Source organism: Homo sapiens, chromosome 16 (genome assembly GCF_000001405.40).
Source record: "Homo sapiens chromosome 16, GRCh38.p14 Primary Assembly".
NCBI classification, from domain to species: domain Eukaryota; kingdom Metazoa; phylum Chordata; class Mammalia; order Primates; family Hominidae; genus Homo; species Homo sapiens.
Genome location: NC_000016.10, coordinates 52,878,001 through 53,429,433, shown reverse-complemented (window position 1 = coordinate 53,429,433; position 551,433 = coordinate 52,878,001). Strand labels below are relative to the sequence as shown.

At 40.0% G+C, this 551,433-nt stretch overlaps 2 protein-coding genes, 1 long non-coding RNA gene, 1 other non-coding gene and 8 pseudogenes across 58 annotated transcripts, besides 28 other annotated features; 5 read left to right on the top strand and 7 right to left on the bottom strand.

The window, feature by feature from the left end:
• Positions 1 to 45,174: 45,174 nt before the first annotated feature.
• On the bottom strand, positions 45,175 to 55,941 carry LOC102723373 (uncharacterized). The gene is made up of 3 exons (NR_119378.1): positions 55,557 to 55,941; positions 50,830 to 50,942; positions 45,175 to 45,260 (listed from the first exon to the last, which is right to left on the bottom strand). It is a non-coding gene; the product is annotated as an uncharacterized LOC102723373 (long non-coding RNA).
• Positions 50,259 to 51,458: an enhancer, noted in NCBI's record as "MED14-independent group 3 enhancer chr16:53411888-53413087 (GRCh37/hg19 assembly coordinates)". NCBI's record gives its function as "activates an origin of replication core promoter dependent on BRD2, BRD4, P300/CBP and CDK7 cofactors, and independent of MED14, by STARR-seq in HCT116 cells {active_cell/tissue: HCT116}" and the evidence as "EXISTENCE:reporter gene assay evidence [ECO:0000049][PMID:35650434]".
• A 2,499-nt stretch (positions 55,942 to 58,440) lies between the features above and the next one.
• On the top strand, positions 58,441 to 64,043 carry MPHOSPH10P1 (MPHOSPH10 pseudogene 1; annotated as a pseudogene). The gene is made up of 3 exons (NR_171055.1): positions 58,441 to 58,714; positions 59,139 to 59,292; positions 63,405 to 64,043. The product of NR_171055.1 is annotated as an MPHOSPH10 pseudogene 1 (transcript).
• Positions 64,044 to 65,498: 1,455 nt separating this feature from the next.
• Positions 65,499 to 67,547, top strand: LOC101929000 (golgin subfamily A member 6-like protein 1; annotated as a pseudogene).
• Positions 91,863 to 91,981, bottom strand: RNA5SP427 (RNA, 5S ribosomal pseudogene 427; annotated as a pseudogene).
• LOC124903784 (small nucleolar RNA U13) lies at positions 94,770 to 94,872 on the bottom strand. Its single transcript, XR_007065230.1, has one exon. It is a non-coding gene; the product is annotated as a small nucleolar RNA U13 (small nucleolar RNA).
• A 7,064-nt stretch (positions 94,873 to 101,936) lies between these two features.
• CHD9 (chromodomain helicase DNA binding protein 9) lies at positions 101,937 to 374,443 on the bottom strand. 53 transcript variants are annotated; one of them, XM_047434702.1, is made up of 42 exons: positions 298,136 to 298,422; positions 288,160 to 288,255; positions 274,891 to 274,987; positions 271,893 to 273,508; positions 221,087 to 221,169; positions 219,621 to 219,952; positions 206,679 to 206,790; positions 202,922 to 203,068; positions 201,970 to 202,038; positions 201,831 to 201,886; positions 200,334 to 200,451; positions 197,929 to 198,015; positions 197,650 to 197,787; positions 194,128 to 194,249; positions 190,848 to 191,091; positions 186,418 to 186,594; positions 183,955 to 184,098; positions 183,584 to 183,839; positions 181,931 to 182,141; positions 179,368 to 179,563; positions 174,829 to 174,996; positions 173,655 to 173,834; positions 166,337 to 166,447; positions 161,944 to 162,140; positions 161,308 to 161,507; positions 155,649 to 155,808; positions 155,132 to 155,221; positions 143,735 to 143,838; positions 143,091 to 143,208; positions 141,420 to 141,477; positions 137,667 to 137,709; positions 136,382 to 136,601; positions 132,276 to 132,478; positions 124,809 to 125,714; positions 123,037 to 123,200; positions 121,481 to 121,753; positions 120,580 to 120,748; positions 114,918 to 115,057; positions 114,390 to 114,611; positions 111,094 to 111,222; positions 107,804 to 107,908; positions 101,937 to 105,414 (listed from the first exon to the last, which is right to left on the bottom strand). In XM_047434702.1, the coding sequence occupies exons 4-42, from the start codon at positions 271,906 to 271,908 to the stop codon at positions 104,539 to 104,541; spliced, it is 7,344 nt and encodes a 2,447-aa protein (XP_047290658.1). In that variant the 5' UTR covers positions 271,909 to 273,508; positions 274,891 to 274,987; positions 288,160 to 288,255; positions 298,136 to 298,422; the 3' UTR covers positions 101,937 to 104,538. The 53 variants fall into 53 exon arrangements, 42 of the variants coding, with proteins under 42 accessions (XP_047290658.1, XP_047290660.1, XP_047290663.1 ...); XM_047434704.1 differs by having other exon boundaries at positions 298,376 to 298,422; XM_047434707.1 differs by lacking the exons at positions 274,891 to 274,987; positions 288,160 to 288,255; positions 298,136 to 298,422 and adding exons at positions 330,166 to 347,655; positions 374,357 to 374,443.
• On the top strand, positions 128,221 to 131,267 carry LOC100310835 (thyroid hormone receptor interactor 13 pseudogene; annotated as a pseudogene).
• Positions 129,640 to 130,746, bottom strand: LOC100421174 (thyroid hormone receptor interactor 13 pseudogene; annotated as a pseudogene).
• Positions 220,422 to 221,009: an enhancer, noted in NCBI's record as "NANOG-H3K27ac hESC enhancer chr16:53242337-53242924 (GRCh37/hg19 assembly coordinates)". NCBI's record gives its function as "activates a minimal SCP1, AML or CMV promoter by ChIP-STARR-seq in primed H9 embryonic stem cells {active_cell/tissue: H9 hESC(primed)}" and the evidence as "EXISTENCE:reporter gene assay evidence [ECO:0000049][PMID:30033119]".
• Positions 221,010 to 221,599: an enhancer, noted in NCBI's record as "NANOG-H3K27ac hESC enhancer chr16:53241747-53242336 (GRCh37/hg19 assembly coordinates)". NCBI's record gives its function as "activates a minimal SCP1, AML or CMV promoter by ChIP-STARR-seq in primed H9 embryonic stem cells {active_cell/tissue: H9 hESC(primed)}" and the evidence as "EXISTENCE:reporter gene assay evidence [ECO:0000049][PMID:30033119]".
• Positions 245,703 to 245,997: an enhancer, noted in NCBI's record as "tiled region #10980; HepG2 Activating DNase matched - State 8:EnhW". NCBI's record gives its function as "activates a minimal TATA promoter and a strong SV40 promoter by Sharpr-MPRA in HepG2 cells {active_cell/tissue: HepG2}" and the evidence as "EXISTENCE:reporter gene assay evidence [ECO:0000049][PMID:27701403]".
• Positions 245,703 to 245,997: a silencer, noted in NCBI's record as "tiled region #10980; K562 Repressive non-DNase unmatched - State 16:ElonW". NCBI's record gives its function as "represses a minimal TATA promoter and a strong SV40 promoter by Sharpr-MPRA in K562 cells {active_cell/tissue: K562}" and the evidence as "EXISTENCE:reporter gene assay evidence [ECO:0000049][PMID:27701403]".
• Positions 297,731 to 297,990: a silencer, noted in NCBI's record as "silent region_7495". NCBI's record gives its function as "represses an Ori minimal core promoter by ATAC-STARR-seq in GM12878 lymphoblastoid cells {active_cell/tissue: GM12878}" and the evidence as "EXISTENCE:reporter gene assay evidence [ECO:0000049][PMID:35858748]".
• Positions 298,321 to 299,050: a silencer, noted in NCBI's record as "silent region_7494". NCBI's record gives its function as "represses an Ori minimal core promoter by ATAC-STARR-seq in GM12878 lymphoblastoid cells {active_cell/tissue: GM12878}" and the evidence as "EXISTENCE:reporter gene assay evidence [ECO:0000049][PMID:35858748]".
• Positions 307,710 to 307,910: a silencer, noted in NCBI's record as "peak2596 fragment used in MPRA reporter construct". NCBI's record gives its function as "represses an SCP1 promoter by STARR-seq MPRAs in K562 erythroleukemia cells {active_cell/tissue: K562}" and the evidence as "EXISTENCE:reporter gene assay evidence [ECO:0000049][PMID:32103011]".
• Positions 318,052 to 318,121: an enhancer, noted in NCBI's record as "active region_10841". NCBI's record gives its function as "activates an Ori minimal core promoter by ATAC-STARR-seq in GM12878 lymphoblastoid cells {active_cell/tissue: GM12878}" and the evidence as "EXISTENCE:reporter gene assay evidence [ECO:0000049][PMID:35858748]".
• Positions 329,105 to 329,204: an enhancer, noted in NCBI's record as "active region_10840". NCBI's record gives its function as "activates an Ori minimal core promoter by ATAC-STARR-seq in GM12878 lymphoblastoid cells {active_cell/tissue: GM12878}" and the evidence as "EXISTENCE:reporter gene assay evidence [ECO:0000049][PMID:35858748]".
• Positions 329,277 to 330,476: an enhancer, noted in NCBI's record as "P300/CBP strongly-dependent group 1 enhancer chr16:53132870-53134069 (GRCh37/hg19 assembly coordinates)". NCBI's record gives its function as "activates an origin of replication core promoter dependent on BRD2, BRD4, P300/CBP, MED14 and CDK7 cofactors, with strong dependence on P300/CBP, by STARR-seq in HCT116 cells {active_cell/tissue: HCT116}" and the evidence as "EXISTENCE:reporter gene assay evidence [ECO:0000049][PMID:35650434]".
• Positions 329,277 to 330,564: a biological region, named in NCBI's record as "P300/CBP strongly-dependent group 1 enhancer GRCh37_chr16:53132870-53134069".
• Positions 329,505 to 329,614: a silencer, noted in NCBI's record as "silent region_7493". NCBI's record gives its function as "represses an Ori minimal core promoter by ATAC-STARR-seq in GM12878 lymphoblastoid cells {active_cell/tissue: GM12878}" and the evidence as "EXISTENCE:reporter gene assay evidence [ECO:0000049][PMID:35858748]".
• Positions 330,155 to 330,234: an enhancer, noted in NCBI's record as "active region_10839". NCBI's record gives its function as "activates an Ori minimal core promoter by ATAC-STARR-seq in GM12878 lymphoblastoid cells {active_cell/tissue: GM12878}" and the evidence as "EXISTENCE:reporter gene assay evidence [ECO:0000049][PMID:35858748]".
• Positions 330,325 to 330,374: an enhancer, noted in NCBI's record as "active region_10838". NCBI's record gives its function as "activates an Ori minimal core promoter by ATAC-STARR-seq in GM12878 lymphoblastoid cells {active_cell/tissue: GM12878}" and the evidence as "EXISTENCE:reporter gene assay evidence [ECO:0000049][PMID:35858748]".
• Positions 330,435 to 330,564: an enhancer, noted in NCBI's record as "active region_10837". NCBI's record gives its function as "activates an Ori minimal core promoter by ATAC-STARR-seq in GM12878 lymphoblastoid cells {active_cell/tissue: GM12878}" and the evidence as "EXISTENCE:reporter gene assay evidence [ECO:0000049][PMID:35858748]".
• Positions 337,410 to 338,095: an enhancer, noted in NCBI's record as "H3K27ac-H3K4me1 hESC enhancer chr16:53125251-53125936 (GRCh37/hg19 assembly coordinates)". NCBI's record gives its function as "activates a minimal SCP1, AML or CMV promoter by ChIP-STARR-seq in naive H9 embryonic stem cells {active_cell/tissue: H9 hESC(naive)}" and the evidence as "EXISTENCE:reporter gene assay evidence [ECO:0000049][PMID:30033119]".
• Positions 342,826 to 343,630: an enhancer, noted in NCBI's record as "NANOG-H3K27ac hESC enhancer chr16:53119716-53120520 (GRCh37/hg19 assembly coordinates)". NCBI's record gives its function as "activates a minimal SCP1, AML or CMV promoter by ChIP-STARR-seq in naive H9 embryonic stem cells {active_cell/tissue: H9 hESC(naive)}" and the evidence as "EXISTENCE:reporter gene assay evidence [ECO:0000049][PMID:30033119]".
• Positions 357,173 to 357,332: an enhancer, noted in NCBI's record as "active region_10836". NCBI's record gives its function as "activates an Ori minimal core promoter by ATAC-STARR-seq in GM12878 lymphoblastoid cells {active_cell/tissue: GM12878}" and the evidence as "EXISTENCE:reporter gene assay evidence [ECO:0000049][PMID:35858748]".
• Positions 364,455 to 364,514: an enhancer, noted in NCBI's record as "active region_10835". NCBI's record gives its function as "activates an Ori minimal core promoter by ATAC-STARR-seq in GM12878 lymphoblastoid cells {active_cell/tissue: GM12878}" and the evidence as "EXISTENCE:reporter gene assay evidence [ECO:0000049][PMID:35858748]".
• Positions 367,219 to 367,578: an enhancer, noted in NCBI's record as "active region_10834". NCBI's record gives its function as "activates an Ori minimal core promoter by ATAC-STARR-seq in GM12878 lymphoblastoid cells {active_cell/tissue: GM12878}" and the evidence as "EXISTENCE:reporter gene assay evidence [ECO:0000049][PMID:35858748]".
• Positions 367,839 to 367,888: an enhancer, noted in NCBI's record as "active region_10833". NCBI's record gives its function as "activates an Ori minimal core promoter by ATAC-STARR-seq in GM12878 lymphoblastoid cells {active_cell/tissue: GM12878}" and the evidence as "EXISTENCE:reporter gene assay evidence [ECO:0000049][PMID:35858748]".
• Positions 367,999 to 368,058: an enhancer, noted in NCBI's record as "active region_10832". NCBI's record gives its function as "activates an Ori minimal core promoter by ATAC-STARR-seq in GM12878 lymphoblastoid cells {active_cell/tissue: GM12878}" and the evidence as "EXISTENCE:reporter gene assay evidence [ECO:0000049][PMID:35858748]".
• Positions 368,583 to 368,809: a silencer, noted in NCBI's record as "fragment chr16:53094537-53094763 (GRCh37/hg19 assembly coordinates)". NCBI's record gives its function as "represses an EF-1alpha promoter that drives an FKBP-Casp9 reporter gene in an ReSE screen in K562 erythroleukemia cells {active_cell/tissue: K562}" and the evidence as "EXISTENCE:reporter gene assay evidence [ECO:0000049][PMID:32094911]".
• Positions 371,356 to 371,405: an enhancer, noted in NCBI's record as "active region_10831". NCBI's record gives its function as "activates an Ori minimal core promoter by ATAC-STARR-seq in GM12878 lymphoblastoid cells {active_cell/tissue: GM12878}" and the evidence as "EXISTENCE:reporter gene assay evidence [ECO:0000049][PMID:35858748]".
• Positions 373,618 to 374,149: an enhancer, noted in NCBI's record as "H3K27ac hESC enhancer chr16:53089197-53089728 (GRCh37/hg19 assembly coordinates)". NCBI's record gives its function as "activates a minimal SCP1, AML or CMV promoter by ChIP-STARR-seq in primed H9 embryonic stem cells {active_cell/tissue: H9 hESC(primed)}" and the evidence as "EXISTENCE:reporter gene assay evidence [ECO:0000049][PMID:30033119]".
• Positions 374,056 to 374,105: an enhancer, noted in NCBI's record as "active region_10830". NCBI's record gives its function as "activates an Ori minimal core promoter by ATAC-STARR-seq in GM12878 lymphoblastoid cells {active_cell/tissue: GM12878}" and the evidence as "EXISTENCE:reporter gene assay evidence [ECO:0000049][PMID:35858748]".
• Positions 374,444 to 376,536: 2,093 nt separating the features above from the next.
• CHD9NB (CHD9 neighbor) lies at positions 376,537 to 393,744 on the top strand. 2 transcript variants are annotated; one of them, NM_001396020.1, is made up of 3 exons: positions 376,537 to 376,673; positions 382,151 to 382,229; positions 385,171 to 387,950. In NM_001396020.1, the coding sequence occupies exon 3, from the start codon at positions 385,276 to 385,278 to the stop codon at positions 385,432 to 385,434; it is 159 nt and encodes a 52-aa protein (NP_001382949.1). In that variant the 5' UTR covers positions 376,537 to 376,673; positions 382,151 to 382,229; positions 385,171 to 385,275; the 3' UTR covers positions 385,435 to 387,950. The 2 variants fall into 2 exon arrangements, 1 of the variants encoding a protein (NP_001382949.1); NR_136518.1 differs by lacking the exon at positions 385,171 to 387,950 and adding an exon at positions 393,473 to 393,744 and having other exon boundaries at positions 376,561 to 376,673.
• Positions 384,367 to 385,232: an enhancer, noted in NCBI's record as "NANOG-H3K27ac-H3K4me1 hESC enhancer chr16:53078114-53078979 (GRCh37/hg19 assembly coordinates)". NCBI's record gives its function as "activates a minimal SCP1, AML or CMV promoter by ChIP-STARR-seq in naive H9 embryonic stem cells {active_cell/tissue: H9 hESC(naive)}" and the evidence as "EXISTENCE:reporter gene assay evidence [ECO:0000049][PMID:30033119]".
• Positions 418,138 to 419,168, top strand: MTCH2P4 (MTCH2 pseudogene 4; annotated as a pseudogene).
• On the bottom strand, positions 486,428 to 487,295 carry LOC100288763 (KIAA1191 pseudogene; annotated as a pseudogene).
• Positions 493,603 to 494,689, bottom strand: PHB1P21 (PHB1 pseudogene 21; annotated as a pseudogene).

Sequence of the window (551,433 nt, the reverse complement as noted above, 5' to 3'; positions counted from 1 at the left end):
TTTTTAAGGATAATTTGCTGGGCAGGGGAGGGGTCTAGGGAGTGGGAACACTGGTGGAGTTGGGGATGAAATCACAGGGAGTCTAAGCAGGTTCCTTCTGCTGTCTTCTGTTCCTGGCTGGGATTGCAGAACTGGTTGAGCCAGATTACCCATCTGGATAGTGCCAGCTGCTCCATCAGAATGCAGGGTCTAAAAATATCTCAAACACCAATCTTACGTTTTACAATAGTGATGTTATCCCTAAGAGCAATTGGGGAGGTTAGGAATCTTGTAGCCTCTGGCTGCAAGACCCCTAAATTGAAATTTCTAATCCTGTGGCTAATTTGTTAGTTCTATAAAGGTAGTCTTGTTTCCAGGCAAGGAGGGGGTTTGTTTCAGGAAAGAGCTGTTATTATTTTTGTTTCAAATTAAACTATAAACTAAATCCCTCTTATAGTTAGCTCGGCCTATGCCTAGGAATGAACAAGGGCAGTTTGGAGTTTAAAGACAAGATGAGATCGTTAGGTCAGATCTCTTTCACTGTCGTCATTTTCTCACTGTCATAATTTTTGCAAGATGGTTTCAAAATAAGAATCCTAGACTATGCTTACCCAACACTTCTTTCCCTTATCTTACCTCCTTGTCCTCCCAGAAGCAGAAATGGCTATCTTAATACACAAATCTCACCATGTCTTCCCCTACTTAGCTGGTTTCCTTGCTGCTCTTGGCAGAGTCTACCCCTTCCATACCATGAGTTCCCTCCCTCTTGCCCCTTCATCCTCACTGAAAATTGCCCTCCCGCACTTCCCCCACCCCTTTTTCAGTCACCCTTTTCCAACAGTCAGGTACAACCTTAAATGTCTGTTATTTCTATTGAATATTCTCATGACACTTATTATAACCATAATAAATTATTTACATGTTTGACTGTTTCATGTCTATTTTCTTCCCTATGCTTTAAGTGCTATGAAATTATGAGAAGTGGCTGTTTGGTTCTGGGCTATAACTTCAGTGCCAAATATGGGGCCGAACATGGAGTTGACTCTCCATAATACTTGTCGAGTAAGTGACTGATTATAATCAAGATATATCTTGTTCTTATTGAAGCCTCAGATTTTGTGGATGTAAAATTCTTACTCATGTTGTGATCTGATAGCACAGCAGAATGTCAAAGAACGTATGTGTCAGTCATCTAAAAATAAATTTTTCCTTTACATTATAAAGACATCCCTGGTATCTGTGGGGGATTGGTCCCAGGACCCTAAGGATACCAAAATCCAAGGTTGCTCAAGTCTTATATAAAATAGCATAGTATTTGCATATAACCTACTCACATCCTCCCATGTACTTTAAATCATTTCTAGATTACTTGTAATACCTAATACAATGTAAATGCTGTGTAAATAGTTGTTATGCTGTATTTTTTTATTTGTATTTTATTTTTTTTGAGACAGAGTCTTACTCTGTCACCCAGGCTGGAGTGCAATGGTGCGATCTCCGCTCACTGCAACTTTCGCCTCCTGGGTTCAAGCGATTATCCTGCCTCAGCCTCCCAAATAGCTGGGACTACAGGCACCCACCACCATGCCCAGTGTATTTTTAGTAGTGATAGGGTTTCACCATGTTGCCCAGGATGGTCTGAAACTCCTGAGCTCAAGTGATTGCCTGCCTCGGCCTCCCAAAGTGCTAGGATTACAGGCATGAACCACCACACCTGGCTTGTATTTTATATTTTAATTGTATTTAATTTTTTTTCCAAATATTTTTGGTCCATGATTGGTTGAATCTATGGTTGTGCAACCCACAGATATGGAGGGCTGACTGTATATATCACCTTAAAATATATGGCATAATTGTGAAACCTCGCATAAACATTTTATATAATAAAACAAGTGGTCTACAAACTTTTTGGTCATGTTTCCCTAATGGAATTACCTCCTGGCATATTTTAACATCTAAAATTTTTCATTAAAGGTTTAATTAGGTGCAAAGGATGCAATATCCAGCATTGTAACTATAAACCTAAAACAAAACTGATCCTAAACTTTAAATATATCTAATGGACTCTAAATATCACAACAGTTTAATACTATTATCCATTTTAAGATACATCAACAAAACTTTTATTTAATAATTAGAAATTTTATGTCATTCCTTTTTCTCCTTTAATTCATATTTTCATTCTATTTCAGCAAAATTTTAACATATTTTGGGTTTCAAAGTTATTTATTGACTTCTTTCAGATTTCCCTTCAGCAAAAATGTATGTTCAAATTAATTTTTTCAAGTCTCCTTCTGTTTATCTTTTCTTTCAGCTTGAGATATTGTTCATATGCAGCAAAATTCACCCAAAGTTTTATGAATGTTGATAGTCATGGAACAACCACCACAATCAACATATTGAACATTTTCATCACCCTAAGAGTTTTCTAGTGCTCCTTAATAGTAAACCTCTTCTGGCTGGGTGCAGTGGCTCACGCCTGTAATCCCAACACTTTGGGAGGCTGAGGCGGGCGGATCACGCGGTCAGGCGATCAAAACCATCCTGGCTAACCTGTGAAACCCTGTCTCTTAATACTCAGCTTCCTGAGTAGCTGGGATTACAGGCATGTGCCACCACGTCTGGCTAATTTTTATATTTTTAGTAGAAACGGAGTTTCACCATGTTGGGCTGGTCTTGAACTCTGGACCTCAGGTGATCCGCCCACCGTGGCCTCCCAAAGTTCTGGGATTACAGGTGTGAGCCACTGCACCTGGCCGATTGGTGGGTTTTTAAGAAGAAGAGAGTGATAACTCGTTCTTTCTCCACACGTGTGCAGAGAAAGGGCCATGTGAGGGCACAGTGAGAAGGCAAGAAGAGAGGCCTCCCCAGAAACCAAACCAGGCTGGCACCTTAATCTTGGACTTTCCAACCTCCAGATCTGTGAAAAAATAATGTGTTTTTTAAGCCACCCAGTCTATGGTATTTTATTGTGGCAGGCCAACAAGACTAAAACACAGTAGTATTGCCATATTGTATGGTAAGTGTATGTCAAACTTTTTTTAAAAACTGCCAAACTTTTCTTTGAGACAGAGTCTCGCTCTGTCACCCAGGCTGGAGTGCAGTGGCATGATCTCGGGTCACTGCAACCTCCACCTTCCAGGTTCAAGTGATTCCCATGCCTCAGCCTCCCAAGTAGCTGGGAGTACAGGTGTGTGCCACCAAACCTGGCTAATTTTTTGTATTTTTAGTAGAGATGGGGTTTCACCATGTTGGCTAGGCTGGTCTTAAACTCCTGACCTCAAGTGATCTGCCCACCTCAGCCTCCCAAAGCACTGGGACTACAGGCATGAGACATCACACGCTCGGCCCCAGTCTTTTTTTTTTTTCAAAGTGGCTCTACCTTTTGGCATTCCCACTCAACATGAAATTTAAATTCATTCCCTGTGACCATGAAACTGTATGTGTTATTCTCTCTCAGACTGAGTTATCAGATAACTATTATTAAAACTATGCCTTCAACTGTGTTTGCAATTTTTTATGTGTCTCCCACAGACATATTTTTTAAAAGATGGGTTGCTACCAGCATAAACTGTAGTTTGTTAAAGCGAACCAAATATGGCCTGAAAAGGACTCCGTACTCCTATATTTGAGTTGTTGTGGACAAACTGCAAACTAGACTAATAGATAGACAAGACTGAAAACCTAATTTAGGAGTATGTGCCTGGAACAACAGCTGAGTCTTGGCTAATCCCAGCAGCTCTACTTCAATCATTCATACACTGCTGAGTGTTCAAACTGCGAGTGCAGTGGCACGATCTCGGCTCACTGCAAGCTCCACCTCCCGGGTTTACACCATTCTCCTGCCTCAGCCTTCTGAGTAGCTGGGACTACAGGCACCCACCACCAAGCCCGGCTAATTTTTTGTATTTTTATTAGAGATGGGGTTTCACCATGTTAGCCAGGATGGTCTCTATCTCCTGTCCTCATGATCCACCCGCCTCAGCCTCCCAAAGTGCTGGTATTACAGGCATGAGCCATTGCGCCCGGTCCAAACTGTGTTTAAATAAGGCAAATGCTGAGCTGTAACCAATCCAGCTGTTCTGTACCTCACTTCCCATTTCCGTGCATCATTTTCCTTTTTTTACCTATAAATCAATCTTCTTCCCCCATGTGGCTTCGCTGGAGTCTCTGAATCTGCTGTGATTCCGGGGGCTGCCTGATTCATGAAGCATTCATTGCTGAATTAAACTCTTTTAAATTTAATTTGGCTGAAGTTTTTCTTTCATCGGATGGTGCCAGAAGTGGGATCTGAAGTAGAGTTTCTAGGGACCCCCAGGAGGGCTCTTTTCACATTAGTGGCCTGGTTCAATCCCTAGCTTATGGGATAAGCCTTTCTGATTCATATTTGGGTGACCTTTGCCATTTTTTAGTTCTCTTCCCCTCCATAAACTGTCTTGATTTTTCCTTTCTCAGAGCACCTATGAGGTTACTTTTGGTAAAGTTTAAAAGCCAGAAATACTGGCCATTTTGTCTGGCTAAAGTCAGGTAATAAGAAATTTTAAAAGAACTTTACTAAATAGTGCTGTGGTTAAAAGTCAGCTTAATTAAAAGTAGATATTCAAGATCTAACAGCTTGGGACACCTTGGGAAAAACAGGAGGCACTAGAGACCCTTTCTGGGCTCTGTTCTTCCAAGGACTCCACCCTAAAGCCAATAACCAATTAAAAAACTTAAAAACTGGCAAAGAAAAATCTTACAACTACCGTAGCAATCTTCTTCTGTCTGTGTAGTTATATATGTGTTGTGTGTGTAATGTTTATATAAAAGCTAATTGGCTTAAGCAAAAATAAGCACTTAAATGTTTTAAAAGAAAAATTAAAATGTTAATGCCTTTTAGTTCATGTAACTTTAGCAATCTTTAGGAAATAAAAATAGCTTTAAAGATTATTAATAAAATAAGAACATTAATCTAAATTATGCAGATCAGATATTAGGTGTGCTAAATGCTTTAAGGTCATAAACTGCTTTAAGTTTAAAAAATCATTCAATTTATTTTGGAGATATTAAATTCTAAATAAGGCCTGGGGATATATGAAATTAGCCATACCTCCTAACTATGCAAAGAAGGTTATAAAGAAAATAAATTTTATAGAAGAAAGGATCTGGTATGGTAAATTCTTGTCCTAAAGTAAAATGACTGGTTGTTTAAAAAGAGGGATATTTAGGACAAATAAGAAAGTCCAAGCATGTCATAGATGTTCTGTATAAGTCATGAAAGGATTCATAGAAGAAAAATTTATGCACCAAAAGTGAAAGTTGCTAAGAATTACCATTATAACATGTAATTAAGACTACTAAAGGTATAGGTTGGCCAGGTGCAGTGGCTCACATCTGTAATCCAAGCACTTTGGGAGGCTGAGGTGGGAGGATCACTTGAGTTCAGGAGTTCAAGACCAGCCTGGCCAACGTGGTGAAACCCCCTCTCTACTAAAAGTACAAAAATTAGCCAGTGTGGTGATGGGCTCCTGTAATCCCAGCCACTCTGGAGGCTGAGGCAGGAGGATCACTTGAACCCAGGAGGTGGAGGTTGCAGTGAGTCAAGATCGCACCACTGCACTCTGGCCTGGGTGAAAGAGCGAGACCTTATCTCAAAAAAAAAAAAAAAATAGGTTTACATGCAAGGTGTGTGAGGAGAATAAAATGTTTTTCGTAAGAGATTATTCAAAGGCATGGGAATGTAAATTGTTTCCTAGTTTAGAGGGTTAAAGGATTGCTTTAAATAAAATAAAGCTATAGGCTTAAACAAGTTGTGGAAGGTTTGTAAAAATTAACCTTGTAAAGGAAATTCTGGCTGAGTGTGGTGGCTCATGCCTGTAATCCCAGCACTTTGGGAGGCCAAGGCAGGCATATCACTTGAGGTCAGGAGTTTACAAACAGCCTGGCCAACATGGTGAAACCCTGTCTCTACTAAAAATACAAAAATTAGCTAGGCATGGTGGTGCACACCTGTTGTCCAAACTACTCAGGAGGCTGAGGCAGGAGAATCACTTGGACCCAGGAGGCAGAGGTTGTTGAGCTGAGATCGCACCACTGTACTCCAGCCTGGGTGACAAGAGTGAAACTCTGCCTCCAAAAAAACAGAAGGAAAGAAAAGAAATTCTATGTGTGAAAATATTGACTAAATTTAAAATGGTATTATTAGATTTTTCCATAAACTGAACATCCAAATAAAAGTACAACAAGGTTTTCTTAAAGCACTAATCTGCTCTTTAACAAAAATTTGTAAAGAGTTATAAAAGGTTTATGAAAATCTTGCCTTATGGTCAAACTGATTAAGATTGGATAGATTTGTCTATACAATTTTACTAAAAATTGGGGTTGACATTAATAGTCCACTAATGCAAATGTGAAATTCGTCTTTCTCTCTTGAACAAGATTTTCATGTTATATTAAAAGTAAGATAATCAATTTTTTTTGTTTGTCTTTTAAATGCTCCACCAAAAAAAAAAAAAAAGGAAGGGAAAGACAAAGGACAGATTGTTTGCAAAACTAATCCTTCCCTTTATTAATGAGTAAAAGTTTTTGCCTTTTAAAAATTTTTGAGTCATTAGTTTGGCTAAATGAATGACTTATGGTGACCTGGAATTCTTGTTCATAATATCAAGTGTTTTAAACTTTTATCATATTTAATATGCTTCCCAAAATCAAGTTTCAGCTTCAAAACGGTCTTTTCTAACCTTTAACTTTGGAATGCTACAGAGGGCCCCTGAAGCATCCAAAAGACAGGTAAACAGAATTATTTGACATGTTAGATTACATGGGAAGCTTTGTCAAAATAAAAATAATGTTTAATCTTCAGGTTATATTTTAGTAAATGATATTAATATATGTTCCAAAATTGTATGAAATTTATAAAATTCTAGTATGTCTAAGCATATGCTATCAATTATAATTATTGTTATTATGTAAAGTTATTGTACACCACAGAAATAACCAAATTTCCTTGTATAAAACTGCTAACCTAAATAGAACAAAAAAATTAATTAAATACCAAGAAAATACTTTGCCAAATTTTCATGTTAAACCAGCTGATATTGAAATTGTTTAGACATACAATTTAAACTTCACAGTCTAAGTCAAATTACCTATAATAACTCATTAGTTATTAGTGCTATGCACCTAATTTGGGGAAACAACTGGTATTCAAGAGGACATAAGTTGAATGTTAAGCATGGATTCATGGAGAACCAGGGTGGCTGCCTTGTCCTTCCTGAGTCCTTAAAGCTTTTTGTTATTGAGGGTTCTGCATTCCATGACTCATGATGGAAAAAATAAAATAATCCCAGTTAAATATATTAATGTGGTGACTTATAAAATGCAAAAATAGTTTAAAACCAATGTTTGGTTCCATATTCCTGGGAAGACAATAAAACCACCTGGTACATTTGGCTACCTGATGGGTCACTTAAACATTTATTAAGGAGTTTCATTCAGTTGTCATTTTTAATGCATGTTTTAGGTTATAAAAATTATTATGCCACAGTATATTTTAATCAGGTAAAGAAAGATTTTTTATGGTTCACTGAGGACAATCAACCCCTTCACAATCTAGAACTTGAAGACTGGATCTTCTGAGGACATCAGAGAAAGGCTGTCCTTGCCATCCACATTGCAACAAAATTTTGACACCTTGAAACCTGGGTTCATAATCTTACAACTGAGAAGAGTCCGTCGACACTCTTAGAAGTACACACCCATTGGAACCCTTAAGGTAAAACTAACCAGGAAAATTTCTCCCCAAAGGAAGATGTCATGCTTGATGTGAACAGCTTTTCCCAAGGTCACGGATCCAGACTGCCACTATCATAATGAGAGGTGACAACATGCTAGCAGCCCTCGCTCACTCTCGGCGCCTCCTTGGCCTCGGCGTCCGCTCTGGCCACACTCGAGGAGCCCTTCAGCCTGTCGCTGCCCTGTGGGCGCCCCTCTCTGGGGCTGGCTGAGGCCAGAGCCGGCTCCCTCTGCTGGCCGGGAGGTGTGGAGGGAGAGGCATGGGCGGGAGCCGGGGCTGCGCGCGGGGTTCGTAGGCCAGCGCGGGTTCCCGGTGGGGGCAGGCTCGGCAGGCTCCCACACTCTGATCAAGCCAGCGCCTGCTAATTTCATACACAGGGAAATGCAGGCAATCGGGAATAAAAAATAAATAAATAAATAAAATAAATAAATAAGTACATAAAAACTGCCTTCTTAGCCCTTGTGTCATTATAAACAATTATTGTGGCTGGGTGCGGTGGCTCACACCTATAATCCTACACTTTGGGAGGTCAAAGCGGGTGGATCACTTGAGGTCAGGAGTTCAAGACCAGCCTGGCTAACATGGCAAAACCCCATCTCTACTAAAAATACAAAAATTAGCTGGGTGTGGTGGCGCATGCCTGTAATCCCAGCTACTCTGGAGGCTGAGAAAGGAGAATCGCTTGAACCCAGGAGGCGGAGGTTGCAGTGAGCCAAGATCACGTCACTGCACTCCAGCCTGGGAGACAGAGCGAGACTCTGTCTCAAACAAACAAACACAACAATTATGGCCAGGTGAGGTGGCTCACGCCTGTAATCCTAGCACTTTGGGAGGCCGAGGCGGGCAGATCACGAGGTCAAGTTAGAGACCATCCTGGCCAACATGGTGAAACCCCGTCTCTACCAAAAATACAAAAATTAGCTGGGCATGGTGGCCCGCGCCTGTAGTCTGAGCTACTCAGGAGGCTGAGGCATGAGAATCGCTTGAACCCGGAAGGTGGAGGTTACAGTGAGCCAAGATCGGGCCACTGCATTCCAGCCTGGTGACAGACCAAGACTCCATCTCAAACAAACACAAAAACAAAAAACAATTATTGCCTTATGGTGCCTACAAGGATGTTGGAGTGGTGTGGTATTACGGTATGGTATTATCTACCCTCAACTGCTTTGTAGCACTGAGGTTTTAGACATTGATATAGCTGAATATTTGTCCCCACCCAAATCTCATGTCTAATGTAATCCCCAATGTTAGGGGTGGGACCTGGTGGGAGGTGAAGTCTGATCGGGTCGGAGCCCTCATGGCTTGGTGCTGTCCTGCAGATGGTGAGTGTGTTGTCATGAGATCTGGTCAATTAAAAGCACGTGGCTCCTCACCCCCTCTCTCTTGCTCCTGTTCTAGCAATGTGATGTTCCTGCTTGCACTTCACCTCTGCCATGCTTAACAGTTCCTGGAGGCCTCCCCGGAATCCTAGCAGACACTGCCATGCTTGTGTTACAGGAAAGGGATTCCGATCCCTTTAGACATACAATTTAAACTTCACACTCTAAGTCAAATTACGTAAAATAACCCATTGTCAGGATCTCTCACAAGAAAGAATTTGGGGAGAGTCCATGGAGTAAAGTGAAAGTAGGTTTATTAAGAAGGTAAAGGAATAGGCTGGGCACTGTAGCTCACACCTGTAATCCCAGCACTTTGGGAGGCTGAGGCGGGCAGATCACCTGAGGTCAGGAGTTTGAGACCAGCCTGGCCAACATGGTGAAACCCCACCTCTACTAAAAATACAAAAATTAGCCAGGTGTGGTGGTGGGTGCCTGTACTCCCAGCTACTCTGGTGGCTGAGGCAGGAGAATCACTTGAACCTGGGAGGTGGAGGTTGCAGTGAGCCAAGATGGGGCCACTGCACTCCAGCCTGGGTGACAGAGCGGGACTCTGTCCCCTGCAGAAAAAAGAAAAAAAGAAAGTAAAGGAATAAAAGAAAAGAATGGCTTCTCCACAGGCAGAAAAACAGCACAGGCTGTTTAGCTACTTATACTTATTGTTACTTCCAGATTATATGCTAAACAAAGGGTGGATTATTCATGAGTTTTCTGGGAAAGGGGTGGGCAATTCCCAGAACTGAGGGTTCCTCCCCCTTTTAGACCATATAGGGTAACTTCCTGACATTGCTGTGGCATTTGTAAACTGCCGTGGCACTGGTGGGAGTATCTTTAGCATGCTAATAAATTATAATTAGCATATAATGAGCAGTGAGGACGACTAAAGGTTATTTTCATAGCCATCTTGGTTTTGTTGGGTTTTGGCTGGCTTCTTTACTGCAACATGTTTTATTAGCAAGGTCTCTGTGACCTGTATCTTCTGCTGACCTATCTCATCCTGTGACTTAGAATGCCTCACCTCCTGGGAATGCAGCCCAGTAGGTTTCAGCCTTATTTTACCCAACCCCTATTCAAGATGGAGTTGCTCTGGTTGTAACGCCTCTGGCACTCGTACAGCCTGCAGAACTGTGAGCCAATTAAACCTCTTTTTTTTTTTTTTTTGAGACAGAGTCTTGCTTTGTTGCCCAGGCTGGAGTGCAATGGCATGATCTCAGCTCACTGCAACCTCCACCTCCTGGGTTCAAGCGATTCTCCTGCCTCAGCCTCCCAAGTAGCTGGGATTACAGGTGCCTGCCACCAGGCTGGCTAATTTTTTTTTCGTATTTTTTTTTAGTACAGACTGGGTTTCACCATGTTAGTCAGGCTGATCTCAAACTCCTGACCTCAGGTGATCCACCCGCCTAGGCCTCCCAAAGTGCTGGGATTACAGGTGTGAGTCACTGTACCCTGCCCTAAACCTGTTTTTACAAATTATTCAGTCTCGGGTTTTTTTGTTGTTTTTTTGTTTTTTTTTTTTTTTGAGACAGAATCTCGCTCTGTCACCCAGGCTGGAGTTCAGTGGTGCGATCTTGGCACACTGCAACCTCTGCTTCCTGGATTCAAGCGATTCTCCTGCCTCAGCCTCCCAAGTAGCTGGGATTACAGGCATGCACCACCACGCCTGGCTAATTTTTTTTGTATTTTTAGTAGAGATGGGGTTTCACCATGTTGGCCAGACTGGTCTCGAACTCCTGACTTCAAGTGATCCACCACCTTGGCTTCCCAAAGGGCTGGGATTACAGGCGTGAGCCACTGTGCCCAGCCTCAGGTGTTTGTTTTTACAGCAACACACAAATGGCCTAACACAGACACTTTTACCTATTGTTGTCTTCCTTCTTGCATTCAAGCTGTAAGATGTTTCTTTTCCCTGGGCTCACCATATGATCTCTTGGTAACACTCTTTTTTCTGTCTCTTATTGTGGGGAGGGCTACTTGCAAACAGAGTAAGTAAAGTAGTGTCTGGGAATATGTATTAAGTTAAGGATGAATAGGACATGAGTAGCCAGTGCAGTGGCTCATGCCTGTACTCTCAAAACATTGGGAGGCTGAGGTGGGAGGATCACCCAAGTCCAGGAGGTTGAAACCAGTCTGGGCGATATTGCAAGACCCCGTCTCTACAAAAAATTTTAAAAATTTGCCAAGCGTTCTGGTGCGTGCTTGCGGTCCCAGGTACTTGCGAGGCTGAGGCAAGAGGACTGCTTGAGCCCAGGGGTTCAAGTCTGCAGTGAGCTATGATCGCACCACTGCACTCCAGCCTGGGCAACAGAGGGAGACCCTGACTTAAAAAAAAAAAAAGGCCATGGGTGAGGGCATCGCCTTGAGTAGAGGGCATGAACATTAATGATTGAGTTTAACAGGTTTGGTTCTTGGAGTCTGATTAGTCATTTATTCATTCATTTAGCCGGAAAGCCTGCTGTCCATCCATTAAAACATTCAACAAATGTTTAGTAAGTGCCTACTATATGTCAAATACTTTGCCAGACACAGGATATAGTAGTAAATGAGACAAGCATGGTCCCTGCCCTTATACAGCTGTGATCTCATGGGGAAAACAGACCTAGAACAAGAATTGGCAAATGTGAATACGACATATCATAAAAGCGAAACTTCAGGGAGCTATAGGAGCTATAGGAGTGCATCACAGAAGACCTTAACCGTGTGTGTGTTGGAGAGACAGAAAGAGGGAGAGAAAGGAGAGAGAGGAGGAGAGAGGAGTGAGGTGGGGGTGATTGGGTAGGTAGGAGGGGACAAAGGTTTTTCTTTCTTGCCCTTCATTTCCCTGGGGAGGAATCTGGAAGTTATAGCTAAAGGAAGGGGAGGAGGATTTGTTTCGGGTAGAGGAACATGCTTATTATGCAAAGAGCCTGAATCAGGGAAAAGCATGGCTGGTTCAGGGAGTTAAAAGAATGTGAACGTGGTTTAAGTGTAAAAAGTGAAAGGAAAAAGGCACAAGATGTGGGTAGAGATGAAGTCAAAGGCCTGGGGAAAATATCGGCCTTGATTCCAAAGATGATTAGAAGCCACTTAAGGTTTTAGGCTAAGGAGGGCAGTAACATTCTTCTCTCCCAAGAACTGAGAACAGTTGAGCAACTAAATAGTTGCTCAACTGATGAAGCTAAACACCGGGCTTGACTGACTTCCAGGCCACAGCTGGTAGGACGGATTCCTCAGTCATCATTCAAAATGTAAAGTCTTCTACCTGAGCCAGGATGAAATCTTTCTCTCCTTGCTATCAGCCAGTCCCTTCCTTGTGCCCCCAGGAGGCACTCTCAGCTCCTTTTTTTTTTTTTCCTTTTTTTGAGACAGAGTCTCGGCTCTATCGCCCAGGCTGGAGTGCAGTGGCACGATCTTGGCTCACTGCAACCTCCGCCTCCCAGGTTCAAGCAATTCTCCTGCCTCAGCCTCCCAAGTACTGGAACTACAGGCGGGTGCCACCACACCCGGCTAATTTTTGTATTTTTAGTAGAGGCGAGGTTTTGCCATGTTGGCCAGGATGATCTCGAACTCCAGACCTCGTGATCCGCCCACCTCAGCCTCCCAAAGTACTGGGATTTCAGGTGTGAGCCACCGCACCCGGCCTGAGATTAAATTTTTAAAGTTTAATTCCTTTGAGGTCATTGCAAATCATTCAATAGTTCATTCCTTATTACTAAGTACTATTCCATTGTATGGCTGTACCACGGTTTGCTTAGCCATCCACCTGTTGAAGGACATTTGGGTTTATAGTTTGGTTGTTAAAAATAAAGCTTCTGTGAAAACTCATGCACAAGTTTTTGCATGAATATCAACTTTTATTTCTCTAGGGCAAGTGGCCAGGAGTGCAGTTAGTGGGTACATAGTTAAGCACGTTTCTAATTTGTGAAAACAAAATAAAACAAAACAAAACACCAAGCTGTTTTTCAGGGTGGTTGTTCACCATTTTTGGATGGCACTATTCAGAGACCTGTAAACCTGCACTCTCCTGTGCACTGTTCATCCTCAAGGGGTGAAAGTAGCATAGCAATTGGGCCAATTACCTCACAGCTGCTGAATTTATGAACTTATTTCAGCCTCCCCAGTAGCTGGGATTACAGGTGTGCACCACCATGCCCGGCTAATTTTTGTATTTTTAGTAGAGATGGGGTTTCATCATGTTGGCCAGGCTGGTCTCGAACTCCCGACCTCAGGTGAACCACCCGCTTCAACCTCCCAAAGAGTTGGGATTACAGGTGTGAGCCACTGCACCCAGCCTTAAATGCATTTTCAGCTTCTATTTTCAACTGATGATGGGCATTGTACATTGTAAAGACAATAAATCTTTCCAATAAATTAGTGGGAAAGGAGCTCAAAACCCAGCCGGGTGATTCATTATTTTAATGACTTCCTGCTTTACTGCAAAACCTCTCTCTTCATTCGGTGTTGGCAGTTTGAGCCCCTGTTTAGGATTTAGCCTCACTATGAAGCTTCTATAAATTTCTGGGTATCTGTCATGTAGGTCACTCTCCTTCAGGAATGATGAGGAGGCTGGAAAACGGTTGCTCCAAGGGAAGGGGGAATTTTTCAAACCTCAGCTGTCCAAGCTCAGCATGAATTGGAGTGGGCTGCTGACTCAGGGGCTAGCAGAGGCAGCCAGGAAACATGCAAATCAGCAATCCCTTCTTCCAGGTCTGTCCCAGCAGGTGTCACTAAAAGGCAGCCCCGTGTGCTTCTGTCACTGTGGCAGCCTTGTCAAGGAAAGTGGAAGGGAAAAGAGATCCGGTGCTGAACTCCAAGCAGAGATGGGGCTTTTCTCTCTGCGTATTTTCCCTCCCCGCCCAGCCTGCATTTCCAGTAACATACTGATTTATATTTGTATCATGAAACAAAAGTGGTTTGTAAACAGCTGTTCTTTCCTTTTACACACAATGCTAGCTCCTACTTACATTCCTAACTGAATAATGTCTAAAGAGGTACTTAAACTGACATAAAATCCAGGTGATCTTATGACCAAATGCTTAGTGCAAAAAACAAAAAACAAAACAAAACAAAACAAACTTCGAATTGCAAGACGAATCCCTCCAAATATAGAAAGTACCAGTATTTTAAGAGGTATGTTAACTGAAATGTGGCAACTAAGGAGCAGAGCAGGAAGAACCTTTAAGTCTGAAACTTACAATAAGTCAATTTCATAGTTTCCTTGGTCCTTCCACAACAACCTCTGGGATCTGTTTTCCCTACAAGAGGTAACAATAGTAGCTATTTCAGAGCAGGAAAAAGCTTAGAGCAGTGCTAGAATAGGGTCATGGCTATATAAAGTTTAGCTATTTGTATACTGTAACAAACCTATTTTTTTTTATTGATAGTCAGTAATAGATTTCTTTTGGAAAAGTAGCAGCCTCCTGTCCGGGGAACACCTGCAGTTCCCACTAAGTGAACATTGGTGTCTGCTAACCTTTGCCTGTATTTCTCTCAATAATATACTGTCAAGCTTTTCCTTGACTTAGCAATTTCATTCACTTTCTTTTTTTCCTTTCCCTTTTCCTGAGACAGAGTCCCGCTCTGTCGCCCAGTCTGGACTGCAGCAGCGCCATCATAGCTCACTGCCACCTCGACCCCCGGGGCTCAAGCAATCCTCCTCAATCAGCCTTCAGAGTAGCTGGGACTACCTGTGCGGCCCACCACGCCCGGCTAATCTTTGTGGTTTTTGTTTTTCCCTTAAGAGACCCGGTTTCGGGCCAGGCCCGGTGACTCACGCCTGCAATCCCAGCACTTTGGGAGGCTGAGGCGGGCGGATCACCTGAGGTAGGGAGCTCCAGACCAGCCCAACCAACATGGAGAAACCCCGTCTCTACTAAAAAAAAAAAAAAAATACAAAGTTAGCCGGTCATGGTGGCTCATGCCTGTAATCCCAGCTACTTGGGAGGCTGAGCCAGGAGAATCACCTAAACCCGGGAAGCAGAGGTTGAGGTGACCCGAGATCGCGCCACTGCACTCTAGCCTGTGCAACAAAAGCGAAACTCCGTCTCAAACAAACAAACCAAAAAAAAAAAAAAAAAAAGAAAGAAAGAAAGAAAAGTAAAAAGAGACCGAGTTTCACTATGTTTCCCAGGCCAGTCTGGAACTCCTAGGCTCAAGCAATCCATCGCGCTCGGCCATCCAGTCTTGGGATCACAAGCATGAGCCACCATGCCAGGCCGATCTATTCCTTTCCTACTAATAAATGGGCCGGGCGCGGTGGCTCACGCCTGCAATCACAGCACCCCGGGAGGCCGAGGCGGGCGGATCACCTGAGGTCGAGAGCTAGAGACCAGCCCGACCAACATGGAGAACCCTCGTCTCTACCAAAAAATAAAATAAAATAAAATACAAAATTAGCCGGGCATGGTGGCTCAGGCCTTTAATCCCAGCCACTGGAGAAGGTGAGGCGGGAGAACCACCCAAACCCGGGAGGCGGAGGCCATGGCGAGCCGAGACCGCGCCACTGCACTCCATGTTGGGCAACAAGCGCAAAACTCCACCTCAAAAAAAAAAAAAAAAAAAAAGAGAGACCGGGTTTCACCATGTTGCCCAGGCTGGTCTGGAACTCCTAGGCTCCAGTGATCCTCCATGCCTGGTCGTCCAAAGTCCTGGGATCACAAGCGTGAGCCACCAGGCCAGGCCGATTTATTCCTTTCTGATTAATAAATTAGGCCTGACACAGTGGCTCACACCTGCAATCCCAGTGTGTCCGGAATTGGTGGGTTCTTGGTCTCACTGACTTCAAGAATGAAGCCACCGACCCTCGCGGTGAGTGTTACCAGTTCTTAAAGATGGTGTGTCCTGAGTTTGTTCTTTCAGATGTTCAGATGTGTCCAGAGTTTCTTCCTTCTGGTGGGTTCGTGGGCTCACTGACTTCAGGAGTTAAGCCGCAGACCTTCGCGGTGATTATCACAGCTCATACAGGCTGTGCGGACCCAAAGAGTGAGCAGCAGCAAGATTTATGACAAAGAGCACAAAAGAAGAGAGCTTCCACATCCTGGAAGGGGACCCAAGCGGGTTGCCGCTGCTGCCTCCGTGAACTGCTTTTATTCCTTTATCTGGCCCCACCCACATCCTACTGATTAGTCCATTTTACAGAGAGCTGATTGGTCCGTTTTACAGATAGCTGATTGGTCTGTTTTGGCAGAGCGCTGATTGGTGCATTTACAAACCTTTAGCTAGACACAAAAGTTCTCCAAGCCATTACCTAGACACAGAGTGCTGATTGGTGCATTTACAAACCTTTAGCTAGACACAGAGTGCTGATTGGTGCGTTTACAAACCTTTAGCTCGACAGAAAAGTTATCCAGGTCCCCACCAGACCCAGAAGCCCAGCCGCTTCACCTCTCAATGGCACTCGCTACAGGACTTTGTGGCACCTAGCCCGGCACTCCAGCAGCTCAGAGGGAGCTTGTCCAGGATCAAGCCCAGCGGAGCGCAGCCCAGGCTCCCGCCAGTGCCCTTCCCTCCACATCTCCTCCCTAGCAGAGGGAGCCGGCTGGGGCCTCGGCCAGCCCCAGAGAGGGGCCCCCACAGCACAGTGGCGGACTGAAGGGCTCCTCGAGCTCGGCCAGAGCGGGCACCCAGGCTGAGGAAGCACTGAGAGTGAGCGAGGGCTACTAGCACATTGTCACCTCTCACCAGCACCCCGGGGAGGTCGAGGCGGGCGGATCACCTGAAGTCGGGAGTTTGAGACCAGCCTGACCAACATGGAGAAACCCCGTCTCTAACAACAACAACAAAAAATTAGCAGGGCATGGTGGCTCACGCCTGCAATCCAAGCACCCTGGGAGGCCGAGGCGGGCGGATCACCTGAGGTCGGCAGTTTGAGACCAGCCTGACCAACATGGAGAAACCTCGTCTCTACCAAAAAAAAAAAAAAAAAAAAAAAAAAAAAAGAAATACAAAATTAGCCAGGAATGGTGACTCATGCCTGCAATCCCAGCCACTCGGGAGGCTGAGGCAGGAGAACCACCCAAACCCGGGAGGAAGAGGCTGTGGCAAGTGGAGACCACGCCACTACTGCACTCTAGCCTGGGCAACAAGAGTGAAACTCCGCGACACACACACACACACACACACACACACACACACACACACACACGAGAGAGACCGGGTTTCACCATGTTGCCCAGGCCAGATGGAGTCTTGCTCTGTCGCCCAGGCTGGAGGGCAATGGTGCCATCTCGGCTCACAGCAACCTCTGCCTCCTGGGTTCAAGCGATTCTCTTGCCTCAGCCTCCCGAGTAGCTGGGACTGCAGGTGTGTGCCACCATGCCTGGCCAATTTTTTCTTTTTTTTTCCAGTAGAGATGGGGTTTCGCCATATTGGCAAGGCTGCTCTCGAATTCCCGACCTCAGACAACTCACCCGCCTCAGCCTCCCAAAGTGCTGGGATTACTGAGAGCCACCGCACCCAGTCTTTATCTTTCTTTTCTCCTCCAAATCTCTGGCAACAATGATCTTTATAGTTTGCCTTTTCCAGAATATCATATAAATGGAATCAGTCATTCCAATTGATGTATGTAGGTTTTTCAAACTTCCTTGTTTCACCTAGAAATATGCATTTGAGATTCATCCATGTTTTGCATGATGCTCCTTTTTGTTAATGACTAGTATTCTTTTGTAGAAATGTACTGCAGTTAGTTTACACATTCACTTATTGAAGAACATCTTATTTGCTTCCAGTTTTGGGTGAATATGAATATGGCTGCTATAAGCATTTGTGTACAGGTTTTGTGCGCTGGTAAGTTTTCAAATCAGTATGCAAATACCTAGGAACACTCTACTGTTGGATCATGTGATGAGACTATGTTTTACTTTGTAAGAAGCTGCCAAACTGCTATCCTAAGTGGTTGTACTATTTTGCTTTCCCACAAGCAATACATGAGAGTTTCCAGCACCCCACAGATTAACTATTAATAATAGCAATTGCAATTTTCCTGATTTTGGATTTTAGCAATTTTGATAGGTGTGTAGTAGTATCTTCATTGTTGATTTAATTTGAATTTCCCAAAAAAATGATATTTAGCAAATTTCTATATACTGATTTGTTGTCTGTATTTTTTTTTTTTTTTTGAGACAGAGTCTCTCTCTGTGGCCCAGGCTGGAGTGCAGTGGTGCGATCTCGGCTCACTGCAAGCTCCGCCTCCCAGGTTCACGCCATTCTCCTGCCTCAGCCTCCCAAGTAGCTGGGACTACAGGCGCCCGCCACCACGCCCGGCTAATTTTTTGTATTTTTAGTAGAGACGGAGTTTCAACGTGTTAGCCAGGATGGTCTCGATCTCCTGACTTCGTGATCCGCCCGCCTCGGCCTCCCAAAGTACTGGGATTACCAGGCATGAGCCACCGCGCCCAGCCTGTATATCTTTTTTGATGAAGTGTCTCTTCAGATATTTTGCCCATTTTAAAAATAAAATTTTTATTTTGAGATAAAATTTTGTAGATTCACATGAAGTTGTAGGAAATAGTACAGTGAGATCCTCTGTAGCCTTTATTGAGTTTCCCCCAATGGTAACACTTGTAAAACTATGGTACAATACCACAACTTGATATTTAAGTTGATGCAGTCAAGGTACAGAACATTTTGTCTTTGTAGGGAATTGCCAAACTCATCAATAATGTATGGGTGATCCAGTTTCTCCACATCCTCGCCAACATTTTATTGTTGCTATTTTTTATTGTGATAGGTAATGATATCTAATTGTCACTTTAATGCATTTACCTAAAGGCTAATGATGTGAAACATCTTTTCACATGGTTACCTGCCATCGGAATATCCTCTTAAGTGAAATATCTCTTCATGTCTTTTTCACATTTTCTAATTGGATTATTTATTTTTCTGCTGAGGTTTTAGAATTTGTTATATGTTCTATACATGAGTTCTTTTGTGAATATTGGCTTGCAAATACTTTTAGTGGTCTGTAATTATTTTTATTCCTATTCATAGTCTTTCACAGAGCAAACACTTTTAATTTTGATGGAGTCCAACTTGCCATTTTCCCTTCAATGGTTCATGCTTTTGGTGTAAAATAAGAGGGCTATTTACTTAGCCCTAGATGCAGTTTTTCTCCTGTTTTTTCTGAAGTTTGGTAGTTTTAGTTTTGCATTTAAGTACATAATCCATTTTTTAGTTAATTTTTGTAAAAATGTGAAGTTCAGGCTGAGGTTCAATTTTTGGCCTATGGATGTCCAGTTGCACCATCACCATTTACTGAAAAAGCTATCCTTCCTCTATTGAGCTGCTTTTGCAACTTTGTCAAAGATCAACTGGTTTTTGCTCATTTATAATTAGGTTGCTTAATTTCTTATTGTTGAATTTTAAGAGTCATTTGTATATTTTGAACCCAAGTCTTTTGTGATTTGAAAATATATTCTCAGTCTATGACTTGCCATTTGACCTTCTTAACATAATATTTCACAAAGTAAAAGGGCTTTTTTTCTTTTAATAAAGCTTTTGTCAATTTTTTGTTTCATGGGGTTGTACTTAAAATTTCATCAAGGTACAAATATCCAACAAGGTCACATAGATTTTCTCCTGTGTTTTCTTCTACAAGTGGTATAGCTGTGCATTTTACATTTAATTTATAATACATTTTGAGTTAATTTTGTGTAAGGTATAAGATGTGTGTCTAGGTTCATTTTTTAGGGGAGAGGACGTATGTATATCTAATTGTTTTAGCACCACTTGTTGAGAAGACTATCTTCTCTTCATTGAATTGCCTTTGTTATATATATATATATATATAGACATATATATCTCATTTGACTATATTTGTGAGTCTGTCTCTGGTCTCTCTATTCTGTCCCACTGATCTGTGTGTCTGTTCTTTCACCAATACCATGCTGCCTTGATTGCTTTAGATTTATAGAACATTGTGATGTATTTAATGTCAGGTAATGCAAGTCTTATAACTTTGTTCTTCTCTAATGTTGCATTGGTCTTTTGCCTTTCTATAAAAAAATTCAGAGTAAGTTTGCCAATATCTTCAAAATAGCTTTCCTGAATTTTGATTAGGATTGTGTTGAATCTATAGAACAAGTTTGAAAGAATTGGTATTTTAACAATATCAATTCCTCCAGTATACGAATATTGACTACATTTCCATTTAATCGGATCTTCTTTGATTTCCATCATCAGTGTTTTGTAGTATTTCGCATACAGACACTGTAAACGAACGTTTCAGCTTTATACCTCAATACTTCATTTTTGTGTGTGTGTGTACTGTTTTAAATAATGTTTTCTAAATTAAATTTCAAATTTTAATTGTTCTTTGTTATATATGACAACAATTGACTTTTGTATGTTATACTTGTATCTAGTGACCTTGATATACCCACTTAGGTCCAGAAGTTACATTCATTTCAATTTCCTACATAGACCATCATTTCATTTGTGAATAAAAATTGGCTTCTTCCTTTCCAATCTATATAATTTTTCTTCTTGTCTTATTTCCCTGGCTAAGACTTCCAGTATGATGTTGAGTATGAGGAGTTAGAGAGGACATATTTGACTTCTTTTTTTTTTTTGAGACGGAGTCTCACTCTGTCGCCCAGGCTGGGGTGCAGTGGCGCGATCTCAGCTCACAGCAACTTCCGCCTCCCAGATTCAAGGGATTCTCCTGCCTCAGCCTCCTGAGTAGCTGGGGTTACGGGCACCTGCCACCACACCCAGCTAATTTTTTGTACTTTTTAGTAGAGACGGGGTTTCACCATGTTGGTCAGGCTGGTCTCGAACTCCTGACCTTGTGATCCGCCCACCTCGGCCTCCCAAAGTGCTGGGCTTACAGGCTTCAGCCACCGCGCCCGGCCTTGACTTCTTAATAATCTTAGAAGGCAAATACTTAAGTCTCTTGCTATTAATTCTAACATTAGCCACAGACATCATACACATACTTTATTCAGGAAGTTCCTGTCTATTTGTAGTTGAGTGGGTTTCTTTAGATATTTTAATTACAAGTGGTGTTGAATTTTGTTCAAAGCTTTTTCTGCATCTGTTGATAAGATCATCCAGCTTTTCTTAGTCTTTTATGAGGAATATACGTATATATGTGTGTGTATATATATCCATATTTATTTGTGTGTATGTATGTATATTCTCAGCCACCTTTGCTGCTACAATGTATTAAAGGCCTTTGATAATTCCTTGTGCACTAGATCTCATCCCCTTCCACTCACTCAAATACTTTGTTTCTATAATAGTTTCCCTTTCTCTGGCATCTTCATTTTTTTCTCTTCCTGCACCATTCCAATCACCTCACAAGCATGCCATATGTACTATCTCCACCAAAACACACAGGTGTGCATGCACAAACACACACATACATATGCACCTCTCTGTATTAATCCAAGTTATCAATTTTTTACCCTACTTTCCTTTGTAGAAAAAATTATATGACTCATCTCTCAATTCTCTTGAGTCTACTCTAAGATTTTTGTCCCCACAACTCATCTGAAATCATTTTTGCCAAGGTCACAAGTGACCTCCACCTTGAGAAATCTAATGGACAATTCTTTTCCTCTTAAATTTGTTGACAGTACTTGACATGGCAAAGTTGCAAAAGCAACTCAATAGAAGAAGTATAGCCTTTTCAGTAAATGGTGATGGTGCAACTGGACATCCATAGGCCAAAGACATCCCTGTGTCTTTATCCTTCATTTGAAGGAAAGAGGACAGGGGAAACAGGATGCAGATATAATACTCTCCAAGTTTTCATACCTTCCTTCTCAGGCACTTTGCTGGGCTTGTTCTTCTTCTTTCACCCAACCTCCTAACATAAGAAAACATTAATCTTTAGTTCCTGTTAATGATCTTTCTGCTATTCATATTCGTGTTAATAAGTGATTCTATCTAGTCACAGGCATTAGTTAGATAGCATGCATATGAACAGAACACACCCCAAATTTATCATTCCTTCTCTGTATTCCATTGTTGAATTCCCACCAAAACTCAAAATGTCCACTGAAATCTCTAATTGGAACCTTATGCTTAATATGCTCCCAAACAAATTCTTGATTACAGCAATCCATTTTCACTAACATTCCCCTCCTTTAGTCCTATCCATCTCAGTTGATGTCAGCTTCTAGCTGCTGAGACAAAAATACTTAAAAATTACAATTCTTTCCACTTTCCCATACCCCTGCATAGCCAAGCCATGAAAAACTCTTATCTGCTCTAACTTTAATATATATTCCCAATCTTGCCACTTTTCATTATTTCTGACACTCGCATCCTTAACCAAGCTATAATTACCACTTGCCTGGAATAATTAGAATAGTTTCTTAATTGGTTTTTATTTACTTCTGTTCTTGCCTCCCTGCAGCCTATTCATACAGCAGCTAATGTGATCATTTAATGTAGAGCTCAGATGTAATGGCAAAATTTCTATACCACTTGGAACAAAATGCAAATGCTTGCAGGGATCCGGTGTCTATGCACTTTGATGCTCATTTCCTCTTGTGCTGCTCACTCTCCTCTATTCTGGCCTTCTGACGTTGCTTACTCTTCTCCTAGATTTTCCCTTGGCTCCTTCATTTACTTAATTCTGGTCTATGCTGAAGTATCTCTTTAAAAAGCACTTCCTAGAACACTCTAGCAAAAAAAAAAAAAAAAGCCCCTCTGGCCATACCCAGTCTCTTCACTCTGCTTTTTCTCCTTTGCACTTATTACTACCAAAAATTCTATCACATATCCACTTATTTACTTGCTTACTGTCTATTGTCTCTCATTAGAAAATATGCTTCATCTGGACGGTGGCTTTACCTGTGTAGCTTCATAACTATATTTCCTGAAGGGTTCCTGTCATACAGATGGCACTCAGATATTTACTGCATGACTAAATGAATGAATCAAAGGAGGGGCAAGAGACACAGGTGTGTTCCCATTCTCTAGTGTTTTTAAAACATACTGACACTACTTGTAAAAACAACAAAACAGCAAAAACAAGTTATAAAGAGTGTAGAAATTAGTAAATAATCATTGTGTACCCCCCTAAAAGATAAGAGTTCTTAAGGAAAGGTGGGGAACCTGTTGTACCCAAGTTATAAGAAAATGTGTCAGTGACTGTGGACAAAAGGGAAGTATGGCCTACAGCCACAATGTCTATACATTCTTATTAAATTATTAAAGTCCTGGAGTACTCAGATATATGAAGTCTTATTCAACCATGTATGAAACATACACAAAAATATTTCTGATCCTATATCGATACATCCATGAGATGGTGTTATATTTAAAATTATTGTAGAATTTCTGAATAACTAAAAAAGTCATTTGCTACATGCATATTTATGTGGATTTTTAAATATAGTTAACTAAAAAATTGGGAATTTCATGGGCAATTACACAAGTTATTCTAAAGCAAGATATTATAGTGGTAAATCTGTCAAGCTTTGGAATGAAAGTAAAAAAATGAAGTACCTCAAAGAATTTTCACTTATAATTCATAAGACATCTCTTCTTTTGAGAAGTATCTGTTCATGTCCTTTGTCCACTTTTTAATGGGATGGTTTTTTTTTTTTTTTGTAAGTTTGAAGTTCCGTATAGATGCTGGATATTAGGCCTTCACTAGATGCATAGTTTGCAAAAATTGTCTCCCATTCTGTAGGTTATCTATTTACTCTGTTGATAGTTTCTTTTGCTGTGCAGAAGCTCTTCAGTTTAATTAGATCCCATTTGTCAATGTGTACTTTTGTTGCAATTGTTTTTGACATCTTCTTCATGAATCTTTGCCCGTGCCTACGTCCTGAATGGTATTGCCTAGGTTGTCTTCCCATTATCTTTAGCAAACTAACACAGGAACAGAAAATGAAACACTGCATGTTCTCACTTATAGGTGGGAGCTAAATGATGAGAATACATGGAGAGAATAAAAAAAAATAACTAATGGGTACTAGACTTAATACCTGGATGGCGAGATAATCTGTACAACAAACCCCCATGACACATGTTACATAGGCATGTAACAAACCTCCACATGTACCCCTGAACTTAAAATAAAAGTGTATATTAAAAAGGCATATCAGCCCATGAGAAATATTTTTATTACGTTCAAGATTCACAAAAAGGCACGACAAAAGAAAAATAAAGATAACTATTCTCTCTAGTCCAAAGGTGGCAGTATTCCCCTACTTGTTATCAATTCTTTATTTTCTATATTTTCCTTTATCATTAACTCTATTGAAGTTATTTGAAGTCTCATATAATCCTGCCCTCAGGAGGCCCTAGCTTTCTTATCATTTCTAGTGCCAAAATAAAACACATATGAAACTAAAGCAAAGGAACACAGGAAAAGTGGCTGAGAAATTGGTACAATAATCTAGGCCAATTGAGGATAAAAGTTCCAAGATTCAAAGGATGAAGGCAGTGTCTGATAGGCGGATATTATGATACAGAGATTTTACTTGAGCAATGCTTTATTAAGAAGAGAAATGAGGCCGGGCGTGGTGGCTCACACCTGTAATCCCAGCACTTTGGGAGGCCAAGGCTGGTGGATCACCTGAGGTCAGGAGTTCAAGACCAGCCTGGCCAACATGGTGAAACCGCGTCTCTACTTAAAAATACAAAAATTAGCTGTCATGGTGGCGGGCGCCTGTAATCCCAGCTGCTTGGGAGGCTGATACAGGAGAATCCCTTGAACCTGGGAGGAGGAGGTTGCAGTGAGCTGAGATCACACCACTGCACTACAGTCTGAGCGATAGAGCAAGACTGCCTCTTAAAAAAAAAAAAAAAAGAGAGAGAGAGAGAGAAACGAAAAACCTTAAAACAGGCACAGACAGCCATACCCAACATACATTTGATGGTTTCTAAAAGGTCAGTTAAAAATGAGCATTTCTACAGCTACTGATTGAATCATGCATATGTCATTTTTAAACAGCTTTATTGAAGCACAAGAGAAATACAATAAAGTGAACTAATTAAAGTGTACAGTTTGATAGGTTGGTCTATGTATATATCTATGAAACCATCAGGACAATAAAAACATTTCAATCACCCCAAAAACTTTCCTTGTGCATCTTTGTAATTCTTTCTTCCCACTCATCCCTGTCCCACTCTTTAACTCCAGATAATCGCTGATCTGCTTTCTGTGAAATTGTGCATTCTTTAAAATGTATATAAATGAAATCATGCATTATGTGTACTTTTTTCTGCCTTCTGTCATCCAGCATAATTATTTTCAGATTCATCTATATTGTAGCATTGATTCATTCCTTTTTTATTGCTTAGTATTAAGTATGAATATAACACATCCATTCAATTGTTGATAGAAATTTGGGTTGTTTTCACTTTCTGGCTATTACAATAAAGTTGCAATGAACATTAATATATAAATCTTTGTATGAACATATATTGTTCTTAGCTAAATCCTTAAGAATGGAATGATTAGATCATATTTCTTTAGAAAAACTGCCAAACTTTTTCAAAATAGATGTACGAATCAAATTTCTATTACTTCTTTAGTCAGCTTTGGTAGTTTGTGTTTCTAGCAGTTTTTCCATTTCATCTATGTTATCTAATTTGTTGTAATACAACTGTTAATTTTATTTCCTCATAACCCTTTTATTTATCTGAGGTCAGCAGTAATGTCCTTTTATTCCCAGTTGTAGTAATTGAATATTTTCTCCCTCTCTCTCCATCTCTGTCTCCCTTCCTTCTCTCTCTTTTTTTGCTCTCTCTACTTTTCTTGGAGTCTAACTATAAGTTTCTCAATTCTCCTAATCTTTACAAAGTACAAAGTACTACTTTGTTGATTTTCTCTACATTTTCCCATTCTCCAATGTATTTACTTCCACGCTAATCTTTACTATTTCCTTCTATTTGCTTTGAGTTTAGTTGACCTTTCTTTTTTACTTTCTTGTAGTGAGATTTTGGTGATTTATTCCTCACATAGGTGCTTACAGCTGTGTGTTTCATGCTAAGCACTGCTTTAGCTGCATCCCATAGGTTTTGCTGTGTTTTCTTTTTCTTCATCTCTAGGTATTTTCTAATTTCCTTTGTTAATTTTTTTTTGACCTACTGTCCTTTGAATAGTGTGTTGGTTAATTTCTACATATTTATGAATTTCTCTACTTTTCTTCTGTCATTGTTTCCTAATTTTATTCCACTGTGGTTGGAGAACATACTTTGTATGATGTTAGGTCTATCAAATTTTTTATCATGAGGTATCTCTGAGTTTATCCGCTCTGGAATTTGTTGAGCTTTTGGTGTTTTCAACCATACTTTGTATGATGTTACGTCTATCAAATTTTTTATCATGAGGTACCTCTGAGTTTATCCTCTCTGGAATTTGTTCAGCTTTTTGTGTTTTTAAAAAATCAAATTTTGGAAGTTTTCAATCATTATCTTTTTCTTTCTGTTACTCTAATTATATAATCTTTTTATTATTATTATTATACTTTAAGTTTTAGGGTACATGTGCACAATGTGCAGGTTAGTTACATATGTATACATGTGCCATGCTGGTGCCCTGCACCCACTAACTCGTCATCTAGCATTAGGTATATCTCCCAATGCCATCCCTCCGCCCCTCCCCCCACCCCACAACAGTCCCCAGAGTGTGATGTTCCCCTTCCTGTGTCCATGTGTTCTCATTGTTCAATTCCCACCTATGAGTGAGAATATGTGGTGTTTGGTTTTTTGTTCTTGCGATAGTTTACTGAGAATGATGATTTCCAGTTTCATCCATGTCCCTACAAAGGACATGAACTCATCATTTTTTATGGCTGCATAGTATTCCATGGTGTATATGTGCCACATTTTCTTAATCCAGTCTATCATTGTTGGACATTTGGGTTGGTTCCAAGTCTTTGCTATTGTGAATAATGCCGCAATAAACATATGTGTGCATGTGTCTTTGTAGCAGCATGATTTATAGTCCTTTGGGTATATACCCAGTAATGGGATGGCTGGGTCAAATGGTATTTCTAGTTCTAGATCCCTGAGGAATCGCCACACTGACTTCCACAATGGTTGAACTAGTTTACAGTCCCACCAACAGTGTAAAAGTGTTCCTATTTCTCCACATCCTCTCCAGCACCTGTTGTTTCCTGACTTTTTAATGATTGCCATTCTAACTGGTGTGAGATGGTATCTCATTGTAGTTTTGATTTGCATTTCTCTGATGGCCAGTGATGGTGAGCATTTTTTCATGTGTTTTTTGGCTGCATAAATGTCTTCTTTTGAGAAGTGTCTGTTCATGTCCTTCACCCACTTTTTGATGGGGTTGTTTGCTTTTTTCTTGTAAATTTGTTTGAGTTCATTGTAGATTCTGGATATTAGCCCTTTGTCAGATGAGTAGGTTGCGAAAATTTTCTCCCATTTTGTAGGTTGCCTGTTCACTCTGATGGTAGTTTCTTTTGCTGTGCAGAAGCTCTTTAGTTTAATTAGATCCCATTTGTCAATTTTGGCTTTTGTTGCCATTGCTTTTGGTGTTTTAGACATGAAGTCCTTGCCCATGCCTATGTCCTGAATGGTAATGCCTAGGTTTTCTTCTAGGGTTTTTATGGTTTTAGGTCTAATGTTTAAGTCTTTAATCCATCTTGAATTGATTTTTGTATAAGGTGTAAGGAAAGGATCCAGTTTCAGCTTTCTACATATGGCTAGCCAGTTTTCCCAGCACCATTTATTAAATAGGGAATCCTTTCCCCATTGCTTGTTTTTCTCAGGTTTGTCAAAGATCAGATAGTTGTAGATATGCGGCATTATTTCTGAGGGCTCTGTTCTGTTCCATTGATCTATATCTCTGTTTTGCTACCAGTACTATGCTGTTTTGGTTACTGTAGCCTTGTACTATAGTTTGAAGTCAGGTAGTGTGATGCCTCCAGCTTTGTTCTTTTGGCTTAGGATTGACTTGGTGATGCGGGCTCTTTTTTGGTTCCATATGAACTTTAAAGTAGTTTTTTCCAATTCTGTGAAGAAAGTCATTGGTAGCTTGATGGGGATGGCATTGAATCTATAAATTACCTTGGGCAGTATGGCCATTTTCACTATATTGATTCTTCCTATCCATGAGCATGGAATGTTCTTCCATTTGTTTGTATCCTCTTTTATTTCGTTGAGCAGTGGTTTGTAGTTCTCCTTGAAGAGGTCCTTCACATCCCTTGTAAGTTGGATTCCTAGGTATTTTATTCTCTTTGAAGCAATTGTGAATGGGAGTTCACTCATGATTTGGCTCTCTGTTTGTCTGTTGTTGGTGTATAAGAATGCTTGTGATTTTTGTACATTGATTTTGTATCCTGAGACTTTGCTGAAGTTGCTTATCAGCTTAAGGAGATTTTGGGCTGAGACGATGGGGTTTTCTAGATATACAATCATGTCGTCTGCAAACAGGGAAAATTTGACTTCCTCTTTTCCTATTTGAATACCCTTTATTTCCTTCTCCTGCCCAATCGCCCTGGCCAGAACTTCCAATACTATGTTGAATAGGAGTGGTGAGAAGAGTCCTGTCTTGTGCCAGTTTTCAAAGGGAATGCTTCCAGTTTTTGCCCATTCAGTATGATATTGGCTGTGGGTTTGTCATAGATAGCTCTTATTATTTTGAAATACGTCCCATCAATACCTAATTTATTGAGAGTTTTTAGCATGAAGCGTTGTTGAATTTTGTCAAAGGCCTTTTCTGCATCTATTGAGATAATCATGTGGTTTTTGTCTTTGGTTCTGTTTATATGCTGGATTACATTTATTGATTTGTGTATATTGAACCAGCCTTGCATCCCAGGGATGAAGCCCACTTGATCATGGTGGACAAGCTTTTTGATGTGCTGCTGGATTCGGTCTGCCAGTATTTTATTGAGGATTTTTGCATCAATGTTCATCAAGGATATTGGTCTAAAATTCTCTTTTTTGGTTGTGTCTCTGCCCGGCTTTGGTATCAGGATGATGCTGGCCTCATAAAATGAGTTAGGGAGGATTCCCTCTTTTTCTATTGATTGGAATAGTTTCAGAAGGAATGGTACCAGTTCCTCCTTGTACCTCTAGTAGAATTCGGCTGTGAATCCATGTGGTCCTGGACTCTTTTTGGTTGGTAAGCTATTGATTATTGCCACAATTTCAGAGCCTGTTATTGGTCTATTCAGAGATTCAACTTCTTCCTGGTTTAGTCTTGGGAGGGTGTATGTGTCAAGGAATTTATCCATTTCTTCTAGATTTTCTAGTTTATTTGCGTAGAGGTGTTTGTAGTATTCTCTGATGGTAGTTTGTATTTCTGTGGGATCGGTGGTGATATCCCCTTTATCATTTTTTATTGCGTCTATTTGATTCTTCTCTCTTTTTTTCTTTATTAGTCTTGCTAGCGGTCTATCAATTTTGTTGATCCTTTCAAAAAACCAGCTCCTAGATTCATTAATTTTTTGAAGGGTTTTTTGTGACTCTATTTCCTTCAGTTCTGCTCTGATTTTAGTTATTTCTTGCCTTCTGCTAGCTTTTAAATGTGTTTGCTCTTGCTTTTCTGGTTCTTTTAATTGTGATGTTAGGGTGTCAATTTTGGATCTTTCCTGCTTTCTCTTGTGGGCATTTAGTGCTATAAATTTCCCTCTACACACTGCTTTGAATGTGTCCCAGAGATTCTGGTATGTTGTGTCTTTGTTCTTGTTGGTTTCAAAGAACATCTTTATTTCTGCCTTCATTTCGTTATGTACCCAGTAGTCATTCAGGAGCAGGTTGTTCACTTTCCATGTAGTTGAGCGGTTTTGAGTGAGATTCTTAATCCTGAGTTCTAGTTTGATTGCACTGTGGTCTGAGAGATAGTTTGTTATAATTTCTGTTCTTTTACATTTGCTGAGGAGAGCTTTACTTCCAAGTATGTGGTCAATTTTGGAATAGGTGTGGTGTGGTGCTGAAAAAAATGTATATTCTGTTGATTTGGCATGGAGAGTTCTGTAGATGTCTATTAGGTCTGCTTGGTGCAGAGCTGAGTTCAATTCCTGGGTATCCTTGTTGACTTTCTGTCTCATTGATCTGTCTAATGTTGACAGTGGGGTGTTAAAGTCTCCCATTATTAATGTGTGGGAGTCTAAGTCTCTTTGTAGGTCTCTAAGGACTTGCTTTATGAATCTGGGTGCTCCTGTATCAGGTGCATATATATTTAGGATAGTTAGCTCTTCTTGTTGAATTGATCCCTTTACCATTATGTAATGGCCTTCTTTGTCTCTTTTGATCTTTGTTGGTTTAAAGTCTGTTTTATCAGAGACTAGGATTGCAACCCCTGCCTTTTTTTGTTTTCCATTTGCTTGGTAGATCTTCCTCCATCCTTTTATTTTGAGCCTATGTGTGTCTCTGCACGTGAGATGGGTCTCCTGAATACAGCACACTGATGGGTCTTGACTTTATCCAATTTGCCAGTCTGTGTCTTTTAATTGGAGCATTTAGTCCATTTACATTTAAAGTTAATATTGTTATGTGTGAATCTGATCATGTCATTATGATGTTAGCTGGTTATTTTGCTCGTTAGTTGATGCAGTTTCTTCCTAGTCTCGATGGTCTTTACATTTTGGCATGATTTTGCAGCGGCTGGTACCGGTTGTTCCTTTCCATGTTTAGCGCTTCCTTCAGGAGCTCTTTTAGGGCAGGCCTGGTGGTGACAAAATCTCTCAGCATTTGCTTGTCTGTAAAGTATTTTATTTCTCCTTCACTTATGAAGCTTAGTTTGGCTGGATATGAAAATCTGGGTTGAAAATTCTTTTCTTTAAGAATGTTGAATATTGGCCCCCACTCTCTTCTGGCTTGTAGAGTTTCTGCTGAGAGATCCGCTGTTAGTCTGATGGGCTTCCCTTTGAGGGTAACCCGACCTTTCTCTCTGGCTGCCCTTAACATTTTTTCATTCATTTCAACTTTGGTGAATCTGACAACTATGTGTCTTGGAGTTGTTCTTCTCGAGGAGTATCTTTGTGGCGTTCTCTGTGTTTCCTGAATCTGAATGTTGGCCTGCCTTGCTAGATTGGGGAAGTTCTCCTGAATAATATCCTGAAGAGTGTTTTCCAACTTGGTTGCATTCTCCCCGTCACTTTCAGGTACACCAATCAGACGTAGATTTGGTCTTTTCACATAGTCCCATATTTCTTGGAGGATTTGCTCATTTCTTTTTATTCTTCTTTCTCTAAACTTCCCTTCTCACTTCATTTCATTCATTTCATCTTCCATCGCTGATACCCTTTCTTCCAGTTGATCGTATCAGCTCCTGAGGCTTCTGCATTCTTCACGTAGTTCTCGAGCCTTGGTTTTCAGCTCCATCAGCTCCTTTAAGCACTTCTCTGTATTGGTTATTCTAGTTATACATTCTTCTAAATTTTTTTCAAAGTTTTCAACTTCTTTGCCTTTGGTTTGAATGTCCTCCCATAGCTCGGAGTAATTTGATCGTCTGAAGCCTTCTTCTCTCAGCTCGTCAAAGTCATTCTCTGTCCAGCTTTGTTCCGTTGCTGGTGAGGAACTGCGTTCCTTTGGAGGAGGAGAGGCGCTCTGCTTTTTAGAGTTTCCAGTTTTTCTGCTCTGTTTTTTCCCCATCTTTGTGGTTTTATCTACTTTTGGTCTTTGATGATGGTGATGTACAGATGGGTTTTTGGTGTGGATGTCCTTTCTGTTTGTTAGTTTTCCTTCTAACAGACAGGACCCTCAGCTGCAGGTCTGTTGGAGTACCCGGCCGTGTGAGGTGCCAGTCTGCCTCTGCTGGGGGGTGCCTCCCAGTTAGGCTGCTCGGGGGTCAGGGGTCAGGGACCCACTTGAGGAGGCAGTCTGCCCGTTCTCAGATCTCCAGCTGCGTGCTGGGAGAACCACTGCTCTCTTCAAAGCTGTCAGACAGGAACATTTAAGTCTGCAGAGGTTACAGTTGTCTTTTTGTTTGTCTGTGCCCTGCCCCCAGAGGTGGAGCCTACAGAGGCAGGCAGGCCTCCTTGAGCTGTGGTGGGCTCCACCCAGTTCGAGCTTCCCGGCTGCTTTGTTTACCTAAGCAAGCCTGGGCAATGGCGGGCACCCCTCCCCCAGCCTCGCTGTCACCTTGCAGTTTGATTTCAGACTGCTGTGCTAGCAATCAGGGAGACTCCGTGGGCGTAGGACCCTCCGAGCCAGGTGCGGGATATAATCTCCTGGTGTGCAGTTTTTTAAGCCCTTCGGAAAAGCGCAGTATTCGGGTGGGAGTGACCCGATTTTCCAGGTGCCATCTGTCACCCCTTTCTTTGAGTAGGAAAGGGAATTCCCTGACCCCTTGCACTTCCCGAGTGAGGCAATGCCTTGCCCTGCTTTGGCTCGCGCATGGTGCGCGCACCCACTGTCTGGCACTCCCTAGTGAGATGAACCCGGTACCTCAGATGGAAATGCAGAAATCACCCGTCTTCTGCGTCGCTCCTGCTGGGAGCTGTAGACTGGAGCTGTTCCTATTTGGCCATCATCTCTAATTATATAATCTTAACTGAGCTAACTTTAAGTTCCCTAATTCTTTTTCTGACTGTTCAACTCTGCTATTTAGCCCATCTAGTGAATTTTTAATTTCATTTATTGTGCTTGTCCATTCCAGATTTTCTATTTTATTCTTTTTAAAAAATATTTTCTATTTCTTTTTTTTAAACTTTAAATTCAGGGGTACATGTGCAGATTTGTTACATAGGTAAATTTATGTCATGGGGGTTTGTTGTACAGATTATTTCATCACCCAGGTATTAGGCCTAGTACTGATTAATTATTTTTCCTGATCCAATATTTACTATTTTGTGAGACACTGCCCTCATACTTTCCTATAGTTCTTCTGACATGGTTTCCTTTAACTCTTTGAAATAACTGATTTAAAATAGCCAACTTAGTCTTTGTCTAGTCAGTCCAATGTCTGCATTTCCTCAAGAATAGTTCTCTACTGACTGCTTTTCCCCTTTTGGGCCATATATTCTTATTTACTTGCATGCTTCTTAATATATTTTTGTTGGAAACTGGACACTTTAAATTACATGGCAACTCTGGAAATCAGATTTGCCCACCTGCCCCAGGTTTTGTTACTGTGATTATTTAGCATCGTTTTAGTAATATTTCTGAACTAAATCTGTAAAGTCTGTATTTTTTGTTGTAATGAAGTCCTGGGTCAGTTCGCTTAGTGGTCAGCAAATGACTGGAGAGATTTCCCTTAGCACTGGGAAGCGAAGTTTCCCAGTTTTTGCCAAGGGCCTCTGGGTATGTGTTGGGCACGCCTTTAACACTAAGCCAGGCAGCCTGTTTGTAAATTCCATGGGATTTTCTATGTAAACAATCACATAATCTGCAAATAAAGACAGTTTTACTTCTTCCTGCCATTCTCCATGTATTTTATTTCTTCTGCTTTCCTTATTGCATTGGCTAGAAACTCCAATACTATTGAATAGAACAGAGGCATCCATTTTTTTTAACCATAGGGGGAATGCATTCATTCTTTGACTATTAAGAATAATGTCAGCTGCTGTTAACTGTAGCTTTTATCTGTATATGTCCTTGATTAGATTCAGGAAGATGCTTTCTAATACTGTTTGCAGGAATTGATGTTAAATGTTATCAAATGCCTTTCTGCATCGATTGAGATGATTATATCATTTTTCTTTCTTTACCTCTAGCAATATTCTTTGCTCTGAAATCTACTTTGCCTGTTATTAACATAGCTGCTCCAGCTTCCTTTTAAGATGAGCATGCCATATCTTTTTCATGTTTGTCTATACTATTTGTGAATTTATGTTTAAAATTCATTTCTTAAAAGCAGCATGTAGTTTTGTTGTTTTTAACCTATTCCAACCATTTCTGCCTTTTTAAAGGATGCTTAGGCCATTTAGATATAGAGTTTTTCATTGTTATTTTGATTTGCATTTCTCTAATGATCAGTGATATTGAGCTTTTCTATGTATGATTGTAAGCCACATGTATATTTTATTCAAATAACTTTTCTTTTGGACTGAAAAGAAAGCATGTTTATTATAATCTGTGAAAATAAAAAATAATAAGTATTTAAATGTAAGACTGTAACTACAGTAATAGTTTAGAGATGTGAGTGGTCTGTTTAGACTGAAGAAGTCAAATGTTTCATGAGGAAAGTGGAATCTAAATTCAACTCTAAGACAACAGAAAAAGATGAAAGACACGTAACAGGCTCAAACACAAGGAAGTGTATCCACAGAGGATGTCAGGATGATTGGCTAAGATGGAAAAGGGCTAGATTATGGAAGGCCAGGTTATAAAGAGCCCTGAAATTGCAGGAGATGTTGACGTGCCATGCAAAGCTTCTGCAGGTTTTTTAATCAGGTGAAAGGTAAATATACGCATAAAGATCCAAAAGAAATAATGTCAAGAAATTTAGCTAGTGATTAGAGGTAACCCAGAATAACAGAAGGCCCAGACAAATGGGCTGACCCACAGGTGTGTCCTGGAATCCCTCTTATCTATTTCATTCAGCATCCAGTACTGTGGCTGTAATTACCATCTATATCACTAGGACTTCCAAATTCATCGCCATGCCTGCTCCTTTCCTGAACTCTGGCCCTTTACCCGACTGTTTATCTGACACACTCATATAGATGTACAATGAACATCTCACACTTAACATGTGCAAAACAGAATTCTTGATTTGCAGCTCCCAAAAACATGTTCTTATGTTCTTCCCCATTTCTGTCAATTTCACTACTATCCCCACAGTTACTCAAACCAAAACCTTAGAAGTATTATATCCCTTTCTTAACTTACCTTCTACATTTAATAATTGAAGATTCCTGTCAACTTTATCAAATCCTGCCCTGTTGTGTCTTAAATCTATTTATCTCTGTCTTCACTTCCCTGGCCCTCATCATCTTTCACTTAGACTACCCCAAAAGGTCTCCTGAGGATCTTCTTGCCTCCCCATAATCCAGATGTCTCCCTTCTATCTCAAATCCTCACCTGAATTCCCATAGCTCTATGAGACCCAATCCCTCTCTATCTCTTGGATCTCAATTCTTTTTTTTTTTTTTTGAGACAGAGTCTCGCTCTGTCGCCCAGGCTGGAGTGCAGTGGTGCGATCTCCACTCACTGCAAGCTCCGCCTCCCAGGTTCACGCCATTCTCCTGCCTCAGCCCCCACCCCGCAGTAGCTGGGACTACAGGCGCCCGCCACCACGCCCAGCTAATTTTTTTTTGTATTTTTAGTAGAGACGGGGTTTCACCGTGTTAGCCAGATGGTCTCGATCTCCTGACCTCATGATCTGCCTGTCTCAGCCTCCCAAAGTGCTGGGATTACAGGCGTGAGTCACCGCGCCTGGCCGGATCTCACTTCTTAGCACTCTAGTACCACCCTCACCAAGCTTACTCTTGCCTTAGCATCTGAAATACTCTTATACCAGGTTTTTGAAAGGCCGGGTCCCTTCTGTCATTCATGTTTCACCTTAAATGATACCATCTGAGAAAGCCCCCCCTTACCACCCAGTCTTAAGTAGTCACTCACTGTAGTTACTTTCTCACAATATCCCATTTTGTTTTCACTAAGGCAGTCATCATTACCTAAAGTTCTATTTATTGTTTGTCTCCTCCATATTTTTGCACCCCTTTACCCCAGATCAAATGTAAGCTCTTTGAAAGAAAGCACTTTTTAGGTCTTCTTCACTGTTATATCTCCAGATGCAAGACTCACTACACATTTATTGAATGAATTAATGGAAATACAGCACTTGATAAAGATGGGATCTCAAATCAGGAAGAAAAAAATAGATTCGACCAATAATTGAGACAAGTTGTGAAGTATGCAATAAGAAAAATCTGAAGAATGTTAGGGGAACTTTTCCTAGACTGACCCTTATCAGCTCAATCCAAATTCCCATCGTCCACATAGAACCTGGGATTTCTCCTGTGCAATAGTGGCAAATCTGCATCCTAAACCCATCCGTTACTTGTTTCACTTACTTGGCAAGGTCTTCTCCATAGTAATGAAGCAACCAGTAGCAGGTGCTTCCTTATCTGTGACACAGTCTATATGATTCTGACCAATAGCAGACTTCTGTCTTTACAAGCACACATGTGTATGTATGTTGTTTAAATTACAAAATTAAAGCTTGGAATTTAAATCAACCACATTGAACAACAGATCCCTGTTGAATAAATAAACTAAATATACAAACCAATGCACAAGATATAGTCACCACCAAATACAATACCACTTCAACTGAGTTAGCAGTTAGCTAGAGCCTAGGACAAATTCTTGGAAAGACAGAAGCTTCATTTTTAACAATACATAACAGTGCTTAGCATCAGCAAAGCCCCAGATGAGTAGAAGACTCAACTTGGTATCATTAACACAAATAAGTAGTGTTTCATTATTGTATTAGAAAAAAATGGTCTATCATAATAAAATCGCTTTCTTCTGAAAAAAACAAGGCCATTACTTTTCAAAGTTTAGAAATCCTCATGGTGCTAAGTGGCCTATACAACTTAGGTGGAGGGAAGGAATAATTCAGAAGATAGGGCTGGGTTTTTAGTCCTCTGGAGGGTAGAAAATTAGGGATAATGTGACTTCACACATAAACCTTATGATAAGCAAAACATATCCCAGATTCTGTACTCAATGGCTTAATACTGGCTATCATTGGAACTGCAGAGGGATGAAAGATTTTTTATAGCAGATTTGTATTTTTTTGAATTTCTATATGGTTTGAATGTTTTAATCAAGCATGTTTTATTTTTGTAATAATAATGAACTCAAAAAAAGCTAAAAGACAAAAGTAGTCAAAATATACAGGAATTGACTATTTGTATCAGTGCTTTTCAACAGAAATATAATGAGAGCCACAAGTGCTGTGATGCGCATATTTATTTTTAAGTTTTCCAGTAGCCACATTTAAAAAGGTAAGAGAATACAGGTAAAATTAAAGAATATATTTTATTCAACCCAATATATCCAAAATATTATCATTTAAACAGGGATTCAGCATAACAGGTATTGAGATATTTTACAGTCTTTCTTTTCTTACTAAGTCTACAAAATCTGGGGTATATTTTATACTCATAGCATGTCCCAGTGAGAACTGGCCATGTTTCAGTTGCCTTACGAGCCAAATGCATTAGTACTGTACAGTGCAGCTCTGTATCCTGAAAACATATTTTCACATTAATGAAAAAAATGGGCTAATGAGAAGATCAGACAGCTTATAAAATATAAAAAGTAAAGGGTCAGTAACTACATTGAAAAATGTAAAAATTCAGCAGTAATAAAAATATAATGAAAAACCATGAACTGCCACGTGTTCCAGGTCACATGCAGGTATAACTGAGGGATAGGTAAACAAACTAGTATTGCCCTTCTGAAAAAAAAACAACAACATGTTAACAAAAGCTTTAAGTGATTGTTATTCATAATCTTCGCTGCAAAAAAGTTCATTTTCTAAGAATTTTATACTAAGCTCTGACGGAACAAATGTGCAAGACATTTACAAGGATGTTTAAATCTGTATCATTTATAAAGGAAAGAAATTGGCAATAACCTAAATGTTCAATCCCAGGTACCTAATTTCATCAGTAATGGCAAATCCATAAAATTAAATGCCTATCAGTTATTTTATATGATGAGTAATGATTATTCTAGATAGTAGATAATAAATACAACATAACATATGCCCATGAGCTATCTCTCTCCAAGACATGAGATCACTGATTTCAAATTTTATTTTTTGCTTATTTGTATTTTCTAAAATTTCCACAATACATTTTTATTACACCCAAAGTCAATAATCAAAATGGCAAAGTATGTCAGAAAAACTGAAGATGAAGAAAACTGGAAAAAGCCTAGCCTATTTTTTAGAAGAAATCTAATGGTTGCCTCTGAATAAGTAATTTCAGTAGAAGGACAGTATTTAGAAACCAAAATGATGGTTGAGAAGCAAAAAGAAATTTAATCAGCAAGGAATTATGGAAAAATGCACATGGTAACAGTATATATCATACAGAGTGTTTCTTTCTGTTAGATTTTTAAATGAAAATATGCCCATTGTGGAAAGTTTAGAAGAAATGAAAGAGAATAAAGAAGGAAAGAAAAATGACTTGCAACTTCAACACCAGCAATCTCTACCCTCAACATCCTGGAGTGCTCCCTTTAGATCCTTTCCTGCATGGTGCCCAATAAATGTTTGCTGAACAAATGGGGGCAAAAGAACCAAAATACACAGGGATGTCAGTACACTGAAGTAGGAAGGAGGGACAGAAATAGCAAGTCTTAGGAAATGCCTGGGTATAAAATAAGGAGAAAAATTACACTTAATAGCATATCATAATAACTGCATTTAAAGGTGGGAGGAGAGTCAACATGTAATAAGTGTTATTTGATTTAAGTATTTCTATTGCTAAATTTAAGTGTAGTTAAAATTTCATAGTTTACTTTCTTTACATAATGCACTATCCGCATCATTGAAAATTTCTGTGAATATGTTTCTAATAACATTATAATTTTTCAATGTGTAGATATTTCATAATTTGCATAAACAATGCCATGATATTGAAATCAGTTACTTACAATGCCAAGGGAACAGAACTGTTCATGACTCATTGTTGACCTCTATGATATCTACTAGACAGGGGTCCTGTCAGAAGAATGACTAAAAGGGTATTATTAAAACTCTTGATACATGTGGCTAAACTCCTTTCTAGGAAGTTTTAACCAAATCTTGCTCTGAAGCAGTGAGATCTGACAATGTACAGTACGTGAATTTCTATTTATTGGGTGAAAGAGTCATGAAAAGCTAAATGACTAAAGAAAGGAGGCTGTGAAAGACAAAGCTGAGAATGCTGGAGTGAGAAGGAGTCATCATGCTTGCAAGCCACAGTAAAGAGACGAGTGGGAAGAGATGAGTGAGAAAAGAAGGGAAGGAAGTTTGAAAACAAAAGGAAATGTGAACTTAGTTAAGGAAGAACACATCTTCCTCTCAGAAATATGAAGGAGAAACTAATAGGATAGAAAGATAAAGAATAAGTGAAAATAGATATGACTATGAGATGAATTCCTCAGACAACACTGTAAGAAATGTCTTCTTCATTGACCAATTCCAAGAACATCATGCTTCTATTTCTCAGCTGGACAAGTGGCTGTTAGGGGTGCCCAGCCCATCATCCACAACTCTTCTAGCTCCAGCTGGGAGATAACACTGGCTTTGAAGGGATGACAGCCCACCCATGGGGAAAGAAAGATATAACAAATATCTGAAAATTCAGCCCTAACCCCTTAAAGTTTGGCTCACTGAATGATGGCTACTGTGAGGTTTAAGGGAGGAGTAGTATAGAAAGCTCCTAACATCAACTCTTTAAAAATAAAGGCAATTTACCTGGGGAAAATGTATTAGGAACATCTTGTGTCTTGGGGGCCAACTAGATTTTATAACCTTTGGTTTTGAGGACCATATAAGCCCAGCAGAGTAAAATGCTATGAAGACTCATGGCTGTTAATAACTGAGGACGCAAAGACCCTCAAATAGGAAGATTTTCAGTAACAAAAGAAAACGGCTCTTACGCACATAGATTAGATTCCTACAGTTCTCCAGTGTCACTTCTCTGTACAGATTCCTCTGTGGAGGGCTCAGTTATCTCCACTCCCCCTCAGTAAAGTCTACAACAACATTCTTGAATGTCACTGGCTCCTAAAATATAAGCATATTCACCCCCTTTTAGCTATCCAGAAAATGTTCCTGACATAATGTGTAAAGCTGATAGTCACAGGAAAGGTGGAGGAGATGTACAGAAAGTTTTTTTGTTTTGTTTTGTTTTGTTTTGTTTTGTTTTGTTTTGTTTTGTTTTGTTTTTGAGATGGAGTTTCACTCTCGTTGCCTAGGCTGGTGTGCAGTGGCGCAATCTCGGCTCACTGCCACCTCCACCTCCTGGGTTCAAGTGATTCTCCTGCCTCAGCCTCCTGAGTAGCTGGGATTACAGGTGCCCACCACCACACCCAGCTAACTTTTTTGTATTTTTAGTAGAGACAACTTTTCACCATGTTGGCCAGTATGGTCTTGAACTCCTAACCTCAGGTGATCCACCTGCCTCGGCCTCCCAAAGTGCTGGAATTACAGGCACCGGCCACCATGCCCCCCCTTTTTTTTTTTCTGGAGACAGAGTCTTGCTCTGTCACGCAGGCTAGAGTGCAGTGGCACGATCTCAGTTCACTGCAGCCTCCGCCGCCCAGGTTCAAGTGGTTCTTGTGCCTCAGCCTCCCAAGTAGATGGGATTACAGGCACATGCCACCAGGCCTGGCTAATTTTTTTGTATTTTTAGTAGAGATGGGGTTTCACCATGTTACCCAGGCTGGTCTTGAACTCCTGAGCTCAGGCAATCCACTAGGAGTCCATGCCTGGCCCAGGAAGAATTTTTGATAGTGCTCAGACTCTGTGGTTACCTGAAGAAGAAGCCATCAAGAGGAAATCCCAACTCTGTATAATTTCACTCATTTCATCCATATGTCTTTCCCTTCCTGTCTCAAAGGAAAAGTTGCCCTTCCATGTATCCTCTTATTGTATGTTCTAGATGTTCCCTGATACTCTCCAGGCATTCACTCTCACAAATTATCCCCATTTTTGTCAATCTTCAAACTATTCCTCTTTGGAAACCCTTTGGCTTATAAACAAGAATGTTCAAATGAATCTCTTCCTAAATGATTTATTTATCTCTGATAGAAAAAAATAAGAATGCTTTGAAAATCAGTTTAGGAATTACAGTAACAATATTGATGGGCCATCATTTAATAGGCACTGTTAAAAGATGGGGAGATGCAGGTAGAGTAGGCAGCTTGAGAGGAAAAATCAAGGAAATACACCATCAAGAGCAGAAGCCCTTATACACTACTCTTCTGCAGACACTGGGAGGGGCTGCCAGGGGCTTGCCAATTTTTGAGGCAATATGTAGAGTTGGGAGAATGAGACCCCAGGAGTATTTATTCAAAGTTGAGAGGGGAAAGAACAGTCTTCAGGCCTACAACAAAGAGCTAAAGGTTTTCTTAGACAGGTTCTCCCATCCCCTACCCCAAGGCCTCTGCTATTAAAAAGGAACAGAGAATGCAACATCAAATGCATTAGATGCAGCTTAGAAGACAGATGTCACAAATATTTTTGGAGGAGTGTCTACAAGAACCCATCTGTACTAATCACAGCCAATTAGAGGTCTGGCTAAAACCAGCCACGTTAGGATCAATAATATTTTTTAAAAAGGATCCTGTCATTATCATTATGCACAGAAATAACACCAATACAGGAGAGAAAGAACATGGTATGAAAAACATCCAAGGAAGAACACATTCTGGGAAAACTAAGATCCAAGGAATACAAGAAATCTTCTAAAAATGCTTGTGCTATAGAGTAATTCAATAAGGACATGAATTTAATGAAATACACACCACCCAACATGATTTTTTTAAAAAGAGAGATGAAAAGCTATGAATTACTCTGAGAACAAAAATGTATTATGGAGCTAATAAATTTAGTAGGGATTCTCAAACGTGCAAAGACAAAGAGAAGAACATTTTTCTTCTCATTATTCAAGATACAGGTTGAGAGGAGAACATTTTAACTACTTGATACTTAAATCCACCCCCCTACCCAAGAAAAAAGGGAGGATCACAATGAAGAACTAGGGAATAAAATTACTACAGAATGAATGGTAATGAGGGCTGTTTTTTTACCCCAATCTTTATACATTTTATTTTTCTTTCTTGGCTTACTACATTGTTGTTAAGACCAGACATATTTTTTTCTTTTTTGTCCTTGTAAGAGGGTGGTTGGAACCATTTAATTGATCAATGTAGAACACATGGTATAATGAGAATTTAAATGTTAAATTGAGAAAAACAGTTACAGGAATAAATATGGGTCCGGAACAAAAATTTAAATAAGTAAATCTTGACAAAGTAAAAATAATTTTACAACAATTTAAAAAACAGTCCATAGAGGACAAAAGAGAGGGAGAAGAAATGTAAGCAAGGTTGAATGTCTAATCATGTGGACACAAACATACTGAGTCTCTCATAACTGTCTTACCTTCTTTCTTTCACTCATAGAGAAATATTACAAAACAAGGATTTCCTCTTGTTCAATATAGTTCTCTTGAAGAACAGCAATTTCTTTAGTTCTCTAGTTACTTTTTCTTTTTAAATTTGAGTAACATTAATTTTTTTGTTATTAAACCTATTTATTACTAAACAATGCCAGTTTTCTTTCTGTCTCTTCATCCATTCATCTTTTCATCTCTCTTTTCGCCTTACTACAATGCCCAACACTTATCTCCATAAATATTCATGAAGAGAGACAGCCAGGTGTTCACAGTTAACACTGAAAGGGAAATGCATGCACTTTCTGCTTTGTCAAACTACTATGTACTGCTGATTGCTAAGTAAAATAAAATACTTTAAAAAATAAAAACAATGGACTTCCACTTCCAGACAAAATGGAGTAAACACCTTTCTCTGCTTCTCCTATTAAGTGTAGATAACAATGCTGGAAGTTATATTTAAAACAAACATAAGATGAATATGAAAGGTAGAGAAAAGCAGGCTGGCTAAGGCCCCTGGGACTTGGGTGGTTTTGTCATCTCATGTATTCTATAGTTGGAGCTGAAGAAGAATCAACCTGGAAATGGTAATGGAAATAGAGGAAAAAAAAAAAAGCCCCACTAAAGGATCAGCCTAACAAGCCAGAAAACTTTTAGACAGTAACCACCCAACTCTAGGAAAACACCACAGGAAAAAAATGTGGCTCCATCCCCACCACCTTCAGCTAAGGAGGGGGCAGGGAGGCAGACTTCCATGCTCACCCCACCACCCAGGGCTCTCTAAAAAGAGATTTTTAAAGCACATCCCATGAAAAGGCCCCAGTGAGCAATTACATAAATGCTTGAATCAAAAGAAAAGGTAGAAAAATAGAAGTAAAATAGAAGACACACAGAAAAATCAAATAAAAATTTTAAGAATAAAAACATGAGGCCGGGCACAGTGGCTCATGCCTGTAATCCCAGTACTTTCAGAGGCCGAGGCGGGGGGATCACAAGTTCAGGAGATCGAGACCATTCTGGCTAATACAGTGAAACCCTGTCTCTACTAAAAATACAAAAAAATTAGCCGGGCGTGGTGGCCAGTGCCTGTAGTCCTGGCTGCTCAGGAGGCTGAGGCAGGAGAATGGTGTGAACCCGGGAGGCAGAGCTTGCAGTGAGCCGAGACCGCGCCACTGCATTCCAGCCTGGGTGACAGTGCGAGACTCTGTCTAAAAAAAAAAAAAAAAGAAAAGAAAAGAATAAAAACATGGAATAATTGCGCCTGTAATCCCAGCAATTTGAGAGGCCAAGGTGGGCAGATCACCTGAGGTCAGGAGTTTGAGACCAGCCTAGCCAACATAATGAAGCCTTGTCTCTACTAAAAATATAAAAATTAGCCAGGTGTGGTGGTAGGCACCTACAATCCCAGCTACTCAGGAGGCTGAGGCAGGAGAATCACTTGAGCCTGGGAGGTGGAGGCTGCAGTGAGCAGAGATCATGCCACTGCACTCCAGCCTGGGTGACAGAGTCAGATTCCATCTCAAATAAAATTTCAAACAAAATGAAAGAATTGAAATAAATAGCTCAGTAGACAGGCTCTACAACAGAGTGGAAAGGAGAGAGGAGAGAACCAGTGAACCTGGAAAGAGAAACTACCCTGACCAACAGAGAGAAGGGAGACAAAAACAGAAGAGAAAGGTCCACAGGGACTTTTGGAATTATGTCCTGTGACATTAAAAAAACTGAAATCATACAGAATATGCTTTCTAACCAAAATAGAATCAAATTAGAAATCAACAGGAAAAAGGTAACAGGAAAATTTCCAAACACTTAGAAACTAAACAACTCCCTTCTAAATAATCCATGGGTCAAAGAAGAAGTCTCATCTCATGGGAAATAGAAACAAACAAACAAAGAATAACAAAAGTATCTACCCAGAATCAAATGAAAATACAGCATATAAAAATGTGTGGTATACCAATACCCAAGAGCTGTGAGGGAAATTTATAGCACTAAATGCTTATATTAGAAAACATGTTGGATCAATACTTGAAGCTTTCGCATACAGAAAATAAAACAAAAAGAAAAACAAAACCAAAGTATTGGGGGAACCAGCCCCCAATATTTCAATGTAGGTTCTTTTCTATTTTCCCTAAGTGTCGGCCAGTCTGAGAAATAAAGAGAAAGAGTACAAAGAGAGAAATTCTACATCTGGGCCTCCAGGGGTGACATCACATGTCGGCAGGTTCCGTGATGCCCCTTGAGCCGCAAAACCAACAAGTTTTTATTAGGGATTTGAAAAGGGGAAGGGGGTATGAACAGGGAGTAAATCACACAGATCACATGCTTCAAGAGGCAATAAAAGATTACAAGCGCAGAAGGGCAGAGCGAGATCACAGGGCCAGGGTGAAATTAGAATTACTGATGAGGTTCCATGTCCCACTGGGCACGCATTGTCTTGATAAACATCTTAGCAGGAAATAGGGTTCGAGAGCAGACAACTGGTCTGATTAGAATTCGCCAGGCTGGAATTTCCTAATCCTAGCAAGCCTGAGGGCGCTGCAGGAGACCAGGGTGTATTTCATCCCTTATCTTCAACCACATAAGACAGACACTCCCAGAGCAGCCATTTTAGAGACCTCCCCCTGGGAATGCTTTCCTTTCCCAGGGCTATTCCTTGCTGAGAAAAGAATTCGCAATATTTCTCCTATTCGCTTTCTGTAAGAAGAGAAATACGACTCTGTTCTGCCCGGTCCTGCAGGCAGTCAGACCTTATGGTTATCTCCCTTGTTCTCTGAAAATCACTGTTATCCTGTTCCTTTCAAGGTGCCCAGATTTCATATTGTTCAAACACACACGCTTTACAAACAACTTGTGCAGATAATGCAATCATCACAGGGTCCTGAGGCGACATACATCCTCAGTTTAGGAAGATGATGGGATTAAGAGATTAAAGACAGGCATAGGAAATTATAAGAGTATTGATTGGGGAAGTGATAAATGTCCATGAAATCTTCACAATTTATGTTCAGAGATTGCAGTAAAGACAGGCATAAGAAATTATAAAAGTATTAATTTGGGGAACTAATAAATGTCCATGAAATCTTCACAATTTATGTTCTTCTGCTGTGACTTCAGCTGGTCCCTCTGTTCAGGGTCCCTGACTTCCTGCAACACCAAAGCAAGCAAAAAATAATACAAATGAGATCATGAAATTGAAAACAGAAAAATAGAGAAAAATGAAACAAAAAGCATTTTTTAAAAGACCAGTAAAACTGATTAACCTCTAATATGACTAATAGAAATAATAAGAGAGAAGACACAAATCACCAACATTAGGAATGCACCAGGGGATATAATCCCAGATCCTGAAGATATAAAAATTATATTAAGGAAATATTACAAATAATTCTCCAGATATAATAAACCTGACAAGTAAGATGAAATGGCTAATTTCAAAAAAACACAAATAACCACAACATCTATTATTAGGAAATAAACAACTTAAATAGCACTACTCAAATAATTATTAAGAAAATCAAGGCCAGGCGCAGTGGCTCATGCCTGTAATCCCAGCACTTTGAGAGGCTGAGGTGAGAGGGTTGTTTGAGCCCAGGAGTTTGAGGCTGCCATGAGCTATAATCACACCATTGCACTGCAGCCTAGGCCACAGAGCAAGACCCTGTTTCTAAAAAACACACCAGGCCAGGTGCGGTGGCTCACGCCTGTAATCCCAGCACTTTAGGAGGCCGAGGCAGGTGGATCACTTGAGGTCAGGAGTTCTTGACCCACCTGGCCAATATGGGGAAATCCCATCTCTATGAAAAATACAAAAATTAGCTGGGCGTGGTGACACATGCCTGTAGTCCCAGCTACTGGGGAGGCTGAGGCAGGAGAATCACTTGAACCTGGGAGGCAGAGGTTGCAGTGAGCTGAGATCGTGCCACTGCACTCCAGCCTGGGTGACAGAGTGAGACTCCATCTCAAAAAAATAAAAAATAAAATAAAAAAGCAGATCAAATTCTTAATTCAAAAAGTCCCAAAAGGAAATCTCCAGTCACAGACATATTTACTGCCAAACCCTACCAAATGCTTAAAGAACTAATGCCAATTCTACACAATGCCTTCCTGGAAATAGAAAAGGAGACTGCTTCCCATGTATTTAATGAGGCCAGCAACCTTAATACCAAAATTAAGTGAAGACCAGAAAAAAAAAACAAAAAACCCCCACAAAGCTACAGACCAATATCTCTCTATATTTAGATGCAAAATCTCTTAGCAAAATGCAAGCAAATATATATTGTTCAACACTGTATAAAAGAATCGAATGGCATGACCAAGGGGGATCCCTTCCATAGATTCAAAGCTGGTTCAATATTTTAAAAATCAATGTAATTAACTATACAAACATGTCAAAAAAGAAAAATCACATGATCATACTCATTGACGTAGAGAAAGCATTCAATAAAACTCAATACTTATTCATGATAAAAACACTCAGAAAATTATCAACAGTGTAGAACTTCCACAACTTGATAAAGAACATCTACTCCAAACCTACAGGTAACATAATATTTAAAGAAAGAATGTATGCCTTTCCCCTAAGGTAAGGAAAACACAAGGATGTCCACCTTTCACCACTATTATTCAATATGGTACTGGAATTTCTAGCAAGCATGGTAAGTCGAGAAAAAACATATAGATTATAAAGGAAGATGTAAAACTGTCCCTATTTGGAAATAATATAAGGAACTATGGGGAAAATCCCAAAGGATCTTCAAAATAATTCCTTCAACTAATAAGTGATTTCACCAATACGAGCATACAAGATCAACATGGAAATAAACTCAGATTCGAGAAATCAATTAGAGGCATATATGAATTGAGAAATACAACATAAGGCCGGGCGTGGTGGCTCATGCCTGTAATCCCAGAACTTTGGGAAGCCAAGGCAGGCAGATCACGAGGTCAGGAGATGGAGACCATCCTGGCTAACACTGTGAAACCCCATCTCTAATAAAAATACAAAAAGTAAGCCAGGCGTGGTGGTGGGCACCTGTAGTCCCAGCTACATGGGAGGCTGAGGCCGGAGAATGGCGTGAACCCAGGAGGTGGAGTTTGCAGTGAGCCGAGATCAAGCCACTGCACTCTAGCCTGGGCAACAGAGCAAGACTCCATCTCAAAAAAAAAAAAAAAAAAAGAGAGAAGAAAAGAAAAGAAAAATATAACATAAAGCAATTCCTTTTTGCAAGTGATGTGACAGCATATCTAGAAGCCCTAACAATCAAAAGATAAAACTAGCTCAAACAATAAATTCAGTAAGGTAAAATGATATAGAGTTAACCAACAAAAATCAAGAGTCTTCAAACATATAATTAATAAGTTAGAAAAAATAACACTACAAAAAAATCCCATTACAGTAGCAAAAAATAATTTAGGAAAAATGTTAATTAGAAATGCACAAAAACTATATGATGAAAACTTAAACACACTTCTGAAAGGTACAGAAGCAGAAAGGCACACATTGAATAATATGAAAATACATATGGACAACATGCAATGTGTTTAGAATTTCAGAATATTGAAAATAACCTAAATGCTCTTCTATAGAATGGCTGAATAAGGTATGGTACATACTTGTTATGGGTAGACTGTGTCTTCCAAAAGGATGTTGAAGTCCTACACCCAGTACCTGTAAATGTGACCTTGTTTGGAAACAAGGTCTTTGCAGATGGTTAAGTTAAGATGAAGTGATCAGGGAGAGCCCTAATCCAGTATGACTGGTATCTTTATAAGAAAGGGAAAACTGGGCACACAGACAGCCATGCACACAGAAAAAAATGTCACGTGAAGATAAAGGCAAAGACTGGAGTGATGTGTCTACAACCCAAAGAATGGTACTGTCAGCAAACTACCATAAGCTAGGACAGAGGCACAGAACACATTCTCTCTCAGAAGGACCTCAGAAGGAACCAACCCTGCTAACACCCTGGTCTCAGACTTCTAGCTCCAGAATTATGAGAGAATAAATTTCTGCTAAGCAACCCGGTTTGTGGTACTTAATTATGGCAGCCCTAGCAAACTAATATCATAATCAGTGCATACTATGATACTATAAAAATGAATAAGCAAAGAAAATTTCATGGAATTGATATGCAGTGATTTCTAGGATATGGTTAGGTGAAATAAGTAAAATGCCAAAAAAAAAAAATACAGTATGTTACCTGTTGTATGAAACAAAGAAGCAATAACAAAATTTACATGTATTAGCTAATTTTTGCAAGGAAAAATAAAAAAATGAAACTGAATCTAATGAAACTAATTACCTATAGGAGCAGATTGGATGTTGAAGAAATGGAAGGAGAAAGGGGGAATGATAATTCCATATGAATTATTTTTGAATAATTCTGAATTGTGGATTCTTATTAAGGTCACATATAATTTTAAAAAATCATGAAAAACGGAGGGAAATTTCTAAATAGAATTGTATTAGTTGGCCTGGGCTATTGCTGCTGTAACAGAACACCACAGCCTGGGTAGCTTAAATAACAGCTACCCAGTTGTGTCACAGTTCTGGAAGCTGGAAGTACCAGCTAGGGTGTTGGCAGGTTTGGTTTCTTCTAAGGGGTCTCTCCTTGGCTTGCAGATGGTCTTCCCTCTGTATGTGTCTTGTGTCCAAATTTCCTCTTATAAGGATACTAGTCAGACTGGATTAGGGCCCACCCTGTCATCTTCCTTTTAATTTACTTACCTCATTAAAAATCCTATCTCCAGATACAGTCACATTTTGAGGTACTAGCATTTAGGGCTTCAACATATGAATTTTGGGGGGATACAATCCAGCCCATAACCAGAATACGAACAAAACTATATTACAGGCCAGGTGCCGTGGCTCACACCTGTAATTCTACCACTTTGGGAGGCCTAGGCGGGTGGATCACCTGAGGTCAGGAGTTGAAGACCAGCCTGGCCAACATGGTGAAACTCTGTGTCTACTAAAAATACAAAAACTAGCCGAGCGAGGTAGCGGGCACCTGTAATCCCAGCTACCCAGGAGGCTGAGGCAGGAGAATCACTTGAACCTAGGAGCTGTAGGCTGCAGTGAGCTGAGATCACACCACTGCACTCCAGCCTGGTAACAGAGCGAGACTCTGTCTCCAACAACAACAACAACAACAACAACAACAACACTATATTTCAAATGAATTACATATACACAGCAAAGGAGAAGAAAATAACTTAGCCCAGTAACTTCTGAAATAGCATTTTGACCATAAACCTTCAATCTTAAGATGATAAGAATCTGCCGGGTGCAGTGGCTCACGCCTGTAACCCCAGCACTTTGGGAGGCTGAGGTGGGTGGATTACGAGGTCAGGAGATCGAGATGATCCTGGCTAACACGGTGAAACCACATCTCTACTAAAAATACAAAAAAAAAAAAAAAATTAGTCGGGCGTGGTGGCGGGCGCCTGTAGTCCCAGCTACTCAGGAGGCTGAGGCAGGAGAATGGCGTGAACCCGGGAGGCGGAGCTTGCAGTGAGCCGAGATCGCGCCACTGCACTCCAGCCTGGATGACCCAGCGAGACTCCGTCTCAAAAAAAAATGATAAGAATCATACACAAGTACTAAATTATAGTTAGTAGGTTTGCTTTCCATAGACCAGGCTTATGGGGGGGAAAAAAACTAGGATTCTACGATTGAGCAAATGAGTAAATATATTTAGGATAATGGGAGCCAGGTTCTTCATTTTGAAGAAAGGACTAACACATGCAACCAGGAAGGAGAGGAATGAACTCCATGGTACTAGACTAGTCTCAGTATGAATGAATGTTTTTTATAGACAGGCATACATATGTGTGTATACATATGTATGTGTGTATGCATGTTTGTACAGATTTGCCCCCTGGGAGAGTCTATAAGCAATGATACCCTAGTAACAATGTGTACACCTAGCATCCAGATTTGGTTTCAACAATTCCATTCACCATAAAAACGAATCAAAGCTCCTTGGAGAAATGGCGGATTCCAGGGCTGGGATAGGGAAAGAACAAAATAAGCCTAAAATATCTTGTTGTGCTAAAAAAAAAAAAAAAAAAAAAAGGAAACAATAAAAATAAGTGATAGGTATATGTCAAAAGGATACAGAAGCCAATTTGAATGGACTTCCATGGAAGAAATCTGGGTAATTTCCGCATTAAAATCAATAATAATAGTAACATGTCATAACCTATTGAATAAAATAAAGATCCATGAGTTCCTACTGATAAAAAAAAAATAATGAAGTAGAAGGAAAGTTCTTACTCATAGAAGAAACAATTAAAAATGTAGAAAGAATAGTATTTTAAAAGTCAACATTTTCCAGTCTTCATTGTAATAACCGGCTTATATAGGAATCATTATATAGGAATGATATAGGTAGTGGTTAACATTTTGATAAAAAGACATTTAAATATCCTCAAAACATTTTCCCACAAATTACATATTAATTACAACTTAACATCTTATGACCATGAGTACTTAATATCTCTAAATTTTCCCTAACCTTCAAAACAGAAATAATTAACCACTTTTTACAGTTCCCCTAAGACATAAATACAGGAATTGATGAAGTGTCTAGAAGTACCTAACAGTAGGTGCTTATCAAATGCTAATCCATTTTCCCTTTTCTAAAAAGGAGCACAAATCAGCTAACTAATTTAGATAGAATTTCAGAAGTTAAAAAAAAAATCAACTCACTTGTAATTGTGTCAAGGCCTACTCCTCCAGAGGAAGTGTAGAGAAGACAGAGCTGGCATAGAAGAAAGAAGCCACGAGTGACCAAGGCACCAGATCAACTTAGAGCAGCCAGCCTGGGTTTCAGGAATAAAGTGAACATTTTAATCCACTGGGCCCATTAGCCGCCCTGTTACCTAAGCCCTTGTTTTCCCCACTGACCTACCTTAAAAGGCATTTTGCACCTATTTTTGCATGTTTCCCTCCCCGAGTCTTCTGTAACTTTCACCTTTTGACTCAGGCTTTTAGGTTAAGCTGACCATGTTAAGACACGTTTTATGTCCATGTTAAGACATGTTAAGACATGTTTTAGACAAATACTCATGTGTATGGGCGAAAAACTCCAGGACTGTATTTTCAACTAATTGCAAAACAGGTTATTTTAGTTTCTATTCTGTGGAAAGTGTAAAACATTCCAACACAGGGTTTTAATGTAGATTTTTTTTTGCACCCACGCTGTTGGTTGCTAAATGTAATAGTCTGATCATGACCTTGAATAATACGTCTTTTTTTTTTTTTCAAATGTGCTATGTAAAGCTGGTTTACTCTGAAGCCATCTTGGTAAATTTCCCCAAGAGTGTGAAGTTAGAATTCCTCCAGGGTGATGCCAGATTCTATCTGGAATTTATTTACAACCTGCTTGGGTGGAGACACCATTGTCTTCAGAAACCTTGGTGTAGTTGAACTGATAGGTACTGTCGTGACCTGAAGTTCACCATTAAAAGGGATCACCCAAGCAAAATCGTGAAATTATTGGTTATAAAAATGGTCATTGGCACATCCTATGCGATATATCTAAATTAAATGATGGTATCAGATAAAACTGTAGATGGGAATGAAGTTTGTGTATCATACATTATCATGTGTAATTAATAAATGATTTAAATCTCCTGAAAAAAAAAATGGGACAGAGCAAGACTCTGTCTTAAAAAAAAAGGGGGGGGGACATTTTAACACCCTAAGATTCTAAAGAAAACCAACTAGAGGACATACACTGCTCATAAACCCTGAACAAATTTGCTACATAGCTGGAATTCGCTATCCTGGCAGAATAGGGTGCCACTGCACTGGGAATCTGGAAAACTCACAAGAAATCCACAAAAAAATGAAAAGAAGAAAACTCCATGTTTTAGAGGTTACTATAAAAAAAACAGATCCAATATACTTTGACTAATTCAAATCTCCCCAAATAAAATAACTATGAATCGGGATAAAATTCTAAGCTGACACTTCAAATAGAATAAAATTTATTCAAATAAGCATTTGTGGATATGAAAAGCCAATTGAGTCAGATATCTAAAAAATAAGAATAAAAATGGGCAAAAACATAAGGAAATGAAAATACAGTTAATTAAAGCCGGAAGAGAAATGAAGGAAAGAAAGACAAAGTCATCTCCTAAAGAAAAACAGAACCACAAAGTCACAAAAGAGAATAGACTCAAATGCAAATATAATGACTAGCTTTGAAGAAAGGTAGAAAAACAACCTGGAGAATGAAAATGACATAAGGAAAAAAGAGGTCACAGAAAAGTGGTAGAAATCAAAGTTAAGCAAAGGCACTATTCACAAAGTTGGAGCCCCAGGAAAAAAGTAATAAAACAATGGAATACACTATTAAGAGATAATATTTAAAAGTATGTTGCAAGAAATTTATGCTGAAATAAACTTGAGTCAACTGAGTATTTGGGAAAATTCTCCTGAAACAGTAAACTTTAAGTCATAAGCTAGTAAAATCATTAGCCTTTATAGATTTTTGAACCAAACAATATTGACAAGAATGCACATCAAAACTTGCTATGGCTAAAAACAAATATATCAACGTAATTATGCATGTACTAGGATAAAAAAAAGGTGAAGAGTAAGTTACAATTGTGTAGTTAAGGGCACATGAAGTAAAATGGGACATTTAAAGATAAACTCTTCCTGGTCTTCAAGAGAAAAGATCACACAAAACACCTTCTTTTTTTTTTTTTTTTTTTTTTTGAGACGGAGTCTTGTTCTGTTGCCCAGGCTGGAGTGCAGTGGCACGATGATGGCTCACTGCAACCTTGACCTCCCAGGTTCAAGTGATCCTCTCACCTCAGCCTCCTGAATAGCTGGAACTATAGGCATGCACCACCACGCCTGGCTAATTTTTGTATTTTTTTAGAGACGGGGTTTTGCCATGTTGCCCAGGCTGGTCTTGTCTTGAACTCCTGGCCTCAAGTGATCCTCCTGCCTTTGCCTCCCAAAGTGCTGGGACCACAGGCGTGAGCCACTGCACTTGGCCAGTGAAAATGTTTTTAAATAGATAAAGGTGATAGTCGCATGAACCCAGTGAATGTGATCATTGCTGTTAAAGTGTACATTTTTCACCAGGTGTGGTGGACCACGCCTGTAATCCCAGCACTTTGGGAGGCCGAGGAGGGCAGATCACGAGGTCAGGAGATCAAGACCATGGTGAAACCCCGTCTCTACTAAAAATACAAAAAAAAAAAATTAGCGGGGTGCGGTGGTGGTTGCTTGTAGTCCCAGCTACTTGGGAGGTTAAGGCAGGAGAATGGCGTGAACCCGGGAGGCAGAGCTTGCAGTGAGCCGAGAACGCGCCACTGCACTCCAGCCTGGGTGGACAGAGCGAGACTCCGTCTAAAAAAAAAAAAAAAAAAAATTGTACATTTTTAAAGGGTTAATTTTATTATGTAAATTTTACCTCAAAAAAAAAAAAAAGAAAAGAAAAAAGAAAAAAAGAAGAGATGATCCAACAATAAAAATCCAAAGGTGAAATTGTGTAGACCAAGCAAACTGGGTGGAGAACCCTGAATAAAGGGGTTAAAATGAAACAGAGCTTTATATTTGATAAAAATGTGTGCCTGAAAAGTTTGTTGCGAATTGAACTCTTGATTATTATATTTTCTAGCTTGAGGTATGAGGACTCATAGAAATTATGTATCTTTAAGGTATACAACGTATGCTTTAATATATGTATAAATTATGAAATGATTACTGACAATCAAGCTAACTTTTTAAAGATATTTTTACTTCAGGTTGGCCCTCAGTTGGTAGAAATTCACAACTCTTCAGTTTTAGGTCTCTCTGCCTCCCATTTCAGAATGGTGCAGCAGAATTGCATTATTTTGAATACTGTAATGTATAATTTGTGATTATTCCAATATTCCAATAAAGGTTGCTTTGCATGAATAAACTATAGTGTACAACCACGTGTGGACAAATGCACAAGATAATTAAGAACAGAAGTGTTAATAAAAGAGGAGTGTAGGCTGAACGCAGTTGCTTACGCCTGTAATCCCACCAACTTGGGAGGCCGAGGCAGGTGGATCACCTGAGGTCGGGAGTTCAAGACCAGCCTGACCAACATGGAGAAATCCCGTCTCTACTAAAAATACAAAATTAGCCAGGCTTGGTGGCGCATGCCTGTAATCCCAGCTACTTGGGAGGCTGAGGCAGAAGAATCGCTTGAACCAGGGATGCAGAGTTTGCAATGAGCCGCGATTGTGCCATTGCACTCTACCCTGCACAACAAAAGTGAAACTCATTCTCAAAAAAAAAAAGAGTAAATTCTGACACATGCTACAATATGGATGAACCTTGAGGGCATTATGCTAAGTGAAACAAGCCAAACACAGAAAAGAAAAACAGTATGTGATTCCACATTATATGAGGCACCTAGAATAGTCAGATTCACAGAGAAGGTAGAACAGTGGTTGCCAAGAGCTGGGTCAGAGGAGAATGGGCAGGTGTTGTGTAATGGGTACCGAGTTTTTAGTTTTGGTGAGATGAAAAAGCTCAGGAAAGGGGTGGTGGTGACTGTTGCACAACAAAGTGAGTGTAGTTAAAGCCACTGAATTATACACTAAAAAATGTTAAAATGCTAAATTTTACTTTACATATATTCAACCACACACACAAAAAAATGGAGCCATGAAGTTTCAAGTATCTTAATAGGACAAATCAAAATCAGTCTTTGGAATACACTATTTTCATTTTTCCTTTACTTTCTGCCAAGATGTGTAAGTTACAAAACAAAAATGCATCTTTATCTGTATTTAGTTCTTCCAGTAAGTATATGGTCTGTTGGAAGTCATACTCTTCCCAAACCGTCAATCATTAAAGGGTGCAGTTCTAAAAACACAGATATAAAAATACTTTTTCCTGAATATTCATTTTTTAATTTATATTTTCACCTTCCGATTTGGTGTATCACCTAAGAAGTGAGTATGTCTCATGGTTAAGAATGTGGGCTCTGGTGCTAGAAGGATTTATCACGAATGTCCCGGAGTAACTCTGGGGCTTTACCACTTGGCACTTAATCTCAGATTAAGGGAAACACTTGCCTCTCATAAAAGGAGAAAGAGAAAAAAAAAGATAAAAAGAAAGTGAGACTCAGAAAACGCGAGTTTCTGTCATAACTGATTTTATCTAGACAATTAAAAAAATGAAGGAAGAGAGAAATCAAGGAAGTTTCTAAATCCACATGCTTTATCTTTCCATTTATGCACGCGATGATAAACTTATTAAGGCACGTGGAAAAGTAACTCCTTCTGTATTCCTTACAACATTGACCTTTGAGTGTTCCCAACAGGATGCTGGTCATGCTTGCAGTTCAGCTGATTTTTTTTTTTTTAAACAAGACTTGCTCCCTTTTCTGGTTTCTCCCCAGCCTCTTTATGGGTGCGCGGTAAAATAACACTTACCTACCGGCTTCCATTTACTTCCTTCCATGCCCTGTCGGACCCGCTGGGCAAGATCCCCCGCCTCTCCGGCCCACATACTGGAAGGTGCAGTGCCCAGGGCGCACAGTTCCCGTGTGCAGAGGGACTCACGCACAAGAAGGCCATCCCCGCGCTAAGCTGAGGTGTTTCTGGAACGTATCCCTCTGCCTAGGTGCCGGCAGCGGCCGTGGAACGCGCCTCCGGGGACAGAGCGCATCATCAAGGTGCTTTGGCCACGTTGAGGCCTCCTTCTCCCCCTGGCCTCGTTTCCCACATGCCCTACCCACAGCGACCTTCCTGGAGCTCGGTATTCACCTAAGGTGTTGGCGGCGGCAGCCTTTAGCAGGCGCGCTATCTCCGCTGTGTCTCTCCGCACTAGCCGCTGACCGAGCCAGGTGCGCGGTGGAGGGCGGGGCGATCCGGCAGGGGGCGTGGCGAAGGCCGCTGATTTCCTACTGCATACAACACACCCACTTTACCTAAAGCAGAAATTAAAGCCAGGAGGCCTACCCCTTGTGGGCCCCTGAAAAGTACAATAAGAAGTTTGGAGACAGTTCAAAGGCGCTTGGGTCGACCAGTGGTAATTTTTGTTTCCCGCCCCCCTGCACCCGCGAAAGCGCTGGCGCTGCCATTGGCTCCAGCTGGGGGTGAGTCTGGAACCTGTGAGCCGTGGCACTTTGGACTCTGAGCTCCAAGCTAGGCGCATCCTTGCTGTGAGGTTTCCCAGCGGCTTTCTTGCCTTGCTTGCAGCTTGTGTCGGGAGTTGCGGACAGCCATAGCCCCGCGGGCCTGGCGCTGACGGACCCTGGAGCGGTGTCTGACAGAGGTCGGCAAAGCCACCGGCTGGCCCCAGTGCATCCTCACATATGCGCGCAGATCCCTGGCTCCGGTGCTACTGGGGTCGCACCTGGACGCGGGTTGCAGACCCCTGGCAAATTGTGGAGCTGGGGGAAGGTAAGGGGAAATGTAAATCGCTTTTCCCCACATTTCAGAGATTATACTTTCCTAGGCTATCACAATTTTCAAAATTGTTAAAATTTTTACAGTATGGCTCTCTCAGTTGAATGTTATTGAAATCCACCAAATAACCTCAGTTATTAACGCCTAGAAGCTCCCCTGGAGGCTTATTACTGCCGCCATACCCCTACACACAAACTGTTTTGGTTTCTCCTTCCGCCTATGTACTCCTAAAGCACTCAGTATTTACCTGTCATCATACTTTATTGAAAGTACAAACTCGTCACTTGTCTGTCCACCCCAACTAAGCTTCTTGAGAATTAGAACTTTCCTGTCTCTTCCCAGCACAAAAGTTTTATGGGTATTCTGTTGAAGAACTTCAAATATGATCTATAAAATTATGACTCATTTATATTTCAAACTCCAACCTCTCCCTTGAGTTCCTGGCTCACAGCGACTACAGACTGAGCTTAGTTGGAATTCAGTAGCACACAACTGGGATATCCGCACTGTACGGCTTTTAACAATTTTTAAAATTTTGGTACTCTCAGCATCGCAAATTCACTGTGTCCAAAATAGAGTAGAATGTTGTTCTACCCACCTATACTCTGCCATCCGCTGAAGTCCTTTCCCCATGCTCCAGCACTCAAGCCTTGCCTGTCACAGTAAATGGCAGTTCTGTCTTTCCTGTTGCTCACACATAAAACTAGGCTGCTATTTTGATGTCTTCATTTTTCTCTATTCTGTATCTAATTCCTTAGCAATCCTGTCAGTTCTACCTCCAGACTGTACTCAGCATATTCACTGCTCTAACTCCAGCTTAAATCACCATCATCCTTTGCCTGGAATGCTGCATCAACCTTCTAATCACTCTACTTTCCTCCTCCTCCTTCCTCCCTTTCTTCTTCCTTCTTGTAAATCATCATTTCATCCTTCTGCTTAAAATCTTCTCATGTTTTCTTATTACACTTAAAATGGCAAACTCTTACCCTTGAGCCCTGTAGAATTTGGCTCCCATCAGTTTCTCCAATTTCACCTTCTGCCTCCTTCACACTCTAGCTGTGCTCACTTTTTTATTCCTCAGGCCTACCAAGCTCAATTGCATCTTAGAGAATTTGTTCTTGCTGTTTCTTCTGCCTGGAATACATGTTTCCCAATCTTTATAAGACTATCCTTATCTGTAGGTTTCATCTGAGATGTCACATCCAAAAGAGGTTTTCCTTGACCACTGTAGCCAAAGCAAATGTTGATCACTGAAGGAATAAGGGAATGAATGAATGGAGTGGTGTATAATATAGCAGAGTTGATAATTTAAGGCTAATTCACTATGTATCTCCAAGCAAACAGATTTGTAATGCTTTTCCTGCCTAAAATCTATACAGCTGATTCACAAATACTTGATTGACAGGTTTTATATATCACTGTGGCTCATCAGCTTGTATGTTGTTGGGGCCAGAATCTATACTTACACTTCATTCAAATTTGATTTTACAGAAGAGTTGGGGTTTTTATTTTTCTTTTAATTAAGAGAGCTGTGAAATTATTACCTATAATTCTAAATCTCATTTAATTCCTCCCAATAGGATTCAAGATGGATTGTCATCAAAGTTCACTTCTTTAACAAAAGTGGTTTATGACTTTAATAAAATATTAGAGAATGGAAGGATCTGTGGAAGCCCTTTACAAAAACTTGTGATAGAAAGTTTTGATGATGAGCAGACTTTGCAACAACTGGAATTGCAAAATGAACCAATTTTACAATGCTTCCAAAATGCAGTTAGTGAAACAAAGATGAAGACATCAGTCTTCTCCCAGAGAGTGAAGAACAGGAGTGTGAAGAGGATGGTTCAGAGACAGAGACTGGTGGCCAGGAGGACCTAGAAGATTTACAGGAGGAAGAGGAAGTGTCAGATATGGGTGGTGACAATCCTGAAGTGGGCAAGAAAGCTAGAAACTCAAGCAAATTTGAGCTGAGGAAAAGCCCAGTTTTCAGTGATGAGGATTCTGACCTTGACTTTGATATCAGCAAATTGGAACAGCAGAGCAAGGTGCAAAACACAGGACATGGAAAACCAAGAGAAAAGTCCATAATAGACGAGAAATTCTTCCAACTCTCTGAAATGGAGGCTTATTTAGAAAACAGAGAAAAAGAAGAGGAACGAAAAGATGATAATGATGATGAGGTGGAAGATACTGATTTTTTTTTGAAGATATTGATTCTGATGAAGATAAAAGGGGACTGTTTGGAAGTAAAAAACTTAAGGTTAAGTTTGAGAAAGGAGAGAGCACTTTCCTCCTCCTCAAATTAGCTTTTGTTCTGTTTTTCTAGGAGAGATGTAATTGTAGTTAGAAGGTTTAGAGCTAAGATATATTATGCTTTGTTTTATCAGTTATAAATGAATCTGTACTTCCATTCAGTTTATGTTCCAGTTGTTCTTATAATAGTTTTATGGTAGTGTTTTTAGTTGCCAATTTCACCTAGTAACTATTTTTGACTTGTAGTGTTAAGTTAGAAAGTAATATAGACATACAGTATATATATATGCATGTGTTAATGATGTATTTTTCTATTCCTAATTAATAGTTTTAAAAATCTTTTTATTTTAGTCAGGTAAAAGTTCCAGAAATGTGAACAACAAAGATTTTTTTGATCCAGTTGAAAGTGATGAAGACATAGCAAGTGATCATGATGATGAGCTGGGTTCAAACAAGATGATGAAATTGCTGAAGAAGAAGCAGAAGAAGGAAGCATTTCTGAAATGTGAGTATTTTGAAACATCCTTTACTTTGTGAGCTGGAATTGCCCAATCAGTGTTTGTATTTGTGGTTTTCACATATGTTTGTTTTAAGAAGTTAGATACTCTCCTATCAGATCTTCTCAAGATAGCCAGAGGAAAGTCACTGGATTTAAACGGACATTAGAGATCATTTAATGAAGAAAAATATTACTGACAGTAGCAATCAAACCTTTCTTACCAGGAACTTTGATTTGGTTTTGTGCCCCCAAAATCCTGTTATTTTTGTGAGATAAGAGGTTTGTATTATAGATTGATGAATAATTTATTTTCTATATATTGGACCCTTTTTGTTTCTTACATAGCATTTCACTTAAATGATAGCTTCTCTTCCTTAATACCTGAATGATTTTGGAAGTTCTAAGTATCTGGTTGCATTAGGCATATAAAAGAGGAACTTTGTTAAGGGAAAATATGTTTCCTTTTGTTTTTCTAATGGAAAACAATATATTTCTTTTTATAAGAGTTTTGGTAGTGTAGGGATGAAGGTGATCACCTGGAAGAAAGAGAAGACAGTAAACAATGTAAAGAAAGCTTGAAAAGAGTGACTTTTGCTTTGCCGGATGATGAGGCAACTGAAGATGCAGGTGTTTTAAATGTAAAGAAAAATTCTGATGAAGTTAATCTTCTTTTGAAAAAAGACAGGAAAAGGTAATTAGGAATTTAAGGAATTTTTAATATGCTTCGCATGATTGTGGAACTCACAGACTACTAACAAATCTTCCCTATTTTCTTTCTTTTTTTTTTGAGATGGAGTCTTGCTCTGTCACCCAGGCTGGAGTGCAATGGCGTGATCTCGGCTCACTGCAGCCTCCACCTCCCGGGTTCAAGTGATTCTGCCTCAGCCTCCTGAGTAGCTGAGATTAAAGGTGCATTCCACCATGCCTGGCCAATTTTTGTATTTTTAGAAGACATGGGGTTTCACCGTGTTGGCCAGGCTGATCTCGAACTCCTGACCTCAGGTGATCCTCCTGCCTTGGCCTCCCAAAGTGCTGAGATTACAGGCGTGAGCCACTGTGCCCTAGCCTTCCCTATTTTTCTTGTTGTAACTATTAACCATCCTTTGAAAACAAATATCTTGGCCAGGTGTGGTGGTTGATGCCTGTAATCCTAGCACTTTGGTAGTCTGAAGCGGGAGGATCACTTGAGCTCAGGAGTTCAAGACCAGCCTGGGCAACATAGTGAGGCCCTGTCTCTACAAAAAATAAAAAAATTAGTGGGGCATGGTGGTGTATGCCTGTAATCCAGCGACTCAGGTGGCTGAGGCGGGAGGATCACTTGAGCCCAGGAGGTTGATGCTGCAGTGAGCTATGATCACATCACTGCTTTCCAGCCTGGGTGGTGGAGCAAGATCCTGTCTTCAAACAAACAAACAAACAAACAAACAGAAAACTGAAGATCTTGCTGCTACTCTCTAAAGCAAAAGCACATCTTATAGAGATGCCATATGGAAAGCATCTGATTTGCAGAAATCAGTGCCTGCGTTACCCAGCCTATAGCTTTCAATTTGGGGCCTGCGTGTAAAATAGTTGTTTCTTTTCTCTCTCCCTTGTGTCTTTATATGTATAGCCTGTCTCTCCTGACAAAGCTGTCCTGAGAGCCTCTTCTTGTAACTGTTTTGACTGCTCTAGAGGATACCGCCTATGTCTTTAAGGTGCTCCACAGATTTTGGTGAATGTCAAATAGCTGTAATTTTAATTAATACCAGGACAAACATATCTTCCCAAAGTATGTCATGATTTCAGACAAGTGAAATCTCATTAATTTTAGTAGATATAGTCTGGCTCCAATAATTTGGCTATATTATTTATCCAATCCCAAAATTTTATTATAATAAAAATGAGAATAGTGCCAGGCACAGTAGCTCACACTTGTAATCCCAGCACTTTGGGAGACTGAGGAGGGAGGATTGCTTGAGCCCAAGTGTTCAAGACCAGCATGGACAACACGGTGAAACCCCGTCTCCACTACAAATTTAAAAAATTAGCTGGGTGTGGTAGCATGAGCCTATAGTCTCTGCTACTCGAGAGGCTTATCGGGGATGATCACTTGAGTCCAGCAGTTCAAGGCTGCAGTGAGCTATGATTGGACTAGGCACTCCAGCCTGGGCAACAGAGCTGGAGAACAGGCAAATAAACTATACCAAGAATATCAAAAGAATTATTTTTAAAATCTGCGAATCTAAATTAAATTCATCGTTGTCAGATTGTCCCAAGAAAATAAATTCTAAAGGGGGAAAAAAACCATAAAGTATCAATGAGTTAGTGTCCTCCCATCCCACTCCTCCCACCCTTCCCCCACAAAAAAGAAAGAAAGGTTTGGTTTTGCTTTGAAATTATATCAGACCTTCAAGTGAAATTTTCAGTAAATCACAAATAATTTATTGCAATTTCCACAGATAAAGAATAAAATAGAACTTTCAAACTTTTTTCTTTTCAAACTGTTAGAACATGAAAACCCAAACCTGACAAAGGTGGCGTTAAAACACACACACTCTCTCATTCATGACTAGTGATGCAAACATAGCACAGTGGGAAAATTATGCCACACAACCACATGAACCTTATCCTTTTGAATCACTATTAGAAGATCTGATATGATTCCTGGTTGCAAGACGTTAAGGAGAAAATACACGGTTCCCTCCATATATGTTAGAAAGACATTTGATAAAATTCAATATTTATTTCTGATTTTTTTTTAACTCCTAGTGGGTTATAAATACATCTAGCCAAAAGCTGCCATCATGCATGATGGGTGAAATTCTACAAACATCCCTTTAAGATCAGGAATAAGACAAAATGTCCAGTATTACAGTTACCCCTGTTAATTAACACTAACAGTTAATAGCCACATAAGCCAGTGCAACTACAAAAGATAAGAGATTAGGAAAACTTCCAGGAGCAGTGGTTCACACCTGTAATCCCAGCACTTTGGGAGCTCAGGAGCTCTCAGCACTTGAGCTCAGGAGTTTGAGACCAGCCCAGGCAACATGGTGAGACCTCATCTCTGCAAAAAAATACAAAATTAGCTGGGCGCGTTACATGTGCCTGTGTCCCAGCTACTTGGGAGTCTGAAGTGAGAGGACTGCTTGAGCCTGGGAGATGGAGGTTGCAATGAGCTGAGATAGTGCAGCTGTACTCCAGCCTGGGCAACAGAGCGAGACTCTGTCTCAAAAAAAAAAAAAAAAAAAAAAAGATTAGGGATACTAAAATGAAAACATTAGTGTTTGGAGAGAAAACCGAAAGGATAAACTGAATCAATATTAGGAAAATAAGAGAATTCTGTAAGTTAGCTGAAAAAGCTGGCATTTTATACACTGAAGTCATAATTGTTGTCTTTTAGAAGTTAGAGATAATAAGAATTTGAGTTTAAAGTCAAAAGGGTCAGACTCCATCAAATACTAATATCCTAATCAAAGAATTACTTGGCCAGGTGTGGTGGCTCACGCCTGTAATCTCAGCACTTTGGGAGGCCAAGGTGGGTGGATCACGAGGTCAGGAGATCAAGACCATCCTGGCTAACATGATGAAACCCCATCTCTACTAAAAATACAAAAAATTAGCCAGGCGTGGTGGCGGGTGCCTGTAGTCCCAGCTACTCCAGAGGCTGAGGCAGGAGAATGGCTTGAACCCGGGAGGAGGAGCTTGCAGTGAGCTGAGATCATGCCACTGCACTCCAGCCTGGCCAACAGAGTGAGAGACTCCATCTAAAAAAAAAAAAAAAAAAAGAATTACTTAACTTTAGGATGCTCTAATAATCAAAATTGATAGTGGCTTGTGAACAGATAGATCACTTGAATAGAATAGAGCCCAGAAATAAACCCAAATGCTTCTGAGGGAGTTTAGTATATTATAAACATGAAATTTTAAATAAATGAGGATAAGAAATTATTTGCAGCTCACCTCACCATAGGCAGCAGGAATAGGAGGTCATTGGCAGAATAAAAAGATGGTAAGAACAGAACAGAATTATAGAACAGTACATTTTTTGCTTCCCCACTTTTCAAAGTATTTTTTGTTTTTACACAAGTATAATTTTATTTTCTAAATGTATACTAATTTTTTTGTCTCTTTCTTAGATGAATGAAAAAAATTACATCTTTAGAAAAAGAGTTATTAGAAAAAAGCCTTGGCAGCGTCGGGGGGAAGTGACAGCACAGAAGAGACCAGAGAATAGCTTCCTGGAGGAGACCCTGCACTTTAACCATGCTGTCTGGATGGGTACAGTGCCCTCTTCTGCAAAGAGTTCACTTCTATGCTTTTTCTGTGGTTCCATTTCATAGAAAGATTTGGGGCGATGTTTCTTTTCCCTTAACTTTTTATTTTAAAAACTTGCAAACACAGAAAAGTTGATAAAATCATACAGTGAACATCTGTATTCTATTCAACTGGATTCACTAGTTCACATTTTGTCATATTTGTGTTCTCTTTTCCCCATATGGAAGATTGTATATTTGCCCTTTTTCCCCCTGAATCATTTCAAAGTAAGTTGCCAGTATCATAGCATTTCACTGTTAAGTACTTTTGCAGATATCTCCTAAGAACCAGGATATTCTCCTATATAATCACAATACCATTAATCCACCCAAAACATTTAACATCAGTACACTAATGATACCTACTGTATAGATTATAATCAGCTTCCTTGCAGTAATCTGTTTAGAAGACTTGCATCCTGTCACTGTCCACTGATTAAATTTTGAACTCTTAACTTGAAACCCTGGTCATCTCATTGCCTTCTTTTTTATACCCATTAAGTCAAAATAAGTTTTCATTTTATTTCAACAGAAAAGAGAATGGAAAAGAGGGGAAGAGTCCCTGGTACCTTGGATAAAGTATGAGCACTTACTACCATATGTATTCTAGTTCTGTAGTTTTCAAACTTCAGGGAGCATCTCAAGGCTTATTAAAGCACAGATAGCTGTCCCTCTTCCCCACTTTCTGATTCAGGAAGTGTGGGGCTGGTCCAGGAATTTGCATGTCTAACAGGTTCCCACGTGTTGCTGATGCTGAGGGTCTAAGGACTACAATGCGAGAATCAGTGGTTTAGTGGATATCTATCTAATGAATACATGTTATATTTCCTTTAGCACTTGTGATTACAGGGGAAACACCTTTCAACTGTAATCAGTTATTACAGTTATTATTATTAACTGTAATATATTAACTGTAATTATTATTAACTGTATATTATACAGTTAATAATATATATTAACTGTATGTTATACAGTTAATAATATATATTAACTGTATATATAACTGTATATTAACTGTATATTATTATTAACTGTAATATATTAACTGTAATCTGTTAATATATCATTAAACAGAAGATAAGAGATCAGGTCAGTAAGAATTAAATTTAACTTAATTGAAATGTCACTGAAATTTTTAAAAATAATATGACAGGCTAGGCACAGTGGCTCATGCCTGTAATCCCAGCACTTTGGGAGGCCAAGGCAGATGGATCACTTGAGGTCAGGAGTTCGAGACCAGCCTGTCCAAGATGGTAAAACTCCCTCTCTACTAAAAATACAAAAATTAGCTGGGCATGGTGGTGCATGCCTGTAGTCCCAGCTACTCAGGAGGCTGAAGCAGGGGAATCGCTTGAACTCAGAAGATGGAGGTTGCAGTGAGCTGAGATGCGCCACTGCACTCCAGCCTGGGCAACAGAGCGAGACTCCATCTCAAAATAAATACATAAATAAATAAAATAAAAAGAAAAAATAAAGGGAAGATGGGGCAGTTTTGTGAACTGCACGTCCTGAAACTGGGCTGATTTCCCTCAAGAGGCAGGGATTTAAGCTCATCTCATCTCAACCTGGGGTAATTTGAGTGCCACAGGATAAATATGGGGCATCTTTCTGAAGCATCAGTTTCCCTTGATTCTATTGAGAGACAAAACATTAATGTACTTAGGCATGACAGTCACATAGATTTATGAGTATACAAGACTTCTCTCTGAAATGAGGCTTGGGTTATCCTCTTTCTGTTAAATTCCCAGATTTAACAGAAAGGCTGCCTTCTGCCATGAGGATACATTGATGTAAAAGTTTGAGAGGTACTGGTGCACTTCTTAACACTAACAGATGTGTGAGGGTGTATGGCTCTAAACCACACAGTATACAGTTTCTGCCTACTTAATATTTGCTTTTCTACCTCTGCCTCTGGTTTTGGTCCCTGGCAGCTGCTGATTTGTGGCAAAATCCTGGAGCTCGGAGTCAGAAGACTGAGTTTAAGTTCCATTATTGCCTTTTTTTCAGCCATGGTATCAATCCCTCTCAGTCACTAAGTGATTGTGACAACACTTCCTACAGTTCTTGGTGGCATTAAATCAGATGGTCTATAATAGTATTTTGTATAAACTGTAAAGCAGGATGTGACTGTAGGAGCTTGTAGCTCTCATGAGTATCACTGCTCTTCCTTTCCACAGTTGAGAGACTCTCCTCCCCAGACCAGCCCTAGTGTTGGTACAGGAGCAACCGACACCAAAAAGAAGAAAATAAATAATGGCACTAACCCTGAGACAACCACTTCTGGTGGTTGCCACTCACCTGAGGATGTGAGTCTTGGCTGGCCAGGCTCCTGGAGACAGAGGGCCCAAGGGGTGGTGGAGGGTAATTGTTAAGATTGTGGAAGAACTGCCAGGTACCGGTTAAGAATTCTGGGTTTGAATCCTGCCTCTCCATCTGCTAGGGATATGATTTAGGGCAAATTGCTTGAGCTCTTTGGGCCTCTCTTTTCACATCTGTAAAATAGGAGTGGTATTGTTTTCCTTACATTTGTGAAGTTTAAATGAGATTTGTCATTGTTGTTTTTATGTTAATCCCTAGTCCAGGCCCTGCTGTAAACTATCCTTCTTGGGCTTGCGTTTCCTGAGGTAGAGTTAGAGAGTATCAGAGGTTTCTGTTAGCTCTGAGAGTCTGAGAGTTAAAGGCTGACTAGAATGGAAACCCTGGGGCCAAGGGCTCCTGTCTGCCTTTTCCGTCCTATATCCTTCCTGTGAAGAACAGTCCCTGGCCAGTATGTGCTCAGTCAATGTTTGTTGAGTGAATGCATCTTTCTAAATCACAAGCTGGCAGAAGGGTGGGCTTTTCTCACACTCTATCTCTGAAGGTTTATGTTACTGTCTTTTTGAGAGAATCTAGTTTCAGACTTTCAGTTCTGTGGCTGTGGGCAAAAACCAACAAAGACCCAAATCCTTTTTCTTTGGGAGTTGAGGAGAGTTTACCAGTTCATGTTCCCATTGGGTCTGAGAACTTTGCCTTTAAAATCCATTCCTGGCCCCTGCCTATGGCTTCCTGGCCTGGGGAATAGAGTCAAGGGAGCCACCCTCAGTCGCATTCCTTTGACTCTCCCCATAGAAACAACAGAACCGAGCTCAGCTGGAAGAAGTAACGTGATTTCTGTTTGCTCATGACATGACTGCTGGGTTTGGGGGGCACTCAGATGTAGAGGCCCCAGTCTTGTCTCATCCACTCCCAGGCTGAGGAAGAAGGCTCACCCCCCAGATTCCACCCCATCCCCACAGGGTCCCTGATAACCTTGTCCCATGGGTGGGCCTGTCCTGGGGCAGTGGTGCCATTCTGGGGGCATGTCTCTTGCTGTGCCATCTCTGCCTCCCCCTAGTAAGAGCTCTGTCTTCCTCTTTCTATAGGAAAAGAAGGCAAGCCACCAACATCAGGAAGCCCTAAGGAGGGAGCTAGAGGTGAGTGGAGGGTGTGAAGTTCCCTCCTGTCCTCTGGAGAATGTTTCTTTGCTTCTCTTTCAGCACTTGCTTGTCTTTTCTCCCAAAGGCCCAGGTTCATACCATACGAATCCTTACATGTCAGAAAACTGAGCTTCAGACAGCACTCTATTACAGCCAGCATGCTGCCAGGCAGTTGGAAGGTGGGAATCTGGCACCCCATCATCCTTCAGCCTGGCACTTTGATAGGCCTTTAGGGGGAGTCCTTTGGGCCGCATCTGAATGTCTGTCATTCCAGGAGAGTCCAGGGATCTGGTCAGCTGCCTGCATGATTCATGGAAGTTTGCAGGAGAGTTAGAGCGGGCTCTCTCTGCTGTCACTACACAGAAGAAGAAGGCGGACAGGGTGAGTCCAACCACCTGCCCCATCCCCTGGGACCCCACCTTTGCAGATAGAGGAGTGAGCCTAAAGGTCCTTTCTGTAGGATGGAGTGTCCTGCCCAGAAGGCAGCATGGCCATTTCTTGCTGCTTTTGTGTGTGGTTGTTAGAGGCAAACTGGGGCTGAGTCAGCTGCTGTGGGTGAGTTGGGGGACACGGGGGACACTGTGGGGAGTGAGCACTGGACATAGAGCTCAGAGGCCAAGTGCCCGCCCTGCCCATACTTAGCCATGGCCTTGACCAAGTACTAAGTGGTGGTTAGAGTACTTGTACCATAAAGGTACAGAAGAGTATCTTGAGTATGTTATTATTTGTGTGGAGAGAGGGAGCACGTATATGTGTGTGTGTGTGTGTGTGTGTGTATTATGGTAATATACATAAAACATGTTTGTAAGGATTCATAAAATACTCAGGAGAGAGGAACAGTGTTGGGGGGGAGATATTTCCCTTTTGTACTTTCTAAGTTTTGGACTATGCAAACATATCATCCTTTCAAAAAGTCAATAAAAGATTAATTTCCTCCTTCTTGTCTGTGCCCCTACCCTCAGCAAAAGAATGGGCTTAGAGAATCAGATATACCGGGGTGTTGAAATCCCAGCTCTAAGTGATCTTAGGCAAGCACTTAACCTTTAATACCGCATGTTTTTCATCTACACAATAGAGGTAATAATGGTAACCATCTCCTATGGAGGTTGTGAGGATTAAATGGGATTGTTAGCATAGTGCCTGGTGAAGCACTCAATAACGGTTCCAACAGTGGTAGTAATAACAGTAATAACAATGGCAATATTATCTGATCTCTCTGGGCCCCTGTTAGCCAGCTATCAATTCAATCTCTTTCCCTGTCCCTTCCACCTTAGTAGAGTTCTTTGAAAACAAATGAGGGCCGGGTGCCCTGGCTCACGCCTGTAATGCCAGCTGTTTGGGAGGCCGAGGTGGGCGGATCACATGAGGTCGGGAGTTCAAGACTAGACCGGCCAACATGGAGAAACCCCATCTCTACTAGAAATGCAAAAGTAGCTGGGTGTGGTGGCACATGCCTGTAATCCCAGCTACTTGGGAGGCTGAGGTAGGAGAATCGCTTGAACCCAGGAGGCAGAGGTTGTGGTGAGCCGAGATTGCGCCATTGCACTCCAGCCAGGGCAACAAAAGTGAAACTCTGCCTCAAAAAAAAAAAAAAAAAAAAAAAAAAATCCTATCCGGCACTCCCCCAGCAGCTGATGAACGTGCTGAGGACATTGGTCCAGGATTCTGGCCTCCCCAAAAGAGCTGCTTTGACAAGCCTGCTTGCCTTACCCAGCACTAAATCCCTGCCTGCTCTATCAAAATTTCCATCTCTAAACTGGTTGTACCTATAACCCTCCCTCACCAAGTCAATAGATAAACAAACCCTGAAAAATCAGCACCCCTTCCTGGCCCAGCAGCCCACTGCCTAATATTTACTGTGTACCCAAGCTTTCAGAAATGGAACTCACCTGCTGGTTCACCCTCATTAGGGTGGCAGCTGCACGGGAGCAGCTGGGCTCACCCATTAAGCAAGAAGCCAATGGCTGGACAGTGACACTCAGACCCCAGTCTGGGCGAGCCTGGCTGAAAGCCCCCTTCTTTCTGATCTGACTGTGGAGAGAGGGGGTGGAGCATACACAACTCTACTGCCCTTCGCATCCTTCAGCTGTGCTTCCTCCTGAGAGAGGGAGCCGTTCATTAATTTGGCCAAAGAGTTCTTGGGGTCTGTAGGTTTGACAGGCTGGGTGTGTGGGGGCCACCGTGCTAGAGAGAGAGGCTGGTGTGTCAGAAGGCAGCCACTTGGCCAGAGGAGGGTCAGCCCCCTTGGTGACCTCCTTCCCCCGGCTGGACACAGTGGCCTGCACTCTCCACATGTGACTGCTCCTCTCAGAGCTGCCTCCAGGGGAGGAGTTCTAACCCTGTGGGTTGGGACATTGTGTTAGTTTACAGTGGGCCATGGCTCCCTCTGTCATCTCCAACTCAGAGGCAGTAGAGAGAAGATGAGAAATTCCCTGCACCTCCTCCCTCCTCAGCACCCCTATCTCTGCACACATCCACATATGGAGACCCTGACAATGGTCCCTGGGAGTGCCACCATCTGCGCCTCCTTTCCATGCCTGCAGCAGCCATGACCACTCTCCAGACCCTTACCACCTGACTCAGTAGGCACTGAACTGCCTGTGGTCCTGCCCCTACACCTGGGCCACTGTACCCGTCAGTTCCCCCAGTTTGGTTCTTATTTCCCCCAACAAGTAGGGAGCCTGTAAGGTCACCTGTTGAGCAAGCTGGGGGAGAGAGTAGGGTGGGGCTGGGAGGATGAGGAGGAGAAGCTTATAGTCGTGCTGGAGACTCAGCTGAGCAGAGTCTATGCAGGCCCATTGGCTGCCTAGCCAGTGGTGATCCCGCTCCCACCCTCATTTCTTCTTTGTTAAGAAAACCATGACCTCATTAAATATTGGACACCTATAAACCTCAGGGACCTTCCTCCAGCCTCCCCGCCACGTATTGGTGAGTCTAAGTCAACTCTGGTCATTTCATTCCTCTGGACATTGATTGCTTGAGGCTTGGGCATGAGCTGCCTCTTCATCTGAGCCTGAGCCACAGGTGCCCTCTGCACTTACCACACTGATGCACTGCGCCAGGGAGAGCTCTGTCTCGATGGAGATGAGCTGTGAGGAGCTGGTGGCTGGGCAGATCAGGTTGTTGTAACGGGTTTTGTTCAGAAGGTCGTCCATCAGCTTCTGCTCAGCATGAGCCATGCGGCAGTCCCCTGGGTAAACACACAGACATGCTGGGCCCTTGTGCAGCTGTCCCACACTGCAGATGACAGCTACAAAGCAGGAGCCAAGAGGGCCAGGGAGCACAGGCACCCCGGGGGCCGGCTGAAGCAGTGAAGGTGCTGGCGGACCAGGCTCTCCCTGGGGACTTCAAATGACATTCATGACAGAGCTCAGCTACTTCCGCCCATGCCACACCTCTTCCTCCTCCTCCTCCCTCGATCAATGAACAGCATCCCACGCTCTACACATCTGATACAAAACTGGGTGTCTCTTCCAGACCCCTCCCTTGGTTCATCCAAGTGGCCACCAAGTCCTGTCTGTCCTCCCATCTCCATGGCTACAGCCATGTCCCTGCCTCCTCCGCCCTGCCCACCTTCTGCTCTCCCCACCTGCACTCTGCCCCTGCCATCCATGTGCCATACAGTGGAAGACTGGTCTTTCTACAGCAAACTGGACTAGGGCCCTTCCCTAAACACAGCTCTCAGAGCTGGAGGTGAAGTTGAAACTCATGTTTTGGCTGGGCAGGCAGAGCTCTTTCCCCCTCGGCACTGGCTTATCCAGAGTGCTCACAGTGCAGGGCAGGAGCCCCATGACTCAAATGTGGGTTTGGTGCAGAACTGGGTCTGAGGTGGTGCTTTCCCTAAGAAGAGACAGGGCTGACATGGGGGGATTTTCTGGGTTCAGAGTTAGACCTACAGAGTGCAAGGTTTCTCTGAGGCACCAAATGGCGGGGTCCAGCTGGCAGCTGGCTCCTGGTCTGGAGCTTCAAGGAGAGGTCTCAGCTCAGAGCCACATTCAATAGCCAGCTTACATGCAGCTTCCTGCAGGGAGCCACTGGAGCTTCTACAGCCTCAGATCTGCCCCTTTGCATACCCCAGAACTCTTGCCAAGTGGCGTTTGGGTCTTTATGTCATGTCCCTCCCATGTCTGGGAGTAAAGGTGAGGTGCAGGGACTTGAGCTTCTGTACTCTGGTGTCTTAAGGGACAGTGTGTCCAGTAGAGTGGAGGCGGCTTGGAAAGAGGGAGACTCAGAGGAAAGTGAAGGACACGTGACCAGGCGAGCCTGGGAGCAGGAAAAGAGAGGAGAGTGAGCAGAGAAGAGTGAGCAGAGGAGACTGCTGGGGCAGGGGAGGGGATGGGAGGATCAGGGAATGAGGGGGGCTGGAGAGGTGGGGGTGAGGATGCTCATTGGGGGCTACCTAGCTCACCAGGCTCAGGAGTCAGTTACATCCTTCCACAAAGGCCAGCTCACCTGGTCACCCCAAAGCCCTCCCTCTGTGGGTGGGACCAGAGGGCCCAGAGCACGGATGACCCAATTGAGCAGGACTCAGGTGGACTCAGGTGGGTGCTGGGCTGGACTCCTGGCTGTGGGGAGCAGCCACCACCCTGCCTACTGCATCCATGTTCCAACTCGCTGCCTATCAGAGCAGAGGCATTATTGGGCACCTTGCGAAACATGCTTCTGGTGCACCTGCTGCCTGCTGCCCCTCCTGCAGAGTGCCCGGGCTCTCCAGAGGGGATTCCTGTGGAGGGTTGGCTTAGATTCTGAGTCCTGCTTCTCACACCCAGGGCTGCTACCCCAGAGGCCAGCTGCTTGAGTACCCTGGAAGCCAGTTTGTAACCCCAGGCTACAGCTGGGTCCATCCCACAGCCCTTCTTTAGTGTATCTATTTGTACTGCCTGCTCATTTCATAGAGAGGGGTGTGTCTTGCCCCAGCCCATCTGGCATGTCTAAGGCAGCTGTGGGGTCAGAATCTGCAGCTCCCAGCCCCCAGCCCTGCAATCGTAGGAGAGGCTGGACCCCACATCTCTCAAGTCCCACTGGGCTGGTGTGAGCGGGCTCCCGAGTCCAGGGCTGCTCTGCAGGCTGTGGGGCTCATGCACCAGCTCTGAGCCCACCTGATGTGCTCAGGTTGCCCACCTTTGGGTCTGTCCTGCCTCTCAGGCGTGCGGCTGACCCTCAGGGCCTCTCCCTCATCTGACTTAGAGGTTCCCAGAACCTTAGACCATTTGCCCCCACCCCATTTCTCAGCTGAGGAAACTGAGACCCAAGAGGGGAAGCAACTTTCTCAAGAACCCCGACCAAACCAGAGGCAGAGCCAGGTCTAGGAGTCTCTTCTCAACAGAGGTTCTCCCTGTCCCCTGAGCTTTCTTTGGTGCCCATTAACTTCCCTGCAAGGAAACTGCCCTGCTGAGTCTGGAAATGGTGCTGTCCAGGGTGGCGTGTGCCCATGACTGCACCTGTGTTTGTACTTGTGAGTGTGTATGGGGGTGGGGATGAGGGGTGGGAATAAACAGCAGAGATGCTGGGGGCTGGAATGCACTCCACCTAACCCCAAAAAGGGGCACAGGAGAGCCCAGCCAAGCACAGCACATGCTTCGACTTTCCAATCTGCTGAATGACTGGGAGGCCAGCTGGGCTCAGAGGACAAGGGACAGGTCTTTCCCCCACAGATCACAGGGGTGGCCCAGGATGAGTGGAAGCTTCTGCTGCAGCTTTGGGGGTTACATCCCAGCCCATGGGCTGACAGTTAAGCAGAAAAGCCACCTCTAGGGGTCAGTCATGATCTAGTGATTCTGATGAGGAGGGGGCCCCACCAGCCTCTGTCCAGAGTCTTGTCTGGAAAAACTGCTCCCTGGCAGAAACGGGCTAATAATTTGAGAGGAAGCCATAGCTGAAATTCTCAACTGTGTGAGTGTGTGTCCAGTTTGAAAAAGCATATCCAACTTAAACATTTATATTGAAAAAATGGAAAGCTATTCCCCTTGTTTTGGAATACAAACTACAGAAAGTAACAGTTAACAGAATCATATTGGAAAGGTCAAATTCTGCATCTGGAAAGGCACAGTGATTTTCAACTGGGTTGTGTGTCCTTAACTGAGGAAGGGAAGATGAGATTTATGTTTAGTAAAAGGCAGCTATGGATTTATTTTTTATAAGGAGCTTGCCATATACTATTAGTGCTTTTTCAATCATGTCAGAATCAGCTGGATGCCTGTGGAAATGCAAATTCCCAGGCTTCCTTCCCAGAGATTCTGGTCCTGTGAGCCTAGGGTGGGGCCCAGAAATCGCTATGGGGTGGTACAGGCTGCCCCAGGACCACACCTAAGAAACACTGCAACTGGCCCCCACACACATCCAAGTCCCCAAATTTGTAGGCAGACATCTTATCTCCATAGAACAGATAGGGAAACTGAGGTCCAGAGTGGGGAAAGAAATGTCACGGGGTCACCCAGCAAGTAGTAGCAGAGCCACAATACACCCACTGCCTGCAGACACCATCTCTGATGACAGCTCCACCTCCCTACAGGAACCTTGCCTACCCCCACCCCTACCTCCTCCTGCCCCTATCGGGGGTCTCTGTCCAAGGAAGATGTACCCCTGGTCTTCTAGGCTGACTGGGGCTCAGAGGAAAAGCTTGGCCCAGAGTGTAGGAGCTAGAAGGATCCTTGGAATTCAGATGGGGAAACTGAGGCCCAAAGAAGGCAGTCCTCACATTTGAACTCTGTCTGGAGAAGGGCTGGGTCTCCTTCCTGAGTGGTAGGTTTGACTTCACCAGCCTGGCCCTCGGTCATGCTGTCTGTCCAGGTCTGCCACACCTCGGGGTGGGTGACCAGAGGTGGCAGTGCCATAAAACGCGTTTCCTGGGAAATCCACCCCCAAACCTCAAAGCATTCCAGGGCTGGTGATTTGGGTACGCTCCCTTCCCTCTTGGCCCAGTTTCCCCATCTCTACAATAGCTGTGTTGGTGGAGACTTCTCTCTGAGACCGAGCTGCAGATTTTCTCCCAGATGCCTACACCGCCCAGCTTGCTGGCTCCTCTGTGTCCACTCTTCAAGACAGTCACCTCTTAGGTGAGGAAGGACCCTCGGCCCTATCGGGAGTGGGGACCGGTGCACCCCCAGCCTCCCAGACCGCTGGGGATGACCCGGGCTGCCTGCAAAGCCGGTGCCATCCAGCGCCACTGCTCAGGCCACAGACACCCACCAGGGAAGGTGGCCTTGGCCCTCACAGCGGCTCTGAGAAGAGGCAGCCCTCACTCCAAGCCTTGCCGAGCCACCCACACCTTTTTCAGCTCAAAGAGGCTTTTAGGAAAGTGAATCATCTCAAGTTCATACCCATGGGGTTGCTAAAAGAAAGGACAGTGCGGGGTGAGCTGGAGCAAGGGAGTGTTGCTGTCTGCAGACTTTGCAGGGAGGACACTTAGGAAAAGGGACTGAAACTGGAAGGGTGACTAGCACAGAGTTAAAAGGAGGGGATGGAGCTAGAGTGAGCTGGCCTCATCCTCCCTCTTGTGCCTTCCAGCCTGGGCTCAGGTGACTCAAGGGAGAAAGCACCTTCCTCTCCCCGCCAGGGAGGTCTCGCCATGTTTTGGAATCAGTACCATTCCCTTGGGGCTGGGGGGCAGCCCCCATCTCTGGACCTGGCTGGAACTGCTGCCTCAATTCTGGATCCAAAAGGGTCCCTGGCAGCTTCTCCACCTCCTTCTCAGTCCAGACCACCCCTCCCCAGTGAGGGCCCCAACAGCAAATCTGACAACTGGAGGAACAAGGCAGGAAGGGCAAGGTCTGAGGGAGTGACCACCTTCAAAAGGCAGCTTTGCCACCTTCTCTCCAGGACTCTCAGGCTTGCTTTCATATTGCTCCCTTAACATCCTTTTGCTATAATCTGGCATGTTGACATACGGTCTTTAAAAACAACAACACTGTTGATGTGGAGCAGACTTCCCATTTGGGATGGTTTGGAGAAGTTAGGGTTGAGGGCATCCTCTCTTCTGCAAACTGTGGCAGTAATAGGTGAGATATATAAAGTAAATAAAGGCTGGGCATGGTGGGTCATGCCTGTAATCCCAGCACTTTGGGAGGCCGAGGTAGGCGGATCACCTGAGGTCAGTAATTCGAGACCACCCTGGCCAGCATGGTGAAAACCCATCTTTACTAAAAATACAAAATTTAGCCAGGCATAGTGGCACACACCTGTAGTCCCAGCTACTCAGGAGGCTGAGGCAAGGGAATTACTTGAACCTGGGAGGCAGAGGTTGCAGTGAACGGAGATCTCACCACTGCATTCCAGCCTGGGTGACAGAGTGAGACTCCATCTCAAAAAAATAAAAAATAAAAAATTAAGTAAATAAAAAAGACATACCCAGGCTGAAAAATAAGTTAATCATCTCCATGAACGAAAAGCAGAAAAGAAATGCAAAGTGGTTGGAGCCTGAAGAGCCTGGACCCTGCTGGGCTTTGGAAACTGAAGACAGTGACAGGTCCTTTGGGATAAAGGGGGACCAAATGACTCCTAGCTAGAAGCTGGGAGCTTGGGTGTACCCCAGTACTTGAAAGGATGTTGCCCAGGTGCAGTGGTTCATGCCTTTAATCCCGGCACTTTGCGAGGCTGAGGTGGGCCGAGCACCTGAGCTCAAGAATTGGAGACCAGCCTGGCCAACATGTTGAAACCCCATCTCTACTAAAAATACAAAAAAGTTAGCCGAGTGTGGTGGCAGGCACTTGTAATCCCAGCTATTTGGGAGGCTGAGGCAGGAGAATCGCTTGAACCCAGGAGGCAGAGGTTGCAGGGAACTGAGATCACACTACACTCCAGCCTGGGCAACAAGATTCCGTCTCAAAAAATCCCCCAAAAAAACAAAAACAACAGACAAACAAACAAACAAACAAGGGTGCTGGAGGGTGGGGAAGTCTACTGCTGCTCTGTGGTCTGTATCCCTGGCTTTATGGGATGTATACCTCCCCAATATCCCCAGGACAGGAGCTTGCAAATGCACTGCAAAACTGTCAACATCAGGCTAGCAAAGGTGATAGGATTAAATAGGTTTTTATAAAAGTTTGACAAGTTTTTTTTAATAAAAGAAAAAGAAGAGCTATCTAATTATCTATAGAGAATAATATAATCTTGGTACAAAACTGGATGTTTTCCATGTACAAGGAAAGTTCATGATAGAACAGTCTGAATGACGAGTCTTTGTCACAGGGAGAGGGCACGGGGTAGTGCTTAGTGCTCGGCCTCTGGAGCCAGGCAATCCAGATTTGTATTCCTGCTGCCACTACTTATCTTCCTTGGGAAAATGACTTGCCTTCACTGTGCCTTAACTTCCTCATAGATAAAGGGGGAAATAACCTTTACAATAAGCCTTCTAGGATGAAATGAAATAATTCAAGGAAAGTAACTTAACAATACCCAGAACACAGAAAACCAAATAGATGTTAGCTATTATTAACTTTTATGAACATGAATTCCAAAATTTTAAATAAAATAATACCAAGTCGAATACAGCAATGTACACACACACACAAATAATGCATCATGGTGAATTAGGTTTTATTACAATAATGCAAGGGCAGAGTCAACATCAGATAATGCGCTATTAGCAAGCTAGCTTCCTTTTTTTTTAAGAGAAGGTCTCACTGTCCCCAGGCTGGAGTGCAGTATCAACAGCTTGGTTCACTGCAACCTCCACCTCCCCAGCTCAAGCAATCCTCCTCATAGCCTTCCAAAGTGCTAAGGTTACAGGTGTGCGTCACACACCCGGCCATATCTTCCTTAATGTAAAGCAATTATCATACTTAATAGTAAAATTGTAGAAGCACTTTTCATCAAAGTTAGGACGTAGACAAAGGTACCTTCTATCGCTGTCTCTATTGAACATGGCACTGGAGGTCCTAGGTAATGTGTTAGACTAATACATATGAAATTGCCATATTATTTTTAGGTTATGGAGTGCAGTGGCACAACATCAGAAATGAATGTAATTCAACCTATAATAGAAATAAATCGGCAGGGCGAGATGGCTTATGCCTGTAATCCCAGCACTTTGAGAGGCCAAAGAAGGCAGGTCACCTGAGGTCAGGAGTTGGAGACCAGCCTGGCCAAAATGATGAAACCCTGTCTCTGCTAAAAAAAAAAAAAAATACAAAAATTAGTCAGGTGTGGTGGCAGATACCTATAATCTCAGCTACTCAGGAGGCTGAGGCAGGAGAATCTCTTGAACTCAGGAGGTGGAGGTTGCAGTGAGCCAAGATTGTGCCACTGCACTCCAACCTGGGCAACAGAGCGAGGCTCTGTCTCAAAAAAAAAAAAAAAAGAAAAAGAAAAAGGAAAAGAAAAGAAAGAAAGAAAGAAATGAAGGAAATAAAATTTTTAAACTGGAAAGAATAAAATTACCTGTATCTTCAGACCATGTGATTGTCTATGCAGAAAATCCAGAAGAATATACAGATAAATTATTAAGACTAGTAAGAGAGTTAGCAAGGTTGTTGAATTCAAGATCAACTTAAAAAACTATTAGCGTTCCTATACATCAATAATAACAAATTAGAAAATGTAATAGAAAAAGAGATTCTATTCACAATAGCAACAAAACGCTGAGAATATATCTAGCAAAATATACACCAGGCCTTTTATGAAGAGCATTGCGATAGCCTGAATGTGTCTCCCAAAATTCATGTGTTAAAACTTAATTCCCAAGATGATAGCACTAAGAAGTGGGGCCTTTAAGAAGTGATTAAGACGTAAGGGCAAGCCCTCATGCATGAGATTAGTGCCTTTAAAACGGCTTGGGGGTGGTGGTCAATCTGTCCCTTCTGCGTCATGAGAACATAGTATTTTTCTGCTCCAGAGGAAGCAGCATTCAAGGTACCATCTTGGAAGCAAAGACCAGGCCCTCACTAGACACTGTATCTGCTGGAGCCTTGATCTTGTTCTTCCCAACCTCCAGAACTGAGAAAATAAATTTCTGCTCTGTGTAAATTACCCAGTCTCAGGTGTTTTGCTATAGCACTACAAAGGGACTAAGATAAATATAAAAATTACCCCGGGACTTCAAGGAAGAACTGACTAAATTGAAATATATGCCATATATATTATGAATCGTAGGACTCAATGCTATAAACATAATACTTCTCAACAAATTAATCTATAAATTCAAGAAATTCCCACACAAATCCCAATATAATTTTTTCGTGGAACTCGACAGGCTGATCCCAAAATTCATGTAGTCATTGAGGGGCCAAGAATAGTGTAGCAGGGCTGGCGGGCATGGTGGCTCACACCTGTAATCCCAGTACTTTGGGAAGTCAAGATGGAAGGATGGCTTGAACCCAGGAGTTCAAGACCAGCCTAGGCAACATAGCAAGATGACATCTCAAAATATTACAAATAAGTAAATAAATAAATAAAAAGAAGGTTAAGTATGCACATTTTCTTGTGAATTTCAATAGTATAGTGATTTTTTTTTGAGACAGGGTCTTGCTCTGTCACCCAGGCTGGAGTGCAGTGGTGCCATCTTGGTTCACTGCAATCTCTGTGTGGGCTTAAGCAATCCTCCCACCTCACTCTTGGGAGTCTCCGGGACCACAGGTATGTGCCACCACACCTGACTAATTTTTGTATTTTTTTGTAGAGATGGGGTTTTTCCATGTTGCCCAGCTTGGTCTCAAACTCATCCACCTGCCTTGGCCTCCCTAAATGAGATCACAGGCATGGGCCATTGTGCCTGGTCTAGTGCTTTTTTTTTTTTCTCCCAAGCCTCGGGAGCAAAAGTTGATACACAAGTAAATTTTATTGGTAATGTTTTTGTGTGGACCTTAAGCAGAGGGAAAATTAGTCTGCATTATGGTGTATCCAGACTAAATGACTGATATTGAAATGAAATTATCCAATGGTCCAGTTCCAAGATGGCCGAATAGGAACAGCTTCAGTCTACAGCTCCCAGCGTGAGCGACGAAGAAGACAGGTGATTTCTGCATTTCCAACTGAGGTACCGGGTTCATCTCACTGGGGCTTGTCAGACAGTGGGTGCACTCCACGGAGTGTGAGCTGAAGCAGGGCAGGGCATTGCCTCACCTGGGAAGTGCAAGGGGTCGGGGAATTCCCTTTCCTAGCCAAGTGAAGCCATGACAGATCATACCTGGAAAATCGGGACACTCCCACCCTAATACTGTGCTTTTCCAATGGTCTTAGCAAACAGCACACCAGGAGATTATATCCCGTGCCTGGCTCAGAGGGTCCCATGCCCACGGAGCCTCGCTCACTGCTAGCACAGCAGTCTGAGATGGAACTGCAAGGCAGCAGCAAGGCTGGGGGAGGGGCATCTGCCATTGCTGAGGCTTGAGTAGGTAAACAAAGGGGCTGGGAAGCTCGAACTGGGTGGAGCCCACAGCAGCTCAAGGAGGCCTGACTGCCTCTGCAGACTCCACCTCTGGGGGCAGAGCATAGTGGAATAGAAGGCAGCAGAAACTTCTGCAGACTTAAACGTCCCTGTCTGACAGCTTTGAAAAGAGTAGTAGTTTTCTCAGCACAGAGTTTGAGATCTGAGAACGGACAGACTGCCTCCTCAAGTTGGTCCCTGACGCCCGAGTAGCCTAACTGGGAGACACCTACCAGTAAGGGCCGACTGACACCTCATACAGCTGGGTGCCCCTCTGAGACGAAGCTTCCAGAGGAAGGATCAGGCAGCAACATTTGCTGTTCTGCAGCCTCCGCTGGTGATACCCAGGCAAACAGGGTCTGAAGTGGACCTCCAGCAAACTCCAACAGACCTGCAGCTGAGGGCCTGACTGTTAGAAGGAAAACTAACAAACAGAAAGGACATCCACACCAAAACCCCATCTGTACATCACCATCATGAAAGACCAAAGGTAGATAAAACCACAAAGATGGGGAGAAACCAGAGCAGAAAAGCTGAAAATTCTAAAAATCAGAGTGCCTCTTTTCCTCCAAACGAATGCAGCTCCTCACCAGAAATGGAACAAAGCTGGACAGAGAATGACTTTGACGAGTTGAGAGAAGAAGCCTTCAGACGATTGGTAATAACGAACTTCTCCAAGCTAAAGGAGGATGTTCGAACCCATTGCAAAGAACCTAAAAACCTTGAAAAAAGATTAGATGAATGGCTAACTAGAATAAACAGTGTAGAGAAGACCTTAAATGACCTGATGGAGCAGAAAACCATGGCACGAGAATTATGTGACACATGTACAAGCTTCAAGTGGAAGAAAGGGTATCAGTGATTGAAGATCAAATGAATGAAATGAAGTGAGAAGAGAAGTTTAGAGAAAAAAGAGTAAAAAGAAACAAAGCCTCTAAGAAATATGGGACTATGTGGAAAGACAAAATCTACGTCTGATTGGTGTACCTGAAAGTGAAGGGGGGAATGGAACCAAGTTGGAAAACACTCTTCAGGATATTATCCAGGAGAACTTCCCCAACCTAGCAAGGCAGGCCAACATTCAAATTCAGGAAATACAGAGGATGCCGTAAAGATACTCCTCGAGAAGAGCAACTCCAAGACACATAATTGTCAGATTCACCAAAGTTGAAATGAAGGAAAAAATGTTAAGGGCAGCCAGAGAGAAAGGTCGGCTTACCCACAAAAAGAAGCCCATCAGACTAACAGTGGATCTCTCAGCAGAAACTCTACAAGCCAGAATAGAATGGGGGCCAATATTCAACATTCTTAAAGAAAAGAATTTTCAACCCAGAATTGCATATCCAGCCAAACTAAGCTTCGTAAGTGAAGGAGAAATAAAATCCTTCACAGACAAGCAAATGCTGAGAGATTTTGTCACCACCAGGCCTGCCTTACAAGAGCTGCTGAAGGACGCACTAAACATGGAAAGGAACAACTGGCACCAGCCACTGCAAAACCATGCCAAATTGTAAAGCCCATCGATGCTAGGAAGAAACTTCATCAATTAAAGATCAAAATAACCAGCTAACATCATAAAGACAGTATCAAATTCACACATAACAATATTAACCTTAAATGTAAATGGGCTAAATGCTGTAATTAAAAGACACAGACTGGCAAATTGGATAAAGAGTCAAGACCCATCAGTGTGCTGTATTCAGGAGACCCATCTCACGTGCAGAGACACACATAGGCTCAAAATAAAGGGATGGAGGAAGATCTACCAAGCAAATGGAAAACAAAAAAAGGCAGAGGTTGCAATCCTAGTCTCTGATAAAACAGACTTTAAACCAACAAAGATCAAAAGAGACAAAGAAGGCCATTACATAATGGTAAAGGGATCAATTCAACAAGAAGGGCTGACTATCCTAAATATATATATGCACCCAATACAGGAGCACCCAGATTCATAAAGCAAGTCCTTAGAGACCTACAAAGAGACTTAGACTCCCACACAATAATAATGGGAGACTTTAACATCCCACTGTCCACATTAGACAGATCAACTAGAAGAAAGTTGACAAGGATATCCAGGAACTGAACAAAGCTCTGCACCAAGCAGACTTAATAGACATCTACAGAACTCCCCACCCCAAATCAACAGAATATACATTCTTCTCAGCACCACATCACACTTATTGCAAAACTGACCACATAGTTGGAAGTAAAACACTCCTCAGCAAATGTAAAATAACAGAAATTATAACAAACTGTCTCTCAGACAACAGTGCAATCAAACTAGAACTCAGGATTAAGAAACTCACTGAAAACCACTCAACTACATGGAAAGTGAACAACATGCTCCTGAATGACTACTGGATACATAATGAAATGAAGGCAGAAATAAAGATGTTCTTTGAAACCAGTGAGAACAAAGACACAACATACCAGAATCTCTGGGACACATTTAAAGCAGTGTGTAGAGGGAAATCTATAGCACTAAATGTCCACAAGAGAAAGCAGGAAGGATCTAAAATTGACACCCTAACATCACAATTAAAAGAACTAGAGAAGCAAGAGCAAACACATTCAAAACTAGCAGAAGGCAAGAAATAACTAAGATCAGAGCAGAACTGAAGGAGATAGAGACACAAAAAAACCTTCAAAAAATCCATGAATCCAGGAGCTGGTTTTTTGAAAAGAACAACAAAATTGATAGACCACTAGCAAGACTAATAAAGAAGAAAAGAGAGAAGAATCAAATAGATGCAACAAAAAATGATAAAGGGGATATCACAACCAATCCTATAGAAATACAAACTACCATCAGAGAATACTATAAACACCTCTATGCAAATAAACTAGAAAATCTAGAAGAAATGGATAAATTCCTCGATACATACACCCTCCCAAGACTAAACCAGGAAGAAGTTGAATCCCTGAATAAACCAATAACAGGTTCCGAAATTGAGGCAATAATTAATAGCCTACCAACCAAAAAAAGTCCAGGACCAGATGGATTCACAGACAAATTCTACCAAAGGTACAAAGAGGAGCTGGCACCATTCCTTCTGAAACTATTCCAATCAATAGAAAAAGAGGGAATCCTCCCTAACTCATTTTATGAGGCCAGCATCATTCTGATACCAAAGCCTGGCAGAGACACAACAAAAAAAGAGAGTTTTAGACCAATATACCTGATGAACATCGATGCAAAAATCATCAGTAAAATACTGGAAAACTGAATCCAGCAGCACATCAAAAAGCTTATCCACTATGACCAAGTTGGCTTCATCCCTGGGATGCAAGGCTGGTTCAACATATGCAAATCAATAAAGATAATCCATCATATAAACAGAACCAATGACAAAAACCACATGATTATCTCAATAGATGCAGAAAAGGCCTTCAACAAAATTCAACAGCACTTCATGCTAAAAACTCTCAGTAAACTAGGTATTGATGGGATGTATCTCAAAATAATAAGAGCTATTTATGACAAACTCACAGCCAATATCATACTGAATGGGCAAAAACTGGAAGCATTCCCTTTGAATACTGGCACAAGACAGGGATGCCCTCTCTCACCACTCCTATTCAACATAGTGTTGGAAGTTCTGGCCAGGGCAATCAGGCAGGAGAAACAAATAAAGGGTATTCAATTAGGAAAAGAGGAAGTCAAATTGTCCCTGTTTGCAGATGACATGATTGTATGTTTAGAAAACCCCATCTTCTCAGCCCAAAATCTCCTAGCTGATAAGCAACTTCAGCAAAGTCTCAGGATACAAAATCAATATGCAAAAATCACAAGCATTCCTATACACCAATAACAGACAAACAGAGAGCCAAATCATGAGTGAACTACCATCCACAATTGCTTCAAAGAGAATAAAATACCTAGGAATCCAACTTACAAGGGATGTGAAGGACCTCTTCAAGGAGAACTACAAACCACTGCTCAATGAAATAAATGAGGATACAAACAAATGGAAGAACATTCCATGTTCAGGGACAGGAAGAGTCAATATTGTGAAAATGGCCATACTGCCCAAGGTAATTTATAGATTCAATGCCATCCCCATCAAGCTACCAATGACTTTCTTCACAGAATTGGAAAAAACTACTTTAAAGTTCACATGGAACCAAAAAAGAGCCTGCATTACCAAGACAATCCTAAGCCAAAAGAACAAAGCTGGAGGCATCATGCTACCTGACTTCAAACTATACTACAAGGCTACAGTAACCAAAACAGCATGGTACTGGAACCAAAACAGAGATATAGACCAGTGGAACAGAACAGAGCCCTCAGAAATAATACCACACATCTACAACCATCTGATCTTTGACAAACCTGACAAAAACAAGAAATGGGGAAAGGATTCCCTATTTAATAAATGGTGTTGGGAAAACTGGCTAGCCATATGTAGAAAGCTGAAACTGGATCCCTTCCTTACACCTTATACAAAAATTAATTCAAGATGGATTAAAGACTTACATGTTAGACCTAAAACCATAAAAACCCTAGAAGAAAACTTAGGCAATACCATTCAGGACATAGGCATGGGCAAGGACTTCATGACTAAAACACCAAAAGCAATGGCAACAAAAACCAAAATTGACAAATGGGATCTAATTAAACTAAAGCGCTTCTGCACAGCAAAAGAAACTACCATCAGAGTGAACAGACAACCTACAGAATGGGAGAAAATTTTTGCAATCTACTCATCTGACAAAGGGCTAATATACAGAATCCACAAAGAACTCAAAGAAATTTACAAGAAATAAACAAACAACCCCATCAAAAAGTGGGCAAAGGATATGAACAGACACTTCTCAAAAGAAGACATTTATGAAGCTAAAAGACATGAAAAATGCTCATCATCCTGGCCATCAGAGAAACGCAAATCAAAACCACAATGAGATACCATCTCACACCAGTTAGAATGGTGATCATTAAAAAGTCAGGAAGCAACAGGTGCTGGAGAGGATGTGGAGAAATAGGAACACTTTTATACTGTTGGTGGGACTGTAAAATAGTTCGACCATTGTGGAAGACAGTGTTGTGATTCCTCAAGGATCTAGAACTAGAAATACCATTTGACCCAGCCATCCCATTACTGGGTATATACCCAAAGGATTATAAATCATGCTGCTACAAAGACACATGCACACATATGTTTATTGTGACACTATTCACAATAGCAAAGACTTGGAAGCAACCCAAATGTCCATCAATGATTAACTGGATTAAGAAAATGTGGCACATATACACCATGGAATACTATGCAGCCATAAAAAGGGATGAGTTCATGTCCTTTGTAGGGACATGGATGAAGCTGGAAACCATCACTCTGAGCAGACTATCGAAAGGAGAGAAAACCAAACACTGCATGTTCTCACTCATAGGTGGGAATTGAACAATGACAACACTTGGACACAGGGTGGAGAACATCACACATTGGGGCCTGTCATGGGGTGGGGGTAGGGGGGAGGTATACCATTAGGAGATATACCTAATGTAAATGACAAGTTAACAGGTGCAGCACACCAACATGGCACATGTATACATACGTAACAAACTTGCATGTTGTGCACAGGTACCCTAGAACTTAAAGTATAATAAAAATAAATAAATAAATAAATAAATAAATAAATAAATAAATAAAAAGACAGGAGTAGGCTGGGTGTAGTGGCTCATGCCTGTAATCCCAGCACTTTGGGAGGCCGAGGCGGGTGGATCACAAGGTCAGGAGATCGTGACTGTCCTGGCTAACATGGTGAAACTCTGTTTTTACTAAAAATACAAAAATTAGCTGGCTATAGTGGCACACACCGGTCATCCCAGCTACTTGGGAGGCTGAGGCAAGAGAATCATTTGAACCCGCGAGGCGGAAGTTGCGGTGAGCCGAGATCATGCCACTGCACTCCAGCCTGGGTGACAGAGCAAGACTCTGTCTCAAAAAAAAAAAAAAAAAAAGACAGGAGAAACAACATTTGTCTTGCTCCATTTTTGTGTTGTTATAAAGGAATACCTCAGGCTGAGTAATTTATAAAGGCAAGAGGTTTATTTGGCTCACAGATCTGCAGGCTGTACAAGAAGCACGGTTCCAGCATCTGCTTCTGGTGAGGGCTTCAGGGAGCTTCCACTCATGATGGAAAGCAAGTGGGAACTGTTCTATGCAAAGATCACATGGTTAGAGAGAGGAAGTAAGAGGCAAGGTGGCTGGGGACAGGATAGGGGGGTGCCAGGCTCTTTTTAACAATCAGCTTTTGGCTGGGCACCTTGACTTGCACCTGTAATCCCAACACTTTGGGAGGCCGAGATGGGAGGATTGCTTTGAGACCAGCCTGGATAAAATAGCAAGACTCCCATCTCTACAAAAATTAAAAAGATAAGCTGGTGTGGTGGTGCGTGTCTATGGTGTAAGCTACTTGGGAGGCTGAGGTGGGAGGATTGCTTGAGCCTGGGAGGTCAGGGCTGCAGTGAGCTCTGTTCGTGCCACTGCACTCCAGCCTGGGCGAAAGAGTGAGACCGTGTCTCAGTAAATAAAAAGCAGGTCAAGGATGGTGCCTCATGCCTGTAATCCCAGCACTTTGGGAGGCCAAGGCGGGCAGATCACCTGATGTCAGGAGTTCAAGACCAACCTGGCCAACATGGTGTAACACCCGTCTCTGCTAAAACACAAAAATTAGCTGGGCGTGGTGGTGGGCATCTGCAATCCCAGCTTCTTGGGAGGTTGAGGCAGGAGAATCACTTGAACCTGGGAGGTGGTGGAGGTTGCAGCGAGCCAGGATCGTGCCACTACACTCCAGCCTGGGCAACAGAGCAATACTCCATCTCAAAACACACACACACACACACACACACACACACACACACACACACACACACAAGCAACAACAACAACAACAGAAACAACACATCAGGTCTTTTGGGAGCTAAGGGAAAGAATGCACTCATTATTGGGCACCAGGCCATTCATGAGGGATCCACCTCTGTGACCCAGACACCTCCTAATAGGCCCCACCTCAAACACTGGGGAGCAAATTTCAACCTAAAGGGTCAAATATGCAAACCATAGCAAGCATGTTTGGTGTTGAGGGTAATGACCCAGACCCTTCCTGATCCTGGTCCTGTCTGCTTCCTGTCCTCTTTGAGTAGAGGAAGTGACTTTTCTCTCCTGGATCCCTTCCTCTCCCGCCATCTGAGGAATCTCCTGCAGTTTATGATCCTTATGCAATGTAAAGTGTTGAGCAGCACCGCTGGTATTGTAACCGCCCAGTGGGTTCACCTTGCCCGCTGCCTAGACAGAGCCGATTTATCAAGACAGGGGAATTACAATGGTGAAAGACTAATTCACACAGAGCCAGCTGTGTGGGAGACCAGAGTTTTATTACTCAAATCAGTCTCCCTGAGCATTCGGGGATCAGAGTTTTTAAAGATAATTTGGCAGGTAGAATCTTGGGAAGTGGGGAGTGCTGATTGGTCAGGCTGGAGATGGAATCACAGGGGGTCGAAGTGAGTTTTTCTTGCTGTCTTTGTTCCTGGGTGCAATGGCAGAACTGGTTGAGCCAGACTGCCGGTCTGGGTGGTGTCAGCTGATCCATGGAGTGCAGGGTCTGCAAAGTATCTCAAGCACTGATCTTAGGGTTCACAGTAGTGATGTCATCCCCAGGAGCAATTTGGGGAGGTTCAGATTCTTGGAGCCAGAGGCTGCAGACCCCTAAACTGTAATTTCAAATCTTGTAGCTAATTTGTTAGTCCTGCAAAGGCAGACTGGTCCCCAGGCAAGAAGGGGGTCTTTTTGGGAATGTGCTGTTATCAATTTTGTTTCAGAGTTAAACTATGAACTGAATTCCTCCCCAAAGTTAGTTCAGCCGACATCCAGGAATGAACAAGGACAGTTTAAGGGTTAGAAGCAAGATGGAGTCGGTTAGGTCTGATTTCTTTCACTGCCATAATTTCCTCAGTTATAATTTTGCAAAGGCAGTTTTAGTATCTACCCACTAGCTGCCAGGGGAAACCACCCCACCCACGCAAAAGCTGTAACATGACAAATGTCTCCAGACATCACCAAATGTCTCCTGGGCAGGAAAATTGTCCCCCATTAAGAACCACTGTGATAGGGTAATTAGAGTAGGCTGTTTGTTGGAATCTATGATGAGCATCTTTTTTTTTTTCCCCACAATGTCTCACACTGTCGCCTGGGCTGGAGAGCAGTGGCTCGATCTCAGCTCACTGCAACCTCCGCCTCCCAGGTTCAAGCAATTCTCCTGCCTCAGCCTCCCAAGTAGCTGCGATAACAGGCACCCACCACCACCCCAGGTAATTTTTGTATTTTTAGTAGAGATGGGGTTTCACCATGTTGGCCAGGCTGGTCTAGAATACCTGACCTCAAGTGATCCGCCCACCTCAGCCTCCCAAAGTGCTGGGATTACAGGCATGAGCCACTGTACCTGGCTGAGCATCTCTTTTAAAATATTTTCTCAGGAGAAAAGTAATCGGATTCCCCCTGCTGGAAAACGGGTGTCTTGATGCCAGAATTCTGGGATCCAAGTCAGGAAAAATATTACGATATCAGATATCTGCATTAAGTTTTTAGTGTCAGTCCCTTCCTTCTTTTGTTTTTACCCACATCCTTGCCTGTGCCAGGAGTCCCTCAGGCTAGAAACACCTTCCCAAATAATAAACATCTAGAGTTGAAACCACTGCCACTTTGAGGGAGGAACACAGTGGAATCAGTGGGTTCTGAAATTTTAACTTTCTGAAAAACCACCCTCTTATGCTTAGTGGTAGATGAATTCTGTGCTGCCAGTTCCTAGACCTTTTCAGTGTACTGCAATGCTGACTTGGGGCTTAACTTCCTTCTTTTTTCTTTTTGAAACAGTGTCTCACTCTGTCGCCCAGGCAGTGGCAGGATCTCAGGATCCCGCTCACTGCAACCTCTGCCTCCTGGACACAAGCAAAACTTCCAGCTCAGCCTCCCAAGTAGCTGGGACTACACGTGTGCACCACCACGCTTGGCTAATTCTTAAAAAAATTTTATTGTAGAGATGAGGTCTCACTCTATTGCCTAGTCTGGTCTTGAACTCCTGGGTTCAATAGCTCCTCCCAACTCAGCCTCCCAAAGTGCTGAGATTACAAGCATGAGCTGGGACTTAACTTTTCAAAAGTCTTTCATCAGTTATCGCTGGTCTATTTTCTGTTCAGTTTCTGACATTCTTTTTCTTTTTTTGAGACACATGGTCTCACTCTGTTGCCCAGGCTGGAGTGTGTAGTGTGGCATAACCACAGCTCACTGTAGCCTCAACCTCCCAAGGCTCAGGTGATCCTCCTGCCTCAGCTCTCCAAGTAGCTTGGGACAACAGGTGTGCGCCACCACACCCAGCTAATTTTTGTATTTTTTTTGCAGAGACAGGGTTTCACTATGTTGCCCAGGATGGTCTGGAATTCCTGGGCTCAAGTGACCCACCCACCTTGGCTTCCCAAAGTGCTGGGATTATAGGTGTGAGCTACCATGCCTGGCCTCAGTTTCTGACATTCTGTAATTTTCTTTCTCTTGTTCTCCTTGTACATATGGTTTGCTTTTAAAAAAAATTCCCTTTACAGCAATTTAGTGTAATTTGTGAGGATGCAAAATTATATGCATATGAACAATCCACCACCTTAATCCAGAAAATAGAAATACAGAACTAGCAGGACTTGTTGATGGCTTGGATATGGAGGAGTGAGAGAGGCCCAAGGGTGATGAAGATGTTAGGTCTGAGCAACTGAAATATGGAGGGCAGTAATCAAGAGGCTAGTTCTGAGCCTGTGAAATTTGAGATATCTTTTGGACATCTTAATGGAGATGTCAGGTAATAGATTAAATATACTAGTCTGGAGTTGAAATGGAGGTCTGGGATGAGACATACCTTTTGGAGTGTCCTTGTATAGATGGATTTAGTACCAAAGACTGGATGAGATCACCTTGGGAGTGAGTGCACAGAGGAAGAAAGGAGGGTCCAGAACTCTTGCTTTTCCTCTTAATCCCAGGGATTGCTCTTAGTGGCAGAAGCTGCTACTGTCTAAGACTCACTGGGTAGCAAAACGGGTACACAGAGGGGACAGAGGTGTCTTTACCTCAGTAGGTGCTCCATGGACACCAGGAGTGTGATGGAGTTATGATGTTGCAAAGTGTGAGTTTTTATTAAGACTAGAGTTTAAATTATTATTTTTTTAAGACAGAATCTTGCTCTGCCAGGCTGGAGTTTAGTGGTGCAATCTCAGCTCACTGCAACCTTCATTTCCTGGGTTCAAGCAATTCTTGTGCCACAGCCTCCCGAGTAGCTGGCATTACAGGTGCATGCCACCTCATTTTTGTATTTTTTTTTTTAATAGAGACAAGGTTTCACCATGTTGGCCAGGTTGGTCTTGAACTCCTGACCTCAAGTGATCCATCTGCCTCGGCCTCCCAAAGTGCTGGGATTGCAGGTGTGAGCCACCATGGCTGGTCAAGTTTAACATTTTTTACCTTGAGTTCATAGGTTTTAGTTTTGTTAGCTTATTAAAACCTTTAGAGATATAGTCCATGTACCATACAATTCACTCGTTTAAAGTGTACAATTCAAGGCCAAGTGCATTGGCTCATGCCTGTAATCTCAACACTTTGGGAGGCTGAGGTAGAAGGATTGCTTGAGCCCAGGAGTTCAAGGTTACAGTGAGTGACAGCACAACTGCACTCCAGCCTGGGTGACAGAACGAGTCCCTGTCTCTAAAAGAAAAAAAAAAGGAAACCTGTAACCATTAGCAGTTACATGTGAATGTCCCCAGTCTTAGACAACCACTAATCTCCTTTCTATCTTTATAGATTCACCTATTACAGACAGTTTATATAAATGGAATCATATGTGATCTTTTGTGACTGACCTTGAAACAGAACCCCAAGTTCAGGCTTGTGTGCCTGGCGTGAAGTTGATGCCAAACACTGACACACAGGTGGTTGGAGAGAGAGAAAGGTTTTTTTTGATTTGACTAAAACCAGAAGGTGGGAAAAGCAAAATCTCTCAATTCTGTCTATCAAGAATGAAAAGCAAATAGTTTTATGTGGCTAGAGAGTAAGGTAGGGGGAGTTTCAAGGAACCGAGGGGGAAAAGTCTGCGTTTCTTCAGTCTCGGATAACATCTTGAATAAGCAGATTGCTGGGTTACAGCAGTTGGTTACAATGTCCTTAAAGGACATTCATTCCTTCTGCAAAATAAAATAAAATAAAAGTTTCAAGTTTAATTTTAGATTCAGGGGTTACATGTGCAGGTTTGTTACATGAGTATATTGCATGATACTGAGGTTTAGGGTATGAATGATCCTGTCATCCAGGTACCGAGCATAGTACTCAATAGTTTTTCAACTCCTGTCTCCTTTCCTCCCTCCCCTGGTAGAAGTCCCCAGAGTCTATTGTTGCCATCTTTATGTTCAAGAGTGCCCAATGTTTAGCTCCCACTTATAATTGAGAACATGCAGTATTTAGTTTTCTCTTTCTGCATTGATTCACTTACCATAATGGCCTCCACCTGCATCCATGTTGCAGTAAAGGACATGATTTTGTTCTTTCTTCTGCAAAGTTTTTTCTTTTTTCTTTTCTTTTTTTCTGGGGAGGACGGAGTCTAGCTCTGTCACCCAAGCTGGGGTGCAATGGTGCGATCTCAGCTCACTGCAACCAGGTTCAGGTGATTCCCCTGCCTCAGCCTCCTGAGTAGCTGGGATTACAGGCACCCACCACCACACCTGGCTAATTTATGTATTTTTAGTAGAGACAGAGTTTCGCCATGTTGGCCAGGCTGGTCTCAAACTCCTGACCTCAGGTGATCTGCCTGCCTCAGTCTCCCAAAGTACTGGGATTACAGGCGTGAGCCACCGCACCTGCCCCTTTCTTCTGAAAATTTTTTTCATGACCCTGAAGTTATCTTCTGCTTGACAAAGAAACAGCACATCAGCAGTTTATATTATAATTATATCATGGGAACAAAGGATGCTGGCTTTTGTGTAAGGAAGCAAGGGCCTATGAGAATTTTCATTATTTCAGTCACTAAAAATGTTGGGGTGCTGAAATTTCAAGGGGCTCTGTTACAACTTTTTTCACTTAGAATAATGTTTTCAAGATTTATCTCTGTTGCAACATATGTCAGTCCCTCCTTCCTTTTTATGGTTAAATATTCCATTGTATGGATAGACCACACATCTCATTTATTCATCTGTTGATGGACATTTGGGTTGTTTCTACTTTTGGGCTATTCTGAATAATACCGCTATAAATATTTGTCTGTAAGTTTTCAGGTGAACATGGTTTCATTTCTTTCAGTACATACTAGGAATAGAATTGCTGAGCCATAGGTAACAACATCATGGTTAATAGTTTGAGGAATTGCAAAACTGTTTTCCAAAGGGAAAACAGTTCCCTTTGTTTCTTTTGTTTCTTTTTTTCTTTTTCTTTTTTTTTTCCTTTAAGTCTACAGCACCCAGTATTTCCAGGCAGTCTTCCATGCAAGTACTAACCAGGCCCCACCCTGCCCAGCTTCTGAGATCAGATGAGATCTGGCATGTTCAGGGTGGTGTAGCCATAGACTGGGGCCATGCCTTTGTACATTCCCTCCTGCAATGTGTGAGAATTGTAATTTGTCCACTTTCTCACTAATACTTTTAGTGTCTCTTTAATTCTGGCCATCCTGAGGGGTGTGAAGTGGTATCTCATTTTAGTTTTGATTTGCATTCACATAATGGCCAATAACGTTGAGGACCTTTTCATGTGTGTATTGGCTATTTGTATATCTTTGGAGAAATGTCTGCTCAAATCCATTGCTCCTTTTAAAATTGAGTTTTTATCTTTATTTTTGAGTTGTAAGAGATCTTTATATGTTCTGGATACAAGTTACTTATCAGATACATGATTTACAAATATTTTCTCCAGTTCTGTGGGTTGTTTGTTCTCTTTCTTTTTACTTACTATTATTTTTGTAGATTTGGAGTCTCTCTCTGTTGCCCAGGCTGGTCTTGAACTTCTGGGCTCAAGCAAATTTTCCTGCCTTGGCCTCCTAAAGTACTGGGATTACAGGAATGTGCCACCACGCTCAGCCTTCTCTTTCTTGAAGGTGTCCTTTGAAGCACTAAATATATTAATTTTGATGTTTATTTTTTCTTTTATTACTTGTGCTTTTAATGTCAAGTCTAAGAAGCTTTTGCATAATTCAAGGTCACAAAGATTATTCTATGCTTTCTTCTAAGAGTATTTATTTATTTATTTATTTATTGTCTTGAGACGGAGTCTCACTCTGTCACCCACGCTGGAGTGCAGTGGCGTGATCTCGGCTCATTGCAAGCTCTACCTCCCGGGTTCACGCCATTCTCCTGCCTCAGCCTCCCGAGTAGCTGGGACTACAGGTGCCTGCCACCACGCCTGGCTAATTTTTTGTATTTTTAGTAGAGACGGGGTTTCACCGTGTTAGCCAGGATGGTCTCGATCTCCTGGCCTCGTGATCCGCCTGCCTCGGCCTCCCAAAGTGCTGGGATTACAGGCATGAGCCACCGTGCTCAGCCTCTTCTAAGAGTTTTATAATTTCATCTCTTACGTTTAGGACTATGATCGATTCTGAGTGCAACTTCATTTTTTTGTGTATGGATATTCAGTTGTTCCAAATATCCTTTCCCCCATTGAATTGTCTTGGCACTCTTTTCAAAGATTAACTGCTCATTCAAACGGTACAAAGTTTCTGTTACACAGGATGAATAAGTTGTCGAGATCAAATGTACAACATAATAACTACAGTTAGTAATACTATATTGAATATTTGAAATTTGTTGAGAGTAAATCTTAAGTGTTAACACACACACACACACGGTAACTATGTTAGATGATGGATATGTTAGCTTGCTTGATTGTGGCAATTATTTCACAGCACATATCAAAACAACATGATCAGCTGGATGTGGTGGTTCATGCCTGTAATCCCAGAGCTTTGGAAGGCTGAGGGAGAGGATTGCTTGAGGCCAGGAGTACAGGACCAGCCTGGGCAACACGGCAAGAACCAAGACCTCATCTCTACTATATATATATATATATATATATATATATACATAAATTAGCCAGGCATGGTGTTGCACGTCTGTAGTCCTAGCTACTTCAGAGGCTGAAGGAGAATTGCTTGAGCCCAGGAATTTGAGTCTGCAGGAATTTGCATTACTGCACTCCAGTCTGGGTGAGAGTGAGTCTCTGTCTCAAAAAAAAAAAAAAAAAAAAAAAAAAAAGAAAAAGCAAAAAAGACACGACATCCACTTTTAAATATATACAATTTTTATTTGTCAATTGTACCTCAGTAAGGCTGGAAGAAAAATCAACCAACCATAAATGTTAAGGGTTTATTTCTAAACTCTTATTTCTGTTCCATTAATCCATTTGTTTATATCAATTCCTACACAATACTGTCTTGATTATTATGTCTTTGTAGTAAGTTTTGAAATCAGGAAGTGTGACTACTCCAACTTTGTTCTTTTAAAAAATTTGTTTTGTCTATTTCTGAGTCCCTTGTATTTCTATATGAACTTTAGGATAAAATGGTCAATTTCTGCAAAGAAGCCACCTGGGAATACAATGGATTTTTGTATATTGCTGTCATATTCTGCAACCTTGCTAAGCTTGTTTATTCATTTTCTAATAATAATATTTTGTTTTTTTAGTACATTCCTTAAGATTTTCTATATACAAGATCATATCATCTGAAACAGAGATATTTTTACTTCCTTTTCCCATCTGCATGTCTTTTTTTCTTTTCCTTGCCTTATTGCCCTGGGCAGAACTTCCAAAATAATGTTGAATAAAGGCTAGCAGGAGTGAATATCTTTGTCTTGTTCTTGACTTAGGAGAAAATAGTCTTTCACCAGTAAGAATGGTAGTAGTTGTGGGTTTTACATAGATGTCTTTTATCAGGTTGAGGAAATTGTCTTCTATCCCTAGTTGTTGAATTTTTTTTTCTATTTTTTAATCATGAAAGGGTACTGGATTTTGTGAAATTATTTTTCTGCATCTGTTGAGGTAAGTAATATCACATTGATTAATTCTCATACATCGATCAACCTTGCATTTCTTGAATAAATCCAGCTTGGTCGTGATGTATAGTCCTTTTCATATGCTGATGGATTCAGTTTGCCAGCATTTTTTTTGAGCCTATACTCAAGGGATGTTGGACAGCAGTTGTTTTGCAATGATTTTGTCTACTTTTGGTATCAGGGTAATATTGACCTCATAAAACAAGTTGGGGAGCACTTCCTGTTTCTTTTTTTAGAGGGGTTTGTGAATAGGTGCTAACTTTTTCTCCAGTGAAGCCACAGATTTTCTTTATGGGAAGCTGCTTTTTTTTTCATATCAGATGGGTAATGTGCCCACGTGGTAACAAGGTTCAAGGGGTCACATCTCACATATGTGTGTGAACACCCAATCATCACGCTCATGAACTACAAAAGGATTAAGGGAAGTTTGCTTATAATTAGTAATTAAATCTCTTTACTTATTGTAATTCTATTTAGACTTTGTATTTCTTTTTGACTTAGTTTCAGTAGCGTCTTTCTAGGAATTTGTTCATTTCATCTAGGTTATTTAACCTGTTGGATTCACTTGTTCATAATATTTCCTTATGATCCTTTATGTTCCTGTAAGGTCAGTAGGAATGTCTCTTCTTTCATTTTTGATTCAAGTAATTTGAGTCTTTTCTTTTTGTTGATCAGTCTAAAGTTTTGTCAATTTGTTGATTACCTTAGTCCATTTTCTGTTACTACACAAAATACCACAGAATGGGTAATTTATAAGAAAAGAAATTTATGTCTTATAGGTGTGGAGGCTGGGAAGTTTAAGAGCATTACACTGGCATCTGATGAGGGTCTTCTTGTTGCTTCATAACATGGCAAGAGATTACTTTCCAAAGGCCTCACCTCCAATCGACATATGAATTTGAGGACCACAGTCAAACCATAGCATTGATTTTTAAAAAAATGATCAACTTTTGGTTTCATTTTCTCTATTGTTTTTCCATTCTCTATTTAATTACTGTTCAAATCTTTATTGTTTCCTTACTTTGGCTTGTTTTGTGTTTAGATTGATCTTCTTTTTCTAGTTTCTTAAGGTGGAAAGTCAGGTTGATTTGAGACTTTTTTCCTTAGCATAGATTTCCCACTGTGCACTGCTTTGGCTACATCTCATGTTTTGCAATGTTGTTTTAATTCTTCTCAAGATGTTTTCTAATTTCCACTGAGAGTTCTTCTTTGACCCATTTGTTATTCGAGTATATTGTTTAATTTCCACATAATTGTGAATTTCTAAGCTTCACTATTGAATTCTAATTTTATTCTACCATGCTTGGAAAACATACTTTGTATGATTCAACCTTTTACCTTTCAGACTTGTCTTACAGTCTTTCATATGGTCTATCCTAAAAAATGTTCCATGTATGCTTCAGAAAAATGTCTATTCCTTTATTAAGTGGAATGCTTAATAGATGTCTTTTAGGTTTAGATGGTTTACAGTGTTGTTCAAGTCTTGTTTTCTTGTTGACCCTGTGCCTAGTTGCTCTATCCATTATTGAAAGTTATATTATCCAGACCACTAGCAAGACTAATAAAGAAGAAAAGAGAGAAGAATAAAATAGACACAATAAAAAATGACAAAGGGGATATCACCACCGATCCTACAGAAATACAAACTATCATCAGAGAATACTATAAACACCTCTACACAAATAAACTAGAAAATCTGGAAAAAATGCATAAATTCCTCGACACATACACCCTCCCAAGACTAAACCAGGAAGAAGTTGAATCTCTGAATAGACCAATAATAGGCTCTGAAATTGAGGCAATAATTAATAGCTTACCAACCAAAAAAAAGTCCAGGACCAGATGGATTCACAGCCGAATTGTACCAGAGGTACAAGGAGGAGCTGGTACCATTCCTTCTGAAACTATTCCAATCAATAGAAAAAGAGGGAATCCTCCCTAACTCATTTTATGAGGCCAGCATCATTCTGATACCAAAGCCTGGCAGAAACACAATAAAAAAAGAGAATTTTAGACCAATATCCTTGATGGACATTGATGCAAAAATCCTCGATAAAATAATGGCAAACCGAATCCAGCAGCATATCAGAAAGCTTATCCATCATGATCAAGTGGGCTTCATCCCTGGGATGCAAGGCTGGTTCAACATACAAAAATCAATAAACATAATCCAGCATATAAACAGAAACAAAGACAAAAACCACATGATTATCTCAATAGATGCAGAAAAGGCCTTTGACAAAATTCAACAACACTTCATGCTAAAAACTCTCAATAAATTAGGTATTGATGGGACATATCTCAAAATAGTAAGAGCTATCTATGACAAACCCACAGCCAATATCATACTGAATGAACAAAAACTGGAAGCATTCCCTTTGAAAACTGGTACAAGACAGGGATGCCCTCTCTCACCACTCCTATTCAACATAGTGTTGGGAGTTCTGGCCAGGGCAATCAGGCAGGAGAAGGAAATAAAAGGCATTCAATTAGGAAAAGAGGAAGTCAAATTGTCCCTGTTTGCAGATGACATGATTGTATATCTAGAAAACCTCATCGTCTTAGCCCAAAATCTCCTTAAGCTGATAAGCAACTTCTGCAAAGTCTCAGGATACAACATCAATGTGCAAAAATCACAAGCATTCCTATAAACCAATAACAGACAAACAGAGAGCCAAATCATGAGTGAACTCCCATTCACAATTGCTTCAAAGAGAATAAAATACCTAGGAATCCAACTTACAAGGGATGTGAAGGACCTCTTCAAGGAGAACTACAAACCACTGCTCAATGAAATAAATGAGGATACAAACAAATGGAAGAACATTCCATGCTCATGGGTAGGAAGAATCAATATCGTGAAAATGGCCATACTGCCCAAGGTAATTTATAGATTCAATGCCACCCCCATCAAGCTACCAATGACTTTCTTCACAGAATTGGAAAAAACTACTTTAAAGTTCATATGGAACCAAAAAAGAGCCCGCATTGCCAAGTCAATCCTAAGCCAAAAGAAGAAAGCTGGAGGCATCACGCTACCTGACTTCAAACTATACTACAAGGCTACAGTAACCAAAACAGCATGGTACTGGTACCAAAACAGAGATATAGACCAATGGAACAGGACAGAGCCCTCGGAAATAGTGCCGCATATCTACAACTACCTGATCTTTGACAAACCTGTCAAAAACAAGCAATGGGGAAAGGATTCCCTATTTAATAAATGGTGCAGGGAAAACTGGCTAGCCATATGTAGAAAGCTGAAACTGGATCCCTTCCTTACACCTTATACAAAAATTAATTCAAGATGGATTAAAGACTTAAATGTTAGACCTAAAACCATAAAAACCCTAGAAGAAAACCTAGGCAATACCATTCAGGACATAGGCATGGGCAAGAACTTCATGTCTAAAACATCAAAAGCAATGGCAACAAAAGCCAAAATTGACAAATGGGATCTAACTAAACTAAAGAGCTTCTGCACAGCAAAAGAAACTACCATCAGAGTGAACAGGCAACCTACAGAATGGGAGAAAATTTTTGCAATCTACTCATCTGACAAAGGGCTAATATCCAGAATCCACAAAGAACTCAAAGAAATTTACAAGAAATAAACAAACAACCACATCAAAAAGTGGGCAAAGGATATGAACAGACACTTCTCGAAAGAAGACATTTATGCAGCTAAAAGACATGAAAAATGCTCATCATCCTGGCCATCAGAGAAATGCAAATCAAAACTACAGTGAGATACTATCTCACACCAGTTAGAATGGCGATCACTAAAAAGTCAAGAAACAACAGGTGCTGGAGAGGATGTGGGGAAATAGGAACACTTTTACACTGTTGGTGGGACTGTAAACTAGTACAACCATTGTGGAAGTCAGTGTGGCGATTCCTCAGGGATCTAGAACTAGAAATACCATTTGACCCAGCCATCCCATTACTGGGTATATACCCAAAGGATTATAAATCATGCTGCTATAAAGACACATGCACATGAATGTTTATTGCGGCACTATTCACAACAGCAAAGACTTGGAACCAACCCAAACGTCCAACAATGATAGACTGGATTAAGAAAATGTGGCACATATACACCATGGAATACTATGCAGCCATAAAAAATGAGGAGTTCATGTCCTTTGTAGGGACATGGATGAAGCTGGAAACCATCATTCTCAGCAAACTATCGCAAGGACAAAAAACCAAACACCACATGTTCTCACTCATAGGTGGGAATTGAACAATGAGAACACATGGACACCAGGGGAGGGGGGGAGGGATAGCATTAGAAGATATACCTAATGCTAAATGACAAGTTAATGGGTGCAGCACACCAACACGGCACATGTATACATATGTAACAAACCTGCACATTGTGCACACGTACCCTAAAACTTAAAGTATAATAATAAAATAAAAAAGTTATATTATCCATTATATAAAGGATATATTGAAGTCTCCAACTATTCTTGTTTTATTGTATACTTCTTCTTTCAACTGTGTTAGTTTTTGCTTCATGAATTGTGCAGCTTTGTTGTTAAGTGCATATATGTTTATAATTGTGATTTTTCCCAGTAGATTGGCCTTTTTTATCATTATAAAATGTTTATTTCTAGCAATTTTCTTTTGTTTTAAAGTCTATTTATCTGGTATTAGTAAAGTCACTCCAGTTTTCTTGTCTACTGTTTGCATAATATGCAAAACAGGAAAAAAACGCCTGTGATATATAATGCATATATATGATACACATGAGCTGAATACTTCGTAATGTATATTTAGATTATTTAATTATAAATGCAGGCATCCTGCATATCCTGTTCGCTTTGCTGTTGAGGTATAAAATAGAACAATCTTACTGGTTCCAAGACTCAAACACAACTATTTCATGCCTAAATATTTAATGAAAGAATCATAAATGTATGCAAATATTTAACTAGAAACACCTTATTGTTTAGTAGCCCCAAACTGAAATATTATATATCTAAATGTTCAATAATTGGGTATTAAATTATAATACATCTATATATTGGAATATCAGAAAGCCCTTAATAATGTTGTGGAAGATTCTTTAATGACATGGAAAGATAGTCATGATATAGTCAATGAAAAAAGTAGGTTACAAATGGTATGTACAGTATAACTCCGTTGTTATTCAAATATATATTATGTATATGCAAAGAAAAATTACCCAAAGGTTAACGATTATCTCTGAATTCAGCATTATGGGGGTTTTACTTTGTGCTTCCCCTGTCCCTTTGGATTTTCTATAATATGGATGTCTTTTTTTTTTTAACTAGGAAAAAAGAACAATAAGTTAATTTTAAAGATCAAAATATAATTTATGCCTATTAATTTGGCAAAGATTATTTAAAAAGACAATACACAGCATTGGCAAAGATTTGGGAATAAATGGGCATGCGCAAAACGTATGCTGCTAATGTTAGTATAAATAGCTACTAGGAGCTTCGTTATAAACGTGGAAACATAAACTGAAGTCCTTAAAAACAGAGGAAGTATTTTCAGTTCTAGGAATTAAGCAAATTATTTAGGGATGGATGCAAAAATGTCTACATAAACCCAAATATCCATTTTAAATTAATGATTAAATAAATTACATCTGTATGAATCAATACTATGTATTAAAAATTACATTGCAGGATTCTTATTTGACATAGGTCAGTATATTAAGGGCAGTGCACCAAGTTTTTTTTCTTCTTTTTCAAAGCCTACAGCAGGTAGAAATTATGTACCATAAAACACTGAGTTAATATGAAAAGCTATCAGTTTCCTAGGGCTGCCATGACAAATTACCACAAACTAGGTGACTTAAAACAATGGAAATTTATTCTCTTACAGTTCAGGTTAGAAACCCCAAATCAAGGTGTTGGCAAGGTTGGTTCTTTCCGGAAGCTATGAAGGAGAATGCTTGTTACTTCTCTCCTAGCTTCTGGTGGTTGCTGGCAATCCTTGGTGTTCCCTAGTTGTAGGAACATCCCTCCGGTCTCCTTTATCACAAAACAGCCTTCCCAGTGTTTCTGAGTATCTTCTGCTCTTCTTCTAAGGACACTAGTCATTGGATTTAGGGCCCACCCTAATCCGGCATGACTACAACTAATTACATTTGCCAAGACCCGATTTCCAAAATAAGGCCACATTCTGAGGTTTTAGGTTGACATCAGTTTCTGAATGACACTACTCAACCCACTACATGTAAATAACATAGATATACAAAAGATTGAATATATTACTGACAGTGTTTATCTCTGGGTAGTTTTAGTTTATGAATGATTTAAATATTTTTTTGCTTTTCTGAATTTTAAAATAAATAGCTTATATAGAGATTAAGTTCTAAGTTTATTGTATAAAGTGAATATTAGGTGTAGTCAAAAATCATTTCTGGCTGGGTGTGGTGGCTCACACCTGTAATCCCAGCACTTTGGGAGGCCGAGATGGGTAGACTGCTTGAGCCCAGGAGTTTGAGATCAGCCTGGGCAACACGGCAAAACCCCATCTCTACAAAAAATACAAAAATTAGCTCGTTGTGGTGATGCATGCTGTAGTCTCAGCTACTCAGGAGGCTGAGGAGGGAGGATTGCTTGAGCCCAACAGGTCAAGGATGCAGTGGGCTGTGATCGCACCACTGCACTCCACCCTAGGGGAGGCAGAGCAAGACCTTGTCTTTATAAAAAAAAAAAAAATCACTCTTTTCTCTCACAGAGCTCACAAATTACAGAATACATCATTTTATACCTCATATCTCTTCTCAAAAATGTCCAACATAGGCAATTCTTCCTCCAACACTGGAACAGACTACTGTTCCTCTGGGTGAGTACTAGATGAAGCAGTTGGTTTGTGTTTATATGTTATGTTGTACAAAAATGAAAAAAAGGTTTTCTAAACATGAAAGTGTAGTTGAATGTGTTCAAGTTAAATGAGTATGAGACTCCACTGTTTTAGTTGTGTAATTAGAGGAAAAACTATTTTCTTCAATGTTTACGAAGAACACTACCCATGGCAATGAGTTAGGAAACACTCTTAAGACTAAGGGAAAAAAATAATTATTGATTTCCAAAATGGACTTCTTAAAGAGGTGAGGAATATCTCTGAGTATTTCTGAGTTTTTTAAAAGTCCAAAAACTTAAGAAAATAATACTTAATGTTCAGCATGAAGTTGAGATTGGGCTGCAAAATTGGGGTTTAACAATTTGAATGCCCAAGAAGCAGCTTTTGCTTTTTTTGCAGTCACCAATATCCACAATGAACAATATTAATAAAATTAAATCAAAATGAAAAATTGACAGCATTTAAGATACTGTGGATAAAATTATAGCCAATTTTTGTTTTAAAAATTCTTCCACGGTATATTTTCCTTTTAAAGATTTACAACTATGGTGTCTCTCATAACTGGAATAAGATAAATTCTATATAAAATTCAATTTTAAAAAGTATTCTCATGTACAGAGGCTGACATCATGGGTAGTCAAAGAATATGTTTAATAAAAAATAATTAAACTTCCATTTGCTCTATAGAACATCATAGAAAGTAATTTAATAAATTACAAATGACTTTTTAAGACGTTTGCTCAACTACAGAAAGCAAATTCAGACTACACAAAACACAACTGGTAAATATTGCAAATGTCCAAAAGAAAGATTGGACTAAGACTTGAATCATAAAACCTGAAACAAGGGCTATAAATACAAGGCAATAACAGCTATAATTCTTTTAGTAACTACCAACACATACTTGGATATTCTTTCAACTGCAACTTTAGTATTATGTAATTCTACTGATTTTTTTTTCCTTATAACCCTTAACTTTACACAACCATATTTGCATGTGTTTTCTTAGCTGATAGCTGGACAACTTTTCCCCAATGAATATTAAATAGAAGTGTCTTGAAACCTAAGAGAATGTTTAAAGTTATGTTAGACTTAATGCTTTGAAAACTGTAATTGCCTTATTATATAGAAAGAGAATCACTAGGATGTTAACCAAATTTATTTGACCATAATTAGGAAAATACTTTCTCTCATAAATTTGATATAAATTAGATTTTAGTGACAAGATCTACAGATTTTTTTTCCTTTTTTTTTTTTTTAATTGGCGAAAGGAAGGAATAAAGATCATGTGGGTAGAATTAGAGGGAGGAAGGGAAATGTGGTTGGTGTTGAAATACTCCACCGGTAAACTAAGATAACTGTGTTTGAAACTTTGGCTATCTCATAGGTGTATTCTAGTTAAACAAAAGTGCAATACTGCAAAGGGAAGATACTAAATATGTAATATATCATTTTCATGATGAAGAATTACTACCCACTTCTCCTGGATGGGCATTATAGAGACTATTGCTAAGACATTGCATAAAGGACTATCAATTCAAAGTACTATTTTGGGAAAATACAAAATCAATACAATCCCAATGGAACTTATATAATTTTGTAAATACATATAACACTGTCTCTCTAATAAGGGGTTATTTTACATACAGAAACATAATTTACTGGTAAAGGTCTTGGAAAACCTGATACAATTGACTAACTCATGACAAAGCAACAGTTTTATCAAAACATACTGAAAGTATTTTTTCTGTAGGAGAGAACTGGGACACTTTTTCCCCCTAAATTTATGCCCTTGCAGACTTTACTACTAACTTATTTGAGTACCAGAAAAATGCTAACATATATCTCTCCTTAGAATGTCAATATTTTTATGTCCAATTCAGTACTAATTGTTTTAAATATATATAAAGGTGAACCTGGACCTCTACCTTGTCAGAATAATAGCAGCTTTAGCAGGAGAAATTGTATCACAAATCAAATATCAGACAAATTTTACATGGTAAAGGAGTCTATGAAATTGAACAGAAGCCTCAGGCTTCACTTTTGTGGTTTACAGGTATAACTTGTACATCTTTTTGAGATTATTCAAAGTGCATTTTCAAAACGGGCAACTCAGTATATTTAATATAAACTGATAACCCAACACTGATTCTGGGCAACATTTAGTCTGCTTACACCTAGAAACTCAAAATGAATTTAGACTATCTGCATATTACTTTACCACTATTATCTGTTAATTCTGGAATATTTCCATGACATAAAACACAAATAGAAATCTACACAAAGAAAGCAAACAAACAATTTCTTTTACATGAAGTATGCTGTGTTGAAAGTTCTTTTCAGTGGCATTTCATGAGTTTGCCTTTTCTGAACCCTGGAAACAGACATTACTCATCTGAGACATGATTATTTCTAATAGGAGGCCAAACTTTGAAAAGTTAAAACTAAGTATGTCTATAGGGTGCCAAAGTCACATGACACATGATTATTTTATGACTTAATTTTACTGATATCTGAATTAAGCTCAGCAAAAAGCAAGTCATATTTCTTGCCAGATTGACATGATATATAGGATGTGTTTAAAAAACCCCTGAAAACAAGTATAGAATTAGAAACGAATGTAAACTTCCTAAACTAACTCAGCTGAGGTAACAGGTAGCCAGTTAAATTGGCTGATTGGGAAACTTATTTCTTCTTTAAAACATACTTGTACCTGAATTGGAAACATCAGCAGTGCATCACAACACTAGAGCATTTTCATGTAATTAAAGCAATGGATGGTGATGTAGATTCTACAGCTTTCATGACATTCATTAGCTGCCCAAATTATTGCTGAGTTTTGATCTGTAAATTATAGGTGTCAAGGAGGCTGTAAAACTATATTCAAATTAAATCAGTAATATGCATAAAGTATTCTGTGTTCACTGCAAATATATTAAATATACAACTCTTATTGAGCATAATTTTCATAAAATTAACCCCCAACAAAATTATAATGCCTTTTGTTGTAATTTTACACCTTTATGTATTTGATAGTACATACGAGTTCAGAAACTTATGAATCTTAAGAAATATTACATGCAAAAAGTCTCTGAAAGCAGTTTGCACTTCTAAACAAATAACTGAAATGTTCGGTCAGTAAGTTATTGATGCACTCAACACTGGGGTATTTACAATTAATTATTAAAGAAAAAATCCAAAATCAGTTCATATTTTAAGTGCAGAGTCTGGGAATCAGTCTTCATTACTAGAATCTGAATCCTCAGATGACGACGATGTACTATCAGATCCAGATGAAGCATCAGCTTTCTCTGAACCCTCATCTGTGCTGTTTTCATTGAGAGGACTTGGTTCAGTTCCTCCTTTGTCTTCCTGATCTTTAATTCTGGAATCTTCTTCTTTTACTTCTACAGACTTAGACGAGCCTAAGTCACTGTTTTTGTTTTGTACATCAAAAGTATTGGACTGGGACAAAGTTGGAATATGAAGATTAAGGCCTGGAGTGAGAAGCATCCCTGGATAAAGTATATTAGATAGTAATAGTGGGTTAAGAGCTAATGGGTTGGCAGCTGCAGCTGTATTTAATGCAGCAGTAGAGGATGTGGAAGGAGAACTTGACACAGAGTTTTCTCCACCATTCTCTGAACTTTGGCTCTCTGTCCTTTCTGTTTTTCCTTCTGACTCCTTAGAGTCACTTCCCTTTTTGTCTTCTGTCCCAGATTCCGTAGGCTTTGTCAGGAGTCCTCCCATGCCCAACAGATTTGGTAATCCAGCCATTCCTGACAGCAGCATGGGGAACATAGCAGCCATGTTTTTAGCTTCTCCTCCAGAAGGAAGGCCGGTAGGCATTCCCATCAACCCAGCAGTTACTTGCAGTGACTGCAAGTTTTGTAGGTTTTGTTGTAAGGCCTGAAGAGTTGTGAGATCCACACCTGGAAGTAGTCCATTGGCTAACAAAGGATTGCCTGAAACACTGGTGGCAGATGCAGCAGCTGCTGCTGCTGTGGCCTTTGCAATTCCACTTTTAGGCCGTCTCCCCCGCCTGCTTACTTCCTCTCTCACAACGGGACCAGTGAGAATACGTTCATACATGCTTTCTGGAAGAAATCCCTGGAAGAAATATATATTCATTAATAATCCCTACATGAAAATAAAATAAAGAGTTATTAGCTTATCATACAAATAACCATGAAAAATAGGTAATTATTTGTAAATTTATTCTGTACTGATATTAAATAATCAATTATAATAGCAATAACCTAATTTTATATAAGTGGTAGCTTCAAACAGCTCTTCCACTTTTCATTTTATCACAGAATAAGTGAGTAAAGAGGTCTTTAGCCTTCCTCCATACTGTAAAACATAAGATTGTAGTATAATTCTAGAAAATATAAGGTCCAAAAAAATTTTTTCATGGGTACTTCCATAACCCTTACATGTTTCACACCATCACTTGTCCTAGAAGACCAAAGAAGTGGCTCCCTTCTAATTGGGAAGAACAATAAAGAAGGAATATTAAAGGTTAAGGTTATAGTAAGATGCTTCATATGAATTATTTTACTGTCACTTTGGGAATAAAGGAGATAGAGCCATGCTCAAAAAGATACTCAAAGTGGGTTAAGGTCACCTGCAGTAGCACTTGCAGATTGGGAACCATAAAGTCCAGGACAACAGAAAACAATCTATGCTACTTTCATGTAATTCTCCCATGATTTTCTGGGTCCCAGAACTCTTAGAAGTTTTAAGAGTTTAGAATCACTGGAACAGCACTATCTAATAGAAATACAATGTAAGCCACATATGTAACTTGAAATTTTATAGTAGCCACATTTAAAATAGGTAAAACAGAAACAGGTGACATTAATTTTAGTAATAGTCTATTTAATAGAACATAATCTGAATATTGTCACTTCAATATGTAATCTATAAAAATTGAGATATTTTACATTTTTTTTCCAACAAAGTGTTCAAAATCCAAAACCACTGTGTATTTTACACTTAATGTTAATTCACATTTCAAGTGCTCAACAGCCACATGTGCCTATTTGTGGCTACTGAGGGGCTACTGTTTGTGACAATGCAGTTCTAGATAGTGGTTTAAGACAAGACTCATTCGACTATTGTTTAATTTTGTTTTGAACTGAATCAACTTATTTTTTCTCTTTACAAAGGCATCAGGGCTCATAGCAGAAAACACAACAAAAAATATTAAAAAAATCATCCATCATCTCAACATTCAGAGATAACCATTGCTAACATTTCATTATGTGTTCTATTTTTTTCCTTGTGCAATTATACACATTCTATAATTCCCCCCACCTCCCTTTCTGAAACAAAAAAAATAGAATCACAGCGAACTTAGTTTTATAGCCTGCCCTTTCCATTTGGACACCTGTAAGAATAATATCTATTAATTATTCACCATTAGCATACGTGTAGGCTTTACTATCCCAAGAGCTTAAATACTACTGATTTTAATATACTGTGAACTTTCTCTCCCTTTAGATGTTCTTCTAAGATATGTTTTTTTTTTTTTTGAGATGGAGTCTTGCCTCTGTTGCCCAGGCTGGAGTGCAGTGGTGCGATCTTGGCTCACTGCAACCTCTGCCTCCTGGGTTCAAGTGATTCTCCTGCCTCAGCCTCAGCCTCAGCTGGGACTACTGCCTGGCTAATTTTTGTATTTTTAGTAGAGACGGGGTTTCTCTGTGTTGGCCGGCTGGTCTCGAACTCCTGACCTCAGGTGATCCACCCGCCTCGGCCTCCCAAGGTGCTGGGATTACAGGGGTGAGCCACTGCACTAGGTCTAAGATATACTCTTTAAAATAGTTGCCTAGGCTGGGAATGGTGGCTCAGGCCTGTAATCCTAGCACTTTGGGAGGCTGAGGTGGGTGGATCACTTGAGGCCAGGAGTTCAAGACCAGCCTGGCCAATATGGCGAAATATCGTCTCTACTAAAAATACAAAAATTAGCAGGGTGTGTTGGTGGCACCTATTGTCCCAGCTACTTGGAAGGCTGAGGCATGAGAATCACTTGAACCCAGGAGGCGAAGGTTGCAGTGAGCCAAGGTTGCGCCACTGCACTCCAGCCTGGGTGACAGAGAGGGATCCTGTCTAAAAAAAAAAAAAAAAGAAAAAGAAAAAGAAAAAAAATTGCATAGTTTTCCAGAATCTTAATGAACTATTAATTTATTCTCAATTTTTTACTAGTATATCATGATGAATATCCTTACATATTTGCTCATATATTTGATTACTCTTTGTGGCATCATTCAAATGGTATCTTAGAGGTTAATGTAAAAACAAATCAGTATTGATTTTCTGTTCTAACCTGAGAAGCATCTGAGAAATTTGCAACATGTACTGCAAAATAAAAATTGCAAACTGAAAAATGCTGTCACAAATTCATGGAATATTTTATTAATTATAATTAATCTAAGATATAATTGAATGGCACCTAATTTGAAAATAATGTATGAGTTAGTATTCGTAAAATACTCACAGATTGCTTAACAACATCTCCCCATTCAGGAGCTACTCCATATTCTGAATTTTCTTTTAGGAATCTACATAAATCTTTCAAAGGGGGAGCAAATGCACCTCCAACCTGTAAATTAGAAACAGATTAAATACTACAACACTGTTACATAGAAAACTCTTGATTGCTTTTATTGTATGCTCTACAGAGTTTATTTCCTTAAAATACATATTTTTTGAACCACCTTAGGTAATCTTTATGATTATATTAAAAAGGCCCACCGTGACCCTATGGACTACTGATGTAATATATAAATATGTGATAATGTAAATTTTAAATGTTTTAAGTAGAATAACTAGAACAGTAAAATGAATAACTACCATGCTGGACAGGCCATATAGCCTAGTTAAAAGTACACCCTCTAGAGTTAGACTTACCAGCTATGTGAACTCGAGCAAATCAGTAAATCTCTTTCAGCCTCAATTTTCTGATCTGTAAAATGGGGATAACAATAATACTTCCCTCATAGGGTTTTATAAAGATAAAATGAGACAATTCAAGTACCTTAGCATAATGCCTGTCACATAATAAATATAAGTTATTATATGGCAAGTATTGTGCTAAGTACTTTAAATGTAAACTTTATTTTAGTTCTCACTACCTCCTTTGGAGATAGTATTATTTCTATTTTTCAAACGAAGAAACTGAGCCTCAGAGAATTTATATAATTTGCCTAAAGTTAGCTAGTACATGTTAGAGTCAGGATACAAAACTAGGTCTCAAAAACCAATACTGTTATCGATTATATATATTGACACCCTAAAAGTATAAAATTGTATATATCTTTCATATGTGAAGTATGTATAATTAACCAATCATAAGTAAATAATTTGGAAAAAAATGTAATAATATGACACAGACAAAATAATATTTTGAAATTTAAATTAAAAACATTACATTTGGACAAGTGATTTATACCTACCAATTTAACATCCCTTTAGAGACTAAAAATATTTCTTGAGTAATTTCTTCTTCTATACCACTTTGAATGATTAAATACTATATCTTGATAGGATACAGATAAGGTTTAATATGATCAGTTATATTACCTATAAGTATTTATTTATTTTTTTGAGATGGAGTCTCACTCTGTCGCTCAGGCTGGAGTGTAGTGGCACGATCTTGGCTCACTGCAACTTCCGACTTTCAAGTTCAAGCGATTCTCCTGCCTCAGCCTCCTGAGTAGCTGGGATTATAGGTGCCCACCACCATGCCTGGCTAATTTTTCTATTTTTAGAAGAGACAGGGTTTCACCATGTTGGACCAGGCTGGTCTTGAACTCCTGACCTCAGATGATCCACCCACCTTGGCCTCCCAAAGTGTTGTCATTACAGGCCTGAGCACTGCACCCAACACAAGTATTCTTACATGGTATTTCTTTTTTTTTTTTTTTTTTAAAGAGACTCACTCACTCACTTTTTTTTAAGGTCTCACTCTGTGGCCCAGGCTGGAATGCAGTGATGTGATCATAGTTCACTGCAGCCTTGAGGTCCTGGGCTCAAGCAATCATCCCTCCTGAACTTCCTGAGTAGCTAGGACTACAGGTGTGCACCACCACATCCCCAGCTCCTTCTATTTATTTATATAATATATTTAAAGAAGTATATTTAAATAAGTACATTTAAGGAAATAAGTATATTTACTTAGTCTCTGTAATTCTGTTGTCTTCTCTTTTTTATTATCTCCTTCATTAAGCTTCTATTGAAAATGGAGGCCCTCTTGGGGGTTTATGGGGATTTAGCAGGTAGATTCTTTTCCTTAATAACTCATCAATCCTTAAGCCTGTACCCGAGAGACTCAAGACAATTAGAAACTCTACAAATTAAGGAACATGAACAAACCTCTCATGAAGTTACAATAATTAAAAATAAAATTTAGAATGTTTAATATCAAACCCAACAGGTAAAAATTCAAATTGTTTCATTTCCTTAAAATTGGCTAAGACAAACTCATTCATAATATTTAGTAATGTGAATTTTTGGTATAAGATGAAGAAGAAGGATTTGTAACAAAATCTGCACAAGCACAAAATTAAGTAAAATGCTACTGAAATGTCACCTTGTTCTTTCCTTAAGACATGTATGCTACACTTTAAAATACTAACAAAAGCTGAAAAAGCTATCTCTACAAAATTGTGGGAAAAATTAACATTAACTTTAAAGAGTTGGTGTACCCAACAATATTAAAACAACTGTTATTTTAAAATAGTTTTCTTCTAATTCCAATATTTCTTATGAGAAATTCAAATGTTTTTGGGTATTTTTATCCTAGCAGTGAGTGCATTTAACAGACAGTAAATCAGAACCAGACCTATGTAAGGTAATTTAGTGTATGAGAAAAATAACGCAATGAGAAATGTGATGTACTTACACTGACGCCATTTTTTCTTTCCTAATTATTTTGTTGCTTGCTCATCAGAATAAAAAAGTGTGTCAAAGCTATACATATACAAAACAGTGTCACAAGTTTCTACTGTTTATTTTGTGAGGTAAAAGAGAAACATATTAATCCAAACATAAAACAAGAAATCTATGTAAGTCTATTTCTGAAAAATCTCCACTCTATCATTCATCATTCAGTAAAAGAAGATAAGCCACAAAGGTGGCATTAGTCTACAAGGTAACTTCAAGACATTCTAGTTTCATCAATCAGAAATTATGTAATATGATGATTTTGATAGAAAAAGACATGTTAAGGTCATCTGACAGAAAATTGCAGTGATAAATATATAAATTTATGATGGCTATAATGTGAGTGGTGTCCTCTTAGATCAGAGTTTCTCAACCTTTCCAGTACAGACATTGTGAATTGGTATTGTAGGGGGTTGTTCTATGTACTGTAGGAGGTTTAGCAGCATCTCTGGCTTCTACCCACTAGATACCAGTAGCATCTTCTCCTTGTGGCTACCAAAGATGTCTCCAGACGCTGACAAATATTCCTTGAGAGGTGAAATCACCCCGATGAGAATGACTGTTTTTGATGTCGTGCCCTTGTATAAGTGTACAATCATGTGCAATGGCACTGCTTAGGCACAGATGTGTTAAATGACTTATTTCATGTAATAGCTCAGCTAATGAAGCAAGATTTGAAATTAGACTGCATAAAATTATACTGCATGTCTTCCCTCAGAAATCTGATAGATTCAACTCATTTCCAGGTCTGTTAGAAAACACCACCACATAATGAAATAGTGTTCTGGAGATCTCTTAAATATTGAATCAATACAAAAGATTAAGAAAAAAACATTAAAATACCTTTCTAGCATTTCTTCTGTTAATCAGTTGAACACGTTCTTCTCCAGTGAGACTATTCACATCTAGTTTATTGGGGTTTCTGCAACGGTGTCTTTTTTGTTTGGGTCTTCCCTCATGAAGCTGCATTCTCTAAAATATATAGATAAAGACATATCTTTAAAGTCTTTAACTGTGCAAAACAATTCAAAATATTAAAATGAGCTGATCCAAGTAATTTAATAGCATTTACCTTTTGGTTATTTACATTTTAAAAATATCTAAACTTTTTTATTTTATTTTTTTTTGAGACAGGGTCTTGCTCTGTTGCCCAGGCTGGAGAATAGTGGTGTGGTCACAGCTCACTGGAGCCTTCACATCCCAGGCTCAAGTGATCCTCCCACCTCAGCCTCTCAAGTAGCTGGGACTACAGGTGTGTGCTACCATGCCTGGCTAATTTTTTTTATTTTTTTGTAGAGATGAAAGTTTTGCCGCATTGCCCAGGCTGATCTTGAACTCTTGGGCTCAAGCTATCCTCCCGCCTAGGCCTCCCAAAGTACTGGGATTACAGATGTGAGCCACCACGCCTGGCCAAACATTATTTTAATAAAAAGTATTGCATCAATCTTTTCTTCAAACTATTCATTAAAAAAGTTAAGCCCGGGCAATATGGTGAGACCCTGTCTCTACAAAAAATCAAAAAATTAGCTTGCCATGGTGGTGTACGCCTACAGTCCCAGGTATTTGTTGGGGCTGAGATGGGAGGACTGCTTGGGCATGGGAGATTAAGGCTGCAGTGAGCCATGATCGTGCCACTGCACTCCAGCCTGGGCAACAAAGTGAGGCCCTGTCTCAAAACAAAAACAAGCAAGAACCCAACAACTCATATCTAGCAATAAAAATAAAAACTCATCCAATCAAACCATGCTACTTCTCTATACAACTATTAACAAAACAGGGCTTAATGTTTGCAGGTATTTCCAGCCAATTAAAAATATTTTCAGGAAATCAACACTCAAACTCTTCAGCTTAGCATACCAGTCCCATCATGGCCTGAACCTATTCAATTCACCTCTTCTGTTCATTGTTTATTTACTATTACCCCACTCACTCCTCCACGTACTCTGGAATATTAGACTAGTCACTGTTTTATGAATATGGCTTACAGTCCTATCCTCTTTTCTTTTTTTTTTTTTTTTTTGAGATGGAGTTTTGCTCTTGGCTCATGACAGCCTCTGCCTCCCGGGTTCAAGAGATTCTCCTGCCTCAGCCTCTCGAGTAGCTGGGACTACAGGCACCCGCCACCATGCCCAGCTGATTTTTGTATTTTTAGTAGAGATGGGGTACCATGTTTGCCAGGTTGGTCTTGAACTCCTGACCTCAGGTGATCTGCCCGCCTCGGCCTCGCAAAGTGCTAGGATTACAGGCGTGAGCTACCGCACCCGGCCATCTTCTTAATAATTCTATATTGCCTAGAACATCCTCTTCTTGTGTTAACCTGGTCAATGCCTACTTACTCTTTTTTCATCCACGAGACAAATGTCGGCTCTATTTTCTTTATCTTTCCTCAGAAACTGCCTAGGCAGTTAATTTTTCTTACATCTGTTCCCATGAGACTTTATACATAACTTTATTATAGTATACTCTCCACCATGTTATAATTGTTTAGCTACAGAAATACTACAATAGAGTGTGAGATCCAAGAAATCATTAATGTAAGGTGATTTTTACAAAGGAAAATGCTTTTCCTTGGGAAAGCAGACAAATTACATCTTATAATCTTTAGAGGAACAAATGCTGCCCTTAAAAATATGTTTTCAAAATCTTTACAATAAAGTAATATAAAATATTATGATAAAATATTTGCAGGTGAAATGATGAATGGATATACAAGTTTAAAAAGTTAATAAAGGCCCTTTTGCAGTGATAAAGAGAAAGGTATGAGAATTCTTCAGAGTCTAGAGTATAGGTATGAGGGCAAAAACTTTATATTGTTTACTGCTATATCCTCAATCTCTTAAAATAATAAGTAGTACATAGTAATCCCTCAATAAAAAATTGTTAACTGAATAAATGAATGTTATCTTGAACATGTTAGGAAGTTACAGTGTTCAACTCAGGATTCCCATTATTTTTAGGATTGCAATATTTAGCCAGGTGTGGTGGCTCACACCTGTAATCTCAACACTTTGGGAGGCTGAGGCAGGAGGATCGCTTGAGCCAGGAGTTTGAGACCGGCCTGAGCAAGACAGTAAGAGCCTGTCTCTACAAAATAAAAATTGAAAAAATTAGCTGGATGTGGTGGCCTGTGGCCAGGCTGGTCTCAGACTCCTGAACTCAAGTGATTTGCCCATTTCGGCCTCCCAAAGTGCTAGGATTACGGGCATGAGCCATCATGCCCAGCCTCATCTTTGATTAAAATAAACTCATTGTGCATCTGGAGGGGCATAGAAGCTATACTCATAGCTTGAAGAAGAGCTTAAGAGGAGCAGTTTGGGCTCCAGATTTAAGAGTCTGTTTGCTGAGTGGACTTGAACTATTTACTTAAAACTTTGGTGTTTTAATTTCATTTATAAAACAGTTATAGGCTGGGTGCGGTGGTTCATGTCTGTATTCCTAGCACTTTGGGAGGCTGAGCAGGCGGATTGCTTGAGGCCAGGAGTTTGAGACCAGCCTTGGCCAACATGGTGAAACCCTGTTTCTATGAAAAATACAAAAGTCAGCTGGGCATGGTGGTGTGCACCTGTGGTCCCAGCTACTCAGGAGACTGAGGTGGGAGAATCGCTTGAATCCGGGAGGCAGAGGTTGAAGTGAGCCGAGATCACGTCACTGCACTCCAGCCTGGGTGACAGTGCGAGACTCTGTCTCAAAAAAACAAAAAACAGTTATAACAATGCCACGTAATAAAGTTATTGTGTTAAATGAGGTAATGCATGTGGTGTGCCTAAGTATGTCAGCATAACTGCAGGCACATAGTTAAGTTTCAATACATGTTTACTATAATCATTATTATTTTAAAATAAACTGCTTGAGAAAGGATTGGAAGTTTTATACCTTAGCAACCTTCACTGGGTCTAACATAGTACTCTATATTGGAAGTGATTTTTATTATTAAATACTCATTGAATGCAGAATGGAAAAATGGAAAATAACATTGTATTGTATCATGGGAAGGATGGTAATTATTTTTTCTGCTAATTCTCCTAGGTCTTAGGCAGAGCACATATTTAGCATAAGTGGATGAGAATTTATGCTTCATCATGATAGATCTGACAACTCATAAAAATAAAATATAACAAGAATTTTAAGGTGTCACCTACAGGAATAAAAGCTCCCAAATCTTCCACATAACCCGGGTGCTCCTTAAGCCATTTTTCCAAATCCTTTCTCTTTGGTGCATCATCTCCTGCAAGTCTCGTTCCATCTTTAAGATTAATAACTGGAACTGGACTTTCTGTATCAGGAATTCCTTGAGGTTGAGTATAGGATAGTGCTGGATTTATCCCTGTGGAAATCTGTGAGGAGGTTAAGCCTAAAGAAACCTGTAAAAAAACACCAAATGGTATCTTTATTTTCATACTTTATCATTCTAATATTGGTTCAATAAAGCAATTATTTTTGAAGAGAAAAAATAAGTTGTTGCTAAAAATTCTGCTAAATCTTTTAAACTTAAAATTTTTATCACTCTTGGACAGTGCTAAGATTCTAAGATATCATCTAAAATTATATGGCATACTTCTAATTTCCTTACTAATAGTCTATAAAACATTCACAAAACAATAATATGTATATTTATTAGGATTGAATTTTGAATTCAAGGATCAGTTTTTAAGTACTGCTTTACTTACATGATTAGGTGGTTTATTTCTGTTAAAAAAGAAGATGTCAACACCTTCTACATTCTTCCTCCTTCCTCGCCTTTTTTTGACTATAGGCTGGTTGTCTAATATCACACCATTGGCACCAAGGGTTGGTTGAATGGAAGTACCTAATTGAATTAAAAATGCAAAATGGTGATACAAATTTAGTTCTTAAACAAACTGAAAGTAATCCCTTTCCTAAATATATGAAAGTGTTAGTTCTTATTTTATACATCTTTAATGTAGAAACTTTTGGACTAAAAATATCATCCCCACCTCTCATTTAAAAACCTGAAGAATTACAACCTAGGCCTCTTTCAATTTTTGACCTGTCTTCTCTATTTTTTTTCCCGATATTCACACATTTTCTCTTCCTTCCTTGGAGAAGGAAGCATGCCTTTTCCCTAAGATAAACATTTCCCCTTTCTTTGAACCCATTAGTTCCTATACTTTCAAAAGCTTGTTTTTTTAAAAAAAATCATTTATCTCTGCTTTTTGTGCCAAATATCTTTTTCTACATTATTCTTTTTTGATTTTTGTTTTTTTTTTTTGGAGACGGAGTCTTGCTCTGTCGCCCAGGCTGGAGTGCAGTGGCACGATCTTGGCTCACTGCAAGCTCCGCCCCCTGGGTTCATGCTATTCTCCTGCCTCAGCCTCCCAAGTAGCTGGGACTACAGGCACCCACCACCACGCCCAACTAATTTTTTTGTATTTGTTTAGTAGAGACGGGGTTTCAGCATATTAGCCAGGATGGTCTTGATCTCCTGACCTTGTGATCCACCGGCCTCGGCCTCGGCCTCCCAAAGTGCTAGGATTACAGGCGTGAGCCACCGCACCTGGCCAGATTTTTCTAAACTTAAAAATATGCCCTAACTCAAACAAACAAATGTTAAACTTTTGGCCGGGCATAGTGGCTCACGCCTGTAATCCCAGCACTTTGGAAGGACGAGGTGGGCAGATCACCTGAGGTCAGGAGCTCAAGACCAGCCTGGCCAACATGGCAAAAACACGTCTCTACTAAAAATACAAAAATTAGCTGGGCGTGGTGGCGGGCACCTGTAATACGAGCTACTTGGGAGGCTGAGGCACAAGAATCACTTGAATCCGGGAGGCGGAGGTTGCTGTGAGCCGAGATCATGCCACTGCACTCCAGCCTGGGCAACAGAATGAGACTCTGTCTCAGAAAAAAAACACTTTGTCCTTTTTATAACATCAGAACTTTTAAAAGACTGATCTCTCTTGTGCTCTTTTTTTTTCATGAGTAACTAGTTCTTGGATTTCCCTAGTCCATTCCTGCCCCAACCTACTTAAGGTATTTTCTTTAAGATACCAGTAACTTTTTAGTCACCAAATTAGACTGACTTCTTTCATTTCAGTAGGCACTCAACAAAAATGTAAGGGGTATGAATGAAACAGTTCCATGCATTCATCAATTTTTCTAATAGATATTTTATTAAGCAGCTATGTACTATGCAGTATGATGGTTCAAAGATGAATAAAACACTTTTCCTTAAAGAGTACATAATCTTGAATTCTCTTATTAAAAGGATGTATTATTAAAGGTGAGATGCTTGTTTAAAATAGTTTACATGTTTATAATGAAAAATGCATTTCCAGTCATTCAAGGAGAATTTACTGAGCAAGTCCTGGGTATTCCTGAAGAAGGTGTTGCCTTCTGGCGAGCTGTGTAACTTCACAGAAGTCACAACCTTCCTCCCATCTCAGTTTCAAAAAGGTACTTAATTCATATGGTAAGTAACCATTCTGTTTCATACTTCTCATGGCTTCCTATTCTAATATAAATGAACTGCCTTGAATCAACATGATTCTCAACCTCTGACCCCTGCCCTAGATCTGTTTTTGATGCTTTTCATAACTTAAGATTTAGCTTTCCTAAGCAAGATTTGATCTACACATCTGTCCCAGTAAGAATTTACACACTAGCAAGGTCAGTCTTACCACAAAATCATACCATTTTCCTGACATCTAGTCTCTGTTTCATGCTATTCCCTGCCCTTCTTTTACCCCTTCTGACAACCCTATTTTCTAGAAAGACAATTATTTTGTTGTCCTCTTATCAAATCCTGTTCAATCCCATCTCTTCCACAGGACTCTGGCTAAGTTTCCAGAAAGCAATGACTTTCCTCTTTTCCAACGTTTATTAACTATAATGTTCTGTGTAGCAAAATATTGAATGTATTGTCTAATATTTTAATGTGCAGGTCTTGTCTACCAATCAACTAAAAGGAAGAGATAGTGTCCTACATTTCTTTTACTTTACCTTTAGTGCTATCCCTGTACTACATAAAAAATAGAAGTACTTAATATAATTATCTATGAAAAAACATCTGGTTTCTACCAATATTGTACATTTACAATACTGTGTACATTTACAAACATATTCTATTTGACTAACTCTTCATTTTAATTATATACTACCCTGACTTATTTCTGAGGCTGATTTTAATAAACATTAGCAATTCATTTAAGCCAGAATCCAAATGTAAGATTTAACTTTGAAGTCTGTGTTGTCTTTATTTTAGATGTAATTAACACTATTTTAAAAATAGCTTTTTTTGTATTGAATGCCTACTAAGTGCCAGATACTGTACTAAGCTTTACAAATGCTATCTCAAATCATCAAAAACAAAACAGAAGAGGGATTATTAAGCTCATTTTATAAATAAGATGGGAACATTAAGCCACTTGCTCAATGTCACAATAGCCAGTAAATGACAGAATTAAAAACCCCAGGTTGCTTGGCTCTGCCATCCTCTATTCACTATTCCAGGTAGTTTCTGGAATGAGCTCTTCAGTTTTGTCCTCTTGTTATAATCTATGCTATTTTACTCTCCTTCATTAATGAAATTACACTACATCTGGTATCTTTACTCAAGGCTTTCCAAGGGGTAATTACACAAGAATACAAAAGGCACAGCCTTTGGAAAATGAAGAATTTTAATAATAGCATCTGTTAAACATCTAATTCTAAAATCTATGAGTACATATTTTAACATCTGTTTGGCATCCCATTGTGTGCCAAGCTCTTTATTGGCCACTTTATATACATTGTTTTATTTAACCCATCTAACAATGCCATCTCTGTCATCCCCACACCCTTCATGTCACAAACAGGAAAAGTAAGGCTCAAAAATGTTAACAGATTTCCCAAAAGTAACATAGGAATAAAGATCTAGATTTCATATTTGCAATTATTAAGATGGATAAGATAAAATGCTTAGATAATAACTCTATCTAGGGTGAATACTTGAGATTTTAAATATTTTGTATAGCTGCAAAAGTCGTGTTACAATTTTTTTTTTTTTTTTTGAGACAGGTCTTGCTCTGTCACCTAGGAGTGCAGTGGCACAACCATGGCTCAGGTATTCCTCCTGAGATCAAGTGATCCTTCCACCTTAGCTTCCCAAGTACCTGGAACTACAGGGGCACACCACCATATCCAGCTAATTTTTAAATTTTTTTCAGAGATGGGTCTTGCTATGTTGCCAGGATTGGTCTTGAACTCCTGGACTCAGGCAATCCTCCTGCCTCTGCCTCCTCAAGTCCTGGGATTACGGGTGTGAGCCACCACGCTTGGCACAATTACTATTGATATTATTATTATTATTATTATTATTATTATTATTGTTTTTGAGACAGGGTTTCGCTCTTGTTGCCCAGGCTGGAGTACAATGGCCCGACCTCGGCTCACTGCAACCTCCGCCTCCCGGATTCAAGCGATTCTCCTGCCTTAGCCTCCTGAGTAGCTGGGAATCTGGGCACGCGCCACCACGCTAATTTTTTTTTTTTTTTGTATTTAGTACAGACAGGGTTTCACCATGTCAGTTAGGCTGGTCTCGAACTCCTGACCTCAGGTGATCCGCCTGCCTCGGCCTCCCAGAGTTCTGGGATTACAGGCATGTGCCACCACACCGGACCCCTACTATTGATATTATTAAAAAACAGTATTATTTACCAAAGAATGACTTACAGGCAAAAGCTATACAATCTTCAGCTGCAACAGCAATAAAATGTTCAGGCAATAGAAGTATCAATCTCACTTTACAGTGGAGTTTTAAACAGTAAGAGTAGTGGTATTATTAAGCCCCACTGAGGTTGGGCAAAAGAACGCACAGCTTATCTTCCCCATTTGTTACCATTTTCTGGTGAAAAAAAAAAAGGGCTCCTTTGATAACAAAATTGTTAATTGTAAGGTATAATTTGGGCGACTGTAATTGTAAAGCATAATTTGGGGGATTTATTCTACAGTAATAGAAGCATGGGTGATTCATATTTGAAGTGCAATTCATACATGTCTGAAGTTCTACTAATTGGAAAATTACATTGAATGGTTAATGAATCCACAAGAGACCAAACTGATGCTGATGAAGCTAAACTAATTTATAATTTAAGAAGTGGTAATAGCAGCATTTGGAAATAGTGATCAGTTCAAGACAACACTTATAATACAGCATGTATTGCTTGGCAACTAGACTTAGTAGAATACTGAAGTACAGTCTTTAACTTTATGCACAAGGAAGGGAAATTCAAGACACTTATTTGCTTGAATTGACAACTAGTACTTTAGGAGATCAGTATGTTGTGGTCCACGCATTAAGACTCAGTTAATCTTGAGTACCATTCTCAACTTTTTTTTTTAAATTTTCATTCTCAATTCTTGACATCACACTTTTAGAGGAACACAGATAAATTAAAGTACTAAGATAAAACAAAAACAGGCTGGGCGTGGTGGCTCATGCCTGTAATCTCAGAGCTTTGGGAGGCCAGGTGGGAGGATCGTTTGAGGTCAGGAGTTTAGGACCAGCCTAGGCAACATAGTGAGACACTATCTCAACAGAAATCCAAAACAAAACAAAAACTAAAACCAATGTCTAATGCATTCCTCAATGCCTACGGAGTACACAGCACAGGGCACCACCAATTAGGTATTTAATAAATATGTGTTGATTCAAACTGCCAAAAGATTAGAAGACAGACAGATAGTTTGTAGGGGAGATCTGATAATTGCTTTCAAAATGCTAAGATTTATCATGTAGACACAGGATTAGGTTAATTATGCATTGCCTTTTAAAGACAGAACTTCGATAATTGAGAAGAACCTATAGGAGGCAAAATTTACTTCTAAATAGAGGAATTTTCTGACAATTTGAGCTGCCCAATAATAAAAAGGGCTATTTAAGGAACCTTGTTTCTGTAAGTATTCCCTAAGGATGAATAATTACCTTTTAGGGATTAGTCATAGATAACACCTGTATCCTGAAGATGCCTGGACTGTACAATCTCTAAAGTTTTTCTAAAACTTCTCTTTTTAATTTCTTCTACCAATCACCATTAATTTGTGATACTGAAATGCAGTTTGAACTTTTACCTGTATGAGGCAACTTGACAAAATGATGTTCCCACACAACTACTCTAGGCCCCAAAATGAAAACTGCCCTTTATGCTTTAAAATGTCATGTTAAAAGTTCCAAAAAATATTTGTTAAGATTTAAAATTCTATTGATTACTTTATAGGCTTAAGAGGTTCCAACAAAGGAAAAATAAATTTTTATTACAAGCATCTATAAAAGAAGATTTGGACATGACAGAAAATATTTCATAGTAAGACAATTATTACTTGCATATTCACCTGATACTGGTATGGATTTTGGGAAATTGACGAGGCTGGTCTCTGATGCACTTTGAAGCTCTCGAAGCCGAGTGAGGTACTGCTGCTGCCCCAGAGCACCGTCTTCACCATCAAATGGTCTTTTCTGAGCAAGCCCTTGCTTCTGAAATGTCAACTTCAAACCACCTTCCTGTTAAACAAATACCATTATTAAGACAGAAACTGTTAAAAAAAATCTTATTGCAGGATATTAAGAGAATTTTTTTACTGAGGAAAAAAAATGAAGTAAAAATCCTGAAACATCAAAGAAGTTCATTTCTCATTCATAAATCAGTCAAATAAAAACATTTTAAATCAATTTCTATAATAACACCAAATTTTCTATTTTGAATGAAAAAAATACAAGTACTCTACACACTTTTCTGACCAAAACAAGATGTTACTAGTACACTGTAACATTTTTAACTTTAGACATACATCTCTATGTACATTATTCATATGACATTTTGGAGGACATTAACTATGTTTTAGACACTAAGTAATAAGTTAAGCTTCAAAAATCATTTAAAAATGAAACAATACTGATAACAGGGCATGCTAAATGTTTAAAACAGAAAGTACACTGACATACTATTTAAATACTATATAAAAGAACCAAAACAATTAGAAATTGCCACACTGTTTAAGAAAGCATTTTGATTAGAACTATTTTCAGAAGCATAAAGAGAAAAACATATTTAATGACGATCCCTCTAGTAGAATATTCAAGTTTAATAACCTGGATATCAGAAAGAAAATAATCCAAATACCAAGAAACAGGTATGTGAAGGAAGGAAGAGTAAGAGCAGGCAGCCATTTGCAGGAAAAGCATGCTGCACACCGCAATCGCAATCAGGCCCTAGGGCAATAAAAATACACATACGTCTTTGATTTTCACTGTAAACTCCTTTTCTCGTACATGCTTCTTCACCTTTGACATCTGTGTTGACTGATCATGTTCTTCTTTAACACCGGCACCTGGGGGAGTGGGTACACTGGGATCGCTGTATTCTGTAGCTGCTCCAGGGCTGTCCAGCAGTTTTGTGGTATAGAAAGAAGCCACTGTGTTAGCATCATAACTTCTTCTAGCTGAAGGCCACTTTCCTTTCAGAACTGTTTGACAAATACTGTCCAACCTATTGATCATCACACGATCCTAGAAAAGCGTGCAACATCAAAGTGTAATTTTAATAATTAGATCAGACCTTTGGAGATCAAATAGCTCAAGAGTCTATGGATTTAACCCTAGTTCAACATATGTGTATGTGCTATGCATACATATTCTCGTGTATATATATATTACAATTCTGCAACAAGTTATTTGAGTACAGATTCCCTTTGGTGAAGTTCAAAAATATTATACCATAAGCAGGCGTGGTGGCTCACACCTGTCTGTAATCCCAGCACTTTGGGAGGCCAAGGTGGTAGGAGTGCTTGAAGCCAGGAGATTGAGACCAGCCTGGGAAACATAGCAAAACCCTGTCTCTGCAAAAAATTAAAAAATTGTGCCACTATACTCCAGCCTGGGTGACAGAGTAAGACCGTGTCTCACAAACAAACAAACAGACAAAAAATTATACCACAAAGATAGTTTTATTTTTGCTGTTATAATTAAAAAGTAATACAGACTCCTAATAAGTTCAAACAACTTAGACGTACACAGAAGAGGAGAAAACCCTCCATTCTCCCATTTCCCAACCTCATTCTTAAAGGTAAGTATTCCAGCACTAGTCTAGTCACATAATGGAAGAAAAATTGGTCAGGTGCACTGGCTCACACCTGTAATCTCAGCACTTTGGGAGGCCGAGGCAAGCGGATCACTTGAGGTCAGGAGTTCGAGACCATCCTGGCCGACATGGTGAAACCCTGTCTCAGCTAAAAATACAAAAATTAGCCAGGTAGGGTGGTGGGTGCCTGTAATCTCAGCTACTTGGGAGGCTGAGGCAGGTGAACTGCATGAACCTGGGAGGCGGAGGTTGCAGTGAGCTGAGATTGTGCCACTGTAAGCCAGCTTGGGCGACAGAGTGAGACTCAAAAAAAAAGGAAGAAAATCTGTATTAATTCAATCTTTCTTCTTCCACTGAATGTACATGTATTTAAATGAACTTTTCATTCTAGGTCACAACTGGCTACAGTAAACTTCTTCAAGGAGACTCAGTCAAAAGCACCTGTTTCATAAAGAAGCACTTTAGGATTAACTTGAAAGTAAGGATTCATTATCTTTTATTCTAAACATTCTAAAGTTATGTTGAGAAGCATACACATTAAAGCAGAACTATTTACTTGATAGCAGTAATTTATACTTTTGGAGCTAACACCAAAATGTCATCCTACATTTTACGCTGACCTATGTTTCCACATAGTAAGAATATCTACCATTGAAGCAATATAGAAAAATACTAAAAAATGACCTATCCCAATAAGAAATTATTTCTTTACCTTTGGCCAATACGAGGCTGCCAGCATATATCCACCTTGTAAGATATAAGCAGACTCTGGTGTCCCATTGTTCATCTGAAAACTATCCTGAGTCTCATCCTGGGTAGTGCTCAGTGACGCGACGCTTTCTTCATCATAGGCTTTCATGTGAGTAGTACTTTCTGCTAAAAACAATTATAATCATTTTTTAAAAAGACTACATAAAATAGTTTTATATATAAGGATTTTACATAATTATTCAGAAACACCTGAAAATGAAAATGTTAGAAGTAAAAACAAATGATAAAAAAAGAGAAAAAATCACCTAGAATATAAAAAAAGCACCTATCATTATTATTAAGAGACAGGGTCTTGCTGTGTTGCACAGCCTGGACAGAACTCCTGGGCTCAAGCAATACTCCTGCCTCAGCTTCTCAAGTAGCTCAGATTACAGGTGTGCACTACGCCTGACTTCATTACTCACTATTTTTAAAATGATTCCTGATTGGTAGACTTCATCTGGATTGGCAGAACTATAAATACCTGATGAGGATACCATAATTCTCTTGATTAGGTGACTCTTGTAACTCTTAGAATTGGGCATGTTTCTTGCGGCAACCCCGAAAGTTATGCCTATGGAGTTGTTACAAGAGACCCCAGCTCCTGCTCATGTTTAATTGGACTCATTTTCTTGCCCCTGAACTGGTGGACTGCTGCAAGGGTTCCTGCAGAAGGGGACCACCAAACACTGTTCTGCTGACAAGCATTTGTCATGGCTGACAAATAAATGGCTTATGATATTCTCATTAGCTTAAGACTCTTGGTGACTGCTATATAATATTATCTTTTACTTGTTCACTAATCAACTTGTTCCTGGGAAAAATATTCAATTTAAGACAATCACAAATAAACTACTGTGTAAAATTTCTAATTCAATTGCCTGATTAATCTACTGTGTAATGCCTTGAATATTAAACAGGGAATTTGTATCAGTAACTAGTTTTCTTCCCAATAGTGCTTTCCTAAGAACATTTGTATATATAAAACTTAAGCAAACAGGCCAGGTGTGGTGGCTTATGCCTGTAATCCCAGCACTTTGGGAGGCTAAGGCGGGCGGATCACCTAAGGTCAGGAGTTCGAGACCAGCCTGGCCAACATGGTGAAACCCTGTCTCTACAAAAATACAAAAATTAGCTGGACATGGTGGTGGGTGCCTGTAATCCTAGCTACTCAGGAGGCTGAGGCAGGAGAATCGCTTGAACCTGGGAGACAGAGGTTGCAGTGAGCTGAGATCGTGCCATTGCACTCCAGCCTGGGCGACAGAGCGAGACTCCGTTTCAAAAAAACACTGTAAGCAAACAATTTTAAACATCCTTAAGTTACCTGAAACGAGTTCTTTTCATTTTCACTTGAAAAGTTATATTAGGCCAGGCCTGGTGGCTCATGCCTGTAATCTCAGCACTTTGGGAGGCTGAGGCGGGTAGATCACCTGAGGTCGGGAGTTTGAGACCAGCCTGACCAACATGGAGAAACCCCGTCTCTACTAAAAATACAAAATTAGCCAGGCATGGTGGCACATGCCTGTAATCCCAGCTACTTGGGAGGCTGAGGCAGGAGAGTCGCTTGAACCCAGGAGGTGGAGGTTGAAGTGAGCTGAGATTGCGCCATTGCACTCCAGCCTGGGCAACAAGAGCAAAACTCCATCTCAAAAAAAAAAAAAAAAAAGAAAAGAAAAGAAAAGAAAAGAAAAGAAAAGTTATGTTAAAAAAGTAGAATTATTTTATGCATAGTACCTCGTTTTTGGGCTTCTTCTTCATCACTGTCACTTTCTTCTGATGAAGATGAAGAGGAGGAGGAGGAGGAAGAGGTGGAGGAAGAGGATGAAGAAGATGCTGAAGAACAAGATGAAGATGAAGAAGAACTAGAGCCTGATCGAGAGTGGGAGCAAGAAGAGGATGATGAGGAAGAAGATGATCTGGAAGAACAAGATGATCTCTCAGAATCTGAGTCAGAATCAGAACTAGATTCTGATCCCCTTTTGTGGACTCTTGGTTTCTTAGAAGCTGGGTTTGGAGTTAGGGGTTCTGTTCTGGCTGCAACCATGCGTCTGTCTGTTTCACATTTTCCACCAGATTTCTGGTCTCCAGTAGCCTGTGGTAAAACACCATTCTTTGGACTTACAGGCTCAGATTTTATTAGTGTCCTGGTTTCCACAGAAGACATAGATTCTTCTTCAGAAGACTGAGGCTCCTCTTTAAGGTTTTCACTTTTAACTTTCATCTCCTCTAGAATAATACCTTTAGCATCTAGGAGCCTAGGTAGAGAGGTAAGAGGAGAAGCAGAAAGTGCTACTTGATATTGCTGTAGAAGTGGGGTAGAAGTCCTTGAATGAGCCATCTTACTTTGACTGTAGTTCCTCTGAGCTGCCATAAATGAGAGTTCAGGATCACGAAGAATGTGATAGTCTGTTCGGCTCACCCCGTGTTTGGCAGCACCAATAAGCAAATCCCTATCATGAGGGCCACATTCCCACCAGACTGGTAAATCTGGATTTGGATGGCAAAGCTTCAAGCGTTCAAACAACTGTGGATGTCGAAGGGCCTGTTCCCGTACTTTCCTTAGAAGTTCAATGCGATACAAAGTCCTAGAAGCACGTTCTTCTGTGATGGGCTGGATAAAAATATTTGGATCCACCAATTCTACATATTGAAACAAGGACAAAAATATTAATCTCAAAAATCCTTTATTTATAAATAAATCATTATAAATACATCTTTATATATTTATAACAATACCATTTCTAAAATGTGCCTCCATGCAATATCACTGTATAGTTTCCAGAATTTCTTTTCAGTGAGGAGAAATTCAGTGAGGATTTTGAAATTTTGAAATTTCAGTAAAAGCTTTAAAAAGGAGAAAGTTTTAAAAGTAAGTACTAAAAATCATGTAACATAAAATACTGGATGTTAATGTAAAACATAAGATTATTTTGGAAGTACATTAATAGAACTGGGAATTTTAAGAAATTCCCTATGAGCGATGCATTTAATAACATTTGTCTTAATAACACAAACACTTGCTCAAACTCACTTATAAATTAGAAGTGTTCAGGGTTGTCCAATCTTTTGGCTTCCCTGGGCTGCATTGTAAGAGGAATTGTATTGGGCCACATATAAAATACACTAACACTAACGATAGCTGATGAGCTTAAAAAAATTGCAAAAAAAAAAAAAAAACTCATAATATTTTAAGAAAGTTTACGAATTTGTGATGGGCCGCATTCAAAGCTGTCCTGGGCCACAGGTTGGACAAGCTTGTGTTAAGTGATACTCCATAAACAAATGTAAGCTGGCATATCTCAAACTGCAAAAGGTAAGAGGACATTGGAGTGAACTCACAGGGGCAACAAGGGCTTTCTCAAATTTCTAGGGAAACACAGCCACATCTTTCAAACACTGCACAAATTACTAGCTTGAGATAGTTCAGTTTCAACATGAACTCATGCTACCTCATACCTCTGATAAGGTTATGCCTTTGCAAAAGTGGGTTACTGACACTTGGGAAGTACTCAAGAAACATGGGCTTGCTGAAACAATGCAGGGACCAACATAAGCAGCTCCTAATGCCAAATATGGAACAATCTGAGCAATAAATAAAGACAATATTGGATTGTAACCTATAGAATAAATACCCATGAATCCATACTGATATGAATAAATAACTGATTAAATAGATGAGAGAGAATGAAACATCCTTTCTTACAGCAGAATTCCACAGAAAAAACTGTTGTAGACAAGATTTAGTATCTGGCAGATACTAAAAATCAATGGGTGAAAGTTTGAGAAGAAACAAGATTTGTGAAGCTTAAGATATTTGTTAATTACAGTAATTTTACACTGGCCAAATGCAGCATAAACTACCTTAACCACACAATTAAAGTCAACATCATCAGTAATAAGACATACTGACATCTCCAATCCCTTGATATTACATTCTGAGAACACATCATTTCTGTGGCACTCTTGCCAAAAATGCATGACCTCAATCCAGTCATGTAACAACATAAGACAAGCTCAAATTGAGGGATACATGGCTAAATAACTGATCAACACTTTTCAAAGGTATCAAAGTCATTAAAGATAAGGAACAGCTGAGAACCTGTTACGGATTGCAGGAAGCTAACGAGAAAGAAAAACCAAATACATTGTAGGATCTTGGAACAAAAAGGGACATTAGTTGAAAAACTGGTAAAATTAAAATAGGTATTTAGTTTAGTTAATGGCTTTAATGTTAATTTCTTGTTTTGATAATTATACTATAATTACTCTGGTAAAATGTTAACATTAAGAGAGGAAGGGCCAGGCGCAGTGGCTCATGCCTGCAATCCCAGTACTTTGGGAGGCCGAGGCGGGTGGATCATGAGGTCAGGAGATTGAGACCATCCTGGCTAACACGGTGAAACCCCGTCTCTACTAAAAACACAAAAATTAGCCGGGTGTGGTGGCAGCCACCTGTAGTCCCAGCTACTCGGGAGGCTGAGGCAGGAGAATGGCATGAACCCGGGGGCGGAGCTTGCAGTGAGCCGAGATCACGCCACTGCATACCAGCCTGGGCGACAGAGCGAGACTCCATCTCAAAAAAAAAAAAAAAAGAAAAAAAAGAAAGAGAGAGGAAGGGTGAGAGATAGATGGAAACTCCTCGTACATTTTTTGTACTCTTCTGTAATTTTAAAAGTAGTTCAAAACAAAAAAATTTGAAAAAAAATCAAGGACCATGCAAAAATCAATATGGAGCAGGAAACAAGGTGGGAAGAGCACAGTCTACTTCTAAGATTTGAAAAGTTATACAGTGCCCAACCAGTGCACACATTTGATTAATAATTGTGGCTACTTAAGAAACAGAAGTATTATTTTTTCTTTCAATATGTTATGTTTTTAAATAATTACTGGATTGTGAGGACATAAATACTTATTGAGTTGTCAGACCTAATTATTCATTAGACAGAAATGTTAGGTAATTCTTCTGGCCCTGAGTGCTGTGAAAAAAATTACTGAGACATTAAGGACACTGTAAAGTGTGGAAATTTGAGAAACGCTCTGAGTTAAGTAGAACCTCAACCTCACTCACATTTTTTTTTAACAAAGCATTAATATGAAATCTACTTTACATTTGATCTTAGCCAAAAGGCTAAGAGAAGCGATTGAAATTTATTTTAACATGACATAAAAGCAAAACATAATATTCTATAAAATACACCAATTATTGTCCCATTTATTTTATATTCTATTAATATGAATCATCATTTGAGATGTGAATAATGTTTTGTTTTGTTTTTTTTCTTTTTTTGAGACAGAGGCTTGCTCTGTTGCCCACGCTGGAGTGCAATGGTGCGATCTTGGCTCACTGCAACCTCCGCCTCCCAGGCTCAAGTGATTCTCGTGCCTCGACCTTCTGAATAGCTGGGATTATGGGTGCCTGCCACCATGCCTGGCTAATTTTTGTATTTTTAGTATAGACAAGGTTTCACCATGTTGCCCCACCTGCCTTGGCCTACCAAAATGTGGGGATTACAGGCGTGAGCCACCGCATCTGGCCTGAGATGTGAAAAATGTTATTGAACCAACAAAACAATGGGAAGAAATATCCAAGCAATGCATCTGTGCCTGCACTGGTTTATGAGGGATATCCAGCACTTGAACACTGCGGGTCTGCACTCTTCCTGCAAATGGAACCATGTTTGATTATTATAAAAGAACACTTACCTAGAATTTTCTCTCAATTTCTATTAACATAGAAATAGGTTTTTATTATCCATTAAAAAGTCTCCAAGCCATTTTTGCATTAATCAAGCTGACATCATAAAGCCATGCCACCTTCTAGCCTGAGTGATATGTTCATTTTTTAATGCTATGATTACATGCTTATTTAGGGTGATACAGTTCTGCTTCTATAATACCTATGTTAATCTTCCTTTTTTGAAAAAACCAAACTTGTGTAGCATTTTGTATCCATCAGTTGGAAGCAGGATGGCAATAAACACACTTAGGCAATTCTTTTTTTTTTTTTGAGACGGAGTCTCACCCTGTCACCTAGGCTGGAGTGCAATGGCACGATCTCAGCTCACTGCAATCTCCGCCTCCCAGGTTGAAGCGATTCTCCTGCCTCAGCCTCCCGAGTAGCTGGGATTACAGGTGCGTGCCACTACACCCGGCTAATTTTTTGTATCTTTAGTAGAGATGGGGTTTCGCCACGTTGGCCAGGCTGGTCTCGAACTCCTGACCTTGTGATCCGCCTGCCTCGGCCTCCCAAAGTGTTGGGATTACAGGCGTGAGCCACTGCGCTGGCCACACTGAGACAATTCTTAACAAAGACACCAACCATTTGAATTATCTTTTAACAACAGTTAAAATGACAAGGTGTTTGTCTTCTAATGTGCATTTTAAGCTAAAGTAAATGTAACACTTGTAACAAAGGTTGGTGTTGTAGGTTTCTGGCTTGTAGACAGACCTAAGCAAATTTTTATAGAGAGGATTTCCAGAGTGGTGGCTGTTGTGAGGCAAGTGATGTTACTTACTATTTGTGTGCTCTCCACTAGAAAGCTATGGAATGGGAAGCCCAGGACCAAATGTAAGCTGAAAGCTTCTTTTTTCTCTTCAACCTGCTTGTCCACGACCAGAGAGAAAGCCTGGTGTAGCCTGGACACACAGTGTATGCACCAGAAAAAGGAGTTTCCTCAGGAACTGGCCATGGAGGCCCTCGATCTTCTTTGAAATGTCACTCAAAAGGAAGCTCAATTTTGACACATTGTTTTCAATGAAGCCAATCATCTCCAGCTTTTGGAGGGTTAATAGCTGCTGAGGAGGGTATATGACCTGGCACTTGACCAGTTCTTCCAAACAGAAAACGTAAATTTTGAAGATGGCTGCTGCAGAGCGCAGACTGATATACTGCTTGATATCAGACCTGTCCACAAAGGCCATGTCAATCTTCACGGTGATGTTGGAAGTAGCTGGAATCACTACATTAAAATGCCTTTTAATCTGATTAATTTGGGTCAAGACAGCGTTGACCATGCCAATGGCACCCGATGGCTTTCATTATGGGTGGCTGTGAGACTTTCTATCTCATCAATCAGTGAAAATGCCAGAGCATCTTTATAATCAATCAAATCCTGAATCTTCTGGAACGTCTTAGTTATCAGCTTGTCAATTTCGGAAAACCGTTTAGAAAAGAGGTTAGGGCTATTTATTTCAATTAATTGGCCATACCAATACCTGCTTGAAAGTTTAATAGTCAATTTGTGGGCTAATGCTTTACATAGGAATGTTTTTCCAGTTCCTGGAGGACCCTGTAGCAGCACCACCTGGTTCCAGGTGCTGAGGCTGCTGTTGACATTCTTGTCTGAAAATGATAAGGTTGTAATCACATAATCAAGGTGTGATTTGATTTCCACATCAGACACTAGGCTGTTCCAAAGCCCATGGAATTTGGCTGTAGGCAGAACCCAGTGATTTGCCACAATTATATCTTCTGTCTCTTCCTCCAAATTTTCACTGCTAGGGCCACCTTCATTCTGCTGGAAGATGTGAAGTGCAATAGTGCACACACTCATCAATGAGCTATGGGGTCTTTAACTTTTAATTCTGTGTCGACAATAGAATCCCGCATGTTCCTGGACAGAAAGGGTTCACCAAACTCAGTCCATGTGTAGTCACCAAACACAGTACCATATGTTTGGTGAGTAGCTTTCTGTTTATTTATTTTAGGGACAAGGTCTTGCTCTGTTGCTCGAGATCAAGCGCAGTGGTGTCATCATGGGTCACTGCAGCCTCGACCTCCTGGCTCCTGTTCCTGGGTCCTGGGTCCTGCCTTCGCCTCTCAAGTAGCCAGGACCACAGCCATACACCACTACACGTGGCTGTTTTTTTATTTTTGTAGAGATGGGGTCTCCCTATGTTGCCCAGGCTTGTCTCAAACTCCTGGGCTCAAGTGATCCTCCTACCTTGGCCTCCCAAAGTGCTGGGATTACAGGCATGAGCCATTGTGCCCAGCCTGGTATCTTTCTAACACTCAGCTTTATGTCCTTTTTTTTTTTTTTGTAGTGCTGCCTCTGTGCTGATGCACCTCCATGTGGACTGTCCGCAACTTGGCCACGCAGGGCAGTGCCTGCTTTGAGTTGCTCATGGCCTTCCCCATGGTGCCACTGGAAGGAGTGGGGTCCTGGCCTGCGCCTGGCCACTGCCGCCTCATGCTCCTGCCTCCAATATCCTTACTCACATTTCTGAGGAAGCCCTACATTTTCAATGATTATTTAGTAGTTAGCTCTTTCCCTTTTAAAACTAGAATCAAAAGTGATGAATATATTCCTATCACTATATTATTGATGGGAATTAAGAAAATTTTTAAAAAATGAGGGCCTCTTGCCAACTACAAATGACACATTATTTTGCTTTAGCTGTCATTTTAACCTCATTTATGGTTTTCCAGTAGACCTGAAAACAGACTGAAATCTACTCTGAATTACCTAGTAATCAAGTGATTGGCTACTCCATTCAGTGAACTGACAAAAAATCTGTTAGGAAATACATTTAAAACAAGTAAGGAAATCTTTTTACTATAAAACAGGAATAGCAGGCCATTGGGTTTAGCAGTGAGAAATCATATACAACAAAGAATGGAGACAACTGTTCATGACATAGCATTACTGAGAGGAACTGTTGACAGGATGAGCTATGTCTCTGGGCTTTGAAGACAATGAAATGCATCCCAGAACAATTCCTTAGTTGAGTTGCATCAATGCCTCTGCTTAGTAGTCTTTTGTGAAGATGGCCCTGGGAGATCTTTTCTAGAAAATTCTTTAAAATGTCTTATGAGTGGGGGCTTCATTCCTTGCAAAATTATTCAGGTAAATAAACCCTCTAGCACAATTCCTATAAGATGGACTGAAAATATAGGTTAGTTCTGTTTAACAAAAGCAATCCTTTATCTTCCACCACCTCCTAATCATAAATCTATCACTAAACTCTACCTGTTTTCTTAAGACTCAGTGTATACCTTTATTCTCTTTAGATCTCGTTTTAATAGCAGGATTAACAAATACGCGATCTTTAAGCTAGTTTATTTATAATTCTAAAAAATTACTGACAAGTTGAATTAGATAGTATTGAAATTTCACATAAAAGAGACAAATTGGAAATTTCCGAATTTTAGTGATTTTTGCTTCTTTGACCGAAACCAGGAAAAAGAAATTTTATACATACCTTCTTTGGAAGGAAGACGACAAACCCTCCGACACATGGACATGAATGCGTACAAATATTTTTCCAAACTATCATCAGTTTTCTTATGTAGCCTAGCCATAGCTCTAAATTTTGTCCAATCAAATTGGCCTCTGTCAGGGTCAAAAACCACTCCAAATGTAGATACAACCCTATAAAAGTCAGCTTCTTCTCTTCTTGTCCATCTATTTTGAGTCAGATTAAAGAAAAAAACCACACTAGTCACTAAAATTAATATTAATACTAAATATAATGACTATAATACAAACTTAAAACATTTCAAGTACCTAACACTATAGGATTAAATACAAGCTTGCTGCCTTGTAAAACATTTTTAAATGCTAGTTAACTCATCTATCCAACCATACTTTTTTTTAGAAAAATTTACTTTTAATGGGTCGGGCGCGGTGGCTCATGCCTGTAATCCCAGCACTTTGGGAGGCCGAGGCGGGCGGATCGCAAGGTCAGGAGATAGAGACCATACTGGCTAACATGGTGAAACCCCGTCTCTATTAAAAAATACAAAAATAAAATTAGCTGGGCATGGTGGCGGGCGCCTGTAGTCCCAGCTGCTCAGGAGGCTGAGGCAGGAGAATGGCGTGAACCCAGGAGGTGGAGCTTGCAGTGAGCCGAGATTGTGCCACTGCACTCTAGCCTGGGCGACAGAGCGAGACTCTGTCTCAAAAAAAAAAAAAAAAAAAAAAAATTTACTTTTAATAGTTAAGGACAGCCTCAGGAGGTCCTGATGACATGTGTCCCCAAACATACTTTTAAAAGTATACACTATTCCTTCAGACAATAATGGTGTTTTGTATTTTTGCTATGTGAGAAAATCAGCACAGGATACAAAATCATGTAAGATGATCCTGCCCTTCAGGAAAAAGATAAAATCAAACACATTTATAGTATAAGGTAATACCTTATATTTGTATGAGTTAAAGAAACCAAAAGTTTCAGGAGAGCATAGAAGATAGAAGGATCAGTTCAGACTTGACAATCAAGAAAGGCATCACAGAGTAAGTGGCATTTCAGATGGGACGAGGCTAAGGTTAGGGAAAGTGAGGAAGAAAGCACAGAGTAAGCAAAGAGGGAGTGGTCCATATTGGAGGGGAAAGATGAGTATTCCAGATTGACAAGGTTATGGCTTATACTGGAGACAAAGCCATATAGGGTTTGGGTCAGATTATGAAATGCTCTAAAGGCCTGGGTAAAAGTAATCTCTTTCACTTGAAAGCTCCTGATGCTTTGAGATGGTAATATAATCATCATGCACCATAGATCTGCAAACCTTAGTGCAGGTGTAGAACCCTGTCCTTGCTTAACTCACAGGATTATTGTGTAAATTAGAAAAAACATATGGGACAGGCCTTTGAAAAATGTGAATGGGCCATTTTTATCATAGTGATACATTAAGAAGATTAATGTAATTATGATGTAAAAATAGTTAGCTTGGGAAACCCAAGTCATTAAATCTGGGTAATAAGAATAAAAATGGGAAAAACGATTAATTGAAAGACTACACAGGACACAAAAAATATGACAGAGTGCCCATCCCCAAGAAGATACAACTGAGAAAGATAGAAAGGAAAAGATGAATTTCATTACAATATCTTATATTATTGTGACAAACGAGTAGTTTACTTAGATAAGTTGCTATGTGAGTACAAAAAATAGAATACTGTGAGCTAGACTGGTTAAAAAAATTAATAGAAGAGGCCGAGTGCAGTGGCTCATGCCTGTAATCCCAGCACTTTGGGAGGCTGAGGCAGACGGACCACTTGAGGTCAGGAATTCAAGACAAGCCTGGCCAACATGGTGAAACCCAGTGTCTACTAAATATACAAAAATTAGCGAGGCATGGTGATGCACACCTGTAGTGCCAGCCACTCAGGAGGCCAAGGCAGGAGAATTGCTTGAACCCCGGAGGCAGAGGCTGCAGCGAGCCAAGATTGTGCCACTGTACTCCAGCTTGGGTGACAGAGGGAGACTCCGTCTCAAGAAAGAAAAAAAATTATTAGAGGAAATAGGCCATATGCTGAGCTCTGAGGGATGGGCTAAGTGTGAAATAAACAGGTAGAAAGGGTGTTCCAGGTGATAGAAACAATATAGGCTAGGGTATGAAGTCAAAAATAAGTAGGGCACTCTGGCTGAGGGAAAAGAAGTGGATAAAGTTTAGAAATGCATGTTAAAACCTAAAATGAAGAGACCTTCAAACTTAGGCTTAAGAACTTAACACTTTTTACCTATACTAAATAAGGAGCCATCAAATGTTATGATAAAACTAATATTTTAGGAAGATTAATCCAGATTCAACAGATGGAGGGAAAATTTGTAGTAGATTAAAGATGGTCACAAATGCTTTGCCACTCTTTCCATTAACGGGTAGAATCTATTTCCCTTTCCCCTAAATCTGGGCTGGCCTTGTGGCTTTTTCTGACCAACAGAGGGTGGCAAAAGTGACATTTTGTAACTACTGAGACTGGGTCATAAGAAATCTGCAGCTTCTGCCTTTCTACTTGGAATGGTCCCTCTTGGGATCTGAGCTCCCAGCTGGCAGCTAGCACCAACTGTTAGCCGTATGAATGAGGCAACTGTGGCTCTTCTAGGTATCTCAGAAACCCAGCCAACAGCATACAAAGCAGAAGCAGCACCTGGGTCAACTCACAGAATTGGGAGAAATAAAAAATTAATGCTGTTTTAAAGCATTGTGTTTTGGGGTAGTTTGTTATGCAACAATAGATAACAAAAACAGTTCATTTACAGAGGCGGTAGTATTTGAAAATTATGACTAAGATAGCTAAAATCTTAAGTGTCAGACTAAATTTTATGATCACTGTGCTGCAAATGAAACAACAAAAGAACAATATATCTTCCAGAGGACATCCAAGGACCCGGGTAACAAGGAAGTCAGGTTATGCCAAAGATAGCTATTCTTTTCCATGTACTCTATTCCTTTTAAGAAGTTAAAGCTTGTGGAATGAGAGAAGTTTGCCTGTCTTTTTAATAAGGTCGCTTGCGATTTGTTCCCTTTGACTTCAGTAGTTCCAAGGATTTGTCTTCTGAATAAAGGAACATATGCTTTCCATACGTTTTTATATTTCATAAAAGTCTGGATGTAAAATGTAAAATATGATAGAATGGAATTTAATTAACATAAACTTTTGTTCTACTGATAATTCTTTTTTTTTTTCTTTTGAGACGGTCTCACTCTGTCACTCAGGCTGGAGTTCAGTGGTATGATACTGGCTCACTGCAACCTCTGCCTCCTGGGATCAAGCGATTCTCATGCCTCAGCCTCCCAAGTAGCTGGGATTAAAGGTGCGTACCACACCTGGCTAATTTTTGTATTTTTAGTAGAGATGGGGTTTTGCCATGTTAGCGAGGCTGGTCTCGAACTCCTGGCCTCAAGTGATTCACCCACCTCGGCCTCCCAAAGTGCTGGGATTACAGGTGTGAGCCATGGCGCCCGGCCAGTGATTCAATTCATGAGTTTGCTCTATGCCTTCACTTTTTTGTTTCTACTTTTTGAGACCGTCTTGCTCTGTCACTTAGGCTGCAATGCAGTGGTACAATCACATCTCACTGCAGCACGGACCTTCTGGGCTCAGGTGATACTCCCACTTTAGTCTCCCGAGTGGCTGGGACCACAGGCATGCGCCACCACACCTGGCTAATTTTTGCATTTTTTGTAGAGATGAGGGTCTTGCTTTGTTGCCAGGGCTGGTCTCGAAATCCTGAGCTCAAGCACTCTTCCCACCTCGGCCTCCCAAAGTGCTGGGATTATAGGCATTAGCCACTGTGCCCAGTTATTTATTTATTTTTTTAAATACCTCAGTGTTCCTAAACATGACAAAAAAAATGATTACAGTATGGTTAGTCAACTATAAGACACAATAATCTTTATAAGTTTTACCACACTCATACATATATAAATGTGTGAGTATATGTGTGTATGTGCACAAAGCAGTTTGCTTTGACCAACATTCTATGTATGTTTTCCACAAAGCGTGATAATTGTACCCAGACAGGCTTTAGAATGAACAGCTACATTTAGACAATACATTAAAAATTTAGTGTTATTGTCTTACCTTTGCTGTCTTTCTATCTTGGCTGCCATTTTAGGATTAAGAGTGGCTTCCTCATAAATAGGCTGCATTACACTGGTAGGCACCGAGAAAGTCGGTTGTATCTGCTGAATTTGTCTGTTTTTATTAGTACGCTGGTATGCAGTGATGAGACGCCTCAAACGTGTGGTTAAAGCTGATTGAGTAGGCCAATATACTTTATCACCCTCCATCAGTTGACCATCTATAGTTAAATAAGTAATAGTAATAATAACTAAACAGATACTGTATGAAGCTCACAAAAGCAGCAACTTTACTTTAAAAATTTTTAATTCAATCTATGTGGGGAAAAAAAAACATATTTCTCATCCTAAAAGCTTCTTTTAACAATAGCTATAAGAAACATTACAACAAACTTTAAGAGCAGTTCAAAGTAGGTACAATACAGTGGAATAAAGATTTGCACAGCAAATACAACTCTTGCATGTCTAGGTATATATCACACTGGCTGGCAAATACTCAAGGCTTTAACTTAAATAAACTAAAAGCCAAACTGAATCCATGAGAGGCTGAATATTGTAAACGCTTCTAATGGAAGCCTTCTGTATTAAGTTTATCTCAGTTTAATTAGAATCAAAATATTTTAAGTCACTGGGAAGAAACATTTTCGAAGTTCAAGATGACAATGATGTAACTTTTAAGTTTTATCCACCTAGTAAGTATAGGATCTAATGCTCTATTTCTAAGGTGTAATACTATAATTATCTATACCATAATCAAGCTGTAGTCATTCATACTAAACAAAAACTACTTTTTCATTCCTAGTTGAACTATGGCAGGGTGAGGCACTGTTCCTCTGGGATGCTGGTGGGAGTGAGTGTACTCTTGTGACAGTGCATTTCTATCTTGATATCAGAAGGAAGTAGAAGCAAGACCTGGCACAGAAAAGCTTTGTAGAAACTAGGTGATAAAGAATGGCTCTTAATGTACACATAGAATGAAAAAGAAGTTGAATATATTGGATCAACACTTTAATGATGAAATCTCACATACAAGTTTAATAGTCAAGTCATAATGTCATCAAAACCTATGTTCTATAAAAGCTCAGTGAGTCACTGCCTGAAGATTCATAACCACTAAAAGTAGTTAAATTCCCAGTCAACTAGTATGTCCTATAACGATTACAATGGCAGTCAATAAAAATTTTTATATATGAAACATTATAAAAGTGTAATAGTTTACTGATCTCATGGTATGATTAGAATGTGAATTTACAATAATACTAAGTACAGAAGTACGTGCAATTTACCTCCATCTGCTATAACAAGATCTCCTGGTGAGGAAACATCATCCTTTTAAAAGAAAATAGAAACTTGTCACAGGGTAATTGGGTCAAGAGATATATAAAAAAAGAAAAGAGAATCAAACTTCTTTATAACAGAGAGCTTTTCTCCCCCAATGGAATGTTAAATAATTAATTTAGCAAAAATAAAACTTTCAACTGCTTATTCTCAATTCTCATCCTTTCACACTTCTCTATTGCTTTTGACAATTAGACAGTCATTATTTACTAAAAGTATTTCCTTTTCTATGATTACTGTTAAGCTAGTTTCTTTTCCTCCAACCTTCCTCTAACTATGGGTATGCCCTAGGTTTTATTGCTAACTAAGTGTGTTTTTTTCCCCTTTCTTATACCAACTCTTAGATAACTTATTCATTTTCATATCTGGTTATTAGGTAACCTACAAATCTTTTCCTTTTTAGCTTTAAGCAGTTTGCTTGTGCTGAAGATTCAGTTTTTGTCAACAGAGCATCTTTAATTAGCTATTCCAATATTACCTTATATTCATAACTTTAGCAATTTTATATCAATGACTACTAGTTTCTATTGTTGTTTTAAAAAAGCCTGAAGTTAGAATCATAATTCCTTTGTGGGTATCTCTTTTTCTCTGGTTGCTTTTAATATCTTCTCTTTGTTTGGTGTATCTTCAATTTCACCATGATGTTTCTTGGAGTGGACTTAGTTTTATTTATCCTGCCAAGACTTATTTTATTTCTTGAAACTGAGGATTCATGTATTCATAACATCTGAAAAATTCTCAGCTGCTATCTCTTCATAGTGCTTCTTTCTTATTGTCTCTAGTCTCTCCTTCTGGAATACCTACTCGATACATGCCAGATGTTATCATGCTATCCTCCTTGTTTCTAAATTTTTTAATACATATTCCACTGTGGTGGTTATTGATTTCAGTCTCTTTGCTCCAAATTTATTGCCTTTCATATTTTTCTTTTGTTTTTCGAGACAGGGTCTCACTGTGTTGTCCAGGCTGGAGTGCAGTGGCGTGAACACACCTCACTGCAGCCTCAACCTTTCGGGCTCAAGCGATCCTCCTGCTTCAGCCTCCTGAGTAGCTGGGACTACAAGCAAATGTCATCTTTTTTTTATTTGTTGTAGGGATGCAGTCTCACTGTGTTGCCCAGGCTGGCCTTGAACTCCTGGGCTCAAGCAATCTCTGTTCCTTGGCCTCCCAAAGTGCTGGATTACAGGCATGAGCCACTGCATCCAGCTCCTCTCATACTTTTTTTTTTTTGCCTGCTCTAAGAAAATAGTTAAACAGCTCTTTAAATAGTTTTTCCTCTGTCAGTCAGCATGATATAAAGCTTTGTTAGTACAGCAAACCAGAGAGACACTGTAGAGGAAAAGGGTTTTACGTCCTAATTCTGGTGATCACCTCCATTGCTTAGCTCCCATAGCAAGGCCACTTCCCCAGTACCCAGCTCCCACAATTTGAGCAGTTTCTTTTTTTTGAGACAGGTCTCCCTCTATCACCCAGGAGTGCAGTGGCACAATCTCAGCTCACTGCAACCTCCGCCTCCTGGCTTCAAGTGATTCTCCTGCCTCAGCCTCCCAAGTAGCTGGGATTACAGGTACATGCCACCATGCCTGGCTAATTTTTGTATATTTAGTAGAGATTGGGTTTCACCATGTTGGCCAGGCTGGTCTTGAACTCCTGAACTCAAATGATCCACCCACCTTGGCCTCCCAAAGTGCTGGGATTACAGGCATGAGCCACTGTGCCTGGTCAATTTGAGCAGTTTCTTTAGCACTCTTGGTCAGCAGCTTTTCCCAGTAACCTCCCTCTTGAGTGGTTTTGTGAGTGAAGTGCTTCCAGTGAGACACTTTCCCAGGAAAATCTTCCTTGGCAACCTTACAGGGCAGATTTACAGCCAGTTTCAACGGGTAGCTTTTTAGCAACTTTTCTGCCATCCAGTGAGACATGGCCATATCCTCCTACCAAAGTCTGGATCTTGGCACTGATAGGGATGGGACTCTTCCTTGGGAGCTTTATCTGAGCCCTAGGAGTGGTAGATGCTGCTTTTATATGCTATTCCTATATTCTTTAATGTAGTCTTTATTTTTTACTAATCTATTACTATAGTATAATTAATAATTCTTTACATTATACATTTCCTGTTCAAATGACTATTTGGGTTATCTCTCCTGATTGGTCCAGACGAATCCATTATGCTATACTGGATAATTTCCTCACATCTGTTTTCCAAATCATTTCTCCCTTTATGAACTGTGTCTTATCTGCTTTTCCAGGAGAATGTTTAACCTGTTTGTTGACTTTTACATATCAATAAATGTATTTTCCACATTTTTCTTTCTCTCTCTCTTTTTTTAGAGATGGGGTCCCATTATATTGCTCAGGTTGGTCTTGAACTCCTGGGCTCAAGTGATCCTCCCACCTTACCCTCCAAAGTGCTGGGATTACAGGCGTGAGCCACACTGCCCTCAGCCTTTTCCCACTTTTAAAGTTAAATATCATCTTTTTCACATCTTTCTAGTATTTTAAAATCATATCTTGTCTTTTGTTCCTGGTTCTTTCTTTAATGTCTTTAATCATTTACAAATTTACTTTAAAAAATTTCAATAGGAATTTTTTTATTTCAGTAGATACATCAGAAATTCTCAGGGGTCTAATCTTACTCTTTATTGCATGCTAACATTCACTCATGGTAAATGGTTTCTCATATATTTTTAAACTTGGGGTTTTTACTTCATTTTATGCAGGGCTTCATCTTCGGGACTCGTGCATAGTCAGGGTTGAACTGTTTCTTACAGGTGCTTTTTGTTTTTACCAGGCACCCTAGATATATTACCAGTAAAGGACTGATCCTTTTTTATATTACACTGAGGGCTCTTGGACCACACAGATAAAGTAAAAGACAAATCACGAACTCAAGAGAAGGTGGGTCTATGGTTACAAATTCTCAAGGGAAACAATAATTTTCTTACCCAAAGTCCGTGATGAGATAAATTTCCTTGCTATTTCTCCGTGCTGTTTGTCAGTAATTACTGGCCTTTGAGACTCTTGACCTCATATAGGATTTTGGTTTTCATTGCCCACACACTGGAGCAAGCCTTGTCTCATGCCCTCATCAAGGCATCAAGCCCCTTAGCTACCAAGTCCAGCAAATCCTACCTGACAGCTTTAGCGTCATTTAGCCTTTTACCACACTCTCATAAATATTAGACATTCCTCATCTCTTTTAAAATCCTTTTCCCCACTCTACAGATTATTTTCTGTACTTTCATCCAACTCTTCTTCCTTTTGACATTCTACAAACAGAGCACTGAGAACTATGCTTTGGCAACTCAGAATTCCTTGATGCTCTACCCTCTATCTCAAACCTCTTCATGTAGGTATAGTTTCTAACTCTTGCAGTATATCTTTAGTATCTAGTTCTCACTCTCCTTTGGGATTTTGCCCTTGGACACTGTGTTTCTTAGCTCTAAGAAGTAGAGCAGGTGGGCAAGCCCCATTGCATCCACATGTCCAAGCCAGCCCCCATCTTGTCTAAAAGGGGAGATCAGGTGAATTCTGAGTGATTATTTGAGATGTTTGTCAACCCAAGTTGATCACTTACTTAGCTAATCTGAGGAACAGAAGAATTATGTATAATGAAAACAAAATATAATGCAAAAGAAAAAGCAAACACAAGAAACCAAAGAATACCTAAAATTGAGGATTTAAAAATATGATCCAATGCATACCTCTATATCATCTTTAAAGATGGCTGGGGCAGGTTTGTATTCTGGATCTTCCACATCCCTGTTAAAATACAAACAAATGCTATAATTACTGTAATGGACTTAAGATTTCACTTGATAGGACAAAGTCTTGTTGGAGGGTTTTAGTTTGTTTTAAAAGTCAGACTGACGTCTCTTCTCTAGCCAGAAGAGCCCAAGACACAGCAGGAAGGCTGTTATAAAGCAAATAGGGAGAAAGCTAGTTCTAATGTACCCTTACTCACAAGTTCACTTTTATTTTTATTTTTTTTGAGACGGAGTTTCACTCTTGTCGCCCAGGCCGGAGTGCGGTGGCACAATCTCAGCTCACTGCAACCTCCACCTCCCGGGTTCAAGAGATTCTCCTGCCTCAGCCTCCCGAGTAGCTGGGACTACAGGTACATGCCACCACACCTGGCTAATTCTGTATCTTTAGTAGAGACGGGGTTTCACCATGTTGGCCAGGCTGGTCTCGAACTCCTGACCTCAAATGATCCACCTGCCTTGGCCTCCCAAAGTGCTGGGATTACAGGCGTGAGCAAGTGCATCCAGCCGCGAGTTCGCTTTTAAATGCATTATTATTAACCACAAAGTGTTCCTTACTTTTCTCTTTGGGTAAGAAAAGACAGATTACATAAGGCCTTAAAACAGGTACAGTTGGCCTTTCGTTATGTGTGGGTTTCATATCTATAAATTCAACCAATTTCAGTTTGAAAATATGCGAAAAAAGCTGGTCCATGATGGCTCACACCTATAATCTCCGCACTTTGGGAAGCCAAGGCTAAGGTGGAAGATCACTTGGGCCCAGGAGTTCAAGACCAGCATGTGCAACACAGGGAGACCTCATCTCTACAAAAAATAAAATACAAGAAAATTAGCTGGGCATGGTGGCATGTGCCTGTGGTCCCAGATACTCAGGAGACTAAGTGGGAGGATCACTAGAGCCTGGGAGGTCAAGGCTGCAGTAAGACATGATTGTGCCATTGCATTCCAGCCTAGATGACAGAGCAAGACCCTGTCTCAAGAAAATATCTGGAAAAAAATGGCATCTGTACTGAACATGTACAGACTTTTTTTTTTGTCATTACTCCCTTAACAATTCAGTATAGCAACTATTTACATAGCATACAGCATATATATTGTACTATGAATTATAAATAATCTAAAGATAGTTTAAAGCATACGGGAGAATGTGCATAGGTTAAATGCAAATCCTATGCAATTTTATATATAGGACTAGAGCATCCTTGGATTTTGGTATCTGCAGGGTGTCCTGAATACCAAAATCCCCCATGGATATTGAGGGATGACTATGTAATAAATGTCATCATATGTCTCATCAACTATAACATTCTTGCCTTTTTCTCCCCCTATGCCCCTAGAAGTTTATGAACTCAGTGGCCATGATATAGCTGTTAAAATGAAAGAAATGAAAAACTCATCAAAAGAATGGGTGTGGGGCAGGTCCAACCTCTTCCTCGATCACATTCTGTTGGATAAGTGCTAACCTATTAGGGTATCTTTAGCTCTTTCAGATTGTAAACTCCAATTCCCTTACTGCTACCTCATTTAAAGATAAATAGTGTGACATAGAATATGCTGATATTGAATAGAAGAGAGATATATAGAAAATTCATGACTCTGAAACACACATACCCATCCATATAATCATTCGCTCTCTGTTCAGCAGCAACTGCTTTCTCATCAGGTTTTCCCACTCTTTCCAAGAAGCATAATGCTGGGTCTGCTCGAATAGTGTTATATTTTTCATATCCTGAAAACATCACCAATTACAAAAGTAAAAAAGATAAAAAGAAGAAAGGTGTATACATATAAGCATTCCTCGTATTTACAGTGGATGATATTTCTGGACTAAAGGGATAATACATTAAAATGATATAGGTTAAGTATGTTTTCTAGAAATTATCACAAACATTAAATGATCTGGTAATAGATATCTACTAAAGTAAAATTTCAGTTACATTTATCAGTTAATATGAGAAATAGGATAAACTGATCATACCCACACACAAACACACAAACATATCTCACATGAGAACTCTTCCTGAGAGAGGAAGTTGTCTTAGATTTACATCCAGGAAGGGTAGGTTACACATGCCACCCTCCCACGAGGTAATGTGGTGACTGACAGACATAGTTTGGTAGTGTATGCTTTTAATTCTGTATATATAACATAGATGTTACTGGAATAAAGCTGTAAGTGGAAATCAATGAACTGAGAACTGACAGAACTGCCTTATACATAGAAGGGGATCTCACCTACCTTACTTCTTACTTACCATGTTTAAAAACTCCAATAAGGAGTGACTTATCAGCATCAAAATCCCACCACTCAGCAGGAACTTCTGAGTGGTCTGGTTCTGGTACCCAAACATCAATGTCACTTTAAAAAAATCATAATATGGCATTATGAATTATTATAAATGAGTCAAAAAGGAGGCAAAATTTTACCTAGCTTTTAAAGCACTGTGGCTTTCAAGAGAGAGCTTAGGATTTCATTATTTTTTAATCCTTCATAATTGCCACCAATTAAAATTACGAAATTGTGCAATAACAAAGATACCATAAAATAAACGAACATTGTTAAGCTCAAGAGAAGAAATAAGTTTCAACAATGTTACTAAACAATTTTCTTAAAGAATCATATTCTTTCACTGATTTTCTTTATTTAGAGACAAAGGGTTCTATTGGAAGTAGAGACTATGTCAGCCAACAACTTGGCAATAATCATCTGGTTCAATTATTTCATTTCGCACATGAGAAAACTGAGGCCCTAAAAGGGTAAATGAATTGTTTTAGGCTGCAGAACAAGTAATAGCTCCTCTAGACCACTATTGCTAAGAAAACCACACTGAAAATGCCCTGTAATAGCAAATTTTTGATTCATAATTTGATTGAAACACTCAAGTGTAGGCCAAACACAGTGGCTCATGTATGTAATCCCAACACTTTAGGGGGCAGAGGCGGGTAGATCACTTGAACCCAGGAGTACAAGACCAGCCTGGGCAACGTGGCAAAACCCCATCTCCACTAAAAATACAAAAAATTAGCTGGGCGTGGTGGTGCACACCTGTAGTCTCAGCTACTTGGGAGGCTGAGGTGGGAAAATCTCCTGAGCCTGGGAAGTTGGGGTGACAGCAAACCAAGATCGTGTTGCTGCACTCCAACCCAGGCCGCGGGAATGAGACCCTGTCTCGAAAAACAAAAAACACTCAAATGCTGTTTTGATGTTGTAAATAAATAATAGAATGCCATAAAATCACAATAGATTACTAAAAAGTAAAATAATAAACCCATAATGATTTGATTTTGTAGATTGACTGATTTTATAAGTAACAAATAACTACTAGAATGGGCAATTTTGCAACTATAATTTTCTTATTCTTTGCTCGTCACTTGAAATTATTATTTTCCCAGAAAGCTTTGGCAAGTTACATATATAACATGTCTAAAAACATGTCATGTATAGAAGGACTGAAATGTTCACTTCTTTACCACAGTGATTCAAGTCATTTTCTTTAGCACAGAATACAGTTAATATCTGACAATGATTAAGTATCAATTTATATACACACAACTATATATTTATATATACATACACAAATATGTATATTATATATATATATACACACACACACATTTTCTTATATTTGACAATGGATAGAGATTGAACAGGATAAATTACTACAAAAAGTTGAATAGCTGAGAATTTCTCTATTTGGTATTCATAAATTATCAACTTTCAAATAACCAGAGATATAAAACAATATAAATTATACAAAGTAGAATTTCATCTGTCTTGGCATCATTATTTCACAAATTAGTTAACAAAGACCTATAAGAAATGGGGGATTTCCTATTGACAAGTTCTGTGGGAAAAGTTAGATTCTAAGTTGGCTGTCTTTGGAAACTCAAATTTTTATATAAAAATAAACAAACAAGTGATCGACATGTTCCTAGGACAAGAACCCAGTATGTAATCAAAATATAGGTGAGATAGAAGACAATGGCAGTGAAAAGGAAATACTTATACCTTTTATAATTAAAAAAATGGAAACAAATTTATTTGTCACAAATTTTTAACTCAAGAAGCATAAGGAAGTGGATGAAGAGATCTTTCTGTAGATTCTTGAACGAATTTGTCAGCACTCGAAATGAACACCTTATTATATCTAATTTTGCTTTAAAACAAAAGGGTCACAATTGACATTTTTTAGCTCAGTTTAGAAAAATAGAGAAAAAGGAGGAATAATTTTCTTGTAATATGGAAAAAGTTAAAAAAGAAATGAGAAATACAGTAAAAAGAGATATTTATTTTTGAACGAGTTATTAAGTAGGATTAAACAAAGCATTAGCCCTGAAATATAAAGGAAACAGGAAAGAACACTGGAAACAGAATCCCAGAGGAGAAAAAAAGTGGGTCAGATAGCTCCCTTTGCCAACCATAAGATGGCACTCTAAGCTCAAAACATTGTGATTACCATCTGAGGTGGAAGGTTTTCCTGCTTGTAAAGAGGAAAAGGCAATCAGCATACAAAACTCATGTTTCAAATGTAAGTGCCATAAGCACATTAGGTGTTGCTGATTTCTGTTTTTAAAGACTAACTTGTGTCATCTCTTGCATAAAGCCTCCTTTAACTTCCCCAGGGTAGATCATTCATTCAAAATATATTTAAACAGAATTCACTACATGCCAATAATGGCAATAATAAATTAAGATAGTCATGCACATGCCCTTGTAAAGATGGACATGCAATACTGTGTGATGAGTGCTGTGGCAGGGTACTCTGGTTATGTGCCTAACCCAGATCTGAGAGGTTATGAAAGGCTGAGTCAATGTTGGCTGAGCAGGAAGAGGAAGAGAATGGAAAAAAGGAGGAAAGAATGTTCCAACAATAATGCAAAGGCCTGGAGAGAAGAGTAACTAATCATGGCCCATTGGAGAAATGTGGATCTAAAGTTCAGAAGAGAGACATGGGCTACAGATAGGGATTTGGAAGACATAAGCATAGAGACAAAAATTGAAGCCACAAAGATGAGAACACCCAAGAAGAGTAAGTGACGAGAAGGCCTATGTGAAGATTCTTTGACCTCTAAGAGACAGAAAACATGCCTGAAAAGCAGCAAGCAGAAAGGTAAAAAGAAAAACCACAGGAGAATGGTATCACAGAAGCATTTTAAAAAGAAGGAAGTGGTCAACAAAGGTAAAGTAAGGTAAGCACTATGGTATATCCATCAAATTTGGCAGCAAGAATATCAGCGAACATCTGGGGTGAGGAGGTAGAAGCTGCATTGTGGTAGATTGCATAGTGAATGGAAGGGAAGAAAAAGAAGACAACAAACATAGATGCTTCTTTCTTTTCTGTTTTTTTGAGACAGTGTCTCATTCTGTCACCCAGGCTGGTGTGCAGTGGTGCAATCACAGCTCACTGCAGCCTTGACCTCTCTGGGCTTATGTGATCCTCCCACCTCTGCCTCCAGAGTAGCTGGGACTACAGGCATGCACTACCGCACCTAGCCAATTTTTCTACTTTTTGTAGAGACAGGGTTTCGCCATGTTGCCAAGGCTCATCTCAAACTCCCGGGCTCAACTGATCCACTTGCCACGGCCTTAAGTGCTGGGATTACAGGACTGGTCACTGTGAACCCCTTACAGATGCTTCCTAACATAAATTTGGCAGTGAAATCAAGGAGAGTAATAATATGGTAGTTTGAAGATATTTTGGGTCCAAAAGCATTAAGTGTTGTTGTGTGCACGCATGTGTGTATGTGTAAGTTAAGGTGACAGAGATGTAAACATGTTAAAATCCAAATGAGAAGGAAAAGGGGGAAAATTACTGAAAGAGGAAAAAGAAGGTACAATCCACAGAGAGCAGTCCCTGGGAAAATTACAAGTGGATCAGATCCAGTCAGGCTAGGGGAAAGGAGCCAATTAGTTGACAAATATTTACTGAGTGTTTAAGATGTCCCAGATTCCATACTTACCTTCAAGCAGCTTAAATTGTAATGAAAGAAAGAAGATATACAAATTAACGTAATTTTTAAGTAGTGGTAGGCATTATAAATGAAATAAAAGAAGGTTAAGTAGTAGTGAATGACTGGTGGGCTACTTAAGCTGAGGTTGGCAGGGAAGGTCTATCTGAGAAGGAAATACTTGAGTTGAGATCCGAGTAATCTGAAGGGGCGGTTCTGTGGAAGTCCTGGGGAAAGAATATTTGGACCAGGAAGAACAGCATAGAATGAGCTTGACAGGTTGGCAAAACACAACCACCACTGTGGCTGGAGCATGGTGGGTGAGGGACACAGTAAAGAAAGTACGTACAGAGTTATGGAGGCCCTTGTAGGTCATATGGAATTTGAATTTTATTCTAAGAGAAATTAGAAACATCTGGAGGGTGTTAAGGAGTGCCAAGACCTGATTTTTGCTTTAGAAATACCACTCTGGCTGCTGTGTGAAGGACAGGCCTAGAGAGGCAAAAGTGGAGGAAAACAGAATCAGTTACGAGGCCATTGCAAAAGTCTAACTGTGAGATCATGGCAGCTTGGACTAGGGATTTGGCAGAGGAGATAGTACTGAAAGGTACTCAGATTTGGCATGTATTTTGTCAAGCTAACAGGGAAGAGAGGAATCAAGAATAACAACAGAGCAATGGGTTGTATATTTACTAGGATGGAGAAGGCTTGTACATGGGAAGGAAAAGAGAAAGGACTGGAGACAGGAGATTTGGAAAAGCCAGGGAAAGTAAGATGTTGGTCATTTAAGTGGAAATGTTGGGAGGCAGTTGACTAATGGCTTCAAACTCAAGAAAGAGTTCTGGGAGAAATATGTAAATTTCAGATTTACCTGTTTATAGATCATATTTGGTATGATGAGGCTGCATGAGTTCACCTAAGGAAAAAGGTAAGAGAGCTGAGGACGGAGCTCTTGGTCAATCCAGTATTTAGAGATCTATTAGAGAAGTAAGAGCTAGCAAGAGGGAATGAAAAGGAAAGAGTAGTGAGAAAAAGGACAACCAGATGGGTATAGTTAGCATAAATGCCTACAGAAGACAGCATCTTATGGAGGACGAGGGAGTAAATTTGGAGAGTTGATCACACTGTAGGTCATTAGGGGCCGTGTTAAGAACCACTTTAGTGAGACCCCGAAGAAGAAAGATCCATTGGAATGGGTTAAATAGAAAATGCAAGATAAAGAAGTAGAGATAGTAAATGTAGGCAATCTTTTTTGTTGTTGTCTGAATCTTTGCTCTGCCATTTTTATCTGGGTAACCTTAGACAAATTTCTTTTTTTTTTTTTAAATTGTATTTCCATAGGTTTTTGGAGAACAGGTGGTATTTGGTTACATGAGTAAGTTCTTTAGTGGTGATTTGTGAGATTTTGGTGCACCCATCTCCCGAGCAGTATACACCGCACCCAATTTGTAGTCTTTTATCCCGAACCCCCTTCCTGCCCTTTCCCCCCTGAGTCCCCATAGTGTACTGTCTTTCTTATGTCTTTGCATCCTCATAGCTTAGCTTCCACTTATGAGAACATATAACGTTTGGTTTTTCCATTCCTGAGTTACTTCACTTAGAATAATAGTCTCCTATCCCCCAAGGTTGCTGCAAATGCCATTAATCCATTCCTTTTTATGGCTGAGTAGTATTCCATCATATATACATATATACCACAGTTTCTTTATCCATTCGTTGATTGATGGGCATTTGGGTTGGTTCCACGTTTTTTGCAATTGCAAACTGTGCTGCTATAAACATGTGTGAGCAAGTATGTTTTTAATATAATGACTTCTTTTCCTCTGGGTAAATACCCAGTAGTGGGATAGCTGGATCAAATGGTAGTTATACTTTTATCTCTTTAAGGAATCTCCACGCTGTTTTCCATAGTGGTTGTACTAGCTTATATTCCCACCAGAAGTGTAGAAGTGTTTTGTTCACTACATCCATACCAACATCTATTATTTTTTGATTTTTTGATTATGACCATTCTTGCAGGAGTAAGGCAGTATCACATTGTGGTTTTGATTTGCATTTCCCTGATCATTAGCGATATTGGGCATTTTTTCTTATGTTTGTTGACCACTTGTACATGTTCTTTTGAGAATTGTCTATTTGTGTCCTTAGCCCACTTTTTGATGGAACTTTTCTTTTTTTTCTAATTTGAGTTTGTTGTGTAGATTCTGGATATTAGTAGTCCTTTGTCAGATGTACAGATTATGAAGATTTTTTCCCACTCTGTGGGTTGTCTGTTTACTCTGCTGACTGTTCCTTTTGCCATGCAAAAGCTCTTTAGTTTAATTAAGTCCCAGCTATTTATCTTTGTTTTTACTGCAATTGCTTTTGGGTCCTTAGTCATGAAATCCTTGCCTAAGCCAATGTCTAGAAGGGTTTTTCCAATGTTATCTTCTAGAATTTTTATAGTTTCAGGTCTTAGATTTAAGTCCATGATCCATCTCTAGTTGATTTTTATTATTATACTTCAAGTTCTAGGGTACATGTGCACAACGTGCAGATTTGTTACATATGTATACATGTGCCATGTTGGTGTACTGCACCCATTAACTCGTCATTTACATTAGGTATATCTCCTAATGCTATCCCTCCCCCTTACCCCCCACCCCACGACAGGCCCCAGTGTGTGATGTTCCCCTTCCTGTGTCCAAGTGTTCTCATTGTTCAATTCCTACCTATGAGTGAGAACATGTGGTGTTTGGTTTTTTTGTCCTTGTGATAGTTTGCTGAGAATGATGGTTTCCAGCTTCATCCATGTCCCTACAAAGAACATGAACTCATCATTTTTTATGGCTGCATAGTATTCCATGGTGTATATGTGCCACATTTTCTTAATCCAATCTATCACTGATGGACATTTGGGTTGGTTCCAAGTCTCTGCTGTTGTGAATAGTGCCGCAATATACGTACGTGTGCATGTGTCTTTATAGCAGCATGTTTTATAATCCTTTGGGTATATACCCAGTAATGGGATGGCTGGGTCAAATGGTATTTCTAGTTCTAGATCCTTGAGGAATCGCCACACTGTCTTCCACAATGGTTGAAGTAGTTTACAGTCCCACCAACAGTGTAAAAGTGTTCCTATTTCTCCACATCCTCTCCAGCACCTGTTGTTTCCTGACTTTTTAATGATCGCCATTCTAACTGGTGTGAGATGGTATCTCATTGTGGTTTTGATTTGCATTTCTCTGATGGCCAGTGATGATGAGCATTTTTTCATGTGTCTGTTGGCTGCATAAATGTCTTCTTTTGAGAAGTGTCTGTTCATATCCTTCTCCCACTTGTTGATGGGGTTGCTTTTTTCTTGTAAATTTGTTTGAGTTCATTGTAGATTCTGGATATTAGCCCTTTGTCAGATAAGTAGATTGCATTTTTGTATAAGGTGAGAAAAGAGGATCCAGTTTCATTCGCCTACATGTGGCTTGCCAATTATCCCAGCACCATTTGTTGAATAGGGTGTCTTTTCCCCACTTTATGTTTTTGTTTGCTTTGTTGAAGATCAGTTGGCTGTGTTTGGCTTTATTTCTTGGTTCTCTATTCTGTTCCATTGGTCTGTGTGCCTATTTTCATACCAGTACCATGCTGTTTTGGTGACTATGGCCTGATAGTACAACTTGAAATCAGGTAATGTGATGCCTCCTGATTTGTTCTTTTGGCTTAGTCTTGCTTTGGCTATGCAGGCTCTTTTTTCATTCCATATGAATTTTAGGACTGTTTTTCTCTAGTTCTGTGAAGAATGATGGTGGTATTTTGATAGGAATTGCACTGAATTTGTAGATTGCTTTTGGCAGTATGGCCATTTTCACAATATTGATTCTACCCACCCATGAGCATGGGATGTGTTTCCATTTATTTGTGTCATCTACGATTTCTTTCAGGAGTGTTTTGTAGTTTTCCTTGTAGAGAGCTTTCACGTCCTTGGTTAGGTATATTCCTAAGTACCTTTTTTTTTTTTCTGGCTATTGTAGAAGGAGTTGAGTTCTTGATTTAATTCTCAGCTTGGTCGCTGCTGGTGTACAGGAGAGCTACTGATTTGTGTACATTAATTTTGTATCCTGAAACTTTGCTGAATTCTTTTATCAGTTCTAGGAGCTTTTTGGAGGAGTCTTTAGGGTTTTCTAGGTATACAATCATATCATCAGCAAACAGCAACAATTTGACATCCTCTTTACCAATTTGGATGCCCTTTCTTTCTCTTGTCTGATTGCTCTGGCTAGGACTTCCAGTACTATGTTGATCAGAAGTGGTGAGAGTGGGCATCCTTTTCTAGTTCCAGTTTTCAGAGGGAATATTTTCAACTTTTCTCCAATCCAGTATTATGTTGGCTGTGTGGTTGTTATAGATAGGTTGTTATAGATTGCTTTTATTACATTCAGGTATGTCCCTTGTATGCTGATTTTGCTGAGAGTTTTAATCATAAAGTGATGCTGGATTTCGTCAAATGCTTTGTGTTTACTGAAATGATCATGTGATTTTTGTTTTTAATTCTGTTTATGTGGTTTATCACATTTGTTGACTTGCATATGTTAAACCATCCCTGGTATGTAACCCACTTGATCATGGTGGATTATCTTTTTGATACGTTGCTGGATTCAGTTAGCTAGTATTCTGTTAAGGATTTTTGCATGTATGTTCATTAAGGATACTGGTCTGTAGTTTTCTTTTTCAGTTATGTCCTTTCCTGGTTTTGGTATCAGGGTGATACTGGCTTCATAATATGATTTAGGGAGGATTCTCTCTTTCTCTATCTTGTGGAATAGTGTCAAAAGGATTGGTACCAATTCTTCTTTGAATGTCTGGTAGAATTCAGCTGTTAATCCATCTGGTCCTAGACTTTTTTTGTTGTTGGTAATTTTTTTATTACCATTTCAATCTCACTGCTGTTCTTTGTCTGTTTAGGGTATCTAATTCTTCCTGATTTAAGCTAGGATGGTTGTATCTTTCCAGAAATTCATGCATCTCCTCTAGGTTTTCTAGTTTATGTACATAAAGGTATTCATAGTAGCCTGGAATGATCTTTTGTATTTCCGTGGTGTCAGTTGTAATATCTCCTGTTTTATTTCTACTTGAGCTGATTTGGATTTTCTCTCTTCTTTTCTTGGTTAATCTTGCTAATAAATACAGGCAACTTTTTAAAGGAGTTTGTGGTGAAGAGGATTAGAGAAATGGAGTCTGAGAATGTATACTGAGAGAGGTTTTTTCCTTTGTTAAGTGACTGATATTAAGGCATACATGTATGCCAGAAGAATGATGTAGTAAAGAGAGAGAGAAAAAAAGATCCAAGAAAGGTAAAGTCCCAGAAAGGTAAGAGTAAAGTCCTTAAAAGGTAAGAAGAAACGAGTTCCATGCTGCACAAGGTTTGCCTTAGGAGGAGGGACATTTCTACTGTATCTTGAAGGAATAGGTGGACATATATGCAAGTAAAACTGAAGGTAGCTCTTATCTGACTGTGTCTACTTTTGTCCATGAAATATGTAGCAAGGTCATTATTGGAGGGTGGTAGTTGGAGGGTGGAAAGATGGTTTGAGGAGAGAGGTACAAAATGGTTCTCTTAAAGAGTAGGAATATGAATTGACTAGCCACAACAGTTAAACAGTAGATGTTTAATCTCTTTTGAGATGAGATCTATGCTCACAAATTTGAAGTTAGTCATTCAGCATGGCTTGCTTGATTTTCTCCACAAATGTTCAGCTACTTAGGTGCAGGGAAGAAGTAAATGGCTAGCTGAGATTAACCTGAGTTGAGGTTGTAATAGATATCTAGAACAGAAGGAAAGACAGGCAAAAGGAGATAGATAAGGATTTTAGTTAGCAAGTAGAGTGCTAGACTATAGAATCTATGTTGAATAATGAGGAAAGAGGGGGCATGAAAGTGGTGATGGCTAGTGAGTAAGTGTTAAGATGTGGGGACATCGTGATGAGATTGGAGAATTATAATGAGAAGTACCCAAGTTAAGTGAGTTAGAAGGAAGGATGTCACTGTCAAAATTCTGATTAAATAAGTGCTGTTAGTGGTGATAGCAAGATCAACTGTATGACCAGGTGATTATGCGGCTGTAGTGGGGAGAAAAAGAGGTAACTATATAAAGGCCAAGGAAATGAGAGACCAGGGTGTTGAATGGATCATAGGTGGATATAGAAGTCAGTCACCATAAACCTTCTTTAATTGTAATAAGAGGGAAGAAGAAAAGACTGAGTACAGAAAAATTAAATTTTAGATTTGGTGGCAGGAAGCTGAAGGAATTTGTTTTATGGCTTGCTTACATTTCTCTACAAAGGTGGGGGAATATCATTTGCTGAGAATGGGGGGTTGAGTAGTAGGTTTCTGCATAACTCAGATAATTAGAGAATGGAGAAGAAAACTGGGAAAGGTGACTTGTAGTATTAAGAGGCAAGATGAAACTAGAAATAGAAAATTCTAGTAGCACTCCCTGGTATCCTATACATACACAAAAGTATTTATTACATTGCGGTATAGTTTTTTCTATTTCCTCCTTACTGAGACCATAAACTCCTTAGGGATCAAGACTGTGTTTTGTCTTTGTATTCCTAGTGCTTCACAGTGCCTGGTGCTTAATGAGTACTCAAAAAGTACTTCTGTAGGAATGAATGAATTGGTCATTAAATCAGTGTCTGTGTCTGGGGCTGGGTGTGGTGGCTCACACCTGTAATCCCAGCACTTTGGGAGGCTGAGGCAGGCAGATCACCTGAGGTTAGGAGTTCAAGACCAGCTTCGCCAACATGGTGAAACCTCGTCTCTACTAAAAATACAAAAATTAGGCAGGTGTGATGGCACCTGTAATCCCAGCTACTCAGGGAGCTGAGGCACAAGAATCACTTGCACCTGGGAGATGGAGGTTGCAGTGAGCCAGTATCATGCCACTGCACTCCAGACTGGGTGAAAGAGTGAGATTCTGTCTCAAAATAAATAAATAAACAAACAAATAAATAAAAAATCTGTGTCTGCTTTAATGGCATCTAGTTTCCATTAGATACCATTCTTAATATTACTACTACTATTGTTACGTTGTGACTTCTAGTGATGGCCAAGATGAGAGCAATAAAAGAGAAGTAACAAATTGGCAAGGGTTAATTCCTTAAGTTTCATGGATTTTCTACCTTATAAGTTTCACAGACTAAGGAGCCGCCTAACATACAATATTCTGGTCATATAATTTTTGCCTCATCATGTTATTGAAAAATAAAAATAGGCTGGGCGTGGTGGCTCATGCCTGTAATCCCAGCACTTTGTGGGGGGGCCAAGGCGGATGGATCACCTGAGGTCAGGAGTTCGAAACCAGCCTGGCCAAGATGGTGAAACCCCGTCTCTACTAAAAATACAAAAAAATTAGCCGGGCGTGGTGACGCATGCCTGTAATCCCAGCTACTCGGGAGGCTGAGGCAGGAGAATTGCTTAAACCCAGGAGGCGGAGGTTGCAGTGAGCTGAGATTGTGCCACTGCACTCCACCCTGGGCAACAAGAGTGAAACTGTCTCAAAAAAAAATGAATAAATAAAATAAATATATCATTTAAGCCAGGTGTGGTGGTGTGCCTACAGTGCGAGCCTCTCAGGAGGCAGAGGTGGGAGGATCGCTTGAACCCAGGAGCTTGAAGCTGCCTGGGCAAGACAACAAACAAACAAAAATAATAAAAATTGTTTAACTTACCTTGCATCAACTCCATCAAATACTTTCTGACACTCATTTCCAATAACTTCTTGCTTTAGATAATACAGCATTCTCACACGAAGCAAAACCCTAAAAACAAGGGAAAATAAATCAAAGGCATAAAGACATTCATCGTTTAAAATATTCGGACATGGGGTTAAAATTAGGAAGGAATTTGTGTACAGATTTTAAAATAATGAAATATTACTTCTGATTAAATGAATCTTATTACTACCATATATATAAAGAACTTCTCCAAAATCTTCATAATCATCATTATTTCATATACAAGTAAGATATAATGAGCTCATTTGGAGGCCAGTTTTACTTATCTGTTGGTGAGAACAATGACACAAGAGGTATCATGATTTGCTTGTAGGATACCTTGTAAAATTAGGATTAGGATTGGCCCTAGACCATGCTGTCTCTGTACTCAAAATCAGCAAGCTTAAAGAGTATTAATAAATTCAGAACAGTAAACATTTAAAGAGTTGTGTTTAAAATACCCTATACCTACTTATTACAGTGGTGTTTTATATGTTTTTTGTAGCCTTCATCTTGAAGGAGCTGCTCGGGATTATATTTTCGAAGCCATTCTGCTTTTTGTATATCAAATGAGCTTGTTTGAGTTTTTACTTTCTTCCCTTTTCGACCCCTGGGTACAGGAGCTGATAGGCCTGTTAAAATAAGGACATATAAATTAGGAATAATTTGTATAAAAATTTGCAATCTGAAAGATTGTTTCAATGCAAGAAATTTCTGGAGACTTTCTGAGGTCTGTTCAGAGATCTTTAAAATATTAGTAACAATACTGACCCAACCACAAATCAAGATGATGGTTTTATACATATTAAAACATATTTCCCCCAAATAGCTAACAATTCTACATCTCATATTAATCATTCTGATTTCCTTTTTGTTCCAAAACAGATTATTTTTTTACAAATATAAAACCCAAAAGATCAAACTTATGCCCTCTGCTTTACTTTTGCTTTCCTAGATACTAAAAGATATGTTTTGACCTCTACTCTTGCTTTTCAAAATTGATTTAGATAGATTAGGTTAGCCATCCTCTTCAAGATAGCTAAACTCATTTTAGTTCTTTGAGTTATTTGTTGTGAAATATTTAAAAACTACAAAAACGTACTGCCACTCTTCATGTTCACATAGTCCATGTTTACTTAGTTTTTTTTTGTTGTTTTGTTTTGTTTTTTTTGAGACAGAGTCACTCTGTTGCTCAGGCTGGAGTGCAGTGGCGTGATGTCGGCTCACTGCAACCTCTGCCTTCTGGGTTCAAGTGATTCTCCTCCCTCAGCCTCCTGAGTAGCTGGGATTACAGGCATGCGCCACCACGCCTGGCTAACTTTAGTAATTTTAGTAGAGATAGGGTTTCACCATGTTGGCCAGTCTGGTCACAAACACTTAGTTTTTTATTAAAGGAAATAATACATAGTTGAAGTCCCTATGTAGTCCTCTCCTATCAAATTCACTCATTCCTTCCCAGAGATTACCACTACCCTGAATTTGTTTTTCCATTCCATGCATGTTTGAACTATTATTACCTATGTTGGATAAGTATTTAGTATTTAAGTTTTCAGATATTATATTATAAATGTAAGCCTGCACCTTATTTATTACTCTGAACTTTTAAAAAATTTATCCTGGTTGACTCATGAGGCTCTAATTCATCTATTTTTGTTTCTGTATAATAATTTATTACATAACTATACCACCTCCTATTTATTAATCTTCCATGAATTTGAGCTGTTTTGCTTGTAATTTTTCACAATTATTAATAATGCAGTTTTGACTCCTCTTGCAATTCTTGTACCTCATTTACCTTTTCCTTGCCATTTTATAACAGGTGGGTACTCCACTACAATGGTACATTGAAGCACTGTATGGGTTTGTCCATTTTTCCTTATAATTTTGGCAGAGGTTTTTTTTTTCTTTTGCCTTTACATTTTGAGACTATTTTAGATGTATGTAAGTTCATACTTGTTATAGTTTCTTCTATGGATTATTCTTTTTAATTATTAGGTAGTGTCCCTTTTTTTTTATTCCAATTGATACCTTCCATCTTAAATTCACTTTGTTCTATGTTAATGGTACTACAACATTTTGTACGGTTTAGTAGTCGCATGGTGTAGTTTTACTAAATAAACTTTTAAGCTTGTTTGGTGTTTAATAATATCTCTTTAAAGTATAAAATGTTTATTTTTCCCCCCATCTAACAATTTTCCTCTTTTAACAGGTGAAAATATACATAGGCTGCATACATATGTTTATATATTTAGTTTTACAATTTTATTGTTTATCATACCTTCCTTCTTTCTTTGTTTTGCTGGAATGATAAATAGTTCTGTATTCCAATCTTCTCCACCCTTGTTGGTTCGAAATAGTACATACTTAAAAATACACATGCTTAAATTTTCCTAATGAAATCTACAGATATTCTGTATTTCCAATTTTCTTCCTAACAAGATTTTCCCAGATTCATCATTCAATCTTCTTTTTACTTTTTCATTTCATTATATATTGTTATAATTTATAGGCTTCTGCTTTCACTGTTTTTACAGCACCTTATTCTTTCGAAGTCATGGTATATTTGAAGTATCTTTGAAGATATTAATGATAGTTAAAGAAAAGGTGTCCTCCTTTTTGAAATCCTTGTTTCCTTCAAGTTCATTTTAATGTTTTTTTTTCTTTTTCTTTTTCTTTTTTTTTTTCTTCTGAGACAGAGTCTCGCTCTGTCAGCCAGGCTGGAGTGCAGTAGCGTGATCTCGGCTCACTGCAACCTCCGCCTCCCAGGTTCAAGTGATTCTCATGCCTCAGCATCCCAAGTAGCTGGGATTACAGGCACATGTCACCATGGCTGGCTAATTTTTGTATTTTTAGTAGAGACGGGGTTTCACCATGTTGGCCAGGCTGGTCTTGAACTCTTGACCTCAAGTGATCTGGCCACCTCAGCTTCCCAAAGTGTTGGGATTACAGGGGTGAGCCACCGTGCCCAGCCAATGGTTTTTTGTCTCTCTCTTTCATGTTAGAGACTTTCCTGAGATGCCTGATAATCCTTGGCTGTTTTTGCTCTTATTTAAGTGTGACAAATAAAAAAGGTGATAGGGAGACTGAAGGGATGGAGCATAGTGATTGTGGGCTCACTGAAGGGTAACTGGCTGGGTTTTTTTTTTTTCTCCTGTCATTATCTTTAGGTTTGGGGCAAGCCCTTTAGTTTTATTCCTTGAGTAATAGAACAACCAGAATGCACACAGTTATTTAATCCCTATTTAGTAGCTCTACAACTCAACTACCAGTGCAATCCAGACTTCTATTTTACTCTTTCCAGAGAAAAAATTTTGAGTCAGTTTTCATCCTGGCTACATGGAACTGAAGAGGGTATTTAGGGCCTTTTTTTAAACCGCTTTGAATGAAAGCTTCTATCCTTATACACCCACTTCCAGAGGTTCCTGATGTCACAAATTCCTAAGACATTTGGGAAATCTGTAAAGCAAAGCAGTTTGCCTTTCCCACTGCTGACCTAAGATTCAGCCCTCTCAGGTTGGTTAAATCAGTTACCACTAATATATTTGCCTCCAGCTTCCAAAATCTTGTTGCCGTTTCCTCTCCCATTTTTGAGAGTTTATGCTTATTTTAAAATTATAGAATACAAGTATATACAACAGTCCCATTATCCACATTCAATAATTATCAACTCATGGCCAATTTTGTTCACCCCCAATCTTTCACATTATTTTGAAGTAAATGTAATAAATCAATCATTTCATTCATAAATATCAACGGTATCTTTTAGCAATATCTAAAAGATATTTAGTGGTATCTAAATTTAATTTAACAGAGGTATCTATTTAGTGATAAAGCCTCCATTAAAATAGCTACAACACTATTATCAGCCCTAAGATGCAATAATAGCTTCTTAATATTTGGTATTCAACATTCTAATTAGTTAATAAAGATAATAAAACATTTCCTCTGGGTTATTTGTTTCAATCAGGATCTAAATAAAGCCCCCACAGCACTTTGGGAGGCTGAGGCAGGAGGATCACTTGAGCTCAGGAATTTTGAGACATGCCTGGGCAACAAAGTGAGACTCCACCTCTAAAAAAAAAAAAAAAAAAAAAAATTAGCCAGGTGTGATGGTACACGCCTGTACTCCCAGCTATAGGGGAGGAGGATCACTTGAGCCCAGGAGTTTGAGGCTGCAGTGAGCCGTGTTCACGTCACAACACTCTAGCTTGGGCAACAGAACGAGACCCTGTCACAAAACATAAAAATAAAAATAAAGTCCCCAGACCCCACACTGCAACTGGCTGATAACTTTTCAATCTCTTTTAGGTTATAGCAGGGTTTCAATCTTGGCACTACAATATTTTGAGCAGGATATTTCTTCATTGTGGGGGGCGGGAGACTATCTGTGAACTCCTGGCCTCTACCCACTAGATGCCAGTAACACGCTGAAGGTTGTGATAGTCTGTGGTAGGGGTGGGATTGGGGCAGAAAGTCATCTTTGGCTGTGAATAGATACCTCTCTATTCACTCCTAATCCGATAATTTATTTGTTGAGGAATCCAAGTCTTTTGTTCTGTAGAATTTGTTAAGCTTAGTGCCTTACTTTTTTCTAGTGGAGTTTCAAGAAAGAGTGAAATTACATTTGTGTGATTCTTCCATCTACCTAGAAGTCAGGTCTTCACATTAATTAAACTCACTGTCTCCTATTAAAATAGGCCTACACTGACCACCCTATCTAAAATGGGTGCTTTCTGTTGTTTTCCATCTCAATAGTTTATTTACTTCACAGTAATTACCACAATCTATAACTAATGTACATTCTTACTATGTCTGTCTACCTGGTTAGAATGTAAGGTTCATGAGCTCAGGGATCTTGTCTATCTTGTTTCTTCTTATCTTTTCAACACCTTGCACAAGACACACACCAGCCATTCAACAGATATTTTTTGATTAAGTAGAATAAAATTGTAACAAATTTAAGGGCATAGTAATTCTTTTTATTTTTTACTGGAAATTCAATTATTTTATGCTATAAAATAATTATTTCATGCAAAAAAGAATGTTCTGTTAGGAAGGCTAAGGAGCAAAAAGTACTAGCGTATACCTCTGAGAGGATTGTAAATTGGCATAACCATTTTGGACAGCAAATTAAAGTATAATGAAAATTTAGGCCAGGCATGGTGGCTCATGTCTGTGATCCCAGCACTTCGGGTGGCTGAGGGGGAAGGATTGCTTGAGCTCAGGAGTTCAAGACCAGCCTGGGCAACATGGTAGGACCCTGACTCTGCAATATAAAAAAATTTTTAAAAGCCGGGTGTGGTGCTACATGCTTGTGGTCCCAGCTACTCAGGAGGTTGAGGCAGAAGGATGGCTTAAGCCCAGGAGGTTGAGGCTGCATTGAGCCATGTTTGCATCACTGTACTCTAGCCTGGGGGACAGAGCAAAATCCTGTCTCAAATAATAAACAAAAATTAAAAAGTATTATGAAAATTTAAAATTGCATATCAATGTTTCTCAAACTTTAATATGTACACTAATTCCTATGGATCTTGTTAAAATGCAGATTCTTATTCAGTAAATCTGAGGCCTAAGATTCTGCATTTCTAAGAAGCTTCCAGAAGATGCTGATGCTGCTGACCCAGAGACCACATTTTAGGTTCTAAAGATGTATATAAGCTATACTTTAATAATTCCATTCTTGATATCTACTTTAGTGAAAGATTTATTTATATGCACAAGGAGGAGGGTACATGGATCTTCTCTGAAACTTGTTTTTTAATTGTCTAAAATTGAAACTACCTAAACACCCATCATCAAAGGAGATACTAAATAAATTATGGAATATCCATACTACGGAATACTAAGCAGAACTTAAAAAATGAGATAGATCTATCTGAGCATAGACGGAAAGACCTCTAAGACATTTAGTTGGGTCATCAATTCCAAACAGATACGTATTTGATAACAAAATGTAAAATCCACCAAACTGATAACACTGGCATTTTCTGAAGCTGGAACTTGAATTGGGAGTGAAGGTTAAGGTTCCTTAATATTATTTGTAATGCTTTTATATTTTATAGGAGAATATGTTAAGTATTACTTATATAACTAAAAATAAATTTTAAAAGCAAATGAAACAATGTTCTTACCTAGATGATTCTGTAGCTCTCGTGTCTGTCCATCTTCAGTTGGAGTAATGAGATCCCATATGAAACCTTTAATCTTCTCATCTCCTCGGTAGTGAACAAGGCAATATGCTAAGAGAGCTCGGCAAATTATCTCTACATCGTGTTCATTTAGCTGCCTTTTGAAACGGCCATGAGATAGAATCTCTCTCCATCGGCCCCACCTGGTTAAAAAAGGTATAGTTACATTGATATTGAGTCAAGTTCTAGAGAAAAATATTAACTCATAGATAAAAGGAATGAAAAACTTTAAAAAATTGTCATTTTTGCTAATTAAGTCTTCCCTACCCATGCATAGAATGTAGAGGAATGGTATAGTAATTTCTAGTATATTTTATTCAGTAATGGATAACATCTAATTTGTATTACTGAATATGCGAATTTAAGGACAAGAAGTTTGACTTTAGTGATACTTTGAAAATTTAAATACTTGAGGATAATCTCATCATTCTGCTCTTAAATATATGCTAAAAATAGAGTACTTTAAAAGTAAATTTTAATGATTCTAAGAAGATAAAAAATATACTCAAAACCAGTATATATTTTCTGTAACATTACATACCAGACTACTTAGAGCAAACATTAAAAACAATGTTTTACCCATAAACTAGCAGGTTTTTCTCAACTCTAAAGCATTCAGTTCTTCCATAGCCATTGGAACGGTCACAGGGTCTCCGGAGTTTGGGCTTTTCATCTCCTTCACTTTCAGCTTCAGATAATTCAGCCAATTCATCTTTTGTGGCACTAAAAGGTCTTGTTTGCTTCCTAATTCTTGGAGTGTCAATAACCAAGCTGTTCTGTAAAACAGAACTGCTATTACCTGAAGGTACTTTTATGATTTTGCTTACAACAGTGTTCTACATTTTTACCTTATACAAACAATAATTACAGAAACACAGACAAAAAGAAACAACTAACAATTTCACCAACCTATTCAGTCAACTTAGAATTGCTTATATTCCTTTAGAATTCTTACTACCACACATGTAAAATTTTATGACATTATAGTCATAGGATAAAAAGAACTTGATATTTTGTATATTAATATAACATTATTGTAATCATAAAAATATTTTAAACTGAATTTATGCCTTATAATTTTTCTTTACCTAATTCATAATTTAGATTGTTCTTAATTTTTAAAATAAATAATGCTAAAGTAAATCTTTGTGGCTTAAGTTTATTCTAAAGGTAAATTCAAAAGAAGGGAAGTATCCAGAAATGGAAATACTGGTCAAAGGTTATGAATATTTTACAGCGCTTTCCAAAAGACTTAATACAAAGAAAGCAAGGCAGTTAATTGCATCAACCTCAGTATGTTCGATTCAGTTTAATTCATTCAAAACAATTTATGTTAACATACTTTTTATTTTTATTGAGAAACTTCTCTAAGCTAGGCACTATGTTATGGGCTGTGGTATAATGATGAATAAGGCTGTTTCTACTCATAAGGAATCCAAAGTTTTAGTTACACGGACAAATGTGTCACTAAACAAATGCTATTTGGGATGAAATTTTTTATGATATAAGAGGTATCACAGTCAGAGAAAATGTCACAAAGTAGTGATACTAGAAAGACTTCTTAAAGTATTAGAAGTAGTTTGCCAGGCAGTGAGGGAAGAGATAGCATTACAAGTAGAGGAAAGAGCAAGGGACCTGAAGTGGTATCAGATTTTCAGGAAATGCTTATGTCCTAGAGCAGGAGAGGACAAATGGTAGGAGAGAAGGCAGGGACCAGACCATAAAGGTCCTGGTATGCCATAATATGTATGGAATGCATTATATTTAAGGGGCATGTGATGTCCTATGACAGGTGATGTTAACTTTTGCCAAGTTTCTCCACTGTGAAGTTACTAGTTTTCCTTTTGGAATTAATATGTATTTTGGAAGATATACTTTGAAGACACATAAATATGTTGTGTCTCCTTAAACTTTTACCCACTAATTTTAGAATTCACTGATGGATCTTGTATGCTACAATTATTACTGCAGTTGATTCATGGTGATTTTTTATTTCCTTCATTCCTTCTACATTTATTAAATGGAATTCTTCCGTAAGAAAGAGTTGTCCCTTTTCCTCTTTTTCCCCTTCCCAGTTTCCTTAAAAAAAAAAACAAAAAACTAATTGTATTTTTTTCTTAATTTTCAAATGTCTTTTTCCCCAAATCTTTTGAGATTTGATACAATTTTGATCTACTTATATTAGCTTTTATGTAATAGAAACATTAACTTTCATACACATGTCTGCTACAAATAGTGTCACCAGTCTGACTGCACTTTCATTTTTCCATTACATAATTCTGTCTTGTATAGTTAAATATGCCAATCACTTCCTTTGTAATTTCTAATTTAGAATGTTTTCCCACCCAAATATTTGTGAAAAGAAATCTAATTTCTATTTTTCATGTTTTGATTAAAAAACACTTAAAAATCTTTTATCACAAATTAGAGTTTACTTGGTATAGAGCATAGGATTATAACGCTCTTCCCAAATGCTAATCCAATATCCTAATCACCATTTATTAAATCATCTTTCTTTAGCACTATTTGTATATTTCATAAACTTATACTTTGATCTTTTTCTGTTGTTATCCCATTCTTTGCTTGGTATCTTTCTGTCAGTACCATACTTTTTAAACTATTATTTTATATTAATGTATTTTATTTTTTTAAACTAATTTAATTTTTTAAAGAAAGGTTCTTGATGTCACTCAGGCTGGAGTGCAATGGCACAATCACAGCTCACTGCAACCTCGAACTCTTGGGGTCAAGCCATCCTCACACCTTCAGGCTCCTTCGTAACTAGGATTACAGGCACGCACAATCACGCCTAGCTAATTTTAAATTTTTTTGTAGAGAACAGGGTCTTGCTATGTTGCCTAGGCTGGTATCAAACTCCTAGCTTCAACCAATCCTCCTGCCTCAGCCTCCTGAAGTGCTGGAATTATACAGGAATGAGCCACTGTGCCCAGCTGTATTAATATATTTAGACACTTTAACATACAGTAATGTTAGTCTTTATTGTACATTTTCAGAAAAGTCCTTAATTTTTTACAAAAGTATAAACTTTAAAATGTTACTGCAAAAGTATTAAATGACTATATGCTTATATAAGTTTATTTACAAAATCCTTAACGCCTTAAAATAATCTACAAAGCCCTGTTGATTTGGCCCATGTCTTCAGTCTCTGACCTCATCTATTACCACCACACTCACTAACTCTTCACATTCTGCCATAATGTATTTCTGCTTCTAGAATACACTAAGCTTATTTCTACCAGTGTCTCATTGCCATTCCCTCTGCCTCAAAGCTTTTCCTGACATTACAGTGTATTGGCTCTTTCTCTTCATTCAAGTCTCCGTGCAGATAATCCTTTCGCAGTGACCTCCCTTGATCACTTCACCTAGTCTAATTCTACTTCTCCAGCATTCTCTGCCATCTTACTGCTTTATTTTCCTCACTCTCTAAATTATCTTATATATTTGTTTACCACTTTCTTACCCACCAGGATGTAATTACCAATATATACTGCTGAAAAATCATAAATAGAGATCACATTGTAAGCATCATTCTGCATCTCTCTCTTTCTCTGTCTTGGAGCTCTGTTAGTCCACAGTACATGGTACATAAGAATGTCCATTCTTATTATTTTTTATTTTTAATTATTGCATTAGACAGTATGAATGTACCATTGCTCCCATATAGAAAATTTAGTTTCTAAATTTTTGCTATAACAAAAAATGCTGCAATGAGTATCACTGTACTATATTATCATTGTACATGTATGCTTATTGCTGCAGGGCCGATTCCTGAGTGCATTAAATATTCTTCCAAAAAAATTTAAAATTATTTTTTCTAGTTATAAGAAAAAATTGTTTAACATTCTGATTTGCATTGCATTACATCTACATAACATTTCTATGTTTACAAACGAACTATTAAAATGTTTAAAATATTCCCAATGGACACATCTCCCAACCAAATTTCACTTTACAGAAATCAAACACAGCTTTCTTTAGGTATATTCTTAAGTGTTCTATATCTTTTTTTTTTCTACTGTGAAGTAGATATCCTATTACATTATATTTTTCTATTTCTGTTAGTACTGATATTTAGGAAGGCTCAATGGCATATTTATCTTCTATCCAGTTAATTCACTAAACTCACTTACGAACTTTTATAGTGTTTTGCAGACCCCACTACTTGTTTAGGTATATGAACATGCCATATGCCAATAATATTTTTATAATTACCTTTTCACGTTTACCTGTTTCACACAGAATTACATATATTTCCAAAATGCATTCAACAATAATACTTATGGATGGTAGTGGTGTTACTCCTAATTGTAAAGCTTTACATTTTAAAAGGCTATCAACAAAGATCCAATGCATGAGTGCTTAATATAAAATTCCTTTAATCATCTAGCTGTTATTTTGATAATTGGTAAGACTGAAAAACACTGATTTCTATACAATTATTAGACAAGTGTGTCTTAGTAAATAAGCAGTTATGCTATTATTATCAGTTCCATAAAGTGAATTTTAGCATTTTGACCTTTTCTTAGCTCAAGGGAAGTCATAAGAGAAGCAGTTTAAAAAATGCCACTTTCTTGACTGCTTTTTTTCTCCTCTTATTTACATTTTACTAGATTATCATTAATGGGTTCTGACACTAAGAAAACATTAAAGAGAAAATAAATGTAACCCATGATTTGAAGACATTAAAAAATTTAAAAAACATATTATAATTTTAAGAATGTAAATTATATCCAAAAGTTAAACCTTCCCTGTAGGGATAACCCATCATGGGAGATATTAGATGTATTAAATTGGAGGAGAACCTCACTCAGTTCATTCTGCTACCCTACTTCAATTTATATATCTAGAAATTTGTTTTAGTAACTGCATAATTGAACACCTTAAAATATTACAATACTATTGCCAAAGTATCCCAAAAGCAAGTTTATTTTAGAGGGATAAAAATACTTACTCTGCCACTGATGGCCTCTATATCTATTTCTGCCTTTTTAGCCCATTTTTGCCAGAAGTTGGGATCATCTAAAGAAATATCTGTCCGGTTTCCAGATGCCACAAAACTCGCCTGAAATATATAATGGCAGTTTTAGAGGAAAAATCTATCAAAGTACACTTAAAACATTATCTCCTCACATTTACTATGGATAGAATTTGAATTCTGCATACTCATACATCAAAGGGTGTTTCAAATTCAGTGGTCTGAAACACAGCACTGCATCTGCTTAAGGCAAAGGCTTAATGCAAACACAGGCTGAAGTTTAGGAGCAGAATTAAATAAGTTATTACTGTTGGTTAACTCTGATACTTTTGGTAAGGACTGAATCTTTTTGGTGGGGAGGCTACAGAGAATGGGGGTATGGTTTCTAAAAACATTACAAGACCATTAAGAAATTAGGTTAGAGAACAAGAATTTCCAAACCTGCCTGCACTACAGAGTTAATTTTCTGGTATATTTCTAGTTTATTTTCATCACATTTTCAGATAGTAATATCTCCTAAAGGAAATATAACACAGGATATGGGAAATAAAGGAAAATAAATCATTGTCATTTTAAAAACTCTTTTCCCAAACACACACAAAAAAGAAACTCTACCTTACCACAGAAACACTGCATAACCACTGTAAAAATTTAAGAAAATATTGAGGAGCAAAAGAAGAAAATACAAGTGATTTATTTTCGTAAATACTGTGGAAATTATAAAATCTTTTAGTTGGAAGAAACTCTAAAGATAACACTTCAACTCTTTAACCTGTGTTCTAATAACCATTATTTACAATTTAAATCACTGTAAATAGGCCTCATCAAAAAATGTCATCAAAATGCTTTATAAAAATGAAAGAAGCATTGAAGATACACAATGTGTTAAGGGCCTGAAAAATATATGTGAATTTTTATAAAAATAAATAGAAGAATATGGTCACATAAAACGATTTTCAAAGGAGACTAGTGGTAAATGGTTTTAAGATAATGCCCAATTATCAGGGATACAAACAAAAGGTAAAAATCTTAATTAAAGAAAAAGTCTTGATAAAATTTAAAAGATCCAGAAAAATCCCACATTAAAAAGATAAAACTGTTAAAAGCAAACAAGCCATTTTTTGATATTCAAGATAACTGTCAGTTTAAGCACTAGATAATTAATACCAAGGAATTGTTTCATTTTATTTTTAAATGTGGTAATAGTATTGTAGTATGTTTTAAAAGTCTTTATTTTTAATGATACATATGGAAACATGTAAAGGTGGTGATTATATCTGGGATTTGCTTCGAAACAGTATGAAAAAGTGGGAGGTGGTGATGAAACAAGTTTAGCATGAGTTGATAACTGTTGAATACTGTCTGTATTTGCAGTTTAAACTTTAGAAAACATCCAAGGCAGGCATGGTGGCTCACGTCTGTAAATCCCAAAACTCTGGGAGGCCAAGGCAGGAGGATTACTTGAGCCCACAAGTTCAAGACCAGCCTGGGCAACATAGTGAGACCCCATCTCTGTAATAATTTCTTTTAAAATTAGCCTGAGGTGGTGGTGCACACCTGTAGTCCCAGCTACTTGGGAGGCTGAGGTGGGTGGGTCACTTGACCCCAGGAGGTTGAGAGGTCAAGGCTACAGTGGGCCATGATTGCACCACTGCACTCCAGCCTGGCGAGAAAACAAGAACCTGTCTAAAAAAAAAAAAAAAAAAAAAAAAAAGTCTAAAACACCAAAAATTAAAAGGCTAAATGCTTCTTGCTGAACTTCAGATTCTGTTCATGTTATTGCTTACCAGGTAATAAATGTACTCATTCATTCAATCTAGTATTCTTTTGAGGTTTGGCTTTTAAGATGCTTATATAAAATAAAGCAAATGTTAAATACTGTGTTTCAAAATGTACATTTTGCGCATATTTATTAAACAGAAATGACAGGAACAAATGTTTTAATGAAATGAATTTAAATTCCCTTTTTTTTTTTTTTGCTTTCTCTAAACTATAGCTTTAATATAAAACTACTGAAAAACTAATTTTGTATTTCTTTGAACTGATGAATGTGATAAACTGAATAATGGTCCCCAAAGATACCTCATCCTAATCCCTGGAACCTTGTGAGTTTTGTCTTATATGGAAAAGGGACTTTGCAGATATGATTAAGTTAAGGACCTTGAAATAGAGAGATACCTTGTATTATCCAAGTAGGCCCTAAATGTAATTATAAATGTTCTTACAAAAGTGAGGCAGTGGGAGATTTGACTCTAGAAGAGAAAAAGGATATGACATGACAGAAGCAGAGATGGGAGTACTGTGGCCGCAAGCCAAGGAATGCAGGCAGTCTTAGGAAGTGGAAGAAATAAGAAACAGATTCTCCCCTAAAGCTTCCAGAATGAACCAGCCCTACTGACACCTTGATTTTATCCCTGTAAGACTCATGTTAGACTTCTGACACCTAGAACTATAAGAGAAAAAGTTTGTGTTGTCTTAAGCCATGAACCTCATGGGCTTTGTAATAATTTGTTACAATGACAACAGGAAATAGCATCAGACACTCTTAACGAGAAACCACATATTATAAAAACTCATATTCAACTTTTTTTTTTTGAGAAAAGGTCTCACTCTGTTGCCCAGACTGGAGTACAGCTGTATGATCATGGCTCATTGCAGCCTCTAGCTCTTGGTCTCAAACAATCCTCCTGCCTCAGCCTCCCAAGTAGCTGGGACAACAAGCATATGCCAGCTTGCCTGGCTGAGTTTTAACTTTTTTGTAGAGATGGAGTTTCACTTTGTTGCCTAGGCTGGTCTTGAACTTCCAGCCTCAAGTGATCTTCCTGCCTTGGCCTCCCGAAGTGTTAGAATTAGAGGCGTGTGCCACCAGTCCTGACCTTCATATCCAACTTGAAAGAACAAAGACTAACTAGTTTGATAAAACAAAACAACACAGCTATCATTAGCTGTATAAAATAAGTATGTTAAAACAATTCATCAAACTGGTATAAATGAGTATGAGGAACAGACATCTAACTACGTGCAAGTAATTCCTTAACTATTTCAGAACAAATTTTTCACAACTGAGGATATATGATACTTTAATATCTTCATTATTATAAACATATCAATTTTCAGGAATAGTGAAGTTTACTGAATGACATTCATAGGGTTTTATTCTGTTCTACAGTTTCAGTGATACATGCCTCTTGAGATTTAACCAATCTGGTAAATGAGTATTTGCCTTACGTGAACTGGAGAACATTTAACATGAAAAGCAGGCTGGGCATAGTGGCTCATGCCTATAATCCCAACACTTTGGGAGGGTAAGGTGGGACGACTTCTTGAGCTCAGGAATTTGAGACCAGCCTGGGCAACAAAGTAAGACTCCCATCTCTATTAAAAAATCAAAAAATTAACTGGGCATGGCGGCATGTGCCTGTGGTCCCAGCAACATGGGAGGCTGCGGCAGGAGGATCACTTGAGCCCAGGAAGTCAAGGCTGTAGTGAATCGTTGATTGCACCACTGCACTCCAGCTTGAGTGACAGAGTGAGATCTGTCTCAAAAAAGAAAAAACAAAAACCCAACAACAAAAAGCAAAAAACCATGAGGAACGATTAAACATGAAGTAATTGAAAGGACACAATCAGATTTTAAAGTGTGTTACTTTTTGGTTGTTTACCTAAAAAAAAATTATATGCTACAGTGTATAATAATTTTTATTCTGCTATCATATAACTATTGATAATGTAAAAAATTTACCTGGAAGAAATTAAATTTCAGAATTAAATAGCTTTGTTACATTCATTATAAGACAAATGATAAATTTAATTTACAAATAAAACAATTTTAAATTTCTAAACAATTCAAGAGGCTTTTGCTAACTGACATATATAACCTATTTACAAGATAGCTTACATGATTCTCAAGGATTGTGACAAGCAATTATGCCTATAGAAATAAGATGCTACTCCTTCCAAATACTAAATCCTAATATCCTAGTTCCCCCTAAATTTTTCTTCTTAAAATGCATTCCTTCCGCCATTAAATCTCTGTATTATTTGCAAGAGAAGATTTTAAATTGCGAAATCCATCTTCCTATGACAGACAGTGGCAGAAAGGCAGAAGGTGCCAACTAAAGGCCCTTACAAATAAGCAATCCATCTGAAGCACAATTTAGATGGTTTTCTTTCCTTTGTAAATTAAGCAATTCAAAGTATTTTGTTCTCTATCAAATTTTTAAAAATCAGACTAGAAACGTTTCTTTTTCTAGGACCCACCTGGCTGCCCTTATAAAAATCTCTCAAAACAAGTTTTAGGGGATATCATCACTTGAAAATGAAGTTACCAATAATGAGTTCTATCTATTTGATGTATATGTACTAAGTCTGAATAGTCTCATAAGGACCCTGTTCCATATATGTAGCTCCTTATTAAATACTATTTGATAATGCAAAGAAACAAAGAATGGAATTATTTTATTTCTTCAGATTGTTGAAAACAGTTGAGCAGAGCTGAAGTCTTTGGGTCGCAGGAAAAAGTGTAAAATACTACTAACTTTACACCATATCCCATTTTGGCAAATGTCCAGTATCTAATAGCATTCCCATACAACTATGGGAATGAACAAATTATTTGGGAAATGAACAAATTATAAAACAACTAGAGCAACCTCTCAACTCTCCTCAGCATTGTGGTACCTTATCAGTTTTCAAATGTGATAGTTACTCTCTGGTGTGAGGATTTAAAGTAGATATTCAAATGTTTAAGCATTTCTCAATTCTCAGAGCATTAGAGTATACTTGAGTTCTCTAAGGAAAATAAAAGTTAGATAGCACTGTATAGTAAAGTAGGAAAGGCCAAGTACGATTATTATGACCTCCTCTTTAAAGTAAGACTCAAAGAGGTTAATTGTTCAAGGTCACTCAGCTTATGAATCAGAATTCAAAACCTATTTTTCTGACTTTCCATGATCATTATCATTAACATGTTAAATAAGGAAGCCAAGAATCACATGTGCTCATTAAATGCTTTGTATATGCCTTCATTAATTAAAAACAAAACAAAACAACAACTTTAAGGACAGTATCTCCATGTTTGGCCTAATCAACAAGGACAGTAACCATGACCACCTTTTGATATTAATTAGATTTCAGATATGAGGAAAAATATTTCTGTCCATAGAGTAGAGAACCAAGGAATCAAAACTAAGTAAGATTTCCCAGGAAAAAAACTAGAGCCGGGGTACATCTACTTAGTCATGACTAGTTTTAGTTCTCAGTCTTATACTTTACTTCTGCAATGTTCCTTTTGGAAACAAAAGGAACTACTTTTTTTCTGATTTATTCTCTACTAATTTCCAAATCTGTATCTGTGTCCCAGGCAACTCTCCTAGACATCTCCATTTGGATCCTGTAAATGTCATAAATACAACAGCTCCAATACTTTCTTTTCCCCATATAAATGTCCTTCTCTATCTTAAAGACAACCATGACCCTCCTAGCTACTTAAGCAAAAAATCTTCAAGTCATTTCTGACTCTTCCTTCTCAAAATTTCTAACTGGTCATCTACACCTATTGATTCAAGTAGGTCTCCATGACCCTGGTTCACCCATCATTATTTCATACACAAGTCCCTTAAATAATCCTGTTTCTAGTCTTTCCCCTTTCCAACTTGTTCTCCATGCTGCTGCTAGAGTTAAATTTCTAAACCAGATTGCATTATGTCCAATTTCTGCTTGAAGGACTTTAAAAGCTTAACTGCCTTAGGATCAATTTCAAATTCCTCAAAATGGCACATAAAGCCCTTCACAATTTGGGTTCAACTTCCCTAACTCCTTCACCGTTTCATCTCCATGTAATTCATCTCCTGTATCCATACATGCCTATGTCACATTCCTGAAATATTCCTTGTAGTTTAGCAACATATGACTCATTTAGCTGGCTTTTTCTTTCTCTTTGTAAAACAATGAAATTCGCAATTCCCTCAAGACTCAGGTTGAATGTTCTTTTCTTTGCAAAGGCTTTCTTTATTCAGAATATACAGAATTAATAATCTCCTACTTTATTTTTTTTCAGCAACTATAATCCTTTCATTTTAGTATTCCTGGCATTTAGCAAAATACCTGACACAAGAATTTATTAGTCTGCTAAATGAATGCAAGTGAGTTTCTATTTGAAGGCTGGTATCTTACTTTGGTACAGCACCTGTACTTCCTGCTATACCACAATATTCCCCATAAAGATAAAGAAAAACTTCTGGATTGAAAGCAGAGAGGGGAATGGGGAAGAAGGGAAATGTAGAAAGGAAGTTCAGTGGAAAAGAGAAAACTTGTATGTAGTTTTCTGCAATTAGTGCAGGTGAGACAGAATACTCCAATAATAAACTATTCAGATGAATGGAAGAGGTAAGTTTATCATGTCTTGATTTGGAAAAAAAAAAAAAAGGAGAGAGAAAGAAAAATGGAATATGGCCAGGCATGGTGGCTCATGCCTGTAATCTCAGCACTTTGGGAGGCCGAGGCGGGTGGATCACCTGAGGTAAGGAGTTTGAGACCAGACTGGCTAACATGGCGAAACCCCGTCTCTACTAAAATTACAAAAATTAGCCGGGCATGGTGGTGGAGGTTGTAGTAAGCTGAGATCGTGCCACTGTACTCCAGCCTGTGTGACGGAGTGAGACTCTGTCTCAAAAAAAAAAAAAAAAAAAAAAGAAAAGAAAAAAGGAATATAAAGGCAATTAGTAAACTTTACAAATATTATCGCCTAACAGAGTATAGAGTTATTAATGTTTCCTTCCAAAATACAAATTTCATCTTACCCCTTAAGACTTAGATACTCCTGACCTCACGTATCCACCCGCCTTGGCTCCCAAAGTGCTGGGATTACAGATGTGAACCACCTCGCCCGGCCAGATTTAAGTATTTAAAATGAAATAGGAAATTTTCTCTCTCCTTTAGGTTCTTCAAATTATGAAAGTTGATGTAAGCTGATTTAACCTCTTACATTACTTACATTTTGTTCTGCCTTTGGTATATACAGATGTTTAGTTTCTAAATTTCTTTGATTTCATATGTTCTACTCTAACATTTAGAACCATTTCTAGTTATTACATTTATTCTGTTTCACAAGGATCAGAAAAGTTCATGTGAAATTAACATAAGGGATCAGAAAAAAATGAAGGAAAATACATTACCTACTGCATCTTGGCTAATTCAGTATGTTTAAACATTCGGTATAAGAGATAATTAAACTTTCTCAGTAGTTAGGATGTGAACATCACTGCTATGTTAATAAAATTGCACCCACTATTACCTTGGCAAATGTTGACCCACGTCCTTCTGATTCAATTGTAATAGTTTTTGTACGACGTAGTAAAATCTGATCGATATCCTCTTCGCAGAATTTAGAGCCTTCATCTTCTTCCTCCATAATAGCACCATAAGCACCTCTTCGAAGCAGATCTTCTATTTCCTTTTTGGAAAGCTGCTGAATCTAAGGAGAAATTAACTTCCATAAAAATAGTTTTTTTTAAAGTTCATAAAGTGAGAAAGTATCCCTAAAGGATGTCAAAGAACACAAGAGGCATGCTTAAACTGCATTTGGGTTTGGGATGCGCATAAGAGAGAATTCACAGAAATAATACATTGAAGTTGTTGACTCTTCTTTGCTCTGTTAAAATAAGAATTACCCATCTGCCTAGAATGGCTTTGGTTAAAACAAGGCCTAAGGGTTGGGTAACATCTTTCAAGGTTCTTTTCTTTATTTTTTATTTTTTTTCTTTTTAAGACAGGGTCTTGCTCTGTTATCCATGCTAGAGTGCAGTGGTGTAAACACAGCTCACTGCAGCCTTGACCTCCTGGACTCAAGCGAGTCTCCTGCCTCAACTTCCCAAGTGGTGTGGACCACAGGCATGCACCATTATGCCCAGCTAATTTTTATTTTTTATAGAGACAGGGTCTTGCCATGTTGCCCAGGCTTGTCTCAAACTCCTAGGCTCAAGCAATCCTCCTACCTCAGCGTCCCAAAGTGCTGAGATTACAGGTGTGAGCCATGTGCCCAGCCCAGTACTAGGATCCTATTACCGATAGATATTAGGCAAGAACCTTGAGCGAAAAAAAAGCCAAAATGTCATCATTTATAACAAGACAAAGCCAATGCTAGTAGATTGACACTAAAAAAAGAATTTGAAAATTGTTTATATAAACACAAATTCTATTTTGCTATGCCATCATACAAATGTCCTAAAAAGAGAGCAAAGAATTTCTATCTTGAAAATACATTTAGAATTCATAAGCTCTGGAGCTACACAGAAAGAAAAGGATTCAAAAGTATTAACTAAACATAGCTCTGTCCTGAAAATGTTCCCCTGCAGAAAACAAATGTGTTTAGTATTCTGCATGGACCAAAACTAAATGACACACTATTGGAGGTAAAATCAAATGCAAAAACACACAAAAATCTCAAGTGAAAAAGAAACTATACATACACCACCAACATTACTTTCTCTTCCACTCATGCTCTGTAACACAGCTTTATCTAGGCCCAGTTTCAAACTGGCTCGGTCAAACATCTCTCTCTCATATGAGTTACGAGTTACCAGTCTGTAGACTTTAACTGCTTTGTTCTGACCAATTCTGTGGCAACGAGCTTGGGCCTATAAAAATGAAAAGTTACATATTTAATTAGTTTCTCAAAAGGCATTTAATAGTAAACTATATGTATGGCATATAAACACATACAAGAATTCTTAGACCATTTTTATTGAATTAGATATAACCTTTTTCTAGAAATTAAGGGAGAGCTTACCACAATGAGAAATAATCCCACAATCAGTAGTAAGTTAAAATTTAGGTTTATAAGCTTAAATATCAAAGAATATAAATTCACAAAGGACTATTTTTTTTGTTTGTTTTTTGAGATGGAGTCTTGCTCTGTCACCCCAGCTGGAGTGCAGTCGTGCGATCTTGGCTCACTGCAACCTCCGCCTCCTGGGTTCAAGTGATTCTCCTGCCTCGGCCTCCTGAGTAGCTGGGATTACAAGCACCTGCCACCACATCTGACTAATTTTTGTATTTTTAGTAGAGATGGGGTTTCACCATGTTGGCCAGGCTGGTCTCGAACTCCTGACCTCAAGTGATCCACCCGCCCCAACCTCCCAAAGTGCTGGGATTACAGGCATGAGCCACTGCGCCTTGCCTTATTATGTTTTAACGGAAGTGTAGTCAGTATACTTTTAGGCAGGGACACAAAACCTATGAACAGATTTTATAGTTGATGGCAACTCAAGTTTTTTGTTGTTTTTTTTAGACATGGGGACTTGCTATGTTGCCCAATCGAACTCCTGGGCTCAAGAGATCCTACCACTTTGGCCTCTCCAAGTACTGGGATTACAGGTGTGAGCTACCACTCAAGTTTTAAAGTCTAACGCTAAATTTCTAAATTTTTTTCAATTACATTATCAACAATCTTTTCAATATATTTTATTTAAGCTGGGTACTTTTTTTCCATAAGTTATTGGGGTACAGGTGGTATTTGGTTACATAAGTTCTTTAGTAGTAATTTGTGAGATTTTGGTGCAACCATCACCTAAGCAGTATACACTGCACTATATTTGCAGTATTTTATCCCTTGCCCACCTCCCACTCTTCTCCCCAAGTCCCCAAAGTCCATCATACCATTCTTATGCCTTTGTGTCCTCACAGCTTAGTTCCCACTTATGAGTGAGAACACACGATGTTTGGTTTTCCATTCCTGAGTTACTTCACTTATAATAATAGTCTCCAATATCATCCAGGTCACTGCAAATGCTGTTAATTCATTGTTTTTTATGGCTGTGCAGTATCCTATCATATATATATATATATACACACACATATATACACACCACACACGCACATATACCCACCACAGTTTCTTTATCCACTCATTGATTGATGGGCATTTGGGTTGGTTCCACAATTTTGCTATTGTGAATTGTGCCACTATAAACATGTGTGTCCAAGTATCTTTTTCGAATAATGACTTATTTTCCTTTTAGTAGATACCCAGTAGTGAGATTGCTGGATCAAACAGTAGTTCTACTTTTTGTTCTTTAAGGAATCTCCATACTGTTTTCCATAGTGGCTGTACTAGTTTATATTCCCACCAGAAGTGTAGACGTGTTCCCTGTTCACTGCACCCACGCCAACATCTTCTGTTTTTCGATTTTTTGATTATGGCCATTCTTGCAGGAGTAAAGTGGTATTTCAATGTGGTTTTGATTTGCATTTCCCTGATCATTAGTGATGTTGACCATCTTTTCACATGTTTGTCAGCCATTTGTATATCTTCTTTTGATAATTGTCTATTCATGTCCTTAGCCCACTTTTTGATGGAACTGTTTTTTTTTTTTTTTCTGATTTGAGTTTGTTGTGTAGATTCTGGATATTAGCACTTGGTCAGAAGTACAGATTGTGAAGATTTTCTCCCACTCTGTGGGTTGTCTGTTTACTCTGCTGTCTGTTTTTGCCATGCAAAAGCTCTTTAGTTTAATTAAGTCCCAGCTATTTATCTTTGTTTTTACTGCAATTGCTTTTGGGTCCTTAGTCATGAAATCTTTGCCTAAGCCAATGTCTAGAAGGGTTTCTCCAATGTTATTTTCCAGAATTTTTATAGTTTCAGGTCTTAGGTTTAAGACCTTAATGCATCTTGAGTTGATTTTTGTATAAGATGAGAGAAGAGGATCCAGTTTCATTCTCTAACATGTGGCTTGCCAATTATCCCAGCACCATTTGTTGAATAGCGTGTCCTTTCCCCACTTTATGTTTTTGTTTGTTTTGTCAAAGATCAGTTGGCTGTAAGTACGTGGGTTTATTTCTGGGTTCTCTATTCTGTTCCATTGGTCTATGTGTCTATTTTTATACCAGTACCATGCTGTTTTGATGACTATGGCCTTACAGTATAGTTTGAAGTCAGGTAGTGTGATGCCTTCAGATTTGTTCTTTTGGCTTAGTCTTGCTTTGGCTATGCGGGCTCTTTTTTGGTTCTATATGAATTTTAGAATTGTATTTTCTAAATCTATGAAGAATGATGGTGGTATTTTGATGGGGATTGCATTGAATTTGTAGATTGCTTTTGGCAGTATGGGCATTTTCACAATATTAAGTCTTCCCATCCATGAACATGGGATGTATTTCCACTTGTTTGTGTCATCTATGATTTCTTTCTAAGCTGGGTCATTTTTTGGGGGAAAAAAAACCACCCAAGGTAAATAACTCTGGATATCTAAATTTTATTTAAATGAAGGACAAACTAATTAATATGCATACATGTTAAAAGTGGAGACATCAGAGATCACATAAGGGCTTCATATTTTATCTTGAGTTCTGACTAACCTTAAACTTTGTATGATAAATCTTGACTCCAAATATTCTACAGAATCTAGTTTTTCTCCCAAATTATTAATCACCTTTCCATTATCTTCAGACAAATTAAATCATAAAATGTGGCTTTAAAATATATAGGGGGCACTAATGTTCTGCCCTTCATTGACACTTTTATTCTATCCACATCCATTTTGTGCCATTTGGAACCCAGGACTGTAAATGGGCAACTTTGCTCTAGGTGTAGGGGAAGTACAAGAGGCCAAATATTATCTTAGTCTGTAACAACTGGATCTACATTAGCAGTCAAATAGGAAAAAACAAGTGAGAGGGAGAAATTGGGAGATTCAGGATACTTTCTCTTCAGGTTCTATAAAGTGACTTTATTATTTTAAATTAACTTTTAGAACATCCACTATGGGCACTTATAAGTACAAACATGCATTTCAAAGGCAAACAATTATGATTTGGGTTTAATGTAGGAATTGGGAAACTACAGCCTGTGGACCAAATCTGGCTTGCCAACTAAGAATGGCTTTTTTACCTTTTTAAAGGATTATGACAAACAAACAAGAATGTGTGACAGAGATCTTATGTGGCACACAAAGCTTGAAATATTTACTAATTGAGCCTTCCACAGAAAGAGTTGGTGGTCTCTGGCTTATTAATTTTGGATAATCTTTTGATATTTTAAAGTAGATTACATATAGTTACATAAATAAGCAATTTAAAATATGTTTTAAGCTAGGTATATTCTCAATAACCATTTATTATATTTGTTTTTATGCTTGTTTAAAAATATAATATGGCTGGTCTGAAGGTAGTTATTTAATGGGTTGTTCAGAGCTACAGATTGAACTCTACTTTTCCCCTTCTCACGACTACACTTGACTAGTTTTATAAAAAAAAAAGTACTAATATGAATTGCAATGCAATTAAGACTATGATGAATAATAAAATAATTTCTCTTATATTTTGTTCTCTTCTCATATCCTTCTGCAAATTTAGACTCTCTTTGATCACTGTAATTAATATTCCTATATTTCTATGTAGTCCAAGTATAGTCTTACTTATATGTGTGCCTTCATTTTCTATTTTATTAAAAAAGCATACTATATTATGATTACAAGATAAAATCAGAATAAGCGAGTACTTATTTTTAAGGATTAAAATTCTGAAATTTTAATTTTATTACAAATAAATTATTCTTAAAGCTTAGGTCTCTCTCAAGTTTACATAATATTCTTTAAACTATAAAAATATCAGGCCAGGCGTGATGATGCGTGCCTGTAAACCCAGCACTTTTGGAGGCCAAGATGGGAGGAATGCTTGAGTCCTGGGGTTCAAGACCAGCCTGGGCAACATAGTGAGACCTCATATCTAAATAAACAAACAAAAAGTACTGTACTCAATTAGGTATAATTTTTTATAAGCTAGTAAGACATATAAGTTAGTGAGACATATAAAAAAGTAAAAATTTTTGTCATTATAGTTTTTATCATAACAATTAAAATAACTTCACCTATTTTATTTGGCACAGATATTTCATAGAGAAACATACATTAGTTTGTCCAGATAAAAATAAAAGATGTGGATTACCAAAAAGTTACACAATTTTACTTTTTTAAAAAATGCATTTTTTGTTAGCCAAGGAAATTATTTACCTGAAGATCATTCTGAGGATTCCAATCAGAATCAAAAATTATACATGTATCAGCTGCAGTTAAGTTGATGCCCAACCCACCAGCTCGGGTACACAGGAGAAAAACAAATCTATCTGAATCAGGTTTACTAAATCTATCTATAGCAGCTTGCCGAAGATTTCCTCTGACTCTGCCATCAATTCGCTCATATAAGTATCTATGGAATGAAATGGAATAAATTTACATAAATAAGTATAATAAAACTGAAGACATATTCTATCAAATGTAAAGTCAGTTTTCCTGCAGCATTATGTTTTCTCTAAAATTAAGAAGCAATATCATCTCAAGTAGTTTCTGTGACTTTATACTTTTTGGTGTTGGTGTTAAGGAGAAAACAAAAACTAATATAAAGATACAAAACCTCTGAATTCCCAGATGTATAGGTAAAAGAACACTACAATAAATTTTATTTCAGAAGTTAGAATAACAAAAGGCAGTCTATAAAAACTGCTTTGCTGATCTCATCATAATATATTACTTTTTTGCAAGAAATACTTTCACAAAAACTTTATACAAGAAGGCTATGAATGTTTCTTTTGTCCTTAATCCATGTTACTCTCGACTGACATACTTGCTTCTATATTGCAATCTATTAAGAATACACTGGAATGCTGTTGAATTCTTTATAGTCATTACTGCAAAGTGATTATCTTTTAACTTCCTTTATCCTTCCCCATTTAACATATACAAAACTCAAAAACTGCAAGACATCAAATAAAAATAAAATACATAAAAATTTAGGAGCTTGGACTCTAAGTGGTATACATATGACATCTGACACACTTCTACATATGATTTACTAGAGTTTTAGCAGTCTCTCCGCGGTTATCTCTGGTACCTGCAAAATGGAGACTTCTAATAATGTTTGTTATGACAATAAAGAAACTCTGAATTTTCCATGAAATTTATTACAACAGAAATTGATAAGTAATTTTATCTGTATGAAGTTCTCCACGTAAGAAGATTAAAAAAATATAAGAATTACTATTTTTGGGAACAGTGCAACTTAATGTTCGTATCACATGATATAAAATTGAGAATACTATACATTTTAAAATGAGGCTAAAGAGTAGGACATTGACAATAAAAATGGAACTAGAAATAAAAATGAAAAATAAAAATGAACTACATAATCTCTAATAATATAAATCAGTATAGACCTTTACTTATCTATATGGGTTAAAATCTATTGAATTAAAATCTGCAAGCCAGGTGCAGTGGCTCATGCCTATAATCCTAGCACTTTGGGAGGCTGAGGTGGAAGAACTGCTTGAGCCCAGGAGTTTGAGATCGGCTTGGGCAACACAGTGAGACCCTGTCTCTACCCAAAATAAATTAGCTGGGTGTGGTAGTGCATGCTTGTAGTCCCAGCTTCCTGGGAGGCTGAGGTGGGAGGATTGCTTGAGCTCAGGAGTTCGAGGTTGCAATGAGCTATGATCACACCACTGCACAACACCCTGGGCAACACAGTGAGACCCTGTCTTCAAAAAAAAAAAAAAAACAAAAAAAAAAACCAACAAAGCAAAAACAAACAAAAAAAAATAAAATAAAAAATCTATAGCTGAAATTTCTGATTCTCTTTTACATTAATATGTTACTATCAGATGGAATCCTAATGGTCTGATAAAATATCCTACGATAATTAGCCTATTATAGCCTAAATACTGATTAGACAATTTTTTTTTTTTTTTTGAGACAGAGTTTCGCTCTGTCGCCCAGGCTGGAGTGCAGAGGCACGATCTCGGCTCACTGCAAGCTCTGCCTCCCAGGTTCACGCCATTCTCCCGCCTCAGCCTCCCGAATAGCTGGGACTACAGGTGCCCGCCATCATGCCCGGCTGATTTTTTGTATTTTTTTTTTTTTTAGTAGAGACGTGGGTTTCACCGTGTAAGCCACGATGGTCTTGATCTCCTGACCTCATGATCCGCCTGCCTCAGGCTCCCAAAGTGCTGGGATTACAGACGTGAGCCACCGCGCCCGGCCTGATTAGACAATATTTAACACTATCTTATTGTGATGTACCAATAAACAAAACAAAACAAAAAACCCACATTGAAACAAATCAGAAAAAATTAAAGCATGAACAAATTTTATATAGTATATAATAAGAATAAAAGTCCCACAACTTAAGGCTCTAATTATAACAATGAAATAGATCCAAAGTTCTTGAATCACTTTTTTCAATTTTGAAGATGACTGTTGTAAATATATATCTATTTAAAGTTTCATCCACAAGGTTTATTAATCAAGTAAAATGTACATTTTTAAACCCATTCCTGGGTAAACAAATATTTATTTGCAAGCTTTTCTTAATTGGACTCCTCAGGCACATCTAATATTGCAACATATGCAGGTTAGGAAAATATAACACATAATCCTAAACAATCTTTACTTATAAATTTGAATGCATTATTCTAATCTAGCAAAGAGAAAGATATGAGTAAAGTTCATTTACATTACAGTGCTGCACAAATCTTAATAGCATATACTTAGCATAATTCACAGTAAATTCAGTATGCTTTACCTTTTATGTATGAGATAGTCCTCCAGAATGTCAAGGCAACGAACCATTTGAGAGAAGATGAGCACTTTATGACCTCCGGCTTTCATTTTGGGAAGCAATTTATCAATAAGGACCAATTTACCAGCAGACTGGATCATTGCTTGAAGATGAAAATCAGAAGCAGCTGGATTGTAAGTATCTCTAAATTCTCCAAGTATTTTCTCCTCAGCACCTGTCAAAGAAATAGGAGAAGATAACAGCAATGTGCAAATGCAGGAAATTCCCAATTGCTTTCCTTTTAATCACAATTAGTGCTCCTGTGTGCTTCTGTAACATAATTTTCTAATGGCATGTACATTGCTTTTATTAGAATTATTTAAGCTTGTTGCTGAACCTCCACCAATACCAGACTGTAATTCCATTGAGGACACAGACAAGGTCTTAAACATCTTTTTGTCTCCTCAGATACCTGGCATAATGCCTTTTATAAATTTATGTTTGCCAAATGTTTAATGAATGTTATTAGGGAAAAAATAAAACTGTGGTCCTAACTCAGTTGAGTAAACACATATATTTTTAAATATCTAATATTTAAACAGCAATCATAACAGTGGTCATCACTGAAGGATGATCATAGTTGATCTGGATGTGTCTATGGGCATCTTGTTAGCCATCAAAACAAGGAAACAAGAAAAAATTAAGGCTAGGTGCAGTGGCTCGTGCCTGTAATTTCAGCACTTTGGGAGGCCAAGGCAGAAGGATTTCCTGAGGCCAGGAGTTTGAGACCAGCCTGAGCAATATAACAAGACCCCATCTCTACCAAAAAGAAAAAAAAAAGAAATCAGCTGGGTATGGTGGTGCATATGCCTAGTTCTAGTTACTAAGGAGGCTGAGGCAGAAGGGTCAGTTTCCAGGAGCTTGAGGCTACTGTGAGCTATGAACACACCTCTGTACTCCAGCCTGGGTGATAGAATGACACTGTATCTTAAAACAAAAACAAAAACAAACAACAACAACAAAAAAACACAGAAAAAGAAAGAAAGAAGAGAATAAATTAAAATGAAAGCCATGTTACAGGTGCTTGATGCATACTTCCTTCGGATAATCCAAATCAGAATTAAAGAGGCTCTCTGTATTCCTTTCCTCAGCCTGTCTAGCCATAAGAGAGTACTGTAACTACAAGAGACTTCAGTTGTCTTGAATAAAGTGAGTAGAGAGGCGTATATTCCCAAGAATAAGTGAAAAACCCAAACATTGTACAGAGAGAACACTGGGAAAGAACCTGATAAGATCTTAAAAAGTAACATTATTACAGCACAAGAATTGAAACACTAACTGATGTATCTTGACTGGAAGGAAACCAGGAAAAAAATGGCAATGCAGAAGCCCCAAAAATGGGCTTTGCTGTCTTTGCCTATGAGGAGGATTAAACAAGAGGACAAATTCTAGTCCAAATTATACTGAACAAACTGCTGCTGTCATAACCTGGTGTGTTAACATCAGTCACTGTAACAAAGCAGTTCACATTGCCTCTGATTCTGTAACACTTGTAATTCCTTAGAATATCACAGTGGAGAGTCATAACAGCCACTACAGCTGTAGTGTGTTCTGTTTATTTATTCATTAGTATTTGTTGCAAGAAAAAACATATTTGTTGTAATCTTTTTTAGCTACCTTTTATAAGATATGGATGATTACAACATTTCCTGAGCTCCATCATGGTATTGACCAAGTTAGGTACATTAGTTTGTCCTGCTCCTTTGGATAAAAAAGAAAAGTTCTTTTCCAAGATAGCCCGGTAGTATTTCTTTTGAATATTAGTAAGTTCTACTTCAATGATGGTTTCTTCTTTAGGTGCCAACTTCTTTTCCACATCTTCTTTTAATCGTCTCAACATCATTGGTTTCAGGATAGCCTGAAGTTTCTGTACCTGAATAAAAAATGATAAAAAGACATATAACATAAGTGAGCATTTAATTACACATACAAAATAATTACAATGATTAGAAATGCGATGAATGTATTTACAAAGAGCAATAGGATACCTGTTCCTCTGTTTTCAGATCCCCAAATTCTTGCATAAATGTTGATTCAGAAGGAAACCTTAAGGGTTCAAGAAAGTGAAGAAGACTAAATAGTTCTTCAACTGTATTTTGGAGAGGGGTGCCAGTCAAAAGCACCTTGTGTTCCTACAAAAAGTGAGAACAATTCACATCAAACATCACAGTACTAAAATTATATGAAAGCTGACTTAGATTATCGAATGATCAATATGCAAATATTTTTCTGACTATATATACATATATATATGTTATGTGTGTGTGTGTGTATATATATATATTTGTTTGTTTGTTTAGAGACAAGGTCTTGCTGTGACACCCAGGCTGGAGTGCAGTGATGCCATCATAGTTCAGCATTACACATACAACATAATTACAATGATTAGAATAAATTACAGTGGTGCCACTGTAACCTTGAACTCCTGGGCTTAAGGGATCCTCCTGCCTCAGACTCCCGAGTAGCTAGGACTACAGGTATGCACCACAACACCTGGCTAATTAAAAAAATATTTTTTTGTAGAGATGAGATCTTACTATGTTACCCAGCTGGTCTCGGGCTCCAGGCCTCAAGTAAGCCCAAAGTGCTGGGATTACAGGTGTGAGCCACGGTACCCAGACTCATAATTTTCAAGAGTTAACTCAAAAAACTACATCTCTACCCACAAATCTTTAGGAATGTACTTTCCCAATCGCTTTTTAAAAACTCTGTATCATTCTGAAATGCTTCACTTTGTATGCTATTCGTGCCTTTAAAAATTCTAAATAATTTTAGAAAAAAAGAAAACATTCTAAGAACAAAGAGGGCATTTTTTCTTTTGTACTCAAACATTCTTGGTATGGTAATTTGTATACCAAAGAGTGCTCATCATTTATAATTTGGATGATCATCATTTAACTCTTTAAACATGAATGAATTATCAAATCACTGAGGTTACAATCCAAGAACGTAAAGGTCTAATTGAAATATGCTTTGAGGCCGGGCGCGGTGGCTCATGCCTGCAATCCCAGTACTTTGGGAGGCCGAGGCAGGCAGATCACGAGGTCGGAGATCAAGACCATCCTGGGTAACACGGAGAAACCCCATCTCTACTAAAAATACAAAAAATTAGCCGGGCGTGGTGGTGGGCACCTATAGTCCCAGCTACTCAGGAGGCTGAGGCAGGAGAATGGCGTGAACCCGGGAGGCAGAGCTTGCAGTGAGCTGAGATCATGCCACTGCACTCCAGCCTGGGCAACAGAGTGAGACTCAGTCTCAAAAAAAAAAAAAAAAAAGAAATATGCTTTGAAACTACAATTCCTTAAAAATTAAACAGAATAGTAAAAGAAGAAAATAAACATAGAATATTTTTAATGGTAGTATAAATTATTTAAAATTTTATTTGACAAAACCTTTAAATTCCCATGCTAAATATTTGTATATGTATCTGCGAATCTGCACATTATGTATATGGCAGCAAATGGCCCAGAAAGATAAACAGGAAACCATACTGGAATGAGGTGTTGAACTGGGTGTGTGGCATAGATGGACAGGGAGTAAAAAGGAAAACTTTAAGTTTTTACAGAATGTGGTTCTTTGTATTTGAATTATTTGTTCAAGTGCTCATGTAATAATTATGTGATCTTAATTAAAAATCAAAATGTTTAAAAAATGCTTTCATTTGAAAGAAGCAAACACACTAACAAAAAGATGACTATAAGAAATCCCACTATTAATTATAACCAACATATGTTAAACATGTAGAAGTGTGTAGGACTTTTTACCATAAATGATCTGAATAATATAACTTTGGTAGAGGGGCTTTTTATTAAGTAATTCATGGCTTAAAACTTATGGTCTTAGTCTACTAAAAATACAAAAAATTACAGGCTCACGCCTGTAATCCCAGCACTTTTGGAGGCTGAGGCGGGTGGATAACCTGAGGTCGGGAGTTCGAGACCAGCCTGACCAACATGGAGAAACCCCATCTCTACTAAAAATACAAAATTAGCTGGGCATGGTGGCACATGCCTGTAATCCCAGCTGCTTGGGAGGCTGAGGCAGGAGAATCGCTTGAACCTGGGAGGTGGAGGTTGCAGTGAGTGGAGACCGCACCACTGCACTCCAGCCTGGGCAGCAAGAGAGAAACTCCATCTTAAACAAACAAACAAACAAAACAAAAACTTACGGTCTTATTTTCTTTTAAATAGTACATACTCTATAGAGGTCTCATTTTAAAAATTAATTACTAATGCTTTTTGAAGGAAAGAGCTAAAAAATTTGAAGTCGTAGGAAACAGAATTTTTTTTCTTACAAATTAAGGCCCCCCAAAAAATCTCAATTATCACAGATAAGATTCAGATGTACTACACTCTAAAATTAAAAAGAAAAATTTTTAGCATTAACTCTATAACCTTTCACTATACATCTAATAAACTCAATTGTCATAATGATAATATTAAGTTACTTACCAGATTCATGAGTTTCAGGCCCTCTAAGAGTTTACAATTTTTATTTTTTAACCTATGTGCTTCATCAATAATCACACATCGCCATTCAATTGCATTAAGCTCTCCACAGCCTCCAAGAATCATTTCAAAAGTGGTGATGATGGCTTGGAATCTGTAAGCTCCTCGAATGATACGCCCCTAGAAATGATCAAATATAATTATTTGCTGGAATATTTTAATTGCATATTTTTTATTCCTGTCAAGTGGCATCAGATAACATCTGTTATAAAACATTTCTAATGAAATTTTTACATATGCAGACACTCCCTTACAATGAAAACTTTTATCATTGAAACTGTATTATATTGCCGTGTTCAATAATCTTGTTAAACATTATGCCAACATAATTATATTATTCATAATTGTATCCTAATAAGTATTTCTTGGTAAAATGTTGTATGATAATTTTTAAGAATTATAATAATTTTGGGCAAGAAATAATCATGATAAAATCTGGCCAATGAGATTTCAGTATTAGTTCTTATTACTTACACCAATGAGTTCACAAATATAATAGCAAATAAATAGTGAATAATTAGCCATCCAAATACTTTATTCAGCAGATATTGAGTATCTATGTGCTAGACCCTGTTCTAGTTGCTGGAGATATAGCAGTAAACAAAACAGATAAAAATAATTATCCAATTAGAACTTATATTCTACTGAATCAAATGCAGGACATAGTTATTAAGAAAATAATTTTTTAAAAAGTAAGTTAGAGATAAGGGCTGTGGAATAAAATAAAACAAGGATGTGGGATAAGAAGTATAAGGTTGGAGGTGACAACTGCAGTTTTTGTATAGAGTGGTTGGGAGACCATTATTGCGATGTGGTATCTGAGGAAAGATCTAAAGATGAGGGAGGAAGTCATGTTGATACCTAGAGATCTATAAAAGAAAGCATTCTTGGTAAAAGTAGTAGTAAGTATGAAGGCCCTAAGGTAAGAGTATCTTTGGCAGCATTCAGATAACAGCAAGAAAGCCAGAGTGTTTGAAACCCAGTGAGTTGGGGAGGGGATGCAGCCGACTGCGGGACTTGAAAACTGTGATAACAGATTTTGGCTCTGAGCAAGACACTATTGAAGGGATTTGTAAGAAGTGTCCTGATTTGACATAAATTTTTAAAAAGTCCCTTTGGCAGTTGTGATGAAACCTGTCTGGAGAGGCCAAGGACAGGATCATGGAGAACAGTTAAAAAGCTGCCATAGTAATGCAAGCAAGAAATCTTCATTGGAGTTCATGAGAAGTGGTCAGTTCTAGATACATTTTGAAAGTAGAGCCAACAGGATTTCCCAATGGATAAGTATGGAGTGAGATAGAGGAGGGCCTCAAATTTACCTCTAAAAATTTTAGCTTGAACAACTGGAAGTTCATGTTGTTATTTACTAAAAAGAAGTAGTTTTGGATTTTGATTTTGTATGTGTTAATTTTGAGACATCTATTAGACATATCCATGTGGAGTTGTTAAGAAGGCATTTGGATATGACTCTGGAATTTAGGAAAGAGTTTACACTTGGTGATACAGGCTTAGGAATTTCAGCAGTACAGATGGTATTCAAAGTTATGTGTATGAATCAAATATGTGAGATAATGAGTGCAGACACAAAAGAGTCTGAAGACTGAGCTCTGGGTTACCCCAAAGTTTAGATATAGGGAAGATAAGAAGGAACCAATAAAGGGGGCTTGAGAAACAATAAGTGGTGATGTAGGACAGGATGAAGTCTTGGAATCTAAGTGAAGAGAGTGTTTAAACAGGGTTGAAAACATAAGCTATTGGGTATTAAGTGAAAAGAAGGGATAAGAACAGTTGGGTGTTCTTAGATTTTAATTAATATTAACCTAATTAATTTTAGGTCAGTTAATATTAATTGTGTATACTGGCCATTAAGTTGAATAATAGCTGCAGTAGAATATTATTAAAATAGGTATAAATTATAAATCTCTGGCATTTATACAGCTCTAAAAACCTGGGATATAATATATTCAGTTAAGTTGATATCACAGTGTTTAATAACAAGGGCTCTTGAATCTGATTGATTTGAGTTTATTAATCCTGGTTTTACACTGTGATTTTGGGGCAATCTATGCAACTTCTTTAGCCTCAGTTTTCTCATGGGTAAAATGGAGATAATACTATCTATTTTACAAGGTTGATATTACAAAGATTAAGTGAAATAATATATGTAAACTGTTTAGCATAATGCCTGGCACATGTTAAATACTTGATAAATGTTTGTGGTTATTAGTTTATCACTTCCATTACTTTTCCCAGGGCAATTTAGAAAAATTTTAGCATGATTTTAGTACTACTGTTATTTCAAGCTATTCGATAATGTAAAAAAAAAAGAAGTTAAATATTCACTTAATTTATATGAAAATATATTTAAAAGAGTTAATTCTAAAAGTCATTTCTATATTTGAAGTGCAGATCTATTTATTTCATTATAGGAGACATCTTTATCTTTTGAAATTTAAAACCTCTTTAGGTAATATATATCTAGAATTTGTAACATTTATCATAAAAATACAATATTTAATATATACAATTCAGTTTATTACATATCAAGAATCTTCCAGGTTTTTGGCTATCATATTTATGCCAAACTCATGTGACACATATATTAAAATTGTAACTTTGTTAAAAATCTCTGTAAGTCTCAAGATATTAGTTGTGCTTTCTATAAAAAATGAGAATGTCAAATTAAATCATTTTTATGACAACATACAGCTCTAAAATTCTACAAATGTACGAGTAAGAATAATGAAACACTAGACCAGGTGCAGTGGCTCCTGCCTGTAATCCCAGCACTTTGGGAGGCTGAGGTGGGAGGATTACATGAGTTCGAGACCAGCCTGGGCAACAAATTGAGACCCTATCTTCACAAAAAATAAAATAATTAGCCAGGTGTGGAAATGCACTCCTGCAATCTCAGCTACTTGGGAGGATCACTTAAGCCCAAGAGTTTGAAAATGGATAAATTAACTGATTTTGCTCCTGTAACCTCATTTTGCTTCCTACTTCCAAGGTTGAAACAATTACATTTATACGAAATTAAGCATCTATATAATTAATTATTCTTCAATTGAAAATAGTCACCTTTGCACCTTTGGAGTCCATGATATCTTAATTAGATTATAGATTGATTCTTTTCCTTTTTTTAGGGACAGGGTCTTGCTGTCACCCAGGCTTCAGTGCAGTGGTGTGATCACAGCTCACTGCGGCCTCAAACTCTTGGGCTCAAACAGGTAGAAAATCAGTTATCATTGGAAGACAAAAGTAGAAGGCTATGCACATTATCTTACTTCAACCTCTATCATATCACATAACCTGGCCATGTATAATAATGATCCTTTTAGAACAACAGAATGAGGGAAAGAAAAAATACTAAAGTGCTTTTAGTGTAGGGTGCCAGGAGATAAACCTTTTCCATTTAAAAAGTACAGTTTTTTTGTGAATTTATTGATTTTATTGAAATATTTTAATAAAATGATTCATATGAACATTCAAAAACCATGACTTGAATGTTTTCTTTTTTAAAAAATATTTTAATTTTTTCGTAGAGATGGGGTCTTGCTATGTTGCCCAGACTGGTCTGGAACTCCTGGCCTCAAGCAATCCTCCCACCTCGGCCTCCCAAAGTGTTAAGATTATAAGTGTGAGCCACCATGCCTGGCCTATCTTTTCTAGTCTTAACTTTCTGCTAGAAAATTCTTAAGGTGTCATCTCTTTATTTTACAATCTATGTATTTAGAAGGGATAGGAAATCCCTTCCTAAAGAGTAAGTGGTCAAAGTAAAATAGAAAATGCTCCTCTAAAATACATGGAGAGAGGAACATCATCAAACCACTAGAGTACTGAAATCATCATTCCTAAAAGATGGAGGTATACCTGTTTTGGTAAGCAAAACAAACAACATTTTAAAAAATGTCTAAAATAAAAATCCATTGAACATGAAAGAGAACCTATGGTCTCACCTCAACAGGCATTTAAGCCTGTGGTATTAGTGAGGATTTAAATTTTTTAAATGACGGGAAAAAAGCTGGACAATGATCAGAGACAGTTAATACCCTAAAAATAAATCTAATGTGTATTTAAAAACAATTAGTAAAATTATTATTCTAGTTGAAAAATTAAGGATTACAATGAAACTCGTGCATTGTTTAAATCTGCATACTTCATTATAGTGAACTACAGCATTAAATTGACTTTTCTCATTGTTCTCTTCAGCTGCTCAAATTTACTGTAAAATAAAAATGATGAATAAAAGAACTTAAACTAAGATCTAGGTAGGCAATTAAAATGTATCCTAAATTTGAAAATAATTGGTAGGTAATGCTTATCTTTTTCAGCCCTGACCTTTCAAACAACAAACAAAATAATCAATAACACACCTGTGAATCCCTGAAGTACATCTCGTATTGCTGTATCATTTGTCTGCTAATCAGGCTCCCATGATAAACCACAACGTTAATATCAGTCCACGTACGAAATTCTCTCTCCCAGTTTGCAATAGTAGAAAGTGGAGCAATAATCAGGAAAGGTCCTCTTATACCAGTCAGAAGGATTTCATAGAGGAATGTAATTGATTGAATAGTTTTGCCAAGACCCATTTCATCTGCTAAGATGCAGTTTCGTCTGAAATAAACAAATACATTATCCATGCATACATTGGGTTTTTTTTCTATACTTTAAAGATAAATATACAAAAATAATCAAAGATCAAATAAAATAGTTGCATTTATAAAAATGTAAAAGTTGCTTAAGTGCAGGGTAGGCTTAAGATTACAATTTTATTATAAACCTGCAAAGGCACAAAGATTTCTATAGCTCCAAAATAAGGATACCACCCATTAGATGTCTGATTTTTTAAAAAAGAAAAGGGAAGGGCAAGGCCAACTCAATATATTATTTGTTCAGGAATCATTTAATAAATACCTTCTGTATCTCAGGACAGTATGAGAAGATGGGATACAAAAGAAATAAAACATGTTCTCTGCCTTTCAGGGGTGTGTATCTATTACAGAAGCTGACATGCAAATAAATAAATAGTCATGCAATGTGCTATCACTGAAGCACAGATAAAGCACTGGTTTTCAATTGTGGCTGCACATCAGAAGAGCTTACAAAGCTTGAAAAAAAAGATACTCAGGCCCCTCCCCTATACATTCTGATTCAATGAGTATGGAATAGGATAAAATCAGCTATAATTTCAAAAATAAGCTTCACAGATGATTATGATATGTGGCCAATTAAGAATCATCAGTATGGTTTATTATGGAGGCTCAAAAGAGTAAGCCTCAACTCTGGCTAGAAGAGATGAGAGAAGACCTCTTTCAGAAAGGAGGTCAGTAATGAGTAGCATTTTTGCCAGAGAGCACAGTGAATGAGCAGAAGTGTAAAGAACATGATGAACTGAAGGACCAAAAGTTGTTCTATGGTTTGGAGGGGAGGGTAAAAGGAAGAGAGATTATTGAGGTAAGTAGGGTCATAAATAGAAGACATTTGCCATTCTATTATGCAATGGAAATTACTGGAACTCTTCAAACAAATCCAATAAGATTAGGTTTGTATTTTAAAGTTTACTCTGGTGCTATTGTGGATATTAGAGGTTGAGGTGACTAGAAGTTGGGACAGTAACTGAGAAAGTACCATTAAGTGCAGGGAAGAAAGTGTGGGCACCTGGTCTAAGAGAGGAGAAACTAAGAGGAGAGAACTTTCCAGAATTAATTATGGGTTAGAATAAAATGGACCTAGTTACCAAAGTATGGGGTGTAGGGTGAAGCCAGATTTCAGTTTGGGTGACTAAATGAATTGTGTTGTTATTAACCAAGATGGAAAATACAGAGGAAGAACAATTTTGATGGGGAAGAAACAGGAAATAATATTAATTTTTAATCTGTTGTGTTTAAAGAATCATTGAGATAGACACTCAGGTAGCAAGAGGCAAATAAAAATATGGGCCCAGAGTTCAAGACCTTAGATTTAAAAGTATGGGACTCCCCGTGAAGGCACGGGGAGTATAGAATATGGCTTAGGGAGAACAAATGTAATATGAAAAGAGAGCTAAAGACAGAACCCAAGGCAGGCAAACACAATATCTACAGGGCAGGCAGAGGAAGAACCAGCAGACTATTGAAAGGAATAGTCACAGGTACTGCAGAGCTAGGAGAGAGTCACACTGTGGAAACTGTTGGAGTTCAGAGTGAGGGGAATGTTTAAAGAAGGAAGGAGTACCAACTACTAACCAATGAAGCAGAGAGCAAATTAGGGCTGAAAAATATTTCATGGATTTGGAAAGTTAAAAGTTTCAGAGAATGCAGGGGAGTTGGGGTGGGGGCAGTGGTGGTGGTGGTGGTGGGGGGGAATGGGGAGACAGAGAGAAAGAGAAAGAGAGAGAGAGAGAAGCAGAGCCAAGAGAAGGTTTATTTTAAACTCAAATTTGTTCATAGACTGAAGGGATGGCAATAGTCTTCAGGGATGGCCTGGAGATATAAAAGAGAAGGATAAGTGATTGAAGTAAGGCTCTAAGGCTCTAAGAAGACTAGATGAGATGGCATGTCTGATACATGAGGGCAGTGGTAAGAATAACTGTGGATGAAGATATTAACACATCTGTAGGCTTGGATATGAAGGCAAGCAAGAACTTGGATGAGTTTACCTACCATCCCCGGGTTTCTCTATGAAGCAGTCATATACAGAGAGTGAAGGGGGCAGAACTGTGATAAAGGGTTTCAAGAAAGTGGTGAAAAGTTAAAACAGGCAATATAGGAGATGGGAAAGGGTACTGATGAGGGAAGACAAGTTAAAAAAATGTTTTGTCAACTACTTTTCCTAGATGGTTCTCTTGGGAAAAATGATGATTAATATTTGGAAAATATAAATCAGGGAAAAGAGCACTGTGGGGATAACAGGCCTCTTTCCATCGACTGAGTCCATGACTCACCATCACTAAGCATAACAATTCAGAAGACTCACGTGAAAAGTAAAAATGATTAAAAATGATTCTGAATAAAAGTATCATCAAATTTTGCTATTCTTACTAACAGTAGTGCCTTTATTTGCTCTTTTGCATATGTAACTACTATGCTTTCTCAATCGCAGTAACATTTTTTTACTTCTTTTGCAATTATCTTTTCATGTCAAAAAAGAATGTAAGATATTCTATAAGGCATTTTGAAAACCTTGAAAAACAGATAATAAAAATGGGGTAATTAATTACAGGTTCCCATATTTTATATTCCATTCCTTATCTATTGCTGACAACCTACTTCTTTGATAATTTACATTAAATGATAGAGCTTTAATTCCTATAAGTATACCTTGCTCATAACTCACTAACTCGAACTGATTGTTGGCAGACAGTAGTACGGGTTGATAAGCTGAAAAGCATTATATAACACAGAAGGTTTCTTAGGACTCTTGGAAAGGTATTTCAAATTTAAGTATTAATCAACATACCAACTTTCTTCTATTCTGATTGGTATACATTTAAAGAAAACAATTGTAGTTGAAACCTAAGTTGCAATTTACATATGTTCCTGAGGTAACCTCACTTTAAATAATGAAGACTTCAAAACAATAACAATATAGCAACAACAGTATCTATTTTACTTGACACATTTTGGCACACATTAAAAAAATAAATTTTTTTTATTAAGATATACTACATACCTATTGTACCAATTGAACAAGAGCCAGTTGAGTCCTTCCAGTTGATATTCCCTGAGTTGATTGCCATTTTTATAGTCCCTGGATTGATCTATTTTCTTCCAAATATTAGAAGGAGGACGGTCCTTTGTGGAAAAACAAAGAATGAATGGTGTTTAAATCTTCCATATATCATACTGAAGGCAAAAAGCATTGGTTTAAAAATAACCCTAAGAGGCATAACAGTGTACAGTGTTATGATTAACTTTTACCTAACATTTAAAGGTCAAATTAATTCTATACAACTCTTCCAGAAAACTGAAGAGGAAGGTATATTTCCTGACTCATTCTATGAAGCCCTGATACCAAAATCAGACAAAGACATCACCAGAAAACTACAGACCAATGTCCCTCACGAACAAAGATGCAAATATTCATAATGCAATTTTACCAAATGGAACTTAACAATATATAAGGGCAATAAGATCATGACCAAGTAGGTTTTGTTTTTTTTTTTAACCAGGAATGGAAGGTGGGTTTAAAGTAGAGAATTAATCAGTGCTGATCAACAGATTAAAAAATAAAAATCAGCTGAGTGTGGTGGCTCATGCCTAAAATCCCAGCACTTTTGGAGGCCAAGTGGGGAGGATCGCTTGAGATTAGGAGTTCAAGACCAGCCTGGGCAACACAGGGAGACACAATCTCTATTTAAAAAAACATAAAACATAAAAAAACCAAAAATAACATGGTACTCTCAGTAGATGCAGAAAAAGTATTTGAGAAATTTAACATCCACTCCTAATTAAAACTCATCAAATTTTGAATAGAAGGGAACTTCCTTAAACTGTTATAGTACAACTATGAAAAAGCCAAAACTAGCATAACATTTAAAGGTGAAAGACTGACTGCTTTCCCCCTAAGATCAGGAATAAGGCAAGGATGTCCTCTGTGACAACTTCTATTCAACATTGTACTGCAGGCACTAACAAGTATAATCAAACAAGAAAAAGAAAAAGAATAACAAACTGTCTTTATTTATATTATAGAAGACATGATTTGTCTATGTAGAAAATCCTGTGGAATCTGCCATGAAAGCTAAACTAAGCAGTAATTTTAGCGAGGTTGCATAATACAAGATCAATGTGCAAACATTGTGGCAACAATCATGAATATATTTTTAAAAAACAATAACCATTTTATAATAGCATCCAAAATAACTTTTGATATTCATGGTACAAAACATTTCTTTCAAAAGAAATCTAGAAGCATAGAAGTGAAACATTATATGTAAAAGAATTTTATTCACTTATATATAGATATATAAGACATAAATTTTCTGAAGATTCCTGAATGAGAATTCAAATAACATTATCCTGGCCCCAAATGAGTAGGGTCTCAGTAGGAGAAATAAGTTTCTGAGAAACAAGCAAAAGGTCTCCCATTGTCTTCTGCTTTAAAATTATACTGTTACTAATCAACAAAATTACACTTCTAAGAATTATCAGGATAATCAGGTGTGATATTGTGAAATATGTATTTGATCTTCATTCCCATTTCCTGGCATACAACTCCTGATATCCTTGGGTTCCCCAAAGTGCTGCTTGTTTGTGTGCCAATATTCCTGACTGATAGATTCAGGTGGGGCTGGTCACCAGAAGGACAAAGGCATGATTAGAGGGGAGAAGGGGAATGGGCAGAAAGGAAGGAGGGGAGGAGGGGAGGAAGGAAGGAAGGGGAGAAGGTCAAGTTGATCACCAATGGCCATTAGATGATTGAATCAATCATGCCTACATAGTGAAGACTCCATAAAAACCCAAGAGGACAGGGTTTAGTGAACTTCCAGGAGCTGAACACTTCCAGGGAGCTGAACATGTGGAGACTGACAGAAAGGTGAACAAGAACTCATCCACATGCCAGGAGAATGGCAAACCCCAACTCTACAGGGACAGAAGCTCCTGCACTCAGACCTCGCCCTATGTCTCTCTTCCTCTGGCTGTTTGTTTGTATCCTTTAAAATATCCTTAGGAATAAACCGGTAAAACTTGAATGTCTTCCTGAGTGCTGTGAGCTGCTCTAGCAAATTAATCAAACCCAAAGTGGTGGGTAATGGGAACCCTAACTTGAAGCCAGTCAGTCAGAAGTTCTGAAGGCCCCTGGACTTGTGACTGGTGGAAAGGAGGGGGCAGTCTTGTGGGACTGAACCCTCAAGATGTGGGATCTGATGCTATATCTGGGTAGATGGTGAATTAGAGCTGGGTAGAACTGAATTAGAGGACAGCCAGCTGGCATCCACTGCAGAACTGACTGCTTGCTGGTCGGAAGAATTCCCCACATATTTTGGGGTTACAGAAGTCTTTTGTGTTGATTGTTGTGTTACCCTGAGAGCAGAGGAAAAACACAGTTCAAGAAAGCTTTTCTTAAACATCAGGTAAGTGTATAGTAATTGTACATGGAAAACAAAACAGGCTATCAGTATACTGAGAACAGGACTGGTTATTGAAGCTCTGCTGCTACTTAATACAGGTGTTTGCTAAAGAAAACATTTTTTAAGTGATAGCCAATGAACATTAAAATAATTAACATATATTTTAACTGCTGCTTAAAATAATTTCTGCATTAGATCATATTCTGTATAGCTTCTTTTCAGCAATCCAATCACTATTAATGATTCATTAGTTCGGGTCAGGGAAAAATTTCATTTACAGAATCTCAAAATACTTTACGTGACTTATATGCTATTTTATTTAACAGCAGTATACTGGCAAAAAGAAAGGAAAACAAAACAAAACAAAAAAACACCTCCTACATTATTTAACCATGACAGACTAGCCCTGTTGTCATCAATTTTACATTAATTAAGGGGATTAATTCTATTGGCTGAGCCCCCTTTACCAAGGCCTATAACATATATCTAAGGCATCTCTAATTTTTGAAAAGCTCCAGAAGAGATTCTGATATGCACCTTTGACTGAGAATCACTTATCTAAAGACATAGCTTATTCAGTGAGGCTTAATATTACCACTAAGGCATAGACCCCACCCCAAAAGAAAATCTTTCTCTTCTACTACATTCCTTGACTCATTCCTCTCTGAATTAGGTGACGCTTCTGTTTCCTGGTTCAAGGAATAGCATTTAGAAGGTAAAAGGAATGGGGGTAAACTGATATGCTTTTGTTAACAGCCTACGGACATTACTGGAAAATAAAGTAAGAAGACCAGAAAATAATACTAGGAAGATCAGAAAATAGTTATTATAAAACAATATGATCTCTTCTATGGAATATTTAATTCATTTCCTTCTCTTACTTCACATCTCCATGTTTATCAGGGCAGCTTTCCTCACTCTCGTGCTAATCAAAAAGGAATCTGCTCCTGTCTTTTCACATATAAACTCCCTCTTAAGCTTTGGCTCCCAAAACTAGACTCACATAGTAACAAGCCTGTTTAAAAGAAATGAAAGTAAAACATTATATAATTATTAGCAATATCATAACTTACATAAACAAGTGCTAAGATTTTATAAAGCTGTCTAAAACAGGTTCTTACCAAACGTCTTGTGTCAGGCCTTGAAGCTTGCAGTTGTTCAAACTCTTCTATTTTTGCAAGATCTACATCTTCTTTTAGTTCCCAAGTACTATCTTCATATGGCAATGAGCACCATTTTACTAAGTAGTAAATAACAGGCTGTAAAAAAATTTTTTCATTTACCATTTTGAAAAAGACACTAGTAAGAAATAGTTTAAACAGAGAATAAAGTACTAGGTCTTAATACTTGGAAAGTTTCAGATTTTTCTTACTTAAAAAATCTTTTTACCATATATTTACCTCACCAGTATCCTTATCTTCACAAAAAGAGACTTCTAATACTCTGTCTACTTCAACGTAGTCTGGGTTAAATGGTTCTTCTTCCATCTAAAATTAAAAGGTAACTTAATTGACATCTGACAAAGAACTGGAATGATAAAAGTAAGGACGAATTTACTAGCATTTCACTATAGACCTTGTAAGTTTGATTTCAGTTAAATGTCCAATAAATGGAATTCTTCCATTTTCATTTCCAAATGATAGCTAGGATAACATGAAAAATGTTATAAATAATAAAACCAAATAGTACTAAAATATAAGGTACTCTAGAAGATACGTGCTTTAAAAAATGCCTGAAAGCAGCCTCTATACCTTTCCTTTACGCTTTTCCTCAGGTTGCAAGAGTTGAAGACCATGCATCATCCCATTGAATGCTCATTTCTGTTGTCTCACACACCCTTTATCTTTACCTGATGGTTCTTGTGCTCAAGACCCACTTATTGAGCTGACTGCAAACTTTACTGAGGTACCTCAAACTCATTTGCACTCATTTACTCTTCAACCCATACCTCCTCCTGCATTTTCTAATGGTTAATGGTAACAGAGCTTCCTCTCCATAGCCCACGCTCAGTGACACAAGCCAGAAATGAAGAAGTCATTTTAGATTCCTTCTTTTTCTTTACCCTCTACATCGAGTAAGTCACCAATTCGTACAGACTCTATTTTAACTCTGAGATTGGTTCCTCCTTCTTCATCCTCACTTCTTACTTGAATCTTTAAAATAACCCCAACTACTGTCTCACCTCCCCTTTAATGTTTTTCACATTGTCCCCAGAGTAATCTTTCTCAAATATAAATCTTATATATCGCTCCTTTACTTAAAATTCTTCACCGACTCTCCCCTAATTAGTCTTAATGAAAATTTAATGATTATTACTTAATTCTAAAATCTTCAGCTTATTAGGAACTTCTAGATCATAGTGAAGAGATGACAGATATTTAAGGTGATGAGAGGACCTCCCAGCATCCACAAACTAACAGGTCATTAGAATCATCTTTTTTTAAAAAAAATAGAGATGGAGGTCTCATATGTTGGCCAGGCTGGTCTCAAACTCCTAGCCTCAAGTGATCCTCCCACCTTGACCTCCCAAAGTGTTGGGATTTCCGGCATGAGCCACCATACCCAGCCCACATTTTTGAGGTGAAATTAATAATTACAAATGGAATAATAGTAATTATGTAGTGAAGACATCTGGCAGATACCACCTTAATCTAGTGATTAACCACCAGTACTGGGGTACAGAGGTATCATGTACCATCTTATATCATTCACTGGAAGAATAGAGCATCACTTCTATGGTGTTCTTTTAAAAAATGCCTAACCTGGATCATGACGAAACTTCATACAACCCCAAACTGAGGGGCATTCTACAAAATGAGCTGTACCCTTTAAAATGTCCAAGAAATGAAAAACAAAGAGAGACTGACTAAGAGATATTACAACTAAATGTAACATGTGCTGCTGGATTAGACTCTGGACCAGATAAAAATAAACACACACACACACATACACATGCACACATACACACTCTCTTTTTGTTATAAAAACACTAGTGGAACAATTAGTGAAATATGTGTAAGGTCTGTGGATAATAGTACTACATTGATGTCCTACTATTTTGATGAAAGAGAATATAGTTGTTTTTAGGAAATATATACTAAAGTGTTTGCAATGTTAAAATGGTTTAGAAAAATACGTGTGTGTATGACAGAGAGAGGGACAGAATGAATACAAATGATAAAGCAAACATGGTAAAATGTTAACATTTCGGAAATCTAGTTAAAATAAATGTGAGAATTCATTGTACTATTTTTGTGACTATTTTGTTTAAAAGAAAAAGTTTTTAAAATTTTCAAATTAAGAATTTAAAACTGCTCCAAAAGGAGTCTATTAGAAAAATCTGGAGCAGGAAAGAACATCAGACCATTTAGTCAGGCCTAGAGAGGTAAATTTTTCCAGAGGTTCTGTTCACATACATGAAGCTAGTATAGAAAATATGCAATATATTTCATGTACTGAAAAATCTTATTTTCCATTTACTTGCTAGATTATCACTTCCTCCACTTGAATAACTTTGCTGATATATTATTGGTAATATTACCATACTCACATTCAACTCTAAATGTTGAAATATATGCTAGTTTAAAAATACAAGCATGATCTACCATTCTGAATTATCAGTGTTCCTGTTTCAAATGGTTTCCAAGCTAATTTTGAGAAGAGAAAAATACTATATTTAGGTAGCATTTGTATTCAAATATCAACACTGGAAGTCTAAGAATTAAAATAATGTGTAATTTTTGATAAATAATGCTACATGTATTCAGAGACCAACACATAATAGTCTTATTTATTTTTTTCTTACGTCTGCAAAAAAATGTGCTCTTTGTGCTTGTCTCAATTTGAATCGTTTGATTTTCTGCTGGATCCTTTTATCTTTCAAAAGCTGCTCTTCTGTGGCCCACTCACAGTGAAGATAGGAGCTAAAATTTTTATAAAAATAATATATTAGAATGACACAGATAACCATTTTAAGATGTATTTTAAATCATAACATCCAATATAAACTATTGTCTTCAACTTTTCAAATAGGTAGTTCATCATTTAACTTTAATAGAATTACGATCATTTCTAAAATAAAGTAATTGTGATCACTATATGCTAAGGAGGTCGTAGTCTAAAGGTATACAATTTGCCATATAGAAACAGAACAGTAAAATGATCAAAAGTCTAATTGCAAGATACGATTTATCTATTATTATTTCCCTATAACAGTTTTGTCATTATCAGAAAGCTAACTTGTTTTGAAACTAATGTGATTTAAAACGCTTTCGAGCTTGCAGTGAGCCGAGATTGCGCCACTGCAGTCCGCAGTCCGGCCTGGGCGACAGAGCGAGACTCCGTCTCAAAAAAAAAAAAAAAAAAAAACACTTTCATGGAGGTACAAAGATAAGTTGGAAAATATGTAAAAAGAAGAGTAAGTGATTTTTCCCCAGTTAGCAACTCATGAGTTACCTGACCTTTATCCAAAATTAAAATTAAAAACTTTAAGGTCAAATCATCTCATTGTGTGCGTCTGACATAAAAACCTAAAGATCAGGAAAAAAAAAACTTTTTTTTTTAAAGAGATGGAGTCTCACTATATTGCCCAGGCTGGCTTCAGACTCCTAGGCTTAAGAGATCTGTATCAACCTCCAGAATAGCTGGGACTGTAAGTAGATTAGAAATGTATTTTATAAGGACAATAAAATCTGAAAAGTTCAACAATACAATGAATGCTGTCTATAAATTATAAAAGCATATTTTATAAAGATTCCTGCATTTTGATGTTAATAATGAACATTTTCTGGAAAATAAAAAAAATTTAATTTTTTTTTTTTTGAGACGGAGTCTCGCTCTGTCGCCAGGCTGGAGTATGGTGGCACGATCTCGGCTCACAGCAACCTCCACCTCCTGGCTTCAAGTGATTCTCCTGCCTCAGCCTCCTGAGTAGCTGGGACTACAGGTGCGTGCCACCACACCAAGCTAATTTTTTTGTATTTTTAGTAGAGATGAGGTTTCACCATGTTGGCCAGGATGGTCTCGATCTCTTCACCTCGTGATATGACCGCCTTGGCCTCCCAAAGTGCTGGGAATACAGATGTGAGCCACCACACCTGGCCAAATCATTCAATTTTAACATGAAAGGTTTTCAAATGGGCCCTTTTCCACTTTTTAATGATTCTTGAGTTATGCAGGTATAAATAATAAAAATTATCATAAAAATGTGGATAAAATGAAAATCATAATTTTAATTTATTAAATATATTAATTTATATGTAAATCAACATCTTTCTTTTATTTTTCTAACTCAAATACTTACTAATTCTTGTATTTTACAAAAAATTCTTCTGTATCAATCATCACTCCAGGTGATATCTAAGAAAAGAAAATCAGTAATGGTGACTCTTTTAAACAGGCCACAGAATATGAAGTGTAAAATGTAATGTACCAGTACTTACTTCCTTTTTTACGGTTCTAGAAGATAGAATTTTGTCTACAATTGCAGCATCTTCTTCACTCGGATTCTCCTATGGGAGGGAGGAAAGAAATAATGACAGAACACATTCTGAAAGATCTTTTAGTTGCCACTTTGTATGTTGATGAACATACTACAATTCAACAAATATTTATACAGCATATATGCTAGACACTATGTTACGTGTTAGAAATACAAAAATGAAAAAAATATATCATTGTCATTGTCCTTTTCATCACCTGCATTATCTCTGTAGCAAACATATTGTGCTTTTTAATGTGCTGGTCATTATTCTAAGCATTTTACATATATTAATTTAATCTATTATCTTCATTATTATCATTTCCATTTTACAGATTAGGAAATTTAGGCATAGTTAAATAAGTACTTGCCCAAGGTACTCAGCTAGTGGCTGAGTGGTTGGGTCATAATGCATATAAGGGGGACTTAAAAAATCATAGACGAGGGAAGCACATATGGCATTCAGGCAAACGTGTTCATAAAACAGAGGACTAAGTGCTTATGGAGAAGTAGCAGAAGATGACGCCAGAAAATCCAGACAAAGGGGTTTATACACTGCTAAAAAGGTATCGTTATTTTTGTAAGGTTTAGGAAACTATTAGAGGAGTTTTCAGTAGAAAAATAATATGATTAAACTTGTAATTTAGAAATATTCTGCAGAAAAGATAGTTTGAAGAATTTCAAGAACATATATTTAGGAGGTAGAAAGTGTAGTGACAACCTGAATGAAGAGGCAAAGGAAAATGAAGAGAGAATGAATCCCTAGGTTTCTAATTTGAATGACTCAATTAACTAATAATATGGAATCCGGAAGGATAAGTTAGAGCAATTTTTAGTAGGAAAAACAATGCAAGTATTTATAGAATTTATGTCGGTTTAAAATGTTTTGCAGTCATAATCCCAAATATGCTTACCACAAACAATTGTAAAGGCTGTTCACCAGGTAAAGGAGCTGAATTCTTTTTTATTTTCATAGAACCTTTAACCTCTTCTTCAGATTGCTTCCCTTCTATATCTTCTGCGTATTTTTTTCTTTTAATTTGTCGATTTGATCTTCTTTTCTGTAATGAACCACAAGAATCAGATTTATATAATTTATTTTGAAGAAAAGTTTTTGAAAATAATTACCCCTAGAGTTGGCAATTTTGTATATTAAATTTTCAACATGACACTCAATGTACTATCTTTTCCTATTTTGTTTTTAATTAGAGGAAGATTATAATTTGCCATTTGCCACAGGCTTACAATCTTCCTACAGTTCTACTTCCTACAATTTCAAACAACAAATATTAGTAATACTTTTATTATGTTAATTTGGAAATCATTAAGAATAAAGAGATGTCTGTTTTTTAAAAAAATTATTTCACAGGTTGGGCAAAATATATTTTATTAGGAATACCTTTATTACTACATTACTTTTCTTTAGAAACTATTGTTAAGAATAAAAAGGTATCTGTTTTATTTAACTATGTCATAACTTGGGCAATAAATATTTAAACTATTAATAATTTCACAGTTTTAGTCCAAAACCTAAAAAGTGTATCAGATGAATATTGGGTATAGAATTAATTGGGGGTATAAATCTAGAAGAATAAATTAAATAGTGTTTGCCAAAACACATGAAACTGTGTTTAAAGCAGAATAACATAATATAAAATATTTAAAAAGAAATGCACAAAATAAGAAAGCATTAAATCTACCAAATAATTTTGAATGAAAGAAGAAACTGTTTCACTAACTTTAGTAGCTTTCCTTAAATATAAAAGACATCACTATCATCACACAAAACTAAGCCTTTTACAAAGTATTACATGTAGTAAGATAATTTTTAAATAATCTAAGTAATTTTAAATCTGGAATCAAATATACATGGCTTTACTTACCTCCCTAAATATCTAATATTTGTTTCAAAAGTTTTATATTTCAAGGAGAACTTAAAAAACAAAAACAAAGTTACATCTCTTTTGGTGTTTACAATAAAGATAAAAATTTCAAAATCCCAAAGGGCTTAGGTTTATTTTTTAAATTTCCCTTGTAATCTCATGGGGTAGAGACATTTCATGCGGGTAGTGGCATCTCAACCAACTGTTCAATTGCTCAATATTTGGCAAATCTCTTCTTTTTTCTAGTCCAATTTCTTCTATATATTTAGTAACTTCATGACACTTCCAAAAAATGGAACCAGCAAAATAAACCACAAGTTCTTCTGGTTTCTGCCTGTCTTCTATTTGGCAAGTCTTTAATTTACCTTCACAGCCATGACAAAAATGGCTGAGTCACTGCTACAGTGTGGTGACAAACTATATGCATGCAGTCATGCCTCTGCCCCTTTCTCTTGTGAGTAGTAAAATACTGAGAGAAAGAAAGGCACTCATATGGTCAGCCAAATGTACTAGATAACACCATGCCTCATGTAGGATGGGTCGAATGTCTCTTGGCCATGAAGACATTGACATTTCAAACCTCAAAATAACACAGCCTGGTGACATATAAAAATTCTAATTAAAGGGCTACTAGAAACCCAATTTTCCTTCATCCTATTTTGAAAACGATATGAATTACTATTATTCTCTAGGAGGGGGGAATTCTATGGATTTCTAACACTAGGCTAAAAGAATATTTAGAATTCTATTATGGGCACCATATAGATCTTAATGTTCAAGAATAGTTTTAATTAATAAACAACTGTGATATATTATCAATGTCTCATTAGGCATGACTTTTAAGTAATGAAATTTGAGAATAGTTCAGTACATTTTTAGAAAATTCTGTTAGAAGTTTTCAGCATTAGTTTCCTTTCTGGCCACTTAAGACATCTATTAGTACTTAGAGATAACTCACTGAGTTTTTAGTAAATAGTAAATGAGTGACCTCAAAGAATCTTTTAAGCTCACAAAAGTGCACTCAGATAGAATGAAGGCTACTTATTGTAAACTGTTCCCTCATCCTACAAAGACTTTGCCTAACAGATTAATTTAAAAGTCTATGAATTATGAGATTATAGAAGATTTTACCATAAATTACACTCCACTAGAGGACATAGTTACACATTACTTAGGTAAAGCCAAATAAGGTATCATTCTCACCAATTATCTTTCTTCACCATAGAACGTCGCTACTAGTTTAAAAACATAAAAATGAATCTTATGTCCACATTTTTGGCATGTGCTTTTTCTGGCTTTCTTTTTCCATAATGTTTTTTAAAGCACAACTTAAAATCCTGATAAATTGTCCCTTTTAATTTCTTATTTTTAGCTTCTTAAGTCTTAAAGGCTTCAACAGATCAGCCCACAGCACTTTACATAGGAGGTTAGAAGCACGTTTTAAGTGACTAATATAGTACTTCACTATTTTAACATTGCACTTCTTTCCTATAATATTCCTAATAGTATACTCTGTTGCAGGGGCATATTTCTTTTTAATTTAGGTCTCTAAATATAGTTGGACTACTGTAATATTCTCTATTAAGATTAAAGGTAACAAAATTAAATACCAAATCACATTTTTAGATTTCCAGCTGATTCCAAACCTTAATTAGTTTCCAACGTGGTTAAAAGCTACATGGATCTTTCCATCATTTATTTAATGACACAATCAAATATATCAATAATGTAGATTTATAACTATTAGAAAATATTTTTACCTTCACCATTTTTTGTGTGTGTGTTAAAGCAACACACCTGTCAAAACAACCTAATACTACAGTGAAAAACATGGAAGAAATGTTCATGTTGACCTAGCCTACCATGTCATTGTTTGAAAATTACATAATGGAAAAATGGCCAGCATTATTCCAGCAAAAATTAAACTAAATTTAATCATATGGAATAAGTTAAATATAAGTTTGCCTAAGTTAAGGATAACATATGATGAAAAAGCCAGGCCATGTAATATTAGGAGCTTCAGTCACTGCCCTTACCTCAACTCTTGCAGCAGCCCAGGAGCCTTGAGCCACTACTCTCCCATTGGATAAGAAGCTGCATAAGGAAGAAGAAAGGCCATTCAGGGGCTTTCTGGCCCCATAATTCACAACTGCCACCACCCCTACGGCCTACAGTCATACTTTAGTTATTAGAGAGCAGAGGGTGGCCTGGATTATTATGACCTTCACTATATATAATTTTAACTTCAGAGGGTTATTTTGAATATCCACCTATTCAAAAAAAAAAAAAAAAGGCAAAATGCATAGTATTTCTTCTGTCTATGTTACGGGATTTTTAATATAGTCAGTTATCTTTTCTTCACAAAAACAGACCAAAGGAATTATTTCTAGGAATGATTCAATCCATTTGCTCTGTCATTTGTATGTGATTTAAAAAATTACTATGTCCATCACGTTCATTCAAAAGAACTCTATAAGCACAGGATAGTATCACTAAATACTCCTCCATGCTAAAAGCCATCAAGGACTTTGTATTGTTAACCTCTCTGGGCTTCAGTTTCATTATCTGAAAAATGAGGGGTCTGGAGAGGATATGTTAGTTTCCTCCCACATCTAATATTCTATGGTAATATTACCAGGACATATTGTAATAATGCTACCTTCAACTTCTACCATACTACAAAATGTATTTTTACTTCTAACTAAAGTGTAAATATCTATAAGGCAATATTATGCTAACTAAATCATTCTAACAGTGTTTCATTTCTAGAAAAAATTGTAATACTCACTTGAGAGTCTTGATCTTTTAATGTATGCTGTGGCATCTGTTCTGCATCAGATATTTCATCTGAAGACTCATTCTTTCTTTTTTGTTTCTTACCCAATGTAATAATGAGTTTGCTGTTTCAAGAGGAAAAGAATAAAAAGTATGAATTCTTTGAATTTTCCTAAATTTGATTAAATTAAGATTGTCATGATAAACTTTCTTCCACTTTATATCACTTGCATGTCCAACCAAGGATGATAATCATCCTGAAATCCACGTTGACATTTTCAAAACATAAACTCTATTCTAATGGAACAAACACCATCCAATTCTATGTTTGGAAGTATAATTAATGTACTCAGAAGTACAATTAATGTACTTCTAAACACAGAAAGGCAGTCAAGTAGGCCAGGCGCAGTGGCTCATGCCTGTAATCCCAGTGCTTTGGGAGGCTGAGGCAGGTGGAAAAAGGTTAGGAGTTCGAGACCAGCCTGGCTAACATGGTGAAACCCATCTCTACTAAAAATACAAAAATTAGTCAGGCGTGGTGGCAGGCATCTGTAATCCCAGCTACTTGGGAGGCTGAGGCAGGAGAATCGCTTGAGCCCGGGAGGCGGAGGTTGCAGTGAGCCAAGACCGCACCATTGCACTCCAGCCTGGCAACAAGAGCGAAACTCCATCTCAATGAATAAATAAGCAAACAAGCAAGCAAACAAACAAATAAATAAATAAATTTAGCAGGTAAAAAAAAAAAGGCAATCAAGTCTTATTTGTTTTTTAGGCTTAAGATTACTTTTCATAGGAAAAATGTGAGGTGATACAACTGTGTTTACTTTATTATCTTGCAGATTTCCAATGACAGATTTTTTTCTCTTATTAAATTCATATTCCACTTGATTCCTTGAATCCCCCTATTCGTTAAAAGCCTCTACTTCCTTCTGCTCTACAGTAGAAAGACAATTACTTAAGGCACTTTAACAATTTGTTGTTCTTTAATTCTTTCACTTATGTTAAGGCTTATCTTATCTGTACTGTATGTTCCTAAGCATAAGAACTATTATTTTTTATATTCCTAAAGCATGTATGTGTCAGTATATCGTCATATATGTATGTTTATATATATATTGATATTTACATATATACACACCAGATGGAGCTATCTAAAATGAAAGTGGGTTTTTTTGTCTTGATGAGAGGTATAAAAACATAACTCTCACATTTCCTTATCTGCTTCAACAGATGCAGGGGCATGATTTTAAACCACGGTAATTATTAATCAGCAACGTACTATTTTAAATATCTGTATTATAAAAATGGAAAATCTCCCCAATACTTTCAGGTATGATTTATCAGAAAGATATCAGAATTCTTTCAACAACTATTTATTAATGTAGGAGAATTTGGAGGTTAAGAGCATGCACTTTGAAAACACAGGGTCAAAGATTTAAACCCTGACTCCACCATGTACCTATCTGTGAGACATTGGGCAAATTACTTGATCTCTTTTGGCCTTAGTTTCCTTGCCTGGAAAATAGGGATATCATAATAACTACATCTGCTGTTGCTGAGAATTAAGTGGGATAATGTATATTGGCTCTTAGCACAGTCTTGATGCATAGTGATTTCTCAACTAATGCTAACAACTTCTAATTATTCTATGCCAAGCACTTTCCTAGGCTCTAGGATTTGAAAATATAGTGACACAGTTCCTAACCTTAAAGTATCATAGTTAGACTATGATCACAGCTAAAATGCCAAAGTGGGGGTTAGCACAGGATGCAATGTGAACACAAAGGAAGAAGTGCTCACGCTTACTGAAGAGTAAAGGGGGCTTTACAGAAAAGACAACATTTGATATGATGAAAAGAAGTTTAACAGGTAGTGAAAGAAGCGGCAGAGTACATTCCAGGTAGGGGGATACCACAGAAGAGTGAGGAGAACATGCAGTGGTAATAGCATGACAGGAATACACAGAGTACCCCAGAAGGAGGCAGCAGACAGCTGGACAACCAGAATGGGTGAAGATCACAGAAGGCCTTGTATGACACACAAAGAGTTCACATTTTAAGGGCAGCTTTTAAGCTCTTGAGAGCAAGAATTTAAAAGGAATCTGTCTTGTTCATCACTGGCAGCAAATGTTTAATGAATAGGCAGTGAGTTATTTTGAATAAATAAAAAAAATAAAGCAGTTGGAAGATATAAGAATTGTAAGCAAGGGGGCAATGTGATGACAAGGAAGTGAAATGCAAGGAAGGGAAACCGATGATAAGGCAAATGACAATTCAGGGGAGAGAAAAAGATGGTAATCTAGGGCTGTGGGAATGTGGATGAAGAGGTAAAGAAAGATATAATTTTTTATTGTGGAAGTAGAACCAACAGGACTTGGTTATTGACTGGATGACTAGACTTCAGGTGAGAAAAAGTTATAGAATGCTTTTTCCCTATATTATTCTTGTATTGGTATGATTACCACATTCAACAGAATAATGGTAATTCTTACTTGGTGTCTCACCCGCCACTGTTCTGAATATGTGAAGAAAGTAAATAACAGTAAGAAATACAGCTTATGTTGGAAGCAGGAAATCAGAAGAAACACAAAGATATTCTGAAGCAACATTAAGGAACCAACCATAGTTACACTTCATTCCCTCTCACCACTTTCACTGCTTATTTCCTCTCTGTTCTAGTCCCTTTTCCTCCTCTAGTTTCTTTCCTAAAATAAAAATCTCCCTTGAGGCTATATTTACTGTTAGACCCCATATGACCTTGTTCTTCCTCCTTTGTATCCAAAGTTCTCAAGAGTCATTTCCGTTTCATTCCTCAACCAACTATAATCTCAACTCTCAAAACTACTTTTAATATTCATAGCTTCCATTTATTCAATGTTTACTATGAGTCAGCCTCTGTGCTGACTTTACATGCATTCTCTCACTTGATGTTCATACAATTTTAAAAGGGAAGTACTATTATTTTATAAGAAGAAATTGAGGCCTAGAGAAGTTAAATAACTTGCTCAAAGTCACAGAAATAGTAAGAACAGAGACAGAAACTAAGTATGCCTCACTCCAAAGCCTAAACTTCTAATGCTTAAGGACTCAAAAGACTTTTAAAATGGCAAATCCAACAGAGCTTTAAAAAATCATAATGTGTAACTAAGTCCTAACGTGTAACTGTTTCCTTTTGGCCCCTTTCTTGGCTCCCTGACACAAGAGTCTTCTGGTTCTCACTAAACTTGCTTTTACTAAATTTTGGCTCTTCTTCCTGCATCTACGCCTTGAATGTTAGTTTTCCGTAGGATTCAGTCATTGACAATTCTTCTCTGCTAGCCTGTTAAACTTTGGTTTCTCTCAAAGTTCTGTCTTCAGCCGCCTTCCTGTCTCTCCCTGAGAGATTTAATTTAATCTTTTCTTAACTACTACCTAGAAGTTAAAGATCCTCAAATCTCTTATCTCTATTTCAGATTTTTTCCCCACGCTTCATGTTCATATAACTAATTGCTTATTACACATATACATATGGGTATCTCATAGGTATCACAACCTCAATATGCACCCAATCCAATCTCTCATTTTCCGTAACCCTATCAGTGCAAGTTTACTAATATTAAAGTGTAATGCAAAGTCAGAAAAGTGCAAACGTAAGAGTACTGCTCAATTTTCTCAAACAGAAAATATCTGTGTAGCCAGCTTCCAGATCAAGAAACAAGGCATTAGTTTCCCAGAAGTCCCCTCTCATGCCTCTCCCAGTACGAACCGCCTCCTAAGGGTATCCGTTACTTTGCTTGTGAATATTTGCTACATCCTAAGGCACTGGTGCAGATGATTTTTAATGGCAAAGTAAGGGACAATACTAAATAAAACTGGGTAGTAAAAATACATATTTGATACTTCCTCCTACTTGCTATCAATCTCCAACTTAAATGTGTATTTTCAAATAGTTTGTAGATGAGAACAACACACGGAGAGTGTAGTTGTTTAAATAACAATCTCCCATGAAATGGAAATCATGGCCTATTAATACCCTTCATATATTGCTTAAAAAGGTATTTTTTCAATGTTTGATAAGCTAAATGAATTACGTGAATGCACATTCTGATGCAATATCTTATTCATTCAAATCCCAATGAATAAAAACTTCAATGAAATGAGAGGCGGAGATATTTAAATTTTTTTAAAATTTACAAATGACTATGAACTGGTTCCGCTATTCCTTTACAATAGCATAAGGGTTAATGATTAAATGAAGATTCTCTAAGGACAAAGGACTAAGCTGCTTAAACATTTTTATAGATAAATATTACCTAAATCTCTAGAAAATACTAATAAATAAATACTAACTACCAAATAAATCTTAAACACTTGCCCTTTTGAGTGGTGGGGTTAGGTTAGATAAAAATGTTTCCCATCACACCTCAGATAAGCCTTTTGTTATACTAATTATTTGAAAATTTTACTTAAAAACAAAAAAACAACTTTCACTTTATTTTCCACATATTCTGTATTATTCTTCCAACATTGTTCTACATGTCTGGAATAGCATCTTATTTCATGAACTCATTAGTCATTTTTAACAACCCATGCAAAAATCGTTTTCAGATTCTAACTTTGTAAGAGATATTTCAGATATATAGTATTTCCCTACTAAACCTTCTAAATCCAAAATGTTACACGTGCCTTTTCTATTTAAAAAGGGTACGTTTCCATGATAGGAAAAAAGTCAATTCTGAAATCATTTTTGACTGATACAATTCTGGGTTAATTTGGGTGGCATTTTAAAATTAGATTTTAAAAAACCCCAGTAATTCTGAATTAAAAAAAAAAAGAAAGAAAGAAAGAAAGAAAGAAAGAAAGAAAGAAAGAAAGAAAAGAGTATAAGCCAGGCGCAGTGGTATGCACCCGTAGTTCTAGCTACTTGGTAGACTGAAGTGGGAGAAGACTTGAGCCTAGGAGTTCGAGGCCAGCCTGGGAAACAAAGTAAAACCCTATTTCTAAAATATTATAATTTTTTTTTAAATAAAATGATCTATCTATCTAGAGAGAGAGATTTTAGAAATAGGGTTATTTACAATGAACCTTGAAAACTGTAAACCTTACCAATTTATTATAGATTCTAAAATGGTATCTAGGTAATATTACAGAGGCACAATTAATTAGGTTGGTGTCAGATCAGCAGTGCCTAAGTGTTTGGGGAAAGCTTCATGAAAGCTATTTAAAATACAGATTCTAGACAGGTGTGGTGGCTCACGCCTGTGATCCCAGCACTTTTGGAAGCCGAGGAGAAAGGATCACCTGAGGTCAGGAGTTCAAGATCAGCCTGGCCAACATGGCGAAACCCCATCTCTATTAAAAATACAAAAATCAGCTAGGCGTGATGGCACATGTCTGTGATCCCAGCTACTTGGGAGGCTGAGGCAGGAGAATCGTTTGAACCTGGGAGGCAGAGGTTGCTGTAAGCCAAGATCTGCACCACTGTACTCCAGCCTGGGCGACAAAGCAAGACTCTGTCTCAAAAATAAAATAAAATACAGATTCTTTATGAGAAAATGCCCAACAAACTCAAATTGATGTACATTCTACAGAATAACTGGCCAGTATGTTACAAAAATGAAAACATCATAAAAGAAAAAAGTCTGAGGAGCTATCCTAAATTGAAGGAGACTAAGGAGATATGACAACAAAATGAAATGTAGGATCCTGAATTGGATCCTGGCCAACAAAAAAAGGGGAACCGACAAAACTTGCATGAGGTCTGCAGATTGGTTAACAGGATTATTAAAATGTTTATTTCCTGGTTTTGATAATCATGCTATGGTTCATAAGATGTTAACATTTGAGGAAGGTGAGTGAAGAGCTTAAGGGAACTCTGACCTATTTTTGTACTTCTGACATTACTTCAAAATAAAAGTAAGAAAAAAATAACCCATCCAGTTTTGTGGGTCCCAAACCCAGGATTCTGATCTAAAAACGACTCTAATATGACTTTTAAAATATTCCCTAAGAGTTCTGGTGCTCTACCAGGTTTGGGAACCACTGGCTCGGAGAGTAAAAATTAGTATAGAAAACTCTAGAAACAAATATTCAGAATAATACAACTATTTTATATTTATAGAACACTTAAAATTTTAAAGTGCTTTTGCCTACAGTACCTCAGTTGATTCTGAGAAAAACTCTGAGACAGGCAAGGCAGGTAGGTATTGGTCCCACCATACAGACAGGCAGTGTTCAGTTCCAAAAGATGATCCCTTTATTCTCAGATTATGAGTTCCAACATACCTTATTGATTTTAAAATAAAATGACACATATACTCCAACCAGTTAACAGATATCTAATATCAATTAACATAATGACAAAAGAGAAATATGAAACTATATTATCTTTTAGTAAATTTTAAAGATTAAAATTTACCTGACTTTCATAAAATCAGAAATCTCTATTATGTATACAATGACAACAGATAGCCATAAATGTTATCTGAAGGAAATCAGATGTTTCAGTAGCAGAAAAAATAAAATCAGTTAAGCAAAACACCCAATTGCTATAGAACACTCCATTCTTCCATCATGGATTACAAAGAGTTTACTATATTAATTCTAAAATAAAATTTCATTATAAATACATGCTTCAAATAAACTGATAGTTTGCTAGTCTAAGGAGAAATATCCCCAAAGAAAGCAACAAAGTGATACAGAATATATTAATAATAAAAAGCTTTATGCAAATTTTGGTCTTGAAAACATTAAAAGGATCTGTTATCAATGTTAGCAAAATGTAGCAACAGATACTCAGGCAAGGAAAAAACCTAAATATCAAAACATAGGATGTTTCTGACAGCAAAGGGCAATTTCAAACTAAAGTATGAATTTGAAATGTAAATTCATTTGATAAGTATAGGCAGTAGAAAACCACAATGTTTATACTTAATATGTCTATATTTGATTTTCAGATGTAATTTATGCACTTATTTCAATCCTGCCCAAGTGTTAGTACTACTTGCTGTGCAACAAGCTGTGTTCTACACTGCATCAATCTGTAATTGCCCCCTGTTGATTCTCTCATTCCAATAATTGGACAAACAATGAATCTTACCCAATTAGTCCATTTGTTGTAATTAATACATCCAATTCATCATAAGAGAAAAAAAAGGCAAAAATATAATGTCACATTATTTTTTCTTTGCAAGCTCAGTGAAAGGTACTGAGCCTATTTTTAAGTCCTCAAATATAAACTCAAAACACACACACACATACACACGCTCAGTGAAATGATGCCCATTTAAAGTTCAACTCAAGACCCCAAGCTTAAACTCATCTTAGAAAAACAAGCATGTATTAAAAGGGAGTTAAAACTGTAATCCTTAAATATGCGAAAGTTACATTGTATTATAAGCTTTTGGGAACTTAGACTATTACTTCCTGTTTAAAGTTGGACATCCTTTTTCAGAAAGGCTGAATTTACTGATGTATTTAATGTAAGTAAGAAATAAGGATCCAAGTTGTTAGCTACGTATTAATCAGCCAATACATTTATCAGCACAGTTGAATTCTTAACAGATATGTATTGTTGGCCGGGCACGGTGGCTTATGCCTGTAATCCCAGCACTTTGGGAGGCCGAGGCAGGCGGATCGCGAGGTCAGGAGATCGAGACCATCGTGGCTAACACGGTAAAACCCCATCTCTACTAAAAAGAAATACAAAAAATTAGCCGGGCGTGGTGGCGGGCACCTGTAGTCCCAGCTACTTGGGAGGCTGAGGTAGGAGAATGGCATGAACCTGGGAGGCGGAGCTTGCAGTGAGCGGAGATGTGCCACTGCACTCCAGCCTGGGAGACAGAGTGAGACTCCGTCTCAAAAAAAAAAAAAAAAGATATATATTGTTTTTTACGAACATCTCTGCAATCAGGAATCATTTAATAATCAATGACATGCCATAGTTTTAACTGGCAATATTTGTCTTCTACTGACACATAAAATTAATGGTGTGTCTGTTTTATAATCAATGACACTTTAGATTCAATAAAATATGGTACATCTATTTGTCAATGATAAACCTTACTAGCATGATTCATATAAAGGTACCATTCTTAAAAATGAAACTGTAAATCTTATTTGAAATTCGCAATAAGTTACATACATATCAACTCTTTCTGAGGATAAAGATGCTTCAGATTTTTACTAAGTTTTGTAATTTACATGCAAGCAGTAAAATCAGCAAAACATTTTATCTGCTTGGCTTTAAAAAAACCGTAGAACTTACAGGGAGACTACTAATGGTATGCCTAATAATAAAAAATTCATAATAAATTTAAACCATGCATTTTGACAACTGCTCTTTCGTTTATCATACACCAATAAACAATTAACACATTTATATTTAATTCGAGCATATATTATTTCAAAATTCCTATTATTTTGAAAACCTTGCAAGCAGGGCTTCATACGTCACTTTATTAACAAGAACTATGAAGTGACAATTTCTAATGATATGTCTTATTTTTCCCTCAGATTTTGTTCATCTTATTTTTCCTTTAGATTTTTATAGATAAGAATGTCTCTCTAAAGACATACATGTGGACATAGATGCTAGTTTTGTTAAAAATACACACCTATGCATGTATGTACATATATATGATAGCACGTAATTAACAAATGTTATTTTCCTCCTTTCTTCTTGGAGGCAAATACAGACACAATATCATTTTGAGATCTAAATTAATGTTTTATTGTTTTTCTTCATAACATGACTTATACTTAATTCCTACTAGAGTTTGATAAATATCTCCAAATTTAGACATGTTCTGTTTTAACTAGAAGTTATTTGTAGTACCTGATAACTACTATTCCTGTAACACATACAAAGGATAATTATGGTTAATACAAAAAGGAAGAGTTTAATCATAAAGGACAATAATTGATTAAATTTACAGGGCTATGAAAACATTTTTAAGTAACCAAAAGCATTCTACTTATGTCAGCCAGAAAATCTATAACAGAAGTAAATTCCAACTGACAACATGGAAACATAATTTAAATGTCAAAGTAATAAATCATAGGTTTAAAAATACTTCTATCGAATCATGTGAAATCCCATTCGATAATCTAAAACCAAACAGGGCCATAAGAAAATTCTACTGGAAGTCCTAGATTCTAAAATAAATCAGTAAAATTCATCCTAACTCTCTAATATTACTAAACTATTAGTTATATCCCTGTGGTTTTATGAATGGATTAGCCTCCATTTCTGTTTTCAATTTAACAGATCAAGTTCAACCCTTTGGTATCATTTAATATTTAACCTTCTTTCCATCCATCCATCCATCCCATAAAATTCATCCCATTCCATTCATGGAGCATCTATTATGTACCTACTATTACTGAAGGAATACTCACTATTTTGTATGAAAGGCAGCTTTTAGAACCTGACTGCCAAGATCATAAAAAACACCAAAGCAGATAAAAGTTTTCCAGGCCTACCTCACCCTTCATTTTGCACCTGCCATTTCCATTTCAACTCACACCCTTCCACATAGCCACAAGCAACTCCTTCAAACTCCAGACACATTTCAAACTGTATCTATCCTAAATGCTACTTTAGCTAACCTGATCAACAGAGGCATGGTCATGTCAAAATAGCCATTAATAAGTTAATCTATTATTCCCCTTAACAAGTAGCAACTGTGTTTTCCTGCTTAATTTTTAAGCTGATCTTATTTAGGAACAGAGCCTTAATGGAAAGAGAACTGAGGTAGCTGAATGAGTGTGGGCTTGAAGGAAGGGGTGTGGCTCCTGGCCTTGGCTTTTTCCTTAAATAGCTATGCTATTTATGTTGTCAGAAAACAATAATGACTAACATTTACTGAACACTAAGCATATTCCAGATACTATTTTGTATATTAATTGATTTAGTCTTCAAAATAACACTATGAGGCAAGTACTATCCTATCCCCATTTTACAGAGGAGGAACCTAAAGCATGAGGATGTTAGCTTTTTGTACAGGATTACACTGCTTGTAAGTGATGAAACTGGAATCTGAACAAATGCAACTGGCTCCAGAGGCAAAGAATTTAACCCCATTATCACACTGTATGCCCACTCTAACTCACAGAATTGTAAAAATGAAATGAGACTCTAAGAAAGTGCTCCGAAAAGGACATTCTATTCTTTGCATTGGAAAAAAAGTTAATCTGTAAAAGTGACAACGAAAAGGTTTCAAGCACATTAGCAAGCAGGGGCAGTATTGCTTTTCTTCAGATTAGTCTTCCTAGATTACATCAAATCACATATATGGGTTAAATAAACACCAACCCTGATGACATCAACCATAAATTATTGTTTACAAATTTAGTTACTTTAAAAAAAATTTTTTTTTTTTTTTTGAGATGGAATCTCGCTCTGTCAGCCAGGCTGGAGTGCAGTGGTGCAATCTCGGCTCACTGCAACCTCTGCCTCCCAGGTTCACGCCATTCTCCTGCCTCAGCCTCCCGAGTAGCTGGCACTACAGGTGCCCACCACCACGCCTGGCTAATTTTGTTTTTGTATTTTTAGTAGAGATGGGGTTTCACGGTGTTAGCTAGGATGGTCTCAATCTCCTGACCTCGTGATCCGCCCGCCTCGGCCTCCCAAAGTGCTGGGATTACAGGCATGAGCCACCGCGCCCAGCCATTAATTTTAAAATTTATATTTTACACTGCTGTTGATTAAGTTGCACTGCTTTCCAAATTAACTAATATCAATAATTTGGTATTAGGAACAGCCCAATTGTCCTAAAATTAATAGAAAAATAAAAAATTTTAAATGAGATGTTTAATTATAAAATGGTGCTAGTTGAAATGATGCAACTGAACTTTACTTAAATGATTCTTCACTCAAAAATTTAAAACTCACCAAATTCAAAATTACAAAGTATAGTGGCTTATTGGAAAGCACAGTAATGAAATATTTCATTGGCTAATACTGGAATTCTGGATTGTATATGAATTTCATTTATTCCAACTATGCCTTTTCCTCCAACATGACAATAATTTTTGTCTTTGACTGATATAAATGATTGACACTGTTTTACTCTAACAGCTTAGTAATACATATGCAAACTTCAATACTACTTATCTGCCTGCGACTTATAAATTCTTCTATCAATTCACTTATCTGCCTGCGACTTATAAATTCTTCTATCAAAAAGGCCTATATTTTCAACAATTTTTCTTTTCTAGCAACTACTCAATATTTTACCATGTATTTAGCCAAAACAAAAAAAAATTTCTAGTACAATTCTTATCGATTTTGTTTTCTAGAATTTGCTACCTCTAGAAAAATTGGTCAATGTTGTGCAATATTAAAATAATTTACTATGAATAATTTACCTACTCCTAACAAAAACACAGATATCACAAAACTAGTCAGTACTCCGCTTCAGTGTTACTACTCCCCTTACTATATTAATTCACTTTTCTAAAAATCTGTGTTTCTAATTTAATTATTTCTAGTTATCTCTTATGTACAATGTTTTTTCTTAAACTAGATTTACTTCTGGTATCTTTTGCCTTTAGCTGTTCCTTCCCAAGTTTGAGGCAAGTAACGGTTAGTGTAACTTTTAAAAGTTTATCAACCAATTTCCTCATTTTATGCATTGTTTTTCAAAACGTTACTCTTCCAAATAGTATTCTACTCTGTCTAGATCTCTGAACAAGTTAAAACTGGAAACCCTTAATTATATTAAATTTTGGTTCAGCAAAAGACTAAATATGGGATTTCCTGAATTAAAACTGGGCAGAGCTTTGGAAAAATAAGTTACTTTCATACCTAAAACCTCTAAAAAAACAATAAAAGAAGTAGAAATCTTTCAAATTTCATTTTAGCTGTCTGCAAGTAAAATGCAAAATCAATATGATTATTAATCTATTATAACAAGAGAGCCCATATTATTTAATCGTTTGGACCTGAATGACATAAGGACCAAACTAAATAATTTGGCGGTTACATTTAAAATGCTAAGAATTCATTTGATTTATAAAATTGCATTAGTTCTAAATATCTATATAATATATCAACAATTTCTGAGCAAATGAAGATTTTCACAATAAAGACATTCTTTATTGCGGACTTTTTGTGAAAAAGAGAAAAGTTAGATTGACCCCTTTATGTCAAATTTCCACATGAAGTCCTCAAAAATAACCAGTCCTGAAAAAACAATTCTAAACTATGTTGGCTTAGTTATGCTTACCCTTGCATGCTAAGCAAATACACCTATAAAGCAAATTATAACATTTACTGTATTTTATTTTTTGAAAATATTTTGGATAAGCAGTAAAATACATAGGATTAATATATCCTCCTAGAGCAATTCTTTGTCCTTATAATTCTCTTGGAGCATTAATCCTCACCTGGCCTCTTTATTACGTAAAGTAAATCAGACTATATGGAAGTAAATCAGTAAGAACTGGCAACCACTTATTGTTGATTTATATGGTATTAGTGTTTTTTTTTTTTTTTTGCCATTTCATTCAGTCCAAAGTTGTGGTTTTATTAAGAAAATATTACATTTCATGTTTCCAAACTATGAGTGCTCAGTGAGGCACAAGTACAACCAAGAGAAAAAGAATCTTATAAAGAATTTCAATGCATGCTCTGTAAAGAAAGTGAATATGAAACTGGCACAGCAATATGGATTTCATTTTGTTTGTTTTTATCCTTTTCCTGATTCGTATACTGAAATATTTTACTACTTTAAATCCCTTTTAATAATATTAACATACAAAAAGCTACATTCTACATTCATAGAACCATAAAATTTGGGAGATCCTGGAATATTATCTAATTCATTCGGCAATGAAATAAAGCACACATAGTAGCCAACAATTTAAAACTCAAATATGGGAGTAAATATACTCAAATCAAAAGTAGATGGTTGGACAGTTTGAACTTTAACAGAACATTGAAAGGAATTAAATTTAATTCTTAACCAACTTACCCAATTTTTGTCTTCTCTTTTAACTTAGAACATGTTTTTGTTTTTTTGCTGTCTTTGTCCTTTGGCTTGGATTTCATCCTTCTACCTTTCTTTTCCTCTTTTCCTTCAACTGAAGCAGTAGGAAAGTTTTCAGGGCTCATTACTCGTGGAATATTGCGTTCCCCACGCTCCTTTGCTTTTGCTATGGCCTCTGATATTATACGATTAGCCTTTTCTTGCTTGCTTTCTGATTCCACCTTTTTTCTCTGCTTCTTCTCAGACATGACCCTCACCTGGGTATTCTGCAACTTAGTATATGTCCCAGAACCATCGCTCTTCTTGGAAGATGGAGGCTACAGAAACAAAAATATTTTTTATAGAATATACCAAAGTACATCTAAAACAATTGTCACAAATATCTGAAAATCTTAAATTATGTTTAGAGAGGTAAAATTACATTAGCAAATATGTGAGTGCTACAAACAAATTTAAAACATTTTGCTTATCAAGAAATTAGTACAGATATAAACAGCTCAATTGCTACTTTTAAAAATGAAGGTTAAAGAAGAATAATATAGATTCATTGATATTTTCATAGCATTCTTGGTTAGTTGATTCAAGTTTTGTCCTGTAAAGATAGTTGATTCAAATTTTATCCCATAAATATTCTGTGCATTTGGAATAAAAGTCTTTTCTTTCCTCTTCCCTCCAAAATTCTGAACATTAATAAATTTTTAAATAATTTTAATTTAGAATTACTCCATACAGTTTATTATGGCTTTTAGAAAAATAAAACCTCTGCTTTACGACTACAACCTGAAATCATTTAATATTTAAGTGCAGCAACATAGCTAGTTAGTAAACAGACATTCTCATACTTAAAATTAGAGAAAGTTTTAGTTTTCCCATGAAAGAGTTAAATGTGAAAATTTTTTTTCTTTTTCTATATCATAATTATTTTGCTCAAGCAATTTGGGAAATAAACAAGTTTTACAGTTTTACATTAAAATTATTAATATTTAGCAATATCACAGGAAGCAGATCAAGAGCATTTTAAAAAGAATTTCCTCTTCAAACACGCATTCATCCACATATACTTAGATCACAGTTTTGTTATGTTCTTACCCGTAAACATGCCTCTGACTATACCAAAGGAAAAAACCATCAGGAATTTCCAAACACATTTTCATGCTGATTCCAGTGTGCTTCACTGGATATTTTTTCTATACCTGCCTCATCAAAGGTTTCATAGCAGCACTGCAGCACTGGGAAAGGAAGGAGGGTTTAGAATTGCTCACTAAAATGCCACCTTAAGGCCTACAGGCTATAACAAATAACCAAGACTCGAGGAAACAGCAACAAGCTCAAGATGGCGATGCAGTACGACTCCCGTAGCAGCAGCCAGTAATAAGGAAGGTTATTCAATCCCATTAGCCTTTTAGCCCAAAGAACCCCTCCTCCTCCCACTCATTCAGGCTTTCACTTACCCTTCCTCTTGGCCTCTTCACTGAAGACATTTTTGGCGTCAGACAAAGGCTTGCCCTCTGCTTTTTCACCACCCCAGGCAGTGCTCAAGAAAAAAGCATTGAAAGAAGATTCCTAAATGGCCTATTTAGCAAGCTGCAACCAAGAGATGCACAACCCTCCACAAATACACATTTTGATTTATCAACACATTTCTGCCTTGGCAAGTTTATATCTACTGTTCATCCTATTTAGGTATGAAAAAGGCTGTAAACACTCCTAAAAAGCTGAGTTTCCTCAATAGCTGTAAGCAGATAGCCAGATTCCAACAAAGCACAGAAAGAAATGAATGCACAAAGCATCAAAATGCATCAGCATGAATATTAGAGATGTCGTTAAAAATACTGACTCCTTCTGCGGAAGTAGGCCAGCAGATGGTGCTACCAGTTATTATTCCATTAGACTCTGCAATTTAACCCCCAATGGACTGTTCTTCCCTCCATGTAACACATTAACTCTCACTCTGCCATTTCCTGCAGTAAAGTTTTAAAAAATATACATAAAAATCTGATTAAAAAAAAAAATCACCTGAGAACTAAACTGTGGTAAAATGGCATTATGTGGCTATCAATATTTTAAAAAAACAAAATCTAAAGCAATTTTTATTGGAAAAAAATACTTTTCTCCAAGATACTCTAAAATATTTAAAATATGAAATAGCTGAAGATTAGCAAAGGGTTAAAGAGGTCATGCAAATGAACCCAAAATAAGTTTAAGAAGTTAGATAAGGTTTCTTATAATTTTTCTAACAAAAAGCTAACAGTGTTATTTTGAAAATACAGAAATGAAGCTATTTTCATTTGAATTATAAAAAGAAGCTTAAAATTTTGAAATGAACAAATGAGAACTGTTTATAAAGATTACTAACAATGTTAAAATTGTTTCATCGTCTTAACATGGATGAATACATTTTTTTCGTAACATAAAAAACCTTTCTGACCTTTCCTCCTAACCTTCTATTTTAACTGCACTGATGAGTTTTTCAGGTAAAACTGTAGGTTTAGTTCCATAGCAAGTCAACTTGAATTTGAACATCAGTACAACTTTTCTTTCTATAAAAATTGATTCTATTTTAGTAAGCAATGCCCTTAAATCACTAAAACAAAATTTCACTGCTTTAAAATTCAAGTTTACCTCTTTCATCAATGCCATTTTTTCAGTTGGTCCTGGTTAGTCATCTGATATCACTATAAAACAACATTGGGTTCTCCCCTCTGCCCCTTTTAGGTACCAAAGGCCTCAAAACAGAAACAACACTATCTAAACAGGGCTCTAGAAAGACCCATCTGGATGGCATGAGAGATTAAAGGCAGAGGACAAGTAAGGACGAGGAAAGGATCTGACTTGAGATGTCATCAATGTGAAAATAATAACAATAATGAGATAACACTTACAGACTACTTACTAAGTGCCAGGGATTATTCTATTTTACATTTAATAACTAATGTAATCCTGATTAATAATAGGGTAATAACAGTGATAATGGAGACAAGGGGCTGGCTAATGAGAGAAATACTCTGATAGTAGCATTACAAAGAGACAGAATGGAACTGAGAGAGCAAACAATTACAAAAATCATTATGACAATAAGAGCTAAAATGTAGTGCTTACTATGTACCAGGCACTATTCCTAATATTTCCTATATATTGACTCAATCTTCAGAACAACCCTGTAAGATAGGTACTACTGTTATTCCCATTTTATATGAGGATACTGGGGGATAGAGAAATGACTTGCCCAAGATCACACAGCTACTGAATAGTGGAGCAGGGATTAAAAGACAAGGGGGTCTTGTTAGGGAGACCACACTCTTAACCATTATATTTTAATCATGTTTGGTTCAACTATCATAATTTACAGAGTTTAATTTGAGGACAAAGGAAAGTAGTAACATTCTCAAAATTGCAGAGATACCAAATAATAAGGCTAGGATGGTTTTTTTTTTTTTTTCCCGGTGCCCTTTCAAAAGTGTAGAAATCAACTAGACAGAGGTGAGGCATGGCTGAGGAGCAGGAAGAGCCAGCACTTGGTTTCTCGACCAAGAAAAGGTAAAAGAAGGCCAGGTGTGGTGGCTCATGCCTATAATCCCAGCACTTTGGGAGGCCGAGGTGGGCGGATCACCTGAGGTCGGGAGTTCGAGACCAGCCTGACCAACATGGAGGAAAAATCGCCTCTACTAAAAATACAAAATTAACTGGGCCTGGTGGTGCATGCCTGTAATCCCAGCTACTTAGGAGGCTGAGGCAGGAGAACTGCTTGAACCTGGGAGGCGGAGGTTGTGGTGAGCAGAGATAATGCCATTGCACTCCAGCCTGGGCAACAAGAGTGAAACTCTGTCTTAATTTAAAAAAAAAAGTAAAAGAAATAGGAAACCTAGTTGAGAAAGAATGTGTATGTGTGTATAACAAGTTTAATTCTTTTCATACTGAGTTTGAAATGGAGATCTCTAGCAATTTGAAATTTGGGACTGGATCATCAGAGAGAGAAGTCAGGGCTGGAATGTAAGATGCAGATCCTCCTGCTGTTTTCTTCCATTACCCTTATAATTCACTGACACTATTCAAAGAACCTAAGAGGATTTCCAAAACAACTCACTTCTCTTATAAAGTTTTTCAATAGATTCTACTACCTGACTCAGAATCCCAACTGTTTAATAAACCTTAATAAATCTATGATGAAATATTTCCTCTGCTACTAGAATACAGCATTTTAAAACCATATTCCCACAGAATATCAACAGAGGTGTTAAGTAACTGAACATTTTTAATGTTGGTCATTTCCCAATTCACACACACAAACATACAATGTTATGGTTTTTCTGCCCTTCCCCCCACCATCTAAGCAGTCATCAAATTCTGCCAAATCTACTTAATTGTATTTTTGGTTTTTTTCCTCTTCTAAGTCCCCACAGCTCCTGCTTTATTAACTTTCTACTTGTTATACTGTGGTTATGTAGGAAATGTTCTGATCTGTAGAAAACATATACCAAAGTCTTTGGGGATGATGGATTACTAGGTCTGCACCCTATTCAAATGGAGTAAAATAATTTATTTGTACTATGCTTGCAATTTTTCTGTAAGTGTGATAAGTTTCAAAATACAAAGTATTTAAAAATTTAAAATAAAGTCACAGGCCTTGCTCCCCATGAGCTTGTATGATTAAAATAATAGGTCGGGCGCGGTGGCTCATGCCTGTAATCCCAGCCTTGGGGAGGCCAAGGTGGATGCATCACTTGAGGTCAGGAGTTCTAGATCAGCTTGGCCAACATGGTGAAACCCCATCTCTACTAAAAATACAAAAACTAGCTGGGCATGGTGGCGCACGTCTAATCCCAGTTACTCAGGGGGCTGAGGCAGGAGAATCGCTTGAACCCAGGAGGTGGAGGTTGCAGTCAGCTGAGATCATGCCACCGTACTCTAGCCTGGGCAACAGAGCGAAACTCTGTCTCAAAACAAATAAACAAACAAACATATAAACAAAAAAATACATAAAAGGCACATATATTAATATCATATCCAAATATTCATTAAAAAAGAAAACCTATAGTACAAGAGATGATATCATATGTGATATGTTATTTTGATAGCACCTGGAAGGAATATATGGAAGACTCTATATATCATATTTCAGTACTGGGGAAACTCAAAGATTTATAGTATAAGTGTTTGTCAAAGACAGGTCATGACCTAATAGCAAGTCATGATACACATTTAAAGGGTCCAGACAACTACTAAAAAAACAACAACAAAACAAAAACAAAAAAACAAATAGAGTAGAAGAGGATAGTGTCAGACCCTTATGCATGCACTTCATGCCTCTAATAAAATTATAATTTTTCACACTACCTGTTACTCGCCTTTTCCTTCATGAGGAAAAGAAGCGAAGAGATTTGGGCAAGAAATTAGAGGTTTTAAAATCTGAGTGGGGACTTAGGTCCTTTCTCCTCTGGTGAAATAATTTCACATGTAACCAACAGCCATATTGGGAAATTCCTCCATTTCCAATATTTCAGTTGTATTAATAAAATTACTGGATCACTAGTGTGTGGATATAAGTAGAAATTATAAATTTTCAAAAAGAGAAGGGAAAAATGATCACATGACCACTGTACACTCAGAGAACAGGTTCCTCTCCTGGCAGGCTGGGGTGGTGAAGGTTATACACACACACACACACACACACACACGTTATCTAGATAAAGAAACATTCTACTTGACATAAATGTGTGTGTGTGTGTGTGTGTGTGTGTGTATATATATATTTTTTTTTTTTTTTTTTTTTTTTTTGAGATGGAGTCTTGCTCTGTCGCCCAGGCTGGAGTGCAGTGGTGTGATCTCGGCTCACTGCAAGCTCCGCCTCCCAGGTTCACGCCATTCTCCTGCCTCAGGCTCACGAGTAGCTGGGACTACAGGCGCCCGCCACCACGCCCGGCTAATTTTTTTGTATTTTTAGTAGAGACGGGGTTTCACCATGTTAGCCAGGATGGTCTCGATCTCCTGACCTCGTGATCTGCCCATCTTGGCCTCCCATAGTGCTGGGATTACAAGCGTGAGCCACCACGCCTGGCTCTACTTGACATATTTTTAAAATATGAAGAAATGCAAGGTCCCAGATATAATTCCTTAGTAAAAATAAAACACAGAACAATAAATTTTCAACAACAGAGATATAACTGCATTGTAGCTAAAATTCTCCCAACCTTTCTCAAGAGAGAGGAAGACTCTTAGGCTTTAGGCTTGGAGGACTAGGTGGATAGAAGTTTCAATGGAAGAGGACATAAAACAGAAGATAGCAAGCCTTGAGCAAGAATGAGTTTATCTGCCTAGAGAGACAATGTAGAATAACAGAAGAGAACCAGTGGTGAAACCCAAAAACAACAAGTTCCAGGAGCTAGCAGATGAAGAGGAGCTATTGAAGGAAAACAACAAGAAAATGCAAGAATGGTAAGGTAAGTATCAGGAGACAGTGGTGCCATGGAAGCCAAGAAAGGAAAGAATTAAAACCTCTGCAGTCAAAAGGAAAGTATCTTAAAGTAATTTGGTATTATAAAGATAATTTAATAAGGCATTTTACTTCTCTTAAATTGTTTATTGTAAGCTGGTGTACTGGTTTTTAGTCTCCTTATTTTTAAAATAGAAGCATAATAATTATTTACTTAAATATTCATATTAAATCAACCTAAAAACAATAGATTTGTAGTTAATTTTAGTAATATGTGTCAAACATTAGTATGGTGGCTTCTTTTGATTTTTATTTAATGCATACAACATTTTTCTTCAAACTATCAATAAATACATGTTTAAAGAGAAAAGAGAAAAAAACTGATCCAAGAGCAAATTATAATGTCAAACTTTTCCTGAATTTTACCCTTAGATTTGTTTTCAGAGTTTTTCATGGAAGTGGAACAATTATTTCACTTCACTTTCTTCACATCTGTGAACTACCATGCTCACAAATTAAAAGGTTTATTTTCGTCTTGTGACTCGCAGTAGTACCCAGGTTTACAATTTTAGATAACCATGACATTCCTTTTTTTTTTAAGTGTCATAATCTTAATTTGCATTGATACAGTAATACTTTTTAAGGGTTGGCTTTATTTTAAGCATCCACATAAAAGTCCAGGCAAACAGTAGATGTTCATACAAGTTTTGTTTCTTTTTTAAATACAAATGTACATCTAGCTTACAGGAAGCACAGGGAAAAAAGGAACTTGTTAAATGCAATCAACAAAATCCAGATGTAATCAGCAAAATGGGGATGTAATCAGTAAAATCCAGAGTGTAGGAAACTCCATAGGACAAAGGACTCTATTTCTTCAACAAAGAAACTGTAAGAAACAAAACAGAAAAGGGCAACCACAGAGTAGATGAGACTTAAGACTAATTGGAATGACAAAACAGAAAAAAAAAAAAAGAGAGAGAGAGAAACTTAAAAGACCTCAACAAAATGCAACATGTGGAGCATTGCATTTGGTTTATATGTTTTCTAAGTTTAGATATTGGCCTGAACCAGCCAACTGTAAAAATAAATTTACTTAGCAACTGGAGAAATAGAAACCCTGACCAGATATTTGATTATATGAGAATTATGGTTATCTTTTTTAGGTGTGAAACTGGTTTTGTAGTTGTGTTTTAAAGACAAAAATCTAATGCAGGCATGGTGGCTCATGCCTGTAATCCCAGAACTTTGGGAGGCCAAGGCAGGAGGATTGCTTGAGGCCAGGAGTCCAAGGCCAGCCTGGGCAACATAGCAAGACACAATCTCTTAAAAAAAAAAATTTAAACTTAGCTAAGTGTGATGGTGCACATCTGTAGTCCGAGTTGCTTGGGAGGCTGAGGTGGGAGGATTACTTGAGCCCAGGAGCTTGAGGTTGCAGTGAGCTATGATTAGCCCCTGTACTCAAGTTGGGTTGGGTGACAGAGCAAAACCCTGTCTCAAAACAACAACAACAACAAAAAAAAAAACCTCAAACTGATCCCCCCAAATTTTTGCCTTTTAGATGTATAAATCAATGTATTTTTAGATGAATGATAAGACTAAGATGTACTTCAAAAATATCCATGGAGGGGGTGGCTATATTCATTAGATGGTAGTACAGATGCAACAGTGGCCATATAAATTGACAGCTGTTGGTGGCTGGGAGATGGATATTCTACTTCTGTGTCACTTGAAATGCTATATAATAAAGAAATTTAAAAATTTATATTCTGGAATAACAAGTAGTTTGGCATGACAAGCAAAGGAGATGCCTGTGGGAGAATGATAAGCAACAAGGACTAAAATATAACAGACTAGATTATCAACGGTGTTATAGGTTATGTTAAAATATCTAGACTTCATGCTGAAGGAATTAGGGAATTAATAAATGATTATATAGAGAGAACAGGATCACACTTTAAGACATAGGGGTACTAAGTGGTTTTGATAAAAATGCCAGAATAATTGATAAAATATTTTGGCTTAGAAAAAGGTCATACATGATCTAAAAACAAATAGTATTTAATCTATTTTACATTAGTATGCAGTACTTTTCCAAGCAAACTTGTTGCTTCCAAATAAGTCAAAAGTATATTTTTAAAACATCAAATCACAAACCTCACCAAGTTCACTACTTGCTGAAAACATTAAATATGCTGAATTTATCAGTCCATAAATTATCCCCAATACTTAAAGCTATTCTCAGCATAACATTGTGATTAAGGGCATGGGTTTTTGAGCCAGCCAGCCCTGGGTTCTGGTTCCAGTTCCATCATTTATCTGGGCCTCAGCTTCCTCAACTGTAAAAATGTAGATAATAACAGTATTCATCTAATAGGGCTCTTGTGAAACCTAATAGATAATGCTTGTAGAGTGCTTTAGCATGGTGTCAGGCATACAAATACTGAGAGATATTAGGTATGGTTATTGTTATTGCTGTGATGTGATACTGTGCTCTTCTCAGTACATCATATCAGAGAGTAGATGATGTCAGTGTCTTATTATTGGTGATGTTACCCTTGGTTACTTGGTTAAAGTAGTGTCTGCCAATTTATTCTCCATGTAAATGTCTTTTTTTATAATTAATACATATTTTATGGGAAGATATTTTGAGACTAGGCAAATATCCTGTTTCCCATATACATTTGCCCAATAATTCTAGCATTCATTGATTCTTGCCCATAACAATCATTACTGTGGTATTTGCCTAATGGAAAGTTTCTATTTCCATAATTCCTTCCACATTTTCAATTGGAATTCTACTCTAAACAAGAGCTGTCTCTTCTTCCTTTTAATTTATTCATTCATTTGTACCAATATAGACTCATAAATCTTGGCTCACTACAACCTCCACTCCCTGGGTTCAAGCAATTCTCATGCCTCAGCCTCCCAAGTAGCGGGGATTACAGGTATCCGCCACCATGCCTGGCTAATTTTTGTGGTTTTTTTTTTTTTTTTTTTTGAGACAGAGTATTGCTCTGTTGCCCAGAATGGAGTGCAGTGGTGTGATCTTGGCTCACTGCAACCCCTGCCTCCTGGGTTCAAGCAATTCTCCTGCCTCAGCCTCCCAAGTAGCTGGGACTATAGGTGCACACCACCACACCCAGCTAATTTTTGTATTTTTAGTAGAGATGGGGTTTCACCATGTTGGTCAGGCTGGTCTCGAACTCCTGACCTCATGATCAGCCACCTCAGCCTCCCAAAGTGCTGGGATTAAAGGTATGAGCCACCGTGCCCAGCCTCATGTTTTTGTATTTTTAGTAGAGACAGGGTTTTGCCATGTTGGCCAGGCTGGTCTCGAACTCCTGACCTCAGGTGACCCACCCGCCTCGGCCTCCCAAAGTGCTAGGATTACAGGCATGAGCCACCGTGCCAGCCGATATTACTTTCTTTCTATGGTTTATAATCTGACACTATGATTACTTACTTGTTCAAAATGTCCTAACTTTGGCCATTTACAGCTCCTTCAAGTTGGTTCCTGTGTTCATAACCCCACCGTATTTCAAGCACTTCCTTATTTTCTGGTACTGTAAGATATTCCAGTTTTATGGTAAGAATAGTTTAATGGTCAAGATGGAAGTAGCTGAGATGGAAGCCACACTACAGTAGGTTAAGAAGCAAATGGAAACTACATGTTCTCACTTACATGTAGGAGCCAAATAATGGGTATACATAGACATACAGGGTGAAAGAACAGACACTGGAGACTCTAAAAGGTGGAAGGGTGGCAGCAGAGTCAGGGATGAAATACTACCAGTTGGGTACAATGTATACTATATAGGTGATGAGTACACTAAATGCCCAAACTTCACCACTATTCAAATATCTATGTATCTAAATCTGTAAAAATAAAACTTTAAAAACCTAAAAATAATTTAAAACATGACTTTAAGTAAAACAAAAGGTGAAATTTTTATTTTCAAAATATATATACATGTTTGTCTATATGAATATATATTAATATATGCTAAATGAATCAGGGAATCAATAAATGACTATATACAGAGAAGCAACAGGATCAGATATTAAGATATAGAGTTGTTAAGTGGTTTCAATAAAAATCCATCTATGGGGCTAGGCACAGTAACTCTCATCTGTCCTATTTTGGAGATTCCTTGTAATAAAAGTGTAACTATGACTGTAACAGTTTTCAGTGGGTTTGGTTAGTCCTGCTGGCAAATTATTGAAACTGAGGGTACTTTTGGGAACCCCCAGAACTTGTAGCTGGTGTCAGAAGTGAGGACAGTCTTGGGACTGTGCTAACTTTGCAGTTTGGCTAACTCTGAGTAATGCTTCTCAATGAAAAAAAAAAAAAGTTTGGTGGCAAAATAAAGAGATCTTCATCTGCTATATTCAAATGCAAATTCCAATTAAAAAGATTTTTACATTTTTATAAGACTTATAAAATAATGAAAACTAGGATTGGCAATAATTCCATGCTATCAAAGACTTATCTATAGGAAATCTGAACTAAGAAAACTGCTTCCTTAAATATCCTAGGCGTTCCCATTCCATCTGTACAGAGGAACACATCTATGTGACAAGATTCAATATTCCTACATACATTTTTAACAATTGAGCATGTTTGACTTAAGAGAAAAAGGACACAAGAAGAGGAACTGCATGACAGTCCGTTTAAAATATCACATGGAATAGAAATTATTTTTTGAGGCTTGAAAGAAGTTCAATTCTTTAAACAAATATTGAGGCCGGGTGTGGTGGCTCACGCCTGTAATCCTAGCACTTTGGGAGGCCGAGGCAGGCGGATCACAAGGTCAGGAGATTGAGACCATCCTGGCTAATACAGTGAAACCCCATCTCTACTAAAAATACAAAAAATTAGCCGGGTGTGGTGGCAGGAGCCTGTAATCCCAGCTACTTGGGAGGCTGAGGCAGGGGAATCGCTTGAACCCGGGAGGCGGAGGTTGCAGTGAGCCAAGATCGCACCACTACGCCACTGTACTCTAGCCTGGCGATAGAGCGAGACTCTGTCTCAAAAAAAAAAAAAAAAAAAAAATTGAATGCTTATTATGAGTCAGGTGCTACTTGATGTTAGAACAATGGACGTGTAGTCTCTCAGAAAGAAATTTATAACTTGGTAGTGTGAAACTATCACCAATGAGTAAAATGCAGAGGGAATCATAGTTAATAATACTCTTCATCAGCATGTTCCCTCCCTTTAGAACCCCCTCCCAAACACTCTGTTCATATTGCTTTTGGAAGGCTCTAAAGATGGAAAAACAGGGTGGAGTACTATAGAAAAACCCATGGTTGGAGAGTCGATACGCTTGAGAAAATATAATTGGCTATGTAGGAAGGGAGAGGGTTTCCGTAATTCCAATCACAGAAAGAGTTCAAACCAAAAATGCTAGGGAGGCCGGGCATGGTGGCTCATGTCTGTAATCCCAGTACTTTGGGAGGCTGAGGTGGGCAGATCACCTGAGGTCAGTAGTTCGAGACCAGCCTGGCCAACATGGTGAAACCCCGTGTCTACTAAAAATATAAACATTAGCTGGGTGTGGTGGTGCACGCCTGTAGTCCTATCTACTCAGGATCTGAGGCAGGAGAATCCTAGCTACTCAGGAGGGTGACGGAGGTTGCGGCGCAGAGATCGCACCACTGCACTACAGTCTGGGTGATACAGCGAGACTCCATCTCAAAAAAAAAAAAAAGCTAGAATATTCACGTAGCAGAATGAGTTGAACTAGACAGGCTGCTTAGTCCCATTCAATTCTGGGATTTTAAGATACTACAAAAAAGTGTTAATATTTAAAATAATCAAGAACATGCAATAAGGTTATCTTATCTTCCATAACAGCATAATAGAGTCCTGATATAAAATACTTTCCTAGTTATATAAAGTACCCTGAGGTGCACTGGGAACCTGATTTTCTACTGCAACCTCACTGAATAAAGACCAGGTAGACTACACAAACATCAATTTGTTCGTGTATTGTTGAGTAAAAAATGTCACTCAAATCCTACTATAATTAAAAACAGGACACAGGATTAGATATGAAAATTAACATTTGTGCAATGTTTGATAGTTTACAGAGGACTTTAATCTGTTAAATGTTATCTCATTTAATTCTTCCAAACTCCTAGGAAATGGCTATAGTGGTGGTAGTGGTACTTGTTATTCCCATTTTAAAATGAAGGAGTCTTAGCCAAATTCCATAACCTTTCTACTAGTCTGCCAGTATATCTCAGCCTTTTCTCTCTTCTACTCCCTTATTTTTAACACAATTAACACATTCATCACAGTAATCCATCTCAACACTTAGTTGGGAGTGAAAGGAGTGGAATGGCATGGACTAGTAAATTCTCTCTGAAATTCTGGGAGGAGAGAAGCATCTTTCTTGCCTACCTACCTTTGACAATCACTATTCTATACTTTTCTTCTGAAGAAGTATGTTAATCATTAACTCATAAATCTTCAACTCAAGAAAACTGAAGGTACAAATATATGAGAAAAAACAAAACTTAGTTTCACTGGAGATGATTCACATAAAACTTTAGTTTGGCTTAGAAAGCTCTAAAATTGCCCTACAATTTACAGAAAAGTGCAATCCTAGATTGGATCTGATCATTGTCTTTAAAACTTAGAAGACTGATTGGTTCACTCATTTAATATTCATTTAACAAGTACTTGTTGAACTAAGTGTACTGTTCAACAAGCACTGTTCCCAAGCACTTCTCATTACTATGTCATCTACTTATATTAAGGAATCTTACGATTAAATCAAATATTCTGCTTTTAAAAATGAGGTGTTCTAGTATCTACCAAGGCTAATCATTTTATTGTGGCAGACAGAATTATAAGGTAAACCCTCAATGAACCATGCTCTTGTAAAACTCTTCCCCTTGATTGTGGGCTGAACCTGTAAAAATGTTGGAATACCACAGGCTATGTGGCAAAAGTGAAAGGATTTTACAAATATAATTAATGCCTATTTCAGTCTACTTAGTGGTTGCCAAAGGTTAGGGATGGGACATTAGGGTAGGAGAGAGGTAGGTTTGGTTACAAAAGAGCAACATCCTTGTCGTGATGGAACCAAACTGTATCTTGGCTTTGGTGGTGGTTTCATGAACCTATACATGTGATACAATTTCATGAAAATAAACACACAAACACATGCAGATGAGAGCATGGAAAACTGGGGAAATCTAAATAAAGATTGATGGATTGTATCAACTCAGTTTCTTGACTGTGATACTGTACTATAGTTTTGCAAGATTCTACCCTTGTGGGAAACTGAATTAAGGATATACGGAGGCTGGGCACAGTGGGTCATGCCTGTAATCTCAGCACTTTGGGAGGCTGAGGCAAGTGAATCATTTGAGGCCAAGCATTCAAGACCAGTCTGGCCAACATGGCAAAACCCCATCTCTACTAAAAATACAAAAATTAGCCAGGCATGGTGGCACACGCCTGTGATCCCAGCTACTTGGGAGATTCAGGTGTGAGAATTGCTTGAACTTGGGAGGTGGAGATTGCAGTGAGCTGAGGTCACTGTATTCCAGCCTAGATGACAGAGCGAGACCCTATCTCAAAAAAAAAAAAAAAAAGCATACATTGAATCTCTCTGTTTTATTTCTTACAACTGCATGCGAATCTGCAATTACCTCAAAATAAAACTTAAAAAAAAAAAGTAGTTACAAAAAAAGAGAGCGCTTAGGCCTTCTCTGAGCTCAGAGATACTCTCCTGCTGGCCTTGAAGAAACAAGCTGCTGGAGTTCTACAGTTGCAAGGAAATGTGTTTTGTCAACAATCTCATAAGCCTAGACCCTGAGCCTCAGATGAGATACTGCAGCCCAAGTTGACACCTTGGTTGCAGTTTTGTGAGAGCCTGAGAAAAGAACCCATCTAAGCTGTGCCCAGACACCTGACCCAAGGAAGCCATGAGATAATAAATGAGTGCCATTTTAAGCCAGACTAAATATGTGGTAATTTGTAACTAATAGAAAATATATTCGTATACCCAATGATTGAACAATTCCAATCTTGGGTATATGTCCAACATAATTAAAGTTCAATAACATGCAAAACTAACCTATGAGGTTATAAATCAGAATGGTGGTTGCCCTTGATGACCAAGCATAGTGACTAGTAGCAAGCTTTTAGGCCATAGCAGGCTTCTAGAATTGTGCTAATATCTTATTTCTTGGTCTGGATACTGGTTAAATGGATGATGTTTAATGTCTGAAAATTGATCAAATTGTTCACTTTTAATTTGTGTATTTTCTGTATGTACATTATACTTCAAGAAAATTTATATTAAAAGATTATAACTCAAACTGAAGAACATTTTGTAATCTTATCATTAATCTGAGTAAACAATCATTCTTACAGGTATTTAAGGAAAAGACCAACTGTTCTCTTAATGCAATAATGTCTTGACACTAAAAACAAATTATTTTCTTGATTTTATTACTGTGACATTCCAGATATATTTCATTAAGAAAACAGTAACAGAGAAATATACTATTGCCTATTTCCTCTAATACCAGGAGAAATCTATGAAATGCTGAAAGAGGCCTGAGAATTACCTTAATCAGTGTTATTGGTGATGGGAAAAGGCGGGATCAGGAAGAAAGACAATTTTTCAAAACCCACAATCAAAATGTGAAGAAGAGAAAACTGAAATACAATGTTTAAATCTATACTCACATTTCTGAATAACACCATCATCTCTCTCTCTAGTTACATTTTCAATTTTCAAATGCTTGTTTTACTTTATTTTTAAAATTTTATCTTTTGAGACAGGGTCTCACTCTGTCACCCAGGCTGGAGTGAAGTGGTACGATCTCCGCTCACTTCAGCCTCCACCTCCCAGCTCAAGTGATCCTCCTGTCTCAGCCTTCTGAGTAGCTGAGACTACAGGCCTGCGTCACTATGCCTGGATAATTTTTGTATTTTTATAGAGACAAGGTTTCACCATGTTGCCCAGGCTGGTCTCAAACTCCTGGGCTCAGTGATCCTCCTGTCTTGACCTCAAAGTACTAGGATTATAGGCATGAGCCACTGCACCCAGCCTCGGGGTTTACTTTATATTCTAGTGATGCTGAACTAAGTTCAGTTTTTTTAGACTTTTTTTTTTTTTTAAGAGGCAGGGTCTCGCTCTGTTGCCCAGGCTGAAGTGCAGTGGCATGATCACAGCTCATCTCACTGGAACCTTGAATTCTTGGGCTCAAGTGATCCTCTCACAGCACTGGGATTACGGCATAAGCCACTGTGTCCAGCCTTCTTAGACATATTTTACCTAAAACTTTGAATTTACTGATCTAGTTGTCAAGAGTGCCCTTTCTCCAAAAGGTAGCCTAGCAAATGTCCATTCAAAAATTCACTTTTAGATATCACTTTTACTCTACGTAATTTTACAACAGTAATATTTGTTTTATAACAGTAATATTACTATAGTATATTATAGTTATTTACAAGCCAAGGTCACATTCAATTTGTATCTCTAAAACCTAGCCGATGTTTAGCACAGTTTCAATATCTGTATAATGAGGATAATCATAGTATCTAATCTAACAGGGTTGCTGTGAATTTAAATGAGATCATTCAACTAAAGGATTTCAGAACAGTATCTGACATGCAGGCACTCGGTAAATGTTAGTGTTCATTATTGTGATTAAGATTAATGTTCCTTATACAACTAAGTCTCAAAACCCAATAAATATGAAAACAAAGACTCCAATTTTTAAAATGGGCCAACGATTTGAATGGACACTTTACCAAAGAAGATGAAAGGATTGCGAATAAACACTAGAAAAGATGCTCAGATTATTAGACATTAGGGAAATACAAATTCAAGCCACAATGAGATATCAATCTACATCTATTTGGATGGTTAAAAGATTTTTTTTTTTCTTATTTTGGGACAGAGTCTCACTCTGTCACCCACGCTGGAGTGCAGTGGCGTGATCTCGGCTCACTGCAAGCTCTGCCTCCCGGGTTCATGCCACTCTCCTGCCTCAGCCTCCAGAGTAGCTGGGACTACAGGGGCCCGCCACCACGCCCGGCTAATTTTTTTGTATTTTTAGTAGCGACAGGGTTTCACCGTGTCAGCCAGGATGGTCTCGATCTCCTGACCTCATGATCCACCTGCCTCGGCCTCCCAAAGTGTTGGATTACAGGTATGAGCCACCGTGCCCGGCCGGATGGTTAAAACATTTTAAAAATAAATATTTAGTGCTAGACAGGATATGGAGCAACAGGAACTCCTATATGCTGCTGGTGGGAATGCAAAATGGTACAACCACTTTGGACAACAGTTTAGTATTTTTTTATAAGTTCAACATACACTCAACATATGACCCTCAGCAATTTTACACTTATATATTTACCCGAGAGTGAAAACATATGGTTAACAAAAAAAAGCTGTATATACATGTTTATAGAGGCTTTATTCATAATTACAAAAACCTGAAAACAACCCAAATACCCTTTAACTTGTGAATACATAAACAATTTGTGGTGCATTTATATAATGGAATATAACTCAGTAACATGAAAGAAAAAGCTATTGATACAGGGAACAAAAATGTTCTATGCTAAACAGAAGTCAGACTAGTAACACAATATACTGCATGATTCCATCCATACAACATTCTCAAAAATGCAGAATTGCAAAGAAAAAAATTAATCATTGGTTGCCAGGGTCTAGGGTTAGGGGAAAGACTGAGTGCAAACGGGAATGAGGGAATTGTGGGGATGAGAGCAATAATCTGTGTCTTGATTATGGTAAGGTTATAGAACTGTGCACATTTTTCAAAACTCACAGAACTATATGACACAAAAGATGAATATTACTGGATGTAAATTATTTTCCAATAAACCTGTCTAAAACAAAATTACATGTTCTTTAGGCTTCCATTCTCATACTAAGAAGCTAATACCACTAGACTTCTAAATCTAGGTTAATATCTTGATATTTATTCCTTTCCCTTAATCCCAGTAGCTACCCTTGAAGTCCTGTCCTATGACTGTTATTTAAGTCTCTAAATAGTACCTATTCCTAGATTTCTGGATGCTATTTCTTCACTCATCTGTTTTCAGGAGTCGGTGTTGTATGTGGCTTAGTCCCACACAATTAGACTTCTTTCTATAATCTACTGCTGGATCTTCAAACTCCTACTTTAACTCTCCTTCCCTGTTCCAAACACAACATAATAAACACACGCATGTGTGCAGGCACATATACCTCTTTTATAGGTCTCAGCCATGTTAGAGACATTGACTGTTTTTTTTTTTTTTTTTGAGATGGAGTCTCACTCATTTTTGGTCAATAAGCCCATGAAAAGATACTCAACATCATCCATCAGTAAAACACAAATTAAAATCATAATGAGATACAAATACACATCTAATCAATGGCTAAATTTAAAAAGACTGACAATACCAAGAACTAAAGAGAAAGGAACATCTGGAACTCTCATACACTGCTGGTGGGAATGTAAAAGAGTACAACCACTTTTGAAAGGTCACAATTTGTTACACAGCTACACATAAACTTGTGACCCAGTAACCCCATTCTGACAATATTTACCCAAAATAAATGAAAACATATATCCACAAAAAGACTGAACTTGAATGTTCTTAGAGGCATTACTCATAATAGGCATAAATTAGTAAAAACTCCAAGTGTCCATCAAGAGGCATATGAGTAAATTGTGGTGTATCTATAAACTGGAAAGCCAATCAGTCATAAAAAGGAACAAACTACTGCCTTAGACAACATGACTGAATCACAAATGCCTTATGCTGAATAAAAGAAACCAGACTCAAAAGGCTACAAACTGTATGATAACGTTTACATAGCATTCTCAAAAAGGAAAAACTATAGGAGCAAAAAACAAATCAGAGGCTGCCAGCAGTGGTGGTTGAAAGAGGTAGGAAGAAATTTTGAGGGCTGATGTAATTATTCTTTATCTTGATTACTGGTGTAGCTACTTATATGTATATATCTGTCAGTTAGAACTGTTCACTAAAAAGAGTGACTTTTGACTGTGTGTAAATTATAACTCAAAAAAAGAAAGAATGAGAAAGAAATGAACTGATACATGAGAAGACATAAATGTTTAAAATAATATAAATGGTGAAAAAGCCATAAAGAAAAAAGTAGGTACAGCATGATTCCATTTATATGAAATTAAAAACAGGCAAAACTAATCTATAGTGGCAGAAAGTAAATCAGTGATTGCCTGGGGCCAGGGATGGGAGGAAGACTACCTGCAATGGGGCATAAGGAACTTTTTAGGGTTATAAAAACATTTTATATCTTAATTGCGGTAATGATTACCTAATTGTATATATTTGTCAAAAATCATCAGATTACACTTAAAATGGGTACATTTCATTGTATGTAAATTATGCCTCAATAAAATTGATTTTAAAATGTACTTACTAAGTGGACATATGTAACAGGATTAATTTTACCCTGACTTATCTGTTTAATAACTCCTCTTCTTTTATTAGTTTTAATTATTTGACTACAAAGTAAAATTAGATTATATTATACTAATTTCTATAATTTATGCTGGCCTGTTGTTAGTGGCAGATACTCAATTTAGAAAATATTTGCTAATAACCTATTACATAGAGGTACAAAAAACAGACTCTCTGGGAAACACACCAGAGATATGGGGAAAATGGTAAATCAATATAAACTAGAGGGGCAAGGAAGACTTGAAAGTGTTCTCAGAAAATAAGCTAATTTTTATAATGATGAGATAATAAGATATTCAATGGAGGAAGATAAGCATAACCAAAGGCATAACAAGTGAAATAACTGTGTAGAAAAAAATTTCGTAAGTTATATTCCAGGAAATTGTGAGATATTAAAACACTCAGATTCATGTAAAATTCTGAGATGCAGCCTTGTATTTCCTCCTCCTTGGCGCGTCATGATAAAGCTTAACATATTAAAGGCTCATTCTCAGAGTCCACAGAGAACGAGCAGAAAATGAGCTTGAATGGATTGGGTAGCAAAACTATAAAATTTTTGATTCTCAGTGTAGACAAAAACAACTCTTTTATATCTTTCAAAACCCATTTTATTTCTTCTAGTATAAAACGTTTTTAATTGAGAAAGAAATTAGGTTTGTCTCCACCCACCTCTACCATCTGGAAAGAAAGCCATATTGTAAACTGCTATAATCTTACAAATAGAGAGATTTAATCAGTAATTTGCTCTTCAATGGGAAAGGTGATATTAAGAATAATTTGGGGACCAATGTGGACCAGAAGTTTGTTGGTTCTGTTCTAGTTTGGGAGGTAGGGTTGGGGGAAAATCATGGTTCAATGTGACATTTTTAGAATACTCAAAAGTATTTTAAATAAGAGGTTGAGGGATAATAAATGTAATATTAAAGTGTATCCCCATAATATAGATGCAAAAAAACAAGTACAAAAGTACTTAAATGATTACAGGTCACATATACTGTCAACATTAGCTTTCCGTCTATTTTGTTGATCTCAAATATTTGAATAAAATATATCTTCATTTATACCTCCGCTATCATCCTGTAAGACATGGAAAAAATTGCACAGTCTACAAATGCACTAAAGTCTGATAAAAGGCTATAAAAATATTTTGCTAATTGTTCAGTTTAATGCAATTATCCAGGATGACCCATTAAAGCCAAAATACAAACACAGCAAACGCTAGTACAAATCATAAATTCAAACTGCAGAGCAGTATCTTTTGCTAATACAGACACAAATATTTTCAACAAAATAATAGCAAACCTAATCCAGGAAAAAAAAATATATATAATACATATATATATAGAGAGAGAGATACATACCATCGACAAGTAGGATTTATTTTAGGAGTGCAAGGCTAATATCTGAAAATCATATCAACAGAATAAAGAATAAAAACTAAAATGATCACAAATAAAAACTAAATGCGATGAAGAAAAAGAATCTGACAAAGTTTCAACATCTTTTCATGATAAAAACACAAAACAAACTAGGAATAAAAAGAAACCTTTGCAACATAATAAAAGGCATGTATGAAAAACCCACAACTAACATCATACAGTACTTAATGGTGAAAGACTGAATGCTTTTCCCTAAGATCATGAACAAGACAAGGTTATCTACTCTTGTCACTTCTATTCAACACTGTTCTGAAAATTCTAGTCAGGGCAATTAGAAGAGAAAAAGCAATAAAAAACACCTAGATTGGAAAGCAAGAAATAAAATTATCTTTAATCTTTATATTTGGAAGCTACGATCTTTCAAATGAAAAAAAAACCCAAGGAAATCTGCAAATCAAATATCTGATGTCAAGCTTTTTCAATTTAAAAAACCTGATAAGAGATTTGTATCTAAAATATATAAATAACTCCTACAAATCAGTAACAAAAATAAGTAACCCAATTTAAATATGGGCAAAAGATCTGAATAGACATTTCTCTAAAAAAAAGATACAATGCTAGGCACGGTAGCTCACGCCTGTAATCCCAGCACCTTGGGAGGCTGAGGTGGGCAGATCACCTGAGGTCAAGAGTTTGACACCAGCCTTGCCAACAAGATGAAACTAAAAATACAAAAAATTAGCCAGGCGTGGTGGCAAGCACCTGTAATTGCAGCTACTCGGGAGGCTGAGGCAGAAGAACTGCTTGAACCTGGGAGGTGGAGGTTGCAGTGAGCCGAGATGGTACCACTGCACGCCAGCTTCCATCTCAAAAAAAAAAAAAAAAAAAAAAAAAAAAGGTAATGACCAGTAAGCCCATGAAAAAATGCTCAGTATCATTAGCAATCAGGGAAATGCAAATCAAAACCACAACAAGACATTACTTTATACCAAGATGGCTACAATAAAAAAAAGACATAAAAACAGGCATTGGCAAGTATGGAAAAATTGGAACCCTTATACACTACCTGTGGGAATGTAAAATGGTACAGCTGCTCTGGAAAAATATAAAAGTTACCCAAAAGGTCAAACATAAGAAAGAATTATATAATCCAGCAATTCCATTCCTAGGAATATATGCAAGAGAAAAGAAAGCCTGTATGGGAACATTCATAGCAGCATCATTCATAATGGCCAAGAAGTGGAAACAACTGAAATATCCATCACTAATAAATGAATAAAATGTGGTACATATCCATACAATGGAATATTATTTGGCAATTAAAAATGAAGTGCTGTTACATGCTACAACATATATGAACTCTGAAAATATTATGCTAAGAAGCCCATCATAATCACATTATTTCATGACTCCATTTACTTGAAATGTTCAGAATAGGCAAATCCATAGACAGAAAGTAGATTGGTGGTTGCCTAGGGTTAGGGTGTTAGGAATAAATTAGGAACGACTGCTAACAGATGTGGGATTTCTTTTGGGAGTGGTGAAAACATTAACATTTGAAACACTCATTTCTGCTTTTCTTACATTTTAATATTCAAGATTACTCTTTTTCCTTTCACAACCAGACATCTCAAAACAGTAGACTATAGCTGATATCCTGATTTTCTTACTACTTATAAATTCCCATTGATTTAATTCCTGTTCCTCCATAATATACAAAAAGTCCTTTTCCCAAGGTCACCAGTTACTTCTTATAGTTATTCAATAATCTTTTGTTTTTCCCCTCCTCAATATCTTTTAATTTTTGACACTGTTGCTCATCACTTTTTTCTGAAACCTGTTTCTATGAATTCAGGAACATTACAAAGTCTTAAATCTGATTATCTTTCTTTAATTCCTTGGTTCTTCTTTATTCATTATGCCTCACAAATGCAGGTTCCCCAAGACTCTGGCCAAAACTCTCATTTTCTCACTCTACACTTTTTTTTCTTTTTCTTAGAGGCAGGGTCTTGCTCTGCCCAGGCTGCAGTGAGTGGTGTGATCATAGCTCACGGTAACTTTGAACTCCTGGGTTCAAGAGATCATCTCACCTCAGCCTCCTGCTAGGACTACAGGTGTGTGTCACCATGCCCAGCTAATTTTTTAATTTTTATTTTTGTAGAGACAATTTTGCTATGTTGCCCAAGCTGGTCTCAAACTCCTAGCCTCAAGTGATCTTCCTGCCTCAGTCTCCCAAAGTGCTGGGATTACAGGCATGAGTGACTGCACCTGGCTTCTCCCTCTACACTTTCTTCTTGAATTATCTTGTCTCATAGCTTCAACTATCACTTATCACTTTGTTGTTGATACTCTCGAAATACACATCTTCTGAATTCTAGTTTTAATTTTTCCACTGACTGTAGACCTTCTCCACCTAGTCATTATTAACTCTGTTTTGTTCCATTTCAAAACTCGTTTAATCTGGCATAGATTTTATTGTGGATTTTCCCTCTCCAAGTCTTCACTTGGCATTTGTATTAGTCTGTTCTCCCACTGCTATAAAGAACTGCCTGACACTGGGTAATTTATACAGGAAAGAGGCTTAATTGACTCACAGTTCTATAAGGCTGGGGTTGGCCTCAGGAAACTTACAATCATGGTGGAAGGGGAAAGAAAACATGTCCTTCTTCATGTAGAGGTAGGAAAGAGAAAGTGAGGGCCAAGCAAAGGGGGAATCCTCTTATAAGACCATCATCTTTTGTGAGAACTAACTCACTATCACAAGAACAGGATGGGGAAAACCACCCCCATGATTCAATTATCTCCACCTGGTCCTTCCCACAATACATAAGGATTACGGGAACTACAATTCAAGATGAGATTTTGGGTGGGGAAACAGCCCAACCATATCATTCTGCCCCTGGCCTTTCCTAAATCTTATATCCTCACATTTCAAAACACAATCATGTCTTTCCAACAGTCCCTCGAAGTCTTATTTCAGCATTAAATCAAAAGTCCACAGTCCAAAGTCTCATCTGACACAAGGCAAGTCCCTTCCACCTATGAGCCTGTAAAATCAAAAGCCAGTTAGTTACTTCCTAGATACAATGAAGGCACAAGCATTGGGTAAACATATCTGTTTCAAATGGGAGAAATTGGCCAAAACGAAGGGGCTACAGGCCCCATTCAAGTCCAAAATCCAACAGGATGGTCATTAAACCTTAAAGTTCCAAAATGATCTCCTTTGACTCCATGTCTCACATCCAGGGCATGCTGATACAAGAGGTGGGCTCCCACAGCCTTGGGCATTTCCATCCCTGTGGCTTTGCAGACTACAACTCCCCTCCTGGCTGCTGTCATGGGCTGCTGTTGAGTGTCTGCAGCTTTTCCCAGGCGTACAGTGCAAAATGTCAGTGGATCTATCATTTTGGGGTCTGGAGGATGGTGATCCTCTTCTCACAGCTCCACTAGGCAGTGCCCCGGTGGGGACTCTGTGTGGGAGCTCTGTGACCCCACATTTCCCCTCCACACTGCCCTAGCAGAGGTTCTCCATGAGGGCTCCACTCCTGCAGCACACTTCTGCCTGGACATCCAAGCCTTTCCATGTATCTTCTAAAATCTAGGCAGAGGTTCCCAAACCTCAATTCTTGACTTCTGCACATCTGCAGGCCCAACACCATGTGAAAGCTGCCAAGGTTTGGGGCTTGCACCCTCTGAAGCAACAGCCTGAGCTGTACGTTGGCCCCTCTTAGCCAGGGCTGGAATGGCTGTAACACAGGGCACCAAGTCCCAAGGCTGCACACAGCAGGGAGGCACTGGACCCAGCCCAAGAAAACATTTTTCCCTCCTAGTTCTCTGGGTCTGTGACTGGAGAGACTGCCACGAAAGTCTCTGACATGCCTTGGAGACACTTGCCCCATTGTCTTGATTAACATTCGACTCCTTGTTATTTATGCAAATGTCTGCAGCAGGCTCAAATTTCTCCCCAGAAAATGGGTTACTTTTTTTTCATCACATCATCAGGCTGCAAACTTTCCAAAATTTTATGCTCTGCTTCCTCTTGAACACTTTGCTTCTTAGAAATTTCTTCTGCCAGACACCCTAAATCATCTCTCTCAAGTACAAAGTTCCACAGGTCTCCAGGGCAGGGAAAAATACCACCAGTCTCTTTGCATAGCAAAAGTGACCTTTACTCCAGTTCCCAACAATCTGCCCATCTCCATCTGAGACCACTTTGGCCTGGAATTAATTGTCCATATCACAATCAGCATTTTGGTCAAAGCCATTCAACAAGTCTGTAGGAAGTCTGAAACTTTCCAACATTTTCCTGTCTTCTTCTGAGACCTCCAAACTGTTCCAACCTCTGCCTGTTACCCAGTTCCAAAGCTGCTTCCATATTTTTGGGTATCTTTACAGCAGTGCCCCACTCTCTTTGGTACCAATTTACTGTATTAGTTTGTTCTCACATTGCTATAAAGAACTTCCCAAAACTGGGTAATGTATAAAGGAAAGAGGTTTAGTTGACTCACAGTTTCGGAGAGCTGGGGAGGCCTCAAGAAACTTACAATTATGGCAGAAGGGGAAAGCAATTATGTCCTTCTTCACATGGTGGCAGGAGAGAGAAAATGACAGCCAAGCAAAGGGGGAAGCCCCTTATAAAAGGGGCTTGTGAGATCTCGTGAGAACTAACTCAATATCACCAGAACAGGATGGTGGAAACTGCCCCTGTGATTCAAATATCTCCACTTGGTCCCTCTCACGACAGGTGGGGATTATGAGAACTATAATTCAAGATGAGATTTTGGGTGGGGACACAGCCAAACCTTATCAGCATCCAAGGCCTTCTACATGGCACCCATCTAACTATCTTTTAAACACCACTCCATTGTGGCTCATGTCTATAATCCCAGCACTTTTGGAGGCTGAGGTGGGAGGATCACTTGAGCCCAGGAGTTCAAGTCCAGCCTGGGCACTGTGGTGAAACCCCATGTCTACAAAACAAAAACAAAAACAAAAATTCACTGGGCATGCTGGTGTGTACCTGTAGTCCCAGCTACTAGGGAGGTTGGGGTGAGAGGATAGCTTGAGCCCAGGAGGTTGAGGCTGCAGTGAGCCATGAAAATTTAACTGCACTCCAGACTGAGCAACAGAGTGAAACCCTGTTTCAAAAACCGTAACAACAAACACAGTCTAAGACACAAATCACTACATAAACACATACATATGTATCCTTTCTTTTAGTGCCATATCTATCTCTTTTAGTGATTGAGATAAGATTAAATAGAATACTGTACAGAGTTTAGAACATAATAGGCACTCAAAAAATATTAGCCAGGATCACGAGGTCAGGAGATCGAGACCATCCTGGCTAACATGGTGAAACCCCATCTCTACTAAAAACACAAAAAATTAGCCGGGCGTGGTGCCGGGCGCCTTTAGTCCCAGCTACTTGGGAGGCTGAGGCAGGAGAATGGCATGAACCCAAGAGGAGGAGCTTGCAGTGAGCCGAGATCACGCCACTGCACTCCAGCATGGGCGACAGAGCGAGACTCCGTCTCAAAAAAAAAGAAAAAAAAAAAAATTAGCCAGGTACCTGTGAAAAACAATCTTGTGTGGATGGTACCAATATTATCCACATTTTATGAATGAGGACACTAAAGTTTGGAAAGATTAACAAACATGCCCAAGGTTACATGGCTGTTAAGTAGCAGAAAGGAGATGTATTTGCATTGTATTGCATTGTATTGTATTGTATTGTATTGTATTTTTTGTACAGACAGGGTCTTGCTATGTTGCCTAGGCTGGTCTCGAACTCCTGGCCTCAAGCGACCCTCTCACTCTGACCTTGCAAAATGTTGGGATTAAAGGCATGAGTCACTGTACTCGGCATTAGAAAGGAGTTTTAAACCCAAGGTTGCCTAACTCCAAAGCTACTATTTTGCTTTGTTGTTAATGTTTAATTATATAACATTTTTAAGACAGAGAAAATAAACTGACACTCATTAAACGGGAATAAATGTTAATATTTACCTTCTTTTGCTTCAAATCTCTGTCTTTTAAATAAATAACCTGTTACAGATATAACCATCCTCCCTGTTCCTTCCCCTTTCTCTCCTAGATGTTTATGGATATACAGCATTATGATGAAATTACAGAAACATATACTGAAAAGATGACAATGAAAAATAAGACAATATCAGAATAGTGGTTTGCTCTGGAAAAAAATGTCAATGGGCCTGAGGTTTTCAATGGTTATCCATAATGTTTATTTCTTAAAAAAAGGAAAGAAACAAATACGACATTTGTTAAACCTAGGTGGTAGGTTTCTGATGTTTATATACTACCTTCTACACTTTTCTGTTTTTGCGCAGCTACATTATTTTTAAAGTACCAACATATAAATTAATGTTGATTCAAGTGTTAGTATAGAAGCTGATATTTTTAAATGACTACATCATTTTGACTTTAACAGCTTTTAGAAAGTATTATGAAGGTGAATCGTTGTTGATTGTAATTGTTGAAAGGACATGCAACCTAAAACAAAAAGTTAGCTAATATATAGTCTCACATATATTCATATGCATTCGTATATTCACACATTCATACATATATGATATAAACTTAAAACACTTGATCTTATTGGGGATTTCAAATTCCACAAAATAATTTCAATGAAAAGTAAGTCTCTAAAACATTCATTCCTTTCTTAAAAGAATTAAGAATATGTATGAAATATCACTTAAAATAATTATAAAAATTAAATGTACTTTTTAATTTAATTAGGCTGGATTTCCTCCTTTTAGCTCAAATTCCTATGTAGATTTAAGTATTAAAGTCTGATTAGTGAAGTGTTTTTCTAAAACTCAGAAATATGGAAAAAAATTGGCTCATCTATAACACAAACCTGTAACTCAAACATACTATTGAAATAACAAAAATTGCATTCAAGATACTTTTGTATCAAATGACCCAGATCAAGAGTCCTTATCATACTCTTTTTCCAGATAGTGTCAATTTTCATGAAGTATCTTCAAAAGACTATCCTCTGAAGGTAAAATAAATTGGACTAACCAATGAAGAATAAAATCATTAAGTAAAAAATACATCCTGGGCTGGGCAACATAGTAAGACCCCCATCTCCACAAATTTTTTAAAAAAATCAGCTGGATGTGGTGGCATATGCCTGTGGTCCCAACTACTTGGGAGGTTGGGATGAGAAGATCACTTGAGCCTGGAAGATCAAGGCTGCAGTGATCCATGATTAAGCCACTGCATTCCAGCCTGGGTGATAGGGTAAGACCCTGTCTCAAAAATAAAAATAAAAATAAAGCCTTAAAAATCCACCAATTGTTCTGCAGTAAAAGCAAATACTATGACATAATGACCAGAAAACTGCCATGAGTGTGTGCATGCTTAATTAATCATGCATAGTAAAAATATACGAGATGGAGTTTTGCTCTGTTGCCCAGGCTGGAGTGCAGCGGTGCACTCTCGGCTCACTGCAACCTCTGTCTCCCAGGTTCAAGTGATTCTCCTGCCTCAGCCTCCCGATAGCTGGGATTACAGGCATGCACCACCATGCCTGGCTAAGTTTTGTACTTTTAATGGAGCTGGGGTTTCACCATGTTGGCCAGGCTGGTCTCAAACTCTTGACCCTAGGTGATTCGCCCAGCTCGGCCTCCCAAAGTGCTGAGATTACAGGTGTGAGCCACCGCATCCAGCCCTGTTTTATCATTTTTAATCAGAGATACTCATCCCTCAGTAACATTTTGAGGATTATTACTATCAACTAAATAAATTAAACAGTGCTTTAGATGTTAACTCATTCAATATCATGTTGAGACATTAAACTTGTGTTACATATAGAAAACATGTTAAAAAAGCACTTTGATTTGCCTATATGAAGCTCTCAAAAGTATATCCAAGCTACTCCAAAAAAAATTTAGTTTACACAGAAACTTAAAAATAATTCTCTTAGTTTTAACCTTTTCTGACATTTATATTGGTCTGCTCATTCCTATATGTAAGTTTCATATAAGCACTCTAATTTTTGCTTAAGTATATTACTTAAGCAAATTACTTAAATTACTTAAATTACTGTACCATAGTAATTGCGGTTCCTCAAAAAACTTTACATGACAAGTTTCACTTATTCTCACCTTCAATCAAAAGTTAAAATTCAAAAAAAGAAACAAAAAATTGTGGCTCTCGGCCAGGTGCAGTGGCTCCCATCTATAATCCCAGCACTATAGGAGGCCAAGGCCCGCAGATCACCTGAGGTCGGGAGTTCAAGACCAGCCTGACCAACATGGAGAAACGCCATGTCTACTAAAAATACAAAAATTAGCCAGGCGTGGTGGCACATGCCTGTAATCCCAGCTACTCGGGAGGCTGAGGCAGGAGAATAGCTTGAACCCGGAAGGCAGAGGTTGTGGTAAGCTGAGATCGGACCATTGCACTCCAGTCTGGGCAACAACAGCGAAACTCTGTCTCAAAAAAAAAAAAAAAAATCGTGTCTCTCATACTTATTAGAGATGCCTGTTTCAGGCTGGGCGAGGTGGCTCACGCCTGTAATTCAATCACTTTGGGAGGCTGAGGCAGGCGGATCACGAGGTCAGGAGATTGAGACCAACCTGGCTAACACGGTGAAACCCCGTCTCCATTAAAAATACAAAAAATTAGCCGGGCGTGGTGGCGGGCGCCTGTAGTCCCAGCTAATACTGGGGAGGCTGAGGCAGAAGAATGGCGTGAACCTGGGAGGCAGAGCTTGCAGTGGGCCGAGATCGCGCCACTGCACTCCAGCCTGGGCGACAGAGCGAGACTGTATCAAAAAAAAATAATAAATTTAAAAAAATAAAAAAAGAGATGTCTGTTTCAATAACCATACCACTAATAGAGATCAGAGTGGTGCTGATATGCACTTAAGAAATCCACAGTGCTGAAAATTAAATATATTCCTTCTCTACATTTCAATAAGTCTCTTCTTAAAAAGTACTGTCTCTATAATTCCCCTAAATACATCACTAAAAGTTTCAAAATATTTATAATCCTTGTCATATTTCTCTCCCCTGAAGATAAAATAAATTTAAGGAGATCCTTAGCATCGAACTTGCTGTCCTCAAATTATGCAAATCCTTTCCATTTACCCCAGTTTTAACCAACATTTTCCCAGAAGGAAAAACTAAATTGGGAAAGCACATTAAAACAAAGGTAAGGCCGGGGGCGGTGGCTCATGTCTGTAATCTCAGCACTTTGGGAGGCCGAGGAAGGTGGATCACCTGAGGTCAGCAGTTCGAGGCCAGCCTGGCTAACATGGTGAAACCCCAGCTCCACTAAAAATACGAAAATTAGCTGGGCGTGGTGGTGGGCAACTGTAATCCCAGCTACTCGGGAGGCTGAGGCTGAGGTGGAGGTTGCAGTGAGCCGAGATGGCACCATTGCACTCCAGCCTGGGTGACAGAGCAAGACTCAGTCTCAAAAAAAAAAAAAAAAGAAGGTAAGGTAACAATTCAAGAACTTCCTAGAGAAACTCATAATGACCACTGCTCTTCAAAGGGCACTGTGCTGATGAGAAAATATATAAAAATCTGTATGCCATGCTTAATTACTATTTTTTTTTTTTTTGAGATGAAGTCTCACTCCGTCGCCCAGGGTAGGGTACAGTGGTGTCATCTCGGCTCACTGCAACCTCTGCCTCCCAGGTTCAAGTGATTTTCCTGCCTCAGCCTCCCGAGCAGCTGGGATTACAGGTGCGTGCCACCACACCAGGCTAATTTTTGTATTTTTAGTAGAGATGGGGTTTCACCATGTTGGCCAGGCTGGTCTTGAATTCCTGACCTCAGGTGATCTGCCTGCCTTGGCCTCCCAAAGTGCTGGGGTTACAGGCTTGAGCCACTGTGCCTGGCTGCTTAATTATTAATTTTTTAAATGACAAAACAGTATGACTGGGTACAAGATACATTATTTATAATAGGCTTCAAAAAATAAACTGCAAATAATTCATTTTAATGTAATTTGACAAATACTTATTGATCCCCCTTTAAGATGATGCAGAGGGACATAAATATGTATAAGACAGGAGGTTAACAATTAATAAACATGGCTCCAACAATTTTAAATAGTGTTTTTAATTCTCATATAGTGATCAAAACTGATATTTTAAGAGAGCTGATATTTTAAGTGAAAATGATAAAAAAAAATTAACTGCTGGTTCTAACAACTGGGAAAACTTGAATTTGGATTAGGTTTTAGATGATATAGAATTAGCAGTTACCTTAGGTGTGATACTAGTTGTATAGAAGAATGTCATTCTTGGGAGATGTCTAATAAAATAGTTAGAGGTAAAGTCTCATGATAACTGCAATTTACTTTTAAAGCCAAAACCAAAATCTATCCTATATACACAAATAAAGCAAATACGGCAAAATCTTAACTATTGACTCTAAGTGATTCACATATATGTATTCATAAGACAATTTCGTTTTTAATTTTTTTTTTAGAAACAGGGTCTCGCTATGTTGCCCAGGCTAGAATGCAGTGGTTATTCATAAGCAGGATCATAGCACACTACAGCCTCAAAGTCCTAGCCTCAACAATCCTCTGAACTCAGCTTCTCAAGTAACTGGGACTACAGGTGTGCGCCAGTATGCCTGGCCCAATTTCAATTTAAAGTCCAGAATCCCAAGTACATATATAGCTTTGCTTTGAAGAAAACTTTAAAACTATAGTCATCCATAAATTCTTAAAAGTATTTAATAAGGCCAGGTGAGGTGGCTCATGTTTGTAATCCCAGCACTTTGGGAGGCCAAGGCAGGACGATTACTTGAGCCCAGGAGTTCAAGATAAGCCTGGGCAAGGCAGTGAGAGTCTCATCTCTACAACGAATAAAAAAATTATTAGCCAGGCATGCCACCACGCCCAGCTAACTGGGAGATCCCAGCTACATGGGAGGCTGAGGCAGGAAGATCACTTTAGCACGGAAGATCACTTGAACCCAGGAGGTCAAGGGTACAGTGAGCCATGTTTGCGCCACTACACTCCAGCCTGGGTGACAGAGCAAGACCTTGTCTCAAAAAAAAAAAAAAAAAAAAAAAGAAACCAACAAAAACAAGAAGTATTTAATAAACCAAAATTACTTGAATTGACAGAAGATATGGAGCCCAAAGTAGAGGTTGATTTCCATAGAGAGAAAATCATGATTCTGGTCACAGACAAACTATCCACATCTCTCACCAACTAACTTCACAAATCTGTGTCACTGTTCATGAAGAAAACACCGGCTTTTACATTTGACAAGATGTGTTCCTTCCCTGGGCTTCACAATTTAGAGGGTCTGGTTCTTTTGCCATAGTCCTCCTGGGGTCAAAAGGATATATCACCCTTCCCATCTTATGGAACATGCTCCAGGTCCCTGACACTCTGAAATTCTCTGCCCCAACAGTCTCATACCCACTTGCAGAACCTGCCTGAGCCTATTCCCTATGTGTGTTCTCTCAAGGATGAACTTTACTGCCAGTATGTGCATGCTTAGGCCAAAGAGATGGGGAGAAAAAGATGGCACTTACATACATAGCCTGAGAAGTTCATGTGTATTCATGAGGCCTCTTGGGGTTTAGGATGGAACCAGGATTGGAAAGACAAGTAGAATAGAGTAGAATAGCCTGCTTCTGCCAGATTCTGGATGTAGAACTCCAGAGAGTCCAAGAATGCTAAATTCAAATCAGTGCTTCCATTTATCAAGGATGAAGGAAAGAACATAGTTTACTGGCTTGATTTTGAACTTTCAAATATTTAGGCACACGGTAATGAGAGCTTTCATTTGTACTCTTTCCTTGAAACCAACAAAAATTAGGAGTAAGACTGCATAAAAATGGATTAAGAAATAGTTATGTAATAACAAGAGCAATAGAAAAGAAAATAGGATTAGGAAACCTCTTTGGATTATGCCACTAAAAGGCTATGTAGACTCTATCTGGGCCTCAGTTTCTCCAACTGAAAAATTAAAAATTATTAAATGATTAAGGCTCCTTCTAGTACTAAATTTAAAAGCCTTAATGTAAGGAATCATCATTAATTAAAAAATACTGGATCAAATCATGTCTTTTTCGTTTTTTTCCCTTTCAGATCCAGACGTACAAACAAATCATTACTTTTAAAATATTTTCCTAATACCTACTTTTCTCAAATCTGGGTTCATGCCTTAAGTCTGTGACTTAGAAGCTATAGTACCTAGAACCTAGTTTCTTCATGTATATATTAAGGTGTCGGCCAGGCGCAGTGGCTCACACCTGTAATCCTAGCACTTTAGGAGGCCAAAGCAGGCAGATCACTTGAGGTCAGGAGTTTGAGACCAGCCTAGACAACATGGTGAAATCCTATCTCTATGAAAAACACAAAAATTAGCCAGGCATGGTGGCATGTGCCTGTAATCCCAGCTACCTGGGAGGCTGAGGCAGGAGAATCACTGGAACCTGGGAGGCGGAGGCTGCATTGAGCCGAGATGGCGCCTCTGCACTCCAGCCTGGGCGACAAAGTGAGACTCTGTCTCAAAAAATATATATATAAAATTAAATAAATAAAGATGTCACCACTAACATCATTGGATTGTTGTGAGGATAAAATGTGATCACATAAAAAGTACTCAGTACAATGCCTGGCACAAAGCACCAGGATGGGGCTTACTAAATAACTGCTGAATGAATGACAATTTTGCTTCTTTCAAAAATTGCTCAGTTTATTTAAATTGTTCAAATATGCATTATTGGGAAATCTGGAACTATAAATTTCAAGTAACCCAACTCTAAATCACTTCACTCTATACCACTAAATAATTCCTAGCATAAGCAGAAGTGAGAAGAAACTGAGCAGAAAAGAAAGGTACTCAAATAGGCTTTTCATAATGTGAGGTCATGAGGTCATAAAGTCATAAATCAGTCCCTTGTTAATTTTTTGTTAAAGCAGCATCTTCTAATTGACCTTTATGGCTTGTTGTTGGCAGAATAATGGCCTGATTATTCAATGTATCAATCTCCTAATCCTCAAAACCTGTGAATATTTTAGGTAATATGGCAAATAATTCAAGTTGCAGATTGAATTAAGGTTGTTCATCAGCTGAGCTGGGAAATTATCCTAAATTATCCATGTAGGCCCGATGTAATCACTAGGGTCCTTATAAGTGGAAGACGGAGGAAAAACAAAAACAAAACAAAACAAAAACATTAGGGTGATACAACGTGAGAAAGACTTGACCAGCCATTGCTGGATTTAAAGACGGAATGGTGCCACAAGCCACAGAATGTGGGCAGCCTTTATAAACTGGCCAAGAAAATTGATCATCCCCTAGAGCTTCTAGAAAGGACTGCAACCCTATTGACATCTTGATTTTAGTCCAGTGAGATCCAGTTCAGACTTCTGATCTCCAGAACTGTAAGATAATAAATATGTGTTGTTCTAAGACACCTAAGTTTGTGATAACTTATTACAACAGCAGGAGAAACTGATACATGGTTGTAGGTTCCTTCCAGCTTCAATATCCCCATATTCTAAGGCGACAGACAGTAGTATGGGCCCCAGAGTCCTGCCTCCTATCTTTGAATCCTTGCTTTGCCACTATCTGTATGACTCTGAGCAAGCCATTTAACCATCCTATGCTTCATGTCCTTATCTGTAAAAACAGTAGATGATAAGATCTAACTCAGAGATATTGTGAAGATTAAATGAGAAAATATATGTAAAGCCATGAACTTGAGTATAATTGCTCAAAAGCAGTTACAGCTTTGTATAAATCTTCAAAGGAAAACTTGTCAGTTCATATCAAAGCTTTGAAAATGTATATTTGCCTTATTTTCCAGGAATCTAATCATGGTTATACACAACAATGTATCTATAAAGATGCTTATCATACTGTCAAAGAAGAATAAACAATTATGACAATTCCATATTATGAAACATTATGCAGTCATTAAAATGATGTATGTCTTCCGATTAGGGCCAAGATGGAGTAATAGGGACCAGATTTATTCTCATGCTTGAAACAACTGAAAAACAAGGCAAAATATATGAAACAATAGTTTTTAGATATTGTACATCAGGCAGCCCAGGACAGCAATCCCTAAGAGAAAGGAGACAAGACAACTAAGACCTACTATTGCCCCAGCTTACTGCAAACTGCAGAATAGAACAGGGAGTGCAGGTAAAATCTGGCAGGCTCCCTGAGTTGGAGATAGAACTTGAAGCCAAGAACCCAAGGTAACTGGTTTATATGGCAAAGTTCCAGAAAGGAGAGAGTTCCACAGAGAAAGACCTCCAGAGATCTTCAGAGGGTGCCCTTTAAAGGTTCTAGATGAGTAGTGATCAGCAATTGTCCGTGAAAAGATTACCCAAAACCCAGAAAAAAATCAGCATGTTCCCATTAGCCACAGTAAAAAACTTTAACTGTCATCCGGTAGAGGACTCACAAGGCGATTGTGTCAGTAGGGGAGTAAAATTAGCCCTATACAAAAGATTGCGCTGGTCCGGGCTAAAAAAGCTTAAAAGTGTATTTCAAAAGGACAAAATGATTTCCAAGTACTTAACTGCATCCCAGAACAAAACTTAAGAATATTTAGAGGAATACAAAATTTCCCATTACTCAAGAAGGTGAAATTCACATCTGGCATTTATTCAAACATTATCAGGTATGCAAAGGAGTTCAAAACAAGCCCGGGCAACAAAGTAAGACTGCATCTCTAGAAAAAATAAAATGAAATTTCTGGGCATGGTGGCACGTGCCTGTGGTCCCAACTACTTGGGAGGCTGAGGTGGGAGAACTGCTTGAGCCCAGGACATTGAAGCTGCACAGAGCCATGATCGCGCCACTGCACTCCAGCCTGGGTGACAGAGTGAGGCTCTGTCTTAAAAATTAATTAATTAATACATAAATAGGTTAAAAGTACAAGGGCAGAAAAAGATATACCATGTTAATATAAACACAAAACAGAAATGATTACATTAGTATCAGACAAAGTAGGTAACAGAGCAAAGAATACATGCAAAGCCACTAATAGAAGCCATAGAAACAAGTCTAAATAAATGTAAACAAATGTAAAACATGTAAAAGAAACAAGTCTAAATAAATGTAAACAAATTTAAAACATACAAATTATGTACTCTGATTACAATGGAATTAAATTAGAAAGGTCTCTAGAAAGCAAATATAATTAAATAACACATTTCCTTCCTTTTTGGTTTTTGAGACAGGGTTTCACTCCATCAACCAGGCTGGACTGCAGTCTGTAGTGGCACGATCTTGGTTCACTGCAGCCTCAACATCCTGGGCTCAAGTGATCCTCTCACCTCAGCCACCTGAGGAGCTGGGACTACAGGTGCATGCCACCAAACCCAGCTAATTTTTGTATTTTTTTGTAGAGAGTGGGTTTTGCCATGTTGCCGAGGCTAAATAACACATTTCAAAATAATCCATGGGCCAAAGAAGAAATTAAAGGGGGAATTCAAAACTTAAAACAGAATTCAAAATTATCTTGAATAACTGAATAAAAATGAAACATAATACAAATCTGTGAGATGCAGTTAAAACAACACTTAATGGGAAATGTATAGCATCAAATGCCTATAATAGAATAAGAAGAAAGATCTTAATGATGTTTGTTAGCTTCCACATTAAAAAAAATAACAAATTTGGCTGGGCACGGTGGCTCACACCTGTAATCCCAGCACTTTGGGAGGCTGAGGCGGGTGAATCATGAGGTCAGGAGATCGAGACCATCCTGGCTAACACGGTGAAACCCCATCTCTACTAAAAATACAAAAAATTAGGTGGGCATGGTGGCGGGCACCCGTAGTCCCAGCTACTCTGGAGGCTGAGGCAGGAGAATGGTGTGAATCCGGGAGGCAGAGCTTGCAGTGAGCTGAGATCGCGCCACTGCACTCCAGCCTGAGCAACAGAGCGAGACTCCGTCTTAAAAAAAAAAAATAAAATTAGGTAAATTAAGTACAAAGCAAAAGAAAGAAATAATGAAGATAGCATAAATCCGTTAACTATAAAGCAGAAAAATGAGAAAACCCAATGAAATTCCATAAAACTGGTAAACCTATAGCCATACTTATTAGGAAGAAAAGGAGACACTAATTACCATTATCAGAAATGTACATAATTAATTGTATAGATACTCAAAGGCTGGAAATGTTATGAAAAACATTATACTGATAAATTTAACAGCTTGAATGAAATGGGAAAAATACCTTGAAAAGCATGAACTACCAAAAACTCACTCAAAAAGACACAGATAACCTAAGGAGACCTACACCTATTAAAGAAATTAAATTTATAATTAAAAATATTCCCATCTAGAAAATTTCTGAATAGCTTCAATGGTGAACTGTACCAACATTTAAGAAAAACACAGAACTTCTACATGAAAACATAAGAGAAAATCTTCACTGACCTTGGGCAGGCATAGATTTCTTAAACATGAAACAAAACACAATTTTATTTTCAAAAAGAAGTAATGAACTAGACTTCATCAACTTTAACAACTTTTGCCCTTCAAAACATGCTGTTAAGAAAAAAAAAGGCAACCCACAGACTGGGAGAAAATATATCTGCAAAATAGATATCTGACAACTAGAATATTACAACACAATAACAAATCAAACAACCCAATTTTGTAAGTGGGCAAAAATTTCAGGGACTTCACCAAAGGATATATATGGATAGAAATAAGCACATGAAAAAAATGTTCAATATCATGAATCATTAAGGAAATACAAATTAAAACCACAATCAGATACCACTATCTTCACCTATCAGTATGGCTAAAATTAAAAACAGTGACCATATCAGATCAAGCACTGACAACGATGTGGAGCGAACGGAACTCTTAGACACTGTTAGAGGAAATGTAAAATGGTACAATCTCTTTAGAAAAATATTTTCCTAGTTTCGTAAAAAGTTAAATATATACCTATTAAAAACCCAGCCATTGCCAGGTATTTACCCAATGGAAATAAAAATGTATGTCTTCACAAGACTACATAAAAATGTTCATAGTGTCTTCATTGATAATAACCCCAAACGGGAAATCATATACATCATCAGGTGAACGAACAAATTATAGTAGATCCATATAATGAAATATTATTTTAACAATAAAAGGGAATGAATTATTTTACTTGCAATGACTGGGTGAACCTCAAAATAATTGTGTTGAGTAAAAGAAGCTATACAAACTGTACATACTATTGAATCCATTTATATATAAATTCCAGAAAATGGACATAGAGTGACAGAAATCAGATCAGTGGTTGTCTGGGTGCGCGAAGGAGGAGATGGAAGGAAGAATTACAAAGAGGCAATAGGGAACTTTTGGGGGTAATGAGTATGTTCTGTATTTTCACTGTGATATTAATTTCACTGGTATATACATATGTCAAAATTTACCCAATTCTATACTTTAAATATGTTCTGTTTATTATATGTCCATTTTATCTCCATAAAGCTGAAAATTTGATATAGAAAACAAATAGGTAAATGGTTATAGAGTACAAAACTAAAAGCATATATCCCCAAAACATAAAAAGTGATTATTTCTAATTGGTGGGATGAGGGGGTACTTTCCTGCTGTGTGTGTGTGTGTGTGTGTGTGTGTGTGTGTGTGTGTGTCTGTGTGTGTGTGTGTGTGTGTGTGTGTGTGGTTTTGTTTGTTTTGAGATAGGGTCTCCCTCTGTCACCTGCAACCCCTGTCTCCTGGGCTCAAGTAATCCTCCAACTCAGCCTCCTGAGCAGCTGGGACTACAGGTGCGTATCACCACACTTGGCTACATTTTTTGGTAGTTTTTGTAGAGACGGGGTTTTGCCATTTTGCTCAGGCTGGTCTCAAACGCCTCAGCTCAAGTGATCACCTGCCTCGGCCTCCCAAAGTGTTAGTATTATAAACATGAGCCACAGCGTCTGGTCCTTTTGGGCTTTCTAAACTGTTTCCTGAATACTTTCAGTGGACATGTATTACTTTTCTAGTTGTCATATGTCTATCTCTTTTCATACACTAGGCAGTCAATAGAAACTTCAACTAAATTGTTTTTATTTTTATTTTATTTTACTTTTTTGAGACGGAGTCTCGCTCTGTTGCCCAGGCTGGAGTGCAGTGGCGTGATCTCGGATCACTGCAAGCTCTGCCTCCCAGGTTCACACCATTCTCCTGCCTCAGCCTCCCGAGCAGCTGGGACTACAGGCGCCCGCCACCATGCCTGGCTAATTTTTTTGTATTTTTTAGTGGAGACGGGGTTTCACTGTGTTAGCCAGGATAGTAGGATAGTCTCGATCTCCTGACCTCATGATCCACCCACCTTGGCCTCCCAAAGTGCTAGGATTACAGGTGTGAGCCACCGCACCTGGCCTAAATTGTTTTTATTAATAGATTTAAAATATGCCAATCCTAAAAGGAGAAACACAAAAGCATAACTGATATTTTAGTATCTATCAACAATTATTATATATATTATCTGTGTCTATACTGCTGCTTTAATACACATTATTTTAGAGGTTCATGCATTGGGACTACCTTTTGTTATGCATATTTGTTATATGGGCCTTACTTCCTTCCTGAGTTGCAAGAAAAGCAGAATGCCTAACATAGTGTATTATTTATGATAAGTGTTCAAAAAACTTTCTGAATTCATCTATAATATCCTATTGACAAAGCTGTCTTAGAATATCAGTGCTTAGCAGTTATGTTCTCAAAAATTTGTGTCCAACCTAAAAAAACACAAATCCCTTCGCTCAATATCAGTTTAACTTAAATAAAATACTAAGTAAGGGCCTAAACAAAATCAGAGATGTTGACAAAGCACTTGTGAAATTCAATCAGAATTTCTGGAATTTGTTCATATAACCACAAGCTTCCAACACACACACACACACACACACACACACACACACACACACACGAAATTACAAAATACTAGTACTGCACGATGCATTTTACAAGGTCAATCAAAAAGCAAATGAGCTCCTTGAAGAAATGGCTCATTCCAGGTCTAAGGCAGGGTAATTACAAAGTTCTTGCACCAGAAGTACTTAAAGATTAATGAGCATCTGTTAAAATAGCACAGAGTTGGCTTGACAGGGCTTCCTCTGGCCAAATATTCAAAAAGAATAATGATGGCAATCGGTTACGACATTGATTTTTAACACATTAATTTTTATAACACATTTTTTATAAACACATTTTTATAACATATTATAGTACAATGATTTTTAACACACTGATTTTTACAACTGATTTTTTAAAAAATCCATGAATCTAACTCTTTTATATAAAAATCCCCGTGATTAATTACAAAGGTGAAAAGATACCTATACTGAGAAAATCAAGCATCACCAATAATGGGACAAACTAATATCATGTGTCTTAATGTGATCCAATAGCTATCATATATACAGCATTCTCACCAAAAAAAAACAAACAAAAAAAAACAAAAAAAAACTGCTTAACCTGAATTATGAATAACCAAACAAATACAGGTAACTGGCTTGTACCTGTATTTTAAAAAAATGTCATGTTAGGATGGAACAACAGAAAGGACAGGGAACACTTGTATTAGGTTAAAGGAGGTTAAAGAGACATAACAACTAAATGTAATGCCTGACCCTTGATTGGATCCTGAAATTTAAACCAGATATCTCTCTAAAGAATATTATTGGGACAAGTTAAAAATTTTGAATTTGGACTATATAGTATATAATGTTATTTTATGTTATATTTCTTGGTTGTGGTAAAAGTCTTATATTCATGGAGGTGAATGTTCCCATTCTAAAGGGAGTCATGTTAAAATATTTAGGGGCAACATCTCCATGATGTCTACAACTTACTGTCAAATGGTTCAGCCAAAGAAAAATTAGAAATAAAAATAGTAAGAGAAAGCAAATGTGGCAAAATAATTAACAATTAGTGAATATATGTAAAGGGTACTATTCTTTCACCTTTCTGATAAGTTGAAATTTTTTCAAAATAAAAGATTAGAAAAAATGAGACTTTCAATACAGATATTTTAAAGAAATTCATAATATTGACATTTCTGATATTGTTTAAGCTGACTTGGAGCTACCTTTTTTCTTGTAACATAACAAAAACACCAGTTGAGATCTAGCCTTAAAGTCCTCTTTAGCCAGAAGCCATGGCTCATGCTTGTAATTCCAGTGCTTTGGGAGGTCAAGGTGGGAGGGCTGCTTGAGGCCAGGAGTTCAAGACTGTCCTGGGCAACATAGTGAGATCCATCTCTACAAAAAAGTTTTATTTCATTTATTTATATGTTTTGAGACAGGGTCTCATCTGTCACCCAGGCTGGAGTGCAGGGCATGATATCAGATCACTGTGGCTTTGACCTCCTATGCTCAAGCGATCCTCCCACCTCAGCCTCCCGAGTAACTGGGACTACAGGCATGCACCACAACGCCCAGTTAATTTTGTATTTTTAGTAGAGACAGGGTTTCACCAAGAAGCTCAGGCTGGTTTCAAAACTCTTGAGCTCAAGTGACCTGTCCACTTCAGCCTCCCAAAGTGCTGGTGCTCCCAAAGCACCATGCCTGGTGACTCACAGCTATAATTTAAAAATTTTAAAATTCGCCAGGCGTGGTGGCCCACGCCTGCAGTTCTACCTACTCAGGAGGCTGAGGTGGGAAGATCTCTTGAACCCAGGAGTTCAAGGCTACAGTGTGCTGTGATTGCACCATTGTACTCCAGCCTGGGTAACACAGCCAGACCCTGTCTGCCCCTCCACTCCCAAAAATAGTCTCTTTATACTTGTACTTTTAAGTACTTAGCACAATACCTGATAGGTTGGTGCAAAATAATTGCAATTTTTGCCACTGAAAGTTTTGCACCAACCTAATACACAATAGGTGCTCTATGAACTTTTGTTATTTTTTTGCTGTGAGTAAAAGGCAGTTAGGTACCATAGAATGCATAATAAATTTAGAGCCAAGTTTCTACTAAACCATTAGTAGCTATCTACATTAGAGGTTACTTTCCCTCTCAACACCTCAAATCTGTAAATTCCATGAAATAATACCAACTTTTATATTAATATATCTATATATATTCCAATGTACTACTAAAAAACTCAAATAATGTGGGTAAAACCACTTTTAAAAATATTGTGCAGGCTGGATGTGGTGGCTCATGCCTGTAATCTCAGCACTTTGGGAGGCCAAAGCAGGTGGATCCCCTGAGGTCAGGAGTTCAAGACCAGCCTGACCAACAAGGTGAAAACCCCATCTCTATTAAAAATACAAAAATTAGCTGGGCATGATGGCAGGCGCCTGTAGTTCCAGCTACTTGGGAGGCTGAGACAGGAGAATTGTTCGAACCCGGGAGGCGGAGGTTGCAATGAGCTGAGATCGTGCCACTGCACTCCAGCCTAGGAGACGGAGCAAGACTCCGTCTCAAAAAAATAAATAAATAAATAAATAAATAAAGCAAATGTTATTACTATTTCTAATTCTAATTATACTCAATGTTTCCTATATTATTTTTAAAAATTACTTCCAAAATCTTACTTTCACTTAATGTAATTAGGGGGAAAAATCCTAGGAAATTTATCCTACAATACAATCTTCTAAGAATATCTGTCTAAGTGACCAATAACCCTTTTTTTAACAAAAATCTCATAAAAGTTGAATCCCATAGCACATTTTTGTAAGAGTTTTGCGATAATTTGTAATAAATATAGGTAGAATAGAAACTAAAAAGAGAATGGTCCACTTTCTTGGCACTGTCATTTACAAAAGCAATTGGACCTTAGATAGCTATATATGATATGTATATATGATATACACTATATTATGTATATAATATGTATTTGAAGAATCAAATAATTACAGATTGTCAAATGCCATGAAACAAAGAGCTAAGCTAGAAACTTAGAGGAACACCTTCTTTAAGTAGAATGAAAATTAATTTTTTGTTTGTAAATTACTCATTACAAATCACTAAGCTAGAGGGCTAAGAGAAAGTGCTAGAAACCACTGTCAACTGGAAATGAATCAGAAATGAAAAGAGAACATCTCTGAAATTATAATATAGAACAATAGGAAAGTAGGACAATTTTCTCTTAATCATCTCTGCAACCTCAGTGCCTGGCATAATTTCTTACATATGGCAGACATCTAATAAATACTGAACAAATAGAAGAGCTAAAAAGTCAACATTTCTAAAACACAGATGTTATTTAAAATTCATTCACATGTATATACAATTTATACCTACATTTGACAAGGTACAGTAAAGTTACATTTTTAAACACTAAACACAGAGATAAAAAATTTAGACATTAAAATTGACACATACAAAACTAAAAAGTATTTCTCAATAATCAAAGACAACCAGGTACAATTGTATTTTATAATATGGCCTATTAAATATGTATCTGTCCATAGTGTGGGTACTGCTGTCACTTCTGATCACCTTTGAACACTACACAGTTTGATCTATGAAAGGAACATGCTAACTAGTTATGTGACAGCAAGCAAGTCATGATCTTTCTAACCCTGTTTATTCTTTGCATATGAGGATAGAGTGAAACCATGTTCAGGTCAAAAATTCTATGAACCCATGAAATGGTCAATGTAAACCTGTACTGTTTTCAGGCATACAAACACATACTTATGTAGGAAAAACAGCTCTCAAAGATTATCCTCTTTCCATAATTTGTAAAGTATTCCTTACATAGTAAATGTGCAAAGTATTTGCATAGTTGACCAAAGCAAATGATCAGATTTTATTTAACAAGAAACTGCAGTCCATGCTTCCTAACTATATCCACACCATATTGTATTAAAACATTTCCTTAATTTAAAATCATTTCAGTCCAATTGCCCAAATAGAGAAACCTTGTCATTCATACTTAAGTATTTCAAAACAGCTTTGTATTAATGTTACAATCATAGGAATAAATTTGATGACTCTGTAGGTCCTAACAAATTATCTTATATTTCATGTATCAATAATGATAAATAAGTGACTGAGTAGTCCTAAGGTATCTGGGAATGTACCTCCTAAATACAATTAAATACAACAAAATTTTCTGAGACCTATTTTGAAGTTTGGCTTCAGTCTTTCTTCATATACTGCACTAATCCACAAATTTCTCACCAATAGCTGGGTTTTCCACACTCCTGGAATTTACTTTCTGTTCACCTCTTACCCTTAAGTATGCATGCTAGAGGTCAATAGCCTTAAAGCTAATGTTAACAACAGGAATGTCTGTTACTCTGATTCCTGACAGGCAGTACAAAGCTTAACTCTTCTACAATATACTACATAGTTTAATAACTAGGATGTATTTCAGAACTAGCTAATATTCTATAATTTCCCAGTTAAAATAGAACATTTTAATACAGAAGATCTGACAGAAATAACAAAACCAAGAAGTAGTCCACTTTAAGTGAAAAAACAACTGAAAGAAATTCCTAGACAGAATTTCTATTTTATGCTTTGGCTTAGTCAGACAATTAGGAATTCTGAAACTTTTATAAGTAATACCATGCCAAATGCATAAAGATTTAAACAAATTCTGAAAAATAGAGGGATGGTACCTTATAAAAGTTTTAATCATTCAAGGAGACAATCTAAATATTTTATAAGTCATTTTTCTTCTTTTTGCTTAGGGCAAAAGTAGAGTGACAAGTGTTTTAATTGTGCGTACATCTGATGCTTTTTTGACTTAGGAAAAGGTACCATTTTTTAAAATAGTATGCTATAACTAAAGTACCTTAGGAAAAAAAACAGCAAATAGCTTGGGTGTGAGCATTGCTTTAGTTTTATATAGGTTTTCCTCTCTTTTATAATAACTAATATATATAAAATTAACTCTTTCTGCTTAAGATGATTTTCAAATATCTAATGTATTTCAATCGAATACATTAAGTTAGGGTAATTCCTGGAGGTATTAAGAATAACTGTCAAAAATGTAAACATATGAGACCTCCCTTTAAAATTATTTTCATCTTGTTCTAACAGAGCATTCTACCACCACCACCATTACCTTCTGGGGTGGGGGAAATGAAAAGATCCATGTAATTAAAGTTTTTGAGTCTTGCTAAAATATATTCCATCTATCTGGAAAATTTATTCATCTATAACAAATAATTTCCTGACATAATTGGATAGTGGAGGACTTGTCATGTGTTTACCTTTCTTCACCTTTTGTAATTGCCACTCAGGAGCTAAATAGGCAATATGAATGTTATATCCTATAATAAAACCTAAAATTACAACCATAGAATCTTAAGAGTTGAAATAACCCTCCAATTTAGTCCATTTTCCACCTGCTACAGAAATTCTTTCTGTGACATATCTAAGCTATTCCATCTCCCTGCTTTCAGTGAAAAGCTTTATTTCAAACTTCTTCCTTAAATTAAATGACAGTCTGCTTTTCTGTGACTTCTACTTACACGGCCTAATAATGACCTCTAAAGTCCTTCAAAATATTTGAAGATAATTATTGGATTTACCTTTAGGGCATCTGTTGCTATCATCTTACACATAATCTTATAAAAAATGTCAGAACATGGCTGGGAGTGGTGGCTCATGCCTATAATCCCAGCATTTTGGGAGGCCAAGAAGGGCAGATCACTTGAGGTCAGAAGTTCGAGACCAACCTGGGCAACATGGAGAAACCCCGTCTCTACTAAAAATACAAAAAAGTAGCCAGGTATGGTGGTGCATGACTGTAATCCCAGCTACCTGGGAGGCTGAGGCACAAGAATCACTCGAACCCAGGAGGTGGAGGTTGCAATGAGCTGAGATTGCACCACTACATTCCAGGCTGGGTGACAGAGCAAGACTCTGTCTCAAAAACAACAACAACAAACCCCCCCCTCCAAAAAAAAAACAAAAAACAGAACACTTCTTAGTTTTTTGTTGTTATGGTTGTTTTTTGTTTTTTGAGACAGGGCCTTGCTCTATCACCCAGGCTGGAGTGCAGTGGCACAATCCTGGCTCACGGCAGCCTCAACCTCCTGGGCTCAGGTGATCCTCCTGCCTCAGCCTCCTAAGTAGCTAGGACTACAGGTGCACACCATCACTCCCAGCTAATTAAAAAAATATATATTTGTACAGTCAGGATCTCACTATGGTTTCTCAGGCTGGTCTTGAATTCCTGACTTCAAGTGATCCTCTTGCCTCCATCTCCCAAAGTGCTGGGATTACAGATGTGAGCCACCATGCCTGGCCTAGTTGAGCTTTTTTGTTTGTTTTCTTTTGGCATTGGTTCTTCCTCTGCTAATAGATAAACGATTGTGAATATAGCCAGAAAACATGAGAGGCATGGTCTTTGCCACTTAAAGATTCTAAAGCCAGTTTTTAATTTTTCAATGGCAGAAGAGGGAAGAAATCATTTAGTACATTATTGTTAAATATTACAATGTATTAATATGCTTTTAAGTAAAGTGAAAGTTGTTAAGACCAGAAATAATGGAGTCAAATAGGGTTTGAATCCAGTATGGCCATTTACTGGCTGTGTGACTTGGGGTTTATTACTTAACTTCTCTGTATCTCAGTTTCCAACCATGCAGATTGAAGGAAAAAAATCATATCCAAATAAAAGGATGGTTGTGATGGATCAATGTGATAACATATGTTAAGTATTCAGAACAGTGCTTGGCACAATGTAAATGCTATATGTCTTACCTATTCTAATTTTTTATTACTATGCTTCTACTTTAAATTCAATTATTACAGTAATATATGCGATAAAAATATGAAGATATTTTAATCACCTTGATTCAGATTTTTCCAGATCTCAGTAATAACCTTACTTTTATATGGAACTTTAGCAACATTACAATGGTTGCTAAACCATTACAAATTATTCAGCCACTCAAAATCATTTTTAGAAAAATACTTAATGCCATGGAAAATGTATGCATCATATTCATTGGAAGGTTAAAAAGCAATTTGCCAGAAAGTGTGAACTATATGATCTCAATTTTGTTTCTTTAAAATTCAAAAATATTGGCCAGGCACAGTGGCTCACGCCTGTAATCCCAGCACTTTGGGAGGCCGAGGCAGGCAGATCACCTGAGGTCGGTAGTTCAAGACCAGCCTGACGAACATGGAGAAACCTTGTCTCTACTAAAAATACAAAATTAGCCGGGCGTGGTGGCGCATTCCTGTAATCCCAGCTATTTGGGAGGCTGAGGCAGGAGAATTGCTTGAAACTGGGATGTGGAGGTTGTGGTGAGCCAAGATCACATCATTGAACTTTAGCCTGGGCAACAAAAGTGAAACTCCGTCTCAACAAAAAATAAAAAATTAAAAATATGTATATGGGAAATGGCAAAAGGACAAACAAGAGATCTCACTGGAATCTTACATAACACAACAGCAACAGTGATTATCTTTTGGTAATAATATTACAAACGACTTATTCTTCACATTATTTTTGATACCCATTTTTTTATAACAACCATTTATTAAATTTGTCAGGCACCTTGGTAGGCTGAGGTGGGAGGATTGCTGGAGGCCAGAAGTTTGAGTCCAGCCTGGGCAACAAAGTGAGACCTTGTCTCCACAAAAAATAAAAAAAGTTAGCCAGGCTTGGTGGCTCACTACAGGGGAGGCTCAGGCAGGAGAACTGCTTGAGTCCAGGAGATGGAGGCTGCAATGAGCCATGATCACGCCCCACTGCACTCCAGTCTGAGTGACAAAGACCCTGTCCCCCACCAAAAAAAAAAAAAAAAGGCTTATATGTGCTGCTCAAACCTATCTTTCTTTTACAAGTTTTTTTTAAGTTTATAAGTAATGTAAATTTCTCTATCTTCAGGAAAAGAAATAATAATTCAAGGTAATAAACTACAAAATCTATCAAAATACAAAAGGCAATAAAACATTATGTATGAGTATATCTTAAAATTCTATTTCCTGTTTCGAATGCCAGTTCTGCCATCCCTCATAACATGTTTCACTTACACAGAATTTTTACACTAAACTTAATTTACAAACATTGAGAGATCACACAGTGCTCCACATGTTATTTCCACTTCACGAATAAGACAAAAACTAAAGATTCTGCTATAAAGACAGCAGAAAATATTTGTTATGAGAGCAATAAAAAGTTCAGAGTATTATTCTCTCAAAATTCCTTTGCTCCAAAAATTAGAGATGATAAATAAGCTAGTATTTTCCCTATGTTAGTCTTGTACATACTTACATTTGGAAACACTTGCTATAGCTTCTCACTTTTTTTCTTTTTTCTTCCTCCTCCCAACAACCCTACTATTCTTCATCTCCCTCTGGCCTCTCTTCCCACTGTGTCCTGGCTCCTCTCTCTTTTCTAAGCAGTAAAATTCTAGAGTCAAATCAGCAATATTCACTGTTGTTAACAATTGACACATAGTTTAGCGTACGCTGAGATATTTGAAGTGATATCTACAATCACCCCACTATAGTTGGGAAATTTAAAAAAGCAAGGCTGGGTCAGGCACAGTGGCTCACACCTGTAATCCCAGCATTTTGGGAGGCTGAGGTGGATCACTTGAGCTCAGGAGTTCGAGACCAGGCTGGCCAACATGGCAAAACCCCATCTCTACAAAAAAATACAAAAATTAGTGGGGCATGGTGGTGCATGCCTGTGGTGCCAAGCTGCTTGGGAAGCTGAGGCGGGAGGATCGCTTAAGCCCAGGAGGCAGAGGTTGCAGTAAGCTGAGATCTACCACTGCACTCCAACCAGGGTGACAGAGTGAGACCATCTCAAAAACAAAAAAGAAAGAAAAAAGCAAGGCTTAGAAATATTCTTTAAATATTCAACATTCTCACTAAAGCGTTCTAGAATTCTAAATAGATTGTCATCCATGGTTTTTTAAACAGTAGGTTAAAGAATGTCTTGTTTTGGCTCTAACAAAACATACCTCAAAATTATTTTTCATAAACTAAAAAATTATGCCACTTCATTATGTTTAAATCTGTTAACTTTTATACACATGTAGTGATGTTAATTTAGTCTAAAATGAAATTACTACAATTAAGAGAGTTAAAGAAGCCCAACAAAGAACCCAGAAAAAAATTTCTTTCCATAGAACCTGTGGAAGCATCATAATAATATAAGAACTCCTTATTAATATAACATTTCAGCTATGTAGTACCATAACTATACAGAACATGCAAAAATTATATAGGTAAAAAAGTCTATGCTCTGTCAAAATTTGTCATGAATTCCACATATTAAATCATTTGCATTTCATATATTTAAGATGTGTGACCTATAATTCAGTACATATAAAACTGATATGCAACATACAATAATCATAATAATCCTCTCTACCAATCCATCTCTCTTTTTCACTCTCACAATCAACGAATCCCAAATATCACTGTTTAAACTAAGAAGTAATAGGAAACTTGAGAACAGAGTGTTTTTTTCTTTTTTCTTTTCCTTTTTTTGAGACAGGGTCTCACTATTACCCAGGCTGGTAAGTGGAGCAACACAATCACAGCTCACTGCAGCCTCAAACTCTCAGGCTCAACTCATCCTCTTGTCTCAACCTCTCAAAGTGTTGGGATTACAGGCATAAACCATGGCACCTGGTCGAGAACAGACTTTCTTTTCTTTTTTTGTTTTGAGACAGAGTCTTGCTCTGTTGCCCAGGCTGGAATGCAATGGTGTGATCTTGGCTCATCACAACCTCAGCCTCCCGGGTTCAAGCGATTCTCCTGCCTCAGCTTCCCAAGTAGCTGGGATTACAGGCATGGGCCACCACGCCCAGCTAATTTTTGTATTTTTAGTAGAGACGGGGTTTCACCATGTTGGCCAGGCGGGTCTTGAACTCCTGACCTCAGGTGATCCACCCACCGCGGCCTCCCAAAGTTCTGGGATTACAGGCGTGAGCCACTGCGCCTGGCCGAGAATAGACTTTCAGTAAGTCAAAAAAGAATTCCAAACAAACTGCCCTTTATCAGTTTTTGGACATGTGAAAAAAGAACAAGTTAACAAAACAAGAAAAAAAAAACTGAAACAAAAAAGTGAGTGACTTAAAACCGTATTTATCAGTGTAGAATAAGATGATTTAAGGTAGGTCTGAAAATAACTTCTCTCAGATGGAGTGCTCTCTATCTACATGCTAGCATTAGAGACTGCTTTAGTTATTTATAATTATCCTCCATTCATTCCAAATCTATAAAAAGGAGTCCTTACTACTTTTTAAAGCCCGGGAAACATGTTTAGAAATGCATTAATTAAAAAACAAAACAAAAGCAACAAAAAGACATGAATCAAAATGATAAAGTCTTAGGAGAATAAAATGTTTAAAAATAAATCAATAAGCTCTCATAATTTCAAGTATACACTGGACAAAAATGATTGGTCAAACTAGTCAGAAACCTACATACAAAGTAGATAGATGCACCTAAGTTCAATCAGTGGAGAGTTTTCCCAGGGTCCTTCTGAGATGCTTGATCTTCCTCCAGTAGGGGGAGCAAAATCACAATACTCAACTCATGTCATAAAAAGAGGGGGACATGGAGGGTTTATAAGTGTCTTTTAAATGTTTCTACATCTCCCTAGACATTTCAAAAAATATGCTGAAATATCGTTCTGAAATAGAACTAAAGTGGCCGGGCATGGTGGCTCACGCCTGTAATGCCAGTACTTTGGGAGGTCAAGGCCGGTGGATCACCTGAGGTCAGGAGTTCAAGACCAGAGATCAGCCTGGCCAACATGCTGAAACCCCGTCTCTACTGAAAATACAAAAATTAGCTGGGCATAGTGGCACACACCTATAATCCCAGCTACTCAGGAGGCTGAGGGAGGAGAATCACTTGAACCTGGGAGGCAGAGGTTGCAGTGAGTGGAAATTGTGTCAGTGCACTCTAGCCTGGGAGACAGAGTGAGACTCCTTCTCAAAAAAGGAAAAAAGAAATAGAACTATAGTCAATCCAATGGGAAAGACAAAGATTTTTTCTTTTTCAAATACTTCAAGGCTTTAAAATGAAAAATGGATCCCTAAATATTTAATTTCAAGAACTTTGGTATATTTCATTGTCCACAGAATCTCACAGGTAACCAAGGTATTGAAGCATTTTATGAATCCTTAATTTAACAAGAGAATTTTTAAAAACATAAAATATTACATTAATTTTTTATTATAAAAGTAATATGTTCACGACAAAATTGTAGAAAGTAAGGGAAAAACTGCACTACTTAAACCTATTTTCTTCTGGTATTTTTTTCATATACAAATTTTCTTTTTTTCTCAGAGGGTCTGATTCTAATGCCTAGACTGGCAGTGGTGTGATCATGGCTTACCTCAGCCTGGAACTCCTGGGTTTGAGCTATCTGCTCACCTCAGCCTCTTGAGTAGCTGGGACTACAGGAGTGCACCATCATACCTGGCTAATTTTTTAAAAATGTATTTATTGTAGAGACAGAGTATCGTTACATGGTCCAGGCTGGTCTGGAATTCCTGGTCTCAAGCAATCCTCTCACCTCAATCTCCCAAAGTGCTGGGATTACAGGCATAAGCTAACATAACTGGCCCATATACATATTTTCATACTACTATGAAAAAAAGTATAATTAATAAAAACACTTAAGACTGGGCAGAGTGTCTCACGTCTATAATCCCAGCACTTTGGGAGGCCGAGGAGAGTGGACTGGTTGAGTACAGGAGCTCAAGATTAGCCCAGGCAACATGGCAAGATCACATCTTTACAAAAAATACAAAAAAAGCCAGGCATGGTGGCACATGCCTATAGTCCCAGCTACCCAGGAGGCTGAGGCAGGAGGATCACCTGAGCCCAGGGAGGTTGAGGCTGCAGTGAGCCCTGATGGTGCCACTGCACTTCAAACTGGGTGACAGAGTGAGACCCTGTCTCAAAAGAAAAATTAAAAAAAAACAAAAAAAAGTATTAATTTCTAACTATATGCTAGGCATAGTCTAAGCATGTTTACATGTTATAAATCTATTAATCCTTTATTATTTCACATTTTAAAGATGAGGAAAAAGAGACGCACGGAAATTATCTAAGTCAAAGTCACCCAACTACTAAGTAACAGGACCCACAATTCTAAACCAGGTAGTCTGGTATCAAAGGCCACACTCTTAACCTTACTTCACTGTGATCTTAATTTTGAATTACGCTCTTTTCTCCATCATTAACATATTCTCAATGTTAGTGTTCAAAATCTTTTTAGTGCCTATGGTCTATCGTGATTACAATAATGAGCTATGCTTTTTTCAGCTGTCCCTTGTAAGTATATTAAGACAAATATCTTTGGGTATATACTTCTGCTATGTCTGGGTTATTAAAATGGAGAATTTTTATATTCTTTAATCTAGTACCAAATTGCTTTTCAAAATATTTGCATTAATTAACAAAGCCATGTAGGTACCAATTTCACCATAAATTTGTCAGCATTAAGCATTAACATTTAACATGTTTTTCTAATAGGTAAAAATAAAACCATTCTAAATTTATTTTTTATTATTAAAGCTGCATATTATTCTGGTTTTGTTTACTAATTTAATTTCCTTTTTGTGAATTTCAGCTTATATGTTTTATCTAGTTATCAACTGAGGTCTTAAAAGTTTGCTAATTTATAAAGCTTTTTATAGGAATATTAACTCAATGTTAATTGTATTTGCAATAAAATTTTCCCAGTCTGGTTTTTCCCTTTTAATTATGATTATTAAGTTGTTTTTGATAAAATAACTTTCTCTCAAAGGTATTCATAAACATCACAAAAGAAGTCTTAACACCTTATAATTTTCTAAATATAGAAGCTAATCTATTGCTTTGAGCATATCAGTGAATCACTTTCAATACAAGACTTGTAAAACAATATAAACCTATATCAAAATATGTATGTTCACTTAATGGAATTACCAAGTTTGAGAAATCTTGACTATGTTTCATATAAAATTAACCCAATGACTAACAGTCCGCCCTACCCCCAAATCTCCAAAATAAAAGCAAAGAGCTACATACCTGTCGCTGTAAACATAGGTGATTTCTGTCATGTAAATGCTGATGATTAGAAAATGATGAATGCCAACTCCGAGCCTGACTTTGCAACTGAGTCTGAGCCATATCAGAAGGCCGTGTTACCAGATGCGAAGTAAACTGCCGATCAAGGTCATGATCTAAAATGTGACTTGAATTATCTTGTCCGAATGTTGACTCATCAAAGTGAGGAAGAAGACCCTCCTGAAGGAGGTCCTCGGGGTCAAGTCCTGTGAATGGCTCAGTTTGAGATTCCACTTGATGAAGTAAATTCTCTTCTAAAGATGAAAAGCCATTAGTTTCTACATGATCATTGAAATGGCCCATTTGAGTTCCTGAGTCAACAGGATCTGGGAAGTTCATGTGCACAGGAGATAATTTTGAATTGCTATAATTACCCTGAGGATGTGATGAATGCAATATTTGGAAATTATTTGAATTCAATGATGTATTGGGGTTTAGGATATGCTGAGTAGATTCTTGCTTGATTCCTCTATGAGGTGAAAAGGAATTACTTCCAGTAAAATCAGATAAAGTCTGATTTGTATGATTAGATGCAAGAACTGCAGAGGACTGAAGTAGACTGTTTGGTGATATATGATTACTGGAAAAGGAATAATGTGAAGAAAATTGCTGTGAATTACTGACAGAACAAGAAGTCATATTTGGGGAAGGTCCATTAAAATTTCCTTCTTGATGACTGCTACACTTGTGGAAGTGTGCTGAAGGATTTGACGTTTGAGAAAATTGCTGCATTGAAATAGACTGTTGTGAATTAGATGCATTAGTCATCTGTGGTGGGTGGTTAACATTGACTCTATGTGGACCAGAAACATTCATAAAATTTTTAGACTGGCTAAGAGAATTCTGCCCTGGGTTGAGATTATTTCTGTTTTGTTGTGAGCGTAGTGAAGTACACTGTGTTTGTTGTTCATTGGCCTGAAATAAGGCAAAGTCATGGTGTGCCACAAAGCTTTTATTTTGATGCATAGAGTGTGAATGTCCTTGTTGGTGAAAAGGAGATCCATTTTGATTTGAAATGGTAGTAGCTGTCTGATGGCCCCACATTGGACTGCCATCTGATACATCTGGAAACAAACCATTGGGTTGGTTTTGGGGATGGATTGGAGAACAATTAAACTGAGAGTGTGGAGATAACACATGTTCAGCTGGGCTACCAAAAGATTGATTAACATGGTGAAATTTTATTGAATCAAATTGATTTAACTGTTCAAAATCAGTCATCTTCTGATGTGTTGGAGTACCTTGAACATGGTTCAGTGAATCTATGTGCAACGGTTCAAATTCTGCACCCAAATTCAATTCATCAACTAGTGAAACAGGTCCTGGTTGTACAAATGCATCATCTGACAAACCTTCTAAGGTCTCACCAAAAAGATTGGCATCATCAAAAAAGTCCATCATTGGATCTGTCATCTTGAAAATTCTGTAACAATCCGGGCTGTTCACTCCAAATGGAGTATATTCAGCTTCTCTATAGTAGATATTATTGGATCATTTCCGAAGGTCATCAACTAATCCAAAACAGGTCAATATTCATTATTGCTCTAAATAATGACATGTCATGAAGTGTCAAAATCCTAGAAAAAAAGGAACAAAAACAATAAAGAGAAATTAAGTACTGATACATGCTACAACAAAAATGAACTCTGAAAACATTATGCTAAGTGAAAGAGGTCAGTCACAAAATACCACATATTATATGACTCGATTTATATAAAATGTCAAAAGTAGGCAAGTATATATAGAGAGAAAATAGATTAGTGGGTCACCTAGAGCTGGTGGCATGGTGGGTGGGTAGAAAGGACTGGTGATTGGTGAGTGATAGCTACAGGTTATGGGATTTCTTTTGGGGGTAACGAAAATGCTCTAAAATTGGTTATGGTAATGGATAAACAACTCTGAGTATGCTAAAAGCCACTAAATATACACTTTAGATGAATGAATTGTATGGTATCTGAATTATATCTCAATAAAGCTACTTTAAGAATAAAAATTATATAAGTAAAATTATTTTGAAACTTCTAATTTTCTGTTGTATCTTTTAGATAAGGAGGATCGTTTGAGACCAGCCTGGGCAACAAGAGTGACACCCATCTCAGAAAAAATTTCAAAACTACTCGGCCATGGTGGTGTGTACCTGTAGTCTCAGCTACCTGGGAGGCTGAGGTGGGAGGACTGCTTGAGCCTGAGAGGTTGAGGCTGCAGTGAGCCATAATTGTGCCACTGCACTCCAGCCTGGGCAACAGAGTGAGACACTGTCTCAAAAAAAAAACAAAACTGATTTTATTCAATCTAATTACCAACTAATTTTACTTGGCAAGTATTTGCAAGGTAGATCTTTCTGAGAAAAAATTAAGTAGGTGAAGTTACTTTGGATGATTTAAGTTACAGTGGAAGTCTGTGTCTTCTCAAAGAAAATATTTTATCTAATACAACTTTGAAACTTATAACAATGTTAAAATAAGCTAGTAATATAAGTAAAAATTAAGCGCTGGAAAAATTTTAAAATAAATAAGAACTCTAGAGTAGACATATTTTTAAATGACTCAGGAAAAAAAATTTTTTTGAGACAGGGTAAGCTATCAAGATCATTTTAATCAATCAAAATTTAAAACTTCAAAATTTACTGAAATGATTTTTACTGACTCTGTCACAAATGACAACTCTAGAACAGGGGTCCCGAAACCCCAGGCTGCAGATGGAATGGGTGCGTGGCCTGTTAGAAACCAGGCTGCACGGCAGGAGATGAGCAGCAGGTCAGCCAGCATTACTGCCTGAGCTCCGCCTCCTGTCACATCAGCGGCAGTATTAGATTCTCATAGCAGCCCGAACCCTATCGTGAACTGCATATGTAAGTGATCTAGGCTGTGCTCCCTTATAAGAATCTAATTAATGCCTGAGGTGGAACAGTTTCATCCTGAAATCATCTCCCTCCATCCACCACACCCCATTTCCCTACCCCATCCACGAAACCGGTCCCTGGTGCCAAAAAGGTTGAGGACTGCTTCTCTAGAAGATGCATAGTATCATCCACAAAGCTCCTTAATATTAGGGACCTGAAGAAATATAAAAACTAAAGAATCAACAAAACCCTCTGCCTATCCTACATACTTGATACAATGATTAAGTGATACATTGCATATTAAATTGTTTTCCATACAAAAGCAAGATGTTTTTATAATCAGTAATAATAGTAAGTGATGTTTGGTTTGAGGAACAGTCAGCTTTAGAATGTCACAGCTCAGGAAATATTAGTAAAACATTAGTAAAATTTGAAAATTTAAATTTAGGATATCTAGAATTCTTACTTTTTATCAAAAAATTAGGAAGCCCAGATACTTTTGAGTAATAAATATCAATTGAAAGGGTGTTAATATTAAATTAATATGAATTCAATATTGTCCCTTAATTATTTAGGGCTAGCCCTTTAAAAGGTAACAAGAACTGATTAACTCTGTATCCAGTAAGGATTAAAGCAGGTAAGGACTTATACTCTTTCCATTCAGTTGTATATTCATTATTTGATCTGATCTCCCCTTTCCTGGGCACCTTACCAGCTAGCATACAGATACTCACATGCCAGAATAACTGTGTTTCCTACCTACAAGCTGAAGTATTTCTGATCAGCTTTCCTCAATCATATCATAAATAAATCTGGAAATTGGCAAGGTGCAGTGGCTCACACCTATAATCCCAGCACTTTGGGAGGCTGAAGTGGGAGGAATGCTTATTAAGCCCAGGAGTTCGAGACCAGCCTAGGTAACAAAATGAGACCCTTCTCTCTACTAAAAATAAAAAATAAAAAAAAAATTAGCCAGGCATAGTGCATTCCTGTAGTCCCAGCTATTTGGGGGGCTGAGGTGGGAGGATCGCTTGAGCCTGAGAGATTGAGGCTGCAGTGAGCCATGATTAAGCCACTACACTCTAGCCTGGGTAACAGAGAGAGGCCCTGTCTCCAAAACAAACGAAGAAAAAACCAAGGAAATTACTTTTAAAAAGTTTCCTCCACTGTTTTACATTTAAGTTGGAAAATGTTTGATTCTTGTAATAAGCAATAAAAAATTAAAACTCTCCTTCCTCTGCCTTCCTTCCCCACCTACTTGCCTACTCAAAGGCATTGCCCCAGTAATTCTTTCTTCTCTTCTGAGTCATCAATTTGTCCCATTCTCATCTGTATACAAACAAGCTGCTATTTCTCTCATCTTCAAATATCCCCTCTCTTGATCCCATTTATTATCCTTTCAATTTCCTCCCCCTTCTTTCTTCCTCTTTACAACAAACTTGAGGAATCTGTTTAGGTTTATTGTCTTCAATTTACTTGTTGCCATTCTCTCTTGAAATTGTTTTATTCCCATCATCTCACCAAACTGACCTGAGGGCATACGGACCTTCACATAACGAAATACAAGGGTCGTTTTTCACGTCTCATCTAACACTACCTATCAGCAGCATTTGATGTAGTTATCATGGAATCCTCCTTGAAACACTTAACTTCATTTAATTGTTATATATGGTATTCACTTGGTTTCTCTCCTACTTTTCTGAGTGTTCATTCTCATTCTCATTCTCTTTTTACAGATTTCAATCTACAATCTACAAATGTTGAGGACTCCAACCTCTTCTCTTTTCTATCTATAATCACTTCCAAGGTGATTTCATCCAATCTCAAGGTTTTAAATAAAATCTCTATATTGGCAATTCCCTAACTTACATCTATTAATTATATATCACTACCTTAAATCTAGACCCATTTACCTAATAAACTACTTGACTTCTCATCTTGGACACTTGATTGGCAACTAACAGCCTGCTATTTACCTTGCCCTGTTTCAAAACAGTGATCTCATTAAAATGCAAGTTAATTCAGGACACTCCTCTGCTCACAACCCTCCAATGACTCTTTATGTCACTCACATGAAAAACTGAAATCCTTACTATGACTTGTAAGCACAGCCCTGCACCACCACCAGAACAGCTCTCTGCCTTCAGCTCTGGCTGCACTTCTCTCTTGCTCACCCCCTTGCTTCAGCCACAATGGCCTCCTCAGGTCACTAAAAAGCCAAGCATGAGAGAGTGATGCCAGCAAAATGACAGACTAGACAGCTCCAAACACCTGTCTCTCCACAGAAACACCAAAAACAAGCAGGAAGTGTCAGAACCAACTTTATCAGAACTCTGGAAAACAGTCAAATATTTATAACAACCAAGAGAATGCTGAAAAGAAAATACTCCCAGCATTCAAGGAAATCTGTATTAAAACACTGGCTAAACACAAACCTAAGTAATACAGGCTTCAGTAACCTCAGACAACAACCAATATAGTCACTACAGAAAATAGTTTGAAAAGTGTCTAAATGAATGACTCCAGCCTTCAACAATCAAGACGAGCAAATGCTAAGGGAGGGGGTAAATCTTATTTCTGAAGTTAGCACATCACAGTATCAAATGGTCTGGTTTTCTCACACACATATGCACACACACGTGTGTATGTGCACCCCTGCCCACAATCACACACACACACACACACACACACATACCCTGAAAGCATACAAAGAATAAGAAAGCCCATCCAAAGGAAGAAAAAAGTTGACAGAAATTGTCCCTTAGAAAGTCCATTAGATTTGATGGTCAAAAACTTGAAATCAAGTGTCTTAGATATGATCAAAGAGCTAAAGGAAACCATGGCCCAAGAATGAAAGTAAACCAGGAAAACAGCATATGAATAAAATAAGAATATCAATACAGAAATAGAACATCTTAAAAGTAACAAAATAGAAATTCTAGAGCTGAAAAGTACAATACCCGAAATAAAAAATTCATTATCGTTGTTCAACAGGAGATTTGAGCAAACCGAAGAAATAATCAGCAAACTTGAAGACTTGAAGATAGAAGAATTGAAATTACCAGATTCTCCAATATGAGGATCACAAAGAAAAAATAATGAAGAGGCTGGACGTGGTGTCTCACGCCTGTAATCCCAGCACTCTGGGAGTCTAAGGCAGGTGGATCACCTGAGGTCAGGAGTTCGAGACCAACCTGGCCAACATGGTGAAACCCCATCTCTACTAAAAAAATATAAAAACTAGCCTGGCATGATGGCAGGCGCCTGTAATCCCAGCTACTTGGGAGAGGCTGAGGCAGGAGAATCACTTGAACCCGAGAGGCAGAGTTTGCAGTGAGCTGATATCATGCCACTGTACTCCAGCCTGGGTGACAGAGCAATACTCCATCAGAAAAGGACAGGACAAGGAAAGGACAGGACAAGGAGAGGAAAGGGAGGGGAGGGGGGGAGGGGAGGGGAGGGGAGGGAAAAGAAAAAGAAAAAGAAAAAGAAAGAAAAATGAAGAAGAAAAGTGAATCAAGCCTAAAAAAACCTATGAGACAAAATCAAGAGAATAAAATATACATTGTGGGCATCCCAGAAGAAGGAGAGAGAGAAAAGGGCAGAAAGACTATTTGAGGAAATTATGGCCCCAAACTCCCCAAATTTGATGAAAGACATTAATCTACATATCCAAGAAGCTCACCAAACTCCGCGGAGGATAAATTCTAAGAGATCACATCGTAACACATTATAGTCAATTTGTCAAAAGACAAAGAGAATCTTGAAAGTGGCAAGAGAAAAAAGACTCATCAAGTACACAAGGGCCTCAACAAGATACAAGTGGATTTCTCATCAGAAACCATGAAGGCCAGAGGTGCTGACATGAAATATTTGAAATGCTGAAAGAAAAAAACTGTTGACTAAGAATTCTATGCAAAAAGCTATTTTTTAAGAATGAAGAGAAATTAAGACCCATGCAGATAAATAAAAGCTAAAGGAGTTTGTTATTAGTAGAACTGCCCTAAAAGACATGATTAAGGGAATCCATTCGGATAAAATGAAAGGACACTAGAGAGTATCTTGAAGCCATATGAAGAAACAAAGAATGCTGCTAAAGGTAATTATATAGGTAAATATAAAGGCCAGCATTATTGTACCTTTGGTATGTAATGCCTTTTTAAAAAATATGATCCTAAAGGCAAATAGATAACCCATTTAAATTTCTGTTAACAAGCACACAATGTAGACCGATGTAATCTTTGATAATAACAATATAAAGGTGAAGAGACAGATGTTTAGGAGCAGAGCATGTGTATACCACTGAAACTAACTTGGCATTTAAAATACATTGTTATAATTTTTGTTAATTATAATCCGCAACATAACCATTAAGGAAATAACTAAAAAATATACAGAAAAGGAAAGAAGGAAATCAAAAAGGAATGCTACCAAAAAAAAAAAAATCTAAATATAAGAAATTGGCAGTAATGGATGAATTAAGGAAAAAAGAGCATACAAGACATTAAAAAGCAAAAAGCAAAATAACAGAAGTATGTTTTCTTTATCAATAATTACTTTAAATGTAAATGAATGAAATTTTCTACTTAAAAGGAAAAGATTAGCAGAATGGATAAAAATGAAAATAAAAACATAATCCATCTTATATACTGTTTACAAGAGGTTCCCTCTAAATACAAAGTCACAGGAGGATAAAAAACAAGAAATGAAAAAATATATTCCACAGAAATAGTAACCAAAAGAGAGCTGGGATATTAGTATCAAACAAAATACTGTAAGTAAAAAAAGGTTACAAGAGGGCCTTGCACGGTGACTCATACCTGCCACAATCCCAGCACTTTGGGAGGCTGAGGTAACAGTACTGCTTGAGGCCAGGAGTTCAAGACCTGCCTGGGACACACAGCAAGACCCCATTTCTACAAAATATATATATATATATTTTTAAATTAGCCAGTGTGATGGTGCACACCTATAGTCCTAGCTAACTGGGAGGCTGAGGCTGGAGGATCTCCTGAGCCCAGGAGTTGGAGGTTACAGTGAACTATGATTGTGCCACTGCACTTTAGCCTGAAAAAAAAAAAAAATGGCTGGGTACGAGAGACAGAGAGAGAAAGGTTACAAGAGACAAAGAAGGATATTACACACTGATGAAAGAGACTCAATCTACCAATATGATATAACAATTATAAACATGTATGCACCTAACAGACCCACAAAATTTATGAAGTAAAAATACACAGAATTGATGGGAAAAACAAATAATTCTACAATATAGTTGTAGAAAGTTCTACAATAGTCGGAGACTTAAATATCTCATTTTCAATAATAGATAGACCAACCAGACAGAAAATCAATAAAAAAAGAGGACTTGAACAACACTACAAACCAATTAGACCTAACACACATATACAGACACTCTACCCAACAATAGCAAAATATACATTCTTCCGGAGTGCAGATGAAACATTCTCCAGGATTGGCCATATGGTAGGCCACAAAACAATTCTTAAAACATTTTAAAATATTACAAGTATACAAACTGTCCTCTCTGACTCCAATGGAATAAACCTAAATATCGATAACAGAAGCCAAATTAGAAAAATCACAAATATGTAAAAATTAAATAGCACACAATCAATGGGTCTAAGAAGAAATAACGAGGAAAATTAGAAAATACGCAAATGAAAATTGAAACGCAATATAGCAAAACTTATCAGACCCAGTGCTTATCAAAGCAATGCTCTGAGGGCAAGTTATACCTGTGAACAACTACATTTTTAAAGATATATCTTAAATTAATAACCTAATTGTACCCCTAAGGAAACAGAAAAGCAAACTAAACCCAAAGGTAGCAGAAGATAATAAAAAGGCAACCAACAGAATGCAAGAAAGTATTTGTAAATCATATATCTGATAAGGGTTTAATATCCAGAATTTTTAAAGAACTCCTACAACTCAGTATCAGAAAGACAACCCAATTTAAAAATGGGCAAAGAACTTCATTCGATATTTCATCAAAAAAGATACAGGAATGTCCAAGGAGGACATGAAGACACTCAACATCAGTCGTTAGTGAAACACAAACAGAAATCACAATGAGATATCACTTCACACCTACCAGGAATGGTATAAAAAATAAACAACAAGTGTTGGAGAAGATGTGAAGAAATTGGAACCCTCATACATTTCTCATAGGAATGTAAAATGGTATAGCCACTGTGGAAAATAGTGTGGTGGTTCCTCAAAAAGTTAAACAAGCCAGACGGGTACGTGTGCCTGTAGTCCCAGCTACTCAGGAAGCTGAGGCAGAAGGACTGCTTGAGCCCAGGAGGCCAAGGCTGCAGTGAGCTGACTGCGTCACTGCACTTCTGCCTAGGTGACAGAGTGAGACCCTGTGTCTAAAAAACAAAAACAAACAATAAACTAAATAAGCAAAATTTTATATATTTTTTTGGAGGCAGAGTCTCACTCTGACACCAAGGCTGGAGTGCAACAGTGCGATCTTGGCTCATTGCAACCTCTGCCTCCTGGATTCAAACGATTCTCCTACCTCAGCCTCCCGAGTAGCTGGGCTTACAGGCGCCCACCACCATGCCCGGGTAATTTTTTTTTTATTTTTAGTAGACACAGGGTTTCACCATTTTGGCTAGGCTGATCTTGAACTCCTGACCTCAGGTGATCCACCCACCTCAACCTCCCAAAGTGCTGAGATTACAGCCATGGGCCACCGCGCCTGGCCTAAATAAGCAAACATTTAAAAAAGTTAAACAGAGAATTACCTTATGACCCAGCAATATCACTCCTAGGTACATACTATTCACCAAAAGCAACTGAAAATAGGGACTCAAACAGAGAACTTGTACATGAACACTCATAGCAGCATTATTCACAATAGACAAAAGCTGGAAACAATCCAAGTGTCCATCAACAGATATTTATAATAGAATCTTACTCAGTCATAAAAAGTAATAAAGTTTTGATACATGCCACAACATGGATGAACCCTGAGAACACTATGTTCAGAGATATTAGCAGGCAGACACAAAGCAAATATGATTCCACTTACATGAAGTATTTAGAATGGGAAAATTCACAGAGACAGAGGTACATAAAACTAAATTAGAGGTTATTGGGGCTAGGGGAAGGGGAGAGTAGAAGTTATTTGGTAATGGGTACAGTGCCTTGAGATGATAAAAAAATGGCAACATGTAGTGGTGATGGTTGTACAACATTGTGAATGATGTTGATGCCACTGCGCTGTATACTTGACAGTTAAAGTAGCACATTTTGTCAAATGGATCTTACAATTAAAAACAATCTTGAAAGTCAGGAATATACGTTCTTCCAGGACTTTGTATTTACTGTTCCCTCTGCTCAATATACTGTTCCTTCATTACAGTAAGTTTTCTCAAAAGTGACATTCCTAGTGAGGCCTTTCCTGATTGCCCTTTCTAAAATGTCATTATTTCCCTCTCCAATGCTTCACACTCCCCCTTCCTTGCTTTATTTTTCTGACTTAGTACTAGCTAACATTCTATAGTTTACATATTATCTTAAAGCCTACACTCCCCATAAAATTTAAGTCAGTAATTTTTATGTAATGTATCCTTAGTATCTACTAAATAGTAGCACACAGTATCAGATAATAAGTATTTATTCATGAAAATGACAAACTTTTTTGGTGGGGGAGAGGGAATGCTACATAAGGCAGAAACTGGGTTTAAAAAAATATTTTGTGAAACTTTAAAAAAAAATAGCAACAGTGATTATTTGGACATTGAGTTTATGGCCCATTAAAAAACCTTTTTTAATGTGGTAAAATACGTGTAACAAAAGTCACCATTCTAACTTTTTTTTTTTTTTTGAGACCGTCTCACTCTGTCCCCCAGGCTAGAGTGCAGTGGTACGATCTCGGTTCACTGTAACCTCTGCCTCCCAGGCTCAAGAGATTCTCGTGCCTCAGCCTCCCAAGTAGCTGGGATTACAGGCATGTGTCACCATACCTGGCTAATTTTTGTATTTTTTTGCAGAGATGGGGTTTTGCTATGTTGGCCAGGCTGGTCTCAAACTCCTGGCCTCAAGTGATCCACCCGCCTCGGCCTCACAACATGCTGGGATTACAGGCATGAGCCACCAAGTCCATCCTCACCATTTTTAAGTATACAGTTCGGTAGTGTTAAGTATATTCTCATTGTTGTGCACCAATCTCTGGAACTTTTTAATTATATATATATATATATACATACACACACACACAATTTTTTTTTTTTGAGACAGAGTCTCACTGTCACCCAGCCTGGAGTGCAATGGCATGATCTCAGCTCACTGCAACCTCTGCCTCCCGGGTTCAAGCAATTCTCCTGCCTCAGCCTCCCGAGTAGCTGGGATTACAGGCGCCCGTCACAATGCCCGACTAATTTTTTTTTTTTTTTTTTTTAGTAGAGACGGGGTTTCACCATTTTGGTCAGGTTGGTCTCGAACTCCTGGCCTCATGATCTGCCCACCTTGGCCTCCCAAAGTGCTGGGATTACAGGTGTGAGCCACTGTGCCTAGCCATAAAATTTTAACTCCATACCCATTACCCACCATTTCTCTTAACCCTTACTCCTGGCAATCACCATCTACTGTCATTTCGATGAATATAACAACTCTAGACAACTCATATAAGTACAATCATACAGGATTTGTCTTTTTGTGACCGGTCTGTTTCACTTAGCATAATGTCCTCAAGGTTCTTCCATGTTGTAGCTAGCATGTGTCAGAATATCTTTCCTTTTTAAGGCTAATATTCCATTATATGTATATTATGGCCCACGTACGATTGTTTTTTCATGAAGATGAAGCATGCTCTGCTATAGAATCTAGCTTTTGGTAGTATACTTAGCTATTTTAAAAGAGGTAGAGTACAAGATGTCTGGATAGCAAATCCCAAACTGTGACCCAATTTTTTTTTTGAGATGGAGTTTTGCTCTTGTCACCCAGGCTGGAGTGCAATGGTGCAATCTCGGCTCACTGCAACTTCTGCCTCCTGGGTTCAAGCAATTCTCCTGTTTCAGCCTCCTGAGTAGCTGGGATTACAGGTGCCCTCCACCACGCTCAGCTAATTTTGTATTTTTAGTAGAGACAGGGTTTCGCCATGTTGGCCAGGCTGGTCTCATACTCCTGACCTCAGGTGATCCACCCGCCTCAGCCTCCTAAAGTGCTGGGATTGGCCGGGCATGGTGGCTCATGCCTGTAATCTCAGCACTTTGGGAGGCCGAGGTGGGCAGATCACCTGAGGTCGGTAGTTCGAGACCAGCCTGACCAACATGGAGAAACCCCATTTCTACTAAAAACACAAAATTAGTGAGGCATGGTGGTGCATGCCTGTAATCCCAGCTATTTGGGAGGCTGAGTCAGGAGAATCATTTGAACCCGGGAGGCGGAGGTTGCAGTGAGCTGAGATCGCACCACTGCACTCCAGCCTGGGCAAGAAGAGCTAAAGTCTGTCTCAAAAAAAAAAAAGTGCTGGGATTACAAGAGTAAGCCACTGTGCCCAGGCTGCTTAGAAAACTTCTAACCAATGTATTCTGAAAGTAATTCTTTTCTATGGACATATAATGTATCTTTGCTTAATTGACTTAATCATTACTTACAATCCTAAATGAACTTTTTTTTTTTTTTTTTGAGACAGGGTCTTGCTTTGTTGCCCAGGCTGGAATACAGTGGTGGCATGATCATAGCTCACTGCAGCCTTGACTTCCTGTACTCAAGTGAACCACCCACCTCTGCCTCCTGAGTAGCTGAGACTAAAAGCATGTGCCACCATGCCTGGCTGATTTTTAAAAATATGTTGTAGGCTGGGCGTGGTGGCTCACGCCTGTAATCCCAGCACTTTGGGAGGCTGAGGTGGGCGAATCACGAGGTCAGGAGTTTGAGACCAGCCTGGCCTACATAATGAAACCCCGTCTCTACTAAAAATACAAAAATTAGCTGGGCATAGTGGGCGCCTGTAGTCCCAGCTACTCGGGAGGCTGAGGCGGGAGAATCGCTTGAACCCGGGAGGCAGAGGTTGTGGTGAGCCAAGATAGCACCACTGCACTCCAGCCTGGGCAACAGAGCCAGACTCCATCTCAAAAAAAAAAAAAAATTTGTAGACAGGGTCTCACTATGTTGCCCAGGCCACAACAAACATTTTTAAAGTAGGACAAAAGGTTCCAAGAGAGAAATTTTATTGCCCCAAAACACAAATTAAAACTTATTAGAATTGTTGTTTTCTTCTTAACAGAGACCAAAATTCTAATCTCTGGTAGTAACTGAATATGTGATAACATATTCAACTCCGGCCCTGTTTCCTCATCAATGACAGGTTTTAACTGGATGCTTGTAAAGGTGTCTTATACTCTATACTTTGGGTTATTTTCTATATTCATATTCAGAAATTTTAAAACTTCATAGTCTCCCAAGAAAATAGTTAAAACACCACCACTACCCTAACCAAAACACAGACATAAGCTTCATTGGGAAGAAAGCTTCATCCTGATTACAGAATAAATGCAAGAAAGCTATGAAGCAGTAAGCTCCATATCTAAAAAGAAAAACTTATCTGAGATTTAATTAAAATTTTTTTAATTTACAAAAGATATCATATTTTTCCCCCCACTTCAGGAGCTCATCTATAATGTTCTATGCCTAAAATTCCTTTTAAAAAGAAAAAAAAATGTTTGGGTCATGGGCAAGAATCAGGAAAAATATTTTTAAATGCTGAAAAAGGTCATTACATTAACTGTGGGCGTATCACTGCCCTCATTCCTTTATTTTTCAGTCTAATATGACCTTAACATGTAACAGCATGAGTCCCAGCAAAAATGAGAAACTAAAAGAAAAATAATCCAACTTGTAATATTTATCCAGAAGTATCCTAAATTATTTTCAGTAGCTAATTAGCAAATCCTTAGGTGTTTTATTAACGTAAAATATATAAAATCATTATGAGGCCGGGCGTGGTAGCTCATGCCTGTAATCCTAGCACTTTGGGAGGCCAAGGTGGGCGGATCACGAGGTCAGGAGATCGAGACCATCCTGGCTAACATGGTGCAACCCTGTCTCTACTAAAAATACAAAAAATTAGCCAGGCATGGTGGCGGGTGCCTGTAGTTCCAGCTACTGGGGAGGCTGAGGCAGGAGAATGGTATGAACCCGGGAGGCGGAGCTTGCAGTAAGTGGGGATCACACCACTGTGCTCCAGCCTGGGCGACAGAGCGAGTATCTGCCTCAGATAAATAAATAAATAAATAAATAAATAAATAAATAAATAAATAAAATAAGATAAAATAAAAATAAATAAAATCATTATGAAAGTCCACATAAGGGGCTTTAATGCCATGTATTCCACATGTATACTACTCTATTAAACCCCATCTGTAACTCTGTTCTATGTATCCTTGACATGTTTCTGATAATCCAACTGCATTATCTATACACTTGCTATAGTTTGAATATGTCCCCCAAAGTTTAGGTGTTGGAAACTCAGTCCTCAAAGCAACAGTGTTTCGAGGTGGGGCCTAATAACAGGTGATTAGGTCATGAGGCCTCTGCCCTCATGAATGGATTAATGTTATCACAGGAGTAGGTTAGTCATCAAGATAGTGGGCTTGTTACAGAAAAGAAAATCAAGTTCAGTCATGCCTTGCTCTCTTGCCCCTCTGCTTTCTACTACAGGATGATGCAGCAGAAGGCCTTGCATCAGAGGGCCTTCTTGTGAATGCTTGTAAGCCATCTTATACCAGATGCAGGCCTCTTGACCTTGGACTTCCCAGCCTCCAAAACTAATAAATGTCTTTTCTGTATAAATTAACCAGTCTGTGGTATTCTGTTATAGCAACATAAAATGGACTAAGACAACATTTGACTGTTTAATTAGAAAATAAATTAGATTCACCAATCAATTAGACAAATATCTGGCAAATATGAGCCAGTCATGGCATAGTTGAAGGAGCTTAGGTGTGGATTCAAATTCTAACTGCTAATTCTAAGCTGTGTAACCTTGAGTGGTTCTTAAAACCTCTCAGTCTAAGCTGGGCACAGTGGCTCATGCCTGTAATCCCAGCTCTTTGGGAGGCTGAGGTGGGAGGATTGCTTGAGACCAGAAGCTGGAGATCAGCCTGGGCAACACAGTCCCATCTCTACAAAAAACAAACAAACCTCAGTCTGTTTCCTCATTGGACCATCTATATCACAGGGTTTAGAAAGGTTGCAGAGTTCAGAAAGAAAATATTCGGGATGGGCGCAGTGGCTCACGCCTGTAATCCTAGCACTTTGCGAGGGCAAGGCAGGCGGATCTCTTGAGCCCACAAGTTTGAGACCAGCCTGGGTGACATGATGAAACTCCATCTCAAAGAAGAAAAAATATATATATTCAAAGTCCTAAAACATAGTAAGTACTCAAAAATTATCTATTTCCCTCTCATCGACCTATAAAACTAAAAACACAGATTAAGATTCCTTGTCGACTTACCAAGATCCAAGCCTGTTATATCTAATAGTATTGAATGTATTTTCATTTAAAAAATTAAAAATGTTATACCAATCAACAATATCATATTTTATGATATCTAAATTTATCTTTGCCTCTCAACATATGTACTTCCTATTTTATTCCTTTCCCAAAGTTATCAATGCCCCTCCACTCTTATTTGCCACTCTCATAGGTAATCTATGTTTCCACTACATTGAAATGTTGCCTGAATTCAACAAACTTTCTCACACCTCCATTAATATGTTCTCTATGCCTACAACATCACCCTTTCCACCAGCCTTCCTCTTAATAAAGTAATGTCTTCACGATTAAACTCAGGTACCACCTTTGGGAAGCCTTTACACACTCAAACACTTCAAGTTATTATACACTCATTTTTTTTTTGTATTCCATATTTTACACACTACTTTATCCCTACTAAACAAGATGAGTGCAGAGGCTGGTTCTTATTCATCTTTGTATTCCTAACATCTACTAATTTAATTCCTGCCACACAGTAAATACTCATACGCTTTCAGGAATTCAATAATGCCATGACATAAACAAATAAGTAAACTCCTCAATCCTTACATTATTCTAAAAGCTAAGATCCAAAAGCATTAAGCAACAACATATCATTTTCATGACTTTAAGAATGCCCCCACTGAACTGTACACTTAAAAAAGAGTTAAAATGATTAACTTTGCTACAGATATTTTTACAATTTTTTTAAAGCCCCAGTAATCCAATTTAAACTTTAATTCTCACGTATCCCTTAGTGAAAGAATCCTATTTTCATCAAAAAGGAATTCTACAAGGGATCCTATAGCACAGTTTTACAGGCTCTGGAACCAGAATGTTAAGGCTGGAATCCTGGTTATATCACTTACCAGCTATGTAATCCTAGGCAAGACACTTAATCATTTTGAAGCTCAGTTTCTTCATCTGTAAATAGGGATTATAACAGTACTGGTCTCAAAAAATGACTGTAAAATAATACACATAAAGCACTGTGTAAACACTCTGTTTTCAAATTGGGTTTCATGAAATATTTTGCTTTCATTTTACAAATTGAGCTTTCATGTAAGGTTTTTAAAAAACAAAGAAATCTTTGGTTTAAAATAATTTAAACCAAAGGACATAAGCAAAAGGACAAAGCTAAATGGCACTCTTCTAATGCTTACTTATATTATTAACATCTCCCTCTGCAGATAGCCATTTACTAAATTATTTACTTTGTTGGCATTCCCACTTAATTTAGTCTTGCTTTGCATGTCACAGAAAGGAAAACTCTTAAAAACATAATCTCCACTTTGGGATTCCAAGGCTGTAGAACCACTTCAGCCCAGGAATTCAACACCAGCCTGGGCACACAGCGAGACCCAGTCTCTCCAAAACATTTTTTAAATATTAGCCAGGTGTGTTGGCATGTGCCTGTGGTCCCAGCTACTTGGGAGGCTGAGGTTAGAGAATCATTTGAGCTCAGGAGGTTGAGGATGCAGTGAGCTACGATCGATGCTACTGCACTCCAGCACAGGAGATGAGCGAGACTCTGTCTCAAACAAATACAATCTCATCTCTAATCATGATAAAAACTGATTGAGGGTAACGAATTTTGGGCTGATACTGAAAATAGATGACAAATTTCCTAGTTGCCACTGAGTCAGGTCTAGTTGTTTAACTGAAGTGGTCCTGAACATTACACCCAAACAAAATCAAATCTAAATATTCTTTTTTTTTTTTTTTTTGAGACAGAGTTGTGCTCTGTCACCCAGACTGGAATGCAGTGGTGTGATCTCAGCTCATTGCAACCTCTGTAGCTGGGATTACAGGCACGTGCCACCACATCTGGCTAATTTTTTGTATTTTTAGTAGAGATGGGGTTTTGCCATGTTGGCCAGGCTGGTCTCGAACTCCTGGCCTCAAGTGATCCACCCACCTCGGCCTCCCAAAGTACCTGGATTATAGACATAAGCCACCACTCCCGGCCTAAATATTTATTCTAATGCTAAATTTCAATTCATATTAAAAATAGAAAATTGACTTAAATGCAGAATTTTTTTTTTTTTAAGATAGGGTCTTGCTGTTGCCCAGGTTGGAGTGTAGTGGTCGATCTCAGTTCACTGCAACCTCTGCCTCCTGGGCTCAAGCAATCCTGCCACCTCAGCCTCTCGAGTAGCTGGAACTACAGGTATGCACCACCACACTTGGCTAATTTTTGTATTTTTTTGTAGAGCCAGGGTTTCGCCATGTTGTCCAGGCTGGTGTGGAACCCCTGGGCTCATGTGATCCACCCACCTCAGCCTCCCAAAGTGCTGGGATTACAGATGTGAGCCACTGTATCAGCTAAATGCATTATTTTCGAAGGCTTTAAATAGAAAAGTTAAAGACTGAGACAGGTTGATTGTCATTACCATCTACTTTGCAGAGTTGTCACAGGATTTCGAAAGAATATGCTCAACATACAGTAGTAAGTGCTTAACTAAATGTAGCTTTCCCTCTCATACCAGTCACCTCCAGCACCTCTTTTCTGCTTTCCCAAGAGCTTACAGTCATTTAAACTTTCCCATGACCAATAGGCTTCTCCAGACCTCCTCAGATTATTTTGCCTTAAATAATCTCCAATACTGTTCTCTAATCACCTTCAATACCCTTGTGACTTTTTTCATTCATTCAACCTACCATACTGTATTACCATCACCACTGTAATTTTATTGCCAGTCCTTGGTTCAATTAAATTAACATTTTTTGCATATTTATATTTGTAGTATTTATTATATGATTAGCACCTTATTAATACAAGGTTAATATTAATTTATACCCTTTACCTTCAATATGGCCCTTCCTTTGCCTTAGAAATTTTAAAATATATTCCTCTGTTATTAGGCTATCTCACTGTAGTTATTTTATGTTCTCTCCCCTCAAGCCTTCACTCCTAACTTCCCCATTCTTACCTAAGGACAATTTGTTTTCTGGGATTTTCCTGCTGAAATTCACTAAATAACCATCTTTTCAGATGGAAGCACTATATCTATCTTTGTATCTATCTCTTCTTTCTTCTAGCTATTCTTAAGAGAAGAAAACATGGCTCTTTTCCAAAGATAGATCCTTTACCTCAAAAAAAAAATTCCATCTAGCCTTTCAAAAAGACTTACGCCCTCCCACAGCACCTCCTCCAGGATCTTTAACTGCCCCTTTGCAATTGCCTGCTTCTCTTCTGACTTTGAGCATCAGCAGACCAATCTTCCCTACCTTAACACAAATGTAAACCAAATCATCCTATTTCTATTCTTCCATTCAATGCCAAATATTGAAAATAAGTGATCTGTTGCCTCCATTTTCTAAATACCCATTTACTTGTTAACTTCTTGTACTCTGTAGTTTGTCCCCATAAATGTGTACTTTCAAAGGTAACTAACCTTCTAGACAAATCCAAATGGCTCTCTCAATCCATCTTTGACCACTAAAAAAAGTTATCATCACTAACCAAAGTGACAACAAAAGCTAAAGACAAATCTATCTTCTATATGAAGCCTCTAATTGTCCATGTGTCCCCATTTATTACATACCACTTAGGCTTTGAGTGCTTTAAGAATCTTCTGAACTCAGTTCAATTAACCCCTTCGCCTCCTGGAAATTTTCTTTGCTTCTATGAAACCATACCTTGAATTTTCTTCCCTATGGCTTTCCTTCCTTTTCTGATTCATTTAAAGTAGTTTAATACGACATGTAAGTTTCTACGCAGTGATTTCATGTCTACCAAATCCATTTCATTTCAAATTAAATCAAACCTGACACATCTTCACTACTATATCCTCCAAATGTGATTTCACTCAAATCTTTGAGAAATTCAAATCTGCTTTTCTTAGAATACTACAAATTATTTAACATTTTTTTCTTACTAATGGTATAAAATAAAGATATAAAGCCCAATTTCCCACTACCTTAAGATCATTTAGCCTCTTAGTGCCCTTCTTGAAGTCTTCAACCTAAGGTATACTAAGAAAGTAATAGCTTAAGTCTCTACTTAACGATGTATATCCCCTATCAGTAGCCCTGGGAACTTTGGTCATTACTAACAAATTTCTATTAATCTCAAAAATCATACAGATCTTTGTCATATTTCCCCCCCTCCTTCCCCAGGAACTTATTTCAAAGTATTCTGTGCATTCCACCTAATAGCTATCAAGTATACCTTGATAAAAGTTCTCTTATTCTCTATCATTCAATAAAATTTCTTTGATTAAGGTTTAGATGTATATTTCATCATTCTTCACACATCATATTCCCTAAAGTTCATTCTATTTTAAAAACTAAACTTTTTTAAGGATCAAGAAAAGACACTGTGTGTCTTGCCATTTATCTTCAAGAACATAAAACTGGGTTCTGTTAGAATCTACTATAATCCAACAGGTACAACATGGGTACTCATTTTTGAACCAAAAATGTTTATATTTGTTATCTCACATTCCTTTGTACTGTATCTCATTTAGGCAGAAATAGCTATTCATCATCAAATACTCATCTTCAGAGATTAAAGAAGAGCACAAAATTTTTCAAATATAGCAGCATTTTAATCAAATCATACAATTAAATGTGAAGTAACTGGCGCTCTCACACACTGCTAAAAGGAGTAGAAATTGGAACAACAAATTTGAAAAACCATAAGGCATTACTGCTAAAGTTGAACATACATATTTCTATGACCAGTTTTTCCACTTCCAGAAATACAAACTTGACAGAAACGTGGGCACATGTGCACCGAAAGATGGGTGTAGGAATGTTCATATCAGTATTATTCATAATAGTGCAAAACTAAAAACATCCATCATACATTAGAATCAACAGCAATGAGAATGAATAAACTCTTCCTATATAGAAAAATACAGATTAGGCCAGGCACGGTGGCTCACACCTGTAATCCCAACACTTTGGGAGGCCGAGGCGGGCAGGTCAGGAGGTCAAGAGATCGAGACCATCCTGGCCAACATGGTGAAACCCCGTCTCTACTAAAAATACAAAAATTAGCTGGGCGTGGTGGCAGGTGCTTGTAAGCCCAGCTACTTGGGAGGCTAAGGCAGGAGAATCACTTGAACCTGGGAAGTGGAGGTTGCAGTGAGCCGAGATTGCACCACTGCACTCCAGCCTGGCGACAGAGCAAGACTCTGTCTCAAAAAAAAAAAGAAAAACACAGATTAGTCTCACAAAAATAATGTTACTCGAGGAACACTTATTATATGATTTCATTTAATAAAGTTCAAAAATAGGCAGACCTAATCTATGGTTTTTAGACATCAAGATAATGGTCACCCTATTATCTTGGGAATACAGAATACAGAAAGGGAATAACTAGAAAAGAATATAAGGAAAGCTTTCAGGGTGCCAATAACAATACTGATTTCAATAAACACTCACCAAAGCAGAATAAGTGTGTTCATATATTGGAATATGTAGTGAATTCACTAAATTATGAAACCCATGAAATAAAGCATTCCCTAATATTAGAAACCCCGGGCAACTCAGTTTCTCTGTACCTCCGTTGCTTCAACTGTAAAACAGACTACACCAAGTCTGTAATCTTAAATTCCTAGATTTTTTTTTTTTTTTTAGGAAAAGGTACTCAGTTCCTTAAATGGAAGAAAAAAATTTTAGTGACTATTTGATTGCCATTTTAAAGATAAACATTGCAAAGACAGAATCAAAAAATATCATTTTTTCCTTCCTCTTACAAAGGAACAAGATACATCAGCAGTTATCTTTCAGAACCATAGTTACTGATTTCCAATAGAATAAAATTGAATATTCTTTATACTGCTACTGATTAGTAAGTAAACTAATATGAAAAGACCACTAGACAAGAAAGGTCATCTTTTTTCTGGTTTCAAACTATGTCCCTTTATAGCAATAACAATGTTTAAAATTACTAGTTTTAAAATGTTTTGAAATATAGTAAAAATCAAACAAAAACCAAACTTAATATTTGCTTGGTTAACTTCATAATGCCAAATTGTAACAGAAACATCAGTATCTGACAGCTATTTTAGAAATAATAGCTAGTAATGACTGAACTATAACTTCTACTTATAAGCACCATTAAATGAGAAGCCTCATTAAAAATTATAAATTATCAGGCTCCCTTACAAGCTAATAACTGAAAAGAATGCTACTCTCCTGAGAATATCAAGATTATAAAACTTTTGTATTCTGCACCATCACCCAATACTATATATATCCATTCAATATTATATTGATTTATTTCTCTCAAATTTTCATATTTAATATAATCCATTATGAAAATATTCAAATAAACTTTCAAAAACTGAAGTGCATTGTTAAAAAAGATCATTTCACCAGTTTTTCTAACATAAATATGAAGCTTGCTTCTTCCTCTCAAATAACACAATATGAATATGTCATTGTATGGTATCACACTTCTAGCTAAACCTATTCTAAGGCGCTTATCATTCAGATAAAGGTAGACTTCTTCTGAAGCACTTGTCCAGGGATGGTGTTCAAAACTTGTTTTCTTGCCAAATCTTTCCTTTCCCTCATCTTCTTCATCTCAGTAAATCACACACCACTATCTATCTAGTTTCTCAAGCCAGGAACCAGGAAATCATTTTTGACACTTTTCTTCTCACATCCAATCCATCATGAATCTGTCAGTTGTTCCTCCTCCACACCTCACCATCTCCTCTCTAAAATATATGTATAATCTGGCTACCATCATGTTTTTCCTGGACTACTGTAGTATTACAATATCTTTACTTTCACCCTTGCCTTTCTCCAATCCATTCTCAAAGTAGCATTTTTAAAATGTAGATTAAAGCGTATCACTTCTCTAATTCAAAATCTTCAACGACTGCAATGTCTTTAGTAAAACCTGTAAGTCTTTAATATGCCCCACAAGGCCCTGTATAATCTGCTTTCTATCTCTCATTTCAGCTCATATGGTTTTCTGCCTTATTATGCTTCTGCCATCCTGAACTTTTCATTTCTTTCAAATATTAAGTTCTTTCCTGTGTCATAGCCTTCAAACATATTTTTCTCTCTTCCAAGAAACTCTTTTCTCTCCTGACCTGTCTTCTTATTCTGTTTCCACTTAGAATCACCAACTGAGGGAAGCCTTCTCTGAGAATACAACATTAATTTCTCCCCATTTTCTCCACCATAGCACTCTGTTCTTTTATTTCACTGAACTGATCATAAGTTGTAATTTTCCATTTGTTTATTTACTTGTTCTTTATCTGTTTGCACTGTTAGATGGTAGGTTCCATGAAGGCAGGGATCACTTATTATGCACTTAATACATATATCATAAATTAAGGGAGCACTTCATAATATATACATTTAATGAATAAATGGATGTGAATGACTTTGAGTCCAGAGAATAAATTACAGTTCAAAGTGGTTTCCCCTTCTTTGGGTCTCCCATTGTCACTTGATCAGCTTTCCAACTGTTTCTAAAAGAAAGGAATAAAAATTGTTTCTGAAAGCTTAAAGACAATACAGTAGAGGAAATGTCAGGAAGTTGTACATGGTATGCCAAATAAGTGCAACAAATAATTATACTAAGATCTCATGGGAAGGAGAAATCCCTAAGGGCTACAAGGACAAGATACGATTTTATTCACAAGGTGGAATTTGACCTGAGTATTCACAGACTGGTAAAATTCCAAGAGGTGGAAAAGTAAGGGAGTGAAGCCCAAATAAGGAAGTAAACAGAGGCACAAAGTGCTAGGGAACAGTTATAAAACTGGAATGTGGCACTTTAAATTTACAACGTAAATAAGTGTAAAAAAGCTAAATCTTATATAAGAAATCTATATCCCACGTTAAGACAACTTCAAAGAATTTGAAAGGTTAAAATAACTCTATCTCATCAGTATCCATAAATCTCTTCTGACTCCAATCTTTGGCTTCTGAAGTTTTCCAAGCACTTACAACATGCTTCCATTAGTTTTTACTCTGACCAACTGCCTCAAGTTTCCATATTCTTACCTGTGTTTTTTATTCACTCATTACCCGATGAAATTTCCCCAGTAGATTAATTCATAGTTTTTCTTTATAGACTCTCTAGGATTTCATTTTTCTTCTCTGTTATTTACGGAGGTAAGCTTTTTTTTCTATGACATTTCGATCAATAAACACATCTTTAGAAAATCTTAACTTTTCATATGTACCAAAATTTTGTTTTACTATTGATAGATGCAATAGATTTTACTTTAAAATCTGTATTTCTACTTCAGTTCTTGCCTCTTATATTCATATATCGAGCCCCTCCTTCAGCTCTATCCTGTTTCCAGAGGTAAACCAGGAAGGTCTAGCACAGTGCCTTGTAGAAAGCATTCGGTTGCATTAGATAAGAAGTTTGTAATTAAAGTTTCTAAAGATACTTCCAAGTTGAAAATTCTATGGTTTCCTTAATCTTATCTTGTCACGGGCTTTTTCCATGGACACCGTTTTCTATCTGTATTCATATCTGCCCACCCCATAAGTTTTTGATTTCAGAGGATAGACCTCATAGGGTACTTAGAATCCTACAATAGTAAAACTGGAGGAAACAAAGTTTTACACAGGAGGAAACTAAGGCTCACGGATGTCAAGAAACTTAATATTATCTACACAGTTAAGTGACAAAGTCCCGATTCTCTCTAGCCAGCACTCTATCCAAGAAGAGGATTTTACTGGTTATAAAAGCATCATAATTTTTTTTTTCTTAATAGAGACGGGATGCAGTCTTAATAAGTTGCCCAGGCTGGACTTGAACTCTTGGCTCAAGTGATTCTCCTGCCTCAGCCTCCCTATTAAGAGCCGCCCCCGATTAAAGTAGCCTGCTCATACACCTTACTTAGTATGTTTTTGACTAGCATTGCTTTTATCTGATGTTATTTCCTGTGCCTTTAGGATATCATCTCCTGGTCAATTAATCACAAGGGTTTTTTGTTGTTGCTGTTTTTAACTGCAATACTATACATACTTACCTGAAACTGTTCAGGAATGACAGTTACCCTTAATCAAAACTGGGAGGCAACCACTTTTCCCAATGCACTTCAGGTCTGTAATACAGACTTCACGTCTACATTATATGGTCTATAGTTTATAGGAAACTCTCCAAGGACAGAGACCTGCCAATACTTTGTGGTAAACTATAACTACATAACGTGAATTTTTAAAGCAATAGAAGAAACGGCCGGGCGTGGTGGCGCGCACCTGTAATCCCAGCTACTGGGGAGGCTGAGGTTGGAGAACTGCTTGAACCTGGGAGGAAGAGGTTGCAGTGAGCCGAGATGGCGTCACTGCGCTCCAGCCTGGGTGACAGAGCGAGACTCCGTCTCAACACCAAAAAAAAAAAAAAAAAAAAAAAAAAAGCAGAATTAGAAGAAATGGAAAGTCTTCGAAGATACATAATACAGACAGAACTTGCTTCGAGCAATAGAAGTCTTTTATTTAATACTTATCAAATATCGAACGTAAGGCTCCATGTGGCCTGTTGTTACAACACAGCATCTCTAAATTCACGTTCTGTAAACCCAAGGGAAAAGAAACACTATGATCATCCTTTTGCATTGCAAAAAACAAAAACAAACTCCTCCCTCTGCAATGCAGAATCCTCCTTTAAGTTCAGCTTTTGTATATTCAAGTGTTTGCAGACCTAGTGGTTCTTTTAAAACTACTTCTACAGTTATCTAGAGTCTAGGGAATGGGTAACATTACACAAGATAAGCCTTCTTTTCGTTTAAGATCATAGCTGGTTAAGTAGAACTGGAGATTTTAAGAACTGGAAAAAAGGAAAAGGTGAAAAGTAGCATACAAAATTGAGAAACTAAATTCTGACGGTAATTTTATTAATGAAAATAAACTTTATTTAATACAGGGGAATTCTTAGGTATGAATATTTCACATAAATAAATGTCACAATAGCGTCAAATCCCAGACTTTCAGGAAAGTAACTGTAGCACTGTTAATATCACAACAACAACAACAAAATTCTCATCTACTTTGTTCTGAAAAGTTTTATTTTTCTTAAAAAAGAAAAAAAAGCAAACCACCCCCCCCAAAAAAAATTTTTTTTAAAAATAAAAATAAGAACAAACAGAAACCAGTCTGAGCTGGCAGCTGTGACAGCCAGTGAGACACCCGGGCTTTCCGGGTAGTGCTTGGCTTTGGGCTGGATGTCCACGCAGAGAGCCCTGGAGCCATCCCGCAGGTCCCACACCCAGGTACCCAGAAAATGACGGCGGCCGCACACACGGGGGCTGGCGGGGTCCGGGCCACGCTGCAGACGGGGAGAGGCACTCGGGGTGAAGGATCGCGGGGAAGGCACTGCGGTCGGAACCGAGAGGCAAGGCCTGGGAAAGCGCCGGGGACGTCCCGTGCTCCGGGACGTCGGGTGCCCGCGCGGGACGCCCTGTCATGACTCACGGAGGCGAGAAAGCACGGGCAGGGAAAGAGGCTGCAGGATGGAGGGAAGCCCGACCGTCGGGAGGGAACCCAACCCGGGGGAGGCCCCGACCTCGCGCGGGACGGGGAAGAGGGCCCGCCTTCCCACGCCCTGGCCGCCCGGCCCTCACCTCCACACGACGCAACAGGCGCGGCTGCCGTGTCCCGACCCCGGGGGCTGTGGGCCGGGGGGCGGGGGCAGCAGCCCGCAGCCATGACAGGCGCGGGGCGGGCCGCGGGCGGGCTGGGCCGCACGTGCAGGCAGCGCCCCCTGCCCGGCCTCCCCGCGGGCCCGCCCGCCCGACCCCGGCCCCGGGACCGGATCCCTCACCTCAGGCGGGGGCGCCGCCCCGCCTGCCCCTCCCCCCTCCCCCCACCGGCCGAGCAGCGGCGGCGGCGGCGGCGGCGGCTGCACGTACTCACCGCCGCTCGCTGACTCTCGCGCTTCGCCATGACTGAGGCGCCCCCGCCGCCCCCCGCCTCGACTGAGACTGACACTCGCGGCTGGCCGGGCGGGGGCGGCCTCAGGCGACCACCCGTCTGACACGACCCGCCCCCGCATCTCCCCACCAGTTGAGCAGCGGCCGCTGCCCCGCGGTGCCCCCGGGCTTCCTCCCCACGCCCGAGGCGGTGGGTGGCAGCGGCGGCGGCGGCGGCACTTACCGGCTGCGCGGCCAGGCCCCCCTGTCAGCGCGGGGCAGGGAGGGAGTGGAGGGAGGAGTGAAGGGGCACCGCCTCCCCCGCGCCGCCACGCACCCGCCTGATTGGCCCAGTTCACTCCCCCAGCGCGACCCCACCAGCCCCTGCGAGCGGCACTCCGGCAGCACCGGCGCGCTATTTGCATATTTGTGCCCGCGCCGCTGATTGGCCCGGGCGCGGAGGGGCGGTCGTGACCGCCGCCGCTCCTGCCGCGGCTCCAGCCGCGTCGGGCTGCCTAAGAGGGAGCGTCCCCTTCGCCGCTCCCCTTCCCTCCTGGCGCGGCCCGACCCAGGGCGGAGGGCGGTGCGAGGCGGGGTCGTTGCTCCGCTCCAACATGGCCCCGCCGCGCCGCCGACCCAATCGCTGGCGCGGTTACTCCCGGAGCCCTGGGCGGCCTCGGGGCGGGGAAGGCTTGGGGCCGGGCGCCCTCTGGCCGGAGCGCGGGGCAGTGCAGTGGTCCGGGCTCCCCCGGCAGCCCCGCCGCGGCCGCCACGTCAGGCCGCGCCCTCACGGCGGCCTCTCCCCTCGCGCCGCCCGCCCCGCGGCCCCGCCGCCACGTCAGGCCCCGGCAGGGCACGCCCCAGCCGCGAGCTGACCAGTGGCGGGGTCGGCGCAGAGGTCACTCACATGCAGGGCATCTCTCGGGCAGCTCGGGTCCGCCGAGGAAGGGCGAGAGTTTCCAAAGACGTCCTTCTTAAGGAGCCGTGGATTTAGTCCCACGTTCTCCTTTCGCGCGGAGACCCGGGTGTCACGCGCCCGTGCTGTAGAATCGGGAGCACGGAGCGTGTCGCGATGATGCTGCGATTGAGCCCAGGTGCCAGCACCTGCAGTAGCCGGCGCCCGCCGCGGAGACCCAGCTCCACGCCGCGAGCTAGGGGAGAGCGCGCACCTAGCCTGCGGTTGCAACCCTGTCTTCCCGAGGCTCAGGCTCCCGTTCTCCATTGCACAGTTACGAAGGGAGAGAAAAATAAACGCAAGAATTTAAGAAGAGAGAGAGACAGCCGTGGGGGAGGGTGATACTGGTTTAGGAGCAGGGGGCGTACTGGAAAACCTGGGTTCCCTCTCGATCCTTCACGAATTAACTGAGTGACCTACATCAAATCCTAGCGTGTCCTAGGGCCTTGGTTTTGCCTTCTGTAAAAGGAAGAGGCTGCACAAGTTGTCCAAAAGTCCTCCAGCTCTAAAATTCTAAGGGTCTCCTCCTTTCAGGTCCTTAGCTGGCTTTCTACCGAATTAAAAATTTAAAACCCATATGAAAACGTGAGCTAGACAAAAGAATTAAATGTTTGAACTTCGGTCGGCCTACTTTATGTTTGTTCAAAACTGTTGACCATTTCCGATCCAGTGCAGGTGATATTTCACGTTCACAGTTGACAGAAATCTCTTGAATTTCAGCCTCCGCTAAGGAGCGACACTGCGCTTGTTTATGCCTAGCCAGAATGGAATGGCTGCGGTATACACAGTGGTATTTGCCAAGTAATTTCATTCTTTATATTCCCCATGAAGGCCCTCCAGAGTGGATCAGCATAACTCTATTTAGCTGAGATACTGACAGGGCTGGGAAGAAACCCTGCTGAAAGGGCGGTTACAGTTCCAACTTTGATTCCCTGAAGGATACTTATAACAACCACATATTAGACCAAGAATGCACAGAAAGAGTTTATCTCTGGGGCCCCCCACACCACTTATTTGGATAGTGCTTTAGTTTGCAAATTCAACTTGTTGAGTCAAATTTAAGGCCAGTAACATCTCATCTATCTGACATCACAGCAGAATGACATCCCACTTAAATGAAAAACTTGAGCGGCCTCCCCATCATCTGATAGAGAACGTTCGTGTTTTCTTGAATGCAGCCCTCTGAAAATTACTTAGGCTTGGTCATTAAAGAGCAGTGCTATAATTATCAACATTATTGTATGCCATTTTAATCAGTGAATGTTCTCTAAAATATGCAAAATTTGTCCCTATAATAAATGGCCTCTAGGATGCTGGTTTTTGTGTTTTTGTTTTGTTTTGAACTTCTGTTTTTGCTATCTCCTTCCTCACTACTGGGCTGACACTTCTCTATTCTTCTACCTAACAACCTTCTTTCCTACTTTTTTGATGCGTCTATGCCATTATGAACTTGGACATCGATAAACTTTTATTAGCTTAGACTCTCAGGTTTTGTAGAAAGATTTTCTGTGGGGTTCTCCTGTGTTAAGTACATAAGTTCTTGTGACATTTATTTTCACTGGTCAGTGAATGGTGTTCACTTCTGTCTTAAATTTTGGAGGTATTCTCAGTAACTGTGGTTTCTGAATATGGGGACTCTGGGAAAATGTTGCAGAGGTTGGCTCTGAATCTCAGAATTTAGGGGTCAAATTAGTAAATATTACATTTTGCAATTGAAGTTAGCAAGAATCAATATCACGAACAACATCAAAATCTAGCAACACTGGCCTACCATTTCCACCAGGCAATGGGCTGTCTAAAGCCAAGCGGTGGCCACACTCTCTAGGTCCCTCAATCCCACTCCAGAGTAAGAATGTCTCCATTCCGGGCCAGGCGTGGTGGCTCAAGCCTGTAATCCCAGCACTTTGGGAGGCTGAGGTGGGCAGATCACCTGAGGCCAGGAGTTGGAGACCAGCCTGACCAACATGGAGAAACCTCACCTCTACTAAAAATACAACATTAGCTGGGCTAGGTGGCGCATGCCTGTAATCCCAGCTACTCGGGAGGCTGAGGCAGGAGAATCGCTTGAATCTGGGAGGCAGCGGTTGCACTGAGTTGAGATGGCGCCATTGCACTCCATCCTGGATGACAGAACGAGACTCCGTCTTAAAAGAAAAAAAAAAATGTCTCCATTCCTACTCAATGTCTTTCCAATTAAAGAGGCCCTGTTATCTGGACACAGGGATTTGGGTATCCAGAAAGCCTGTGCTATGACGGAGTGGCTCTCCTCACCTTGAAAGAAACATCCTACAATAGATACGTTTACTGAAATTTAGTCCCAAGCAATGTGTTAAAGGTTTATATTTTGTTATTTCATTTTATCTTCACAACCACTCTATGAGAAAGGGCTTTTTTTTTTTTTTTTTTTGACAGAGTCTCACTCTGTCGGCCAGGCTGGAGTGCAGTGGAATGATCTCGGCTAACTGCAATCTCCACCTCCCGGGACACCAACCTCCACCTCCCAGGTTCAAGCACTTCTCCTGCCTCAGCCTCCCGAGCAGCTTGGATTACAGGCCTGCACCACTACACCCAGCTAATTTTTGTATTTTTAGCAGAGACGGGGTTTCACCATGTTGGCCAGGCTGGTCTTGAACTCCTGACCTCAAATGATCCACCCACCTCAGCCTCTCAAAGTGCTGGGATTACAGGTGTGAGCCACTGTGCCCGTTGAGAAAGGGATTCCCCCCCGCCCCCATTTTACAGATAGTCTAAAATCTTGCCCTGGTTACACAGTCATTGAGTGGCAGAAACAATATTCACACTTAGAACTGTCTGGCCCCAAAGGCTATAACTTGTAACCATTATACTGTATTCTTCCCCTCAGCCTGAGTTTCCAATTCCATGTTTATCAGGCATGTCTATTTTAGTAACTAATTTGGCATCTTGGAATGGAAAATTCCCTATATAAGCATTTTGGTTTAGGTCACCAAAAGAATATCTGACAATGTAAATTTGTGGAGTTTTCCTGCAAGTTTGAGGAATATGAATCAATGCTGTAGTACCTGTTCACTTCTGGAGAAAACTTATACAATCAAGATCCTGAAACTAGCTGGATGTGGTGGCTCACACCTGTAATCCCAGCACTTTGGGAGGCCAAGGCAGGTGGACTGCTTGAACCCAGGAGCTTGAGACCAGCCTGGGCAATATGGTAAAACCTTATCTCTGCAAAACAATAGAAAGAGAAAAATTCGCTGGGCATGGTGGCATGTTCCTGTAGTCCCAGCTACTAGGGAGGCTGAGTTGGGAGGATCACTTGAGCCCAGGAGGTTGAGGCTGTAGTGGGCTGTGATCACGCCACTGCACTCCAGCCTGGGTGAAAAAGTGAGACCTGGCTGGGTGCGGTGGCTCACACCTGTAATCCCAGCACTTTGGGAGGCCGAGGTGGGTGGATCACCTGAGGTCAGGAGCTCAAGACCAGCCTGACCAATATGGGGAAACCCCGTCTCTACTAAAAATACAAAAATTAGCTGGGTGTGGTGGCACATGCCTGTAATCCTAGCTACTCGGGAGGCTGAGGAAAGAGAATTGCTTGAACCTGGGAGGCGGAGGTTGCAGTGAGCCGAGATCGTGCTACTGCATTCCAGCCTGGGTGACAGAGTGAGACTCCATCAGAGAAAGAAAAGGAAAGAAAGAACGAAAGAAAGAATGAATGAATGAACGAAAGGAAGGAAGGAAGGGAGAAAAGAGAGAGAAACCCTATCTCAAAAAAAAAAAAAAAAAAAGGATCCTGAAACTGCAAAACTAAGGTTTAGATCCTACCTCAGTGAGACCTGCAAAAGTGATACCCACAGAATAGTCAAAAGAGGAAAGTTGGAGAACTCACACTTCCTGATTTGAAAACTTAATACAAAGGTATAATAATCAAGACAGTGTGGAACTGGCATAAGGATAGGCATATGGATTAATGGAATAAACTATAGAATCCAGAAATAAACTCTTACATTTATGGTCAATTGATGGTCAATTGATTTTCAGTAAGAATGCCAAGACATTTAGATTGGGAAAGAGTAGTCCTTTAAACCAATGGTGGGACTGCTGGATACACACATACTAAAGAATGAAGTTGGACCACTACCTCACACCACACAAAACAATAAACCAAAAGGGACCACACACCTAAATGTAAGAGGTAAAGCTATAAAACTCTAAGAGGAAAAATAGAAGTAAATCTTTAGGATCTTGGATTAGGCAATGATTTCCTTCATATGACACCAAAAGCATAAATGACAAAAGAAAATATAAACTAGACTTCATTAAAATTAAAAACTTTCATACAAGAAACCACAAAAAGTAGATTAAACTTCATCAAAATAGAAAACCTTTTCAGTGTCAAAAGACACTGTTAAGAAAGTGCAAAGAAAGACAAAACAGAATGAGAGAAAATATTTGCAAATAAATTACAGATGCTCCTCAACTTACAATGAAGTTTTGTCCTGATAAACCCATTTTAAGTTGAAAATACTGTTAAGTTGAATATGCAGCTAATACACTTAACCTACTGAACATCATAGCTTAGTCTAGCCTACCTTAAATGTGCTCAGAACATTGACTGTAGCCTACAGTTGGGCAAAATCATCTGGCAACGCAGTCCATCATACAGTATGGGTTGTTTGTCTTTGTGATCATGTGGCTGACTGAAAGCTAAGCCATCATGAGAGATTATCTACTATATATCTCTAGCCTGGGAAAAGATAAAAATTCAAAATTCAAAGTACAATTTCTACTGAATGGGTATCACCTTAGCACCACTGCAACGTCAAAAAATCTTAAGTCAGCTGGGCGCAGTGGCTCATGCCTGTAATCCTGGCACTTTGGAAGGCCGAGGCAGGTGGATCACCTGAGATCAGGAGTTCGAGACCAGCCTGGCCAACATGGTTAACCAGCTTGGCCAACCCCATTGCTACTAAAAATACAAAAAATAGCCAGGCATGTTGGCACGTGCCTATAATCCCAGCTACTCGGGAGGCTGAGGCAGGGGAATTGCTTGAACCCAGGAGGTGGAGGTTGCAGTGAGCTGAGATTGCGCCACTGCACTCCAGCCTAAGTGACAGAGTGAGACTCCATCTCAAAAAAAAAAAAAAAAAAAAAAATCCTAACTTGAACCATGATAAGGTAAGGACAGTCTGTATCTGATAAGGGTTTAGTGTACAGAATATATAAAGAGCACTTACAACTAAACAACAAAGACATAAATAATCCAATTAAAAAGTGGTCACAGTATCTGAGTAGACATTTCTTCAAAGAAGATCTACAAATAGCCAATATGCACATGAAAAGATGCTCAACACATTAGTTGTTAGAGAAATGCAAATCAAAACCACAATGAGATACCACTTCACTCTCATCAGGATGGCTACAATAAAAAAGACAAACAATAGTAAGTGTGATATGGTTTGACTGTGTCCCCACCCAAAACTCGAATTGTAGCTCCCATAATTCCCACGTGTAGTGGGAGGGCCCCAGTGGGAGGTAATTAAATCATGAGGGTGGGTCTTTCCCATGTTGTTCTCGTGATAGTAAGTCTCACGAGGCTGGGTGTGGTGGCTCACACCTGTAATCCCAGCACTTTGGGAGGCCGAAGAGGGCAGATCACCAGAGATCAGGAATTCAAGACCAACCTAGCCAACATGGTGAAACCCCCATCTCTACTAAAAATACAAAAAATTATCAGGGCATGGTGGTGGCACCTGTAATCTCAGCTACTTGGGAGGCTGAGGCAGGAGAATTGCTTGAAACCAGGAGGCAGAGGTTGCAATGAGCCAAGATCATTGCCACTGCACTTCAGCCTGGATGACAGAGCGAGACACCTTCTCCAAAAAAAAAAAAAAAAAAAAAAAAAAATTAAGTCTCACCAGATCTGATGGTTTTATAAAGGGGAGTTTCCCCAACACATGCTCTCTCTCTCGCCTGCCACCATGTAAGATGTGACTTTGCTACTCCTTTGCCTTCTGCCATGATTGTGAGGCCTCCCCAACCCTGTGGAACTGTGAGTCTATTAGACTTCTTTTTCTTTATAAATTACCCTACTCAGGTATGCCCTTATTAGCAGCATGAGAACAGAGTAATACAAAGTGTAATTGAAGATGCAGAGAAAGTAGAACCCTCGAACCCTGGTACACTGCTGGTGGGAATGTAAAATGATGGTTGTTTTGGAAAACAGTTCTTCAAAAAGTTAAACATAGTTACCATATAACCCAGCAACCCAAGAGAAATTAAAACATATGTCCATACAAAAACTTACATACAAATGTTCACAGCAGTATGATTCACAATAGCCCAAAAGTGGAAACAACCCAAATGTCTATCAGCTGATGACTGGATAAACAAAAATGGCATATACACAAACTGGAATGTTATTCAGCCATAAAAAAAGATTAAGTACTGATAGTACAACACAGATGAACTTTGAAAACATAATGCTAAGTGATAAAAGCCAGATACATCCCCTAGTAAGCCAACTCAGAAGACAGAATTATTACACAAAGATGTTTAATTTTAAAAAAATTAGGCCGGGCGTGGTGGCTCATGCCTGTAATTCCAGCATTTTGGGAGGCCGAGGTGGGCAGATCACTTGAGGTCAGGAGTTCGAGACCAGCATGGACAACATAGTGAAACCCTGTCTCTACTAAAAATACAAAAATTTGCCAGGCGTTGTGGTGTGCATCTATAATCTCAGCTACTCAGGAGGCTGAGGCAGGAGGATCGCTTGAACCCAGGAGGCAGAGGTTGCAGTGAGCTGAGATACAGCCACTGCATTCTAGCCTGGGTGACAAGAGCAAAACGCTTGTCTCAAAATAATAATAATAATAATGAAAATTAAAAAATAAAAAGTATGAAAGCCAGATACAAAAGGCTTGACTGTTTGATTATATTTATATGAAATGTCCAGAATAAAGTAAGAAAGTAGACAGAAAGTAGATTAGTGGTTGCCTAGGACTGACATGGGAGAAGGGGGATGAAGAATGGAGAGTGACTGCTAATAGCTATGTACAGGGTTTCTTCTGGGGGGCAATAAAATAGTTTTAAAATTAGATTGTGGAGATACTTGCACAACTCTGAATACACTAGAAACCACTGAAGTATAAATTTTATCAAGTATAAAACTATCTCAATAAAGCTGGTTAAAAAAAAAAAAAAGTGATTCCAGGCCGGGCGTGGTGGCTCACACCTGTAATCCCAGCACTTTGGGAGGCCAGGGCAGATGGATCACCTGAGGGTGTGAGTTCGAGACCAGCTTGGCCAACATGGTGAATCCCCATCTGTACTAAAAATATAAAAATTAGCTGGGTGTGGGCCGGGCGCGGTGGCTCACTCCTGTAATCCCAGCACTTTGGGAGGCCGAGGTGGGTGGATCACGAGGTCAGGAGATCAAGACCATCCTGGCTAACACAGTGAAACCCTGTTATCTACTAAAAATACAAAAAAAAAAAAAAAATTAGCCGGGCGTGGTAGCGGGCGCCTATAGTCCCAGCTACTCGGGAGGCTGAGGCAGGAGAATGGCATGAACCCAGGAGGCAGAGCTTGCAGTGAGAGGAGATCGCTCCACTGCACTCCAGCCTGGGCGACAGAGCGAGACTCCGTCTCAAAAAAATAAAAATTAGCTGGGTGTGGTGGTGCACACCTGTAATCCAAGCTACTCAGGAGGCTAAGGCAAGAGAACTTCTTGAACCTGGGAGGTGGAGTTTGCAGTGAGACAAGATTGTGCCACTGTACTCCAGCCTGGGCCACAGAGTGAGACTCTGTCTCAAAAAAAAAAAAAAAAAAGGGATTCCCAGCCAGCAATTTCCAACTTTGTTACAGTATTGTACGCATTAAATCCACATATATGAATCTAACATATGAACACGTTGAGACAAAAAGATAATATTTTAATTATATTCATAAAATTAGTTCCGCAGTAAATAATTTTTAAAGTTTGAAGATTGTTGTAGTGGCACTGTCATTTCTTATATTGGGCTCACCAGTTTTGTGACTTTGTTATAATTTACTTAATTTACACATATTTAAATACTTACACCATGTATGTATACTAGGGTAGGTGCTGTGTTGGCTACAGAAGAGATTATTATTCCCGTATAAATAATAATACATTATGAATAATAAACATATAATAAATATTGAACAAGTGTGTGTATATGAAATACCTTCTCACTCATCTTTATTGACATCCATTCACAGGCTGAGGCATTAATGAAAATGTTCTTTCACTGATCAATAAGTACTGACAAACATTAAAGTATGTTTTTTCATCTTTTACACATTTTATGCAGATTCATAACTTAAATGTTTTATGCTCCATTACATTATAGACTCTAACATGATTTTTGTCTCTCAGCACTAATGAATAGTAGGTTGAAGAGCTCAGATACTTTTCCACTCTAGGAAAAGACTCTGAAAGGAACTTCAGTTGATTCAGCAGTAAGTGAAAATGAACTCCACATTAGCCCCTGGGAGTTGTGAAATTTCCTTAACTCGGTGAAGAACACAGGTTCTTTTTAGAACAGGACTGAAGGATATCACTAGAAAGTTCTTTAGACTTCTTTTTCAGGCTCTTGTTCAAGCAAACAGAAATGAGGGCTAGGTATGCTTTCAGGTGTAGCTAGCTTAAAGTACCTCAAAGATCATTTAAAAGCATGCTCAGCACTGTTCTCAAATCTAGAGGCAGCTGGTAATAACAACATCCAAGGGATATGTTCAGCCAGAGAGCTGTTCTTCAGATTCTCACTTGTAGGCCCACTTAATCAGGGTCAGGTCTTAGAGTCTCCAAGTTTTATCTAGTTTATCCCCTGCTTTTAGCTAGAATATACTTCAAAGCATGATCCTACTTTACAGTTCAAATCTTAACACTGTTCTGCTTTTATAAACAGCTGCTTGTCCTAATCTTAAAAGGTCTTCAGGAAAAAGACGGTTTGCTGGTTTCCTTGATAAAATATCCCCGAGCATCTCATTCCTTCTCTTTGTGCATCTGTTTCTCTTTGGGTAACATAAGCACTCCTGGAGAAGTTGCATCTAAATCAAGTTTGGAGAGATCAAAAGGATGAAATGTGGCTGTTATTTAAAAAGTGAATTCACTCAGCAAGTATTTAAAGGGGATCTGTGATGTCTCAGGCACAATGCTAGGGGCTGGGAATACAACAATGAACAAGATAGATATGGTCCTCTGGCTTCATGGCCAATTATTTTCTAAAGCAAATAAACAGTAATTAATTATATTTATTAATTTGGTAACACTTAACCTTCATTTGCAGGTACTGTAATTGGTATGTTTATAGGGTTTTTGTTTGTTTGTTTTTGTTTGTTTTGAGACAAGAGTCTGGCTCTGTCACCCAGGCTGGAGTGCAGTGGCACGATCTTGGCTCACTGCAGCCTCCAACTTCCATGTTCAAGTGATTCTCCTGCCTCAGCCTCCCAAGTAGCTGGGATTACAGGCGTGCACCACCACACCCAGCTAATTTTTTGTATTTTTAGTAGAGACAGAATTTTACCATGTTGGCCAGGCTGCTCTCAAACTCCTGGCCTCAAGTGATCCACCCGCCTCAGACTCCCAACATGCTGAGATTACAGGCGTGAGCCACTGCACCTGGCCTGGTGTGCTTTAGAAAGCATGTATGACTTATACCACTTAGCCTAAGGAGTGATGGAAACTGTAAACATGTATTTTTCCAATCAACTAGTTGTTTTTTGTTTTAGTTTTTGAGATGGAGTTTCACTCTTGTTGCCCAGGCTGGAGTGCAATGGTGCGATCTCGGCTTACCATAGCCTCCGCCTCCCGGTTTCAAGCGATTCTCCTGCTTCAGCCTCCTTAGTAGCTGGGATTACAGGCATGCGCCACCACACCCGGCTAATTTTGTATTTTTAGTAGAGACGGAGTTTCTCCATGTTGATCAAGCTGGTCTCAAACTCCCGACCTCAGGTGATCCGCCTGCCTCAGCTTCCCAAAATGCTGGGATTACAGGCGTGAGCCACCACACCTGGCCCCAATCAACTGGTTTTATAGGCATTACAGGCATTTTATTTCCAGAAGAAACCCATCCTAGTGCAATTTTTTAAAAAAATTTTTTTATTTTTATTTTTTTAGAGACAGGGTCTTGCTCTGTTGCCCAGGTTAGAGAGCAGTGGTGCAATCATAGTTTGTTGCAACCTCCAAGTCCTGGGCTCAAGCGATCCTCTTACCTCAGCCTACTGAATAGCTGGGACTACAGGCATTGCCACCATGACCAGCTAATTTTTTAATTTTTTTTTTTTTGTGGAGATGGGGTCTTCCTATGTTACCCAGGCTGGTCTCAAACTCCGAGGCTTAAGCAACCCTCCTGCGTCAGCCTCCCAAAGCACTAGGATTATAGGTGTGAGCCACTACACCCAGCCTCCTGGTGCAATTTAAATCCATTTTGTCTTGTATAAGGTTCAACAAAAGAGAAAATGGCAATGGAGTTCCCTGGACATTTCTTGACTTGTTTTTGTTGTTTTGTTTTTTTTCAGTATGGAGTTTCGCTCTGGCACCCAGATTGGAGTGCAGTGGCTCAGTCTCGGCTCACTGCAACTTCTGCCTCCCAGGTTCAAGCAATTATCCTGCCTCAGCCTCCCAAGTAGCTGGGATTACAGGCATGCGCCAACACGCCTGGCTAATTTTTTATATTTAGTAGAGACGAGATTTCACCATGTTGGCCAGGCTGCTCTTGAACTCCTGATCTCAGGTGATCCACCTGCCTTGGCCTCCCAAAGTGCTGGGATTACAGGTGTGAGCCACCATGCCCAGATGACTTGTTTTTCCTTACTTGATAGCCATGCTTATAATTCTGTCACCACCTTTCTGCAATCCCATGAGCTAGCTTTCATACTCCTACTTGGATCATGGGAAGAGCTTACAAAATTCATATATTGCTGTTAGGAATAAAATAAATAACAATTATCACAATCTTGTTTTGTTTTTTTTTTAAATAACAGTGAGTTTTCTTTGCAAGTGGATTTGCAAATTTAATGTAAAAATATATAATCTTCAATAATTTTAAAATTATATTTCTTCTTCCCTCCCCAGCTTTATTGAGGTATAATTGCTATGCAGAAAACTGCACATAATTAATGCCTACAACTTGCTGAGTTTGGACATATGTGATACCATTACCATAATCCTGGTAATAAACATATTCATCGCCTCCAAAAGTTTCCTTGTGTCCCTTTTTTTCAGGTTGGGGGGCCTTCTTTAGAAAGTTTACCTTAGGCCAGGCATGGTGGCTCATGTCTGTAATCCCAACACTTTGGGAGGCTAAGGCAGGTGGATCACTTGAGGTCAGGAGTTCGAGACCAGCCTGGCCAACATGGTGGAACCCCATCTCTACTAAAAATACAAAAGTTAGTAGGCATGGTGGCGGGTGCCTGTAATCCCAGCTACGCGGGAGGGTGAGGCAGGAGAATTGCTTGAACCCGGGAGGTGAAGGTTGCAGTGAGCCGAGATTGTGCCACTGCACTCCAGTCTTGGCAACAGAGCAAGACTCTGTCAAAAAAAAAAAAAAAAAAAGAAAGTTATCTTTTTTATTGAGATGTTTTGAAGCATTCTTGTTTTATCAAGACATCATTATGATATCTAACGTAAAAGTATTTGGAGATTTTTGGAATTCTTGGACATTTTGGCTGAGGATGCGTATTAATTATAGTTGCTTTATTTGCACTAAACCCCATGGTTTTAGAGAATGAGTAACAACATGCCAACCAGGAAAATTAATTCTAGGTTATATGATTGAAAAAAATTAAGAGCAGTGGGATCTTAGAGAACATTTTGCCAAAAATAAATCAGTATAGCCTTTTTCTCTGGTTACCATTAGATGTTAAGCAGTTAGTGACCTTCCACAATTTAAGCAAAAGTCTTAAGTGGAAACAAAGAAGGGACATCTTTTTGAGACAGATTCTTGCTCTACTGCTCAGGCTGGAGTGCAGCGGTGTGATCTCGGCTCACTGCAACCTCCGCCTCCCAGGGTCAAGCGATTCTCATGCCTCAGCCACCAGAGTAGCTGGGATTACAGGTGTGCACCTCTACACCTAGCTAATTTTTGTATTTTTGGTAGAGACAGGGTTTTGCCATGTTGGCCATGCTGGTCTCAAACTCCTGGCCTCAAGTAATCCACCCGCCTCCGCCTCCCAAGGGGAGATTTCTTAAAATATGAAATCCATTGAAATATTTAGGTCTTGGCCGCATGTGGTGGCTCATGCCTGTAATCCTAGCACTTTGGGAGGCCGAGGCGGGTGGATCATGAGGTCAGGAGATCGAAACTGCCCTGGCTAACAAGATGAAACCCCGTCTCTACTAAAAATACAAAAAAAATTAGCTGGGCGTGGTGGCGGGTGCCTGTAGTCCCAGCTACTTGGGAGGCTGAGGCAGGAGAATGTCATGAACCTGGGAGGCAGAGCTTACAGTGAGCCAAGATCGCACCACTGCACTCCAGCCTGGGAGACAGAGAGAGACTCCGTCTCAAAAAAAAAAAAGAGAAATATTTAGGTCTTATACAGGCACATATTTGATTTCTCCAGCATTACAGATAATTGAAAAAACATTCCCCCTTCCAGAAAGTTTGGGTAAAGATCTCAAAAATAGTATGTCAGGCCGGGTGCAATGGCTTACATCTGTAATCCCAGCACCTTGGGAGGCCAAGGCAGGTAGATTACCTGAGGTCGGGAGTTCGAGACCAGCCTGGCCAATATGGTGAAACCCCTTCTCTACTAAAAATACAAAAAATTAGCTGGGTATGGTGGTGGGTGCCTGTAATTCCAGCTACTTGGGAGGCTGAGGCAAGAGAATCACTTGAACCCAGGAGGCAGAGGTTGCAGTGAGCCAAGATCATGCCATTGTACTACAGCCTAGGCAACAGAGTGAGATTCTGTTTCCAAAAATATATATATATATATATATTACGTCAGAGAACTGAATGTCTGTGGCTATCGCCACATGAATAGTCTGTATTCTAAGACTAAGGGATTAGCACAAATCCTCTGAATATCAAATATATAATTGAATTTTTTCCTTTGCATTGTTTATCATGGTGTCATACAGGACTTCCTAAATTTTTTTTTAATTTTTTTAAAAATTTTAAGTTCTGGGGTACATGTGCAGGATGTACAGGTTTGTTACATAGGTAAACGTGTGCCATGGTGGTTTGCTACACCTATCGACCCATCACCTAAGTATGAATCCCAGCATGCATTAGCTATTTTTCTTGATGCTTTCCCTTCCCCCTTGCCACTCCCCAACAGACCCCAGTGTGTGATGTTCCTCTCCCTGTGTCCATGTGTTCTCATTGTTCAGCTCCCACTTATGAGTAAGAACATGTGGTATTTGGTTTTCTGTTCCTGAGTTAGTTTGCTCAGGATAAAGGCTTCCAGCTCCATCCATGTCCCTGCAAAAGACATGATCTTGTTCCTTTTTATGGCTGCATAGCATTCCATGGTTTAAATGTACCACACTTTTTTATCCAGTCTATCATTGGTGGGCATTTTCGTTGATTCCATGTCTTTGCTATTGTGAATAATGCTGTAATGAACCTACCTGTGCATATATCTTTATAATAGAATGATTTATATTCCTTTGGGTATATACTCAGTAATGGGATTACTGGGTCAAATGGTATTTCTGGTTCTATGTCTTTGAGGAATCACCACATCCTCTTCCACAATGGTAGAACTAATTTACATTCCCACCAACAGTGTAAAAACGTTCCTATCTCTCCACAGCCTCACCAGCATCTGTTGTTTCTTGTCTTTTTAACAATCGCCATTTTGACTGGGACTGCCTAACTTTTTCCTTATAATCAATAATTATTGACTAGCAAAGCAGAACCCTCTCTATCCAGCACACCTTATCCTGGCTCCTGGAGGATGCTTCTCTTTGTGTTTCTCTTGCAGAGTGTGTACTATTTGGCAAGAACATACTGAGTGATTTGTACAAACTATAAGAAATGTCAGGCCAGGCATGGTGGCTCACGCCTATAATCCCAGCACTTTGGGAGGCCAAGGTGGGGAGATCACTTTAGGTTAGGAGGTTGAGACCAGCCTGGCCAGCACGGTGAAACCCTTTCTCCACTAAAAATACAAAAATTAGCCGGATGTAGTGGCATGCGCCTGTAATCTCAGCTGCTCGGGAGGCTCAGGCAGGAGAACTGCTTAAACCCATGAAGTGGAGGCTGCAGTGAGGTGAGATCGCACCACTGCACTCCAGCCCAGGCAACAGAGTGAGACTCTGTCTCAAAAAGAAAAAAAGCAAAAAGAAAATGTCAGGCTGGTATTTGCTTATGATCTGCCGCTCCTCTTTCTAGATAACTGAAAGCACCTGGAGTCTGTTCCTCAAACACACCCTCCTTGTCTCGGAACCTTTTCACCTTCTCTTCCCTCTGCCTTACCACTGGCTCTAGGTACAGCTGCTCCTTCTTCCTCTTCAAGTCTTGCAAAAATAATTCCTCATATTAGAGGCCTTCTTTGACTCCTAATTTCCTAGTTTATTTCCTTCCTAACACTTAACCGCAGTCCTGTTTATATATTTACTTTTTGTCTCCATCCACTAAAAAAGAAAGCATCTTAAGGCATAAGCAGGTTCTGTCTTGTTCCTCGAAAAACTCTCAGCACCTAGAACACAGGTGCTGAATAAATGTGTATCTTACACAAAACAAACCGATCACTCAACATACCCATATTGTTCTGGCAGAAAAACCGGCTGCCATTTGGAGTTATCCGACCTGGTTTTGAACAGGACACTGGAAGCCTTTATTAGAGGTTCTGAAGCCCAGCTCCATATTTTTAGGTTGGTGCAAAAGTAATTGCGATTTTGGCCATTACTGGCAAAATAATAGAACCTAATAGAATAAGATTAGGAGATTCACCAACCTCATAGAATCTCCCAGGAAACTTAAAAATTATCTTTGCTCAGACCCTGCTCAGACTTAGGGGTGATGGGTCAGTATGGAAGCATTACGTTTTAAAAGCTCTTTTTGTAATTACTTGTGCAACCAACATGGAAAAGTACTGCTCTGAGTGACACAGAACTGAATAATTACCTGGCTACCCATGTTCTTATTATCTGGGTGAGTCCTTCTTAGGTCATCTAGGTTGACAGCATCCCAAGCTGTTCTTCGGATCATTCTCTAGGCTGCTATAAACATTTGCCTCATTATCACAAGAGGCAGCCTTAGGCACAAACCAGATGAAAAATCAACCTCTCAGGAAAGAAAAGAGGCATTCAAGTAACCTAAGTTAATCTGTTAACACCTGTCCTGAAAACCTCAAACTAAAGGGAGAAAGAAAACTGCAGCACACTTCTCTTTTCTTTCTTGGAAGAAAGTCATCAACAAATCCCTTCATTTAGCTGTAGAAGTAAGAGGCAATCAATCAATCAATCAATCAATCAAATACTTGTGCTACAAAGCAAATAAAAAAATAATGCTGGCCTGGCACGGTGGCTCACGCCTGTAATCCCAGCACTTTGGGAGGCCGAGGCGGGCGGATCACGAGGTCAGGAGATCGAGACCATCCTGGCTAACACGGTGAAACCCCGTCTCTACTAAAAATACAAAAAATTAGCCAGACGTGGTGGCAGGCGCCTGTAGTCCCAGCTACTCGCGAGGCTGAGACAGGAGAATGGCGTGAACCCGCGAGGCGGAGCTTGCAGTGAGCCGAGATTGCGCCACTGCACTCCAGCCTGGGTGACAGAGCGAGACTCCGTCTCAAAAAATAAAAATAAATAAATAAATAAAAAATAATAAAAAATAATGCTGGCCAGGCGCAGTGGCTCACGCCTGTAATCCCAGCACTTTGGGAGGCCAAGGCAGGTGGATCACTTGAGGTCAGGAGTTAGAGACCAGCCTGGCCAATACGGCAAAACCTCGTCTCTACTAAAAATACAAAAATTAGCCAGGTGTGGTAGCATGGGCCTGTAATCCCAGCCACTCGGGAGGCTGAGGCAGAAGAATCACTTGAACCTGGGAGGCAGAGGTTGCAGTGAGCCAAGATCGTGCCACTGCACTCCAGCCTGGGCAACAGAGCGAGACTCCATCTCAAAATAATAATAATAATAACAATAATAATGATGCTCACAGAAGAGTGAGATGGTCAGATTCCATCCTCTTCATGGAAGAAATTAGACCAAATAGTGGTGGGTTCAAAAATGCTTGTTCATATGTTTTTGTTATGGCAAACTCTAAACTTTAAGGCCTTGCTTACAATTGGAACCTCTTTTTTTTTTTTTAAAGAAAAAACAGTAGTTATTGATTTTTTTCTCAAGCAATAATTAATAACCCTTTTCCTCAAAATCATCATCATATGTTAATAAAGGTTGGGTGTGGTGGCTCACACCTATAATCCCAGGATTTTGGGAAGCCAAGGTGGGAGGTGAGGCCAGGAGTCCAAGACCAGCCTGTGCAACAAATCAAGACTCCTATCTCTAAATAAATACATACATACATAGCCAGGCGTGGTGGTGCATGCTGTAGTCCTAGCTACTCAGGAGGCTGAGGTGAGAGAATCGCTTACGCCTAGGAGTTCAGTTTGAGGCTGCAGTGAGCTACAATCGTGCCGCTACACTCCAGATTTTTTTTTAGAATGACAGAATAAGACCCTGTCTCTGTAAAACAAAACAAAACAGAAAAAGAACAAAAAAACTAGGCTCATCCTGGAAGTCAACTGGAAACCACTCTCCTCCTCCAGTTAAAAATGCCAAGACTCGACTGGGCGCAGTGGCTCACACCTGTAATCCCAGCACTTTGCGGGGCTGAGGCGGGTGCATCATGACGTCAAGAGATTGAGACTATCCTGGCCAACATGGTGAAACCCCGTCTCTACTAAAAATACAAAAATTAGCTGGGCGTGGTAGCATGTACCTGTGGTCCCAGCTACTCGGGAGGCTGAGGCAGGAGAATTGCTTGAGCCCAGGAGAGCGAGACTCCATCTCAAAAAAAAAAAAAAAAAAAAGTGCCAAGATTCTTGTAAAACAGAGAGAACACAGGATTGAAAGTGGAAATATCTGAGTTGTAGTCCAGGCTTACTACTAACCAACTGAATGAGTGATTAGCAATTTTTTCTTGTCTGTGAAATAAGACTCATAACATCTATGCTGCCTGCCTCACATTGACGTTCTTTATTTATTTATTCTGAGACAAGGTCTCGCTCTGTCACCTAAGCTGGATTGCAGTGGTACAATCATGGCTCACTGCAAACTCGGCCTCCCAGGCTCAAGTGATCCTCATGCCTCAGCCTCCCAAACGTAGCTGAGACTAGTCACACACCACCAAGCACACATAATTTATTTTTAATTTTAATTTGTTTTGTTTTGTCTTTAGAGGGTCTCGCTCTGTCACCTAGGCTGGAGTGCAGTGGTGCCATCATAGTTCACTGCAGCCTTGACCTCCTAGACTCAGGCAATCCTCCTGCCTTAGCCTAGAACTACAGGCGTGAGACACCACACCCAGCTTATTTTTATTTTTGTAGAGATGGGGTCTCTCACCATGTTGCTGAGGCTGCTCTTGAACTCCTGTACTCAAGTGACCCTCCTGCCTTGGCCTCACAAAGTGCTGGGATTATAGGTGTGAGCCACTATGCCTGGCCTTGTTGCTGTTTCTTATAGATAATATTCATAAGCATTCTCCAAAAATACTACATTGTGCAAATAAAAAGTACTGGTCTTTTGTCTTGTTAGTGAACTTTAAGGAAAAAAAAATCCAGTTATAGGAATTAAAAATATTGACTTAGGATATACCATGTGCCCTGCAAAGTGCTAAACAAAAAGAATGGCCCATAATACTTACTTTGTGACACATGCTTGGCATATATCTACCACCAGAGAAACTGAACACGTTACACTTAGAACAACAGGTAGATCAACAAACAGGGAAAGTAATTTCCTTTGCAGCAGGAGAGAAGCTCAGCTCAGCCAAGTCCAGGAATAACATTGAAAAACCCACTTATTTCTTCCCCAAAGTCTGTTTTCACCCCTAGATCTCAAGTTCTTTCATTTCCACTGAAACAACCCAGGGCATGGAAGGGACTACTTAAATTCAGGGGCCCTCTTATCAGTTAAGATTAGGGCAACAAACTTGAACAGTTGTGAGTTAACAAGCTACCATTCAAGGAATCTTCAGTAGATAAGAGGATCTGGAAAGTTGAAAGTTGAAAGCAGTTTTGCAGGTGATTTTAGGACAGCTTAAAACAGAAGAAAGACCTGCTGTTGCCTGATTTCTCAAATCGAGAAGCAAATTTAGAGGTTGTCTGGTTGAGAATATGCTGGCACTGATACAAGCTGGAATCCTGTGTGTTCAAGACAAGTTTTTAACCTCACCTAGACTTAGTTTCCTTATTTATCAGTAAGACACAGACAAAGATATCTTCTCTGCAGGGATAATAATCTGAATCTTAGAGATGATACATATAAAGTCATCGCATATTAAGTTGTCAACAAATTATAGCTAATTTTTTTAAGGCCAGTTGAGTGATTTTCAGACTTGTTCTAGTGGCAGAGCATTTGGAAGTTGCAGATCATTGTGAAATGCTGAAATGTGGTATCAAACCATATGAACGTTTTTTAGTAGCAAATATGACTACATTCCTATGAACAATATAATATCAGAAATAAGAACATATATGTTCACCAAAACAAAAAAGAAAATTCCCCAATACAAGCTATTGAACTGGATAATGAGTCAGAATCTTCCCATGGTATTCGTTGGCTACTTGTTCATTTCATCAGCCTGGGGTTGGAGCTAGTGGTAAGTGTAAGCAGAAAAGCACATGAGGCAAATGGAGAAAAGACTAAACATTCAGATGAACTACAGGCCTCAAAGAATTTGCAAACCTCTGCTAATAACCGTATACTAGAGCTGATCAATGAATCCAAAGATTTTCAAACATTTTTAAAGTGAGGAAATTCTTTCTTGAAAAAGACTTTTTTTCTTTTTTGGCAGAAGAACCCTGAGATGTAAAACAGAAAAGTGGAAACCCCAAAGAGAAAATGGAACAAAGGCTCAGCTGCCCTCCTGCAAGCCCTGGGATTCCCCGACCCTCCCCAGCTCTCCCAGGCATCTCTGAAGATGTCTTGCGCTTGGTGGGGCACATGCTGAAAATCTGTAAGTCCAGCCCCCTCATTCTGCAGATGAGAAAATTAAAGCTGGAGTGGCTGAGGGATTTATCTGAGGTTGCACAGTGAGTTTGTGGGACAACCAACATTAGAACCCAGGCCTATGAGTCTCACTTCAGCATTTTCTTCCATTCTGCCAGGACTACTCAGACATTACTCCACAATAATCTATTGGTTAAATAGGTGGGGCAGAACCTTGGCAAAGGGGTCAACTTGGAAAAGGTCAACTCCCCAAAAAATGTACCTTCTCAAACTGTCAGGTTGACCAGATGTCCTTCCTTTGCCTACTTTCTTATCATGTTCCATGCTGCACCCAGATTACCTGTTTATGTCAGAGATCACACACTGGCCCACACCGTGTCTTTAACTATCTTGAATCAGTTGCCAGCATCTCAAAATCAGAATATTTTGGTTTTAAAAAAATTTTTATTAACATTTTTATTTTTTGAGATGGAGTCTCACCATCACCCAGGCTGGAGTGCAGTTGCTCAGTCTTGACTCACTGCAACCTCCGCCTCCCAGGTTCAAGCGATTCTCCTGCCTCAGCCTCCAACTAGCTGGAACTACAGGTGCACACCAGCACGCCTGGCTAATTTTTCTGCATTTCTGGAAGAGACAGGGTTTCACCATGTTGGCCAGGCTGGTTGCAAACTCCTGACATCAGGTGATCCATCCACCTTGGCCTCCCAAAGTGCTGGGATTACAGGCGTGAGCTACGGTGCCAGCCCATGAAAGCAGCATTACTTTTTAAAATATATTTTTTAAAGTTTTTAATAGAGACAGAGTCTCACTATGTTGCCCAGGCTGGTTTTGAACTCCTGGGCTCAGTTGATCATCTGGCCTCAGCCTCCCAAAGCACTGGGATTACATTACAGGCATGAGGCACTGCACCCAGCCAAGAAAGCAGATTATTTCTGAAGGCATTCACCTCATCGTTTGAAACTGGATTGTCTTCTCTATTTTAGGTTTATCTTTGTTCCTGTAAGTTCAGTTCTCAAAAATACTTCTATAGACATAAGCTTTAAACCACCGGTCACAAACTCAAATGCCTACCGGGACCAGACAGTAATGGGCACAAGCTAGGAAATGAGGCAATAGGGACTGCTGGGGATGACAAACTGGAGAGTGCATAGCTTTACTCGGCTCCTGGGATTATTATCTATTGGGTATAAGAGTTCAATGTTGCTAGAATTTCTCGTTCTTCAATAGAAACTGGGAATCCAGGCCGGGCGCAGTGGCTCACGCCTGTAATCCCAGCACTTTGGGAGGCCGAGGCGGGCGGATCATGAGATCAGGAGATCGAGACCATCCTGGCTAAAATGGTGAAACCCCGTCTCTACTAAAAATACAAAAAATTAGCCGGGCGTGGTGGCGGGCGCCTGTAGTCCCAGCTACTCGGGAGGCTGAGGCAGGAGAATGGTGTGAATACGGGAGGCGGAGCTTGCAGTGAGCCGAGATCACGCCACTGCACTCCAGCCTGGGTGACGGAGCGAGACTCCATCTCAAAAAAAAAAAAAAAAAAAAAAAAAGAAACTGGGAATCCAAATTTTTAGGCAAAATATTCTGATCTTAGGACGGGCGCTGTGGCTCACACCCGTAATCCCAGCACTTTGGGAGGCCAAGGCAGGTGGATCACCTGAGGTCAGGAGTTGGAGACTAGCCTGGCCAACATGGTGAAACCCTGTCTCTACTAGAAATACAAAAAATTAGCCTGGGCATGGTGGCGCACGCCTGTAGTCCCAGCTATATGGGAGGCTGAGGTAGGAGAAAAAAAAAATGCTGCTTTCTTGCATTGATTATGAAGGAAACTTTCAGTGTTTCCTGAATTGTTTATTTTTCTGAGGGCTGTTAAATTAACTACAAACTAGCTGGACTACGAGTCCCAAAATTGCTTTCTGGGTGTCCCTGTTTATACTACTATCTGTAGCACAACTCCAAACACCCCTGCCCCTCAGGAGACGTGTCACTAAACCACACAGCAGCCTTTTTCCTGTGCCCCCATGCACCTCAGTTAGCACTGGGATTAGGAGAAACTGGCTGAGAGCCCCAGGATTATCCCCAGGACAGGGCAACCGGGCATGGCATGAGAGATAGGAACCATTCTTAAGGAGCTGCTCGATCCCTGCTTTCCAGCAGTGGCAATCCAGACTCTCATCTCATTATTCCTCCCTGCACATCCCAAGATCAGTTATCCCCAGATACACCCCCTCTCCTTCAATCATCTTACTCTCTTTCCTCATGAAAACTTACCAAAGTATCAGATATTCACACAGAGGTTTCATTACTTTATTTTATTTTATTTTATTTTATTTTTGAAACAGTTTTGCTCTTATTGCCCAGGCTGGAGTGCAATGGATCGATCTCGGTGCAATGGATCGATCTCAGCTCACTGCAACCTCCGCCTCTGGGGTTCAAGTGATTCTCCTGCCTCAGCTTCCCAAGTAGCTGGGATTACAGGCACCCACCACCATGCCTGGCTAATTTTTGTATTTTTAGTAGAGACAGGGTTTCACCATGTTGGCCAGGCTGATCTCAAACTCCTGATCTCAGGTGATCTGCCCGCCTTGGTCTCCCAAAGAGCTGGGATTACAGGAGTGAGCCACCGCGCCCGGCCCCACACAGAGGTTTTAATAATTGATATCTGCATCTATCTATCTATCTATCTATCTATCTATCTATCTATCTATCTATCTATATTTTTTGAGACAGGATCTCACTCTGTTATCCAGGCTGGAGTGCACTGGTGCAATCATAGCTCACTGCAGCCTCCACCTCCTGGGCTCAAGTGATCCTCCTGCCTCAGCCTCCTCAGTAGGTGGGACTATAGGTGCACACCACCGCACCTGGCTAAATTTTTTTGTATTTTTTGTAGAGATGGGGTTTCAACATGTTGCCCAGGCTGGTCTCAAACTCATGAGCTCAAGTGATCCACCCACTTCAACCTCCCAAAGTGCTGGGACTACAGGCATGAGCCACTGTGCTTGGCCTGATATCTGCATATTTCTACTTTAGCATTTTAACCTAAAAGTGGGTATTGCTAATAATAAAATTTTAGAGATCACAATAAGTGGGTAAAAAGAACATTTTGGAGATAAAAAGGTCTTACCCTCAAATTATACCACAAGGAAAGTTTATGACTTTATTTGAAAGGCTCCAACTTTATAATCTCCACTCCTTCAAGACTTGGTTCAGGTGCTACCTTCTCAATGATGCCTTCTTTTATTGTAGTCCTCTCCCTTCACCCCTCCCTCCCTATTGTATCCCCTGCTTTGTTTTTCTCCCTGTCACTTAGCACCACATGATATACAGTGTTTTACTTATTTTTTTGTTTACTCTCTCTCCATTAGAAAATAAGCTTCAGGGGATAAGAATTTCTGTTTGTTCATTGCTACGTCCTCACTGCTGTGACCATACCTGGCCTACAGTAGGTACTCAATAAAGGTTTGATAAATAAATGAACTTGTCATGCCCATGCTCAGGTAACAATGTGCCAATTATATTTATTTATTTTTATTAAAATTTTTTTAGATGGGGTCTCGCTGTGTCGTCCAGGCTGCAGTGCAGTGGTGCCATCATGGCTCACTGCAGCTTCACCTCCTGGGCTCAAATGATCCTCCTGTCTCAGCTTCCCAAGTAACTGGAACTACAGGCATGTGCCACCACGCCTGGCTAAATTTTTTAATTTTATTTTATATTTTATTTTATTTTATTTTATTTATTTTATTTTATTTTATTTTATTTTATTTTGAGATGGAGTGTCACTCTGTTGCCCAGGCTGGAGTGCAGTGGTGCAATCTCGGCTCACTGCAACCTCCACCTCCCGGGTTCAAGCAATTCTCTTGCCTCAGCCTCCTGAGTAGCTGGGACTACAGGCGCACACCACCACACCCAGCTAATTTGTGTATTTTTAGTAGAGACGGGGTTTCGCCATATTGGTCAGGCTGGTCTTGAACTCCTGACCTCAGACGATCCACCCGCCTTGGCCTCCCGAAGTGCTGGGATTACAGGCCTCCCAAAATGCTGGGATTACAAGTGTGAGCCACCACGCCTGGCCTACATTTATTTTTTTAGAGACAGGGTCTCGCTATATTGCCCAGGCTGTTGAAAATTTTATCAATAAACAGATGCAAAATAGAATTTCTAGATGGTGAGGGTGACTACATATTGTAAAGATGCCTTTTTGTGTGTGTGGTAGTGTACTCTTATTCTACAACTTAATTTTCTCATTCGAAGTCATTCTAATTCATTTCACAGTCTTCTCATTTTTTAAAAATGATTTTCTTGTATTCCATAATTTGGTCAACCAGTGCCCTGGAGCTCAGAAGTTTTGATGCCATCTTTCCTTTGTGTATGTATCTTTTGCAATGAACATACACATTACCTCTTCTAAATGTTTTCAAGGATAAGATCTATTCCTCTTCCTCCTCCTCCTTCTTTTTTAAAATCTAGAATAGATGTAGGGTAGGCCATTTTGGGAAGCAGGATGCTAGATTCTGCACTATAACCACACCATATGCACATCGCGCTGTGTGTGTGTGTGTGTGTGTGTATGTATGTGTGTCTGAGGCAGTTGCATCTTTAACTAGATTATGAACCTTTTTTCTTTTCCTCTCAGCTAACAATGATGGGGTTCAGTTTTTTATCTGAAATGTGTCCTAGTAAATACCTGTTATAATAAGACCTAATTTGAAAAAGAAACAGAAGATGTTCCCAGCTACTTAACTTTAAGCACTGCCTTCCAGCTGTCCTTCGGGAAATATCCATTAGTCATTTTTTGTTGGTGGTGTTTATACCTTTTACTATGCTTCTTTGAGTTCACCAAACAGCACATTTAGGAAACTTTGGTTCATTTTTCAAATGCAAACATTCTGAAGCCTGAACTTCTGGTTCAAGTGTTCTAACTTGGCTTCAAGGTCAGAACACAAATTGAAGGATAGATCCCAGACCATTTTAGAATCATGATGGCAACGCATATGCCATTTGTATTGAACTAACTGACCAATGTGCTGAGCAGAGACGATGCAAAGGAGAATAATGAGAAACAGGCCACTTTAGCACATGAAAATCATCCATTTAAAAAACTTCTGAGCCAGGTGCGGTGGCTCACGCCTGTAATCCCAGCACTTTGGGAGGCTGAGGTGGGCAGATCACTTGAGGTCAGGAGTTCGAAGCCTGGTCAACATGGTGAAACCCCATCTCTACTAAAGATACAAAAAATTAGCCAGGCATAGTGGCAGGCACCTGTAATCCCAGCTACTTGGGAGGCAAAGGCAGGAGAATTGCTTGAACCCAGGACGCGGAGGCTGTAGTGACCAAGACCGCGCTATTGCACTCCAGCCTGAGAAACAGGAGTGAAACTCAGTCTCAAAAAAAAAAAAAAAAAAGTTCTTATCATTGTTGTGACCAGAGACAGTTATCACCAGTGAAAATTCAAGACCCACAGCATGGAAGATTAGATTACCAACTCCCAGATCAAAGGAATGTAGAGACAAGGAATGACTCTTCTCCAAAGCACCTGAATTTATGATATCCTGGACATAGTCTCATAGTATAACTTTGATTCCAGGCTCTTTTAAAAGCTGAAAACTCTCCTATGGAATAATATGCATAAAAGGTTATTCACTGGCGTATTGTTAATATTAGCAAAAGTTTGGAAACAACCTAAGTGACCATCTTAGGGAACTGGTTGACCAAATTATGGAATACCCGTACAATGGAATACAGTAAAATCATTTTTAAAAAATGAGAAGACTGAAATAAATTACTAATAGAATAATTTCAAATGAGAAAATCAAGTTGTAGAATAAGTGTATGCTACCACAAAAAAAAGGCAAAACAAAAATACGCACATAAAACCGTATTTGCTTATATACATTTACATACATATATATGAAATATCTCTGGAAAGGCCCATAAGAAACTGAAATTATTGGCTTCTTCTAGAAAATGCACTGGATACTGGGGGGACAGGGTTTGGGGGAGACACCTCACTATATATCCTTTCGAATTTTGAATCAAACAAATATAATTCCTACTGAAATAAATAAACTTAATATTTTAAAGAGGCTGCGCGTGGTGACTCATGTCTGTAATCCCAGCACTTTGGGAGGCCAAGGTGGGAGGATTGCTCGAGGACAATAGTTCAAGACCAGGCTGGGCAATTAGCGAGACCTCCATCTCTACAGTTTTTTGTGTTTTTTTTGTTTTTTTGTTTTTTTTTAATTAGCCAGTCATGGTCTTAGCTACTTGAGAGGCTGAGGCAGCAAGACAGCTTGGGCCCAGGCGTTCGGGGCTCAAGGTAGTAAAATTACATTAAATGATTTTTTAAAATTAAGCCCTTCAACTAGGAGAATATACGAGAAAGAAGTTCATTATAACTTTTTTTTTTTTTTTTTGAGACAGAGTTTCATTCTGTCACCCGGGCTGGAGTGCAGTGGCACGATCTCAGCTCACTGCAACCTCCGCCTCCTGGGTTCAAGCAATTCTCCTGCCTCAGCCTCCCGAGTAGCTGGGATTACAGGTACCTGCCACCATGCCCAGCTAATTTTTTGTATTTTTAGTAGAGATGGGGTTTCACCATGTTGGCCAGGTTGGTCTTCAACTCCTGACCTCAAGTGATCTGCCCGCCTTGGCCTCCCAAAGTGCTGGAATTACAGGCACGAGCCACTGCACCTAGCCCATTGTAACTTTCTTATACAGTTTCTGTAGGTTTGAATTGTTTTCAAAATAAAAAAATAATTTAACAAAATAAGAATCTCTCCTCCAGGGTGATGAGTTGAGTTGGGTGCTTTCAGCTAGGGGCTGTCAAGGAAGGAGAAGTACCCAAGAGAATTTGCTGGCTTCCAATGTATATCAATAGTGGCCTGAGAGCCAAGGGCAGAGTGGAAATCTCTGCTCTGCTGCCATCATGAAATGGGTTTCCAACATTGGCAATGCAATTTCTAACTGTGCCATAATCGGAAACAACATTCTTTAACTGAAAATGGCCAAATCTTTGTGCTGGTTAAATACAAGGGGGAAAAAATAAAATGTCAGAGTTCACCCTTTTCCTCCAAACATTTAGGAAAGGAGTTAAATGCAGTCAAAGCTTAGATTTTAGAAAAATTCCCCTGGCCAACTCCAGGGAAGAGGAGCAGCTCCACGACCAGAGCAAACCAGGTATTTCCTGTGCAGGCCCAGCAAGAATCCTGTGCAATGAAGTCGTTTATAACAGAGGAATGCTTTGGCGAGAAGGGAAGGCCATGGAGTAGGAAATCAACATATTTGTGTTCCAGTCCTGAAGGTACCTCAGCCCTTTTCATATACAAGCTTAATGTTTTAAGCCCGAGTAGCTGCCTCTATGAAATGCAATCATAAAAGCTGCCTTACTCACCTTCCTGTGCTGTTGTGATGACCAAAAGGTAAAGAGGGGTACAAAAGCATTTTAAAAACTATAAGGCACTAGAGACCAATGTTAGGTATGTACAAAACAAAATACCTGTTGAGGATAACTTTGAAGTTTTCAATCAGAGGAAAAAGCAAATGTGATCTTTAGGATGAGATAGATAAGAACTTTCTAGCTCTACCCCCTCATCTGCTAGAGGACTTAGGGCAATTCTTCTAGCCATTCAGAACCTCAGTTTGCTCACTGCAAAATGAGGTTAACGCTCCCTATTTAACAAGCTGGCTGTAAGAATAAAGTAAATAGCATATATAAAGTGCTGGGCACATAGAGAACTCACACAAAGATGAGTTCCCTTTTAACCTGCCTTGGGTAAAGAATCAGCGTCTCCATCAAGGGATACTCCATTCACTGATTTGCTCATTCATCAAACTCTCTGTGCTATCTACTCAATTCTTCTGCAAATCTAAAAGTGTTCTAAAAATAAAAGCTAAGCTGGGCATGGTGGCTCACACCTGTAATCCCAGCACTTTGGGAGGCTGAGGCAGGAGGATCACTTGAGCTCAGGAGTTGGAGACCAGCCTGGGCAACATGATGAAACCCCATCTCTTTTTTAAAGAAAAAGAAAAAAAAAACAAATAAAATCTACCTTTTTTTTTTTTTTTAAAGAGACAGGGTCAGGGCCAGGTGGGGTGGCTCATGCCTATAATCCCAGCACTTTGGGAGGCCAAGGCGGGCGGATCACGAGGTCAGGAGATCGAGACCATCCTGGCTAACATGGTGAAACCCTTTCTCCACTAAAAATACAAAAAATTAGCCAGGGGTGGTGGCGGGTGCCTGTAGTCCCAGCTACTCAGGAGGCTGAGGCAGGAGAATGGCGTGAACCCGGGAGGCGGAGTTTGCAGTGAGCCGAGACTGCGCCAATGCACTCCAGCCTGAGTGACAGAGCAAGACTCTGTCCCCCCAAAAAAAGAAAGAGACAGGGTCTCACTCTGTCACCCAGGCTGGAGTTCAGTGGCACCATCACAGCTTACTGTGGCCTTGAACTCCTGGGCTCAAGCAATCCGTCTGCCTCAGCCTCCTGAGTAGCTACGACTACAGGCATGCACCACCATGCCTGGCTAATTTTTTATTTTTTTGCAGAGATGGAGTCTTGCTATGTTACCCAGGCTGGTCTTGAAGACTGGCCTCAAGTGATTCTCCCACCTCTGGCCTCTGAAAGTGCTGAGATTACAGGTGTGAGCCACCATGCATGGCCTAAATCTATTAAAAAAATATTTATTGTGGGTATAGAGTGTCACAGTTCAGAAGAGAGACTCTGGAGTGAGACTGTTTGGGTTGAATCAGGTTCTGCCACTTACTAGCTGGATGACCTAGGACATTTATTTAACAGCTCTGCACTTTAGTTTCCTCATCTGTAAGCACTATGAAAAAATCTTACTATTAATATAATAATAATAATTATTATTAGACACTGTACTCAACACAGGGAATACAGTTGTGAAGAAGGCAGTTTTGAACCCTACTCTCATGAAGCTAAAACAAGGGGCTCTGAAATCACCTATCAAACATCCTAAATGTAGAGAAACATAGGGCCAAAGAGGTGAAGTGACTCCTACCAAGGCCAAACAACTAGTTAGTGAGTGAGTCCTAGTGAAGACCAGCCAGGACTAGGCAGAGAGTTCCAGATTGCAAGCCACTGTTTCTCCATTGCCCAGTACAATGCAACCAGCATCACCCAGATTCACACCTTCTGGAAACTTAATAGCCCTGAAGTATGAGAGTAGATTACAGAAATCAACTGGAAGCGGCCCAACAATTCTACACATTCCTGACCTCCACTTTTTTCCTACGACCCATTCCTTACACTGTTGTCCTTACCTGGCCTACATATGATCTCTCTACAAATTTCAGATGTGGAGTTCATGATGGAGACGACATGGAAATGCCCAACTCCCTGACACCACTTGATTTTCACTTGTGCTTAAAAATCTTAAACAAGAACAAGGGTTGGGTCTCTCACAGACCTCTTGTAAAGGCTCAAATCCAAGTATGGTGTGGCCTAAAGTGTATACAATACTAGGGTACTCTCCTTAGAAAAGGAATACATTATTATGAATTAAAAATTAGGTACAAGGCCTTGTAAGGGACACCTGCAAATGAAGAGCCCTGAGGTTTCCTGGTAAATCCAGCTTTGCTCCTATAGTTGCCTAATTTCTTTCCTTCTTCCTTTCTTCTTTCCTTCCATTTATCTAACTTGCACCTACCCTACCATCTAGCACCCACTGTACACCAGGCAGTAACTTCATAAGTTTACATCCTGATTAAAAAATTGTCGGCCTGGGCAATTTAGTGATATCTCATCTGTACAAAAAATTTAAAAATTAGTTGAGTGTGGTGGCACATGCCTGTGGTCCCAGCTACTCAGGAGGCTGAGGCAGGAGGACCACTTGAGTATGGGAATTTGAGGCTGCAGTGAGCTGTGATTGCACCGATGCACTCCAGCTTGGGTAAAAGAGTGAGACCCTGTCTCAAAAAAAAAAAAAAAAAAAGAAAAGGAAAAAATGTGAGATTGGAGTAAAAAAGATTTATTCCAGTCAGCAGGTTTTTATCCATCTTATGATAAACTTGCTTTTCTTGATATAAAGGAATAAGATGATGTACACCTAATCTGTCGGTAATGTGTAAACAAGCTATGTGGGGCTGCTTGTTAGATGCAGTAAATCCTAATGTAGCCAGAGGCTACAGCTTTCTATTTACACTTGTGAACACACCCAGAGGCAGGCTCTTCTATCATGAGCACAGTGAACAAGTAAAACAACCCTTTCAGATGGTACAGGGCAGTGACATAGCCATCTAGAGAAAATATTATATAGTTACACATAATTATATATAATAACATGTTTTATGCACATCATCTGATTTCATGTTCACACCATCTGATGTAGTAGTAGGATGGTTTTATTAAAAATCCCCATATTACAGATTGGAGACAGAGGCCTATAGTGACTTGCCAATGTCATAGAGCTTCTAAGTGTTTGTGAAGGTAGATTCTACTCAAGCTGGGGGTGGCAGCTCACGCCTGTAATCCCAGCACTTCGAAAGGCCAAGGCCAAGGTGGGTGGATTGCTTGAGCCCAGGAGTTCAAGACCAGCCTGGACAACATGGTGAGACTCCATCCCTACAAAAAAATTAAAAAATTAGTCGGGCATGGTTGTGCATGCCTGTAGTCCCAACTACTTGGGAGGCTGAGGCGGGAGGATCACTTGAGCTCAGGAGTCCCAGGCTTCACTGAGCTATGATCAGCCACTTTACTCCAGCAGCCTGGGCAACAGAGCAAGACCCTGTCTTTTGGAAAAAAAAAAAAAAAAAGACGAATGAGTCTAAATTCAGAGTGCTTTCTAATTCAAAAGGAACAGTGATTTTCAGTTAATATCGCTTTTTACAGGTGTGATACCCAAGGATCACTTCTCTTTTAATTTCCTTTCCCATAGCAGCCCTATTCTCCTCACATTCAGAGGACACAAAGACTGTACAGGCAGCAACTGCACAAAGAACCCATAGACAAAATAAGTAGGGGCCATTTTGTGGATAATTTGGGAATGGGAATTCGGTCCTTGTGGCAGGAGAAGTTTTCTTCGGCTCACATTCTCCGGGTGAGTCATGTAGGTTTATCCCATTATTTGCACAATTCCTCACCTCTCCCCGTGGGCTGCAGTATCACCCAGCCACAATGGCATCTGCCCTTCACCGCTTCATCCCCTGCAGCCTGCTTGGTCAGGGCCTGGCAGGGAGCTGAGGAGCCCAGAGAGGGAGGGGAGGAAGCACGCGGCCGCCAGTGGCTGTCAGCTTTCCCAGCTGACTCAACTCCCCACCTCCTCCTCCCCCGCCCTGCACACAGCCACCAGCCTCCTAACTTTCCATTTCCAGGCCTCTGGGGTGGGAGCACCCCCTCCCGCTGCCCGGGGCGCCTGGTCTGCAGTCTGGGGCTGCCAGGGCACCACGCCAGCTGGCCTGGCGGGCTCTCTCCCGGGACTCTTAGAGTCTGCTGTCATGGAGAGAACGGAATATAGGTCAAGGTGCTCTCGGAAGGGCCCAGGGGAGGATCACCTGACTGGGAGGTGTGTGACTCAGCGGGAAGGGAAGGGGTGGAGCCGAATCTCCCGCCCGGAGGAGTCCGGAGGAGGAAGAGGTCAGGTTGCCTCTGTCTGGCTGATTGTCAGGGGAGGAAGGAGAAAGCAGCTGGAGGCAGAAGGAAGGATAAGATGACCTCTGGTGACCTATCTAAGGTGGAACACAAATCCATTCCAGAGCGGGCCGTCCCCCTCGGTGTAGCTGAAACCACTCCCAGCTCAGAACTCTCTCTGTGGTCGTGAAGACCTAATTAGCTGCCAAAGTGAGAAACCAAATTAACCGAACGCTCATCACTCCAGACTCCATCGACCCAGGCCCCTAAAAGAAACCAAAGACCCTGGTACAGCACACAAAGGTGGCCATCCCCATTAGAAGCAATTCGATCGTTTCCCCCAATCAATTCTGAATATGAAAATTACTAACCCATTTTATTTTACGGGTCCACACGGCAGGGGCCTCCTTTCAAGGGTGCGGCAGTTGCTGCTGTTGCTGGAACAGCAGCTGCTCTGTCTGAGCCTCACTTCCTCTGGCTCCAGCTGCAGGTTCCTCCTGGCCAAGCAGGGAGTTTCCTCATTCTCAGGGCTCTGGGCCCAGGCCTTGCTAGCGGCCACCCTCACCTCCCACCCTCAGCTGCTCACCACCCACCCTCTGTGGGTAGTGCTCTGGGACTCCCTCGTTCCATGAGTCAGAGCCAGGCTGGAGACAGACAGTAGGCTTCCTTTATTAAATCAGCCTCCTGCCCCGTACACTATAGAGGAAAGCTATAATTACTCCTTTGGCCTGGCTCTGAGAACTGAGCCACAGACGCTTGACTAGGAGCGACGGTTCTTGATTTCTGCATTTATCTAATGATGCACCCCAGTTTGGAAATAAGAATAACAGCCAGGGGTTAAGGGCTTGTTACACAAACGTCAGATGTTTTGCATATGTAATGGGGTGCATTGGGCCTGGATAGTCATGTAGATTGCTAGAAAAATCGCTATATTAAGGCTGCCAGGAGTTTTCTGTTTTGTTTTGCATGCCTCCTGCCTCGCGTTGATTGAGTCACACTTGAGGTGGCCTGCTCATTGCTGATGTTGGTTTACAAGAGACAAAGAAAAAAGCAGCCAAACATTGTTTCGGGTCTCCAGGTCAGGACTCTTTCATCCCTTAGGTATAATAGACACAAAATCTCAGGCCTCCCAGCTTTTCTTTCTTTCTTTTTTTTTTTTTTTTTGAGACGGAGTCTCACTCTGTTGCCCAGGCTGGAGTGGGGCAGAGCCATATCAGCTCACTGCAACCTCCACCTCCTGGGTTCAAGCAATTCTCCTGCCTCAGCCTCCCAAATAGCTGGGATTACAGATGCCCAACACCATGCCCAGCTTATTTTTGTATTTTTAGTAGAGACGAGGTTTCACCATGTTGGCCAGGCTGGTCTTGAACTCCTGACCTCAGGTGATCCACCCGCCTCGGCCTCCCAAAGTGCTGGGATTACAGGCGTAAGCCACCACGCCTGTCTGCCTCCCAGCTTTTCTACTGGTTTACAGAAATGTCTGAAACCTGAAAAAACAGTTGGTTCCAATTTTTTTTTTGAGACGAAGTCTCGCTCTTGTCCCCCAGGCTGGAGTGCAATGGCACGATCTCGGCTCACTGCAACCTCCACCTCCTGGGTTCAAGTGATTCTCCTGCCTCAACCTCCTGAGTAGCTGGGATTACAGGCACCTGCCACCACACCTGGCTAATTTTTGTATTTTTAGTAGAGACAGGGTTTCACCATTTTGGCCAGGCTGGGCTCGAACTCCTGACCTAAGGTCATCCACCCATCTCGGCCTCCCAAAGTGCTGGGATTACAGTGTGAGCCACCGCACCCAGCCTGGTTCCAAAATTTTTAAAAACCACAAAATCAAAATAATATCGTCAATTTTCATTAACTATTCAATTTAGTATTCATTGATTCATTCACTTATTCATCCATTCCTGCAAGCATGCATTTATTTCTTCATTCAATAAATATTTGTTGAGTTACCTCTCTGTGCCACACACAGTTACAGGTACTAGGGACACATTAAGTGCTAAATTCACTAAAGATACAGACAAAACTAAGCATACAAATATCTCTGCCCTTGTGGGTCAATAATAGACACAACAGACCAGGTACGGTGGCTCATGCCTGTAATCCCAGTGCTTTGGGAGGCTGATGGGGGCTGATTGCTTGAGCCTAGGAGTTTGAGGCTGCAGTGAGCTATGATCGTCACCCAGGCACTCCAGCCTGGGTGACAGAGCAAGACTGTGAAAGAAAGAGAAAGAAGGAAGGAAGGAAGGAAGGAAGGAAGGAAGGAAGGAAGGAAGGAAGGAAGGGAGAGCGAGGTTAGAGGAATTGTTGATAAAGGAGGAATTGGCATTTCAGAATAATCTGTGAGTTAGATATCTCTCACAGCGAGAGTTCTCAAGTCTGCATGATTGCTGAGAAATTATAACCAATTATAAATTGAGTTAAATTCTTTAAGCCATGTTTATAATCAAAATGTAAGTGTATTTAAATATACTTGATAAGAGATAAAAAGTAAAAGTACCATGGCATGTGACCCTATCTCTGGTTATGGGTAGGTGCTGTGGGTTGAATATTTGTCTCCTCTAAAACTCATGTTGAACTTTAATCCCCAATGTGGCAGTATTGAGAGATGTGGTCTTTAAACGGTGCTTGCATCATGAGGGCTCTGCCCTAATGAATGGGTTAATCCATGAGTGGATTAATCCACTCATGGATTAATGGGTTATAATGGGTGGGGACTGATGGCTTTATAAGAAGAACAAAGACCTGAGCTAACATGTTAGCACACTCAGCCCCCTCACCATGCGACACCTTGGACCACCTTAGTACTCTTCAGAGAGTCCCCTCAAGCAAGAAGGCTGTCACCAGATAGGACCCCTTGACCTGGGACTTCTCAGCCTCTGTAACTGTGAAGAAATTTCTTTTCTTTATCAATTATCCAGTTTCAAGTGTTTGGTTATAAGCAACATGAAAGAGAATAACACAGTGAAGTTATTTCATTCAAGAATTTATTGAGCACCTATAATATAGTAGCTAAGGACTTAGGTGTCAGATGCCAGCGTTCAGATCCTGGCTCTATCATTTACTACTTGTGTGATTCTGGGAGAGACACTTAGTTTCAGTTTCCCATCTACAAAATTGGGGTAGTATAGAACTTAACTTATAGAGTTTCCAGAATAATTAAATGAAATAATAAAAGTAAAGGTGTCAGTTAATATAGCACCTGGCACTTAATAAGCAAGCACTCAATAAATGTTATGGCAAAAATCGCAATTATTTTTGCACCAACCTAATATTATCATATTGTTGGTTTAATAATGATGAGGTACCCGGCATTGTGTTGGGTATTGGCGACCCAAAGTTGAATAAGACAGTGACGTGGTCCTAACTGGGAAAGGCTTTGCAAGCATTCTGTGCTTCATTAAATCCTTACGTCTTGGCTGGGCATAGTGGCTCATGCTGGTAATCTCAACACTTTGGGAGGCTGAGGTGGGAGGATCGCTTGAGCCCAGGAAGTTGAGGCTGCAGTGACCCATGATTGTGCCACTGAACTCAATCCAGCCTGAGTTTTAGAGACCCTATCTCTAAAAAAAAAAAAAAAAAATCTTCACAGTCCCCTTGCAGGATGACCCCCACTGCTCCACCAACTGACCACTGTAAACCATATTTGGAAAGGCAATAACCATGAAGAGATCACAATGAGATGTCACTTAATACCCTTTCAGTTGGAAAAAATTAAGAAGCTTGATAATACCAAATTGTTGGAAAGAACACAGATCAATTGGATATTTATATGTTTGTTGTTACTGGGATTGTAAATTGATAAATTCACATTGTTTCCCTGGAGACACAGACAAAAATGATCAGCTTAGCGTGTTCAAAGTCATGGAAAGCTGGTAACAACCCAAATGTCCACTAACAGGAGATTCAGTAAATTCCCATGGAACATACTAGGGAGAACTGCAATAGAGCAGGGACAACAAGTGGACCGTAGCTGAATGCTACGCTATGGGTGAGTTTTAGCCACATAATATTATGAGAAAAAAGTATACCCAAGAAAGCTGCATATAGCAGGATATTCTTTTTTGTTTTAATTTTAATTTTTTTTTTTAGAGACAGGGTCTTGCTCTGTTGCCCAAGTTGGAGTGCAGTGGCACTATCATGGCTCACTGCAGCCTCAATCTCCTGGGCTCAAGCAATCCTCCTGCCTCAGCCTCCCAAGTAGCTGGGACTACAGGCACACACCACCACGCCCAGCTACATTTTAAAAATTTTTTTGTAGAGACAGGGTCTTGCTGTGTTGCCCAGGCTGGTCTTGAACTCCTGGCTTCAAGTGATCCTCCTGCCTCCCCCTCCCAAAGTGCTGATATTATAGGTATGAACCACTGCGCCTAGCCAGGATATTCCTTTACACAAGAAAAAACAACAAATCTAAACAATATGGCTTTTAGAAAAATATTTGAAAAAGCATTAGTTTTTAGAGGAGCAAAGGAATGATGAACTCAATATTCAGAATAGGGTGGGGAAGGCAAAGTAATAGGAAGGGAGGACACAGGGGAAGAACGTGCAGTGGAGTGACTGTATTATAAGGAAATACACAAACAGATAAATAACAAATTACCAGATGCAGGTTGCACAAGGTCCAACTGAAGATGAAAGAATGTCATGAGTCAAATATTGTGAATAACCCTAAGCACTTAAATTCAGTAAAAAGGAAAACAAGGCCGGGCGCGGTGGCTCACGCCTGTAATCCCAGCACTTTGGGAGACTGAGGCGGGCAGATCACCTGAGGTCAGGAGTTCAAAACCAACCTGACCAACGTGGCGAAACCCTGTATCTACTAAAAATACAAAATTAGTGGGGTGTGGTGGTGCATGCCTGTAATTCCAGCTACTCAGGAGGCTGGGGGAGGAGAATCACTTGAACCCGGGAGGCAGAGGTTTCAGTGAGCCAAGATCACACCATTGCACTCCAGCCTGGGCGACAGAGGAAGACTCCATCTCAAAAAAAAAAAAAAAAGAAAAAGTAAACAAAAGCCTGCTCTTGGGACTGGTATGAAGTACCCATAAGGAAGGGTGTTGAGAGACGGGAAATAAAGCAGGGTGTGTGTGTGTTTCCAGGAGGATTAGGCAGAGGTGACACTATCAGTTATGCACTGCTGTTGCAGGTTCAGAATTGTCACCTGGGGTCACCGGGTACGGGTGAGTTTTCACTGTGACGGGGCTGGGAAACACCCCGGCCCAGCCATGTTCAGTCACTGGTCTCTCTGTGCGGTGGCTGGCCCTTGGTGTCCTCTCCCTGGGTCTTTGCCAGGCCTGCCCCTGCCACCTGCCCCGGTACAGACTTCCAGTTCCTGTGTTCTCAGACAGGATCAGCCCTGCCCCGCCCAGCCCAGACTAGGCGGATGCTGGGTGTATATAGGAAATCTTGCACAGCAGGAGTTCCAGGCACACTACCAGAAACCATGCAGTTTGGTCACCAAGCCCATAGGCCTAGACACCTTCTCTCCTGCTCTGCGGGGAACCCAAGGGGAAGTGCTCTCAGACAGCTGAGCTGCCACAGCAGAGCTGCCTGCTGTCACAGCCAGGCCCCACTGGCCATGTGCTGAAGCAAGCACTTTTTCCTTAAGATAAAGTCTCCTCCAGGCCCCCAAGGCTGACACCGGGCAGAGGCACACATTGTTAGGCCCAGTCATTGACAGACTTCATGGACAGAACTAACTGGGACACTCGCAATCGAACCAAAGCCAGTCCCTGGTTCTCTTTTGTGCTTCTGCTGGTGGGTCAGAGCTCTCAAGGCTCTGAGAGCTGCTTCCATGCCCCTCACCCCAAAACAATCATCAGTGTCCATCATGAGAGAGCACAGAAACGAGCCAGGAGGACCCTAGATCAAGTTGTACCTGGCCACTTTCTAGCTATCTCTGTTAGCTTAATTCTCTAAGCCTCAGCTTTCTATCTGTACAATGCGGACAATCATACCGCCTTTGCCTGATTGAAAGGCATTAGTGAGAACAACATGACACAATGGGGAAGAAAGTGCTTATCAAACAGAAAGGTGTGGTACATTTGTACTAGAATGTAAGCCCCTAGAAGGCAGGAACCTTGTATGACTCCTTCACTGCCCTACTCTCAGGGTCAAGGACAATGCCTGGCACATAGCAGGTGCTCAATAAATAGTTCTTGAATGAGCGAATTGGGTTATGACAGATTAGAGTAAAAATAATGATGATGATGATAATCCCTAACATTAATTGCATCTTGGCTATGTGCCACGCATAGTGCTTAGGGCTGTAATAGATAATCCCATCTAAGCTTTACAACAACCCAATAAATGGGGGTACTATTGTTATTCACATTCTGCAGATGAGTTAATGCGATTCAGAGAAGTCAGTGATTTTCCTAAGGCCACATAGCTAGCTGAATAGGTTGTGACCAAAGTGATATGAATTTGCAGATTCAGAGAGGCTCACCACCTAAAAATGGAACATAGGGGTGGCCCTAGTGCCTGAGAGGCAATGATGAGAGTCACTGAATTTTGATATCTTTCTCACTCTTCAAGAATCCAATATTAAAGTGCAGATGCAGCAGGGCATAATGGCTCATGCCTGTAATCCCAACACTTTGGGAGGCAAAGGCAGGAGGATGGCTTGCGCTCAGGAGTTTGAGACCAGCCCTGGCGACATAGTGAGACCCCATTTTTACAAAGAATGCAAAAATTAGCTGGGTGTGGTGGTGCACGCCTGTAGTCCCAGCTATTCGAGAGGCTGAAATGGGAGGATCACTTAAGGTTGAGAGATTGAGGCTGCAGGGAGCCTTGGTCACACCACTGCACTCCAGCCTGGATGACAAAGTGAGATCCTTTCTCTAAATAAATAAATAAATAAATAAATAATAATAAAGGTGCAGGTGCCTCTGGAAAAGTCAAATCTAAATTTCCAATGAGGAAATAATCTAGTTTATCTGTTTGCTTCCTAAGTGTGGAGAGTGGGGTTCTTTTGCAGGGATGGGATTTAGGGTGGGTAGGGGTTACACGTAACAGACACAGAGTTTGCTAGGGAGGGAGCTGAGAAGGCACTTAAGATGAATGTTGACTGTTTTTACTGAGAACTGGCCTAGGACTTCAGGAGGGCAAAAGGGTGTTTGGGCTCCCAAATCACCTTCATGGGACATCTGTCACCCAGCAGCCCAAGGGCCCTGGAAGGTAAAGAGCTGAGTGACAACAGTTGTTTGTCTCCGAGAGAGGTAGCAGTACAGAGACATTATCAAAGGGGGTTTTCTTTTATGTTTGCATATTTTATGATAAGCATGTATTTGCATATCACCTATGGAGTTAAAAGTATATTTAAATAAATGAAAAACTAGAAATGGGTGGAAGAAGGTTGAGAAAAGTCATGGGTTGGATTCTCCAAAGCAACACAGCTTCCAAGACCGTACAGCCTGCGCCAGGCTGCAGCTCTCCAGGGCTTGGCTGATTTACTGGAGATGAACTGCAGCCCCCAGCCTTCCCAGGGTATGACAGCCAATGAGCCTGATCCACAGCTGGGGGGGAAGTATTTGCCTTTGCAGTTGGCAGCATCTCCCTGCCTCCAAGCCTTCCTCATGAGAGACTCATTATGCAGTTTGGTCACATGCCCTATGCATTTTAATGAATGAGTCAGGGGACAGACTCAATTTGAAAGAGGAATCGCTGCTCTCGGCTGGGTGAAGGGCTCTCAAGGGATGCTCTTGCAGCTTGGATATTACAAGAAAAGGAAAGGAGGAAGCTCTTTCCATTTAGCAAGAAGGAAAGGAGGTCTGAAGAGGAAGGTCAAAAGGAAGGAAGGAGAGAAGGAAGGGAGGGAGGGAGGAAGGAGAGAGGGAAAATGGAAGGGACAGAAATAACTGCCTGGAGTTCAGAAAACAGTCCTTGAACAGATGCTGCCCACCAGGCACTCGTTTGCTCCTTTATCCTCCACTTATTTATTCCAAACATTTAGTGCTGTGTAAGTGCCAGGACCACACTAGGCATGGGAGTTATAAGACAAATGAGACAGAGTCCTTGTCCAAAAGGAGTTTGCAGGAAACCAAACCAGTTTGGTCATGTCAGAGTAACTACGGCAGGGGTCTAATTTGGGAGGTGGGATGAGCAAAAGGAGACGGCGTTCGCCTCCTCCCTGTGAGTACACCCATGGGAAGGCAGGGGATCCCTGGCTCCAGGGCCACCATTTCTTAAGCACTTCCCACCTGCCAGATGTAGGGGTGAGGACATCACAGTTAGTATCTCCCTGAATCCTCACAATCATCCCAGGAGGCAGATCCTGTTACTGTCACATTTTTTACAGATGAGGAAACTGAAGCAGAGAGAGCAGCTTGCCCAAGGTCACCCGGGGATTTGAACTCAGTTCTGTCTGACTCCAGCGTTCTTGGCAGCTCAGTTCTATGCTGTCAGCCAACCACTGGATGGGGAATGCTGGAGAAGGCCTTTCCCTTCCCAGGCTTCCTTCCAAGAACACTCTGAACCCCCAGGAGGAAGGGGTTGGTGTGGATCCAGATGGAGTCAGCGCCAACCAGCCTGGGAGCAGATCCGAAACCTCACTGAGTGGGGCTGTGTGTGGGACTGAGAGCCCAAGGGCGGGGGAGAGGAAGGAAGCTGAGCCTCACCGCGGTCAGTCGGGGGGGGGTGAGCTGTTCCCATCCTCCACACCACAAAACACAGGGCAGCAGATGCCTAGCAAATGGGCGTGTGAGAGCATGGTGGGCAGGCAGGCAGGCAATGTCACCAAATTACTCAACAAAGCCACCCTGGCTTTGAACTTTGAGCCAGACTCTGCTGGGACAGGGCATGGGGGTTGGGGTGGGGTGGCACTCACCACTGTGAAAAGGATGTCTGCCACCCCCCTGCCCCCAAGTGGGAGAACATAGCCTGGGGAGAAGCCAAGAAACTGGAAAGCCACCGCACACCCACATTCTCATGAATTTTTACAGCTGGAGAGAAAGAGCGATACACAAGCCCGGCAGGACTCTGGGGCCCTGGGCTTCATGCCGGGGAGGAAAGAAAGGCCACCTGCCATGAACCTGGACTGCACACAAAAACAGCCTTTACTGAGCGATTACTGTATGCCAGGACCGTCATACACGTGATCCCACAGAACCCTCACTGTCACTATCCCCATTATACTGAAGAAGAGATCTCGACTGATGTGCAGAGAGATTAATACCTTGCCACACTCACATGTTTTCCTGCTTTTGGTTTTCACAAGGAGAGATTTTTCCTAAACACCCCTCTTTATCTTCACTCTCACTGTCCACAATAATGGAATGACTGATCTGAATGGGTGACTTGGGAAGACTCTCTGGAATGATCAGCTCAGCCCCATCCTTCTCCCAGGCTCGGTCAGGAAGCTCATTTTGTTCTCACACTCAGCTGCAACCTCCATGCTAGCTTTAGTGGTAATTAAGGTGGTATGTTGGCTCCCTGCCATTCCTTTGTCTTCTTTCTCAATGTGTTCAGAACCTGGAGGCAGAGGAGGGACTCCGGTTTTTGGAAGACTCTTTGGAGATGTCAGCAACACTTAAGAGGATGCTGAGACTCTGGCCAAACCATCCTCATTTGACTGGGGGATTCTTCTCTCCCTCCACATCCTGGCAAAGGATGCTCTTGGCTCCAGGATCAAGTTCCCTTGAAAGAAGTCCAGGAACCAGCCCTGCAACCAGCGTGGCCTCCCCTTCTTTTTGTTTTATTTTTGATTGGCATTTTTTTCTGGGACGAGGAAGACCAAGTCTTGTACCCAGCTGCCTGGTGTAAAGGGGATCAGTCATGTGAGGGTGTTCCTCGTGTGCCAGTGTCTTTCCTTCCAGTTCTTTCCCTTGCCACCTGCCAGGGCATCAACAATGGGTCCTTGACATACTCAACTGCCATCAGTCTAAACTGTTTACTCAGGAATGAACCTGGGTGGGTGATCCAAATCCCAGGGCAGGCCTTGATTAACCCATACCCTAAATGTCCTAGTTTCCAGTCCCAGTGGATCTGCCAGGGAATTCAGAGCCAGTTGTGTCTCTGTGTGACTCTAAGCACAGTCCACACTACCTTGCCATGTTGACCATGGGCAAAGTCCTCACCTGCTCTGTGCTTTGATTTCCTCATCTGTAAAAATGGGAAGACAATACCTGTACTCCTGTTTGTCTCATAGGACTGTTATGAAGCTCAAAGATATTAAATATGTGAAACTTATTTGAAAAGGAATAAAAAATGCTCCATGAGATAGGAGAAGGGAATTATTGTTTTATGATCTTCAATAATGTGCCTGAGGACTTACAAAGCATTTATAGCAAGCACCTTCAGTTTTGCCATTAGTATCTATTCAACTTCATTTTCTTTTGTTTTGTTTTGTTTTTTTGAGACAGTATCTCACTCTGTCACCCAGGCTGGAGTGCAGTGGCACCATCATAGCTCACTGCAGTCTCGACCTCCCGGGCTCAAGTGATCCACCTGCCTCAGCCTCTCAAGTAACTGGGACTACAGGTGCACGCCACCATGGCTGGCTAATTATTATTATTATTTTTTTTTTTTTGAGACAGAGTCTCACTCTGTCACCCAGGTTGGAGTGCAGTGGCACGATCTCGGCTCACTGCAACCTCCGCCTCCCAGGTTCAAGCGATTCTTCTGCCACAGACTCCTGAGTAGCTGGGACTACAGGCACGCATCACCATGCTCAGCTAATTTTTGTATTTTTAGTAGAGATGGGGTTTCACCATATTGGCCAGGCTGGTATCGAACTCCTGACCTCATGATCCGCCTGCCTCAGCCTCTCAAAGTGCTGGGATTACAGGTGTGAGCCACCACGCCCGGCTGAGCTAATTTTTATTGTAAAGACAGGGTCTCACTATGTTGCCCAGGCTGGTCTCTAACTCCTGGCCTCAAGCGATCCTCCTGCCTTGGCCTCCCAAAGTGTTAGGATTACAGGAATAAGCCACTATGCCTGGCCTCACCTTCATTTGGGTAACCATGCCCAACACCCCTGCAATGCCCTGTAATGAACCACTCCTCCTGCTCTCTCAGTCCCTATAGATGCAGTGACATCAGCTCAAGTAAATAAGTGCATGTTGGCCGGGCGCGGTGGCTCAAGCCTGTAATCCCAGCACTTTGGGAGGCCGAGGAGGGTGGATCAGGAGGTCAGGAGATCGAGACCATCCTGGCTAACACAGTGAAACCCCGTCTCTACTAAAAACACAAAAAAATTAGCCAGGCGTGGTGGCAGGCATCTGTAGTCCCAGCTACTCGGGAGGCTAAGGCAGGAGAATGGCATGAACCTGGGAGGCGGAGCTGGCAGTGAGCTGAGATCGCGCCACTGCACTCCAGCCTGGGCGACAGAACGAGACTCCATCTCAAAAAAAAAAAAAAAACAAAGTGCATGTCATTTTCCTTGATTACAGTGATTGTTTCAGGGATGCTCATGGGACCCAATCAGGGTCAATGAGACTTTTGTCAGAATCTCTCTGACCCCAGACCTGAAAGGATATAGGGGCTAGAACTGATGCTGTCAGCTTGTTACATTAACCCAAGACTAAAGTTAAAAGACAGAATATGGAGCCAAGACGTAAGGAGAGTCCCGCTCTAACATTTGAACTCCAAATCCATCATGTCCATCCTTGGAATTTTCATCTTAAGATGAGCCCCTGCACTCCTGTTTTGCTCAAAAGTATCTTGGATTGGATTTCTATTTTTTTTTTTTTTTGAGACAGACTCTTGCTCTGTTGCCCAGGCTGGAGTGCAATGGCATGATCTCGGCTCACTGCAAACTCAGCCTCCTGGATTCAAGTGATTCTCCTACCTCAGCTTCCCGAGTAGCTGGGATTATGGGCGCCCACGACCATGCCTGGTTAATTTTTGTATTTTTAGTAGAGACAAGGTTTCATCATGTTGGCCAGGCTGGTCTCGAACTCCTGACCTCAAGTGATCCTCCTGCTTTGGCCTTCCAAAGTGCTGGGATTACAGGCATGAGCCACTGTGTCCAGTCTTGAATTGGATTTTCTATCACCTGCTACCAAAAGAATCCTAAGGAATATGACATTATCTCATAACGATCCTTTCAACAACTGTGAAGTAAGTATTGTAACCCCTGCTTTACAGATAAGGAAGAGAAAGTGAGGCACAGAGAAGCTATGTGATATAAATAGTGGAGGCAGGATTTGAATCAAGTCTCCTGGCTTTTGGAGCTTGCATCCTATCCACTGCATGAGGACTTGGGAATAGACCCGAGTCTCATATTCACAGCTTAGTCACAGACTTCAAGTCAGCAGTAGAGCATCTGCCAGGAGAGGAGAGCCCTGATTCCCCTGCAGTCAGAGGCTGAGAGGACATAATTCACCGGTGTTCTCTGCTCCGTGTGCCCTCTCCCTGGAAGAAAAGCACCAACAGGAGGAGGAACTCAGCCAATTCCTATAGAGCTTATGCTTGGTGTCAAGGGTTTGGAGGGCCCTTAATGGCTCACCACCTCCTGCTACTTCTAGAGAGTGATACTTCATAGTTTACTTGTTAGAAGTCACTCTTCTCTCTAAAGACAATGGGGCCTGATAAAATGCAAATACATCTCAGGCTTCCCAGGGCTTACAACCTGAGCTACTATCAGTGATGACAGTTTCGTAGTAATAATGGATTTGAGAAGGTTTAGGGCACCAGGTGCATGGTGGGGATAGGAGGTGTGGCCCCCTGGAAGGGAAAAGGGGTGCAGAAAGGGACACCTGAAGATTGGGTAAGTTTCCATTGGTTGAGGGAGCAAGTCAGCTGTATACATTTGATAGTAAGATACTATAATAGAATATTTGGGATTTGCTTCAAAATAACACAGGGATGGAGAAAGTGGGTGGAGATATAGATACAATAAAATTGGCCATGAGTTGATAATTCTTGAAGCTGGGTTATGAGGGTTCATTCCGCCTACCTGAGCATTTATTTGAAATTTTTGTTAGTAATTTTTAAAAGGATAATGAATAATAAAAAACATTTTGTGCTTTCTTCTTTGTAGAGCCCTTTCACACATATCTTATATGCACCTCACAAATGATTTTTTTCCTCATTTTAAAGACACCAACACTGAGGCTCAGAGAAGCTAAGTCATTTATGCCAGGTGGAATTGAGAGCTGAACCTGGACCTTCCAATGTCTCCTGCCTTCCAAGGTTAGTCTGGGGCGGGAGGCAACAGAGGGAGGTTTGGCAGCCTCTGTTTGGCAGGGGCTGACAGGCAGGGACAGTTACCCAGTGAGCCAGTCAGTCCTATTCACTTTCAAGTCCTGCCCTAAGGCAGCCCAGTCTGTGTATAATTGGTGCGGCACAGACCCCAGGAGGGCCTCAGGGAACCATTGAGCACACGGTGGAAAGCTCCAGGCCACTGATTTCATGTGCCTCTTGGTAGTTAAGAAAACAGTGAGTCTAGCTCAGCAGACTCTAGACCTTTTCATGGGCATCTTGAGAACCGTTGCCTGAACATCTGGGTCTGATAAAGGGAGACCCACGTGGGCCTCCCTGCCCCCTTTCCTATAACAATTTCCGCACGTCCCCTTGAAGCTCTGGGCATGTGGCTGTTCTTTTCTTTTCTTTCCTCTCAAACATATGGATTCTCAGCTCCTATTTCAAACTCAAATGCTCTCTGCTATAAACTCCCCAAAGCTCTCAATTTCCTTTTTCCATTGCTCATTCTTTCCTAAACTGCATGAAAAATCTTCTCTTAGCTCTGTTCCAATTTCCTTGTTTATGAAGGAAGGGCAATGAGAACAGTGATTTTAATTATCAAGGTTAAGTAAGGCCTGATTCCTTCCTTAGGAGAACACACCTCAATAACCTGGGAAATCAAAGCTTACCAGGCAAGAGGAGCAACTCACAGAAAAGCCCTGGCTCCTCCAAAATATTTACCCGGCAGGAGGCCTCGTACAGTGCCATCTGCTCCTTTTATCTGACTGAAACTTCCTCTTTGAAAATCACTAATGGAATAGAAAAAAGAAAAGTCACGGGCATGATTCCCAGAAGGTTATTGCTAAAGCGGGTGTGTGTTATCTGGGAAGCAAAGAACAGGTCCCTGCCTGTTCCTTAGCCTGTGGCCTTGTGTGTCTTTATGGAATGGGAACTTATCCCCTTGAAAGCAGAAAGAACCCAGCCCCCAGCCCCAGAATACTGGATAAATCAGCATCAATGGGGGCAGGGAGGAAGGGTGTGTGATGTACCAGGAGCCCAGGGGATAGAAGGTCCTCCCCAAGGCAGATGTCAGGAAACTCAAGTGCCTTTAGGCACAGCAGGCAACATAAATGTCCTGGGGGGTAAGATGATCAAAGGCAGGCTGGGTCTGGGGGTAATCCCAGTGCTCTAGGTGGACATTGCTTGAGGCCAGTGGTAAAAGACCAGCCTAGGCAACATAGCAAGACCTCATCTCTAAAAAAAATAAAAAAAAAAAAAAAAAAAAAGATGATCAAAGGCAGCTGACCAGAGTGGTGGGGACTGGAGACAGCAAGTCCTCTGTGAAAGGGGCAGCAGCTACTCACTTCTGGCTCTAGCTGATTGCTATTATGGACGAATGTGGCCCTCTGTTGCCAGATCTTTTATTTTTCCAAAATAAGTGAAGATTTGGATTTTACGTGAAGTCTCCCAATTTGGGAATTGACTTAAGTAAAAAGTATTGCAAAAGACGATGTTATGAGCCAAACAAAGCCTGTCTAGCAGTCCAAGTTTACCCGAGCACCCCCAGTTTGCAACCCTAACCTAGGAAGTGGGTCCTGTATGCCTGCAGTATGGTAGAGGGTGTGGACAGACGAAGCCAGGAGGTCAGATGAAGGCATACCACGAAAGACTTGACCAGCATCCTAACAGGGTAAGACCGCCTGATGTTCCTGGGGCTCAGAAAACACTTTCCGGCTTCTGTGATTGTGATTTTGTTGTTGCTGTTGTTGTTTTGAGACGAAGTCTCACTCTGTTGCCAGGCTGGAGTGCAGTGGCGTGATCTCAGCTCACTGCAACCTCCGCCTCCCAGGTTCAAGCCATTCTCCTGCCTCAGCCTCCCAAGTAGCTGGGACTACAGGCGCCTACCACCACGCCCGGCTAATTTTTTGTATTTTAGTAGATACAGGGTTTCACCATATTGGCCAGGATCGTTTCGATCTCCTGACCTCATGATCCACCCGCCTTGGCCTCCCAAAGTGCTGGGATTATAGGCATGAGCCACCGCACCCTGCCAGGCTTCTGTGATTTTATCATGCTGTATCTGCTGCCAGTTGGGTCCTTACCAACAACACTCTAAACTGCTTCAGAAATCCTCCTCCTCTTCAAGGCCAGTTCAGGACTCTTTCTTTGGGTAGGGCAAGTTTTCACTTGAGTCTCTGACCACATTTGAGTCAACCTTAAGAACTTAAAATTCACCTGCCCATAGAAGAATTAAGTGACACCTTCCTTTCCTTCACATTCCATGGTCATGACCAGCAAGTAACTGCATATTTAAGGAGCTCTTCTACTGGTGCGGTGGCTCACACCTGTAATCTCAGCAGTTTGGGAGCCCAAGGCAAGAGGATTGCTTGAAACCAGGAGTCAAGACCAGCCTGGGCAACATAGTGAGACCTCACCTCTACAAAAAAATTCAAAAATTAGTCAGGGCTGGGTGCGGGTGGCTCACGCTTGTAATCCCAGAACTTTAAGAGGCTGAGGCGGGAGGATCATTTGAGCCAGGAGTTTGAGACCCCAGGCTGGGCAACAAAGTGAGACCCTATCTCAATTAAAAAAAAAAATTAGTTGGGCATAGTGATGCACACTTGTAGTCCTAGCTACTTGGCAAGCTGAGGTGGGAGGATCGCTTGAGGCCATGAGTTCAAGGCTACAGTGAGCTATGATCATGCCACTGCACTCCAGCCTGGGTGACAGAGTGAGAGACAGGTTTTATTTTGTTAAAAATAAAACAAAGAAGTCGGGGGGTGGGGGCGCTTTTATTTTCAAAAAAAAGTTTCAAGGACAACTTCTGTTTCTCATCTCTGTGAGAGAAAAGAGGGAAACTGAGGCACGGAGTTGGGGGCTATTTGCTGAAAGACACCTTTGGCAGGACTCCAAAGAGTGGGCAGAACCACATACTAAGCTATTTTTCAAAGTTCAGGTGTCTTCAGGAATTGTCCATAATAAAGATAAGTAGAATTTCCTTACAATGGAATGGTGCAGAAATCTAACAGGCAGAGAAAGAGGGGAAAAAACCTTAAGCAAAGGTGTGGCAATATAATCTCTTTCTCTGGCATTATCTTTTTGCTGCCAGTTAGATTCTTTTAGTCTTGCAATTCCCTTATACAGGAAATGAGAAAGATGAGTGGAAGGAGACGATAAGAGGAGAAATTTCAGAGCAAGGGCAAGTGTGTTAAATGAATGACTGCCTACAGTAGGGTGTGTCCAGGAATGTCTGGGGGTGTGTTTGCATCCTTAGTTTATGCAAGTTATGCACCAAAGCTTTGCATCCTTAGCTATGCAAGCCATTTTGGTGGAAGTGTTGTTTCTCATACTTCAGGAAATACAATACCCTCCTATGGGGACCTTTGTGATTTGTCACCCTCTCTCCCATCTCCTCAACACACTGTTGCCAGTCACTTAATCAATGCCTATTTGTAGAATATCCTCTTGGTACCTGGCACTGTGATATGTACCAAGGTTACATCAATGAACAAGGAAGACACAATCATAGTCCTCAGGGGGCCACAGTTTAAAAGGGAGGCAGACGACTGATGGGAAACCACAGTTCAGCAGGGTGAGCACTCAGATAGAGGACACAAAGAGGGAGGGCATGGAGGAGGAAGCTTACCTGACAGGGCAGAGAGGAGCTGGGAACGTATCCTGGAAGAAGGGAGTCTAACCTGGGATCTGAAGGATGTGCTGGAATTGGACGGGTAAAAAGCAAAGAGAATGCTTCAGGCAGAGCCAAGTGCATGGGCAAAGATCTGAAGGTCGAATTCCTCCTGCACCTGATGAAGATCTGTGGTTGGAAGTAAGGCAAGCTCTGTCCTGGGAAGGTTTCCAGGGTTCTGGGGCCAAGTAAGGGACCAACAGGGCAGTGGCTATAAGCTGAGGCTGAGAACCTTAAAATTCTTTGTTCTCAAATTTAAACCAATCGGTTAAAAGCATTTAAAATAGGCTGGGTGCAGTGGCTCATGCCTGTAATCCCAACACTTCAGGAGGCAGAGGTGGGAAGATCACCTGAGCCTAAGAGTTTGAGACAAGACTGGGCAACATGATGAAACCCTGTCTTTACCCAAAGAAATATAAAAATTAGTTGGGTGTGGCGGCAAAGGCCTGCAGTCCCAGCTACTCAGGAGGCTGAGGTGGGAGGATGGCTTGAGCAGGGAAGGTTGAGGCTGCAGTGAGCCAAGATCACGCCACTGCACTCCAGCATGGATGACAGGGCAAGATGCTGACATACATGAATAAATAAATAAATAAATAAATAAATAAATAAATAAATAAATAAATAAAATGTTCTCCTGTCCTTAAGATACTTAGAATACAGGATGGAGAACTAAGTGTTTACCAGACACTGGAAAATAGTCCTTCCTCCTGATATGGAACACCAACACCAAGGTTAAAGCACAGAGCCTGAGACAAAGTGACTTTTAAATTCCAGTGCGCAGGAGACAAAGAACATTCATACATTTTGTTCTTTCTCTTTCTCTCTCTCTCACACACACACATACACACTAACCTGGTGAGGTAGGCAGAGTAGGTGTTAGACTTTTTTAAATATTGTTTTTATAGAGGAGAAAACTGAGGCTCAAAGAGGAAAAGTATCCAAGGTTATTGGTTTATTCATTCATTCATTCATTCATTCATTCATTCACAAACTTGACAAATATAAACAGATCACTTACCAGCCTGGGCAACATAGTGAAACACCATCTCTACAAAAAAAAATTTTTTTTTAATTAGCCAAGCATGGTGGCATGCACCTGTAGTCCCAGCTACTTGGGAGGCTGAGGTAAGAGGATTGCTTGAGCCCAGGAGTTTGAGGCTGCAGTGAACCACTATCATGCCACTGCACTCTAGCCTGGGCAACAGGGCAAACCCCCAACTTGAGGGGAAAAAAGAGCACCTGCTGACCTGCTGTTGGCAGGATTGTGCTTGGCACTGTGGATAGAGTGGTGAATAAGACACGCCTACTCATAGGAGCCAGGGTTCAAACTCATGGAAATTCTGATTCCAATTCCAGTGCCCTTCCCAATACAATGAACTGCAGGTTTGATGTGTTGTCTCCACTGCTCCAGTGGTTTGGGTGGGTGCTTTATTGCCCCATAGTCTTTGCCAGCTACCACCTCCCAAAACATACCATCAAAGAGAAAACTGCATAGTTGTTATGCAAATGTATCTTTAAGACAAGGTGCAGAACCAGATTCTCCCTGTAAGTCCCTCCCATCTAGAAACTCTGTATCCACCAAAGACTGTCCTGAACTGGTTGCCTTTGACAGTCCCTGGGAGATTTTCCATCCTGCCTCCATGCCCTGTACTAGCTGAGAGCAAATGCTTTTAAAATCTCATCTTTGGCAAATCTTCTCTCTAAACACTGCCTGATGGAAGTAGGGATGGGACAAAGCTTCTTTCAAAGCAAAAGGGGGAAGACTGGAGTGGGAAGGAGAAGGAAGGGAATAAACAAGGAATAAGACACCAGACCCACTTTGCGTAATGAATAACTTTGCTGTGAGCCAGCACTGGCCAAGGTCAGAGATGACTGGCAAAACCCAACCAGACAGACATCCCTGAAAGATGCTTGGGAGAGGCTGGTGTATCTCCCCAGAGCCGGGCATGTTATTTCCTGGGGCAATGCAAGTCACAGAGGATGAAAGCTGATGACTGAATGTCTGGGGCAGGGTGGAAGGCCTAGCCAGGAGGTGGGGGTGGAGGAGTAGAAAGGGAGAGGGGTGGAGACTTGGCTGGTTTTTGCACAGACAAATCTCTTCATTTTTCCAGACTGGAAAAAGCTGTTTGGGCTGTGCGCATTTGCAGAGAGTCACGGTATTTACTACGCTTCCTGGCTCAACAGATTTCTTTTTGTCATTCAGTCAAACCCAGCTTGTATTTCTTGTAGCAAGAACTGAACAGACTGTGGGAGCTCTTCCCCCTCGTTGTGTTCAAAAACACATCACGAATGACTCAAAAAGCCCAGCTTACTTGGGCAGCAGGGGTGGGTGGGGTAGCATGTTGTAGAGACAAAGACCTGTGTTTAGACAAACACTGTCTCCCCCTTGGAGGTGTAGAGTGACACTCCTTATTTTCCCAGCACACATATTTCTTGAGCAACTGTAATAACAAACTGCTGTACTAGAAACTGATTGCCGCACCTTGCGTATGCCTCTCAGTTATCCATGTTGATGGGCGTGTGAGTAGGCTACAGGGAAGGGATAACCAGAAAAAGTGGTTAATAAAAAAAAGAAAAAAACCCTTCTTGCCAAAATATGTCTCCTAAGATCTGTTTCTGCCCACAGAATACTTCTGTTAACAAATGTGTGGGTCTTTTCCCCCATGCCAACCAATTCTCCAACACCAGCTGGTGTCCTATAATGCAATTCAATTCTGACACTAACTACCTGGAGATTCCACAGGTTAAGGGCTTAGTTGCACAGATTGCTCCCACTTCAGATGCCAGTTGAAGGTCCCGGATCTCTGGGACTTCTGACCAACCAGCTATAAATTCAGGAGGTCCCCATGCCCCCCTCCTCAGATTCAATAATTTGCTAGAAAGCTCACAGAATGCAGGGAAACACTTTCCTTATGTTTACCAGTTTACTATAAAGACACAAGTCAGAAACAGCTAGATGAAGAGATGCAGAGGGCAAGGTATGGTGGGGCTAGACAGAGCTTCCATGCTCTCTCTGGGAGCACCACCTTCCTAGTTCTTCCAAGTGTTCACCAACCCAGATGCTCCTCAAATCTCATTGTTCAAGAGTTTTCATAGAGCTTAGTCTCCAGCATTGCACCCCCAGCCCCTTTCGAGGGGCTGGTCAGTAGGTGGTACTGAAAGTTCCAGTGTGGTCTTTTTGGTGACCAGCCATACCCTGAGGCTATCTAGGATTCCAACCAAAAGACACCCCACTAACATAAACTGAGGTATAATGGAAAGGGGCTTATTATGAATAACAAAAGATATTCCTACCATTCAGAAAATTCCCAGGGATGTAGGAGCTGTGTACCAGGAACCAGAGACAAAGACCAAATATATTTTTGTATTATACCACAGTGCCTAAACATAACTCAGTTCTAGAAGTGTTTCTGGCCAGATGTCAGATTAGAACGTCATCTGTTGAAGCATTTTATGCTAAGTCATTGGTTCAATCCAACAAACATTGTGTGAGCACTTAACGTGTGCAATATACAGCTCTAGGGGTGGAGGTATCCAAGCTGACCACAGCTTACCATGCATTTTGCAGTTTTAATAGAAAGCAATCTGGGAGCCCAATGGCATGAACAGCCAATGGTGGAAGTTTTGCCACCAAAGATGGACCAGACCAGTAGGAAAATCTTTTGAGGGGTACGAGAAGGAAAAGCTTTCCCAGGTCCCTTCATACTCCAAGGCTCCTGTATGTATAACGCTAGCCAAACAACCATACTGAAAGTATGGTCATCAAATCTTGCTGAACCAACCTAGGATTTATGCTTCCCAGGAGCTGCAGAGTGGGAGCTTCACTTTCAAAGACGACATAATGCCATATTCAGGCAACCTCTGACCTCTGCAGGCAGGAGGCGGGTAAATAAGCAGATAACTCTGGTGATGCTGGTTAGCATCACCTGATACAATGTTAACAGTGCCTCAGACCTCTTGCTTTTCTCTGAATTGGCAAAGCACAATGTTATCTTGCATTAATTTAAGGGGAGAAAGGACCCACACAGACTTCTCCTCAAATCTGCTTCTGGGCCAGGAGCCATGAGGAGTTAGGGGAATGGAAGTGGGGAGGGAAGCAGTAAGGGTCTTTAAGGGACCAAGGGAGTTGGGGAGCTAGGAATTCTGTATAGTCCAAGTTGACTATGCCAGATGTGGCTCATTTTATTTTCTTTTAAAAGATTATTATGGGCACAGGCAGGAAAAGAAAAAAAGTAGACATGATCAAATAATACTTAGTCTGTTTTATGTTGCTATAACAGAATACTACAGACTAGTAATTTACAATGAACAGAAATGTATTTGGCTCATAGCTCTGGAGGCTGGGAAGTCCAATGGCATACCACCAGCACCTTGAGACGACCTTTGTGCTGTGTCATCAGGTGGCAGAAGGTGGAATGGCAAGTAAGTGCAAGAGACAGAAAGGGAAACAGGGCCGAACTTCATCCTCCTCACTCCCAAGATAACTAACCCCTTCCTGTGAAAACATCATGAATCAATTCAAGAGGCCTCTACTCTTATGACCTAATCACCTCTTAAAGGTCCCACCTTATAATACTGTCACAATGGCAATTAAATTTCAACACCACTTTTGGAGGGAACATTCAAACCATAGCAAGTACAAAGTTTCAGTTACACAGGAGACATAAACTTAAGTGATATATTGGACAGAATGGTGACTATAATAAATAAAAATGCATTGTATATATATATTTTTTTCTCTTTTTCCTTTTCTGAGACATGGTTTCATTTTGTTGCCCATGCCGGAGTGCAGTGGTGCAATCTCAGCTCACTGCAACCTCCACCTCCCCGGTTCAAGCGACTCTCCTGCCTCAGCTCCCCAAGTAGCTGGGACTACAGATGAGCAACACCATGCCTGGCTAATTTTTGTATTTTTAGTAGAGACGGGATTTTTGCCATGTTGGCTAGGCTGATCTTGAACTCTGACCTCAAGTGATCCACCTGACTTGGCCTCCCAAAGTGTTAGAATTACAGGGGTGAGCCACTGCACTGGGTCGCATTGCATATTTCAAAATTGCCGAAGAAGTAGATTTCAAATGTTTTACCTCAAAAAAAGATAAGTGTGTGAGGTACTGAATTCATCAACTAGCCTGATTTAATCATTACATATTGTAAACGTACATTGTGCCCCTTAAATATATACTTTAAAAATAAAATTTTAGGCTGGGCGCGGTGGCTCATACCTGTAATCCCAGCATTTTGGGAGTCTGAGGCAGGCGGATCACGAAGTCAGAAGACAGAGCCCATCCTGGCTAACATGGTGAAACCCCGTCTCTACTAAAAATACAAAAACAAAATTAACTGGGCGTGGTGGCGGGTGCCTGTAGTCCCAGCTACTCAGGAAGCTGAGGTGGGAGAATGGCATGAACCCAGAAGGCAGAGCTTTCAGTGAGCCGAGATCACGCCACTGCACTCCAGCCTGGGCGACAGAGCGAGACCCCATCTCAAACAAAAAAAAATGAATTTAAAAAATAAAATTTTATATATTAAAAAAAAAAATGGGCAAGCACAGTGGCTCTCACCTGTGATCCCAACACTTTGGGAAGCCAAGGCAGGCGGATCACCTGAGGTCAGCAGTTTGAGACCAGACTGGCCAACATGGGAAAACCCTGTTTCTACTAAAAATACAAAAATTAGTTAGGCGTGGTGGCACACACCTGTAATCCCAGCTACTCAGGAGGCTGAGGTAGGAGAATTGCTTGAACCCAGGAGGCGGAGGTTGCAGCAAGCCAAGATCATGCCACTGCACTCCAGCCTGGGCAACAGAGTGAGACTCCATCTCAAAAACAAAACAAAACAAATAAACTTAGTTGGGCCTGGTGGCATGCACCTGTAGTCCCAGCTACTCAGGAGGCTGAGGTGGGAGGATTCTTTGAGCCTAGGAGTTCAAGGCTGCAGTGAGCTGTGATCCTGCCACTGAGACCTTGCTTGTAAAAATAAATAAATAAATAAATACATTTTTTAAATTAGCAAACAAAAATTAATTAATTAAAATTTGCTTTTGTTTTTGTTTTTGAGATAGAGTCTCACTCTGTTGCCCAGGCTGGAGTGCAGTGGCATGATCTCAGCTCACTGCAACCTCCACCTCCAGGTTCAAGTGATTCTCCTGTCTTAGCCTCCCAAGTAGCTGGGACTACAGGCATGCACCACCATGCCCAGCAAATTTATACATATATATATATTTTTTCTTTTCTTTGCTTTTCTTTTTTTTTGACATGGAGTTTCACTCTTGTCATCCAGGCTGGAGTGCCCTGGCATGATCTCGGCTCATTGCAACCTCTGCCTCCTGGGTTCAAGCGATTTCCCTGCCTCAGCCTCCTGAGTAGCTGGAATTATAGGCGCCTGCCACCATGCCTGACTAATTTTTGTATTTTTAGTAGAGATGGGGTTTTGCCATGTTGGCCAGGCTGGTCTCGAACTCCTGACCTTAAGTGATCTGCCTGTCTTGGCCTCCCAAAGTGCTGTGATTACAGGCGAGAGCCATCACACCCAGCCTAATTAAAATAATTTTTTTTTAAAAATTGGATGTTATGAAAAATTTTTTAATGTGTTCATAAAAAGACAATATCAACAGAGTAAAAAGACAACCCAGAAATAGAAGTAAATATTTATAAATCATATATCTGATGGAGGATTAATAGCCAGAAGATACAGAGAACTCCTACAACTCAACAACAACAAACGTGATTCAAAATGGGCAAAGGACTTGAATAGATATTTCTCCAAAGAAGATATATAAACGGCCAATAAGCACATGAAAAGATGCTTGACATCGCTAATTATTAGGGAAATGGAAATCAAAGCTATAATGAGATGCCACTCACACCATTAAGATGGCTACTCTGAAAAAAACAGAAAATAACAAGTGTTGGTGAGGACGTGGAGAAATGGGAATCCTTGTGCACTGCTGGTGGGAATGTAAAAAAGCTATACCTGTGGGGAAAACAGTACGTCAGGTCCTCAAAAGATTAAAAATGAAATTACCATATGTATTAGTCCATTTTCATGCTGCTGATAAAGACATATGTGAGTCTGGGAAGGAAAAGAGATTTAATTGGACTTACAGTTCCACATGGCAGGGGAGGCCTCGGAATCATGGCGAGAGGCAAAAGGCACTTCTTATGTAGCAGCAGCAAGAGAAAATGAGGAAGATGCAAAAGCAGAACCCCCCACCCCCGGAATAAAACCATCAGATCTCGTGAGACTTATTCACTACCAAGAGAACAGTATGGGGGAAACCGCCCCCATGATTCAAATTATCTCCCACTGGGTCCCTCCCACAACACATGGGATTTATGGGAGTACAATTCAAGATGAAATTCGGGTGGGGGTACAGAGCCAAACCATATCATTCCGCCCCTGGCCCCTCCAAATCTCATGACCTCACATTTCAAAACCAATCTTGCCTTCCCAATAGTCCCCCAAAGTCTTAACTCATTTCAGCATTAACCCCAAAGTCCACATTCCGAAGTCTCTTCTGAGACAAGGCAGGTCCCTTCTGTCTATGAGCCTGTAAAATCAAAAGCAAGCTAGTTACTTCCTAGATACAATGGGGGTACAGGTATTAGGTAAATATAGCCATTCCAAATGGGAGAAATTGGCCAAAACAAAGGGGTTACAGGGCCCATGCAAGCCTGAAATCCATCAGGGCAGTCAAATTTTGAAGCTCTAAAATGATCTCCTTTGACTCCAGGTCTCATATCCAGGTCACACTGATGCAAGAGGTGGGTTACTGTGGCCTTGGGCAGCTCTGCCCCTCTGGCTTTGCTGGATACAGCCTCCCTCCCCACTGCTTTTACAGGCTGGTGTTGTCTGTGGCTTTTCCAGGCACACGATGCAAGTTGGATCTGCCATTCTGGGGTGTGGAGGATGGTGGCCCTCTTCTCACAGCTCCACTAGGCAGTGTCCCAGTAGGGACTCTGTGTGGGGGCTCCAACCTCACATTTCCCTTCTGCACTGCCCTAGCAGAGGTTCCCATGAGAGCCCCACCCTGCAGCAAACTTCTGCCTGGGCATCCAGGCGTCTCCATACATCTTCTAAAATCTAGGCGGAGGTTCCCAAACCCCAGTTCTTGACTTCTGTGCAGCCACAGGCTCAACACCACATGGAAGCTGCCAAGGCTTGGTGCTTGCACCCTCCGAAGCCATGGCCCAAGCTCTACATTGACCCCTTTCACCCACGGCTGGAGTGGCTGGGATGCAGGGCACCAAGTCCCTAGACTGCACACAGCATGGGGACCCTGGGGCCTATCCACAAAACCATTTTTTCCTCCTCAACCTCTGGGCCTGTGATGGGAGAGGCTGCCGCAAAGGTCTCTGCCATTTCCTGGAGACATTTTCTCCATTGTCCTGGGGATTAACATTCAGCTCCTCATTACTTATGCAAATTTTTGCAGCCTGCTTGAATGTCTCCTCAGAAAATGGGATTTGCTTTTCTATTGCATTGTCAGGCTGCAAATTTTCTGAACTTTTATGCTCTGCTTCCCTTTTAAAACTGAATGCCTTTAACAGCACCCAAGTCAACTCTTGAATGCTTTGCTGCTTAGAAATATCTTCCACCAGATACCCTAAATCATCTCTCTCAATTTCAAAGTTCCACAAATCTCTAGGGCAAGGGCAAAATGCCACCAGTCTCTTTGCTAAAACATAAAGAAGAGTCACCTTTGCTCCAGTTCCCAACAAGTTCCTTAACTCTATCTGAGACCACCTCAGCCTCGATTTCATTGTCCATATCATTATCAGTATTTTGTCAAAGCCATTCAACAAGTCTCTAGGAAGTTCCAAACTTTCCCACATTTTCGTGTCTTCTTCTGAGCCCTCCAAACTGTTCCAATCTCTGCCTATTACCCAGTTCCAAAGTCGCTTCCACATTTTTGGGTATCTTTTCAGCAGCGCCCCACTCTACTGGTACCAATTTACTGTATTAGTCTGTTTTTACACTGCTGATAAAGACATACATGAGACTAGGAAGAAAAGGAGGTTTAATTGTTCCACATGGCTGAGGAGGCCTCAGAATTATGGTGGGAGGCAAAAGGCACTTCTTACATGGCAGCAGTTAGAGAAAATGAGAAAGATGCAAAAGCAAAAACCCCTGATAAACCCATCAGATCTCATGAGACTTATTCACTACCACGAGAACAGTACTGAGGAAACCATCCCATGATTCAAATTATCTCCAACTGGGCCGCTCCCACCACAGGTGGGAATTATGGGAATACAGTTCAAGATGAGATTTGGGTGGGGACACAGAGCCAAACCATATTACCATATGATCTAGCAGTTCCACTTCTGGATATATATTCAAAAATATTGAAAACAGAGTCTCAAAGAGATATTTGTACATTCACATTCATAGCAGCATCATTCACAACAGTCAAGAGGTAGAAGCAATCCAAGTGAACATCAACAGACAAATGGATAAGACTGTGGTACATAAACATATACAGTGGAATAGTATTCAGCCTTAAAAGGAAGGAAATGCTGACATAGGCTACGACACGGATGAACCTTGAGGTCATCACGCTAAGTAAAATTAGCCAGTCACCAAAAACAAATACTATCTGATTCCACTGGTATGAGGCACTCAGAGTAGTCAAATTCATAGAGACACACAGCAGATTGGCTGTTGCCAGGGCTACGGGGAGGCGAAAATAGAAAGTTAGTGTTTAACGGGTACAGAGTTTTAGTTTTACAAGATGAAAGGAATTCTAGAGATGGATAGTGGTGATGGTTACACATCACTATGAATATATTTAATATCACAGAACCATAGATATGAAAATGGTTATAGGGATGGCCGGGCGTGGTGGCTGAAGCCTATAATCTCAGCACTTTGGGAGACCGAGGCGGGTGGATCACCTGAGGTAAGGAGTTCAATACCAGCCTGGCTAACATGGTGAAACCACGTCTCTACTAAAAATACAAAAATTAGCTGGGCGTGGTGGCAGGCGCCTGTAGTCCCAGCTACTCAGGAGGCTGAGGCAGGAGAATTGCTTGAACCCGGGAGGTGGAGTTTGCAGTGAGCCAAGATTGTGCCACTGCACTGTAGCCTGGGCAAAGAGCTAGACTCTGTCTCAAAAAAAAATAAAAAAAATAAAAAAATAAAAAGTTATAGGCTGGGCATAGTGGCTCATACCTATAATCCCAGCATTTTGGGAAGCTGAGGCAAGAGGATTGCTTGAACCCAGGAGTTCGAGACCAGGCAACATATTGAGACCCTGTCTCTACAAAAAATTAAAAAGTTAGCCAGGCATGGTGGGGTGGGGTGAGGTGGGGTTGGGGGTCGCTTGAGCCCAGGAGTTAGAGGCTACAGTGAGCTATATGATTACACCACTGTACTCTAGCCTGAGCAACAGAGCAAGACCCTGCCTCAAAAAAAAAAAAAAAAAAGTTATGGTGATAAATTTTACATGTATTTTTTAAATTGGAAAAAAATATTGCAGGGATCCCAATTATAAAAAAAAAAAAAGACTTATGGCTTTCCTTCCAAAGTAGAAAGGCAGAAATGGAAAAATGAGTTTTGGTTGCTATGGAAATAGGAGTTGGCTGGGCCTGCAGGAGCAGCAGCTGGAGGGGAACAAGTGGCCGGGAAGTTGGCCCTGTGACAGAGGGGGGCTTCCGGCTGGGGATAAGACAACAACAGACTTCAGCAGGGAGAGTAGGAGGTAGAAAGAAGAAAGAAAAGGAGACAGAGTCTGTCTCTAGACACTGGCGCCTATGAATTCTGCAGACATTTGGATACAGAGGTGGGTGTGCATGCATGTGTGTCTGTGTTGCACATGTATCCCCAGAGGCCAGAAAAACAAGATGCACAATAAACTCAATGCCTGAAAAAGAACACAGTTTCACCAGCTGTCCTGAGGGTAAGAAAGCCCCCAAACCGTTGAGTGACAGAAGAGGAAAGGCCTGCCGTTGAAATGCTTTCTGGGGTATGGGGAAATGCCTGAGTAGGGCTGGCCATCACACTGTGTTCCCTCACCTTTGTCCTCAGCACAGTTCTTCAAACTGAAACCGAGGTGGGCCAGAAAGACAGACAACAAAATCCCCGCAGGGTGAGCAGGACCGAGGGGTGGGCGAGCTGATGGCTCTCTTTCTTCTGCAGCTCTGAGTGACTGTTTCTGCTTCAGTCTCCATGATGCTGGGGCTCTGGGGTCTTCTAGCCTGAGGCTTTAAAGGCACCTGAATGTTCTCAGAATCACTTTCTGGGAAGATGTATTGATTATGCCTATAGTGATGACAAGTCTTTGCTGGCCCCCAGGAGGGCTCACCTGAGGGAATATTTTACTATTCCCATTCCTACCCCAGGAAGAGGAACTCGCAAACCCTTTCTTACAATCACAGTGGGGTGAATGGGTAGGGGCTCACATTTTTGAAATGACTTAAACCTAGGCTTTTGACTCTATATAACACTGTCATTGTCTATATAACACCATCTCTGAGACACACTGAAGGGACCAAACAGTTCAAAATGACTACCATATTAGTATCCTGTTTTGCATTTCTTCATTTTTAAATATATCAAGAGCCTCAAAAATGAATGTGAGTATTGAAAAGAACATAATACTTAGGAATAAATTTAATCAAGGAGGTGAACGTCTTCTACACCAAAAACTACAAAACACTGGTGAAAGAAGTTAAAGAAGATATAAGTAAATGGAAAGACATCCCATGATGACTTGGAAGACATAATATTGAGATGTCAGTGCTACCCAAAGTGATCTACAGAGTCAATGTAATTGCTATCAAAATCTCAATGACTTTTTGCAGAAATAGAAAAATCCACCCTAAAATTCATAAGCAATCCCAAGGGACCCCAAATAGCCAAAATAATCATGAAAAAGAACAAATCTGGAGGACTCACACATCCTGATTTCAAAACTTACTACAAAGCTACAGTAATCAAAGCAATGTAGTATTTGCATAAAGAAAGACATATGGCCAGGTGCGGTGGCTCATGCCTGTTATCCCAGCACTTTGGGAGGCCAAGACAGGCGGATCACTTGAGGTCAGGAGTTTGAGACCAGCCTGGCCAACATGGTGAAATCTTGTTTCTACTAAAACTACAAAAATTAGCTGGGCATGGTGGTGCATGTCTGTAGTCCAGCTATTCAGGAAGCTGAGGCAAGAGAATCACATGAACCCGGGAGGCAGAGGTTGCAGTGAGCCAAGATCACGCCATTACACTCCAGCCTGGGTGACAGAGCAAGACTCCAAAAAAAAGAAAGACAGAAAGAAAGAGAGAGAGAGAGAGAGAGAGGAAGGAAGGAAGGAAGGAAGGAAGGAAGGAAGGAAGGAAGGAAAGAAAGAAAGAAAGAAAGACATGCTACTCGTGCAAAAAAATGAAGTTGTATCCTTAACCTTACATGACATACAAAAAGTAACTCAAAATGGATCAAAAACTTAAAATATAAGAGCTAAAACCATAACACTCTTAGAAGAAAATATAGAGGGAAAACTTTATGACATTGATTTGGCAATGATTTCTTGAATACAACACCAAAAGCACAAAAGAAAAAAATACATAAATTAAACATTAAAATTAAAAACTTCTGTGCATTCAAAGGACATAATTAACAGACTAAAAAGGCAATCCACAGAGAAAATACTTGGAATTGTTATCTGGTAAGGGACTGATACCCAAAATAGATAAAGAACCCCACAACTCAACAACAAAGAAACAAACAACCCAGCCTGATTTTAAAAATCAGCAAATACCTTGAATAGATATTTTTCCAAGGAAGATATACAAATGGCCAGTAAGCGCATGAAAAGATGCTCAACATCACTAATCATTAGAAAACTGAAAATCAAAACCACAATGAGATACCACTTCACACCAGGATAGGACACCTATGATCAAAAAAAACCACACACAAACAAACAGAAAATAACAAACGTTGACAAGGATGTGGAGAAATGGAAACCTTGGTGCATTGTTGGTGGGATGTAAAATGGTACAGCAGCTGTTGAAAATGATATGATGATTCCTTGAAAAATGGCACACAGAATTACCATAAGATCCAGCAATTCCATTATAGGTATATATTCAACAGAATTGCAAGTAGGAACATAAACAGATATCTATACACCCATGTTCATAGCAGTGTTATTCACAATAGCCAAAAAGTGGAAGTAACCCAAGTGTCCACCAACAGATGAATGGATAAACACACTGTGGCAGATACATACCACAGTCTATTAAAATGGAATATGAACCTTGAAGACATTAGGCTTAGTGAAATAAGCCAGTCACTAAAGGATAAATACTGTGTAATTCTACCTAGATGAGGTACCCAGAGTAGTCAAACTCACAAAGACAGAAAGTAAAATGGTGGTTGCCAGGGATGGGGTTAAGGGGGAAGGGGAGTTGTTTAATGGGGACAGAGTTTCAGCTTGGGAAGATGAAAAAGAGTTCTGGAGATGGATAGTGGTGATGGTTGTACAACAATGTGAACGCACTTAATGCATTGAACTAAAGAAAATGCAGGCTGGGCGCGGTGGCTCATGCCTGTAGTCCCAGCATTTTGGGAAGCCGAGGTGGGTGGATCACTTGAGGTTAGGAGTTTGAGACCAGCCTGGCCACATGGTGAAACCTTGTCTCTAGTAAAAATACAAAAATTAGCTGGGCGTGGTGGCACATGCCTGTAATCCCAGCTACTCTGGAGGCTGAGGCAAGGAGAATTGCTGAACCTGGGAGGCAGAGGTTGCAGTAAGCCAAGATGGCACCACTGCAGTACAGCCTGGGCAGTAGAGCAAGACCCTGTCTCAAAAATAAAATAAAATAAAATAAAATAAAAGAAGAAAATGCATTAAGATGGTTAAAATGGTAAATTTCAATGTCATGTGTATTTTACCACAATAAAATATGTGGATATATATAAAATAGTGGAAGTGACCTACGGTCAGCCTCTCAACCTCTGCAAAGTTCGGCCCACAGAGGCTGCCCAGTTAGGCCCAGTTAGCATTCAGGATATGGCATTTCCCCTACTTCCTTTGTCTTGTCAAAACTTACCGCAGGTATAAACAAGACCGCAAGCTTGCACTGAGCCCAGTGTGTGCAGGTGGGAGAGAAAGATGAACAAAGACGAGAATTGTTCAGGGAGAGGACAGTGCACCTTGCTTTGACAATGGGTTAAAAGTGATGAGGGCTGCAGAATATGAGGGAATACAGTGGAGTGGGTGCTGTGGCAGTTCCCAGGAGGAGAGAGGACTTCTTGCCTGGCTCTCTTGGGTGGTGTCACAGAGGAAGTGGTGCTTAAGGTGGGTTTGAGAGAATGAGGATATGCAGATGTGTGGCTTGGTAGAGGGCACTTTAGCGGGCCCTGTGTTTAGCTGAAGTACTGTGTGACTGAGAGGCAGAGGTGGGAGAGAATGCTGGATCGGCGGGGAAGAGAATGTGACCAGTGAGAATGCAACTCGGTGCAGGAATATCTGCCACACAAGCCTGTTGTCTTGCAACCTTGAAAAGTGGTGTTTGGATCTGGAGTCAGATCCAGAAGGAACTTGAATGGCAGACTAACAACAATAACAACTTCTATTCATAGAGGACTACTATGTGCCTGTTATTTAATAACCTTAAGCAGCAGGTAGTGATATTAGCTCTATATTTCAGCTGAGAAAACTGAGGCTCAGGAGGTTAAGCAACATATCCAAGGTCAAACACAGCCAGTAAGTGATGGAAGTGGGGTAGGAATCCAGGCCTACATGGGTTTCAAATTTTTATTTATTTATTTTTGAGACAGGGTCTGGCTGTGCCAGGCTGGAGGACAGTGGCACAATCTTAGCTCACTGCAGACTTGACCTCCTGGGCTCAAGCAATTCTCCTGCCTCAGCACCCCAAGTAGCTGGTACCACAGGCACATGCCACCATGCCCAGCTAATTTTTTTTTCCTGTGGAGTTGGGGTCTCACTATGTTGCCCAGGCTAGTCCCAAACTCCTGGGCTCTAGTGTGGGCTGCTCAGTGACTTCCTTCCAAGAGGACACTATGAAAAGGAGGAAAATGAGTTAACTTTACCGTGGAGAAACCTGACAAACGCTACCTTAGCCACCTGGTAATAAGTCATGTTGATAGTACAGATGCTTGATGTGATGTGATAAAGATGGCACTTTACTTCTGTGGTCTTCCGCGTCAAAACCCACAACCCTAATCATGAGAAAAATATGAGATGAATTCCAGTAGAGGAGTATTTTACAATATATCTGACCAGTATTCCTCAAAACTCTCCAGGTTATCAAAACCAAGAAAATTCATAGAAAATGTCACAGTCAATGGGAGACTAAGGACACACAACAAACAAATGTAAAGTGGTTTCAAGCCCATTTTTGTTGGTATAAAAAAAAAGATATAAATGTAATTTGGTATTCTGGATGGGATCCTGGGACAGAAAACGAACATTAAATAAACACTAAGGGTATCTGAATAAACTATGTTTTTAGTTAATAATAATGTATCAATATCAGGTTGTAACAAATGTACCATATCAAATATCAATATCAGTTAATTGTAACAAATGTACCATAGCAATATAAGATGTTAATAACAGGATAGACCGGCTCTGTGGCTCATGTCTGTAATCCCAACACTTTGGGAAGTCGAGGCAGGCAGACTGCATGAGCCCGGGAGTTCAAGACCAGCCTGGGTAACACAGCAAGACCCCATATCTACCATAAATAAAAATATTAGTTGGACATAGTGGTGTGCGCCTGTAGTCCCAGCTACTTGGGAGGCTGACGTGGGAGGATGGCTTGAGCCCAGGAGGCAGAGGTTGCAGTGAGCCAAGATCGCACCATTGCACTTCACCTGGGTGACAGAGAGAGACCTTGTCTCAAAATTTAAAAAATAATAATAATAGGGGAAATTGGATGTGGAATATGTGGGAATTCTGTAGTATTGTCTCAATTTTTTTTTGTAAATCTAAATTGTACCAAAAATATATAAAGTCTTTCAAAAACAAATTCCTGAGTCACATCCTCAGAAACTGGCCCGCTAACATGCATTGACACAGGTGTAATGGACTTGTGAATGATGACAGCCTCTCTGTCCCTGACTGCTGATTGACCAAAGAGAAGGAGCGGACACAGCAATGCCTGCAGAGAAGAAGCTATAGCTCACACCAAGAAGACTGTATGGCTCTCCTCCCAGACTCCCTGAGGTTAAATATGGTGCCTCTCTCATTAGACTAGCAGCCTTCCTAGGGCAAGAGCTGGGTTTCCCCTGTGAGACCGGGCAGGAGCCACCTCTCCTCCAGGAGCTCAAGGTCTCTCTCAGCTCCAGGTGCCACTGATTCTCCGTATGTGTTTATTTTTCTTTTAGGTAAGTCCATTTCTCTATATGGGTAGAAAGAGAGGCCATGTACATAATGTACATTTTTTAAGGCTGGTAAAAGGTCTGCTTGCTTCAAAATACTGACTCCTAACTCTTTAGTTAAGCATAACCAATGTTAAAAAGCAGCAAACTCGATGACTTGGGTTTAGTGCCTAAATTTCCTCTGCTGACTTGCTGCTTTCCTTTGTACCCCAGGCCCCAGTCATAACTGAGTGATAACAGTAGTAAGAGTTTAAAATTGTGATGCTGCCGATTCTATATTTCAGCAGAGAAAACTAGGCTCAGGAGGTTAAGCAACTCATCCAAGGTCACACACAACCAGTAAGTGATGGAACTGGGGTAGGAATCCCAGTTTGTTTGATAATGGAACAAACCCCAGCACCCCAGCAAATTGCCTGTTGATTGCAAGAAGTTCTTACTCGTGGGTATGCAGTAAGCCACCCCAAAATACGAGGAGAGTAGATATCAGTGAACTGCACGCAACATCTGTGATTACTGATTTGCAGAAGTCCTTAAGGACAGGACAGGATGTGTCTCTGGACAAAGCTGGAAGAGCAAAGCCTGGAAATTAAATCAAGACTCAACAAAACAAAAAGCGAGCCAATTGCATTAACAAAAGCTGAAGGAATCATAGGTAGAGAGAAATGGTGATGCGTGAGGAGCTCCAAAAAGGCAGTACCAAAGAGCAAGTCTTTGAGAGTCATTGTCTTCCACATTGTCCAGAGTAGTGGAAACTCTGAAAACCTCCTTGAGTATTACAGGCAGCTCAGAGGTCTGGCCAGAGCTTCCAGGAATACTCTCTTCCTTTTTTTTTTTTTTTTTTTTAATTTAAGACAGAATCTGGCTTTGTTTCCCAGGCTGGAGTGCAGTGGTGTGATCAGAGCTCACTGCAGCTTCAATCTCCCAGGCTCAAGCAATCCTCCCACCCAGCCTCCCAAGTAACTGAGACTACAGGTGCTCGCCCACACATCCAGCTCATTTTTAAATTTTTTTGTAGAGATGGGGTGTCACTATATTGCCCTGGCTGATTTTGAACTCCTGGGCTCAAGCAATCCTTCTGCCTTTGTCTCCCAAAGTGCTGGGATTACAGGCATGAGCCACCGCACAGGGCCAGAATACTCTCTTGCTAAGAATCTTAGGGCTGGCCCAGGGAGCAGTAGGAAGGAAAAGATGCAGTGATTGATCAGACATTTCTACCACAAGCACAGGAAGGGGCAATTATACTAGCAGTGCTGCCACTCTAGACTCTTGTATCCCTCAGAGGGTACAAATATCTTAGGTTTTCCTGGTGATTAAAATCACTCATTTTGCTCACCTTGCTTTGATTCCACAAAAACCAACCTTCTAACTAGATTCTGACTTTCCCACAGGAGAAAGAGTGTGCTGACAAGTCAGCATGGAGGTTTCAGACTGCTTTGCAGTTGCTTCTCCCCTTGTGATTTCTTTCTCACTCCCTCTCTTTTTCTTTCTCTCTCTCTCTCTCTTTCTTTCTTTCTTGACAGAGTCTTGCTCTGTCGCCCAGGCTGGAGTGCAATGGTGCGATCTCAGCTCACTGCAACCTCCAACTCCTGTGTTCAGCTGATTCTCCTGCCTCAGCCTCCCAAGTAGCTGTGATTACAGGCATGTGCCACCTGGCTAATTTTTCTATTTTTAGTAGAGACGGGGTTTCACCATGTTGGCCAGGCTGGTCTCGAACTCCTGACCTCAGGTGATCCACCCACCTTGGCCTCCCAAAGTGCTGGGATTACAGGCATGAGCCACTGTGCCCAGCCTCCCTTGTGATTTAATACATTTGCAGCCTGGCTTCCTCACCAGGCTCTGGTGAATTTGGTTAGTCCGCCCCTTTCAGCCTGGTTAGCTCCAAGTGCACTAAAGAACCTTCATCTCTGGCCTGCAGAGAACCAGGTTCACCAGCCTCCAGCCCACTGTACTGCTGGCCCTAGGGGGCTTTTCCCTGATTGACAGCTGGCCCCCCTTTTTGATGTCACTCTCAAGCTGCCCTTTGCCATGTCAGTCACCCCAATCACACCCTCCCTACCCTGAGCCCCTGGAATGAGCTGTGGGAAACCTGCAAAAAAAAGTGCTACGACAACAAAATAACTTTATAGGTTCTGCTGAAGAAACAAGAATAAAGAAGAGGCCCTGTGCTGGAGGGGAAGAGGCCAAGAACATGCAACAGAAACTAGTAGAAGGAACTGGCAATGTTTAATCTAGAGCACAGAAGATCTGGGAAGGCCAACCAGTTCTCTGTCATCAAATATCTGAAGAACTGTGGTGATGAAAAGGGAATAGATTGATCTTCTGAGGCTCTAAAGAAAATATGCCAACCAGGCCATATATGGTGGCTCATGCCTGTAATTCCAGAACTTTGGGAGGCTGAGGCAGGAGGATCATTTGAGGCCAGGAGTTTGAGACCAGCCTGGGCAACACAGCCAGACCTGTTTCTACCAAAAAAAAAAAATTAGCTGGGCATGGTGGCTCATAGGTCTGTACCCCCAGCTACTCTGGAGGCTGAGGTGGGAGGATGGCCAGAGCCTAGGAGTTTAAGCTTCAGTGAGCTATGATCACAACACTGGACTCCAGCCTAGGCAACAGAGTGAGATCCTGTCTTTCTTAAAAAAAAAAAAAAAAAAGGCCAGGCATGGTGGCTTATGCCTGTAATCCCAGCATTTTGGGAGGCCGAGATGGGCGGGTCACGAGGTCAGGAGATTGAGACCAGCCTGGCTAACATGGTGAAACCCCATCTCTACTAAAAATACAAAAAATTAGCCGGGCGTGGTGGCGGGCGCCTGTAGTCCCAGCTACTGAGGAGGCTGAGGCAGGAGAATGGCGTGAACCCGAAGGCGGAGCTTGCAGTGAGCCAAGATTGCGCCACTGCACTCCAGCCTGGGCGACAGAGCGAGACTCTGTCTCAAAAAAATAAAAATAAAAATAAAAAAATAAAGAAAAAGAAAAAGTATGGCAACCAAAGGGCAGTAGATACAGGGAGACAGAAAAAATGGGGAACCTTTTAGGGCAGTTTTCCCCTAACTTCAGTTATTCAAATATCACCTTCACATTTTGTGTGTGTGTGTGTGTGTGTGTGTGTGTGTGTGTGTGTGTGTGAAATTTATGAGAAGCAGCATAATTCTGCAATTTAGAGCACAAATCTGGAGCAGGACCACCTGGGTTTATTTTCCAGCTCATCACTTCCTAGCTATATAACTTTGGGCACGTTATTTAACTTCTCTATGCCTGTTTGCTCAGTAGTAACATGGGGCAAAGAGTCCCTACCTCAAATAGTACTTAACCCATATTGGTGAGGATTAATTGAATGATTTGAATGACGCATGGAAAGTGCTTAGAAGAGCATCCAGCACTTAGTAAGTACCCAGTAAGTGGTGGGTATTTTATACATATATATTTTTCTAATAAAATTCTTTTATTTTTTATTTTATTTTTTTGAGACGGAGTTTCACTCTTGTTGCCCAGGCTAGAGTGCAATGGCGCGATCTTGGCTCACCACAACCTCTGCCTCCCGGGTCCAAGCGATTCTTCCCTTAGCCTCCCGAGTATCTGGGATTACAGGCATGTGCCTGGCTAATTTTGTATTTTTAGTAGAGATGGGGTTTCTCCATGTTGGTCAGGCTGGTTTCAATCTCCCAACCTCAGGTGATCAGCCCTCCTTGGCCTCCCAAAGTGCTGGGATTACAGGCGTGAGCCATCGCACCCGGCTCCATAAATTTTTATTTTTAAATAATTGGGGTCTTCCTGGAGTGCAGTGGCATGATCATAGCTCACTGTAACCTCGAACTCCTGGGCTTAAACCATCCTCCCACCTCAGCCTCCTGAGTAGCTGGATTACAGGCATGCATCACTACACCCAGGTAATTTTTAAAATGTTTTGTAGAGATGGGGTCTCACTATGTTGCCCAGGCTGGTGTCCAACTCCTGGCTTCAAGTGACCTCCCTGCGTGTACCTCCCAAAGTATTAGGATTACAGGCATGAGCCACTGCACCTGGCCTATTATATTTTATTCTATCCTCATACCATTGATACTCTTATTTAATATTTTTCTTTAAATGGACACACGATTTATATACATTTATTTTAAGGGAAACGTTATATTACTACCATACATGAAAAGCCATGTACAGGTGGAAACTGTAAAGATAAACATAACAGCAAACAATGTTATTAGATTGTTACAGTTTTAACAATGTTATTAAATGGTCACACTTACTGTTGCCTCTTAAATGCCCTGAACTGGAGGACTGCTGTCTTTCCAATGAAAGAGGAGACAATCAAGTGTTACAGTAGCATTCTAGTACTTTGCCCAGACTTCTGTTGGCTGCAGTCAGAAGCAAGAGTCCCAGTCCCACAAGTTGGAGGAAGTGAAAGGCCAGCGTGGGTGGAGCACCTGCTCTGGGGAGAGAGGGCAGCCCCAGGGGTGAGAGGCGGGCAGAGCAGGATCAAAGAGACAGCTCAAAAGGGAAAAATCCCTTTCCCATTCTGAGACTTTGTGCTCTTGGGTACCATGTCTCTCTCTGTGCCACACCAAAGCCATCTCACAAGACCCCTTGTGGTATGAGTTGCACATCTTAGAAAGCAAAGTCAGAAACACTTTGTTGGAGACACTATGGGTGCCCCACCCATACTCCTCAGCTCACCCGAGGTTACCTGCAGACATTTCCAGATGCCCTGGGCTACCTTTCACTTCTGCTTTAAGTTATTTTCTGGCTTCAGGGTGTGCACAGCAGACAGTTAGCAAGACAACCCTCAATAATGAGGTATGAGAGTCGAGGATATACCCCAGTCTCCCTGCCTTTTCGTGGGACACTTCTGAAATATTTTCTATAGTCTCGCTAAGGGTCCCTGAGGGATGGAGACCCAATTGCCCAGTGGTAACTCACTCATCAACACCTTTTTTATTGGCTTTTCTCCCTTTCTCGGTTAATTTCACTCTCACTGGGCTTCCTGGGATCATTTCCGAAATACATTTCTGGCACCTGAATCCTTTTCTCGTGATCTGCTTTGGGGGAAACTACAACTATGACACAGCTTTAAACTTCTGTCAGTGGAATGAGTTGCCCAGTGAGATGTGAAGTTCCATCTTACTGAGGACTCAAGAAATGGCTGACAATGTTCAATGGAGATTCACAGGTCAGGTAAAGACTCAAATCAGATGAACACTTAGTATTCCTTTTGTGTGTCTGTCTTTTTTGTTTGTTTTTTTGTTTTAAAGAGACAGCATCTTGGCCAGGCGAGGTGGCTCATGCCTGTAATCCTAGCACTTTGGGAGGCCAAGGCGGGTGAATCACCTGAGGTCAGGAGTTCGAGACCAGCCTGGCCAACATGGCGAAACCCCATCTCCACTAAATACACAAAAATTAGCCAGGCATGGCAGTGGGCACCTATAATTCCAGCTACTTGGGAAACTGAGGCAGGAGAATCGCTTGAACCCGGGGGGGCGGAGGTTGCAGTGAGCTGAGATCATGCCATTTCACTTCAGCCTGGGCAAAAGAGTGAAACTCCGTCTCAAAAAAAAAAAAAAAAAAAAAAAGAGACAACATCTTGCCCTGTCACCTAGGCTGGAGTGCGGTGGTGCAATCATGGCTCACTATAGTCTCAAACTCCTGGTCTGAAGTGATCCTCCCCCGTCAGCTTCCCAAGTAGCTGGGGCTGCAGGTGCATGCCACCATGCCCAGCTAATTTTCGTTTGTTTTTTGAGACAGGGTCCCCCTCAGTTGCCCAGGCTGGAGCGCAGTGGCATGATCATGGCTCATTGCAACCTCAAACTCCTCAGCTCAATTGATTCGCTTACCTCAGCCTCCTGAGTAGCTGGGACTACAGGTGCACCACCACACCTGGCTAATTTTTCATTTTTTTGTAGATATGGGGTCTTGCTATGTTGCCCAGGCTGGTCTGGAACTTCTAGACTCAAGTAATCCTCCCACCTCAGCCCCCCAAAGTTCTGGAATTACAGGTGTGAGCCACCAATCCAGGCCCCAGCTAATTTTTAAAATTTTTAAAATAGAAATGAGGTCTCACTATGTTGCCCAGGCTGACCTTGAACTCCTGGCCTCAAGCAATCCTCCTGCCTCAGCTTCACAAAGTGCTGGGGCTACAGGCATGAGCCACTGCACCCAACCTACCTAGTATCCTTCTGATCCTCAGGTCTCATTATTCGGGATCAGGAGTCAGCAAACTACAGCCCACAGGCCACATCCAGCCTACTGCCTGTTTTTGTATAGCCTGTGAGCTAAGAATGGTTTTTACATTATTTATTTGTTTGTTTGTTTGTAGAGATGGGGGTCTTGCTATGTTGCCCAGGCTGGTCTTGAACTCCTGGCCCCAAGCAATCCTCCCTCCTTGGTCTTCCAAAGTCCTGGGATCACAGATATGAGCCACCATGCCTGGCCAGCTTTTACATTTTTAAATGGTTGAAAAAAATGTTTAAAGAATAATATTTTGTGACACAGAAAAATTATGTGAAATTCAAAACTTCAGTGTCCATAAAGCTTTATTGGAACCCAGATATACTCATTTGTTTACATACCATCTACGGCTGCTTTTACTCTACAGTGGCAGTTTCTCATCAACATTACAAGAAACGACGTTACTTGGACTTACTGTACGTCATTTCGCTTAAAGTTGCAGTTTCTAAGAACCTAACGAGGACATTAATTGAGAATTTACTGCAGTTGCAACTGAAACCCTATGGTCCATAAAGCTCAAAATATTTACTCTCTGGACCTTTACAGAAAAAGTTTGCTGATGCCTGTTCACGGTCATTATCCTGCAGAGACAAGAGGCAGATTGAGGCCTGGCTGCCCCATGAGTGGGGAGGCCGATGCCCAGACCTAGTATTTGGGGGCAGTTTGAATCAGAACCTCACATTTCCTTTTGCCACATCTTTATGACCATGGTCATTACTCCCACCCTCTGCAAGTACCTAAGACTCTTTCACAGAGGAATTCATGTCTTTATACCAGTAATATTTTTTGACTAAATTTTTTTTCCATTTTTCTTGTTGTTAAAGATAGAGGTGGGGGTCTCACTATGTTGCCCAGGCTAGTCTTGAACTCTTGGCCTCAAGCATTCCTCCCACTTCTGCTTCCCAAAGTGCTGGGATTACAGGCATATGCCACTGTGCCCAGCCACCAGAAATATTTTTCTTTTTTAAAGGACATGAGAAATTTTCTTCTCCACACCCTGCCACTATCCCACGTGGTTTCATCGACGCTTGATCACTTTCACCACCACTTAGTTACTGATTTCTCCCCAGAACAAACCAAACCTCCAGCCCACGTCCTGAGATTTCTGATCAATACCCAAATGTTGGCCAGGTAAGGTAGATCATGCTTGTAATCTCAGTGCTTTGAGAGGCCAAGGCAGGAGAAACACTTGAGTCTAGGAGTTGGAGACCAGCCTAGGCAACACAGTAAGACCCTACTTAAAAAATTAGCTGGGCATGATGGTGTGCACCTGTAGCCCCAGCTACTTGGCTGGGTGGGAGGATCCCTCGAGCTCAGGAGGTTGAGGCTGCAGTAGCTATGATCATACCACTACAGGAGGCATGGGTGACAGAGCAAGACCCTGTGTCTTAAAAACAACAACAAAAGAAACCAAAAACCAACAAAACAAAACAAAACAAAAAACCCAAATGTCTGGTCAACATTAGATTAAGTTGGAGGGTGGGGGGTGTTGCTGCTTACCAGCAGTGCAACTTTGGGCAAGTCATTTAACAGCATGGAACGTCAATTTCATCATCTCTCAAAGGCGGAAATGATCCTGTCCAACCTGCCAGGATTACCGTGCTAATCGGATGAAATGAGAGCTGCCCACAAGACACTGAGCCGCCTGGCCCCAGCCTCTCTCCCTTTCACCACCACACTCCCTGCCCACTGGCTCTCCTTGAGTCCCCTGGCCTTGCCAAGCTCTTGGCTATCTCTGTACATGCTGACCTTTCTGCCAGAAACATCTTTTTCTAACCCCACCTTCTGCCTGGCAGATCAATGCATAACCTTTGTTTATGTGTGTTTCTGTTTAAAGATACCTTATAGGCCAGGTGCTGTGGCTTGAGCCTGTAATCCTAGCACTTTGGAGGCCAAAGTGGGTGATCACCTGAGGTCGGGAGCTCGAGACCAGCCTGGGCAACATGGTGAAACCTCGTCTCTACTAAAAATACAAAAATTAGCTGGGCGTGGTGGCATGTGCCTGTAGTACCAGCTACATGGGAGGCTGAGGCAGGAGAATCGCTTGAACTCCAGAGGTGGAGACTGCAGTGAGCTGACATCGTGCCACTGCACTCCAGCCTGGGAGACAGAGTGAGACTCCATCTCAAAAAAACAAAAACAAAGACAAAAGACACCTTATTTGATATATATTGTTGATATATATACATATTATTCATTAACACTGAACTCAGCCAACTGCACTATAACTCATGCCTGAACGAAGCTTACCTAACAGACAAGCTTTCTCTGTAAGGCACATCGCAGCCTTCTCATACTTAGGAACACTAGACAGCACGTCAACTGTACACTTGGGGCCATTTCAAACAGCGACATCACAAACAAAAACACACAAACATGCAAAAAATGTGGCACTAAGTACACCACAAAAGGGACACTTGTTTATAGCACAAGAGCTGAAACCAGAAAGCAGCGTGTCCTCCTGTTTGCCCTTGGCTGGAAATGTGCACGTTGGGTGACTCAACTTTTTCACTATTCTACGTGCATCCATATATGACTGTGAAAGTGTCATGGATATTGATTTGGAAGTTACGCAGACATTATTTTTCTTTTTTCTTTCTTTTTTTTTTTTGAGATGGAGTTTCGCTGTTGTTGCCCAGGCTGGAGTACAATGGCGTGATCTTGGCTCACTGCAACTTCCACCTCCCAGGTTCAAGCAATTCTCCTGCCTCAGCCTCCCAAGCAGCTGGGATTACGGGCTCTTGCCACCACGCCCAGCTAATTTTTTGAATTTTTAGTAGAGACGGGGTTTTGCCATGTTGGCCAGGCTGGTCTCGAACTCTTGACCTCAGGTATCCACCCACCTCGGCCTCCCAAAGTGCTGGGATTACAGGCATGAGCCACTGCACCCGGCCTTTTTTCCTCTTTTTTTTTTTAAATGAGCCAAGGTCTCTCTATGCTGTCCAGGCTGGTCTCAAACTCCTTAGCTCAAGTGATTAGGCTGGTGTCAAACTCCTAAATTCAAACTCCTAACCTCACACCTCAGTCTCCCAAAGTGCTGGGATTACAGGTGTGAGCCACCACACCCGGCCACAAACATATTTTTTTAAAAATTCTTTAATTATATAATTTTTAAAATAAAGATATAGGGTCTTACTGTGTTACCCAGGCTGATCTGGAACTCCTAGCCTCAAGTAATCTTTCTGCCTCAGCTTCCCAAAGTACTGGGATTATATGCATGAGCCACCATGCCTGGCCACAAACAAATTTTTTTTAAGAATTATTCAATGTGTATAATTTTTAAGCAAACAGGGCCTTGCTCTGTTGCACAGGCTGATCTGAAACTCCTAGCCTCAAGCGATCCTCCTGCCTCAGCCTCTCAAAGTGCTGGGATTACAGGGAAGAATTTGCAAATTTAGAACTTGTGAATAATGAGAATCTACTGCACTTTCTTCCTGTTTCTCTCATTCGGGGCTGGCTGAATTCTGTCTTACTCATATTTTATCTCTAGCATCTGGAAAACTGCCTGGCCCACAGTAGGCTCTCAATAATAAATGTATTTCCAATGAGCGAATGAGTCAATTCAGTGGAAGTGCTCAGCTCACAGCAGTGATAGCTAGTGTTTGTGAAGACACACCACGCGCCTGCCCCGTGCACGCTGTCCTGGTCAACAAGGGAAACAGCAGAGTATTGTTCTTTTGCACCTGAGCTCAAGAGCAGACTGCCTGGGTTCAAATATGGGACATGCTTCTTATTAATTAATTATATAACTTCGAGCAAGATCATTGGCCTCTCTGAGCCTCAGTTTCCTTGGCTATCAAATGCAGTATTCATAGTTCTACCGTGGAAGTTATGGTCAGGAGTCTAACTTGGCCCTGCACAGAAAGCCTCTAGCATAGGGTGAACCCTTAGTAAACAGTAGCTTTTATTGTGAATAATTCCCAAGGCAACCCGATTTTCACACCCATTTTGCAGATACAAAAACTGAAGCTGAGGATGGTTCAGTGAGTTTCCAAGGTCACAAAGGAAGGGCTGCCTATGGGGGGGAATCTATGCCCATGTTAGTAACACTGCTGTTATATAAACATAAGGGGTCAGCGGGGCGCAGCGGCTCATGCCTATAATCCCAGCACTTTGGGAGGCCGAGGCTGGAGAATGGCTTGAGCCTAGGAGTTTGAGACCATCCTGGGGAATATAGTGAGGCCCTATCTCTATAAAACAAACAAACATAAGGGCTCATTTTTACTAGTTGTAAAAGGGCCCTTTTACTAGTTGTAAAAAAGGCTCGTTATAAGGCCTCTCACTGCCTAATCAGCTAGGTTTGCCAAAATGAGGAAGACAGCTCCAGCCAGTCTCCTGATCTTCTCTGGGATCAGGGTGGGGAGGAACCCCCTTCCTACCCATAAACCCCTAAGAGTCTTCGCTCACATTCCACACTGGTGTCTTTCTGTTCCTTGTCCACTTTCGAGTTCAACCCTTTCAGAACCAGCCCTACTGTGGGGGGTGGGGGATGGTTAGTTTGTTATCTTGGGTTTGACAGTACAAAGGCAGAGGCATTTCCTGCTTAAAAGGCACATGAGAAAGGAGGAGGAGGGCGAACTGGAGGAATAGGAGGAGGAGGGAATCATCAGCATTCTGGGTTAGAACAAACAAATGTCCTCCGTTTTTCTCCAACTCCTTAGATCAAGGGTCCTCAAATTTGGCTGCCAGCTGGAATCTCTTGCAAACATTTTAATACCCAGATGTCCAGTCCCCCACCCAGACCAATCACATCTGAGTCTCTGGGGGGGGGCGGGGGTGGAACTAGGGCATCGGTATTTTTTTAATGCTTCCCAAGCAACGCCAACGGGCAGACAAGTTTAAGAAGTGGTGCTCTGGACCTTATCAGCACTCGGCTGCCACCCTGGAGTGGCTCTGGGCGACAGTGGCTGCTTTCCGCTTCGAGGACGCCCGGCTTGGGGATTCGGGCATGCTCTGGGAGGCGAGGGCTGGGGAGGATGCGAGCGTGCCAGCGACCTGGTGCTCTGCCTTGCTCTAGGCCCAGCTCCGAGGCTGCGGGTCTCTGGGTCCCCCCCACGGCTACAACACGTGCTGCCGCCCCGACTCCTCCGGTTATCTCTGCAGACCGCAAGCGGTGCCCAGCGGCCGCCCCGCTGTCCACCCCGACCTCAGAGGCTCCAGGGAGACGCCCGGGGCTCAGGAATCCTACCTTGGCTGCCGGCGCTGCCCTCCAGTCCCCGGAATCCTGGGACTCAGGTTCGAGCTGTCGCTGTCGCTGTCGCTGCGCCTGTGAAGCGCCCACTAGAGCGCAGGCGCCACCTAGTGGGCGCGGGGCGGCTGCGCAGGGACCGCGCTGGCAGGCGGGAGCGCAGTCCAGGGCGGAAATGCAGCCAGGGCTTCTTCCCACGTGGGCGGTTTTCCAGCGCGCCGCCAGCCCTGTGGCCAGATCCGGCCTGGGGCGGGACCACCTTCACCCGCTGCGGGGCACTGGGATCTAAACTTGGTGAACTTTCTCTTGGGGCACGGAGGGACCCCTCGGCCTGGTATCCATCCTCCGGTTTTCCGGGCTGAGCACAAGGATCTTTCCCTTCATCCAGCAGCTTTCAGTGCACCCCACCTTTGGCACTGCTTCTCTTTTAAATGTGCTGGGACCATCCGAGGCTGGGGTTCTCTCCAACCCAGGGAGGCCCTTCGCCTATCAGCAACCATTTTTTCCTGCCACCCCCTAAACCGTCCCTGAATGAGAGAAACAGCCTGCTCTGCTGGCTTGCTCTACAGAGGCCAGGACTGGTGGAGGATGGGTGTGTGCCAGCGACCTCGTGCTCTGCTCTGCTGGAAGGCCTTCTCTGAGCAGTGGAAGGGGAAGGGGCGGCTTAAGGGAATTGTGTTTTTTGTTTTTTGTTTTGTTTTGTTTTGTTTTTGTAGAGACAAGGTCTCTCTATGTTGCCCTGGTGGCTCTTGAACTCCTGGTCTCAAGCGATCCTCTCACCTGCAGCCTCCCAAAGCACTGGGATTACCGGAGTAAACTATGGCTCCCAGCTGCCTGGTATTCTTTCAATGAAGACATGCCAAAACGCTTACAAATATGGTGGACATTTAATGGTTTATATTTCATTTATGTCTTCATTTAACAACGATTAACTGAGCACCTACTATGTGCCACTTTTCTACAATCAAGGGATACAATGAAGAACAAAACACAAAAATCTCTGCTTTTGTTGAATTCACATTTAATGTAACACATGAATACTTTTAACACACCCAACGATCTAATGCAAAGCGATTGAGCTCGTTGTGAGATAAGTAGAGGATTTATTAAAAATATCTATATTTAGGGCCAGGCACCGTAGCTCACGCCTGTAATCCCAGCACTTTGGAAGGCTGAGGCAAGAGGATCGCTTGAGGTCAGGAGTTTGAGACCAGCCTAGCCAACATGGCAAAACCCAGTCTCTACAAAAAATACAAAAATTAGCCGGGCGTGGTGGCAGGAGCCTGTAATCCCAACTACTCCAAGGCTGAGGTGGGAGAATCCCTTGAACCCGGAAGGAGGAGGTTGCAGTGAGCTGAGATCGCACCACTGCACTCCAGCCTGGGTGACAGAGTGAGACTCTGCCTCAAAATCAATCAATCAATCAATCAATCAATCTATGTTTAGGGCGCCAAGGGCAGACATTCCTGGTGATGGATATAAGCATTACAGAGTTCTATGGGAACGTCTTCACGTTTTCTTGTAATCCTGGCAGTTTATCTCTGTGGCAACATTTGGAGATAATGCCTTCAGTGGAAATTTCAGGTGATTTGTGAAAGTTAGGCCTGCAATCCTCCTTTCCCCCTCCCCCCGGCCCCCACTCTGCTCCCCCAGGACGCTCTGTCATTGTTCTAGCCCAGTGTGAGTTTGTGTGTGAGTGTGTGCCTATTTAACCTTTGGACTCTCTGTACTGGTGTAATCTGGTCAAAGTGAATATCAAGGGCAGAGGAGGACAAGGAGGAGCAGGAGGAGAAGGAGGATGAGGAGCAGGAGGAGGAGCAGGAGGAGGAGGAGCAGGAGAAAGGAGGAGAAGCAGGAGCAGGAGGAAGAGGAGCAGGAGAAGAAGGAGCAGAAGGAGGAGGAGCAGGAGGAGGAGAAGGAGGAGGAGCAGGTGGAGGAGGAGGAGCAGGAGGAGGAGAAGCAGGAGGAGCAGAAGGAGAGGAGGAGCAGGAAGAGGAGGAGAAAGAGCAGGAGGAAGAAGAGGAGGAGAAGCAGGAGGAGGAGGAGGAAGAGCAGGAGGAGGAGGAAGAGCAGGAGGAGGAGCAGGAGGAGGAGGAGAAGGAGCAGGAGGAAGAGGAGGAGAAGCAGGAGCAGGGGGAGGAGGAGGAGGCAGAGCAGGAGGAGGAGCAGGAGGAGGAGGAGGAGGTGTCATCTGTGGACAATACCTGGAAGGGCAAGGGGTGGTGGGTGTCACTAAAAGGAACCAGCCCCAGCTACTTCACTGCAGGCTGGTGCCCTGGTGAAGGTGAATCAGTCAGAGGAGTGCTGACTGCCCATGGTAAGTACCAGCTGCCAGACAATTTCCCATTCTTTCACTTTAAAGTGTCTGAGTCATGTCCAGACCATTCTTGCCCCATCTTTGCAACAGCTCCCTCCCCACCACTGTGCCCCAAAGCATGCCTGGGCAAAGTCCTAGATTACAACCTCTGGATTCTGGCATCACCTGATGAGATTAAGTCTTCCTAGTGACTTTCTCTTCTGAGTTCTCCTGGCATTTTTCTCATTCTGCTAATCACAGTGTTTCTGGAAACTGCAGAGTTATCAACAGATCTGTTTTCTCCATGGAAAACAGGAGTTTTGGTAGGCTGAAGTATGTAAATAACAATAATAAAATATTTATAACGTGTTAGACACTAACAGTTTTCTTTAAGAGATGGGGTCTTGTTCTGTCATCCAGGTGATCATTGTTCATTGCAGCCACAAATTCGAGCTCAAGGGATCTTCCCACCTCAGACTCCCAAGTAGCTGGGACTGCAGGCATGTGCCACCATGCCTGGCTAATTTTTAAATTTTAATTTCTTTTTTTTTTAAGAGATGGGGTTTATTGTTTTTTTTTTTTTTTATGTTGCTCAGGCTGGTCTAGAACTCCTAGCATCAAGCATTTCTCCCACCCCAACCTCCTAAGTAGCTGGGATTATAGACACAAGCTGCCATACCTGGCTCATGCACTAAGGATTTTAGATTGACAATTTAGTTTAATCTTCACAGTAATCCTACAAAGTAGGCACTGTTACTCTCCCCACTTTCTCAGCGAAGAAACTGAGACTTGCGATGTTTAAGTAACTTGCCCTAGGTAGAGGAGTTAGCAAGTAATGTACCCAGAACGTGAATCTGGATTATCTTATTCCAAGGCACATGCCCTGAACACCTCACTACTGTTTACTAAGCACCTACTATGTGCTGGACGCTGTGCTTTATATATGGAACAGGATAGGCAAGGTACTCATTATATATATATATATATATATATATATATATATATATATATATTTATACTTTTAAGTTGTAGGGTACAGGTGCACAATGTGCAGGTTTGTTACATATGTATACATGTGCCATGTTGGTGTGCTGCACCCATTAACTTGTCATTTACATTAGATATATCTCCTAATGCTATCCCTCCCCCCTCCCCCTACCCCACAACAGGCCCCGGTGTGCGATGTTCCCCTTCCTGTGTCCAAGTGTTCTCATTGTTCAATTCCCACCTATGAGTGAGAACATGCGGTGTTTGGTTTTTTGTCCTTGCGATCATTTGCTGAGAATGATGGTTTCCAGCTTCATCCATGTCCCTACAAAGGACATGAACTCATCATTTTTTATGGCTGCATAGTACTCCATGATGTATATGTGCCACATTTTCTTAATCCAGACTATCATTGTTGGACATTTACTCATTTTTATCCCTTTTGCTTTCTTGTTCTGTTCACCCTTTTCTTCAAAGGGAAAATTTTGTTTACTTTTGTTTTTTAAAATAAATTCATAAAATTATGTTATGAGATGTGACCTAATTTTTAGTAAGAAAGGGAATATTTATCTTCTAGAGTGAGTCTCCATTAAAGAGGGTGAGGATCAGGCCAGAGGCAGTGGCTCACACCTATAATCCCAGTACTTTGGGAGGCCGAGGCAGGCGGATCACGAGGTCAGGAGATCAAGACCATCCTGGCTAACACGGTGAAACCCTGTCTCTACTAAAAATACAAAAAATTAGCTGGGCATGGTGGTGGGCGCCTGTAGTCCCAGCTACTCAGGAGGCTGAGGCAGGAGAATGGCGTGAACCCGAGAGGCGGAGCTTGCAGTAAGCCAAGATCGCACGACTGCACTCCAGCCTGGGAGACAGAGCGAGACTCCGTCTCAAAAAAAAAAGAGGGTGAGGATCCTCTGTGGTCTAAAGTGGATGGAGCTAGAAATGGTGGCACTGGAGTCATGGGCAAGATGGTGTCAGGTCCCCAGCAGAAGGCGTAGAGAAGGAAAGAGGGAGAAATGCCAAAGAGACCAAAGGGAAAGGGCCTGGGTACCCGTCCCAGAAGGACACTTGGTCTTGTAAGGCTGGCTTGTGGACTGACTGGCAACTTAACTCTTGAGGTCACAGTGTGTCTATGATTGGTAGGAATAAGACTGGTCACATTCTGGTCCTGGATTGTACCTGCAAACCCTGTCAGGTGTTATGAAGTGTAATAGCAGATGAACTGATTCTGTCTCATTGACTCTTTCCAAAAATCCCAGGAAGCAATTATTTTATTTTATTTTTTTTGAGACGGGGTCTCATTCTGTCACTCAGGTTGGAGTGCAGTGGTGTGATCTTGGTTCACTGCAACCTCCACCTCCCAGGCTCAAGTGATTCTGCCACCTCAGCCTCCCAAGTAGCTGGGACCACAGGTGTGTGCCATCATGTCTGGCTAATTTTTTATATTTTTGGTAGAGACAGAATCTCACCATGTTGCTCAGGCTGGTCTCAAACTCCTGAGCTCAAGCCATCCACCTACCTTGGCTTCCCAAAGTGCTGGGATTCCTGGTGTGAGCCACCATGCACAGCCCAGGAAGCAGTTATTATTATTATTTTGAGATAATACTACTCCTACCCAGGCTGGAGTAGGGTGGAGCAATCTCAGCTCACTGCAACCTCTGCCTCCCAGTTCAAGCGATTCTCCTGCCTCAGCCTACCAAGTAGCTGGGACTACAGGCACCTACCACCACGACTGGCTAATTTTTGTATTTTTAGTAGAGACAGGGTTTCACCATGTTGTCCAGGCTGGTCTCGAACTCCTGACGTCAAGTGATCCGCCCACCTCGGCCTCCGAAAGTGCTGGGATTACAGACGTGAGCCACCGTGCCCGGTCGCAGGAAGCAGTTATTATTAATTACATCTTACAGATTAGGAAACTGAGTCAAAAATGTTAAGCAACTTGCTGAAGGGCATACAGCATGTACACTCTAGAGGTGGTATTCAAACCCAGGCTCCTCTCATGCTGAAACTGCTTTTAACCATGACCACTACCTGCCTTCCCATCAATGACTGGTGAATTAAATTGTACTCTTGGGAAGGGATTTTATATTTGCTCATTTTGGCAACTGTGTCCTTCCCTCTTTTACTAGCTGATATTCTGCGCATCCTTCTAGGTCCAGCTCAAATGTGGCCTGCTCTAGGAAGCCCTCCCCTGTCCCCTATTTCCAGTGTGACATCTTCCATATTAAAGGACTTATTGATGCTGCTAAATAGTATAATTTGCTGCAAGAATGTGGCCTCCTCCAGCAGATTCTATGCCCCTGAATCAGGAGTAAGATCCTCCAGGTGCGGTGGCTCATGTCTGTAATCCCAACACTTTGGGAGACCGAGGCAGGAGGATCACTTGATGCCAGGAGTTCGAGACCAGCCTAGGCAACATAGTGAGACCCCTGTTTACACACACACACACACACACACACACACACACACACAACAGCTGGGGGTGGTGGCACACGCCTGTAGTTCTAGCCACTGAGGAGGCTGAGGCAGGAGGATGGCTTGAGCCCAGAAGGTTGAGGCTGCAGTGAGCCATGCATGATCGCTCCACTGCACTCCATCCAGGCAACAGAGTGAGACCTGATTTCAAAAAACAAACTGGCCGGGCCCAGTGGCTCATGCCTGTAATCCCAGCACTTTGGGAGGCTGAGGCAGGAAGATCTCTTGAGCCCAGGAGTTCGAGAGCAGCCTGGGTAACATAGTGCGACCCCATCTCTATTAAAAAATAATATAAACAAATAAATAAAAAACCAAGAGTCCGATCCATGTGGGTGGTGCTACATGTCTTCTGTATCCACTCTCCATCCTGCTCTGTGTGTTTGGAGCCTGACTTAAATGGGCAACACCAAAGGCTTATATACCTACTAGTTTCAAGCTGGGTTTGGCCAGTTGTATACCTGGGAGAGACCAGAGGCAGGGAGGAGAGTGAGGTTGGGTGCTTATGTCCCCAGCTTCCCTTCTGCAGGGTGCCTTGGGTTGGCCACTCTCCTGACCTATAGTCATAGCTGTTAGGTGACCCTGTGCACACAAGCCCTCTTGGCCTGTAGGCTCAGGCCTCCTTAATTGCGATTAAAGTTCTGTAAACTGCACAGCACCCAAAATGGAACTTTGTACCTTGTGGTTCAATAAAGAGCTGTTGAGCTAAATGAGTGGCAAGCGCTTTTTGTTTGTTTGTTTGAATGAGTAAGTGAGTGAGAAGCAGGAGAGAGAGAATTTTAAATGATCTCGAGTACTAGGACTAGATGGCAAATAAGCCCCCCTAGGGTCCTGGCAAGTGGTTTTTATTTATTTTTGTTGTTTGATCTTTAAAAATTTTTATTTTATTTTCTTTCCTTTTTTGTTTTGGAGACAGGGTCTCACTCTTTAGCCCAGGCTGGAGTGCAGTGGCACAATCTTGGCACACTGCAATCTCTAACTCTTCCACCTCCCAGATTCCAGTGACCTCCCACTGCAGCCACTGTAGTAGCTGGGACTGCAGGCACATGCCACCACACCCAGCTAATTTTTGTCTGTTTTTTGTAGAGATGGGGTTTCACCATTTTGACCAGGCTGGTCTCGAACCCCTGGGTTCAAGTGACTTGCCTGCCTCAGCCTCCCACAGTGCTGGGATTACAGGCATGAGCCACTGCACCCAGACCAAATTTTCTTAATAAACAGTAAATTTGATTTTTTTTCTTTCCTTCCTTCCTTCCTTCCTTTCCTCCCTCCCTCCCTCCCTTCCCTTTCCTTCCCTTCCCTCCCTCCCTTCCTTCCCTTCTTTTTTTTTGACAGTGTCTCTGTCACCCAGGCTGGAGTGCCATGGCACAATCATAGCTCACTACAGCCTGGACTCCCCTAGGCTCAAGTGATCCTCCCACTTCTGCCTCCCGAGTAGGCAGGACTACAGGTGCACACCACCACACCTGGCTAATTTGTGTATTTTTAGTAGAGATGGGGTTTCACCCTGTTGACCAGACTGGTCTTGAACTCCTGACCTCAAGTGATCCACCCACCTCGGCCTCCCAAACTGCTGAGATTACAAGTGTGAGCCACCACACCCGGCCCTACCTCCAAATTTATATGTTGAAACCCTGAACTCCAATGTGACTATATTTGGAGATAGAGACTTTATGGAGGCAATTAAGGTTAAATGACGTCGTAAGGATGGGGCTGAAATCTGATAGAACTGGTATCCTTATAAGAAGAGGAAGGGATATCAGAGCTTTCTCTTTCCAAAAGCACTGAGAAAAGGCCATGTGAGGACACAGTGAGAAGGGGGCCATCTACAAGCCAGGAAGGGAGCCCACACCAGAACCTGAACTTTGCAGGCACCTTGCTCATGAACTTCTAGCCTCCAGAGCTGTGAGGAAATAGATGTCTTGTGTAAGCCACCCAGTCTGTTGTATTTTCTTATGGCATCCAGGGCTCACTAATACAGGTAAATGCCCTATGGTAAATGTATAATTCTTAAGAAACTGCCAAACTGTTTTCTCTAGGGGCTGCACCATATCATGGTTCCCACTAGCAATATATGAGAGTTCCAGTTGCTCCACAACCTCGCCAACATATGACAGGGTCAGTATGTTTTCCAAGAAGTTTTTGTGTTTTTAATGTGGATTTGTGTGTGTGTGTGTGCGTGTGCATGTTTGCTATGTTTTGTGGGTGGTAATGTCTAAGGAAGCAGTTTAAATCTGAAAATATTTAAAATGTGATCTACTGAGGTCCCATCCATCTTTGGGTTGCCCATACCTCATTTCTCTGTTCTTGCCTTTCTTTTGGTCATATTCTATTCCTAGGGCTGTGTACCCTGAGCTGAGCCAGCTAGCAGATCTGGCAAATCACAGTCCTCATCCGAGGTGAATCCATTTCTGGGAGTTGAGGAAGAGGTTGGGTATGGACAGGGCTGGATTCATGGGCCTTGTGCTTCATCTAAAGTTCTGTTGTCACTGTCTTGAAATTCTCAATCATTTCGAACAAGGAGTCCACATTTTTATTTTGCTCTTGGTCCCACAGATTATACAACTCATCCAGGATGTGTCTGGGAGAGGTGGTCACAGGCAAGACAAGGCTTCTTTTTAAAGAAGATTTTTAAATTAAGGCAGGGTCTAGCTCTGTTTACTAGGGTGGAGGGCATTGGCACAATCTTGGCTCACTGCAACCTACATCTCCTGGGCCCAAGCCATCCTCCCTCCTCAGCCTCCCAAGTAGCTGGGACTACAGGCATGCCCCACCACGCTCATCTAATTTTTGTATTTTTTTTTTTTTTGGTAGAGATGGAGTTTTACCATGTTGCCAGGCCGGTCTTGAGCTCCTGGGTTCAAGTGATCCACCCGCCTCGGCCTCCTAAAGTGCTAGGTTACAGGCATAAGCCACCATGCCCAGCTGCAAGCCAAGTTTTCTTACCACATTCATTTTGTAAAGACTCCCTCACCTAATCCCATGGACCTTGCCTCTAAACTGGTCCATGCACAATCCTAGGGTTTCTCACCTTGCCCCTGGGTGCTCCTGCTGCTTGTCTCTTGGGCTGACTTGAGTTAAGCATGATTAATTTGGAGGCTTCAAAGGAGGATTGCTGGCCCTGGATCCCAATATCCAAATAAGGATTTGCCTCAAACAGGGCATCTTAATTGGAAGGTAAATGAAACCTCCCTCTTCCACCTTGACAGCCCCAAAGTATACTTTGGCATTTATGTGGGAGAGGTAAATAGCATCATAATGTATTCTGAATTGTCACTCTGCCAGGCCCTGTTGGCAAGAAGCTTGTTCAAAGAAAGCTGATTTATAGGGGAGTTTTGTGGCATTCTTGCAGATCACTGAATTCCCACACCCAGGGAGGAGGAATGGCACTAACCAGAGGCAGGGGCAGAAAGGGGGTTGGAGTGGGAAGATCACAGGCTCTGGAGCCAGTGGGACCTGTGCTTGCATTCTGAGCTGGCTGCTTACCAGGTTTGTGACCCCAGGTAACCGACCTAACCACTCTGGACTCAGTGATTTGAACTCTAAAGTGGGATTAATAATACTTCCTTGTAGGACTGTGTGATTGGGAGGAGTAACCAAGAAGGTCTGTGTAAAGTGCCCGAGGCCGGTATGCACCTGCCCTCCACAAGTGAATCCGAGTCAATGTCACCTTTGACTGCTGTGTGCATACACAAAGAATCATTGTAAATGTACTTCTCTGAAAAGCCACTTCACAGTCCTGCGTGACCCTCCATCTAGCTTCCTAGGAGCTGGGTCAGGATTATCAGTCCCCTACTAGAGTTAGGAAAAGGAATGCTAGGTGATCAGAAAATAACATAGGGTCAACTATAGAGCACAAGAGTTCCAAACTCCAGTTCCATAGAACACGAGGCTTCACTAAGGAAGTATTCACATCAGAGATTGCTCACAGCTGCAAAAACCTTTACCCATGTGTCCCAGATTAAAAGCACAATAACAGCCTACAAAGTGGATAACATCTGTCATGGTGTGTGAAGATAGCCTGATGGGGTCTTCAAAACAGATAAGATTAGCATACTGATAAAGAGACAGGATGGCTTATACCTGTAATCTCAACACTTTGGAAAGCTGAACAGGCAGATCGCTTGAACCCAGGAATTCGAGATCAGCCTGGGCAACAAAGTGAGAACCCCACCACCCTCCAACTCCCGGCACCTCTACAAAAAAACAAAACAAACAAAACTTAGCTGGGCATGGTGGCATGCACCTATAGTCCCTGCTACTTGGGAGGCTGAACTGAGAGGATCACTTGAGCCTAGGTTGAGGCTGCAGTGAGCCATAATTGCACCACTGCACTCCAGCCTGGGCAACAGAGTGAGACCTTGTCTGAAAAACAAGTAAAAAAAAATAAGAAAGTAAAATATAAGAGGTTGGAAGGCAGGTGACTTGGGTTCAAATCCCAGCTCTCCTATTTGCTGGCTGTTAGAAACTACCTCAGACAAATTACTCAACCTCCCTGTGCCTCAGTGTCTCCATGTGTTAAATGAAGATTAAATAATACACCTACTTCTTAGGGTTGTAAACAAATAATGGATGTGAACTGTTCTTGGCACAGAGTAGTAGTACCCAGCATCTATTAGCTAGTTATTTTAATGACTTACCTGTTTGGGTAACCCTGGGAGTCCACGGTCCTAAGACTCCCTATTCCTCAACAGTGGGTGGAGTTGGCATTCTAGGTTAAAGGGTGGTCTCTAAGTAGGGGGTGAGTCCCAGGAACTTAATGTGGCCCTGAGATACAAGGCAGGCTACAGCCCGTTGCATAGTGACAGGGCTTGTTTTGCATGTGAAGATAGGGGCTGGTGTTTACAGGTAACTAGGAGGTGGTGGTGGGATGATTTGTAAGTTACAGATTAAACAAAAGGGAATTCTTCTGGTGGAATGAATGGGGCACAGTGCCTGGAATTGGCCAGGTTAGCCGGAAGGGCAGCTCTCCAGGCCCTGCCCACCCCACAGGGGGCTCCTTATGCACAGCGGGGCGTCTCCTTGTGGCCATAGAAACGGAACTGGCTCTTTTCAACAGTGCTGCAAGAGGATGGTTATTTAACGCTGGCCCCCAAGGAGGAAGGCACAGACCTTCCTCCTCCTGGAACATCCAAGGGCACTGGATCCTCTGTGTCCCTCTGAGATGGGGTGCCACTCCAGCAAGAGCACCACGGTGGCAGCTGAGTCCCAGAAGCTTGAAGAAGAGCGCGAGGGAAGAGAGCCAGGTCTGGAGACCGGCACCCAGGCAGCAGACTGCAAGGATGCCCCGCTGAAGGATGGAACCCCTGAGCCAAAGAGCTGAAATGCCTCTCTCCAGAGTCGGACCCTCACCTCCTTCCTGGAACTGCCTTTGGCCCCAGAACCATGAGACAATCCCCACCCTGAGAAGCTCCGATCACTGGGAGGAGAGAGAAAGCCTCCAGCTTTGGGATTCAGGCTTCAGAAGTTTTTAGCAGCCTTTGCTCATTGGAGAGGTGGGGAGGATAAGTCTATAAGGAATCCTATTTCCCCAGCTCTCCCACAGAGAGGACAAAAGAAGTCTTCACACGTTGTGGAACTTTCCTGCAACTTCTGGATGCAGACAAGCCTCAGAGCAGACTGTTCTGGCTCCAGTGAATATCGGCTGCCAAGCTGTGAGCATCCAGGGATCCCCGTCTGCCTGGCTTTCCTGAAGTCAGAAGGCGCCTTGGTCATACTGTGTGGGGTGTGTGGATCTCAGTTTGCTCTCTTTCTTTCTCCTTTTTTCAACAGCTGGCGGAGTAGCCAACACCCCTGACAGCAATGTGTTGCACTTGGCTCACTCCACACCCTATGAATAATTTTAATATTTAACTTGAAATGTTGTTAAGAAACTATGGAAAATATCAGGATCCCACTGGGATCCCGTAAATTGAAGGCAACAAGGTCTTGGTCCTCCAGTAAGGGGGGCATGGAGCCCTGGTGGGAAGGAAAGAAGAGAAATTTGTGTTCCTGATTCCTTAATCCCCAAGAAAGGTCCCTCTGCTAACATTCACATATCTCTTCCTAGCCAAAGTCTGTCCATTTCAACCCTCTAGCATCTGAGCTATCTGCATCCAGCTTTCAAAAATATTTCGCTGTTTACTAACATGTCTGTCAGCCTCTCTTTTCTCCCCCGCATGTGTTTTGTTTTTAAATCCACTCAAAAGCGTTTTCATTTGAAATCAAATAGACATGTTTGCAAATAAATGTTGACACAACACATTTGAAAGACAGAATTGGGGATCTGAGATTAAGAGTATCAGCAGAGAAGAGTGGGTGTAATTCTGTGGAACAGGAGTGAGAACAGAGGCGAGGGAGCCGTTGCTTTGTGCCAGGCGCCATGCTGAGGACTTTCCATAGACGGTTTAATGCCACCCAACTACTCCCATTTTATAGATGAGGAAATGGAGGAAATAAAGTCACTTGCCTGAGTTTGGGCAGCCAGGAAGGAGCAGAACCCACAGTTGAGCCCCAGCAGTTTGGCTTGGGAAACGCATGTAGAGTGCTTCTTAAAGCAGAGAGCCTTTCTCATGATTAAACTGAAATACTAGTCCCTTTATAGCCTGTGCATAGTGAGGACCATTTTTCTTTATTCACTGAGACCTACCTGCCTATTGAGAAGTATGTAACCGGTCAGCTTGGAGTTGCCCCACTGCAGGTTGGGTGATGCATTGAGGGACTTTTTATTTTTACTCTGGTGGTGGGGGACGGGGAGGGAGGAAGAGACGGAGAGGGAAGTGGGAGAAGGGAGGGAGGGAAGGGAGGAAAGATGAAGAAAGGGAGGAGGGAGAGGAGGGGGGAAGGGAGAGAAAGAGGAAAGAGGTAGGGAGAGGGAGAAGAGGAGGGAGGAGAGAGGGCAAGAAGAAAAAGGAGGAGGGGAAACAGAGGAAGAGAGGGAGGAGGGAAAGAAGGAGAGGGAGAGAAAGGGAAGAGGTAGGGAGATGAAAGAGCGGGGAGAGGCAGAATGGGAGAGGGAGAGAAGGAGAGGGGAGACGGAGGGAGGAAGGGAGAGAAAGGAGAGGGGTGAGGGAAAAGGGGTAGGGAGGAGGGAGGAAGAGAAAAATGGGGAGAGGGTGGGCGAGAAGGAAAGGAAGAAATCGAGGAAGTTGGAGGAATGAGGGATGAGGCAGGGAGGGAGAAAGGGAGGGCGAAGCAGTAAGGTGCTGCAAAGGACCCTTCTTTTTGGCCATAAAAACCTGAGAAACTGATTGAGATTCTTTTGAGCAATAAGGCAACTGCGGTGAGGAAAAAATAAGGAAGGAGGCACAAAAAGCAAAGCAGTTCAGCCTGAAATTGACTACAGAGCTTCCCTTTGCTTCAGCAGAGCCTGGAGGAGCAGGAGGGATGGGGGCCCTGTCAGCTGGCCCAAAGCCCTGCCCTGTCCCAGGGGTGCTAAGCTTGCTGCAGGCCAGGAAACAGGCCTGGGCTTGCAGCTGGGGATCAGGAAGTTTGGGGCCTCTTTGCACAGCTTACTGGGGATAGGCCAAGCTCTGGGAACTCCTTTCAATTTTTTTTTTTTTTAAGACAACTCTGTTTTTCTCCCTCCTCCCTACTAGTGGAAATTTACCTTGCAAAACAGGACTGTGCATGGTGAGAGCTGCTTGCAATGTCCACACTCAGGACTCTATGGAAAGAGTTCGCAGCTGGTGGTGAGGCTTTGAGGTGGGGCTGCCCTTATTTCACTAGCTCCTGAGGGGCAGAGCTCACTCAGCTTTTTACCAAATCAAAGGAAGGAAGCTTTAGGTCCTTCGAAGTTCAGAACCAGGGTGGTTTGTTTTGCTTCCTTTTGGAATGGAATAAAATGCTCATTTAATTAAATTCAAGTTCTCTGAGGGCTTTTAAAAACAGAATTCTTCATCTACCTCCAGCTGTGGCAGGCATGCTGCAATTTACTAGGAAGTTAATCTCTAACAGAAAAAAGTACTCAGTTTCCTTTTAAGGACATTCCCGTTATCCACTGGAGCCTAGCATCACTCGTCTGTCTCCCTTTGAGGTTCGAGAATTTCTAAAGTGCCTGGTAAAAGTGGTTAGGATTATGTCTACTGAAATATAACTTTAACCTCTGGAAAAACAGGCCTGCAAAGGCCAACTTCCCAAACTGCTGGAAGAGGAGAGGTTTATTAGTTAACGTATCTATCCATCCATCATCCATCCATGCCTCCTTCCTTCCTTTCATCCAGCCATCTATCCATCCATCTTTCCATCCATTATCCATCATCCATGCATCCATCCACCCACCCATCTGTTCTTCAGTCCTTCCATCTTTCTTTCCATCTGTCCATCCATCCTTTCATCCATTATCCATCCATCCATCCACCCATCTGTTCATCAGTCCTTCCATCTTTCTTTCCATCTGTCCATCCATCCTTTCATCCATTATCCCTCCATCCATCCACCTATCTGTTCATCAGTTCTTCCATCTTTCCATCCATCCATTCATCTTTCCATCCATTCATCTATCCATTTATTCATACATTCAGCTCTTACCCTGGATTTTTTAGTTACATGAGGCAATACATTTTTTGCTTTTAACCAATTGATTCATTCAACAAATATTTGTTGAGTTTCTACTCTATCACTCATCATTCATTCATTCCTGTATTCATTTATTAATTCAGTGTTTACTGGGCAACTACTCTATGCCAAACTCCTTAGTGTTCATAAAATGTTCATAAAGTGCCATCTTTGTGGGAGTACCGCCTGGAACAGGGTGGTCCAGGGAGATCTTTCCAGTCTCGATGAGACCCAAGAGCTTTCAAGAGTAAGTTGGAATTAGACAAAGAGGATGGTTATTTTGGAAGCGAATGTATGACCTGGAGTTGGATACAAGAACTGCATGGGGCACAATGTACAGTGTAATAGGAGCCTAAGGTGCCCACGGCACAGGGACAGGGAGGTAAACCTTGACAAGTAAAAAATCAAATCAGGGGCTGGGCACAGTGGCTTACACCTGTAATCCCAGCACTTTGGGAGGCCACGGTGGGTGGATCATGAGGTCAGGAGATCAAGACCATCCTGGCCAACATGGTGAAACCCCGTCTCTACTAAAAATACAAAAAAAAAAATTACCTGGGTGTGGTGGTGCGTGCCTGTAATCCCAGCTACTTTGGAGGCTGACGCACGAGAATCGCTTGAATCTGGGAGGCGGAGGTTGCAGTGAGCCTAGATTGCACCATGACCATGCACTCTATCCTGGCGACAGAGTGAGACTCCGTACCAAAAAAAAAGGGATCAAATCATGAAGTGCCTTGTATTTTATACTGAGAGCTTGAGAGTTTATCTTGATGGGCGCAGTGGGGTGTCTTTCGGCAGAAGAATGATGCTAGGACGTCAGTGGCTTTTGACTGGTTAGTATCCTGTTTTTTTAGTAACAAATCTTATCTTTTTCCTCATGGGGAACCCTTTCCTCACTCTCAGTTTACATGATTGGGTGGGGCTGATCCCATTCTTCAACGTCAGCCTGAGCACTGCATAGCCCCTGTCAAAGTGATAGGTTCAAGGGCGGGTGTAGAAACCCAAACTAGTCCACTGAGAGTCTTCTTTGAACTTTTTTTTTTTTTTGAGATGGAATCTCTGTCACCCAGGCTGGAGTGCAGTAGCACAATCTTGGCTCACTGCAACCCCTGCCTCCCAGGTTCAAGCGATTCTTCTGCCTCAGCCTCCCAAGTAGCTGGAATTACAGGCACCCACCACCACGCCCAGCTAATTTTTGTATTTTTAGTAGAGACGGGGTTTTGCCTTGTTGCCCAGGCTGCTCTTGAATCCCTGACTTCAGGTGATCTGCCACCTCGGCCTTCCAAAGTGCTGGGATTACAGGCGTGAGCCACTGCGCCCAGCCTTCTTTGAACTTTTAATTGAAGCAATTAGGAAAGGAAAGTTCACCTTCTTTTAGAATTAATAAAATTGTAGGATTTGGCCCTGGAAACTCTTAACCACTGAGAAGGGACTGCTTGAGAATGAAGCCACAGAGCAGAGTGGAGCAGAGTGGAGAGAAGGAGAGACATCGTCCTGATCAACTTGTTTGGGCAACTGGATCCAGCCATGCCAGAATAATTCTTCCCCTAGAAGATTCACAAGCCAATAAACTCACTCTTTTTGTTTGTTTGTTTACAGTGGTTTGAATTTGGTTTCTGTCATTTTCAGAGAGATCTGAGTAAATCAGATCCACTTAGATTTGTATATTAGGTAGAGCACCCTGGTAACTGTTTAGAGGATGGAGTTGGGAGGGATAAAGCTAGAAGCATGAATACCAATTAGAAGGCAACCTAGGAAAAAAAAAGCATACAAGGAGGGGCAGGTTTAAAGGGAAGATGAGGGGTTGAGTTTTAGGGGTGTTGAGTTTGAGGTGCCCATAGGACAAAATGTAAATAATGATTGCAAACACTTATATCACTCTTACCATGTCTGAGCATTGTTCCAAATGCAATACATATAGAACTCATTTAATCCTCACCATCACACTGTGCTCATTTTATAGATTAAAACACAGGGAGTTTTAATCCATTCACTGATCCCAACTTGCTCCTTGGCTGTAAATTCCCACATTTCCTTGTTGTATTCTGAATTAAGCCCAATCTCTCTCCCCTACAATAAAACCCCGTTGTTGTACAGGGGGTGCAGGGGGGGTGTGATGGTTAATTTTATGTGTCAAGACTGGGCGCAGTGGCTCACACCTGTAATCCCAGCACTTTGGGAGGCCGAGGTGGGCGGATCACTTGAGGTCTGGAGTTCGAGACCAGCCTGGCCAACATGGCAAAACCTCGTCTCTACTAAAAATACAAAAATTGTCCAGGTGTGGTGGCACGTGCCTGTAATTCCAGCTACTACTCGGGAGGCTGAGGCAGGAGAATTGCTTGAAACTGGGAGGCAGAGGTTGCAGTGAGCCTAGGTCACATCACTGCATTCCAGCCTAGGTGACAGAGTGAGGCTCTGTCTCAAAAAAATAAATAGATAAATAAAATTATGTGTCAGTTTAACTTGGCTAAGGGATGCCCAGATAGCTGGTAAAACATTATTTCTGGGTGTGCCTGGGAGCGTGTTTCTGGAAGAGATTAGCGTTTTAATCAGTAGACTGTGTCAAGAAGACCCACTGTCGTTAATCTAATCTGTTGAAGGTCTGAATACAGCAACAAGGTAGAGAATTCTCTCTCTTTTCTTGAGCTGGGACATCCATCTTCTCTTGTCCTCAGACGTTGGAGCTCCTGGTTCTGGGATTTTCAGACTCCAGGACTTAGACCAGTGGCCTCTCTGGTTCTCATGCCTTCCGCCTCAGACTGAATTACACCACTGGCTTTCCTGGGTCTCCAGCATACCAATGGCATAACATGGGACTTCTTGGCCTCCATAATAATGTGAACCAATTCCCATAATAAATCTCCCCTTATATATCTCGATATATTCTGTTGGTTCTGTTTCTCTGGAGGACCCTGACTAATATAGGGGGTTAACTAGTTCTTCCAGCTCTCAAGGACACAGCTGGGGCTTGCACTAGGCAGTTTGCCTTTAGAGGCTGAGACTTGAGGAATTCATTTGGGAATTGTGGGAACCCTTTTGGACCTCCAGGGTTGCTGTAAAGTTTATTTTAAGGTGAAAATATTTGACCTGCAAAAGGTGTAGAAATAACTCTTATCTGAACTTCCCTTATCTGACAAAAGCAGAGCCTCCCAAAATTACAGCTCCATTAACCCCACTCTGGGGGAGTTTACTGCAGATTTAGCTGCCAAGAAGGCAGATTGCCCATTTATTAGCAACAAAAAGCCCACTAGGACCTTCCACACTCCCTCATTGAAGCCCTAAAAACCTCTCTCTTTTGTTAAGTTGATAATACAAACTTTTCCTTTGGGCTATCCCATGAGTTTTCTATTATGGAAACTCCGATATGCAAGTAGGAAAAAAAATCCTTGTTAACTGGTCCTTTCTCAGTTAAATTTGTGGGCCTCAAACTGCTGAACCCAACATGGAAGAGGAAGAATTTTCCTCCCAACAGAGTCATCAGAACACAGCGGCAGCTAAAGCCCTTGTTGTAAGGGAAGAAGCTGAGGCACAAAATATAATTTTAAAGCATTTGAGGCCAGGCGCAGTGGCTCACGCCTGTAATCCCAGCACTTTGGGAGGCCGAGGTGGGTGGATCATGAGGTCAGGAGATCAAGACCATCCTGGCCAACATGGTGAAACCCCATCTCTATTAAAAATACAAAAATTATCTGGGTGTGGTGGCGTGTGCCTGTAATCCCAGCTACTCAGGAGGCTGAGGCACAAGAATCCCTTGAACACAGGAGGCAGAGGTTGCAGTGAGCTGAGATCGTGCCACTGCATTCCAGCCTGGTGACAGAGCAAGACTCCATCTCAAAAAAAAAAAATTTGATGAAGCCAACGTGAGGACAGCTGCCCGGGAAACACTTTCAACTTGGCTTGGGCAGTGTTCCATTCAGCCCAGGTTACAGTCAGGTTTCAAAAGGCAAAAGGGAACAAGGGGTGGGCGGATACAAAGTTGTCTGACAGGAATTCTCATTGGCTTAGGAAATAACATTGATTAGTGATTAGCTTTAAATGTTGAACTACAGGGTATGAGTTTTGGTGTCTAGCCTACGGCACTGTGTGGTTAATTTTATGGCTGCTTGGCATCAATCTAGAGCCCACATAGCAAGTGGTTCCAAGAGGTGGTTACTTGATTCAAGGCAGGAGTGAGAGGTGACTGCCACCACACTTCAGTGCCCTCTGGGTCTGATAATTTGGAGGGGCTGGCATTCCTCAGGTACAGTAGATAAGGTGCCTGCATTCTCTCCCCACACACATATACCCTGAGGGGAGGCACTGCTTGGAGCAGAAAAGCATCTATCAAGGACAAAACTCTGGAAAAACCAACATGTAAAGGGCAGGTGGAGTAGATAAGCTGCAAAGGAGCCAGCGATGGACTGGGGCTTGGATTGATGGGAGACGGTGACCAATGGCTTCTGCTCACGGAACATTCACCAAGTGCCAGGCATTGAGCTCAAAGATGCTTTATAAATGCTATCTAATTTGCTCCTCACAAAAGGTCTACCAGGAAGGTAAAATTCATACCTTACGGGTGAGACAGCACATTTATGAAGGTTGCATGAATTGCCCAAGTTAACATAGCTAGTTAGTGGCAGAATAGGAATTTGAGCTCTAAAGACCAGGGTTTTAACCACAGCAGCGCATTGAATAGTCTCCTCCCAAACTTCGTGTCCACCTGGGACCTTTGAATGTGACCTAATTTGGAAATAGGGTTTGAAGATGTAGCCAAGTTAATATGTGGTCATGCTGGATTAGAGTGAGCCCTAAATCCAATGACTGGTGTCTTTTTTTTTTTTTTTTAGAAAGGGTCTCACTCTGTCACACAGGCTGGAGTGCAGTGGTGTGATCACAGCTCACTGCAGCTCCAAACTCCTAGGCACAAGTCATCCTCCCACCTCAGCCTTCCAAGTGGCTAAAACTACAGGCATGTGCCACCATGCCTGGCTAATTTTTAATTATTTTTTTGGGAGGTGGGGTCTCACTATGTTGCCCAGGCTGGTCTCAAATTCCTGGGGTCAAGTGATCCTCCTGCCTCAGCCTCCTAAAATGCTGATATTATGGGTGTGAGCCACCACACCTGGCTGACTGGTGTCTTCATGAGAGAAATGGGAGGATTTGGACACAGAGACATAGAGGAAGAAGACCATGAGAAGATGGAGGCAGAGATGGGAGTTATGCTGCTACAAGCCAAAGAACAGCTATAACAAAGACTCCTTTGACCTAATTCTGGTCGCACTCCTCTAAGCCCTCAAGGCCCTGACCTTTGGTCTCCGCATCTGGCATGTGTAGTCTAGTTCAGCTGGATCAGTTTAGTGAAAATCCCCCATTCTTGATATCTCTCTCAATATCTTACCCTGGCCTGCCTTCATCAAGAATCTGCTGAGTCAGTCTAGCAAGAATACCCCTTTATCTCTGATGTTTCCTCTCAGTGATTTTTCCATTCACCAATCCCCAACTTGCTCCTTGGCTGTAAATTCCCACATTTCCTTGTTGTATTCTGAGTTGAGTCCAATCTTTCTCCCCTACAGCCAAATCCCATTGTAGTAGTCCCCCCGAATAAAGTCTGCCTTACCATCTTTAACAAGTGTCATGAAAATTCTTTCTTTAACACACAGGTCATGAGAAACTGTAAGAGGCAAGAAAGGATTTTTTCCTAGAGTCTTCAAAGGAAGCATGGCCCTGCTGTCACCTCGATTTCAGACTCTCTCTAGAGCTGAGAGAGAATAAATTCCTGTTGTCATCCAGTTTGTAGTATTTTGTTACATCATCCCTAGGAACCTAAAACAGTCACCATGCCATCACTCTTCGATAGAGGAGAATAATCTGAAGAGTGATGTCAACAAATTCCAGGAGAAGAGATGGGAAACTGCCTTTGCAAACTTTATGGCAGTGAGAGAAATCTAACATAGCTGATTCCATCTTGGTTCTAGCTTCATAAGCTAACTGTCATTGCTTATCCCGAGGCATAGGCTACATTAACTATGGGAGTAATTTAGTTTATAGTTTAACTTTAAAATGAAGATGATAAGAATCCCTCCCTAAAACTAACCATCTCCTTGCTTGGCGACCACAACTACCTCTGTAAAACGAACAAACTGGCCACAAGATTAGAATTATGGTTTGGGAGTCATATAGCCAGAGGTCACAAGATTTGTAACCTCCCCAATTGCTCCTATAGATAACGTCATTATTGCAAAACCAAAGACTCGTGTTTGAGATATTTTTCTGACCTTGCATTCTGATGGACCAGCTGAGCACCGCTCAGACTGGTAGCCCATACCAAGAAACTGACTCAAGTGGTCCTGTGACTCCTTCCCAGGAACTGACTCCATGCAAGAAGACAGCTTTGATCCCTGGTGATTTCATTCTCAACCCAACCAGTCAACATTCCCCATTCCTTAGCCCCCGTCTACCAAAGTATCCTTGAAAAACCCTAGCCTCTGAATTCTTAGAGAGGCAGATTAGAAAATTATCTCCTGTCCTCTTGCTTGGCTGCCCCTGTGGTTATTTTCTTTCTTTGCTACAACAACTGCTGTGCTCAGTGCATTGGGTTTTCTGGGAAGAGGGCAAGAAGAACTCTTTGGACAATTACAGATAGATTTTCAGGGTTAGGGGATGGTAGAGCCTGACCATTGAGATGTGTTTCTGAATCATGCTTGAGTCTTCTTAAAGGTATGCAAGCTCATCCCTTGATTTAGAGGAGACATATCCCCACTCCCTCCACACCATGGCTTTCATGAGCCACTGATTATGATAAGACTGTGTCACATACATGTACTCAACTCGCCTTGAGAACATTGTTCTTGATAAAGAGATACAGGCCACGATGTACTTTACCTGGTAAAGTGTGCATAAGGGTTGGGCTGGAAGGAGAATAGAGAATAATTAGGGCAGGCTCTTCCCACAAAATGGTAACTCTACTGGGTCATCTCTGGGCCCTATGGCCAATTGTTTCCAGCCCAGAGAGGTTGCCTGTCTCGTCTCTTCCGTGGCACCCTTTGATAGTGTATGAGAAGGGAAAAAAGGTCATTTTCCCTCTACCTATTTTAGATTCATTAGTTGTGACCCTAAAAGTTAGATTTGTTGTGGTCTTTTTGCTCTTTAGCTCAGCTAGGTCCAAGTTCTTGTCTCACATCCAGGAAGAATTAGGTGCTTGGAAACTGGAAAGTGACTGGAGTACAATTTACTAAGGAAAAGGAAAGTACTCAGTGGAGAGGGGATATAGGGAGGTGGTTCCCCTACCTGAAGGTGGGAAAAGTTCCCTAATATGGCTGAGCCTGGGACTATCATGGACTCAGAATAGGGAGTACGTGCTGACTGGTTTATGAGTATGCAAAGAAGTTCAAAGCAAAGACACCACTCAAAGGTGGGCACAACAGTGTAGAAAACCAATTAGGAAAAGGTAGGTGTATGTAAAATAGGTGAAGGGTGGGGACCAATCAGTGGAAAGCATGCTGAACAGGAAGATAGGTTCTCAGTCTGGTCTGAGGATTCAACTTGTGGCTTGGCTTTCAGGCTTTAAACTGTCTTTGGCTTGGAGGTGGAGTTTCACTGGGTACCCACCCCTATCTACCTAGGCATTTGGCTGACTCCTGTTGCTATCAGACTGACAAAAGACAGATTAACAAGAGAGAGCAAGGATAAATTTATTGATATGTACATTGCACATACACGTGGGAGTACTCAGTGATGAGTAACTCCAAGGAGTGGTTAGAACTTGAATTTATATAGCTTTTTTTTTTTTGAGACAGAGTCTCACTCTGTCACCCAGGCTGGAGTGCAGTGGCAAGAGCTTGGCTCACTGCAACCTCCGCCTTCTGGGTTCAAGTGATTCTCCTGTCTCAGCCGAGTAGCTGGGATTACAGGCATGCACCCCCACGCCTGGCTAATTTTTTTTGTATTTTTAGTAGAGATAGGGTTTCACCATGTTGGTCAGGCTGGTCTTGAACTCCTGACCTCAGGTGATCTGCCCACCTCGGCCTCCCAAAGTGCTGGGATTACAGGTGTGAGCCACCGTGCCTGGCCTATATAGCATCACAAGATAATAAATTTTCGGCCAGGTGTGGTGGTCACACCTGTAATCCCAGCACTTTGGGAGGCTGAGGTGGGTGGATCATTTGAGCCCAGGAGTTTGAGACAAGCTTAGACAACATGGTGAAACCCCATCTCTACTAAAAATACAAAAATTAACTGGGCATGGTTGTGCACACCTGTAGTCCCAGCTAGTTGGGGGGCTGAGACAGCAGGAGCACCTGAGCCTTGGGAGGTCAAGGCTGCAGTAAGCTGTGATCTGGTCACTGCACTCCAGCCTGAGTGGCAGAGTGAGACCCTGTCTAAAAATAAAAATAAATAAACAACAAAAAACCCCATTTTTCGACAGCATGATGAGGGCATTTTCCCATATTTTCTGCAGGTGCCATTGGGAGGTGGGGAAGGAGTAGGGACAGGGAGACTTTACAGACAAATTCAGAAGGAGAAAAAAACAAGTTTACTCAGTTTTGATTCTCCATTATTGCATAAACACATTTTTTCTCATTAAAAGTAATACATGTTTATTATAGAGAATTTAGACAAATAGATATGCAAAAGAAGAGAAAATAAAATCATCCCAAATCCTACCATTTAATAATACTTATGAAAAATGTTCTAGTAAAATTGTTCCAGATTGTAGTGTGCAGTTTTTTGTTGTTAATGCCCTGGACTAGTATCCATCTGTAGCAGATACTGGACTTGAAAACAGGAATGTCAAAAGCAACTGTAATCTTTCTAAATTCCACAGGCTTAGAACCACAATCTACCAACCCAAATTAATTAAAAAGGAATTTCAATCATTTCTGCCTCTCTTAAAAAACATTAAAGAGGATCCATTTCAAAACCCACAGCAAAACGTATCAAAATTACTTTCCTTCTCCTCCCCAATTCTCTCACCTCCAGAGCTGCCCTTGAGCTGCTTATCAAATCCCCTCAAACTCACCCTCAACTTCTAGCCCCTGTGGCTTTTCTGTTTCTTGCCTCTCCCTATCCCCCTTTTGTTCTTTATTATGTAGATCAATTTTGCCTTGCCATTTAAAAAGAAAGTTTCCTTTCTGCTTGGCTCATTACCTAATTCTCCCTAACAAAAAAGAGCCCCAGAAATTAAGCAAGTAAGACTCTGTTCTTTCCTTCCTCTCTCCTCTCCTGCAGAATCATTTTTATGATTCTTTATTACAAAATCCCTGAAACCAGTTTGGCAAAGAACTCTCCAGTGGGAGAAGGTTGGGTGTGCTCACACTTTGATGACCTTGTTCCTGTTACACAATTATATAATTCTTCTTTGTTCCAAGATTACCTTCTTTCTTTTGAAAAATTGCTAAGCATCAGCCAGTCCAGTAGCTGACACCTCTACTCCCAGCACTTTGGGAGGCTGAGGCGAGAGGATCACTTGAGGCCAGGAGTTTGAGACCAGCCTGGGAAACAGTGAGACTTGTGTCTCTACAAAAAATTAAAATAAATAATAAAAGTTGCTGAACATCAAATGCATTTGACAATTATTCCAAATCTGAACACATACATCGCATTTATACTCTCTCAGTCTCTTTCTCTCTCTACCTTTCTCTCTGGTCCCCCAGTGACTAAATACAAATTATTTTTGCCATCATGGAAATTAGGGAATTTTGCAAGATGATGTGAATTACACAAAATATTTAGAAGACCTAATTTAAGTCCTAGCTTACACACTGAGTGTAGTCTATTTCTAAAAGTATAATTATTGGCCAGGTGAGGTGGCTCGTGCCTGTAATCCTAGCACTTTGGGAGGCTGAGGTGGGAGGATTGTTTGAGCTGAGGACTTTGGGACCAGCCTGGGCAACATGGTGAGACCCTGTCTCTATTCTTAAAAACAAAAAATAAAAAAAGTATAATTATAATTTGGTTATCATTTTTTTTGAGACGGAGTCTTGCTCTGTCACCCAGGCTGGATTGCATTGGCATGATCTCGGATCACAGCACTCCAACCTCCTGTGTTCAAGCGATTCTCCTGCCTCAGCCTCCCAAGTAGCTGGGATTACAGGCACGCACCACCATGCAGGGGTAATTTTTGTATTTTTAGTAGAGATGGGGTTTCGCCATATTGGCCAGGCTGGTCTCGAACTCCTGACTTCAAGTGATCTGCCTGCCTCGGCCTTCCAAATTGCTGGGATTATAGCCATGAGCCAACGTGCCTGGCCTAAAAGGGTAACTTCCAGTCATCTTCTTTGTCTTCTGTTTCCCAAAATAATCAGCTTAAAATAATCCTTATGCCAAGAAAGCATATTTAGGGTAGCATATTCTGGTCTCCCACTGTCATATTTTGGGGTGGTATGTCCTGAACCCTATCAGCATTTGCCAGTTTTACGGCCAGTAGCTCCACCACTTACCAGCCTGGAGAAATTACTTCTCTGTTCTGAGCCTCAGTTTTCTCATCTGTTAAATGTTACATAATATAATATGTATATGTTATATATTATAGGTACATGTCAACCTTTAAGAATAAGATTAAGAAAATATGACTAGGTGTAGAGTTTATTTGAGTGCAAAGCTTGAGTATAGCCACCCAGGAAACAAGGACTGCAAATGAATGAGGTCAGCATTCCAAAGTGAAGTTAAGGATTCACTTAAGTAGGCAGAGACGGAGAAACGTTAGCAGGATTACAACATTTTTTATAGAAGACAAGTGCATACATTATAGCAATTTGATTATAGATGGCTACATTCCAAAGAAGGTTACTTTATTATTTTGTGAGGAGGGGCAATGATCTGAGGGGATCTTTCGTGCTGCTTGATCTTGCAAGTTATCTACCGTATAAGAATAAGAAAGAGAGTTAATCTACACTCAGAGAAGCAGAAGTTGGCAGGTGCATGCTACATGACTGGCTGCATAGCCACATTTCTCTCTCTTTTTTTAAGGTTTTTAAAAATCAATTTTATTGGCCGGGCACGGTGGCTCACGCCTGTAATCCCAGCACTTTGGGAGGCTGAGGCGGGTGGATCACGAGGTCAGGAGATCAAGACCATCCTGGCAAACACGGTGAAACCCCGTCTCTATTAAAAAACACAAAAAATTAGCCGGGCGTGGTGGCGGGTGCCTGTAGTCCCAGCTACTTGGGAGGCTGAGACAGGAGAATGGCATGAATCTGGGAGACAGAGCTTGCAGTGAGCGGAGATCGTGTCATTGCACTCCAGCCTGGGCGACAGAGTGAGACTCCGTCTCAAAAAAAAAAAAATCAATTTTATTGAACTATAATTATGTACAATAAGTTGTATCAATGTAAAATGTAATTCAGTGAGCTCTGACAAATGCAAAAAACCATTGCCACACCCAGGAAACCACTGCCACCATCAAGTCATAGAATGTGTCCATCACCCTCAAAGCTGCCCCAGGTCCCTTTGCCATCTTTCCTCCCTTCAGCCCTGGCTACCACTGATACTCTCTTTTTACCATAAACCAGATTATGGTTGTCTTTTAGTAATTTTGTGGTTCATCCATGGTTTTGTATGTACTAATTATCTGCCCATTTTAAAATAACCTGACTACTATTCCATTGTACAGATATACTACAGTTTACTAACCTTTATTTTACTTAACATCTGTTTATTTAACACCTGTTGAGGAATATTTGGTTCATTACAAGTTTTTAACTATTGTGAATGAATGAAACTACTACGAACATTTATGTCCAAACGCCCGTGTGCATATAATCTTTCTTTTCTCTTGGGTAAATAACTTGGAGTGGAACGTCTGGGTCATATGGTAGATGTAGGTTTAACTTGAAAAAAAAGGTGACTTTTTCAAATTAGTTGTAACATTTTAATTTCTGCCAGCAGTGTGTTGGAGCCTTCACACATCTTGCTCTCACTCTGACTCTCCTGGGTCTGTCTTGTAATGACCTTTGTCATTACGTTGGGCCCACCCAGAAAATTCAGGACAATATCCCTATGTCAAGATCCTTAACTTAGAAAAATAGCTTTATGGAGGTATAACTGATGTGCAATAAACTGTGCATATTTAATATATTTAATATATACAATTTAATGAGTTTGGACCTAGGCATATACCCATGAAATCACCACAATCAAGGTAATAGACATGTTCATCACCTTCAAAAGTTTTCTTGTGTTCCCTTGTTTTTTGTTGTTGTTGTTGTTGTTTTGAGGCAGAGTCTTGCTCTGTTGCCCAGGCTGGAGTGCAGTGGTGTGATCTCGGCTCACTGCAAGTTCTGCCTCCTGGGTTCATGCCATTCTCCTACCTCAGCCTCCTGAGTAGCTGGGACTACAGGCACCCGCCACCACACCTGGCTAATTTTTTGTATTTTTAGTAGAGGCGGGGTTTCCCCGTGTTAGCCAGGATGGTCTTGATCTCCTGACCTCGTGATCCTCCCACCTCGGCCTCCCAAAGTGCTGGGATTACAGGCGTGAGCCACGGTGCCCGGCCATCCCTTTGTTTCTGGTATTCTTAACTGAATCACATCTGCAGAATCTTTTTTGCCCTGTAAGGTAATGTTCACAGATTCTGGGAATTAGCATGTAGACATCTTTTTGTGGTGTGGGGCAGTCATTATTCAGCCTAACACAGACCCCTGCTACTCAGTCAGAGCAGTCTCAGAGAACCTGTGACCATATTTCATCTCCCACTTCACCACTCGTAAGGAAGAACACAGGGATCAGTGAGCCACATTTCTCTTGAGGCTCAGAATAACTTGAAATTTCAGCAACTTTAAGTTTGAATTATTTAATTACACACACACACACACATATATAACATATTATATGATAATAATATGGGGTTATTTTTAGGATTAAATGAGATGATGATAAATATATAGCATAGAGTGAATAATAAATAGTAATGGCCACTATTATAGCCATTATATCAGTGTATATATTTACCAGAATATAATCCCAGGCATGTTGATAGCTATTATGAGATAAAAGGGTTGGACAGTTGAATAAGTTTGGGATTTCAAACAGGTTTCTTTGCTGTAGGACTTTTTAGATCCTTGATTTATTGATTGATTGAGACAGGGTCTTGCTGTCACCCAGGCTGGGCTGGAGTGCAGTGGTGTGATCATAACTCACTGCAGTCTGAAATTCTTGGCCTCAAGCAATCCTCCTGCTTCAGCCTCCTGAGTAGCTAGGACTACAGGCACATGCTGTCACAACTGGCTAATTCTTTTTGATTTTTTTGTGGAGATGAGGTCTTACTCTGTTGCCCAGGCTGGTCTTAAACTCCTGAGCTCAAGTGATCCTTCGCTTTGGCTTTCCAAAGTGCTGGGATTACAGGTGTGTGCCATCCTGCCTGGCCACTTTTCCGATCGTTTAATGTCTTAATGTACCCTATGAAGTTCTAAGAAGACAATAAAGCATGAAAGATTTTCCAACTTTTTGAATCACAGTATCATTTTGTTTCTGGGTGTCTTTAGGAGCCAATGTTCCATGGAATTAACCTTGGGAAAGACAGGTTAGATGGATTCTAAACTTCTGTCCTCCTCAAGACTCTTTTTTCTGGTTTCTCTGTTTAAGAACTCTCAGGGTTTTCTTCATTAGCTTCTGCTACTACTTATTTTATTTTATTTTATTTTATTTTGAGACAGAGTCTTCCTCTGTCACCCAAACTGGAGTGCTGTGGTGCGATCTCAGCTCACTGCAATCTCCACCTCCCTGGTTCAAGTAATTCTCATACTTCAGTCTTCTGAGTAGCTGGGACTATAGTTCTGTGCCACCAGGCCTGGCTAATTTTTGTATTTTTAGTAGAGACAGAGTTTTGCCACTTTGGCCAGGCTGGGCTCAAAGCCCTGGTTTCAAGTGATCTGCCCACCTTGGCCTTCCAAAGTGCTGGGATTACAGGTGTGAGCCACTACACTCGCCTTCTTCATCAGCTTCTCAAAAGACTTGAATCTTAAGGTGTGAAAATGTGCGGGGAGAAATGCTTCTGGAGGTCAGACTATCAGTTAAATAGTTGAGAAACTAGGTGCGTGTTTTTCCTCTGCTTCTGATGTGAACAGTTTACTAGGATGTCCAGAAAAACAGAGATAACCTTCATGACAAGGTCCCTATCCAGCATAATCCAGTTTGGTTTTTGAGTAATGTCAGGAAGGGCCACTGGGAAAGAGTTACTTTGGCAAGGCAATAAGTGAAGGTAAGAAATGGAATTTTCCCGCCTAGCACAGTGGCTTATGCCTGTAATTCCAGCACTTTGGGAGGCCGAGGCAGACAGATCACTTGAGCCCAGGAGTTTGTGATCAGCCTGGACAACATAGAAAAACCCGGTATCTACAAAAAATACAAAAATTAGCTGGGCGTGGTGGTTTGTGCCTGTAGTCCCAGCTACTTGGGAGGCTGAGGTGGGAGGATGGCTTGAGCATGGGAGGTCCAGTTTGCAGTGAGCCATGATTGTGCCATTGTACTCCAGCTTGAATGACAGAGCAAGACCCTGTCTCAGGAGAAAAGAAAAGAAAAGAAAAGAAAAGAAAAGAAAAGAAAAGAAAAGAAAAGGAAAGGGCGCGGTGGCTCATGCCTGTAATCCCAGCACTTTGGAAGGCCGAGGCGGGTGGATCATGAGGTCAGGAGATCGAGACCATGCTGGCTAACACAGTGAAACCCCGTCTCTACTAAAAATACAAAAAATTAGCCGGGCGTGGTGGCGGGCGCCTGTAGTCCCAGCTACTCGGGAGGCTGAGGCAGGAGAATGGCGTGAACCCAGGAGGCAGAGCTTGCAGTGAGCAAAGATTGGCGCCACTGCACTCTAGCCTGGGAGACAGAGTAAGACCCCATCTCAAAAAAAAAAAAAAAAAAAAGAAATGGAATCCCGCTTTCTGAAAGAACTAAAAATAGAATTACCATTTGACCCAACAATCTCACTACTGGATACATACCCAAAGGAAAACAAATCTTTCTACCAAAAAGATTCCAGCACTCATACATTTATTGCAACTTTGCTATTCACACTAGCAAAGACATAGAATTAACCCAGGTGCCCATCAACGGTAGATTGGATAAAGAAAGTGTGGTACATATATAGCATGGAATATCACACAACCATAAAAAAGAACAAATTCATGTCCTTTGCAGCAACACGAATCCCACTGTGGGCCATTATCCTATGCAAACTAACGCAGGGACAGAAAACTGAATGCCACATGTTCTCACTTACAAGTGGGAGCTAAACATTGGGTACACAGATACAAAGATGGAAACAATAGATACTGGGGACTACAAAAAGGGAGGGGAAGGGGCAGGGGTTGAAAAGCTGCCTATCAGGTACTATGTTTGTTACTTGGGTGATGGACTCATTAGAAACACAAACATCAGCATCACACGTAATATTATCACTGTAATAAACCTGCACATGTATCCATGAATCTTTTTTTTTTTTTTTTTGAGACAGAGTCTTGCTCTATCATCCAGGCTGTAGTGCGGTGGCACAATCTCAGCTCACTGTAACCTCTGCCTCCAGGGTTCAAGCAATTCTGGTACCTTGGCCTCCCAAGAAGCTGGGATTATAGGCATGTGTCACCTTGCCTGGCCTAATTTTTGTGTTTTTAGTAGATATGGGGTTTCACCATGTTGGCCAGGCTGGTCTCAAACTCCTGACCTCAAGTGATCCTTCCACCTTGGCCTTGGCCTCCCAAAGTGCTGGGATTACAGTGGTGAACCACTGGCCCAGCCTACCGTGAATCTTAAAACAAAAAGAAAAGAAAAACAAAAAAAGTATAGAATCACCTAATCAAGTAGAACACTGAGCTCAATGTCTCATATGTAGCCAGCTCCAAGAAAAAGCTTATTGAATACTCAATGGATTTTTATCTGGCTAGGACAGGCAGGCAGGGCTCTAAGCAGAGAGGTGAAGGGATGAGCCTCAATGTAAACTCTATGGGAGATAAAGCCCAGAGTAGTGCCTGACACATATGAAGGGCTGAGTAAGAATTTACTGACTATATTAATTGACCGATGTAGCCATTTGAATGTCCTAAAGGCACATTAATCTTACTTTTTCCAACACCAAACTCATGCTTTTCTCATCCCCCATCCGCCGAAATCTGTTTCTCTGCCAATGTTCCCTATCATAGGAAACAAAGGGCAAGTATGGTGGCTCATGTCTGTAATCCCAGGACTTTGGGAGGCTGAAGTGAGAGGATTGCTGGAGGCCAGGAGTTTGAGGCCAGCCTGGGCAACGCAGTGAGACCCCCATCTCTACAAAAAATTAAAAACGAATTAGCTGGGCGTGGTGGCACATGCCTGTAGTCCCAGCTACTCAGGAGGCTGAGGCAGGAGGATCGCTTGAGTCCAGAATGTTGAGACTGCAGTGACCTGTGCTTGCACCACTACACTCCAGCCTGGGTGACAGAGCAAGATCATGTCTCAAAACAAAACAAAACAACCCCCAAACAAACAAAAAATGCAACAAAAAAGGAAATGATACCACTATCCTGTTACTGAAACCAGAATTCTGAATCATCCTTGACACACCCCTGTCCTTCTCCATCCTCCCACATGCAATCCACCACCAAGCCCCATTATCCTCTATCTTGACTCTATCTCCTTTTTTCCACTTCTGCTGCTATCACTGAGCCCAAGTCACTATCATCTTTCACCAGGACTGCAAGAATAATGACCTTTGACCTCATCTACTGTAAAGCTGCGGTCCCGCTTCAATCCATCTTCTACGCAAAACTAGCGGGATCTTTCCAAAACCCAAATCTGATCACCTACCTTCTTCTTCAACAAAATAAGACAATCAAGCACTCTTCGTTTTAATAAAGACCGAAATTCCTTTTTTTTTTTTTAAGGGAAGCAAGGGTTTATTGAAATGAAAGTACGCTCCACAGTTTGGGAGCTGGCTGGAGCAGTGGCTCAAAGGCCCCAATACAGAGTCTTCTCTGGTCCAAATACCCACTAGAGGCTTCCCACTGGCCACTTGGTGCTCGCCTCAGGTAAATGAAATGGTGGCCCACGATCAGTATGATTGCTTGTGGAAAGCAGCCAATTGGAGGCTGAAGTTACAAAAGTTACACTTCTATGCAAATGAAGACTTTGCCTGCAATCAGAGGCTGAAGTGAAGTTACACAGTTACACTCCCATGCTTTTTGCATCCAATCATAGGTACTTTCAATTTTCCATCTGCCACACAAAGGTGGGGGTTTGCAAAGGGAGTACCCTTTTAAAGACCAAAATTCTGATGTGGTCAACCAGGCCACGTAAAGGCTGTCCCTCAGCTGTCCCTCCAGCCTGTCCTCCCATGGTGCCCCAAACCCCTACTTTTCACATTCCAGCTAAAGCGGCTTGCTTTCACGTCTTCAAATGCATCCTACTCCTTTTTTGACACAGGGGTGTTCTTGCACTTGCTGCTCTCCCTGGCCCCTCTTTTTTTTCTAACATCCTAACTCTGGTCCTTCATATTTTAGTCCATTCTCACTTCTCCAGAGAAGCCCCCCCGGATCTCCCTAACAGGCGTCCCATGAACCTCTCCTTTGCGGCATGGTCACAATTGTCATTTCACATCTGTTTATGAGATCTACTGTCAGTCTCCCCTGCTAGGTCTCCATGAGGGCAGGAACTGTATTTTCTATTACCTAAAAGGGAGGCTTTCTGTCCGATGGTAGGCACTCACTTAGTAAATATTTGACAGATGAATGCATGGAGAGATTTTAAAATGCTTTTAAGATACATACAGAAAAGCGAATATATCATATAGGTACTGCTAGATGAATTTCCATGAAGTAATGGATACTCCTTTTTTTTTTTTTTCCTGAGATGGAATTTTGCTTTTTTACACATGCTGGAGCGCAGTGGCGCATCTCGGCTCACTGCAACCTTTGCCTGCCAGGTTGAAGTGATTCTCCTGCCTCAGACTACTGAGTAGCTGGGATTATAGGCACACATCACCACACCCAGCTATTTTTTTTATTTTTAGTAGAGACGGGGTTTTGCCATGTTGGCCAGGCTGGTCTCGAACTCCTGACCTCAGGTGATCCACCCGCCTCAGCTTCCCAAAGTGCTGGGATTTCAGGCGTGGGCCACCGCGCCCAGGCTGGATAAACTTATAAGAAGTTTTTGTTCCAGATTTTGGATTCCTAAACTTAGCATCAAAAGGGAAATAGTATGTAAAGATAACTATAGGGAGTGAGCACTAGAGGGCAACATAGGCAAAGGAATGCAGAGCCGCTCCACCAGGCAGTGGTCCTGGACAATGGTGGATGCCCTGTGGTTTCTCAGAGGTACAGAGAATTCTGGGAAGCTCCAAAGCCACCCAGATACCTTTCTTTGAACAGAGGCCAAAGAATTCTCCCTTGAGGTGTTCAGCAAGAGGGGGGATGCCTTGTTATGGCCACTCCTTAACTGGACTTTTCAGGAGCAAGGAGGATGATATGGGAAGTTAATTTTAGGAATACCTAGGGATGTGAAGGAGACGGAAAGTTGTCCAAAAAATTGCACAAGCTATGTCTCTAAAATGAGTTTGGGATTCAAAGCAGCAATAGTGACCTGACAACCTTGTCACCCCTTACGGTGAGCTTCCGCTATCCCTAATCTGGTGATGCGGTTGGACGTATGACTCCTGCTGTGTGCTTCTTTCCAATGGCTCTCCCTCTGTTTCTGACTTCCAGCTACTGCCCCTTCACTTCTGCTGCCCTTCCCCAGTTGCCACCCCTAGAGGCCTTACTAAAGGTTTATCGTGAGCTGCTGATTCGTAGTGATGAGGGAGTGATCAAGAAACCACCCACCATCTATCTGGTTGTAAGTGGCCTTTTTAAAGGTCATTGGTCTGTCCTATATCCTGCCTGCTATAATCAGCAGTGTGGACAAGGTAGCAAGGCCACACACAACACTAACCACAACTTTGTGAAAGGAACCACCTCAGAAGGATGACAGGTTCTGGATTATTCTTCAAAATACTTGAAAATAAATTAAAAGCACCACCAGCTCATTAGCAACCCAGTTAAGGAACCACAGGCTAAACTGCTTTTAATCATCATTCTTTTTGGCCACGGAGTATACATCAGCCTCCATTCATTCTGGATTAAAGGACTTTGAGGCCGACATTCCTGTTTGATTCTAGATAAGTTCACTTGCAAACTGTTTGTCCTTGGGCAAGTCACTAACCTCTGAACCTCTGTTTTCATATCTGCGCAATGGGGCAATTAGTACTTAACCCTTTGGGAATAGGGTGAAAGCTTTTTGCAAGTTGTAGAGGGCTGTTGTGTCAGTGGCTCTCGATCTTACTTACATATCGGCACCACTGTGGTGTTTTAAAAATATAGATGCCAGCTGGGTGCAGTGGCTCATGCCTGTAATCCTAGCACTTTGAGAGGCCAAGGCAGGTGGATCACTTGAGGTCAGGACTTCAAGACCAGCCTGACCAACATGGTGAAACCCCATCTCTACTGAAAATACAAAAATTAGCCAGACATGGTGGTGTGCGCCTGTAGTCCCAGCTACTCAGGAGGCTGAGGCAGGAGAATCACTTGAACCCGGGTGGTGGAGGTTGCATTGAGCCAAGATTGCCCCACTGCACTGCAGCCTGGGTGACAGAGCCAGACTCTGTCTCAAAAAAACAAAACAAAACAAAGCAGAAAAACATATAGATGCCCTAGTCCCTATTTCTGGAAAATCTGATTTGAGGGTTGGTGGCATTCAAAATGTTCTATAAGTGATTTCATTGTACATGCTGAGTTAAGGAGCTCTGTACATTATGGTACTTTTATTTTTATCTTATTTATTTATTTATTTATTTGAGATGGAGTTTTGCTTTTGTTGTCCAGGCTGGAGTGCAGTGGTGCAATCTTGACTCATTGCAACCTCCGCCTTCTGGGTTCAAGCAATTCTCCTGCCTCAGCCTCCCGAGTAGCTGGGATTACAGGTGCCTACCACTATGCCCGGCTAATTTTTTATTTATTTATTTATTTATTTATTTATTTATTTATTTATTTTAGTAGAGACGGAGTTTTACCATGTCGGTCAGGCTGGTCTCCAACTCCTGATCCCAGGTCATCCACCCACTAGGCCTCCCAAAGTGCTGGGATTACAGGCGTGAGCCACCGTGCCTGGCCAAGGTGGTATTTTTATTATCTAGGATGGACAAAGAGAAACAATTTGCAGAGCTGAGGCCATGACTCCTGCGCATCCATCTATTCTCTGGTCATTATTCTTGGCAGAAACTAGCCTGTATTAAAGCACTCAGTTGTGTCAGGGGCCCATACTCAGGAACCTACAGAAAAAGATTTACTTCCTGAGGCCAATGACCCTGGGCAGGACTGAAGTCATGAGCAGGACATAAGTCATATAAATGATAGAAGGGGTGTACACACCTGAGATCGGACATTTATTATATCAGTGGTAGGCTGAGGTCCAAGTTCAGGGCATACCTGTGCAGGAAACAATAACTCTAAGAAAAGTCAAACTAGGATGAAGGTGAGTTCTGGCCCTTCCTCTATTGGAAGGGAGGACTTCCAACATCCCCAAAGCAACATCAACTTGTCCTTTGTAATGAGGTGGCTGAGAGAAACCTGATTTCTGCCCATGAAAATACAGATTAAACAAAAATCAATTCCAATTTAAATGCATTCCACCCTTTTCATATTATAGTTGTGGAGCTAATTATTCCTTATTGTCATATGCTGTAGGGCAGAAAGGCATCATTAAAGTACTAAAAATTATTTCTATGAAATGGATTTGTGCCAGGGAGACCACTGATAAGTTATTATTAAGTGGGTTGTTTTGGAGGTGGATTAAAAAAAATGGTATCTTTGAGGCTGGGCATGATGGCTGAGGCCTGTAATCCTGGCACTTTGGGAGGCTGAAACAGATGGATCACTTGAGGCCAGAAGTTTGAGACCAGCCTGGCCAACATGGTGAAATCCCATCTCTACTAAAAATACAAAAATTAGTTGGGTGTGGTGGTATGTGCCTGTAATCCCAGCTACTTGGGAGGCTGAGGCCCGAGAATCTTTTGAACCCAGGAGATGGAGGTTGCAGTGAGCTGAGATTGTGCCACTGTACTCCAGCCTGGGAGACAGAGCAAGACTCCGTCTCAAAGTTTTTTTGAGAAAAAAAAAAACCTCTCAAATTTGCAAGAGGAGACACTTTGACAGAGCCTGTGTAAGTTCTGAAGCAGTGATTGCAGGGGTCAGTGGATTTGGAGGTTTCATTGATTCATTCTTGTTTCATAAACTCCTTATTTGTCATTTGACAAATGTTGTGTGCCTACCATATACAAGGCTTTGTGGGGTGGGGGAGAGTCTGGGGGAGCCAGTGGTCAGCAAAAGGAGACATGTCTCATTCTTCATGGGTCGTATAGTCTAGTTGGGACATTAATGAAATAATGGAATAAGTAAATGTAAAACTCCAACTGTGACAAATGTTTCAGAATAAATAACAGAGAGTTTGACTTTGACACATCCAGATACATCTGAGGAAAACTTTGTGTGATCCGAGATCTCAAGATGTCAAGAATAAGTAGATATTAGCCAGGCTGAGGGGTCAGCACATGCAAAGGCCCTGTGGTAGAAGGACCTTTAACTACTTGGAGGAGAGAGTCAGTATTCCTGGACCTCAGAGACAGCCATGGGTGTGAGATGAGGCTGGAAAGCTAGCCAGAGCTCACACCATGATGGGATTTTTAGGCCACAGTTCTGTTGTTGATCTTTATCTTTAAAGCAATAAAGACCGTCTAAGGGCTTTAATTAGCATGTGTGTGGTGCAGTGGCAGGAGGTGTGAGCACTCTGGCCACAATTGTCTCTGGGCAGGAGATGGGAACCTGAAGGGAGGCTGAAGTGAACAGAGGCTGATTCCCTCCTCAGAGCAGGCTGAGTGCTTCTCTCAAGCCTGGGCATCTGTGCAGCTCTTCCAGGGGCTGAGGCTGCAGACATAGAACAATGTCTCCTCCTTCCTCCTTTATTTCTTTGCAAAATCTTAAAGGCTGCACAGCAAGTCTCCATTTTTTGAAGAAGAATGAGAAGAGAATGTGCTTTTAATAATTTCATTTGTTTTCATAGTTTACACTTTTTTTTTTTTCAAAGAGTTTGAATAACAGTCCAGAACTTATAAGAAAGGACAGAAAAGGACAGCGTTGGTTTCTTTATTTTTTCCCCCTACTATGCGTGTGTTCACTTATTAAAAGTGATCAACTAACAGGTATTACATGAAAAATTAGGAAATGATGTATTGGCTGTATTTTTTTGTTTGTTTGTTTGTTTTTTTTGAGGTGGAGTCTTGCTCTGTCACCCAGGTGGAAGTGCAGTGGCGGGATCTTGGCTCACTGCAACCTCTGCCTCCTGGGTTCGTGTGATTTTCCTGCCTCAGCCTCCTGAGTAGCTGGGACTACAGGCACATGCCACCAGGCCCGGCTAAGTTTTTGTATTTTTAGTACAGACGGGGTTTCACTGTGTTAGCCAGGATGGTCTTGATCTCCTGACCTTGTGATCTGCCCACCTCGGCCTCCCAAAGTGTTGGGATTACAGGCATGAGCCACTGTGCCCGGACTTGGCTGTATTTTAATATACTTTAGTGTCTTTTGTTTAGATTATTTAAAAAACTTGACTGAGATGTAATTCACATACTATAATGTTCATTCTTTTAAAGTGTTCAGTGGTTTTTAGTGCATTTAGAGTTGTGCATGCATCAATTGCTTTTTAAAATGGAGTCATGTGGCTGGGCACAGAGGCTCAGACCTGTAATCCTAGCACTTTGGGAAGCTGAGGCAGGAGGACCTCTTGAGGCCGAGAGTTCAAGACTAGCCTTGACAACATAGTGAGACCCTGTTTCTACAAAAAACTAAAAAAATTAGCCGGGCATGGTGGTGTGTGCCTGTGGTAGCAGCTATTCAGGGGGCTATGGCAGGAGGATCTCTTGAGCCTGGGAGTTCAAGACTGCAGTGAGTCAAGATTACACCACTGCACTCCAGCCTGGGTGACAGAGTGAGACTGTCTCAAAAAAAAAAAATAGTGTCAGTTTTCCATTCACTTTTTTTGTTTTGCTTTTAAAATATATTTTCTATTTTAGGAACTTTCAAATTTATATAAAAGTTGAGACTAGTAAATGAACCTCCTAGTATTCAATACCCAGCTTTAGCAATTATATAAACAATCCAATCATGTTATATCCATGCCTCCCCTCCCCACTGGATTCTGTGTTCTTTATTTTTATGTATTTATTTTCAGTCATGCATCACTTAACCTACTGAATTCTTTTTTTTTTTAAGATGGAGTTTCGCTCTTGTTGCCCAGGCTGGAGTGCAGTGGCACGATCTTGGCTCACTGCAACCTCTGCCTCATGGGTTCAAGAGATTCTCCTGTCTCAGCCTCCTGAGTAGCTGGGATTACAGGCACGCAGCACCATGCCTGGCTAATTTTTTGGTATGTTTAGTGGAGACGGGGTTTCGCCATGTTGGCCAGGCTGGTCTCGAACTCCTGACCTCAAGTGATCCGCTTGCCTCGGCCTCCCAAAGTGCTGGGGTTACAAGTGTGAGCCGCCACTGCGCCTGGCCCTTACTGGATTCTTTACACATACACACACGCATGCGTGCACACATACACACACGCTTTTTTTTTTTTTTTTGTGGCGACAGAGTCTCACTATGTTGTCCAAGGTGGTTTCAAAACTCCTGGCCTCAAGCAATCCTCTCACCTTGGCTCACAAAGTGTTAGGATTACAGGTGTGAGCCACCATGCCCAGCCTTCACTGGATCCTTCTGAAGCCAATCTTAGATATCATGTTACTTCAATCACGAAAGCTTCAATATGACTCTTCTGTTTAAGAAAACAAGAAGAGTATTACTATCAACCAAAAATATTAGCAATAATTACTTAACATCATCAAATGTCTGATTAAATTTCTCTGATTGAGTCATCTCTCCTTTTTCTTTTAAAAAAGCAAATTCACCTCTTTGAATCAGAATTCAAGCAAAGTACATATATTGCATTTGATTGATAGGTCTTTTAAGTCTCTTTAACTTAAAAGTTCCTCCCTTTCCCTTGCAATTTATTTTCTGAAAAATTGCCTTATTTGCCTTGTGGAATTTCCCAAAAGTGTTTATTTTTAATAGTAGCACAGAGTAGGAGGTGGAGTGGAGTTTGTAGCGTGGACTTTGAAGAGTCATGTATATTTGGGTCCGAATCCTGGCTCTGTCCCTTACTTTCTGTGTATCCCTGGGAAAACAAATTGTCTCCCTCAAGTCAAAGTGTCCTCCACTATAAAATGGGCATAGAAGTGGGATTATGTTGAAGACTAACTTAGATAATGTGTGGAAAGTGCATGGCACACAATAGGTGCTCAATTTTTTGAGCACCTATTGTTTTAATTTTACATTTATTTTTAATTTTTGTCATGATTTTTCTTTTTTTTGAGACAGGGTCTTGCTCTGTTGCCCACTTTGGAGTGCAGTGATGTGATTTCAGCTCACTGCAGCTTTGACTTCCAAGGCTTAAGTGATCCTCCTGCCTCAGCCTCCTGAGTAGCTAGGACTACAGGCATGCACCACCATGCCTAGCTAATTTTTGATGTTTTTTAGTAGAGACAGGGTTTCACCATGTTGCCAAGTCTGGTCTTGAGCTCCTGGCCTCAAGTGATCTTCCTGCATTGGCCTCCCGAAATGCTGGGATTACAGGTGTGCATCACCATGCCCAGCCCCTCATTTTAGTTTTCAAGCTGAGAGGGAAATCATCAATCCTCAGCACTGGCTGGTCTTGAAAATTATTTTTTGTAAGTTTAGAGGAGCGAAAATGAGCTGGTCTAGTGATCTGAAAAGTACTATATCTGGGACTGTAACTAAAAACTGGGCCCTCTGACCTCGTACACTGTTGGTGGAAATGTAAATTATTACAACCACTATGGAAAACAGTTTGGAGTTTCCTCAAAAAAAACAAATAGAGCCAACATACAATCCAGCAATCCCACTGCTGGGCATATTCCCAAAAGAAAGAAAATCAATATATTGAAGAGGTATCTGTACTCCCATGTTCGTTCCAGCACTGTTCACAAGAGCTAAGAGTTGGAAACAACCTAAATGCCCATGAACAGATGAATGGATAAAGAAAATGTGGTACATATACACAATGGAGTACTATGCAGCCATGAAAGGAATGAGAGCCTGTCATTTGTAACAACATGGATGAAATTGGAGGTCCTTATGTTAAGTGAAATAAGCCAAGCACAGAAAGACAAACTTTGCATGTTCTCACTTATTTGTGGAAGCTAAAAATTAAAACAATTAAACTCATGGAGATAGAGAGTAGAAGTATGGTTACCAGAGGCTGAGAAGGTTTCCAGAGGGGTGGTAGTGGGGAAGTGGGGATGGTTAATGGATGCAAAAAACAGTTAGAGTAAGATCTAGCATTTGATAGCACAACAGGGTGACTATTATAGTCAATAATAAATTATAAAATATTATAGTCAGTGATAATTTAATTGTACATTTAAAAATAACTAAAAGCGTATAATTGGATTGTTTGTAACGCAAGGGATAAATGCTTGAGGGGACACCCAATTTACCATGATGTGATTATTATGCATTAAATGCCTGTATCACAATATCTTATGTACCTTGTAAATATATACACCTATTATGTACCCACAAAAATTAGAAATAACAAAATTTAAAAAAACCTCAGGATGCTCTGCAGGGCTGAGGGGGTTTTCTTCATCACTAGCCACCCCCACAGCACTTTTTCTAACCTTTTGCCATGTTTCTGGCTCTGCTTTCAAGCCCCTTGTCATTTTGTAGTCCACAATATCTTGATACATGGGGAGGAAGGTGATGAACAAGTCCACTGAAATGTTGCCCATCCAAGTCTTGCCTCTTCAAAGTACATTAAAAAATAATTTATAAGAAGGGAATATTTAATCCAGGCAAAAACACCTGGGACTACTAGGAAATATTCATGACTGTGAGACTTAGAGGGAGGGAAATATTTTTGAGTGTAGGGGGCACTCAGATCATATCACAAAGGTGCGCTTTACATCAGAGCTGCAAATTGCCTTTCCATAAATTCATCCATCCATCCATTCATTTGTTCATTCATTCATCCATCCATCTCCATCCATCCATCCATCCATCCATCCATCCATCCATGATTTCATTTATCAGCCAACATTCTTCTCCTATGTGGTTAAACAGACAAAGCCTCTGGTATCTGTTTTAAATTAGGTCTAATGCCCGCATCGTCTCTTAACTCCACTCAACACCTGTTTGCAGCCTGACTGTGAATCCAGATGCCTCTAGGTGGCCGAGAAATGAGATGACCCAGATCCCTCAGCAGCCCTGGACTCTGCAATTTTCCATCACATGTTCCAAATATAGCTTCCTTTCATGGCTGCTTAATTATTATGGCTTAGAAGACCATAATATTAAATTAAAGTGAAATGTAACTGCTCTGCCAGTTTTCACACTGTCAGAATTCAGCTGATAACAACAGGATTCTTTGAGCATCTCCAAGTAAGAATTTGCTGTTGGTGACGGGGGAAGAAAGAAACAAAACTCTCCTTTCCACATTTGCCCTGCAGCCAGGCTGACACAACAAAAATGGAAAACAATTGGCACAGGCATAAAATTCTATGACGAAAGGAAACTTGTGAAATAGAGAAATAGATTTCTTGGGGGAAAAACATAACTTTCTTTGGCGAAACACTGTATTTAGGAAAATAATTCTGTAGTTTGAGGATATTAAGTTCATTAAAAGTAGCAGGCTTTTTTGGTCTGGGGGAGATGGAGGTTCTTAATACCCTACACCTCCCTCCAAACATTTCCCTTCAAATCCATATTAAAGTTAATCATCAATTGGAAGCCAGAAATGATATTGGAAAATCATTCTTTTACAAACGGAAACTATTATAATTTAAAAGGGTGCAAATGAAACCATACATTTTCAGAAGGAGATCAATGAAAACCACTTTATTAGAAAATATAAATCACTTTTTAATTTCAGATGCAACAAGAAAAGAACTCATTTTTTCTGTTTCATTGAAATTGATTGGTACACCTGCAGAGAAAAGCAGCTTTATCATCTCGTTATCAGCCAATTAATATGCAGGTCTAAATGTGAATACTATTCCAGTTAACTAGAAATGGATGATTTTATTGAAGTCTTAATAGACTAGGAAAAGCTGCCTTCCACCCTGCTAAATGAGGTCAGTTGAGAAAAAAAAATCAGAAGTGCATAACTTGGGATGGATGGAATCTAAAACAATTTCTCTAACTCTTCAGACCACAGAGAAAGGAAAGCGAAGTGATGTGTGCGCAAGCAGAGGACCTGTTAGGTGGAAGAAAAATTAGAATATTGAGTTTTCTTTTAATTGAAAAGAAAGCTGTTTGGGTTTGATTTTGAAGTCTGACACTCTCACTATTCAAAACTTGACGGTTCTTAGTCGTTAGTCTCATCTCCATTTTAATCAAAGGTCAAGCAGGTCTGCAAAGTAGATGAAGTATATGTACCACGCTCCCAGTTTTTCCTTTCTGTGCTCGTTTTCTTCCCTGCGATGTTCTCCCTGGCCTGTGGCATCCTCAAGTTTTTTCTTTACAGTAAAAAATTTAAAAAATTAAGGGATACAAGTGCAGTTTTCTTACATGCTTATGTCATGTAGTGGTGAAATCTGGGCGTTAAGTGTACCTACCTATCACCTGAATAGTAAACATTGTAACCACAGGTAATTTTTCAACCCTCACCCCACTCCCACCCTCCAACATTTTGTAGTATCCAATGTCTATCATTCCAGTCTTTATGTCCATTTATACCCACTGTTTCCCTCCTAATTATATATATTCTACTTTATTTATTTATTTAGGAGACAGGGTCTCACTCTGTCACCTAAGCTGCAGTGCAGTGGCACAATCATAGCCCACTGCAGCCTCCAACTCCTGGGCTCAAGCGATCCTCCTGCTTCATCCTTCTGAGTAGCTGGGACTGCAGGAATACACCACCATGCCCTAAAAAAAAAAATACTTAGACAGTCATCCGTTAATGAAAATATCCCTGGGATGGCTCAAGAGTCTAATTACAAGCTTACAGCAATACAGTGGAGCAAAAACCAGAGAATAACTGCAGGGAAATGATCACTGAGGAGATGGGCATAGCTGAGATATCTGGAGCTGGGTGGAAGCAAAGATGCACGGTGGTGGCTATCAGTATCAGCCACACAGGATTGTGCATCAAAAATTGGTGCCACCTCCACTGTGAGCACACTTATGAGCTAGTGCCAATAGAGATCCCTTTGACCATGACTTCTTCTGTGGGAAAAAAAAAGATCATGAGGACCCTGAAGCATTCAGCACTGAAGACCCCAAAATCTCTTGTTGCTGTTGTGGACACCCATGGCTCTGGCTGCCGAGGAGTCCTGCAATCTTCACCAACACTGACCTTAGCTGACAGAGGTCCACAGACTATGTTGCTGTGCCTTTACCAGACACAGTACTGCTGCACCCCACTCAGCTAGAGCCCTTATACTCACCCATAAGTGAAGGTCTTCTACTGAAACCAGTCAACAAAGTCTGGAGGAGGTGATAGCCCCATTAAATGTTTAGATATCAATGCAAAGCAACAAGAAACACACAAAAAATGAAGGCAACATGTCACCACCAAATGAACACAATACTTTTTCAGTAACTAACCCCCCAAAAAGAGAGATACACAAATTGCTTGACAGGGAATTAAAAATAATTGTTTTAAGGAAGCTCAGTATGCTACAAGAGAACACAGACAGGTCAACAAAATCAGAAAAACAGTAAATTAACAAAATGACAGTTTAAGGAAGAGGTAGAAATCATAAAAAAGAAACAACATCAACAGGAAACTTGATCAAGCAGAGGAAAGAATCTGTGCACTCAAAGGCAGATCGTTTGAAAATATCGTCAGGGGAGGAAAAAGAAAAAAGAATGAAAATGAATCAAAAAGTCTATGAGATTTATGGGACACCATCAAGGGAGCTAACATTCACATTATAAAATCAAGAGGAAGAGATTGAGAAAGAGGCAGAAAGTTTATTTAAATAAGTAATGGGACCAGGTCCTGGTGTCATGCCTGTAATCCTGGGACTTTGGGAGGCCAAGTTGGGAGGATTGCTTGAGCCCAGGAATTTGAGACCAGCCTGGGCAACATAGCAAGATCTCATCTCTAAAAAAATAAAAATAATAAATTGGTCAGGCATGTTGGTGCATGTCTGTAGTCCCAGCTACTCAGGAGGCTGAGGTTGGGAGGACCAATTGAGCCTGGGAGGTTCAGGCTGCAGTGAGCCATGATCACACCGCTGCACTCCAGCCTGGGCAACAGAGCAAGACCCTGACCCTGTCTCAAAACAACAACAATAACAATGAATAAATAATGGCTGAAAACTCCCCATATCTGGGGAGAGATATAGACATTCAGATACATGAAGCTGAAAGATTTCCAAACAGGTTCAGTCCAAAGAAGACTTCACCAAGATTCATTATATAGTCAAACTGTTAAAAATCAAAGAGACCCATTTTAAGGTGACATTATGGCAGATGTAGCCAGTCAGGTGCTTCCGGGCTCTGATCTCACCATCCAGTCTCAGTTGCTTATATATGTGAAAGCACTCATCCAAGTGGGAGATGAGCCTGGTTTTCCAACAATGAGACAACATGTTTTTGGGTGGTATGTCAGCTTCCTGGTGTCTTTAGTTGTGCTTAGCACATTATGACCATCAATGGGAGGCCTTAGCACATGGTAAGCATGAACTCCAAGGCTGTGTTCAGGAGTCCTTGAAAATATGATTCACAGTAAAGTTTTACAGCATTATCAGGAATGTGACAAGATTGAGGAGTTAGGACCTGGTAATGTACAGAAAGAAGTCTCATCTTCCTTTGACCAAGTTATCAATAAGGCAATTTGAGAGATAATCACTCATTTTGCTGCTGTCCTCATCACAAATCCCTTCCATATTATCACCGAGGTACAATTCATTGGCAGGGAACCCAAGTACTGCAGACTTTGTGACTCCATAGCAACCATCTATCAGGGAGAGGGCATCCTAGGATTTCTCATGGGTCTTGTGCCTCAGCTCCAAGGCGACATCATTTCCTTGTGGCTCTGTAACTCACTGGCTTACCTCATCAATATCTATATACTTAACAGTGGGGTTTCCACCATGAATGAAATAAAGAATGATTCCCAAGTTGTTACAGAAACTTTTGCCAGTATGTTGAGCTAATCTCTTGTGTTTGTCCCTAATTTTATGTCTGTCAACAGCCGAAGGCTTGCTGGTGGATCCTTTCCTTATTGCCCAATGTACACTTCTTGCATAGATTGTTGGTGCATGCTACATTACAGGAAAATATGAGCTGAGGAAATAGCTTGCTTTTCTGGAAGGTCCCCTTTGGGAAGACTTATTATTGTGACCTGAGAATGTAATTTGAATATGTGGGACAGGGACAGTGATATTTCTATAGTCCCAGATGCACAGAATTATGGGAGAGAGTGTTGATTTCTGTACAACGTGGCATGCATTTAAAATAATCACTTAATATCAGGGAAGAATCAAAGACAGAGAAGTTTGAAAGCAGTAAGAGGAAAGAGGTGCATATAAGGAGACTCCTTATATGACAGCCATAGAAAGCTGTCAGTGGGTTTCTCAGCAGAAACTTTGTAGCCCAGGAGGTAATGGAATGATATATTTAAAGTGCTGAAAGGAAAAACTGCCAACCAAAATACTTTAGCTGGCAGAGCTGTCTTTCAGAAATGAAGGAGAGCTAAAGAGTTTCCCAGACAAACAAAAGCTGAGGGAATTCATCACTACTATACCTGCCTACAAGAAATGCTGAAGGGAGTTCTTCAAGCTGAGATGAATGGATGCTAATTAGTAACATGAAAACATAAAAGTATGAAACTCACCATTAAAAATAAGTGTACAGTCAAATTCAGAATACTTAATACATTCAAATTCAGAATACTTAACTCCAGTATAAAGGTTAAAAAGACAAAGCTATTAAAAATAACTACAGCTCCAAGACTTTTTAATGGATACATGATATAATAAGATGTAAATTGTGACATTATAAACATTAAATGTGTGTGGGGGGTAAAGGTGTAGAGTTTTTGTATGCAATCAAAGTTAAGTTGTTATCAGCTTACAATAGACTGTTATAACTATAGTTGTTTAATGTAAGCTTCACAGTAACCACAAAGCAAAAACCTATAGTAGATACATGAAAGATAAAGAGAAAGGAATCAAAACATCTCACTATGGAAAATCATCAAATCACAAAGGAAGATAGCAAGAGAGGAAGAAAGGAGCAAAGAATCAACAAGACAGCCAGAAAACAATGAACAAATGGTAATAGTAAGTCCTCACCTCTCAATAATTACCTTGAATGTAAATGAATTAAATTCTCCAATAAAAAGACATAGAGTATCTGAGGGGATTAAAGCAACAAGACCGAATATGCTGCCTACAAGAGACTCATTTGAGCTTCAAGGACACATATAGACTGAAAGTGAAGGAATGGAAAAAGATACTCCATGCAATTGGAAACCAAAAGGGAGTAGGGATAGCTATACTCATGTCAGACAAAATGACTAAGCCAAAAACTGTAAAAGGAGACAACAAAAGTCTTTATATAATGACTTATATATAACTGTAAAGCAGTCAATGCATTAAGAGGATGTAACAATTGTAAATATACATGCACCCAACACTGGAGCTCCTACATATAGAAAGCAAATATTAATTAATCTGAAGGGAGAAGTAGCAACACAATAATAGTAGGGGAGTTCAATACCCCACTTTTATGTATATATAATTTTTCCACAAGTTATTGAGGTACAGGTGGTGTTGGGTTACATGAGTACATTCTTTAGTGGTGATTTGTGAGATTTTCGTGCACATATCACCCAAGCAGTATACACTGCACCATATTTGTAGCCTTTTATCCCTTGTCCCCCTCTCACTCTTCCCCCAAGTCCTCAAAGTCCATTTCCATTGTATCATTCTTATGCCTTTGTGTCCTCAGAGCTTAGCTCTCACATATCAATGAGAACATACGATGTTTGGTTTTCCATTCCTAAGTTACCTCACTTTGAATAATAGTCTCCAATCTCATCCAGGTTGCTGTGAATGCATTAATTCATTCTTTTTTATGGTTGAGTAGTATTCCATCGTATAAATATACCACAGTTTCTTTATTCACTCGTTGATTGATGGGCATTTGGGTTGGTTCCACAATTTTGCAATGGTGAATTGTGCTGCTATAAACATGTGTGTGCAATATCTTTTCCATATAATGACTTCTTTTCCTCTGGGTAGATACCCAATGGTGGGATTCCTGGATCAAATGGTAGTTATACTTCTAGTCCTTTAAGGAATCTCCACACTGTTTTTCATAGTGGCTCTTCCAGTTTACATTCCCACCAGCAGTGTAGAAGTGTTCCCTGATCACAACATCCACGCCAATGTCTACTGTTTTTTGATTTTTTGATTACAGTCATTCTTGCAGGAGTAAGGTGGTATTACATTGTAGTTTTGATTTGCATTTCCCCGATCATTAGTGATGTTGAGCATTTTTTCATGTTTGTTGGCAATTTGAATATCTTCTTTTGAGAATTGTCTATTCATGTCTTTAGCCCACTTTTTGATGGGATTGCTTGTTTTTTTCTCACTGATTTCTTTGAGTTCATTGTAGATTTTGGATATTAGTCTGTCAGATGTATAGATTGTGAGGATTTTCTCCCACTCTGTGGGTTGTCTGTTTACTCTGCTGACTGTTCCTTTTGCTGTGCAAAAGCTCACAGTATAATAATGTATTGTATACTCAAAATTTGCAAAGAGGGTAGATCTTAAGTATTCCATACACACACATACACACACACACGATAACTATGTGAGGTGATAAATATGGTAATTAGTTTGATTGTGCTAATCAATATAAAAAGTATACATATATCAAAACTCTACACTAAACACTTTAAATACAGACAATTTTTATTTGTCAATTATACCTCAATGGAGCTGGAAAAAAAAGGAAAAACATAAAGCAGGGGATTGGCAAACTTTTTTGGTAAAGCTGAAAATATTTTCAGCTTTGTAGGCCACAGGATCTCTGGCATGAGTACTCAACTCTGCTTTTTAACATGAAAACAGCCATAGACATAAACAATAAATAAATGGTGTGGCTATGTTTTGATAAAACTTTATTTGCAAAGCAGAAATTGGGATGAATTTGGCCCGTGGGCTGTAGTTTGCTAATCCCTAAAGTAACGAGGCTATAATGGTGGAATGTCAGGTGCCAAGGAAGAGTTTCAAGGAGAGATTATTTTTTAGGAGATTAGGGGAGTTCATTGGGTTAGGAGACCTGTCTGGCATCCTTCAATCACTTTTGATTTTCTTGAAATTCACTTGTTCATTTATACATTTATTCATCTATTACTCAAGTCATTGACTGAAGAACGCTCTTTCCTGCTATCAGAATCTCTGTGAACAAGAATGACTCTGTCCATGGCTTGGGGCCCCCCAGTGGCAACAGTTGCTGTTCCTGGTGATGCTCACTAACACTTCTGTGCTGGCTTCAAGCAGGCACCTTGTGATAGAGGCACTTTCTGTGGAGTGAGGAAGGGCTGGTTTCAAGTGCAAGAAATGGGTTTTGCTGCTGCACTCTGCACTCAAAACATTGCAAATATGTTTAAAATAATGAGACCCATTTTCTATACTCAAACCAGTATTTACAGATCAATATAAATTTTACCTTCCAAAGTAGTTACTTGGAAGTCTTAATACTCCCAAGATATTGTTATTATTCCAAAAAGTTTAAAATTCCAGAGCATACGAAGTGCTCTTTCGAAGATTTTTCATTTAGAAGTGCAATATATTATATTACTGAATGTTTAGAAAACAGAAAAATGAAAATAACATCATGTATAATCCTAATATCCCAACAAAATGTAGCAAGTGCCTAGCACAGAACTTGGCATATAATAGGTGCTCAGAAAGTATCTGTCAAATGAATGCATAAATGTATATTTCTTTTGAAAATCCAGTGAGTGGCAAATCTTTATCCTTTAAGGGTAGATTTCATTTTTGGAAATAGCCAATAGTTCTTTTAAGCCAATATGTTGATACAGGGAATTATCAATATTTTTCACACTGTTCCTGAGCATAAATGAAGTTAAACTATGAAATATTGGGAATAACCGGGATGGTAATTAGAGGGTTTGAATTCTAGTCTGAGCTGTGATGTTAACATGCTCTGTAATCTTGGGAAAGCCCATTCATCCACCCACCCATCCATCCATCCATCCATCCATCCATCCATCCATCCATCCATCCATCCATTATGACAAACAACAGAGACATGGGCCCTGTCTTTTGGCATTTATAGCCTAGGAAGAGAGCAGATTTTGATCCTTCTGTGGGGACAGGATTGAGCAGGGTTAGGAACATGTACTCTAAGAACTGAAAGACCCTTAATTTCCTTATCTGTAAAACAGGAGACTTGGGCTGGATGGTTTTCAAGATCCTTTCCAGTTCTGGCATGCTATCACTATGGTTTTATTGTTGCTGTTGATCAGAAAGCAATTTTTGAAATGAATCAGTTTCACCTGTGTATACATGTGCTGTAGATTTGGCTTGCAGCTTTTTAGGGGAAGTCAGCATGCTAGGAGCCCCTGTCTTTGATGTCTCTCCTTTGATGCTCAAGGGGCAAACTTCAGGGTAGTTTCTGGAGGGTAGTGATTATATTGGATCTATCCCTGTTGTTGGCTGCCTACAAAAAGTTCTTACATCACTAAGGGGCTGCTGAGCAGTCTAACAACATGGATGTCATGGGGGGTGCTTCAATGTTAGCTACAGTGAGATGGCCTCTTTTCAACAGGCCGGGGCTAAATCCCATGACACCAACCACTGGTCTGAGGGCTTAGATGTGGTCATCACAGCTTTGGCTTTCTTGTTCAAATGATGCATGCAGATTTGTAAACTTTAGGCATTATCTCTAGCTGGAAGATGTGCTCTGACGATCTCTTCTACATACCTAATTATTTCAATTTTTGACAAATTTCTTGGAAGAATTATTTTGGCTTTGTGTACTTACAGCCTTCACAGGGAGACTCACCAGTCACTGTAGCTGTGTGAGTTTGGTTAAAGTTATTTATCTTTTTTTTTTTTTTTTTGAGATGGAATTTTGCTCTTGTTGTCCAGGCTGGAGTGCAATGGCATGATCTTGGCTCATTGCAACCTCTGCCTCCCGAGTTCAAGCAATTATCCTGACTCAGCCTCCCGAGTAGCTGGGATTACAGGCATGCACCACCACGCTGTGATAATTTTGTATTTTTAGTAGAGATGGGGTTTCTCCATGTTGGTCAGGCTGGTCTTGAACTCCCGACCTCAGGTGATCTGCCCGCTTAGGCCTCCCAAAGTGCTGGGATTATAGGCATGAGCCACCATGCCCAGCCAGTTCTTTATCTTTTTGGGACTCAATTTCCCAATGTTTCTAAAGAAAGAGAGAAATTAGATCATCATGAGGTCTTTTTGCACCATTAAAATCCTACAGTTATCTAGAAATGACACCAACCATCCATACTCCACTTTTCCATTTCAAAAGAATCTTAGAAAATAGACTGGAAGTGTAGAATGTTTTAATCTCAAGACTGGATAGGTATTAAGTATACTTTTTTATTGTTATTGTATTTTATTTAGAGATAGGGTCTCCCTCTGTCGCTCAAGTTGGAGTGCAGTTGTACAATGATAGCTCATTGAAACCTCAAAAGAGGGCTCAAGAAATCCTCCCACCTCAGCCTCCTGAGTAGCAAGAACTATGGGTGCATGCCACTAAATCTGGCCAATTAAAATTTGTGTGTGTGTGTGTGTGTGTGTGTGTGTGTGCGTGTGTGTGTGTGGAGTTGTGGTCTCACTGTGTTGCTCAGGCTGTTTTTGAACTCCTGGCTTCAAGTGATCCTCCTGCCTAGGCCTCTCAAAGCCCCCTTCTAGAGGGCAAAACAGCTGGAGCCCACACAGTTCCATGAAACTGCATCACCATTCCAGCTCTTTTTCCTTCTCCTTCTCCTTTTTCTTTTTTTCTTTGGGGATTATAGGCCTGAGCTACTGTACCCAGCCTCAATTTTTAAATTAGTTTTAAAAAAGTTGTTTATAAAAGTAATACTAATCAATGCAGAAAATATGGAAAACAAAGAACAGTAATACTAAACACACACATGCTTATACAGTCCCATGTTGCTTAATGATGGGGATACATTCTGAGAAATGTGATTAGGTGAGTTCATCATTGTGTGAACATCACAGAGTGCACTTACACAAACCTAGATGGTAGAGCCCACTATATACCTAGGCTATGTGGTATAGTCTATTGCTCCTAGGCTACAAACTGTACAGCATGTTATTGTACTGAATACTGTCGGCAATTGTAACACAATAGTATTTGTGTATCTAAGCATGGAAAAGGTACAGTAGACCAGGTGCGGTGGCTCACACCTGTAATCCTAGCACTTTGGGAGGCTGAGGTGGGCGAATCACCTGAGGTCAGGAGTCTGAGAACAACCTGGCCAGCATGGCGAAATCCCGTCTGTACTAAAAATACAAAAAAGTTAGCCAAGCATGGTGGCGAGCGCCTGTAATCCCAGCTACTCGGGAGGCTGAGGCACGAGAATTGCTTGAACCCAGGTGGCAGAGTTTGGCAGTGAGCCGAGATCATGCCACTGCACTTCAGCCTGGGTGACAGAGCAAGACTCCATCTCAATAATTAAAAAAAATAAATAAAAGAAAAGGTACAGTAAAAAAAAAAAATCTTAGGGGATCACCATTGCATATGCAGTCTGTTGTTGACTGAAATGTCCTTGTGTGGGGCATGATTGTGTGTCTGTGTGTATAACTCAGATCTTTGTGTTATACACCCAGAGACAGCCACTACACATATAGATGAATCTACCTTTATTGATAAATACTATTTTGTCTATAGATAGGAATAACATCATGAGAAATGAAATCATGTCCTACATATTTTGTAGCCTCCTTTCACTTGGCAGTATATTGTAAATATTTTCAACATTTACCCTTCTACAATGATTTTTTTAAAAAAGATTGAAAGGTATTCAGTTGAATGTCTATGGACAGTGACAGCACTTTGAGACACAACTTTCCCCTTCTAGAGGGCAAAACAGCTAGAGCCCACACAGTTCCATGAAACTACATCTCACCATTCCACCTCTTTTTCCTTCTCCTTCTCCTTTTTCTTTTTTTCTTCTTCCTCCTCACTCTTCTTTTTCTTCCTTTCCCACTTTCTTCTCTTCCCTCCTCTTTCTATTCTTTCTCCTTTTTTTCATCTCTTTCTCTTCTTTTGATATTACAATGGAGCTGGTTGTTTGCAGAGATGTCAGGCCAGTAACTAGATTATGTGAGTGAGTATGCATGTGTCTCTGTGTATTCTTTTTAAAATTTTAATTTTTAGAGATGGGGTTTTGCTCTATTACCCGGGTTGGAGTGTAGAAGAGGCACAATCATAGCTCACTGTAGCCTTGAACTCCTGGGCTCCAGTGATCCCCCGTCTCAATCTCCCAAGCAGCAGGGACTATAGGCACAAACCACTGTGCGTTGCCGCCTGTGTGTTTTGATGGCTGCACTGCTGTCCTTGAGTCTGCTGAGTCACTAAAGGCACATCTTGGAGACAACCTCTCAAAGCCAATCAGTCTTCATGGAGTCAGGACTTCATTAGAGATATTCAAGGTGGTAGAAGTGGGTCTAATATAAGACAGGCCTTTTTTTTCTTCTTTGGGTTAGAGAAACACAGAATTGAATTAAATCATCTTTAGTAGTGAGCTCCCTGTTACTGGTTGCATTCCAGTGGAGGCCATTTGACCACTTCTTGCAGGCATTGTGTTCCTAGACAAAAAACCCCCAAATTTTGTCCTGAACCAGATTTTCCCTGAAGCTTCCCCAAAACACTTTAGTCTAGCTATACCTTTAGGTTAGATTCAGTGACCTCTAAACTTCTTCCAAGTATAGGATTTTCTGATTCCGTGATTTGTGACAGACTTTTTCCCAAGATCCTAGTATTTAACTTCCTGAAATGGATGCTGGTTAAAAGGCTTACTTGGAAAAGGAGATATTTAACTAATTGCAAATAATGAGATTTCAGTTTATTTGGAAATTTTAGTAGTTCAGGTTTTCCATACCCCTCACTTCCATAGGTACATGATGGGATGTTTTAATGATGAAAGTATTAAATACATGTGGAAGCATGCAGGAAAGATAACACACATACGTTCTAGACAGACAGATGTTAGTTTCTACCCGTGTGCTTGAATAAGCTACTAGGTCCTGCATGGACTGTCACACTAAAGACCCTTTAAATGCCTTGACTGAGCAATTTGGCTGTACCCCATTTTCCCATTTCAAAACATTTCAGATTCCCTTTGCTCCGTGAAATGCATGAAAGCTGCTTCTGACCAGAGACTAACGTGCTATCCCTTTTATCTCCAAAACGGGCTCCCAATTGGTTCCAGGGAAAGTGATTTCCCCAAACTTGGCTGCCAGCTGTAATTGGTTTATATGTGACCCATTCATTTCTACATGCTCATTAGTGCTGGATGCTGGGGTCTCTTTGGTCTCTGGCAAGCAGCTGGACGAAGCAGCCTATGCTGGCTGGTGTGGTGGTAGAGACCTTGGAATTAAGAGGTCTACCCTGTGTACTCCATGCCCTGTTGGATGAATCAGGACCAGTATGGAGACTTCCCTTGAAACCAGGCAGACACTGGGAAACACTGGAGGAAAAAATACTTTGTCCTTTCCCCCTTTCCCTCATTTCCTTCTTCTGTTCTTGGTTCAGAGGTTACAGCAATACATTATACAAATTGCTTGGGTTTGAACATGGCTTTGCCACCTAATAACTGCAAAATCTCAGACAAGCTTCTGAGAATCTCACTGCCTCAGTTTCCTCACCGGCAACATAGGAATAATAATAGCACCTACCTCATAGTATTGTTGTGAGGACTAAACTGGTTAATGTAATTAAAGCCCTTAGGACAGTATATGGTAAAGTCAGGAGGGCTGTGTAGATGTTTGCTAACACTCGATTCAAAGGACCCAATGGTTACTATGAACTGAGCACAGGCTCCAGGCTGGGGGCTAGGAATGTGCAATCCTCACCTTGGAGAGGCTCATATTTGCTGAACCCCAGAGAGAGGTGATTGACTATTCCTCTTCCTCATTTTCCTCCCCTCCCATATTTCTTCCCCTCCCCTTCTCTTCCCTTCTGTATCAGGTTTCTCTTGCTGCTGTAACAAACGCTCACCAACTTCCTGGCTTATAACTAAACAAATTTATTGTCTTACAGTACTGTAGGTGGGAACTCTCACTGGACTAAAACAGCCAAGGTGTCTGCAGGAACTTGTTCCATTCTGGAGGTTCTAGGGGAGAATTTTTCTCCTTGCCATTCCCAGCTTCTAGAGGCTACCTCCATTCCTTGGCTCAGGATCCCCTTCCCATCACTTTGACTTCTCTGATGCTCCTGCCACCCTCTTTCTCACATAAGGACCACTGTGTTTACATAGGGCTCACCCAGATAATCCAGGATAATCTCTCCATCGCAAAACCCTTGATTGAATTGCTGCGAAGTCTCTTTTGCTATAGAAGGTAGAAGAGTCACAGGTTTTAGGATCAGGACATGGCTACTGGCGGTGGGGGGAGGGTGCTTTGTTCTGCCTACCACATATTTTTCCTCCTTCCTTCCTTTAAAAAATGCTTGTCCTGTTCATGAGCTTCCTTGAGCCAGTGTGGAGCATCAGGGGAGCATGGTTCCAGGCCTGACACTCCCTCCGACTTGCCCTGCATGGAACCTTGGGTAAGAAATAACCCCCACGTCTGTAACACAAGAGGTTGGACTCATCATGCCGTACTTAACTTCATGTGTGCAAAAACACCATTTCCTTGATTTTCTTTTAATTGATCTGAGAACTTGATCTGATTCTGATGCTGCTGAGCCCCTGAGCCCCTGCCTTGCTTGCTGGGGGGAAATTTGCTCTGCTTGTTGGAGCATTCCTTATTCCCCGTGGTTCCAAGCTTGTGGCTTCCCAGAATGCACACACATCGGGTGGGCTGCTCAGGTTTTCACACCACTGGTCTCTGTCCCAGCCCATATGGTCCCCTTTAGGTGCCATGTGTGTAGCTAGGGGACTTTGTTGGCTTTGATGACGCTCCTGCCTAGTGCCCCAGCACCCTGGGTGCACCTCATCGCCCTTCCTCCTTGAGGCTTAACGACCTCAGGAATCAGAGGCTGAGGCCCTGGACCCACTGACTTCCCTCCTGTCCCCAGTCTGGAGGAAACTTTTTTTTTTTTAGGATATGCAAAACACATTTTTTATTAAATAAGTAAATGAACAGAAAACAAATGGTGAATGGATGAATAAATGAATGAGTGAATGAATGAATGAAAGAGTAGGTAAGTATAATCTGGCTTCCCTTTAACTTCTTTTTTGTTTGTTTGTTTTCTTTTTTTTTATTATTATACTTTAAGTTCTAGGGTACATGTGCACAACATGCAGGTTTGTTATATATGTATACATGTGCCATATTGGTGTGCTGCACCCATTAACTCGTCATTTACATTAGGCGTATCTCCTAATGCTATCCCTCCCCCCAACCCCCACCCCATGACAGACCCCGGTGTGTGATGTTCCCCTTCCTGTGTCCAAGTGTTTTCACTGTTCAATTCCCACCTATGAGTGAGAACATGCGGTGTTTGGTTTTTTGTCCTTGCGATAGTTTGCTGAGAATGATGGTTTCCAGCTTCATCCATGTCCCTGCAAAGGACACGAACTCATCCTTTTTTATGGCTGCATAGTATTCCATGGTGTATATGTGCCACATTTTCTTAATCCAGTCTATCATTGTTGGACATTTGGGTTGGTTCCAAGTCTTTGCTATTGTGAATAGTGATGCAATAAACATACGTGTGCATGTGTCTTTATAGCAGCATGATTTATAATCCTTTGGGTATATACCCAGTAATGGGATGGTTGGGTCTAATGGTATTTCTAGTTCTAGATCCTTGAGGAATCGCCACACTGTCTTCCACAATGGTTGAACCATTTTACAGTCCCACCAACAGTATAAAAGTGTTCCTATTTCTCCACATCCTCTCCAGCACCTGTTGTTTCCTGACTTTTTAATGATTGCCATTCTAACTGGTGCGAGATGGTATCTCATTGTGGTTTTGATTTGCATTTCTCTGATGGCCAGTGATGATGAGCATTTTTTCTTGTGTCTGTTGGCTGCATAAATGTCTTCTTTCGAGAAGTGTCTGTTCATATACTTTGCCCACTTTTTGATGGGGTCGGTTTTTTTTTTCTTGTAAATTTGTTTGAGTTCATTGTAGATTCTGGATATTAGCCCTTTGTCAGATGAGTAGATTGCAAAAATTTTCTCCCATTCTGTAGATTGCCTGTTCACTCTGATGGTAGTTTCTTTAGCTGTGCAGAAGCTCTTTAGTTTAATTAGATCCCATTTGTCAATTTTGGCTTTTGTTGCCATTGCTTTTGGTGTTTTACACATGAAGCCTTTGCCCATGCCTATGTCTTGAATGGTATTGCCTAGGTTTTCTTCTAGGGTTTTTATGGTTTTAGGTCTAACATTTAAGTCTTTAATCCATCTTGAATTAATTTTTGTATAAGGTGTAAGGAAGGGATCCGGTTTCAGCTTTCTACACATGGCTAGCCAGTTTTCCCAGCACCATTTATTAAATAAGGAATTATTTCCCCATTTCTTGTTTCTGTCAGGTTTGTCAAAGATCAGATGGTTGTAGATGTGTGGTATTATTTCTGAAGGCTCTGTTCTGTTCCATTGATCTATATCTCTGTTTTGGTACCAGTACCATGCTGTTTTGGTTACTGTAGGCTTGTAGTATAGTTTGAAGTCAGGTAGCGTGATGCCTCCAGCTTTGTTCTTTTGGCTTAGGATTGACTTGACAATGCGGGCTCTTTTTTGGTTCCATATGAACTTTAAAGTAGTTTTTTCCAATTCTGTGAAGAAAGTCATTGGTAGCTTGATGGGAATGGCATTGAATCTATAATTTACCTTGGGCAGTATGGCCATTTTCACGATATTTATTCTTCCTATCCCCATGAGCATGGAATGTTCTTCCATTTGTTTGTGTCCTCTTTTCGCTGAGCAGTGGTTTGTAGTTCTCCTTGAAGAGGTCCTTCATATCCCTTGTAAGTTGGAGTCCTAGGTATTTTATTCTCTTTGAAGCAATTGTGAATGGGAGTTCACTTATGATTTGGCTCTCTGTTTGTCTGTTACTGGTGTACAAGAATGCTTGTGATTTTTGCACATTGATTTTGTATCCTGAGACTTTGCTGAAGTTGCTTATCAGCTTAAGGCCTGGTACTTTCTTCTTGCTACACTTGGTGCAACCTCATCAAGGGGCTTTTTACAAAGTCCAGGGGGAAAAGCATTTTTCAGGCAACTTCAGCTTTGTGCTTTCCAACATCAACTCCTCCTGAAGCAAGTTTCTGCCTATCTGCTTGAAATAGTCAAACAGAAAAAAAAATTAAACAATATAAATTCAGTTGAGTGGATCAATAAATTATCTTGCCTCAAATGGTTTTCTTTTTTCTTTTTGAGACAGGATCTCACTTTGTCACCCAGGCTGGAGTGCAGTGGTGCAATCACAGCGCACTGCAGCCTTGAACTTCTGGGCTCAGGTGATCCTTCTGGCTCAGCCTCTCTGGCAGCTGAGACTACAGGCACAAGCCATTGTGCCAAGCTAATTTTCATTTTTTGTTTGCAGAGAAGAGATCTCACTATGTTGCCCAGTCTTTGAAAGTTTTCAACAGTATTCCACAGATCTCCTTGGTTCCTTGGAGCAGAGATCTAATGGGTGGAGTCCCAGATCTGCCTCTCTCACTTCAATCAGAGCAGCCACTGTGATGTCAGTTTTATGTACTGAAGATTCTCCTAAGATTTCATTTAAAGGAAGGATTCTGTGGTTAAAAAATATTTGAAACCACTGGAGTAGATGATCTCTGGGGCCTCAGTGAGTTCTAAGGTGTGTAATTTTTATATGTTTCAGCAAATTCAGTAGTCTCATGAAGAAATCACTTATTCTCTATCATCTGGTTTTCTATTTAACCAGAGTCCTCTATTAGTAAAAATGTCTGTGCAATTTATCCACAGCACAATATTATTTGTTCATAATAACACAATATAAGGTTTTGGGAAGCATAAAGTTTTGTCTGTATCTCTTATTTATTTTTTTTAGGATGCGTTTTTTGACCTAGAATTATTTCATCAAAGGAGATGAACATTTAAGGATGATAGGATACATACACATGCGTACACACGTACAAACATAATATATATAAAATGATAGAATGCATGGCCATGGGAGACAATTTGGAAAATACAGAGTAGCATAAGAAGAAAATAGAGTTCACCAATAATTCCAGATTGGTCACTGTTAATGTTTTGGTATATTTTCTATCGATATTCAAAAAAATTATGTAAACAATGTATATGCAAATTATTAGTACAAAATGGGAATCATGCCATGTTTGTAGTTTTATGTGTTGATTTTTTCATATAAAAATCTCATGACCATTTTTCTTGTGTCATAAATTTTTTAAAAAACAGGATGTTTTTGGCTTGGCACGGTGGCTCACGCCTGTAATCACAGCACTTTGGGAGGCCGAGGCAGGCAGATCACAAGGTCAGGAGATCGAGACCATCCTGGCTAACACGGTGAAACCCCGTCTCTACTAAAAATACAAAAAAAAATTAGCAGGGCGTGGTGGCAGGCGCCTGTAGTCCCAGCTACTCAGGAGGCTGAGGCAGGAGAATGGCGTGAAACTGGGAGGTGGAACTTGCAGTAAGCCGAGATTGTGCCACTGCACTCCAGCCTGGATGACAGAGCGAGACTCCGTCTCAAAACAAAAACAGAACAAACAAAACAAAACACCAGGAATTTTTTTTTTTTTGAGACAGAGTCTTGCTCTGTTGCCCAGATTGGAGTGCAGTGGCATGATCTCGGCTCACTGCAACCTTCACCTCCTGGGTTCAAGTGATTCTCCTGCTTCAGCCTCCCGAGTAGCTGGGATTACAGGCGTGTGCCACCATGCCAGGCTAATTTTTTTTGTATTTTTTTTTTTTTAGTGGAAACGGGGTTTCACCATGTTGGCCAGGCTAGTCTCAAACTCCTGACCTTAGGTGATCCACCTGCCTCCGCCTCCCAAGTGCTGGGATTACAGGTGTGAGCCACTGTGTCCAGCCAAAAAAATCACATGATTTTAATGAGTGCACATGACTCTATTATGTGCCATGTATTTTTTTTTTTTTTTTTACCAAATTCCCTATTACTGGATATTTGAAATATTTCTAATTTGTTATGATTATCAATGAATGTGATGAACATGTCCATAGACCAATCTTTACTTACATTTCTAAACGTTTTCTGAGATAGATTCAAAGGTGTGAATTTACTGAATCAAAGGATATAAACTTTTTTTGCCAAAGGCTGTTGATAAGTATTTCTAAAGTACCTTCCAAAAAATTTATATTGCTTTATATTAAGCTCTGTTGGAGTCTTGGTCTCACCAAATCTATACTAACAGCATCATTAAAAATTTGCTAATTGTTAAGTGAAATGTTAGTGAGAGTTTTAGTGTCACATGTAATTTGTCAGATTCTCATACTTTATTGTATTATTATTCTTTTTTGAGACTGGGTCTCACTCTGTCACCCATGTTGGAGTGCAGCGGCACAATCATGGCTCACTGCAGCCTTGACCATCTGGGCTCAAATGATCCTCCTGCCTCAGCCTCCCAAGTGGCTGGGACAACAGGTACATGTCACCATACTTGGCTAATTAATTTTTATTTATTTATTTATTTATTTATTTGTAGAGATGGGTCTCACTTTTGTTGCCCAGGTTGGTTTTGAACTGCTGGGCTCAAGTGATTCTCCTGCCTCAGCCTCTCTAAGTGTTGGAATTACAGGTGTGAGCCACCATGTCCAGCCATACTTTGAAAAGTGGCAATCTATGTAATTTTTAAATTAAAGGCACATGCCAGTATCTCCAATGGAGATTTTTTTTTTTTTTACTGAAAACCAAAAAATGCACAAATAAGAACAGGTCTAAAATAAGCCAGAATATATATATATATATATATATATATATATATATATATATATATATATATTTTTTTTTTTAGGACAGAGTTTCGCTCTTGTTGCCCAGGCTGGTGTGCAGTGGCTCAATCTCGGCTAACTGCAACCTCTGCCTTCCGGTTTCAAGCGATTCTCCTGCCTCAGCCTCTCGATTAGCTAGGATTACAGGCACCTGCCACTATGCCTGGCTAATTTTTGTATTTTTAGTAGAGATGGGGTTTCACCATGTTGGCGAGTCTGGTCTCAAACTCCAGACCTCGTGATCCGCCTGCTTCGGCCTCCCAAAGTGCTGGGATTACAGGCGTGAGCCACTGCACCCAGTAGCCAGAGTATTTACATACAAAAATGGAAAAGGAGAAAAAACCACAGTATTCTAATTCTGAGTGATCCAGTGCTAAGGTCTGAATGTGTCACCCCAAATTCATGCCTTGAAACAATTGCCACTGTGATAGTATTAAGTGGTGAGGCCTTTCGGAGGTGATGATGTCATTGAGGGTGATTCCCTCATGCATGGAATTAGGACCCTTAAAAAGGGCTTGAGGGAGGGCGTTCATTTGTTCTCTCTTTTTTTTTTGAGACAGTCTCGCTCTGTCGCTCAGACTGTAGTGCAGTGGCGTGATCTTGGCTTACTGCAACCTCCACCTCCTGGGCTCAGGTGATTCTCCTGCCTCAGTCTCCTGAGTAGCTGGGACTACAGGCACATGCCACCACGCCTGGCTAATTTTTGTATTTTTAGTAGAGTTGGGGTTTCACCTTGTTGGCCAGGATGGTCTCGATCTCCTGGCCTCAAGTGATCCGCCTGCCTCGGGCTCCCACAGTGATGGGATTACAGGCATGAGCCACTGCGCTGGGCCTCACAATACCTTAGCATGATTAGTGGGAGAGAAGGCATGTGTCAGTTAGTGTACTTGGTGGTCAGGTGACACACGAGCAGCATGTACACTCTGCAGTGAATGGCTACCACTCTATCACATGGAACCAGACTCCAGACAGAGGTGGCTGCTGCAATATTTCTTTTGGCTTTTCTAGATCACCAGTAAAAGATTTGCTAATTAGCACATGGTATCAAAAATGGATTTTTATTGGCAAATCTAGTGACTGTTAAGTAGTTTGCTGAATGTTCAATCTGAGCTTCAGATATGCAGTTTGGGCTAAAATATGTAGCTCAGAGTCATTCCTCTCTTTTGCATGAACTTGGCGAGGTTTGTAGCTTGCGCCTTTAGGGATGGCACCTGAACCGGAACTGGATCCCTCATCAGTCTTGTGTCCAGCCACTGGTCTAAGAGGTTTCTGATCATAATGATTCTAACCAACAATTTGTAAAATCTTGCTCTAATCTGCTTTGAATAAACTTTCATACAGGGAAAGATTAGAGCACCTGAAAGGTCAGAAAGCTGGGACTTCATCAAGACCCAGAATGCATTGGATGAAGTGCTTAGTGCCTGCTTTGCTAAAGAATGTTTGTTTAATTAATGTTGGTAGCTGTGACTGTTGGCAACCCAGGCCAAGGGCTTTCTTTCAGAACTCAGAGGCGTTAGTGGAGGGGTTAGCCTGTGTGAGGTAAGGTCTGTCTCGCCCTTGCTCCTCTCCCAAGTATGAGGATGAATGAGGATGGACCAGGCCATCTAAGATCTACATCTGATTTAATTCAGGGAATCTCATTTGAGTTCCAACAGCAGCTCCGGCTCTTAAAACATTAAAAAAAGGGCTGGGGGACAGTGGGTCACGCCTGTAATCCAAGCACTTTGGGAGGCTGAGGTGGGTGGATCACCTGAGGTCAGGAGTTTGAGATCAGCCTGGCCAATATGGTGAAATCCTGTCTCTACTACAAATACAAAAATTAGCTGGGTGTGGTGGTGTGCACCTGTAGTCCCAACTACTCAGGAGGCTGAGGCAGGAGAATCACTTGAACCTGGGAGGCAGAGGTTGCAGTGAGCTGAGATTGCACCACTGCACTCCAGCCTGGGCGACAGAGCCAGACGGTCTAAAAAAAAGAAAAACATACAAACAAAAAATAGTAAAAAAAGAATAAGAAAAAGAAAAATAAAGAAAGAGAGAGAAAGAAGAGGTCAACTACTGCTTTTTAAGCTTCTATGTGCGATTTTAATTTTGAAGGATCCCTTCAATGTTAGACATCCATAATGGATGTAATATGGAAAGACAAACAAAACCTGTTCTGGAACACAGAGGTGCTTGGTCCCTGGTGTGGCTATGTCAAGTTACTGAAAGGCCATGCTGGCTGTGACACTGAGCCCCGCATTTGCATTTCTAACTGTGAGCCGGGGGCTGATCTGATGTATGAATAGGGAAGGTAGCTTCTCACCCAGAAGGTGTCCCCATGACCTTTTTCTGTCACCACTTCCTGAGAGCATGTTAGGAAACATTTTCTAACTTGGTTGGTATAAAAGGCCATTTAGTGTAATAAGCTTGAAAAATTCTGCAATATTTCTCCTGTGACACATGTAAATTCCGTGTCTGACACATAATGGGTGCCAAAAAATGTTTGTTCAATGAATGAAAAAGCTTGTTTTAGGGCTTACATTAATGAATCAAATATATCTTTCTGTCTGAATTTTAAAATCTCTATTTTCTTAAAGTCTAGGAAACATATCTGATAGTGTCCTGCATTTTGTTACTAATGCTATTAGTAATTAACAGTAATTGTAATGGAGAACATGTATTGTTTACTGTAAATTGCTCTTCTATATATTATATAATTTAATAATCACAACTCAGTTCTATTATCATTCTCAATTTTAGATGAGATAATCAAGGCTTTGAGAAATTTTCTTGTCCCAAGTCGCGTGGCTAGAAATTGGTTGTTTTATTTGAATACAGGCAGTTTGCCTCTAGACCCCACATTCTTTTTTTTTTAACTTGTTTTATTTTAAAATTAGGGGTACATTGCATGTTTGTTAGTTACATGGGTATATTGCGCACTGGTGGGGACTGGGCTTCTTGTGTACCCATTGCCCAGATAGTGAACATTGTGTCTGATGGGTAATCTTTCTTTCTTTCTTTCCTTCTTTCTTTCTTTCTCTCTCTCTCTCTTTCTTTTTCTCTCTTTCTTTCTTTCTTTTCTTTCTTTCTTTCTTTCTTTCTTTCTTTCTTTCTTTCTTTCTTTCTTTCTTTCTTTCTTTCTTTCTTTTTCTTTCTTTCTCTCTCTCTCTCTCTCCTTCCTTCCTTCTTTCTTTCTTTTCTTTCTTTTTTTGTTTTTTTTTGAGATGGAGTCTCGCTCTGTTGCCCAGGCTGGAGTTTAGTGGCATGATCTTGGCTCACTGCAACCTCCACCTCCTGGGTTCAAGCAATTCTCCTGCCTCAGCCTCCCGAGTAGCTGGGATTACAGGCGCCTGCCACCATGGCCAGCCAATTTTTATATTTTTAGTAGAGATGGTTTCACCATATCGCCTGATGGATAATCTTTCAATGCTCGCACCTCCCACCCTCCTCCCTTTTGCAGTCCCTGGTGTCTACTGTTGCCATCTGTTTGTCCATATGTACTCAGTGTTTAGGTCCCACTTAAAGTGAGAACACGTTGTATTTGATTTTTTTTAATTTTAAAAATTTCAATAGCTTTTGAGAGTACGAGTAGTTCTGGTTACACGGATGAATTGTATAGTGGTGAAGTCTAAGATTTTAGTGCCCCTGTCACCCGAGTAGTGCACATTGTACTCAATATCTAGTTTTTCATCCCTCAATCCCCTCTCACCCTCCCCATTCTGAGTCTCCAGTGTTCATTATACCACTCTGTATGCCTTTGTGTACCCATAGCTTAGCTCCCACTTATAAGTGAGAACATGTAGTATTTGGTTTTTCTATTCCTGGGTGACTTCACTTAGAATAATGGCCTCCAGCTCCACCCAAGTTGCTGCAAAAGCATTATGTCATTCTTTTTTATGGCTGAATAGTATTCCATGGTGTTATATGTAAAACATTTTCTTTATCCGCTCATTGGTTGTTGTACACCCCATGTTCAAGCTCTACAGTTTCTCTCCTTTTGAAGTTATAAAATCTCTGTTATATAATGTCTTCTTCTCTCTCTCTTTTTTTTTTTTTTGAGACTGGGTCTCACTCTGCTGCTCAGGCTGGAGTGCAGTGGTGTGATCATAGCTCACTGCAGCTTCTACCCCTTGGGCTCAAGTGATCCTCCCACCTCAGCCTCCCAGGTAGCTGGGACTACAGGCTTGTACGACCACGTCCAGCTAATTTTTTAAAAACAATTTTCGTAGAGACAGGGGTCTCCCTGTGTTGCCCAGGATGATCTCAAATTTCTGGGCTCAAGTGATCCTATCCTGCCTGGGCCTCCCAAAGTGTTGGGGTTACAGGTGTGAGCCACTGTGCCTGGCCTATAATGTCTTTTTAAGAGAATTTCTTTTTTTGCGGGGAGAATATCTCTTCTTTTACAACACTGCCACTTAGACTCCCTTGCTATTTATGGTGTTTATCACTAACATTCATACTGAAAAAGGTTAGTCTGTGTCTTAATCTTAGCATCTGTGAAGATTAAATCTGTGGATGTCTGATTGTGATTACAAGAATAATAACAACTATCACTTATTGAGTGTCTACTATATGCCAGACACCCTACACATTATTGCTAATCCTTTCAAAAGCTTTTTTATTTTTTAAACTTTTATTTTAGGTTCAGGGGCACATGTGCAGGTTTGTTCTATAGTCAACTTGTGTCACAGGGCTTTGTTGCACAGATTATTTTGTCACCCAGGTACTAAGCCTAATACCCAATAGTTATTTTTTCTGATCCTTTCTCTCCTCCCACTCTCCACCCTCAAGTAGGCTCCACTATCTGTTGTTCCCTTCTTTGTGTCCATGTGTTCTCATCATTTAGCTCCCACTTACAAGTGAGAACATGCAGTATTTGGTTTTCTGTTCATGCATTAGTTTGCTAAGGATAATGGCCTCCAGCTCCATTCATGTTCCTGCAAAGGACATAATCTCATTTTTTATGGCCGCATAGTATTCCAATGAATACTTATAGCTGTACCACATTTTCCTTATGTGATCTTCCATTGATGGGCATTTAGGTTGATTCCATGCGTATGCTATTGTGAATACTGCTCCAATGAACATTTGTGTGCATGTGTCTTTATGGCAGAATGCCTTATATTCCTTTGGGTATATACCCAAAGGGTATGCTGGGTTGAATGGTGGTTCTGTTTTCAGCTTTTTGAAGGACCACCACACTACTTTCCACAATGGTTGAATGAATTTACACTGCCATCAACAGTGTAGAAGCATTCCCTTTTCTCTGCAACCTCACCAGTATCTATTTTTTGGCTTTTTAGTAATAGCCATTCTGACTGGTGTGAGATGGTATCTCACTGTGGTTTTCATTTGCATTTCTCTAATAATCAGTGATATTGAGCTTTTCTTAATACGCTTGTTGGCTGCATGTATGTCTCTTTTTGAGAAGTGTCTGTTTATGTCCTTTGCCCATTTTTAATGGGGTTGTTTGTTTTCCTCCTGTAAATTTGTTTAAGTTTCTTATAGATGCTGGATATCAGACCTTTGTCAGATGCATAGTTTGCAAAATTTTTCTCTCATTCTCTAAATTGTCTGTTTACTCTGTTGATAGTTTCTTTTGCTGTGCAGAAGCTCTTAAGTTTAATTAGATCCCATTGGTCAAATTTTGCTTTTTTGCGATTGCTTTTGGTGTCTTTATCATTAAATCTTTACCATTAAATCTTTGCCATTTCCTATGTCCAGAATGGTTTTGTCTTCCAGGGCTTTATAGTTTTAGCTTTTACTAAAACTATAAAACTATTTAAATCTTTAATAGTTTTAAATAGTCTTAAAACTATAAGACTATTTAAGTCTTTAATCCATCTTGAGTTAATTTTTGTATCTGATGTCAGGAAGGGGTGCAGTGTCTGTCTTCTGCATATGGCTAGCCAGTTATCCCAGCACCATTTATTGAATAGGGAGTCCTTTCCCCATTGCATTCTTTGGTGAGCTTTGTCAAAGATCAGACGGTTGTATGTGTGTGGCCTTATTTCTGGGTTCTCTATTCTATTCCATTGGTCTCACATTATTGCTAATCCTTGCAAACAACTCAGAAATAATTACTTACTTCATCATCCCCATTTACAGATGAGGAAACAGAGGCTCAGAGAGGTTGCATAAATTGCTTTGGATCCCATAGTTTACTACTAGCAAAACTGAGATTTGAACACAGGTTTGTGAGACACCCAGATTTCTCCTGTTCTAAATAATGCTTAGGCCCATTCTTGGTGACAGCACTGATGTGGCTTCCATGTAGGTTTCCTCTGGGAGAGTCTTTTTTTTTTAATAGGCTTTCTATGGGACACCCAGTTGAATCCAACAGTGTCCTGTTTGATTGGAAACAGATCAGACATTTGCCATGGACCTGCCTGTGCTATTTCTTTGAACCTTGGTTGGCTATATTTGTACTGACACTGTGAACCCCATTGTTAGGGTAAGGGTGACCTATCTTGGTCTCCAGGTTGAGCTGAGCAGACCCCAGCTATGTTCATCCTGACTTGGATTAGTGCTCTTACCAGTAATAAAGAATTAATTTTAGCACTTGAGCTAATTGGGATAAAAAATGTGACACCCAAGCCAGAAATAAGCTTAATGAAGCCCATTAAATAATTTAATGATTACGTAATTATGTTCATTTAGAATGCAGGAATTGATTACTCTGAAATTAATTTTACCATCTCTGTACCTTTTTGAGCACATTTATTTTGAACAAAATGAAGGATTAGTTTCATTTCTGATGGGCACTCTGCCATTAATAATCATGTCTCATTATAATGAGAAAATGTTGTGTTTTGAATAAGTTCATGTGACCATGTATTTCCAGATAACAGACAAGCTTGTTCAGTGGAGAGATTTAAGCTATTGAAAGGGTCTTACTAATTTGAATCATAAATGAGTAAGTGGAGGATTGATATGCTCAGTGAACAGAAATCTAGATGGTAAAATATGGTGCAGTCGAGCTAATTAGGGGCTGGATCAGGGTGTTCTGGAAGCTCCAAACCAGTTGCAAATCAGATATGTGGGATAGGAAGGGCTAAAACCTAAAGGCTTCATAGTGGACACATAGGGACACAAAGAGACACAGTAGACACATGTTGAATGCTTTTCGAGCATCTTTTCCTTCCCTCTTTCTAACAGCCCCTAATTTCTACTTGGCAATTTTGAGGTCAAAGGCTCCTTGCTAGGTTCCCCTGGTATAGTACATGACCCACTAAGCCAACCACTATATTTCATCCTGATTTTCATTTCATAGTGATTGGTACAGAGGTGAGCATGTTACCTAACACTGTCCAATCAGAATGAATCTCAGCGTGCTTTCAGGGGATTCTGGGAAAAGACTTTTTAAAAAATGTTGGTTGTGTATGAAGAGGCAGGTTTGCAGCCTGCAAACAGACAAGGAAAGCTAGTCTTAGGATGAAATTGAACTGTAGAAAGCAGAACTGAGAGACAGAAGGAAACTGGATCTTGGTGGCAATTTACTTTTAATTAATTAATTAATTTGTTTCTGAGACAGCGTCTCGCTCTGTCACCCAGGCTGGAGTGCAGTGGCGTGATCACAGCTCACTGTTGCCACAACCTCTTGGGCTCAGGTGATCCTCCTGCCTCAGCCTTCCAAGTAGCTGGGACCACAGGTACATGCCACCACACTCAGCTCATTTTTCATTTTTTTTTTTGTAGAGGCAGGGTCTTGCCATGTTGCCCAGGCTGGTCTTGAACTGCTGAGCACAAGCAGTCCTTCTGCTTTGTCCCCACAAAGTCCTAGGATTACAAATGTGAGCCACCATGCCTGGCTGCAATCTACTTTTAGATCTTTTCATTATAGGAGCTGATAAATTGCTTCTATTGTTGAAATCATTGTTGCTTACAAGTGAAAGTATCCTGGGAGAAGCAGGATTTAATAGGTTACAGGATTTTTCTTTAGAGTTATATACTTTATGCCTATAGAATAATAGAATTTCAGGCCTGTGAGAGAATTTAAGGGTCACCAGTTCCAATAGGGGTGCTACATAATGATCTGAGAAGTCCATTTTTGGTTTTATACGGTGTCTTGCATTTGTAGAGCATTTTGTATCTTTCAGGGTGTTTTCAGAATGCTTTGGATACTCACAACAAAGCCTCTGTTTCAGGAAGCTGCCACCATGCCCTGAGATCAGCAGGGTTTAATAATGGGGCAAGATGCTCTTTGTAGTCAGAAAGGTATGATGATATAAAATCCTTGCTTTTCTACTAAGTAATCTAGGCTGCTCCTATATCTGTGAAATGGGTATAATAGCTACTTTGTAGGTTCTCTCTCTATTTTATTTTTTTTTTTAGACGGAGTCTCTCTCTGTCGCCCAGGCTGGAGTGCAGTGGCACAATCTTGGCTTACTGCAAGCTCCACCTCCCGGGTTCATGCCATTCTCCTGCCTCAGCCTTCCAAGTACCTGGGACTACAGGTGCCTGCCAACACGCCCGGCTAATTTTTTGGTATTTTTTAGTAGAGACGGGGTTTCACCGTGTTAGCCAGGTTGGTCTCGATCTCCTGACCTCATGATCCACCCGCCTTGGCCTCCCAAAGTGCTGGGATTATAGGCATGAGCCACCACGCCTGGCCAAATTCTCTCTCTTTTTTTTTTTTTTTGAGACGGGGTCTCTCTCTATTGCCCAGGTTGGAGTGCAGTTGGCTTCATTTTCAAACAGGAAGTCTCCAAGTGGTGGTGAAGATGACACCAGCAGTCCTAGGGTTATCCGCTTTACATATATAATCTCCCATTATCAATGCAAGTTTAGCAGGAAGCTATTATTATCCTCATTCTACAGAGGAAGAAACTGAGGCTCAGAGAAGTTTAGTGAAGGTCACCCAGCTGGTAAGGATGGAGACTACTATAGGCTGAATGGTGTTTCCCAATTCATGTGTTGAAGTTCTAACCCCCAGGACCTCAGAGTGTGACCTTATGTGGAGACAGGGTCTTTACAGACGTAATCAAGTTAAAATGAAGTCATTAAATGTGAGTTCTAATCTAATGTTACTGGTGTCTTCATAAAGAGGGGAAATTTGGAAACAGACATGCATGGGGGAAGATGATGTGGAGAGACACAGGAAGAAGATGGTCATTGGTGAGCTAAGGAGAAAGGCCTAGAACAGAATCTTCCCTCATAGCCCTCAGAAGGAACCAACGCACCAACATCTTGATTTTGAACTTCTTTTTAAGTTTTAAATTTTATTTAAATTTTTTTTAGAGATAGGGCCTCTCTCTGTCACCCAGGCTGGGGTGTAGTGGTGTGATCATAGCTCATGGTAATCTCAAACTTTTGAGTTCAAGTGATCCTTTCACCTCAACCTCTCAAGTAGCTGGGACTGCAGGTGCACACCATCATGCCTGGCTAATTAAAAAAAAATCTTTTTTTGTAGATATGAGGTCTTGCTATGTTGCCTAGGCTGATCTTGAACTCTTGGCCTTGGGTGGGCCTCCTGCCTGGTCCTCCCAAACTGTTGGGATTATAAGTGTGAGCCACTGTACCCAGTGATTCTGAGCTTCTAACCTCCAGTACTGGGAGACAATATATTTTTGTTGTCTAAGCCACTGAATTTGTGGTACTTTGTTCCAGCAGCCCTAGCAAACTAATACAGAGCCCAAATTTGAATTCAGATCTGACTCCAAAGCTGGTATTCTTTCTTCTACACCATGTGACTCTGCAGTGCTGTAATGTGTGTGATGACTGTGAGTTTTATAAGATGGATTCATTTTCTGAACTGAACAATAAAATATTTTTCTGGATGGGATTCTGCAAGTGCTTTCTGCTTTCACAAACCTCTAGAGGAAGGTGAGCATTTTCTACTGGCAGCTGTGTTTCAACAACTCCAAGCAATCCAGTGTGAAAGAAGTGAACACGTAAGCTTCATACTGGGTAATTGCTGATTGTAATTGAGAGAATGTTGAAATTTGTTAAAGTTCCATGTGTATACCTGTGATGATAGCAACTAGGTGGCTCTGAGAAAGAGGGGAGTTTGCTTCTGGTTTCATGGGTAATGTAAAGAAGCAATCTGTACCGAGCATGGTGGCTCACGCCTGTAATCCCAGCACTTTGGGAGGCCAAGGTGGGCGGATCACATGACACCAGGAGTTCAAGACCAGCCTGGCCAACACAGTGAAACCCTGTCTCTACTAAAAATACAAAAATTAGCCAGGCGTGGTTGTGGGCGCTTGTGGTCCCAGCTACTCCAGGTGGGGGGTAGGGGGCTGAGGCAGGAGAATTGCTTGAGCCAGGGAGGCGGAGGTTTCAGTGAGCTGAGATTGGGACACTGCACTCCAGCCTGGGCGACAGAGTGAGATTCCATCTAAAAAAAAAAAAAAAAAAAAAAAAAAAAGAAGCAATCTGAACAGCACTAAATTTTCTCCTCTGTGTTCTTATCAAACACTGTAAGATTGTTACAGGATATTTATTCACTCACTGCCTTAACAAATATAGATGAAGTGTCTGTCATGTATGAGTTCCAGTACGTGATGGAATAAGGCAGTACTCTCTAATAGAAATATAGTACAAGCCACATAGTGAGCCTCACAGGCAATTTAGCATTTTCTAGTAGGCACATTAAAAAAAGTAAAAAGAAACAGGTGAAATTAATTGTAATAATATCGTAGTTAACACAACCTACCAAAAATATTTTCAGTTAAACATGTAATCAATGTAAAAATGGCTTCTGTGATATTTTACGTTTTTTCATCCAAGTATTCAATACTGGGGATGTGTTTTTCCCTGACAGCACATCTTTATTTGGACTGGCCGCATTTCAGATGCTGAATAGTGACATCTGGCTGGGTGGCCCCTGTATTGGACAGTACAGGTCTACAGGATAATGCTATTAAGATGATGGCAGTAAGAGTAAGTATCATAATGACTTCCATTTATTTTTGTACCATGTGCCATGAATGCTCTTTTTACACACATTTTTTTTTTTTTGAGATAGGGTCTTTCTGTGTTGCCCAGGCTGAAGTGCAGTAGCATGATCATAGCTCACTGCAGCCTCATTCCTGGGCTCCAGGGACTCTCCCACTTCAGCCTCCCAAAGTGCTGGGATTACAGGTGTGAGTCACCATGCTAGGCCGTTTTTTTTTTTTTAAGCTTAAGTTTTGAATGCATTTATACAATTTAAAATAAAAACATAAATAACTATATAGCAAAATGTCTCAACCTTAGTCATCATCTTCCAAGTTCCCATTTCTTAAAATCAAAAAAACAGAAACAAGAACCTCTTTTATTAGTTTATTACATGTTCTTACATTTTATTTAAACAAATATATATTCTTATTTTTCCTTCCTTTTTGTGACCCTAAATTAGCAAATTGTATACATGTTGTACATCCTATGTATTTCACTAAACAGTTTATATTAGGGGTCTTTTCTTTTCTTTTTTTTTTTTGAGACGGAGTCTCGCTCTTATTGCCCAGGCTGGAGTGCAATGGTGTGATCTCGGCTCCCCGCAACCTCGCTTCCCGGGTTCAAGTGATTCTCCTGCCTCAGCCTCCCGAGTAGCTAGGATTACAGGCATGCACCACCATGCCCGGCTAATTTCTGTACTTTTAGTAGAGACCAGATTTCTCCGTGTTGGTCAGGCTGGTCTCAAACTCCCGACCTCAGGTGATCTGCCTGCCTCGGCCTCCCAAAGTGCTGGGATTGCAGGCGTGAGCCACTCTGCCCAGTGGGATCTTTTCATACTAGTGCACAATTTCCTGATTCTTTTTCACAGCTGCACTGTATGAAGATAGCGTAATTTAATTAGTCTATAGATGAACATTAAAGGTATTTCCAGTGTTTGTAATTAAAAGCGAGATACTACAATGAATATCTTGTGCATTTGTCATTTCACATGTATGCAAGATTGTTATAGAATAAATTTCTGGAACTGGGATTGTTGGGCCATAGGCAAAGGTGTGTATAATTTGGGAAGGTACTGCAAAACTGTCCTTTGTAGGGGTCATACCAATTCATGCTTCTACCATCAATTGTGCAGGAAATGCATTCAAAACTCAAGCTTTATTTATTTATCTATTTATTTATTTTTTTCAGATGGAGTCTCACTCTGTTGCCCAGGCTGGATTGCAGTGGTGCGATCTCGGTTCATTGCAACCTCTGCCTCCTGGGTTCAAGTGATTGTCCAGCCCTGGCCTCCAGAGTAGCTGGGATTATAGGAGTGTGCCACCATGCCCAGCTAATTTTTGTATTTTTTAGTAGAGATGGGGTTTCGCCATGTTGGCCATGCTGGTCTTGAACTCCTGACCTCAGGTGATCCACCCACCTCGGCCTCCCAGAGTGCCGGGATTACAGGCATGAGCCACTGCACCTGGCCAAAACTTAAGCTTTTAAAAAAAGACAATGGCCTGACATAGTGATGCACGCTGGTAATCCCAGCACTTTGGGAGGCTGAGGTGGGAGGATCACTTGAGCTCGGAATGAGGCTGCAGTGAGCTTTGATCACACTAGTGCACTTCAGCCTGGGCAACAGAGCAATATATAGGATGTACACATTGTGCAAAAGGAGTTCTTGTTTTACTTAATTCTTAAACTGTATGAAGTACATATTATTATTTTATTATTTTTTTTAGAGACAGGATCTCTCTCTGTCACCCAGGCTGGAGTACAGTGACGTGATCATAGCTCACTGTAGCCTCAAACTCCTGGGCTCAAGTGATCCTCCTGCCTCAGCCTCCCAAGTAACTAGGAAATACTGGTGTGTGCCACCACACCCAACTAATTACAATTTTTTTTTGATGTGATGGGAGTCTTGCTATGTTGTCCAGGCTGGTCTTGAACTCCTGGCCTTAAGTGATCCTCTTGCCTTGGCCTCCCAAAGTACTGAGATTACAGGCATGAGCCACCACCCTTGGCCGAAGTATATATTATTAAACCTACTTTTCAGGTAAAGAAACTGAGGATGCAGGCAGGTTATGTGACATACACAGTAATGTGAATGTATATACGAAAAGCACAAGATTCAACCCCAGATCTGCTACACACACACACACACACACACACACACACACACACACACACCATAAACTTACAATGAATTGGAAGTACCATTCATATAACTTTTTTTTCTGAATCATTTGAGAGTAAGCTGACTATTTGACCCCATGCCCACATAGATTATTCCTGAACAGATCAGAATTTCTGTGGAATGACAGTGAAATAGCAAAACAAAAATAAGCACACTATAGTGCTTCACCAGGTTAAACTTATTCACTATAATGGATGGTACTTTATGGCCTCCCGATGTTTAGAGTGCTCATATGTCTTTTATGAAATTATGGGTATGTTAGATCAGGCTAATTTTTACCGTTCATTATGAAAGGTAACATTTACAAAAGTAGAGTAGTGTAATGAACTCCCATGAACCTAGCACACAATATCCACAATTATCAACAGATGACACATCTTGTTTCATGTAACCTCCTTCCCATCCCCTCTTCCCCTGTTAGATTAGTTTAAAACAAAGTGTACACATTAGTTTTTAATTTTATTTTTTTTAGGGACAAGGCCTTGCTCTATCACCTGGGCTGGAGTGCAGTAGTGTAATCATGGCTCACTACAGCCTTAACTCTTGGCCCCAAGTGATCCTCCCTCCTCAGCTTCCTGAGTAGCTGGGACTACAGATATGTGTCACCGTGCTCAAATTTATTTTTGCTTTTTGTAGAGATAGGGTCTTGCTATGTTGCTCAAGCTAGTCTAGAACTCTTGGACTCAAGTGATCCTTCCACCTCGGCTTCCCAAAGTGCTGGTATTACAGGCATGAGACACTGTACTTAGCTCCGACATTGTATAATTTTATCCGTAAATATTTCAGTATATTTCTATGTAAGAACTATTTAAAAAAAAAACCATCAACACTATAGACATGGTTGGTTTAAGTGTTCATTTATGTGGCTTTTTACTTTTACATTTAGCAATCAAATATTGGTCCCTTCAAAACAAATTTTTTTGGAGGCTGGGCATAGTGGCTCACACCTGTAATCTCAGCACTTTGGGAGGCTGAGGCATGCGGATTACCTGAGGTCAGGAATTCGAGACCAGCGTGGCCAACATGGTGAAACCCTGTCTCTACTAAAAATACAAAAATTAGTGTGGTGGTGCGTGCCTGTAATCCCACCTACTCTGGAGGCTGAAGCAGGGGAATCACTTGAACCTGGGAGGCAGAGGTTGCAGTGAGCTGAGATCATGCCACCGCACTCTAGCCTGGGCAACAGAGTGAAACTCCGTCTCAAACAAAAACAAAAACAAAAATTGTTTTATTTTTTGGAAATGTTACTGGTCTATGAAATCCCCAGATCTAGGAATCACCACTGAACTGTCCCAGGGCTTCTGGCATCATGCTTCATAAGCCTTCAAAATGGTTCTGACTCAGGGAAGACCCAGGCTTTCTGAGACCTGAAGCTGAAACAATTTGGGGGCCTTCTTTAAGATAAATAAGGTGCAGTGGCTCATGCCTGTAATCCCGGCACTCTGGGAGGCCGAGGTGGGTGGATCACCTGAGGTCAGGAGTTCAAGACCAGCATGGCCAAAATGGCGAAACCCCATCTCTACTAAAAAATACAAAAATTAGCTGGGCATGGTGGCACACTCCTATAATCCCAGCTACTCTGGAGGCCAGGGCTGGACAATCACTTGAACCCAGGAGGCAGAGGTTGCAATGAACCGAGATCGCACCACTGCAATCCAGCCTGGGCGACACAGTGAGACTCCATCTCAAAAAAATAAATAAATAGATAAATAAATAAAGCTTGAGTTTTGAATTTATCTTTGAATTTTGTACAAAATTAAAAGTACAAAATAATACTTGAAAGTGAATGTATTTTTACATGAGGAAAGAACTTGCCACACATTACAAAGCTGAAAAGCTGACAAATACCAGAAACCTCACAAAATCCAGAAAAAGAATGCAACGTTTTTTATTAATGAACTGCCTGAGAACCCCCTCTGTTACATTCCCCCTACATTCTTTGTCTGCATACATTCTTTGTCTGATTGCCTCTCCATAGGACAATGATATTATAACATCATGTTCAATAGAGAGAATAGCAAGATAATTCAGTTTTTCCTCTAGGATGATTGTTTGAAATTTGTTTTTTATTATTGATGGTAGGTGGCTTTGCATACAGATAGACTTGCTGTTTGTAGCACTGTCTCTGGTTTGTGCCTTTGCCTGATAAACTCTATTTCTTGAGATTCCATCAACAGAGGTGCATTTATCATTGTAGTCTCAGCAGTCTTGGGCATATTCCCAATGGGAGAGAACTTCCATTTTGATTAAGTTTCAATGAGAAGTGAAACTTCTACTTACGAGTTTGCACATCAGATGTTGGGAAAATTTTCTAAAGATGACTTCCGGTTCTGTGGATTTAATACCACGTTGCTTCTCCACTCTCTACTCCTCACAGAATTCCAGCCCAGGGCTCTGTAGAATGAATTTTTATCCCCACTGGACATCTGGCCCTGCATCTTTGGGTCACTCTTCTGGGTGCTGAGCTACAGAAGTTATCCTGGGAGCTACTCCTATAGAAAGACAGCTAGTCATGGAAGTGACCATGATCCACATAAATATATCATATACCCCTGAACCCAGACCAGATATATCACCAATAGAATTTCCTCTTAGCCTGGTTTCCCAAATACGTGCAGCTTCTCTAAAGACACAGCATGGAGGGAAATATGATGGGGAAGGCAGAGTGGAAAGAAATAGCATTTTTTAACTGATTGTGGCTAAAATATCTTTTTTTTTTTTTGAGACAAGGTCTTGCTCTGTGGCTCAGGCTGGAGTGCAGTGGCATGAACATGGCTCACTGCAGTCTCAACCTCCTAGGCTCAAGGGATGCTCCCATCTCAGCCTCCTGAGTAGCTGGGACTACAGGTGTGCACCACTACACCCAGCTAATTTTTACATTTTTGGTAGAGATGGGGGTCTCACTATGTTGCCCAGGCTAGTCTTGAACTCCAGACCTTGAGCAATTCTCCTGCCTCAGCCTCCCAAAGTGTTGGGATTACTGGTGTGAGCCACTTTGTGAGGCTGAAAATAAATATCTTACTTTTGCAGATTATAGCAGATTATGACTTTCAGAGCACATTGTCACAGCTTCATTAACCTCATGGTAAATTTGGCTCTGCCCGTGACTGCTTTTCTGATCTCATCCCCCACAGTTTCCCATCCTTCATGCTGTTCCATGAACAGACCTGCTTCTGTTCCTGTAGTATGCCAGGAATTGTCTGCCTCAGGGCCTTAGCACTTACTGTTCCTCCTGCCTGGAACACTTTCCCCAGATATCCACACATGGCTCACTTTTGAGTTCCTTCAGCTGTCTGCTCAAATGGCAGCTTCTCACCATCATGTTTAAAATTGCCAAAAGCAATTGCAACAAAAGCAAAAATTGACAAATGGGATCTAACTAAACTCAGGAGCTTCTGCACAGAAAAATAAACTATCATCAGAGTGAACAGGCAACCTAGAGAGTGGGAGAAAATTTTTTTAATCTATCCATCTGGCAAAGGTCTAATATCCAGAATCTACAAGGAACTCAAACAAATTTACTAGAAAAAAGCAACAACAAACCACCCCATTAAAAAGTGAGCAAAGGCAATGAACAGACACTTCTCAAAAGAAGACATCCACGAAGCCAACAAACATATGAAAAAAATCTCAACATCACCGATCATTAGAGAAATGCAAATCAAAACCACAATGAGATACCATCTCATGCCAGTCAGAATGACAGTTATTAAACAGATGCTGGTGAGGTTGTGGAGAAACAGGAATGCTTTTATGCTGTTGGTGGGCATACAAATTAGTTCAACCATTATGGAAGACAGTGTGGTGATTCCTCAAAGATCTAGAACCAGAAATACCATTTGATCTAGCAATCTCATTACTGGGTATATATCCAAGGGAATATAAATCATTCTATTACAAAGACACATGCATACGTATGTTCACTGCAGCACTATTCACAATAGCAAAGACATAGAATCAACTCAAATGCCCACCAACAATAGACTGGATAAAGAAAACGCGGTACATATACACCATGGAATACTATGTAGCCATAAAAATGAATGAGATCATGTTCTTTGCAGGGTCATGGATGAAGCTGTAAGCCATTATCCTCAGCAAACTAACACAGGACCAGAAAACAAACACTGCATGTTCTCACTTATAAGTAGGAGCTGAATAATGAGAACACATGGACTTATGGAGGGGAACAACACACACTGGGGCCTGTTGTGGGTGGGGCGGGGGGAGAGAGAGCAGTAGGAAAAATAGTTACGAAGGCACACGTTTACCTATGTAGCAAATCTGCACATCCTGCACATGGACCCCGGAACTAAAAATAAAAATTAAACAAAATAGCACCCTAAAACCTAGCACCCCACTCTTTGTACCCTACTTTTTCTCAGTAACACTTACCACCTTGACATAATAGATATTGACTCATTTGTTAAGTGTATATCTCCCTCCTGTTAAAATGTAAGCTCATGAGAACAGGGACTTTGTTTGCACATTGGTGTGTCCCCAGCACCTAGACCAGGGCTTCCCTAGAGTAATTGCTGAAGAAATATTAGCTGAATGAATGAAGAGCAATTGGAAACCACTGAAGAATTTTAAGTGGAGAGACATGAGGCTTTCCTGGTTCTGTCAAAAGAAATTACTCTCTCACTTATCTTTCTCCCAGAACATCTTTCCACAATTTTTCTTGAATTATAATTACCTGTCAGTCTAATTTTCTCCAAAAGATTGTTGAGGATAGAGAGTATGTTTAATTCATCAACACACCCCCTACCACATGTATTGCATGAATTAACACTGGTGGAATTAAACGGAAGTTACTATTTCTCTGTACATAAATTCTTGAAATGGCTGTGTTTGGTTTTCTCAGCAAACTAGATTATAAACTGTTTCTGAGTAGGGAAAGTTTCCTTGGCCATTTATGTCCTCTCAGCAGCTCTTAGCAATCAGTACATTGCTCTTCTTAAATAGGGTTCAATCTCTTTGTGTTTCTGTCTATACAATTTCTGTGACTTAATGACATCCAGTTCTCCATTCTAATGAATTTCCAAGCAATTTTTTTTTTCCAAGCAAGTCTCTCTCTTGTCGCCCAGGCTGGAGTGCAATGGCATGATCTTGGCTCACTGCAACCTCTGCCTCCCAGGTTCCAGTGATTCTCCTGCCTCAGCCTCCAGAGTAGCTGGGATTACAGGCACCTGCCACCATGCCTGGCTAACTTTTTTTGTATTTTTATAGAGACGGGGTTTCACCATGTTGGCCAGGCTGGTCTTGAACTCCTAACCTCAGGTGATCCTCCCGCCTCGGCCTCCCAAAGTGCTGGGATTAATAGATGTGAGCTACCACGCCTGGCTCCAAGCAAAATTTATGCATCCATTAGGACACCTAAAGTTTCTATGAATCAAAATCCAACTAAAAGCAGCTTAAACAGGTAGGAGTTCATTATATCAGATGGCCAAAGGGCTGGAGGCAGACTGTCTTTAGGATTGTTTAATTCTATACTCCATTGACATATTCTAGGATACATCTTTCAGCTCTGCCATTCTAGCTTGTCTCCTCATGGTCATGAGATGGCTACAGTGGTTCCCAGCATCATGTTCTCATACAGTGACATCCAGAGGCAGGAGAAGAAACTGCTTCTTCTCAGGTATCTCTTCTAGAAGGGAAACCCTTTCCCTGAAGTCCTGCAGTGTATTTTCCTTTGCTTATCATTGGCTAGAATTGCAACACATGCTCTTGCCTAAACTAGTTTGGTTAGGGAAATGGAAGTGTTCAGATCTGCCTATATTAATTGAGATTCATCCCCTGGCATGGAGGAGGAGGCATTAACCTCAGCACAGAGTCACACAGAGGCTTTGCCCTCTTACAGCCAGGAGGGAGCATATAGGGATGGACTTGGGTTAGCACTGATAGTGTCTGTTATATCTTCTGCTTGTTTGTTCTCCAACCTGCCCTGATTAAAAGGCCTGAAAAATTTGAGGTCCCCAGATCCTTCTTCCCAACCAAAACTTAGGGCCATGCTATTTTTTTTTTGAATTGATCTCTTAAGCAAACAAACAAAAAAGCCCCTACACTAAATACCAAGCAGTGACTTATCTAGTTTTAAAAAGAAACAAAACCAGGTCAGTGAATTTGAATTAAAACTGCACACAGAGCACATTGCTTAGTCTCTCTGTGCCTCAGTTTACTTATCTATGAAATGAGGATAATAGTAATACTTAAGTTATAGGGTTGGTGTAAAGATTAAATACATTATTATACAGTCAATTTTCATTATTTATGGGTTCTGCATTCAAGAATTCTCCTACTCGCTAAAATTTATCAGTAGCCCTTAAATGAATACCTCTGGCAATTTTGTGGTCACTCATGGACATTTGCAGAGAAGTGAAAAAGCTGAGTTGCTCAATGTACATGCATGTTCCCAGGTAAAGTTGAACAAGACAACATTCTATCTTCTTGTTTTAGCTCTCATACTGTAAACACAGGTTCTTTTCATGTCTATTTAGTGCCCCCCTTTTTTCTTCTGCATTTTAGTGCTTTTGTTAAAGATCTTGCTGTTGATTCCCGGGCAAGATGGCTGAATAGGAACAGCTCGGGTCTGTGGCTCCCTAAGAGATCAACGCAGAAGGCGGGTGATTTCTGCATTTCCAACGGAGGTACCTGGCTCATCTCATTGGGACTGGTTAGACAGGGGGTGCAGCCCACAGAGGGCGAGTCGAAGCAGGGTGGGGTGTCACTTCACCCGGGAAGCGCAAGGGGTCAGGGAACTCCCTCCCCTAACCAATGGAAGCCGTGAGGGACTATGCCTTGAGGAACCGTGCATTCCAGCCCAGATGCTATGCTTTTCCCACAGTCTTCACAACCCAGAGACTAGGAGGAGATTCTCTTGGGTGTCTACACAACCAGGGCCCTGGGTTTCAAACACAAAGCTGGGTGGCCATTTGGGCAGACACCGAGCTAGCTGCAGGAGTTTCTTTTCATATTCCAGTGGCGCCTGGAATGCCAGTGAGAGAGAACCGTTCACTCCCCTGGAAATGGGGCAGAAGCCAGGGAGCTGAGTGCTCTTGCTCAGCAGATCCCACCTCCACATGGCCCAGCAAGCTAAGATCCCCTGGCTTGAAATTCTTGCTGCCAGCACATCAGTTTGAAGTCGACCTAGGAGGCTTGAGCTTGGTGTGGGAAGGGGTGCCCGCCATTACTGAGGCTTGAGTAGGTGGTTTTCCCCTCACAGTGTAAACAAAGCCCCTGGGAAGTTCGGACTGGTTGGAACCCACCACAGTGACTCAAAGCTGCTGTAGCCAGACTGCCTCCCTAGATTCCTCTTCTCTAGGCAGGGCATCTCTGAAAAAAAAGGCAGCAGCCCCAGTCAGAGGCTTATAGATAAAACTCCCATCTCCCTGGGACAGAACACCTGTGGGAAGGGGCGACTGTGGGCGCAGCTTCAGCAGACTTAAATGTTCCTCCTTGCTGGCTCTGAAGAGAGCAGCAGACCTCCCAGCACAGAGCTCCAGCTCTGTTAAGGGACACACTGCCTCCTCAAGTGGGTCCCTGACCTCTGTGCCTCCTGACAGGAGACACCTCCCAGCAGAGGTCGACAGACACCTCATACAGGAGAGCTCAGGCTGGCATCTGGCAGGTGCCCCTCTGGGACGAAGCTTACAGAGGAAGGAGAAGGCAGTAATCTTTGCTGTTCTGCAGCCTCCGCTGGTAATACGCAGGCAAACAGGGTCCGGAGTGGACCTCCAGCAAACTCCAGCAGATCTGCAGAAGAGGGGCCTGTTAGAAAGAAAACTAATGAACAGGAAGCAATAGCATCAACATCATAAAAAAAACCAACCACTCAAAAACCCCATCCAAAGGTCACCAACATCAAAGACCAAAGGTAGACAAATCCACGAAGATGAAGAAAAACCAACACAAAGAGGCTGAAAATTCCAAAAACCAGAATGCTGCTTCTCCTCCAAAAGATCACAACTCCTCACCAGGAAGGGAACAAAACTGGATGGAGAATGAGTTTGATGAATTGACAGAAGTAGGCTTCTGAAGGTGGGTAATAACAAGCTCTTCCTGAGCTAAAGGAGCATATTCTAACCCAATACAAGGAAGCTAAGAACCTTGAATAAAGGTTAGATGAATTGCTAACTAGAATAACTAGTTTAGAGAAGAACATAAATGACCTGATGGAGCTGAAAAACACAGCAAAAGAACTTCGTGAAGCACACACAAGTATCAAGAGCTGAATCAATCAAGCAGAAGAAAGGATATCAGAGATTGAAGATCAACTTAATGAAATAAAGTGTGAAGACAAGACTAGAGAAAAAAGAATGAAAAGAAATGAACAAAGCCTTAAAAAATATGGGTCTGTGTGAAGAGACCAAATCTATGTCTGATTGGTGTACCTGAAAACGACGGGGAGAAAGGAAACAAGTTGGGAAACACACTTCAGGATGTTATCAAGAGAACTTTCCCAACCTAGCAAGACAAGCCAACATTCAAATTCAGGAAATACAGAGAACACCACAAAGAGAGCAACCCCAAGACACATAATCATCCGATTCACCAAGGTTGAAATGAAGGAAAAAATATTAAGGGCAGCCAGAGAGAAAGGTCAGGTTACCCGCAAAGGGAAGCCCATCAGACTAACAGCAGATCTCTCTGAAGAAACCCTACAAGCCAGAAGAGGGTGGGTGCCAACATTCAACATTCTTAAAGAAAATAATTTTCAACCCAGAATTTCATATCCGGCCACATTAAGCTTCATAAGTGAAGGAGAAACAAAATTCTTTAAAGACAAGCGAATGCTGAGGGATTTTGTCACCACCAGGCCTGCTCTACAAGAGCTCCTGAAGGAAGCACTAAATATGGAAAGGAAAAACCAGTACCAGCCACTGCAAAAACATACAAAAATGTAAAGACCATCGACACTATGAAAAAACTGCATCAACTGATGGGTAAAATAACCAGCTAGCATTATAATGACAGGATCAAATTCATACATAACAATATTAACCTTAAATGGAAACAGGCAAAATGCCCCAATTAAAAGACATAGACTGGCAAATTGGATAGAGCCAAGACCCATCAGTGTGCCATATTTAGGAGACCCATTTCACATGCAAAGACACACATAGGCTCAAAATAAAGGAATGGAGGAAGATTTACCAAGCAAATGGAAAGCAAAAAAAAAAAAAAAAAAAAAAAAAAAGCAGAGGTTGCAATCCTAGTCTCTGATAAAACACTTTAAACCAACAAAGATCAAAAAAGTCAAAGAAGGGCATTACATAATAGTAAAGGGATCAATGCAACAAGAAGAGCTAACTATCCTGAATATATATGCACCCAATACAGGAGCACCCAGATTCAAATTCATCAAGGAAGTTTTTAGAGACCTATGAAGAGACTTAGACTCCCACCCGATAATAGTGGGAGACTTTAACATCCCACTGTCAATATTAGACAGATTAACAAGACAGAAAATTAACAAGGATATTCAGGACTTGAACTCAGCTCTGGACGAAGCAGACCTAATAGACATCTACAGAATTCTCCACCCCAAATCAACAGAATATACATTCTTCTCAGCACCACATAGCACTTATTCTAAAATTGACCACATAATTGGAAGTAAAATACTCCTCAGCAAATGCAAAAGAATGGAAATAATAAGTCTCTTAGACCACGGTGCAATCAAATTAGAACTCAGGATTAAGAAACACACTGAAAACTGCACAACTATAGGGAAGCTGAACAATCTGCTCCTGAATGGCTACTGGGTAAATGACGAAATTAAGGCAGAAATAAGTAAGTTCTTTGAAACCAATGAGAACAAAACACAATGTACCAGAATCTCTGGGACACATATAATGCAGTATTTAGAGGGAAATTTATAGCACTAAATTCCCACAGGAGAAAGCAGGAAAGAACTAAAATCGACACCCTAACATCACAATTAAAAGAACTAGAGGAGCAAGAGCAAATCAATTCAAAAGCTAGCAGAAGACAAGAAATAACTAAGATCAGATCAGAACTGAAGGAGATACAGACACAAAAAACCCTTCAAAAGATCAATGAATCCAGGAGTTGGTTTTTTGAAAAGATTAGCAATATAGATAGATTGCTAGCCAGACTAATAAAGAAGAAAAGAGAGAAGAATCAAACAGACACAATAAAAAATGATAAAGGGATGTCACCACTGGTCCCACAGAAATACAAACTACCATCAGAGAATACTATGAACACCTCTACGCAAATAAACTAGAAAATCCAGAAGAAACAGACAAATTCCTGGACACATACACCCTCCCAAGACTAAACCAGGAAGAAGTTGAATCTCTGAATAGACCAATAACACGTTCTGAAATAGGTACACGCATACCTATGTGACAAATCTGCACGTTCCACACATGTATCCCAGAACTTAAGTATAATAATAATAAAAAAGAATACTTTTAAATCAATTTTGCTTCCACTTTTACCTTTTAAAATAATCTAGATAGCCATTTTTAAGTGCCAGGTAGGGTGGAAGTTGACTAAATACGGACAGAGCTACAAAGTGAAATTAAAGAACTATGCTTTATGAATACCTGTCTTAAAGGGTAATACATCTTGAGTGTCCTTATTTTTATTTTATTATTCAGCTCCTATCATCAATCGTGGTAGCTTCCTCCCCAGCACTGGTTAGCTAGAACTTTGAGAAGCTGAGATTCCCTGAACTCAATGGGGTCTTGACCTCAATCTGTTGTCCAAACAGGTGCAAATTTGCTGCAAAGCATCATTGTCTGCTCCATGTTTTACTGTTCTGAGTTATTTCATTAAATGCATTTATAAACTTGAAAAAAAAGATTTTGCTGTTGAAAATAGCCCTGAAGCATAATGCTCAAGTGCTGTCTATTGTTTCTATGCACCAGGAGGCTGTTGTGTTTCTTATGTAGAAAATACATTTATTAGATAAGCTTCATTCTGTTATGAGTTGTAGTGCTGCTGGTCATGAGTTCATTGTGGATGAATTAACAATATCCACTAAATAAGGTGTCTTTAAATGGAAACACCCATGAAACAAGGTTGTGTATTGATGAGCTATCAAAAACGTTTTGATTGGAGACTCACAGGAACTTAACTCTGTATTTCCCCTAGGAGCAATGATTCAGTATTCATTAATTCAGTGTTTGTGGTGACTTTATAGAACATAACTACCTTGAATAAGGAGAATCAACTCTATTTAAAGTGTTTAGGATAGCTTCTGTCATGTAGTTAAGAACTACTTGATTATTGGTTATAGTGTCACCCAAAATAATAATATTCTCTAAACTAGAATAATATTAAAATCATAGAATATTCTGCAAAGTAAATATGAACTGAGCCTATATTTCATGCTATTTCATTTATGTCCCTGTCAAAGTAAACAAGTAAACACAAAAACAACCATACACACGGCTGGTTTCATAGCCAGACAGCCAAGAGCCAAAGGATTCAACCCAACTCAATGCCCTCAAGGGTCATAGCTAGATCAAAATAAGAGCCATTGATGACAAACCCATGGCCAACATCACACTAAACAGGCAGAGGCTGGAAGCATCCCTCTTGAGAGCTGGAACTAGACAAGGATGCCTACTTTCACCACTCCTATTCAACATAGCTCTGGAAGTCCTAGCCAGAACAATCAGGCAAGAGAAAGAAATAAAAAGCATCTAAATAGGGTGAGAGGAAGTCAAACTATTTCTGTTTGTAGGCAATATGATATTATACCTAGAAAACCCCAGAGTCTTTGCCCAAAATCTCCTAGCTGATAAACAACTTCAGCAATGTTTCAGGATACAAAATCAATGTACAAAAATCAGTAGCATTCATATACACCAACAATATCCAAGCTGAGAGCCAAATCAGGAACGCAATACTGTTCACAATATCCACCTGACTCCCTGCCCCTAAAAAAACCAGTGCAGGAATACTGCTAACCAGGGAGGTGATAGATCTCTACACTGCTGAAAGATACCACCGATGGCCAGGACCAGTGGCTCACCCCTGTAATCTCATCACTTTGGGAGGCTGAGGCGGGTGGATCACCTGAGATTAGGAGTTTGAGACCAGCCTGGCCAAAATGGTGAAACCCCATCTCTACTAAAAAATACAAAAAAATTAGCCAGGTGTAGTGGTGCATGCCTCTAGTCTTAGCTACTTGAGTGGGTGAGGCTGGAGAATCACTTGAACCCAGGAGGTGGAGGTTGCAGTGAGCCAAGATCATGCCATCGCACTCCAGCCTGGGCAACAAGAGTGAAACTCTGTTTCAAAAACAAAACAAAACAAATCAAAACAAAAAACAAAGATACCAGAGATGATACAAACAAATGGAAAAATGCTTCATGCTCATGGATAGGAAGAATCAATAATGCTAAAATGGCCATACTGCCCAAAGCAACTTACAGATTCAATGCTATTCCTATCAAACTACCAATGACTTTTTTACAGAATTAGGAAAAAGTATTCTAAAATTCACATGGAACCAAAAAACAGCCTGACTAGCCTAAGCATCCTAAGCAAAAAGAATAAAGCTGGAGGCATTACACTACTCAACTTCAAACTATACTATAAGGCTACAGTAACCCAAACAGCATGGTACTGGTACAAAAACAGACACATAGACCAATGGAACAGGTTACAGAACCCAGAAATAGAGCCGCACACCTACAACTATCTGATCTTTGACAAAGTTGACAAAAACAAGCAATGAGGGAAGGACCCCTTATTCAATGAATGGTGCTGGGGTAACTGGCTAGCCATACACAGAAGATTGAAACTGGAGACTGCTGCCTTTCACCATACTCAAAAATCAACTGAAGATGGATTGAAGATTTAAATGTGAAACCTAAAACTATAAAAATCCTGGAAGAAAACCTAGGAAATACCATTCTGGATATAGGCCATGGCAAAGATTGGATGATGAAGACTCCAAAAGCAACTGCAACAAAAATGAAAATTGACAAATAGAACCTAATGAAACTAAAGAGCTTCTGCACAGCAAAATAAACTATCAACAGAGTAAAGAATCAACCTACAGAATGCAAGAAAACATTCACAAACTATGCGTTCATCAAAGGTCTAATATCCAGGAACTATATGGAACTTAAACAAATTAACAAGCAAAAGACAAACAATCCCATTAAAAGGTGGGCAAAGGACATGAACAGACACTTCTCAAAAGAAGACATACATGTGGCCAACAAGCATATGAAAAAATGTTCAACATCACTAATCATTAGAGCAATGCAAATCAAAACCACAATGAGATACCATCTCACACAGCTCAAAAAGGCTATTCTTAAAAAGTCAAAAAGTGACAGATACTGGTGAGGTTGTGGAGAAAAGGGAATGCTTATACAGTGCTGGTGGGAAAGTAAATTAGTTCAGCCATGTGGAAAGCAGTTTGGTGATTTCTCAAAGAACTTAAAACCAGAAGTACCATTTGATCTAGCAATCCAATTACTGGGTATATACCCAAAGGAATATAAATTGTTCTACCACAAAGACACATGCACATATATGTTCATTGTAGCACTATTCACAATGGCAAAGACATGGAATCTACCTAAATGTCCATCAGTGGTGGACTGGATAAAAAAATGTGCATGTGGCTGGGTGCGGTAGCTCACGCCTGTAATCCCAGCACTTTGGGAGGCCAAGGTGGTTGGATCACCTGAGGTCAGGAGTTTGAGACCAGCCTGACCAACATAGAGAAACCCTGTCTCTACTAAAAATACAAAATTAGCCGGGCGTGTTGGTGCATGCCTGTAATCCCAGCTACTTGGGAGGCTGAGGCAGGAGAATCACTTGAACCCAGGAGGGAGAGATTGTGGTGAGCCGAGATCACACCATTGTACTCTAGCCTGGGCAACAAGAGTGAAACTCTGTCTCCAAAAAAAAAAAAGAAAAGAAAAGAAAAGAAAAGAAAATGCGCGTGTACATTGCACCATGACATACTATACAACCATAACAATAAAATGTCCTTAGTAGCAACATGCATGGAACCAGAGATCATTATCCTTAGCAAATTAACACAGCAATAGAAAACCAAATACCACATGTTCTCACTTATAAATGGGAGCTAAACATTGTGTACCCATGGACACAAAGAAGACACCATAGACACTAGGGCCTACTTGAGGGTAGAGTGTGGGAAGAGGGTGAGGATCGGAAAACTACCTATTGGGTGCTCTACTTAACCTGGGTGACAAAATAATCTGTATACCAAATCCCCACGACACGCAATTCATTCATGTAACAAACCTGCACATGTACCCCTGAACCTAAAATAAAAGTTGGAAAGAAAGAAAAGCAAATGATCCCACCACTGCACTCTAGCCTGGGTGACACAGCGAGACTCTGTCTCAAAAAAAAAAAAAAAAAAAAAAAGAGAAAAGAAAAAGGAAAGTAAATGACTTAAAAAAAGGGTCACTACTGCAAAGCCACAAGGCAAGAGAGAAACAAGAGACAGTAAACTTGAGATGCTGCAGGATCTTGATTCCAGGCATGACCACTTGTGAAGGAGCACAAGTGTTGTCTCTGCTAACAGGACCCCTTAGCTCAGGTCTGGTTTTTGTCCTCTGGTTCAGTATTTCCCAGCCTTAGCCCAGAGCAGAGGAGCACTCAGGCCCCAGCATCTACTGAAGGAGGGTGAGCTGTGCTGGCTCCAGCCTCAGCTGACAGCAACATTTCTAGACACTCATTAGCATCCTCTCAATCTCTTTCTTTTGCCCTGTGATGCTGGATAGGGGGAATTAGACTGAAGCTTTGTTTGAAGTGCACCTTTACAGGAGATGAAAAGGTTAGAAGGAATTCCAAGCTGGGCTTTGGGGAAAAAGAGTGAATGATTCCACTACCTAGTCTCTTAGCTTTTCATATCACTGTGACACAACAGTTTCAAATCTATGTATAGAACAGCCTATTCAAAGCCATTTAGAATATAGGATAACAATGCCAAAATAATTTCAATGTAAGTCTTTGATCTCCTCATTATAATGCCATTACCATACCATTATTAGCTAAGATTACAATGACAAATCAATTTTAATTGAAGTCTTTGGAGATGCCATTTATAATGCTATTATGTGAATTTGCAATGGAAAAGTTACTTGAGCAAGCTTGTTGAAACAGAGCTATAATGCCACTATAATGGAAAATTTTGATGGTGAAATTATTCCAAGTTCCTAGGGACTGGTGATTATCATATAAAACTACCAACCATGAAAATATGCCCCCTCAATAATAAATCATGCGATAGATAGTATCTACTGATCAAAGAATATCTTTCTCATAGAATGAGTTCACAAAAATCATAGAATCCTAAAGCTGACAAATGGTCATTTTATAAATGGAACACCAGACATAAACCAGCCATTCAGTGAGTAGCAGAGCCTGGACTCAACCTCAGTTCTTTGAGTCTTAGTCTTCATGTCTTTGACTATTAGATCAGACTTCACCACCTATGTTTTCTCTAATTTCTTTAAAGAGCAGGACTCTGGCCAGGTATGGTGGCTTCCACTTGTAACCCCAGTGCTTCGGGAGGTCCAGGTGGAAGGGTCACTTGAGGCCAGGAGTTTGAGACCAGCCTGGGCAACATAGTGAGACCTGGTCTCTACAAAAATTTTAAAAAATTATCAGGGCATGGTGGTGTACACCTGTAGTCCTAGCTATTCAGGAGGCAGAGGCGGGAAGATTGCTTGAGCCCAGGAAGTTGAGGCTATAGTGAGCTATGATAGCACCACTGCATGCTAGCCTGGGACACAGAGTGAGAGCCTGTCCCTTAAAGAAGAGAGAGAGAGAGAGAAAGAGAGAGAGACAGAGAGAGGGAGAGAGAGAGACAGAACAGGACTTCAGGAAAAAAGTAAGGTTAGCATTAGACTAGAACCACAGGAAAATTTCTAGATCATGGAGATATCGTAAGATACTCATTTTGTCCTAGAAGATATCCTAGAAGAATTTTCAGTATCAGTGATTTCATGACTCCTAATGTTGGGAAGTTGGCCACATGGAAGTTGGAGCTTTATTCTGGCTTTATGGTTTCCGATGAGAGAATGTTTCTTTCCTGAAAGAGAAATTTAAACTCGTCTGTCTTTGAGTAGATAGAGAGGAAAAATGATCGTATTGCACCAAGGAGTTAGTTGCTTAATTCAGGCAACTAACGTATTGGTAAAAATAAAAAATCAGTTAGAACTGGTTGTTTGGCTGAAGAGAGTGTTTAATTCAATCACCCTGGGAAGCCATTGCCTCAAATTAGCTCACTAGAGTGTCTTTCATCCCCAGAGCAAGTCTTGTGTTGACTCACCTTCTTTATCTTAATTTGTTCAAAACACAGCCAGCCTCCTCTTACTTGAAAAAGCTTCTCTGTTCCCCTGTCACACCATCCCACTTCTTTCATTTTTCCCCTTCTATTCTGGCCCACCCTTTAGTGGAGTGTGTAGGGAAATGTGTTCTTTCCAGATGTCGATTTTCCTCCTTGGACGATTCTATTGTGGGCCAGACTTCCTGGTTCATTTGCTCTCAACTTGTTCATTTCTTAACAATGGCGGGCAGCTAATGTTTTTAGAAAGTTGCTATGTGCCAGGTACAGTGCTAATGATTTGATTTAGCAAATCTTGCCGTAATTATTATAACCTATCAACCTGGAGCTGAGTGAAGCTGTTTATCCAAGGTCTTGTGTGCAACTGGGATATGGACCTTGATTTGTTGGGTCCCAGAGCCTAAACTCTTAATCACTCTGTCCCAGGCAGCTTAACTTACAACAGTGGCTGAGCACACAGATTCTGTAGCCAAGCAAATGTGTTCACATCTTGGCTTTGCCACTTACTAGCTGTATTACACTGGGCGAATTACTTAACTTCCAGGTACCTCAGTTTCCTCATCTGTAGAACTGAATAATAACTTAGTTTAGTGTGTTATTTAAAATTATCAGCTAAGGCCAGGCACAGTGGCTCACGCCTGCAATTCCAGCACTTTGGAAGGCCGAGGCAGGTGGATCACCTGAGGTCAGGAGTTCGAGACCAGCCTGGCCAACATGGTGAAACCCTGTCTCTACTAAAAATATAAAAAATTCGCCAGGCATGGTGGTGGGCGCCTGTAATCCCAGCTACTCGAAGGGCTGAGGCAGGAGAATCACTGGAATCCAGGAGGCAGAGGTTGCAGTGAGCCGAGATCACACCATTTCGCTCCAGCCTGGGCAACAAGAGAGAAACTTCGTCTCAAAAAATAAATAATAAATAAATAAATAAATAAATAAATAAATAAATAAATAAATAAAATAATTGGCTGAGCATGGTGGATCACTCCTGTAATCCCAGGCTGATGTGGGAGGATTGCTCGAGGCCAAGAGTTCAAGACCTGCCTGGGCAACATAGCAAGACCTCATCTCTAAAAAAAAAAAAAATAGCTGGGTGTGGTGACAGACTCTTGTAGTCCTAGCTACTTGGGAGGCTAAGATGGGAAGATTTCTAGAGCCCAGGAGTCTGAAGCTGCAGTAAGCCGTGATTGTGCCACACTGCACTCCAGCCTGGGTGACAGTGAGACCTTGTCTCAAAAAATAAAATAAAATAATGTGCCGAATACTTGGAATAGTGTGCAATGCACAGATGTAGTCTGTAAATGACACTTTTTGCTGCTTCCTTTTTCAAGTATGTGACCAGTTTCACAAGGTCCTGTGAATTCTGGGATAAGAATGAGAGGGGAGATACAGTAAATTGGTGATTCACCTGAATGCAGTATCTCATGCTAAGTGTGGATGTACACATTTGACTTGAGTGCACAGTTTAAGAGGGAAAGCTGGACCTTATGGGAGGCTACTAGCAGCTTCTGGCATGCAAATGCCAATTTTAAAGGGGCAGGATTAGCGAGGATGAAATCTGTGACCATCCTGAAGTGAAATGAAAGTCAATTTCATAAGGTCAAGGCTAAAATGTTAGTGTGCATTACACAGCTATGGGAAAAGTAGTGTAACTAATTATCTTTGGAGGGGTGGCAGTCAGTTAAGCTTTAGACAATCTCAATACAATTCCTTAGACCCATGTTCAGGAGGCCACTGGCTGAACAATGGCTCAGGAATGTCAGAAATCTGAGTTCTCATTCTGGCTCGGCTACTGATCTGTTTTGTGACCATAGTCCCTTAATCCGCCCATGCCTCTGTTTCCCTGCCTGCCAAATGCCAGCCATCTCCCTGGGTGATTTTGAGGGATAACCAATAAGAAGGATTAGGGACAAGAACCACCATCCAAATTGTTAATAAAAGTGGTATTTTGTACTCAATTATTTGCATCTAAACCCTTTATAGTCTGTGTTTGGCATCGTCCAACCTCCATCTTTCTTATTCTTGTACTTTGCTTCCCCTCCCTCATGGAGAAGCAAAAACGTGATATATATGGTACAGTATCTTGCAGTGATACTACAATCTGCATGAAGGCGAATAGGTCATGCTGCAACATTTCAAGCAGTTGCTGTCCAAGGGAATAATTCACCTAAGGGATGCCCCCATTCCAGCAAACAAAGAAGCCATAGAGAAAAAAAAATGCTATAGCAGCTCTGGGTCTCGATGCAACTGGGTGTTGCTGTCTGTGTTATGCTGCCCAGTGCCTGAGCAAAGGTAATGGGAGGATTCTGAATGTGGAGAAAAATAATAAAATTGCCAGTGTGCTGGAAATTAAAGTTAATTCCGTGAGCATAGATAATGAACACAACATTGATTGAAATAAATGATGTACTTTGCTTTAGAAATGTTATTTGAATAACTGATATTGTACTTTGTCGGGCCATGGTTTCAAATGCATTCGATTATACATTTTAATGTTTCTCCCCAAACAGTCTTTCAAATCAGTATAAATTGCTGTCTGTAGCAGGCATGTCTTGATCTTTAGCTGCCATGACAACAGGATACAGGGAAATGCATTTTCATAACAATTGCTAGCAGTGTTTAGTATCACTGTTACTTTGTGTCAGGGAACAGCTGGCTTTGGGAGGAAAACAGCATTGTTTGCTTTACTTGAAAGCTTTTGTTATAATAGTTGAAAAAATAGGTAGAAAAAGTGTTCTTTAGGGGAAAAGGAGGTAGTTGGAGGATAAAGCCCAGAGCCAGGGGAATGGGGTGGGTGTGGGGAAAAAGGCAAGAGAGACGGAGAGAGAGACAGAGAGAGAGAGAGAGAAAGACAGAGAGAGAGAGACCCCTGCCAGGAAAGGAGGGCTACACCAGTGCATGCTAGTGTTAAGCTACCTAGAAAGTAATGGGGTAATCAGATTAGCAAGTTGAGTCAAGTAATATGATTTTAAATGATATAATCAGTTTTCACAAACTATGTGTGTATGTATATATATTATATATATAACTATATATATTATATATAAAGTTATATATAAATATATATATAATATATATAGTAATATTATAGTTATATATATAAATATATATAATATATAGTAATATTATAGTTATATATATAAATATATATATAATATATAGTAATATTATAGTTATATATATATATAGTAATATATATAAAGTTGTATATATAATATATATGCATTTTTTTCTCCTGCCCATTTGTTTTAACCCAAATATTCTAAAATAGCCAAGAGAGAGCAAATCTGAGGAATCTTGGAAAACAATACATTGTTGGGGACAAGATACTTAAAAAAATTTCAGGCAATCATGTGCTTCAGGAAAAAGGGCAGTGAAGGTACTTCTTTCTCCTAGTTCTCTGATATTTACGATGTCTCACATCTAGTGGCATCGTAGCAGAAGGGAGGCCACATACCCTGTTCCCCACAACCCTGACTCTCTCTATCTCCTTTTCTTTATTTTAAAATTAAGATTAACCCAGGCATGGAGGCTTATGCCGGTAGTAGCTAAACCAGGCATGGAGGCTCATGCCGGTAATCCTCTACTTTGGGAGGCTGAGGTGAGAGAATCAGTTGAGTCCAGGAGTTCAAGACCAGCCTGGGCAATGTAGTGAGACCCTCACCCCTACAAAAAATTTAAAAATTAGCTGGGTGTGGTGGTGCATACTTGAAGTCCCAACTACTCAGGAGGATGAGGTGGGAGGATCACTGGAGCTGGGTGGGGGTCGAGGCTGCAGTGAGCCACGATCACGCTGCTGCACTCCAGCCTGGGTGACAGAATGAAACCCTGTCTCAAAAAAAAAAGTGGGGGTTGTTAATAAACTTATTGGTTTTGGGGAAGGGTAAATGAGAAGAGGCATGCCAAGGATGCAAGGACTTGATAAAGTGCCTGCCACATAATGAATATTCAAAATGTGGCAGTCATCACTATTATTACTACAGGATCATTTGACCAATAGAGCAAGTCTGAATTATTCTATCATCTTCCACATCAAGCTCTTAATGTTCCTTAGCACCCGTGTTCCAAGTCATTAGAGTAATTAGATAATTCTCAGGTTACTGATGCCCTGTAGTTCTTGGATCAGTCATGATCGTGGCAGGAAGCAGAATTCCCTTCAAAAGATTTGACTGAAGAGATTCAACGAAGGAACTATTTACAGAGGTGTAGGCAGAGCTGAGGGACCAATAAGGGATGCTGAAGTCTCCAGAAACCAGCAACAGCTGGAATCCTGAAGAGGTGAGGGGAAGGAAGAAAGGGACTGGAGCTGGGCTGGCTTGCAGCCATGGAGAGGAAGCAGCCACTGTTGGAGGCACAGCTCTATGGCAGGGAGAAATGGGGAGGAAATATCTTAACTTTTCTCTCCTCTCACCATCCCATCTCTTGCTGGTGCCTCCCATTGGCTGTCTCTAACTGGAAGAGCACAAGGGGTTGGGGTGCTCAGACCACAGGGGTCAGATCTTTGGAGGCATAGAGCAGGGAGACAGGGGTACAGGGTGGATCTGCAGAGGCAGATGGAAAGGAGAACAGCCCGCGGGTCAGCGTTGATCTGTCCTTCATGTGATTTTGGCTTCTAGCTAGGCTTTTAAAAAATTGCTATAGAACTGTTTTTAGTTTTTGGCATGTTATTCACTTACCGCTGATAAAATTATAAGTTAATTAAAGGCAAGAATAAAGCCTTATTCCTCTTCTGGTCCCCACAGAGCTCAGCATAAGGCAAAACACAAATTTTTTTTGGAAAAAAAAAGAAATTTTTATGCCCAGTTGATGGGAATAATAATAATTATTATTATTAATATAGCAGACACAAGGCATTTACTACATATCAGGTATTAATCTAAATGTTACATATATAAAATATATACTATATATTATATATAATAAATATAACATAGTATATAATGTTGTGTTATATACAATGATATATGTTATTATAATTATATAATTTGTATGTAATATAATTATGTATAATTACATAATTATATATTGTAATTATGTATTATAATATATATTTTTTATATATTTTATATTTATATTATATATAATTAATAATTATATTAATAATATATTATATAATACATATATATTTAACTGATTTAATTATCACCACGACTCTATGAAAGGTACTATTATTAACCCCATTTTTCAGACAAGGAAACTGAGGTTCAGAGGGTGGTGATGTAGGAACTGAATAACTAATTTGCTTCTTAATGTCTGTTTCTCAGAGATAGACACGGGAGATAAGGATAGGATAGAAACTCAAGGTGAGGTAGAGGTGAGCTGGGTAGATTGCAGAACCCCCTTTTTGCTAGGAGCAACGATTCCTAAAGTCTACAGTGTGAACATTTTAAGTGGTGAATGAATGGTGCACATTTTAGGTGGTAGACAGACAGGGAGTTTTATAATATTGAAATGGAGAGAGAGTCATTCCTTTTTCAGTTGCCTTTCACTCTTGGTTATACTGAGGAGAAAGTCTCAGGGGGTGCTAGTTTAACATCAACCACCTGCAAAATCTTCCTTTTTTTTGAGATGGAATCTGGCTCTGTTGCCCAGGCTGGAGTGCCGTGGTGCGATCTTGGTTCACTGCAACCTCCACCTCTTGGGTTCAAGTGATTCTCCTGCCTCAGCCTCCCGAGTAGCTGAGATTACGGGCATGCACTACCACACCTGGCTAATTTTTGTATTTTTAATAGAGATGGGGTTTTGCCATGCTGGCCAGGCTGGTTTTTAATTCCTGACCTCAAGTGATCCAACTGACTCGGCCTCCCAAAGTGCCAGGATTACAGGTGTGAGCCACTGTGCCCAACAGAAAATCTCCTTTAAAAACAAAGTATATTTTGTAGCAATGGGATCTGGTATGTCACCCAGGTTGGTCTCAAATTCCTGGTCTCAAGTGATCCTCCTTTTTGGCCTCTCAAAGTGCTTGGATTACAGGTGCAAGCCACTGCATCCAGCCAAAATTTTCCATTTGACGAGAGCAGGCCTCAGACTCAGATACTTCGCAGGCCAGAGTATCTATCTTGAATTTTGGATATTTAGTTTTTATTGTATTTTATGATAGGTGATATTCGTGTTCCCCTTTCAATAGTGAAATAAAATTTTCTTTAAAACCATGTTTATTTAGGTTAAAAAGAAAGTACCTTTAATAAAGTATTATGTAAATAATAATAGTGTTATGCAGAATATAGGTGGTATTCTATTTAGGCAATAATTTGAAAGTGTTGCCTGAATGTTAGAGTTGGGGAAACATTTACTTTAGGGAAAGAGACTTTGTGGGCAAAGAGATTTTAGGGAAAGAGACTTTGTGGGCATCATAAACTCTGGGTCCCTCCAAGGTAATGAATGTTGCTTTGGGATAATATGCAAGTTTCTTTTTCAGTTTTGTGTTACTTCTAATTTTTACTTACTTCTTAGATAGTTCAAGGGAAATAGGAGTAAGTAAATAAGGTCCTGTCCTGAACACTGAGGGCCACATCAGATCGGTTCATAGAAACCTGAAAAACTTTTGTCAAAGACTGCTGTAGGCTTCAACAGGCCCAGAGATATCAGATCTGAATCCCTGGAACCTGTAAGTGTTATCTTATATGGCAAAGGCTTTGAATATATGATAAAACTAAGGATTTTAACATGGGGAGATTATCCTGAATTATCAGAGTGGGCCCTAAATGTAGTCACAAATGTCCTAATGAGAAAGGCAGAGGCTGGCACAGTGGTTCACACAGATAATTCCAGAATTTGGGAGGCTGAGGCGGGTAGATCGCTTGAGCTCAGGTGTTTGAGACCAGCCTGGCCAACACAGTGAAATGCTGTGGGAGGATTTCTTGAGCCCAGGAGGTGGAGTGGCACTGAGATTGCATGACTGCATTCCAGCCTTGGGGACAGAGCCAGACCCTATCTCATAAAAGGAGGAGGAAGCAGAAGCAGAAGCAGCAGCAGCAGCAGCAGGATGAGGAAGAGCAGGAGGAGGAGGAGGATAAGGAAAGAGGAAGAAGAAATAGAAAGAAGGAGGAATAAGAAGGGAGAAGAAGAAGGAGGAGTAGGAAGAGGAGGAAGAGGAGGAAGAAGAGGAAGAGGAGGAAGAAGAGGAAGAGGAGGAAGAAGAAAAAGGAGGAGGAGGGGGATGGAGCCTAAAGACACACAGAGGCTTAAAGGGAGAGGAGAGAAAGAGGGACCCAGTGGCACAAGCGGAAAGGAATCAGAAGAAAGTGGTGTCCCCAAAACCAATTTCATCAACTTCTTTTATTGGCCATACTCAAGAGAATCAGCAATGTAGAAGCAAGCTTGAACTCCTGGGCTCAAGCGATCCATCCACATCAACTTCCCAAAGTGCTGGGATTACAGGTGTGAGCCACTAGGCCCAACCCTGGGCTCTTTCTCATCCTCTTCTCACTCTTGGCACTTTCCTTGGATGATCTCAGCCACTTTCATGACCTCAACCATGGCCTCAATGCCTGAATAGGTTTTTATTATGGCCCCCTCTGCCCTGCTTTTTCTGTCTGATTCTCCACTTGGATGCTGCACAGATACCTCAGACACATGGTAAGTGTAAATGTGAACTTAGCATCTCAGGGATTCCTCCAATTTCCAGGTGAAAGATGTGTTCTTCTTTCCAGATTTCTATTTTGGAGAATAAAACTAGGATCTATCCAGTAACCTGAGATCGATTCCTTTTTCACTGATTTTTTTTTTCTTTTTTTTGTAGAGAGAGGGCCTTGCTATGTTGCCCAGGCTGGTCCTGGGCTGGAACTCCTGGTCTCAAGTATTCCTCCCTCTGGGGCCTCCCAAATCACTGGGGTTATAAGCATGAGCCACTGTGCCCAGCTGGCTGATTCTTTTTTTTTTTTTTTTAATATATATTTCTTTTCTCTTTCTTTCTTTCTTTCTTTCTTTCTTTCTTTCTTTCTTTCTTTCTTTCTTTCCTTCCTTCCTTCCTTCATTCCTTCTCTCTGTCTCTCCTTCCTTTCTTTCTTTCTTTCTTTCTTTCTTTCTTTCTTTCTTTCTTTCTTTCTTTCTTTCTTTCTTTCTTTCTTTCTTTCTTTCTTTTTCTCTTTCTTTCTTTCTCTCTTTTTTTTTTTTGATGGAGTCTCATTCTGTTGCCCAGGCTGGAGTGCAATGGCACAATCTTGGCTCATTGCAACCTCCACCTCCTGGGTTCAAGTGATTCTCCTGCCTCAGCCTTCTGAGTAGCTGGGACTACAGGCGTGCACCACCATACCCGGCTAATTTTTGTATTTTTAGTAGAGACGGGGTTTCACCATGTTGGCCAAGCTGGTCTCAAACTCCTGACTTCGTGATCCACCCACCTCGGCCTCCCAAATTACTGGGATTACTGGCATGAGCCACCGTGCCTGGCCTAAAATAAGTATTTCTTTAAAAATTTGTAATCGTGATAAAATAAATATAACATAAAATTGATCATCTTAACCATTTTAAAGTGTATTGTTTAGTGGTATTAGTACATTTATATCGTTGTGCAACCATCACTGCCATTCATCTCCAGAACTCTTCTCTAACAGATGCTCTGTGCCCATTAGACAATAACTTCCAATTCCCCCGCCCCCAGCAACCACCATTCTACTTTCTGTCTCTATGAATTTGACAATGTTAGGTACCTCATATAAGTGGAGTCATATAATATTTGTTCTTTTGTGACTGGTTTATGTAGCTTAACATGTCTTCATATGCACATTTTGTAGCATATGTCAGAATGTCCTCTTTTTAAAGGCCAGTTAATATTCCATTGTCTGTATATACCACATTTGGTTTATCTGTTCATCTGTTGATGGACACTGGGGTTGATTCCACCTTGTGGCTATTGCGAAATGCTGCTATGAACATGGGTAAACAAATATCTGTTCGAATCCCTGTCTTCACACTTTCTGGGTATGTACCCGGAAGTGAAATTGCTGGGTCATATAGTCATTCTATACTTAATTTTTTGAGGAAGCTCTATACTGTTTTCTGTAGCAGTTTTTTTTTTTTTTTTTAAGTAGAGATGGGATCTCACTATGCTGTTGCCTGGGCAGGTCTCAAACTCCTGGGCTCGTGCGATCCTCCCACTTTGGCCTCCCAAAGTGCGTTTACAGACATGAGCCCACACCCAGCCTTCTATAGTAGTTTCACCATTTTACTTTTCTTTTTTATTTTTACCTTTTTTATTGAGATATAATGCACAAATAATAAATTGTGTAAATCTTAATTATATAGCTTAATGAAATTTTACTCATAAATAAACCCCTGCAATGACCACCAAGATAAAAATATAGATTTCACTTTTTTTGTAAGAGATAGGGTCTCATTACGTGAGAGACCATGTTCGTGGCTGGACATGAACTCCTGGGCTCAAGTGATCCTCCCGCCTCAGCCTCATCTTCACTTTTGAAGGTATTTCCCACTGTATATAAAATTCTAGGTTGGTGGTAATTTATCTCCTTTAATCTCCACCATGTCATATTCCCACTAGCAGTGCAGAAGTGTTCCAATTTTTCCACATCCTCACTAACACTTGTTATTTTCTGTTTTTTGATAGTGGCTATCCAAATGGGTGTGAGGTGGAAGATTAATTATTGAACCTCCTTTATTTAAGCCCCCCGGCCCCACATTCAAGCTATTGCAAATCCTGCCCATTCTTCCTGTATGTCCATCTAATTATCTTTCTCTTTCCCTAAATCATCACTGCCACTTGCTGATCTAGGTCTTTATCATTTCTTGCAAGATAATAAGTGGTACCCCTACCTCTGGTTCTAACCACATTCAACGTATCCTCTACAGCATAGAATAAACTTTCAAAACCATCTAATTAGTTTCCCTAAAACATTTCAATGACTCTCTTTGGCCTGCAGGATAGAAGCCTCTTAGCATAATCTGCAAGCTTGCTTGGGATCTGGCCGCTGCCTTCTGTCTTCATCTTCTGCTACTCTTTCACCTGTATTATGGTTCAGCATGTTGAATGACTTGCAGCCAGTCTCTCTCTTACTTTGCATATGCAGCACTCCCTATTGTATTAGAGGTTATGAGAAATGCATCTCATGGGGGCAAGAACTGCATTTATTATAACCACTCATTATCATATCCCTGGTGGTTCATAAGTGCCTGGAACATATTGGGGAGCTCAGACATATTTATTGCATGCCATTGTATGAATCTGTTCTTGTACTGCTTTAAAGAAATACCTGAGACTGGGTAATTATAAAGAAAAGAGGTTTATGGGAGGCTGAGGCAGGAGAATCACTTGAACCTGGGAGGTGGAGCTTGCAGTGAGCCGAGACCATGCCACTGCACTCCAGCCTGGGCAATAAGAATGAAACTCTCTCAACAAAACAAACAAAACAAAACAAAATAAAACAAAAGGTTTAATTGGCTCACGGTTCTGCAGGCTGTACAGGAAGCATGATGCTGGCATCTACTTGGCTTCTGGGGAGGCCTCAGGAAACTTACAATTATGGTAGAAGGCCAGGTGGAAGCAGGCACGTCACATGGCCAGAGCAGGAGAAAGAGAGAGGTTGGGGGAGGTGCCATGCACTTTTAAACAACCAGATCTTACGAGAACTCCCTCACTGACTAACAAGAGAAGAGCACCAAGGGGATGGGGCTAAACCACTCAAAAGAAACCGCCCCCATGATCCAATCACCTCCCACAGGGCCCCACCTCCAACACTGGCGATTACAATTCGACATGAGATTTGGTGGGGACACAGATTCAAACCATGTTAGTCATTATTTGCAAGTACTTCACTAAACGTTTTGTCTGCATTATCTTTGTTATATCTCACAACAACCCTCTGAGGTAGATATTGTTATTGTTTCACTTTTATAGATGAGGAAACTGAGGTGTGGAATTTGAACATCTTGCTCAAAGCCATACAGCTTGTAAATGGCAGAGCTGGGGATCAGATCCAGAGTTGTCGGATTTGAGAGTCTTTACTTCGTTTTTTGAGACAGGGTTTCACTCTGTTGCCCAGGCTGGAGCACAGCCACTCAATCGTAACTCACTGTAACCTTGGACTCCTGGGCTCAAGTTATCCTCCTGCCTCAGCATCCCCAGTGGCTGGGACAACAGGCATGCACCACCATGCCTAATTTATTTTTTTTGGTAGAGAAAGGGTCTCACTATGTTGCCCAGGCTGGTCTGAAACTCCTGATCTCAAGCGATCCTCTCACCTTGGCCTTCCAAACAGCTGGAATTACAGGCGTGAACCACTGTGCCGAGCCTAGGTGAAGTTATCTTGGTCAAATTCAATTACCAAAGACTTGGGGAATAAGGGGTGTGTGTGTGTCTTAGGGACTTCAGCCAAAGTGCACAGTCTGTTGGTCCCTGTGTTCTCTCTTGGAGCCTCTGAACACTCTTTTTCCCGGAAACAGTAAAAATAAAATAGGATGTTTGAAGTGAATATTTTTCTCTTCACATTTTGCATATCTCCCCATGACATTCAGAAATGGACAGAGAGACCAACAGATATAAAGATTCGGAAGAAACGGTTTTGCTATGAGGGGTTTGCAAAAATCAAAACCATAAAAGGAAGAGAATGTTCAATGGATTGATCTGACAGTCCTGATATTTTGCTTTGTATTTCCTTCACAAAAGAGATGATCTGAGATCACATGACATCCAGTTTTAAGTGACAAACAGAATTAGGAATCAGACACACATCTTCTAACCTGAAGTGCTTTTAACAGAGCATGGCTGCATGTTGGAATCATCCACACCATTAAGAGGAGAATTCTGGAAAGGCAATATGTTACATTTTGCTTAAAGTCTGTCCAACAACTTCAGTCTTTCAAGGACCACCGTCAAGGTTTTTGCAATATCTCAGTATTTAATAAATTAAAAAAAATATTTTTGCAATATTCACATATGAGCAATACTATTATTTTCTTAAAATGTTAAAAAAAACCCAACATTTATACTTTGGCAATAAAAAACATCATGGTTTTGAAATTATTATATATTTTTCTATGCCTTGAAATATAATGTTTAGTCTTTCATTTTATTTCTTGATAAATACACTTTATTGAAATACAATATGAATATTTAAAAAGGGTACAACTTGTATCTGGAGAGCTTGATGCATTTTTACAAAGTGAATACACCTATGCAACCAGTATGAGATTAAGTAGTGAAGCAGGACCAACACCCCAGAAAGCTCCCTTGGACTCCCTCCAGTCCACATGCCCTTTTGAAAGAGAAGGCTATTCTGAATTCCAACATTTCAATCAGTTTTGCCTGAGTTCTGAACCTTATGGAATCTTATGGTATATATTCATTTCGGTCTGGCTGCTTCTATTCAGTATTATATTTGACTATAATGTTACATGCAGTAGTTGTCTTTTGCTTTGTAGCATGTTTGTGATGCACACAAAGATACATCAGTCAAATATTTTTGAAGGAAGAACTTTTTTCAGGAGGTGCTGGGAATACTGTCTATAGACAGCCTTCTGCTCCCAGCTTCTTCAGGGTTTGCCTAAGCTGCAGAAAGCCTTCTTGCCCAATGACACACCCTTCCTGAGGTGGCCAACATCCAGCGACTGATCATGGCAGGGGAAAAAGGCCTGGCTACTTTGGTTCCCCTGCGATATAATTCTACTGGTCATAGTGCTATATATTGGCCAAGTTTTAATGAGCCTGCATTGCAATTCAACTTCTCCCTGTGCCCCACTCTACTTCCTCCTCCTCCTTTCCACAGGGGTTCATCCTGCATGAATTATTTCTGCACGTCAAACTCTGTTCCAGCATTTGCTTCCAGAGAACCCAACCTGTGACAGATGGTGCTAGGAGTGGTTTGATAAGGCAGGCAATAAGATAGGGCATGGGAGTTGGATCGCTTGCCATCTGGCTGGCAATGAGGATTTTATCACTAGTCGTTGGTGGAGCACAGCCAGCCTGTGGCACAAGGTGGTAGGGTTGGTTATTAAAACTCTTACCAATGAAGAAGTGGGATGGAGTGGAAAGGAATGCATTACTCAGTGTCATGCATCAGGTTTTTGAGAAGAGTGGAGAAAGGGAGAACTACGAGAACAATGGAGTTAGGTGACTATTGCTAAGTGTCGGGTGAATGCAATGATCATTGTGACTACCAGGTTGAAGTATTGGCAGGAGTTGGAGTATAGGACCTCTGAGAGTTAGGGAGACTGTTCATAAAACCTGGCATCCCTGGAGGCAAAGCAGATACGGAGCCAACATAAGCACTATTCAGCTTGTACCGCCAGAAGAAATCATGAATGGATGACCAGAAGAAGGCTCAGGGAGGACTTCAATAAAAAACAATAAGGATTTCTTGCTTATTATTATTATATTATTATAAGGATTTCAGATCTGAGCCAGTTTTTAGATTCAGAATGCACTAACTGAAGGACAGGTCAGGTTTCCAAGAAAAGACTCTGCAACACTATGGCAGGTATACATGCAAATGATTCTCCCACTCCTTCTCCAAATGGGCCTACAGCCACTAACTAGGGTGACTGTACATTGGGGAAAGAGGGGACCCAAACATTATGAGGAATGTTGACCTTAGTGTCCAAGTGGATGTTGTCACCCAGAGATCTATAGTGTCACCTTGATCCTCCTTCTAGACTGGGGGTATATGATGACCAGGTAATAAGTGGAGCCCACTGCATCTGCAGACCCCTGCCCCTCATGCAGTGGTTATTTTCCTGGTCCCGAGATGTATAATTAGGACTGATATGCTCAGTAGGTGAGTCCTTAAACTGTGGGGTAGGAGCTATTGTATGGGGAAGGCCAAGTGAAAACTGCTCCCTTTGTCCAGCTCTGCCAGCTGAGATAGTAAACAAAAAACAATAAAACAATAAACAACAGGATAGGGTAGTGTCACCCTTAAAGATACAAAGGATACAGGATTGGTGAGCTTACTATTTTCTCCTCATTGAGGTCCATTTCAGACATACTTTTTGGGACGAAGTCCAGGTGATCAGGATTGGTGTCCCAACTGGGATTTTCTTTCTCAGCAAAACCATAATACAGAAGGAATTTATCTTCAGTGCTGAAGGTGTAGGGGAAAGAATGCAGGATTTGGAGTCAGATATGGGTTCAAATCCTGGCTCCTCCCCTTAGTAGCTGTATGACTGGGCAAGTTATTTTAATTCTCCACTTTAGTTTCCTCATTTGTGAAATGGGCAAATAAAACCTTCCTGAAAGAGTTGTAGGAATTAGAGATAGCACATAAAGCCCCTACAGTGTCTAGTAAGGAATTAGCTTTTAATAAATGGCAATTAAACAATTTTTATTTATTTATTTTTAGCTCCTTCCTTTTATCTTTTATATATCTAGCCTATCTTTTCAGGGAAGAAAGCAATTTGATTAGTGCTTTTCCATTAAGATTTTGGGAATTTAACGTGTTAGTTCTTCCCAGGGAAACTGCATTTAAAAAAGGAAGAGCTGTGATGTCTGAATAAAGGAATGACATGCTGATGGTAGGCACTTGCGGCTAACAGGGCTGCTTAGATTAAATCCTGTAAAAGAAAACATTCTTTGCGTCTGGGTAAGGTTGGCTTTCCCTGCTTTCAATGAAGAGGAAAGATAAAACTTCCCACTTAAGGAGGACTGCCCCACCTCCTTCTCCACCACCAATGTTGAGAAGAGTTTGCCTACATTTTGCTTTTTTCAAGTGGGACAACTGAAATATCTTCTAGCTATTTGTTCCAGTAGTTCAATATATATTCTTGGTTATATCAAATATTTGATATTTTAGGAAATCAGCCTTGTTAAATTAAAGTGGATAAGATGGCATTTTAAGGTCACCTTGGTATGATCAAACATGATGCTGACATTTACAATCCATTTCCATTGCTTCTCACATGTTTCCTTGTCAGTTAAATCCAGACTCTTCAAATTTAAAGGAGTTTCAAATCTAATAATGCAATTATAAATATTGTATCTGAATCACTCACTGTCCACTGGTTTCTGTGCAAGTTGCAAAATCTTCATATGTCCTTTTACATCATTTAAAAAATTAAAAATGGTTTTATTATAACATTACCTAGATAAGTATAAACAAATATAAATATTACATTGTTTTATAGACTCCTTAAGTTTATGGCTTTCATTCATATAAACCCAAAATAGATTTTCACATTTAAAAAAAGCTATGAATTAAGGCATGTAATTAACAATGTTAATTTAAGATGATAGAAAATAGTTTTGCAGAAACCACACTGTAACATACAGAATGAATCTGGGCCACACTGCCATGCTCTAGTTTTTTTTTTCAGATTGGGGTTCTTTCATTCGTGGGGGCTGAGTAATGACTTGGTTCCCACACAACATGTCTCCGTCCTAACTACTGTGGAACTTTCACCTCACAGCTTGCCATGTCCCCACTGGCCTTCATGTTGAAAGCGTCTTTTAGTGAAGCAGTCTGCCTTTATTCTTTCTTTGATAGATCACTACTAACAGTGCCCAAACATCAGCTCAGGCACAGAAATTCTGTGGGGAGAATTGGGTCAAAAGTGGATATCCAGGTAAGTCAGATGTAAAATGCTTACTATTTACAAATACTTATAAAACACAACTTAAAATATCATAGGGATATGTGAGGGCTGAGTATATCTACAGCCCCCTTCAGGAATCCATAGACCTCTATTTAAGAAATACTTATCTATTACATAGATTCTGCACAACAAAGGACACAATCAACAAAATGAAGAGACGACCCACAGAGTGGGAGAAAATATTTGGAAACTATCCATTCAACAGGACATTAATAGCCAGAATATACAAGGAGCTTTAAACAATTCCATAAACAAATCTAATAATCTCATTAAAAATGGTCCAAAGATCTGAACAGACATTTCTCAAAAGAAGACATACAAATGGCAATCAGGTATATGAAAAGGTGCTCAACATCACTGATCATCAGAAAAAAGCAAATGAAAACTACAATGAGATATCATCTTACCCCAGTCGAAATGGCTTTTATCCAAAAGGCAGGCAATAACAAATGCTGGCAAAGATGTGGAGGAAAGGGAACCCTCATACACTGTTGGTGGGAATGTAAATTAGTATAATCACTGCAGAGAACAGTTTGGAGATTCCCAAAAAGCTAAAAATAGAACTACCATATGATCCAGCAATTCCACTGCTAATATATACCCAAAAGAAAGGAAATCCATACATCAAAGGAATATCTGCACTCCCATGTTTGCAGCACTATTCACAATTGCCAAGAATTAGAAACAACCTAAGTGTCCATCAATAGAGGAATGGATAAAGAAATGTGGTACATATACACAATAGAGTACTATTCAGTTGTCAAAAAGAATGAGATCGTATCATTTGCGACAACATGGATGGAACTAGAGGTCATTATGTTAAGTGAAATAAGCCATGCAGAGAAAGACAAATTTCACATATTCTCACTTACTTGTGGGGGCTAAAATTTAAAACATTTGAATTCACAGAGATAGAGAGTAGAAGGATGGCTAACAGAGGCTGGGAAGGGTATTGGGTTCGGGATTGGGGAGATGGTTAGTGGGTACAAAATATAGTTAGATAGAATGAATGAGATCTAGTATTTGACAGCACAACAGGGTGACTACAGTCAAGAATAATTTACTGTACATTTTAAAATAACTAAAAGAGTGCAATTGGATTGTTTGTAACACAAAGGGTGAATGCTTGATGGGGCGGATATGCCATTTACCTTGATGTGATTATTATGCATTGTATGTCTGTATCAAAATATCTCATATACCCCATGAATATATACACCTACTATGTATCCACAAAAATTAAAAATAAAAAAAGAAATACCAATAGAGTGCAAATTAAACAGAATCTAACTCAAGAGGAGATGCAGTGAGCAAAATATGGGAATGGTCACTGTGATCGGGAAGTAAAAATCTGGGTACAATGTTGAAAATGTTTCAAAAAAGAATGTAATCAATAAATACTTTTTTATTGTAGCAAATTACACATAACCTAAAATTTATCATTTTCACCATTTTAAATGTAGAGTTTTGTGACATTTTGTGGCATGTACAATCCCATGTTATGCAATCATCATCCCCATCTATCTCCAGAATTCATCCTTCCCTTCTGAAACTCTGTAACCATGAAGCAATAACTCTACTTTCCTTTCTCCAGCCCCTGGCAACCTCCATTCTACTTTCTGTCTTTAAGAATTTGACTACGCTAGGAACCACATATAAGTAAACATTTACGATCTTTATCCTTTTGTTACTGGCTTATTTCACTTAACAAGGTTCATGTTGTAGCATGTGTCAGAATTTTCTTCCTTTGTAAGGCTGAGTAACATTTCGTAGTGTGTATACACCACATTTTGTTTATTCATTCATCTGTCTATGAATTCTCGGGTTGCTTTCACCTTTTGGCTGTAGTAAATACTGCTGCTATGAACATGGGCATACAAATATCTGTTCATATCCCTGTTTCAATTCTTTCGGTTATATATTAGAAGTGGGATTGCTGGATCATATGATAATTCTATGTTTACTTTTTTCGAGGAACCACCATGCTGTTTTCCACAGTGGCTGCACCATTTTGCTTTCCACCAGCAATGCACAAAGGCTTCCATTTTTCCACATGCCTGTCAACACTAATTATTTTCCATTAAAATTTTTTTTATGATAGCTATCCAATGAGTTGAAATGGTATCCTATTATGGTTTTGATTTGCATTTCTCTAATGACTTGTGATGTTGAGCAGCTTTTCATGTGCTTGCTGGCTATTTGTATATCTTCTTTGGAGAAATATTTATTCAAGTACTTTGCCCATTTTTTAATTGGGTTGATTTTTTGTTGTTGAGTTGTAGGTGTTCTTAGATATTCTGGATATCAATCACTTACAGATATGTGATTTGCAAATATTTTCTCCCCTTCTATGAATTGCCTTTGCACTCTGTTGATAGTGCCCTTTGACACACAAAGTTTTTAATTTAAGTGAAGTCCAACTTTTCTCTTTTTTCTTTTGTTACTTGTAGTTTTTGTGTCATACCTGAGAAATACTTGCCAATGCCAATGCAATGAAGCTTTTTCCTATGTTTTCTTCTAAAAGCTTTAATTCTTACAATTGGAGCTTTCATCCATTTTGAGGTAACTTTTGTATATTGTATAAAGTCAGGGTCTAACTTCATTTTTTTTTCATGTGGATGTTTCCAAAATCATTTGTTGAAAAGACTGTTCTGGAAAACCAAATACTGTGTGTTCTCATTTATAAGTAGGAGCTAAGCATTGGGCACACATGACTATAAAGATGGGAACAATAGACATTGGGGACTATAAGAGAAGGAGACACTGGGGATCATAAGAGAAGGACTGTAACATGGGGACAAGGGCTGAAAAACGACCTATTGGGTACTATGCTCACTACCTGGGTGATGGGATCATTTGCACCCCAAACTTCAGTGTCACACAATATACCCATGTAACAAACCTGCACGTGTACCCCATGAACCTAAAATAAAAGTTAAAATTGTATATAAAAAAGAAAAGACTGTTCTTTCCCCATTGAATGGTCTTAGCACCCCTGTCGAAGATAATTTGACCATATATATGAAAGTTTATTTCTGGGCAAAACATTGCTGAAAGAAGTTAAAGACAGAAATGTTTGTGCCTTCTTTAGCTTTCTTCAGAAATGTTTTACAGCACCGTTCAAGTCTTTTGCCTCCTCAGCTAAGTTTATTTCTTATTCTATTCTTTTTGCTCCTATTGTAAATAGAATTGTTTTACTAGTTTCCTTTTTCAGATTGCTCGTTATTAGTGGTGTAGAAACATAAGTGCTTTTTGCACGTTGATTTTGTATTCTGGAACTTTGCTGAATTTTTTTTTTTTTTTGACGGAGTCTCACTCTGTTGCCCAGGCTGAGTGCAGTGGCGTGACCCCAGCTCACCACAACCTCTGCCTCCTGGGTTCAAGCAATTCTCCTGAGTAGCTGGGATTATAGGCATGCACCACCACGCCTGACTACTTTTTGTATTTTTTGTAGAGATGGGGTTTCACCATGTTGACCAGGCTGGTCTTAAACTCCTGACCTCAGGTGATCCACTGTCCTTGGCCTCCCAGAATACTGGGATTACAGGCGTGAGCCACTGTGCCTGGCCTTGCTATGTTGCCCAGGTTGGTCTTGAACTCCTGGTCTTAAGTTATCCTTGTGCCTCAGCCTCCTGAGTTGCTGGAATGAACCAATACACCCGGCTTTTTTTTTTTTTTAAGTGGAAACTTTAAATTTGTTTAAGTTCCTTGTAGATTCTGGATATTAGACCTTTGTCAGATGGGTAGATTGCAAAAATTTTCTCCCATTCTGTAGGTTGCCTGTTCACTAAGTGGGCGAAGGATATGAACAGATACTTCTCAAAATAAGACATTTATTCAGCCAACAAACATATGAAAAAAAGCTCATCACTGGTCATTAGAGAAATGCAAATAAAAACCACTATGAGATACCATCTCACGCCAGTTAGAAGGGCGATTATTAAAAAGTCAGGGAACTACAGATGCTGTGGAAAAATAAGAACACTTTTACACTGTTGATGGGAGTGTAAATTAGTTCAACCATTGTGAAAGACAGTTTGGCGATTCCTCAAGAATCTAGAACCAGAAATACCATTTGACCCAGCAATCTCATTACTAGGTATATACCCAAAGGATTATAAATCATTCTATTATAAAGGCATGCACGCGTATGTTTATTGCAGCACTATTTACAATAGCAAAGAGTTGGAACCAACCCAAATGCCCATCAATGATAGACTGGATAAAGAAAATGTGGCACATATACACCATGGAATACTATGCAGCCATAAAAAAGAATGAGTTCATGTCCTTTGCAGGGACATGGATGAAGATAGAAGCCATTATTCCCAGCAAGAAACGGAAAACCAAACACCGCATGTTCTCATTCATAAGTGGGATTTGAACAATGAGAACACATGGGAGAGGAACATCACACACCAGAACCTGTTGGGGGCTGGGGAACAAGGGAAGGGAGAGCATTAGGACAAATATCTAATGCATGCAGGGCTTAAAACCTAGATGATGGGTTGATAGGTGCAGCAAACCACCATGGCACATGTATATCTATGTAACAAATCTGTACGTTCTGCACATATATCCCAGAACTTGAAGTTTTTTTTTTAAAAAAAGGAAACTTTAGGGTTTCCCACATATAAGATCATGTTGTTTGTAAACAGAGAAAATTTTATTTCTTTCTTTTCATTTTGGATATTTTTTATTTCTTTTTTGCCTAATTCCTCTGGCTAGGATTTTCACTACTATGCTTAATAGAAGCTGTGATAGTGGGCCTCCTTGTCTTGTTCCTGATCTTAGAGGAAAAGCTGTTAGTCTTACACCAGTGAGTATATTGCTGTTTGTGAGTTTTTCATATTTGACCTTTATAATGTTGAGGATGTTTCCTTCTAATCCTAGTTTGTTGAGCATTTTATCATAAAAGCGTGTTGAATTTGTCAACACAATTTGTCAATTTGTGTTATTTCTACATCAATTGAGATAATTATATGTTTGTTTCTCTTCATTCTCTCAATGTGGTGTATTATACTGATTGATTTTCATATGATGAAACATCCTTGCCTAACCATTTGGTCATGGTGTTTAATCTTTTTAATATGCTCTTGAATTTGGCTTTCTAGTATTTTATTGAAGACTTCTGAATCAATATTTATAAGGGATAGTGTTTTATAGTTTTCTTGTAGAGTCTGGTTTGATATCAGGATAATGCTGTCATCATAGATTGAGTTAGAGTGTTCCTCCGTCTCATATTTTTGGAAGAGTTTGAGCAGGATTAGCGTTAATTCTTTTTTAAATGTTTGGTAGAATTCACCAGTGAAGACACCTTCTGGGTACTAGGCTTTCCTTTATTGGGAGGTTTTTGACTAATGATTCAATTTCCTTACTAATTATGGATGTATCCAGATTTTCTATTTCTTCATGATTTAGTCTTTGTAGGTTGTGTGTTCCAGGAATTTGTCCATTTCATTTATGTTATCCAGATTGGTGTTGTAAAATTGCTCTTAATACTATTATACTCCTTTTTATTTCTCTAAGATAGGTAGTAATGGCTCCTCTTGCATATCTCATTTTGTTTATTTATTTGAGTCTTCTCTCTTTTTTCTTAGTCAATTTATCTATAGGTTTGTCAATTTTATTGATCTTTTCAAAATTCTATTTTTTGGTTTTATTTATTTTCTCTGTTGCTTTATTATTCTCTATCTTATTTATCTGTGCTCTAATCTTTATTATTTCTTTCTTTTTTTTTTTTTTTTTGAGGCAGGGTCTCACTTTGTCACCCAAGTTGGAGTGCAGTGGCACAATCTTGGCTCACTTCAATCCCTACCTCCTGAGTTCAAGCAATGCTCCTGCCTCAGTCCCCCAATTAGCTGCAACTACAGGCATGTGGCACCACACCTGGATAATTTTTTTTTTGTAGAGACAGGGTTTGGCCATGTTACCTAGGCTGATCTCGATCTTCTGAGCTCAGGTAATCAGCCTGCCTTGGCCTCCCAAAGTACTGGGATGACAGATGTGAGCCACCATGTCTGGCCTAATCTTTATTATTTATTTTCTTCTAGCTTTGTGTTTTTTCCCTTTTTTTCTAGTTTCTTAAAGTGTAAATTAGGTCATTTTCTTATTTATTTATTTAGAAATAGGGTCTTGCTAGGCTAGAGTGCAGTGTCATGACCCTAGCTCACTGCAGCCTTGAACTTCTTGATTCAAGCAATCCTCTTGCTCAGTCACCTGAGTAGCTAGGACTGCAGGTGCATGCCACCATGCCTACCTAATTTTTTATTTTTATTTTTTCTGGAGATATGGTCTCACTATGTTTCCCAGGCTGGTATCAAACTACTGGCCTCATGTGATCCTTCCACCTTGGCCTCCCAAAGTGCTAGGATTACAGATGTGAGCCACCACACTCATCCTAGGTTGTTAATTTGAGATTGTTCTTCTTTTTTTAAATGTGTTTACAACTGTAACTTACCCTGTTAGCACTGCCCTCACTGCATCCCATAAATTTTGTTATGCTGTGTTTTCATTGTCATTCATCTTAGGTATTTTCTAATTTCTCTTTTTATTTTTTAACTCATTGGTTAAGAGTGTGTTGTTTAATTTCCACATATTTGTGACTTTTCTAGTTTTCCTTCTGCTGTTGGTTTCTAGTTTCATTTTGTTGTGATCAGAAGATTCTTTGTATAATTTCAATCTTCTGAAGTTTATTAAGACTTGTGTTGCAGGCTAATATATGCGGTATTCTGAAAATGATCCATGTTTATTTAAAAAAGTGTGTATTCAGCTGTTGTTAGGTGGAGTGATCTCTACATGTCTATTAGGACCACTTGGTCAAAAGTGTTGTTTCAGTCTTTCATTTTCTTATTGATCTTCTGTCTGGTTGCTTTATTCATTTTTGAAAGTGGGATGTTAAAATCTGTTACTATTATTGTAGAGCTGTCTATTTCTCCCTTCAATTTTGTCAATGTTACCTTCATATATTTTGAAGCACTGGTGTTTGGTGCATATATGTTTTTTATTGTTGTATCTTCCTTATGGATTGACCATTTTATTATCATATAAAGTTCTTATTTGTCACTTGTAACAGCTTTTACTCAAAGTATATTTTGTCTGATATTAGTATAGCTACTCCTGCTCTCTTTTGACCTCCATTTTTATGGAATATCTTTTTCCAGCCTTTCACTTTCAAACTATCTTTGTCCTTAGTGCATCTCTTATAGACAGCATACAGTTGGATCCTACTTCCCACCTCTTCTTCCAATCTATGTCTTTTGACTGGGGAGTTTAATTCATTTACATTTGAAGTAATTACTGATAGGGAAACACTTACTTTTGCCATTTTGCTATTTGTTTTCTGTATGTCTTATATAACATTCTAAAGTTATGATAATCTACTACTAATTTAACTTAAATCACATACAAGCACTCTATTCCTTTATAGCTTTACTACCCTTTTATGCCATTAATGTCCCAAATTATACCTTCAAATATTGTGTACCCATTAACATATTTATAGTTATTTTTATGCATTTGTCTTTTAAATGATTCTTCCACACAATAAGGACAAGCTTTGTACTGTTTATAAAAAATTAGTGATGTCTCCAGCTTTAGCCTCAGTTTAAGAGGTTTTAAGAAAAAAATATAACTTTTCTACATCAGATCCAGGGTAAAAGGGGTGGAATACAAGACACCCTCTATCTGGAACTACTTGAATAGAAAGAGCTCTAGAAAGCAGTGGATGTGAGTATACTCAAGTCAGAGGGTTTGAGGTTATGGGTCCTTGGTGGTTATTTCTTCTCTTCCATCACTGAGATGTTTATCTTGGGTAGCTTGAAGGTTTCTTAATCTTCAGCTATTTAGGTGATCTGGACATGGATCAGTTCTATTAGAGGGGGCTTCTGGGCTCCTCTGTAGCCCTGGCTGGCAAAACCTCCCAGATCATACTTCTGGGGATCTTGGTCCAAGGATGCTGCATTTATATGATCTGTTTCTGTCCTCACCTCCACTTTCAGAATACATGGTGCTGGATCTGGGCCAGGTAAAGATGTGAAAGAACCACAGTGGACTGGCCTCTGGGCTTCTGCTTAGGGGATGAGTGGGGATTGCTGCTTGGATGGACTGGGCTGATACACTGAGCTTCTTTTCTTTTGTTATCTCCCCACTCCATAGCTTTAGTTCATGAAGCGCTTCTGTCACTCAAAGGTGCTTGGTCTTCTTGAGGGTAAGTCTCTTGGAGGGTATGTAGCCCTGCCTATTGCTCAAAATGTTAAGTGCTCTTCTGTGTCTGTTTTGTGATCAAATAATTTCTGATGAATGGGTAGCTTTAGTTTTCACTAGCAGGACCTTCTCTGTACTGTCAATGGCCGGTGATAGTGTCATGGGTGGGTCCTCTACCTTGGTAAGGTGCTGATACTTGTGATCTGGAATCACTGACTTCCAGAGGATGCTGCCCATGTCCGATGGAGGAGGAGTCATGGGTGTAGAATCCTTGAAGTCATCATCATAGCTGAAAGCCCAGTGTATGTCCCAAAGGGCAGGGACATCCTGCCCAGAGGTCTACTCGGGAACAGGCACTTCTGGTCGCCTTAAAGCCATTGAAAGACTGAGATCCAGGTGTTTTTTTCTGTATTGAATTTGAAGCTGAGTTTCTGCCGCTATAGTAAAATGATGTGACATGTATGCTGACAGACAGATGTTAATGAGGAATACTGTCCAGCTGCTACAAATTAGCAAAGTTTCCCATAAAGAGTTCATATGGAGGTTCTATTATTCCACTACTGGGGAGCTGCCTGTGGCCAGAGCTCTGGCACTAAAGATAATCTGGGGACCCATGTCTTCTGAGGGGCTGTGGTGCAGTCTGGGACTCAAGCCATGGTGAGACTGGTGCCATGATGGTGACAGCACTGAAGCCTTCCAGCGCCATCATGGAAGCAATAGCTGAATCCATATTTTCATTCCTTCATTCATCCATTCAGTTTTGATGGAGGACCCATTATGTGCCAGGCATTGTACTTCACTAGATTATACCATCAGCATATTGAGAACTCACAGTGTGCCAGACCAGTAAGCACTTTACATTGAATCCTCAGAGTAAGATTGTATGGTAGGGATTATTACCCTATTTTACAGATCAGGAAACTGAGGCAACAGCAAAGAAAAATTTAGGAACTCACCCACTAGAAAGTGGCAGCCTTGGAACATGGATCTAAGCCTGTCCTGAAGCTGTTATTTTTGTGACTGTTTTCTTAAAAATAATTTATTACACGTACAAAAATATGTCATTATATGATTTTAATCTTTTATTATCTTAGCTCTATTTTCTAAATCTGTAAGTTGTAGGTAATGACACACATGCAAATTCTGTTCTATCTAGTAGGTTTAATTGGTTTTCTTCTCCCATTATGGAAAAATCAGTTTTTCCTCCATCTGCTCATTTTTTTGAACATTTATTTTCTCCATAAATGTGTGCCTTTTTTTTTTTAACCTTTTCTTTGGATGTAACATCTCTCTATTTCCCTCAGTATGAGTAAAATAAACTCTTTAACACAGGTTCATTTTTATATCTATATGACAGCTTGATTTACCTGTTTTTGAAAATTATCTTTTAAAGTATAAGTAATACAAGTTTGCTTATTGTATGAAAAAATAAAAAATAACTACTGTTCAATTTTGATGAATATACAAACATCAATAAAATATTCTTAAAAATGAGATCATAGTGCACATGTAATTGTAATGTGCTTTTTTTAAAAAAAAAACTTAAAGTATTATTAAGATTTTTCTATCTCAATAAATAAATGTTGGTATCATTTCAACATAAACACCTTCACATTCCTTTGCAGAATAGGAAGATGGGCTTTTCCCAAGTGGACACAACTTCCCAGAAGCACAACTGTGCTTTTCCTAAGTAGGATTTCAGTACTTTATAAACCAAGTTTGTTAGTGGCTATCCTAATCACTCTCAGGTTTACGGATTTCTTAAATCCAGTAGATACGAAAGCACTAAAACTGATCTTTGTTAATAACCTCTGATTGTTTTAATACCCCAAGGCTGATGATTTGTGAAATCCTTCAAAGGAATTTTTAGATCAAAGGTTAAATATTGTTCGGTAGTATTTTCCTGTTAAATATATACCAGTTCTTTGAAAAGTATTAAATTCATGTTTGGTAACATGTGGCTATGCTCACTCTCTGCTAAGCCAGATGGCAAGGCTGCTTATTGCTGAGGAAAAGACACACTATTTTATAAGTCTTTGCATCTGCCTAGGCCCTCCCAGGTCCTGTTCCTAACATTGTACTGTTTTGTATCTGCATCTCAGGCCTTGCAGTCCAGGCAAGTGGTTTTTAAACTCTGGTGAGCACTAAAAGCACTTGGATAGTTTAAAAAAATATAAATACCCCAGCTCCAGAGTATCCCAATTAGACCAACTAGATCAAAATCTTGGTACTGGGGCCTGAACATCAGTGTTACTTAAAAAACAACAACAACAACAATATCTATAACTCTCTACTTATATTCTAATGTGCAGTCTGGGTTGAAACTCCCTGTATTGAATACAGCCTCTATCCGTATGCACATGAGTACACCTTATCCAATTAGCACTTAGCATCTCAATATTGGTTGCTTGTATTAGGTAATTTCAAATAACAGCCCTGCAGAAAAGGGAGAAGGCCTATGGAAGAGAGAAGGCAGAAAGAACCCGGGCATCAATTTTGGAAAGATTTAATCCTACTACAAGGAAAACTAATAATTGAAGCAACTGAAACACAGAACATTTTCTTGGAAGGCAAGGAAAGCCTGGGTTATCCATTTCATATCATGATGTAGAGAAGATTGATATGTCAGGCAATAATTGTAGTACATACTGTAAACTATATCCTTGCACCTGTGCAAGAGTTTCTCTAAGGTAAACACCTCGATGCAAAATTTCTGGTTTTTAACAATTATTACTTTCAAAAATCTATCAATCGACTCCCTGCATGAGATTTTCTAGTTCTGCATATCCTTGCCAACATATGATATTAGATTTTTTTCATTCTGATGCATGTGAAAATATTTCATTTTATTTTTAATTTTCATTTGCCTGATTAATAATGAGACGTGGTCATTTAAGTTTCTTTCTGAATTGCCTATTCATATACTGTGACAATTTCTATTGGGTTGTATTCTTGTTGATTTATATAGTCTTTATATAAATCAATATATAGTCTTTTTTTGTTTATTTTTGAGACTGAGTCTCACTCTGTTGTCCAGGCTGGAGTGCCAGTGGCACGATCTTGGCTCACTGCAACCCCAGCCTCCCAGGTTCAAGTGATTCTCATGCCTCAGCCTCCTGAGTAGCTAGGATTACAGGCGCCTGACTCTACACTCAGCTAATTTCTGTATTTTTTAGTAGAGATGGGGTTTCACCATGTTGGCCAGGCTGGTCTCAAATTCCTGACCTCAAATGATCCGCCTGCCTCGGCCTCCCAAAGTGTTGGGATTACAGGCGTGAGCTACCACGCCTGGTCAATAGTCTTGATATTAATCACTTATTGGTTACATAGATTTCTTGTATCTTATAATAAGAATGTTATTTATGTTTGAATATTGACCTTGTATCAAATATTTTTATTGAACTTTCTTAACGGTTCCAATAATTTGTGTATTCTCTTGGGATTTTTTACCTTGATAATCATATTGTCTATGAACAATGAGTTTGTTTGTTAATCTCATATACATACATACATATATATACATATTTTAAATGAACCTTATTTTTTAGAGAAGTTTTAGGTTCACAGATAAGCCAAGTGGAAAGTCCAGAATTCCTGTACTTCACCTGCTCCCACACACACACAGCCTCCCTCACTGTGTTAGTCTGTTCTCACACTGCTAATAAAGACTGGGTAATCTATAAAAGAAACAGGTTTAATTGACTCAAAGTTCAGCATGGCTGGGGAGGCCTCAGGAAACTTACAATCATGGCAGAAGGGGAAGCAAACACATCCTTCTTCACATGGCAGTAGCAAGGAGAAATGCTGAGCAAAAACCAGGAAAGCCCCTTATAAACCATCAGACCTTGTAAGAACTCACTCACTATCACGAGAACAGCATGAAGATAACTGCCCCTATGATTAAATTACATCCCACTAGGTTCTTCCCACATGTGAGCATTATGGGAACTACAATTCAAGATGAGATTTGGGTGGGGACACAGCCAAACTATATCACTCACTAATCAACATCTCCCACCAGAGGGGTACATTTCTTACAATCTGTGGACTTAACACTGACACATCATTATCACTCATAGTCTATATAGTTTACATTACTGTTCAATCTTGGTGGTGGACACTCTATGGGTTTAGATACATGATTAATGACATGTATCCACCATTATAGTATCATACTGAATAGTTTCACTGCCCTAAAAAATCCTCTGTGCTGTGCCTATTCATCCCTCCCTCCTCCCTAACCCCTGGCAACAACTGATCTTTCTACTGTCTTCATAGTTATGCCTTTTATATAGTTGGACTCATACAGTGTGTGGCTTTTCACATTGACTTCTTTGACTTAGAAATATAATTCAAGGTTCTTCTATGTCTCTTTGTGGCTTGATAGCTCATTTCTTCTGAGCATAGAATAATATTCCTTTATCTGGATATGCTAGTTTATTTATCCATTCACCGACTGAAGGACATCTTGGTTGCTTCTAAGTTTTGGCAATTATGAATAAAGGTGCTATTAACATCTGTGTGTTGATTTTTGTGTGGACTTACATTTTCAAATCATTTGTGTAAATACCAGTGAGTGCAATTGGTGGATCATATGGTAACAGCATATTTAGTTTTATAAAAAATTGCCAAGCTGTCTCTTAAAGTGGTGGCATCATCATGCATTCCCACCAGCAGTGAATGAGAGTTCCTGTTGCTTCACATCCTGGCCAGTGTTTGGTGTTGTCAGTCTTTTAGATTTTGGTGTATAGTGGCATCACATGGTTCTTTTAATTTGCATTGCCCTAATGACGTATGATGTGGAGCATCTCTTCATATGCTTACTTGCCGTCTGTATATCTTCTTTGGTAAGGTGTCTGTACAGCTCTTTTGCCATGTTTTAATTGGTGGTTCATTTTCTTAATGTTGAGTTTCAAGGGCTCTTTGCATGTTTTGCATGACGTTTTTAAAAATCAGACATGGCTTTTGCAAATATTTTATCACAGTGTGTGGCTTGCCTTCCCATTCTCTTGTTCCTTATATTTAAAAAAAAAACATTTTTTCCCTTTTATATTATGCTGGCTAGGACCTTCAGTACAATACTAAGTGTAAGGGGATAACAGCCACCTTTGTTGCTTCTTTTAAGGAGACCATATGTGTATTATGTCTTAGCCTTAGATATGATGTTCACTGTAGGGTTTTGACAGATGTCTTACAATTTAAGGAAGTTTTCTTTCTATTTAATATTTCAAGTTTGCTAAAAGTTCTTTCCTTTCTGCATTTATTGAGATTATCATATATTTTGGTCTGTTAATGTGATGGATTATGCTAGTGGATTTTTAAAATGTTAAACCAAACTTGCATTCTTGGGATAAGTCCTATTTGATCATAATATGAATAAATATTTTATGCATTTCTGGATTTGGTTTAATGTCTTATTTAGAATTTTTGTGGCTGGATGTGGTGGCTCACGCCTGTAATCTCAGCACTTTGGGAGGCTGAGGCAGGCAGATCACTTGAGGCCAGGAGTTTGAGACCAGCCTGGCCAATATGGTGAAACCCCAGCTCTACTAAAAATACAAAAATTAGCCAGGTATGGTAGCACGTGCCTGTGGTCCAGCTACTTGGGTGGCTGAGGCACAGGATTCGCTTGAACCTGGGAGACAGAGGTTGCAGTGTGCCAAGATTGCGCCACTGCACTCCAGTCTGGGTGACAGAGTGAGACTGTCTCAAAAAAAAAAAAAAAAAAAGAATTTTAATGCTTTTGTAAATGAGTTTGAGCTATAATTTTCTTTTCTTGTATTGTCTTTGTCTGGTTTTCATGTCAGAGTTCTAACTGCTAGTCTTGTGAAATGATGCTTTTTCTCTTTTTCTTTTCTATTTTAGCTACTTATAGCAACTAAACCTTTTGCCTCAGTTTCTTTGCTTTTTCTTTTTCTTTTTTTTTTTTTTTTTGAGCCAGGAGGTCTGGGTGTCATTTATTGACAGCAGTTTATACACATTTGTTTCCTTCCCATGGTTGTTTCCTTCCCAGCACAGGCACAGAGCCCTTAAGAAGGGCAGTCTGTGAACCAGGGAAACTTCAGGTGGGACACATCTTTGGCAGGCACGTTCAGCCCCAGCAGGATGCAATCCTTCAAGTTGGAATTCCAGTGGGTATTTGAGAGGGACCAGGGTAGGGGGTAGAGAGGAAGTCTTCCACAGGACTCATATCTGGATCCAGGCCTCCTCTCTCACTATCCAAGTCCATCCAAGTTTTAGGACCCTGGGGGCAACAATCAGGCCCACCCACCTCAACAGGGGCAGATTCTTCAATCTGTGCCCAGTTCACACACACCTGCTTCCGTTGGTCGCACAGTTAAAGAGAATCAGCCTTATGGTAAGAGACGGACCAAGTCCTCTCTGCCCCTCCCCGGCACCTCTCTTCAGCTGCATCTGCGCAGGAACAGCTGAGAAGACGGAGGCCTGCCTTCTCAGTTGAGCCGCATGTGTCCTCATCCGCAAATCTTCCATCAGCGGCAGGACGGAGGTCACACGTGGACCCAGGCGGACACCTGTGCTGCCCAGTCCATCACACACTGCCCCGCCTGCATGCTGCTAAACGCTGGTGCCCAGGCCAGAGCTCCAGCAGGCCTCGAATTGGGACATAAAGCCAGTTTGCATGGGCACTTGGCAATTTTTGGTAGGGAGGTGGGTAAAAAAGTAGATGGATGTGAGAAGAATGAGTTTCATTTGATAGACTAATTAGCGATCTGAAGTGATTTTACCCTTATTTCCTTCACTTTAAGCCAGTCATGGAATTTCACGTGATTTCTGGGGTGGGGGCGGAAGGAAGGCGGTGTTAAGAATCATCGGAGCTGTGCCCCAGTCAGCCCACGGCGGTGCAGGCAGGATGGGCCCTCACTGGGGCAGCTGGAGGAGCACGGACTGCCCAGCCGGCGGATAGGTGATGTTCCGAGAGCGTGAGAGCTGGTACGCGATGTCCTCCGCAGCTTCCAGCTTGCAGAGCTCCATCAGGCGGTCCCTTGCGGTGGCCAGTGAGTTGGCAATCAGCTCAGCTGCCTTGGAGTAGCCCTCAGCAGAGATGATGGCCACCTTTTTCTGCTGCTCAGCCTTTTCCACCACAAATCTGGCCCTCTGCTTCCTGCTGAGCTACCTGTTTGGCTTCCACCGCTTCTGTGAACTCCTTCCCGAAGGTCAGATGTGTCAAGGACACGTCATCCAGGATGAGCCCAAAGGTGGCTGCTCGCTCTGTAAGTAAGGTCATTGCTCACCTACCTGGAGACCAGCTCTCTCTGGGTGATTAGTTCTCCAGCATCAAAGCTAGCCACCACGGACTTGAGGATCTTGGTCGTGACGGATGGCAGCACCTGCTCATCATAGTCCTCTCTGATGCTGGTGAAGATGCAAGGAAACTGGCTAGTGACAGGCCAGAAGAGGATGAGCAGTGTGATGTTGACATTCTGTAAATCTTTGCTACCAGTGATGGCTGGCACATTACGTGGTCGAGAAGGGCAGTCAAAGATAATTGGTTTCTGTACCCATGGAATGAGAAAGTGAGTCCTTTCCCCTACCACAATGTCCTGTACTCCACGGAATAGGTCAAAGATGACAGCTCTGTGCCCAGCATCCACATTCTATAAGGCAGAGTTCATTTCACCAGGCCTCCTGCAACAGCTAAGGCCAGGCCAAACTTGCTGATGAACTCAAACACTTTGGCAGCCATGTTTTCTTCTGCTGGACCCCCTCACACCTGCTTCCACGTTGACCTCCACATGAATTCCCCCGCCTCAGTTTCTTAATTTGAAAATGAGGAAAACGAAAATACCAACATCAAACGTATATTTTGAGGATTAAACAGTTAAAATAAGTAAAACAATTAGAACAGTCTTCATAACATAGCAACCAACCTTTTAGTTTTAGCTATTATTACTATTATTGCAGTCCCTAAAATTTATATAAGAAAGGTATGATAAGTTTCAGAAGTTGGGTAGCATTCATCTGCAAAACCGTCTAACGTTTTTCTTTCTGTGGGTATGTTTTAGCTACTTATTCAATTTCTTTAATGTCATTAATCTACTTGATTTTATTTTTTTCTTCTTGACTTGCTTTTGGCAAGTTATATTTTTCTAGCAGTTTGTCCATTTAAGTTTTCTTTTCTTTTTTTCTTTTTTAGAGACAGGATCTCACTGTCTTGCTGAGCCTATAGTGCAATGGTGCAATCATAGCTCACTGCAGCCTCTAAATCTTGGGCTCAAGTGATTCTCCTGCCTCAGCCTCCCGAATAGCTGAGACTACAGGTGTGCACCACTGTACCTGGCTAATATTTAAAGTTTTTGTAGAGACAAAGTCTCGCTTTGTTGCTCAGGGTGGTCTCAAACTCCTGGCTTTAAGCCATCCTCCTGTCTCGACTTCCCAAAGTGTTCGGATTCCACGTGTGCGCCATCATGCCCTACGCATTTCATTTAAATCTTCAAATTTATTGGCCTAATTTTTATAGCATATTCTTATTAATGTCTAATGTTGCTATATCTGTATTTATGGCTTCCTTTTTATTCCTAATATCATTTTGGGGTATGTTGGATGCTTAGTTCATTAAATTTTATACATTTTATATATATGTGTGTATATTATATATACACATTATATTATAATATATATATGTATTTGCTTTAATCCCACTCTGCAGGTCCTGGTAGGTAGTGTTTTTCATTGTCAATAAGTTTTAAATGTTTTCTACTCTCCTTTGCAGTTTCTTCCTGGATTCATGAATTTATAATATTTATAAATTCAAAATTTCCAAACAGATAAAGTTTCTCTGGTTTTCTTTTCATTATTGAATTTTATTGTATTGTTGTCAGAGGCTGTGGTCTGTGTAATATTACTCTGTTTCAGTATCTATAATATATCTATCTATGTATTTATTTACTTTCTATATTTTCTGACTGGAATGTGATCCATGTGAAGAACAGAATTTATTCTGTTTAATTCACCATCATGTTCCCAGTGTATACAATGATGGTTGGCATATAGTAGTAACTCAACATTTATTGAATGAAACAATGATTAATATTGATGGTAATCCTGGATGATCAGAATATATTTTTTCTAGGTGGTCTTCCTGGACCACCAAGAAGAGAATGCAAATTCCCACAGGCTCTGGTCCATATCAGCAGACTTGGCATCATATCCACATATGGAGTTATGTCCATATGTGCCTGACAAACATCAAAATTTCCTGAGCATCCAAGTAGAATTTGGAGGACTCTGTCTACTCACAAATTAACTTGATTCTGATTTGTCCACTCTCAGTGCCTCAGCATCAATATGGACTCTGCTTCCCACAGATAGAAAGACTGACTTCTTAGTCCATTTGGGCTGCTATAACAAATCACCATAGACTGGGCGATTTATAAACAATAGAAACGTATTTCTCACAGTTCTGAAGCTTGGAAGTCCAAGGTCAGGATATCAGCATGGTCATTTCTGGTGAGAACCTTCTTTTGGGTTGCAGATGGCCAACATCTCTCTGTGTCTTTACCAGGCAGAAGCGGGGAATGAGCTCTCAGGGTGTCTTCTCTTAAGGGCTCTAATCCCATAGATGAGGTCTCTGACCTCATGACCTAATTACCTCCCAGAGACCCCATCTCTTCATGCCATCGCCTTGGTGGTCAGGATTTCAACATATAAATTTTGGGAGAGCACAAACATTCAGGCCATAGCATTGACCATAGCAGAACTGGCAATCCTCATACAAAGTTTTGGTTTCCCGTATTTAATGTCTTCTACAAAACAATATTCATGCATTCTGTCAAGCAGTTGCAGAGTAAGGACAGCTGGTCATTACTCAGCTTGGTGTGCAAATAGATATTTTTGAAAATATACGATCTCTGAAGATTTTTATTCTTCAGACAACTTTGGCTTTGAAAACTCTGTATATCTTAAAAGCAGTTTCACAATGTCAGTAGTTTCCTGTGATTGATAGTCACAGCACACTGAGCTCACAGAGACATTAAAAATGTGGCATAGGAAAAGAAAAAAAGGGCTTTGCAATATTGGATTCTGTAGCAGTAAGTAATCGGCTCTTGGCTTTCCTTCCCTTTACTAAGGATTTTTTTTTCCTCCTCTTCTGAAAGGTCTGTATTTTATTGCATTCTAGATTTGGACATACTAATAAAAATATATTTTTTTCTATGCTTGCCAGAATCCTATTTCTCAACACAGACAGAATTATTGGATAAGTGCTGCGATTCTGTTTCTCTTTGGAATTTTGAAACCCCAAATTAAAAAAAAAAGCCAAACAAACCAAAAAAACCCAATAAGTTGGGATACCAGATAGAACGTTGCTGTTGGCAGGTCTCTCCTGGGTGCAATGGGGATGATTGTGTGTTATACTCTCTGAAAGGGGGAAAGTGGCTGCATTACTGAGTGTGGTGGTGAGAAATAAGAATTGCATGATATGGAGAAGCAATTTGGATCATTTTGGGAAACCAAATAGGTTATTCCTATTGAATGTGGAAGGAAGTAATTATTTCTGTAACTAGAATGTCCTGCAAATAAGTTATGGTAGGACAGCTGCTCTCATAAAGAGACCCAGGAATATAATGACTCATCATAGAAATTTATTTCTTACTTAGTGACTGGTTCATGTTGGCAGGTTTATTCAGGGACCCAGGCTCCTTCCATCTTGTGACTCTGCCATCCCCTAGAGCTGAAGTTACTTTTTTTTTTTTTTTTTTTACAGCAGAAAGTACCAGATCATAATTACTGTAGGTTTTGCAGGTTATAATGTCTCTGTCACCTTTATTCAATGCTGCCATTGTACCATAAAAGCAGTCATTGACAACACATAAATTAATGGCCTAGCTTTGTTCCAGTAAAACATAATTTACAAAAAGACGTGACAGGTTGAATTTGGGTCTTGGGACATGGTTTGCTGACCCTTGCCCCAAAACCTGGTCATACTCTTCTGTATTCAGCAGAGAAAGGGAAGGAGCAAGGAGAAACAAGTGTGGAAGGAATCTAGAGGTCAAGCCTGGAAGCAAAATGCATCACTTCCCCTCATGTTTCATGGGCTAGAAATCAGTCATCTGGCAACACTCAGTTGCTAAGGATGTTGGGAAATGTAGTCTAGCTGTGTGCCCAGGAAGAAAAGGAAACATATTGGTGAACAGGTGGCAATCTTAGCCATATCTAGCACAATAGAAAATCTGAGAAAACTGGAATTCAAGGTTCATCCTCAAACTATCCTACTGTGTTCTAAAACACAGGGTTCAAAAAGCATGTCTTTGTAATCAGACAGGCCTGGGTTTGAATCCTAGAAGGGCCACATTCTAACCTGAGCTCTTGGGTGTTTGTTTAACCAACTTGTGCCTCATTTTCCTTATGTGGAAAATGAGGATAATTATGATTATCTCCCAGGGTCTTTGTGAATGTTAAATAAAAGAAAAACTTGAGATAACTATCACTTCTAATGCACAAAAAGAAGTACATTACCATTATTATTTGAACAATGATTTACTCTACTTCCTAGCAGAGTATAATTTAATGCTTTGCACTTGGGCTTACATCCCTGCTCCACTTCACACTAACTCTGTAATCTTGGACAAGTTATGTAACCTCTCTGTGCCTCAATTTCTTCATTTATATAATTGTAACAATAATAGCACCTGTCTCCTAGGGTAGTTGTGATGATTAAATGATTTAACAAATATGAAATCATAGGTGTCTAGACTTAATAACGCTCAGTTAATGGTAACTGTAATTATTATTTTAATACACCGATCCCTGGCATCCAAGGACACTAATGATAAAAATCAACATTATAATAATATATATATATTCATCCATTCAGCAAATACTGAGCACCTATGGGCCAAATTCTGTACTAGGCTCTGAGGATAGAAATGGTGACTAGACCTGGCATTTTTCCTGCCTTCATAAAGCTTACAATGTATTTGCTAATAGGGGCATTTTCTTTTTTGAGCAGCCTTTTCAGTGAGCACTTTAAACATGCTATCTCATTTTATCATTTGCAATAATTCTGTGAATAATATATTATTGTCGCTATTTTACAGAAGACGTAACAGGTTTAGAGAACGTAAGTAATTTTAGCGAGGTCACAGAGCTGGTAAACGGTAGAAATGGTATTTGAAACTATGCACCTCAAACTTAAATGCCAGTGTTCTTAACAATCATGCTGGGCTGTCAGATCTGGCCACATAAAAAGGTTTGCTTGGCAAAGTGTACACTGTTTAATGGGAATGTAGGTTGAAGGCAGGGGGAAGGAGGGGGCTGTGATGGTGACGGTGGCCTCTTGGCCTCTCTGGGAATTCAGTTCTATCTCTGGACCATTTATGACAGCAAATGCCCTCTCTACTTGGATGACTTCAAACATCCCCCAGGATTAGAAACATATAATCTTATCAACCAGGTTTGGTTCCCGTCTGCAGGAGAGCTGGGCTTTTCAATTTAACCACTGGCTTAAAAAATGGAAAAAAAAAATAACACAAAGAAATCTACTGTCTCTACCCTTCTTTAAAATGATGAATGCTTTTTAAAGGCAAATCCATCATTGGTCACTTGAGGGAGGAAATGTCAAGAAAAGTTATGGTTTGTTAGCTTTTACTTCTTGACATTATACAAGAAAGTAATTGAAGTACAACAAATGCCATGTTGTTTTACCTCATCTATTTATATAGCAATCTGACAAGATGAATATATATGTTACTGTGGATTTGGAAAAAAAGTGACACAGGCTCTGTGATTTGTTCTGTTGTCTTATCAGTGCTGATCAAATGTGCTTTTCCTCAACAAAACACATGGCAGATGAATTAGTATCTTTTCATGTAGATTCCTGGATTTGAACAATTGAACTCATTTTACCCTTCAGCCCATTAGCCTCTTATCTCAAGTTCTTTGAGCTTTAACATGAATGTATAATAGAGCATGCACAAATTCAATTCAATACAACAAATATTTATTTAGCACTTGCTGTGCATAAGATACTATGCCAAACAGAGATGCCATTAATTCACAATCTGTGATAATTCAAACACAGCCTGGGCTAAATGTTACCATTATACCATTTATGAAAAAAAGATTCTGCTAAACAAATCAGCAAGGTGGATCTTACTGTGTATTATGTTATGCTCCTAAAAATCCCATTTGTAAATCATATTTTAAATTCACAAAGAGTGCTTCCTGTTCAGAGAATTTCATAATAGTGTTTCCAGAGAATATATAATCACTGACAAATAAGAATTTTTAAGTTTGATGTTTAAAAGGCAAATGACCACTTTATTGAAGGATATTATGTGACTAGTACAATAAAAAACCCCAAGGCTTGTTTCGATGACGCCCACGATCTCTTTGTGGTTGGGTAGTCTGGTTGTCAAGCAACTTAAATAGAAGAGACATGTTAAATTATTATTTTTTTCTTCTGAAAGGTGTCAGACACAAAACAAAGGTATAAAGCTGCTTATTCTGTAGTGAAGATCTCTTCAGTTCCCCACATACATTGCTGGGGAAGGAAAGTAATACTAAAACTTCAGTTAATAGGAAGAGGCAGAGTGAGTTTTCAGTGTGTCTTAATCTTTTTGTTTTGTTGGCATTACCTTAGCCAATCAGCTGGGATCTCAAGTGAGTTATTCAGGGATGTAATATTAAGAATCATGAGGCAAGGTCTCCTGTCGAATACAGTAAGATGATAATACTTTGCATTTTAGTTTCTCTGTCTTTTTTTTTTTTTTAATAGCCCCTTTGTTGAAACTGGCCCCTTTGCAAGTGGTCCTGTCTATATATAAATGGGTTGATAGATCTGACTCCAGAGGGTTTGAATTAAGGACCATCATTTATTTGTCAGTACTGTGTAGTAAAGAATTTGGCCTTGACTAAGGAGAGGTCTGGCTTTGCCTTCAGCTTCTGGGAGGTATTCTATGTTATACCTGACAGGAGTGTAATTGTTCAGAGTGGTAGGTGGCCACACTAGATCTTAGAGTAGGGCCAGCCATACCCATAGTGTTAGGGTAGGGGTGGGCCATGTCAGAAAGACCAATCATACGATTGATAGTAGGGGTTTGGATCAATTGACATGGAGACTGAACTCAGCAACTTGGGCAATCAGTTGATCAATTATGCCTGTGTAATGAAGCTTCAACAAAAACTCTGAGCTCTGGGGCTTGGGTATGTTTCCCTGGTTGGCAATACTCCTTGCATATTGACACATATCAATACTGGGAGTGTATCACATCCTGACTCCATGGAGTTGACAATGGAAACTTCATGTTTGTAACCCCCTCAGATTCTTCCTTAGGTATCTCTTCATTTTGCTGTTTTGAATTTGTATCCTTTCCGTGTAAACCATAACCATGAATATAGTAGCTTTCAATGAGTTCTCTAAGTCCTTCTGGGGAATTATAAAAACTGAGGGTAGTTTTGGAATTTCCCAAACTTATAGTTGGTGTTAGAAATAAAGGGAAGGCTGCACGCAGTGGCTCACAGCTGTAATCTCAGCACTTTGGGAGGCCGAGCGGGGGGGATCACGAGGTCAGGAGTTCGAGACCATCCTGGCTAACATGGTGAAACCCTGTCTCTACTAAAAATACAAAAAAAAAATTAGCCAGGTGTGGTGGTGTGTGCCTGTAGTCCCAGCTACTCGGGAGGCTGAGGCAGGAGAATGGCATGAACCCTAGAGGTGGAGCTTGCAGTGAGCCAAGACAGTGCCACTGCACTCCAGCCTGGGTGACAGAGCGAGACTCCGTCTCAAAAAAAAACTTGGAAGACTATTTCTTCTAATCACTGCAGTTTGGCTAACTATGGCTAAGTATCATAACTGGAATGAGTCTATTGACATGCAAATGGGTACAGTTACATATAATAATTATGTCACACCTCAAAACTTCCCCCAAATGAGAAAATTCCCTTGGAGGTACTTGTAAATGTCTAAATTCGGTAAGTTTAAAAAAGCAGCATTAGCTACATCTCTCTTTTTAAAAAATTTTAATTTTATTTTACTTTAAGTTCTGGGATACATGTGCAGAACATGCAGGTTTGTTACATAGGTATACATGTGCCATGGTGGTTTGCTGCACCTATCAACCCATCATCTAGGTTTTAAGCCCCGCACCCCCTGACAGGCCCTGGTGTGTGATGTTCCCCTCACTGTGTCTATGTATTCTTATCGTTCAGCTCCTACTTAGGTAGATCTCTTTTTATGCAACCATTTGAAATTAGAACAATTTTAATGATTTTTAGTTATTTCTGGGGTTACAAACCTAAATATATAAGGGCATCAGAAGGTAACTTCAATCAGTGAAACAGAAGGTGGAATCTGTGGTGAAGTGAGGAACATATGCTAGTATAAAGTCATTCAGAGCTAATAAAAAATTAGGGTCATAAAAAATGTCCATAACAGGAGTTAGCGCAGAGATCACCAGTTTGTCTTTTCTCTATGATTTAGGCTAAAGGCTCCATTTGAAAATGAATATTTTCTGTAATTGAATGTTTGACTATCCATATTTTCTATTTCCATCTCTTTTTATGTTAGTTTTTGCTGAAATTTGTTCATTTCAATGAAATTTATTCTATTTATTTTATTATTTATTTATTTATTTTTCTGAGACAGTGTCTCACTCTGTCACCCAGGCTGGAGCGCAGTGGCACGATCTCGGTTCACTGCAAGCTCTGCCTCCTGGGTTCATGCCATTTTCCTGCCTCAGCCTCCTGAGTAGCTGGGACTACAAGCGCCTGCCATCACGCCTGGCTAATTTTTGTATTTTTAGTAAAGACGAGGTTTCACCGTGTTAACCAGGATGGTCTCGATCTCCTGACCTCGTGATCCGCCCACCTCGGCCTCCCAAAGTGCTGGGATTACAGGTGTGAGCCACCGCGCCCGGCCTATTTTTTAAAATTTAATTTTATTTTTTATTTCAAGAGTTTTTGGGGCAGAGGTGGTTTTTCATTACATGGATAAGTTCTTTAGTGGTGATTTCTAGGATTTTGGTGCACCTGTCACCTGAGCAGTGTATATTGTACCCAATATGTAGTCTTTTATCTCTCATCCCTTCCCATCCTTCTGCCCAAGTCTCCAAAGTCCATTATATAATGGTTATGCCTTTGCATCCTCATAGCTTAGCACTCACTTATAAGCGAGAACATATGATATTCGATTTTACATTCCTGAATTACTTCACTTAGAATGCTGGCCTCCAGCTCCATCCAAATTACTGCAAAACACATTATTTTATTCCTTTTTATGGCTGAGTAGTATTCCATGATGTATATACCACATTTTCTTTATCTATTCATTGGTTGATGGGCATTTAGGTTGGTTCCATAGTTTTGCATCAATTAAATTTATTGGCATAAAATCATAATATCCCTTTATGATCTTTCTAACTTCAATAGGGTCTGTAGTGTCATCCGATTTTTAATTTCTGACTTTATTTGTGCCTTCTATCTACTTTTCTTGGAGTCTCCTATGGGTTTATTAGTTTTAGCAGCTTCTCCTAGAATTAATTTTTGGATTCGTTGGTTTTATTTGTTGATGTTTAATTTTTATTTAGTTAACTTCCATTTCTATATGTTTTTAGACTTCCTCTGTTATTTTTGAATCTTATTGACATACATACTTAGCTCTTTTTCCATCTTTCTCTTTTTCTAATAAAGCTATAAATTTTTCTTAAGGCATGAGTCTATCTGAAGCTCATAACAATATCATTTTGTCATTCAGCTAAAATGTGTATAACTTTTTGTTGTAATTTTTGTCCTATAGATGTTTATAAACGTGTATTTTTAGATTTACAAATAGATGTATTTTCCTTTCTTTTTTCACTTATATTTGATGTATAACCTGACTGAATTAGGAACAGAAAACATATGATAATGATTTAAAGTCTTAGACAGTTTTTTGAAACTTGTTTTATGGACCATCAGTATTTGTAAATATTCCAAAAAAGCATACATATATTAGTATTGAAAAGAATACAGTATTAGTTCATTCTCACGCTGCTATAAGGACATACTCAAGACTAGGTTATTTATAAAGGAAAGAGGTTTAATTGACTCACAGTTCCGCATGGCTGGGGAGGCCTCAGGAAACTTACAATCATGATGGAAGAGGAAGCAAACACATCGTTTTTCATATGGCAACAGGAAAGAGAAGAATGACAGCTGAGCAAAGGGGGAAGCCCCATGTAAAACCGTAAGAGCTTGTGAGAACTTACTATCATGAGAATAGCATGGGTGAAACTGCCACCATGATTCAATTACCTCCCACTGGGCCCCTTCTGCCACACATGGGGATTATGGAAACTAATTCAAGATGAAATTTGGGTGGAAACAAAGCCAAACCATATCAAATATGCACTTTTTGCAGTTATTGGGTTCAATGTTCTATAGAAGTCCATGAAGTCAATTTTATGATTGTGTAGTTCAAATATTCTAGATTTTTACTGGTCTTCATATGTTTGCTCTGTAAGCTATCACTAAAAGCTTATTCTTTCAATTGTTTGTTCTGTAAGCTCTCACTGTGTGTACTTGTCTCCTTTGTATCTTGTCAAATTTTGCTTTATATGTTTTGAGGCTATGTTATTGGTGCACACAAACTTCTAGTTACTATATCTCTGGGAAGAATTGAAAATTTTATTATAATAAGGCTTTTAGCCTTAAAGTCTACTTTGTCTGATCCTAATGTATTTTAAAATTTAATGATTGTATGATGTATTTTTTCTGCCCTTTTAAAAATAAAGGGCAGAAAAACATGTTAACTTTCTTTATTCTTAGTTTTAGATATCTCTTTTGTAAACAACTTAATTTAAAAATATCCAATTGACATTATGGAAAACACTATGGAGTTTCCTCAAAAAATTAAAAGTAGAATTATCATATGATTCATCAATCCCACTACTGGGTATATATCTACAAGAAATGAAGTCTGTATGTCTGAGAGATATCTGCATTCCCATGTTCGTTGTAGTGTTATTCACGATAACCAAGATATGAAATCAACCTAAGTGTTAATTGGCAAATGAATTGATAGAGGAAGCATGGTATGTATACACAGTGGAACACTATTCAGCCTCAAACGAAGGAAAGTCTGCCATTTGCAGCAACATGGATAAACCTGGAGGACACACGTTAAGTGAAGTAAGCCAGGCACAGAAGAAAAATACCACGTGATCTCATTTATATGTGGAATCTAACAAAGTTGAACTCATAGAAGGAGAGAGTAGAATGGTGGTTACCAGGGGCTGTGAAATGGGAGAGGATTGGTGAAATGTTAGTCAGGAAGTACAAAATTTCAATTAGACCAGAGGAGTAAGTCAAGAGATTCCTTGTATGACCTGGTGACTATAGTTAATAACAATGTATTGTACACTTAAAAATTACTATGAGAGCAGATTTTAAGTCTTCTGAACACACAAAAAGTTATGTGAGGTAATGCATATGTCAATTAGCTTGATTTAGGCATTCTATAATGTATACATATATCAAAATACCATACTGTATACTATAAATGTATACAATTTTTATTTATCAGTTAAAACCATATCCAGTTGAAATGATTTGGTCTTTAATTGGAATGATGAGTCCATCTGTATTTAATGTAATGATTGACAATCTTACTATGTGACTTCCATTTGTTCCATATGGTCTATGTGTATTTTTATCTCCTTTCTTATATTCTTTTGGATCTATACAGTAGTTCATTATTTTACCCCTACTATTAGTTTGGAATTTATATGTATTTGTGCAATATGTTGCCGTTATATCATGAATTTTTAATTTATTAAAATCTGAAAATTATTATTTTGTTCTTCTCTAGGATAATACAAAGACATTAAAACACTTTACATTTACTCTCTTCTGACTTATGAATAATTGCTATATATGTATATACATATATATGGGACAATTTATATGACAGAGATAATACCACAAATAAATGGTAAAAGATGGATCAGTCAATAGGTGTTTTGGGGAAACTTGCTGACTTCTGTATGTGGAAAAAAATAAGACTGGATTTCTAACTCACATCATAAACAAGACCTAACTCCAGATGGATTAAAGACCTGAATGTGAAAGGTGAAATATTAAGATAATTGAAGAAAACCTATGAAAACATCTTTGTAAATTTAGGGTAGGAAAGCAGAAACCAAAATTAAGGATTTCTGTTTAACAAAGTATATCACATACATAGCCATCCAAGGGACACCGGTTGGCAGATAATTTTTACAATGTCAATATCTAGAATATACAAGGAGCTATTTTTTTAATGAACAAGAAACATGAAAGATGAAAAGTAAAAAATTATAATCAGGTAATTTTCAGATGAGGAAATCTCGATTGATAACAAGTACGTGAACTAATGCTCAACCTCACTTACAATCAGAGAAATACAGATTAAGACAACAAGGAGACACCACCTTATGCCCATAAGATTTGTAAACATTAAAAATTTAAAGAATAACAAATGTTGGCAAGAATGTTGAGAATCGGCAAATTGTATGTACTTCTTTGATAGTTTAAACGTATCCAGATGTTCTTAGCACAAACCAGTAGCATTTAGTAAAATTAAGCATTGTATTATCTAGCAATCTCATTCTTGGGTAAAACTTCAGAGACACTGGCATATAAGTGTGCAAGGAAACATACATGAGGATGTTCACTATAGCATTGTCTGGGGGCAGGAAATAATTAGAAGCAACTTAGATGTTCATTAATGGGGACTAGATTAAAAAAATGGTAGATGCACACTGTAGAATATTATGCTGCAGTTACAAGCAATGAAAGTAAATAATTCATAAGAACATCATTGAAAGAAAAAAGTAAGCACCGGAATTGGATCTATAGCAAAATTCCATGTATGTACATACAAATGTACATAAAACAAAGCTATTTATTTTTCCAAAGGCACATACGAATATAAGTACATTTACCAAACACATTAAAATGGGTGCCATTATGAGGTGGAAGGGAATGGGAGAAGGAATCACGATGACAGGCAAAACATACTAAAATGAAATGAAACAAGACAAGGATTTATATGACCCTCTGATGATAAAGTGTTTTAACAGATGAATGGATAAAGAAAATATGGTACATATACACAATGGAGTATTATTAAGCCATAAAAAAGAGTGAGATCCAGTTATTTGCAACAACATGAATAGAACTGGAGATCATGATGTTAAGAGAAATAAGCCAGGAACAGAAAGACAAACATTGCAAGTTCTCACTTATCTGTGGGATCTAAAAATCAAAACAATTGAACTCATGGTCATAGAGAGTGGAAGGATGATGACCAGAGGCTGGGAAGGATAGTGGGGTTGAAGGGAAGGTGAGGATAATTAATGGGTACAAAAACATAGAAAGAATGAATAAGACCTATTTGATAGCACAAGAGGGTGACTACAGTCATTAATAACTTAATTGTATATTCTAAAATAAAAAATGTAATTGGATTATTTGTAACTCAAAGGATAAATGCTTGAGGGGATGGATGCCCCTTTCTCCATGATATGTTCATTTCATATTGCATGCCTGTATCAAAACATCTCATGTACCCCATAAATATATACAACCACTATGTACCCACAAACAATTTAAAAAATAAAAAAATCTAAAAAAAGAAAGGATTTGCATTAAATCAATGATTCCAAAAACTAAATTACTCATGTTAATTTTTTGTCATATTTGTAAAACACCTGGGCAATGTACTTAATATATTCCTTAAATAGCCTCATTTAAAACACAAACATTTTATTTAAAAAGAATTTTATATCACGATTATAAATGGAAAACCAGTATATTTTTCTGTAAATAGAATGTAAGTGTGAAAATAATTACATGGGAACAAAATGAGGAAGTTCTAGCGAGATACTGTGGCCTGCTGAAGGTGAGGTTTGAGGTCGGCTCTCCATATGGGAAAAAGGGAGATTAATAAGTCTAGAGTCACTAAAGATATATTAACACCAGGCTAAGATGTTCCTTGTCTTTATAATCAACAGAGGGAAAGAAAATTGAGGTGGGAATATAACTTTGATACACGACATTTCAGAAGTATTTAATGTCGTGTCTATGTTTGCGTAATGCCAAGAATTAACTTGACACCCGCCAGTGTTATGTGTCCCACACTTTGGGAAACACAGGAGTTGATGGTTGCTAGTCTTTTCCAGCTTGAATTTTCTAAAGTTGTCTGAAATTAAGAAAGGCAAAATCCTGTTGCAAATGAGGAAGTGTCTGGCAGTGAAAACACTAGATAACAGGACGAATTACCAGGAGAGAAAACAGTGCTTCATTGCTACGACGTGAAAATGCTGCTACTACTACAAAATAAGCCTTGGAGAATTGAATAAAATCTTCAGAATTGTTCCCATTTCAAAGAACTTTGCAAATGTTACGTAAGCACTGGGGAGGATCCAAGTAAAACTCACTGGAACCAGGGGTTGGTTGATGTGTGTTTTTAATGGTGCAGCTTCTGAGGTATCCGCAGGCTTTGGAGGTGTGCCATGATGAGGCGTATAAAGGTAACAGAAAGGAAAGAAATCTTGGACCTTGTAGTTCCATTGGTTTGCGACTTAGCAGTTTCTGGAACTGCAGAACCAGTTCAATCTTGTTCAGCTTTGTCAGTAATGAAATGCAGCAAAGCGATGAACAGTTTTTAAGTGCAGGGGACCTCCAGGTTGCAAGTCACATAAAGTGTGCAAGCCAGATGAACAAACCATGCCCAATTCGTGACTTCAGAACTAGAAGCAACAAAAAAGTCTATCACATGTGGAGCCTAACTGCTCAGATTGAGGAACAGGGACCAAATTAAGAAACGAGGGGGGCCCTGTGTTGTTTCAATATAGACTTACAGGCCAAGGTCCCAACACTGCCTCTTTGCATGGCCCATCCGATCACACCTTGTTGCATTTTCCTGTCTCCTGCATAGTTATGCTCTGCCTGTAAAGTCTGCTCCCAGATCCCAGCTGGGAGAGACAGACTTGAGCGTTGCCTCCTGTCTCCTTGCCAGTCGACTTGCAATAAAGCTTTTTCTTTTTTCAAAAGCTGGTGCCATAGTATTGGCTTCTATGCAGTGGGTCCATTGGTTGGTAACATTTCCAGAATAATACAAGATTTAGGAAAGTACTCTGAGTATTCCTTCTTGATTAAGGGACGGAATAGGTATTATTTATCATGGTTTCTCCTTGACCTTCTGAAGACTGTTTAGGTTGCAAGTAACAGGAACCTACAAGCAAAAAAGTGAAACAATGTTACCAGGACTGGTCTGCTTTCCTCTTTTCAGCCCTTCTGTCTCCACATTATGGACCCCAGTGGCTCAGGCTTACACCCTTCTGGTTCCAATTCCAGAGAGAAAGAGAGCTTCTTTCCCTCTATGGATTTCAGAAGTACGTTGGCCAGAGTGGAGCCATGTACCTATTCCTGAACATTACAACAGGGAAGGAGAATTTGCTTAAGTACGAATCATACTTCACACTGGAGGTAGAGGCGAGGCCAGCCCCATCTAGAAGATATGTCTGAGAGTGGGGGAGGGAAGCATGCTGGGAAGGCAAATCCAACGAATGCTCAATACAGGTTGAGCATTCCTTATCTGAAACGCTTGAGACCAGAAGTATTTCAGATTTTGGAATTTTTTTGGATTTTGGAATATTTACATATACATAATGAGGTATCTTGGGGATGGAACCCAAGTCTAAACACGAAATTCACATACGTTTTATATACATTTTATACACATAGCTTGAAGATAATTTTATATAATATTTTCAGTAATTTTGTGCATGAAACAAAGTTTTGACTGTGATACATCACATGAGGTCAGATGTGAAGTTTTCCACTTGTGATTTCACGTGAATGCTCAAAAAAATTCAGATTTAGGAGCATTTTGGATTTCAGATTTTTGGGTTAGAAATGCTCAATCTGTATTTCTTTGACGTTAGACCAGGAGTCAGTAAAAGGGCAAAATAGTAAGTATTTTAGGCTTTGTGGGCCACCTAGGTTCTGTGTCACCTCTCTCTCTCTCTCTCTCTCTCTGTGTGTGTGTGTGTGTGTGTGTGTGTGTGCTTTACATTCCTTAAAAATGTAGAAACCTTCTTACCATGTAGGCTGTACAAAACCTGCTGCAAATTGGATTCGGTCCGTGGGACATAGACTGCTGAGCCCTGAATTAGACTGACCCTTAGTTTCTGTGTTCTAGTGTGACTTTTTTTGTAAGTTTTACTTTCCAAATGCTTCTATAGACATAAGCGCTAATCTCAAAGCTTCACAAGAGCAGAAACCACATTTGCTTCTCTTCCTCTTCCTCTACCACTCCTCCTCATCCTCCATTTTCTTCTCCTTTTCTTATTTTTCTCTTCTTTTTACTACTACTATTATTTACAATGCCCCCATTTCACCACTCTGTATCCAGAGTGAATTACCACAATGTGTGGTAATTGAAATATTCAATAAATATATATTGAACAGATAAAAACTACACTTCTCAAAGTGTTACTGACATAGCTTGGACTTCCAGAGGCTTGGATGAAAAGATTGTCTTCTTTGATGTTTCACTAAGCTGCAATACTGTAACAGCTTTCTGGTGATTCTAGGAAGGTGGGCGGGCTGGGTGGTGGGAAGAAAACCATGCTAGGAGTCAGGAAACCTAAGTTTTAGTCCTGGCTTTGCCTAACTTTGTGACTTTGGACAAATCATTTATCTTCCTTGCATCTTTTTGTATCTTCACTTATAAAATAAAAGGGTTGGAAATCAATGGCTGAGGTTTTCTGTAGTTCAAGACTTAATGGTGGAAAGAAAAACATTGTGAAATAGTCACAGGGATAGGAGAGAAGAGGAAATTGTGCCTATATTGTGGGGTGACTTTGGTAATCAATTTTCAGGAGTTTTGGCAAGAAACTTTCTGCTAATGACTAAAACAGGCATAGAAACAAAACTGTAATGGAAGGAGCATTTGCCAGTTTATTATCTTTAAAAGTAGTCTAAAATGCTCCTTTCTACTGAAAACAGGGATATTTCTAATTTTTTTTTCAAGGGGTAGTGCTTTACCATCTTTATGTTAAAGAAGTTACCTTTCACTACACAAGTGGCAGACATTTGTAGCTAGAGAAATTATCCTCCATGTTAATACGGGCCAGTAAATTAATCAAACTTCTTCTAAGCACTTACTAAATGTCGGGTACTTAGTTAAATGCCTCAAAGATGGAGAACAGATGGTTCCTTCCCGCAGGGAGTTTCCATCTGGAGATATTGAGTGGAGAATCACTTAGGTCTAACCAGGAAAGCAGAAACACTTCTAAGTATTTAAAATGAGAGAATTTAATGCAAAAAATGATTATACAGACAATGGAATTGTTGAGAAGGCAACAGAAGATGATGAGGTTACCCAGGAGATGGTGTGGAACTGCTACTAGGATGATTTTTAGAGACATGGAAAAAGTGATGACCCATGGTAGGTGAGGTGGAAATGCCAGGATTTATGTGCAAGATGGTGGAAATAGGATTGAAAGGCTCTGACTAAGGCCAGAAAGTCTTGCAGATTATTATGTGCCATGGAAAGGCTTGGAAGATACACTATTTAGTAAGGAAATAAGAAATGTGCTGGTGAAGTCAGAATGGCCATTATGAAAAAGTTAAAAAACAACAGGTGTTGGCATGGATGTGGAGAAAAGGGAATGCTTATACACTGGTGGTGGGAATGTAGACTGGTTCAATATCTATGGGAAACACCATGCAGATATCTCAAGGAGCTGCAAATAGAGCTACCATTTGACTCAGCAATCCCATTACTGAATATCTACCCAAAGGAAAATAAATTATTGTATAAAAAAGACACCTGCACTTGTAGGTCTGTCACAACACTATTAAATCATGGAAACAACCCGTGCCTATCAACAGTTGATTGGATAAAGACCATGTGGTACATATACACCATGGAATACTATGCAGCTATAAAAAGAATGAAATCATGTCTTTTGCAGCAACATGGTTAGAGCTGGAGGCCATTATTATAAGTGAACTAACTCAGAAGCAGAAAATTAAATATTGCATGTTCTCACTTATAAGTGGGAGCTAAACAATGGGTACACATGGACGTAAAGATGGAAACAATAGACACTGGGAAATGCAAAATGGTGGAGGGAGATAGGCGAGTGGGGGTTGGAAGATTACCTATTGGAAACAATGTTCCATATTTGGATGACTGGCACACTAGAAGCCCAATCCCCACTATTACACCATCTACCCATATAACAAACATGGACATGTACCCTCTGAAACTAAAATAAAAAACTAAATATGCTGGCAAGAGGGACATCAGTATCACTTAGAAGCCCAGTGTTGGCTCCTTGGCAGGCCAAGGCTAAATGTAGGAAAGGCCATAACAGAACTGGGCTTACCAATAGCAATGGGGCAGTTAGCACTCTGGGATTTTAGAGGCCAGATGGTGACGTTTAACCATCCGGTAGACATTTGCCGTAATGATTGGGAAGTATGGAGGAGGAACCAGGAAGACCCTTCCTGCGGAGAGTTTTGAATGGTTATGGAAAATGGCATCAAGTCAACAAGAGTGCTGCTCAATCTGTACAATGAAAAGGAATCAAGGATGAATAATCAGGATGCTGAGAACAGTCACGCCCAATAATAAGGATCAATCCCTTGCCCATGTTTGCTAGACGTGGGCCAGTTTTCAAACCTGAAACCCAGTGAGAGGCCAGTTCTTCAGGAGGAAAGACCCTGCAACATCACAGCAAGTACAAACAGTAATGATTCCTCCAGGCTTTTCCCACATGGACTGACTACCACTTACTTGAGTAGCTGTATACTGGGAAACGGGGTGTGCCCAATTATTTCCAGGATTACTGGACACAGGAACCTAATTGACATTGACACCTGGAGGCCCAAAGTGCCATCATAACCCCCCTGTTAGAGTGGGGAAACCAGGTGATAAATGAAGTCCTGGCCACAGTTCAGCTTACAATGGTTCTATGAGGTCCATGGACTCACCCAGTCATGTCCCAGGTTCTCAAATGTGTAATTGGGACAGACATTCTTCGTACTTGTTTAACTCATACTTTTGGTCCTTGGCCTATAGGGTAGGAGTTATCATCGTGGGGGAAAGGCAAGTGGAATGCTCTGAAACTGCTTCTCACTTCCTAACCCTTGTAAAGCCAGTCCATTAAAGATAATATCTCATCCCAAGGGAGATGGAAGAAATTAGTGCTACTGAAGGATGGCAGAGGTGGTGGTCTCTGCCATATCTTCAATCTACATGAATGCAAAAGTCCAGACTCTGCAAAATCTGGCCCTTGCAGAAATTAGATGGATTCTGGATGATGGCAGAGGACTACTGCCACTTCAACCATGCAGTAGCTCTCATTGCAGCCACTATACCAGACTTGGTACCTTTGCTAGAGCAGATTAACAATTATGCAGATTAGGCCGGGAGCGGTGGCTCGTGCCTGTAATCCCAGCACTTTGGGAGTTTGAGGTGGGCAGATCACGAGGTCAGGAGACTGAGACCATCCTGGCTAACATGGTGAAACCTTGTCTTTACTAAAAATACAAAAAAATTAGCTGGGCCTGGTGGCGTGCACCTGTAGTCCCAGCTACTTGGGAGGCTGAGGCATGAGAATCGCTTGAACCCGGGAGGCAGAGGTTGCAATGAGCCAAGATTGTGCCACTGCACTCCAGCCTGGAGACAGGGCGAGATTCCATGTCAAAAACAAAACAAAACAAAACAAAACAAAAAACAAACAAAACCAATTAAGTAGATTACTCTGCTGCCAGGGAAACCCGACCTGTGACAAAAGACTTTTTCTTCATTGCTAATCAAGCATCAAACATTCACAGAAGAGCAGGTCTATGAGGACAGATAGGCAATAAACCTTGAAAAACAAATGGAAATCAATGAGTGCTGTTCTTGAAATGTCGTTCCAGAAATGCCACTGCTTTCTCTGCCCATACCCTCACCCATAACCCCAGCTGAATGCTTGCAGTGGCATGTTTCGTACCATGTGACCCAATTCCTTTTACCAAGTTAATTGCACCAGAGTTGAGTACCTGATCCAGGGATAATTCATCCACGGGGTAGCCAGTAATAAGTGGTTTGGATCCTCTGGTGCAGAAATGTGATGAACCAGGTCAATTACATTCTCCACTCAAAAATTTAGAATGGGAAGACAGAAACTGAGCTGGTTAGCTCTTGTGCGCAGGGAGAGGGTAGTAGGGACAGCTTGGGAGTGGCAACTACGAGCTCTGTGCAAGAGGATGCAGTTTAGTAAGAGAGTAGGATGTAGCAGATGCATTGAAAGAAGTTGAGATGAGGAAAGACAGAGTTGAGGCTGGGAAAAAGGGGAAACTTGATTCTTCCTGGCTTCCCAATTCTGGTTCCTGTGGGACCTACCTTTGCTTTGGGTCTTACCTTTGTGTTCCTTGAGATACCTTGGAGGAGATTTCTCAGTTGAGCTAGGTTGAGTGGATCTTTTTCTTGCAACCAAAAGAGTCCACCTAGAATTGAGGTTTGAGGGGCATTACTTTCTGTTTGAATAATAAATGTCACTTTTTTTCTTGAATTATTAGATACTTCTATGTATTATTTTTCTCTCTCCACTTAAAACTGTGAGCTTTTTGAGGTGAGTGTTCTCTATACTTTAGGGAAGGCTATTGATACATTGTAGTAATAATAACAATAGCTTAGTTTTTACTATGTGCCAGACACTGAGCTAGGAGCTTCATATCCACTACATTTACTAATAAATGCTCCATTGTGAGTTATTGAAACAGGAGAGTACCCTGATTCCCCTTGCAGGGTGTGTGACAGATGTGTGGCTCACCTGCCTGATCACCCCGCAGCAGCTCAAACCCCTAGGGGGAGCATGCAGATGGGCAAGTGCAGAGGCCGAGGTGAGCACTATTGGGCTCTGGCCACATGGCAGCTTCTAGGGGTGGGTGTCTGTGACTCCCAAAGCCCAACTGGGTGTGTGTTACAAAGCTCTTTCAGATTTGCTGTCTACAGATGGCTTGTGTGTTAATCAGCTCAATGGACCTTCTGCCTTACACAAGGGCAGAGGGCCAGTGTGACAGCCTTCTGTATCCTGAAAGAATCCTGAGCTCTTGCCCAGTATCCCAAAAGAATCAGATCACACATGAGCTTGAAGGATGAGTCCAAGATGTTATTGAAGGGTGGAGGTGGCTCTTAGTGAGACAGATAGGGAGCTGGATGGGGGATGGAAGTGGGAAGGTGGTCTTCCCCTGGAATCGGGCCGCCCAGCAGCTGGACTCTTCTCCAACCTCCCCTAGCTGAACTCCCCTCGGTGTCCAGACGTTCCTCCTCTTCTCTCTTCCTCTGCTGCATCATTCCACTGCTTCTGGTCTGCTAGTCTGCTGGTCTTGATGTTCAGCCACTTGTGTGTGTGCCCGCTAAGGTCTCTGGTTTATATGGGTACAGGATGGGGGGTGTGGTGGACCACAGCGGTCTTGGAAAATGCAATGTTTGGGTGCAAAAACAGGAGTGCCTATTTTCACTCAGATCTGTGGGCACAGGACCAAGGGTGGAGCCCTCACCAGAGACCCTGCTCTTTTCATGTATCATTATTATTATTATTATTATTATTATTATTATTATTATTATTATTATTGTCATTGCTATTAATATCACCCTAGTTACCCCAAGTATACAACCAAAGGAAATAAACTTGCAATACAGCTGGAGAAAGAAAAGAAATAATTTATTCTTGGGGTAGTATTTTTTCCTTAAAATTTCTTTTTCTTCTCAGCAAACTGATACATGCTTATTAGGGTTTTTTTTTCCAGTTGCTATTTACTTTTATTTTATAAGACATTTCTGTCCCCTAGGCTGGAGTGCAGTGGTGAGATCATGGCTCACTGTATCTTCAACATCCTGTGCTCAAGTGATCCTCCCACTTCAGCCTCCTGAGTAGCTGGAACTACAGGCATTTACCACCATGCCCAGCTAATTTTTGAATTTTTAGTAGAGATGGGTCTTGCTATATTTCCCAGGCTGGTCTTGATCTCCTGGACTCAAGCAATCCTCCCATCTCAGCCTCCTAAAGGGCTGGGATTACAGGCATGAGTCACTGTGCCTGGCATTATTAGAGAAAATTTGGAAAATACAGACAAACACAAAGAAGAAAAAAAGTCATCCTTATTCTATTACAGATGACCATTGTGAATACTTTGGTGCATACCCTTTTGGTTACATAGACATGCACACACACACACACACACACACACACACACACTCTGTTTTGTAATTTTTTTTCCCACTATACAATCTGACCATGCCATTAAATGTGCTTTTAGGACATAATTTTAAAAGAGCTGTGCAATATTTCTCTATATGATAAGTGTCAGGAAAGAATTATAAGCCATGTAACAAAAGACCCTGGGAGGTTGGACCCTGGGGGATTGCAAACTCCTGCCTCTTTTAAGGGTCCTAGGTACATTTCCACCTGGAGCACGGGCAAGGGCTATATGACCTCTGGAGGGCACTAGGTTTCCAAACTTCTGAAAACAAGAAATCCTTGCATATCCTTTATATTCTCTTCCTTCTGCTTCCGTCATCTCGTGTTGCTTCTGAAAATTTTTGCTCTCGGATGCTTTGAAGCTTCTGGAAATTGGTGCCTTGGGGTTGGTCTGTACACGGTCTGGGTTTCAGGGCCAGCTGCAGATGGCCTGTCTCCTGGACCTACTTTTTTGTCCCCAGTTGAGTCCTGGATACCCATTAACTTCCCTGCACAACACAAGCAGCTACCAGCAGATGGTGCTGTGAGCAAGTGCGTCTGCCTAGGTGTGATTTACACAAGCCCTTGAAGGCTTTAAATATTTATCCACAAAATTCAATAAAGCTGTTCATCAAATCTAATGCTTAGAATTTGGGCAGCCCATGAAAATATTATAATATTTTGCCCGAGGTTCCAGAAATCTCTTCTGTATGGTGTGTTTGTGTATTCAGATTTCTGATATTTGTTTATCATCAGCGGGAAGGAATTCATGTGACACATTGTAGGTTTTTTGCATGAGAGCAGGCCTGGGAAATCTTTGTAAATTTTTTCTCCAGATATTGCAGGGATTGCAAGCTCCTTACCTGACTAGGAGGTCCTTGAGGTTAGACACTGGGTTTGATTCTTCTTTGTATCCTCAACATCAAGCAAGTGCCCGGCCAAGAGGAAGTGCTCCATGAACAAATTAATTCAGGGAGGGAGCAGATGGATAGGTTATTTTTTCTTTCAAACTGTGTGTGTGTATGTGTGTGTGTGTGTTATTGTCCTTTCTCCCTCCCACCACTCCCGCCCCCAGAGGAGTTTGGAAATGCATCTGGTTGTCAAAATGATTGGGTGGATGGATGAGTGAGAGGGGGTCTCCACTGCTATTTAGTGCACAGGATCAAAGGACATTGAACATGCAGGAGACAACATGCAGCTCCCTCTTTAAGAATCCCTGTATGGCTTCTTTGTAGCTGGTGATGTTACACAAGCCACATAACTTCTCTGAACCTCAGTTTTCCTTATCTGTGAAATGGAAACATAAACATTAGCCTGATTAACCCATAGGAGTGTTGTGGGTTTCAAATAAGTAACGTATTTTTCAGCACTTTTTGCAAATTATAAAGCATTATATGGCATATTGACCTTCTTTGGTCCTTGGGGATGAATAAGCCTGGCCTCATTGACCATGGTGCTGGAACCAGCTGAGGCCCAATTTGTACAGGTAGGAGTCAAACCTGTATCTACCTGAATCTTCAACATCTCAGGCACTAGTTCCACTCTCCTTCCTGTTGCTTCTGTCTCACATCAGAACCGTCTTTGATTCCTCCTTCTCTTTCATCCCCAGAGTCCAATCCCTCAGCAGTCATATCCATTTTACATTAAAAACTTAGCTCAAATCTGTTTCTTATCCCCATCTTCCTTACTTCCACCCTAGGCTAGCTGTGGCTTTTGACCTCCTGAGTGAACCACTGAGTGAAACCAATCTCAGAGCTTCACTCTTGCCCTCTGATATGGATTGGCTCTGTCTCTCCACCAAATCTCATGTCAAGATGTCATCTCCAATGTTGGAGGTGAGGCCTGGTAGCTACTTGTGTTGTGTGGGGAAGTTAATGGGTATCAAAGACACAACTGAGGACAAAAAGGCAGGTCCAGGAGGGACAGACCATTCGCAGCTGGCCCCAGAACTCAGACCCTGTGCAGACCAAACCCAAGGCACCAATTATTGGGAGCTTCAAAGTGTCCGAGAGCAAACATTTTCAAAAGCAACATAATATAAAGGAAGCAGAGGGAGGGAGGATATTAAAGGAAATGCAAGAATTTTTTGTTTTCAGAAGAGCTTTGGAAACCTAGTGTCCTCCAGAGGTCATGTAGCCCTTGCCCCTGCTCCAGGTGGAAATGTACCCAGGACCTTCAAGAGAGGCAGGAGTTCCTATGGAGCCTGCAGAACCATGGGCCAGTTAAACCTCTTCTCTTTATAAATTACCCAGTCTCAGGTATTTCTTTATAGCAATACAAGAGTAGACTAATACACCCACCCTACAACACACCTCTACACAGCAGCACAGCGACCTTTTAAAGATGCACACTGGGTTCTGCCACCTTTCTGCTTAAGACCCTCCATGGACTTCCCATTTCCCCTGGAACTAGAGTCACTCTTTCTGTTGGCGTATGAAGGCTCGCAGGTTCTGTTCCCCCCTAACACCTTCTTGGACCTTATGACATAGCACTGTCTCCTTGCTCACCACAGTGCTAACTCCCAAGCTCTTTTCTGCCTCACGGATTTTGCCCTTGCCTTGCTGTTCCCTCTATCCAGAATGCTCTTTTCTAGGTCTTACATGTTTTCAAATCTCAATAGGGGAGTCAACCCTTGGAAAGACTTCTGCTGGCCTCTCCATGTAGGTTCTATCCTATTATCTTATTTAATTTCTTTTCCAATGCCATCACTCTCCAAAATTACTCCATTTGCTTTTATCTGTTTATTAGTTTACTCTATTAAAATGCTATTGCCATGAAAGCAGGCACCTTCTTTGAGGTGTCCCTGCTGTGTTCCTAGAACCTGAAACACTGTCTAGCACGTAGCCAGAGTTTAGTAAATGTTTGCTGATGAACAGAAGGGCGGTTCTGGCTCAAGGTTTCTCATGGGGTGGTTGTCAGGCTGTTGGTCAGGGTTTAGGCTTGACTAGGGCTGGAGGATGCACTTCCAAGATGGCATGCTACATGGCTATTGGCAGCAGGCTTCAAGTCTCTCCAGAGTTTCTCATGATACTGAAGCTAACTTCACTTGGAACAGGTAACCTGAGAGAGAGCGTATGAGGGGAAAGCTGTGATGTTGTTTATGATCTTGTTATACATTGTCACATCTGCAATATTTTTTCTTTCTTTCTTTCTTTTTTTTTTTTTTCTGTTTTTGAGACAGGGTGTCACTCTGTTGCCCAGGCTGAGTGCAGTGGCACAATCAGGGCTCACTGCAACCTCGACTTCCCAGGCTCAAGCAATACTCCTGCTTCAGCCTCCCAAGTAGTTGGGACTATAGGCACATACTACCACACCCAGCTAATTATTTATTTTTTTTGTAGAGATGGGGTCTTGCTATGTTGCCCAGGCTGCTCTCAATCTCCTAGTCACAAGCAATCCTCCCGCCTTAGCCTCCTAAAGTGCGGAGATTACATGTGTGAGCCACCATGCCTGGCCTGTTTTTTGTTTGTTTGTTTTAAATATAAGTTGGGATTTGAAGGTAGAAGAATTAGGTCACATTTGCCACATTTTATTTGTTAGAAGAGAGTCACTAAGCACAGCCCATACTCAAGGGGAGGGCAATTAGATACCACCTCTTCGTGTGTTGAAGAATTGGCGGACCTGAATGTGAACCACCACATTCAGGTTGTCAGGAGCTAAGCCTAGTGCTCTTTTGGTCAGCCATAATACTTCTCCACTGGGCTTCTAACCTTTTAAAGTACAGCATTGATGACAAGGTGGCAAGAGATAAAAAAATGGACGACTAAACACAACGAGCCCAATGAGCTCAAAGAGACTTTTCGAGCCAAAAGAGACTCAGCCTAGTGGTGTGGGATCCGTAGCATCCTCTGTCTCCGAAGTAGGTGCTGGGAAACAAACGTGCAGGCCTGATTTCTTTTTTCTTTCTCTTCTTACTGACTTAACTTTTTCAACATTGATATTTGGTGGTGAGTGGCACAGATATAGCTTGGCCCTCAAGCTACAATCAATGAGGCCCCTGTGATAACAACACAGAGGATCCAAAGCCAAGGGAAACACATCTCAGAGAATCCTCGCTAATTGAAGTAATTAAATCAGCAGGAAGCCATCTGAACAATTATCACACTACAAGGAAAAACTCATTTGAAGCCCTTAGAATAAACATTCTAATAAATAGCTATTAGTTTATATTTGTAAATACCAACGGCCTATCAGGAAATTTGCTAATAGATTTTTAATTAAGGGGAACCGCACATTTATAGTAGTGCCACACTGCCTTCTGTTCAATATCCTTCCCTGGCTTGCATGTGGAGCCTTGGGCTCACTTTGAAAAATTGCCTTGATCTCTCTTGGCCAAAGTGGCTGATAATTGTTTTTTTCTGTTTGGATCTTAGACTAGGTTATTCCATCAGGAATTAGTTTCAGTGCAGTGTCTATGTCCCCACAGGTAGAAGAACCAAAGACTTGTTACCTTGAGAAAAACAAGAGGGCCCTTATAGAAATCTATTTGATAGGCTGGGTGCAGTGGCTCATACCTGTAATCCAGGACTTTGGGAGGCCGAGGCAGGAGGATTACTTGAGACCAGGAGTTTGAGACCAGCCTGGGCAACATAGTGAGACCCTATCTCTACTAAAAATTAAAAACTTACTCAGGTGTGGTAGCACGTGCCTGTAGTCCCAGCTACTTGAGAGGCTGAGGTGAGAGGATTGAATGAGCCCAGGAGTTTGACACAGCAGTGAGCTAGGATCATGTCACTGTACTCTAGCCTGGTCAATAGAGACCCCTGAAAACCAAAACACAAAACAAACAAGAAATCTATTTGATCTGTACATGAGAACATTTCCTTCTTGAAAGCTGATGATAATTTTTCAAGGCAGTCTTAATAGTTTACTTTTTTTTTTGAGACAGGATCTCGCTCTGTTACTCAGCCTGGAGTGCAGCGGCACAATCTCAGCTCACTGCAACCTCTGCCTCCCAAGTTCGAGTGATTTTCCTGCCTCAGCCTCCCTAGTAGCTGGGACTACAGGCATGTGCCACCACATATAGGCATGTGCCACCACATACAGGCATGTGCCACCACGCCTGGCTAAGTTTTTGTATTTTTAGTAGAGATGGGGTTTCATCATGTTGGCCTGGCTGGTCTTGAACTCCTGGACTCAAGCGATCTGCCTGCCTTAGCCTCCCAAAGTGCTAGGATTACAGACACGAGCCACTGTGCCTGGCCTAATAGTTTGCTTTCTAGAAGGGATTATTTGTCCTTTTTGAAGTTCCTCTCAATACAATATCCCATTAATTCTCACCAAAACCTTGTGAGGTATATAACCCACTTACGATTATTCCTACTTCCTGGACGAAGTCTTCAAGGCAGATGTGATTTAATGTCACCCAGGAAGTCAATGGCAGAGTTAGGACTAGAACCCAGGCCTTCTAGAATAACTGCTTGTCTCACTTTAGCTTAATGTTTCCTGATCCACCTTTAATACGGAGGGGCCTCACTATCTGGGCTCACCTTCAAGAATCTTGACTTTTGTCAAGAAAAAAAAAGCCATTTGGACATACACAATTTTACATACAAATTCAGGGGATTTGATCACCGCTTGAAAGTCAATGGTAGAACCTGGAATATCTATTAAGATAAGAACCGGCTGGGCGCGGTGGCTCACGCCTGCAGGAGGCAGGCAGATCACGAGGTCAGGATATGGAGACCATCCTGGCTAACACGGTGAAACCCCGTCTCTACTAAAAATACAAAAAATTGGCTGGGTGCGGTGGCTCACGCCTGTAATCCCAGCACTTTGGGAGGCTGAGGCGGGTGGATCATGAGGTCAGGAGATCCAGACCATCCTGGCTAACACGGTGAAATCCTGTCTCTACTAAAAATACAAAGACAAAATTAGCCGGGCGTGGTGGCGGGCGCCTGTAGTCCCAGCTACTTGGGAGGCTGAGGCAGGAGAATGGCGTGAACCCGGGAGGCGGAGGTTGCAGTGAGCTTAGATTGCGCCACTGCACTCCAGCTTGGGTGACAGAGTGAAACTCCCTCTCAAAGAAAAAAAAATACAAAAAATTAGCAGGGCATGGTGGCAGGCACTTGTAGTCCCAGCTACTCAGGAGGCTGAGGCAGGAGAATGGCGTAAACTTGGGAGGCGGAGCTTGCAGTGAGCCGAGACCGCGCCACTGCACTCCAGCCTGGGCGACAGAGCAAGACTCCGTCTCAAAAAAAAAAAAAAAAAAAAAAAAAAAAGAAAAGAAAAGAAAAGAACCCCTACCATGTACCCAGCAGTAACGTGTTATCCACCTAGCAGAGGTTTAGACTTCATATTAGAACTGAAGCTCTAACATTATTTGGTCAAAGTAGGGGTTCGCTACCCATCAGCATCCTTCAAGGGAACTGCTCTTTGTCAATGATTTAGGGAAGAGGGCACCAAGTTGAAAATATCAGTGAAGAAGGAATTTATTCTCCTTGTTGCATTATCAGAAGATACTTATGTTAGCATTCCCTTAATATGCATTCTATTAGAGGTCTTAGAATCAGATAACCTCATATATTCTCTCACCCTTTCTCCAGTTCAACTTCTAAAGTGGGGGTTTTCCTTGGGTTTGGCATTAACTGACTCTATTTTACGGGCACAGCCATGTTTTTCTCCCTTCTTCGAAATATCAGTGGCAGAGTAATATAATAAAGTTCTTACTTGACACACTGAGTAGTCTGTAATATGCTAACATTTCTGTATCCTGTTAGTATTGCATTAAGCTAACATGACACTAATTCAAGATGACAGGAAAAATGACTAATACAATAAGAACTTCATCTAATTCCCCAGGGCTGCCACACGTGTCTGATTTAATTCACCTGAAACCTCCCATGGATGGGCAGGGTTAAGGTGCAGTGGGGCCATTGAAAATGGAAGTTCCTGAAAAACAAAAACAACTGGATATTTCCTGCCTGCCTTTCCTGCTGTCATTTCCACCCCACATCCGAATTCCTGGGAACCAGAGAAGGAGGAGTGGTCAAATAGGAGCAGTGGTTGTATGGATGCATTAAGTTTTGGAATGATAGAGCTGGGCCCACCTCTAAACTGTTAATTGTTGATTTGGGGCAAGTTACATAACTCATCTAACTTCTATTTCCATAAAAAAAAACTACATAACTTTGTGGGGCAGTTAAACGGATTAAATAAGGTAATGCATATGTAGTAAGTGTTCAAGAAATGATGGTGATGATGATGGCAACGATGATATTTTGCTGGACTTAGAAAGAAAGGAGATTACTTACAATACCCTTGGATCTGGAGACTTACTTAAAAACATATATTTTTTGTGGTAAAAAAATGCACGACATAAAATTTAACATATTAACCATTTCTAAATGTGCAGTTCAATAGTGTTAACTATATTCATATTGCTGTGCAACAGATCTCCAGAACGTTTTCATCTTGCAAAACTGAAACTCTATTTATTAAACTATCATTAAACAACAACTTCCTACCCCCAGCCCCTGACAACCACCATTCTACTTTCTGTTTCAGTGAATTTGACTACTCTAGGTACCTCATATGAGTGGAATTATATAGCATTTGTCTTTTGGTGATGGGCTTATTTCATTTATCATAACGACTTCAAGTTTCCTTCATGTTGTAGCATGTGTCAGCATTTCCTTCCTTTTTAAAGCTGAATAATATTCCATTTTATGGCTATACCACACTTTGTTTATTCATTCATCTGTTCATGGACATTTGGGTTGCTTCTACCTTTTGCTTATTGTGAATAATACTGCTATGAGTATCTATGTGCAGATATTTTTGAGACTCTGCTTCCACTTCTTTTGGATATATCTTCAGAAGTGGAATTATGGGACCACAATTTTTTGAGGATCTACCATGTTGTTTTCCACAGCAGCTGCACCATTGTATGTTTCTACTAACAAGGTTCTATTTTTTTCCGTATTTTTGCCAAGAGTTGTGATTTTCTGTGGGTTTTTAAAAAATAGTAGCTATCCGAATGGGTGCGAGGTGATATCTCACTGTGGTTTTGATTTGCATTTCCCTAAAGATTAGTGATGTTGAACATCTTTTCATAAGCTTATTGGTCATTTGGATATCATCTTTGGAATAATGTCTATCAAATCCTTTGCCTATTTTTATTTTATTTTATTTAAAACATTTTTGTGGGTATATTGTAGGTGTCTATATTTATGGGGTACATGAGATGTTTTGATACAGGCATGCAATGCATAATAATCCCATCATGTAAAATGGAGTATCTATCTCTCAAGTATTTATCCTTTGTGTTACAAACAATGCAACTACACTTTTTTAGATATTTAATAATGTACAATTAAATTATTATTGACTATAGTCACCCCATTGTGCTATCAAATACTAGGTCATACTCATTCTTTCTAACTATTTTTGTGGTACCCATTAACTGTCCCCACTTTCTTCTGACCCTCCCACTACCCTTCCCAGCCTCTGGTAGCCATCCTTTTGCTCTGTATCTCCATGAGTTCAATTGTTTTGATTTTTAGGTCCCATAAATAACATTGCCTAATTTTAAATTGGCTTCTTTTTTATTGTCATTGAGTTGTAGCAGTTCTTTGTGTATTCTGGATACTAATCCCTTATCAGATATATGATTTGCAGATATTTTTCTTCATTCCATAGTTTGCCCTTTCATTCTTTTGATTATATCCTTTGATGCACAGAAATTTCATATTTTTTTGTAGTACAATTTATCTATTTTTACTTTTTTTTTTTTGCCTGTGTGCTTTTGGTATCATATCCAGGAAATACTTGCTAAATCCAATGTCATAAAGCTTTTCTTCCATGTTTTCTTCTAAGAGTTTTAGAGTTTTAGTTCTTATGTTTGGGTCTTTGATCCATTTTGACTTCATTTTGACATATGATGTAAAATTTAGATCTAGCTTCATTGTTTTATATGTAGATATCCAGTGTTCCCAACATCATTTGTGAAGAGACTGTCCTTTTCCTGTTGAATGACCTCTGTTGAAAAACATTTGACCATTTATACAAGAGTTTAATTATCAGCCCTGTATTTTATTCCCTTTGTCTATATGTCTGTTTTTATGCCAGTACCATGCTATTTTGATTACTGTAGTTTTGTAATAAATTTTGAAATTAGGAAGTATGAGATCTCCAATTTTGTTCTTCTTTTTCAAAATTGTGTTGATGCTTCAGAGTCCCTTGAGATCCTATATAATTTTAGAATGGACTTTTCTGTATCTGCAAAGAATATCATTAAGATTTTTGACAGGAATTGCATTAACTCTGTAGATTGTTTTGGGTAGTACTGACAACATAACAATAGTCTTCCAACCCATGAAGATGAATGTCTTTCAATTTATTTGGTCTTTAATTTTTCAGCATGTTTTGTAGTTTTCACTGCATAAGTTTTTTGCCTCCTCAGTCTAGTTTATTCACGGGTACTTTATTCTTTTGATGGCATAGTAAATGGAACTGTTTTCTTAATTTGCTTTGCAGATCACTCAAAGAGACTTTCTTTTGTTATTTATTTGTTTAAACAGTGTTTAGTTTTTTAAAATTATGTGGGCATGCAGTAAAAAATTCACACAATATGATAGCATATAGAATGAACATAAGATTCCCTCCGTACCTGATCTTCAGCCTTCTATCCTTCCCAGAATCCATCATCTGTGCTAGTTTATTGTGATACCTTTCAAAAATATATGAACAGATGAGGATAGGGAATATACACTGTTCTGCACCTTGCTTTATTTTTTCTTTCAAATTCAACATATCATGGAGATAGTTCTATATCGGCATACTGGGAAATATATCATTCTTTGTAAAGGCTACTTACACTGTAGTTCTATATTTTACCTTAAAAAAATTCCATAGTAAGACATTTGGATTGTTTCCAGTTTTTGCTATAAGGAAGAATTCTTAAGTAGACATCTTTATGTATGTATCTTTGAGCATATGTGTGAATATATCTCTAGGATGAATTCTTGGATATGTTTCTAGAGTGCAATTGCTGGGTCAAGGTTATGTGCATGTAAACTTTTGGAAAATTGTATGGCGTTTGTATCAGTTTAAACACTTATTGATAGTATTTGAGGATGAAGGTTCCCTCCATATCCCTGGCAGCATTTCTGTTTTTGTCAATCTGACAGGTGAAAATAATGGTGTTTTTTAATGGTTTAATTTACGTTTCTATAATTATATGTCGTGTTCTGCATATTCCTAAAAGTTTTATATATATTTACCCTGTGAACCACATTGTGTATTTCATATTTCATGTACATGTGTTAATTGGATTATTGAACTTTTCTCATTAAGTTGTTAAGTATTTCTTAGGCAACATTAGCCATTTTGCATATATGTCACAAATCCTTTTTCCAGTTTTTAAACTTTGTTTATGGTGATAATTTTATTGTGCAGACATTTTATATTTTTATGAAATCAAATTAGAAAAATTTTTTTGTGGGTTTTGGGCTTTCTATCATGCTTAGAGTGGTCTTTTCTATTCCAAAATTAAAGAAATAAATTACCTGATTTTTTTTGCTAGTGTTTTAACTTTATTTTTGATGTTTAAATGTTTGATTGGTTTAATGTTTCATCTATTCAACATTTATTTTAGGGTAAGAATTGAATTAGGCATCTGGATTTTTTTCCTCACATGACAAGGTGGTTGTCATACTACCTTTTACTGAAAAGAATCCATCTTTTTTCCAATGTTTGAACTGCTGCCTTTGTCACATAATACATTTTCATATGTCTTTAGATTCATTTCTAGGCTCGCTATTCTTTTCTGTTTTATGCACCTGGACCAAATTATTTTAATTACTGTAGCTTTATAGTTCTCTAGAATGAGCTTTACTCATTCAAGAAATATTCTATTGATACATTATTGAGATTATATACAATTTATAGGTTGACTTAGAGTGAAGTGACATCTTTACAATGCACAATTCTCCTTCCAAGAACAGGGTTGTATTTCCATTCATTTGAGTTTTCTTTCATGTTCCTCTTTAGTGCCTTAAAGTTTTCTTTTTATGGATTCTGCACCTTTTAAAGTTTATTCCTATTGATAGTTTATCTTTTTAAACTCCTGCTTACAAATGAGATTTTCCTTTCATTATGTGATCTAATTGAATCATTTGTATATAGAAAAATATTGTTATCTGTATATAAAATTTAAATATACACTTAACTACATTTTCTTTATTTTTCTAATAGCTTTTTCATTGATCCTCTTGTGTTTCATAGTTATATAATCACATAATATACAAATAATGATTTTTTCTTCCCCTTAACAGTGATAGCTATCACATTTTTGTATCTTGCTAAAGCATTTAGAACCATGTTAAATAGTAGTAGTGGCAGTGATCATCTTATTTTATACCAGACTTTAATGATTCACTTTTATACATGATAATGACTTTTCTTTATACAGAGTTTTGTTTTGTTTTGTTTTGTTTTGTTTTGAGACAAGGTCTTGCTCTGCTGGCCAGGCTGGAGTGCAGTGGTGCAATCTTGGGTCACTGCAACTTTTGCTTCCTGGGTTCAAGAGATTCTCCCACCTCAGCCTCCCAAGTAGCTGGGATTACAGGTGCCCACCACCATGCCTAGCTAATTTTTGTATTTTTGAATATTGTGTTTTATTCAATACCTTTACCAGCAATGTTTAGGGAGAAAAATGTATAGATGATCATGTTGTTTTTCTAAGTTGATATGTGACTGTAGTGAGTCCTAATGTTGAACTATCTTTGCATTTTAAATCTTAGTATATTACTCTTTTAGTGTGCTGCCAGATTCTAAGTGCTGATATTTTATTCAAGATTTTTGCATTACTATTCATAAGTGAGATTTGCTCTGTTTTTTTTTTTCCTATGCTATCTTTTTCAGATTTTGGTGTCAAAGTTTTTCTGGTTTTGTAAAAAGAAGCTGAAAATATTCTTCTAGACTCTGAATAGTTTAAATAGTAGTAGTTATCTGTCCTGGGAAGGTTTGGTAATTTTCCTTTGTGAAATCATCTGAGTCTTCTACAGTTTGGGTGTCTAGCTTTTTGATTACTTTCTGAATTACTTCTAAAATTAGTGTGTGTAGAATCTTGCCTTTTCCTGGGTCAGCCTGGTGATGCTTTTCTAGGAAATTACCTATTTCATCCCAGTCTTTACATCAAATTAATTAAAATGATTGTGATTCTTTGAATTATCTCTTTATTTCCTCATCATCACTTGGTATTTTGTATTTATTTTTAAATATATTTTCTTCTTCTTTTCTTTATTAGATTTGCTAATGGTATATCTATTTTATTGTTTTCTTCTAAGAACTAGCTCTTGAATTTGTTTGCTTGTCATTTTTTTAACATACATTTTAAAAACATAACTTTTTTATGTTTTAAAATGACTAATTTTTGCTTGTATATCTACTTACTCCTTAGCTTTGATTTCCTTATTTTGTTTATTATTGTGTATTTAAAAAAATGTTTGGAAGTTTATATAACTTACTATTATTCTTTCTAGTTTAATAGTGTATACATTTTAAAGAGAATGAAATACCTAGGAATACAACTTACAAGGGATGTGAAGTACCTCTTCAAGGAGAACTACAAACCACTACTCAAGGAAATAAGATAGGACACAAATAAATGGAAAAACATAACATGCTCATGGATAGGAAGAATCAATATCATGAAAATGGCCATTCTGCCCAAAGTAATTTATAGATTCAATGCTATCCCCATCAACCTACCATTGACTTTCTTCACAGAATCAGAAAAAACTACTTTAAATTTCATATGGAACCACAAAAGAGCCCACATAGCCAAGACAATCCTAAGCAAAAAGAACAAAGCTGGTGGCACCATGCTATCTGACTTCAAATTATATTACAAGGCTACAGTAACCAAAACAGCATGGTACTGGTACCAAAATAGATATATAGATCAATGGAACAGAACAGAGGCTTCAGAAATAATGCCACACATCTACAACCATCTGATCTTTGACAAACCTGACAAAAACAAGCAAGGGGCAAAGGATTCCCTATTTAATAAATGGTACTGGGAAAACTGGCTAGCCATATGTAGAAAGCTGAAACTGGATCCCTTCCTTACACCTTATACAAAAATTAACTCAAGATGGATTAAAGACTTAAACATAAGACCTAAAACCATAAAAACCCTAGAAAAAAACCTAGGCAATGCCTTTCAGGACATAGGCATGGACAAAGACTTCATGACTAAAACACCAAAAGCAATGGCAACAAAAGTGAAAATTGACAAATGGGATCTAATTAAACTAAAGAGCTTCTGCACAGCAAAACAAACTACCATCAGAGTGAACAGGCAACCTATAGGATGGGAGAAAATTTTTGCAATCTATCTATCTGACACAGGGCTAATATCCAGAATCTACAAAGAACTTAAGCAAATTTACAAGAAAAAAACAAATGACCCCATCAAAAAGTGGGCAAAGGATATGAACAGACACTTCTCAAAAGAAGACATTAATGCAGCCAACAAACATATGAAAAAAAGCTCATCATCACTGGTCATTAGAGAAATGCAAATCAAAACTACAATGAGATACCATCGCATGCCAATTAGAATGGTGATCATTAAAAAGTCAGGAAACAACAGATGCTGGAGATGACGTGGAGAAATAGGAATGCTTTTACACTGTTGATGGGAGTGTAAATTAGTTCAACCATTGTGGAAGACAGTGTGGCAATTCCTCAAGGATCTAGAACTAGAAATACCATTTGACCCAGCAATCCCATTACTGGGTATATACCCAAAGGATTATAAATCATTCTACTATAAAGACACATGCACAAATATGTTTATTGCAGCACTGTTCACAATAGTAAAGACTTGGAACCAACCCAAATGCCCATCAATGATAGAGTGGATAAAGAAAATGTGGCACATGTACACCATGGAATACTATGCAGCCACAAAAAAGGATGAGTTCATGTCCTTTGTAGGGACATGGATGAAGCTGGAAACCATCATCCTCAGCAAACTAACACAAGAACAGAAAACCAAACACTGCATGTTCTCACTCATAAGCAGAAGTTGAACAATGAGAACACATGGACACAGGGAAGGGAACATCTCATACTGGGATCTGTCGGGAGCTTGGAAACTAGGGGAGATAGCATTAGGAGAAATACCTAATGTAGACGATGGGTTGATGGGTGCAGCAAACCACCATGGCACGTGTATACCTATGTAACAAACCTGCACATTCTGCACATGTGTAATTAATTCTACCCAGAACTTAAAGTATAATAATAAAAATAATATATGCATTTAAGCTCTGATTTTCCCCGGAACATTGTTTTTACTTTATTCTATAAGTTCTTATGCACATTTTTTCACTGTTGTAGATAATGCTAAATTTTGATGTGGATTTCTTCTTCTTCTTCTTTTTTTTTTTGAGATGGATGCTCACTCTGTCGCCCAGGCTGGAGCGCAGTGGCATGATCTCGGCTCATTGCAACCTCTGCTGCCCGAGTTCAAGTGATTCTCCTGCCTCAGCCTCCTGAGTAGCTGGGATTACAGGCTCCTGACACTGGGCCCCAGTAATTTTTTTGGTAATTTTGCTAGCAACGGAGTTTCACCATCTTGGCCAGGCTGGTCTGGAACTCCTGACCTTGTGATCCACCCGCCTCAGGCTTCCAAAGTGCTGAGATTATAGGCATGAGTCACCATGCCCGGCCAGATTTCTTCTTTTATCCAAAAACTACTTAAGGTGCACTATTTCAGGCACAGTGAATTTCTTTTTTAGTGCATTCTTATTAGTCTTGGCTTTGTTGCTTTGCAATTAGAGAATGCTATCTGAAGTGTTTCTAAGGTTGAACATTTGTTGTTTCACTTGTGACCTCACTTACACTCTGTCATTTTTTGTTTGTTTCACCTGGAATGTCTTGCCCATTCTTTTACTTCAATCTTTTTTAGGAAATTTGCTTTAGATAATATCTTATGTGTAACATATAGTTGGACTGTACATTGTGATCCAATCTTTGAATCTTTTCCTTCTTTAAAAAAGTATCTTAATATGGGGATTCCCCAGGTCCTGACACAGGGATTCTGGAGCAAACAATTTATTTGGGAGATGACTCAAGAGGTACCAGAAGGGAAGTGGGAAGTAAGACAAGGATGGGAAGACAGATAAAACAGGCAAGAATGATCAGCTTGCTACTTAATCCCACTAGGGACCACTGGAAGACTGCACCATACCTACCTGTACATTGTCTAATCAAGGGATATGACCTGGGATATTACCCATCCACTCCCATTCTTCATTGACTGAGAGTTGGTCCCTGAGGCATTAACTGCCTGGCAGTTCTGTCCTGCCCCTTGTGTGGATTGAGTATGCTCCTGTAGCCAGAGAAAGCCCTTGGGCACTGTCCAGATGCTTGTAGTCAGAAGCCATTGGCCCATATGGAAAGGGCGAGTGCTCGCGGATTGTGGGAAGGGTGCTAACAGCATCCACTATGAGAGGTGAACTTATCTTTGCAGGATGAGGAGGTCTTTGGAATGTGGGAAGGAATATTGTTACTCAGAGACATCTACTCATGGACTTGCTTTTTATTTTTTAATTTTTAATTTTTTTTCTTACTGGATTGGAAGCTGGCCTTGCTGACCTTGAGTTTGTCTCAAGTGCTGGAGAGCCTGGGATGTCTATAAATATTTTCTATTAAGGGCACTCTTTTTATGCACATTTTTCTTGTAAGGCCCATATGGAACAGTGAAAATTTTGAGGTTTTCAGTTCAGGTAGGGCCTTAGCCTTATAGACAGCATCACTAGACATTGCATGCCCCACTAGGGTCTCTGGGGGCCAAGGGAAGCCTGTCATAGTCTATATGGCCATTCCACATCTGTTAATTTAAATATACAGATTTTTAGTAAAGAAATCAAGGACTAAATTTTACAATGGATGTGTGTAATTTCAATTTAAAGCTTACTTGAAATATTGCTATCCTAGTTACACTACTGAGAAAATAGGTGTGTCTTAGATCGGCCTATTTTATGCTGTGCTTTCTGTTTTTAAGGTTGTCACTGCTACTGCCTTTTTTTCTCTCCCTCTTCTTTCCTTCCCTCCTCCTCCTTCTCCCCTTTCTTGTTCTATAGTTTGGTTTATGGTATTTTCTTTGGTTTATTTTATGTGTTACAGGAAAAAATTTAGACAAATTAAATGTAGCAGAATTAATTTTAGTAAAAAGTAATTCTTGAGTTGGATTTCATTCAGAACCAGAAGTTCAGAGAAGTCCACCCAGCAAGGTGGACAGCAGTATTTATACGGAAAAAGGGAGAACAGAAATAGCTCAATTGGTTACAGCTGGGCGTTTGCCTTATTTGGGCGTGGTGTAATCTGTTGACAGCCTGTGATTGGCTGAAGCTTGGCTGCTGTGATTGGCTGAGACTCAGCTTTTGTTACAAGAATATAAGCTTAAGTTAGGTTGTTCACTATATATAAAGACAGCTGTAGCCTAAATTTAATTCAATTTGTACATTTTCCCCTTATGTCCAGCCTCCCAATTTTGAGGGATTGACCACAATTTTGTACACTGACACCACTCTTTGTAATCATTATAATAAATTTGTTTGGTTTCAGCATGGAATTCACAATTCATGACGTCACCAGTGGGATGATTCTTTATGTTATTTTCATGTTTTCATTATTCTAACCGGAGTGATACCATTTGATGTGTAACAATTGGCTGCATACAAACATTTAAGAGTCTTGAGAGGATATGGCATGCCAGGGAGACTATTATGATGGCTATCATGAAGATAATATTAAGAGACCAAAGTATATTCCATAACAGGAGCCCCTATGAATCAAACCAATCAAAATCAAATATATCAAAAATGACACAGAAGAGGAATGTACTTGTTTTACCAAGAAGCTTATTTATAGATTTCTTGCAACTGAGTTTCTACCATATTAGACATGTTTATCCAAGCGCAGTGGAAGTGTAGCTATCATCTGCACTTCACCTTGTTCAGCCAGTAGATAGTTAAAAGAAATCATGTTATCTAAAACAACTTTAGCAACAGAATTTAAAGAAATTTGCTGGGCTATCATATCATTTTGCAGTAGAGTCAGCTATAGTAGCTACTGTTTAAGATAGGTTTCTAATCATAACTTTATTTATATTTATGCCAAACCAGGGAAAGAGCATTTTACCAAAAGATACCCATTTAGAGGAACTTACACCTGCTGGCAAATTTCTCTTTATTCTATAGTGCAAATTTAAAGGTGCAGACCAATGTTTACTCTTCAGTTGATTATGGAATGACAGTGATACTGTTAGAATTCCTAATCCATATTGGCCCCTTATTTTCCACTTATTGAGATATGAAGTTACCCACTTACATGGTTGGTTGTTAAATCTCGCACAGATAAAAGTACATCCTAGAGGGGCACAACAGACAGTCCCCTGTGGGATACTTGTGCATTAGGTGGTCACCAAGTGGGAAGCACTAGTAATATTTGTCTAAGGTTCCATTACTGAATCATTACATGGCTGCAGGCAACTGACAATTAAGGGTTTAGAATTCTAAGTTTGTCTATAAACTGTCAAATTATCCTTTTTTTTTGTTTTCGCATTCAATTTTTGGCATAATTTTACTGCAAAATCCTGTCAGTTTTATCTACTCACAGATTTAAACAAGGAATTTGAATACATGAATCTAAAAACCTAACCCCACAGAAAGGACCAGATGTGCAATTGGAACAAATAGTCAAACTTGGGATACTAGTGAAATTTGTTACAGGGTGAATCAGAGAATTTCTAAGATCATGTAGGGATATAAGTTTAACATGACATATCCAACATTCAGTTAAATTCCCTGCAGAAGTTATTGATTGTGAAATCTTAATGATTGGATTATCTTGCCATGAATAAACCTAAAAGAAACACAGGGAAAATAGGAAAGGGGACAAAGGTTTTATGATGACAGAGGAGAGACGTCCTGATCCATGACCTAGGGAAAGCTTTCTGTGTCCAGGATGCTATCTGCTTCTGGGGAAAAATATTTCCTGGTCAGCTTTGCCTTGAAAATATTAAAGGATGTACAGTCCCAAGAGTCTGGAGTAGCCCTTGCTCTGGTTTGAATGTGTCCTTCAAATTTTACATTTGGAAACAGAATCCCCAAATTCATATGTTGATGGTATTTGGAGTGAGACCTTCAGGAGGCAGTTAGAATTAGATAAGGTTATCAGGGTGGGGCCCCCATTATGGGACTTGTGGTTTTATAAGAAGAGGAAGACAGACCTGAGTTGACATAATCTTTCCCTCTCAGGGTGTGATGTCCTCTACCATGTTTTGATGCAGCAAGAAGGCCTTCACAAGATGCCAGCACCATGCCCTTGGACTTCACAGCTTCTCCAGAGCTGTAATAAATACATTTCTTTTCTCTATAAATTACCAAGTCTCAGGTATTCAGTTCTTCAACAGAGAACAAACTAAGACAACCCTCTTGAGTTGAAAGATGTTGATCCAAGACATGAGGTCCTGAAGTTTTTGATTTTTTTCAAGAGACAGGGTCTTTCTGTGTTGCCCAGGCCAGCTTCAGACTCCTGGGCTCAGCGCTCCCACCTCCAGTAGCTGGGATTACAGGCATATGCCACCATTTCTGACCAACTCTGAAGTTTTGCTGTACGGGAGGACTTGGTATGGTACCTTCCAATGGAGTTCAAGGGCAGTCTTCCATTAGCATCTTTTCTAAAAGACCTGATCTCTGGGTTCTAGATTGTAAAAAGTCTGGTTGTTATCACTTGGTGGGTCATAAAGGGCTTTTTTACCTGGTGAAAACATACTTTGGCATAATGTGTTAAGGCCTTGCAATATTGAGTCATGTCAGAGTTTATAAAAGCATGTCAGAATTTGTACATGAGGTTTTATTATTAGGGGCATTGGGCTTCTAGTAACTATTTTATAAAGGGTCAATCTGTGTTTTCCACTGGGGGTAGATCTAATTATCATCAAGGTCAACAATAATACTTTTTGGCCAAGGCAATCCAGTCAATTTAATTAGCTTTGTTTCATGCCATTTGGTTTGTAATACCTTATTTAAATGTTTTATAACTTACTGAGTGAAACAAGTGCCTCTATCACTGGAGAGTTTTCCAGGAATGCCTTAAGAAAAACACATTTTCCAATAACCTTTTAGCTACTATTATAGCACTGGACTTCCTGCATGGGAAAGCTTCTATATCACCAAGAAACAAGCATTGAAGGTGGTGATTGAATGAAATACACCTGAAAGTGTTCAAATAATCCAGCAGGTGCCAGAAATGAATCACCTGAGGTATTTATTGTCTTATCAGAATTGTGAGTTTGACAAACTGAATGTTGATTATAAACCACTTAGCAATTTTAGAATAGTTACTCCACCATTTTTCCCACAAGTTGTATCTTTTTATCTATTCCATGAAGAACCAAAGAATCCAGAGCTTTTAGTAATGGAAGATTTAAGGACTCAGAAAGGACAAGGCAGTCGTCCAGGTTCTTCATGAGTCGATGCTTAATATTGGATTTACATCCTCTTAAATAGCAGTTTTGTTTCTCTAATTCAAGTGCATAACACTGTTTACTAAATAGGTAACCATAGGTAATGTGACTTGGATCAATCTTATGGGGCTCACTCACATTGAATATTTTAATAATTTCAGTACTGACTAATTTAGCATGAAACTCTGCCAAATCATTTCCTTGGTACTCAGTTAATTCTTGTTCTGCGTGGTGTTGAGTTAACAGTTTATGAAGCCAATCAGTTTATTCATTAGAGTTCTGAATTCTCACCCAGTTTAATGGTATCATTTTAAAGTTACCAGAAACCTGTACTTGTCAGAATCCTTTCCATGAATCTCCTTGAAGATGAAAATACTTCAGGTTTATAGTTGCTTGCAATAGCTTTTAGGAAAGTACCAGAGTAAAACAATGAACTCTTTGTGGATGAAGATTTAAAATAGCCATGGCTGAAGATCTGATGAGAATTCATTATAATAATGATGCAATTTATAAGGAGATTTGGTTATTTCTGTAGCATACAACATTTTAAGATAATAAGTAGAATTATGACTAATAGCATTATAACAAGACTATTAGATTTATATAAATTTCATACAATTTCTGGAACATACATTAATAAGAAATTTATACAAATATAACTCAAAAAGGTTTAGCATTACTTATTATTTGATAATTTAAGTTAATACATCAAATAAGCCCATTTGGTTTCACATCTCTCTTTCTGTAAGGAGAGATGATCCTTTTAATGTGTTCTAAAGGCCCAACCGGAAACTCTCAAAACTAATTTGAGGTCAAGAAAAGACAATTTAGAATTTGATTTTGAGAAGTTTGTCAAAAATACCAAGAGTTTAAAATACTTGATCAAAATAGGATTGCAGGTCACCGAGAAATAATAATCATTCATTTAAACAGAGTGTTAATTAAAGGACTTTAAATACAGAAACTTACAGTTGTAGAAAAACCTTAACTCTTTTTAATAGAGAGAACTCAGTTTTCTTAAATGATAAAAACCTAATAAAGATAAAATAAAACAGAGAAGATTGTCTTGATAAAATACAGAACCTTTGTTTCCTAGGCTAATTACCTAAAAGGTAAAGAAAAACCTTTCATCATTTCCTATTAAGAGCAACAATACTCTAAGAAAGTCTTGTTGTCTTAACACAAGGAACCGAATTCTAGTTTTGCATCGGTGTACCTTTAATATTAATCCTCAATTTTTAGAAAAACTTATAATAATTCTTCACTTATCTTAGCTACCTTGATCACACATAATTTTCCTCTCATTAAATTCATCTTCCACAAATCCTCTACGGCCTTATTCATTCAGCTATTTGTGTCCTATATTTTTCCTCTTTTCATTTTGGACCTTCCAGTTATTCTACTTTAGGAAAAAAATTATTATCTTTTCTCTTAAAAAAAAAAATCCTCATACCTTATAGCTTTTCTTTACCAGAAGCACTCTTGCACCCAGAATCGTTCCCCTTATTCTTTCCAGTTATTTTAGTTACGTATATTAATTAGAATTGATAACCCTTCATGACCTTAATTTCCAGTGAACACTAGGAAACAAGCAATTGTGAATTTTCTATCACACTAGAAATCTGTAGATTGGCAAATCTATGAATCATAATTTCTAGAGGAATGTGCTTTCCCATAGTATAATTTGTCACTGTGGCACACTGTGTGTTTACTAACAATCTCAAGTGTATTTGGTTTCTTTTTCATAAGAAACTGTAAAAGAGCAAAAATTTTCTCTCTATCATCAGGTGTTTTTTTTTTCTAGGCCAGAGAATTAAATTATTATTTCTAAATATTTCCCCCAGCCTCAAATTTTCATTTCTGATAATAAAAATGTGAAAAATCTTCTGATAGGTTTATTATGCTTTCCTGGCTACTTTTGTCCTTATTTAATAATTATTCTGTAATTGTTTTTTTCCTTAAGAAACCTGATGTGGGGAAGACATCTTTATTCTTATTTTTGGGGGGTACATAGCAGGTATATATATTTATGGGTCACATGAGATATTTTGATACAGGCATACAATGTGTAATAATCACGTCAAGGTAAATGGGGTATCCATCCCATCAAGCATTTATCCTTTGTGTTACAAACAATCCAAGTGCACTCTTTTAGTTATTTTAAAATGTACAGTAAATTATTGTTGACGGTAGTCACCCTGTTGTGCTGTCAAATGCTAGATCTCATTCATTCTATCTAACTATATTTTTGTATCCACTAACCATCTCCCCAACCCCCAAGCCAATACCCTCCCCGGCCTCTGGTAACCAGCATTCTATTCTCTATTTTCATGAGTTCAATTTTTTTAAATTTTTAGCTTCTACAAATAAGCGAGAACATGTGAAGTTTGTCTTCCTCTCCCTGGCTTATTTCACTTAATGACCTCTAGTTCTACCTCATCTATGTTGATGCAAATGACAAGATCTCATTCTATCTTTATGCCTGAATAGTTCTTTATTGTGTATATGTGCCACATTTTCTTCACCTATTTGTCTGTTGATGGACACTTAGGTTGCTTCCAAATTTTGGCTATTGTAAATAGTGCTGCAATAAACATGGGAATGCAGTTATCTCTTTGATGCATGGATTTCCTTTTTTTGGGGGCATATACCCAGTAAAGAGATTGCTGGATCATATGGTAATTCTTTTTTTTTTTTTTTTTTTTGTGGTATAGTCTCACTCTTGCCAAAGCTGGAGTATAGTGGTGTGATCTCAGCTCACTGCAGCCTTGACCTCCTGGGCTCAAAGAATCCTCCCACTCCAGTCTCCTGAGTAGCTGGGACTACAGACATGCACCACTATGCCTGGCTAGTTTTTATAGAGACAGGGTTTTGCCATGTTCCCTAGGCTGGTCTCAAACTTCTGAGCTCAAGCCATCTGCTGGCCTCGGTCCCCCAAAGTGCTGGGATTACAGGCATGAGCCACTGTGTGTGGCCTAATCTGAGTTTTTTTGAGAAACCTCCAAACTGTTCTCCATAGTGGTTGTGCTAATTTACATTCCAACCAACAGTGTATGAGGGTTTCCTTTTCTCCACATCCTCATCGGCATTTGTTATTGCCTGTCTTTTGAATAAAAGGCATTTTAACTGCAGTAACGTGATATCTCATTGTAGTTTCGATTTGCATTTCTCTGATGATCAATGATGTTGAACACCTTTTTATATACCTTTCTGCAATTTGCATGTCTTCTTTTGAGAAATGTCTGTTGAGATCTTTTGCCCATTTTTGATTGGATTATTAGGATTTTTTTCTATAAAGTTGCTTGAGCTCCTTTTCTGGTTATTAATCCCTTGTCAGATGGGTAGTTTGCAAATATTTTCTCCCCTTCTGTGGGTTGTCTCTTCACTTTGTTGATTGTTTCCTTTGCTGTGCAGAAGCTTTTTAACTTGATGTGATCCCATTTGTCCATGTTTGATTTGGTTGTCTGAACTTGTAGCATATTATTACTCAAGAAATCTTTGCCAAGTCCAATGTTCTGGAGAGTTTCTCTAGTATTTTCTTGTAGTAGTTTCATAGTTTGAGGTCTTAGATTTAAGTCTCAAATCCATTTTGATTTGATTTTTCTATGTGACGAGAGATAGGGGTCTAGTTTTATTCTTCTGCATGTGGATATCCAGGTTTCCCACCACCATTTATTGAAGAGACTAGGGGGATACATGTTTCCTATGGTAATTTTATCTTACTTATATCTGTTTAACTCACTTGGTTTTTAACAATTATGCTTGGATTGCTCATGAAGATAAGACATAAGCAACTAGCCATTGTTATTTTTTATGACAAATTTTAAAATATAGAGATAACATGAGCTTATTTTACCAATAAACCTAGGTAGAAAAAGTTCTGCATCTGTTTTAATCAGACCAACAATATTTTTACTTGCCAAAGATTACCCAAGTCACATGCTTGAAAATCATTTGGGTTAGTTCTTATTTTTCTGAGAAAACACTTCATTTATATAAGCACTTATTTTTCCTTAAACTAATTAAATAAAGCTCATTACCATTTAATTTTGGCAATATCATAAGAAGATAGAAAAATGTCACACATATATGTCATACATGCAGACATACATAAACATATAGATAGAAATACATCTTATTTTCATTTTAAAATTTTAGCCATGTGCCAGGTACAAAAATACAAGCATTTTGTATGACTGCACTCAGGATGGATACTTCTAATCTTGCCTTATTGTCAGAAACTGATTCATCCTTGTTTATTTTTCAAGATTGAATGACAGGCGAATCAGTTGTTGTTGTTTTTTTCCCCCAAGAAAGAGTTTTGGGGCACACCAAAGATCATGACAAGAAAGAGATTCAGTCAATGGAGAGGTCCACATGGAAGAAGCAGGATCTAATATAGAAAGGACTAAATCCTACAAATGCTTTTCTGAAAATGGTCCAAGTGTCATCTGGGCAGATTTGGACATGGGAACTTTTTAGACTCTATTTCAAACTTCCACCAGAGCAATACCCTCTCACTCAGTAGAGATGGGGTCTTGCTATGTTGCCCAGGCTGGTCTCAAACTTCTGACCTCAAGTGATCTTCTTCTGTTGGCCTCCCAAAGTGCTGAGATTCTAGACATGAGCCACCGTGCCCAGCCAAAATTTATATGTGTTATATGCCAGAAGATTAATTTGATATAAGCTACTCCGTTATTACTGGAACTGGAAATGCAATTAAATGTGATCTTGGTTTTGGATTTCATAGTTCAAAATTTACTTGTGTTATAAGACAGATACTCAGTACACAGTAAATATAAGTTAGGTCGTTTTGATTCTGTCTCTTAAATAGATTTACATTTGTCTATTTCTTTCTATCATCACAATGGCTATCCTCATTCACAACAGCATCCATGCTTGCCTGGGCTTCTGCAGTAGCCTCCTAACAGGTTGCTTCATATCCACTCTTGCTCTCTCAGGGTAGACACCCATTCCTATTTTCTTGGTTGGAGCACCATGATTTTCCTTGGGGGATCCATCCAGTTCCATTAGATGACCTCAGAGTGAGTATCAAACATGGTGCTCTCCATTCTCTCATCAACATTCATCTAGACCAGGAGTGGGCGTGTGACCTGTGTTAGGCGTTTGGATTCTCTGATCTAGGCATTTGAATTTTGAGAAGAATATAATAAAGACTGAGGATGACTGGAGTTATCCATCCTGTTGGCAGTGTCAGAAGGTATTATTTATTACAATTTTTGTCTTTAAGTCAGGTTCTTTAAGGTTTTCTTTGATTCTGAGCTCTAGCCCATAGCTTTCCTTTTCCTTTGTTTTTCCACTTAAGTTAACCTGAGTGGGTTTCTGTTGCTTACAACCACATAATTTTACAGGATATTCACTATATAAGTTAGAATAAGCACTCAGCTGCTGTAACAGAGACCCCAAAATACAGTTGTTGAAACGAGCTCTAAATGTATTTCTCTCTCATGCAATAGTGCAGCATGGGTGAGCAGGTCTGTGCCATGAGGTTTCTTTGGCCCAGATGGCTTCTACCTTGTTGCTCTGCCAATTCCTAGGGTGTTGTCCTTGTCATCTTGGTTGATTCCAGGTCACTGCTACATCCACCTTCCAGCCACAGAAAAGGCCAGAGGAGCCCCGGGGCAAGCACTCCCCTTTTAAACATGGAGTGGATGTTGTTCACGCTGCTTATGCTCACGTGCTATGGCAAGACTTTATTTCATTCCACACCTGGCTGCAAGGGAGGATGAGAAATGGAGGTTCTAGCTGGGTGAACATGTGTCCAAGTAACAGAGAAGAAGGATTTGGGGATAATTGGCAGTTTGCCATGTGCCGGGTTTCGGATCCATTCCTCATAACAAAGGCCAGAACTGTTACAAACACACATACCTCCCCACACACCCAAAACCTGAACATGTCATCTTCCTACTTACAACCCTTCCATGGCTTCCTACTGTGGTTGGATTAAGACCAAGACCCTTGCGTGGCTTATAAGGTCTGCAGGTTTTGGCTCTGCCAACCTGTCTAGCCTCCTGGCCCTCTCAATCAGCTTGCTGTTTCCCTCATTTGTTACACAAGTTTCATTTTTAAAAATGCATCATGGGCTGTTTCCTCCTCCTGGAACATTCTTCCCTCCCTTTCCCCTGACCTGTCAATTTCTATTATCCTTCATTTCCCTGCTTAAATGTCACTGTTTTTGAGGAAGCCTTCAAATCCCCAGATTAGGTCAGAATCCCCTAACACACTCACTCTTTTCGCACCCCATACTTAATTTTTGTATTATTTTTCTCCAAGTGAACTTAAATAACCATATAACTGATTAAAATTGTTCTCCCCTGCCAGAACAAGACCCATGAGGACAGGAGACCCTTTTGTCATGGCTTCTGTAGCACCCGGCATAGTGCTTGGAATAGAGGAGACACTCGAGACGTACCAGATGAATCCATGAATGAAAGAAGCAAGTGAAAGTGTCATGCAGTAGCATATTTGGGATGGACCTTTCTTGGTTTTAAGAAACTGGGGCGGCTAGGCGTGGTGGCTCACTCCTGTAATCCCAGCACTTTGGGAGGCCGAGGCGGGCGGATCAACTGAGCTCAAGAGTTCGAGACCAGCCTGGCCAACATGGTGAAACCCTGTCTCTACTAAAAATACAAAAATTAGCCAGGTGTGGTGACGGGTGCCTGTAATCCCAGCTACTTGGGAGGTTGAGGCATGAGAATCCCTTGAGCCCAGGAAGCGGAGGTTGCAGTGACCTGAGATTGTGCCGTTGCACTCCAGCCTGGGCAGCAAAAGCAAAACTCCATCTCAAAAAAAAAAAAAAAAAAAAAAAAAAAGAAACCAGGGCAGATTCTAGGTTCACAAGCGTCCTGACGCTGGATTCTCAGAGATAAGCAGTGGAGGCAGAGCTGGAGGAGACAGAAACAGCAGCCACTGTGAAAGATTTTAACTGGGAGACTCCTATACCCGGAAGTCTTTCAGTTCTGAATCTCGGCAGGTCTGAGCAGGACAGTGGGATACTCTGTTTTCCTTGGCCAAGTACTTGGCAAAAAGAAAGGAAGGAAGAATGTGGAGGAAGAAGGGAAAAGGAGAAGAAGGAGAGATGGAAAAGGAAAAGAATGTGTGTGATGAAGTTTATGCATAGCAGCTAAGAAAATTATGCTCCTTGACAAGGACAATGATAATTCTTTACATGTTTTGGGGCTTTCCTGTTTATAAAGCCTGTTCACAGATGTCATTTTTTTAAAAACTACATCTCTTTGAGGCAGGCAAGACAGTCCTTACTCTCTTCATTTAAAAATAGCTTTAATTGGCCTGGCGCAGTGGCTCACCCCTGTAATCCCAGCACTTTGGGAGGCTAAGGTGGGAGGATCACTTGAGGCCAGGAGTTCAAGACCAGCCTGGGTAACACAGTGAAACCCTGTCTCTACAAAAAATACAAAGAGTAGCCGGGCATGGTGGCATGCGTGTGTAGTCCCAGCTACTTGGGAGGCTGAGACATGAGAATTGCTTGAACCCGGGAGGCGGAGGTTGCAGTGAGCCGAGATCACATCACTGCACTCCAGCCTGGGTGACAGAGAGAGACTCTATTTCAAAAAAATGAAGAAGCTTTTATTGTTTTATTTCTTATTGCAAAAATGATGCACTTTTCCTCTAGAACCAAACTGTGTGAAAAAAAAGGAAAAAAATAAAAACCTCATCATGCAGATGTAGGAGTTGTGAACACCTTGCTGTATATCTTTCTTGATCTTCCCCCAGTTACATTTCATATTCCCATTTTCGGGTGAAGTTGAGGCTCAGGGAGGATGAGTGTTTGTGTGTCTATTTCCTTCTTTGTTCATGTAATTATTGTTATTTTTCTAACAACCTCTGTACCAAAGTGATTTGAAGTGTTGGGCTGACATAGCCATTGAGTGACAAACCCATATTGGGATTCATTTCTTCAGGCTCTGAATTTTGAATTCATGCAGCTGTTTCCACTTCTTCAGCCAATGAAACCTCATGAATAGGAATTCGTCTTCCCCTCCCGGAGAGGCCTGGCCGGAGAGCCAAGAGACACGGGGCGGGCTCTGTAGAGAGTTTAAGGAGGCAGGTTGTGGATGGGAGACATAAGGAAGGCTGACAGAGCCCAGGACAGATGGACAGACTCTCTGATTCCACATTCTGATGCCCAACCTATCAGATGACAATTAGCAGCCACCAGCTGTAAAGTGACTGTGAATAAAATGAGTCTTCTTCTTCTTCTTTTTTTTTTTAGCACATTTAGGAAAACATTTTAAAATTCAATCATGAATGTTTATTGGCAGCCCAGAGGCTATATGGCACCCAGGAGGGCTCAGTATTTGCCATGGGTGTGGGCTCCTGCTGGTATTTTCTCTCCAGCTAGAGCAAGAAGGGATGGGAAAGGAGGGAAGCAGGTTCATTCAGTGGCACCAGTTTCTTGATGCCTGACCTTGAACAAGTTCCTTTTATAACCTTGGTCTTCAGTTTCCCCATCTGTAACTGATCTTCTTGTCCCACTCCAATCCCTGCTGTGTGCCCATTCTCTACACGGTTTCTAGGGGTGATCTTTTAAAAAATTTAAATTAGCTTGAATTAATACTTAAAAGTTTTCCTATTGTCACCCAGGTTCCCCAGGCTTTTGTGTACACACTGTGGAGAAGCACCCACTTGTAACTGTTGCACCTTGAATTTTTTGTTGTTTCAAAAAGTTCCAGGAAGAAGCCTTGCCATAGCAAAACAAAAAAGGTTTGGATTCAGAGATGACTGAGTTGGAGATAAACTTGGCAACCTCTCTGTATTGCTGTACTAAAATCCCTGCACAGGGAGCAGCTTACATGTGACATGTGTAGGAGCATGAGTGATGACTATGCCCTCACCAACTTTACCCCACCTCTACATTGGATGACTCAACTCACCAGCCCAATAGAAGCCCTGTTTTCACCTGGGTTCAGGTAGACCCTGCTTTGGGAACCATCCCCAGTATTCTGCTTACTTGTTCCAAGTAATAAAATCCCCTTGTTAAAACCTTCTTGGTTGTGGTCATTGGACTGTCACCTGCCAAGTGGCCAAACCCACCTGTATTATGGGTAACACTATGTCAGCCCATAACAATGGGAGTAAAACCATAACTCCTTATGGCATATGAAACCAGGCAGTAAGGTACTTTGCCGTCTGGCACCCACCTACTTCTCCAGCCACATTTTACACCATAGTCCCCCTTAATTGTGAAGATGCAGTGACACTTGCAATGAGCCAAGGCAGTTTCCTGACTTGGAGCCTTTGTGTTTCCTCTTCCCTCTGCAGGGAACTCTTCTTGTAGGGCATATGGCAGGCTCTTCTTCATCCAGGCCACAGTTACCTTTTTGTGTGGCCGTCCCAGTGGACAGGGCCCCCTTAGCCCTCATTGACTTTCTATAGCCTAACTCCATGATATGGTTTGACTGTATTCCCACCCAAATCTCATTTTGAATAGTAGCTCCCATAATTCTCATGTGTTGTGGGAGGGCCCCGGTGGGAGATAACTGAATCACGGGAGTGATTTCCCCCATACTGTTCTCATGGTAGTGAATAATCTCATGAAATCTGATGGTTTTATAAGGGGAAACCCCTTTCATTGGTTCTTTTTCTGTCTTCCCTTCTGCCATGTAAGATGTGACTTGTTCCTCCTTGCCCTCTGCCGTGATTGTGAGGCCTCTCCAGCCACGTGGAACTGTGAGTCCATTAAACCTCTTTTTCTTTATAAATTACCCAGTCTAGTGTATGTCTTTTATCAGCAGCGTGAGAACAGACGAATACACTCCATTTTATTTTACTTTACTTTTCTGTTTGAATTTATGGTCTCTCCTCTTCCACACTCTTTATCCCCACACCCACACACATATCTAGAATGTAAGCCAACAGAGGCAGGCCATTTTGATGGGGCCAGCTCTTTCATAAATCAATGCAACTTCATGTCACGTATCCTACAAGTTAAAAATTGTGACCAGCGAAAAATCTTTAATGTTGTCTTTCTCTGGACAAATATTGTCTTTCTTTGCAGATTCAATTTTTTTTTTGGCAAATACTCTGCCCTCTTTCATATATGTGTCCTCCATACCTGGATTAGATTGTATCAAAATGTCTGCAACCGTATTTGTAGCCAACATCCCAGGTGGAAAGAAAAGGAAAGCATTTTGTCATATAATCCTTTCTATGTAATAAGAGCAGTGGTTATTAGGATACTTTTGTTTTATAGTTGTAGCATCTGCTCACACTGGATGTCTCTGTCTGCTAGCTTCCATTGCTGGGGTGGACCAGCAGTAGGGCCACAATGCCTCCTGTCCCCACCAGGTCCTTCCTCAGATTTTCAGAATCTTGGATCAGGCCTGTGTGTGGCCCAGGGTGAAGGGCACCAGCTCTCCTGCAGATCACCTGTATCAATAACGCTGGAGGTTTGGAGGTGGTGAGAGTCAGACCCCAGTTCCAGTTCCTCCTCATGGTTCTAGAATGTTCTTCCGGTTGCATCTTGTTCTTATTCACCTTCGCTTCATGGCCATCTTCCCTTTGCAACGGCCAGGTCTGCTGACTTCAGGAGCAGACACAGGGGCAAAAGACCTTCACAGACCAATAACTGGCAACCATGTTCTCTGATGACCGAAATCCTTTAGCAACCTGTCCTATCACTCATGGTGGTTCTTCTTCTCTGATGCAACCGAACTGATAGATGCACACCCCATTGGCTCTTGGGGGTACATCCAGACTGAGAAGGTACACATTGGAATATCCCCCAAAGGACTCTGATGAAACTATTTTAATGCAGCTTTTGGTGTTTTTCTCTCTGTTCTCTGGAGACCATCAGAAGAAGGAGGAGAATGGATTCTTTGCATTCCCCCTTTTTCCTCTGTCTCTCTCTTTAAAAAATTCCTCTGTAGCTATTGTCCCTGGCATCAGGAGCCCTTAATATTGACTAAGCAGAATTGCATGGTGGGAGAGTCAAAAGAGAATTCATCATTTGGCAACATTTTCCTAAACAAACTCATGCCAAGTCTCTAAAAACTAAATATTTGAAAGAGTCCATCTCATTTGAGGATGTGTGACCTCTTCTGCTTTCTAAAATCTACTTGCTGCCAGGTCCTCCTTTTTAGGCAGGGGTCCTGTTACCTGGTACACAAGGGGTTAATTTGCCCAACTGCCCACGGACTCTATGGGTTATTCCATATTTATTTCAATTATATAAGTATACTGGGCTAGTGTATTTATTTTAAATCACATTATCTACAGCTTCCCAAGCATGTGTCAACAAAAAGAACGGTTTCAATTTAGTAGACTTTGAAATGGTGTGCAGTTTATCCTCACTTCAATTATATCCTCTACAGTAAGTCATGGGCAGCTTCAGGATTATTCAGGGCAAGGTAATGCTATCTGAAAGCATTGATTTTTCCCTCCCCTTCAAGAACAGTTCACTGAAGGATGCACTGGAGTCTCCTTTAAGGAAACACAAAAATACATTTCTCAGCTGCGACTTCTGAGAAATCTCAATCTTAGGGATTGAGGATGAAGCTGCTAGAGAAATTTCTGACTTTTAAAGAAAAACGTGCAAAGCTGGTTGCAATGGAGTGACCATAGCAGGGATCATGTTTCCTGGCTTGAAACCATAGGAGATGGATGGAACAAAGAAGGAGGAGAATGTCAGATAATTCATATACTCTACTTATGAATAAATACTTACTGGGCACCTATTATGCACCAAACCCTGGGCTAGGCGCTGTGAATACAGTGGTGAATAATAAAGATCAGAGCTAGCTTCATGGGCGGATGACCTGTGCAATTGCCTAAGACCACAAGCTTAGGAGAGCCTTGTGCTTGGTTTACTGTTCTACTGTCACCATCTTGAATTTTTTAATAATTTCAAATAAAAGGCCCCAAATTTTCATTTCGCACTGTGCCCTGCAAAATATATCATTGGTCTTGATAAATACAAAGTCATTTCTGCTGTCACAGAGTTGATAATTTAGTGGGGGAGATAGACATGGGCTAATTACCTAACCTACTAATTTCAGTTGTGACGAGGGCTTTTAGGCATCAGGTACAGGGTATTGGGAGGGTATGAAGCACAGGGGCCTAGCCTATTCTGGAGTAAGTGAAGACACTCAGAAGAAGAGCCATTTAAATACTTATTAGAAACATGTCAAGTTCTCTAGGGAAATCATTCCAGGCAGAAGAAACAGCACGTGCAAAGGCCCCCAGGCAGGAACTTGACCTGTTAGAATCAGAGAGGAGGCCAGTGTGGGCAGAGCACAGTGATCAAGGGAGGAGGACAGGATTCTCTCGCAAGAACACCAAGGTCTGGATGTACTGTGGTCAGGTTTCTATACTAATAGATATTCTCAGGTGGCAACTTGAAGTGACCCACAGACTCCTTTCGTTGGTGTCCAATTATTGCTGTGTGATCCGTGAATTAATCTAGCCTCCCTTAATACTGCAGTTGTCTGGAAGGGGGAGGGGCCTCTTGAAATATTATTCATTCTAAGTTACTTAAATTTAAATGATATATCAATAATAATTATTGACCATTTATTCAAGAATCCAGAATGAAGGTGTCATCCACAAACTTCCCCACAGCCATGGTGGTATTTACATACGGAGTCTGACTATTTGTAAATTCATTATGCCGCTGGATGTTGAGTAAACCATTTCATTTTTCTTTGGTTTTTATTTTTTACTACCTCTTTGGTACTTAAAAGCAGACGTTCCCTAGACCTTGGCTTTTTAGAATTTGGTGAATGTCCCTCTGCAGTCTCATACAGGTTGTGATTTTACAGTTTGTTACACTTTCATCTATCCTCCTTCAGAGCTGTAGAGAACTACTGTATTAAAGTCTCTTTACAGGTGAGTGGGGAACACCACACTATTTGTGATGGGGAAAAAATGGAAATCCACTGTACATTAGAAAGTTTACTTTGTTGAAACATTTGTAATTTGAAGTCTTGGGGAATAGTGAAACTGGAAGTGCTAAGGGAAAAAGAATTTCCAGCGATGAGAACTTAAATAACCCCATAATTCACGTTTTAAAAGACAGTCCATAGGTTTACTGAATTGATTTCTCTGGACAAACAGAAGAAAAATGTAAAATAAAGGAATAGAAAGCTCTACAAATGACCCTTATCTAGTGCCATTTTTATAATGTTCTCCTGTTGACACCTGACTTTACGGCCTGCTTAAAAATTTCAGGCAGAGTTGACTGGCAGTCATTAGCATAGGAAATAGCTTTGGGCTCAGTGATGGTAACAGGGTGTTTTTTAAAAAATATTTTCTCTCTTTTAATCTATTAAAGTCAGTTACATGTATGGATTTTATAATATTAAATCATTCTTGTATTTCTGTGATTAATCTCTAGTATGCTTGTGGTTGTGATTTTTTGGGTACTATTTTAATCATATTTAAGTATAAAATTCAATGGTATTGACTACATCCACAGTCTTGTGCAACCATTTCCAGAACTTTTTCATCACCCTAAACAGAAGCTCTGTGCTCATTAAAAAATAACTCCCCATGCACCCTCCCCCAGATGCAGAACGGGGAGTTATCATTATTTTCCAGTCTCCTTCTGTCCCTAGGAATTTGCCTATTCTAAGTACCTGATGAGTATATGAATGGGGTCCTACAATATTTGTCATTTTGTGTCTGGCTTATTTCACTTACCGTAGGTTTTCAAAGTTCATCCATGTTGTAGAATGTATTAGAACATGATACATTCTTTCTTTAAAGCTGAATAATATTCCATGGCCTGTATATGCCACCCTGCCTTTATCCCATTTATCTGCTGATGAAAATGCAGATTGTTTCTGCTGTTTGGCTGCTGTGAATAATGCTTGTAGCAGGACTTTTGTGTGGAAAAGAAGTGGATGTGCTTACCTTTCTGTGTCTCTTTGCTTACTTTGTGGTTCCTTTCTTGTTGAGAGGAGGGGTTGGGATTTGAATCTTGTCCCTGTTTCCAGCACCTGTGTATAAATGGGAATCGCCTGCCCTTTGTTATGGTAGATGGGCCAGAACAGTGGCTAAATGTATGGCTTTGGAATCAGACAGCTGTGAGTTCAAATCCTGCTTATACCACTCACAAGATAGGGGACTTGGGCAAGCTTCTCAACCTCTCTAAGCCTGGGTTGGTCCCTTCATGGAAGGGAGGTTATTAGACTTACATGGGAGGCTTACTGAAAGAATTAAGGTAGTGTTGAAAAAACCCTTTAAGTTAGTAGTGTTTGGAAAGCCCTTAGCTCAGTCATGTGTGTGTGCATGCTGAGAGCAAGACTTTGTGTGTGGAAAGCACTCTGTGAACAGTGGCTGTTGTTATCACTGATGAGACCCTCTAAGCAGAGCCCTGTAGGGGGAGAACCTTCACCTTTTCATGGTCCCCTTACAAAGTAGGGGTTTCTGGAGCAAGTGCTTGTTGCTATGAAAAGACTGGGACCATTAGAACATCAAAGTCAGAAGAGAGCTTAGTGGGACCTCAAATGTCTGCTCATTGGCATCACTGGGGAGCTTTATGATGCAGACTCATGGGCTGCAGTCCCAGCCTATCAAATCGGAATCTCTAGGCAGAGACTTGGAAATATGAGCTCAAACAATCTGAGATGGTTTTGAGGAGCTGTCACACTTGGGAAACTCTTCCTTGAATTCCTTGTTCTTTCTACTCATATTTTAATACTTTAGGCGGTTTGTAAATACCTATGTACTTATTCGTTGATTTAAGCCTTCTGTCTAAACAAAACCTTTGCTTCATCTTACTTTAAGAACCATGGGACTGAGGAAGAAATCACTGGTATTTCGGAAACTCACAGTTTTTGGAAAAGGAAACTTTCCTGTCAAAAAGTAATTATGGAAATTTCATAAAAAGGTGAAAGATTTTTAAGGAGAGTCAGACATAAAAATTACATTTGCAAATTGTACTTGGAAAGAATTATTTTAATTGAAGCAGCTATTCCCAAGCCTAAATCCGGTAGCTTCAGTGGCCTCAGAATGTTCATTTCATCCTTGTCAACTACTTTCTTTTCTGGTATGGCCTAAATATGCTACTTAACTAACAACTTGTACTTAATAGGTGCTTCTTGGGGACTATGCATGTGGGTCCTAAGAGGTGAATCTGTGCAAAGAATTTCATCACCATGGTGGGTCAGCAGGTAGATAACTTTGGGACTCATGATATCTTTGGCACTTCCTTCTTTCTCTATGTGAAGCGCCATCTTTCCGAAGAGGAAAGTGTCTCTCCATCATGCTTGAAGGCAGTCCTATAGGTTGGCTTTGTTCTTTCCTTCATTCATTCATCCATTCATTCCACAAATATTGATGAAATGCCTGCTAAACGCCAGGTACTATGGAAACAGAAATATATTGGTGAATCACATTGACACAGTCCCTAACATGTTAAAGCTTAATAATGCAGGGAAAGACAGCTTTTGTAGGGATAAGTACAAGTGTGAATCACATTGCAAAGGGAGAAGCAGTGGGCATTATAGAAGTGTGACCCAACACCTTGAGTAAGAAATGAGGGTGGGAGTCAGGCACAGTGGCTCATGCCTGTAATCCCAGCACTTTGGGAGGCCAAGGCAGGTGGATCACTTGAGGTCAGGATTTTGAGACCAGCCTGGCCAATATGGTGAAACCTCGTCTTTTCTAAAAATACAAAAATCATCTGGGTGTGGTGGCACGTGCCTATAATCCCAGATACTTGGGAGGCTGAGGCAGGAGAATTGCTGGAATCCTAGAAGGAGAGGTTGCGTGTGGTGAGCCAGGATTGCACCACTGCACTACAGCCTGGGCGACA

Bases quoted from the DNA above. Each gene is read 5' to 3' on its own strand.
- CHD9NB (NM_001396020.1), top strand. From the start codon at position 385,276: ATGGGGTGCCACTCCAGCAAGAGCACCACGGTGGCAGCTGAGTCCCAG.
- CHD9 (XM_047434692.1), bottom strand. From the start codon at position 273,344: ATGACAGATCCAATGATGGACTTTTTTGATGATGCCAATCTTTTTGGT. The intron at 183,840-183,954 runs GTATCCTATTGC...TTTTTTATTCAG, and splicing joins ATCTGAAAACAGAGGAACAG to GTACAGAAACTTCAGGCTAT. The intron at 155,809-161,307 runs GTAAGAACATTG...TTATTTTAACAG, and splicing joins AGAGCTACAGAATCATCTAG to GCCTATCAGCTCCTGTACCC.